Consider the following 533710-nt stretch of genomic DNA (forward strand, 5'->3'; position numbering starts at 1 on the left):
TTTAACTCCATCCATTCAGGTTTAAACGAACATGATAGCTCTTTCTCTCAGCTTGCAACCTTACCCTGAATACCGCTGACTTATTCTTCTGAACCGAAACACCAGCCAATTTTGTGTATTCCCCCTTAGACTGGTACTGCTTTACCATCTTGTGATAGGTACGCAGTCGTAATTATCTTGTGTATTTATGAATGTTTTGATCTCTAATAATTGCGGGTATAATTCACTGGTGGTATACACTGTAGTAAATATATGCATGTTTGGCGATATTCTTGTGTGACCAACACCGAGTATTAATTTTCTTTTGATGTGTACTCCTTGATATGTCTTATACAGTTACTGCCTTAACCATCATGTGATAGGTTCGCAGTACTACCACGCTGACTGTATCAATGCCTCACTTCTGTAGGTTACTAAACATTCCTTGAATACGTCTCGGGGTCCGGATGGTTTGACAACTCACTTCCGCCTGTTTGACTCGGGTTGCCCCTCACTACCAACTTGATCTTCTAATATATATGTGGGGCCCCCGTTTTCTATTCCGATTTATTATTATCTCCCCTTATTTGATAATGTAGGACCCATCCGGCTGTCTAATAATACTACTAGACTACAGTCCTCTAATCGTCCGACCATTCCTCTCGTAGGCATCACCATGACTACGAGTGACTCCCTTAGTCTTTCCTCTATTACTATTAACACGTGACCTCCTGTTGCTATGTCAACGGTGACAACAGGAAGGCCGGCGTTCTCCTCGAGGCAGCCGAGAGAGACGCTTCACTGCCGCTGAGCCGCATTATACCGGTAAGACTTCGTGCTCCCCGCATCGGCTCGCCCCACCTCTGATCATATTCAATCCTAATTATATCCCGGATTGACACTCTCCTCCTGCCCCTTTCTTTAGGAATCTGATTCAATCGGACGGTTTCCATTTGCCCGATACGCTGGGGACCGAGGACACACTCCACGTTAGTCGGTAAGCTTTACCGATTACTGCGGTTGCGCAGTTCCATTACCAATACTGTCACCTTGGCCATATCGACCTGATTAATGTTCCCTCTAACCAGATACGCTGAGTGGCCCCCCACCTGCCCGTGTTCAGCGACCGGATCGCTTCGCCATATCCCAATGGGATATTGGACCTCATTTCTTAAGTAAGTTGTGAATTCTCTTGTTCAGCCGTTTAGGTGGACACATGTTTTACCTAACCACTAGCCTGATCGGAACTATTTTATTCTCATAGGATTAAATATCCATTACCAACTCTTCACAATATCTACTGACGAGCACTGATATATTCAGGTATGTGTAATATATATAATGTGAATACCCTGATACTCACTGTGATTTAGCCAGTTTTAATTAAGACACACTTACTCCATATATTTATTTAAATTTAGGTTGTTTGCCCCACCCCCCCTCTCGTCCTGATGAAGACCCACTTGCAAGGACTTTACTGATTCCTGCGCCTCCTGGGTCGGAACGTCGACTTCCTCACCCTGAAACACAGCCTCCTCCAACCCATAATTCATGCACAGTATGGACATCGGGGCATGTGTATTGTGAACTTTTTTGTTGATTTGTGGTTCTCCTATTGTCTGTTCGACATTGAATTTACACGAATGTTTGAATAATACGTGGTTTTAATATCACTATCCTTCCCTACACTACCCTCACGTTTGCACGTCCCCCCTTACCCCCCAGGGGCACCAATACAACTGTAATTTATGCAAATGTTTACCTTTTCCCTATAATGTGAATTAAACATTATAGATGCATTTACTTTTCAATTGCTTTATTTACTTAAACGTCTACCTTACTGGGACCCCCTCTTCTTGATTAGTTACGAGCTCAAAGTTTAATGATTTCTTCCGAGCTCGAAACAGGTCACGATCCCACAACCCGCCTATTGGAAAAGAAATGAAGAAGGTACCGAGCACCCGCTCGCAGGAGCGTCTTACCGGAATCGGTGCCGGGCTCCGTGTCAGTCAGCCGACCGACCGGTCATCCAGCTACCACGCCGTTCGACTACTCCTGCTCCGGCGCTATAGACCTTTCAAATTCCTGGCAGGGGGCACAGCAAAGCAAGACTCGAACCAGTCCAATTGCGAATACGTGAAAACGTAGTGCGCTGCAACAACGCTGTGCCTCAGAAAGCGGGAGGGTCCAAAAGCCGGAAGCAGCTTCTCCGGTGATAGATATAACAATGTTCCTGTTTCACCAATCCGTGGTGAAAAGAAGATCAGGTAAGGACCTCTTTACGTGACTTTTCCGTAATCAAAACAGATTAAAAGAAGCAGCAACGATATTATCCAATGAAGTATAAATATTTATTTCACAAGGATGAAATAAACAGACATAGTGTCGTCCATGACGTGTTTCACTCCTAGAAGGAGCTTGTTCACATAATGCGCCCCGTAGATTGACCACAATTTATAATCAGTGCACAGGTGATTTTGATTTGATTCGAACACAGGAAAGTGCAGTAGTGAAAATAAAGAAAAGACTATAATAGGCGCCATATTGCAAGTACAATGTGTATATATATATATATATATATATATATATATATATATATATATATATATATATATATATTCACTGAAAAAACCATAGGTTATAGACCATATATAGTTAGGAATTAGCATTTACAAAACCTTGAAAATTCACTGAAAAAACCATAGGTTATAGACCATATATAGTTAGGAATTAGCATTTAAAAAACCTTATTTTACTCACACAAAACCATTGAAATTCCATATATAGTTAGTTGTACTAACTATATATCGCGCACCCGCAATCCACTGCTGATCATGTCACATATTACATCATTCATGACATGGTCAGTGACATCACTGATGACATCACTGATGACATCTCAAATGACATCACTGATGACATCACTGATGACAACATCCAGTGACTGTATTTTTCTGTAAAGTTAAAATATGTCTTGAGTGGATGTATAAGTGTCTGGATGAAGGATTTAGTAGGTGCATGACTGACTGTATGAGTGAGTGATTAAATGTGTCTCACTGAGTGCATGGGTTAGTGACTAAACTGTCTTAATTTGTGCATCATTATGTCTGTTGTTCTGAAAACTGCTGCATGTGTTGTTCAGTAGCTATATGAGTAACTATATGGGTTATTGATTGGTTGCCCAAGTATTTGTATGCGAGACTGAGTGTGTGTGTGGGTGGCTGGGAGGTGTATGACTCTGTGCATAGATGTGTGAGCAGTTGATTCACTAGATGTATGGGTTCAAAAGTGCATGTGGAAGCAGCTGTATGGGCGGTTGACTGTGTGCATCAGTGTATTGGTGAGTGAATGGATATCTCAGTGCTACATGTCAAAGTAAGTACATATGTAAAACACAGTACATGTGAGACTTGACATATATAAATAACTGAGCATAAGAGCCAGTGAATGTGTGAGTGGCTGTATGCATCATTGTGAACTTGTATCCAGGATTGTATAAGAGAGTAAATATGTTTTAGTATATGTTTGAATAAGTAAGGTGTGTATAACTGTATAGTTGGGAAAATGGAGGTGTGATTGATTGTTTGCATGACTGACTAGGTGTGTGTGTAACTTCATGGATGAATGACAATCTGTGAGTCTGTGTTTACACTGAGTGTATCTAAGGTTATATTAGAGTCTGAAGAGGTTCATCGTATTATCACATGAATGATGTCATCAGTGATGTGATCAGTAATGTCAAATGAGATGTCATCAGTGATGTCATCAGTGATGTCATTTGAGATGTCATCAGTGATGTCATCAGTGATGTCATTTGAGATGTCATCAGTGATGTCATCAGTGATGTCACTGACCATGTCATGAATGATGTAATATGTGACATGATCAGCAGTGGATTGCGGGTGCGCGATATATAGTTAGTACAACTAACTATATATGGAATTTCAATGGTTTTGTGTGAGTAAAATAAGGTTTTTTAAATGCTAATTCCTAACTATGTATGGTCTATAACCTATGGTTTTTTCAGTGAATTTTCAAGGTTTTGTAAATGCTAATTCCTAACTATATATGGTCTATAACCTATGGTTTTTTCAGTGAATTTCAATGGTTTTTAAATAGCAAATATCATAAGCTGTCAAATGTCAAGTACGTGGTAAGTAAAAACATTTTCGTGTTTATGCACACTGATCTGCTTTGAATGCTGCCCCCCCCCCTCATTTCTATTAGGAGTACTCTCTCTTTGCAGATAGTGAAGGGTAGTTAACGCAGGCCTTTGCCCCCGTTGTAATCCGTCGTGCCTGCTTCTCTCTCCATTTCATTGATTGTTCTCTTTGGTTCATTCTCTATTTACAAACAAGCACAGAGTCGCAATACTCTGTTTAGTCTTTGCAGATAGCGAAAAATCATGTAAAAAAACAAAAGGAATCGAGCAAAATCAGTAGGCCACTAATGGGATCTCTTTTTGACCTGGCTAAAATAGAAACATTAGGAACAACCTGTTGAAAATAGCAATGTGTATGTACATAAGTGGCGTTCATTTGTGTTCACAGTACCCCTTGTTGATTGTTTGAATCGAGCATTGAATTGTTCGAAGTTGGTTCTCTTAAGGATCTTCTCTGCCTGCAAACGAGGAAGAATAGGAATATTCTCTCTCCCTTTGCAGATAGTGAAAGGTAGGTAACGCAAACCTTTAACACGTCGTGCCTATTTCGTTCCTCATTGATTGATTGTTTGCCCGAACATTGACTGTTTGGGAATTGGTTCTTTTTGGAGGTATTCCCTGTTTGCAAATAAACTTAGGAAAATCTTTGCAAGTAGTGAAAGGGTAGGTAATGCGGACCTTTGTCCCCCGTTGTAATCTGTCATGCCTATCTACTCCCCACTGATTGATGCACCTGTTTCACCCGGACCATTTACTAGAGATAGGTCATCTGGCCCGACCAGAGAGCACCCCTAGTGAAAAGGACATATGCAATAATAACGAAGTGATCACTGTATCCTGTTAACAGAAACTTTAGCATGAAACAACCTGGAAAGAAAGGAATAGGAAAACGAAAATCAGTAGGCCACTGATGAACTTTTTATTAAATAACAAACAAAGAAACGATAACAATACGTAATGATAAAACCTATTATTGTCCTAGAAACAAGAAACGTTAGAAGTAAGCCCGTAATAAGAAACCTGAAAACAGTAGGAGAAACCAAGTGTGACATTGCAACGGCCACAAGGCAACGAGGCTTCATCGCCCCTCACTGCCCCAAAACGTGTCTGTCCCACCGCCTGCCACGCCCAAATAACGGCAAACTGGGAAAGATACAAGTCAGCAGACATCCGCCCCATTCTGGAAACTTTATCGGGATTGTACTTGATTGAGTGTGATGTCACAAACATTTGTGCGGATCTAGATTGTGTTAAGGAATACAATAGGTTAAGAAGAGAGTATGCGCCACATTTGCCTCAATATCCTTTGTTTGAGAAACAGGTTTCCGGCTACGCCCAGCCGGAAGCAACACATATAAGGCGGGTCCTGCTGCCAACCGTCGGCCAGGAGATCATCACGTAGGGTGTAGCCGGAGGAGAGGCCGAGGCCAGTGGGACCCGGCCAGGGGGATTGCTACGACCACCCTGGAGAGTTGCAGGGGGGGGAATGTCCGTGTCCTCGACCCTCCCCTCTCTCTCCCAGTCCGGCCACCATCAACCAGAGGCCGAGGCCGACGGGATCCGGCCGCGGTGGCGGTAACCCTGGAGAATTGCAGGTTAGACCCTCTCTCTCCCAGTCTGGGCCAGCATCCATGGAGGGCCTGGGAGTGGAGAGGCCACTGCACGAAAGGCCCAGGAGAGGCACCACACGCCAAGGCCTGCCCCACCGGATGAGCCAAGGAACCCGTTCATGGGGCCATAGCAAAGGGCGTCCGGCCGCCATCCACCGGAGGTCCGGCCCAAAGACGGACGGGACATTTCTTCTTTCTTTTATAATGGCTGCGACAACACTGGGGGGGGATGTCTTGCACATGCCTCCGACCCCCCCCCCCTCGTCCTCATCGCCTGGTTCGGCCATAACAAATGTCAAGCGAGACGCCGTGGGGTGCACTGGGTGGGAGAGACGGTGCGAACAGGCCTCTCCCGCCTCCCCAGGTGGAGGCTTCCCAGCTGCACCCTCAGCGCTCCAGGCGCCCGGAAAAGGGTTCTTCCACTGTGGCGATGCTGCAACGTCTCGCCCGGCAGGGTGGAGCCCGTCCGCTCATTTGACCCCGCGATCGCCAGTAGCTACCGAACTCTCAAAATGGCGGTCGACCTGGCAAGAGCGGGCCCAGCATGAAGAAATGGCCCGGTCACTGGTTGACTCCACCACCGTAGTCCTCCACGACCTTGAAGATTCTAGAGGAGCCGCGGGAGTCCCCGACCCCCGCAGACACCCCCGATGGGGAATGACTGCCATGATCGCCTGTGGAGTGACGAAACTGTAGCCGCGGGACGTCGGTGCTCCCATGCTGGCGCCAGCCTCAGTTTGAATGACTAGAAACCTGCAGACCTCAGTTCCGGTGAAAGCACAGTGTGACCCGGTAGGAAAAATTGTTGCACCCCCTCCCCTTTTTGACTGATGGTTCAAACCACCGATCCTTTCCTTTGCCCTTTTAACGAAACTTTGGACTGCCTCCCCCCCCCCGCGGCGCCCCACGCCGTTATTTGCTGGGCGGCAACTTACTAGACATCACCTTCGTGCCATCCAGATTTCAGCGCGTTCTGCTGCCTTGGAACTATTCGCACAACAGACCGCTACTGACAACCCACCCCCCGGGACGCCCCACGCCGGATACCCAAATCAGTGCGGCACCCAGGCAACATCTTCTGAATTTTCATAATTTGAAAGAACTAGTAACATGTCCTCATCAGGAATTTCCTCTTCAATCATCTCATCAGGAATCTCCTCATGAAAAGTCTGCAATGATGATTCTTGTAACTCTATGGTCTCCAAACATTCGATAAATTCGCCATCAAGAGATTGATCAAAAAAATCAATCAAGTCATCTCCTCCTTGTGAGAATATTTCATTATTGGTGCTGTCAATTTCAATAAATGTAGTGGATAATTCAAAAGAAATTACCACGGTCTCTTCATTGTGAGCCATTTTATTTTGAAATTGCTTGCTGTAAATTGCAGAAAAAAATAATCACTTTCATTTATCGTTTTTAGTAATACATAATATAAAACTAACTTTATCAAGTATTTAGTATAACAGAAGGACTGTAAATAAATAACAGAAAACATTTTTCAAATTATCTTAAAGTGTACAACATAGTTCCCCTTACAAATTAACAACTCACCTTTTTAAAAGTAGGAGAAGTGTTAGTACTGTGTAAATCAAACACCAGAAATTGAGCACCAAAAATTCCTCACAAATATACCTCAGACAGTAGTATCACAAAATGGCTGTGGTTTCCTCTCATTTTAGATATATACATAACCAATTAACTTTCATCACACACAAATACAAAACCAAAGTAACATTTTAATTGGTTCTAAATTTCAACACTTTCAAATGTGTTTTCCCCATGCAATTTTCCATAGGACATTTAGATACGTCTACAGCCTGAATGGCTGAACGGAATTACACCAAACTTGGCAAAATGGTACATCAAACCTAAGAGGTCAGGGAGGATCTACTATGCCCCCTTATGGTCATTTGCCCCTTCGCTTTGGCCTCCTCTTGTCTCTCGATCCTACCGAGAGACAAGATGGCGGCCGCTACGGACTGTTTGGAATGTTTACAGACGCCGGAGAACCAATCAGCTTCGCAAAGCTCCGTAACGCGAAAAGTACGCGAAGCGGAGCGCTGTTACAGATATATATCTTTTTTTGAACGTTAATTTCTCAAAATCCACTGGAGCACATATATTGAGACCTAGCAAAGGCACATCGGGCTACCAGTCCCTAATATTTTGCCAAGTTTCGTGCAAATCCATTCAGCCGTTCGATTATTATTATTATTTTTTTTTTTTGCCCCGCGGGGCCCTTTTAAAACCTCCACATCAAACCTAGGGGGTCAGGGAGGATCTACTATGCCCCCTTATGGTCATTTGCCCCTTCGCTTTGGCCTCCTTTTGTCTCTCGATCCTACCGAGAGACAAGATGGCGGCCGCTACGGACTGTTTGGAATGTTTACAGACGCCGGAGAACCAATCAGCTTCGCTTCACAAAGCTCCGTAACGCGAAAAGTACGCGAACTGGAGCGCTGCCCGGTCCGCTGTTACAGATATATATCTTTTTTTGAACGTTAATTTCTCAAAATCCACTGCAGCACATATATTGAGACCTAGCAAAGGCACATCGGGCTACCAGTCCCTACAATTTTGCCAAGTTTTGTGGAAATCCATTTAGCCGTTCGAGCTAAAAGTGAGTCCAACCGCCCTATGGAAAACTCAATGTTAAAAACACGTTTTGGGACCCCCCTTTTTTCTCGGCCCCCGCTTGACGAAACCCCCGCAAACTTTCAGGGGACGCTCAGAAACAAAATGTGCCATTTTCCTGAAAATGTCAGCCAATTCCGTCCATCAACGCCAAAGTTATTCAACATAGAATTTTCAGAAATCCCTATTCAAAAAAATCCTAACTATATATACTTACTGGCGACTGCCAGTAGGTAATATATATATATATATATATATATATATATATATATTCCACCGCTTGGCTCACTTTCCCTTCGCTAGGCGCTCCTTGATTCTCGGTCGCGTTTCTCCTGCGGTTGAGCCAACCGCTGTAAATTATCACAGGATCTCCCCGGTCCCGGGGAGGAATGGAGTCGCTGAAAGACGGCACTGACACGCTTCTCTCAATAAAGGTGATTTATTTCATCAATCCATGTGGGGGATTTAGCAACAAAAAGCAACCAACGCGTTTCGACTGCGTCCGCAGTCTTGATCACGGTCAGTTTAGGAAGTGAAGCTTACAGTTTTATGAAACAAACAAGACATTTTGGTTACACCCCTTGATCCCTGGCCCCACCCATACATTTGGGTATTGTGGGATGTGTAGTCCTCATACAATTCATATTACTTTTCATTAAAGTGTTTAGGGATGCATGTCATTTATACATTTAAATTGCTATTAAATTTAGCTCTGTCCACATTTACAATAGCAGTTTTTAGGGATGCATGTCATTTATACATTTCAATTGCTGTTCAATTTAATTCTGTCCGCATTAAATTAACAGTGGCGATGCATTTAGTATTATGGGTGTCATGAGAAGCCCGTGAAATGGGTGGTCCCGCCCTCCAGTGGGCTTGGGCTGTGCCTCTGCTGACTGGTATTGGTAATTATATCACGCCCACTATTGGTAACCATTTTATCCTGTTACCCAACCTATGACCTGCCTTTTGTGTATTGGTAATCAGGCATAACATTTCATATGGTTAAATTCATTTATACAATGGGGCATGTGAGTACAGTCCTTAGTCTTTATGTTCGGGTTCTCATTGGCATAATACTGCCCTCCGGTGGGCTGATTAGTCCGTTGAAACAGCAGTTTGTTTCGTCTGTGAGCGTAGTTCAAGTGAAAAATTAATGAGTGAAATGGTGAAGAAAAAATAAAAATAATAATAATGGGTTAAAATTGTTCATGGTCTGCGGGGAGTTAATAGAGAGTTGTTGGATTAAAGATGTATATATAGTTCTTCCGACTGGTTGAGCCCAAATGGGGTCATGGTCCTGAAGTTCAGGATATGTTTTGATTCTTTTCGTCGGAGTTCCTTCTCATTGTGTCCACCCCTTATTGAGAGACTTAAGGTTTCAATGCCCCAGAAGCGTAGTTTCTTCCAATCTCCTTCGTGATTCTACTCCATATGTTTTGCAACAGCGTTGCTTCTGTCCTTGTGTACAGTGGCTCTGACGTGCTCTAATATACGTTTTTTTAAAACTCGCAGATTGTGCTGCCTATATATTTGAGGTGGCATGGACATTCAATCATGTACACTGTGTTTTTGCTGTTGCATGTAATGCATTCTTTGATTTTCCAGGTTTTGTTGTTGGGCATTGGTATTTCCTTGGTTGGCTTGGCTATTTCACAGATCTTACAATTGTAACATTTCACAAAACCTTTGGTTTGTAGCCATGATTGTAGTGTAGCTCCTATTTTCCCAATAGGCTCTGCGCATTGGAATAGTGCCTACAGCAGTAAAGGCCTAGGCCAGACGTTAACTAGGTCTACTACTGTCGATACTAGACTTAATTTTTGGGTTTGCCAGCTAAGCTCAGAGTTCGCTAGAAACTTTCTCGAATGTTCAAGGAAGGATTAACTCCCCTGATTAGACAAGAAGGGATTTAGTTTCTGACAACCATAGAACATGACAACTTTGCTCTCCCCTAATCAAGAGTCAATCTCGAGAGTCGTGTGAGCACAAGGCAATTATTTTACTCAGTCAGTACGTGCATTCTTAGTCTCATCAGAATGTAGAGAAAAGGAAGAGACGGGCGTGTTCAATAAAAGATGTTATTTATTGATCAGTCTCTTTTCTCGTACAAGAGAAATGGATCGATATTATTGCAATACTTATAGTTAAGTAAAGTGCATACATTAGAAGCAATAGTATAAAATAATACTGTAAAAACATTGATATGGTTTCTGAGCCATATGATGTTTAAAATGATTAAAATATATTTACATACACATATACATTTGACTAAACGTACTCAACTGGTGTTTCTAAATACGCCTACCCCGTGTACCTGACCTAAGTCTAATGCGTGGGCGGGAATAGAAAGTTACAGTTTAGTTTAAGTTTGTTTTTGCCAAGTGAATAACTAAAGAATTCTCTAGGAGGGGTTATTCAGTTCTGTACCTGGAATTTTAGGATGAATGAGGAATGGTATCTCTTTCTCTGCTCTCGATATTCCAGGCTGCCTGCGAGGGCTGCCCAGAAGCGCCGGTGCTGGGTCTCTCGGCTTGAGATAGCAGCGCGTCTCTCAGCGCGTCAGGAAGGCGGGGCTGCTGCCTGCGGGGTCTGCTTCTGCTCTCGGCTTCGGCAAGTATGGCTGCTCCGTCTTGTCACCACGCGTGTGTTTGCATAGGGCAAGGTCGGCAATATTTATACCTTAAAGGTGCCGAGATTGACGTAAGGATGGACATAGGTACGTCAATAAAGATGTCATACGACTTGCTCGTTAGCACATTCTTTACTAAAGTTCTCTGTGAAATCAAAACAATGGCCGCACGGATTATCCAGGTTGTCATAGGTTTGATTTGTTATGAGAACGTCGTATGCCTTATCAGGGGCTGGAGGAATGTCGCTTGTCTAATTAGATCTCAAGCGTTATGACCTAATCAGATAACACGTTCCTGTGCCGTAGTGTGACTGCGTCAGATAACGGTATCTGCATCATGGGGGTTTTCTTGCCTCATGGGCTGACTGTTAGTTAACTAGCTAGTAAGTTTAACCAGAATAGGGTCAGGAATAGGGGGATCGAATCAGAACCTATAGAAATACACGACACCCACTCCACGCTAACTATGGTCATATCTACTAATCTATGCATAGTATAACATAGTACAACATACTATAGAGTATAGTGTATACCTTACCACCCCAAAATACATAAATGCATTTCGAAATTTTCAAATATACTGAAAAATTGCAGTCATATATATTGTATGCACTTAAGCTATGAATTAAATGCAAAAGTAAACACGCATTGTTATGCATTATTGCTTGTTGGTATATGAGAAATACACATGAAATGGCTCTTAATATGGCTATACAGAAAAAAGTCGAAACCATTTCATCACATAAAATCTATTGCGAACATACCAGCGGGCAGCTAAAGTCTATATAAAGTCTATAAAGTATCTAAAAAAAATAGAAATCTTAGTTCTCTAGGAATAGTTTCTTACTTTAAGCAGAAAATCAGTGTCCCGGGAAAAAATATATAGAAAAATATTTTAGGGGCTTGCTGAAAAAAGTTGCTGTCCGTGAACTGGATTGTAATTGTTCATGTGACTTTATTTTTAAAGTTGAAGGCCGAATTCAGGGAACGCCGTGTGCGAGTTTACTCAAAAGTCTCTATTTCTGTTCCGGAGAGAACATCATATCATTCAGGCTTTCGAAAAAACTGTCAACAGCTTCATGGGAAAGTTCCTCTAAGTCGGAAATAGGGGTAACCATGCATTCATGCGCATGATTGTCTCCATTGACATTCTGATTTGCATTGCTGACAGAAGGTCGTACCTGTTCGATGCTGCTTTCATCTTGAACTTCACTACTCTTCAATCGCAGTGGTGAAGATTCCAGGAATGCCGTCATCAGAATTGGCAGCCTTTGAGGGCAGCACAGTGCGTGAACCTTGGTAGGAACCAACAGTGTATCTGCATCCACCGGCGCATCCGATTGTAGCGTCAGACAGGTGTCTAACACGCATTCTTCTCCGCATAGCAGACACCTTAGTACAGGTAAAACACACCTTTGCCACATTGGTCGAAATGATAGAAACCAAGTCATGTTTAGGTCTCTAAGCCGGGATAGTCCCAGGATTTTTGATATCCGGTCCCGGTATCCAATGGCTAGGATCGTATCTTCCATTGTCGCGAGAGTTTGATCTGTGACATGGGTTGCCATAACGAAAAATAAGGACTAGGAATAGGATTCCTGCAATTAGTCCTAGGATCAGGGGAAGTCCGCCAAAAATCGAATGGACGAAGTCTGGAAAAATACCCAGTATGGCTTTGAATGGTGTTAATGCCATCGAAAATACTGTCTTAAATACCTTTGAGACCCCAGTGGTATCAGAAATATTTAAGATTTCGCTCAGGATTTCCGCGAAATGTACGGGGGAATTAGTTGATAATAATGTATGTATCTCTGCAGTCGTCCTTGCGACTTGTAGATCATACGTTTCTTTAGATGACGTGAGCCTTGTAGGCGTCTGAAGAAGCACTGTTTTCATTCTGCTTAAAGTGTCTATTCGAATAGAAGTAATTTTCAAACCGGGCCATGCCCTTGCCTCCCTGTCTGGAAAGGAGCTGGGAAACAAAGAACGTCCACAGCACTTGACCTTCGCCGTCGTAGTGACGAGATAAGGAGTCCCGGGCATAAGACTACAGCATCTGCGGTCTACAATAAGAATGTAACTCCCATTATAGAGTCTTTGAAAGAATGGTTCTATTTCAGTTGCAGGTGCGCCTTGCTGGTGACATGAAAGGTTGTATGAATTCCCTTCACAGGCTCCGTGCAAACTAATACCGTTACACAGAAGCGTGCCGCTTAGTGACATAGCACAATTGTTGCCACTAAGAAACACTTTCTGTCCTTTGTTACTGACACATGCATGTGAATAGGGCAGGTTCCATGTTGTTTTAAGGTACCCCTTTCCCAATTTCTCGTACATGCCAGCCTGTATATATTTTTGGCAGTATTGAAACCTGAAGGTTGAGATTGGAATATTTATGATTCCGTGGATTATCCATTCACTGACAGGTCGTTCTGACATTGTCAACGGTAATCTTTCTAGTTTTTCAATGCTCAAGATTGTATAATCAGCACCCTTCTGCGCCATACCGATTTGTCTATCAGTAAGGTTAAAGATTTGGAATAGTGACGTTGTGTTGATTAAACGCCAAGGCACATAGCCTGAACGCAGATTTTGTAACGTCCAGCCAAGCTGTACAATAGAACGCAATTGTGACTGACCATGTTGTAATAACAGTAAGTCTTGCGATAATATATCGATTGCTGAAGACACAATGCTGTCCAATGAAAAAATTCTGGAGGACAGAGTCATTAACCCATTGTCCACTACAGAAAGTGATTTTTCCAAATTAATACGGTCAATTTCCCGTATTCTTTCTGCTGTCTCAATTTGAGTAACCTTCCAGGCCTCATTGTATGCTGCATATACAGAGGCTGCTATGAAACGCTTTTGACGCTGTTTGCGTGGTCCCATTATGAAATCACGCAAGTCAGCACCATCAGTAAGTAAAGTTAGGTGTTGCTTAATTTCAGGCAGTGTGGAAGTTTGTAGCCATTGAAGGCATAATTTGCCCACACTGTAGGTTGTTATTATCCCTGGGTGATGTCTTTGGGGATATCTAGGGTCTGGCCTGTTCATTTTGAAACCCTGTGTTTTATTCAGGAATCTATCTTGACAGTTATTTGTATCTGTGGGCCAGATCAACCATTGTTTCCAATCAGGATGTGTTCTGTTTTGGTTAAGTATATGGTTTATGTCTATTTCTTCATCTGTTTCAGAGTTATTGCTAAACATTGTTGGCTTTGGAATAGACAGGTTATTTAAATCTTTGATTTTGGCTAAGCCGAGACAGGTGGTTTGTTGAACGGTGTCATTTAAAAATATCATTTGTTCTGGGATCATGCAGGCTCTAAACAAAGCTTCTATACCCTGTACTTGCCATTCTTTTGTACCCCAAACACTTTTCAAATCAACATGTTTGTCCCAATAATCAAATCCAAAAGTATTCATTTTTTCAAAGAAAGAATCTGAATATATCAATTTTGTGTTGGTTATCATGGTTTTCATCCCTGTCTTGTTTGACAATTTGTAATAAAATGTTTCAGCATTAGTTATGTTAAAACCTGAAAAATATGAATATTTGCCATACACGGTTCTAGAGCTCCCTTTTGGAGGTGTAGCACAATGTTCCCATTGATTAAAATTTAAAACATTTCTAGGTTGTGCAGATTTATGCAAGAAATGGTTACCATAATGGTTATAGCAGTACATGCTGTCATAATTTGTAGAACCCTGCAAATAATCATGTTTTGTAAATTTAGCAGACATTACTAAGTCAGACATCATATTGTTTATACTTTCAAAGTCCCAATCATCAGCAAATGAGTTTGGTTTTGCAAAGTCACTCAAGGAGATCTTGATTTGGTGTGGATATTTCAGGATCTCGACCGGACCATAAATTTCATAGTCAGTGTTGTCCCAGGCTACCCCACCAGGTATTGGAATTGCTGTGAAGTTGGCTGAAGAAAGTTCTGAAGAAAGTTCTCTTTTCTCGACGTGTGAAGATGTGTGTGGTTTGAGGACCAAGTTGATGTTCTGACTTGCTGTGTCCATTTTAGCATATTTTCCCTCAATGAAGCGTCCCAAGGTAAATACCATGATGAGCCAAAGTATGAGGATAAATGCACCAAAACCCACCCAAAATTCAATCCATGGAGAAACTAGATATGTTTCTTTCAGTTGTTTCAAAAGTTCCTTAGCTTTGTCTCGAAAGGATTTTGATGATGGCTGTGTCTTTTGTTCGCTGAAGCCGTCAGAGGAATCATCGAAGTTGATGAAGTAACCGGATGCAGTTCTGTCAATTGTTCCAATTGGTTCAGGATTTTTGTTTCTCGCATTTTCACTTGGTACTTCTGTATAGATTGGTGTGTCTCTGCTAAATGTCTTTATTTGGGTTTTCAGAGGTCTAAGTTCTATTGCATTGTTGCATATTCCTTGTTGTTCTTCCGTAGGCGTTTCGAATGTGATGAGCCTCTTTGATAGGACCTCTGTACTGGTAGCAAACCTTGGTGTTCTGCTACTTATTGGGAGTCCACTTGGCCTACTGTTGGTTATCGGCCACATGTTGTGGTTTTACCAGGTCGATGGATACAACTCGGTTCTCCTTTTTTCCAGCAAGTGGCGGTAGTACAACTGATCTTGTCCCGTTGACAGACAATACAGGAACTGCTTTTCTGTAAGAAGGCCCAAATTCCTTCTTTACCGCGATCTTCTCCCTGACTAGATCCCCGACTTTTGGAATCCAGACAGGTCTTGCTGGGACAGGTGGTGATTCTTCAGTGGTCGTTGGCTGTTCTTTCAACTGTATGTTGCTCAGGTCTTTTCTTGTTTTGTTTAAGTCCTGCAAAATAGCCAAACGGTCTTTGACATCAAAGCTTTTTTCTGTTACCACTGAAGTCTGACTATCAAGGTCAGAGATCAACATCCTAGTTCCGAATAATAATTCGTACGGACTGAATCCCTTCAGAGAATTTCTTGGCAAGTTATTAAGACTACGTTGGACACTTATTAGATGTTTGACCCACCCAGCTCCCGAACCTAATATCCTTTCTATTATAGATTGCTTTCTGTCTTGGTTTTTTCTTTACACCGTCCCATACCCTCAGGAAGGAAGTGAGAAGATTCCCGCTGGGCTGTGCTCATTTGGCCATTCTTTCCCCCCCCAGGCTGGATTGCCTGAGAAAAGTAAAAAAAAATGGTCGAACGTAGCATGCTCTTAGCGTATATGCCATTTAGACTCGCAAATCTTGTATAACAGTCCGGACGTCAGCCGAGTGTTGTGGATCTACATTATAAGTGGGAACTAGCCTGTATATGTTAATCGCAAGCCATTTTTTTTTTTAGTGGTGATGTTATCTGCCTTGATACGACGAGGTATTAAACTGCTTCTCTCCCCACTGCGATCTCTGTTGCAGTTTGGGCAGTTTTTTACAAACATGGTGTAGTGCAGGCTCATGCCTGGCCACCAGTACCGTGATTGTAATTCTTCCAGAGAATCCTTTAATTTAAGGTGTCTGAGACCCTCGCCCATGTGTGCGTCTGCGATTAACAAGTTTCTCCTGTCCATGTTTGGAATCACTCTATCCCCCACTCCAGGGATTCGAGCAAAAGGAATGGAGTTTGCATCTATGATGTATGTGTAATTGAGTGGATAGTTGATCGGTAACGCCGAGCAGTCGCCTTTTGATGACGTTTTTACTGCCAGCAATGTTTCGCCGTCAATGTATTTTAATGTACGCTTTTTTCGATCTACGGGAGCCGGTTTACTGGCTGCCGCTGCGGCTGTTTCAGCCAATGAATTCCCTACAACGTGAACGCCATCACGCTGGTGACTCAGTGAGTGTGTCACGTGAGTCTTTGGTAGTTCTTTTTTCAAAAGAGCTACTTGTTCCCAGAGAAGTCTCTGCTTTATTGGTGCACCTGTGTCATCTTTGTAACCGTTCTGAATCCATGTCTGCAAATCCTTGTTATATGCTTTGACGCAGAAATATGAATCTGACACTATAAGTGTCGGGAATTCGCGATCCGCATTATCTAGCGCCATTTTCAAAGCTAATATTTCAGTTTGTAGTTCTGAATTAGTTTCTACTGAGTGTGATTTTGTTAATAGAGGTCTTAGTTTACCTCCGTGCCACACTTCTTTTGTAATCTCACATGTGGGATTGTATGCATGTTCTCCCCAAACGGAGGGTTGAGCCTGTCCGTCTGTATAGATTACACAGGCGTAATGTCGTAGAGGCAGAATGTCGATTGGCAGAGGATACGTTTTTTCATATTTTAGATTTTTTAATTCTTCTAGTTCTGGATCAAAGAAGTAATATACTTTGTCCGTTGTGATTGAATTTACCCATTGTAACCATTCTGGATCCAATGTTGTTGTTGGTAAATTACACGGTGTTGTTAATGCCTCAAAAGCTGATTCTGCTGTTCTGACTGTGATATGTCTACCGTCAGCTATGTCTTTTTCTCTAGCTATTGCGGTTTGAACTGCTTGAACAATTTTTCCTTTGTTGTTGAATCTCTGTTCAGCTTTTGTGTACAAATGTGATTTGAATGCAATTGGTACCTTATCTCCCTCATTAGAGGTTAGGTATGTGAATCCGTATCTCCCTGGGATGACTCGGATCACAAGGTTGCGTGTATTATCACGGGTTTCTAATTTTGTTTTAATTAGCATGTCTGTTTGTAAGGATCTCAAAATTTCTGTGTGTGCTTGAGTCCAACTGGATCTTTTAAAGTCTGGTTTAATTAGATCGTAAAGGGGTTTGACCCTTTCTGCGTAATTTGCAATGTAAGTTCGTCCGAAATTTAGGAAGCCTAGAATTGACTGTAGGTTTTTTAGTGTTTTAGGAGCTTGGATTACGGCACATTTCTCTAGGAAATTGTCTGCCAGGCTTTTGCCTTCACTTGATAACTCATATCCTAAGAATAGGACCGTCAGATGGGCAATTCTGGACTTTTTGAAGTTGAATTTGTAACCCTCTGCAGCGAAACCAAGTATTATGGTGTTCACTCTTTTCAAGTGAGTCTCCAAGTCATCATCTGTTAAGTAAATGTCATCGACATAAGATAATGCTTCATCATCATATAGTTGTAGTAATTCTGTTACTCTTGCTGAGAATACCCCCGGGCTGTTCTTGTACCCCTGGGCTAACCGACAGAATTGTTTTTGAGTGCCATTTACTGAAAATGCAGTTAAATATCTGCTCTCTGGTGCTATGTTTTGACAAAAGAATCCGTTGGAGATGTCCAAGGTTGTTTTGTATTTTTTGCGCACTATGTTATTCATTAGTGCAGCACTGTGTGAGTTTTGCACTGCAAAAGTTTTGCAACATGTGTTAAGGTGTCGGTAATCCAAAACTAGACGGTACGAATTGTCTGGTTTGGAGACCGGAAACAAAGGATTGTTCATTTGTGAGGTGCAAGTTTCAATCACCCCTTGGTATTCTAGCTGATCTAGTATTTCATTTACTTGTTTTTTAGCTTCTTGCTTAATTGGGTACTGCCTTTGTGCAGTAGGTTGTGATTTTAACTGGATTTTGTGAGGAGGAGAATCCTCATCCCATCCTACATGATTTTTATATAAAGCAGGTGCTAAGGCCACTGCCCACTTTCTAGCAAGTGTGTATTTTTTATGAATCGGTATTTGATTCGAGAAGGCAGGCATAATTACTTCTTCGCCATGAGGGCACTCCCTGACAAACTCCGGTGGCCAGTCTTTTTCAGCTAGAAGGATGTCATAGCCCTTGGATAGGTTATCCCAAAATAGTCCCCTTATTTTCCTAGTCTTATCTCCCTCTATACGTAATGTTATCTCGTATATTTTGTGGGGCTTGCTAACTCTGGTATCTGCAGTTTCCACTTGAAGGTATTCATTCGTGTCCACTGTCTCCAGATGATTCATAAGGACTTTGCGAGCTATGCTCACCTCTGCTGCGCTGTCTAGCATTGTCTGAGCCCATTCTCCGTTTTTCAGTTGTGTCCTCAGTATTCTCGGCATTGTTAACTACCTTGATACTGGCTACCTTCTTTTTTGGAAATTGTGATTTCTTTTTCAGTTGAGCAGGTTCCTTGTCTTTGGACTTGGCGTGCTCTTCTGATCGTCCTCTTCTTTCCGATTTCTGCGAGGAATTCTGAAAAGATTGAGACGGACGTGTATCAATGTCTTGATATCTATCAGGTTTTTTAATATTATCCCTATTTCTAAGGTTATATCTATTCCCAGAGGGTTCACTCTGAGGTGACCTTTGTCTCGGGTTCGGAGATTTCTCTCTTCGCCTAGGAGACCTTCCTCTGGACTGGAATTTCTTTTCTTTAGGATTGGATTGTTTATTTCCATCCCAGTTCTTTTTTGGTGAATTATTATTAAAAAATATTTTTTCTGGACTTGTAGTCAGTTGCGGTTTTACTGGTATTCCACCTAGACTATCTCTGCCTAGTTCTTCATAGGATTTTTCTATGATTCTGGCAATTTCAGCTGGTTGGTCTGCTATATCTGTCTCTTTTAACCTCTGGCGGATCGCCACGTTTGCTGCTTCACCCTTTATGTTGGCTAGTAATATAGCCGAGACCTGCTTGAAGTCTTTCAGTAATTTCATACCAAGAGTTAAAGCAGGTTCTGGACCGTATTCATCTTGAATTTGTTTTAGCACATCTGGTATCACCGAAATGGATGGAACACCGTGCGTTTTTGTATAGATGGAAGCAAAGACTGTACCCCAAGTGTCACAGTCCTCAATGTGTGGTGCGATTCCCATTGGGAGACATATAGTCAGAATCCTGTGTTTTTCCAGCGGGGTGGTGTCAGGAAACACCGCCTCTATTTGGGTAATTTTCTGTGCCAACCAGAATGGTATCTGTTCCCGTTTAGCTGGAACTTTACCTAGGCAGGATTGGATGTTCTGTGGTGTGATTTTATTTGTGTTCCCCTGGTGAGGGGTCAGCTGTGGAATTTTAATCGCTGGCTGAATTGTTGAAGTCCGCATTACATACTGAACTATTTGTCTATGAATTTTTAGTAGTTGTTTTAGCTGTATTAATAGCTCTGCTGCAGGCATTCTTTCGATGTCTGGATGTGGTGTGTATCCGGCTAGGACCGGCCACGTTGCTCCTGGTCTTCCTAAAGGACCGAGCCTTGTAATGTGATTGTTATGTATTAGGGCGCCATCAAATAAGAGCAAATGCTCTTGGAATTTGAGTGGTACTTCCACCTCCTCGAAAGGAGTGTAAATGTCGGGTGGAACCTCTATTTTGTAATAGTGGAAGTACTTTGTTACAGCATTTGCTGCTGGAAAATGTATCCATGTATAGTATACCTCTGTCTGCCGATATTCGTGTGCCTCAATTACGAATATGACTGTGCCACCTCTAGGTGTCAGTCCATTTTCTATAAGTTTTAAAGTTATAGATCTCCTTTTGGCGACCTGGATGAGTATTATATCCGGGTCTGCTGTTTGCATGGTAGCATCAGCATCTGCGATTTCAGTTGCTAATCTAACTGCCTCTCTTTCATCATCACTCTCTGCCATTTTACAGACAGGATGGTATTATGTTTATTTGCAGATCAGGTTTCTTTATGGAACAAAGATTAGATGCACAATATTCTGGAACTGTTTTATCCTTCAACGTTGACTAGACCAAGAACCATACATAGGAGTTCCCTCCTGCGAGGTTTTGGAGGATATAATAACCTTTCACCCACTCCAGACGTCTTTGGAGTATTTGGGAAAAGGGGTCTGAGTGAGAAAGCACGACTGAGTTACTCTAAATGTCTTACGTTAGTTTTATCGCCCTTTCCAAACGCGTTGGGCAGCATGTAGTGTAGCTCCTATTTTCCCAATAGGCTCTGCGCATTGGAATAGTGCCTACAGCAGTAAAGGCCTAGGCCAGACGTTAACTAGGTCTACTACTGTCGATACTAGACTTAATTTTTGGGTTTGCCAGCTAAGCTCAGAGTTCGCTAGAAACTTTCTCGAATGTTCAAGGAAGGATTAACTCCCCTGATTAGACAAGAAGGGATTTAGTTTCTGACAACCATAGAACATGACAACTTTGCTCTCCCCTAATCAAGAGTCAATCTCGAGAGTCGTGTGAGCACAAGGCAATTATTTTACTCAGTCAGTACGTGCATTCTTAGTCTCATCAGAATGTAGAGAAAAGGAAGAGACGGGCGTGTTCAATAAAAGATGTTATTTATTGATCAGTCTCTTTTCTCGTACAAGAGAAATGGATCGATATTATTGCAATACTTATAGTTAAGTAAAGTGCATACATTAGAAGCAATAGTATAAAATAATACTGTAAAAACATTGATATGGTTTCTGAGCCATATGATGTTTAAAATGATTAAAATATATTTACATACACATATACATTTGACTAAACGTACTCAACTGGTGTTTCTAAATACGCCTACCCCGTGTACCTGACCTAAGTCTAATGCGTGGGCGGGAATAGAAAGTTACAGTTTAGTTTAAGTTTGTTTTTGCCAAGTGAATAACTAAAGAATTCTCTAGGAGGGGTTATTCAGTTCAGTACCTGGAATTTTAGGATGAATGAGGAATGGTATCTCTTTCTCTGCTCTCGATATTCCAGGCTGCCTGCGAGGGCTGCCCAGAAGCGCCGGTGCTGGATCTCTCGGCTTGAGATAGCAGCGCGTCTCTCAGCGCGTCAGGAAGGCGGGGCTGCTGCCTGCGGGGTCTGCTTCTGCTCTCGGCTTCGGCAAGTATGGCTGCTCCGTCTTGTCACCACGCGTGTGTTTGCATAGGGCAAGGTCGGCAATATTTATACCTTAAAGGTGCCGAGATTGACGTAAGGATGGACATAGGTACGTCAATAAAGATGTCATACGACTTGCTCGTTAGCACATTCTTTACTAAAGTTCTCTGTGAAATCAAAACAATGGCCGCACGGATTATCCAGGTTGTCATAGGTTTGATTTGTTATGAGAACGTCGTATGCCTTATCAGGGGCTGGAGGAATGTCGCTTGTCTAATTAGATCTCAAGCGTTATGACCTAATCAGATAACACGTTCCTGTGCCGTAGTGTGACTGCGTCAGATAACGGTATCTGCATCATGGGGGTTTTCTTGCCTCATGGGCTGACTGTTAGTTAACTAGCTAGTAAGTTTAACCAGAATAGGGTCAGGAATAGGGGGATCGAATCAGAACCTATAGAAATACACGACATGATTTCTTGTTGGAGGTTTGGAAGTGACTATGAACCAGTTGGTCCTGCAGGTTTCTCGCTCTCCTGTATGTTAAGATGGGGTGGTTGCCCATTTTTTCTCCTATTACTGGGTCCATTTGTAGAAGTTTCCAATTTCTTCTTAGTATTTGATTCAGTTGTTTGGTCTCTAGACTGTAATCTGTTATGAACCTGATCGGTTCTTCTTGTGTTGGTCCCGAGATCTCTTTTGGTTTTAGGCAATCTTCCCTTGTTTTAGAATTGGCCTTTTCCCAACATAGTTGAGTTGCTCGTTGATTATATTGTCTCTTGTCAAAGCGTTGCTTGGCGATGTTACTTTGTTTTTGCCATTGTTGCTCCTCACTGCAAATTCTCCGTAAGCGTAAGAATTCCCCATAGGGGATGCTTGTTATGAGCGACTGCTGGTGGAAGCTGGTGGCTTCTAATGTTGAGTTTGTCGCAGTGCTTTTGCGATGAAGCGTGGTTTCCATTAGATTGTTTCGTATGTACACTTCCGTGTCTAGGAAAACTGCTGTGTCTTGACTAATGTTGTAGGTAAATTTGATGCCAGGTGTGCTATTGTTTAAAATTTGAAAATATTGCAGAAATTTGTCTTTTCCTCCGTCCCACACAATGAACAGGTCATCTATAAATCTTTTCCAGACTTTGATATGTTGTGTGAACGTTTGTAGATTTATGTCCCATGCCACTGTTTCATCCCACCAACCCATGGCGGTGCAGGCATAATTGGGGCTAAAGGAAAAGCCCATGGCCGCTCCATTCTTTTGTTTGTACATAGTTTCCCCAAACACGAATACATTGTTTTCAAGCAGATATTTGATCATGTCGAGCAGCATGATGTTGTGATGTTGGTAATGGATGTTCCGTTCCTGGAAAGCGCATTGGCATGCCTCAAGACCCATATTATTATCTATGTTTGTGTATAAAGCAATTACATCCATGGTGATCAGGATGTAATGTGATTGCCATTGTATTTGTTTCAAATTACAAAGAAAGTCCGTGGTGTCTTTTATGTAAGACTTTAGGAGCTTCACATGTGGGCTCAGATAGAAATCTATAAAGTTGGATATGGGCTCCAGTAAGCAACCATTAGCCGACACAATTGGTCTCCCTGGTGGTTTCGTGGCGTTTTTATGGATCTTAGGCAGAAAGTATATGGTAGCTGTCTTCGGGAAATCCACTGTCAAATACTTTTTCTCATCAAAGTCTAGGAGTTCTTCTTTTTCCCATTGTGATATCTTTCCGTCCAATTCTCTCTTGATTTGATCCATTGGATTTTTGTCTATTTTTTCATAATAGTGCAAATTGTTCAGTTGTTCCATCGCCTCAGCAATATAAAGTTTTCGATCCCATAGCACTATGTTGCCGCCTTTGTCGGCCGCTTTGATCTCAAAGGTGTCATTGTTCCGTAATGAGTTTAAGGCTTCTCTTTCACTTTTAGATAGGTTATCTTTGGTTTGGTTTTTTATTTTGATGTTATATAGGTCGTGAATTACTGCCTCTTGAAACATGTCAATTTTGTTTCCTGGTGCTAGTTGCGGGTAAAACTTAGATTTTGCTTTCAAACCACTAGTTCCGGCTCCCAGTTGTGGTATGGCTGTTTCTAGGCTAATTTCTTGGCCTTCTTGTGCGTTAAGATTTAGCACAGTTAAATAAGCTTCCGACTCTTTTGCAAGGAGTATCGATGTTGGTTTGGGCTGATTTTTGGTGATTTTAGGTTTGTTTTTTCTCTCTGCAAAGAATTTAGCAAGCTTAATTTTTCGTATATATAAATACAGGTCAATTCTTGTTTGGGCCAGGTTAATGCGTGCTTTGGGACAGAAATTAATTCCTTTCTTTAGTAGGGAGATTTCCGCATCCGTGATTTCTTTTCCAGATAGGTTGACTATTTGGAGTTCTTCATCTATTTCCCTCTCTTTTGTTTCATAAGTCTGGTTTGTGTTCCCACTTTTTCGCTTGTAGCCGTTTCTCCGTCGGCCCCTCCTTGTGTGGATCTGTTGAATCTTGGTTGCCAACCTCTTCCTCTGCCCCTGGCTCGACCGCGTGTATTTCTCTGCGCCCCGTGGTTCTGTTCCCATCTTTGTTGCGATAGGACAAGGCGCATGTCTCCTAAAAAAAACCTCTGTCCGGGGTCTAGATTTGTGTCTTCTTCGCTTAATTCTGCTGATGTTAAGGATGCCATACTTGAGGAGGAGCTGGCAATGTTGGTTTTGGATGGCCTGAATGAATCATATTTTCGTGCAAACGTAAATATGCGACCTTGCGCATAATCATTGGCGTCCCTTTCGAATTTGGTTTGTTTTCTTTGCCTGACCTCTTCCTCATGTTTTTCAATTTGCTTGTTTAGGTCTTCTTTAAACTTAGTCATTTCTGTATTCAGTTTGATTGAGTCCAGCTCTTTCTCTAATGTTCGCAGTTGTTCTTTTATTTTTTCTAGAGCTATCTCGATATGTTTGACTAGAATTTTTATCAATCCCAGGGAAGAGTTTAATATGTGTTCACCCCACTCTTGAAGTAGTTCATTGGTGACATCCTGTTGGCTGGGCATTGTCAGTATTCGTAGCCCACGGGGCACTCTTTCTACTTCCAGATATTGTTGCAATGAAATCAGTTCCCAGGATTTGTTTATTTCTTTTTTATTTAGCTTCTCCCATAGTCGGAGTTTATCCTTTATATCATTCCTTTCTTGGTCCTTGTGGCTCTCTGCTGGTTTAGCCTTATCTTGTTTGTTAAACATAGTTAAAAATTCATTTATACAATGGGGCATGTGAGTACAGTCCTTAGTCTTTATGTTCGGGTTCTCATTGGCATACTGGCTACTTGGGTTGAAATCTGCCAAAAAACTGCCACAGTGCTCTGGGATTCTGACAAATCCGTTTACTTACCCAATCGGGGACACAAACATAAATAAAAATATTAACAGCACAAGCAGTAAAGGACGAGATTAAACAAGACGGACTCGCTATTAAAACAAACAAATTGACACTGATACTCAAAGTGGGGGAACACAAACAACAAAAATACGAAAATTCACAATGGATAAGCGGGAAGCTAAGAGAAAAGAACTCATTGGTACTATGTTTAACAAACAAGATAAGGCTAAACCAGCAGAGAGCCACAAGGACCAAGAAAGGAATGATATAAAGGATAAACTCCGACTATGGGAGAAGCTAAATAAAAAAGAAATAAACAAATCCTGGGAACTGATTTCATTGCAACAATATCTGGAAGTAGAAAGAGTGCCCCGTGGGCTACGAATACTGACAATGCCCAGCCAACAGGATGTCACCAATGAACTACTTCAAGAGTGGGGTGAACACATATTAAACTCTTCCCTGGGATTGATAAAAATTCTAGTCAAACATATCGAGATAGCTCTAGAAAAAATAAAAGAACAACTGCGAACATTAGAGAAAGAGCTGGACTCAATCAAACTGAATACAGAAATGACTAAGTTTAAAGAAGACCTAAACAAGCAAATTGAAAAACATGAGGAAGAGGTCAGGCAAAGAAAACAAACCAAATTCGAAAGGGACGCCAATGATTATGCGCAAGGTCGCATATTTACGTTTGCACGAAAATATGATTCATTCAGGCCATCCAAAACCAACATTGCCAGCTCCTCCTCAAGTATGGCATCCTTAACATCAGCAGAATTAAGCGAAGAAGACACAAATCTAGACCCCGGACAGAGGTTTTTTTTAGGAGACATGCGCCTTGTCCTATCGCAACAAAGATGGGAACAGAACCACGGGGCGCAGAGAAATACACGCGGTCGAGCCAGGGGCAGAGGAAGAGGTTGGCAACCAAGATTCAACAGATCCACACAAGGAGGGGCCGACGGAGAAACGGCTACAAGCGAAAAAGTGGGAACACAAACCAGACTTATGAAACAAAAGAGAGGGAAATAGATGAAGAACTCCAAATAGTCAACCTATCTGGAAAAGAAATCACGGATGCGGAAATCTCCCTACTAAAGAAAGGAATTAATTTCTGTCCCAAAGCACGCATTAACCTGGCCCAAACAAGAATTGACCTGTATTTATATATACGAAAAATTAAGCTTGCTAAATTCTTTGCAGAGAGAAAAAACAAACCTAAAATCACCAAAAATCAGCCCAAACCAACATCGATACTCCTTGCAAAAGAGTCGGAAGCTTATTTAACTGTGCTAAATCTTAACGCACAAGAAGGCCAAGAAATTAGCCTAGAAACAGCCATACCACAACTGGGAGCCGGAACTAGTGGTTTGAAAGCAAAATCTAAGTTTTACCCGCAACTAGCACCAGGAAACAAAATTGACATGTTTCAAGAGGCAGTAATTCACGACCTATATAACATCAAAATAAAAAACCAAACCAAAGATAACCTATCTAAAAGTGAAAGAGAAGCCTTAAACTCATTACGGAACAATGACACCTTTGAGATCAAAGCGGCCGACAAAGGCGGCAACATAGTGCTATGGGATCGAAAACTTTATATTGCTGAGGCGATGGAACAACTGAACAATTTGCACTATTATGAAAAAATAGACAAAAATCCAATGGATCAAATCAAGAGAGAATTGGACGGAAAGATATCACAATGGGAAAAAGAAGAACTCCTAGACTTTGATGAGAAAAAAGTATTTGACAGTGGATTTCCCGAAGACAGCTACCATATACTTTCTGCCTAAGATCCATAAAAACGCCACGAAACCACCAGGGAGACCAATTGTGTCGGCTAATGGTTGCTTACTGGAGCCCATATCCAACTTTATAGATTTCTATCTGAGCCCACATGTGAAGCTCCTAAAGTCTTACATAAAAGACACCACGGACTTTCTTTGTAATTTGAAACAAATACAATGGCAATCACATTACATCCTGATCACCATGGATGTAATTGCTTTATACACAAACATAGATAATAATATGGGTCTTGAGGCATGCCAATGCGCTTTCCAGGAACGGAACATCCATTACCAACATCACAACATCATGCTGCTCGACATGATCAAATATCTGCTTGAAAACAATGTATTCGTGTTTGGGGAAACTATGTACAAACAAAAGAATGGAGCGGCCATGGGCTTTTCCTTTAGCCCCAATTATGCCTGCACCGCCATGGGTTGGTGGGAGGAAACAGTGGCATGGGACATAAATCTACAAACGTTCACACAACATATCAAAGTCTGGAAAAGATTTATAGATGACCTGTTCATTGTGTGGGACGGAGGAAAAGACAAATTTCTGCAATATTTTCAAATTTTAAACAATAGCACACCTGGCATCAAATTTACCTACAACATTAGTCAAGACACAGCAGTTTTCCTAGACACGGAAGTGTACATACGAAACAATCTAATGGAAACCACGCTTCATCGCAAAAGCACTGCGACAAACTCAACATTAGAAGCCACCAGCTTCCACCAGCAGTCGCTCATAACAAGCATCCCCTATGGGGAATTCTTACGCTTACGGAGAATTTGCAGTGAGGAGCAACAATGGCAAAAACAAAGTAACATCGCCAAGCAACGCTTTGACAAGAGACAATATAATCAACGAGCAACTCAACTATGTTGGGAAAAGGCCAATTCTAAAACAAGGGAAGATTGCCTAAAACCAAAAGAGATCTCGGGACCAACACAAGAAGAACCGATCAGGTTCATAACAGATTACAGTCTAGAGACCAAACAACTGAATCAAATACTAAGAAGAAATTGGAAACTTCTACAAATGGACCCAGTAATAGGAGAAAAAATGGGCAACCACCCCATCTTAACATACAGGAGAGCGAGAAACCTGCAGGACCAACTGGTTCATAGTCACTTCCAAACCTCCAACAAGAAATCATGGCTACAAACCAAAGGTTTTGTGAAATGTTACAATTGTAAGATCTGTGAAATAGCCAAGCCAACCAAGGAAATACCAATGCCCAACAACAAAACCTGGAAAATCAAAGAATGCATTACATGCAACAGCAAAAACACAGTGTACATGATTGAATGTCCATGCCACCTCAAATATATAGGCAGCACAATCTGCGAGTTAAAAAAACGTATATTAGAGCACGTCAGAGCCACTGTACACAAGGACAGAAGCAACGCTGTTGCAAAACATATGGAGTTGAATCACGAAGGAGATTGGAAGAAACTACGCTTCTGGGGCATTGAAACCTTAAGTCTCTCAATAAGGGGTGGACACAATGAGAAGGAACTCCGACGAAAAGAATCAAAACATATCCTGAACTTCAGGACCATGACCCCATTTGGGCTCAACCAGTCGGAAGAACTATATATACATCTTTAATCTAACAACTCTCTATTAACTCCCCGCAGACCATGAACAATTTTAACCCATTATTATTATTTTTATTTTTTCTTCACCATTTCACTCATTAATTTTTCACTTGAACTACGCTCACAGACGAAACAAACTGCTGTTTCAACGGACTAATCAGCCCACCGGAGGGCAGTATTATGCCAATGAGAACCCGAACATAAAGACTAAGGACTGTACTCACATGCCCCATTGTATAAATGAATTTAACCATATGAAATGTTATGCCTGATTACCAATACACAAAAGGCAGGTCATAGGTTGGGTAACAGGATAAAATGGTTACCAATAGTGGGCGTGATATAATTACCAATACCAGTCAGCAGAGGCACAGCCCAAGCCCACTGGAGGGCGGGACCACCCATTTCACGGGCTTCTCATGACACCCATAATACTAAATGCAAAGCCACTGTTAATTTAATGCGGACAGAATTAAATTGAACAGCAATTGAAATGTATAAATGACATGCATCCCTAAAAACTGCTATTGTAAATGTGGACAGAGCTAAATTTAATAGCAATTTAAATGTATAAATGACATGCATCCCTAAACACTTTAATGAAAAGTAATATGAATTGTATGAGGACTACACATCCCACAATACCCAAATGTATGGGTGGGGCCAGGGATCAAGGGGTGTAACCAAAATGTCTTGTTTGTTTCATAAAACTGTAAGCTTCACTTCCTAAACTGACCGTGATCAAGACTGCGGACGCAGTCGAAACGCGTTGGTTGCTTTTTGTTGCTAAATCCCCCACATGGATTGATGAAATAAATCACCTTTATTGAGAGAAGCGTGTCAGTGCCGTCTTTCAGCGACTCCATTCCTCCCCGGGACCGGGGAGATCCTGTGATAATATATATATATATATATATATATATATATATATATATATATATATATATATATATATATATATATATATATATATATTCACTGAAAAACCATAGGTTATAGACCATATATAGTTAGGAATTAGCATTTAAAAAACCTTATTTTACTCACACAAAACCATTGAAATTCCATATATAGTTAGTTGCACTAACTATATATCGCGCACCCGCAATCCACTGCTGATCATGTCACATATTACATCATTCATGACATGGTCAGTGACATCACTGATGACATCACTGATGACATCTCAAATGACATCACTGATGAGATCACTGATGACATCTCATTTGACATCAATGACCACATCACTGATGATATCATTCATGTGACAATACAATGCATCTCCTCACATTTTAATATAACCTCTGTTTCACCCAGTGTTAAATACAGAGTATAATTTTTGAAACCATTGACACACCAATACTAGTTACTACATACGTACTCACTGATTCCTACGTCTACACACACATTCACTCATTCACCCATACAATCATTCATACATACAATCACTCATCTTTACAACACTATCATATGCACTCATACACCTATACAGACACTCACACTCTGCCACTCATCCATGGAGTTACTCACACACCTAGTCAGTCCTGTAAAGAATCAATCACACTTCCATTTTCTTGTCTATATAGTTAAACATAGAGCACCTTACATTTTCAAACATATACTAACACATACTTACTTTCTTATACAATCATTGATACAAGTACACATTGATCTGCACAGAGTCACACACCTCCCAGCCAGCCACACACACACTCAGTCTCCCATACAAATACTTGGACAATCAATCAATAACCCATATAGTTAATCATATAGCTACTGATCAACACATGCAGCAGTTTACAGAACAACAGACATAATGATGCACAAATTAAGACAGTTTAGTCACTAACCCATGCACTCAGTGAGACACATTTAATCACTCACTCATACATTCAGTCATGCACCTACTAAATCCTTCGTCCAGACACTTATACATCTACTCATTCTTCAATATGTAAAACATATTTAAACTTTACAGAAACACACAGTCACTGGATGATGTCATCAGTGATCTCATCAGTGATGTAATTTGAGATGTCATCAGTGATGTCATCAGTGATGTCACTGACCATGTCATGAATGATGTAATATGTGACATGATCAGCAGTGGATTGCGGGTGCGCGATATATAGTTAGTGCAACTAACTATATATGGAATTTCAATGGTTTTGTGTGAGTAAAATAAAGTTTTTTAAATGCTAATTCCTAACTATATATGGTCTATAACCTATGGTTTTTTCAGTGAATTTTCAAGGTTTTGTAAATGCTAATTCCTAACTATATATGGTCTATAACCTATGGTTTTTTCAGTGAATTTCAATGGTTTTTTTAATAGCAAATATCATAAGCTGTCGAATGTCAAGTACGTGGTAAGTGAAAACATTTTCGTGTTTATGCACACTGATCTGCTTTGAATGGTGCCACCCCCTCATTTCTATTAGGAGTACTCTCTCTTTGCACATAGTGAAGGGTAGTTAACGCAGGCCTTTGCCCCCGTTGTAATACGTCGTGCCTGCTTCTCTCTCCATTTGATTGATTGTTATCCAAGTATTTACTGTTTTAGAATTGGTTCTCTTTGGTTCATTCTCTATTTACAAACACAGAGTCGCAATACTCTGTTTAGTCTTCGCAGATAACGAAAAATCGTGTAAAAAAAAAGAAAAGGAATCGAGCAAAATCAGTAGGCCACTAATGGGATCTCTTTTTGACCTCGCTAAAATAGAAACATTAGGAACAACCCCTCATGACAAATACAAAACTAGTGAGATGAACTGAACTCCACACAATGATGGCTGCAAAACAGCTTGGCTCCGCCACCCACCCCGCCCAAAATAACGATAAAGAGCGGCTGCCATGATTGGTTGCGGAATGGCCACGACGGAGCTACGAAATGGTGCTGCTCTCATGCTAACCCCAGCTTCAGTCTGAATATCCAGAAACACTGTAGACTACCAATTCGATCAGTTCCGGTAGCGCCCCAATGTAACCCGGTAGAGAAGAACTAGCCCTCCCCTCTTTGACTGATGGTTCTTGTTGCCTGTCCCTTCTGTTGTCATTCAACAGAACTATTTAGCCTGCTGAAAGGGGTTGTGTTCCAACCGCTGGTTGGTGGAGACATTTTGACTATATTCTGGACCTGCGTTGTCGCGTAATGCGTCATATGACGCGCCGCGTTAGCGCATCCGGAAGTCATCCGGGGCGCGCAGCGCGTAACGTAAGCATAACAAGTCATGTGACTTGTTAATAAAACTTTTTATTGGTTCATTTAACTTTTCCTATTCTAATGATGAAAGGCTTGGTCATATGACCTAAAAATTACGCTTTTTATTACTTCCGAACATTATTTTTTCTTAAATATATGTTATAATGTTCCAGGCTAATGTACTTTCCCGGAAAATTTACAACTGTCCTGCAAGTAAAATATATTCTTTTTTCGAGAAAAAGAGCGTTTCTTCGTCCCATGACGGAGCCGTTGAGCAAAAGAGGGTCGACCTGCTGTCTTAGTCGCCGATACGCCGGAATATGAGATTCTTATCGATCACTTTATGTTGCAGGAGTAGAAAACACAACAGCCCTTGACCATTTATCTTTACTGCGTTCCTTCGAATTATACCTTTTACCCTTCATGTAATTGGTCTGCTTTATTTCACTTGCCTTTTACTGATTCTAAAACAGTGACTATTATTAAAAACTTTACCAATGTATATACTACTACCATGTTTTCTTTTAAAAACCTTTATTGTGAAAATTTCATTATACAAATACGAGCCTATAACCACGTGGGCCGGCCACGGAGCAAACTGTAATCGTATATGATGAGTAGACATTTACACTGTAGAGGAACGTAACGGGCGGGCCATTAGGTTGCAAGAACTAAGGTGTCTAACAGTTACGGAATCGGTGGACGTACATTTTATAATTAAAATACGACAGGGCCAGTTACAATAAAATTATCTAGATATACATTTGCGGGCAAGTACCATGGGTGACGTTAATTCGAACTTTCAATAGTACAGTAATCAATAACACATCAGAACTTAATATCAATAGGGATGTCGAAATATTCAATCAATTCTCGTCCCCGCCCGCCATGTGCTTCAAAACTGCATACGTATCTCGTGATTTCAAGGTTATGCAACCAGTACACAACAAGGAGTTACGAGTCCCATTTATTCCGGCGCCATTTTGGGCGACGACGGGCAGGTCCAGGATATAGTCAAAATGTCTCTACCAACCATCGACTATGATGATGTTCATATGCTGTATTTATTAGAGTAACACTCATCTGTCCACATGAAATTAATTTGCCACAATCTAAACATGTCATTTTAATCTTTCCAAAGTTCTTCTAAATATTTGGGACCGTTTCCCTTGCCTCTGATGCTGTCAGTGCCACTTCTTTGATGAATGTACTAGCAGGTCAGGGGTTCTCCTCCAAATCTCTCTTTTATGCAGCACTATAATTAATTGGTGCCACCTCTCCATATGACGATGCATGGTATAGTTACCATAACTATATTTTTTTTCGGTTCCTCTGGAGAGTTCATCGTGGCAGATGAAGCGTGTAACGTACCGGGCATTTACCTTTTTTTGCATGTACAGGAAAGGAAAAAAAAAATCGAGCGTCCGAGTTCTAAGGTGTCCCAGGGCCATTTTAGTGGACCAGGCCCAAATCCAAAGAACAGGCCGCCATTTTGAGAGTCCTGTTGCAGCCGCCTGTCGCTGTAGCATCAAGAGCAGCCGAAACTCAGCTGAATGGCAACTGAAACGGTAAAGGGGCGCCCCACTACAGCAGACGAGCCTCCACCTAGGAAGGCCCGTTCACGCCGCCTCCCCCCCCCCCCCTTCGGGCACCCCACGCCGTTATTCGGAGCAGTATTGTAGGATGGCCACACCAGTGCGGCAACTTGCTAGACATCACCTCGGTGGTAACCGAATCTCAACGCCTTGTGGTGTCTTCTATTCAGAAAACATTGTTATGCTGCCTTCGACCTATTCGCCGCAAGTGCGCACACAACTCAACTGCATAGCTTGCTAGACACCACCTCGGTGCCATCCGGATCTTGGAATCTCAGCGCCTTTTGGTGTCTTCTCTTCAGAAAATATTGTTGCGCTGCCTTTGGCCCCATTCGCACATCGGTCCGCTACTGACGCCATCTCACAGGCTAATGGGGCGCCCCACGCCAACTTTCAGCATTGTAGGATGACCACACCAGTACAGCAACTTGCTAGACATCACCTCGGTGCCATCCGGATCTCGGCGCCCCACTGCAGATGAAGTGCCTCTCAACTATGAAACCACCACGGTGACATCCGGATCTTGGCGCGTTGTGCTGCCTTCGGCCTATTCGCACATCGGTCCGCTACTGACGCCATCTCACAGGCTAATGGGGCGCCCCACGCCGACTTTCAGCATTGTAGGATGACCACACCAGTACAGCAACTTGCTAGACATCACCTCGGTGCCATCCGGATCTTGGCATCTCAACGCCTAGTGGTATCTTCCATACAGAAAATATTGTTGCGCTGCCTTTGACCCCATTCGCACATCGGTCCGCAACTTAGACATCACCTCGGTGCCATCCGGATCTTGGCATCTCAGCGCCTTGTGGTGTCAGTCAGAAAATATTGTTGCGCTGCCTTTGGCCCCATTCGCACATCAGTCCGCTACTGACACCATCTCACAGGCCAACAGGGCGCCCCACGCCGACTTTTACCATTGTAGGATGGCCACACCAGTGCCACAACTTGCTAGACACCACCTCGGTGCCATCCGGATCTTGGCATCTCAGCGCCTTGTGGTGTCTTCTATTCCGAAAATATTATTGCGCTGCCTTTGGCCCCATTCGCACATCGGTCCGCTACTGCCGCCATCTCACAGGCCAACGGGGCGCCCCACGCCGACTTTCAACATTGTAGGATGGCCACACCAGTGCGGCAACTTACTAGACACCACCTCGGTGCCATCCGGATCTTGGCGCGTTGTGCTGCCTTCGGCCTATTCGCACATCGGTCCGCTATTGACGCAAACTCACAGGCCAACGGGGCGCCCCACGCCGACTTTCAGCATTGTAGGATGGCCACACCAGTGCTGCAACTTGCTGGACACCACCTCGGTGCCATCCGGATCTTGGCGCGTTGTGTTGCCTTCGGCCTATTCGCACATCGGACCGCTACTGACGCCGCCTCACGTGCCAACGTATTTTCTCCGCATTTTATACCCTATGCCGCATAACAGGTCATGTGACTTGTTTATAAAACTTTTCATTGGTTCATTTTACTTTTGGTTTCCTAATGATGGAAGGCTTGATCATATGACCTAAAAACAACACTTTTCATTGGATGAAAACTTTTTTTTTTCCCAAACGATGAAAGCCCCACCTTGTTTCTGGATGTTTCAGACTGAAGCTGGCTTCAGCATGAGAGCACCACCATCTCGTAGCTCCGTCGTGGTCATTCCGCGAGCAATCATGGCAACCGCTCCCCACCAGAAGCCTACAGGAGTCGGGGGCCCCCAAAACTTTTGATAAATCCTCAAGGCGGAGGGGACGCTTTCGAGAATGGGGTCCAAGACCTAGCAGACAAGCGTCCGATTTCCAAGGTGTCCCAGGGCCATTTCAGTGGACCAGGCCCAAAAAGGAAAGAGCCTGCCGCCATTTTGAGAGTCCTGTGACAGCCGCCTATCGCTGCACCGCAAGAGTGGGCGCAACTCAGCTGAATTGCGGCTTTTGACACAGTGGACCAAAAATGGACGGAATGGCAACTGAAACGGTAAAGGGGCGCCCCACTACAACAGATGACACTCCACCTGGAGAGGCCCGTTCACGCCGCCTCCCCCGGGGCGCCCCACGCCGTTATTCGGAGCAGCATTGTAGGATACCAAAACCAGTGCGGCAACTTACTGGACATCACCTTGGTGCCATCGTTCTGCTGCCTTGGAACTATTCGCACAACAGTTTGCTACTGATGACCCACCCCCCGCGACGCCCCACGCCAGAAATCTGGACGTTGTGCTGCGTTGGGACTATTCGCACAGCCGACCGCTGCTTCGTTGTTTTTCCCTAAAAATGTTTATATGTTATTACTGTTTTTGTTTTCTTGTATATATTTATAAGTCATTAAAGTTTTATAATCTTACTACTTTGTTGGAGTGCTATATATTTTTAATGTGACACATAATTGTAAAAACTTTGATGTACAAAGAGTCATCCCTGGAATCTTCCGCTTCAGGCTCGGTCCCCTCCCCAATCACAATACAGGATGGTTTTCAGATAATAGGAACGCGTCTGCTGTGACGGATCTCATCGAGTGTGGGCCTTGATCTACTATAACTCCTTTGAAGAGGGGTGATTCTTTACAGCTGGGGCCATAAACTACATCTGCAGGGCTAGCTGATACCCTAGGACCGGCCTGGACAATCGGACACAGAGGAAAAGGAGTGTCAGAGGGTGCGGTAGTGAATAGGGCGAAAGGGAGGTGTCGGGCGGGCACAGGGTGTGATTCTCAGGGAAGAGCAGCGCAGATGGGGGGTGGTTTATTACCCATGCATAAGACAGAGAGCGGGGGTGACCACTGCCTGGGGGAGATGCTTGCGAGGGTGGGGAGTCATGCTAAGGATCGACAGCGTGCACAGAGTGGGTCTGGTCAAGGCATCTAAAATGACTGCCGTGCACGACAAAAGTGTGGCATTTGAAAAAAAGGCAAGATGGCGCAGACAATGTTTTTCAACACTTCCTGATTTCCTTCGAATCGAACGTTAACAGACGTTGGGGCATATTACCAAAGTTAAGCGATATTTATCCCTAACGATGCTTAGCAACGATTTTTTTACCGCTAAGCATCGTCAGAAATTATCGCAGATAAACCTTGCTATTATCAAGGTTTATCGCAAATACGATAAAAAACGACCGCAATGCATTAATATCGCTGAAAACTCAGCGATATTCATGCATTACCGAGCTAATGCTCTTAGCCATGTTATCCACCTCCCATTGGATAACATGCCTTAGAACTGCTCAGGGCAGGTGCTAGCTTTTGGAGATATTCGCGCTTATCGCGAATATTTCCAAAAGTTGATAATAGGAGATAGCGATGTTAGCGACTGTTTCCAGTCGCTAACATCTTGGCATGCCCACTTTGCATGTCATTAGTGATAAATATCACTCACATGCAAAGTGGGGCCCAAGATGGTCGCTATCTCCTACTAGCCGTCGCTAACTGGTGTTAGCAACAGCTAGGTAATACAGATATAATTTTATCTCCGCGAAGCGGAGCGCTGTTACAGATATATATCTTTTTTTGAACGTTAATTTCTCAAAATCCACTGGAGCACATATATTGAGACCTAGCAAAGGCACATCGGACTACCAGTCCCTACAATTTTGCCAAGTTTCGTGCAAATCCATTCAGCCGTTCGATTATTATTATTTATTTTTTTTTTGCCTCGCGGGGCCCTTTTAAAACCTCCACATCAAACCTAAGAGGTCAAGGAGGATCTACTATGCCCCCTTATGGTCATTTGCCCCTTCGCTTTGGCCTCCTCTTGTCTCTCGATCCTACCGAGAGACAAGATGGCGGCCGCTACGGACTGTTTGCAATGTTTACAGACGCCGGAGAACCAATCAGCTTCGCAAACCTCCGTTACGCGAAGCGGAGCGCTGTTACAGATATATATCTTTTTTTTAACGTTAATTTCTCAAAATCCACTGGAGCACATATATTGAGACCTAGCAAAGGCACATCGGGCTACCAGTCCCTAATATTTTACCAAGTTTCGTGCAAATCCATTCAGCCGTTCGATTATTATTATTATTTATTTTTTTTGCCCCGCGGGGCCCTTTTAAAACCTCCACATCAAACCTAGGGGGTCAGCGAGGATCTACTATGCCCCCTTATGGTCATTTGCCCCTTCGCTTTGGCCTCCTCTTGTCTCTCGATCCTACCGAGAGACAAGATGGCGGCCGCTACGGACTGTTTGGAATGTTTACAGACGCCGGAGAACCAATCAGCTTCGCTTCACAAAGCTCCGTTGCGCGAAAAGTACGCGAACTGGAGCGCTGCCCGGTCCGCTGTTACAGATATATATCTTTTTTTGAACGTTAATTTCTCAAAATCCACTGAAGCACATATATTGAGACCTACAAAAGGCACATCGGGCTACCAGTCCCTACAATTTTGCCAAGTTTCGTGCAAATCCATTCAGCCGTTCGGGCTAAAAGTGAGGCCAACCGCCCTATGGAAAACTCAATGTTAAAAACACGTTTTGGGACCCCCCTTTTTTCTCGGCCCCCCCTTGACGAACCCCCCCCAAATTTTCAAGGGCTGCTCAGAAACAAAATGTGCCATTTTCCTGAAAATTTCAGCCAATTCCGTCCACAAACGCCAAAGTTATTAGACATAGAATTTTCAAAAATCCCATAGAGAAAAAATCCTAACTATATATACCTACTGGCGACCGCCAGTAGGTAATATATATATATATATATATATATATATATATATATATATATATATATATATACATATATATATATACATGTGGGCACTCATTCGTCACAGTTGCCCTTTGCAGGTGGCCCCATCAGTTTTATCTGTTCCCCTTTGTATGCACACCTCTAAAAATCACTTCTAGAGATGCCGCTGTTCATCCATCTCACCCCTCTCTTGGCCTCTTACTCTCACTCTCTACCTACATCTACATCTCTATTTATCTACCTAACCTCTCTCACTAATTTACTCATTTCACACTGGCCCTGTTTCTCTACCTGTCATTATCTACTCTCTTTGACGCATCTCTCTCTGCCCTTCCTACTCCACTTCAATAAACCCCCTTGGTCCTTATCTTTCTCACAATGTACCTACCTCCACTCTGCCTATACCTCTTTCTATGTCAGTATTTGCTCCTTTCCTTTCCTCTGTCCCTCTGCTTCAGTATCAAGATCACCCTTCTCCAGCTCACTTCTCTCTACCGCACCTAATTTTGCTACCCTTTGCTATTTCCCTCTCTCTCTCCTCACCACTTTCTTTACCTGATCTATCGTTCTATGCCTCTTCTCATTTTGCACCTCTTTCAACCTTAAAGCTGTCTCTCTACCTTCCATGTCTCTATGTTTTTCTGACTACCTCAAATCTCTCTGCTTGTCTACTGCCACCTCTCTCTTCCATTACCTGTCTTTAGCTCACCTTGCCCATAAGTATACCCTACTCCTCTCCTCCTTTCTGTCTATCTCACTTTCCTCTCATACCGTACATCTCTCCCTCCACACCAATCTCTCTCCCTCATATATAGCTCCCTTTTCCATCTACTTCACTCAATTGCTAAACGTATCTTTTTGCCTCTCTGTCCTCTGCTCACCGTCGCCTCCTATTTTTCTTACTCAAAGAAACCAGAGAGAAATATTGAGCAACAAACACAGAAAGAGGAGAAGAGGAACAAGGCTAGGGATGAGAAATGCAGAGTTAAGTATCAGAGTTCATATGATGATAAGAGTACCTAGAACAGTGCTCAGATTTTCAGTGTTGCAGCAACAACACCAATCGTGAAAGAAGGTTCTTTTGTGTTTACAAATATCTAGCAAGTAAAACTAAGATTTCAAGGACTTTATGCATGTGACCTATAATAATGTTATGTCCCAGTCTACTAAACATCAACCAAGTCACCATTTCTTACAAATGGAGAAAAGGCAACTAGTTAAACACTGAATCCCATGTAAATTTATGTTGTTGCAAGTCAAAAAAGTTGAGAATGAAGTGCAAAAGAAATGGCTTTATCAATGCTAGTCCAAGCATTATTTTTGTACTATTTGGCTGGTGGACACAAGGTAGCTTAAGATTTTAACTCCTCCTGTATGCCCCTGTTTCTAAAGGTTCAATGTGTAATTGAATATTGGGTTGCCAAACAAGAGCTTGAAATACCTGAAAATGGGTGATAATTTAAGTTTGTCCAAAATATTTTTTGCCCAGACCTCCAAATTTCCTTAGATGTCACTGAGTGCCAGAGGTGGGCTTGCAAGCTCAGTGCGCCAAAGACGACATCCCATACCTGCCAACTTGAACAAATATCTCACTGTGTAATGAGGAGATGGAAATCTATAGGGAGCAGGGACTGGTGAAGGCACTTTTGTCCTCAAGCCCCCTCCTCCAAAAACAAAACAGAAGCTTGCTGAGGCTGGTGCTGATGCCCTGGGGTGTTGGTCCAACCCTTAATGGACGGCTGTTCAAAGATTCGGAAAACAAACTGGAAGTCCACTATTTACAGTGGTTTTCAGCTTGTTTTCCCTGCCACCGTGTGATATCAGCTCCTCACTGGGTGGGCGTGTGATTGAAGCTGATATTATGTCTCACACTGTGGCACTGTGTGAGTTGGCAGGTCTGGGCATCTATAAATGGACACAGTAGGTCAGCAGTGACCTTCAGGACTAGAAAGAATATGCCAAAGGTGGTGTGTAGAACTGGACACAGAATTCTAGTTGTTGTCTTACCAGTGACGTGTACACTCATGGGAGCAGCAATAATGCAGGAGGTGAAGTGGTACCGGGGACCACGGTTGTAAAAGGTCCACTTGACACTAATTATAGCTATTAGGTTATATAACTGGAGGGGATGAGATGTGATCCTGTTTAAGTCTGACGCTAGCCAATAACTTTTGAGTTTACTAAAATTGGATGGATAATATGTTTCATTAAAGGGGTATTCAGTCATCCCTACTCATCCATGGACCTTTTATTGCGTCATTGACATTATTAAGTCGGCCCACTACAGCATATAGCATAGTGCAATAAGTCAGACCATTCACTGAGTGATGGCATTCTGTCCTTTCACAAGGAGCCCATGTAGTTCCCTGCAGGTCCCGGGACTGCCATGGAAATGTGTTTTTTTTTAGATCCAAAAATATTTTTGGGGCTTTTTTGTTTTAGATTGATGAGGGTCCAGCAGTTTCTCCAAAAATACAGTTTTGACAGAAAACATGAAAAAGACAAGCATTGTTATCCAACACCAGGTCTATTGGCTTTACCAATGCCTATTTTTGCTTGCATTAGAACCCCCAGCATCCTTGCTTACTTCACTGTTTGATGGTGGTATGCTTACCAGTATCATATGCCCTATTCCACTTTTATATTTACAAAAAAATGAATCATGTAACAGAACAAAGACGTGCTATTGCACCCTTTAACACACACTACAGCAGTTGTCTTCAAAAGACTGATCTGCTAGGTTTGTCAGTACGTTTGGATAACAGAATTAGCCTAATTCGCCACCAAAAACCGTCCCCCATCAGGGGCGTTGTAAACCCCCCTCCCCACCCCTCCCCCCCTTCCCCCCTCACACACACACACACAATCCGCCCCACCCACCACCATTGCAGCTTACACGCTTAAAAATATGGACCGACACCAATAACAGAGGTCAGGCAAGGAAAGTTAATTTCAACAAAAAAATGGAGAGGAAAAGAGAGGGCTGGAATGAAGAGTGAAATGAAGGGCGGCACATAAAAATAAGGAAGAGACTGACGAGACGGGAGGGTAAAAAGGATGAAAGAATGGATACAAGGGCAAACGGACTGATGGATGTAAGAATAAAGCAATATTTCCATGAGTGAGAGAAAGAAAGTGTCTGGAATGATAATGGGTTAATGCCCCGGTTACTTACCGGTAATCTTCATTACTCCGAGTATAGTCTTCCTCGCCACATGACTTACATAGTGAGCTTCAGCTCCACACCAGAACCCTCCAAAGCAAAAGTTAGCCTCCCATGCCTCCCATCCCCTCCCAAGATGGCCGACCCATTACCACCTGACCTCTATAAGAGGCAGGCCGGCCCAACCATCAGCCTGAAACCACCAAGCACAAACACGAAGCCGATAGCCAGACAGGGAGGGAGGGATGGGAACTCATGTGGCGAGGAAGACTATACTCGGAGTAATGAAGATTACCGGTAAGTAACCGGGGCATTACCTCCTCGTTAGTCTTCCTCGCCACATGACTTACATAGTGAGCACATACCAAAGCCAAGCGGCTTCATGAAACACACAAGGAACAGATCAGAAGGGGATGACCACGAAAGAGGGCAAACCCAACAGACCAGCACGAGTGGAAGGACCACCCAGGAGAGAGGTAACCACGAGTAGGAGAACCAACCCGGGACCGAAGACACCGGGAAGGCCGAAAAACAAACCGGACCCCAGAGACACCAAGAGTCGCCAGGAAAACAGCCCCAACCGAAGGAAGGCAGAGAAAGGCACGGGATTGGACCACACGGAACCAAAAAAGGCAACAGCAACCAGGTCCAGAACAGAAACGAGCAGGCCCGAACAACACACCAGGGCAGCCCAACAGGCCACACAAAGTGAGAGGGGAGCAAAAGGCCCAAGAGAGGAACCGAATGAACAGAGGACATCCCCACCACAGCGACCCAATAACAAAAAACATCAGTGGAAAGAGACAACCAGGCCGCCCAAAATAGCAACACCGCAAGGGTGACCAGAAAAACTGGGAAGCGGCACCAGAGCCATCCAACAGACAGGCAAGAGCCGGAAGAATAGAAAAGGGAGCCGAAAAAGGACAGAAGGGGGACCAACCCCCGTCAAACAAAGGACCCCCAGAAGGGACCCCGACTCCAAGGAGAGAACCCAGGCAGGCACCCAGGAAAGGAGCCGGAGGAGAACCAACCAGGTAAAGGCGAAAAAACTGAAACCCCACAGGCCCGCCCACGGCCAGAAGGGAGAAGAAGAGGCAGAAAGAAGCCAAACGGCCAGAAACGGGAACACCTCGCACAGGGACCAAGCAACCGGCCCAGTAAGATACACAAGAAGGGAGCGAGCCGCCCAAGAGAGCAACCAGGCGGGCAAACAGACAGCCAGCCCACAACCAGGCCCAGCCCAGCGAGACAAAGAAGAACCGACAGGCACAGGAGCGCGGCAGCAACACACCAAAGGCGTGAAGGACAGAAGGGCAGGGTGAAGACGAGCCCGAGCCACGACAAAACACCCAGGAAGCCACCAGAGCCAACAGGACCCGGGACCCCAAAACCAGGGGAAAGAAACGAGGACACACCCACACTGGAAGCGCAACGCCCCGCCAGGGAATCCCATAGCACCGCCGGAAACAAAAACAGCCAGCAGGCAAAGGGACCCCAGGAAGCGCAAAGCCGGGAGCCCAAACGAGAAGGCCGAAGAGCCAAAAAAAACGGAGACCCAAAGGAAGCAGACAGGGCCAGACGGACCCAGGAGACTCCCGAACCAGGCACAAAGAGAGGCCCGACCCACAAACCACCGGTGGAGAGGCGATGAGAACATGAGCATCCAGGGCCAGAAAAGCCGCAGCTAAAAACGACCCAGGCAAGGACAGTACCAATGTGCCAAAGAAACAAAAGGGGCGAACCCCGCACACACCCCGGAGCACGAGGCAGGGGACAAACTCACCACAGGGACCAACAAACCCCAGCAAGGCAGGGGAAAACCCCAGAGGAGCCAAGGAACGGCAAAATAGAAGCCAGACGGGAAAAACGACCACAGGGAAACCATCGACCCAGCACAGACCGGGAACCCAAGCATGGCCAGAAGAAGGCACCACCAACACGCGGGCAGGAGGAACCCAGCACACCCAGGAGACAGAGCGGGAAGAGCCGGGGGAAAAAGAACCAAGGAAAAGGCCAGAGGCCCCGAGACCAACAGGAAGGGGAGGATCATCGCAAGGACAGACAGGGGCAAGAAACCACCGCCAGATCACAAGACCCAAACCACGACCAGAGGAAGGCCCCACCAAGGCAGACAACCCCAACCGGACAACCCACGAATAGGACCCGGAGAGAAAGCAGCAGCGAAACCGCCAAAGCGACCCCGCAACAAAGAGGCAGGCGCCAAAACCCCGGACCGACCAGGCAGGCACCACACAAAGGAAGCAGAGACACCAAAGGGCCAAAGCACCAAGGGCACTGAAAGACCGGAAGAGAAGGATCGCAACAAACACCCGACCCCCAGGGGGCAAGGAGAAGCAAGGAGACAGCAGGAAGTCGACAGGAAAAGGGCGCAAGAGTCGCCCGCCGAGACAGGGGGGAGCGGCAAAGCAGCGGACCCCGACAAGACAAGGAGAGCCCTCCAGGAGCAGAAACAGTCAGCAAGAAAACACTGACGCAGCCCAGAGACGGACGGAGAGACCCCAACAGCAGGAAGCCCATAACAGACAAGCCGCAGCCCACAGCCCCCGGAAAAACCCAGAGGACGGATAACAAGGAACCAACCGGGACCGACCCCACACCAAAACAGCGGGGACAGGAGTCCACAGGACAAAAGGACCACAGGCCCAAAGCCCGGAAGGCAACACCGCAAGCACGAAGCAAAAGGCCCCACAACCCAACGCCATAGGCGCCGAAAAACAAGCAATCCATAAATGCACCACACAAGGACACACTTAGAACAACGGCAGGGACCGAACCCCGGCCCGAGAATGGCGGGCACCACTCAAGGTACAAGACACACCACCGAGCCAAAGCACCCTGGACCCAAGCCAAACCAAGGAACCCTGCAAAAAAAGCAGAGAGAGCAACCCACCGGGAGACTCCAAACATGGAACGCCACACGAAATAGCGCATCAACCCAGCGCAGGGACCATGCAAACCCTCACTGTAAAAATCCAATACCAGGAAATGTGCAGCTGAAGCGAGCACAGAGGAAACATGGAACGCACAACGAATACGCGTGTCATCCACTGGCAAACCGGCAACCCCAGAGCGCCCAGGGGGCAGCCGAAGCGAACACGTCCGAAGAGCACCCGCCGAGTATGCGAACCACACACGAGGAAGAGAGCGCAAGGGGAGCCCGGCAAAGGAGCAGGTGAAAACACCGTCCGAAAACCAAACGCTGGGGGACATGGGCACAGCAAAAGCGGGACCCAAACCCAGGCTAGAGCACCAGCAAAGCGCTGAAAAAAAACAGACGAACAGTGCAGCCAAATCCAAAGGGACACACAACAGCGACCCCAGAAGGAAGAAAGGCAGAGAGAACCCGCATGGAGCAGAGCCCGTGACCACGAGGCCGAAACACAGGCCCCCACAGAGGAAGCAGTAAACCACTGAGCCACCAGCACACAGCCCCAACGGAATGCGAGAAGCACCCCCCAAAGGACCCCTAGCAGGCAGAAAAAGAAGAGAGAACAAACACCGGAAAAGCCCAATGCCGCGCCACAAACAGCGAGACAGCAGGAGCGGCAAACAACCAACCTGAGGAAGAGCAGCCACCCCAACCGCCAGGACACAGCGCCAAACCAGGGAACCAAGCAACCAAAGAGGAAGCAGAGGACCCCCCAAGACAGAGCACCCACAAAGCGGAGCACAAGCAGGAGGCGAATACCCAGCACACGTGATACCAGAGTAAAAAAACACACAAGGCCAAACACAACGTGACACGAAGCAGGCCACAGGAAGAAGCGAGGTGGCCACCCAACCAGGACCCCAGGAGCAGTGCCACAAGCAGCCAACGGAGCCCATAAAAAGCGACAGCAGAGCGCAAACCCGTAGGAGGCCCAGCAGGGCCCAGAGATCGAAGTGGTGAGCCCAAAACACCCCAGACTGCAAGGACAGCCGTTGAACAGAGAAGGCCAATAAAGAGGGATGTCATGGCCCACACCGATCCCCAAGGCAAACAGCAGAGACAGTGCTCAACGAAGCGAGAGGGAGAACACACAGCCACGGAGGTGGCCACGCCCCCTCGGAGGCAGAGCAAGAAAAGGCGGGGACAAGCGGCACCCCGCCCCCTAGAAGCCCGGACCGCCCAGCGCGGGAAATTCACGGGAAGAAGAGCCGTACCGGAAAGGCAAACGGCAAGTACAGGGAACAACCCCGCAGTCGCCCGCCAGCCCCAACGGACCGAGAGCGCAGGGAGCACCGATAGGAAGCGCACACAGAAACGGTGAGTGCTCCAGGGGCCCGCAAATGAAATGGGGACGCAGCCGCGGCACGCAGGGTAAACCGCCGGGCTTTCCATCAAAGCCTACGAAACTTTAAAACCCATGTACGACGGATCGTATGGATCCGAAGCCATAAGCATCTGAGAGCGGGAACACGCCCATTAAACAGACTTGTGGGGTGCCCTCAGCAATGTGGATTCGAAAAATACAATGCCCCATAATCAAGAAGGCAGAGTGCGGCAGGCCACGCGCACAGGGTACAGACAGTCAGTAAGCCCATATGCGTCTACCCGTGGCGAGGACAAGAGAAGCATCACAGCACTCATGCCTTGTTCATACAAAGCAGCACTGGGGGGGGGGTCAAAAAAGCAAGGGCTGAAACACACGCCGGGACACCACGCGCAGCAGAGGGGCAGACAGCGCTCGGAAAAACAAAGAGCATGCAACAGAAGACATACCCCAACGCAAACCAAGCCACCTGAACAGGGACAAGAACCCCTGGGCCCCCAGTACAAAAACCTGATGCTCAACTGAGCAAACCAGGCACATGAGCCACAGCACCGCGGAGTTTAAGACAAAGCCATAACAGAGACAGTGCGAGGCGCGGGGCAAATGGGAGTCATTAGAACAACAGAGTCCCAGACCACACCGCCCGCCCCCCCTATTGACCCTTGGCTCGCTAAGGCAGAGCCTAACCAGCCCCAAAAGAGACCGGGGGAAGGAAGGGGAGAGGTCCAAAAAGCCCCAGAGTCCGCTAGCGCAGGACCACCAACCAAGGACCCATGTACCTGCAACAGCAGGAACCACTTACCTGAAGACGCATCTGGAGAGTAATGACACGCAGAACAAAAAAAACAGGCTGATGGTTGGGCCGGCCCGCCTCTTATAGAGGTCAGGTGGTAATGGGTCGGCCATCTTGGGAGGGGATGGGAGGCATGGGAGGCTAACGTTTGCTTTGGAGGGTTCTGGTGTGGAGCTGAAGCTCACTATGTAAGTCATGTGGCGAGGAAGACTAACGAGGAGGTAATGGATGAATGGTCGTAGGGAAGGAGGTGTGCAAGGATGGTTTGCTGGATTGATGTAAGGAAGTTGAACTGGTGGGTGGATGAAGAATTGATGGATGAATGGATGGTAAGGATGTATGAATGTTTGGAAGTGTGAGCTGAAGAATAGATAGATGGAAACTAATAATGAAAGGGTGGATGGATGGAGTGGTGAAAGGATGGATGAAAGTATGAAAAGAGGGATAGGTGGATACATACCTCACCCAATGGCATTCGAGGTATAGCTCCAAGTGGGGGGTGTTTTAATTTGCTGGCTACTCCCTTGGTTGCCATTCGTTGTTTTCTTGTTCTTATCCTCAAAACTGAATTTTCGGCACTAAATTTATAAACGTTAATCTCATCCAGATGGAACCTCCCTGTCCCTTTGCTCTCTCTCGCCCTGAAATTGTCCAGAGAAACACCCGGCCGTGACTTGTTTCGCGCACAAATGTTTGTAAGGCAGATTATGCAGTGAGTGTTTGGCACGCGGCGGAGTATGAGCAGAGGGAGCTACATTCAAGCAGAGCTCGCTAAAAGGAGCGATCCAAGCCCTGCCCAGTGATAGCAGGTCCTTCCCTCTCTAGCTGTTCGAGCAAAGGCTTTCAGACTGTCGCCCTCACGACACCTCGAAGGACAGCAGCATCATGGCAGGCCGAGGGAAGCCCATCAAACAGATTGAGAAACTCGCATTTGCTGCTGCGGAGAAACGTCCTGAGGAGCTGCTGTTCACCTATAAGGGGGTTCTGTACCCCAGCATAATGTGCAGCCCCGAGACTTTCAAAGCCTTGGAAACTTTTCAAATGAGGGAAGGAGATTTGCTGGCGGTTTCCTACCCAAAATGTGGTGAGTAAATGTGCCTATAAAATTTGTTGCGCTGAAGCTTTTATTTACCTCGCTCAAAGGAAGTCAGATAACTCGGAGAAATGAAAGAGCAGCTCTGCTATAAGACTTTTACCATAGATCTCGGTTTTCGAGGTATATATTAATATCTCTTTCTGAAGTGAGGTACAGTGCCAGGCTGCATTTAGTTCCTTGACCCTGTCTGAATGCACTCGCAATATGTCCTCGGCCGCCTGAAGAGGCTACAAACATTATCTGAGATTGCTGCTATTGTCTGCTTCATTCTGTTTCTTGCACACGAGACGTTGAAATGTGAGTTCTGTGTCCACGCCACTGTGCATGCTGGAGTCGAGACTCGTTGCCAGCTCAGCTATCAGTAAGCGTGAAGCCGCACCTTATGTGGCAAACAGAAAAACAAACACAAATGCAAGTGGTGTGTGTTCACCTGACACGAACTCATTGCACAACTGAAAAGACACCCTTTTCATAGTTATTTATTTATTCATTTTATTTATAAAGTTTTATATAGCGCGAACATGACCGACGGGGGTATCAGAGCGCTTTACAGTACATAATTATCACATATTATACATACAATCGGGATTCGCATATAATAAAAATGAGGTAGACATTGCTGTTTGAATTAAATCGGTGGCAAGTAGGCATCAGAAAGTTAAAGGTATAGGATCTTAATTTGTTCATGAGAAACATTTTCGCTTCTTTTTTGAAGGCAGTATAAGAAGAGATTCTGCGTACGTCTGGGGGAAGGTTGTTCCAAATCATCGGTGCCATACCTGAGAAAGCTCTGCACCCAGTTCTCTTTTTATGGAAGGATTGAGGTTTTAGTAGCAGTGAGCTCGTGGTTCGCGAATGTCTACAGCCTCCCGACCGCTCTATCTTTTGTGCTAAATAGCTGGGGGTGTTGCAATGTAGGGCTTTGTGTGTCATGCAGGCGATCTTTAGTTGTATTCTCGACTTGTAAGGTAGCCAGTTCAAAGCCTTCAGGGTGATGAGGTTATTTCTTTTTATTCCGGAGACCAGCCTGGCCGCAGCGTTAAGCGATGCCCTGATCGGAGCTAGCTTGTTGAAGACCGCATAGAGTGGTGCTTCCATAGTCCAGTCTTGGTAGCACTAGAGCTTGGACCGCCATTTTTAAATCAGTCTGTGGGAGGAAGGGTTTAAGTTTCCTTAAGATACTCAGCTGAAAGTTGGCTCCCTTGGTGGCATTGTAGATTTGTTCCTGCATATTTAAATGTTTGTCAAGGGTAACTCCCAGGGAGTTTGCAGAGTCAATGATGTGTGGGGCGCAATCAAAGGAGGTAAGATGCTTCAGCCATAAATCTATCTTGGATGTGTGATTGGGAGGGGAGATGAGGAGGAATTCAGTTTTCTTGGTATTGAGCATGAGGTGGTTGCCATTGAGCCAATTTTGGGTATTATGAAGAATGGCGCTGAGGGAGATGAAGTCATCTGGTGAGGAGATTTTCATATATAGTTAAGTGTCATCCGCGTATAGGTGATATAGGATGTTTGCAGAACTAAGCGCATTAGCAAGTGGTTCCATGAGTAGATTAAAAGTATAGGTGATAGTGCTGATCCTTGTTGAACTCCTAGTGTGACCATGGAGGGTTGAGAGAATGATTGCTTCAGCTTGATTCTTTGGTTTCTGTTGCTTAGGAAGGAGGTAAACCATTGTAACCCTGGACCGGTTAGGCCAATCCTTCGTTCAAATAGGGACAGTAGATTGTTTTGTTTAACCGTTTTGAAAGCGGAAGATAGGTCAAGAAGTATCAATAGGCATGATTCATTATGATCTAACATTTTTAAAATGTCATCCATTATATGGGTGAGAGCTGATTCGGTACAGTGGCCTTGCCCGAAGCCAGATTGGTGTTTATATAGGAGGTTGAAGTTCTTGATGTGTTTGTGAAGCTGAATTTGTACACATTTGTCCAATAACTTAGCCAGAGTGGGAATGCTGGATATAGGGCGATAGTTGTTGAGGTCTGTGGAGAGGGAGTTGACTTTCTTTAGTATAGGTGTGACCTGCCCTATTTTCAGACAGTCCAGTATGGAACCTTGCCTCAGAGAGGCGTTGATAATTTTTGCCCAAATTGGTATTGTTGAAACCTGAGTCGGGTCGGGGACAATCGATATTTGCCCGGCGGTATTGCCTCTGTGACCCTCTAGTTATTTAATCAATGAAGAGGCAGGCGCTGGAGACTGGAAAGCAGGAAACAAGGTTTTTATTCTCTCCGGAGGAGAACACAGCAAAACGGACAGAAGGTATCGTTCTGAGGTGCTCTAACTTACGTTTTGGGGCATGGCCCCTTATATACAGTGTTTGTGGTTTTTATTACAGTTTACATACATATGATAAAGCTTTGATGTACGAAAAGACATTCCCGGAATCCCCCTTCGGGCCCGTTCCCACACATATCTACAGTAGAAATCCCCACCCTGGTCACAGCAGGTGATGACTATCGCGCAGCTGGATATTCCGCCAATTCATGGAATGCGGGGTTCGATCGGATCTCATGGGGTTGGGGGGGCTTTGATCAACTCGGGGGTCCTTTGAGGAGGGAAGCTTTCTATTGTACGGGGAGGGGTAAGGGATAGTATCGGCAGGGCTGGGTGTCGGCCTGGGAACGGGGAAGACAAACGGGCACACGGGGAAAAGGGGGTTTGCATCTAAGGGCCGGGGATCATGAAAGGGAAGAAGGGAGGTGTCGCGCTGGGAACAGGATGAGGGCCTGGGGCAGAGCAGCGCCGAAGAGGGGTTTATGATTCAAGGCAGGTGCAAGCAGGGGGGGTGGTCAGCGTGCAGGCTTAGTGAAGGCGAAGGGCTATGTCAGGGGCCAGCGGCATGCAAAAGGGTTCGTTCTGATCGGGGCGTCTTAAAATGGCGGGTGCGCACGACAAAAGTGTGGCATCAGGGGAAGAGGCAAGATGGCGCAGATAATGTTCACCAAAACGTACTAATTTTCAACAGTCCTCCCTTTAACATATTCAAGACATCTTGCTGGTTCATTTCCTACTTGGTTCTATTGCGGTGGGCATGAGAAAGAAAACGGTAGGGACCCTAGATGAAAGAGTTGTAAACAATACATTTTGAGATTTCTAGTTTTTAGGAGGTGGACCTATTGGATAAACTTTGATAAACTTGTTCAGCAGGAAAGTCATAGGAATGTAATACAAAAAAACGGTTCTGTAGCGAGAGCAGCAAGTACATTTCATAACGTGAACTGGCAGGTTATTACATATCTCAGATTTGGATTGGAGCAGGATCAATACAATGGCGGCTGGGAGAGAAATGAGGCATAGCAGAAACGGTGATTGAGGATGTCAAATGTTCGAAGTTAACGAGTTCTCATTATTCTTTGTGGTCTTTCGTTGGCGCTGTGGAGCACCGGTGATGGAGCTACGGGTCCAGCTCTATTCTAAGTTTTGCGTTGCAGGGCACGACCCTTTCCTCGCGTTTCTGGTCGGAAAGGTCCCTTTCGCCCTGTGTCCTTTGAGGTGATTGTCAGAAAGTTCAGATGGAAGAAGAGCGTACAAAACAGTCCATAGGGTAGGTCGGAGAAAAAGGGGGATGGAGCAAGGCCAAATTAGGAACAGACTAGGGGAACGAGAGACTTCAGATAGGCGGGCGTGTGACCGAATTCAGAGAGCGGGGACTTGTCGGCAAACACTGGACATCGAGCAGGGGCATCAGGTCGGCCCTTTCTTCTCATGTTGTCGAAAACAGTGCCTCGTCCTGCAGCTCTTTTCTGTCGTGGTCTCGCCTTGGCTAATGTCGCAGGTGTTCCTTAGTCTGCAGTCAGGCCTCGTGCTCCCACATCCGGTCCTTCTCTCCTCCAACAGCAGTACCCTTAAACAAGTTTGAGAAGACAGTCTTTAGAGAATTTGCAGATGAAGATAATCAAAAAGTCTATTTCTCTCCCAGCTCCAGGCAAAGAATGAAAATGCCCGTTATTTAGTGTTCACAACTGGCATATGAATGACCGGTGACGGGCCTGTTGGATCTACTATGACTTTCCTTCACAATTATTTATTACAGTCACGACAGTTCATCTGATGGTGACCCACCTTCGTGAGACGAACCTGGCAAAGATATGCCGTTCTCTAGAGTTTTACATTTACAAAGGGTACTGTGAGTTGTCAACATGGTACTACACAGGCATTTTGCTGAGAGACGAACATGGCTAAACATTTCTTTTCTATCGATGCATCCTGCTTTTCAACTACTACGGGGTTTATTTCGATGATTCACCTTGGACTAGTCAGTTAACCTTGTTAAAACATCATTCTGGATCCTACGTAACTTCCTACGGCCTGAGTACTTAATCAGAAAAGACAGGGGTTTTTTGTGGGAGACAACTAGGGACATAGAAACTTGTGGTAAGGGCGTAAATCGACCCATCTCTCACAACCGGAAATGAGGGGTAGTTTCATAACTCCCGTTTTGGGGCGGCTGATACAGGGGATGTAACAGGGGTGATCATTTTTCCTGTTTGGGTATTGCGACAAGTCGGGGTGGGGAGGGTCGCGTATTCTGAGGTCCTTTCTTATACCATAGGAGCCGTTGACATGTAGTTCCCTTATTACGGGCCAGATTAGGGAACCTCTGTCGTCTTACCTGTCCTTTCCCTTACGGCCCAACCTCGGTTCATTGACTTCTAGCGGAAAAGGAGAGGTAATGACGCGGTCTCAGGGTGATTGTATTAAAGACAAGTTTTTTTTGTTTTTTTTTTGTGCAAATACTGACGGTATTTGAAGCCAATTAGGTGGTGTGCTAGGGGTGGCAGTCTGCCAATTTCGGGGCTAATCACTCGGAAGAGTGGGAGTGCAAAAATAGAGGGAGAGAGAGAGAGAGAGAGAGAGAGAGAGAGAGAGAGAGAGAGAGAGAGAGAGAGAGAGAGAGAGAGAGAGAGAGAGAGAGAGAGAGCGCAACGGCAGGCTAAATAGTACACGTGCAACAGAGAGGGTGGCAGTGTATTCAAGAAAGGCTATTTAGTGCATTACACAGTAAAGGGCATTCATGGGTCTGCGTTAGAATCTTGTAATCATGCAGTTTGAGCATTAGACAGGGTAGAGGGGACGCGCCTTGAGAAAAAGGAAAGAAGAAAGGAGGTACCATTTTGTCGCACTTTCTCGCATTCTCGGTCCTTCGACCAGTTGGGTCAACGCCTCAGTCACACACACACATTCTCTCATAGTTTCGCATCATATGTGACATGGGTTCATTCGTCCGGTCTGGTTTAAGGGTGATCACTTTTTATCAGGTTGTGCTAATTTTTCGGGTTTGTTCGATACGTGAGTAGTTTGCAGGCGTGCTTAGGCACCACCTTGCGGTGCTAGTCTGCTTCGTGTATTAGACATGGCAAGGCTTCGGATCTTCGCCACACCTCGGCTGTAATCTCTGATGTAACCTGCAGAGGGAAGGAAAAAAGGGGGTGGGGGAGACAGCATTCGCGCATATTCAGATACAGGGATCCATAAGTCCTTTACTTACCTCTTACTCGTCTTTCCTCCTCGGGGCAGGGCCCCGGGGGTATGGTTTCTGGGGTCGGGAGGGGAGGGGGGGCAGTGTGCCCTTATAGGTCGTGTGTGGGGAAAACGTAAAAAGGAAACCAGAGGTGCCTAGTACGAGGTATCTAGTCAAAAGGATGTATCTCACTATCGGGATCCTTAAACCTCTTTCAACGCTGTGGCGTTCTAAGGTTCTTCGGTTCTTGGGTCAGCTCCGTTCCCTGATACCTTGGAACGTTGTACTTTATAACATTTACACCATTTCATTTTACCCTCCTTTTACATTCCCTCATTTACACCGTTCGTTTTACCCATCCTTGGAAGTCAAGGCCTTCCTCTACGCGAGAGTTCATGGGTCAGTCGCGTACTTTTGAAGGCGGGGTGTCGTGTTGTCGATCCGACCCGTCCTCCAGGGCTGGGCGACCATCTTCTTTTAACCTTAAAGAGAGAGCAGAGTAGGGTGCACAGAAAATAACTTTCCCACCGATCCCACATTTTTAAAATAAAGCATGCAATACCCGTCCATAGTTTCAAAAAAACTTTATTTTGCAAAATCATTTCAGCACGTGGATTATGAGGGTGCGGTCGTATTTGGCCGGTCGTGGCAATGGCTAAAGTGCGTACAGTGGGGGGTGTCGTTTGCAGCAATAAAAACATCGGAAAGTTTTATTCATTCATTTGTAAGAAACTAAAACGTCTATTAATTGGCTGGGGGTTCGGGGGGGGGCATTTATTTTCATAATTTAGAAGCATAATCATAATAGTTGCAATCAGATTTCCTATATGTATGTGTGCGTCGTAGATGAGGTTATACATCAGCTATAAAAAATATAATACATTGTACATTTGTAATCAGCATTTGTAACGCGATCCTTTCATACTGTTCGTCGAGTGAGCTCTCCTTGTCTTTTCTAGCCAAGTGTACAAAGGATCATATAAAGTCTCAGAACATCAAGTTTATATTAGTGCGAAGGAACACCACAAGGTGTTCGTAAGTTCCGATGGATACCAGCGCCATCTTGGGCGGGGCCGGCTCAGTCCGGAGGCAGCATCAGGGGGAAATGTTCCCATTACTGGCAGTTGGACCAGAGTCCTTTTCGGCAGTTCTAGAATTCATGCTAACAGAGGGAGTGGCAATGTCACGTTTATTTCGTTGGCGATCAAGGCAGCCGTCCCTTACCGGAAACCTGCAGAGGCCGAAGGTTCCGCCGGGGACCTTTGTAGGATCTTCAAGGCTGCGGAGATGCTGTCGGAGATGGGGGCTCGTGCCCCAGCGGGCAAATGTTTGAGTTATATTGCTGGTCAAAGTTACTCTAGTGGCCGGGGCCCGCCTTCCAGCGGACCCAGACGCCATTTTGAGGCCCTACAGGGGCCACTCTCGTCGAGTTTGCAAGAGTGGGAGAGATCCTTCGGAGTGAAAGGAAGAGGTCCCTGTTGTGTGAAAGCGGGACGTTCAGCTGGGGTGCAGCTGTGATGCCCCCACCTGGGGGGGCGAGGGAGACTCGTTCGCGCCGTCTCCTTCTCCCGGTGCACTCCATGCTGTTCTTTTTCATCGCCCCGCATGAAGGTCTCTCCACATCCGGTGTTCCCCAAGTCTTGTGCTCAGTGCTGTGGGAGTATGGCCACCTGTGGCGCGCATTCGGCGCGGCACGAGTATCAGTGCAGTCATTGCAGGTTCGGTGTTCCGAAAATATGGCCACCATTGCACGTTCGGTGCTGCGCAAGTACTGGGGTGCCACCATGGTGTGTTCGGTGCTGTGGAAGTATTGGCACCATCGCCTGACTGGGGGTGTTCGGCGTCGGGCCGGGGGCTGGGAGACCTCCTCTCGGTGGAGGTGGGAGAGGCTCGTCCGCGTCGCCTCTCCCTCCCAGCCCAACTTGGACAAATTGTTGTGGAGGTACGTGCAGGACATCCCGCCGTCCAGAGCTGCTGCGGCTGTTACGGAAGGGAAAAGAAAGAGGTGCCTCGTTCTTCTCTGGACATGTGGCGGGACTACTTAAGTCTATCCAGGCCCGTTGCGGCTGGCTGAGGAGACATGTGGCGGGACTACCTACAACTGCCCAGGCTGCTGGCTCCTGCCTCTCCTCCGGCTCCCCCATACGTTAAGATTTCCTGACCAAGAGTTGGCAGCGGGGCCCGCCTTATATGGGTTGTCGCTGGTTGGGCGTAGCCGTAACCCTGCCCTACCTTGGAAGGTTCCAGAATGGGGGGGGGGGGGGCGAATGTTCTGTTTGACTTTCATTTTCTACAGTTTTACCGTTATTATTCCTTGTTTGTTGTGCTAAATTAAAAGTTCAAGTTCATCAATGGTCTACGGATTTTGTTTTGCCATTTCTTTCTTTCCAGGTTGCTTTTATGCTAAGTTTCTGCTAACAGAGGTCGAGTAACACGGAAACACGTGTAGAGGGATGACGCAGATTCGTACATTACATACACACAAACTCAGACGGGGGACAGTACAAGTACGACATACAAAGACCCAAGACGAATATAAAACAGTTATTGGTCATGATTATCTCTTTCCGTCTGTGAATTTTAAAGCGAGGCTGGGTTCCCGTCTTGACGTTGCCCGACCTAGGAGAACTTGAGCATGCCGCTGAAATTGTCCTGGCGAAATCTGTGCCATCGGGCATAATCAAACGTGGTGGTTCTATCTGGTCTGCCTATGTAAGTCGGGTTCTTCTTTGTCTCGCGCTTTTTCTCGTACTGCCGGTCTGTCGTTCCTGTCGGCCCTTTGCCTTTACTCACGCTCAGTAGAGTCGGGCATTGGGCTTTCCTGTGTCCGACATATCTACAAAAAGCGCATTGGTCTGGCCCTAAGTCTGGTCGTCTTTTGCATAGTGTCGGGGGATAAGTTGTGGGTAGCGGTGTCCTGGGGTTGTCCTGTCGGTATATTTCTCTACTTGGTTTGTCCTCGTCTTTTCTCTGTCGTTGCATAGCCTCTCTGCGCCACATACCGAGACTGTCGAGCATAATAGGCGTTGTCTTATTATTTCGAAGGGCTATTTCTAACGTTTCTATTTTATCAAGGTCAAAGGATCCTGCCAGTGGCCACTGTTTGTCTTGACTTTCTTTGGTATACCTGTGCCACAATTTATTATAGGCTATGGTAACTAATCCATAGTTTATGAACATGTCCTTATTAGGGGTGCCTTCTAGTGGAGCTATATGGTCCACCTCTAATACACGGTCCGGGCTGAACCAATTATCAATCAATGGGGAGAAGACAGACATGACGGCTCGTAACGAGGGACTAATAAGTCAGCAGTGCCTATCTTATCACTAGGTGCAAAGACTAGACAGAATATTCCTATTCTACGTTGTTTGCAGGCAGTGAATACCTCATGAACAAAAATAAAAAAAAAGAGTAACCAAGAACGCGGAACAATCAAGCAATTAATAAATAAATAAATAGGATAGAAAAAGGACAATGGGGAGAGTAAGTAGGGCGCAAAAGTCTGCGTCCTCTACCTTTTCACTAACCGCAAAGAGGAAGCTGTTGTTTCTGGTTTGCAGACAGAGAATCTCCAGAAGACAATCTGTGAACAGTAGTTCGGGGTTAAAGAACCCAGTTAATCAGTGAGGGAGTGGGGAGTCTCCCAAAAACCGTTGAGAAATAATAGAGTCAGTGGGGGAGAAAGATAGGCGCGACGGTTACGTTACCTATCCTTCACCGTTTGCAAAAGAGAAGGAGCCTACTGTTTCTCCGTGTGCAGACAGTGAATCTCCAATTAGGTCAAACAAAGAGTAATACTAGTATTTTATAAATAATCAAGCAATCAAACAATCAAGCAATCATTTCGCACCTTGTCGTGATTACACGACCTTACCCGGACCATGTGGACAGTTTCTTGTCTTCCGAATCCAGCGCCCGATCGTCCTCTTTTTCTCGTAATTCTCACGGCACTCCTAATGGTCCCCAGTCAGGAACGTAGATCACTCGAGAGAGGTCTGTTCGGAACTAGTGAAGTTCGGATGATCGGCTGCCAGACGAGGGTCTATTGGGCAAGAGCTCTCCCGATCGTTGCAGTTGTTCACTCTGTCGTCGGGACCTCTCCCACTGGATCCACGAGTCGCTGATGGGCCCCACGCTTGGGACGCCAATTGTTGAAACCTGAGTCGGGTCGGGGACAATCGATATTTGCCCGGCGGTATTGCCTCTGTGACCCTCTAGTTATTTAATCAATGAAGAGGCAGGCGCTGGAGACTGGAAAGCAGGAAACAAGGTTTTTATTCTCTCCGGAGGAGAACACAGCAAAACGGACAGAAGGTATCGTTCTGAGGTGCTCTAACTTACGTTTTGGGGCATGGCCCCTTATATACAGTGTTTGTGGTTTTTATTACAGTTTACATACATATGATAAAGCTTTGATGTACGAAAAGACATTCCCGGAATCCCCCTTCGGGCCCGTTCCCACACATATCTACAGTAGAAATCCCCACCCTGGTCACAGCAGGTGATGACTATCGCGCAGCTGGATATTCCGCCAATTCATGGAATGCGGGGTTCGATCGGATCTCATGGGGTGGGGGGGCTTTGATCAACTCGGGGGTCCTTTGAGGAGGGAAGCTTTCTATTGTACGGGGAGGGGTAAGGGATAGTATCGGCAGGGCTGGGTGTCGGCCTGGGAACGGGGAAGACAAACGGGCACACGGGGAAAAGGGGGTTTGCATCTAAGGGCCGGGGATCATGAAAGGGAAGAAGGGAGGTGTCGCGCTGGGAACAGGATGAGGGCCTGGGGCAGAGCAGCGCCGAAGAGGGGTTTATGATTCAAGGCAGGTGCAAGCAGGGGGGGTGGTCAGCGTGCAGGCTTAGTGAAGGCGAAGGGCTATGTCAGGGGCCAGCGGCATGCAAAAGGGTTCGTTCTGATCGGGGCGTCTTAAAATGGCGGGTGCGCACGACAAAAGTGTGGCATCAGGGGAAGAGGCAAGATGGCGCAGATAATGTTCACCAAAACTTACTAATTTTCAACAGTATTGCTGGAGACGATCAACGCCTCATAACCTGTAACCAGCCTACTACAACCTAAGTGGCTTCCCCGGTAGTCTTCAAACACATGCACTTAAATCACTCCATGCTTATGTTGGTTTTCGCTTAAACAATCACAGGTTCAACAAGTATGTGAACCTCCTTCACTACAAATGTGCTGTATCATAGTACTTAAAACAATAATGGTATATAAGCTATACAAATTCAAAATTAAGAGCATCAGGAAGAAAGGATCTTATCTGGCTCCATAAGAAACCACATATGTCTTTAAATTCTACTTTTTTATAACATTTTGTCTTACAGCACACGAGACAACAAGTATTGTCTTAACATTTTTTGGGGGTTTGTAAGTATTTACCACAGACACCCCTCACCTGCGTGCCTAAGTACGCATGGTACTTATCAGATTCTAGTCCTGACGAATGCCACACTGGCCCTGATATGATTCATTGATTGATTGAAAGGCATATGAAGATGGCAGAAACATGTAAACCGCAACTCGGACAAGTGGGAGCAACTAATCATCCCACAACTATCCACCACTGTTTTTAACATTGACCAAGAATCCCACAAATAAAATCACGACTTGTGAGTGGAAATCTCCAGCCAATTTTTAAAATCAGCACTTCACTCGGACATGCACACAGTCACAAGATCACCCCCGAAACAAAACCCAGCTCTGCTTTAATCAGGCGTCGCAGCACACCCTGGAAGCATTCGGCAACCAGGGTGGGAACCCAATGATGAAGCATGTCACTTACCAGGTAGGTGAGTGAGGGTTCTTTTAAAACACCCTGTGAGTTTCTAGTCCTTCACACTTTTGACAACATGAAAAAAGTAGTTTTTTAGGAACATAAGCAAAATAGGTAGGAGACTCGTTCTGTTGTTGTTCAATGAATTGGATAGGTGGGACGGAGCACAGGTTTACACTTCTCCCTCCCCTATTATGTTTCACCAGTTGCACTGCCATCAGAAGAATCCCACATAGTGTCAGTAAACATCTCATTTTTGTATGCCTTTATATCTCTGAGCACCACGCGGACCATTGTTTAGGGCAAGAGTCTCAAACATGAAGAATCACAATTGCATCGCCTCCTGCTTTTAAGGTCTGGCTGAGGATAGGTACGGCTCTTCTTATTAGAGCACAAGTGGGTCTGTGCCAGAGGGACAATTGCAGATTTTTAAGTTCCCACTGCTAAGATCTGAAGACTTTTGTTAAACAAATCTTGAATGACATATGGCTCCATCTCTGAATTGAGGAAATTATTAATGAAATATAGACTTTTATTTTGAAATGCTAACTCAAAAAGAAAGAGTATTGTGAAAGTGCATGCAAAGAGGTTACCAGGTTATCACTATACTTATCGTGGCTAGAAGTAAGGCTATGGAATGCTTTGCAGTGGAGAAAAGTTGCAAAGAAATTATGTGCAGTTGGAGAAACATCAGTTGGAAGTTAAGTACCCTTGAGTTTGGAGGCATTTTATAGCTATTAGGTTAGGCTAAATTAGATTACCTGATATCTGTTGAGGTATTGGAATCATAGGCCTGCATGAATGAAAAATTTGATTCACATGATTTTTACTTTATATAACCTCACTATAGGGGTTCTAGAGGGAGGAATAATTACCATCTACGGTACCCCTCCATATGATATAAACTCACAAAAAGGTACCCGGGTGGAAGATTCTAGGTGAGTGGGGAAGGGCCAGACACACACTTGAGTTAAGACGAGAACCCTCACTCACCCTAAGGTGACATGCTTCATTATTGGTGTTGGACTTGGGCCTTTTTGGCAGGTTCACCCCTAAACTTTTTGCTAGTGATTTTAGGCCTCTGCACACTTTAGCACTGTGGCCCAGTGTAAAGTGCGTGCACACTCTGAGAGTGTGTGCTGAGATGGCCTGCCCTCCCATAGGAATGCATGGGGAATATATGCGTCCATGGTTGTTCCTGATGTATGGGGAGTGCAGGGTCGAATTTGGTATGTGCAAACTCGTCAGATCAAATGCTGCACGATGATGTGTGCAGATTTATTGTGTCTAGTGTAGAAGTGCCACTTCTAGAAGTTGGCATGTCTGTGCAGTGAATGTGAATTGACTGTCTGGCTTGTGATTGACTGGAGCTGGCTGGTGTGCCTGGCTCCAGGGGTCAGGATGGGTGTGCCCCGGTGGTTAATGGAGAGATCTGCATGTTGATGGGAGGGAGGAGTGCACCTGGGACCTGAATAGGGCTGGGCATTCCCTCCACAATGCTGGCTCCACCCCTGTGGTGCATCTGATGTCCCTGGCCTGTCCTGTGAATAGGGAGAGGGGCTGAGCAAAACAAAGTGCTCCAGAACCAGTTGCATCTGGTTCTCCCCTTGCCTTCACTGCTAAAACAAAGGATTTCTGTGTATAAAAGAGGGGCTGTGACCCCAAGTAAATGTTCTTGTTTGCGGACTTGAAACTACCAGGGGTGTGCTGCTGCTGGAGCTCAAGCGAAGGCTTGCCTCCCTGGGCTCTGCCCAGCCTCTGGATGCCCGGAAGACTTATTTCTGGGGCCCTCCTGCCTTGCCCTGGAACCCTTTTGGTTTTATCTTACCTCCCAGCTCCCTGGACCTTTTGCAGCATGGAAGCGCTGTATTTTACTTTGGGAATGCTAGCCTGGTGAGCGCTTGGTTTTCCCCTCTGGGAGCGCTCTATTTAAACCCTGCAGCACTGGGCTGCGTCGTGTGTGAGGGAGTCCCCCTGCCTGGGGATACCCCCAGCTCCTTGTGCTCTTCGCAGGTGCCCACCCTGCATGATGGCCACCGTGCTGATGTTATTTACATTGCGCGGGTGCCCACCCCGTGACTTTGCCCGTGTGCTTATTTAAATTAACACGGGTGCCACCCCGCGCCTTTAATTAATTATCCAAGTGGGTGCCCACCCCGCATTTCACCGCCGCGGCCCGAGCCGTGCTCCAAATAGCTGCCGGTGCTGCCCCGGGCCGACCCAGAAGCCAGGCGGCCTTGCCTGACTCGGGGCAGGCCCAGGGCGTGTCATTTCCGCTCCCCCCCCCCGCGGCCGGGGAGAAGCTGCACCGAGACTTGAGGGCTCCATGACCACGTCCCGGTCCCGAGACGGGGGACCGGGTGAAGATGCGCCCCGCCCCTGGCGAGGCGTTGTGATTGGCGGGGCTCCCGTGAGCGAAGGGGAGCCCCGGAGGCAGAGTCCTGCACTGTCCCCAGAGAGGGGACGGCACCACCAAGCGCGAGGAGCAGTCCCGCCAGAGACGAACAACCCGGTGAGTAGGAAAGGGCTGGTGGGGCTCCTAGAGTGCTTATCGATGGTGCCTGATAAAGGCACAGACCACAGTTACCGCTTCCCGAGCGGCCCGGTCCTGCAGCGGGCTGCTCCAACGAAAAGGGGAATTCGTTGTTAGAGAGCCTCGAGGGGCTCAGGATTCACTCCTTCGCCCCCATCTCTGCCTGCACAGCTGCGCAGCACTTAGTGCCAGCTGCAACGTTTAGGCCTTCATTCAGTCTTCCAGCTGCCCAGCAAGTAGTGGGCAGCTGTCACGTTTAGGTTTGCGCCAAGTGGGCCCCAGTGACTGTCGCTTCCTTTGCAGCGCACCTTGACTTTGTGCACAGAGGGCATTTGAGCCCCTTATAGATGGCCAGTTGGCCCTGGGGACTATTAGGTTTTGTAAGGCACAAGGCCCTAATGTCATTTTTATCTGTACTAGGAAATGTAATGTTTTTAGTATGATTTATGCACCTTGATTTATGCTATAGATGTGCTTTTATGATTCTTAGGTTTTACCTACTGTTTTATTTCTCTACTGTGGCCTAGGTTTGATTTATTCCCCACTGCAGGTTATGTGATTAAGTGTATTTCCTGATGTTTAGGAGATTATGGTTTATCCTATTTTAGCTTATGAGGTTGGCGCAGAATAGAGTTCTCGCCTTATGTGATACTGTACCTGTTCTGAATTAGGTTACAGGTTGACGCTGAGTATAGTGTCTGCCAGTGATTACTGGCTGTGTTCTAAGTTCATATTTATTCTTACTTTTTACTATTCTTTACCAAGTGGTATTCTGACAGTGGCCCACGTGGCCCTGTCCTGTGTAAATAATCCCTTGTAAATATTGTCCGTGCCAGTTGGCGCAGTGTATATTGTGTGATTACTATCTGATGTGTTTTTATTATAATACAAAGGCTATTTTTATATAACCTTGTGTGAAGTTCCTTTTGGGGTGTGCCTAGTGTGTTGTTACTGTGCGTGTTGTGCAAATGCTTTACACATCGCCACCAAGATAAGTCTAGCTGCTCGTGCCAAGCTACCAAGGGGGTGAGCAGGGGTTATCTTTGGCGTGTATCTCCCTTTCCCTGACTAGAGTGGTGGTCTCTGCCTGGCTTTGGCGCAAGCCTTAGCCAACCAGAGATCCCCATTTCTAACAATTGGGCTTCCTCTTGCACACTGGGACCACAAGGTATCTAGTGTGGGCTACAACTCCCCCATAAGAGAGGAGCGTGAGGTGTTTTATGTCATCCAGTATAGGGCAGAATGAGGGGCAGAGTGAATTTTTTTTATTTAAATTGTGAATAAAACTATCTCCTGGTTGACAGGGTCAATCCTTGATTGATGTCTCCAGTGGATAGATTGAAAAAGCTTAGTGAAGATAGGGATATAGATGTTCCCTATCAGGATGAGGTCAACATGTTTCTGCCTTAATAGACCGAAAAGGTTCTTAGCATTCTTCAGGACCGTTCGCTTTGTCACTCCACTTACCTTATATGAAAAAAAAATTAAGAAAGTTACCATGCCTTTACTGGTATGGAAATAGTCTGTGATACCAGCCAGTAGTCAGGTCCAACCGGGATATAAAACCACACATCAAAACATAGTATGCATATTTACAGTCCAAATTTGACAAAACACCAGTGTCTTTCAACATCACTGCAAAAAGTGTATAATCAAAATAATGAACAGTTATTAGTATTGTGTCTCACCAATTGGAGACTACTAGTCAAATGTCCACCTTCATAAATCCTTTAGTAGCGGGCCTCAGGACTCTAAAGGTATAACAATCACAGTAATACATTGTCAGACATGTGTATTCAGGACATCCTCTCCTCATTAAAACAGGATCTCTTTGTGTTGCTAATACAAGCCCAATGCCACAGTGCATATCAGAGCATGAAATAGTGCCTAAAAAAGTTGGAATTTGAGGGGCTTGTAGGAATCTGACTCTATATATACTACACCAAAATTAGGTATAGTGTGTATAGAGTCCAGGTGACCCCAGAGGTAGGCAGAGGTTAAAGTTAGATAGAACCTTACACTCTATTTGTGGTAGAGTGGTTGACCAGTAAGGCAGTATCAGAGGACAGTGGTAAGCATTTGATGTACACACTCAGCCAGCAAATGAATTCACACACTCAAGACCTGAACTCTTGGCCAATTGTTTTTGTATAAAAAATATACTGTTGTTTTATTTTTAGAACCAAGCAAGTCTGGCACCGGTAAGCATTAAATACTTTTCAGTAATAAGTTGCTGAATATAGGACAGTTTGAAAATGCAATAGAAATTGTTTGATTTACAGGGGATGCAGTAGGTTGCAACACTTAGCAAATACAGTACATTGAAATGAATAGGCTTTTTCAGTAAATTACAGGTAAGTTACTTTTTACGTTACTTTTCTAACTCAGTGCTGGATACCTAGATTCAGCACTGGGACATTTCCTGCAAACAGGTAAGTAAATAGGGTTTGGTTATTTGTGCGATTTTTAAAGAATATTTTTAGATTTCAAAACTCCACACTTGGAATCTTTTTTCGAGGAAAATTGTCAATGTTATCCTATGGAGGAAAAACAGGTTATCGGTACACAGTTATCGACTATGGGAGTTAAGGTTCTGGGGTTAGACTCAGGAGTCCCCCAGGGTCAGTGATGCACTCTTGTTACACCCTCAGCGGCACTAGGGTGGCCGGGTGCAGAGTGTTGAGGCCCAATGTTATCCAATGGGGGATAGGGGGCCTCCGGTTGATGGCTGCTGGCAAGCAGGCCACTGGGTTGTGGGAGCAAAGCTCCTGGGGTTTAGGTCAGGGCAAATGGGGAAACACAAGTAGCACAAATGGTGCACACTTAGAGGCACTGGGGCTGCAGCATGCAGAGTGCTGTTTCGACGTTGGACGCCCTGTTGTTTTCTGTGGAAAACCTCTGGTTTGCAAAAGCGCTGCAGGCAGGGAGACAAAGGAATTCTGGGGACGACCACCACTTCGAAGGGTAAGTTGGGAAGTTAAAGCTTGGTTAGGCACCATTGGTTTGGGCACACAAGGCCATGGGGTGTCGGTTCAGGGGTGCCTTTTGGGGTCGGATCTTCTTACCAGCTCCGGGTTGCGGTCAGGGGGGGGGGCATTCTGGATTTAGGCTGCAGGCGTCGGCTGGAGGCTTGAGGCAGGTCAGGGGTCACTGGATCTCGGGTCAGGATCACTGGGGTGACCTCCTCTTGGTGTTTTTCCACTTGAGCTTGGGCCGAGTTTGATGGGTGCAGAGTGGGCTGGATTTGCGGTCTCTGGCTGCTGCCAGAAGTTTCAGTTGAACAAATCCGGAGTTCACAGGAAAAGCAGTCTTTGGAAGTGAAGGCAGCAGGCCCTTCGGGAATTTCGAGGTTGCTAGCTGCAGGACACACTGGGATTTTGCAGGCGCAGGTTTGAGGGAAGACAGGCCTGTAGGGCTGGGACCAAGTCAGTGGGCGTCTTCCTCTTGTTACCTGGCTGCACGGCTGTTCGGTACTTCTTCTTCTATTCTTCTTGTCAATGCTGGATATGAGAAAGTAAGGTTCAGGGTGCCCCCTAAATACTAGATTTAGGGGCGTTACAGGTAGGTAAAGAACAGGGACCAATGGGTCCCTTCCCTAGGGTGGGGACACCCCCATCATGCCACCCTCCAGTGGGAGGGGGCAGGTGCCTGTCCCTGGTTGGCTAGGTCCCCCCCATCCTCAAGATGAGAGGGACTCAGAGTTGTGCTTCACCTCGCCTCCCCCACCTGAGGGGTGAAGTTGGCAGAGGTGTGCACACCTCTTTCCCGCACTTGTTTTTCCCGCCGGTTCTCCCACCCAAAGTGGGGGGTAGAACCAGTGGGGACCAGTTGCTGGAAGCAGCAAATGGTCCGGAGAGGCTCACAAAGGCGGCATGCCTTTTAAGCTTCCCCTTCGTGAACCCTGCCCATCCTGGGGGAGGAGGCTTGGCACCTCGTCCCAGGATGTGCATTGTTTCAGACCCCCGAGAGCAGAAGGCTCTCGACACAGGGGTCCAGAAACATGTCTGTTGGTGGCAGCCTAAGCAGCCACTCAGTCGGGTCACTAGAAGTTGGTCGAGTTTCAGAGGGAATCTCTAAGATGCCCTCTGTTGTGTATTTTACATTAAATCCCACACTGGCATCAGTGTGGGTTTAATGTGCTGAGAAGTTTGATACCAAACTTCCCAATCTTCAGTGTAGCCATTATGGTGTTGTGGAGTTCATAATGGCAAACTCCCAACACCATATACTCTTAATGGAAGCACTGCACTTACAATGCCCAAGAATGGACATGGGCACTGTAGGGATACAGGGCTCATGCACCTGTACCCTCACCTCTGGTATAGTGCACCCTGCCAGAGGGGTGACTGATCGATGCCCGGGCAGTGGTTTGTGGGCATGGTACACAGAGATGTGTTTGTAGGTAAATATATTTCCTAGGCAATTATAGAATCGACATAGTAGTATTACATGGAGTGCTCAGCACGACAGCAAAAATAACCAAAGCCTATTTTAAAAAGTCACAGTGTGTTTTTATTACATATAATGTACTCAGTACAGTATGTTTAAAAAGGCTATCATAGCCATACACAGAAAAAATTACAGTAAAATAACAATTAAAAAATTCAAGCAACAGTCATTATTAAGATAATAATTTTCACAGTAGTAATTATCTATACTTTTCGATGCGCGTTTCGGCGTATCGAGAACGCCTTCTTCAGGAAATTACCACATCTGTAAGTAAAGATAAACATAATGTAAAACAAAACATTTCCCAATAATACTTATAGCGAACAGTTCATGTATAACATCCAATGAATCATTACAGTTTCGAGAACAAAGTTCTGCTATCAGAGCAACTCCATCACTATCTTAATTACACGACACAAATGCAAATATAAATATAAACCTGTCTCCGTTGAAAAACCAATTACTTTGCCATGCTGAAAATATTACAGTATGTGAATTGCAGATAATAAAAAATGGTAGGACAAGGAAGGAAATGTGTTTATAGTCTAAGACTTAGAATAGATCGATCTGGGCCAAAGGTAACCTGATCCAAGTGAAGCGTACATTTTAATATTTATTGATAAGAAGCAAAGTGTACACAACTGTTAAGGTGACAAAGTTATAGCTATACAGTATTGAAGTTAAACTTACTTAAAACAGTGTTGTAGGGCAAAGTGTAGATGGCTCTGCTGACTCAGCTGGATTAACTGTGATGAGCTCACAGGAAACGAATAAGCAGTTATATGTTTCTAGTATACCTAAGGACAAATAGTTTAAAATGTATAAAAAGGGTTTGGGCATCAGTGTGGTGTCTCTGCACCCACATGTATTCACAAAGGATATATAAGACTTACTTGAATATTGTATGATGATACTATTAACATATAATCCCTTCACTTATTTTCATGGGAGAAATCGATGGTCCCAATGGATGATATTTAAAAAGGTGAGAAACACTCTGAAAGGAATAATGACATAAGCTATTACCTAATAATGCATTAGTACAGTTACGTAAATAACATGGTATGGATTGATGATTATTAAAATTATAATTTGGGAAGTATTCTTTCTAGAATGTTCATTTTATATTGGATAGACAGCTTTAAACCTCACTATATATTGTAACAAGCATAATCAAAGCAGATATTATTGCAAGCATGATTAAAGTTGTGAATTAGGGCATGTCATTGAATGCTTCACATATTGACATCTTTAAACTATATCATAAAGTAAGCTCTCAATTTTTGAAATCATATGGTGTAAATGAACCGAACTTGGGCGTTAAAATTCCATATTTTAGAGAATGGCAATCTGCAAAATAACTAATTTGCACAGTTCATAAAAATGATCCTTATGGTATATTATTTAGTAACCAGCGTATTTAGCTAAAAGTCTGGCTTAAACCGAATAAACTTATTCCTGAAACAAAGAGCAAAGTGTTTACCATAAGGTAAATAAAATATTATCTCAAAATAACTAATTTGGTTGTATTACGGAGCTATGAACGATGTCTTCAAAGCATCAAGTGTATCGTCCCTTGTTTGGATGATTCACTGGGCAGCCCAATGAACGGATAGTTTGATTACCCACTTAACCACTCTAAATTCTGTATAGATGACAAAAATACGGAAAGGGAGTTTAGTTTTGAAAGTTGCCGCATATGCGTTTAGGGTCTACGGCAGTAATTACACAGGTTATCTGTACGAAGAGGGTCCATTGTTACCTGATTGGCGGTCTTCATTCAAAAACATAGCCCCGGCCGACTAAAGCTCCCGCGTCTGATGTCACGTCCGGAAGTGATATATTAACTGTATCCGGGTCAGATCCTTACTTTTATAGTCCCTTCTCTATGTTTATTGGTCGATGCTGCATATCGGCAATGTTTGTTATTTCTAAATCTATATTCTAGACCATGAACATTTGTCGGAAAACGAAAAAGTATATGGCGCGAATAACTAGATCAGAGATAGAAAAATATTATCAAAATGGATTTTGCCGTGATCATATATATAGTTGACCCAAGGCAAGTCCGAGTAAATAAAATAAACATAAAAATAGGACTGAAGGTATACGTTAAAATGGAGAAACACTAAGGGGGATATTTATCTTTTGATGACATTATATATATATATATATTCCAAATACACTAAATACATATATTTAGTATTTTATACCCCCTTTAGAGACATCATATCAATAACAATAAAATATTTATTATATAAAAAATATAGTAGGTGACCATTTATTTCAACTAATCATATTAGGAATTACTTAGGAACATGTCAATATACAGTTTGTCAAATTTAAGGGGAATTACCCAATAGATGTGACCCAAATAACCAACCGGCGCTAGTTATTTACTGAGATTAAAAGGCATGGTCGGTTAATAGCGTGTAATAATGTGGATCAAAGCCTTGTTTGTTAGATCTAGTGAGACCAAACAGAACATAGTATCCTACAGAATGAAAGGGGGGTTGGGGGTAGAATTGGGGATGACATAATCAGATAATGGCGTTCTCCCACGGAGTGTCACTATTAAGTCCATTTTTGTGGGTATCCAGGGAGAAAATCCAAAATACCTCACGTTTCTTTCGGATTTTGAGACCTCCTTTTAGATCTGGGGTTCTGATTTTTTCTAATATCCTCCATTGAAGATCTTCTGGCTTGTGTTCCATTTCTAAAAAATGTTTTACCATAGGTGCCAAGATTTTTTTGGTCCTAATGGCTGACCGTTGCTCTGTTAATCTTGTTTGGATAGGGCGAGAAGTTTCTCCTACATATCCTAATGCACAGGGGCATAGGATAAAGTAGATAATGTTGGATGTTTTGCAATTCCACATACCCGTGGCTTTGCATGTATACCCATTATGGGTGAGACTTTCTCCTTTTATTATGGTGTCACATGATTTACATGTAGAACATCTAATGGTGCCTCTTATTGGGTTAGTGCTATCTATTGATTTCTGCATGTAGCCAGTAGTTTTAGTCCTATCTTGGAATCGAGACCTTACAACTAGGTCTTTGATGTTTTTATTGCGCCGGTGGGCGAACAGAGGTTTTGACAATTTGATGTTATCATTAGGGTTGCTATTTAAAATGTGCCAATTACTATTGATAATTTGTTTGATCTTAGAATCTATGGTGGTGTGTCGGGTCACGCATACAAGTTGAATGTTGGGCGGATTCTCTTTAGTTCTAAGAAGGTAGTCTCTATCAAAAGATCTGGCACGTTTGTATGAGTCCCTGATCAGTCGGTGTGGATATCCTCTGTCAAGGAACTTCATCCTCATGATAGCTGCTTGTCTATCATAATCTTGTAGGCATGAGCAATTCCTTCTCACACGAAGAAATTGTGAGAAGGGAATGCTCTGCTTTTGATTTCTAGGGTGGAAACTCTTGAAATGTAGGTGTGTGTTCCTTGCAGTGGGTTTAACGTAGAGGTCAACCTGGAGTTTACCTTCATGATGCAAAATACAGATATCCAAAAACTCCACTCTTTCAGTATTGATTTGAGCTGTAAATCTAAGATTACAGTCGATGGCATTCAACCATCTCAGAAATTCCCTTAAAGAGTCCTCTCCACTAGTCCAGATAAAAAAGATGTCATCAATATATCTGGACCAGTGGAGGACTGACTCATAGAAGGGGGCATTTTCGTTGTACACATGGCGTTCTTCGAAGGCCGCCATATAGATGTTAGCAACAGATGGTGCAACTGAAGCTCCCATACTGACGCCTCCAACTTGGCGAAATAGAAATTGACCAAATTCTAGAATGTTATCAGAAAGTACAATATTAAGACAGTCTAAAATGAAAGACTTCGGGCATGGTATACAATACTTGTCAATAAACCAATTGGTGGCTACCATTGCGCCTTCTAATGGAATATTGTTGTATAAGGATTCTACATCCAATGTAACTAAAAGATCTGTTCCAGCACGGTAGTTCATATTTTCGACTTTGTTAATCATTTCTCCAGTATCTTTAATATAGGAGTTGATTTTAGGGATGTGAGGGCGCAAAATATAATCTATACATTTCGATAGAGGCTCTGTGTTAGTACCAATAGTGGAAACTATTGGTCTGTAAGGGGGGTCTACAGTGCTCTTATGTACTTTTGGCATTCCGTATATACATGCGGTTTTGCCTTGATGATGATTTAAAAATTCATATTCCTTCGTGGTAATGTCACCATCTAGTAGTGCTTTGTGGGTTAGATCCTGTATTTCTTGTGAAATACTCTCCTTAGGGTTAATAAATATTGGCTGATAGAAATTGCTGTCACTTAACATAGTTATCATTTTCTACTCGTAGTTATCGACATCTATAACTACGATTCCTCCTCCCTTATCGCAGCTTTTAATTACTAGATCTTTATTGTTAATGAGGGATTTCAAAGCTTTATGTTCGTCTGCGTCAAGATTGTATAAGGGCTTGGGGACAAAACGGAAGGCTTGTTCCAATCTTTGTAATACTACTAGTTCGAAAGTGGCTACTTCCGGACCAAGTTGTTCTAAGGATGGGCTGAAAGTGGAAGGAAGTCTAAGACGGGTTATTGAGGTTGTGTCTTTTTCTATCGCCTCATTTGTATTAAAAAACTTTTTTAGTCGTACCCTACGAAAAAAAGAGATGATATCTTGATATGTTTCAAAACGGTTAACATAGGCGTGAGGAACATAAGATAAACCCTTTGACAACAGACTAATACTAGATTCATCAAGGTCAACTCTAGATAAATTGAAAATGGGGATCACATCCCCTGTTTCCAATATTGGCGGTTGCGGGTCTCTCTCATAAGTTGAGGGTCCTGCGCTTGATGATGTTGAGGCTGATAATTGCCTCTCGATTGGGTCTGGAATCTTACTCTTTGTCGGCCTCTGTGGGCTCCTCGGTTGGATAAAAAAGACTGAGGGTGGGTTTGTTTAGCTTGAAAAGCATTGAAATTACTCTCAGGTTCATAGTATGTGCCACTGTTGTCTCCATCTGAATCAGATGTCTCAGAGAAAGTGTTTACTCTCTGTTGATTAGGTCTAGTGTCATCAGAGTAATGGTTTTGCTTATAGAAGTCTAGTTTTAGATACGGGTAGGTGTTCTCTATGCTATAGAATCTCTTATCTTTATTTAATTTATCATTTTTACGTTTGTTCAGATAATTCGAAAAGGATTCTAATTCTATATTCGCTTCTTCAAGCTTTTTAAGTGCTATATCTACATTATTTGCATTTCTAATTTTAGTTTCTAAATCTTCAACTTCTGTTTTAATACCTGCAGACAATTCTTTAGCCATTTCAACTATTAATATCATCAAGTCTCTGGAGCATCTGCTGGCAATCATGCTCCATTTCTCAAGAAATGCTTTATTTTGAACAAAGAGACCCGGAATATTGCGCACACGTAGTCCCATTGGTATGATGCCTGCCCGTAAATAGGCCAACATAAACTCTCCGTGTGCTTCCATACGTCTGAGTTTCTTTTTTAGCTCTATTAATTTTTTAGTGTTGTCTTGATTTTCACCATTGTTGTTGGTACAGGTTCCAAAGGAATCAGTGGTACCAACAAGGAGAGCGAATTCATCGTCTGTAAAGCCGAACGTTTTAAGTTGGGCCATATCAGAGTAGTATATAGAAACCAAAATGGATGAAAGATGGAACAAATGTGTATCAATATGAATGATAATGGCAAAGTAAAAAGGGTAACTTAACGGAGGCTTACAGACTAATAACGGTAACAAAATGTATAGAAAATACAGCCCTACACAGACAAGCTGTGGGTAAAATATTTGCGAATAACAAAGGCCCCCTGAAAACTAGATCAAGGAATTCCTAGGACAGGGAATTGAAATTTGTAGGTAAATATATTTCCTAGGCAATTATAGAATCGACATAGTAGTATTACATGGAGTGCTCAGCACGACAGCAAAAATAACCAAAGCCTATTTTAAAAAGTCACAGTGTGTTTTTATTACATATAATGTACTTAATACAGTATGTTCAAAAAGGCTATCATAGCCATACACAGAAAAAATTACAGTAAAATAACAATTAAAAAATTCAAGCAACAGTCATTATTAAGATAATAATTTTCACAGTAGTAATTATCTATACTTTTCGAAGCGCGTTTCGGCGTATCGAGAACGCCTTCTTCAGGAAATTACCACATCTGTAAGTAAAGATAAACATAATGTAAAACAAAACATTTCCCAATAATACTTATAGCGAAAAGTTCATGTATAACATCCAATGAATCATTACAGTTTCGAGAACAAAGTTCTGCTATCAGAGCAACTCCATCACTATCTTAATTACACGACACAAATGCAAATATAAATATAAACCTGTCTCCGTTGAAAAACCAATTTCTTTGCCATGCTGGAAATATTACAGTACGTAAATTGCAGATAATAAAAAATGGTAGGACAAGGATGGAAATGTGTTTATAGTCTAAGACTTAGAATAGATCGATCTTGGCCAAAGGTAACCTGATCCAAGTGAAGCGTACATTTTAATATTTATTGATAAGAAGCAAAGTGTACACAACTGTTAAGGTGACAAAGTTATAGCTATACAGTATTGAAGTTAAACTTACTTAAAACAGTGTTGTACAGCAAAGTGTAGATGGCTCTGCTGACTCAGCTGGATTAACTGTGATGAGCTCACAGGAAACAAATAAGCAGTTATATGTTTCTAGTATACCTAAGGACAAATAGTTTAAAATGTATAAAAAGGGTTTGGGCATCAGTGTGGTGTCTCTGCACCCACATGTATTCACAAAGGATATATAAGACTTACTTGAATATTGTATGATGATACTATTAACATATAATCCCTTCACTTATTTTCATGGGAGAAATCGATGGTCCCAATGGATGATATTTAAAAAGGTGAGAAACACTCTGAAAGGAATAATGACATAAGCTATTACCTAATAATGCATTAGTACAGTTACGTAAATAACATGGCATGGATTGATGATTATTAAAATTATAATTTGGGAAGTATTCTTTCTAGAATGTCCATTTTATATTGGATAGACAGCTTTAAACCTCACTATATATTGTAAAAAGCATAATCAAAGCAGATATTATAGCAAGCATGATTAAAGTTGTGAATTAGGGCATGTCATTGAATGCTTCACATATTGACATCTTTAAACTATATCATAAAGTAAGCTCTCAATTTTTGAAATCATATGATGTAAATGAACCGAACTTGGGCGTTAAAATTCCATATTTTAGAGAATGGCAATCTGCAAAATAACTAATTTGCACAGTACATAAAAATGATCCTTATGGTATATTATTTAGTAACCAGCGTATTTAGCAAAAAGTCTGGTTTAAACCGAATAAACTTATTCCTGAAACAAAGAGCAAAGTGTTTACCATAAGGTAAATAAAATATTATCTCAAAATAACTAATTTGGTTGTATTACGGAGCTATGAACGATGTCTTCAAAGCATCAAGTGTATCGTCCCTTGTTTGGATGATTCACTGGGCAGCCCAATGAACGGATAGTTTGATTACCCACTTAACCACTCTAAATTCTGTATAGATGACAAAAATACGGAAAGGGAGTTTAGTTTTGAAAGTTGCTGCATATGCGTTTAGGGTCTACGGCAGTAATTACACAGGTTATCTGTACGAAGAGGGTCCATTGTTACCTGATTGGCGGTCTTCATTCAAAAACATAGCCCCGGCCGACTAAAGCTCCCGCGTCTGATGTCACGTCCGGAAGTGATATATTAACTGTATCCGGGTCAGATAATTACTTTTAGAGTCCCTTCTCTATGTTTATTGGTCGATGCTGCATATCGGCAATGTTTGTTATTTCTAAATCTATATTCTAGACCATAAACATTTGTCGGAAAACGAAAAAGTATATGGCGCGAATAACTAGATCAGAGATAGAAAAATATTATCAAAATGGATTTTGCCGTGATCATATATATAGTTGACCCAAGGCAAGTCCGAGTAAATAAAATAAACATAAAAATAGGACTGAAGGTATACGTTAAAATGGAGAAACACTAAGGGGGATATTTATCTTTTGATGACATTATATATATATATATATATTCCAAATACACGAAATACATATAGTTAGTATTTTATACCCCCTTTAGAGACATCATATCAATAACAATAAAATATTTATTATATAAAAAATATAGTAGGTGACCATTTATTTCAACTAATCATATTAGGAATTACTTAGGAACATGTCAATATACAGTTTGTCAAATTTAAGGGGAATTACCCAATAGATGTGACCCAAATAACCAACCGGCGCTAGTTATTTACTGAGATTAAAAGGCATGGTCGGTTAATAGCGTGTAATAATGTGGATCAAAGCCTTGTTTGTTAGATCTAGTGAGACCAAACAGAACATAGTATCCTACAGAATGAAAGGGGGGTTGGGGGTAGAATTGGGGATGACATAATCAGATAATGGCTTTCTCCCACGGAGTGTCACTATTAAGTCCATTTTTGTGGGTATCCAGGGAGAAAATCCAAAATACCTCACGTTTCTTTCGGATTTTGAGACCTCCTTTTAGATCTGGGGTTCTGATTTTTTCTAATATCCTCCATCGAAGATCTTCTGTCTTGTGTTCCATTTCTAAAAAATGTTTTACCATAGGGGTGCCAAGATTTTTTTGGTCCTAATGGCTGACTGATGCTCTGTTAATCTTGTTTGGATAGGGCGAGAAGTTTCTCCTACATATCCTAATGCACAGGGGCATAGGATAAAGTAGATAATGTTGGATGTTTTGCAATTCTACATACCCGTGGCTTTGCATGTATACCCATTATGGGTGAGACTTTCTCCTTTCATTATGGTGTCACATGATTTACATGTAGAACATCTAATGGTGCCTCTTATTGGGGTAGTGCTATCTATTGATTTCTGTATGTAGCCAGTAGTTTTAGTCCTATCTTGGAATCTAGACCTTACAACTAGGTCTTTGATGTTTTTATTGCGCCGGTGGGTGAACAGAGGTTTTGACAATTTGATGTTATCATTCGGGTTGCTATTTAAAATGTGCCAATTACTATTGATAATTTGTTTGATCTTAGAATCTATGGTGGTGTGTCGGGTCACGCATACAAGTTGAATGTTGGGCGGATTCTCTTTAGTTCTAAGAAGGTAGTCTCTATCAAAAAATCTGGCACGTTTGTATGAGTCCCTGATCAGTCGGTGTGGATATCCTCTGTCAAGGAACTTCTTCCTCATGATAGCTGCTTGTCTATCATAATCTTGTAGGCATGAGCAATTCCTTCTCACACGAAGAAATTGTGAGAAAGGAATGCTCTGCTTTTGATTTCTAGGGTGGAAACTCTTGAAATGTAGGAGTCTGTTCCTTGCAGTGGGTTTAACGTAGAGGTCAGCCTGGAGTTTACCTTCATGATGCAAAATATAGATATCCAAAAACTCCACTCTTTCAGTATTGATTTGAGCTGTAAATCTAAGATTACAGTCGATGGCATTCAACCATCTCAGAAATTCCCTTAAAGAGTCCTCTCCACTAGTCCAGATAAAAAAGATGTCATCAATATATCTGGACCAGTGGAGGACTGACTCATAGAAGGGGGCAATTTCGTTGTACACATGGCGTTCTTCGAAGGCCGCCATATAGATGTTAGCAACAGATGGTGCAATTGAAGCTCCCATACTGACGCCTCTAACTTGGCGAAATAGAAATTTACCAAATTCTCGAATGTTATCAGAAAGTACAATATTAAGACAGTCTAAAATGAAAGACTTCGGGCATGGTATACAATACTTGTCAATAAACCAATTGGTGGCTTCCATTGCTCCTTGTAATGGAATATTGTTGTAAAAGGATTCTACATCCAATGTAACTAAAAGATCTGTTCCAGCACGGTAGTTCATATTTTCGACTTTGTTAATCATTTCTCCAGTATCTTTAATATAGGAGTTGATTTTAGGGATGTGCGGGCACAAAATATAATCTATAAATTTCGATAGAGGCTCTGTGTTAGTACCAATAGTGCAAACTATTGGTCTGTAAGGGGGGTCTACAGTGCTCTTATGTACTTTTGGCATACCGTATATACATGCGGTTTTGCCTTGATGATGATTTAAAAATTCATATTCCTTCGTGGTAATGTCACCATCTAGTAGTGCTTTGTGTGTTAGATCCTGTATTTTTATTGGCTGATAGAAATTGCTGTCACTTAACATAGTTATCATTTTCTGCTCGTAGTTATCGACATCTATAACTACGATTCCTCCTCCCTTATCGCAGCTTTTAATTACTAGATCTTTATTGTTAATGAGGGATTTCAAAGCTTTATGTTCGTCTGCGTCAAGATTGTATAAGGGCTTGGGGACAAAACGGAAGGCTTGTTCCAATCTTTGTAATACTACTAGTTCGAAAGTGGCTACTTCCGGACCAAGTTGTTCTAAGGATGGGCTGAAAGTGGAAGGAAGTCTAAGACGGGTTATTGGGGTTGTGTCTTTTTCTATCGCCTCATTTGTATTAAAAAACTTTTTTAGTCGTACCCTACGAAAAAAAGAGATGATATCTTGATATGTTTCAAAACGGTTAACATAGGCGTGAGGAACATAAGATAAACCCTTTGACAACAGACTAATACTAGATTCATCAAGGTCAACTCTAGATAAATTGAAAATGGGGATCACATCCCCTGTTTCCAATATTGGTGGTTGCGGGTCTCTCTCATAAGTTGAGGGTCCTGCGCTTGATGATGTTGAGGCTGATAATTGCCTCTCGATTGGGTCTGGAATCTTACTCTTTGTCGGCCTCTGTGGGCTCCTCGGTTGGATAAAAAAGACTGAGGGTGGGTTTGTTTAGCTTGAAAAGCATTGAAATTACTCTCAGGTTCATAGTATGTGCCACTGTTGTCTCCATCTGAATCAGATGTCTCAGAGAAAGTGTTTACTCTCTGTTGATTAGGTCTAGTGTCATCAGAGTAATGGTTTTGCTTATAGAAGTCTAGTTTTAGATACGGGTAGGTGTTCTCTATGCTATAGAATCTCTTATCTTTATTTAATTTATCATTTTTACGTTTGTTCAGATAATTCAAAAAGGATTCTAATTCTATATTCGCTTCTTCAAGCTTTTTAAGTGCTATATCTACATTATTTGCATTTCTAATTTTAGTTTCTAAATCTTCAACTTCTGTTGTAATACCTGCAGACAATTCTTTAGCCATTTCAACTATTAATATCATCAAGTCTCTGGAGCATCTGCTGGCAATCATGCTCCATTTCTCAAGAAATGCTTTATTTTGAACAAGGAGACCCAGAATATTGCGCACACGTAGTCCCATTGGTATGATGCCTGCCCGTAAATAGGCCAACATAAACTCTCCGTGTGCTTCCATACGTCTGAGTTTCTTTTTTAGCTCTATTAATTTTTTAGTGTCGTCTTGATTTTCACCATTGGTGTTGGTACAGGTTCCAAAGGAATCAGTGGTACCAACAAGGAGAGCGAATTCATCGTCTGTAAAGCCGAACGTTTTAAGTTGGGCCATATCAGAGTAGTATAAAGAAACCAAAATGGATGAAAGATGGAACAAATGTGTATCAATATGAATGATAATGGCAAAGTAAAAAGGGTAACTTAACGGAGGCTTACAGACTAATAACGGTAACAAAATGTATAGAAAATACAGCCCTACACAGACAAGCTGTGGGTAAAATATTTGCGAATAACAAAGGCCCCCTGAAAACTAGATCAAGGAATTCCTAGGACAGGGAATTGAAATTTGTAGGTAAATATATTTCCTAGGCAATTATAGAATCGACATAGTAGTATTACATGGAGTGCTCAGCACGACAGCAAAAATAACCAAAGCCTATTTTAAAAAGTCACAGTGTGTTTTTATTACATATAATGTACTCAATACAGTATGTTTAAAAAGGCTATCATAGCCATACACAGAAAAAATTACAGTAAAATAACAATTAAAAAATTCAAGCAACAGTCATTATTAAGATAATAATTTTCACAGTAGTAATTATCTATACTTTTCGACGCGTGTTTCGGCGTATCGAGAACGCCTTCTTCAGGAAATTACCACATCTGTAAGTAAAGATAAACATAATGTAAAACAAAACATTTCCCAATAATACTTATAGCGAAAAGTTCATGTATAACATCCAATGAATCATTACAGTTTCGAGAACAAAGTTCTGCTATCAGAGCAACTCCATCACTATCTTAATTACACGACACAAATGCAAATATAAATATAAACCTGTCTCCGTTGAAAAACCAATTACTTTGCCATGCTGAAAATATTACAGTACGTAAATTGCAGATAATAAAAAATGGTAGGACAAGGATGGAAATGTGTTTATAGTCTAAGACTTAGAATAGATCGATCTTGGCCAAAGGTAACCTGATCCAAGTGAAGTGTACATTTTAGTATTTATTGATAAGAAGCAAAGTGTACACAACTGTTAAGGTGACAAAGTTATAGCTATACAGTATTGAAGTTAAACTTACTTAAAACAGTGTTGTACAGCAAAGTGTAGATGGCTCTGCTGACTCAGCTGGATTAACTGTGATGAGCTCACAGGAAACGAATAAGCAGTTATGTGTTTCTAGTATACCTAAGGACAAATAGTTTAAAATGTATAAAAAGGGGTTGGGCATCAGTGTGGTGTCTCTGCACCCACATGTATTCACAAAGGATATATAAGACTTACTTGAATATTGTATGATGATACTATTAACATATAATCCCTTCACTTATTTTCATGAGAGAAATCGATGGTCCCAATGGATGATATTTAAAAAGGTGAGAAACACTCTGTAAAGGAATAATGACATAAGCTATTACCTAATAATGCATTAGTACAGTTACGTAAATAACATGGCATGGATTGATGATTATTAAAATTATAATTTGGGAAGTATTCTTTCTAGAATGTCCATTTTATATTGGATAGACAGCTTTAAACCTCACTATATATTGTAACAAGCATAATCAAAGCAGATATTATAGCAAGCATGATTAAAGTTGTGAATTAGGGCATGTCATTGAATGCTTCACATATTGACATCTTTAAACTATATCATAAAGTAAGCTCTCAATTTTTGAAATCATATGATGTAAATGAACCCATCAGTATGTAAATGATGTAAATGAACTGGCATCAGGGGTTTAATGTGCTGAGAAGTTGATACCAAACTTCCCAGTCTTCAGTGTAGCCATTATGGTGTTGTGGAGTTCATAATGGCAAACTCCCAGCACCATATACTCTTAATGGCAGCACTGCACTTACAATGCCCAAGAATGGACATGGGCACTGTAGGGATACAGGGCTCATGCACCTGTACCCTCACCTCTGGTATAGTGCACCCTGCCAGAGGAGTGACTGATCTATGCCAGGGCAGTGGTTTGTGGGCATGGTACACAGAGATGTGTGCCATGTCGACTCTTCACTTTGTTCTGCACCAAGGCACGCAGCCTGCAAAGGCAGTGTGTGTGTGTCAGGGTACAAGACCTCTAAGGGTAGCACAGTAAGTGCTACAGCCCTTAGAGGCCTTCTCTGGTCACAGTGCCCTGGGTACCTGTGGTACCAGTAACCAGGGGCTGACATGTGGCCAGAGATGCCAATTGAGTTTAGGCTTCAATGCAATTTTAGGGAAGGAACACAGGCCCTGGGTACCTGATTAGCAGGAGCCCAGGGCACACTCAGTCAAAGAATATCAGCAAACGAGGGGGCATACCATACAAGAAAGAGGGCACTTTCTCACAGGGCTTTGTTCAAGTTTCACGATAACCACAAGCTCTCTACCTATGAATATACTCATGATACATGTTAATGATGTAACATCAGGTCCCGATAATGGATTATAATTTATCACCCACTATTGTATGACTGCATAAACACTCTCAATACAAGAAACTTGAACGAAGCCCCTTAAATTCCAATTAGATATTGCTAACCTGTCAATGTGTAACCAGTAATCCCTAGTTAAGGCAAAAACCACAAAGTCTTGGTTCGCCTAATGTTGAGACGGAAATTATATCTACATGGTAAAGATACGGTAAAGACGTATATCCCCGCCCTGAGTGCTCAAATGTACTGTCTGGATCTTTATTCCTGACTGTCTTGTCGTAGGCGAACAAACATCATGAATGTGCTCCACGACATAGACCTGTTTTAGGGATTGTGGTCTTGTTTGACCAGGAGAGGTGCCCAATGCGTTACCCTCATTGTGGTTAGAGGCTACAACCTTCACCAGGAGTTAAGCAGGACAAGATCAATGGAGGCACCCTACCGTGTAGTAATCAGTAGTAGTGAGCAGAACAGTTTTCCCTGTGTCACTGGAATGAGGCCTACAGACTCACTCACCTTTTAAAAGTTCAGCTGCTGTGTGCTTAACTCACCCTTGGCCTACACCAGGTACATGTTGAGTGCTGCATAGTGCAGGAGTAGTGACTGTGCATGGGTGTATGAGTGCCTAGGAAGGGTAGAGTACAGGGGTAGAGCAGTACTGTGTAGTACATGTGGGATTAGTGCATGTGCTGAGTGTATGTCTGCTTTTAGGGATGGATGACATGGCAGATGTAGTGCTGCACACCGTGTGCATAATGAAAGCATGTGCAGGGTAAATACGTGCTTACATGAAGTACAATACAGGAAGTGTGCGGTATTGTGCAGCGCACACATGGTGAGTGTATGTGTGCTGGCAGTGTTTGTGTTTGTAAACAACAGGTCCTGCTTAAATGAAGAAAAGGTTCAGTGCTGAACAGTGCACACCAATTGAGTGTGTGTACTGAATGCATCTGTACAGGTAAGGGTACAATGCATAGAGGTAACAGTATGCTGTGAATATACACTATCTGAATGTGCCTGCATTGGCGCATTGTATGGAGGAACCTAGGTTCTATTTTGGGAAACCCAGGCCTACCTGATGAAGACTTGAGGTGAAGAGGAATCCCCTCTGACAGATTTGTGTATTGCTGCTTTCTGTGAACTGGGTGGGGATACACAGGAAGGGAAAATAAGAGAATCTCCTTACAATTCAAAAGACATCTCTTTGATTCAATGTTTTCTCACAAGGAAGGGGCCTGGATACATCTTAGGAAGTGAAATTGGGCTGATAAGGGAATCATAAAGAGTAGGGCTGGGATGTAACCTTTTGATGCACATATCACTGTGGCTGATATCCAGGTTTGAACTCTGGTCACTCCCATGAATTGTGTTGTGGACAATCAGCTTTAAAGTCCTGCCTGCTGTGACAAACATCTTCAATGAAGAAAGAAGAATAGGAGAAGTGCCCACTTCAAAACAAAAAAAATTAGAACCCCAACATAAAATTTCAAAGACCCAGTCTCTAAATCACATTTGGTGTCTGGAAAAGGACTATAATGAGGGGAGGTTGAGTCCCCAAAAATTTGTCAACTGCCAAGCAGTCAGGCAGGCAGAATAAGAATGGGAAGCTCAGCAAGACTTCAGTCTGTGACCAGGACTGGGGCCAAGGCCTGCTAGTCTCCCTGCTGGGTGAAGGCACATCACCCAGGAAAATCAAGACAACCTGCCTTGAAGCTTGGAGCACCAACGACTGCCTCCTTGCCAAGACCAGTGTGCCCTCTGAGGATGAGGAGGGCACTTGAGAGAGCAAGGTCCAGTTCAGAGCCCTATCTTGTGGACTCCCTGTGTGAGGTGTGAGGATTCGGCTAGAAAACAATTGATCTATTCCCTGTGTAGCAAGATTGTTTTCTGCGATTCCCGTATGCCATGAGGGGGCCATGGTAGACTGAGCTGTGTGTTGAGCGCTGTGTGGGTCTTACTACACCCATATCGCCATTATCTGGTGAACTCATATGCCCAAGCAGGTCATACACTTCAAAGAGTGCCAAGACTTGTGACTGTCTGGCCTGAGGAGCTTGTCAGGGCGAGCCTGTGCTGTTATAACCACATACAGAAGCAACCCCATATGCCAGGAGGAGCTGCCGGTACCAACATTGCCAAAGGATTCGGGCTGCCCTCCTAAGGAGTGACTGAGGCTAAGATCCGTGGGCTGGACGCGCACTGCAAGGGAACAGCCCTCAACTCACTGCCTTGGACTGCCGGAGACGCCATGGACTACGTTGAATCCTTGCTGGCTCCAGATAGGAGCTGAAGAAAGGATTACCCCCATTGAGCAAAAGTCAACTTATGTGTCTACACAAGCAGGAAGATGTTCCGACATCTGAGAGACCTCCAGTAGCATTGCTCTGGAAAGAAAGCCTGTGTTGGCGAGTGCTTCTGCGTGGATCGCAAGCAGCCCGACTTCTCCAAACTGAGCAGGACTTGCGGGTGCATGTTCAAGGCACCAGCAGCATAGCTGAACTCTTCTGTACTGTGAGAGGGGCTAAGACGTGAACTGGGCCAGTTGGGCACCGGGGGATTCGCTGCTCACGGTGCTCTGGCACCAAAGACACTTTTAGCTATATTCCTAAAGAGTCAAAGGAAGAACTCTTGAGTACGGCCTAATAGTTTGCATTACCTGATACGTCCACCAGTGAATGGGGAATAACCCTAAGCATGTTACACAGAGGATGACTGGGCAGGAATTCGCCTAACAACTACTAAAGCTATGACTTCAAAGGGGATTGTGTTGTTGCTTCAGAAAGTCATTCTATGTTGCATGTGTGGAGTTAGAAATAAAATACTACTTTTCTTCTAAAAGCAAGTATTTGGCTGACCATTGATTTATTTTTTGTTCGGTTTGCACTGTGAGTCGCATCCATTAACCTGTATCTACATCCCCCAAGGGAGTGCTGACTGCTTGACCACAGCACCACTGAGAGCCAAGTTCAGAGGGGTACTTTGGGCAGATGAGCAGGATTCATAGTAGTTCGGGCCCTGGCACATCAGGAGTAAAAGGCCTTAACCACCACAGTTAGGCCCGGTAGCCCCTGCGTACCCCGTGGCCCTCTGCCAGGGGTTCTGACACCTTAAAACAAGGAAACATTGTAATTGTAAGTCCCTGTAATCCACTCTGTAGTCCTTCCAAGGATCATATTTGCATCTTACTCTTCGGAAAGCTCTAGGCTAACTCAGTCCTGTTGTACATTATACCTAATCGTGCCAAAAATGTGAACGCTAATTATAACACCTATCTTAAGAAAGTTCCTATGACAGCTTTGGTGAGCGCAAAGGAGTACCACAAATCCAAGAACAAAAAGAACAATCTTCCATGAGCACCTCAGAAATGCAAAAGTTTTCCAACTTAACTTTGGACTCATGCATTGGACTCGATGACTATGTTTCCGGACTCAGAAGAAAATTGGCATATAGTGCTAAAAATTAGAGTCAGGTCTTTCGATTGCTGGACATCTGTGGGAAGAACTGCTCTTAAAAAAGTCACTGTTGCAATGGAATTTTAATTGAGGCAGTAGCTGATTCTGTGAGCATGCACAAGGCATATGCACAAAAATATTAATTTATGATGAAGTACGCTTAGCTGTACATTATATGGATATTACAAGTCACAGAGGGGTTCCATGACCAGTCAGAGGAACACGGCATGACATACAATATCTTTAAAACATACGGCAGAGAGTATTTTATTTTTATTATACAAGGGGATATTGTCACGTTTCCGCCAAATCTACAAATCACTTAAATATTTTATGTATTTCTCCTTCACATTAAAGACTATGGGGTCCATTACGATGTCGGGCGGTTTGCCTCCGCCAGACTGGCGGTGGCCACCGCCGGCCTGGCGGAGGCAAACCGCCCGACATCGCAAGCCCAAATCCCCTCCGCCAGATTAGGATGGCGGAGGGGAAGGCGGCGGTGAAAAACACCGCCCGCCTGTTTTCCGCCCCAGTCGCCTTGCGGCCGGGGCGGAAAACCTGTAACATGGTGGCGGTGTCTGTAAGACACCGCCCGCCATATTACAGTGGGCTGTGAGGCAAGCCTTTCCGTGGCGGCAATGCCGCCACGGAAAGGCAGGCGGTCCCTTTCTGAGGGCCCCCTGCGGGCCCCCAGAGTGAAGGACAGTAGGGGGGTGCACACGGGGGGGGTACCTGTGGTACCCGCCTGCATTTGCATAATGAAAAAGGCAGGCACCGCGCGGTGCCTGCCGCTTTCATTATGCAAATGGTGAAAAATTATGCAAATGGTGAAAAGCATTTTCTGCATTGTGGCGGGCGGTGCAGAGAGCACCGCCCGCCACAATGCTGTAAATACAGGATGTGCCCGCCACTGTGGCGGGCACATCCTAATCTCACCCCCGGGACCCCCGCCCTTATGGCGGGCGGTCCCATTCCCCACTATGGTGACGGGCGGACAAAGTCCGCCCGTCATCATAATGACCCCCTATATTTGCAGACAAGAAGAATAAAAGTGGGTCTAATGTGAAATTAAACACATAAAAAGTAGTTTGCTATTTTTTGTAAATGTATATTAGGAACAGTTTAATGTAACCCAGATTCTAAAAAAGTGCTGTGACTCAGAATGTACAGAAAAAGGCAGAGAGATTTTATTTGTCCTGTAATCGCCTATTTATCTGCAAAAAATAAACATGTTGCCATAAATGTCTCCTTTCTGCTCATCATTGATTGTTTCAGAAAAACAGACCATATGAAAGAAAGTCCGTTTTCGTGCATTTTGTAATCAATTATGCTCATCACCCGCCTTTCACATTGGCTACTACCTCTATAATCAAGAGACAAATAAAAACACATTTCTTTCGACAATTTGAAGTTAGAATAATTCCAGGAATATATACACATGATCTAAATTAAAGTACATGTGACGGAAGAACCATAGCTCTGGTCCTGGTACCTGTTATACAAGATGTACACACCCTGCTTTGACAATTTGTTGTCAGTGCCCAAGCACCAGCAAGATTTGCATGGCATCTATCTCCCCAACCTGTCAAACCTAGGTCGGTGCTGTTGGAGCTAGCTCTTATCATTACAGTATAGCCCGAATGGCTTTTGACTGTAGATATTGTCAGATGCCGCTACGTCTCTGCAGACCTCTGCAGTGATCCAAATTTAGCGTATCCGAGTGACCTGCCTGCAGAGATCGGAGGTGTGTACCATGAGGCTAACTGTGAGGGAGAGTCTGCTTCACAACAATGATCCCTGCAACGTGGATCCCTTGAGATTACCCTGCCATACTCATGTCTGAGCAGATGCTGTTTGGATATCACTGGAGCCCACTGTCTGGCTAAATACTGGACACGTGGGATACCTTTAGGAGTTTAACTCCTGTCTCATCATGAAGGGTAAATTGGCATACACCTGGGGGGGCAAGGAGGAAAGGGGCAGGGGCATAGGTTAGTCAGTGAAATTCAGGCGGTGTGCATCTCATATATCCCAACTAAAAAAAGAGTGGCCTACAAAGTGGATGGTGAGATGACCAGTCACAGCCGGCATGACTCACAGGTGGGCGGGGCATGTGCGGGGAGTGGGTCGCGCGGGGAGAGGGGGGTTTAATTTAATAAATAAAAAACCTTTTAAAACTTAGCGTTGTCTCCGGTCCCGAACTCCTGCGTCGGTCTCCTGCTCTCTCTCTGCTCACAGGAAGCAGAAGCAGGCAGCCTCCCTCTTCTCCCCGAGCCAATCACAAAGCTGCAACAGTAGCCTTGTGATTAGCTAGGACGCCGTCTGTACAGGCTAAGATGAAAACAGACACTGCCAAAGAACAGCAGAAGTGCTCACAGACCATAAATCATTGGCAACCTGGGCACACCACCAGTCTCAACAAGCCCTGGATAACCACTTAGATCTCCAGACAATCACTCCAATGCACACCCACAGGCCCAAGGATACACCATTGCATAGCCATGGATACTGCTGTACTCCAATGCACAGACACCCACTCCTACACACAGGGCCGGACTGGGAACTGAAACCGGCCCTGTCAAACTGTTTGTTGGGTGCAGCCGAGTGGTTTGCTAGGGGCGGTTTCGGCTGATTTTGTTACAAGGGGCTGATACTGCCGACCCCGGTAACAAAAACACCCCCCTCGGGCCCAAAACCGGACTCCACCCTGGCGGTCTACCGGGGAAATGCCTGGTGCCCGCTACGGCCACTCCGGCCCTGCCTACACACCTTCAGAGACTAATAAAAACTCTTGAGACACAATAAGAGAGAATCAGAACAATTTAAACCCCAAAGCATATGCTGATACCCTCAGATATTCACAGGCACACCCGTAAATATTGTGCACATAGCCCCAGACACTGAGACACATCATCAGTAACCCAGGAGCATCATCAATGTCCTACAGACTTTTATGCCACTGCAGACGTTTATACCCAGTCATCATCATACTGCATAAAGACTAGTACACATGCTTAAAGATCTGAAAAGCACACACATATACCCAAATCTTCATACAGTGTGGTGCATCTATATACTTATCAATCACTTAACCTCAAACACAGCTCTATGCACTCTGAGAAATCTCCGAAGACCATATGACGCTTCCACAGTCCTTAAAAAACCAGTGTAAACCCGCACTTCTCCAGGTGTGCAGCCAGATCCCAAAGCTCACCTTTACTTAACATTACCAATATTCAACGATGTACAGTGTGGTACAATCTGAAATACCCATGTCTACCACCTTCAGGGTGTCAGGCAAATTGTTACAGGCTTCTTACGCAGACATCCTCAAACACATCTCCAAGACGAGACCACTTTATCCGAGACATTCGAAATAGCCCATTCCCAGGTCTTGCTACACACATCTGCATGGTTAAGACACTTAACTGTATGACCACAGTATAACACTCAACCATACAACCTCTGGTGGTTAAACCAGGAAGCCTCAAACAACTGCACAAAATCCTTGAGGCCCTGCATATTTCTTCAGAAACATCAATTTCTTTAGAAACACCCACACATGCTGATTTTTTCAGAAACCCTCACACCTTCACACACACATCAGAGACACAGGCACACATCCAATTGACAAGAATGCTGCTGAAACCCAGATCCCACTAAATCCTCACTCCCATGTTACCCATAGACCTCTCTCACCCATAAAGTCCAACTAACCCCAAGGACCATGCACTTGATGCCAGACTACGAAACCTGCCTAGCGAAACACATACAACACCACAGATGATCACATTCACTGCCTGATGAAGACACACATAAACAGTCAGGTAGTCATTGTCAAAGAAGCTAATGCTCCCACATAGGTTCCCTGACAACCATATCCATTGCCAGCCACTGACAACTCTGCACACATGTACACAAGCCTATTTAGGGCTGACAAGCAGAAAAATAAAATGTTAAAAATCTCAAAACCCCACATATTTAGCCCTACTACCTGCCAAAGTGCTACCGAGGCACACTAGCCACAGGGTGCACAGTCAAAATATCGATTCCAAATTATCGACCAACATTAAAATCGAGTTAAAAATATTGAAGGTGAAGAATATCGAGGTCAAGAATATCGTCGGACAGAATATCGACCCTAAGGTAAGTAATATTGATTTTTTTTATATCAATGTAAGTAATATCGAAGTTAGTAATATCGATATCAATTATATCGATGTTACTAATTTTGATGTTACTAATATCGATATTTGTTTGTTGTTATGTATTTTAATATGTATTTTATATATATGTGTTATATGTTTTTTGTTAAGTTTTTTATTTGTTTTAAATTATATGTGTACTATTTTTTATATATTAAAAATGTTATATTTAATTACATTTTATGTTTTAGTGCTGGAGCGGGTTGTGGCTTTATAGGGGAATAGGGTGGGAAGTAATTTAATTATAGTAAATTAATTATTATTTTTTAGTAATTGTAAATTAATTTAAATTCATTTTTTGTTTAAGTTCTATGGCGGGTTGTGGGTTTATAGGGGAATTGGGTGGGAATTCAATTGTAATTAAGTAATTATTTATTGTTAATTGATATTGATAATTATTTTATTTATAATTAAATATGAATTGCTAATTAATTATTTTAATTGCTAATTAATATTCTAAATTGGGAATTAAGGTTTGTATTTGGTAATTACATTATTTAATTGGCAATTATTTTTTTAATTGGTAATTAAGGTTTGTAATTGGTAATTACATTTTTTAATTGGTAATTACATTTTTTAATTGGTAATTAATTTTTTTTTAATTTCGTAATTGATATTTTTATTTGTTAATTACTTTTTATTAATTGGAAATTCTTTTTATTAATTGATAAATATTTTTTCATTAAAAAAAATGTTGTTTACCATTTTTTAATTGTTAATCCATTTTTAATTATTAATATGTGTTTTGTTTTGAAAAATATTTTAGTGTTCAATATTTATTATTTGTTAATTTATATTTCTTAAATAATATTTGTTGTTATTTATTGTTAATTTATTGTTAATTAATTATTCAATTGTAATTATGTTTTTAGTAATTATTAATGGGTATTTGCAAATGATGTAGAGTTATTTGAAAATTAAATTTTTAATTATTTTATTTACAACAATTATTTATAAGTATGTTATATTTAACATTTACGCTATCCAATGCTTTCCCTACTGTTGCACTCTCTGGAGTTGGAATAGTAATTTTTACCCCTACGCTATCCAATGCTTTCCCTACTGTTGCACTCTCTGGAGTTGGAATAGTAATTTTTACCCCTATGCTATCCAACGTTTTCCCTACTGTTGCACTGTCTGGAGTGGGAATAGTAATTTTTACCCCTACGCTATCCAATGTTTTCCCTACTGTTGCATTCACTGGAGTGGGAAAAGTACATTTTACCCACCCGCTATCCAACACTTTCCCTACTGTTGCACTCTGTGGAGTTGGAATAGTAAATTTTACCTCTACGCTTATACAACGGTTTCTCTACTATTGTGCTCTCAGCGGGAATGGTAATTTTAAGTTCTATGCTATCCAACATTTTTATTAATGTATTTTTTTTACTTATGGATTTTGAATAGTATTTTTATTTATTTAGGGCCAGATGTAGGTCGCCAATTACCGGTCGGTAACTGCCGATTTCGGCCGTTACCGACTGGTAAATGGTTTTTGAGATGTAGGGGGCCTGAATTTTACCGACTCGGTATATTTACCGAATCGGTAATTCCAGATGTAGGTGGCACTTAAAATAGTGCCACAGACCCTTAAGAATTCGTTATTTATCATGAAATACTATCTCTTGGTAAATAACGAATTCCTGTGTAGATGCACATCTGTGCATGTACACCTGTGCCATGTGGCACACATACATGCCCTAAGGGCATGTATGTGTGTCACATTGCACACAAGCCAGAATCAGGGGTGCAACAGGTTGTCAAAGTGACACCCTGTCCCCCTTGTAAATTCGGTAATTTTACAGAATCGGTATTTACCGATTCGGTAATTGACATTGATTCCTATGGGCCTCAATGCCCATAGGAATCAATGGCAATTACCGAATCGGTAAATACCGATTCGGTAATTACCGAATCTTACCGATTCGGTAATTGATTCGGTAAATATACCTACATCCCGATTGCCAGTTCTTAAATACCGAATCGGTATGATTCGGCATTTAAGAATCGGTAATCGGGGATTACCTACATCTGGCCCTTAGTTATTTAAGTTTTTTTTGGTATACATTTAGATAATGTAGTATATAATTAATTTTAAAAATATTAATTTTTTTTAATTTATTAAACATAATTCTTTACTTTTTATTCATGTTTATGATTTATGTTTGTAAATGTATTTGTAATTTATAATATGTTTTATTAATTTATAAACTATTAAAATAAGTATTACAACTTATTGTTAAGTGAGTATATATCATATATTTTCTGTATATGTTTAATTAATGTATTATTATTTTATATGTATTATTTATTAATTTTAAATAATATTAGATATGTTTAACTATGTTTCTTTTATTTATTAGTGTTATTTACTTTATTTTATATTTATATTTTTACAGAAAAAACGATATTTTTAACATTGATATTTTTAATATCTATATTTTTTAAAAATATTTTTGTACTTACCATGTTGTGGATAGGATGTCGATATTCTTGCCTTCGATATTGCTGCGTCGATATTCCTGTAGGTCGATATTTTCAACGTCAATATTTTGTCAGTGATTCTAGCCACAGATGGGCACAGCATTAAAGAGCTACACATGGCTTAACAGAACAAGCTGTCCCTTCACAGACTAATACCGTCCTGACCCAGTCAGCTACGGTCGCTACACTCGCTCCCTGGACCTACTGGCGCCTGATTGTGCCCCCGATCTCGCCTGGTATCATTTGGAGACTGATATTGCCCTCAGCTCTGCTGCTTGATCTCTGATTGTGCCCCCGATCTCGCCTATGATCGTATTGCTGTATCTGGTATCGTATTATTGTTGCTTTTCAACTGTTGTGCCTTGCTGGTGCCTGGTTGTGCCCCCGATCCCCCCACTGCATTTTGTACTGTACCATTTGGTCCTAGCTCCCTGCTGCTGCTCCCCCGCGGCCCCACCCCTGTTCCCTCGAGCTTCCCTGGACATCGCCACCTCGCTCCCGCCTCCCAGCTGCTCCTCCCTCCCACTAACAAACAAATAGGTAGTCCCGCGAGCGGAAGCGCTGTGACCGTCCTGACCCAGTCAGCTACGGTCGCTCCACTCGCTCCCTGGACCTACTTGCGCCTGATTGTGCCCCCGATCTCGCCTGGTATCATCTGGAGACTGATATTGCCCTCAGCTCTGCTGCTTGATCTCTGATTGTGCCCCCGATCTCGCCTGTGATCGTATTGCTGTATCTGGTATTGTATTATTGTTGCTTTTCAACTGTTGTGCCTTGCTTGCGCCAGGTTGTGCCCCCGATCCCCCCACTGCATTTTGTACTGTACCATTTGGTCCTAGCTCCCTGCCGCTGCTCCCCCGTGGCCCCACCCCCGTTCCCTCGAGCTTCCCTGGACATGGCCACCCCGCTCCCGCCTCCCAGCTGCTCCTCCCTCGCTCCGTCCCCCCCACTCACCACTTATGACAGCTGCACTTACGCGCAGCGTTCACGCGCAGCGTTCACGCGCAGCGGACGTGCCCCATGCACGCCGAAGGCACACCAAAGGTAAGCCCGTCTGTGCCAGTCCGCGCCTGGACCGCGCCCAGAGCCATACCCCCTGGCCCCCGAAAAAACTACTCCACCCGCCTTACGTACGACGCCGCGTCCCTCACTGCACTCAACACCGGCCGACTCCCCGACTGCCACCAAGCCGCCCCAGGACGCACCCACTGACCCTTCACCTGCCTAACCTGCAAGTTCTGCTGCTTCAGAACCCACACTGCATCCACAAACGCCAAGCAGAGCTCCAACAACAACCACCTGAAGTGCATCCTGCTCAACACCCGCTCGGTCCACTGACACACCATTGAACTATGGAACCTACTCGATACCACAACTCCGGACGTCGCCTTTCTCACGGAAACATGGATGAACGCCTCATCAGCGCCCGACATCGCCATAGCCATCCCGGACGGATACAAGATCATTCGAAAAGACCGCATCAACAAAACTGGAGGAGGTATCGCCATCGTTCACAAAAACACCATCCGCATCACGACCAGCACCGACGACACCTTCTTAGCCACTGAACACCTCCACTTCCAAATACAAACCAACCCCAAGACCACACTCAGAGGCACCCTCATCTACAGACCCCCAGGACCCCGCACACAATTCAGCGAAGACATCGCTGACTTCGTCAGCCCGCACGCCCTCCCCACCGAGGACTATATTCTCCTAGGAGACCTCAACTTCCATCTGGAGAATAACAACGACAGCAACACCACCACCCTGCTGGACAACCTCACCAATCTCGGACTCAAACAATTGGTGAACACCCCCACCCACTACGCCGGACACACACTCGACCCAATCTTCACCTCCACCAAGCACATCTCCTTCAATCATGCCACGGGACTCCACTGGACTGACCACAGCTGCGTCCACTTCAGCTTCATAAAGACCACGACCCACCACCACCCGCAACAAATTCCCCGTAGATACTGGAACAAAATTACCACCGACCAGCTCACCACATCTCTAAACCAAAACCCTCCCGCCAAATCAATGGACCCAAACCAAGCAGCCATCAATCTCACACAATGGATCACCCACTGAGCTGACGAACTAGCACCCTTGAAAAACCCTCCCAACAAGCCAGGAAGCAAAAAAGCCCTTGGTTCAACGACGACTTCAAGAACTCCAAAAAGAACTGCCGCACCCTCGAGAAAGCATGGCGAAGAAACCCAACCACAAACAACATGACCGCCCTCAAGAACGCCACCCGCAAACACCACCAGCTGATCCGCACCACCAAAAAAATCAGCATTCAAGGAGCGACTAGACAACAACGCCCACAACAGCAAAGAACTCTTCAGCATTGTCAAAGAGCTCATCAACCCCAACGCCGGCAACAACGACATCACTCCCTCTCAAGACCTCTGCGATTCTCTTGCCTCATTCTTCCACAGCAAGATCGCTGACATACATAACAGCTTCAGCAATCTGACCACTCCCCCAACCACAGAACAGAAGCCCCCCACCACCACCCTCCGCACCTGGACCCCGATCAGCACCGAAGACACCATCCGCACGATGAACTCCATCCCTTGTACAACGCCTCAGGAACGTCGGAATACAAGTTAAGGCCTTGGACTGGATCATCTCAGTCCTAGCCGGAAGAACCCAGAGAGTCCACCTCCCCCCTTTCAGATCAGACGCCACCGAAGTCATATGCGGTGTACCACAAGGATCTTCACTCAGCCCCAGCCTCTTCAACGTCTACATGAGTCCCCTCGCATCCATCGCATGGCAACACAATCTCAACATCATCTCCTATGCAGACGACACCCAGCTGATCCTCTCCCTCACCAACGACCCAACCACCGCCAAAACCAACCTACACGAAGGGATGAAAGACGTAGCCGAGTGGATGAAGAACAGCCGCCTAAAACTGAACTCAGACAAGATGGAAGTGCTTATCCTAGGATCATCCCCCTCTGCCTGGGACGACTCTTGGTGGCCCTCGGCCCTAGGCAGCGCACCCAAACCAACGGACCATGCTCGCAACTTGGGATTCATCCTAGACTCCTCCCTCTCGATGACCAGACAAGTCAACGCCGTCTCATCATCATGTTTCAACATCCTACGCATGCCCCGAAAGATCTTCCGTTGGATCCCCACCGAAACAAGGAAGACGGTCACCCAAGCCCTTGTCACAAGCCGTCTGGACTACGGAAACACCCTCTACGCCGGAACCACAGCCAAATTACAGAATAGACTTCAACGCATTCAGAACGCTTCCGCCAGACTCCTCCTAGACATACCTTGCCACAACCACATATCTGGTCACCTGAGAGACCTGCACTGGCTCCCCGTCAACAAGAGAATCACGTTCCGCATCCTCACCCACGCACACAAGGCCCTTCACGACCTAGGACCTAGATACCTCAACACTCGCCTGACCTTTTACACCCCCACCCGCCAACTACGATCGTCCAACCAAGCCCTCACCACAATTCCACGCATCCGAAGAGCCACCATGGGAGGAAGATCCTTCTCCTACTTGGCGGCCAAGACCTGGAACTCCCTCCCCACCCACCTCCGTCTTACACAGAACCACCTCTACTTCAGAAAACAACTCAAGACCTGGCTGTTCGATCAGTAGCGAACCCCTCTTCCCTTAAGCGCCTTGAGACCCTCTGGGTGAATAGCGCGCTATACACATTTATGACTTGACTTGACTTGACTTGACCTTCCCAACCCGGACTCCATCGATTCTCAAACCTCCTTTGAGGCAAATATACCTTCAATGAGCCATTGGAAAGAAAGCTGGATTCTGTCAGCAGAAGCAGCCTATAACTGACTTGTGTTGTACTATTTTTAAGAGAGGTGCATCTTCAGCTATTTTCTAAATTGGTGCAGGGTTAGGGCAATTCTGACTGACACAGGGATGTTGTTCCAGATACCCCATTCATATGTATAGACCACCTGTTGTCTTGCTTTGTTTTTGCACTTATTTTAGTCCAATCTGATGGTGCCCCAACTAGGGTTTGCAGGGATCTACCTAAATGGGTACAGGTAAGCAGGGGTGCTGATGATGGAGCAGATTTCATCTGCAGTCAGGCATTGTTTATTTTTGTGCTTCAGACAGACTGCATTTAAATTTCCATGCACATTTTGGTGCAAGTTAAAAACATGGCACATGAAAAACATGAAAGTGAGGCCTATTCAGTCTGAAATGCTGTTGCTGAATTAAAATGTGTTTTTTTTGCAATGTAGAGAAAAGTGGCCTTTTTAGCTTTGAAGATTAATAGAATGTGTTTCTCTCTTCCCAGCTCATCCCTTGTAATCTGAATTCACTATTCCTGTCTTAAGAGACTTTGACTTGTTGCATATTCTGATAAATATTTTCAGTTAATAACACCTCTTTTTATAATGTGTGTGAATTAATAATGCATCAAACAATACACAGGGGGCCAAATGCTTTTTTGCATTAAAAGCTATCTAAAACACTAAAGCATGTTGCTGTGTGCGCTGTATTTAACTGTGTGCGCTGTATTTACTGTGTGTGCTTTTAAAATTTGCACTAAAGCATGAAAATGCTATGTTGCAGATTGCACATTTATTTTGCATGTTGTCATAAATAATAGAAAAGCTGCTTGAAACTAATAGCTTGGCTAGGTAAACATTTATAAGGGGTATTAGTATGGAGTTGGGAAACATAATGGGCTGATTTACATGAAAATAATATTTTCTTTGTGTCTGTTTTATTTTTGGGGCCTACACAAAACATGGCTGCCTGTGAATCCATCAAGGCTATGACTTGTAAAGAGAAGGGTGCATGTGCAGACTGAGCCAGCTTTCCTCATGACAAGAAGTCAAGGACATCTTGAACTGTACATTCTTGTGATTCTGCCAATGTACCAGTGTTAGTTAAAAGTGTCCATCTGACTACGCTGTGGAAGGAAGGAAGGATGAATTAGAATGAAACATTTTCCTAGTAAATGTTGCAAACGTTTATAAATATATTAAATCATTTGCGCTTCTTTTGTTAAAACTGGTAAAGTCAGGTTTTTAGAATGAGTCAGGGTAGTGAGAACTCATGCAATCATGACTGACCAATCACGTACAGGTTTTCCTGAAAGATGCTACATCTTTGTGTAGTCTGCCAATAATTAGAGTATAAATAATGCCCTTTCCGGAGGAGGGGCTGGCTTTTCTCAGCTCAGCTGGCTTCTAGGCTCATTAGGGGGGTGTGTGAGCTCTTGAGAGAAGGAACAGATTAGGCCAGACATCCTATGGGTTAGGTACGAGAAACGTCCCGGGAGATTGCTGAAGGGGAGGTGCGTCCGAGGAGAGTCAGGGGGAGGTTTCTTGCTTCCATGTCATATTTTGGCACTGCAGGCCACATTCCTTTGAGGTCTGGTGAAGGAGGGGCTGTCTCCCTCCTTGTTTGCTCTTTAGACACAGAGATGCACAGAGCAGTAACAGATAGAAAGGCTCTTCAGATTTAGATGCTAAACTTTAAGTTTATGCTTTGACTAATTAATTAGGTCTAATAAGATTTATTTGTCTTATGCATTTATTTCTCTTAATGGGATATTTTTTGCAAACTATTTAATTATCGATTAGCTTTGCAAGACTATTTTTCTTAGAAACTCTTTAAGAATTTTGACTGATATGTTGCGCCACATTTTCTGTCCTACATGTTATGCTTATATGCAGACTGTAATGTGTTCTTTATTAATGCTATTTTTCCTGTTCTCCAAATTCTGTAACCTGATTGATATTTTACTAATGAATAAAGGGTCAGAGAAAAACTTAACTTTTGACTAGAAAATAAAACCCTTTAAATACTCAACAACTCTCTTTATTGGCTTGAAATAATAAATTGCATTTTTGACTGTTCAGGTTTATTTAAATCTCCTGAAGGTAATACATGGTGTGAAGGGCCCAACACCTTTTGAGCGGTAAATTAGAGGTAGCGTGAAGGTTTTGCATTGAGAAACTACCAGAAGAAATTACCGCTCCATCACTGATTACGATTGTGTCGTAAATGATTCAGCTAATATTTACGCTGGTGGGGGCCAGCAAGGAGAGCTAATGGAATTCCATCTGATGTACAAGATTTAGAGCTGTTTGTTCCTCAAACTGCTGGACCTGGTGTGTAATGCATGCTGTTAAGTAGTACAATTACACTGTCACCTCTTCAGTGCATGCCCTAAAGCCTTTTGGTGTTGTGGTCACAAGTAAGCTACATGGTAGCAAGTAGAAAGTTTGATGGTGAGCCTTCCATGGTGTGGTGATGAATTTACTCTTATCTGATGATATTTGGATCAGCTTTACATCATTCCCGTCCTGGTCCTCCAATTCAGTCCAGCTTTGAAGTTGAGTAGTACCGAGAAGCCAATACTGGCTCAGATTTGGCTGACAAGCAGCTGCAGTGAGTTCACCATGGAGGTTGAAACATTCAGCCTGGTGCAGTGTTATGTATTTAATTAGCAGAATAAAGAGGTCTCTCATGGGGCTGAAGGTATATCTTTGCAGTAAACAAAGTAGCCTCTAATTAACCACTGCTGACAATAAACCTAGGGGCTTCTTTACAAACCCATTGTGCCACCGGTGCGTCACTTTTTTTGACACACCAGACCCGCAATGGGCTTGGCCATATTTACTAGGCCACTTAAAGTCACCCTGCATGACTTTTCATGGCCTTGTAAATAGGAGCCCCTTTCAGGCATTACTCTACGTGAAAGGGGCGTTCCATGGGTGTTGCTGTGGGTTTTCCCACGCAATATCCATGGAACATGACGCTTTCCCAGATTTACAACATTTTGTAAAACCTTTGAATGCGCCAGAATCATATGACTTCCAGGAGAGGTGAAGGAATGGCACAAAGACAAAGAGAAATACTTTTAATTCTCCTCGTTTTCTCCTTTTGTTATGTGTGTTGTATTCTGTAGCATGCATAGAAAGAGGAAAATGTCATTAATGATTGTTTTTATTCAGGAAGGTGTCCCTTCCTTCACAAAAATAATTATCCCTGCAGGGCAGGCACTCTTGGAAAATGACACAAGGGTGCCTGCACTCGCGCATGGCAGCCACTTGTGTGGCAGCGCAGGGGAAAACACAGGGAAGCGTTGTACTGTTGTTAATACAACCCATCCCTGTGCTTTGAAAATGCTGCAGAATGGCACATCTAAATGGTTGTGGCACCGCACTGAGTCATTTTCTTGTAGATGACTCACCTAGGGGCTGATTAACAAGCCCCAAGCAACACTTTTGCGCCGCTGTTGTATCACTTTTTTCTGTGATGCAGTGTATTTGTGAAATGAGCCTGTGCTGTTTATTTATTCCATCCTTTCTTTATGTGGCATTTAAGTAGAATCGTTTTCATTTAATAGGCATACATATTTTGTTCAATTCAAAAAGAAGTGCCTTTTATAATCTCTTTTGTGTTTTACCGAGAATTACATTTTGTGTCAGCTATTTGGATCAGTTGTGTTTTCTTTTTTGTCTCTTGAACATTGTGATGATATATTTCAGGCACTAACTGGATTTACCAGCTCCTAAATGACATGGTGTACAGCATTGCAGGAAAGGAACCTCCACAAGAAATTCCAGTGCTTGAATTCGGAACTCCAGACAAACTAGAGGTTGGTATAAAAACTGCAAAACTTGGTAATAACGTTAGAATTATACTCTTTAGCACGAATCTAGGTGATTATCTGTGAAAATCCTTCTATATTGTATTTTCTGTGGCACCTAACCCAAAGGCAGCTCCTTCATGTGAACACGCCTCTATAGTGAATGGTATCATCAGACGTGGGTTTCTTTTCCCAATGACACACACAGAAATTGAACCCTGGTGTTAAAGGGGCTGGGAACGCTGGAACAAGAAAGCCACAGAAATAGAACTCAGTGTTAAAGGGGCTGGGAATGATGGAACAGGATATTGTATTGTATTGTAATTGCAATTATATAGCGCTTACTACCCCTGACGAGGCGTTGAAGCGCTTTTTCGGCGAGTAGCACGCTACTCCGGGACCCTTAGAGGATTAGTGTTGAATTGGTATAGTGAAACATGCAAGTACATTTTAAGTGGTGGATAGGTTAGTCAGTTATTTGGATTTGGAATGATAGCAGAAGGATAGGGGAGGACAAAGGTTTGTATTTATGTTGCGCTTGTTGACGCACGGTATTCAGGAAGCCTATAAAGGATTAATGGTGAATTAATATGGTGAAATATGAAGTAATTTCAGTGGTGGATATTAGTCTGTTACTTGGAGTGAGAAGGATAGCGGAGGGATAAAAGGGGAAGAAAGATTTGCATTCATATAGCACTTGTTACCCCTGATGGGTGTTGAAGCGCTTTTCTGGCGAGTAGCACGCCACTCCGGAACCCATAAGGGATTAGTATTGAAAATTAGCATAGTATAAATATGAAGTAATTTGAGTAGTAGATATGTTATTCAGTTATTTTGGTAGTATATTAGCATAGTTGAATATGGAATTTGAGAAGTTAACATGTTAGCCTGCTAATTTTGATTGAAAAGGATAGTGGAGGGATAAAAGAGTGAAGGATTTTTTTTTTAGGTCTTAGCAGTAGGAGGAGACTTTTGGATAAGTAAAAATTAGTTTTGGAGGGGAGGAGTCAGAGGGAAGAGTTTAGAAAGGTTTGTTTTGGGGGATTGGTATAGTAAAAAGAGGTGTCAGATGATGCACGGAGGGGTAGAGTAGGAGAGAGTATAGAAAGGGTTATTTTGGCAATCATAGTAGTGGTATGGGGTTTGGGATGAATGAGAGAGTGGATGTAGAGGATATATTGATAGATGTATAGGATGGGAGATAGGGCAGTGCATTGGAAGGAGTAGTAGAAAGAAGTTTGAGATGAGTCAGAAGGTTGGGCTAGAAGATATATTGAGCGACGAATAGGCTGAGAAATAGGGTAGTGCAATGGAAATGCTAAATTAGAAGAAAGTTATAAATATATAGATCCATAAGTACATTGAAAGTATATAGATACATGAAGGAAGTAAGTATAATTGATTAAAGATATTGATAGAGGTAGAGGATGAGAAATAGGGTAGTGCATTGGATATGCTTTTTTAGGAGAAAAGTAACAGACACACAGATCCAAGTGCATGGAAGGTACATAGATGCACAATGGAAGTATATACATGTAGACCAAAGATGATTTTTATTTATTTAATATTATTATTATTTTTTTTCTCTTAACAACATAATTATTTTACATGTTTATACAAAGTTATACACAAAGATAGGTACAAATCTATAGTAAAAACAAATGATTATATACAGAGGGATATGCTGTAAATTTCTGTTTGCGTATGGTGCTTATGTGGGGAAGAGCAAAATCTTGAGTAGTTTTCTGAAGATAAGGCGGTTGTCGTGGACCTTATGTTGGGGGGTAGAGAGTTCCATAGTTTGGCTGCTTGAACAGAGAAGGATGTGCCACCCATGGTTTTTTTCTTGTATGGTGGGATTTTGAGGCGAGATGCTCCTTTAGAGCGGAGGTTCCTTTGTTGAATGTGTTTGGTGATTTTATTCCTGATGAAGAGTGGTCCTATTCCATGTATTGCTTTGTGGGTGATACAAAGCAGCTTGAACGGGGATCTTCTGGCAACCGGTAACCAATGCAGGGCTTTCAAGGCAGGGGAGATGTGGTCTCGCGGTTTGATATGCAACAGTAGTCTGGCAGCTGAGTTCTGAATCTGTTGTAGTCTTTTCATGGTCGTTAAGGGTGATCGGTGGTAGAGGCTATTGGCGTAATCGAGTTTGGACAGAACAAGGGAGATGGTAGCTTGGACCTTGTGAGGAAATTTCCAAATGAGGGAAAATTAATCCCAGCGTTTTTATAGTAGCTGATCTTGCTAGTTTATTCACTTGGGCATTCATCGACAGCTTGGAGTCCATGGTCATTCCGAGGTTTCCTTCTTCCTTCGATACTTTAGGCAGTGATCCCAGTTCATCAGGCCATGCGGCAAGCGGGTTGTAATTTTTCCAATCGCCACAAGTGAGTATTTCACTTTTTGAAGCATTTAATTTGAGATGGCTCCAAGTCATCCACTGATCCACGGCTTTGAGACAGCTGAAAATTGGTGATTTTCCAATGTCTTTGGGGCATTCCAGTTGAAGGAGTATTTGCGTGTCATCTGCATGGGGACGCTCATTTTTCCGCGACACTACGGAGCAGGGAAATCGATTAAGGTCCCTGGTACTTGCCCTGCTGTGGATTTCGGGAGACGGCGTTGCTGCTCGCCGCACCCGCTTTGCGGGTGCCGCTTCTTCCCAAGTATCTGAAGAGGTCTCGTTGACCTTCTGCAACCTAACTAGGGAATTAAGTCATCTATTTATTCTTCCCGGTGGGTACAAGGGAGCTCATACTAGGGAGCAACTGTCCACCAATCAGGGTTGGTACACAAAGAAATGTAGGGCTATGAAAAAAGCCCTGGTGGAAGCAGTTAAATCTAATTCCCAAGTAGCTACCAGGCTTGCAAGAAAGGATTACTATTGGACATTGAAGGTAGCGAAAAAGGAGTGGGAGGAAAAGTTCTGGGTGGACCTTTTGGCAGCTAGTACAGGAAGGGATGCCAGGGGTTTTTGGAGCCTGGTTAGGAATAGGGATAGGCCGGCAGCCATGTTGGTCACATGTACTATTCCAGCCCAGAGTTGGTACAACCATTTTGCGGCCTTGTATTCCATACCTGGCGGGGCTAACAATGATACTTTATCCATGGTGGTCGAGGCAATGGTTGACCTCCCCGATGCCTGTACCGCTAGGGAGGTCGAATCCGTAATAAAGACCCTGGTCCCACTAAAAGCTGCAGGACCAGATGGGATTCCTGGAGACCTGATACGAGCCTTCCCCAAGGAATGGGGCAAGCTGGTTGCCTCCCTGCTAAATAGAATTCTGGGGGGAGGTCCTGTACCCGACTCCTGGAAAGGGGCGGAGGTTGTCCCGATATTCAAAAAGGGGTGTCGGGACAGCCCCGCCAACTATAGGCCCATAAGCCTCATAGACTCCTCCCAGAAGGTGGCAGGGAAGGCGATCCTGGGGAGGCTTCTTCAATGGGTAGATAATAATAAGATCTTGTCAGACCTCCAGGCGGGTTTTCGGTCAGGAACTGGAACCATCGAACAGGCCTTCAGATTAATGCTCCTGCACTGGAAGGTGGTGGTGCTGGGCAAGGGCAGTCTTTATCTGGCCTTTATAGACCTGAAGACTGCCTTTGACCTGGTACCTAGGGAGGAATTGTGGAGGGTCCTGCAGAAAATGGGGTTGCCCCCCTACCTTTTGTTGTTCCTAACCAAACTACACTCAGGAAACTATGCACAGGTGCGATGGTGCACAGGGGGGGAAAAGACTGATAGGATCCCGGTGTGCAGGGGAGTCCGCCAGGGATGTGTGCTAGCCCCCACCCTATTCTCTTTGTATGTGAATGGCGTGGTGGAGTACCTACAACAAGAACCGGCCAATGCACCCTCCCTGGCGGGCAAACGGATCCCTACTCTGCTTTTTGCGGATGATACTCTCCTCATTTCAAATACCCCCCAAGGTCTGCAAAGGCTTCTCGATCGCTTCCAGGAGTTCTGCTCCCTGAGGGGACTGGTGATCAACATCGATAAAACCAAATATTTGGTCATGAATCCCCCCAGGAAATTAGGGCGTCCACCGGTGTTGAATAACTGTCCATTGGAGAAGGTAGCAGAGTTTGATATGCAACTACGAGGTTATTTAGATTGTCCAGAATTTCCAGGCGCACTACCAAAGTATCCGTAGAGTCAATGAGAAATTTATATCAGAGTGGTGGTATAGGCAATGAGGCGAACGGTAAATCCTCACAACCGTTCAGAAATGGACCAAGGATTGGCCCATATGAAACATGCAAAAAACAACAATGCCCCTGCACTATACAAAAGAATATGTGATCAACCGTTTCTTAGTATGGTGAGTGAAACAAACATTAGAGCACCATCAAAAGTCACAATTAGTAGACACTTTCAACATCAAGTGATCAAAGTTGGACAAAATAGAGGTGTCAATGCGTTCCGTTGTTGGTGTGATCACACCAACAACGGAACGCATTGACACCTCTATTTTGTCCAACTTTGATCACTTGATGTTGAAAGTGTCTACTAATTGTGACTTTTGATGGTGCTCTAATGTTTGTTTCACTCACCATACTAAGAAACGGTTGATCACATATTCTTTTGTATAGTGCAGGGGCATTGTTGTTTTTTGAAGGTAGCAGAGTTTGACTACCTGGGAATCCGGCTTAGAGATTCTATGAGCTGGTCCCCGCATATTAACAAAATGTTACTTAGCCACAAAAGGGTGGGTGGTGCGCTACTCAGGGAACATTGTTCTTCCCCCAAACATTGTATGGCCCCTGTCATTGACATATATAAAGCTAGAGGGGTCACTGCTGCACTATATGGGGCTGAGCTGTGGGGTACTTGTAATTTGGAGGTACTAGCCAAAGCGGAGAGCAAATTCTTGAAAGACCTAATGGCTCTCCCTTTGTGCACACCCACAGTCCCCGTACTACTAGACCTGGGATGTAGATCGATTGTAGATCAGGCACGACTACGGCCCCTGTTGTTATGGGCTCGATTGTGGAGGGTCCCAGAACTCGCCTCATATGCTGAGGGCTTGTCCGAGGTGATGGCCATGGGGGGTTGGCATAGTATAAAGTGGTTAAGGGACGTTAAAAACCTTTTGGGGGAGTTGGGACTGGCCGAAGCTTGGGTTACACGCTCCGCCCCACCTAAAGTCACCCTGAAGAAACTGTACTGGGAGTGGGATTCTTCTAAACTTATTAGTAACCCACGACACTGCAATTCCACTGCCATTTTCTTACGAATCAAAGACGTGGTGGCTTACGAACCCTATCTTGATTTGATTTCTATCCCATTTGATAGGGCTCTGTACTTTAGGTTTAGGGTGGGCACCCTACCAGTAGGCCATTTGACATCGAGATGGTAATCTACCTCCCAGCTCTCCCCCTATTGTGCTTTATGTCCCACGAGGTTGGAGACGGTTGTCCACATCCTTTTTGAATGCCCAGATTATTGTAACCCAAGAAAGCGCTGGCTTAAACCTGTGTGCAGATCACTTGGCACTCGCCATTATTCAGTAGCCCTACGCATTTTATTAACAGATACGTCCCCTCTTGTAGTTTGTAGCGTCTCAAAATTTTTAAAATGGTCTTGGTTGATCCGATCAAATAGGCTTTCTGTATCCATTTAATTGCTTTTTAACTGTACATACTATTTTAATTGTACATATCTTAATGTTTTATCGTTCTTCTTATCTTATGGATGTATTGCTATGTATATTTGCTGTATATCTTTTTTAACATACCTATTGCATGTACTGCTTTCAAGATATTTTCACGTATCGAAATAAAGCATAATATCAACCATATCAACCATATCAATCATCTGCATAGTTGTAGCACGTGAGGTGAAATTTATTGATCAATACTGCTAATGACTTCATGTAGATGTTGAAAAGCATGAGCAAGATGATAGAACCTTGAGGGACCCCTGCTTTTGTGGAGTACAGTTTGGACAAGAAAGGTGGGGTATGGATGACATTAGTTCTGTTTCGAAGGTAGGACGCGACCAAGTCTAGAACAGTTCCCTCTGTGCCGGCTTCATAAAGTCTTTGTTTCAGAGTGTCATGGTCAACCATGTCAAAGTCAGCTGAGAGGTCCAAGAGGAGTAGCGCAGCAACCCCGTTGCGGTCAACTGTATTCTTTAGGTCATCTTAGATGGCAAGGAGGGCAGATTCAGTGCCTCTTCCCGGATGGAATCCTGTTTGGAAATCTGAAGATACGTCATTCTCTTCAATGAATTGTGACATCTGGGTGAATGCTGCTCTTTCTATCAGTTTGCCCAGGAAAGGTCCATTTGTAATGGGTCTGTAGTTGTCAGGGTTCAGCGGGTCCAAGTTTGTTTTCTTCAGTAAAGGTCGTATGTATGACTTATTCCAGTAGTTAAGGAATCGTTGATGATTCTTCTTACTGGAGTGCCAGCAGAGGTTGTTAAAAGAATTGTCTTGAAAGTTTGTGGCGCCCCCTCCCGTATAAATAATTAAATAAACAAGGACATGCCCCGGAGGATGCGTTCCCGGGGCCGAAATTGGCCTCGGGAGGGGGACACCTTCCTGTTTTTTTAAAAATCATATAAAAAAAATGGGTCAGGCCCTGGGGGATGGGTTCCCCAGGGCCCACAAAATATTAAGAGACATGGGCCACATAGCCCCCTTCCAACAATATTAAGAAAAGCAGAAGCTGTTCTGGATTGGGGTTATGTCCCCTAGAATTTTAAGGGTCCTTGTGGGCCAACTAGCTCACTATGTGCCTCCAGTAAGCCCCACACAGTGGGATTGCTGAGAGGTGGTCCGAGGCCAATAGCAGACCTGCTGTGTGGGACTTACCGGAGGTAAAAGGATTGGCAGTTGGCCCCCAAAGTTGTCCTTGGGGCCAACTACCCCTCCTGTTACCTCCGGTAATCCCACACAGTGGGATTGCTAAGAGGTCTTCGGAGGCCATGCTCACTTTTCTCCACCACTCTGCAAATGCACCCCCTGGCACAGTAATGGTTGGGGGATGAAGTCCACTTTACTCCTGAGGGACTTTGGGGGCCAAGTAGCCCTCCTGGTACCTCCTGTAAGTTCAACATAGCGGAATCCCTGAACGCTTGTCGGAGACCTAGTCCCCTTTCTGCACCACTCTGCAAACGCAACTAATACGTTTTAGTTCGAAATTTACATTTAAAGAACCTTAGGAATTCACTGAAAAAAACGTATAGTAAGAAATTAGCATTTAAAACCCGTAGAAATGCACTGAAAAAAACACAGGTTTCAGGGACGTTACAGTTAGTTGGACATTTCACTTGTACAAAACCAGAGAAGTTTAGCCATTATAGTTAGTTGAGCTAACTATAACTTGTGCCCCCGCAATGCACTGCTGATGACTTCACATATCACATCACTCATGATAAGGTCTGTGACATCACTGATGACATCTCAAATTACATCACTGATGACATCATCCACTTACTATCTGATGCATATCCTCACACCCGAATATAACCTTTCATACACCAACTCAAAAATACAGACTAACATTCTCGAAACCATAGACGCACCAATACCAGTTAGTACATACCGACTCACTAATTCATAGGTCTACACACACATCCACTCACCCATACAGTCACTCATACACGCAGTCACTCATCAATGCAGCCACTTATATATGCACTCATACCCCTATACAGATATTCACTCACCACCACTCACCCATTCAGTTACTCACACACCTAGTCAGTCACCCAAATAATCAATCACACTGCCATTTACTCATTTTACAATTATACACACAATCTCACTTATTCATAAAGATACTAACACATACTTACTCTGTTATACAATCACGACAGAAGCACACACGCATCCATACAGCCACTCTCACAATTACTCACTCTCATATATAGTCATTTATATACACCAACACTCACATCAACTGTCTTTCACATATGTAGTTACTCATACATACTATTGAGACATCGATTCTCTCACCAACACAGCCATACACACACTCACCCACCCATACAGCCCCTCACAGACGCACTCATGAACCCATACACCCAGTGAAACACTCACTCACACATCAATGCAGGGAGTCACACCCCCACCCACCCACACAGACACTCAGGCACCCATACAGGTACTCAGACACCCAATCATTAACTCATATAGACATTCATGTAGCTATTCCCCAACATATGCAGCCACTTACACACCAACTGACAGACTGATACAGATATTCATGCAGATTAGTCAGTCACCCATGCATTCACTAAGACTTGTTTATTCACTCACTTATACAGTCAATTCAATTCATGAAGCTTTATTCGGTACATGATACATGACCATAAAAGCACACATTGAACAACAAACAAATTTACAAATTAAAAATAGAAAACATGTTACTAAATAACAGTAAAACAGATATTAGTAGAGATACAGTCCATACGATTAAAAAAGCATATTCTTTCTAGCAAAAATACATTTGTTTAAAAAAGAGGCAGTATAAAAACAAATATCAGCAGAATTCATGTTACACAACAGGCTCATAGCCTGGTTAACTGTACATACACCATATTTCAAAAACATTGGTTTCAGATAGGCGATTCTAAAGTTCTTGTACAGTTTACAAAATAGTAAAAAGTGCATCGTGCTCTGTTTGGACACACCATTGCACAGGCATGGTCCTATTGGGTGTTTTTTAAGAATTGGTAGGGCCACTAAATGGTGTGCAACTCCAAACCTCAATCTTGTTAGCACAAACTTGTGGGATGGCCTAGTCACCATTGATAGGTAGGATGGTGGACCTTCCGGGACAATATATTTATTATAAAACTGCACCGTGGTCATAGAGCCTGCCGCTGACCACCGTTTCCTGGCTCTACTGGCCAAGAATTTACCTTTAAGTTCCGCTTTAGGGATCAGTCATGCGGCTCTGGGATTAAGCACAACATTTAGGTCGAAAATTTCAGAGTAACAATCAACAACATAATTTAACCAGGGAATTTTCTTGTAGTGATCCAGTGATAAACAGTCCTCAATAATTGTTCTGTTAAATGCCTTCTCCTCCTGAAGCCATATAGAGCGCCAGATCGGGAGTGGCCTTAAGGATAATAGATCACTCAGGTAATAAATATCCAATTCCCGGTGGATCAACACAGTTGAGGCAGTCTGGGGTAGACACAAAAGTTTTTTCAAGAAACAATTTTCCTCTGTATGTAAGATTTGGGAGTATCTGTGACCCCACACACCTGCCCCATATAATGCTATTGTGGTACATCTTGCCTGGTAAATTTGAAGCATATCAAATTTACCAGGCAAGATGTACCACAATAGCATTATACAGTCAGTCACACACCCACAAAATTATCCATACAGACACTCATACTGCCACTCATTCTTCAATACACCTTGGCGTATGTATAGGTAACATTGTTAAACTTTTCAGAAACACTCAGTCACTGTATTATGTCATTAGTGATGTAATTTGAGATGTCATCAGTGATGTCATTAGAGATGTCACTAACCAGTAGGTAGTTATAGTTAGGATTTAGTTTTCATAGGAAAAGCGTTTTTTTGTTTTCCCATTAACTTTGGCGTTGTTTGATGAATCTTCGTAACATTTTCAAAACTAGTGAGGGGCTCCAGTCAGCTCCTGTCTTGAAAGTTTCGTGGTGATTCGTCAAGCGGGGGGGTGCGAGGAAAAAGGAGGGGTCCCAAAACATGTTTTCCCCATGTTATTTTCCATGGGAAACTTTAGATAAAGCTACAGCCCGAACTGCTGAACGGAATTACACCAAATTTGGCAAAAAGGTAGATCTTGGTTTCAAAAGAGACCTTTTTTTAAAACGGTGTAAATCCGTCCAGTAGTTCCTGAGAAATTAGAAAAAGAATATGTTTCAATATCAGTGGCCGAGGAGGGTTCGCGACTCCTCCTGACCACGAGCTTCATTCTAATTGGCTGCTAACACTCCAAACCTGGCAGCCATCTTGTGACTCGGCAGAACTGAGTTACAAGAAAACAGAAAAAAGAGGTTAAAAAACAATATAAGGGGGCAGGGTAGAAACACCCTGACTCCCTAGATCTGCTCAGGGGTTCCCACAAGAACCTGAGGTCCCAAAAAAGCATTTTTAAAAATAATTTCAGCAGAAATCGCGTTGGGGTTGTGAATCCCACCAAAATATTTTAAAAAATGAAGCACAGGCTCCCACACTTTGTTTTAAAAAAGCCCCCTGGTGGGCCAGTTCCCAGGGGCACTGCCAATTAATTAGCGAGGGCCCACGAGACCACCACAGCCCCGGGGACCGCCACCTCAGCAGGGCAGTGAAAAAAATGTGTGGGGGTCTCAATCCCCCCCACACTGCCCCGGGGACCGCCACCTCCCCTGGGATTTCAGAAACAACTGCGGGGGGCATGTGGCGCCCCAGCCCTGGGGACTGCCACCTCCCTGGGGCTGTGAGAGAAATGTGTGGGGGGTCCTACTCCCCCCCACGCTGCCCTGGGGACCACCACCTCCCTGGGGCTCTATTTTTTTTTAAACCTCTGTGGTGGGCTCGAGCCCCCCACATGCCCCAGGGACCACCACCTCCCCAGGGCACTAAATATGGAAATAGAGGGTTCCCTGAGCCCCCGGGACCACCACCTCCCTGGGGCTTTGCACTTGGAGCCCTTGGTGGCCCTGGGGACTGCCAACCCCCAGGGTCGGCTCCTGCAGTGTCCCGGCGTGCCCACCCCATGACACGCATGCTTGCTATGACAGGGCGGGAGTCGTGCAGCTCCCGTCCTGTCATAGGAAATTCTGCTTTGCTTCATTGAAGCGAGAGCAGGGAAACATGCTCTTGGTTCAATGAAGCAAAGCAGGATTGCTTTTCCAAAAGGGGAGCTGCATGTTAGCAGCTACCCTTGTGGAAAAGCAATGCCGGCTCCCGCAGGAGATGTGGAGCCGGCTGGACCGTGGGGGCTTTGAGGCTCTCCCCACAATCCCCAACGGAGTGGCCAGGCCCCGGGGGATGGGGTCCGTGCTGCGGGGCTAGAAGTGGACGGGAGGGGTCCACGTGGTGCCATCCCCCCCTGGGGCGGTCAGACCCTGTGGGATGGGGTCCCCAGGGCCCAAAAAATAGGAAAAGAAGCGGGCCACACAGCCACCTCTTCTAAAAAATAAAACTAAAAAAAATGCATCGCAACGGAGGCCCCGCCCCCTCAGTGCATCACTCTGCAAACGCGCACCGTGGTGCGTTGTAAGTTGGGGAATTAATTCTCCTTGAATACTTGGGATCCCTGGGGGCCAACTAGCCCACTAGGTACCTTCAGTATGCGCCACAGAGCTGTGTTGTAGAGAGGTGATCTGAGGCCCCACCCCTTTTTACACCTCTCTGCAACACAGCTCTGTGGTGCTTACTGTAGATACCTGGTGGGCTAGTTGGACCCCAGGGACCCTCAGGATTCAAGGGGACTTAATCCCCCAATTTACAATGTGCCAGAGGGCCGTTTGCACAGTGGTGAAGTAAGGGGTGGGGCCTGGTGTGACAAGTGTGCAAACGCGATCTATGGCGGATTTAAGGGGACTTAATCCCCCAACTTAAAACGCACCACGGGCGTGTTGTGCAAACTTGTCACATCAGGCCCCACCCCTCTCTTCACCACTGTGCAAATGGGCCATCTGGCATGTTGTAAGTTGGGGGATTAGGTCCCCTTAAATCCTGAGGGTCGCTTGGGTCCAATTAGCCCACCAGATACCTCCAGTAAGCACCACAGAACTGCGTTGGAGAGAAAAGGTGTAAAAAGGGGCACGGCTTTGGACCACCTCTCTGCAAAGCAGCTCTGTGCCACTAACTGGAAGCTCCCGGTGGGCTAGTTGACCCCCAGGTACCCTCAGGATTCAAGGGGACTTAATCCCCCAACTTACAACATGCTAGGGGGCATCGTTACACAGTGGTGCAGGGAGGGGGCGGGCCTAATATAAGAAGTTAGCAATCCTGCTGTTTGGGACTTACTGGTGGTAATAAAAGGGATAGTTGGCCCCCATGGTTGACGTTGGGGGCTAACTCCTCCTCCTATTACCTCCAGTAAATCCAACACAGTGGGATTGCTAAGAGGTGTTTCGGATGCCACGCTTGAAACGCGACTGGTATGTTATAGTTAGAAAGTAGCATTTAAAAAACCTTTGAAATTCACTGAAAAAAACATAGGTTTCAGGGATGTTATAGTTAAAAATTACCATTTAAAAAACCTTGGAAATTCACTGAAAAAACCCTAGGTTTCAGGGACGTTAAAGTTAGTTGGACATTTCATTCGCACAAAACCCGAGAAATTCCGCCGTTATAGTAAGTTCAGCTAACAATAACTCGTGCCCCCGCAATGCACTGCTGATGACGTCACATATTACATCATTCATTACATGGTCAGTGACATCACTGATGAAATCTCAAATGACAATCTGATGCACCCTCTCACACTCTAATGTAACCTTTGATACACCCCTGTAAAATACAGACTACCATTTTCGAAACCATCGACACACCAATACCAGTTACTACATACGCACTCACTGATTCCTAGGTCTACACATACAGCCACTCATTCACCCATACAATCACTCACACATGCAGTCACTCATCAATACAGCACTATCATATGCACTCATACACCTATATAGACACTCAGGGCCCGATTCACAGAACTAACTTAAGACAAAATCCTAAACTTACTACCATTTTGGTATTCACAGAAGGCACTTACTCATTTCGGTATTCACAGAAGTTAGGAGCCCTAACTTTAGAACTCCTTAATGCCTTCTGTGAATAACGAAAGTCTTAAAATTAGGATTTTTCTCAGTTTAGGAGTATTAAAGTTAGGACTCCTAACTTTAGGACTCCTAAATGCCTTCTGTAAATTCCGAAAGTCTTAAAGTCAGGATTTTTCTTAGTTTAGGAGTCCTAAAGTTAGGAATCCTAACTTTACTACTCCTAAACTGAGAACAATTCTAACTTTAAGACTTTCGGTATTCACAGAAGGCATTTAGGAGTCCTAAAGTTAGGACTCCTAACTTCTGTGAATACCGAAAAGAGTAAGTGCCCTCTGTGAATACCAAAATAAGTAAGTGCCTTCTGTGAATACCAAAATGGTAGTAAGTTTGGGATTTTGTCTTAAATTAGTTATGTGAATTGGGCCCACACATACCACCACTCATCCAGAGTTACTCACACACCTACGTCAAAACAAGCCAAAAATAGCAGTAGGAATCAACACCTAGTCAGTCATGCAAAGAATCAATTACAGTCCTATTTACTCAACTATACAGTTATACACACACACCGCTCACTTATTCATACAGATACTAACACATACTTACTCTCTTATATAATCACTGATATAAGTACACACTCATCTATACAGCCACTCTCACAATCACTGACTCTCACAAATAGTCATTTATATACTCCAACTCTCACATACTCTACCTTTTACTTATGTAGTTACTTGGACATGTACCACTGAGACATCCATTCAATCACCAACACACCCATACACACCCATACACACACTCACCCACCCATACAGCTGTTTCCACACGCACTCTTAAACCCATACAACCAGTGAATCAACCACTCACACATCTATGCAGAGTCACACACCTCCCACCCACACACACACACACACTCAGTCTCCCATACAAATACTCAGGCAACCAATCAATAACGCATATAGACACTCAGGTAGCTACTGATGAACTCATGCAGCAGCTTACACAACAACAGATAGCCTGATACAGACATTCACACAGTTTAGTCACTAACCCATGCATTCAATAAGACACATTTATTCACTCACTTATACAGTCAGTCCCACACCTACTAAATCCTCCATCCAGACACTTATACACCCACTCATTCTTCAATACACCTTGGCATATATATAAAACATATTTAAACTTTACAGAAGCACACAGTCACTGGATGTCATCAGTGATGTCATCAGTAATGTCATCTGAGATGTCATCAGTGATGTCACTGACCATGTCATGAATGATGTAATATGTGACATCATCAGCAGTGCATTGCGGGGGCGCGAGTTATAGTTAGCTGAACTAACTATAAAAGTGGAATTTCTCTGGTTTTGTACTAGTGAAATGTCCAACTAACTATAATGTCCCTGAAACCTATGGTTAATTCAGTGAATATATAAATATATATATATATATATTTATATATATATATATATATATATATATATATATATACATATATAAATATAAAAGCCCCTGTCCCTGCAGGGTGGCTTCGCAAAAACGGTATGGCACATTCCTTAATCTGGCTAACACAAAGAGAAGAAAAGCTAAGCTTAACTCGGTAACACTCTGGCTTTTAATCTGTCTCACGAAAGGCAGTACCATCAACCCTGTCACGTTTCAACTGTTGGATGTGGCCTTGTTCACAGGTGAGGCATATCACACTCTGTACAATCGCACATCTTAAATCACAATGATCACGTGACAAGTGCAGTACTACTGTTCCCACACTTCAATCAATCAATCAGGGGTTTGTATAGCGTGCTACTAACCTTTGAGGGTCTCAAGTGGCTTGGGGGGGGAGATGGCTCCAAATCAGTCGAAGAGCCAGGTTTTGAGGTCCTTCCTGAACGTGCCCATGGTCGGGAGTGCCTGATGTTCACCGGGAGCTCATTCCAGGTCTTGGCCACGATGTAGGAGAAGGCTTTTCCTCCAGTTGTGTTTCTGCGGATGCAGGTAACCTCCGCCAGGGTGAGGTCGGCGGAGCGGAGGTTTCTCTTGGGTGCGTGGAAGGAGATTCTCTTGTTTAGGTATTTGTGTCGATGTTGTTGAGGGCTTTGTAGGCGTGAAGAGTTTGAAAGTGACTCTCCTCTACGGGGAGCCAGTGGAGCTCATGTAGGTGTTGGATCATGTGCTCGTGCCGCGGAGTTCCGAGAACGAGTTTGGCTGCGGTGTTCTGGATGGTTTGGAGTCTGTGTAGAAGCGTCCGGTTGATTCCAGCGTAGAGGGTGTTGCCGTAGTCAAGTCTACTGGTTATGAGTGCGTGGGTGACGGTCCTTCTGCAGTCAGACGGGATCCATTTGAAGGTCTTACAGAGGATGCAAAGGCAGTTGAAACTGGTGGAGGTGACGGCGTTGATCTGGCGGTTCATGGAGAGGGAGGAGTTGAGGAGTATGCCGAGGTTCCGGGCGTGGTCGGTGGGGGTGGGTGGGCTCCCGGGTGAGGATGGCCACCAGGTACAGTCCCAGGCGGTGGAACAGGGTCCGAGGATGAGGACCTCAGTCTTCTCTGAGTGGAGCTTCAGACAGCTGCCCTTCATCCAGGCTGCCACATTTTTCATTTCTTCCTGGAAGCGGAATCTGGTGTCTTCTGGATTCTTCATGAGGGAGAGGATGAGCTGAGTGTCTTCGGCGTAGGATACCATGCTGAGCCTGTGCTGTCTGACGATGGCAGCGAGGGGCCATGTAGATGTTGAAGAGTGTAGGGCTGAGAGATGATCCCTGTGGTACTCCGCAGTTGACATAGGTGGGTTCGGAGCGGAAGGGAGGGAATCTGATCCTTTGCGGTCGGCCGGAGAGGAAGGATTGGATCCAGTCGAGGGCGGTTCCTTGTATTCCTGCGTCGTGGAGTCTGGCTGTGAGTGTGCAATGAGAAAATGTATCAAAAGCAGCAGAGAGGTCCAACAGGATGAGGGCCACATTGTGTCCCTGGTCCAGAAGCATGTGAATGTCATCTGTGGTGGCTAGGAGGGCGGTCTATGTGCTGTGGTTGCTGTGGAATCCCGACTGGGAGGAGTCTAGGATGGAGTTGTCTTCGACAAAGGCGGTCAGCTGGGTGTTTACAAGTCTCTCAGTGACTTTGGCCGTGAAGGGGAGGAGAGAGATGAGCCGGTAGTTTTTCAGGTCTGTGGGGTTGGCCGTAGGTTTCTTGAGGAAGGGTTTCACCTCCGCCCGTTTCCAATCATCTGGGAAGATGCCTGATGTGAGGGAGGCGTTGATGTCATGACCAAGTTCGGGTGCGATGGCGGCCCTGTGGAATATGTGCGGTGGGCATGGGTCCGTCGGTGCTCCTGAGTGAGTTTTCTTCATGGTTGTGATGATGAGTTTGATGGTAGCGGGATCACAAGACGTGATGTTTGGCTTGGTGGCAGTGGAGGGTAGGGGGGTGGTGTCTGGGGCTGGTTAATTGAAATTGTCATAGAGGTCCATGATCTTCCGGTGGAAGTAGGAGCTGAGCTTGTCGCAGCGTTCCTGGGAGGGTGTGATGTCCGTGACTTCTTAGGCGGGTCTTGCGAACTGCTGTATGAAGTTGAACAGTTGTCTGGGTTGTCAGCAGCTCCAGGGAAGAGGTACGCCACTAACCTGTCTGTAGCAGCCAGCAGGAACGATGCCGTGAAGGAAGGCCCCCCTCTTGCCCTAGACACTTCCTCTCCCACAATATAGTTAGGACATTGCGAGAACAGGGAGTCCCCAAGGGAAAAGGGGAGTGGATAAAATAATAAAGTGTCCTGTTGTCTCACAGGTCTGGGGAAGAGCCCTTGCTTCTTATCAGGGAGTCTGCATGTGACAGAAGAAAAATAAAGGTAGAAAAACCTGTAAGGTTCATACAGTACAAACATGCAATACACACGACAATGGTATATCAAGAAGGCACTTACATACAAGTTCTGGCTCCTATAGTTCCAGGTAGATAGCAGAGAATCAATTAGTTCTGTCTCCTGCTATACATAAAAAAGGGTAGGCACCAGGGTGTCCTCTAAAGAAGGCATAGTACTTGGTGGACTATTCAGTCATAGACCCCCTCATTGGTTAGTAGCCTTCAACTGAAGAACAATGAAAACGCTGAGGACTGTTTCTGATAACATTAGTCTAGGTATTATCAGTGTTGCCCATGCAATCCTTGAGCATTTGTCTTGGTCTCGAAAGTGATATAATATGAAACTAAATGAAAGAAAAACCCACGTATGGCTCTCTGTTCTGAAAGCCCCGGTACCGGGAGGTACAAGGCTGCTCTGTGTTTGAAGGCAAACCTCCTCCCCTTTAATACGGAAAAGAATAACAGCCCCTAAACGCGGGCGTTGTTAGTACTCGGGAACAATTTCTCTAGAATGCTTCACAACCTCTAGTCTCGAAAACAAATAACACAAAAGCGGACGGCGGCCGGAAGCCCCTAACTGCGGGCTGCTCCTCGGCGAAATCCAGAAAGTGTTAATCAACCCACGTCGCGCTGTCCTCGAGAGGAGAGCTCTTCCATGAGCAGTCTTCCACTCTCGGAACGGCGAATTTTACCTTTCTCGGCGGGGGCGGCTCGGGACTCCTGGCGACGGCTCCAGAAAGCTGGTAGGATCTGGAAATGCAGGGTGTATGCTGAAACCTCCAGCGGGGAAGCACCATCCGCTTGTCAGCATCAGACGTTGTTGTCAAGCACCATTGTGCTTCTGGGGCGGTGCCTTATGGAATCTGCAGAGAGGTCGAACATCGACTTCCGGTGGATGCGCCCCTAAGCCTTCTGGGTAATGTTTTATGGGCGTTCTGCGGATTTTGGCGTGCACATTCGCAACAAAGAAGGGTGAGGTGTGTGTATGCCCTATCTGTACCTGATTGCCAATCTGAATGCTAGGAATCGTGACAACAGTTCACCGGCGTTGGTCACGTTGGTCTGGACTGTATCTCTCATGAAGGCCAGTTTGGTGTCTCTTATGCCCTCATGGTATTTCTTCAGGGCCCTCTTGTGGTTGTTCCGAGCTTCCGTGGTTTTCTGGTTCTGCCAGGTTTTTCTAGGTGTCTGATGGCACGTCTAGCTTCTTGGAGTTCCGTGGTGAAACAGGCGGCCTTCAGAGGGCATTGTTTGGTGGGGGGTTGAGTGCTGCGAGCTTGTCCTTGCAGCAGGAGATCCAGTGGTGAAATTCCCTGCCTGCAGTGTTGGTGTCGGTGTGGGGTGCGGCAAGCTCAGCGATGGTCGTTGTGGGCTGGGTGTGAGGTCCTGGTGGTCTGTAGATGAGGTTGCTGCATAGAGTGGTCCCGGGGCTGGTCTGGATCTGGAAGTGGAGGTGTTCCGCGTTGGGCTGGTGGTCGCTCGGGCTGGAGGTGGAGAGTCGGAGGGCGGTCTTGTGTGCGATGGCAAGTCCCCCTCCTGGGCGGTGTGGGCGGTCCTATCTTTGGATTTTGTAGCCATTGGGGATGGTGGTGGCGATGTCAGGGCCAGATGTGTCATTGGTCTAGGTCTCAGTGAAGAAGGCGGCGTCTGGTGAGAGGGTGTCGATCAGGTCCTAGATTTCTACGGCATGTCCGTGCAAGGAGCGTACTTTGAGGAGGATGCAAGTCAAGTCCTTAGTGGTGCGTGCATCGGGCGGGCAGTCGGCGGTTGTGGGATCTTTGTCGACGGTGAAGGATCTGCAGCAGGGTTTGCAAGAGAACTGTCCGTGGGTGGTGTTAAGCGAGGATCTTGCACAGTCAGTGTGTCTCCCGGGGTGAGTGCGTGGAGGGTGGTTGAGTCGTAGTGGAGGGTCTAGGAGAGCCAGGGTTCCTGGCACTGGTCTCGGTCTGGTCGCGGACTGGTGCAGACGGGTTTGCCTTAGGCGCAACCGTGCAGCGGTCGCCATATATAGGGGAGGGGGGCGGGAGCAGCGGAAGGGAAGCGGGAGGGGCTGAACAGGGGCGGGCCACAGTGGCAGCAGCGGCAGGAAAAGGAATGAGCCTGTGACGCGGGGTAGAACCCCGGTAACAATAATAATAAAGCAGAGAGAAATAAAACAGGCAACAATCACCCGGATATATGACGTTATAACGCATACTATTACAACGCATGCTTTTACAACGCAATTTTTACAACGCAGGATCCATTACAACGAATACCATTACAACACATTTTTTTACAACGCATATACTTTTACAACACATACCATTACAACGTAAGTATAGGTAAGTATATAATTTTTAAAAAAAATGTAAGTTACTAAATTTTATATAATTTAATTTAATTTAATTTTAATTTTATTGAATTTTTTTTAATTTAATTTAATTTTTAAAAATTTCCTTTTACCCAAAAACCCAAACCTAGCCCTGAACCCTAAAAATACCCCTTTACCCAAAAACCCAAACCTAGCCCTGAACCCTAAAAATACCCCTTTACCCAAAAACCCAAACCTTGCCCTGAACCCTAAAAATACCCCTTTACCCAAAAACCCAAACCTAGCCCTGAACCCTAAAAATACCCCTTTACCCAAAAACCCAAACCTAGCCCTGAACCCTAAAAATACCCCTTTACCCAAAACCCCATACCTAGCCCTGAACCCTAAAAATACCCCTTTACCCAAAAACCCAAACCTAACCATGAACCCTAAAAATACCCCTTTACCCAAAAACCCATACCTAGCCCTGAACCCTAAAAATACCCCTTTACCCAAAAACCCAAACCTAGCCCTGAACCCTAATAATACCCCTTTATCCAAAAACCCAAACCTAGCCCTGAACCCTAAAAATACCCCTTTACCCAAAAACCCAAACCTAGCCCTGAACCCTAAAAATACCCCTTTACCCAAAAACCCATACCTAGCCATGAACCCTAAAAATACCCCTTTACCCAAAAACCCATACCTAGCCCTGAACCCTAAAAATACCCCTTTACCCAAAAACCCAAACCTAGCCCTGAACCCTAAAAATACCCCTTTACCCAAAAACCCTACTTACCTATACTTACGTTGTAATGGTATGCGTTGTAAAAGTATATGCGTTGTAAAAAATGCGTTGTAATGGTATTCGTTGTAATGGATCATGCGTTGTAAAAATTGTGTTGTAAAAGTCATGCGTTGTAAAAGTTGCGTTGTAACGGGTGCACACCCAATCACCCACATGAGCTAAAAAGTACAAATAAAATGTGGCAATCCAACAGAAGCGCAAGGAACAGAAGCGCAAGGAGAACCTGCGGCGCGGGATGGGCTGCCGGCTCGAACCCTGCTGGGCGAGCTCAGAGGAGCGGTCGATTGATTAGGCGGAGCTGCTGGGGAAGAGTGCTGTCCTTGGACCCAGAGGTCAACTATGATGTTGTAAAAATCATGATCAATAACGTCTCCTCTCACAATCAAACCCAAGTGCACTTTAATGTTCAAATATAAATGTCACATGTAATGAACACAGCGGTTACCTTCCTTGTGTTAGATCCTCAAAATTTCCTCAAAATGTGCTTTCCACTGTATTTCACTGTCCTTGCACAAAATACCAGTGTGTCCAAATGGACAAGAGGAGACGTCACTCCTTTTGTACTCCCTTTCACATTTAAATGCACTAATCCCTGGATAATCCCTTCTGGTTGCACGTTGGAGCATGGGACATGCTCCCTAATTCAATCCGAAACAGAATTCTCCAACCAAATGGAGCCCCTATCCCTGCAGGGTGGCTTCGCGAAAACGGACATGGAGCATCCCGTAATTTGGGGCACCCAAAGAAAAAGAAAAGCGAAGCCCAACTCGGTAACACACTGGCTTTTAATGTGTCTCAGTAAAGGTAGTACATCAACCCGGATGTGTTTCGGCCGTTTGGATATGGCCTTTTTCACAGGTGAGGTAAATCATACTCAGTAAAAGCGCACATCTTAAATCACAATGTTCACGTGACAAGGTTCAGTACTACTGTTCCCACAATGCACCTGTATTGTTATTACAAACTGCGGTAGATATAGAATTATGTTGGATAGCGTCCTTGTACCACAGTCCAGAAACAAATTCATATCTCAGTGCTCAAACTGTGATGTAAAAATCATGCTCAATAGCCTCTCCTCTCACAACCAAACCCAAGTGCACTGTAATGTTTGAATAAAAATGTAACGTGTAATGAGCACAGCGGGTACCTTCCTTGTGTTAGATCCTCAAAATGTGCTGTCCACTATATTTTACTGTCCTTGCACAAAATACCAGTGTGTCCAAATGGGCAAGAGGAGACATCATTCCTCTTGTACTCCTTTTTGTGCCAAAGTGCAATAATCCCGGGATAATCCTTTCTGGTTGCACGTAGGCGTGCGGGACATGCTCCCTAATTCAATCCAAAGCAGAATTCTCCAACCCATTCCTGCAGAATGGTTTCGCGAAAATGGTCAAGGAGCATCCCGTAATCTGGCCCACCTAAAGAAAAAAGAAGCAAAGCCAAACTCGGTAAAAACACTGGCTTGGATGGTATTTTACCAATCCAAAACTGTAATATTGTGCCTGGAGCAGTAAAAGGATTTGGCCATTTTACGGCCTGGCATGGATAGCACTGTGCTAATCCTACGCTTAAAGACTTTGCTGTGGAAATGGCAAAATACTTTGTACCTTTCTACCTCAGCATAGATGGCACTGTGCTACTCCTATGCTTAAAGACTTTGATAGAAAAGCAGACATTTGAGGTGGGCAAATTTAGAGTGTTGCTGGTGTTGAGAGTGCTTTATGCTGGAGCTGCTTTCCACCTAAAATTGAGAACTACCCATAGTTCTCTGCTTCTTTTTTTGCATATATTACCTACTGGCGATAGCCAGTAGGTATATATAGTTAGGATTTTTTTCCTATGGGATTTTTGAAAATTCTATGTCGAATAACTTTGGCGTTTGAGGACAGAATTGGCTGAAATTTTCAGGAAAATGGAACATTTTGTTTCTGAGCAGCCCCTGAAAATTTGGGGGAGTTTCGTCAAGGGGGGGCTGAGAAAAAAGGGGGGTCCCAAAACGTGTTTTTCCCATGCAATTTTCCATAGGGCGGTTGGCCTCACTTTTAACCTGAACGGCTGAATGGATTTACACCAAACTAGGCAAAATTGTAGGGACTGGTAGCCCGATGTGCCTTTGCTATGTCTCAAGATATAGGCTCCAGTGGTTTTTACGAAAATTAACTTTGAAAAATATATATTGGGCTACATTGGGCTATATATATGTTGGAGCCCAAATGTAGCCCAATGTAGCCCAATGTACCCCAATGTAGCCCAAAGATGGCCACCAGAGACAAAAAAAAAAACAAATGTAGCCCAAATATCAGCCAGATGTAGCCCAACTATAGCCCAATGACAGAATGTCCCAGAGTGTTCTAAAGAACAACTAGAGTGCTAACAGTCCTACTTATTACAAAGGTATGGCACACCTGAAGCCATCTTGATTGGAATAAAGTGGTAACTCTTAAAACATTTAATTTAAAAAGGAACAAAATGAGGGGGTTCATTTTGCCATAGAAAGTATGATTAGCGAATATATGACGAAATCCCGCATACCATCAGTCCGCAAAAAAAATCCCGCATGTACTATTAGGCCGCAAATTAAAATAACGAAAACTTTTAGAACGAATATGCCTTTAGCATACACTAAACAACTAAACTACCCTAAACCCTAAAACACTACCCCCAGCATGACCCTACACTACACAAACAGTACAACACTACCCTAAACCCTAAAAAACTACCCCCAGCATGACCCTACACTACACAAACACTACAACACTACCCTAAACCCTAAAACACTACCCCCAGCATGACCCTACACTACGCAAACACTACAACACTACCCAAAACCCTAAAACACTACACCCCAGCATGACCCTACACTACGCAAACACTACAACACTACCCTAAACCCTAAAACACTACCCCCAGCATGACCCTACACTACACAAACACTACAACACAACCCTAAACCCTAAAACACTGCCCCCAGCATGACCCTACACTACGCAAACACTACAACACAACCCTAAACACTACCCCCAGCATGACCCTACACTACGCAAACCCTACAACACTACCCTAAACCCTAAAACACTACCCCCAGCATGACCCTACACTACGCAAACACTACAACACTACCCAAAACCCTAAAATACTACACCCCAGCATGACCCTACACTACGCAAACACTACAACACTACCCTAAACCCTAAAACACTACCCCCAGCATGACCCTACACTACACAAACACTACAACACAACCCTAAACCCTAAAACACTGCCCCCAGCATGACCCTACACTACGCAAACACTACAACACAACCCTAAACACTACCCCCAGCATGACCCTACACTACGCAAACACTACAACACTACCCTAAACCCTAAAACACTACCCCCAGCATGACCCTACACTACGCAAACACTACAACACTACCCAAAACCCTAAAACACTACACCCCAGCATGACCCTACACTACGCAAACACTACAACACTACCCTAAACCCTAAAACACTACCCCCAGCATGACCCTACACTACGCAAACACTACAACACTACCCAAAACCCTAAAACACTACACCCCAGCATGACCCTACACTACGCAAACACTACAACACTACCCTAAACCCTAAAACACTACCCCCAGCATGACCCTACACTACGCAAACACTACAACACTACCCTAAACCCTAAAACACTACCCCTAGCATGACCCTACACTACGCAAACACTACAACACTACCCTAAACCCTAAAACACTACCCCCAGCATGACCCTACACTACGCAAACACTACAACACTACCCTAAACCCTAAAACACTACCCCCAGCATGACCCTACACCACGCAAACACTACAACACTACCCTAAACCCTAAAACACTACCCCCAGCATGACCCTACACTACGCAAACACTACAACACTACCCAAAACCCTAAAACACTACCCCCAGCATGACCCTACACTACGCAAACACTACAACACTACCCAACACCCTAAAACACTACCCCCCAGCATGACCCTACACTACGCAAACACTACAACACTACCCAAAACCCTAAAACACTACCCCCAGCATGACCCTACACTACGCAAACACTACAACACTACCCAAAACCCTAAAACACTACCCCCAGAATGACCCTACACTACGCAAACACTACAACACTACCCAAAACCCTAAAACACTACACCCCAGCATGACCCTACACTACGCAAACACTACAACACTACCCAAAACCCTAAAACACTACACCCCAGCATGACCCTACACTACGCAAACACTACAACACTACCCTAAACCCTAAAATACTACACCCCAGCATGACCCTACACTACGCAAACACTACAACACTACCCAAAACCCTAAAACACTACCCCCAGCATGACCCTACACTACGCAAACACTACAACACTATCCTAAACCCTAAAACACTACGCCCAGCATGACCCTACACTACGCAAACACTACAACACTACCCTAAACCCTACAACACTAGCCCCAGCATGACCCTACACTACGCAAACACTACAACACAACCCTAAACCCTAAAACACTACCCCCAGCATGACCCTACACTACGCAAACACTACAACACTACCCTAAACCCTAAAACACTACCCCCAGCATGACCCTACACTACGCAAACACTACAACACAACCCTAAACCCTAAAACACTACCCCCAGCATGACCCTACACTAAACAACCACCACAACTCTACACTACACTAACACAACACTACACTACACAACACTACACTACACTACACAATCACTAACCCACGAAAAAATTAACACAAACCCACTTACCTCTCTCGTCATCGTGGTTTTCACAACGCAAATGCATTTACCATACATGCCTTTAAAACGTAATTCTTTGTAAAGGCATGCGCGATAAATGCACATGCGTTTTGAAAAAATGCAGGATAATGGTATGCGAGGTCAATGACCTTGCGGGATAATGGTATGCGGACTGAAAGTCTGCGGGATAAAAAATGCGGGAAAATGGCTGCAAACCATGATTAGCAGCAGACTTCCCTGGTGAGCACTAGCTTTACTACAGTGATCTAATGAGCAACTAGAGTGCTAACATTCAGAATTTATGGCAAATGTGTGACACATCTGAATGCCTTCTTGATAGAACCAAAGTAAACAAGCATTGAAAATGCAATAGATCTCGCCCTCGTTTAAGTTAAAGCCATTCTGTTTGTAATGAGGTGGCTTTTTAGCTTTGCTTTTATTAGTGTTTTTAAAACTTTCATGTAAATAACATGCATATGTATGTATATATGTATATGTATGCATGCATTTATATTTATATAGATATGCAGATTATATATGTTTATATATGTATATTACCTACTGGCTATAGCCAGTGGGTATATATAGTTAGGATTTTTTCTCTATGGGATTTCTGAAAATTCTATGTCTAATAACTTTGGCGTTTGTGGACGGAATTGGCTGAAATTTTCAGGAAAATGGCACATTTTGTTTCTGATCAGCCCCTGAAAATTTGGGGGGGGTTTCGTCAAGGGGGGGCCGAGAAAAAAGGGGGGTCCCAAAACACGTTTTTCCCATACATTTTTCCATAGGGCGGTTGGACTCACTTTTAGCTCGAACGGCTGAATAGATTTACATGAAACTTGGCAAAATTGTAGATATGGTTTGCCCGACGTGCCTTTGCTATGTCTCAATATATGTGCTCCAGTGGATTTTGAGAAATTAACGTTTAAAAAAATATATATATCTGTGACAGCGCTCCGGTTAGCGCCCCGGTTCGCGTACCTGACGCATAACGGAACTTCGCGAAACGAAGCTGATTGGCTCTCCGGTGTCTGTCAACATTCTAAACAGTCCAACGGAACTTCGCGAAACGAAGCTGATTGGCTCTCCGGTGTCTGTCAACATTCTAAACAGTCCGGAGCGGCCGCCATCTTGTCTCTCGGTACGATCGAGAGACAAGATGTGGTGAAAAACGAAGGGGGAAATGAAGGAAAGGGGGCAAGGTAGACCACTCCTGACCCCCTAGGATTGATGAGGGGGATATTAAAGTGCCCCGCGGGGCAAAAAATAAATTTTTTTTTTTTGCGATTTTGCGCCGTAGAGGCGCGTCCCGGTACGCGAACCGGGCAGCTCACCGGGCAGCTCACCGGGCAGCTAACCGGCAGCGTAGCTGTCAACATTGTAAACAGTCCGGAGCGGCCGCCATCTTGTCTCTCGGTAGGTTCGAGAGACAAGATGTGGTGAAAAAAGAAGGGGGAAATGAAGGAAAGGGGGCAAGGTAAACCCCTCCTGACCCCCTAGGATTGATGAGGGGGATATTAAAGTCCCCCGCGATTTTTCGCGGTAGACGCGCTTCCCGGTACGCGAACCGGGCAGCTAACCGGCAGCGTAACGGGAGTCCGCCATCTTGTGTTTTTGGAGCGTCCGGTTCGCGTACCGGGTAGCGTCCCGGTAAGCGTAACAAGGGGAAAACCAAGAGAAACAGTAAAAAAAAAATTAAGGGAATAGATTTCCAGCAAACTTAGCAAAATTGTAGGGACTGTTTGTTTGATGTGCCTTTGCAAGGCCTCAAGATATGTGCACGTGTGGATCTTGTCTAATTAAGGTTAAAAAAAATATATATATCTGTAAGCGTGCTCCGGCACCCTTACGTTACGGGTTTTGTTTGCGCTGCAGAGCCGATACGTCACGGTTATGCGACGCGTCATGAGGCGTCTCACGTGGCTACGTGATACGTCACGTAATAAAGAATATATTTTACAGCTATAGATATTAGCTTTTAAAAAACCAATGAAATTCACTGAAAAAACCATAGGTTATAGACCATATATAGTTAGGAATTTGCATTTACAAAACCTTGAAAATTCACTGAAAAAACCATAGGTTAGAGACCATATATAGTTAGCTGGACATTTTATTGACATAAAACCAATGAAATTCCATATATAGTTAGTTGCACTAACTATATATCGCGCACCCGCAATCCACTGCTGATGATGTCACATATTACATCATTCATGACATGGTCAGTGACATCACTGATGACATCACTGATGACATCTCAAATGACATCACTGATGACATCACTGATGACATCTCAAAGGACATCACTGATGACATCATGACACACCAATACCAGTTACTACATACGCACTCACTGATTCCTACGTCTACACACACATTCACTCATTCACCCATACAATCACTCATACATACAGTCACTCATTATTACAACACTATCATATGCACTCATACACCCATGCAGACACTCACACACTGCCACTCATCCATGGAGTTACTCACACACCTAGTCAGTCCTGTAAAGAATCAATCACACTTCCATTTCCTCATCTATACAGTTAAACACAGAACACCATACTTCAGTGACATCACTGATGACATCACTGATGACATCTCAAATGACATCACTTGATGACATCTCAAATGACATCACTGATGACATCATGACACACCAATACCAGTTACTACATACGCACTCACTGATTCCTACGTCTACACACACATTCACTCATTCACCCATACAATCACTCATACATACAGTCACTCATTATTACAACACTATCATATGCACTCATACACCTAGTCAGTCCTGTGAAGAATCAATCACACTTCGATTTCCTCATCTATACAGTTAAACACAGAACACCATACTTTTCACACATATACTAACACATACTTACTCTCTTATACAATCACTGATACAAGTACACATTGATATGCACAGAGTCACACACCTCCCAGCCAGCCACACACACACTCAGTCTTCCATACATCCACTCATTCTTCAATATGTAAAACATATTTAAACTTTACAAAAACACACAGACACTAGATGATGTCATCAGTGATGTCATTTGAGATGTCATCAGTGATGTCATCAGTGATGTCATTTGAGATGTCATCAGTGATGTCATCAGTGATGTCACTGACCATGTCATGAATGATGTAATATGTGACATCATCAGCAGTGGATTGCGGGTGCGCGATATATAGTTAGTGCAACTAACTATACATGGAATTTCATTGGTTTTATGTCAATAAAATGTCCAGCTAACTATATATGGTCTCTACCCTATGGTTTTTTCAGTGAATTTTCAAGGTTTTGTAAATGCAAATTCCTAACTATATATGGTCTATAACCTATGGTTTTTTCGGTGAATATATATATACACACACACACAAATATATAAAAAACATTTAACAAATTTACAAAATTCACAAACAATGTAATAATTAATTTTTAATTAATAATTAATGGTTATCTACTAGCGGCGCAGTTACGCCAAAAGGAAGCTGCTATGGCCGTACCAGCAATACAGTCAGCCAGTGGGGCAAAACACACTCGTCCCCAAGATATTGTAAACACATTTTCTCCGTTTTATCAGACCCTTTACACCCCTGAAGCTCAGGCCGACACAGCTAAAATTACCACTTTTCTCTTGGAGGTCACTCTCTCCGCTTATTGAACAAGGGCAGAGAGCTCCTTGAGGGAAAGATCAGCAAGGAGGAAATAGCCCGAAGACCGATACCCGGTGGAATTCTATAGATTGGGCAGGAGAAGGTATAGTTGACACTCTTCAGGTGGCTTGGGAAAGGTAATGTTGTATTTGTATTGCGCTTCACTGGCAGCATAGAACAGAGCGTGCAGCGCTAATTTTTAAATATTACCGCTTTTTCTATTTAGGTTTACTTAATTTATTTGACCCTGTTTTTAAAATCACTATCATTGCGCCCACACACTTGCACTCTAATTTGTGCCCCCCACCGCTTTTTGAGCGGATTTAATTGTGTATTTACCGGCTCTTCGTGGCGTCTTCCGCCATCTTGGGTGGGACCGGGACCTCCTCTGCGCTATTCGCCTGAGCGCTCTAGTGCTCAGAGCAGGTGAGCCTTTATTTAAGGCGAACACCTGAAGCAACTCGCCCTTGGGAAAGGTAATGTTGTATTTGTATTGCGCTTCACTGGCAGCATAGAACAGAGCGTGCAGCGCTAATTTTTAAATATTACCGCTTTTTCTATTTAGGTTTACTTAATTTATTTGACCCTGTTTTTAAAATCACTATCATTGCGCCCACACACTTGCACTCTAATTTGTGCCCCCCACCGCTTTTTGAGCGGATTTAATTGTGTATTTACCGGCTCTTCGTGGCGTCTTCCGCCATCTTGGGTGGGACCGGGACCTCCTCTGCGCTATTCGCCTGAGCGCTCTAGTGCTCAGAGCAGGTGAGCCTTTATTTAATCCTCACCCCTCCCGCGCAGCGGTGACGCGCAGCGGGCGCGCCTGACTCGCGCCTGAGTCAAGCCAGAGTCTGCCCGTCTGCGCCCGTCCGCACTAAGGACGCGCGGGGCGTCGCGGGTCTCCCCCGGCTATACGCTTTGGGTGGTAGGATGATCTATATTCCAGTGTTTCGCTTCGGGCATTTGGGAATTCTCTCCCACGGTGCTCTTTTGCACCGCACCACCCGTTGTGTGGCCCCTATCAGTGTGCCTGTAAGAGGTGGTCGCTGGACCTGCCAGTAGGTATTCGAGACTTTGACACCCCCTCTGCTCCACGAGCACGCATCGGCGTGCCCCCGGTGACTAGAGGTTTGGTGCATGGTCTACGGATCCTAAATCTCAATACCAGATCTCTGGTAAAACACCACCTGTCCATTGCAGACCTCATCATGGATGAGCTGCCAGACCTATTTGCCATTACTGAAACCTGGCTACAGGACACCGATGCTGCCATAATCAATCTAGCCTGTCCTCCCGGTTACTCGCTCTTTACATGTAATCGCCGGTCTAGAGGTGGAGGCGTCGCCTTAGTTATTAAATCCACTTTTGCGTGCACCTGGACGGGTCTGCAGATTGCTGGGTGCGAAAGCGCCCTTTTTAAGATCATCATTAGCCCCCAGTTCTCGCTGTCAGGGATGGTTGTCTATCGCCCCCCAGGCAGTGATGCCGCTTTTAGGGGCGCCTTCCCGGAGGCGGTGAGCACGCTGGCGAGTGGTTGCGCCAACTTTTCTATCTTAGGTGACCTTAACCTCCACTTCGACAGGCTAGAGACTATGGCTATCAGTGGTTTTTTGGCGGATCTAGAGGCCCAGCAATTGATCCAACTTGTCTCCCAACCTACACATCTGGCTGGTCACACTTTGGATCCGTTTTTTACCAACCTAACGGATGTCCAAATCTCGGCTGTTTCTCCTGTGGCATGGACTGACCACTTCCTGGTGTCCGTCTGGCTACCCCTTCCTGTAACCCCTACTATTCCATCTTCTAAGTGGATTCCTCGGCGCCACTGGAACAAGCTTAGGCTAGAGGACCTTCATCACATCATGGCTGACGAGCCATTAGGCCCTCTGCTTAATGCTACCTCGGGCTATGATCTGTTCTGTAACTGGATTACTAAGGCGCTTGACGCTCTGGTACCTATCATCTCTAGTATATCCAGTTCCCGGCAGGCAAGCCCTTGGTATGACAGTGCTCTCCGCGCTTTGAAGGGCTCCTGTAGGCGGGCAGAGAGGGAGTGGCGCAAGACGTATGATGCCGTCAAAAAAACTGCCTATCTGGCTTCTGTCAAGCTCTACCACCGAGCCATATGCAGAACCCGGGCGGCGTTCTACGTGGCAGAATTCCGTAGCAGCCTCAATCCATCTAAGACCATCTTTAAAACTATTAAGGATTTGATGGCTAAGAGAGCTGCCCCGCAAGTGGATAGTTCCATCTCCCACTGCGAAACTTTAGCCGTTTTTTTCCTGGACAAAGTTAAGAACATCTACCAGTCGTTCCCTAGTACGACGCTGCCTGTGATCCCCTTGAAGGGCTCCAGTAGTTGTCCGTAGCTGCACTCTCTTCCCACTCTTTCTGGGGATGAGTTTGCCAAGTGGGCACAGCGAGTCAAGTCTGGTTCGCCTGCAGACCCTCTAAGATCTGCCCTTTTCAGGGACCCTGATTTTCAGGGGCGCACGACAGTGTGCTCACTGATTAACCTCTCCCTGACCTCAGGCATCGTTCCCGCCAAGTGGAAGCAAGCGGTGGTTTCCCCGATCCTGAAAAAAACATCTTTGGATCCTTTAAAACCAGAAAACTACCGCCCTATTTCGTTGCTTCCCTGGCCGGCCAAAGTTATGGAGGCTCACGTCAATCTGGCCCTCGCGGAGCATATGACCCGGGCCAATGTCCTCGATCCCATGCAGAATGGGTTCCGTGCTGGTCACAGCACGGAGACGGCCCTTCTGGCAATGGTAGAACATCTGCGGATTGTGTTGGATGCAGGTCAAACGGCAGCGCTTATTTTATTAGACCTTAGCGCTGCCTTTGACACTGTGTCCTTCTTCACCGCCTGGAGGACATTGGCATCTGTGGCTCTGCTCTGCAATGGCTCCGCTCATTTCTCAGTGATCGCTCCTTCTTCGTCGCCACCCCTCCTTTCCAGTCCAAGTACCATCCTTTGGACCTGGGAGTTCCCCAGGGCTCCTCGCTGAGTCCCACGCTTTTCAACCTGTACGTGCAACCGCTGGCTGAGGTCGCCAGGCAGTGGGGCCTAACCATGGTCTCTTATGCCGACGACACTCAGCTAGCGGTTACGATCAGCGGGGATGCCGAGCAGGATGCCCCCAGGTTCCGAAACGGGCTGAGAGAGGTGGCCAGCTGGATGAACAACAACTGTCTCCAGCTGAACGCGAAAAAAACTGAGGTGATGATCGTTGGAAGAGATGCAGACCGCTGGGGGGACAGTTGGTGGCCGCCTGAGCTGGGGCCGGCCCCTATACCAGTCTTGGAACTTAGGAACCTGGGAGTGTGGCTTGATCATAAACTCTGTTTTACAACCCATACCTAGAGAGTGGCGGCAAGCTGCTTTGGTGTCCTACGTGGATTAAGACCGGTGCTCAAATTTTTTGACGCCCCGACAAGACAGCTGGTCATCCAAGCGATGATTATCTCCCGGTTGGACTACGCTAGTTCACTCCTTCTTGGAGCAAACCAAGCTGAGATCCTCCACCTACAACGGGTACAGAATGCAGCGGCGAGGGCGGTGGTCGGTTTGCCTCGGACCTGTCCTAATTCTAATACTCTTCGGTCCTTGCACTGGCTACCGATCAAAAATAGAATTCACTTTAAAGCTCTTAGCCTGGCCTTTAAAATTCTAAAAAGGTCGGCGCCAGAGATACTTAACAATCTTGTATCTCCCTATGTCCCAACTCGCCCACTCAGATCTCTTGGTCAATCCTTTGTGGTTGTCCCACGCTTCAGACTCAGCCGGATGGGCGGACGCTCCTTTCGAGTTAGAGCTGCGATTCTCTGGAACGCTCTTCCTTTAGAAATCCGCCTGCTAGATGATTTATTAACATTTCGTAGGGCCCTGAAAACCTTTTTGTTTTAAATTCCTGCTTCTTCCTTTTTCTCTTGTTTTAGTGTTGTGTTGTGTCCACCTTTCCCTGCGCCAGGACGCTCCTTCGCTGGAGCAGCTGTGCGCATTAAAAATGACAATAACATAACATAACATAACATTCCAAGAAGCGGGCACACATCCTCTTTAGGCCCCATATCCAATAAAGCAGTGATTGGCGTCTTACCTAAGCCTGGGCAGAACCCCACACTATGCAGCAGCCACCGCTCCATATCAATGCTGAATTGTGATATGAAAATTTTAGCTAGTATTCTGGCTTCCCTCCTCCGCAAAGTCCTCCCCTCCTTAGTCCACAATACACAAGTAGGATTCGTACCAGGCCGTTCTTCCAGAAATCAATGCGAACTCTGGCACATACTTTAGGATTTGCAAAAAATCTTTCCTCCGATGCACTAGTATTGTCACTCAATGCGGAGAAAGTGTTTGATCGCATTGAGTGGGACTATCTTTTCAACGTAATGGTGCGATTTGGATTGGGAGATCAGTTCATCACCAAAGTACGACTGCAATACGACAATCCCACCGCCCAGGTAAATTGCCGGGGTTTATTCTCTGACTCATTTCCAATTCGTCGGGGGACACGCCAGGGCTGCCCCCTCTCTCCACTCCCCTTCCTCCTGGTTATGGAACCCTTAGCAGCTACCATACGTCAATCAACCACAGTCACGGGCGTACCCCTCCCGGTGGGGGAATCCAAACTCTATCTCTATGCAGATTATATCCTGCTAACCCTCATGGTCCTACACAGTTCCCTACCATCTCAGCTTAAAATAATTAACAACTTTTTATCCTTCTCTGATTACAAAATACATTGGGAAACAGGTGAAGCATTGCCCATCTCGGATGTAACTACAAAGGCAGCCATACATGGATTCCCCTTCTACTGGCAACCCTCCCACCTCAAATACTTGGGTGTCTTGGTAAATAAAGGGATGGAGGGAATGATTGCAGACAATATGAGCTCCCTGTTAACCCAGATGCAATGTTACTTTGATAAATGGAAGGTGTTTTGATACTTTCTATGTGGGGCAGGGTACAGTCCGTAAGCATGGTTACACTACCTCGCTTCATATGCACCCTGGGCATGCTTCCCTTACAGGTACCCCTGGCCACACTGTGTTTAATTGACTCCAAAATTAAATACTTTCTGTGGGGCTCCTTGAGGCTCCATCTGGGCGCACTGAAATTGAAGGCTCGTCGTTCTTGTTGGGACTAAGCATTCCATCAATAGAACAGTTTGTGCTTGCACTGCAGCTCTCCCAATCGGCATACATGCTGCCAGGTACCCCTGATGTACTGCATTGTGTGCACATAGAGAGACACCTGCTATCTATAGGGATAGGCCTCTCTGCTCTATATGGACAAGGACCATGCCACCAAAACCCCTCTAACCCGATGTTATCAGCTATGCACGGGGCCTGGCAATGAGCGCATCGGCCCGACTCTCATCTTTTATGGAATGGGGGTAGTAGGCAGAACTAATAGATGATCTAAAAGGGGGTGCATAAGAAGCAAGACTGAAATTAAGTATATTTCAAATCCTACACAAGTGGCACTGGTTGTCACGATTCCCCCGACCGCTGGTAAATCACTGCCTGCTTTTTTCTATGGAACGGGATGGGAAACTACAAATCCCATGATCCTTTGCCCGGCGCGCTGCTATGACGCTGTGCGACTATGGGATTAATATGGCGTCTGACGGTGGACGCGCTGCCGATTATTCCAGTTTGCTGAGAGTGAGTCTTAGCGTGTGTCCTGGTTTCTGGCTGGAGGTTCTTTGGAGATCGGTGGCGGTAAGCGTGGGTCCATTTGGCTTTGGATCAAGGCTACCGAGGTGGGGCTTAGGAAGCGCCCATTACGAGCGCTGTTTTTTAGCGCTAGTGGCTTGTGAGTCTTGGATTTACCTGGTGGGGCTTAGGAAGCGCCTGCATCTGATCGGTCCCCAGGATTCTTGGCACCCGTTTTCTGGATTAACCTGGTGGGGCTTAGGAAACGCCCATATCGTGAACTGCACGCCAAGTCTCAGGTTTTCCTTTTCGGAGTGTGGTGCTTAAAGAGTGTGAATCACTTTCTTGGAACCTGGTGTTCGTGTATCAGTTGTACTATTATCTTCAGGGAGCGTCTTGCTCCGGTTTGTGCAGGACACCTGGGCTTAGGTGCCGCAGAACCAATCATTGTACAGTACTGACATTATAGCGCTTACAGAGAAGGATCTGTAAAGACGCTTTGTTTGTTTTGCTTTTTGCTGGGCTTATGATTTACTACCTTTTGCTCATTTGATCAACAACCTGCTTAGGGAATGTATGCCATTGCTTGGGGTTGACACTCTCTCTGCAATCCCCAGAAACATTCGTTTCTTACATTTCCTCGGAGGAGGAACATTTGGTTGTGATCTGCAGTAAAGGAGAATTCTTGTCCTTCCTTTGTGTTCTGGGCAGAGTTGGGTTATCTTCATCCTACGTCTGGGTAGGTGTCCGTTCAGTTTCAATAACCTTAAGGTCCAGCTCAAAGGAAGGGAGGGAACAAGGGGGGTTTTCTAATGGTCTCTTTATTCTATCTTCTAGCAGCAGAACCAGGGGATTTAGAAGCCGCCCTTTAGATTGTTCCTTTGGTTATCCAGACCTGTAGGAAGCAGGTGAGATAGCATGTGGTATATTGATTAGCCTGTTTTCTAGCTTAGAGTTATAGGTGCACTTATCCCTTGCTTCTGTAATTACAGGTCGCGGTTCCAGTTGCCCAGCTGTTCTCCTCCGGACCTATATTTTTCCCCCGCTTGATCTCCTTAACAGTCTGTGACATTTTATTGTCAGACTTGGGATGATCTAGAGGTGGGCCCCCTTATAGCATCAATCCAATCCTGAGGAGCAACCACGACAGACCTGACAGAATAATCGGCCTAAGAATATTTGCTCCTCCCGGTTGGGTTGATACAAGGGATGGCTACGTTAGAGGAGGTACTGACCGCATTGGGCTTAGTTCAGGCAGAATTAGCAGCCTCCCGCCAGGAAACGGCCGCGTTGCAAGCACGGATGGATGCTATGCAGCAGAACCCGTTTGATGCAGGGAACCCTGCCCCTCAGGCTACCTCAGTGGTGGTAGAAATGCCATCCCCTGTTCCCTTAGCACCCCCGGAACGGTTTATGGGAGATAGAAAGAAGGTGCAGGTGTTCATGACACAGGTGATGATGCATTTCACCTGTAAGCCCAAATGTTTCCTTACTAATCAATCAAAGGTTTCCTTTCTCATTTCCTATTTAGGGGGAGAAGCAGCTCAGTGGGCGGTCCCTATTGTCAGGAATAATGATGGGCTCCTGTATGATTGGGACTTGTTTCGTGCTAAATTTGAAGCAACTTTTGATAGGAGAGCTGAAACCTTCTCCGCTGATAAGGAGCTGCTTGTTCTTAAGCAAGGCAGTTCCGATTTAGTGACCTATCTGAATCATTTTAGGAGATTAATCGCTGAAACTGATTGGCCTGAAGCCAAACAGATGGTTCTGTTCTACCAAGGGCTCACAGACAATCTAAAAGATGTCATAGCACAAGTTGAACCCCAGCCTACCACATGTGCGGCCTTCATTAATTTGGCCTTACGCTTGGATCACAGATTGAGAGAGAGAAAAGGGGAGACTGGAAGAAAAGACAGACCTCTGGTGTGTGGGGAGAAAACCACTAGTGGGGATAAAGCCGAAGGAAAACCAGAACCCATGGACATTGGAGTGGTGAGAGCTTCCCTCACAACAAGTGAAAGAGAACATCGCCGTAAATTTGGGCTGTGTCTGTACTGTGGGAAAAAAGGCCATTTTTTACGAGAATGTACTGTGAAACCGAAAGGAGGACGCTATCGTGCAGGACAAGGAGTAGTATCCACAGTTGACAAGGGGTCGGAAAACTCCGAAGCTTGAGTCCAAAGGAAGGGAGGGGCTCAAGTGCACATTTCATCCCTTCAATAACAGAAGAGGACCGAGGGGGAAACCAGCTGTTCTTTGTGGACATCGAATTATGGATCGATCAAAACCCTAAGCAAGTTCGTGCCATGGTAGACTCCGGAGCAACAGGTTGCTTTATGGATTTGACAAAAGCCCGGAAGTTGGGTGTAGCTCCATTGGATAAAACCGTCTTTGAAGACGTGTTTGCAGTGGACGGTCATGTGCTAGAATCCGGTCCTATCACCCAACACACCCCGGAGTACGAGATGTGGTATGGGGGTTATCACAAGGAGCTGCTTTCCTTTAACCTCATCCAGGCCCCTACCTATGGAATAATATTAGGACTCCCTTGGCTGAAGAAACACGAACCCACTATAACATGGACAGAACAGACTTTAGACTTCACCTCCTCGTATTGCCAAGACCACTGCATCAAGGAGAATCCCAGGCCCTCAAGGGTACTAGCGATGACACACACAGTCTCTACAGCCGCTGAAAAAGAGGTGGAGCTTCCTCGATGCTACCAGGAGTATGAGGAGGTGTTCAGCCAGGCAAAAGCGGAAGTACTACCCCCGCATAGAGAATATGACTGCCGCATTGATTTAACACCAGGGTCAGTAATTCCGTGTGGCAGAATCTATGCGTTGTCACAACCCGAAACAAAACATCTTCGGGAATATTTGGATAATCTTCTTGCTTTGGGATTCATCAGACCATCAAGATCTCCAGCAGCTTCCCCGCTTTTCTTCATTCCAAAAGCCAATGGGGAATTACGCTGCTGTATTGACTACAGGGCGTTAAATGCCATAACAACCAAGAACCAATACCCACTCCCGTTGATACCCGTGTTACTGGAACAAGTGAGATCAGCTAAAATTTACACGAAATTGGACCTGAGGGGAGCCTACCATTTAGTACGCATCAGATCCGGCGACGAATGGAAGACAGCGTTTAAAACAAGGTATGGGCTCTTTGAGTACCTGGTGATGCCCTTTGGGCTATGCAACGCCCCTGCCTCCTTCCAATTTTTCCTCAATGAGGTATTGCGAGACTACTTAGATATATTCGTAGTAGTCTACATTGATGACATTTTAATATATTCGGATGATGAACCAGAACATGAAAGACATGTGAGTCAAGTGCTTGAGGCCTTACGGAAAAACCAACTGTACTGCAAACTAACGAAATGTGAGTTTCATGTTACAACGGTGGAATTCCTGGGAGTCATGCTCACTCCATCAGGGCAAATAATGGCTGAAAGGAAGGTACGGGCCATAGTGGAGTGGCCACAACCCAACACGGTTAAGGATATCCAGAAACTCCTTGGTTTTGCTAACTTTTATCGGAGGTTCATCTCACACTTTTCTGATTTGGTAACACCTCTCACAAGATTAACCCGGAAGAACACCCCTTTTGTATGGGGAGTCGACGAGCAAACTGCATTCGATCGGTTGAAAACCGCATTCACGTCGGCCCCAATATTGGTCCATGCTGACCCAAGCCTCCCCTTCGTGGTAGAAGCTGATGCGTCAGAACTTGCGGTGGGAGCAGTTCTTTCGCAAAGGAGTGAGGACACCGGTCATCTACATCCCATCGCCTACATGTCTCGCAAGTTAAATCCGGCAGAACGCAACTACACTATTGCGGAGAAGGAATTGCTAGCAATTAAAGACGCCTTCACTGAGTGGAGGCATTGGCTGATAGGCGCATCGCACCAAATCACTGTTTATACCGACCACCGTAATTTGCAGTTTCTGCGTGCCGCACGCCATCTCACCCCCAGACAGTTGAGATGGATGCTCTTCTTTTCTGAATTTCGTTTCGTGGTTACCTTTCGTCCGGGATGTGACAACCGTAAAGCTGATGCTCTCTCCCGTCAAGAAAGCCACCCAGCAATGATAGAGTCCCCCGAAACCAGCATCATCGAACCCCGACAGGTGGTAGGGGTGATCCACACGGAAGACTTTCTCCACAAGGTCAAAAGAGGCATTCAGACCTTTGCGTGGAAAACATGGATCCGTTTACACCCGGAATGGAGAATCCGTCAAGGGTTGCTGAGGAAGGGGTCTCAGTTGCTTCTCCCCACACTTGCATTGAGACAACAAGTATTTAAGTGGTGTCATAATCTACCATGTGCAGGACACACTGGAGGAAAGAAAACTTTGGAAAAAATGCTACGCACCTATTGGTGGCCCTCCATCAGGCAGGATGTGTTTGCTTGGGTTCAACAATGTGAAGTATGTTCGCAGGCTAAAAGCGATCATCGACCAGAACAAGGGCTGTTACAAACGATGCCCACGCCTGTGAGTCCTTGGGAGAGTTTTTCAGTTGATTTCGTGGTGGGACTCCCTAAAGATCAAGGGATGACTGCGATTGTAGTAGTCGTGGACTTCTTGACCAAGATGGGCCACTTCATTGCCTGTAAAGGGGTTCCCACAGCTAGTCAATTAGCCCATTTACTGCTCATACATGTCATTCGGTTGCATGGTTTGCCCAAAGTTGTTGTTTCCGATAGAGGGGCACAATTCACCGCAAACTTTTGGAGGGTCTGGTGTGATCGATTGGGTATTGCCTCTTCTTTATCCACCAGCTTTCATCCGCAAACGGATGGGCAGACCGAGAGGTTAAACCAGACCCTCAAGCAATACCTGAGGTGTTTTGTTGATACCACTACGGAGGCATGGGTGGACTGGTTGTGGTCTGCTGAGGTGGCATATAATGATGCAGTTCATTCCTCTACTTTGTATACCCCGTTTTTCTGTACGTATGGGTTTCACCCCAGATTCGCCCCCTTGAGTGTGCCGGTCGCTGACACTCCAATTCCACAGTTACAGTCCAGCTTAGCGCAGTTGCGGAAAACAGTGTTGCAGGCTAGAAGGAACCTTGAAAAGGCAAAACAAAGGTACAAAAACCAGGCTGATAAACACCGTAGGCACTGTCCTGAGTACAGGAAAGGGGATTGGGTGTGGTTGTCCACTCGGAACATCCGTTTTAAACGGTACAGTGTTTTCAACCCTCGGTTCATTGGTCCTTACCAGGTGATTCGCCATGTCAACCCTGTGGCGGTGAAATTGAAGCTCCCCTCTCATTTTCAGATACACCCTGTGTTCCATGTCTCGCTGCTCAAGCCGGCTCGGGGTCCTGGTGCTAAGGCCCCTGCTCCTGTGAGGATTGAGCAGGACTTTGAATATGAGGTGCGGAGCATTCTGGACGCTCGTAGGGTGAGAGGGAGACTCCAGTACTTGGTATCCTGGAAGGGATATGGTCCGGAGGAGGACTCTTGGGAACCTGTTGGTGCTATTCATGCTCCTAGACTGTTGCGGAGGTTCCATTTGTCGCATCCTGGTAAACCTGGTGGCAGTCAGTGAATGTCGTGAGAGGGGGTGTACTGTCACGATTCCCCCGACCGCTGGTAAATCACTGCCTGCTTTTTTCTATGGAACGGGATGGGAAACTACAAATCCCATGATCCTTTGCCCGGCGCGCTGCTATGATGCTGTGCGACTATGGGATTAATATGGCGTCTAACGGTGGACGCGCTGCCGATTATTCCTGTTTGCTGAGAGTGAGTCTTAGCGTGTGTCCTGGTTTCTGGCTGGAGGTTCTTTGGAGATCGGTGGCGGTAAGCGTGGGTCCATTTGGCTTTGGATCAAGGCTACCGAGGTGGGGCTTAGGAAGCGCCCATTACGAGCGCTGTTTTTTAGCGCTAGTGGCTTGTGAGTCTTGGATTTACCTGGTGGGGCTTAGGAAGCGCCTGCATCTGATCGGTCCCCAGGATTCTTGGCACCCGTTTTCTGGATTAACCTGGTGGGGCTTAGGAAACGCCCATATCGTGAACTGCACGCCAAGTCTCAGGTTTTCCATTTCGGAGTGTGGTGCTTAAAGAGTGTGAATCACTTTCTTGGAACCTGGTGTTCGTGTATCAGTTGTACTATTATCTTCAGGGAGCGTCTTGCTCCGGTTTGTGCAGGACACCTGGGCTTAGGTGCCGCAGAACCAATCATTGTACAGTACTGACATTATAGCGCTTACAGAGAAGGATCTGTAAAGACGCTTTGTTTGTTTTGCTTTTTGCTGGGCTTATGATTTACTACCTTTTGCTCATTTGATCAACAACCTGCTTAGGGAATGTATGCCATTGCTTGGGGTTGACACTCTCTCTGCAATCCCCAGAAACATTCGTTTCTTACATTTCCTCGGAGGAGGAACATTTGGTTGTGATCTGCAGTAAAGGAGAATTCTTGTCCTTCCTTTGTGTTCTGGGCAGAGTTGGGTTATCTTCATCCTACGTCTGGGTAGGTGTCCGTTCAGTTTCAATAACCTTAAGGTCCAGCTCAAAGGAAGGGAGGGAACAAGGGGGGTTTTCTAATGGTCTCTTTATTCTATCTTCTAGCAGCAGAACCAGGGGATTTAGAAGCCGCCCTTTAGATTGTTCCTTTGGTTATCCAGACCTGTAGGAAGCAGGTGAGATAGCATGTGGTATATTGATTAGCCTGTTTTCTAGCTTAGAGTTATAGGTGCACTTATCCCTTGCTTCTGTAATTACAGGTCGCGGTTCCAGTTGCCCAGCTGTTCTCCTCCGGACCTATATTTTTCCCCCGCTTGATCTCCTTAACAGTCTGTGACATTTTATTGTCAGACTTGGGATGATCTAGAGGTGGGCCCCCTTATAGCATCAATCCAATCCTGAGGAGCAACCACGACAGACCTGACACTGGTCACCTATGAAATTCCATAAAGCAGGCATTCTCTTGCACGCAAATTGCTGGAGATGCGCAAATACGGCTTCCGATATGACCCATATCCTATGCCAGTGTCCCTTGGTACAATCCTTTTGGTCATACGTGGGCAAGACCCTGAAGACCACCAATCCCTTGGGTCTGCCTCTCCCTTCTGCTGCTATCCTTCTACATCGACTCTCCCATACAGCACTTGCCACAGCTAAGTTATGTATCCTGCGTCAGTAGAGATCGTCAACTCCTCTGTCTCAGGAGGCTTGGTTGGTGGCCATGATCCACACAGCCACCCACAAATGAGTCATTTACAATTTACAGGACCAATCCGACCTCTTCCTCCAGGTATGGGCGCCTTTTTTACACACAGAGAGCAACAGTGGGAGAAAGCCCGCTTAGGAAATAAACTTGACACCATCAAAACATTACAGCATTCTACTCCACTCTATTGTATCCTATCCCACCCCAATACACATGAACCCCCTTCTCCGATTCTCCCCTTCCCTCTATCCTCCCCACTAGCCCTCCCCACTCCTGCCCTTCCCAATGAAAACTAATCCTTGCTGCCCCTTCATCCTCTCCTCCTTCCTCTACATCAATTACCCCATCCCCTCCCTCCCTGGTTTCCTCGGCACCGTGATCCCATAGACTCATACTGGCTACACCACTCCCAAATAGTACGAGATGGTTCATTATAAGCAGATGAAGTTTAACATCCTCCCCCCTCGTGCCTAGATTACTCACTCAACTTGGCTAATACAACTTTAAAACAGAGCACCTACACTTCTTCATACCTCCTATTGCAGCTGACACAGGTCTGCAATGCTTCCTTTTCATATACCACATGTCACACCTCTTTATGAGTTTACATGTTCCGGGCAAAATCCCCCCCTTGTGTTCAGGTATTGGCATGGCTCCAGCGCGATACAACACACCATAACCCATTATAATATATTACTGTCGACACACCAATAGCTTCCCCTTTTTCTCTCACCCACACTTCAACATGACATGTTTAACAATTGACACACTGGATCAGGAATGTCTTCCCCCCTTACTTCCCCCTCTCTCCCTTACTCTCCTCCCTGTCCTACCACCTTCTTTTTTTTTCTCTTCAATATTCAAGAAGCATGTACCACATAATTTCTCTGTTTTAATATCTAATATGGCCATTGTATTTGTGTGGCCGTTGCTGATTTATTTCAAAATTGCGAATAAAGAATTATAACACAAAAAAGAAAAAAAATGGTTATTTAATTATAAACTTAATTGTCTTGCCACATTATACCTGTACACATCTTACACATTACAACTAAAATATATAACCAAAATTAATCACTGTAACACAGTTTACTTAAGTGATAATCAATTACATCATTAATTAACAATTAGTAGTAAATTATTAATTAATTATTACTTAAATAACTTCCCATGATATACCCCTACAAAAACAGCAGTCCACACCTAAAATCTAACTAAAATATATAATTATTACACAATGTATTAATCAATTAAATATGTAATTTTACATTAATAATTAATATCTTTATAATTAGTACCTAATTAACTTCCCACCTTATACCCCTACCAACCTAGCCGCCTGCATCATATAATATTTGTCATGGTCCTGAATCAGTTTTCTACATTCCTCTTCAACAAATTGGTTACCTAGATGCTGCTGCCACTTGTGGAGATGCTTCAGTATTTGTTGAAAAATGTAGTTTGTCAATCAGTGTATCGTAGAGATCCGACACCAATTGTGTTGATGTAAAATTCTTCTCTCAGGGCTTGAAATGTTTGAAGGTTCCATCTGAAAAGACTTGGCCTGTACAGGAAATGCCACACTATTCCTAGTGTGGCCAGTAGAGTTCGACTCCAGTTCTTCACATTTTTGGGTTGTGCCATATAGGTTGCTTTGAGTGCATGGGTGGGCTTTGTCATAGTATTTTGTGACAGGTACTCCACTTATAAAGGGATTCTCTCAGGATAGGGTTGCCATGGTCTTCTAACAGGGTCGGTGTGCTGTAAATGACCGAGTGACCGTTAAGTCTGGCCTTGAGTTGACCTTCAAGTAGTACCCTGTCTGGGGTTTCCAACTCTAGATGCACATGGTAAATTACTTATGATAGGTCCTGGGCCATATGATATAGCTCCTTGTTAGGGTATCTTACACCACCTGACATGGTAGCAGCATGTAGTTTAGAGCCAGAAAGTCTTGGGGGATCACCCTTGCAGATATAGTCTTTGATTTGACAGTCTATGTTATGCAGTCAGATGCACCTCGCAGGAGTGGTTATATTCTAAAAGGTGGAGCTACCACCATTTTGACAGTCTGTATTGGCCCCCACATGGATAACTATAGGTTTCTCCAAATCGCAAAGTCCTTCATCATTTGCTTAATCAAAACCTTAATATTATGTCTAATTATCACTATTGGCCCAGCTGATTTTGTAAACACAAGGAGATGATGGACGGATTGCTGAAACTTTTCAAACACTCACCCCAGTCACAGATCTGGGTTGAATCCATCATCGTTCTTTAGCTCACTTTGCCACCCCAGTTCAGACCCAGTTGATTTTGTAGCCAGAGAATTTGGAAACGGGCTCAAATTCGTCAATAATCCCTATATTATTGTCAAAGTACTCTGTGATAGATGTTGTCAACTCTGCTCAGGAAATGTTGTCCAAAAGTGAGTCAGAAGGGAACCTTCAAGTAAATGCATGAGGTCGATAGTGCCTTATGATTAATTCCAGCAGCACTGGGGAGTTTACAGAATGAGTTAGAAGGAAGTGTTTGCATTGTTGACAATAAGGTATGATGTCCTTCATCACTAACTAGTAGTCGATTTGTGAGTGCACAGTTAAATAGTAAGTAAACTCTGCACCATTGGGGGATTTATCCCTCCAAACACCCACTAGTCCCTCTTGTCTTGCTGTGGTGTTTATGGCTTGTGCAGCTGTGGACGGGTGCCTTGGTGGGACAGTGTAAATTTCTTTTTCATGTTCTAGCAAACAGTTTAAGTCACCTCTTCATATCTGTGTTTGGTATCAGTACCTGGAGACCTTTTGTTGTAGGTCACAAAAAACCTGTGGATCGTTGTAGTTTGGACCATATGTGCCCACTAATATAAAGATTATAATCGCAGCATAACACTGAGCTATCAGATATCAACCTTCATAGGGTTCAGTATTGTGTCATGCACCCTGATCCCACTGCTCATTCTGATCTACAGCAATACCCCTCTCATTTGCGTGCCATAAGAGACTGCATAGCATTCTTCTTTCAATTTGCTGCTGAGGCTAAATGTATTACTTTAGGCTAAGTTTTAATTGAGCTAAGTATGTCTCTTGTTGTCATAGTATGTCTTTTTAAATATGTCACAACTTTACTAACCTTCCTATGGTCATTAAGACCACGTACATTCATGATAAGCATCTCAAAGCTGGAGTGTGTGATTTATTAGTGTTTGCCATGTATGTCTTTCCCTGCCATCATTTGTCTGCCATGTATGTCTTTCCCTGCCATCATGTTGCCCATCGCATGTGTGGGCTAATCAGTAAACATTGTGTCTCAGAATTTCTCCCTACAATCTCCTGCAATGTGCTTGGTTTTAAAATATTTCCCACCCACCACCCATACTGCGATCCTCAACTTGAAGTGACAGCCGTCTTATCCTGCTTGCCTTCCCTGGCAAAATCTTCGACCTTAGTATATGCACATTGTGGGTCACACTGGGGGGCTGTGCATACCTAGTCTATATACACTGCACATGGCAGCAGTGGCCCCATACATACTTTCTTGCATTCAATACATCTCACAATATTGAAATGACAATATCATGTAGGGAGGAGGAGCTTCGCGCGCAACCGGGATGGTCGCGTGAGCACAGGGCTCCCGGACCTTCGCCACCTCCGGCACTTATCCTGACTATAATCCTGGTTATGACGACGGATCATTGAAGATGCAACCCAGCTGATATGATAGCTGCTTTCAAAAATTGATTTGGTCCAAGGGAACCGATTTTATGACAATCTGAACTTTCCTGGCCTGCTCCACGGATCTGCCCCGGGCTCGAGTTGATGATCTGCCTGAGCGGTAATTGAACAACAGCGGTTCCCCTGATCCTACTCTCGACCCTGGACTTGGCTTTCGGTTTCGCTTTTGGCCCAGACCCTTCTACGCAGCGGATTTGACCCCGCTGCCCAAGGACTGCTTCACTTCGTGGTCCCACTTCAGGGCCGGGACCGTATATCAACGCTCGGTGTGTGAAGTGAGACACACTGTCCTTTGGTTGAGCATCTCTGGGTGATTTTGACGTAGCAATTTTCACCAGATCTCAGGGTCCCCTCGGGGGCGCAGCTTCCAAGATGGCCGGCAAGCCCGAGGTTGAAAAGCGAAAGACCAAGACTGTTCACCGTGGGGGCTCCATACAATCTAATGTCATGGACCGATACACCCATCCTAAGGGATCCCCCGGTGAAATGGGCAAGCCCCCGGTGGGCAGGGGAGATGATCCTACGGCGGACGAAGACCCGACTCTGCACGATGTTATGGGCGCCATTGCGAGTATGTAGACCTCAATTGGTGTGCAGTATGAAACCCTGGCACAAAAACTGGATACAGTGGCGATAGATGTTAACTTGATCAGGGCGGATTTAGCTAAAACGAACGAAAAAGTTAAATCCCTGGACTTGAGGACTTCTAGCCTCACGACGGATGTCTCCGACCTACAAACGGAGGTCCGCAATATACGGTCCTCTAATGACTCCTTCTCCCGCCGTTTGGAGGAATTTGAAAGTCGTGCTAGGCGGAACAACGTCCGTATTGTGGGTGTCCCTGAGAATTCAGACAACTTAAATGTTGACCTCATCGTGGAGGACCTCATCGTCAACCATCTCGCACCCAAAGGCCTGAGTAAATTCTTTGTGGTGGAGCGGGCACACAGAGTGCCGGGTGGTAAACCTAAGCTGGGTGCTACCCCGCGGCCCATAATCGCCAGGATATTTAATTTCCGTGATCGGGATGCTATCCTGCAGGCGTCGCGCTTGGGTGGCCCCACGAAATTTGAGAATACGATGGTGAGTTTCTACCCAGACTTCACTCAGTTGGTGCAGAAACAAAGGATGGGGTTTCAGGGAGTGAAGAGACGATTAAGAGACACGGACATGAAATACACAATGCTATTTCCAGCTCGGCTACGTGTGGAACATGGAGATCGGACGTTCTTCTTTGATCACCCTGAGGCTGCAAGTGACTGGCTCGACACACTGCCCAGGCAGCAGGAACACCCTGAACACTCCGGTGGAGCCGGGGGTGGACTGATGGAACAGGAATAGTAATGAGACTTGGTTCGCTGGACTACATATAGATCTTTCAGCTATGGTTTGTGGATCCTTTAACTTGCTTTAATTGAGGTCGTTCTCCAGGGGTGGCGGAGGGAGTGGGTCTCTTCCTCCTCTGGGGTTTCTTTTCGTAGATTAGTTATTTGCTAGGGTGACAGGCACACTGCAAGTTGGGGGGGCCTTTGAGTCTAACGCAGGGGTGCAGGGTGGGGGTCTTGTTTCGAGGGTAGGTTGGGGGAGGGGGGGGAAGTTGTTATTGTTTGGTTCATTTCAAGGCACTATATTGATGGACTTTTGGACTTGGCTGTCGCAACTAATGTGGGGTGGATGCTGCGACTACGTTCGGGATGGGGGTAGGGGGCTAAAATTGCTGTGTTGGAATGTTAACGGGTTGGGGGACAGGATAAAACGTGGTGTGGTGTTACAACTCTTGAGACGTCTCTCCCCTGATGTTGTGCTGTTGCAAGAGACACATATGATAGGCAATACATGCCATGCCATGAATCGAAGGGGCTACCATCTCCTGGCACACTCCGGCTTCACCACTGGCTCTAGGGGGGTGGGTATCTTGGTCAGAGTCTCCCTCCCCCTTGAGATCGATGCTGTCATTCTTGACGACAGGGGGCGATGCGCCACCATTACTGGACAATGGGAGGGGAAAATCATCACTCTGCTCTCCGTTTATGTCCCACATGGCCTTCAGACTACGACTTTTGTTGACTTGGGGAGGGTGATACTGGGGCTCCCAGAAGGCATCGTTGTGGTGGGCGGCGATTTTAACTCAGTGGTCTCCGGAAATATCGATCGCTACCCACCTTGGGATCTTGGGAGGTCCCAGTCCTGGCTGGGTGGCTTTCTTGACACTCTGGGATTGATAGATTGCTGGAGGCTGCTACACCCTGGACAATTACAATACACCTTTCACTCTGGTGCACACGGTAGTCTCTCGAGACTTGACTATATCCTGATGCCCGCAACTCAGGCCCCGCTTGTTAAAGAGATCAGACATTTGGCTAGGGGTATTTCAGATCACTCCCCATTATGGCTTGTAATGTAAACTGGGCCGGGAACTGAGGGCCGGGTAGCCCCGATCAACCCCTATCTCCGTGACCCTAAGATCCGTACGGAATTGATCAAATCACTCGACCATTATTTTGTGGATAATGTGGGGTCTGTGTCATCGTCTGTCTCGCTATGGGAAGCCTATAAGACGGTCATCCGCGGCCACGCCTTATCATTAATTAATAACGCTAAGAAACGTAAGTGCGAGGCAGTGGTCCGACTTGAAACTGAGATATCAGACATAGAAAGAGAACTGGAATCTGATGTTACCCAGGACAGGTCGCACCTTCTCAGCCTCAAACAAACTGACTATAGAGCATTGGTCACTGATGCCGCCAAGGTGATGAGTAGAGAGCAGCAAGGCCATTTGTATGACGTGGGTGATAAGGCCGGAAAGTTGATAGCTTGGTTGGACAAGAAGGAAAGGGCTAGTTGTGTGGTTCCTTTGATTGAGAAAGCGGACGGAGTGAGAGTGACCGACCCAGTTGAGATTGTGGAGTGTTTTTCTGAGTATTTCCAAACCGTGTACTCCCCAGTATCGGACAGACCAGAACAGGACTCGCATCTGCTTCTGAGAGACATTGCTTTGCCCTGCTTGTCGGATCTGGATAGGGAGCTGATGGACGGGACACTCTCTGTTGAGGAGGTCGCGACCCCAGTCCGCTCTGTGAGATCGGGAAAGGCCACGGGTCCGAACGGACTTCCCATCGAACTTTATAAGCTACGCCCAGATAAAATAGCACCGCATCTTCGCACGATGTTTTTAGAATCGCTAGATGCGGGTACCCTCCCTTTCGATCAACGACTTGCATCTATCGTTGTGATTCACAAGGAGGGGAAGCCACGGGATTGCTGCGCGTCGTACAGGCCCATCTCGCTCTTAAACGCCGAGCCTAAGATCCTCGCAAAAGTGCTCGCGAATCGCTTGATAACTGTTATCTGCGACCTGATCCATCCAGATCAGTCCGGATTCATTCCGCACCGAAACACCGCACTGAACCTTCGGCGTCTACATGTCGCCCTTGCGAGAGCGTCCTCGTTGCGTGAGTCGGCCATTTTGGCCTCTTTGGATGCCACAATGGCGTTTGATACGCTGGAATGGCCATACCTCTGGGCTGCCCTCGCCAAGTTTGGTTTTGGCCCTGTTTTCATCAGTTGGGTGAAATTACTATATCACGACCCCTTGGCTCAGGTAGTTGTTAATGGTCGTGTTTCTGGCTCATTTTCTCTCGGAAGGGGTACTCGCCAGGGGTGCCCTTTGTCCCTGCTTCTTTTTGCTCTTGCTTTGGAACCCTTGGCGGCTTGGCTGAGGTGGGAGCCGTCAATGAAGGGTATACGCTGGACCCCTAACTTCGAGGACCGAGTATCGCTCTACGCTGACGACATCCTGCTATACCTCACGTCACCTCGGAAGTCGCTAGTAGTGCTATTCGATGTTTTGACTTCCTTTGGTAAAAATTCTGGCCTTGTAATCAATTGGTCCAAGTCCTGCGTGTACGTTCTCTCGGGAGATTCTCCTCTCTTGCCGCGTGGGTGCCCAATACAGGTGGTACACACGGGTTTCAAATACTTGGGGGTGTTTATCACCTTGGATCCTGTGGTTCGCTATGAACGTAACCTGCTACCCCCGCGTCAGCGCTTACGGTCCGATGTTGAGGCATGGCGTAGACTTCCGTTGTCCCCGCTTGGACGAGCGGCTCTATTCAAGATGATGTCACTGCCCCGATTTCTATATGCCCTACAGAATACTTTCGATACCATCCCGGCCAGCTACTTTCGAGAGGTTGAAAGCTTGCAGAGACAACTGATATGGGGTGGGCGGTCCCGCATAGCCCTTGCCAAGTTAACACTTCCTTGGTATGACGGTGGAATCGCTCTCCCGGATATTAAGCGCTACTATTGGGCCTCCCAACTGGGGGCGATTACCACGGCAAGTACGATCCCATGTCGAACCCCGCGTTCGAAATGGACAGATGGTTGCTGCCTGGTGGAGACTACAACAGGGCGCTTTATACGAAATCCGCTGGGAGGGTGCTCACTGGCCCTACCAAAATAGCAGTGCAAGTATGGCATCGTGCGAATGATGCAATGGGATGGAAGAATAGACTTACACGCGCGACCCCTCTTTACGCTTCCGAGAGGCTGTGCTCCCTATGGAAGACGAACGGTTTTGATAGGTGGGACGTGAATGGTATATGCAGGGTGAATGATGTATGGACTAAGGATAGGGTCAAGACCTTTGAGGAGTTGAGATTGGAGTATGATTTGAGTGACAAGGAGTTTTTTAGATATGCTCAGATCCGACACGCGCTGTTGGCGGTTTTCCCTCCGGGTACTACTGTTCCGGAGGCGTCGCCGCTTGAAGATCGGGTGCTGGATGTGCACGTTCCCGATAGTACGATTTCGCTTATTTACAAAAAGTTGATAAACAATAGGACCGACCTTCTACAGCGCCTCAGGGAAGCTTGGACCGGCGATGGTTTGGAGTTAGATGACGAGGACTGGCAGTCGGCCATATCCTCGCCGAAAGAGGTTGCAATTCCGGCCCGCCACCGGTTTGCACAGCTTAAGATTCTCCACAGGATCTATGTTACCGGTCCACGCTTGGTCAGCATGTGTTATGCTTCGGATGGGCTGTGCAGGCGTGGTTGCGGCCTCCCGGGCACTTTTCTCCACATACTCTGTGGAAAAGTAAATTTTGCCATGTTCTGTGTCCCTACGCCTCATCCATCATATGTTATGTGTGCATGACCAATATGCATATGTTATTCCCCATGTCTGATTACTGACGCAATTATAGTTGTGTCCACCTCTGGTATGTCATTTTCCAGTCCTCGTGAATAATACGAATATCAGGCCTATGTAAAGTTATGTTGCCACGTTTCTCAGTGTGCACGTTATTCCATTATAAAGTCCCCGTTTCCAGGCCTCAAAAGGGCCCGGACATCAGATTCAGCTCCTGTCTCCTGAAAGCCTCGCTGAGGAGCGATACAGCCCCCACCTGTATCCTCGACCCTTCACTTACTTCCTGCCTCGCAGTGCCCGGTGCAGCTTGGCTCTGCCTCTGAGTCTGCCAAGAGTGTGTTATAGTTCCAGTTATCAGTTCAGTCCTCCTCTTCTGCATTCCTAAGCTACTGAACTGCATCAATAGTATCCGTCATTGTCTAGCCTATGTGGCTCCACGTTAGAGAAATACTGTATTAATGGTCATTTAATATTCTTCATCACGCACTACATGTAGAATAATGCATGGTCCAGTCTTAGAATCAAGTTAGCTTTTCCCCTCATGACTTATAGTTTATATCAACATGTTCCCTAAACATCAGATACCAGATAGGGTTTAGGTACATGTCGCTCCGACCCTCCAGACTCTAGTCTCTGCTCCTAGCACAGAGTTCGTAGCCCCAGCTTCTCCTAGTAATACGTCATTGCCAGTTTTCGCGCACCATTAGGTTAGAGGTCCCGGCTCCTTAGGTAGCCCCCTCCTATGTTTCCGCCCCATTTCATGACATATTCTGTTACTTTTGCATCACATGTCTATGTATACTCCCAGTTACACCTCTTTTTACTGTTATCTTTCGCGACTGCCACGCGTCACGCCTTTCTGCTCCACCCACTGCTACGCCTACTGTAATGTAATGCTATGTGTTTGCGCTATGTATATAAGTCAATGTATTGTTATTAAAAGTTAGCGCGCTCATCCCAGACCAAGCCCCAGCAGCTGCTGGGTCATCCTATGCAGGTTGTCCTGATCCTGTCCTTATGCTGTAATAAACCTGCAGATACTCCTACTACCTCGAATCTTGACTCTTATTTTATTGAGCTATCTGTTATTCATTCATTCATTTAAAAATAGATCCGGTATTATTTATTTATATACCACATAATGGCGCCCGAACAGGGACTTGCCCTTTCCCCACGCGTCGGTGAAGCCACGCTGACCCCCTGACCCTCTGCAGCCGTGACGGAACCATACCGGCCACGTGCAGATATTTCTGCTTCAAGTATCCCTCAGGCCCACGGAGGAGACGGAGGAGGCGGTCCAGCATCCGAACGAGACGGTGGAGGAACGCGGCGAGTCCCGACCAGAGCCCAAGCCGAGAGTCCAAGGTCCGAGGTATCCGGAGGCCCACCTGTAACTGAAGTCCGAAGTTCGTCGTCGTAGCAGTCCAGTCCCGTCCGAGGCCTTCCGTTCCGTGCTGCCCGGTGAGTACCATTGCTGGGGTAGTATCTAGACAGGACCAATCTAAATTGACTCCTGGTCCGTGGGTTGGTGGTGCCCAGACTCACAAACGAAGTGTTCACCTAGGTGGATACGGGTCTTGATGCGTCCCTTTATGGGACCGGTATGTTCCGTACTGTTACAGCAGTGCATCCAGTAACTCTAGCCTGTTCCGTTCTCGAGAAAATTCTTGTATTTCTGTTCTCAGTATTCCAGGTAATATTCTGTTCAAACTGTTATTTCATAATGTTCTTTATGTATTTTAATGTTGTGGTATGAGTGTGATGTGATTTCGTGTTTCATTGTGTATTGTATTGTGTCCAGATTACAGTTCAGTCATGCCGCTCTTTTCCAAGTTACGTCAGTTAAAAACTAGAAAGGGTCTATTAGAGGAAGCAGTTCCTGTCCCGCCTAGGGACAGTCCAGGTCACTTTATGTATCAGAAACATGGCATAAGCGCCATAATGTATCTAGATTTATGGGTAGAGTATACCAAACAGTTAGAAGAAAAGTACAGATGGCCCGTATCGGGTACATGGGATGCCGAATGTATCATGCGAGTAGAAGAAGCATTATGGAAAAAGAAAGCCAGACAGTCACAGAAAGATGCCATCGAGTTATGGCGTAAAGAGGCGCATAGAAGAACGGAAAAAGAAGTCAGAAAGTCAGAGTTAAGTAGAGAATCCCAAGAACGAGCCCAAGAAAGAGAATTAATCGAGATAGGTGAACAAGTCAAAGCCGAACAGTCAGACAGACAGAGGCATGCCCTTATTAAGGGTATGTATCCTCTCCTTGCCGAAGGTTTGCCAAAAGCGACCCCAGAGGCATCCAGTAATTTTCCGCCGCCATTAGTTCCGACCAAGCTACGTCACAAACCGACCGCAGCTGATATTTTTATTTCGTCCTACTTGGACGACACAGTCCCCGAATATGCAAATCCTGTTCGCGTTCCGCCAGTCCCTGTAAATCAGGCACTTCCCGCTCCTCCAGACACCGGAGTACCTGTTACGGTACCCCCGGTCCAGTCCGCCATACAAGTCCAGCCCACGTTACAATTACCGACCCTGCCAGGACGAAGAATGTCAGTAGACGATTCCAGTTTAGGGGCCGCAGGAGGAGGTCTTCCTCAAACCCCGCCGCCACACAAGCGTTTATCAGCACTCGAATTACATGCTCAAGCATCACAGCGTACTCCTAAAAGTAATAAGTCTGTCACAGAAATCAGACAAGCCCTTGGCGAATGTGTCTATGATCCAGTCCCAGGCGAGTATAATATGGTTTTATATTCCGTACGTGTAAGGAGAGTGACCGAGTATCTAGTCACCTTACCGAATATGAAAGAAGATCTAGACAGAATATATCGTTTCATCCGTACAGGGGATGATCCAGAAAGTATTGGCGAGATTATGTCTCAAAGGAAAGCCGAAATCCAGCTCATGATATTAAAGTTCCTGATCAATTGTCTAATAAGAGAACAAGATTATCCGTCTAAAGATCCCGCCGAAATGAGAATCCTGACAAGGTGGAGTGATAATATAGCCGAGGGTAAGCACAAGACCGTCGGTGCTATGGAGAGTATGTACAAGAAAATTCGTAAAGAAATAATAAGGTTACACGACCAGCGTAAAGCAGCACAAGTAAGCGAGAAAGAAAGTATCTCTGATCCTGAAGAGGAAGAGAACGAGAATCCCGCCAGAATAGCGTATGTAGGAAAATCCAGATTTCCAGATCGCCATTTACGCCTAGAACACAAGTCTATTTTTCATCATCCAGCACCAGAACAAGGTTCTCTAGAACAAGTATTTCAAGCTACCGATCACATTCTGAAATCACGAGTCGGTTACAGTGAATTAAGTACCATGCATGAACAAGAACTAGTCCGATCAGCAGTCAGATGGATTACTGATTCTACCACTTTTCCAGACGAAATAGTGGCACAAATGTTTCTGAAACTGCCCCCAGCCGAGCAACGACTGGTGGGTACGTATATGATTCAGCACCTCATTACCTTGTATGAGGATCAACATTCTGATCCAGGCCCGTTACACGATATCCTGAACGAGTTACTCCAGTATAGATGGAGAGGTCTAGGTACCGATTTAATTAGTGTCATTCTAGAACAGCGTCACAAATACAGAACGTTTCTGAACCCGCATTTTGTTCATGTCTCACCCCCAGAAAGTAAATCATTCTACATAGACAGACAGAATCCGTTACGAGAAGTCCACCCAGTCCAAGGGGCGGGTGGCGTAATGCAACGAGTGTTTGTATACACTCCGATTTCAAAGATGGAACTTCTTGAAATGAAGAAATTAATTCCCTGTCATGACAAAGATCCAGCAGGGTTCCATAGAGAATTAAAAGACATGCTCCGTATGGGAGAATACACGTACCCAGATATCATTAAAATGTTAAAGGTCCTGTTACCCGCAGGGGTGTATGAAAAGTTAAAAGAAAAAGAATGGGAGGTGGGAGAGAAAAAGATCGATTGGGCAGCTCTAGAAGCTGAAGACAAGGCACGAGTACCAGGTACCGGTCTTGGAGATAAATGTAAAGAATTACCAGAATTACTGATTCAAGTTTTACCCAGATTATTGACAACGAGAAAAGAAGACTGGGATGCAATCTCAGCCTGTAAACAGAAACAAGATGAAGATATTAGTGATTTTTATTCTAGATTTGAGAAATGTTTCAGTATTAACAGTGGTCTCAAGACAAGTAGTGAGTCATACCCTCACCTTTTCGTTACTAAATTAGTCGAGAATTCAAGTCCACAAATTAAAAATCGAGTTTTGAAAGTCGAAAGCACCTGGCAAGCAAATACTCCGTCCCAGATGCTCCAGATGCTCCAGTATCACCAGAATAGAATTAGAGAAGAGCAAGAACACGAGAGAAAACGTATGAAAGACACGAAAATGAAAGTGCTAGTTGCACAATCTGTTCCTCAGGACAGTCAGAAGAGGGGTCCGAATCAAGCCAGTCATCCTGCAGCTCCCGTTAAAGGGAACTGCAATTATTGTAAACAGCCAGGTCATTTTATAAACGAGTGTGCAGTTCTGAAACATAACATAGCTACTGGTAAGACTAAAGAAAGACCACGTCCGCCTAGACAAGAACAAGTTTCACAGATTTCTCAGCCACAGAATGCACAACAGACAGTTACAGCACCGCAGCCTATTGCTGCAACACAGCATGTCACATCACAGATGTACCAGTATGCGCAGTCTGAGTATCCAGAGTACCAGTCATATTCATGAAACAGCCTAGAGAGGGAGGTAGGCTTGCCTCTCATCGAGATACCTGTAGATCAAGAAGGTCCCTATGTTCACAGTCGAGTATTAGGGAAAGACAGAAAGTTTTTGATCGATACAGGGGCAAGTAGGACCACAATTAGTCATGCCGAAGTTCCAGGGGCTCCGCTCTCAGGCTCAAGAAATGTTTCCCTTGGATTTTCAGGAAAGCCAATAGTTAATGAGATATCAAAGCCAGTCACTCTAGAAGTAGGTCCATTGTCCCGTACTACTGATCTGTTACTTACTAAGTCATGTCCAGAAAATCTGTTAGGCATTAAGACACTGAAAGAATTAGGTGCAGTTATTTGCTGTTCCCCAGAGGGAATACGTCTGTTCCTACGTGACTTTAAGGGTCACTATGTATTACGAGATTTTGATTCGAGATTGTCTAATGTTCCGCAACACTTATGGGCGCAAGGTCCAACTGATGTAGGTTACATGCAAATCACACCCCATCGTGTGACTCTCAAACCAGGCGTAGTGTTACCCCGAATCAGACAGTACAGATTGCCACCTGAGGCTGTAGCAGCCTTATCCAAAATTATTGACGAGCTCATGGATCAAGGAGTAGTTGTAGAAACTGACTCCAATGTATGTAATTCTCCGATCATTCCAGTCATGAAACGTACTGATCCGAATGCACCCCCAGTATATCGATTAGTGATTGATTTACGAGAGCTTAATAAGTGTATTATTCCTCAGTACCCAGTTGTCCCAGACATCTCATCCCTGTTAACAGCCATTGATTCCGAAGCCATGTTTTTCACTGTCATTGACCTCAAGAATGCATTTTTTAGTGTTCCAATTCATCCAGACAGCCAGTTTCTTTTCGGATTTTGTTTAAATGGAAGGAGCTATATGTTTACACGCGCTCCTCAAGGTTTCACAGAAAGCCCTAGTATTTACAGTCAAGCACTCAAGAGACAACTAGACAACATTCACATGCCAACTGACACTGCCCTGCTCCAGTATGTCGATGATCTCCTGATCACAGCCCGTTCTGAACGCGCTTGCGAGCGAGCATCACTTACAGTCCTGTATTTTCTAGCCGAGATGGGGCACAAGGTGTCACCTTCGAAGCTTCAATTCTGTGTCCAGCAAGTGGTATACTTAGGACACTTGCTGTCCAAGAGGGGTAGGCAGTTGACACCCGACCGTATCCAGTTAATAGCGAGTCTTCCCCAGCCCAGAACCCAGAAGGAGGTACGTGCTTTTATCGGCCTTACATCTTATTGTAGACAATGGATTCCCCAGTATGCATTTCTAGCCAAGCCACTGATACAGTTAACGACACAGGAGGCAGCCGTATCGACTGTCCTCCCTTGGACATCTGAACATACACTTAGTTTCAACGAGTTAAAGAAAGCCCTATGTCAAGCTCCAGTTCTAGCTACACCGAACTACAGTAAGCCTTTTACACTTTTCGTTACTGAACGTGAAGGTACTGCATTATCTGTTCTCACACAAGATCAAGCAGGACAATACAAGCCCTGTGCTTATTTTTCGAGCACATTAGATCCAGTCGCCCAGGCGTTGCCTGCGTGCCTCAAGTCAGTTGCAGCCACAGCACTAGCTATCAGACAAAGTGATTCCATAGTTTTAGGACATTCCCTGACAGTACAAGTCCCACATTCAGTAGAAGTTCTTTTAAACCGAACACAAACACAGCACTTGACAATTGCACGTTTAACAGGTTATGAATTGACACTGTTCCAGCCACACATAGAAATTAGACGCTGCAACGTTCTGAATCCTGCTACACTGTTACCATCAGTTAATCCAAATCCTGACCCACATGACTGTGTGGAAGTAGTTAATATTACGACTAAGCCAAGACAAGACCTGACAGACATTCCGTTACCAGATCCCGACCTGACACTTTATGTGGATGGTTCATGTATGAGAACTAGTACAGGAGAACTAGTCGCCGCGTATGCAGTGACTACTGACACTGAAGTTATTGAAACACACCGTATTGATACCCTGTCCGCTCAAGCAGCAGAGCTAGTCGCTCTGACACAAGCCTGTATACACGCCAAGAACCTGAAAGTTAATGTTTACACAGATTCACGTTATGCATTCGGAGTTGTACACGACTTCGGAGTGCTCTGGCAGGAGAGAGGTTTCATGACTTCTCATGGAACCAAGATTCAGCACGGTCTCCTTATTCAAGCCCTGTTAGATGCCATACATTTACCGACATCTATTGCTATCATGAAATGTAAAGCACATACGAAAGTTACTGACATTATTTCCCAAGGTAATGATCTAGCAGATCGCACAGCCAAGCTTACAGCACAGACTCCAGACATTCCAGGTAACATGACACATACTCCAGATCCGATTACATGCATGACAGTTAAGGACCCTACACAAGATGTCATAGATATCCAGTTACATGCTACTCCCGATGAAATCAAGAAATGGTATGAACAAGGAGGGGTCCAGACAGATCAAGGGTGGTTAACGAAGGGTAGAGCCACATGGTTTCTCCCCGACTCTATGGTTCAAGTCATTATCAATACCGCACATAGTCCAGCCCATTTAGGAGAAAAAGCTATGTTAGACAGTGTCCAGAACATTTGGTTCAACAAGCATTTACGAGCTGCAGCCAAGCAGAAAGTCCGCACCTGTATGATATGTTGTCAGTTTAATCCAGGTAAAAGTGTTCCGGTGGAACAAGGTGGTTTCCAGCCCCCTGACCACCCTTTTGAGGTCCTCCAGATGGATTATATTCAGATGGAGCGATGTCGAGGTTTCAAGTATGTCCTTGTAGTTGTATGCGCTTTGTCCAGGTGGACAGAAGCATATCCAGTCCCAGATTACACAGCCGCGACCACTGCCAAGCAGTTGGTTCGTGAATTCTTCCCTAGATATGGACTCCCTAGAGTCGTATATTCTGATAACGGTCAGCCATTCTCATCCGAACTCATGAAGCACGTTTCCCTTTTGTTAGGGTACCAGTGGAAGTTCCATTGTGTACGCCATCCTGAAGCAGCCGGTCTCGTAGAGAGACATAATCAGACCCTGAAAATCCGTATTGCCAAAGTCTGTAAAGAAAAAGGTGTGGACTGGCTAGTAGCTCTGCCAGTCGCTTTGTTTTACATGCGCATGGTCGCACATTCCAGATCAGGTCTGTCCCCGTATGAGGTCGTATTCGGCCGCCCCCCTAACATGTGGGGTACTCCTAGACCCCGAAGTATTACCGATGTTTCATGTAATATGTTGACAGATTACCTAGCTTCCTTGATGTCTGCCCTCAACTCATGTCGTTCACAGGTTGCTGCCGCATTTCCAGACAATACCGAGGTGGCACCGCACGAGATCGTTCCAGGCTCCTTGGTGATGATCAGAAATTTTGACAGATCAAGTCCGCTGGAACCACGTTGGAAAGAGCCACGTCAGGTCCTCCTCACCACCCGTACCGCCGTCAAGTTGGAAGGCAGAAAGGGATGGATCCACCTTTCTCATGTTAAACTTTTCAAAGGATTGAAACCAGTTTCTAAAAACATTTCCAAGGATTCCCAGAATTTGAAGGACTACCAGAATATTGCTCCTAAGGACTGTCCCGCACAAGACATTACTACAACCCCTCCCTTGTTAGAGAAAACTCCGCAGCAGGAGTATAAGTTAAAGCTCAGGTCTAGTAAAATAAGTCAGTCAGTTTGATTGTATAAGTCCTCCCCTAGGTGAAACGGTTAGACTGTTTCTGACATGTATAAAATAGACCCCCATAGTGAGAGAGTCAGTCAAAGTTCAATCAGATGTATTGTTTTTCTGAGTTTCATATTATTCATCAGCATAATGATTTCCTGCACCAGCTATGCGTTCTATCTGTATTTCCCAGTTCCTCATGTAAATATGTCTGTTAATGCTACAGTAGAGCACACGTTTAGTGATCTGCCTCCTCATGAACTCTCTTACCGCCTCGCTATGCGCAACAACACATTTATCCGTATGTTACATTATTCACACCAGACCAGCAATGCCACTAATTGTTGGGTGTGTGGTCGACTCCCCCCTTTTCAGACACCGAAGGGAGTTCTGCCACTGTTTCCTTATCCATTCTCACACAATGGTTCGTGTGGAGCATGGTCCACGTTAACGTCATCCTCAACCGATATGTCTTTTCTTAACAGTACATGTTTTTCAGACAAACAAGGTTTCCCCCACAGAACAGGCCTAGATCTAGAAAATGAAGTTTATAATTTAGGTAACTATTCGTCGAATTTCATGGTCCTGAATGTTCAGTCTGATACTACTCCAGACTTACCTGCTATTTCAGTACTACCTGTCAAAGGCGAATTATGTGTCCGTAGTTATGGTTCCATACATGTAGGTCATAGTGAATGTACTACTATTGTCAAGTACAGTGACAGTGGGAAATCTGTTTTCAAAGTTTCACGTCATTCTTATTTTATTTGTGGTCAGACTGCATATGTTCGTCTGCCCCTCGATTGGGAGGGAACCTGTTACATTGCTTTCCTACTGCCACCTGTTTTCCTAGCCCCATCTGATTATCACAGAAACACACATCTAGTACACATTAGACACAGAAGGGAGTCCCCAATTGTCGATTATACTGAAACTACTCTAGAACAGTATACAGATTTCAATAAAGGTTTCTTCTTCTTTGTAGGACCTGTCCAGAATAGTAAACTGATCCGTAGGTTAACAAGAACCCTTGAAGCTGTAGTAAATGAGACTGCCTCTGCTCTAGGTAACCTAACCGAAGAACAATCTGCTATGAGATTTGTCGTTTTGCAAAATCGTCTCGTCCTTGACGTCATACTGGCCGATAGGGGCGGGGCCTGTAGAGTCATCGGATCTAGTTGCTGCATTTTCATTCCAAATAACGCGCCGTCTGTTTATTCAGCTATAACCAGACTCCATAAAATTGCCCATCTGTTACACCAAGATCCAGGCACCTGGACATGGTCCGGTTGGTTCTGGAATATAATTTCCGCATGGGGATGGAAAGTCCTGTCCTTTCTAGGTATTGCAGTAGCGATCATATTTAGCTGCTGCCTCTGTATACAATGTGGCCCTGCGATTTGCAGCATGTGTGCTACCTCTTGTATTCCTAGTCCCAAGCCCCGTTCTAAATCTCGTTCCAAGACAATTCGAGACGAGCAAATGGTACTGTATGAAATGATAGATGGTATCATGAAAATTGATGTTTCCTGATGGAAACGTAGTGACAAGGAGGGAATGTGGAAAAGTAAATTTTGCCATGTTCTGTGTCCCTACGCCTCATCCATCATATGTTATGTGTGCATGACCAATATGCATATGTTATTCCCCATGTCTGATTACTGACGCAATTATAGTTGTGTCCACCTCTGGTATGTCATTTTCCAGTCCTCGTGAATAATACGAATATCAGGCCTATGTAAAGTTATGTTGCCACGTTTCTCAGTGTGCACGTTATTCCATTATAAAGTCCCCGTTTCCAGGCCTCAAAAGGGCCCGGACATCAGATTCAGCTCCTGTCTCCTGAAAGCCTCGCTGAGGAGCGATACAGCCCCCACCTGTATCCTCGACCCTTCACTTACTTCCTGCCTCGCAGTGCCCGGTGCAGCTTGGCTCTGCCTCTGAGTCTGCCAAGAGTGTGTTATAGTTCCAGTTATCAGTTCAGTCCTCCTCTTCTGCATTCCTAAGCTACTGAACTGCATCAATAGTTTCCGTCATTGTCTAGCCTATGTGGCTCCACGTTAGAGAAATACTGTATTAATGGTCATTTAATATTCTTCATCACGCACTACATGTAGAATAATGCATGGTCCAGTCTTAGAATCAAGTTAGCTTTTCCCCTCATGACTTATAGTTTATATCAACATGTTCCCTAAACATCAGATACCAGATAGGGTTTAGGTACATGTCGCTCCGACCCTCCAGACTCTAGTCTCTGCTCCTAGCACAGAGTTCGTAGCCCCAGCTTCTCCTAGTAATACGTCATTGCCAGTTTTCGCGCACCATTAGGTTAGAGGTCCCGGCTCCTTAGGTAGCCCCCTCCTATGTTTCCGCCCCATTTCATGACATATTCTGTTACTTTTGCATCACATGTCTATGTATACTCCCAGTTACACCTCTTTTTACTGTTATCTTTCGCGACTGCCACGCGTCACGCCTTTCTGCTCCACCCACTGCTACGCCTACTGTAATGTAATGCTATGTGTTTGCGCTATGTATATAAGTCAATGTATTGTTATTAAAAGTTAGCGCGCTCATCCCAGACCAAGCCCCAGCAGCTGCTGGGTCATCCTATGCAGGTTGTCCTGATCCTGTCCTTATGCTGTAATAAACCTGCAGATACTCCTACTACCTCGAATCTTGACTCTTATTTTATTGAGCTATCTGTTATTCATTCATTCATTTAAAAATAGATCCGGTATTATTTATTTATATACCACAACTCTGGGAGTGCCCGGTGGTTGTTCGTTTCTGGAATCGAGTGCATGCAGTAATGGAAGAGGTCACGGGTGTTGCGTTGTTGCCTGAAGCTAGACGATGTTTGTTGAATGTTTGGGAACCAAATGATTATGATTTGGCACAGACTCAGTGGGTGACCCTTGGCAATATGATCGCTAAGAGGGATATCGCCCAGTTGTGGGGCTCTCAGAGGCCGCCCACAGTTCTGGCGTGGAAGGAGAATATGGACTGGTGCATGTTCAGGGAGAAGACGGTGTATGTGGCACGTGGCAGGCCTCGCAAGTGGGGTAAGATTTGGGGTCAATGGAACTCCTACCGGGGAGAAATATGTACACCTCCCTTCACACACTTGGTGGCGGATCCTCCCTCCCCTTGACCCGACATTCCTGCTATTGTGTTGCTCGGATTGTCTCCGGACTTGCTGCATCCCTCAATCCTCCCAGCCTGCAATGTCAATGATTGTATTATGATCTTCTGCTTTCCTCCCCGCAGGACGCTTCGCCATTTGATTGATTGTACTGCCTTGTTATATTTCTTGTTTATGTTGTTAAAAGTTTCAATAAAAAGAGATACAAAAAAAAAACAATATCGTGTAACACAAATATTTTGTCACAACTGTATCTTACAAAATATTGTGTCCCTATCATTATAAGTATGAAAATATAGGAAACAAATATTGTTTCACACTAATATCGTTAAAAAAAAGTACAAAAATATTAGCATGCTTTTGTTTAAATGGTGTAAATCCGTTTTTTTAAGAAATATAACAACTTACAGATATCGATATTTGATAATTCTGACATCTGATTGGCTGAGGCGTTACGAGCATGAGCTTGCGGCTCATTGGCTGTGAACAGTTGAAACTAGGAAGTGTTGGCCGCCATTTTGTGTCTCAGTTGAAAGGAGTAGGGGGAAAAAAGAGAAAACATTTATAAGATGGTATAGTAGGAACACTGTGGACTTAGTTTAAGCAGTCTGTATGGTGCAGAGGCAGGGAGTTTGAATGTTGTGTAGGCTGTGGAAATCACGTCTGCAGGACAACAGTGCATGGTATTGCAGCAAGGTTGCGTTGTCTCTGGAAATCCCATCAGGAAAACAATGCGCCTGATTGCTGCAAGCAGTGTGTAGGGTGTACACACAGGTAGTGTGAATGTTGCGTAGGCCGTGGAAATCACGTCCGCAAAAAAACGATGCGCGGTATTGGAGCAAGGTTCAGTAGGCTTGTGGAAATCATATTGGGCAAACAACAATGCACCGTATTGCGACCTTCCTTTAATATAATGCGCAGTAATGTTTACTTATGATGCGGTGTTCACTTTTATCAGGGATAGTGTCACTTTGTCAGAGGAAATATAATATTATGTGGGAGGGCGTGTTCTGTCCCTGTGCGTGGAACAAAATTAACGTTTAATGGCTGAGGTGCTCCAACAACGAGCTTAATGTTCATGGCTGCGAACCATTGAAAGTAGAAGTGTTGCTAGCCATTCCCTCTCCCTCCACAGAGTAGCAAGGACATCTGATTGGCTCACATGTTCCAAGCAGGACCGTCCAGAGCTTAATGTTTATTGGCTGCAAACCATTGAAAGTAAAAGTGTTGCCAGCCACTCCCTTCCCTTCCGCGGAGTAGCAGGGACATCTGATTGGCTGAAGTGTTCAAAGCAGGACCTTCCCAAGCTTAATGTTCATTGACTGTAAACCATTGCAAGTAGAAGTGTTGCAGCGATTCCCTCCTCCCCCTGGAGTATTAGGGACATCTGATTGGGTAACGTGTTCCAAGCAGGACCTTCCCAAGCTTAATGTTCATTGGCTGTGAAGCATTAAAAGTAGAAGTGTTGGCAGCCATTCCCTCCCCCTCTGCAGAACACCATGGACATTTTATTGGCTAAAGGGTTCTGAGTACAAGTTTGCTCCTTATTGACTGGGAACGGTTCACTGTTGTCAGCCATTTTGTGACGCACTTCAAACGAGTACGGGAATAAAAAGTAGAAGAGGGGAGGGCAGGAAACTATTATCTCTGTACAGTGGTCACAAGGTGGTGGACAGGGACTGCGAAGGTAAAAATAGTCTTTTATATATGTTAAGAGTCATTTATATAATTTGCGTGGGGCCTGCAAATAACGGTGGGAAAATAACAGAGTGTATTGGGGTCTTCTTTTTAATAAGTCCGCGGGTGGGATACTTCCCAGGAGCACTATTTACTTAGAATGTGGTGTTTAGTTTTCTGACGGGGAGGTGTGGTTGCGCTGCAAAAATTTCAGTCTAGGTTTGAAACAGTTTTTATTGAGCAATCACAAATATATTTTCTTAGGAAAGTGAAGTTGTATATATCAGAGGGGTGACAAATAAAAACGCAATTCATAAAATATCCCTTAAGCGTGGCCACACCCTGCTTTTTTTTGTCACCTATAGTTTGTAAAAGTGTTGCCCCATATTCTTGTTAATATAAAAGGGCATCAGTTACTTTTAGATAAAGTAGAAAAGAAGTGCTACAAGAAACACTCCCGCACTATATTATCTCAGGTCACAACAACAATAAGAAGTAAAAAACAGTTAAACACAAATGACGTCATATTACATAGAAATGTACGCTTTATCAAAATATTAAATGAAGCACTATGTATACAAATTTCTTTTAGCAACTACTATTTTATAAAACATTAGCAGTGTTACAAACTGTGAGGTACTAAGTTATCAACGGAAATAACTGTAGTATATGTTGTTAATTTCTCGCTCAGATAGATCTCCAACCCCTTTGAACTACTATAAAATTACAGTATTAAAATATACAAGGGTAGTTTATAGTATTCCACAGGAGAACAGAATAAGGACCACAACAAAAAAATCACATTTTTTACAATTTCTATTCTGTAGAACTCGGGAAAGTTCTGTCGTAGTGCTTAGAGGTCGCTCACTTCTCCGCTAAGAGATCACGTACTCCTTTAAGAACATATATCATAGTAGTATAATATACACTACTATTGGTATATATTATATTAGGAGCAGGAGAATAGGAACCACAACAGAGAAAAAGAGAACCACCAAAACATCATTCAGAAAAGTAGGGTTTATCAAAGGCATTCAGTAAGAAAGTATTGATGCAAACAATCTTTTTTAAAGTGCAGTTAAGAACAATATTCTCACTGTAAAAATATCTGATCAAGTAAGTTAACCCCTTGCATGCTGATGATGGCCCCCAGCCGTCATGCACTACAGTGCTCGTGTGCTGATGACGGCTGGGGGCCATCATGACCGCACCCGCGCTGAAATCTTTAGCACAGGAGCAGAATCGCGGCAGCATGGAAGGGGTTAAGGTCAGTAAGCTGTATTTTAGATGGTTTACTCCTGGCGCCAAGAAATCTCCAACTCTTGTTGGCTATAAAAATAACACTGTACTACAATAGAGAGAGTGTCACTGATGCCAGACAATAGGAAAAGGAAAATAAAGTTATGAACACAAAACAAGATGAATAAAGAAATATTTTCCAGCTAAGAATATGTTCAAAGCTTTTTTTCTCCGGGACTTCGAAATCTTTCGTCTTCGCGCTGACAGGTCATCAACTCCACTGAGGTCAGTATGAATGTGAATATTACAATATACATACTCACACTACCTGATCCCACGGGGGAACAGAGTAAGAGCCAGAAGCTGCTGACGTTACATATAAATCTTTAGTCTTCACACCCACTGGTCACTAACACTTCTGAGGTCAAGTATAGTGTCAATATTATAATACACAAAGTCACACTATATGAGCTCACGGGAGCGAGAAAAGGAACAGTGTTTTCTCTATTCTGTCTGTTTTTTAATACAAGCTGCTGACGTTACATATAAATGGCAAAACAATCAATAAAACCTTTTTCTAAATACAAATCTTTAAATAATCACAAATTGTTGCGCATTATTAATATCTGCTATGCGATAATCAAACAACTTACAGATCCGTAATAAGTTTTGTGGTGGCAAAAGAAGAATCCGACGCTAGACAACGGAACCTGCATCACAGAATGGACACGCCTAAATAACTCACAAAAATAAAACGAATAGATCATCGGATGTGGTCTATATACTTTTTGGTTATTGAGTAGTCTATGGAAGGAACATGCGGCTCTGCCCATTTAGATGTCACCTTTTACAGTTGACACATGCTCACGTTTTCACTGTTTAACTTTTGCACGTGTTGGGAAGAGGTAAAAAATGTGAAGCGGTAAAGGTTTCGATTTCGATCCTCACACGTATAAGCTGCTGACGTTACATATAAATGGCAAAACAATCAATAAAACCTTTTTCTAAATACAAATCTTTAAATAATCACAAATTGTTGCGCATTATTAATATCTGCTATGCGATAATCAAACAACTTACAGATCCGTAATAAGTTTTGTGGTGGCAAAAGAAGAATCCGACGCTAGACAACGGAACCTGCATCACAGAATGGACACGCCTAAATAACTCACAAAAATAAAACGAATAGATCATCGGATGTGGTCTATATACTTTTTGGTTATTGAGTAGTCTATGGAAGGAACATGCGGCTCTGCCCATTTAGATGTCACCTTTTACAGTTGACACATGCTCACGTTTTCACTGTTTAACTTTTGCACGTGTTGGGAAGAGGTAAAAAATGTGAAGCGGTAAAGGTTTCGATTTCGATCCTCACACGTATAAGCTCCTTAATATCTACATACATTGGAGAGCTTAAAAACTGTTATCGGGGCAAACCCGTGTCATTTCCTTTCTCGTGACTAAAAACATCTATTAATTGCCGTAATTGTAAATAGAAGATATAAAAAAATACTCTTCAGAATAGAAGAAAAAAAATATGTGTTATTATTTCTCATCACTATGGTTTTAAATTTAAAAAATGCCAGTATTTGTAAAGCATACAGCCACCTTCAGAGAGATGTCCCGCGTTCAGGGGTGTCGGGAAGATTAAGCAAGGTATTGCCCACAGTGACATAGTGGTGGGCTAACGTCCAGAGTTACTCACACATCTAGTCAGTCTTGTAAAGAATCAATCACACTTCCATGTACTGACTTATACAGTTATACACACCACATCACTTTTTCAAACAGATACTAACACATACTTACTCTCTTATACAATCACTGATACAAGTACACACTCATCCATACAACCACTCTCACAATCACTGACTCTCATGTATAGTCATTTATATACTCCAACTCTCACATAAACTGTACTTTCACATATGCAGTTACTCACACATGTACCACTGGGACATCCATTCACTTACCAACACACCCATACACACACTCACCCACCATACAGCTGTTTCCACGTGCACTCTTGAACCCATACACCCAGTGAATCAATCACTCACACATCTTTGCACAGAGTCACACACCTTCCACCCACACATACACACTCAGTCTACCATACAAATACTCAGGCAACCATTAATAACCCATATACACACTCATGTAGCTACTGACCAACCCATGCAGCAGCTTACACAACAACAAACAAACTGATACAGACATTCACACAATTTAGTCACAAACCCAAGCATTCACTAAGACTCATTTAATCACTCACTTATACAGTCAGTCATGCACCTACTAAATCCTCCATCCAGACGCATATTAACCCACTCATTCTTCAATACACCTTGGCATATATATATATAACATATTTAACCTTTAACCAAACACACAGTCACTGGATGATGTCATCAGTGATGTCATCAGTGATGTCATTTGAGATGTAATCAGTGATATCATCAGTGATGTCACTGACCATGTCATGAATGATGTAATATGTGACGTCATCAGCAGTGCAGTGCAGGGGCACGAGTTATAGTTAGCTGAACTAACTATAACGGTCGAATTTTTATGGTTTTGTACAAGTGAAATGTCCAACTAACTATAACGTGCCTGAAACCTGTATTTTTTTCCGTGAATTTCTAAGGTTTTTTAAATGCTAATTTCTAACTAGAACATTTTTAAATCCTATGTTTTTTTCAGTGAATATATATATATATATATATTACCTACTGGCGGTCGTCAGTATGTAGTTATAGTTAGGATTGGCTACCATAGGAAATCCGCAGCATTCTATTGGGAATAACTCTGGCGCCGGTTGAGGAATTTGTGTGTAATATTCCAAAGTTTTGGCCAGCTCAGCTGCGCTCCTTCCCTGAAAGTTTCGGGGGGATTCATGAAGTGGGGGCCGAGAAAAAAGGGGGGTCCCAAAACGTGTTTTCCCCATGTTAATTTCCATAGGACGGTCTGACAAGTCTATAGCCCGAACCGCTGAACGGAATTATGCCAAACTTGGCAAAATTGTAGGGACTGGTACGCAGATGTGCCTTTGCTATATTTGGTGAAAATTGCTCCAGTGGTTTTTTTGAAAATTAACTTCAAAAACACATATATATCTATAGGCGCGCTCAGAGCGCTCACAGGTGCGCGTACCGGGGAGCGCATCCGGCGCGCAACGGGAGTGCGCGAGCGGAAAGCTGATTGGCTGTCGGGTGTCTGTCAACATTCTAAACAGTCCGGAGAGTCCGCCATCTTGTGTCTCTGTAGAATCGAGACACAAGAGGTGAAAAATAAAGGGGGAAATAATTAAAAGGGGGTAGAGTAGACACCCCCTGACCCCCTAGGTTTTCTGAGGGGGGCCTAGAAGGACCCTGAAGGGCAAAAAAACTTTTTTTTGTTGAAATTTTCGCGGAGTAAGCGCTGGGAGCGCTCCCAGGTGCGCGCTCCGGTACGCGCACCCTGAGTGCACCACGGGGAAAAACAGTGTAAAAAAATAGAGTAAAAAAATAAAGTAGAGTGTTTAGAGGAAAGTGATGCATTGCTGGAGTGTGTCACAAAAATTATGCAACTCCAGCAATGCATCCTTTCACATGGGGCCAGTCCCATGTGAAAGGGCCTGCGTCAGTCTTACACCTGCTGTGAGGCAGGCGCAAGATTTTAACGCAACAGCGTCGTAAAAGTGACGCAGTGAAATCTCATAGATTTCACTGCGTCACTTCTACGACCCTTCCTTACGTCAATACGCCCCCTTTGCATACATTACACCTGGCGCAGGTATGATGTGGCGCAGGGGTTTACAAAGTGACGCATCTACCTAGATGTGTCACTTTGTAAATATGACCCAACAAGGTGCATTTTTTACACCACCACCAGCGGCATAAAAGTGACGCATGGCCTCATAAATGAGGCCTTCAGTCTTCTACTCATGCGTCATATTTAATGTATGACGCATTATGTCGCAAGGAGTTACAGATACGTCAGTATTTCTGACGTATCTGTAAGCGCAAAAGTGATGCATTGCTGGAGTGTGTCACAAAAGTGACGCAACTCCAGCAATGCATCCTTTCACATGGGGCCAGCCCCATGTGAAAGGGCCTGTGTGAGTCTCACGCCTGCTGTGAGGCAGGCGCAAGATTTTGACGCAATGGTGTCCTAAAAGTGACGCAGTGAAATCTCATAGATTTCACTGCGACACTTCTACGACCCTTTCTTGCGTCAATACGCCCCCTTTGCATACAATACACCTGGCGCAGGTATAATGTAGCGCAGGGGTTTACAAAGTGACGCATCTACCTAGATGCGTCACTTGGTAAATATGACTCAACAAGGTGCATTTTTTACACCACTGGTGCGTCACAAAAAGTGACGCATGGCCTCATAAATGAGGCCTTCAGTCTTCTACTCATGCGTCATATTTAATGTATGACGTATTATGTCGCAAGGAGTTACAGATACGTCAGTATTTCTGACGTATCTGTAAGCGCAAAAGTGATGCATTGCTGGAGTGTGTCACAAAAGTGACGCAACTCCAGCAATGCATTCTTTCACATGGGGCCAGCCCCATGTGAGAGGGCCTGCATCAGTCTTACGCCTGCTGTGAGGCAGGCGCAAGATTTTGACGCAACGGTGTCCTAAAAGTGATGCAGTGAAATCTCATAGATTTCACTGCGTCACTTCTACGACCCTTTCTTGCGTCAATACGCCCCCTTTGCATACATTACACCTGGCTTAGGTATAATGTGGCGCAGGGGTTTACAAAGTGACGCATTTACCTAGATGCGTCACTTTGTAAATATGACTCAACAAGGTGCATTTTTTCACCACTGGTGAGTCACAAAAAGTGACACACCGGTGGCGTAAAAGTGACGCATGGCCTCATAAATGAGGCCTTCAGTCCTCTACTCATGCGTCATATTTAATGTATGTCACATTATGTCGCAAGGAGTTACAGATACGTCAGTATTTCTGACGTATCTGTAGGCGCAAAAGTGATGCATTGCTGCAGTGTGTCACAAAAGTGACGCAACTCCAGCAATGCATCCTTTCACATGGGGCCAGCCCCATGTGAAAGGGCCTGCGTCAGTCTTACAGCTGCTGTGAGGCAGGCGCAAGATTTTGACGCAACAGTGTCCTAAAAGTGACGCAGTGAAATCTCATAGATTTCACTGCGTCACTTCTACGACCCTTTCTTGCGTCAATACGCTCCCTTTGCATACATTACACCTGGCGCAGGTATAATGTGGCGCAGGGGTTTACAAAGTGACGCATCTACCTAGATGCGTCACTTTGTAAATATGACTTAACAAGGTGCATTTTTTACACCACTGGTGCGTCACAAAAAGTGACGCACCGGTGGCCTAAAAGTGACGCATGGCCTCATAAATGAGGCCTTCAGTCTTGTACTCTTACTTTTTCTTTCACTTTCTCTGTTTCTTCACTGCCTTACTCACCTTGTCTCACACTCAATTGTCTTAATCCAGTCTGTATCTTCACTCTTTCCTAAACATCACTGCTCTTTTCTTACCCTTCCACACCACCGTTCTTTTACTACATTTTCTTCACTTATCCACATTCCCCATGGTCACTCTACTTCTCCTCACTCTCCTTCCCCACACTCACCTTCTTTCAGTCCCCCTACTTCACTTCCCTTCCCCTCTCGTCCCTTTCTTTGCTTTCTCACTCATTTTCCTCTCTTCTCTCACTGCACTCCACTTCAGTTACTCTTTTTCATTTTTTTAAGAATACAGCTCTTTGATGAGAATTGGAGGTAGTTCTGAAAAGAACTTTTTTTTTCTTCTTTTTTCTTTTTTTTTAACAAAAACAAAAACAGGGAATGGGAAACTGCTCAACAGGAGCAAAAAAAATAATCAAAATTAGTGCTGGGGACGGCAGCGGTGGTTGTCTAATGCTCGAACCATGAGCATAACACTTTGTTCCCCATAACAAAGTAGCTGATCACATGTTCTGCATTTAATTACAGCTTCATTAAAAGCAGGCTGAATATTGGGGATCAGCTCTTCTGGTCGCGCCCTCACCGATGTAGTTGGTCCTCCGGTTGAAGTAGAGGCACCATCCCTGGAAGCCTCTCGTGCCAGAGCCCTGACACTCTCCCGGGCATAGTTCTGGGGGTGCCTCCTCTCGACGTGCCGGATCATGGTGGAGTTTCCAAATGAATATTTTTTGGTGGGGTCACCCCGTGACAGGACAGTGTGACAAATCCGGCACTCCACCTTTGGAGCATTTACTTGATCATCTGGAATGGAAAAAAACTTCCATATGAAGTGTTCTTTTACCCTCGGCTGAGGAACCTCTTCATCAATAAATCCCTCTGTGTCATCATCGCTGCTGGATGCTCTGGCAGCCATGGTAATCCAACAAAGATCCAAGAGCAAAAAGACAGGTCTTGCAGTCACAAAAGTGAAAGAAGAAGTGAAGGAAATGGGTGGGGATTTCATTCTTTGTAAAAAAAACTGTTAGCAACCAATGAAAAGAGTTATTTTAAGGTCACAGCACTTGACGTTCTTACGCTGCGTGCACCGGAGCGCTTCCGGGGGCGCTTACGCGGCGCGAACGTAGGCGCTTTCGGGGGCGCTTACGCGGCGCGCCTGAGTGACGTTTAGGTAGCTTTACGGAAATGCAAAATCGTTTTCATTTCGTAAATCAAAAATACTGCTTTTATAAGTATGGTACTATGGGGGTCATTATGATGGCGGACGGACCTGAGTCCATCCGCCACCACAGAGTAGGAGGGACCGTCCGCAGGGGCTGCGGCGGTCCCTCCGTGCAGATTAGGATGTGACCGCCACCCATCTTTAACATTGCGGCGGGTGCAGCTTCAAGGTGTCACTGACCATGTCATGAATGATGTAATATGTGACATCATCAGCAGTGGATTGCGGGTGCGCGAGTTATAGTGAGTCCAACTAACTATAACGTGGGAATTTCAATGGTTTTGTATGAGTAAAATGTTCAGCTAACTATAACTGGTGTGAAACCTATGGTTTTTTCACTGAATTTCAAAGGTTTTTTAAATGCTAATTCCTAACTATAACGAGTGTGAAACCTATGGTTTTTCAGTGAATTTCAAAGGTTTTTTAAATGCTAATTCCTAACTATAACGATTGTGAAACCTATGTTTTTTTCAGTGAATTTCAAAGGTTTTTTAAAAGCTAATTCCTTTGTATATCGACTTTGTAACCTACGATTTTTAAAGTGAATTATTATTTTTTTTAGTAGCTGTTTTTTATAACTATTAATTATTATTTTTTTTTTTTAAATTAATTCTTCAATGTATTTTTCATGTAGGTTTTTTTTTATCATTTTGTCTCGGAGCGCTCAGGGTGCGCGCACCGGTAAGCTCAGAGCACAGCGAGAGCGCTATTCCCGTGTGCGAGTAAAAAAAAAAAGTTTGTATTTAAAGTAAAAAATAATGCAAGACATTTAGTGGCTTACTTATAAAACTAATATTTTTGATTTTAAATACCCGTATTTTAACTTTAAACGTATTTCCGAAAAGGTAGCAAAACGTTATTTAGACGCGCCGCGTAAGTGCCCCCGGAAGCGCCTACGTTCGTGCTGCGTAAGCGCCCCCGGAAGCGCTCCGGTGCGCGCAGCGTAAGCGCGTCAAGTCATGTGACCTTAAAATAACACTTTTCATTGGTTCTTTACAGTTTTTTTTACAACTAATGAAAACCCCACCCATTTCCTTCACTACCTCTTTCACTTTGGAGACAACAGGACCTGTTCCCTTCTGTTCTTCAATTTAGTGGAAAGAATGGCTGCCAGACCACCCAGCAGCAGTGAGGACTCTCATGAGTTCATCCAGGAGGAGCCTCCTCAGCCCAAGGTGAAGGAGCACTTTATATGGAAATTTTTTACCATACCACCAGGTGAAAAAAAGGTTAATGCTCCAAAGGTGGAGTGTAAAATTTGCCAAACAGTTCTTTCACGGGGTGACCCTAGAAGAAAGTACAGTTTTGGCAACTCCACAATGATCAGGCATGTTCAGAGGAGGCACCCCCAGAACTATGCCCGGGAGAGTGTCAGGGACCTGGCACGTAATCCCCCGAGATGGCACCTCAACATCCACTGGCGGAGCAACAACATCATCCGTGAGAGGAAGACCTGAGCAGCTGATCCCTAACATTCAGCCTGTTTTCAATGATTTCACTATCAAGTTTAAGCAGTGTGATGAACTGCTTTGCTACCGAGTATCATGAACATTGTACGGGGAAGGGAAGACCACCATGTGATAATATAATGCACCTCATCACACTCTAATCTAACCTTTGATACATCCAGTGTTGAATACAGACTACCATTCCTGAAACCATTGACACACCAATACCAGTTACTACATACACACTCACTGATTCCTAAGCCTACACACCCATCCACTCATTCACCCATACAATAACTCATACATACAGTCACTCATCAATACAACACTATCATATGCACTCATACACCTATACAGACACTCACACAGTGCCATTCTCCATGGAGTTACTCACAAACCTAGTCAGTCATGCAAAGAATCAATCACACTCCCATTTCCTCATCTATACAGTTATACACACATAACCTTACTTATTCAAACATATACTAACACATACTTACTCTCTTTTACAATCACTGATACAAGTACACATTGATCCATACAGTCACTTACGCAATCACAGGCTCTCATGTATAGTCATTGAAATATGCCAACTCTCACATGCACAGTGTTTTACATATGTACTTACTTGGACATGTAGCACTGAGATATTCATTCACTCACCAACACACCCATGCACACAATCAACCACCCATACAGCTGTTTCCACATGCACTCTTGAACCCATACACCAAGTGAATCAACTGCTCACACATCTATGCACAGAGTCACACACCTCACAGCCACACACACACACACTCACCCTCACATACAAATACTTGGGCAACCAATGAATAACCCATATAGCCAGTCATACAACTACTAATCAATACATGGAGCAGCTTACACAACAACAGACATAATGATGCACAAATTCAAACAGGTTACTCACTGACCCATGCATTCAGTAAGACACATTTAATCACCCACTCATACAGTCAGTCACGCACCTACTAAATCCTTTATCCAGACACTCATACATACACTCATTCTTCAATATGTTAAACATATTTTAACTTTACAGAAATACACAGACACTGGATGATGTCATCAGTGATGTCATTTGAGATGTCATCAGTGATGTCATCAGTGATGTCACTGACCATGTCATGAATGATGTAATATGGGACATCATCAGCAGTGGATTGCGGGCGCGCGAGTTATAGTGAGTCCAACTAACTATAACGTGGGAATTTCAATGGTTTTGTATGAGTAAAATGTTCAGCTAACTATAACTGGTGTGAAACCTATGGTTTTTTCAGTGAATGTCAAAGGTTTTTAAATGCTAATTTCTAACTATAACGAGTGCGAAACCTATGGTTTTTTCAGTGAATATATATATATATATATATATATATATATATATATACATATTACCTACTGGCGGTCGCCAGTAGGTATATATAGTTAGGATTTTTTCTCTATGGGATTTTTGAAAATTCTATGTCTAATAACTTTGGCGTTTGTGGACGGAATTGGCTGAAATTTTCAGGAAAATGGAACATTTTGTTTCTGAGCAGCCCCTGAAAATTTGGGGGGGGGTTCATCAAGGGGGGCCGAGAAAAAAGGGGGGTCCCAAAACGCGTTTTTCCCATGTTAATTTCCATAGGGCGGTTGGCCTCACTTTTAGCCCGAACGGCTGAATGGATTTGCACGAAACTTGGCAAAATTGTAGGGACCGGTAGCCCGATGTGCCTTTGCTAGGTCTCAATATATGTGCTCCAGTGGATTTTGAGAAATTAACGTTCAAAAAATATATATATCTGTGACAGCGTCCCGGGTAGCGCTCCATTTCGCGTACTTTTCGCGTTACGGAGCTTTGCGAAGCGAAGCTGATTGGCTCTCCGGTGTCTGTAAACATTCCAAACTGTCCATAGCGGCCGCCATCTTGTCTCTCGGTAGGATCGAGAGACAAGAGGAGGCCAAAGCGAAGGGGCAAATGACCATAAGGGGGCATAGTAGATCCTCCCTGACCCCCTAGGTTTGATGTGGAGGTTTTAAAAGGGCCCCGCGGGGCAAAAAAAAAAAAAAAAAAAAAATCGAACGGCTGAATGGATTTGCATGAAACTTGGCAAAATTGTAGGGACCGGTAGCCCGATGTGCCTTTGCTGGGTCTCAATATATGTGCTCCAGTGGATTTTGAGAAATTAACGTTTAAAAAAAGATATATATCTGTGACAGCGTCCCGGGTAGCGCTCCGTTTCGCGTACTTTTCGCGTTACGGAGCTTTGCGAAGCGAAGCTGATTGGCTCTCCGGTGTCTGTAAACATTCCAAACAGTACGGAGCGGCCGCCATCTTGTCTCTCGGTAGGATCGAGAGACAAGAGGAGGCCAAAGCGAAGGGGCAAATGATCATAAGGGGGCATAGTAGATCCTCCCTGACCCCCTAGGTTTGATGTGGAGGCTTTAAAAGGGCTCCGCGGGGCCCAAAAAAAAAATATATATCATTTTGTTTTCGTGGGGTGCGCCCGGTTCGCGTAACGGGAAGCGGACTGGGGAGCGTACTACAAGGAAACAAGAATGATTGACTTTTAACTTATTGTATGTTTATAGACTTTTTTTTTCTTTTTTTTCTGCTGAGTGACGTCTCGGCCTATCTCCACGGGATGCAGTCCCTACCATCTCGGCGTTTAAGCCGAGGGGGACCGGTAGTGTGGGAGAGATAACGTCTGTTAACGTTCGATTCGAAGGAAATCAGGAAGTGTTGATAAACATTGTCTGCGCCATCTTGCCTTTTTTCAAATGCCACACTTTTGTCGTGCACGGCAGCCATTTTAGATGCCTTGACCAGACCCACTCTCTGCACGCTGTCGATCCTTAGCATGGCTCCCCACCCTCGCAAGCATCTCCCCAGGCACTGGTCACCCCCGCTCTCTGTCTTATGCATGGGCAATAAACCTCCCCCCATCTGCGCTGCTCTTCCCTGAGAATCACACCCTGTGCCCGCCCGACACCTCCCTTTCGCCCTATTCACTACCGCACCCTCTGAAACTCCTCTTCCTCTGTGTCCGATTGTCCAGGCCGGTCCCAGGCTATCACCTAGCCCTGCAGATGTAGTTTATGGCCCCAGCTGTAAAGAATCACCCCTCTTCAAAGGAGTTACAGTAGATCAAGGCCCCCACCCGATGAGATCCTTCACACCACACGCGTTCCTACTATCTGAAAACCATCCTGTATTGTGATTGGGGAGGGGACCGAGCCTGAAGCGGAAGATTCGAGGGATGCCTCTTTGTACATCAAAGTTTTTACAATTATGTGTCACATTAAAAATATATAGCACTCCAACAAAGTAGTAGGATTATAAAACTTTAATAACTTATAAATATATACAACGCAACAAAAACAGTAAAAACATTTAAACATTTTTAGGAAAAAAGAAGCAACAATGGTCAGTAGCTGTGTTTTGTGCAAATAGTCCCAAGGCAGCACAACGTGCTGAGTTCTGGACGGCACCCAGGTGATGTTGCCTGGGTGCCGCACTGGTTTTGGGTATCCTACAATGCAGCTCCGAAAAACGGCGTGGGGCGTCCCGGGGGGTGGCCTCGTCAGTAGCGGTCTGTTGTGCGAATAGTCCCAAGGCAGCAGAACGCGCTGAGATGTGGATGGCACCCAGGTGATGTCCAGTAAGTTGCCGCACTGGTTTTGGTATCCTACAATGCTGCTCCGAATAACGGCGTGGGGCGTCCCGGGGGGTGGCTCGTCAGTAGCGGTCTGTTGTGCGAATAGTCCCAAGGCAGCAGAACGCGCTGAGATGTGGATGGCACCCAGGTGATGTCAAGTAAGTTGCCGCACTGGTTTTGGTATCCTACAATGCTGCTCCGAATAACGGCGTGGGGCGCCCCGGGGGGGGGGGGGTGAGGCGGCGTGAACGGGCCTCCCCAGGTGGAGGCTCGTCTGCTGTAGTGGGGCGCCCCTTTACCGTTTCAGTTGCCATTCCGCCCGCTTTTGGTACACTGTGCCAAAATCCGCCATTCAGCTGAGTTGCGCCCACTCTTGCGGTGCAGCGATAGGCGGCTGCCACAGGACTCTCAAAATGGCGGCAGGCTCTTTCCTTTTTGGGCCTGGTCCACTGAAATGGCCCTGGGACACCTTGGAAATCGGACGCTTGTCTGCTAGGTCTTGGACCCCATTCTCAAAAGCGTCCCCTCAGCCTTGAAGATTCTACAAAAGTCTTGGGGGCCCCCGACTCCTGCAGGCTTCCGGTGGGGAGCGGCTGCCATGATTGCTCGCGGAATGACCACGACGGAGCCACGAGATGGTGGTGCTTTCATGCTGACGCCAGCTGCAGTCTGAAACATCCAGAAACAAGGTGGGGCTTTCATCGTTTGGGAAAAAAAAAAAGTTTTCATCCAATGAAAAGTGTTATTTTTAGGTCATATGATCAAGCCTTTCATCATTAGGAAACCAAAAGTAAAATGAACCAATGAAAAGTTTTATAAACAAGTCACATGACCTGTTATGCGGCATAGGGTATAAAAAGGGTAGAAAATCCGTTGGCACCTGAGGCGGCGTCAGTAGCGGACCGATGTGTGAATAGGCCGAAGGCAGCACAACGCGCCAAGATCCGGATGCCACCGAGGTGGTGTCCACCAAGTTGCCGCACTGGTGTGGCCATCCTACAATGCTGTGCCGAAAGTCGGCGTGGGGTGCCCCGATGGCCTGTGAGGCGGCGTCAGTAGCGGACCGATGTGCGAATAGGCCGAAGGCAGCACAACGCGCCAAGATCCGGTTGGCACCGAGGTGGGGTCCAGCAAGTTGCCGCACTGGTGTGGCCATCCTACAATGCTGCGCCGAAAGTCGGCGTGGGGTGCCCCGTTGGCCTGTGAGTTCGCGTCAGTAGCGGACCGATGTGCGAATAGGCCGAAGGCAGCACAACGCGCCAAGATCCGGATGGCACCGAGGTGGGGTCCAGCAAGTTGCCGCACTGGTGTGGCCATCCTACAATGCTGCGCCGAAAGTCGGCGTGGGGCGCCCCGTTGGCCTGTGAGTTCGCGTCAGTAGCGGACCGATGTGCGAATAGGCCGAAGGCAGCACAACGCGCCAAGATCCGGATGGCACCGAGGTGGGGTCCAGCAAGTTGCCGCACTGGTGTGGCCATCCTACAATGCTGCGCCGAAAGTCGGCGTGGGGCGCCCCATTGGCCTGTGAGGCGGCGTCAGTAGCGGACCGATGTGCGAATAGGCCAAAGGCAGCACAACGCGCCAAGATCCGGATGGCACCGAGGTGGGGTCCAGCAAGTTGCCGCACTGGTGTGGCCATCCTACAATGCTGCGCCGAAAGTCGGCGTGGGGTGCCCCGTTGGCCTGTGAGGCGGCGTCAGTAGCGGACCGATGTGTGAATAGGCCGAAGGCAGCACAACGCGCCAAGATCCGGATGGCACCGAGGTGGTGTCCAGCAAGTTGCCGCACTGGTGTGGCCATCCTACAATGCTGTGCCGAAAGTCGGCGTGGGGCACCCCGTTGGCCTGTGAGGTGGGGTCAGTAGCGGACCGATGTGCGAATAGGGCCAAAGGCAGCGCAACGCGCCAAGATCCGGATGGCACCGAGGTGGGGTCCAGCAAGTTGCCGCACTGGTGTGGCCATCCTACAATGCTGTGCCGAAAGTCGGCGTGGGGCGCCCCGTTGGCCTGTGAGGCGGCGTCAGTCAGTGGGGGCTGTTTGAGGATCTGACTGCATTGGAAAGCAATGTGATGCTGTGCGTCGCCCTTAAGATGAAGGTTCCTCGGCTGCAGTGGGGCGCCCCTTGGTGTTTCACTCCCTATGCAGCTGAGTTGCGTGCGCACTTGCGGCGAATAGGCCGAAGGCAGCACAACAATATTTTCGCAATGGAAGACACCACAAGGCGCTGAGATTCGGTTGGCACCGAGGTGGTGTCTAGCAAGTTGCCGCACTGGTGTGGCCATCCTACAATGCTGCTCCGAATAACGGCGTGGGGTGCCCGAAGGGGGGGGGAGGCGGCGTGAATGGGCCTCCCCAGGTGGAGGCTCGTCTGCTGTAGTGGGGCGCCCCTTTACCGTTTCAGTTGCCATTCAGCTGAGTTTCAGCCGCTCTTGATGCTACAGCGACAGGCGGCTGCAACAGGACTCTCAAAATGGCGGCCTGTTCTTTGGATTTGGGCCTGGTCCACTAAAATGGTCCTGGGACACCTTAGAACTCGGACGCTCGAATTTTTTTTCCTTTCCTCTACATGCAAAAAAGGTAAATGCCCGGTACGTTACCTGCCTCATCTGCCACGATGTACTCTCCAGAGGAACCGAAAAAAAATATAGTTATGGTAATTATACCATGCATCGTCATATGGAGAGGTGGCACCGATTAATTATAGTGCTGCACAAAAGAGAGATTTGGAGGAGAACCCCCGATCTGCCAGTACATTCACCAAAGAAGTGGCACTGACAGCATCAGAGGCAAGGGAAACGGTCCCAAATATTTAGAAGAACTTTGGAAAGATTAAAATGACATGTTTAGATTGTGGCAAATTAATTTCATGTGGACAGATGAGTGTTACTCTAATAAATACAGCATATGAACATCATCATAGTCGATGGTTGGTGGAGACATTTTGACTATATCCTGGACCTGCCCGTCCTCGCCCAAAATGGCGCCGGAATAAATGGGACTCGTAACTCCTTGTTGTGTACTGGTTGCACAACCTTGATATCACGAGATACGTATGCAGTTTTGAAGCACATGGCGGGCGGGGACGAGAATTGATTGAATATTTCGACATCCCTATTGATATTAAGTTCTGATGTGTTATTGATTACTGTACTATTGAAAGTTCGAATTAACGTCACCCATGGTACTTGCCCGCAAATGTATATCTAGATAATTTTATTGTAACTTGCCCTGTCGTATTTTAATTATAAAATGTACGTCCACCGATTCCGCAACTGTTAGACACCTTAGTTCTTGCAACCTAATGGCCCGCCCGTTACGTTCCTCTACAGTGTAAATGTCTACTCATCATATACGATTACAGTTTGCTCCGTGGCCGGCCCACGTGGTTATAGGCCCGTATTTGTATACTGACATTTTCACAATAAAGGTTTTTAAAAGAAAACATGGTAGTAGTATTTACATTGGTAAAGTTTTTAATAATAGTCACTGTTTTAGAATCAGTAAAAGGCAAGTGAAATAAAGCAGTCCAATTACATGAAGGGTAAAAGGTATAATACGCAGGAACGCAGTAAAGATAAATGGTCAAGGGCTGTTGTGTTTTCTACTCCTGCAACATAAAGTGATCGATAAGAATCTGATATTCAGGCGTATCGGCGACTAAGACAGCAGGCCGAGCCTCTTTTGCTCAACGGCTCCGTCATGGGACGAAGAAACGCCCTTTTTCTCGAAAAAGGAATATATTTTACTTGCAGAACAGTTGTAAATTTTCCGGGAAAGTACATTAGCCTGGAACATTATAACATATGTTTAAGAAAAAATAATGTTAGAAAGTAATAAAAAGCGTAATTTTTAGGTCATATGACCAAGCCTTTCATCATTAGAATAAGAAAAGTAAATGAACCAGTGAAAAGTTTTATTAACTAGTCACATGACCTGTTATGCTTACGTTACGCGCTGCGCGCCGCGCCCCGGATCGCTTCCGGGAAGCTGCGCTTCGCGCACCGGAGCACTTCCGGATGCGCTAACGCGGCGCGTCATATGACGCATTACGCAACAACGCAGGTCCAGAATATAGTCAAAATGTCTCCACCAACCAGCGGTCGGAACACAACCCCTTTCAGCAGGCTAAATAGTTCTGTTAAATGACAACAGAAGGGACAGGCAACAAGAACCATCAGTCAAAGAGGGGAGGGCAAGTTCTTCTCTACCGGGTCACGTTGGGGCGCTACCGGAACTGATCGAATTGGTAGTCTACAGTGTTTCTGGATGTTTCAGACTGAAGCTGGCGTCAGCATGAGAGCACCACCATCTCGTAGCTCCGTCGTGGCCATTCCACGAGCAATCATGGCAGCCGCTCCCCACCAGAAGCCTGCGGGAGTCGGGGGCCCCCAAGACTTTTGTAGAATCTTCAAGGCTGAGGGGACGCTTTCGATAATGGAGCCCAAGCCCTAGCAGACAAGCGTCCGAGTTCCAAGGTGTCGCAGGGCCATTTTAGTGGACCACGCCCAAATCTGAAGAGCCGGTCGCCATTTTGAGAGTCCTGTGGCAGCCGCCTATCGCTGCACCGCAAGAGCGGGAGCAACTCAACTACATGGTGAGCGAGACGCTGTAGTCGAAAGAGCGGGCGGTAAACAGCTGAATAGCGGAAGAGGCACAGTGTAGCAAAAGCGGGCGGAATGTCAACTGAAACGGTAAAGGGGCGCCCCACTACAGCGTGTCTTTAGGTGAAACGGATTGTGGGACAAGGTCAAGAATGGAAGAGTCACCAAAAGGCAAAAAGTTCCGCTTGACCCCGGGAGCCGGCCACCTATGTCGGGGGCGATCTCAGGCCACACCAGGGCAACACGACTTGGGGAGGGGGCCGGAGCCAAGCGCCCCCTCCGAGTCCGCGCCATCACACCGTCCCTCGGGGGCCTCCGTCAAGCGGTTCAGGGTGGCACCGCATCACATTGTTTTCAAATGCAGTCACGTCCTCAAACAGCCCCCACTTACATTGAGAATAGTGAAGCTGTAGCAAGTGCAAATAAGCTTCAGACAGTGTTACAAGCACTCCTCAAAACTTTGAACTATCAGAGTGCATGAGTTTCATGCTCGATCGATTGAGCTAGCCGGATCGGGCACCAAAAAGTATAAAATAGTTATGTAAATAGTTATTTAATAAAATGTTTTACCCTGTTACTTTGCTGGTGTGTTGTATATATTTGTAATATTTGCATAGAGTTTATCGTTATTTTGGGCGGGGTGGGTGGCGGAGCCGAGCTGTCTTGCAGCCATCATGGTGTGGAGCTCAGTTCATCTCACTAGTTTCGTATTTCTCATGAGGGGTTGTTCCTAATGTTTCTATTTTAGCGAGGTCAAAAAGAGATCCCATTAGTGGCCTACTGATTTTGCTCGATTCCTTTTGTTTTTTTACACGATTTTTCACTATCTGCAAAGACTAAACAGAGTATTGCGACTCTGTGCTTGTTTGTAAATAGAGAATGAACCAAAGAGAACCAATTCTAAAACAGTAAATGCTTGGATAACAATCAATCAAATGGAGAGAGAAGCAGGCACGACGGATTACAACGGGGGCAAAGGCCTGCGTTAACTACCCTTCACTATCTGCAAAGAGAGAGTACTCCTACTAGAAATGAGGGGGAGGGGGGGCAGCATTCAAAGCAGATCAGTGTGCATAAACACGAAAATGTTTTTACTTACCATGTACTTGACATTCGACAGCTTATGATATTTGCTATTAAAAAACCATTGAAATTCACTGAAAAAACCATAGGTTACAGACCATATATAGTTAGGAATTAGCATTTAAAAAACCTTGAAAATTCACTGAAAAAACCATAGGTTATAGACCATATATAGTTAGGAATTAGCATTTAAAAAACCTTATTTTACTCACACAAAACCATTGAAATTCCATATATAGTTAGTTGCACTAACTATATATCGCGCACCCGCAATTCACTGCTGATGATGTCACATATTACATCATTCATGACATGGTCAGTGACATCACTGATGACATCACTGATGACATCTCAAATGACATCATTGATGACATCACTGATGACATCTCAAATGACATCACTGATAACATCTCAAATGACATCACTGATGACATCTCAAATGACATCACTGATGACATCACTGATGACATCTCATTTGACATCATTGGTCACATCACTGATGATATCATTCATGTGACAATACAATGCATCTCCTCACACTTTCATATAACCTCTGTTACACCCAGTGTTAAATACAGAGTATAATTTTTTTAAACCATTGACACACCAATACTAGTTACTACATACGCACTCACTGATTCCTATGTTTACACAAACACTCACTCATTCACCCATACAATCATTCATACATACAATCACTCATCTTTACAACACTATCATATGCACTCATACACCTATACAGACACTCACACTCTGCCACTCATCCATGGAGTTACTCACACACCTAGTCAGTCCTGTAAAGAATCAATCACACTTCCATTTTCTAATCTATACAGTTAAACATAGAGCACCTTACATTTTCAAACATATACTAACACATACTTACTCTCTTATACAATCATTGATACAAGTACACATTGATCTGCACAGAGTCACACACCTCCCAGCCAGCCACACACACACTCAGTCTCCCATACAAATACTTGGGCAATCAATCAATAACCCATATAGTTACTCATATAGCTACTGATCAGCACATGCAGCAGTTTACAGAACAAAAGACATAATGATGCACAAATTAAGACAGTTTAGTCACTAACCCATGCACTCAGTGAGACACATTTAATCACTCACTCATACATTCAGTCATGCACCTACTAAATCCTTCGTCCAGACACTTATACATCTACTCATTCTTCAATATGTAAGACATATTTTAACTTTACAGAAACATACAGTCACTGGATGTTGTCATCAGTGATGTCATCAGTGATGTCATTTGAGATGTCATCAGTGATGTCATCAGTGATGTCACTGACCATGTCATGAATGATGTAATATGTGACATCATCAGCAGTGAATTGCGGGTGCGCGATATATAGTTAGTGCAACTAACTATATATGGAATTTCAATGGTTTTGTGTGAGTAAAATAAGGTTTTTTAAATGCTAATTCCTAACTATATATGGTCTATAACCTATGTTTTTTTCAGTGAATATATATATATATATATATATATATATATATATATATATATATATATATATATATATATATATGTGCGCAAACTCCTGAGGACGCCACTACAGCCCAGGAACAGGAACAGCGAGGCAAGCAGGAGACGGACCACAATCTAAGTTCACAGGTCTTTTATTGCAGGAAAGGTGTAGGCAAGAGGGCAAGACGCGTTTCGGGCTTACAAAGCCCTTGTTCACATATATATATATATATATTATCCACTCCGCTTCCTGATACACCCAGGAATCTCTCCAGCCGGCAAGCAGAACACGGACACGGACCAGTTAGGTGCTGTTTGTTTTTATTCGCAGAAAAAAGTCAAAGACGTTTCGGCTCAACGGAGCCTTGTTCACATGACAGCGTTACTATGATAGGACAGCCCTTTTAAAGTGCACGTGTTTAAAAAATAACTGTTATCACCTGTGAGTGTATAGTATGGACATAGACAACATACTTCCGCATTTTTGTGATCAAGATATAATATTCTTGTCAAAACTTTCATGTTCTGATTACAGTAAAATACCCTTAATAAATGCATTTACTTATGTTGAATCTCAAAAATAGTAATCAGTGGGTTTACAAATGAAAAAAAGAGATCATGGTCAAATACAATTACAAGTGGACGTAGGCTAAATTGTTTTCGATTTTCCATACTATTATGTAACAATACAACGATTAATTAATATTTTCTTATCAGCTGTATTACCTTGACATATATAAATATCTAAATAATGGACTCAAGGAAGAGGAAGTGATTTAAAGTGCAAGTGCTTTCATCAAGATGTGCAAATATTGCTTACAGTACATAATGATAGTGCAAAATATCGCAAAATGTGCAAAATATAGCAATTTCGGGCATAATATCCCCCATCTTCATGTGCAAAATAAGCTACTCAATCCTATCCTAGACCACAGTCCCATTTATATCATACATTGGTTATATGTGTAAACATATCCAAAATAAAATACATGTCACATATATATATTCAGCTGATAAGTTTATATTGAATTAATAGCCCATCTTTCTTGATTTACTTATACATCACGGCAACCCACTTATTTCTGCTTGTTTTCATAGTCAATATAAACACATGCTAAAAAAAAGTCCATACGATTTGTGGATGTTTGTAAAAATCCCAAAAACTAATTTGAAGAGGATTGTTTAAGGAATAAAGTACCATACAATCCCTATCTGTATAAAGTGCTCAACAACGGTGTTATTTAAAAAGATTATTCATTTGATTTACAATTCATTAAAAGTGGCAGTGGTGCTCAATGATCAATGTTAAATGTATATCTGGTCGCAGCCATCCCATGGTGCCCATGTGGTTTCACCCAGCCGGGCGTTGCCCACACGTGCCAACCATAGGGAGGAGACCAATAACAGATATAATTTCTTCGAATATCAGGTTCTTATGGCAAGCATGTATACAGATCTTCTGTTACGTTAAGGCCTACAGGGGTTTTCGTGTTAAGCAAAAGGATGTACTTGGTTTCAAGCCTTCTTAATTTGGCTTCCATGTCACCTCCTCTCCTACTGTTCATGACTGCGTCAATCACCCAATATTTGAGGCTGGTGTTATCGCTGTGGTGGACATCTCTAAAGTGCCGTGCCACAGGATACGTATTATCGCCATTGGTGATTGCACGTAGGTGCTGGAGGATACGTTTGTGGACAGCATGTTTAGTGCTGCCCACATATCTGAGTTGGCAGGGGCATTGCAAAACATAAATTGCAAATTCTGTCTTGCAAGTGAGGACTTGAGTGATCACATGCTCAATGTTGGTAAATCCATCTTTATATGTTTTGGTATTTTCTCCATGTTGGCAGGCTTTGCAGGTTTTACACCTATAAAAGCCTTTGTTCTCCTGCCACCATGGAGAATTGACCAAATGTTCAGGGTTTGTTACCACTATATGATCCCGTAGAGATGGGGCTTTACTGAAGGTGAGGGATGCTCTATTTGGGACAGTTTTGCCTATGACATTATCCTTCATCACCAATGGCCAGTGTTTATCTATAATTCTACGTACTTGTTGATGTTGTTTGTTATATCCTGTTATTATCCTAAAACAGCTGGTACCCGTCTCACCTACATTTTGCTCATCACGGGTGGATTCCATCGGGCGATCAGATTTTTTAACCAAAAGTTCCTCCCTGGATAGTGTCATGGATTTTTGTTTAGCCCTCTCGATTAGTCGGCTCGAGTATCCTCGTTCAAGAAAGCGCATCTTACTTTCCTCCTGTGCCTTTACCAAATCGACAGGGTTGCTACAGACTCGTCGGAGTCGTAACATTTCCCCGTAGGGAATACTTGACACCAGGTGTGCTGGGTGTGCACTTGCAGCATGTAAAATGCTGTTGCCAGCCGTTTCTTTACGGAATATTCTAGATTCAATGTGTCCGTTGCTAATGTATAGCTCAGTGTCGAGGAATGTGACCTTCTCTTGACTCAAAGTAGCTGTGAATTTTTAATTCAGTTTGTTATCATTTATATCATTGATAAATGTAAGTGCTTCTTCGTGACCACCCCTCCAAATTACCAGCAGGTCATCGATAAAACGAAACCATGCTACCAAGTTATTGCGAATATGATGTTGATATTCAAAGCCTAGGACCAGCTCCTCCCAAGCCCCCATGTGTAAGCATGCAAAGCTTGGGGAGAAGCTGGCCCCCATTGCTACTCCCTGGAGCTGGCGGTATAGTTGGTGGTTGAAAAGGAAAACATAATTGACCAAACAAAACTCTAACATTTCAAGAAGCATGGCATTATGTTCTTTACAATCAGGGCCTCTTCTTGATAAATAATGGTCAACAGCCTTTAAACCGTCAGTGTGAGTTATACTCGTGTATAATGACGAGACATCCAATGCAATAAGCCAATCATCAGTAATTAATTCAACATCCTTGATTTTCATTAAAAAATCCCCAGTGTCTTGTACATATGATCCCAATTGTTTCACATACCCCTGTAAAAAGTAATCGATATACACAGAGGTATGTTCCAGGAGACTGCCTCTGGCAGATATTATAGGTCTTCCCGGTGGGTGCAGGGGGTCCTTATGTATTTTAGGTATAAAATACAATATAGGTGTGATTGGATTGTCATTTTTGAGATATTTAAATTCAGCATTGGATATTAATTTGGATGATCTCCACTTTGACAGTTTGTGATGGTATTCCCCTCTAATAGTCATTAATACTCGGCTATGCATGCGCTCATAACAGTTGCGGTCATTTAGTTGGATGTACGCTTCCTTGTCATAATCAGTTTTAGTCATGAGGACTACATTTCCTCCCTTGTCACTGTTTCGCACAACTAGATCTTTTTCCTTCTGTAGTTTGGTTATCAGTGCTGTATATTGCTGTGTCTTAGTATCAAAATGTCTTTTGTTTTTGCTGATGTGGATTTGAAGTTCTTTGAGATCCGCTACCACGTTTTCGTGAAATATATCTAAATTATCACGCGGTAGAATGGGGCAGAAGATTGAGGGTGGTCTAAATTGGGTGTCCCTTGAGGTTCTATTCCCCCATTGATCAATCTCTTCATTCTCACCAGTTAAGATCGATGGCTCATCATAACCCTCTCCATGAGTTTCCCAAAGTTCCGTTATTGTCAGAGTTCCTTGCGAATCATTTACGTTGGTATTGGTATTATCAATTGAAGTGGCAGTTTGTATTGCAGCTTCAGATTTTTCCTTCAAGGCATAAAATTTACGTAGCTTTAGTTTCCTTACTGCCTTGTATATATCGAATCTGGTTGCCGGGTAGTTGAAATTGCGTGGTGCTGCATAAGTAAGTCCCAATTTTAGGATTTCCTCTTCTATAATCGTCAATTTCAAAGTTGTTAAGTTGACAATTGTTCGACTAGTTGTATTTTGTCCTATTGGCTGACAGATCTCCGTCCCCTTCCGCCTCTTTTCCTCTTTTGATAACCTCCTCTTTGTCGTCCTCCACCTCTGGCGTCGTCGGAAATTGGCCCACTGTTTCCTTATGTTTTTTGTGTGTGGGACCTCAACGTTTTTAGTCTCTCCTGACATAAAAAATTGATCTCTTGGCCAGGTGTCGGTTTTGGGAACCCCTCATTCAGTTCCTGTCTGTTGCGATCTGAATCCGATTCCGTCTCAGGGTCAGAGCTCAAAGTTATATTGGAGGAGTCACTTTGCACATTTCCCCCTTGATGTGGACGGATATTTTTAGCTTTTGGTGGGGGTTTCTGCACGCCTTTGCGAAGAGTGTCATATTTGCGCGCAAACGTAAATATCTGCCCTAGCTCGTAATCATTTCTGTCCCTTTGGAACTTGTACGCTTTTCTATCAACAATCTTGGTTTCCTCCTTTTTAAGGCACTCGTTCATTGCTTTGGTGAGTTTGGTTCTTTCCTCTTCCTCTCCCAGGGCTTCCAACTCATCATAAATAGCCGCTATCTCTGTTAATAATTTGGCCCTGTCTATGTCGGCATATTTGAATAATACTTGCACTTGTCGGCGCGATGCTTCGAGATTAATTTCCGCCCATTCCTTCATGAGCTCAGGGTTAGGCTCATCATATGTGGGTGCTGTAAGAATACGCAACCCACGGGGTATACGGTTAACTTCCACATAACGTTGCAACAATTTTGATTCCCACCACTTCGCTTGCTCTTGGCGGGATTTTTTCTCCAGTGTTTTAAATAACGTTTTGATCACTGATGTGCCACTGCCACCACTAGTGTCATTATTGGGCCTCCCACGGATGTCAGGTAGGAGGGGGGCACTGTCGGAAAACAATGTAGCTGCCAGAGTTTCCCGGTCCCGAACGTTGTCACCCGACATTTTTTCTGCTGTGTTATATAATTATCCAGGTGCTTGTCAACTACCGTGAAAAATGAATCAGTGCTGAAAAGCTCCCCTGGGCACCGTACTTGTCTCCCACCACGAGGATTATGAACTGGATGCTTACTTGGTCAGGCGTGCATATCATTCCGGTTCTTGAATCAACCGGTTGCGTTTACTCGAGCCCGAGCAACCTCCGCTTCGACCAGCTTGTTCCACTCTCATTCGACACTTCCGGTTGGTGGGGGTCAGGCGCTCTACTCCTTCCGGAGTCACAAAATCTCCCGGGCAAAGTCCAAGAATACAATCCGATTAGGGCGCCGACCAATTTGCTGAGAAGGGTCCCGTGTTAAGCCGGTTCGGATTCAACCTGGCTATATATTATCCACTCCGCTTCCTGATACACCCAGGAATCTCTCCAGCCGGGAAGCAGAACACGGACACGGACCAGTTAGGTGCTGTTTGTTTTTATTCGCAGAAAAAAGTCAAAGACGTTTCGGCTCAACGGAGCCTTGTTCACATGACAACGTTACTATGATAGGACAGCCCTTTTAAAGTGCACGTGTTTAAAAAATAACTGTTATCACCTGTGAGTGTATAGTATGGACATAGACAACATACTTCCGCATTTTTGTGATCAAGATATAATATTCTTGTCAAAACTTTCATGTTCTGATTACAGTAAAATACCCTTAATAAATGCATTTACTTATGTTGAATCTCAAAAATAGTAATCAGTGGGTTTACAAATGAAAAAAAGAGATCATATATATATATACACACACATACATATATATACATATATATGTGTGTGTGTATTATCTACTGGCGGGGGCCTGTAGATAGTTATAGTTAGGACCTCGTTTCCATAGGAAAAGAGTTTTTTGTTTTCCCAATAACTTCCGCGAACTAGTGGGGCACTCCGGTTAGCTCCTGTCTTTAAAGTTTCGGGGTGATTTGTCAAGCGGGGTCGAGAAAAAGGGGGGTCCCAAAACGTGTTTTCGCCATGTTGTTTTCCATAGGAAACCTTAGACACTTCTACAGCTCGAACTGCTGAACGGATTTACACCAAATTTGGCAAAAAGGTAGCCCTTGGTTCAGAGAGAGACATTTTTTAAATGTTGTAAATCCGTTCAGTAGTTGCTGAGAAAATCAAAAAATAAAAGTTTCGATATCTATAGGCGCAGTGGATCCGCGGAACCTCCCGACCACGAGTTTTATTCTAATTGGCTGTCAACACTCCAAACAAGGAAGTGTTGGCAGCCATCTTGTGACTCGGTATAACGAGTCACAAGAAAACAGAAAAACAAACACAGAAAACAAGAAAAAGTTTTTTTTTTAAATGGCAAAAGTTGCGGAGGATCTGCGTACCCTGCTGTGAAAATAAAAAAAACGAAGCACAGGCTTCGTTATTATTTAGCCCCTGGGTGGGCCAAGTCCTGGGAGCATGCCATATTGTAATTGCAGGGGCCAAGGGGGGCCACCCCAGGGCTTTTCTTAAACATTTGCGGGGCACATGACCCCCCGCAGCCCCGGGGACCGTCACCCCCGTGGCTTGTTTTTTTTTAAAGACCCTGTGTGGGGGGCCTTGAGCCCCCCTACATGCCCCGGGGACTGCCACCTCCCCAGGGCACTAAGTATGTAAATGCGGGAGTCTGTAATGAACCCCTGAGCCCCGGGGACCACCACCTCCCCGGAGCTGTTGTAGCGATCACCCTAACTGGCACAAGAAGGAAAAAGTGCATTTTCATCATGATTCCCAAATGGAGAAACTACAGGTCCCAGAAGGCAAAGCGGCGCCAAGAAACAGAGAAGTGGGCGGACACTATATAGGTTCCTCCCAATCACTGGACCAGTGCTTGTCAATGATGTTCCAGAGCCTGTTCTGTTTTCTGTCTTGTGAATGCCTGTTTCTTACTTGCCGTCAGTGTGTACTGAGGAATTGGCGTTTTCGTGTGTCACATAGCCAATTGAGAACCAGCGCGACTAGACGTCTTGGAGGGTTCACCGCCGACCAAGAGCCAGCGCGGTCATACCCCTTGGAGAAGCCATCGCCGACCAAGAGCCAGCGCGGTCAGACCCCTTGGAGAAGCCATCGCCGACCAAGAGCCAGCGCGGTCAGAGTACTCGCACGCGCCTCACTGGGGAACAAGCCTGAAGGATTCCTGTCATCGTGAAGTTACCAAGCCGTTGTCTTCTAACACAGCAAGTATGACGGGGAGAGCGGGATTGCCTCCTTAATTCCTTTTGTGTTTATCCGTATTGATTTTGAACCCGTTTTGCTGACTCACCATTTACAACCCTACGTGCGTGGAGAATTCTGTTTACCCTGTGGCCTCCCGACGTCTGGGAAAAGAGGAAGTTTGCTTTTCTGTTTAACTCTTTGGCCACACGAAGTAGTGTGGTGATTATTAGACGTGCAGTTAACGTCTAATCGGAATTCAGCTACTATTACAGTACATTAGTCGAGGTGAATGCACTTATTGAGAAGTGACGTAACTTCTTGTACTTCCTTTGCAAATCTATGCGATTCTGAATTTCCTGGGATCTATACTGAAAGAAGAAGAATAGATCTCGGTAGGTTTAACTATCAAGGGAACGGTGGGGAGGACAACAACCGAATTATCACTAAGATATTGTTGTCTTTCTTCTCATCCTCTTACAGTACTGTCGACCCCTGTGTCTACTGTGGTAGTGCGTATCAGAGGAATTCGAAGAACCATAGACGTCCTCTGCCCATTCACCTCGCGGCCTCTTTCCAGATTCCCTTAAACAGTGGTGAATTACCCAGTGTTGAGGTATTACGGAGAGAGGCTTTGAGGACTATCATCTTATCGTCCCTGCTGGTCTTTGGAATAAGGTTAGTGGCGCATGCGTGTTCTTGCGCTGCTTGTAATCACGACAGATTGACAAGCCCAAGAATACTGTCCAGCCCGGACGATGGATACGAATGCGGTCCTTACTTCTTTACTGGAAAGTTTCTCAAACTTGCAGCAGGAAGTCCAGACCTCTCGAGCAGAGAATCAAGCTCTGTATAAAGAAGTGGCGGAATTGCGTAAAGACATGTCCTATCTTGCACAACGAGAACCCGTTACTAAACCATTGCTGAAACCAGCCACCTTGCGCCCACCAGCCTCCTTCCCGTCAGGAGGTTCCTTTGCTGCTCCTTCCACCTCTACTGAGACTACTCCTACCGTACACATTATTCAGAACCAAGGTATACCTCTAGCCCCACCCGAAAGATTCTATGGAGACCCCAGAAAATTCGAAACGTTCTTGAACCAATGCCGTCTTCATTTTTTATGTAAACCCATGGTGTTTCAGGATGATGCATCCAAAACTGCGTTCATGATGTCGTACATGGGAGGGAATGCCTCCAGTTGGACAATCCCTTTGCTGGAACGAGATGATCCTGTACTTCAGAATTTCTCTGATTTTTGTCTTGAACTACGGAAGTTGTTTGACAGAAAGTCTCACATGATGTCCTTGGACAGGGAATTAATGACTTTACGACAAGGGTCCCAAGACCTCTTGTCTTATATTACCACGTTTAATCGCCTTATAGTGGAAACGGATTGGCCAGTCCAAAAAAGAATATCTTTGTTTTACCAGGGACTGAGGAGTGAACTAAAGGACGTATTGGCACAGGTGGTGCAACTACCGTCTACCTGCGAGGAACTCATCGATCTGACGGTCCAACTTGATCATCGATTGTTGGAAAGAAAGGGGGATCGAGGAAGAGGTGACTACAGGTTCTCGTTCCCCTTGGCCAGAAGTCGACAAGGGGGTGAAGAAAAGGCCAAGGCGTCAGATAGTCCCGAACCTATGCAGATCGAGGGAATCCGTGGTCCACTCACCAAAGAAGAGAAGGACAGGCGAAGAAGACTCAAACTGTGTCTATACTGCGGAAAAAGTGGGCACTTCGTAAATGAATGTCGAGCTAAATCGTACGTAACTGGGAAAAATCCTCCTTCCCGAGTACAAGCCACTTCAAGAATGGACGAATTGACGGAAAACTAAAGGTCTCGGATCAGTCAGGGACCTCTGATTCGAGACACCCTTCTCCCATGGTCTCCCCGTTCGTAGCGAATACACTTCATCCTGCCGTCGCCCATATGAATGTCGGCGTTTCCTTATGGATTACGACGCAGGAGTCTTTTCAAGTAGATGCTCTGCTGGATTCAGGAGCAACTGGCAATTATATTGATCGAGAGTATGCCCTTCGCATGGGCATACCATGTGAAAAGAAACAAAAACCTGAGACCGTCAAGGCAGTGGACGGAACGGTTCTTTCTTCAGGACCAGTCGTGTCTCATACCCTTCCTCTAAGGATGGAATTTGGGAAGGAACACAGCGAAAATATTCAGTTCGATCTCATAGACGCACCACAATTCCGTCTGATTCTGGGAATGCCCTGGCTCACATTACACGATCCTGTGGTGAGCTGGTCCTCGAGAACAGTCAGTATGACGTCTGAGTATTGCAGAGAGCATTGTCGGTGTCAGGCAATCTACAGTTACACACCCGACCCATCACCTGCTACATACTTAGCGAATTCTTGTACAGTCGACCTGTTCTGTTGTGCCACGACATTGCCAGAAGAGTACATAGAGTATAGTGCTCTGTTCGACAAACAAAAAGCCACCCTATTGCCTCCTCACCGGGCATACGACTGCCGCGTGGACCTTGTTCCTGGAGCTGACATTCCCTGTAGTCGAGTGTATGCCTTAACGGAGAAAGAGACACAGTATCTGAAGACCTACATCGAGGACAACCTGGCTTCTGGCTTTATAAGACATTCCACCTCCCCTGCCTCATCACCCATGTTCTTTATTCCGAAGAAGGACTGCGACGAATTGAGACCTTGTATTGACTACAGAGCCATAAATAAAGTGACGATCAAGAACAGATACCCTCTCCCCCTGATTCCGGTCTTAATGGACCAGTTAAAAGGCGCTCGATACTTCACCAAACTTGATCTCCGTGGAGCATACCATCTAGTGCGGGTGAAACAGGGGGATGAGTTCAAGACCGCGTTCAGAACCAAATTTGGTCTCTATGAGTATCGGGTAATGCCTTTCGGGCTTTGCAACGCCCCCGCAGCCTTCCAGTACTTTATGGATGAGGTTTTAAGGGGGTGCTTGGAGTCTTTTTGCATAGTGTACATTGACGATATTCTGGTGTATTCTGTTTCTTATCCAGAACACATATCCCACGTGAAGGCCGTATTGGACCGATTGCAACAGAATTCCCTGTATGCGAAGTTGGAGAAATGTCTCTTTCATGTACAAGAAGTGGCTTTTTTAGGGTATGTCATTAACGCACAAGGATTCAGGATGGACATGAAAAAGGTGGAAGCCATTTTGTCGTGGAAGACGCCTAGAAACGTGAAATCGGTGCAAAGCTTCCTTGGCTTTGCCAACTACTATAGGAGATTTGTTCAGGATTTCTCAAAGACCATACAACCTATCACGGCACTCTTGCGAAAGAATGCTCCATTCATATGGGGAGAGGAAGCAGAAAGCGCCTTTCGGCTTCTGAAACAGAAATTCACACAAGCACCTGTCCTACGACACCCAGACCCCCATATACCGTTCGTTCTAGAGACCGACGCTTCACAGTACGCTCTAGGGGGAGTGTTGTCTCAAAGACACCCTTCTACAGGACAGCTACATCCTGTGGCGTATTACTCGAAGAAGCTCACTCCCTGCGAAGTTAACTACACTATTACGGACAAAGAACTTCTTGCCATTAAGAGAGCATGTGAAGAGTGGAAACATTATCTTCTGGGGGCCTTGCATACAGTGGAAATAATTACAGATCACCGTAATTTGTTGTTTTTAAAGACAGCTAAAGCACTGACCCCTCGCCAGCTGAGGTGGACTCTCTTCTTTTCCGACTTCGATTTCGTGATCAAGTTCAGACCTGGAACGCGAAACGGGAAGGCAGATGCCCTCTCGCGGCTTGGAGAAGAAGAGACGGCTGCCCCCTCAGAACCACCGTCCATCCTTAAGGAGACACACATTCGAGACGACATTATAGCCTTAATTACCTCCAAGGATTTTCTGGAGGATTGTAAAGTTGCCCTGTCTGTTCTTGATGTTGCTTCCTGGATACAAGAAGATCCAACACATCGCTGTGAGAAAGACCAACTTGCATACCATTATCATGCATTGTACATACCCCAAAGTGGATTACAACTACAAGTGTTACAATGGGCTCACGACTCAGTACTAGGCGGACACATGGGTATACATAAAACCATTGCCATAGTGGAACGATCATTTTGGTGGCCTAGTCTTAGAGCCGACGTGAAAGAATACGTCAAGAACTGTGCTGTTTGCGCTCAAGGAAAGTCTAGTCATGCTAAACCTTCAGGTCTCTTACAACCGTTGCCGATACCACCTAAACCCTGGCATACTGTGTCTATGGATTTCATTGTGGAAATGCCCCCTTGTGAAGGCCAAACAGTTATATTGGTGGTAGTTGACCACCTCACGAAAATGGGTCATTTTATATCCTTGCCTGGTCTACCCTCTTCATTGGTATTGGCCAAGGTGTTCCTGCAGCAGGTTGTGCGGCTGCATGGCTTGCCGAGTGTGTTGATCACGGATCGTGGAACGCAATTCACTTCCCATTTTTGGAAAGCCTTATGTACATTGCTCCAAATCGATGCACGCCTCTCCTCTAGTTACCATCCGCAAACGGATGGAAAAACGGAAAGGCTAAACCAAACCCTTGAACAATACCTTCGTTGCTTCACTTTGCAAAGCACAACTGACTGGACCACCCTTTTGTGGTTGGCGGAGTTCGCCTACAACAATGCGGTACACTCCACCTTGGGATGTTCCCCGTTCTTTTGTTTGTATGGTTTTCATCCTAACATGCTTCCCTTTGAGTGGCCGGCCACATCATTGGTTCCTACTGTCCAGGAACACCACGCTCATCTTCGGGCTGTTTTGATTGATGCCAGGCACTGCTTGGAGAATGCACAAAAGGCCCAGAAACGCTATGCAGACACTAATCGTTCCTTGGAACCTGAGTATAAGGTTGGGGATAAAGTGTGGCTATCTACACGGAACCTGCATTTGAAAGGAATCAGTAAATTGAAGCCGAAGTTCATAGGTCCCTACGGTATCTGTGAAGTGATAAATCCTGTGGCCATGAAGCTTTCTCTTCCCATGTCATGGTCCATACATCCTGTGTTTCATGTGTCTCTTCTTCGCCCTTGTCTGCCTGATGTTCGGGTGCCGGTCCGCCCTCAACCTCTGGAGGTAGAGGGACAGGAGGAGTACGAGGTTGCAGCAATCCTAGACTCCCGGATGGTGCGGGGTAGAGTCCAATACCTGGTGGATTGGAAAGGTTTTGGCCCTGAGGACCGTACCTGGGAACCGGTTGCCAATCTTCATTGCCCTGACTTATTGGCACTGTTTCATGAGAAATACCCTGGGAAACCTGGTCGTCCGCCGGGACGGCGGTCCTCGAGAGGGGGTACTGTAGCGATCACCCTAACTGGTACAAGAAGGAAAAAGTGCATTTTCATCATGATTCCCAAATGGAGAAACTACAGGTCCCAGAAGGTAAAGCGGCGCCAAGAAACAGAGAAGTGGGCGGACACTATATAGGTTCCTCCCAATCACTGGACCAGTGCTTGTCAATGATGTTCCCGAGCCTGTTCTGTTTTCTGTCTTGTGAATGCCTGTTTCTTACTTGCCGTCAGTGTGTACTGAGGAATTGGCGTTTTCGTGTGTCACATAGCCAATTGAGAACCAGCGCGACTAGACGTCTTGGAGGGTTCACCGCCGACCAAGAGCCAGCGCGGTCAGACCCCTTGGAGAAGCCATCGCCGACCAAGAGCCAGCGCGGTCAGACCCCTTGGAGAAGCCATCGCCGACCAAGAGCCAGCGCGGTCAGAGTACTCGCACGCGCCTCACTGGGGAACAAGCCTGAAGGATTCCTGTCATCGTGAAGTTACCAAGCCGTTGTCTTCTAACACAGCAAGTATGACGGGGAGAGCGGGATTGCCTCCTTAATTCCTTTTGTGTTTATCCGTATTGATTTTGAACCCGTTTTGCTGACTCACCATTTACAACCCTACGTGCGTGGAGAATTCTGTTTACCCTGTGGCCTCCCGACGTCTGGGAAAAGAGGAAGTTTGCTTTTCTGTTTAACTCTTTGGCCACACGAAGTAGTGTGGTGATTATTAGACGTGCAGTTAACGTCTAATCGGAATTCAGCTACTATTACAGTACATTAGTCGAGGTGAATGCACTTATTGAGAAGTGACGTAACTTCTTGTACTTCCTTTGCAAATCTATGCGATTCTGAATTTCCTGGGATCTATACTGAAAGAAGAAGAATAGATCTCGGTAGGTTTAACTATCAAGGGAACGGTGGGGAGGACAACAACCGAATTATCACTAAGATATTGTTGTCTTTCTTCTCATCCTCTTACAGTACTGTCGACCCCTGTGTCTACTGTGGTAGTGCGTATCAGAGGAATTCGAAGAACCATAGACGTCCTCTGCCCATTCACCTCGCGGCCTCTTTCCAGATTCCCTTAAACAGTGGTGAATTACCCAGTGTTGAGGTATTACGGAGAGAGGCTTTGAGGACTATCATCTTATCGTCCCTGCTGGTCTTTGGAATAAGGTTAGTGGCGCATGTGTGTTCTTGCGCTGCTTGTAATCACGACAGCTGTGCACACCTGGAGCCCTTGATGGCCCTGGGGACCGCCACCCCCCATGACCTGCTCCTGCAGTGTCCCAGGGTGCCCAACCCTGGGACACTGCTGTTTATAATGACAGGGCAGGAGCCGTGAGGCTCCCGCCCTGTCATTGCAAACTGCTTTGCAATACTGGGGGGCCAGCTAGCCCACCAGGTACCTCTAGAACGCGCCACAGGGCTGCTTTGCAGAGAGGCGGTCCTGGCCACGCCTCTTTTTACACCTCTCTCCAACGCAGCTCTGTGGTGCTTACTGGAGGTACCTGGTGGGCTAGTTGGACCCCAGGGACCCTCAGGATTCAAGGGGACCTAATCCCCCAACTTAAAATGCGCCATGGGGCACATTTGCACAGTGGTGAAGGGAAGGGGCGGGGCCTGAGTTGACATGTGTGCAAACATGCCCTGTAGGCCAATTTAAGTTAGGGAATTAATTCCCCTTCAATCCTGAGGGCCCCTGGGAGCCAACTAGCCAACCAGACGCCTCCAGTAAGCGCCACAGGCCTGCGTTGCAGAGAGGTGGTCCAGGCCACACCCCTTTTTATACCTCTCTGCAATGGAGCTCTGTGGCGCTTACTGGAGGTACCTAGTGGGCTAGTTGGACCACAGGGACCCTTGGGATACAAGGAAACTTAATCCCCCATCTTAAAACACTCCACAGGATGCGTTTGCTCAGTGGTGAAGGGAGGGGGTGGGCCTGAGGTGACATGTGTGCAAACACGCCCTGTGGCGCGTTTTAAGTTGGGGAATTAATTCCCCTTCAATCCTGAGGGCCCCTGGGTGCCAGCTAGCCCACCAGGTACCTCTAGAAAGTACCACAGGGCTGCTTTGCAGAGAGGCAGTCCTGGCCACGACCCTTTTTACACCTCTCTCCAACGCAGCTCTGTGGTGCTTACTGGAGATACCTGGTGGGCTAGTTGGACCCCAGGGACCCTCAGGATTCAAGGGGACTTAATCCCCCAACTTACAACGCACCAAGGGGCGCATTTGCAGAGTGGTGGAGAAAGGGGGCATGGCCTTTGTCTACCTCTCACCAATCTCACTGCGTGAGGCTTACTGGAGGTAAAAGGTAGGCTAGTTGGCCCCAAATGGACCCCCAGCAGTGAAGGGGACTTCAATCCCCATCCAAGAGCGTGCCGATGAGCAAGTTTGTAGAGTGGTGGGCATAGTGGGTGTGGCCTGGTACGAGTACTTACCAATGCTGCTATGTGGGACTGAAGGGAGATAATAGTTTGGCAAGTTGGCCCCAAGGATGCCCTTGAGGGCCAACTACCCCTCTTGTTACCTCCAGTAAGTCCATACAGTGGGATTGCTAAGACGTCTTTGGAGGCTATGGCCCCCTTTCTCCACCACTCTGCAAACGTGCCTCGTGGCAGACTACGGAATGGGGGATGAAGCCCAATTTAGTCCTGAGGGAGTTTGGCGGCCAAGAATCCCTCCTGGTACCTCCTGTAAGTCCTACGCAGCGGATTTCCTGAGCGATAGTTGGACTCCCAGCACCCTTTCTCCACCACTCTGAAAACGCGACTACTAGTTAAAGTAGCATATTTCTGCACCTCTGACTTAGAGGTGGTTTCAATCCCCCTGCCCTATTATGTACTAGGGCCTTACAGAGGTGGTTATGATAATCACAGGGGTACCCCATAGCATAGTGTTCCCTAGTGTATGTAGGTGTTTTCACTGTATTCTAAGTGTCTTTTAGCATAGCACTGGCTCAAGGTCTGGTTAGTCAGAGTCAGTTACCACCAGTACCTGTCTGAAAAAGTTGTGGGCATATGATGATTTTGCAACAAGGCCTCTTTTTGCTCCTCTGTTGGTTCTTTCTGTACATGTCTTGCTTCTTTCTGCACTTTTCTTCATCTTTGTGGACTTGTATTACTTCTTTCTGCATTTCTTTTTCTTCTGTCTTCATAAGTCCTCCCTCTGTAGGCATAATTAGAAACTAGCATTTAAAAAAACCTTAGAAATTCACTTTAAAAAACCATAGGTTTCAGGCATGTTATAGTTAAAAATTAGCATTTAAAAAACCTTTGAAATTCACTGAAAAAACCATAGGTTTCAGGCACGTTATAGTTATAAATTAGCATTTAAAAAACCTTAGAAATTCACTGAAAAAACATAGGTTTCAGGGGCGTTGTAGTTAGTTGGATATTTTACTCATACAAAACCCCCGTTATAGTTAGTTCAGCTAACTATAACTCGTGCCCCCCACAATGCACTGCTGATGACGTCATATATTACATCACTCATGACATGGTCAGTGACATCACTGATGACATCACTGATGACATCTCAAATGACATCCCTGATGACATCATCCATGTGATAATTGTATTCATCTTCTCACACCCTAATATAACTTTTGATACACCCACTATAAATTACAGACTGCCATTCTCAAAACCATAGACACTCCAACACCAATAACTACATACCCACTCACTGATTCTTAGGTCTACACACACATCCACTCACTCACCCGTAGAGTCACTCAGTACAGGACTATCATATGCACTCTTACACCCATATAGACACTCATACACCACCACTCATCCATAGAGGTACTCACACACCTAGTCAGTCATGCAAATAATTAATCACACTCCCATTTACTCACCTATACAGTTATACACACACCAGCTCACTTACTCATACAAATACTAGCACATTCTTACGCTCTTATAAAATCACTGGTACAAGCACACACTCATCCATACAACCACTCTCACAATCACACACTCTCAATTATAGCCATTTATTTTCTCTAACACACATATATACTGCCTTTCACATATGTAGTTACTCACACATGTACCACTGAGATATACATTCACTCACTAACACACCCATACACACACTCACCCACCCATACAGTCCATCACAGATGCCCCCTTGAAACCATGCACCCAGTGAATCACCCACTCACACATCTATGCACAGAGTCACACACACTCCACCCACACAAACACACAGGCACCCATACAGATACTCAGAAAACCAACCAATAACTCATATAGACACTCGTGTAGCTATTCACAAACCCATGCAGCCTCTTAAACACCAACAGACAGACGGATACAGACATTCACACAGTTTAGTCACTAACCCATGCATTCAGTAAGATACGTTTAATCACTCACTTATTGAGTCATTCACGCAGCTCCTACATCATCGATTCAGACACTTATACACCGAATCATTCTTCAATCCGCCTTTGCCTATATATATTAAACATATTTAAACTTTACAGTAACACACAGTCACTGGATGATGTCATCAATGATGTCATTTGAGATGTCATCAGTGATGTCACTGACCATGTCATGAATGATGTAATATGTGACGTTATCAGCAGTGCATTGCGGGGGCGCGATTTATAGCTAGCTCAACCATAAATAACGGCAGAATTTCAATGGTTTTGTATGTGTGAAATGTCCAACTAACTATATTGTCCCTGAAACCTAAGGGTTTTTCAGTGAATTTCAAAGGTTTTTTAAATGCTAATTTGTAACTATAACATCCATGAAACCTATGATTTTCTCAGTGAATTTCAAAGGTTTTTTAAATGCTAATTTGTAACTATAACGTCCCTGAAACCTATGTTTTTTTCAGTGAATTTCAATGGTGTTTTAAATGCTAATTTCTAATTATAATCTTCTTAAAACCTATAGTTTTTTCAGGGATTTTAAATTATAACTCCATTCTCAACCTAGTGAAAACAGCTAATATCCCCAGTTTTCCAGCAATAGCTTCCACAAATTTTATATGTCACAAATGGGAGAAACAACTAACGGTAATAATATGAAGAGTAGAGGTTCCCATGCAAAAATAACACAAAAACACCACTTCCCAATATTTTCAATGACCAGCCAAATCTGGGGTGCGGTCCAAAAACAGGCAATAAGCCGCATTAGCAGTAGGAATCTAATATTTGCCTTTACTGGTGTAAACCAGGACGACTATCTACAATGTAAAAGGGAGCCCAGCCCAGAATCCCATCTGAAGACCGACATATGTCATAGAGTTACTTATCATGCAGCTCAGACACCCATGAAGGCCACAACACCTACTGCCACCAGCCTCAGGACGTCCCCCCGGACCACCCCCCTCCCTACTACCACCGAGGCAGCACAGAAGAGGACAGCGGACCTTCCAAAAACGGCATGGTCCCTATGCCACAAAAATAATTGAATGTTGGCTGATATGGAAACCAAGTATGTGTGAAGGATGCAACTCACCCATCAATATTAATAATGCACACAATACCAAGTGTAGCGGTGATGTGCTGGACAGACCTCACTATACAGAGCACAGAGCTCTCCTTGTGTACATATACTGCTGGTGCTTGTAGTGTTGTGGACAATAGACACAACCATGTTACCTCAGGCAGTGGGGAAGATCTCGGTCATGTAGCTGTGTTGTACCCCCCTGGAAGCAGGAGCGCAGTGGGCTGGTCCAACGTACGCCACATCAATCAATCAATCAAAACATTTATAGAGCGCGCTACTCACCCCTGAGGGTCTGAAGGCACTCCAGGGTAGGAGTATGATTAAATAAGCCAGGGCTCTGAGCGTGGTTTACTTGTATGAAGTAGAACATCGGCCACTTATCTTGACCTGGACATCCATGTCATAGACAACAAACTGGTGACAGGGGTCCATCAAAAACCGACAGACAAAAACTTGTTACTACATTATAAATCTTACCACCCACACGCTCTGCGGGATAATTTGCCTGTTGGCCAATTCTTACGATACCGGAGAAATTGCTCCTCAACAGATGACTTTAAAGAACAAGCACAACAATTGGCCACCAAACTGAGGGAACGAGATTACCCAAAGAAGATAATTCGCCACGCGCATAAACAAGCATTAAACACTCCGCGACCAGCAATACTGGAACGAACAGAGAAGGAGAGTGAAGAATGCATCCCAGTAGTAACGACGTTTAGACCCCTATCAACTCGAATACGCCAGATTATCAGACGACATTGGCACCTGCTGAGCACTAAAAACCATGACAATGCCGCAACCCAGATTTGCGTTTAAGCGATCTACCAACTTCCGTGACCGGCTGGTGCATACACGCCAAAAAAATAACATCAAAAGAATCCAACCTCCCCCATGGACACTACCCCTGTGGGAGTTGTTCGGTATGCGAATTTACCATCAGCACAAAAACGTTTACTCTGAGGAATAAACAGACGTGGCACCTTAACAAATACAGCAACTGCAACTCAACGCATGTGATATACAGATTAACTTGTCCGTGTGACTTGCACTACATCGGTTTAACATCTCGTAAGGTGAAAATACGGATACAAGAACATCTAAGTACCATACGAGCTGGCAAATTGACCACCAAACTGGTTCAGCATTACAAAACAATGCAACACAGTTCAAAACAGCTCCGGTGGCTAGTACTGGAGAAAGTGCATGGTGACCAATTCAGTATCGAACGCAAATTATGCACCAGAGAGGCTCGATGGATACATCAAGAATGTGCTGACCAAATGGGCCTTAATTATACCATTGAATGGGGTAAAGTAGATTTCTAATCCCAGCATAAGAGATATAAGCACAGCGATACACTGTGATCAGGGGGTGAATATGAAGTTCTTGAGTTTGGTTTATCTACAAAACAGTGAGTAAGTGTATATACACAGTTCAATGAGAGCGAGAACCCATTTCGGGCACAACATAACGTGCGATCCACAAATGATCATTAACTAGCCCCAACAATGAATACAGGGCCATACCCACTAAACAGCGTTAATTGAAAGTGCTAAACTGCATTACATACTTTGCAATATGACTAGGAGTGCTACTGCTTGGATGCGACATATGCGCAAAATAGTAGCGAAGAACATCCATAATAACCATTAATCCACAACATCATCGATGTAGACAGATATAAAATATGTAGGTGTTTGTCACGGAGCCAGTAGGCAGGCTGTCATGAATCGGTGAGAGTTTGTGATCTCCTGAATGACTTGGTGTGAATATTGGACTTCAACTCCCAGAATACTTGGCAGTGTGAGTTGGCCTTTCTTTATTTCTTTTTGCCTACTTAGGCATTCCCTTTCCTGTGCTCTGGTGCTTGTCACCTGATTTCTGTGAGAGTCCGAGTCTTGGAGTTTACACTCGCGTTTTGGAGCCTGTGAAGGAGACGTTGGTTTTTTCCTACCTGATGCGGTAGCGCATGCCGCGCTGGATATATACCGCGAAGATTTTTCCGTGTTTGCTGCGCGGGGCTAACTTTTTGATGCTGCTGGAACCCGGAAGCGTGAGGAGAGACAGTCGCGCTGAACTTTAAAGCGGGTCGCACAGATCCTTTAAAACTTGTAGTTAGTTGTAGCGCATGCCGCGCTGGATTAGTGGGGCTCCTACTCGTGATATAACGAGTGTTTGTGCAGTCGAAAGGTTACTGCTTCATTTGACACACAACCTGAATGGACACTCACTAGTGCAGATAAGTACTATCGAATGGAGGTGGTAATTCAAATTAAGAGATTAATCTCTGTCTGAAAGAGAATTGATAATTACCTCTGCCATCACTTTTTTCTTTGTATTTTCTTTATTTTTTCCTTTTTGTGATTTTTTTGAATGATATCATCTGCAGCAGTGTATAATGTAAGTTAGTCACTCACACATAGTTGAGATTGTATGTTCTACTATTAGAGTGGTGTGAGGTGACGTGTGCTTTCTTCCTCTGCAGGGTCCTTGGTTAGGAAGAAGTATTTTGACATCCTGATCTTCCCAGACCTGCTGATTTCCTCTGCTGCATCTTTATGGTTTATTTATCCACTTTTCCCCTTCCCCTTTTGTGATACACTTGGTTGAGTTAGATACAGCTACTCATAAGAGGTATTGCATATAGGGGAGGTCTGACATCGCTCCTGCTGTATCCCGCTTACAAGAGGTTAGTTCACTCATGTTTCAATGCTTGACAGAGTGACAAGCCCACGGATTGTATACGGCCTGAGCGATGGATACTAACACCGTTTTAACTTCGGTGTTGGAAACTTTGTCTGCCCTCCGGATGGAGGTAGACGCGTTCAGAGGGGAACATACTGCTATGCGTAACAAGATGGTTACAGTACGGAGGGAGGTCGCAGGCCTGTCACGGGGTGGTCCTTCTGGTAATCATGGAGGTTCCTATATCAGGGGTTGGACGTTGCCTCCTCCTGCCACTAAGGATACTCTACAGGGTCAAAGTGGGGGTGCTACTCCCTCTACTATACAGGTTATCCAGCCTCTTCAGCTTCCTCTTTCGCCCCCTGAACGGTTTTTTGGGGATCCAAAAAAGTTTAACATCTTTCTGGGTCAATGTAGGCTACACTTTATGTGTAAGCCGGCTGTCTTTCCAGATGACCAGTCTAAGACAGCGTTTGTTATGTCGTACTTGGGAGGCAACGCAGCTACATGGTCTTTCCCGTTGATTGAAAGAAATGACCCTGTTCTTATTGATTTTCCTAAGTTTTGTGAGGAAATGAGGAAGCTATTTGATAGGAAGGCTCACTCTCTATCCTTGTATAGGGAACTTATCACGCTGAGGCAGGACACGCAAGAATTGTTGCCCTATATAACGAATTTCAATAGGTTAGTGGTAGAAACGGAGTGGCCTCAGGAAAAACGCACTTCACTATTCTATCAGGGGCTGCGCAGTGAATTGAAAGATGTTTTGGCTTCAGTTGTCCCTCTACCAACCACTTGTGAGGGTCTTATTGACTTAACAGTGCAGCTGGATCATCGTTTACAGGAGAGAAAGGGAGACAGACAACGAGGTGATCCTAAAATTCTGTACACTAGACCCAAGGTGTTTTCGGGTGAAAATGCGTCCACTTCAGGTGGAACGGAACCAAGGCAAGTTGGAGGCATCAGAGGGCCTATTAGTTCTGATGAACGGCAAAGAAGAAGACAATTAAAGTTGTGTTTGTACTGTGGGAAGGCGGGCATTTCATTCAAAACTGTGCTGTGAGAACCCAGCTTCCCTATAAAGAGAGGCTAGTAGGGAAGAAGGTGCCTGTGGTGGAGTGGGCAGAAGAGCCGGCGGAAAACTGATTTCCTCAAACATGAAGGAGACGCCTTGTTTGAGGTCAGAGAATAATGAAGTCTCTTCTTTTTTGATTAATACCATACAGAACACTGTGGCACACATGAATGTGTGTGTAACCTTGGAAGTATCTGCAGGAAAACAGGAATTGGTCCATGCTCTTCTGGACTGTGGAGCTACAGGGAATTTTATCGACCAGACGTACGCTCATGTTCTGGGTATTCCTTGTATCCGAAAACTGAAGCCTGAACCGGTTAAGGCAGTAGATGGTACAGCATTGACTTCTGGGCCTGTGTGTTATCATACCCATCCCATTCTAATGCAAATGGGAACAACGCATTTCGAGAAAATCTAATTCGACCTTATTGACGCCCCGAACTTCAAATTGATATTGGGCATGCCTTGGCTAACCACGCACGATCCTCATGTACAATGGGCTGCTAGAACCATAAAAATGAACTCTATGTTTTGTGCTGAGCATTGTACAAAAGCACAATATGTAACAGACAACAGCAACAAGGAGAATCCGGCAGTGTTATTGGCCTCTAGTTGTGGTTTACAGACAGTGTGTCTGGTGTCAACTTTACCCGAGGAATATGCGGCTTACCAAGACGTCTTTCGGTTGAAGGAAGCGAGTCGGCTACCTCCCCATCGGGAGTATGATTGCATGATAGAATTAGAACCTGGCGCAAGCATACCATGTAGCAGGATATACGCCCTTACAGAGCCAGAGAATGCGTATTTACAATCATACTTGCAAAAAATGCTGGCTTCAGGGTTTATTCGTCCTTCTACTTCGCCTGCCTCCTCGCCGCTTTTTTTTATTTCGAAGAAGGAAGGTGGATTGCGGGCATGTATTGATTATAGGGCGATAAATCGAGTCACGAAAAAGAACAGGTATCCTTTGCCTTTGATACCTGTGCTGATGGACCAGTTGAAAGGAGCCACTGTGTTCACGAAATTGGACCTCAGGGGTGCATACCACTTGGTGAGAATAAAAAGGGGAGATGAATGGAAGACCGCGTTCCGAACAAAATATGGCCTGTATGAATACCGGGTGATGCCCTTCGGTCTATGTAATGCCCCTGCCGCCTTCCAGTTTTTTATGGATGAGGTTTTACAAGGATTGTTGGATGTCTCATGTATGGTTTACATTGATGATATTTTAATATACTCCAAGACTGATGAGCTGCATGTCCAGCATGTGGAGGCGGTGTTGCAACGTTTACAACAGAATACCTTGTTTGTGAAACTCGAAAAGTGTTTGTTCCATGCAAAAGAGGTGGAGTTTTTGGGATATGTGATCGGCCCAGGGGGTATATTCATGGACAAAAAGAAGACTGATGCCATCATTCATTGGGAATCTCCTACTAGCGTGAAAAGTCTGCAGAGTTTCCTTGGGTTCTCTAATTTCTATAGGAGATTTATCCAAGGGTTCTCCTCTATCATACAACCGATGACATTACTGTTGCGGAAAGGAATCGCCTTCTGTTGGAATGATGCAGCAGAGTCCGCTTTCCAGTCCCTGAAGAGATGCTTTGTTTGCGCTCCTGTTTTGCGTCATCCAGATCCAGATCTGCCGTTTGTGCTGGAAACAAATGCATCATACTACGCCATTAGGAGGAGTTCTTTCCCAAAGACATCCTGATACAGGGCAAATTCATCCAGTTGCTTTTTACTCTAAGAAATTGACTCCCTCTGAAATAAATTACAGCATTACCGATAAAGAACTGTTGGCAATAAAAAGAGCATGTGAGGAGTGGAGACATCATCTACTGGGGGCCAGACACACTGTGGAGATTTATACGGACCATCGCAATCTCCTCTTTTTGAAAAGTGCCAAGGCATTGACACCTCGACAACTTCGATGGTCCCTATTCTTTGCGGATTTCGATTTCGTAATAAAGTATCACCCAGGTCCCCAGAACGGGAAGGCTGATGCCCTGTCTAGACCTGTAATTCCTGCAGATGTTCATCCACCAGAAGAAAATGAGGAGCCACCATCAATTCTGCAAAAGGCAACCTATCAAGATGGAATGACAGCGGTGATTACATCTGAGAGTTTTTTGGATGATGTACGGAGACAATGTGACATTCCGGATGCTAAAGTTTGGGTGGATGCAGATCCTCTCCATCGATGTGAGAAGGATGAGTTGCTGTTCTTTGATGAACAGTTGTATGTTCCCGTCGGTCCATTACGTCAACATGCTTTGCAAATGACTCATGATTCCTCGTTGGGGGGTCATTTAGGGCAACTGAAAACACTGCAGATTATGTCTCGTTCTTTCTGGTGGGAATCAATGAGAAAAGACACTGTGGAATATGTTTCCAAATGCTCCATTTGTGCTCAAGCCAAATCAAGTCATCAGTCTCCTTGTGGGTTGTTGCGGCCGATACCGGTGCCTCCATCTCCGTGGCACACGGTTTGAATGGATTTTATTGTTGAGATGCCTCCTTCCCATGGTAACACCACTATTTTAGTCATCATTGATCATCTGACTAAAATGGGACATTTTGTTGCGTTGTCTAAACTACCTACTTCAGGAGAATTGGCAATCACGTTCTTACAACAGGTGGTTAGGTTGCATGGACTTCCTTCAGCTCTGATAACCGATAGAGGGACGCAATTTACCTCTCGGTTTTGGAAAGGGTTGTGCACCAGTATGAATATAGATGCCCGTCTGTCTACAAGTTACCATCCTCAGACAGACGGTAAAACGGAGAGGTTAAACCAAACACTTGAACAATACCTTCGATGTTTCACCCTCCAGCATTGTAATGAATGGAGCACCCTTTTATGGACTGCCGAATTTGCCTATAATAATGCCACTCACTCTTCTTTAGGCTGTTCGCCTTTCTTTTGTTTATTGGGTTATCATCCCAATATGTTGCCTTTTGCACATCCTGTCATGTCTTCTCATCCCTCGATACAAGGTCATCATGAACATTTACGAGCGGTTTTGAGGGAGGCTAAGCAACATTTAGGAGAGGCCAGAGATAGGGACAAACAGTATGCTGACAAAAGGAGAATAGAGGAGCCTTCCTATCAAATTGGAGATAAAGTGTGGCTGAATACTAAACATTTGAAGTTCAAGGGTAACACCAGATTACAGCCTAAGTTTGTAGGCCCGTATGTTGTACACAGTATAGTCAATCCTGTTGCCATTAAGCTTGCTCTTCCCCCTTCTTGGCACATACACCCTGTGTTTCATGTTTCCCTTTTGAAGCCATGTACTTCCGGTACTAGGCTGCCTTTGAAACCTTGCCCCTTGGAAGTGGAAGGAGAGTTGGAGTATGAGGTGAGGGCAATTCTTGATTCCAAAAGGGTCAAGGGACGGGTGGTGTACCTGGTGGATTGGAAAGGGTATGGGCCTGAAGATCGCTCTTGGGTACCCCGGTCCAATCTGCATTGTCCAGCACTTCTGAGGCGATTCCACGCGCGCTTTCCTGGAAAGCCTGGTGGACCGCCGGGACGTCGGTCATTGTGTGGGGGTTCTGTCATGAATCGGTGAGAGTTTGTGATCTCCTGAATGACTTGTTGTGAATATTGGACTTCAACTCCCAGAATGCTTGGCAGTGTGAGTTGGCCTTTCTTTATTTCTTTTTGCCTACTTAGGCATTCCCTTTCCTGTGCTCTGGTGCTTGTCACCTGATTTCTGTGAGAGTCCGAGTCTTGGAGTTTACACTCGCGTTTTGGAGCCTGTGAAGGAGACGTTGGTTTTTTCCTACCTGATGCGGTAGCGCATGCCGCGCTGGATATATACCGCGAAGATTTTTCCGTGTTTGCTGCGCGGGGCTAACTTTTTGATGCTGCTGGAACCCGGAAGCGTGAGGAAACGCTTTTCCATGCGGAGAGACGGTCGCGCTGAACTTTAAAGCGGGTCGCACAGAACCTTTAAAACTTGTAGTTAGTTGTAGCGCATGCCGCGCTGGATTAGTGAGGCTTCTACTCGTGATATAACGAGTGTTTGTGCAGTCGAAAGGTTACTGCTTCATTGGACACACAACCTGAATGGACACTCACTAGTGCAGATAAGTACTATCGAATGGAGGTGGTAATTCAAATCAAGAGATTAATCTCTGTCTGAAAGAGAATTGATAATTACCTCTGCCATCACTTTTTTCTTTGTATTTTCTTTATTTTTTCCTTTTTGTGATTTTTTGAATTATATCATCTGCAGCAGTGTATAATGTAAGTTAGTCACTCACACATAGTTGAGATTGTATGTTCTACTATTAGAGTGGTGTGAGGTGACGTGTGCTTTCTTCCTCTGCAGGGTCCTTGGTTAGGAAGAAGTATTTTGACATCCTGATCTTCCCAGACCTGCTGATTTCCTCTGCTGCATCTTTATGGTTTATTTATCCACTTTTCCCCTTCCCCTTTTGTGATACACTTGGTTGAGTTAGATACAGCTACTCATAAGAGGTATTGCATATAGGGGAGGTCGGAATTAAGCGTCTGACATCGCTCCTGCTGTATCCCGCTTACAAGAGGTTAGTTCACTCATGTTTCAATGCTTGAAATAAATAGTAAAAGAATATGAATTCTGGTAACAACTAGGATATATTAACATATAGCGGAGTTTTTCTAAGGAAACATAACGTGAACACGCACAGCTTAAAGACATTCTAAGATGGCGGCCAATGTTTTTGCCCAAAGGGAGGAGCTCCGTCATTACCGAGACGTTGTGCATGTCAGGAAATAGATAAAAAGGAGCCGCGTTAGGAGCCGGGTGCTGCCGAGACAACGCCCGGTTCCAGCTTCTTTTGCGGTAAGGAAATGGATTAATGGGTTCAGCAGGAATAGCGAGCCTAAATACACTTGCCGAGAAATGGGTGGAAACGCACAATGAAACGGAAAACACACATGCGGCAGCATATCTACACGAGTCAGTGCGCGTGAGCCTGGAAAAAGATGCCTTTGTAGACAGTGCATGACCCATTACGAATAGTGACAAGAAGAAAGATTAATACTTGACCAAAGGGAAAATATACATCATGGTTTCCGTTAAATAACTCAAAAACGGGAGGAGCGCATACAGGGAGGCGATGCAGATACCAGCAGACTTAAATACTCAAATACATGACCAGAATGAATGGGACAAGATCAACATGAATACATAGCTTTGTCCTTAACTAGATGCAGACTGTTATAAATATAATTTGTTAACAACATGAATTGCTTTTATGTTTTGATACATATTACAGAGACTGACGGGAGCAGTTTCCAGGAACATTACCTATAACAAGGGATACAGACATTGCCATGAAGGTGGTATAGGTATGCCTTCCACAGCAGGTGATATGGTAAATGCTCCGGGACATATTTTTAAACATATAGGTGCTCAACATTGAGCACAGGATTTACTGTAGAGAGAGTCAGCCCGTCATCTAACCAACACTGATCAAGAGAGTGCTCTTTTGTGTTTTTAATTTGATTTCCACAGGAACACCAGTGAATGGGTGCAGGGCGGAGTGACAGACCCAAGCCCTGAGGAAGTTGCCGTAAGTCTTGTCAATAGGCAACGAAACATGTTGGCGTTTTAAATACGAGTAAACTCGCAGCGAAGAATAAAGTTTAGTTAGCCAGCGAGTTCTAACTCATTTTTAACTATCACTGTAGCGGAGTGGCACTATCTGTGTCAACCCCCTTCACACTATTGGGTCCAGCCTTGCTGTGTACCGACCTCGGTGCATATGCAGGTACTGTTTCCCTAGCACCCTCACTTTATCTTTTCCTTTCCACTACACAATTTCTGTTTGAGTGGTGTATGCTAATAATGAGAGCCTAGGCGGCAGGCGAGTACCTTCCTGCAGAGCCTCCATGGTGTTACTCCCGTGAGGTGACACCACTCTTTTCCGCACTATTTTTGGGTTCCAGTCCTTTCCTCTTTTTCTCTTCTTGCTCTAGTCTGACAGCAGGGTGGGGGGAGTAAGCTAGAGGTACAAGGATGAAGAGCGCACTCTCTTTTTAATGAATAATCTGAAAGTGGTGAACCTGGCCTAGAAAATTACTAGCCTGAAAGGTGGGCTATTGCCCAATCCCAAAGTGAATATAGGAGGGTTTGACCAGGCATAATTGTAGCACCAAAAGGAGCAGGTCCTGTGTTGTTGCGAATATTTAGAGTGGGGGACGACCTGTTCCGATAATCCCCTAAGCTCCTTATTGTAATAGAGTTACTTGTATGAAGGCCAATGAATCTGCCAGAGCGGCAAGCCTCACCCTGCCACATGGCCATGACCGCGGGCCTCCTCGACATAGGCCCCCTGCGAAACCAGCAGCACAGCACCGCAGACTTATGTCTGTACATAATACTGCCTTCAATCTACACTGCAGACAGCAGGCCTCACAATTCAGATGGAGTAGCGATTGCAAATGACGCAGTCTAGTACGCAAGACACATTGCTCCCAGTGCACCCCCCCAGACTACGCATCATCGCAAATGCACACACGCTGAGCGCTTCAGGTGCCACTAACTCACTGCACCATACGTCATTGCCACGTGGCGTTATTGAGGCAGAATTCAACAGACAAAAGACATTGCTCCCAGTGCGGCCCCCCGGACCACGCATCATCGTAGGGTACATACACGCTGAGTGCCAAAGCTACTACTAACTCAGTGCACCATACGTCATCGCCACGTGGCCTTATTAAGAATTCAATAGACACAAGACATTTCTCCGAGTGCATCATCGCAGGGTACGTACACGCTGAGCACCAAAGGTACTTCTAACTCAGTGCACCATAAGTCATCGCCACGTGGCCTTATTGAGGCAGAATTCAATAGACAAAAGACATTGCTCCGAGTGAGGCCCCCCAGACCACGCATCATCGCAGGGTACGTACACGCTGAGCGCCAAAGGTACCACTAACTCAGTGCACCATAAGTCATCGCCATGTGGCCTTATTAAGACAGAATTCAATAGACAGAAGACATTGTTCCGAGTGCGCCCCCCCAATCACGCATCATCGCAGGGTACGTACACGCTGAGCCCCAAAGGTACTACTAACTCAGTGCACCATAAGTCATCGCCACGTGGCCCTATTAAGACAGAATTCAATAGACCAAGACATTGTTCCGAGTGCGCGGCCCCGGATCTCACATCATCGCAGGGTACGTCCACGCTGAGCACCAAAGGTACTACTAACTCAGTGCACCATAAGTCATCGCCACGTGGCCTTATTGAGCCAGAATTCAGTAGACAAAAGACATTGCTCTGAGTGCGGCCCGTCTGGACCAGGCATCAGCACAGGCTGCCCATACGCTGGTTGCTTCAGGTGCCACTAATTCAGTGCACCACTTATCATCGCTGGTTGCACACACGCTGAATTGCCAATACTGTGCAGCTCTACTCAGTGCCACGTGGCTGTGCGGCCTTGCTCACCGCTGCCTCCTGTCTACACTGCGGTCATCAGGGCTCACAATTAAAATTGAATTATCAGTCAGTAATTACAGAGTGGAGTAGGCAACTAACTACAACGTCCCTAAACTGTACATAATATCCTTTTAGTATCCTTGCTTCAAGAACTTTTTTTATATCAATTATAGCATCATCGCAGGGTGCACACACACAGAGTACTTCAGGAACCACTAACTCAGTGCAGCACACCTCATGGACCCTTTATGATACAATATTTTGTTATTTTCAACAAAATAGATTACTACATGCAGGTCATATCTGTGGTCGTTCTTATGAAGTGAAACATTTCTCTCCAATTGAAAAAGAAAAGATAGCTCCTAGAAATGTTGAACAAGTAATAGCTGAAGAACTTCAAGGGAGACATACCCAGGGTCCAGTTTTTACGTGGGATTGTAGTTGTATTTGTAGTATATGTTGACAATCTATTGATATTTTACTAAATTTCGTCAGACAATATAGAAAAAAACTGTGAAACAGAAGATTAAGATATTGCAAGAAGTAGATCCTTCCAAAGTGAGAAAAAATACAGGGTTGCAAGGTCATTCTCTGGCTTGTCTTTCTAGGAAAGTGTGTCAAAGTCGTTTTCATCATTTAACAATGTTAGCAGAGCATCATTTCAAAATGCGAAAGTTAGTTAGAAGATTATACTACGTGAAAACTCCTGCATCATGTCTAAATGAAATTACTACAGCTCTTTTGCATGGTTCCGTGTTGGATGTAAAACAAGTTTGTGATAAAATAGATTTATGTTTCTTTGCTAGTCAAGAGGAGTGTACAGAAAATAAGTGTACATGTTGAAGAAGAGATGGAAGATAGCACTGATGTGAAGTTTGAAAATCAAATAACAATGTTTAAAGTAGTTCCTGGTGAAAATCCCAACTATGGGGCCGATTTGGATGGCGGACAGATCGCCACCGCCATGCAGGCGGTGGCGATCCGTCCTCCATCTGTGCCCGTCCGCCACCAATTTCCCCCCGCCATATTACAATGGCGGGGGACCGCGGCGGACAAAAACACCGTCCGCTGCTTTTCTGCCCCGGTCACCTTGCGGCCGGGGCGGAAAAGGGTTCATATGTCTTCCAGACACCGCCAGCCATATTACGATGGCCGGATGCAGATGCCTTTCCGTGGCAGCAATACCATCACGGAAAGGCATACGGGCTTTGCTGTGGGGGCCCGTTGCAGGCCCTCAGGGTGAAGGGGGGATGGGGAGTGCACATGGGGGGTACATATGGTACCCCCCTGCGTTTTACAGTACAACATGGCAGGCACCGCGCAGTGCCTGTCATGTTGTGCTGTGAAACGCACAACATGCATTTTTGACAATGCGGCGAACGGTGCTTTCAGCAAAGTTAAAAATGCGGGATACACCCGCCACTGTGGCGGGTGCATCCTAATTCGGGGCACGGTACCTCCATCCTAATCGACCCCTAAGTTTGCATTTGTTCTCGAAGTACTCATTATAAAATCCAAACTGCGAATGTAGATGTGTTTTCAAAAAGTAAAAAGGATAACCATAATAAATAGAAAGAATTTGCTGCTTATCTGTTTGTGGAAGGCCATTTTGAGTTACGTACTGTACAATGTATTTTTAAATATTGTTACAATAAATTAGAAGAAAACAAAATGCCAGCTAGAGCTGTCCATAATGACTTAGAATTAGTTGTTATACCTCCTAAACTTACAGATTTAAATACATATGAGGCCATCCTTATACAATCTGTGCACCCCTTTCAGGCTATAATTCGTATGCAGCCTAAAAACAGGTAAGCTGCCTCCAACAGATCTACAAAGAGGTTTAAAAGGAAGAGTTGTGTAATTACCTTTAAATTTCAAGAAAATTTTTGAAAATGTTGGTGTAGAAAGAAAGGATACTGAACCTGTAGTCATTCTTGTTAACGGTGTACCCACAAAGAGTCGGAAAATATGGCAAAAGTTAGTACATGTCACGAAAGTCCAAAAGGCTACATTGTATCTGGTGCAAAACAATATTTACTATAAAATTGTAAATGTAGAAGAAAAAGAAATTACTTTAGAAGATGAAACACATATTTCAAGTGGACAAATAGAAAAAGTGGGCAATTCAAGAAAAGAAGAAATGTATGAACATTATACTATACACCCTCTACATTTAAAAGAACTGATAGAAGATACTATTCAATTGTAACAGATGAAAAAAGCAAAAGGAACTCCAATGCATTTGTGTGAGTCGGCCTAACGGCTAGGGCGGCTGACCTTGAATCTGGGCAACTAAGTTTGAGTCTCGGCAATGACGCTGAACATCCTGTGATTCTGGGCAAATCACTTAATCTTCCTGTGCCTAACAAAAATTTATGTGTGTCCTCATGTAACATAACTGGTGCTATGTAAAGCACTCTGATACCCGATACCTTCGGGTCAAGTTCGCGCTATATAAAACTCTGCAAAAAAAAAAACAACAGGTTTGGAAGGTCGTTGTTTTCCACAGCTGTTCCCTATTGGAAAAGATGGACGATATGATGAATGACTAGTTCAGATTCTAGCTTCAGAATACCGTACTTTACAACTGTACTCAGAAGAACCAAGATTTCCTCAGTGTATTCCATACATGTTTCATCTTTTGTTCCATACACCTACACTGCGGTCAGCAGAGCTCGCAATTTAAATTCAGACATGATTTATTTATTACAGAGAGAATTGTACTGTATGTCCTCGAACTTTGTCAAGAGGAAGTGACTAAAAACATTCCTTGATGTCTGTGCTGACTACTGCCTTCGATGTACAATACCGACAGCAAGGCTCACAATTCACATCCAGTCGCGATTGCAGATAACTCAGTCCAGTAGGCAACAGGCATAGCTTCCAGTGTGGCTTTCCCGCGCCACGCATCATCGCTGGCTGCGCAGACGCTAAATGCTTCTGATGCCCCTATCTCAGTGCAGCACAACTCATGGACCCTTTATGATACAATATTTTGTGTATAATTTTACATCTGCTGTCCTACCTCAGTGTACCACAAGTCATGAACCCTTTACAATAGAATATTTTCTGAATTATTTCACATCTGGTGCCCTTACCTTAGTGCAGCACATATAATTGACCCTTTATGATTGAATCTCTGTGTCTGATCCAATGATTACTGTTGTACTTGTTGTCAGCACCAACCATTCTCGGAGGGTTGGATTACAATCACCCCACACGCATCCACCACAGACGTCACTGGACATAGGATCCTGGTAATAAAAAAGAGTCGAGCGCACGTGCCCGTACCCAGTTCCACTATCTATCTGTGTCCGTGTGTTCATTATGTATGCAACATGCTGCCCCTGGGCCCTACCACATTACATAGAGCCCTGGACAGCGTATGCAACCATCTTACCTTTGACAGTGGGGAAAAACTTAGGTTATGTAACTTTGTCTCGGTCATTGTACTTGTACGTACGTAGAGACTGGATCATTAAAGTACTGCACGTAGAGTGTATAGTGAATTTATAAGTGCGTAGGGATTGGCGGAGTGATTGTATAAGTACATATATTGGCACAGCCTAACTCCGACAACAAGCTTGTCTCTAATTGGCTGCCCTCCATGTGCAAAAAAATGAAACTTCAAATTTCTATATTTCTAGATTGCTACAGCTGCAACACTCCACTGAATGAGCAATAAACATTCATATCCACACAGATGTCTCATGTCCACCATCTTTCTTGTGTGGAACTATGGATGAATGTAGGGTCAGTGATTCCCTGTACCTTCCATGTTCGCCATGTTGTGGGACTTGGCTCACAGAGTGACACTTTGGTTTTTCCAACAGGGGTGACGGCACTAGTCCAACAGGGACAACCGCATCCAGTGTTGTTCTGCATCTCTCTTCCTTGTATCTCATTCTTTCTCTCTTTGTCTTCCTCTCTCTCTCTCACTCTTTTTCTCTGTCTGTCTTCCTCTCTATCACTCTTTCTCTCTCTCTCTTCCTCTCTCTCTCACTCTTTTTCTCTGTTTGTCTTCCTCTCTCTCACTCTTTCTCTCTCTCTCTCTTCCTCTCTCTCACTCTTTCTCTCTCTCTCTTCCCCTCTCTCACACTGTTTCTCTCTTCCTTGTATCTCACTCTTTCTCTCTGTCTCTCTCTTTCTATCTTTCTCTGTCTTCCTCTCTCTCTCACTCTTTCTTTCCTTCTCCCTGTCTCTCACTCTTTCTTTCTTTTTCTTTCTCCTTTGTTGGACGCATGACGCACCATCTTATCTTTCGTTTTGTCTTGCAGGCTGTGATTCACAATTGGTCCAGCGATGACAAGCCATGGCTGTACATAGTTTTAGTGTTGTTGTTTTGTTTTAATAACATGTTTTATATGTAAATCCATACATGACTAAGATTCTTATTTGTCCAACCTCACAAGCATCATCTTAATAATGGTTCACAGAAGGACACTTGCGGGCCCAAGAAGGTTGTTGGGGGTTTGCTGGTGATGTGGGAAGAGGGTGCGTTACCTGCTAATGTAGGAGACGCAGCGTGAAAGGGGTATCTCTCACAGACAGAGCTCCGGTATGTTTACAAAAATGCCTCGGACAGATGCCAGCTGACCGACTGAATCACAAACTGGCTTTTCAATGCTTATATAGTGTGACTTATGAACAGTTCGCACCCAGGCTCACAGAGGGACAACTGCGGCCCATGGGCTCGACTCACAGAGGCAGAACTACGGGCCGTCCGCTCTCAAAGGAACAGCAGCATAGTAGCTCACAGACATAGAGGCACAGCAGCATACTAGCTCGCACAGGTAGAGCGATGCATGCCAACAGACTGGCTTCTAAAGGCATAGCTGCGAAGTGATGATGTTGGGCAGAGGGAGCGTGAAAGGGTTATCTTCCTACTGGTGTCCTGGAATGGAAGTCATGATGCCTGGCGCTCACCTGTTTCTCCTTTATTGTGAATAAACTTAAACCTTCACTGCGTCCATATCATCATTACACAGAGCTCTGGTATATTAAATTGCCCCCGGGACCTTTCTTTTATATTTTCACTCGATACGAGGCACAAGATGGCTGTAAACTGTTCCTGGTTTGAAGTGTTAGCAGCAAATCAGAGGACACTTCCTGCTTTGAAGTGTTAGTAGCCAATCAGAGGCAAGCTCCTGCTCAGGAGTTGGGCACCGACCAGATACATATATTTGTTCCTTTAATATCTCAAAAACTACTGAACAGATTTACACCATTTGTGCGAACCGCGCTTTCTGGACCTAGACATTTCTCCCTGTCAAATTTGGCATAATTCTGTTCAGCAGTTTGACCTGTAGCCTTGTCTAAAGTTTCCCATGGAAAATAAATTGAGAAAACACGTTTTGACACCCCCCTTTTTCTCAGCCCCCCCTTCTCCAATCACACCTAAACTTTCAAGATAGAAGCTGATCAAAAAAGAGAAACTTTTTGGCAAATTTCGTTAAGATCCGTCAAACAACGCCAAAGTTATAAGCACATGGAGGGTTCCAGCAGAGGGCCCGTGCAACACCCCTCCCAACCTGAGTGAAGCCCCGGGACTGCTGGGACCCCAGCGGGCCCCCGCAGCCCCAGCAAGCCCCGGCTATTTTTATTTTTATTCCCTTGAGACCTAGCCCACGCAGGGTCTCATTAAAATAAAACGCAAGAACCAGCGACCCAGCACGAATTGCACCGATTTATTTTTAATATAAAAGTGCTTTCCTTAGCCCTGGGGGTCCTTCTGAGACCCCTAAGCATGCCTAGGGAGTCAGGGTGTTTCTACTCTACCCCCTTCTCTTGTTTTATACCTTTGTTTCTCTGTTTTCTGGTGACTCGCTTCTACGGAGTCACAAGATGGCTGCCAACACTTCATGGTTTGGAATGTTGGCAGCCAATCACAGTGAAGCTCGTGCATGGGACTTAGGCTCCACCCAGATATCGAAACTTTTATTTTTCTAATTTCTCAGCAACTGTGGAATGGATTTACACCATTCAAAAAAAAGGTCGCTTTCTGATCCAAGCACTACCTTTTTGCCAAATTTGGGGTAATTCCGTTCAGCAGTTCGGGCTGTAGCTTTTTGCAAAATGTCCTATGGAAGTTAACATGGGAAATGTGACCCCCCCTTTTTTCTAAGCCCCCGATTGAGGAATCACCCCCAAAATTTCAGGATAGGAGCTGACCTAAATAGACTTTTTGTGGAACAATTTCGCAAAGATTCGTCAAACGACGCCAAAGTTATTAGCATATCAAAAAATGCTTTTCCTATGGAAACTAGGTTGTAACTATAACTACCTACTGGCGACTGCCAGTAGGTAATATATATATATATATAGAGGATTTGATAGTCTAACCACTATGTTTATAAATCTTTTGATTGTGGGCCATTTAATGAACTTAGCTATTTTTGAAAAATGGTGTTCTTTTTCTCTACATATGCATTATTTTGCACATATAAGATCAATATGTTTATTGAAATTGTTGCGATATTTTGCACAAAAGTCAAATGTTTACAAAAAAGCACTTTATTGCGTTTTTTGCACAAATCATGTGAAAAGCACTTTATTGCCTTTTTTGCACAAACTATGTGAATGAATATTTGCACATATTTATTGCGCGATTTGCACTAAAAATATACAATAACGGATGGAGAAAGAGAGAAAATAACAGTTTTTTTATAACCATAAACTAGGCTTGATAGAAAGGATTTAATGTACCTTCTAAATCATTATAGCCCTTGGCGATTTTTTTTTTAAAAAAATATTTAATTGTGGTTTTAAGATATAAAAGCCAATATTATCTGTGGTTCAATTGATATGCATTTATGCAGTAATATTCTTAACATTGTTTATTTAATTATGTATAGGAAAACAACATGGTTAAAAACAAGAAAAAGAGAAAAAATAAGTCAATAAGAAAGATAGAAAATGTATGGCTTACCGCTAATAGTGTCTCTTCCATGTCTACTATCACGTGTGGTGTAGAAAAAAATACATAGGAAAATGGTGAGCTTTGCACTGATGATCTGTGAACAAGGGCGGACGCCCGAAACGCGTTGGATTTAGCGGCTCCATTTAAATAAAATCTGTTTGCCATATATCGGATTTGCTTCGTCTTTTATGCTCGCTGGAGAACGAGGCGCGAAGGACGAAAGTGGTTTTATATGAAAATCGGAAGGTGGTTGCTACCGAGGCGAATTCACTTCCTACAAGTTGGCTGCAGCTCTCAACCAGCATCAGAAGCTTTCTACAAGGAAATTTACAGCAGCAGCCCCCGTCTGGAACCAAGCACAGGCCCGTGACGAAGGGAAGCGGCAGCTAGATCCCAGTGGTCTGCGCCGTGAAGTAAACCTGTTGTGGTGAGTGACTTGATATTTCTGAATGGTGGGAAGGAATATACGGCACTAGCGGGGAAACTCTATATGGTGATTGTGTGAGTTTCCGCTCAAATTCAAACATTTTAAAATCAGGAGCCGGCTAAACTATGTCAGCAGAAATATTACGCGGCTGGGAGGCGGCCGCTGATGCACTTTTCTCCAATCTACCTAAAGTAATTGACAAGGGCGGGGCGACAAAGGCACTGCCCGGCAACGGAAAAAATACCAGTGAGAAACAAAAACATGAATTATTAAAACGTTTAGAAAAATGTATGCGTCAGGAAGTGACCAAATGGTGGGAACACAAGTCCCTGTCCAAGTATATTGAGGAGGGGCGTGTCCCCAGAGGACTTCGGATACTATTAGCTCCGAGCTATGAAAGACCAAATCCGGGAATGTTGAAGGAGTGGGGTCACAGCAATTTGGAGGCACCAACCAACTTAGTAAAAATTCTAGTAAAGAATGCAGTAATTTACAGAGATGCACTCATAAAAGAAATTGATGAAATTAATGAATTGTTGGCGAAGTTTGAACACAATGTTTTGATAACTAAATCACGCAAGGAGATACAAGAGAGACTTGCAAAACAGGAAGACAAGATTAAAGCCTGTAAGATCTATAAATTTGCGTGTGATAAGGAGGATTACGCGCAAGGGCGGATTTACACTTTTGCACGCAAGTATGAGAAGCCAAAAAGTCAAACCTCGGCCAAAGCAACCAACAAATCCAACCCACCAGCCAAATGGTAGCTTCCACATCTAAACCTTTGGAAACAATGATGGACAACAGTGACATTGAATCCTTGACAAGTGGTTTGTCATCAGATGAGGGAAGCTCAACAACAACATTGGTGGACACAATAAATTTGTTGGATGTGGGAGAGGAGGTGGATTTTTTAGTGGTGGACCGACTACAAACATTGAGGCCATGCAACAAGCAGCAGCAGCAAAAAAATCAAGAAACAACAAAAGACGATGTGAGCGTCGCAAAAAGCGAAAAGCCTTACAAAAAACCAAAAAGGCAATTCTGGCGCAAAAAATAGCAAAAGAAAATACAATCATTAACTTGTCAACTATAATTTTGACGGAGGCAGAAAATCAGCTTTTGAGCCTCGGTCTGACTTATTGCCCGATCTCGGATTTCAATTATACCAAAACCCGAGTAGATATCTTTTGCTATATACGTAAGCTAAAGCTGCAGAAATTTTTCAGCATTAAGGATGGCCTTAAGGAAGCGGAGCAAAAACTGGACAATCAGATGAGCATGGGTCTCTCAGCAGTGGATACAAAAATGTATCTCACGATGCACCAACTTGAGCATAACAACACTGTGGCAGAAATGGATCAGGCATCAACGCAACAAGAACTCAGGGCTGCAGAAGTTATACAAACAGGGGCGAACACTAGTCCGTTCAAGCCCAAATCAAGCTTCGTGCCAAACATGCCAAAAGACGCAATCAATACCTTCCACGATGTCATCGTGGAGGATCTTAAAAAAACTACATCATAAGGTGAGACATAGAAGAAGATACAAAAGCGAACAGGAAAAACAATATACATCTCTAATAAAGAAATTGAGCAACGACTATCAAATTATAGTTACTACTGCAGACAAAGGTAGCAACGTCGTAATCTGGCCACATAAGGATTATATTGTAGAAGCATTACATCAATTGGAAGACCCTTTGTGTTATGCCAAGACAACTCTAAAACAATATAATGTGGCAAGAGACCAGCTCAAAAAATTCATCTACAAATGGAAAAGGGAGGGGATGATCTCGACGCAAGAATATGAGTTTTTAAATGTCGAGAATCCTGTTCTACCGAAACTGTATCTTCTGCCAAAAGTGCACAAGCGAACGGTCCCTGTTCCTGGGTGACCAATTATCTCAGCAATTCAAGGTGTTTCAGAACATATCATGGAGTATATAGACTACTTTTTACAGGACCTGGTAAAAGACTTGCCTACATACATTAAGGACACCGGTGATTTTATCAAGAAGATTAGAGATGTCCCTTGGACGAAAGATTTGATATTCATAGCGTTGGATATCGAATCATTGTATACCAGTATAGAACATGACACTGGTCTAAGGGCATTGGAACACTTCTTGGGAAAAAGACCAATGCAATGTTATAATCACAATAAGATGGTCTTAGAACTAACATCATGGTGCCTTAATAATAACTTTTTTATGTTTGGCAATGATATTTATCTGCAGAAAAGGGGTGTGGCGATGGGGGCCTGCTTCTCCCCTAGCTATGCGTGTTTACACGTGGGCTGGTAGGAGGAGCAGGTCCTCATGTGCACACACAGTGCAATTTTTAATGCTCATGTTTTGAAGTGGATGCGTTTTATTGATGACATTTTTGTTTTATGGAAGGGAGATGTAAATAGTGCTAATGCCTTTGCACAACAATTAATAATAATCATGAAAATCTTAAATTCACATCTATGATTAATGAGCAAGAGATAGATTTTTTAGATGTGAAGGTTTTTGTACATATGGGACATTTGGCAACAAAATTACATAGTAAAAGTACTGCAGGCAATAGCATTTTGCATGCTAGCAGTGCCCACCCCAAGCATGCCATTAATAATATTCCCTTTGGAGAACTTTTAAGGCTAAAATGTATTTGCAGTACGGATGAAGATCTAGCCTTTTTTACCACTCAGGCATTGGAAAGATTCAGACAAAGAGGGTACGAAGAGGGAATTTTAAAGCAAGCTGTTAACAAGACTAATGCTCGATGGCGAGAATCCTTGCTCGAGCATGATGATTCCATCCACACAAATACCATGAACACTCCTTTGGCTCCAAGGCTTATAACTGCCTATAATCGCCAAGAAAGGAAGATCAGGTCCATTATAACACAAAGTTGGCTTATTTTGAAAACAGATATGGTTCTAGCCCCCAGATTACCAAATAGTCCAACAATTACATATAGGAAGGGACCTTCCATGAGATCTCAAATCAGTAGAAGTTTTCCTGAATTGAGCAAAAAACAAATGTGGCTTCAATCCCGGCCGGGTTTTACACGTTGTTCTACCTGTAGAGCATGTAGATTTGGAGTCAACACCACTGAGTACTCTACTCTGTTTAGTCCAGAAATATTCAAAATCTAGGGTTCTTACACCTGCAAGACGGAATATGCAGTATATGTACTGACATGCACCTGCGGTTTGCGATATGTGGGGAGCACAAAACTGCAGGTGCATGTCAGGATTCTCCAGCATTTGCGAGCCATCGTAAATAATGATAGTGCATATCCGGTGGCCAGACATTTCAAGTCAATGCACAATAATGGCTTGCAATGCCTAAAATATTTTGTCATAACATCTGTCCCCAAGCCACGGAGTGGAGGAGATAGGGACAACATGCTAAGGAGAATGGAGTCACAAATAATCCTTGAATTGGATAGTAAATTCCCGAATGGACTAAATACTAAATTATTATAGCCCTTGGTGATTTTTTTTTTATATTTAATTGTGGTTTTAAGATAAAAAAGCCAATATTATCTGTGGTTCAATTGATATGCATTCATGCAGTAATATTCCTAACATTGTTTATTTAATTATGTATAGGAAAACAACATGGTTAAAAACAAAAAAAAGAGAAAAAATAAGTCAATAAGAAAGATAGAAAAGGTATGGTTTACCGCTAATAGTGTCTCTTCCATGTCTACTATCACGTGTGGTGTAGAAAAAAAATTATAAGAAAATGGTGAGCTTTGCACTGACGATCTGTGAACAAGGGCGGACGCCGGAAACGTGTCGGATTTAGCGGCTCCATTTAAATAAAATCTGTGTGCCAAATATCGGATTTGCTTCGTCATTTATGCTCGCTGGAGAACGAGGCGTGAAGGAGGAAAGTGTTTTTTTATATATATCTATATATATATATATATACTTGTTATAATAATACATTTCAAGAAAATCATATATTACAATTTTTATTTTTAAAAATAGTTTTATGTGATATGTGTGTATATAAACATACACACATTTATATGTTAAAAAAACAATATTTTTGTGCTTGATATTGGACACAATACTATTGCACGATATTGCTGGTTTCGATATTGTGACAGGGAACCCTGTAAATCATTACCTTTTAATAAACCTTTGTGGTTTGATACTTAAAGATTATCTGGCCTAATGCACTTCATGTAATATTGAATGTATTTATTTGTTGACCAGGCTCAGAGGTGGAATTTTATCCATCGGATAGTGCTTTATGGTCCCCAAAATTAGCACATGGAAAATCGCTGACAGTACGGCACTTGACCTCAGGCAAAAGGCTGAGAAGTGATAATAGAGGATATATGGCAATCTTGTCAACATGTTCGAACACAAGACATAAGGGCTACAAGTCTAAATCACCATTCCATCCTGAAATCATCCTGTGCCCTAATTATGTTTAGGAGCTTCAACTGACTGCACCTGTTCCCATCAAACTTTCAGCCAAATCCTCCTTCCCCACATTACAGGGTTGAGAGCCCCGCCTCAGTCTCAAGGAACAATGTGACTGACCGACTCTGGGGTAGGTCCTTCCATCTATTCATCTAATCTTTCATCCCCCACCTGTAGACTTTATTCAGCTGTGTATGATTTAATATGCATAGAATATGTGTAATGTTAAATTTATTATACCGTCTACCATCCTCACTACCAATATATCTAATCATTATTCTGCCCAAACACAAAAGTAAAGCTGCAATACTATGTACAGTATTTCTGTTAGAAACGTGTTTCAGTAGGTAAAAACAGATTCAAAAGAATCGACATTTGATCATGTCAAGATTATTTAATATAAAAAGGAAACGTAAAAATAAAAAAAAAACATTTGTCTTTTCTTTTCATGCAGAGGTTATCCAAACTTCAGTCTCCAAGAGTGTTCATAACACATCTTCACAACGATAACCTACCAGAGACAGTTTTTGCAAACAAAATAAAGGTGAGAGTACATGTCAAATTATTTGCCAATCCTACCTGAATAGATTGTCTACCCTAACTATCTGAAATAAGCATTGGCAAAGTTAATAGGTTTCACAACAGCAGTGCCTAAAGCCATAAAAATGCCTGCTGCTGTGCAAAACAATTACACATGGATTTTTGTGTTTACAATGCATGGATAAGATATTGTTATGTGCCCGAGTTAGGCCCATGTAGCAAGACAGCACATTTTCTTACATTGTCCTCTTTCTGCACAATCATTTTTTACTGTGACCTTTTTCACATACTTGTGTGTGTGTGAAAATTTTGGATTTCTCTAAAAATGCTTTGCATACACATCTGGCTTCATGCAACATTATCATGAAGTCTCGAACACAGAGTTCAAGACCTTTACACACACTTCACAAATGTTCTTTCTTCATTCACGGGGTGACATGACTATCTGCCAACCCAATATAATGCTAATCTGTATATACATGATGCAAAGACCCTTTTTATTATAAATAAATGAGCATTTCCGGGGATTAGCCAGAGGAGACACTTCTGCTGACATTGAGGGGAACCGGCATGCCGAGGCATCACCAAGCATCTGCCTCACAACTATGTAAGGGGTGTCCAATTTGTGACCAAAACGAGCACCTACATTCTGTACCGCCAGGTAATGGGGTTGGATCATCCTGTGCAGGGATTCTTGGCTCTAGATACATACATCTACACCTACACTAGATGCACATCGAATAGGTATTACTAATTTTGTTTTATATGCCTGCATATATTCACTGTTTAGCACCATGGTGGAACTATACCTGCTATTTATTATTTTGGTGCTTGTAATCACTTTCATATGCTTCTGTCTACTGATTATCACAGCGCATGTAATCTATACAAGAATAATTTTGGTTCAATAAATATATTGAAGATGTTCCATTGTGTATTCTTTGTATACTTCTCCAAGAACAAGAGGGCACGAGTGACTGAGCGAAAGGGTTGTAGATCTGTTACCACGATCCCTGAGGGGTCAGGGTTGTTATGTTCAGTGTTTGCCTGAAACCATTCGCTCCCTGCTTAGTTTAGGGGGACATATGGTGTCACTGTGAGCTGGCTGGTATCCAGGCCAACATACACAATGGGTTGCATGGAGTCAGTCTATGCACCTCACCCAAAGTTCATGTTGTCCACAAACATGCAGGTCCTACTGACTTAGTGGGAACTCCACAACAATATAGAATGACATATCTCACAACAGAGTGTGCTTTTCAGATGTACAACAGACTGATACATTGTGAGCAAGTGTAATTATGCACACAAAAAGCAAATAGACAAAGGGTAAAACTAAAATGCTCCTGTAGACAGATCCAAGAAGTGATTGACAATGTGTCAAGCCAATGGTTGAAGATGCAAGTGGGGGAAGGCGGCTTACCTGAAGATCTCAAGAGTATGTGGAATACAATATGTTCGTCATGAATGCTCCGGAGGTAGTCATACATTGTAGGAGTTATGGTGAAGGCAAATTAATGTTTTTGATCTTTGGTGCAGTCTTTCTTGAAATATAAACAGCATTTAATTTAATTTCAATAAAGGAGTGATTTGTATAATCCCTAGTTTTAAAAGGGTGATCAATAGTGGCTTCTGTGTTCTGGGAAGTTGTGCTTGAGACTATATTCACCTTTCTTTTCTCACAAAGTCTTAGAAATTGCCTTTCCAGCTTTTTCTATTTTCGTTCTATTTTTTCGCCCATTCGTAAATATTCACAGTGATAAATATTAATAATATTGCAGTTTTCTTTTTCATAAAATATTGTTTTTGTACTCTTTGGCTTTTGGCCCTCTCATTCAATTAAAATGCAGAACATAACCAATGTGAAATCAGCACTGCTTGTTATGCTCACCCAAGACCTGGAAGATGAAACATTTTAGGTACGAAAGCCCGGGCTGGGGTCACGCAAATGTCAAAACAAGGCTGTGTAGTAAGTAGTGTAAGAAGCAGTAGTGGCGAGGGGGGAAGGGGGTAGTAAACCCCGGCTCACGGCTGACCGAAGTAATGTAAATAAATAAATACAACTAATTTCATTGTGCACACTGAAACGTCAAATGCGTGTCAGTGCGCGCAATGAAATTCATTTTATTTATTCATTTTCTTGCATTACTCCGGTTGGCCGTGAGCCAGCGTTTACTACCCCCCACCCTGCCCTTCCCCGCCCCACCTCACCGCCCCACGGAACTCCTTCCATGGAGCGCTACTGGTAAGAAGAGCCTTTCAGGCTGGCAGAAAATTTAAATAACCACAAATTCAAATTTACAACAAACACTGAACTCCTGTGGTAGTTTCAGCCACTTGTGCACCCTTTCTCAAGAAGACTGAAATTAACAACTCAGTGGAACCACTTTGGTTCTATGAATACAGATTTTTTTCTGTTTCTCTTTCACCTTTATCTGATATTTTAACAAGTGTTAAGTCTTTTGCTTTCTTATCTCTACTCTTGTTTTAAGAAATACTTGTATTTTTTAGAAATCTTTATTGTGTGGTGTTCACATTGTTAGTTTTTTTCCAACAGACTTTGGTTGTGTTTCGCAATCCAAAGGATGCAGCTGTCTCATATTTCCATTTCCAAAATAATAATCCTGCGCTTTCTAATTTCGACTCCTGGGATCAGTTTTTCGAATGCTTCATCAGTGGGAAAGGTATAGTTCTTTTTTGCAACGTTTAATACCAAATATTGAAAAATTGTTTTATTCATGGTATTTCACGTTCATGAGTAAATGCTGTTATATTGACCACGGAACAATTATCTGGAACCAGTGAAATTATGCGATTCTTATGGATTTACCCCTTTTTTCTTATAGTTTGCAGATTTCAACAAAAATACACTTTATTGGTAGCTTTAATGAAACCAAAGTCACTTACTAAGCATTGCAAAAGCTAAGAGGTCTCACCTTTGAAACCTACTGGTGTGGCAAATGCTGTCTGGTAATGCTGAAAAGTATCACTATAAAAGCACAATGCTTTTGCTGTTGCTTATTAGCATCTGCCAAAAAAATAAAGAAGGGATGGTGCAGCCGCTGTCAGCAGACATGGCATTCTATAGTCGTGAGCATGTGTTATCCTGCATGCATCCTTCTAGAATGGAGCAAAAGCTACTTTCTTTTTTGTTGACCAATCTAAGCTGGCAGGCACCACTTAACCCGTGAATAAAAAAATGTGTGAAAGTGCTATTTGGGCAGGCCGGTGGCAATTTGTTGCCTGGCCCTCGAAAGAAAGTACATATAAATAAATATATATATATATATATATATATATATATATATATATATATATATATATATATATATATATTCACTGAAAAAACCATAGGTTTCACACCAGTTATAGTTAGCTGAACATTTTACTCATACAAAACTATTGAAATTCCCACGTTATAGTTAGTTGAGCTCACTATAACATGCGCGCCCGCAATCCACTGCTGATGATGTCACATATTACATCATTCATGACATGGTCAGTGACATCACTGATGATATCACTGATGACATCTCAAATGACATCACTGATGACATCACTGATGACATCTCAAATGACATCACTGATGACATCACTGATGACATCATCCAGTGTCTGTGTGTTTCTGTAAAGTTAAAATATGTTTTACATATTGAAGAATGAGTGTATGTATGAGTGTCTGGATGAAGGATTTAGTAGGTGCGTGACTGACTATGAGTGAATGATTAAATGTGTCTTACTGAATGCATGGGTTAGTGACTAAACTGTCTGAATGTGTGCATCATTATGTCTGTTGTTGTGTAAGCTGCTGCATGTGTTGATCAGTAGCTATATGAGTGGCTATATGGGTTATTGATTGGTTGCCCAAGTATTTGTATGTGAGGGTGAGTGTGTGTGTGGGTGGCTGGGAGGTGTGTGACTCTGTGCATAGATGTGTGAGCAGTTGATTCACTTGGTGTATGGGTTGAAGAGTGCATGTGGAAACAGCTGTATGGGCGGTTGACTGTGTGCATGGATGTGTTGGTGAGTGAATGGATATCTCAGTGCTACATGTCCAAGTAAGTACACATGTAAAACACAGTTCATGTGAGAGTTGGCATATATCAATGACTATACACGAAAGCCTGTGATTGCGTAAGTGACTATATGGATCAATGTGTACTTGAATCAGTGATTGTAAAAGAGAGTAAGTATGTATTAGTATATGTATGAATAAGTAAGGTTTTGTGTGTATAACTGTATAGATGAGGAAATGGGAGTGTGATTGATTCTTTGCATGTCTGACTAGGTGTGTGAGTAACTCCATGAATGAGTGGCAGTGTGTGAGTGTCTGTATAGGTGTATGAGTGCATATGATAGTGTTGTATTGATGAGTGACTGTATGTATGAGTGATTGTATGGGTGAATGAGTGGATGTGTGTGTAGACCTAGGAATCAGTGAGTGTGTATGTAGTAACTGGTATTGGTGTGTCAATGGTTTCTGGAATAGTAGTCTGTATTTAACACTGGATGTATCAAAGGTTAGATTGGAGTGTGAGGAGGTGCATCGTATTATCACATGAATGATGTCATCAGTGATGTCATCAGTGATGTCATTTGAGATGCCATCAGTGATGTCATCAGTGATGTCATTTGAGATGTCATCAGTGATGTCATCAGTGATGTCACTGACAATGTCATGAATGATGTAATATGTGACATCATCAGCAGTGGATTGCGGGAGCACGAGTTATAGTGAGTCCAACTAACTATAACGTGGGAATTTCAATGGTTTTGTATGAGTAAAATGTTCAGCTAACTATAACTGGTGTGAAACCTTTGGTTTTTTCAGTGAATTTCAAAGGTTTTTTAAATGCTAATTCCTAACTATAACGAGTGTGAAACCTATGGTTTTTTTAGTGAATTTCAAAGGTTTTTTAAATGCTAATTCCTAACTATAACGATTGTGAAACCTATGGTTTTTTCAGTGAATTTCAAAGGTTTTTTAAAAGCTAATTCCTTGCTGTATCGAGTTTGTAACCTACGATTTTTAAAGTGAATTATTACGTTTTTTTAGTAGCTGGTTTTTATAACTATTAATTCTTTTTTTTCTAAAATTAATTTTTCAATGTATTTTCATGTGTTTTTTTTAATCATTTTGTCTTGGAGCGCTCAGGGTGCGCGCACCGGTAAGCGCACCCAAGAGCGCAGCGAGAGCGCTATTCCCGCGTGCGAAAAAAAAAAGTATGTATTTAAAGTAAATAATAATGCAAGACATTCAGTGGCATACTTATAAAAGTAGTATTTTTGATTTTAAATAACCGTATTTTAACTTTATATGCATTTTCGAAAAGCTAGCAAAATGTCAATCAGGCGCGCCGCGTGAGCGCCCCCAGAAGCGCCTACGTTCGTGCTGCGTAAGCGCCCCCGGAAGCGCTCCGGTGCGCGCAGCGTAAGCGTGTCAAGTCATGTGACCTTAAAATAACACTTTTCATTGGTTGTTAACAGTTTTTTTTACAACTAATGAAAACCCCACCCATTTCCTTCACTACCTCTTTCACTTTGGAGACAGCAAGACCTATTCCCTTCTGCTCTTCAATTCAGTGGAAAGAATGGCTGCAAGACCACCAAGCAGCAGTGATGACTGATGAGTTTATCCAGGAGGACCCTCCTCAGCCAAAGGTGAAGGAGCACTTCATATGGAAATTTTTTACAAATCCACCAGGGGAAAAGAAGTTAAATGCTCCTAAGGTGGAGTTTAAGATTTGCCACACTGTTCTTTCTTGTGGTGACCGCACCAAAAAATATAGTTTTGGCAACTCAACAATGAGCAGGCATGTTCAAAGGGGGCACCCCCAGAACTATGCCCGGGAGAGTGTCAGGGACCTGGCACGTAATCCCCCGAGAGATGGCGCCTCAACTTCCACCGGAGGAGCAAAATCATCGGGGAGAGGAAGAGCAGTTGAGCTGATACCCAACATTCAACCTGTATTTACTGACATCACCATTAAATGTAAGCAGTGTGACGAACTGCTTTGCTACGGAGAGCAGAGTATCATGCTAATTGTACGCAAAAGAGAAGACCATCGCTGCCGTCCCCAGCCCTAATTTCCCCCCTTTTTTTGCTCCTGTTGAGCAGTTTGGCATTTCCTCTTTTTGTTTTTGTTCAGAAAAAAAAAAAAACTTTTTAAAAAACGTTCGGAAAAAGTAAAAAAAAAAAAAAAACCTAAAAAAGAAGAAAAAAACAGTTCTTTTTAGAACTACCTCCAATTCTCCAAAAAGAGCTATATTCTTTACAAATTCAAAAGGAGTGAGTGAGGTTGAGTGCAGTGAGAGAGGAAAGGAAAATTAGTGAGGGAGCAAAGAAAGGGACGAGAGGGGAAGGGAAGTGAAGTAGGGGGATTGAAAGAAGGTGAGAGTGGGAGGTGAGTGAGGGAAAGGGGAGTGAACAAGGGGAATGAGGATAAGTGAAGAAAACGGAGTAAGGGAACGGGGTAAGGAAGGGTAAGAGAAGAGCAGTGAGGTTGAGGAAAAGAGTGGTGATAGAGAGTGGATAAAGGCAAGTGAGCGTGAGACAAGGAGAGTGAGGGAGTGAGGAGACAAAGGAAGTGACGGAAAGAGTGAGAGAAGAGGACTGAGTGAGGGAGCAAAGAAAGATAAGTGAGGGAATGTGGCTGAGTTATAGGGAGAGAGCATAACAGAAGAGGAGTGAGAGACTAAGAGGACGGAGAGAATGGGAGTAACAGAGAGAGAGTGAGGGAAGGGGAGTGAGTAAGCTAGAGGACAGAGGGATTGAGAGAAGGAGTTACTGAAGTGGAGTAAGGAGAGTAACAGAAGGGAAAAGAGTGAAGGAGCGAAGGAAGGGAAGAGACAGGAAGGAAAGTAAAGGAGAAGGTCTAAAGAAGGTGAGTGTGGGAGTATGGCTGAGTTATAGGGAGTGAGCGTGACAGAAGAGGAGTGAGAAACTAAGGGGACGGAGAGAATGAGGCTAACAGAGAGAGAATGAATAAAGGGGAGTGTAGAAGTAATAGGCAGAGGGAGTAAGAGAAGGAGTTAGTGAAGTGGAGTAAGGAGAGTAAGGGAAGGGAAAAGAGTGAAGGAGTCAAGGAAGCGAAGAGAGAGGAAGGAAAGTAAAGGAGAAGGTCTGAAAGAAGGTGAATGTTGGAGTATGGCTGAGTTATAGGGAGTGAGCGTGACAGAAGAGGAGTGAGAGACTAAGGGGACGGAGAGAATGAGGCTAACAGAGAGAGAATGAGGGAAGGGGAGTGTAGAAGTAAGAGGACAGAGGGAGTAAGAGAAGGAGTTAGTGAAGTGGAGTAAGGAGAGTAAGGGAAGGGAAAAGAGTGAAGGAGTGAAGGAAGGGAAGAGAGAGGAAGGAAAGTAAAGGAGAAGGTCTGAAAGAAGGTGAGTGTGGGAGTATGGCTGAGTTATAGGGAGTGAGCGTGATAGAAGAGGAGTGAGAGACTAAGGGGACGGAGAGAATGAGGCTAACAGAGAAAGAATGAGGGAAGGGAAGTGTAGAAGTAAGAGGACAAAGATAGTAAGAGAAGGAGTTAGTGAAGTGGAGTAAGGAGAGTAAGGGAAGGGAAAAGAGTGAAGGAGTGAAGAAAGGGAAGAGAGATGAAGGAAAGTAAAGGAGAAGGTCTGAAAGAAGGTGAGTGTGAGAGAGGAGTGAGGAAAAGGGGAGTAAACGTGGGGATTCAGAATAAGTGAGGGAAGTGCAGTAAGGGAACAGGGGTGTGGGAGCATGAGAGAAGAGTAGTGAGGTTAAGGAAAAGAGTGTTGAGAAAGTAAATTTTGTACGTCAAACTTACCTTATAAGTAATGTAAACTTAACTACATATTTTCAGTAAATTTAATATCTGTGAAAGAGAACAAAAAAGTAAGTTAGAATATTTATAATATATATTTTACAATACAAGAGACAAAGTAGGAGATTAAAACTCATAAAAGGTTAGTAAGAGATAAAGTAGGAGTGAAGGACTCAGAAAGGAAAATAAAGGAATGGTGAAGGTCAGAGAGAGTTAAAAAGAAATAGAGGGAGAGCAAATTACTAAAAGGATAATGACATGGATACATTCAGTGACAGAGAAGAAGAGCGGGAGAGAGAAATGGAGTGAAGGTGAGTAAGATACTAAAGGAATGTGCATTAGGAAAACTAAAGGGAGTAAAGAAAGGGGAGTGAGTGACAGGGAAGCAGGAGTGAATGACGGTGGATTAATGACAATGAGGGATGGAAGGTGAGTGAGGGTGAATGTAGGGTCGTAAGACAATGAGGAGACAATGGGAGTGAAGGTAACAGAGAGGGAGTGAGGGAAGACAAGTGATAATATGAGAGAACAGAGGGAGTGAGAGAAAGAGTGAGTAAAGGGCAGTAAGGTGAGTAAGGGAAGGAGAATGACTGAGGGAGCAAAGGAAGGAAAGAAAGGGAAAAGAAGTGAAGCAAAGGGACTGGGAAAAGGTGAGTGCGTGAGGAGAGAAAGAGGAAGGGAAGTTAAGGATGATGAATGAGGATAACTGAGGGAACCGGAGTAAGGGAACAAGGGTGAGGGAGGGTGAGTGAAGGGCAGTGAGATTGAAGAAAAAGGGAAGATAGAGAGAGGATAAAAGCAAGTGAGCATGAGACAAGGGATGTCAAGGAGTGAGAACATAGAGGTAGTGAAGGAAAGTGTGGCAGAAAGGGACTGAGGGGCATATTACCAAGCTATAGCGATAATTATCGCTAAGCTTGGTTAGCAGGCATTTAAATATCGCCACGCTCCGACGATTTTTATCACTTAGGAGCCTTGATATTATCAAGGTTTATCTCCTAAGCGATACAAATCGGCCAAAATGCATGAATATCGCTGAAAAGTCAGCGATATTCATGCATTAGTGAGTAAATGCTCTTAGCCATGTTATCCACCTACCATTGGAAAACATGGCTAAGAACTGCTCTGGGCAGGCGTTAGCTTTTGGAGATAATCGAGCTTAGCGCGATTATTTCCAAAAGTTGGTAATAGGGGATAGCGATGTTAGCGACTGTTTCCAGTCGCTAACATCTTGGCACGCCCACTCTGCATGTCATTAGCGATAATCATCGCTGACATGCAGAGTGGGCCCCTAAATGCCCGCTATCGCCTATTAGCTGTCGCTAACTGGTGTTAGCGACAGCTAGGTAATAGGGCCATAAAACTATCGCCGCTTTAGCGGGAATTTTTCCCGCTAAAGCGGCGATATTGCCCTTGGTAATATGCCCCTGAGTGAGAGAGCAAAGAAAGGTAAGTAAGGGAGTGTGGATGAGTTATAGGGAGTGAGCGTGATGGAAGAGGAGTGAGAGAGTGAGTGGACCGAGAGAGTGAGGCTAAGAGAGAGGGAGTGAGGGAAGGGGAGTGAGGATGTGAGAGGACAGAGGGAGTGAGAGAAGGAGTGAGTCAAGTGGAGTAAGTTGAGTGAGAGAAGGGGAATTATTGAGGGAGCAAAGAAAGGAAAGAAGGGGAAGGGGAGTGAAGTAGAGTGACTGACATCTGGAAAGTGGTGGATGGAAGAGAGGGAAAGGGCAGTGAAGGAATAGAGAATGAGGATAAGTGAGGAAAGTGGAATACGGGAAGGGAGGGGAGGGAGAGTGAGAGAAGGCCAGTGAGAGTGAGTTAAGAGGAGTGATAGAGGGTTGAAAAAGATGAGTGAGGTTAAGACAAGGGGAGAATAATATATATTTGATAATACAAAATACAAAATAATTTGTACAATATGTTATATGGTTTATTTTTGCTGTTCTCAGAATATATTGAATTTCACTTAAAACAGTGACTTCAATACTACTCATCATATAACAGCGGGCAAAAAGAAACACAATCAAAATGATGGTGTTTAAAAAACCCATACAACGTTACAATAAATAATGTAAAATTTAGAAAAAACATATCTTAACTCACTTTTGAACTATGTACTTTTCCACGAGGTCAAATAGTATATGGAAAGTCCTTTTCTTTGGAAATTACTAAAGAGGATTCTTAATCTCTCATTTACCCGAGTTTCTGAAAGAAAAGCTCCAACATCTTTTACATTATGAAACAATACTTTTATTTCCACCTCTAGCTTACTTTTTATTAATATTTTCTATAATACTCACAGCACACACTACGTAATATACGTATACTACCTCTATGAGAACTACATGTTTTTTATTATCTTGATCACTCTCACTCGGAAAGTAATTTTGAACAGCAAACTAAGTTTCGGTTGTAAGAAAACTAGGTAAGAATTTTGTAAGTCAGAAGGCAAACGTTGTTTGAAAGTCAATTGAGTATCATTACAGTGTTTCCAGCCTTTTTGACATTTTCAATAAGCTGTGTAATGTCCTGATGGTGTTGAAGGACCATCATGGTAAATAATTGCTGTAGTTGCAAAGGTTCTTCCTGAAATTGATAATTGAGAAGCCGCAACATTTTTAATTAAAGTTGTCAATTTAGTTCCATCAGGTCTACATCGTTGGAACATTAAAATTACATACTGTCCATATGTTTGTATAAATAATGTTGATAGCATTGCAGATTTACATTGAGTACAGACCATGTTTTGATTTGCTTGTCTATCTAGATTATTAAATGACACTGATTTGCAGTCTGGTAAAGTCAAATATATAAATCTTTCAGTGTGTATTGTAGTACTACTTGAAAAGGAGCAATTGTCGCAGTCATGCTGCCATTTATAAGAAAGGCCAAAAAGATTTTCTACATCTACACCTTCATCTTGCAATACAACAAGCATATACATTAGAAATTCCTGACAATCTTGCTGAATATTCTGTGAAAATTGATTTACACCAGAACATATGTCTAAAACAATTCGAATTTCAGAAACACGTTGTATTTTTGTTCTATCACTGCTACATTTCTCAAACACAGAAATCAATAAACAACAAAATGTTTGATCACGATTTTCAGCAATCTGTTCTTGTACAGTTTGGAGAAAAAAAACAATGTTAACCACTACATTAGCATAGCAGTTGACACCAGAACTGTTTTCAAACTGAAATCCAACAACATCATTAAACTGAATCCTTTTTGTTTCTGCTTACAATTACTGGTTTATCTACTTTTTTTTTTTTTGCTGCAACTTCACTACAATTTTTCTCATTTCTTCTTTTTCGGCCTACCACACGCTTTTCAAATAGAGGATATTGAGGTAAATTTGGAGCATACTCTCTTCTTAACCTATTATATTCTTTTACACAATTTAGATCTGCATTAATCTTTGTCTCATTAAAATCAATCAAGTACAATCCTGATAAAGTTCTGACTCGAGATAAAGCAACATATGCCATACCATCCTTGAACAAAGAACTTCCAATATTCACCAAAGCACTATCTACACTTAAACCTTGAGATTTATGAATAGTCACCGCATATGCCAAAGAAACAGGAAACTGTTTTCAGCGGACATATAAATCTTCCAAAAGCAAAAAACGGGCAGAACAACGACTGATTTGTTGTACTTCTTCAATACCATCAAATTTAATTTTTATAAATTCAATTCCATCTCTATTTCGGTAATTCACAAAATCAACAACATGACCCATTGCTCCATTTACTAAACCTCTTTCCACATGTAAATTACGTCGTAAAATTATACAACAATTTAAAGATGCATACAGAGTCTGTTCCAAACCAGCAGTTTTAGATATTGTCTTCTCTATAGAATCCAATTTTGATTTCAACTTTTCTGACAAAATAATAGTTGCTCCTTCATGTTCTATTTTATCAAAAGCTTCCAGTTTCACAATCTCTTGATTTTCGAACTTTAACATTTTGTTGTTGAAGATTGAACATTCTTGCAGAGTTGGCATCAAGCATATGACAGATTTGTTTTCCGGAATTTTCTTAAAAATATTCTCTGGGAGAATGTTTTCTTTTGGAAACAAATTTGAAATTAATCGTGCATGTAAAGCTGCTTTCCCAAGCTCACTTACTTTTCCAATTCTTACATCTTGTAGAATCTTTTTATAATCTTCATCCTTTGCCTGTCGCATATTTTGTAGCAGTTCTGCATATTTGAAATTTAACCATATGTTAACATTTCCAATGCTTCCTAGGCACTTCCTTGTATCTTCATGTGTAAGCATTTTAAACACTGGTTGTCCTTTCACTGGAGTTAGTTGCAGTAGATCTCTAAAAACAATGATGTGTTTGCCTCCAAATAACACATCATACTCTGTTTTAAGAATTTCTTGCATTCTTAAATGCACAAAAGCAAGCATTACATTTGATACCATGCTTACTTCATCAATGATAAGAAGTTTCATTTTCTTCAAGACTCGGGAAACTTCAGAACAAGCTTCTCCAGATAGCTTGTGGTATTGTAACTTATTATCATGCTCTACTGGTAGCATGAATAACCGATGTAAAGTAATCCCTTTTAATGTTATGTGCTGCCAACCCAGTTGGAGCGGTAACAACACAAGACAGCGATGACTCCGTTCTTTTCTGCAGATAAGTTGCAATTGCTTTAATCAGAAAACTTTTTCCAGTTCCTGCTTCTCCACTCACGTAGAGTCGGACAGGTATAATTGATGTACATGAGCACTCTATTTTCTCATGAGATAAACCATGCTCAATCTGTTCTGTGACTTCGTCATATATTTGTCTCTGCTCAACATTTAGTTCTTTTTCCAAATCTTCTAAGTTAACTACATCCTCCTGAGCTTGTTCCATGGCTCTTCAACTTCATCCATGGCAGTGGCAGCTTCATTTTGTATAATTGGTCCTCCTAGTAGATCCTGACTCAATGAAGCAGAACTCTGACTGTCTTGAGAACTGTCTCTAGCAATCTCTGCTGCAATTGTAGCTTCTTGCTGTACTTCCTCGTTCAACATTTACAGATAATTTGAAAAAACAGGACATTCTATGGTATCCTTGGTTGCATTGAACGAATCTTCATAAGTAAGAAAATCTCCAAGTAGTTCCTCTTCTGTACGCCAAGGCTGAAAGAGTTGCAAAAGAGCTAAGTAATAAAATTCCCTTTTGTCTGGAGATTCACAACTCAATTTTCGATGATTAATCAAATGGCCTTTTCTTTGTTTCACCAGACAGCCTTCACATCCAATTACAGCATATATACGTTTATTGATATCTTCTGTGACCTTCTTCTTAAAAGTATAGGTTTGCAGAACTTCATAGAGACAAACGTTCTCAAGATGACTACTTCTATTTGGATAGTATGTATCCAACATGTTTGTCTTCAAAATATCTTTACTGTCTGGTTCTTTCTCCGCCAAATACTCTATTTCTTGTACAGATTTCAAAACTCGGTTTCGTGTTGCAGCAAGTCCTAGACTCACCCAAATGATGGTTCTAGATTTGGCATATAGACTTGCTGATGATAACCGATCAGAACATTCATATGCTCTAATTACTCGATGCGACAACATCTTCAGTCTGTAACCGTATAATTTCTTGCTAAGACTCTTTTCATGTGAAATCTCCTCCCACATTTCCTTCAGTTCCGTCTTTTCTGATTTTGTGATGTAAGACGTCACATATCGAGCCACAGCAATAGAGTTGTCAGCAACATATTGAATATCCATGTTAGCATTCCACATGGACAAAATGACTGGGTTGTAGTCATTTATATATTTGGATTCCTCATTTCTTCTTAGATGGTATGTATTTTTAGGTGATTTTCTTGTCACAGTATGTCGCAGAGAAGACATAAAATTATTCACTCTTCCTTTCGATGTTACTGGATGTGGAAATGCAAAACGACATTTTGTGTAGAACTTGTCCTTGGATTTGTATTTTCGACGACAGTATTTTCCACAACGATGGGTTTGAAAGCGTAAAACTTGATGTCTTAAATTGTTTTTTTCTGTACTTTTTGGAACAGCACATGTAGAATACTGTTTATTGAAACTCATCACTTTCTCATCTGAATCTTTCCAAATTTTGGTGCATCTATAATCCATAGCAGCATATGTATGTGAGGAGCACCTCTTGCTTGATACTCCATTCTCCAAAAGAAATCCAAAACCTCTCCAAGCGGAGGATTTTTTTTGTTTGTAATAAAAGACATCATAGCTTCAAACCTATGATTAAAATACCTGCATACATTAACTGGATCCAAAGAACACAGTTCTCCAGGTGTCTTGTATTCAATATTTTCAATGTTTTTATTTGCCTCTCGTAGGAATTCAAGTAAGTCTTCCCAAGCATACTCAGCTCAGCTAAGAGTGAGGAACCATGTAGGAGTTCCTAAGTTTCTTAGCATACATTTTAATTTCCCATGACGATGGTACCAATACTCATTAGTACCACGCTGACATGCCATGAGATTAATTAGGTGAGATTCCAAAACACTGTCTTGCAGTTTCACTTTATCCATAAAGTCCCTTGCCGAAACATTTTGTAGATGTACTCCACTTTTCAGTATATGGTTGACTGCAAAAAAAATCCAGACAAGTCACTCTCAAACAGTAGCTGGAACAAATATGGAATGCATTGACGAAACCTTGGATCTTCTGCATATAATCTGGATGTCCGGTATTCAGATGCTGGTAGCTGCACAGGTCGGTCATCATATCGTCCACCTTGACCTGTTGGAAATAACTGTGGAAAACAACGAGCTTCCAAACTTTCTTCCCATACACTAATGGGACTTCCTTTTGCTTCTTTCATTTGAAACAAGTCAATAGCATTCCCCATTACTTCTTTGGAATGCAATGGATGAACACTATAATGTTCATAAATTTCTTCACTTCTAGAGACATCAACTTTTTCAATTTGCCCAGCTGAGAAATCACTGTCCTCTTCTACAGTTGTTTCTTCTTCTCCTACATATACATTTCTGTAGTAGTGATTATTTTAACCAAATACAACGTTGCCTTTTTGACTTTCCTAACATCCACTAAATCTTGCCAGATTTTTTTACTCTTTGTCGGAACACCATTAAATAAAATACCCAGAGGCTCCTCTTCTACTTTTTCTACACCAATGATATCAATATTTTTCTTAAAATCTAGAGGCAAATAAACAACTCTTCCCTTTAATCCTCTCTGTAAATCTGAAGGAGGCAATTTCCCTGTCTTAGGGTCCATGCGAACAATAGCCTGAAAAGGATGCACACATTGAATCAGAATAGACTCATAGGTATTTAAATCCATCAATTTAGAAGGAATGTCTACCGACTCCAGATTATTATGAACAGCTCTAGCAGGCATTCTGTGTTCATTTAATTTATTATAACAATATTTACAAATATGGTGATCAGAACCCAAATCAAAACAATTTTCTACCAACAAATAAGTTGCAAAATACTTCCACTCATTATTATTTTCCATTTCACTTTTTACATATAAATCAACTAATCTAGTCTGATTCTTATAATGAGTTCTTCAACAACACACACAAGTAAAATTAGGCCTTTCACTTGAATTGACCTTAAACTTTGTAATTTCATGGTCAAATTTTTCTGTACTTGAAATCTCTACATTCTCTTCCACATTACCTTCTATTACTGTATCATTTTCTGCACTGCCCTCTTTTTCACCAAAATAACAAAACTCAATTTCTTCACAAATCTTCTTCACATCTAATTCAGTTCCATGCAAAAGAGCACTGTTTAACTGTTTTAGCATAAGTGCTGGACTTTTTGCACAATACAACCTCCTCACTAATTTCCTCACTTTATTATGATGCACTGCTAACATCCTAAAATGGTGAAAAACACTCTGACATACATTTCTTGAAAGACAAGCCAGTGAATGCCCTTGCAAACCTGTTTTTTCTCTTACTCTCAAGGATCTAACTCTTGCAAAATTTTCATTTTTTGTTTTAGACTTTTCTTAGTATATGTCCGTAAGAAATTGTGAAACAAATCAATTGAATCCTGTCGCACACTACAAATACTACTACAATTCCAAGTATACACTGGAGCCTTAGGACATCTCCCTAAAACTTTATCAGCTAACACCTCTTCTGTATTTCCAGGCACAATCTTTTCTTTTTAACCGAACAACCGTTCTTCACCTCATATGCTCGACCACTGGTGTCAACTGCATGCACCAAATCATTATCCTGAAAGTAACTTTCTTCATTAAAAAATGGCTCACAACTTGAACTATGCTTCCATTCTCCAGAAAAGACATCACAAAAATTAGTCCGATTAATTACTCTTTTCCACTTTTCCTTATCTAGTGCACGAATTCTATTAATTACTAAACTATATAATTTATTTTTCACTTTAAATGCTTCATCCACAATCTTAACTATACTTTTTTTTTTCTTGTAAAAAGCGGTCTTTTTTTGATACTTCTTTAAATTTTTTAATAAATTGGATACTATTCTGTTATAAAACATTCTTCTACGAATTTCAATAAATTGATTTCTCCTTCTATTGCTATAGACAATATCATCTCCATCTACAGGTCTAACATTTTTTGAGGGGCACAATTTCTTCTTTCTAATTAGAGTTGTCTTATTCTTCTTTGAAACAATATCTTTTTTTTTGACATTTCAATAACTTCCTGAGAAAATTCTTAGTTTGCTTACCAGGAGCATTATTTTTTTTCATTGAAGATTTTGTTTTGGATAAGTCTTGTATTTCTGTTTCCTTGGACCTTAAATCCTTATTGTATTTTTTTTTACGTCTTTCCTTTGATGGCATATTCTTTTATCTTTCTATAGATGATTATAATCTGTGGTAAAGAAAAAATAACATATTATAGACCACTACAAACATATTACATAGCAATTACAATAAGTAAACGATATAAACACTAGTTTACAACATAAGCCTGATTTACATTACATGTGCTGTGCTTTGTGTCAAAAACGATTTACTATGTAAAATGTTTTCTGGTAAAATGTCTGGCTTTAAAATTTTTGTCAAGGATCACACTGAGTGTCTGTGTGAAGCAAGGAATTGCATTTTCACATTTTTCAAAAATGTCACCTGTGCCTTCTAACAGTTTGCCTCTCTTAGCTTAAAAGGTACTCTGTGCCTGTGTCTCATGTCACTTTGCACGTGCATAATCTCTCTTTTTATGTGTGTTATTTCTCTCTTTCTGTGTGTGTCATGACATGTGTCTCATGTGCCTAAGATCACACTATGAGTCAAGCTTGATTTTAAATGGATCTGGGTGTATAATTTGGTTAGTTGATGTGTTTTAAAATATGGAAATACATGTATTTTGAAAGTCATTTAGGCTTTACCATATGTACTAATAGGGAGTCTTAGGCAGCATGTCTGTTAGGCCTCTTACTTCAGAAATAGGCTCTAAGCTGTGCAATCAAGATCCAGGGTGTGCCTTTGAAATGAAAAAGGAATTTTTTGCTTATATATGTGGTCTGTTTTTTGTCAGTAGACACAGTGAAATAGTATTAGCACAGACACACATATTGCATGCAGAGACAGACATGGTAGATTACATGTAACATCCTGGTCATCTGCATAAAATCACACAGTGAGTCAAGCTTGATTTTAAATGGATCTGGGTGAATAATTTGCTTAGTTGATGTCTTTAAAAATATGGAAGTACATGTTTTTTAAAAGCAGTTAGGCTTTAGCATATGTACTAGTAGGGAATCTTAGGCAGCATGTGTGTTAGGCCTCTTACTTCAGAAATAGGTACTTAGCTGTGCAATCAAGATCCAGGGTGTGTCTTTGAAATGAAAAAGGAATGTTATGTCTTGCTTATATATATATATGTGGTTTGTTTTTTGCCAGTAGAGACAGTGAGATAGTATTAGCACAAACACAAATATTGCATGCAGAGACAGACATGGTCGATTACATGTAACATCCTGCTCATGTGCCTAAGATCACACTGTGAGTTAAGCTTGTTTTTAAATAGATCTGCATGAATAATTTGCTTACTCGATGTGTTTAAAAATATGGAAGTACATATTTTCTTAAAGTCAGTTAGACTTTAGCATATGTACTAGTAGGAAATCTTAGGCAGCATGTCTGTTAGGCCTCTTACTTTACAGGTAGGCTCTAGGCTGTGCAATGAAGATCCAGGGTGTGCCGTTGAAATGAGAAATGAATGTTATGTCTAAAGCCTAACTCACTTTAATGAAACATGTATTTCCATATTTCTAAACACATCAACTAAGCAAATTATTCACCCAGATCCATTTAAAATCATACATGACTCACAGTGTGATCTTAGGCACATGACCAGGATGTTACATGAAATATACCATGTCTGTCTCTGCATGCAGTATGTGTGTCTCTGCTCATATTATTCCACAGTCTCTACTGGCAAAAAAACAGCCCACCTATATATAAGCAAGACATAACAATCATTTCTCATTACATGTAACATCCTGGTCATGTGCCTAAGATCACACTGTAAGTCAGCCTCGATTTTAAATGGATCTGGTTGAATAATTTGCTTAGGTGATGTGTTTAAAAATATGGAAATACATGTTTTCTTAAAGTCAGTTAGACTTTAGCATATGTACTAGTAAGAAATCTTAGGCAGCATGTCTGTTAGGCCTCTTACTTTACAAGTAGGCTCTAAGCTGTGCAATGAAGATCCAGGGTGTGCCGTTGAAATGAGAAATTAATGTTATGTCTAAAGACTAACTGACTTTAAAAAAACATGTATTTCCATATTTTTTAACTCATCAACTAAGCAAATTATTCACCCAGATCCATTTAAAATCAAGCTTCCCTCACAGTGTGAACTTAGGCACATGACCAGGATGTTACATGTAATCTACCATGTCTGTCTCTGCAAGCAGTATGTGTGTCTCTGCTCATATTATTTCACTGTCTCTACCGGCAAAAAACAGGCCACCTATATATAAGCAAGACATAACATTCATTTCTCATTACATGTAACATCCTGGTCATGTGCCTAAGATTACACTGTGAGTGAAGCTTGATTTTAAATGGATCTGGGTGAATAATTTCCTTAATTGATGTGTTTAAAAATATGGAAATACATATTTTCTTAAAGTCAGTTAGACTTTAGCATATGTACTAGTAGGAAATCTTAGGCAGCATGTCTGTTAGGCCTCTTACTTTACAAGTAGGCTCTAAGCTGTGCAATGAAGATCCAGGGTGTGCCGTTGAAATGAGAAATGAATGTTATGTCTAAAGCCTATCTCACTTTAAGGAAACATGTATTTCCATATTTTTAAACTCATCAACTAAGCAAATTATTCACCAAGATCCATTTAAAATCAAGCTTCACTCACAGTGTGATCTAAGGCACATGACCAGGATGTTACATGTAATGTACCATGTCTGTCTCTGCAAGCAGTATGTGTGTCTCTGCTCATATTATTTCACTGTCTCTACTGGCAAAAAACAGGCCACCTATATATAAGCAAGATATAACATTCATTTCTCATTACATATAACATCTTGGTCATGTGCCTAAGATCACACTGTGAGTCAGGCTCGATTTTAAATGGATCTGGGTGAAACATTTCCTTAGTTGATGTGTTTAAAAATATGGAAATACATATTTTATTGAAGTCAGTTAGACTTTAGCATATGTACTACTAGGAAATCTTAGGCAGCATGTCTGTTAAGCCTCTTACTTTACAAGTAGGCTCTAAGCTGTGCAATGAAGATCCAGGGTGTGCCGTTGAAATGAAAAATGAATGTTATGTCTAAAGACTAACTGACTTTAGGAATACATGTATTTCCATATTTATAAACTCATCAACTAAGCAAATTATTCACCCAGATCCATTTAAAATCAAGCTTGACTCACAGTGTGATCTTAGGCACATGAGACACATGTCATGACACACACAAGGAGAGAAATGACACACAGAAAAAGAGAGATTATGCACGTGCAAAGTGACATGAGACACAGGCACAGAGTACCTTTTAACCTAAGAGAGGCAAACTGTTAGAAGGCACAGGTGACATTATTGAAAAATGTGAAAATATAATTCCTTATTTCACACAGACACTCAATGTGATCCTTGATCAAAATTTAAAAGCCAGCCTTTTTACCAGAAAACATTTTCTATAGTAAATTGTTTTTCACACAAAGCACAGCCCATTTCAATGACCACTATAAAACAAAGCAGAAACCTAACTCATTTCCAAAATACATTTCCAATATGCACCATAAAATTTTTAAACATCATTACAAAAAAACATGACACACAATGCAAGAATAAAGAAGCACAATACGTTTCTTAATCTTCCCCATACTGCATACAGCAGTGTATCTTCATTAAATGAATCATATATCAGATAACACACAGGCACAGAGTAAGGTGAGACACAAGCAAAGAATACCCTTTAAGCTAATTGAGGCAAACTGTTAGAAGGCACAGGTGACATTATTGAAAAATGTGAAAATGTAATCTCTTATTTCAAACAGACACTCAGTGTGATCCTTGACCAAAATTTAAAAGCCAGACTTTTTACCAGAAAACATTTTCCATAGTAAATCGTTTTTTTGACACAAAGCACAGCTCATTTAAATGACCACTACAAAAACAAAGCAGAAACCTAACTCATTTTCAAAATACATTTCCATTATGCACCATTCTATTTTTAAACAGCCTTACAAAAAAACATGACACAAAATGCATCTTAATCTTCCCCATAGTGCATACAGCAGTCTATCTTTATTAAAGAATCATTACTCACCTTTAAATGCTTTGAAAGATGTAGAACAGTATCAGTCACACACAACGGATTTTCTTAAGCAGAATCTCTGAATAATGCTTCTGTCACTGGAGCCTCAGAATAATGGCACAGATTATTTCTCATTTCAGACCCATATTCTTGTACATAACCAATTAAAATTCTTCCCACTCAAATTCAAAACCAAACTGCACATTGTAATTGGTTGTACATTTGAACACTTTGAAACTCACATAATATTCACCCATCTCCCCAGTGCTCATTCACCCTGTTACCATGGTAACTCCCTCCAAACCCAGCACACAGTTGAAAAGTTCATCATACTATGTTGCAAAAGAATCCAGCAAGGGTGTTTGAACTCTCAATGTACTAGCTAATCATGTGCAATGTTTCTTTAAATGACCTTTTCTCAACCATTAAAATGACTTCTTAAAAAAAACAGCATGCACCCTAATTTTCAGTGGTGAAGTTTAAGAAAGCACCAATCATTTCTTGTTTTTCAAGTGCACTGAATCTCAACCACTTTTTTTCATAATTCCTACTTTGAAACTCCCATTTCATTTCCACAACTCATCTGAATACAAGCACATCTACCTTCAAGATACCAAAAGTCTGGTTTGTGGGTCATAGCTATGTCTTCTGGAGTGAAAAATTTGCAAGTAACAGAGGTATTTACAACCTTGATTTACCAAATGTGGACATTGTGTGGATTGGACAGAGAGGATTAAGAAGTCACCAATTGATACCATTGATAAAATCCTTTATGCATCTACCACACCCCAACCTCATAATTGTGCACTGTGGTGGAAATGACCTGGGCACTTTGACTGGGGTAGGTCTGGAAATGCTTTTAAAGGACATCTTTGGGCAATTGATGTCACTTTTTCCAAAAACTGCCTTGGTATTTTCTAATATATGCCAAAGGAAAAAATGGAACTGGTCCAACCAATTTTATCCACAGATTGAGAAAGGAAGGAAACATGTAAATAAAACTGTTTCTGCTTTCCTCAGAGACTATGGTATGGGTTCCATTTACCACAACAACTTGCGTTACAACATGCAAGGCATCTATAGGAGAGATGGTGTACATTTTACAGATGAGGGGAATAGAGTCTTCCTCTTGAATTTGAGACTCTGCATTGGTACCTACTTGTAGGTACAAAAAACACCCACATAACACAACTGCTCTTTTCAGAGCTACCCTACCTCTAAGAACTCTAAATTATTTTTTTACTCTATTTTTTACACTGTTTTCCCCCGTGGTGTGCTCAGGGTGCGCGTACCAGTGAGCGTACATGGGAACGCACCCAGCGCTTACCCTGTGAAAATATTTTTAAAAAATAACGTTTTTTGCCCTTCAGGGTCTTTCTAGGCCCCCCTCAAAAAACCTAGGGGGTCAGGGGGTGTCTACCCAGCAGCCTTTTAATTATTTCCCCCTTTTTTTTTCACCTCAGGTGTCTCGATTTTACCGAGACACAAGATGGCGGACTCTCCGGACTATTTGTAATGTTGTCAGGCACCCGAGAGCCAATCAGCTTTCCGCTCGCGCACTTCCGTGGCGCGCCGGGTGCGCTCCCCGGTACGCGTACCAGTGAGCACTCAGAGCGCGCCTATAGATATATATGTGTTTTTGAAGTTGCTTTTTATAAAAACCACTGGAGCAATTTTAAACAAATATGGAAAAGGCCCTACTACATACCAGTGCCTATCATTTTGCCAAGTTTGGTGTAATTCCATTCAGCCGTTCGGGCTGTAGTCGTGTCTAAATGTCCCTTGGAAAATGCATGGAGAAAACACATTTGAAAGTATTGAAATTTAGAACCAATCAAAATGTTACTTTCGTTTTGAATTTGTGTGTGATGAAGTATGATTGGTTATGTATATATCTTAAATGAGAGGAAAACACGGCCATTTTGTGATACTCCTGTCTGAGGTACTTTTGAGAGGAATTTTGGGTGCTCAATTTCTGGAGTTTGAATTACACAGTACCAACTCTTCCCCTACTTTTAAAAAGGTGAGTTGTTAATTTGTAAGGGGAACTATGTTGTACACTTTAAGATAATTTGGAAAATGTTTTCTGTTAGCTATTTACAGTCATTCTGTTATAATTATGGATTAAGATAGGCTTCATCACATGCAGTGCTTTAGATTTCAAGTTCCTGCCTGATACTATACACTACCAATTAATTTTAAAGAACTAAATACTTGATTAAGCTACTTTTATATTATGTATTACTAAAAACGATAAATGAAAGTGATTACTTTTTTCTGCAATTTACAGCAAGAAATTTGAAATTAAAATGGATCAGAATGAGGAGACCAAGGAAATTTCTTTTGAAATTTCAACTACATTTATTGAAATTCAAAATGTTACGGATATCGACAGCACCATTTTATCACAAGGAGGAGATGACATAAATAATTTTTTTGATGAATCTCTTGACGAAGAATTAATCAAATGTTTGGATACAATAGAATTCCAACAATCATCATGGCACACTTATAATGAGGAGATTCCTGATCATATGATTAAAGAGGAAATTCCAGATGAGGACATGCTACAAGTTCTATTAAATTATGAAAATTCTCAACAATAAATTAATATTTACAAATTAAAAATGTGTTGACATATTATTCATTTTTATTTCTAATTTATGAGGTAGTAGCGAAGTGATTGTATTGAAGTGAATTTTAGACTCTGCATCGGTACCTACTTGTAGGTACTTAAATCACCCACATAACACAACAGCTCTTTTTAGAGCTACCCTACCTCTATGCAATCCAAATTCTTATTTTACACTATTTTCTTTCAATGTTTTTCCCTGTGGTACGCTGTGGGTGTGCGTACCGGTGAGCGTACATGGGAACGCACACAGCGCTTACCCCGCAAAAATTGCAAAAAAAAAAAAAAAAGTTTGTTTGCCCTTCAGGGTCCTTCTAGGCCCCCCTCAGAAAACCTAGGGGGTCAGGGGGTGTGTACCCTGACCCCTTTTAATCATTTCCCCCTTATTATTTTCACATCTTGTGTCTCGATTCTACCGAGACACAAGATGGCGGACTCTCCGGACTGTTTAGAATGTTGACAGCCAATCAGCTTTTCGCTCGCGCACTCCCGTAGCGCGCCGGGTGCGCTCCTGGTACGCGTACCGGTGAGCGCTCGAAACGCGCCTATAGATATATATGTGTTTTTGAAGTTAATTTTCCAAAAAACCACTGGAGCAATTTTCACCAAATATAGCAAAGGCACATCTGCGTACCAGTCCCTACAATTTTGCAAAGTATGGCGTAATTCCGTTCAGCGGTTCGGGCTGTAGACGTGTCAGAACGTCCCATGGAAATTAACATGGGGAAAACACGTTTTGGGACCCCCCTTTTTTCTCAGCCCCCACTTCACGAATCCCCCCGAAACTTTCAGGAAAGGAGCGGAGTGGAGCAGGCCAAAATTTTGGAACATTACACGCACATTCCTCAACCGGCGCCAGAGTTATTCCCAATAGAATGTTGCAGATTTCCTTTGAAAGAGCACTCCCAGCGCTCCCCACCACGAAGGATTCCTTGCCTCGTTGCTGCTCGTATCCGTCATTGCCCTCATTGATTTAGAACAAGTCGACGCGTTTAGAGGCTGACACGCCTCTTCTTCTCAGGCTTCAACTGCTTATCGACTGCTCACTTCGTAAGATGTTTTTATTTCCTTGAATTTGCCCCCAGTGGGCCTTGCGAGATTTAGTATCTTTTAAGCATTATGGGACTTGTGGTCCAACGAAGTAAGTCATTTATTGTTCACTTTAGTAAGTTCGAATGGCAGTTTATGTACTTAAAAGCATAGTAGGATAGGTGATAGCGTTGCAAGCTGAAATTTGCAATGGGACCGCTGTGCGACCGCTGTGCTCGGTGGAGGACACAGTGACCCCACAGCCTTTCTGTTGCAGAAATGGTGCTTCTTTGCACGGCCGGGATGCCGTGTCATAATCTTCGAAACAAGTGAGCAGTCGATAAGCAGTTGAAGCCTGAGAAGAAGAGGCGTGTCAGCCTGAAAACGCATCGGCTTGTTCTAAATCAATGAGGGCGATGACGGATGTGAGCAGCAATGAGGCAAGGAATCCTTTGTGGTGGGGAGCGCTTGGTGTGCTCTTTTGATTGCTCCAGGGCATCTTTGTTTCCAATATATATATATATATATATATACATATATATATATATATATATTAACTACTGGCGGTCTGCAGCAGGTGGTTAAAGTTAGGACCTAGATCCATAGGAAAAGTGCTTTTCTTTTGCCAATATCTTTGGCGCCGTTTGATAAATCTTCTCCAAATTTTTAAAACTAATGGTTCATTCAGGTCAGCTCCTGTCATGAAAGTTTCCAGGTGGTTCATAAAGCAGGGGCTGAGAAAAAAGGGGGGTCCCCAAACGCATTTTCTCCATTTTCATTTCCATGAGAAAATTTAGACAGAGCTACAACCCAAACTGCTGAACGGAATTACACCAAATTTGTCAAAAAGGTAGCTCTTGGTTCGGAAGGCCTTCTTTTTTTAAATGGTGTAAATCCGTTCTGTAGTTCCTGAGAAATTAAAAAATAAACAATATCAATATCTGGTGACCGCGGAGCATCTGCGAACCTTCCCGAGCACACGCGTCATTCTGATTGGCTGCCAACACTTCAAACCAAGAAGTGTTGGCAGCCATCTTGTGACTTCGTAGAACCGAGTCACAAGAAAAAAGGTTAAAAAGAAAAGGGGGCCGGGTAGAAACACCCTGACCCCATAGGCGTGCTCAGGGGGTCCCACAGGAACCCCATGGGCCTAAAAAAGCATTTTTTCACACAAAAAAATCAGCGGGATTCACTCTGGGTGCGCGAATCCAGCAAAAACAAGAATCGTGGGCTACCATGTTTTGTTTTAATAAGCCACCAGGTGGGCCAGGTCCCGGGGGCAATGTGGAAAATATATGTGGGGTAGCTCCGGGGACAGCCACCTCCCCGGGATTTTATTAATTATGCATGGGGGGCATGCAGCCCCCCGCAGCACCGGCGACCGCTACCTCCTAGGGGCTTAGAAAAAACAATTTGTGAGGGCTCCTCCACCCTATGCTGCCCCGGGGACCGCCACCTCCCAATTCTTCAATTTATGTGAGGCGGGGGGCTTTGCGGGGGGCTTTGCGGGCCCCCCAAGCCCCGGGGACCGGCACCACCCAGGCTTCAATTTAAATAAATAGGTGCGGTGGGGCTCATGCCCCCCACACTGCCCTGGGGACCACCACCACCCCGGGGCACACCTTATTTAAATAAGGGGGTCCGTGGCGGCCCCCCAGGGACAACCACCAACATATACGTTGGGAGGGGGGCGCGCATCCCCTCTCCTTGAGCCCTCATTAGCCCCGGGGATGGCCACCTCCCAGGGCCGGCTCCAATATTGTCCGGGGGTGCCTACCCCCGGGACATTGTAGTTTGCAATGACAGGGCAGGAGCACTGCTCCCGCCCTGTCATTGCAAACACTGCTTTGCTTCATGGAAGTGAGAGCAGGAAATATGCTCTTGCTTCCATGAAGCAAAGCAGATTGCTTTTGGACAAGGAGAGCTGCATGTCAGCGGCTCCCCTTGTCCAAAAGCAATGCCGGCTCCCGCAGGTGGCGGGGAGCCAGCTGGGACCACGGGGGCATTGGGGCTCCCCCTGCGGTTCCCAACGTGAGGCCAGGCACCGGCGGATGGTGTCCCTGGGGCCATAATTGGCCTCAGGAGGAGGGCCATGCGGCCCCCCTCCAAAATAAAAAAAAATAAAGGGTGGCAAGGGCCCAGGGGGTGGGGTCACAGGGGCCAATAGTGGCCCAGGGAAGGGGGGCCACGTGGCCCCTCTCCCGAAAATATAATTATTGAAAAAAAACCAAGGCAATGCCCAGGGGGATGGGGTCCTCTGGGCCGAAAAAGGCCTCAGGAAAGGGCTGCCCGACCTCCCTCCTTTAAAAAATAAATAAATAAATATGTGGCCATGCCCCGGGGATGGGGACCCGGGTCTGAAATCAGCCTCAGGAGGGGGCTGCCTACCTGTTTAAAAAAAAAAAAAAAAAAAATCTAAAGTAGCAGGTCCTGGGGGATGGGGTCACCAGGGCCCAGAAAATATGGAGAGAAGGGGGGCCACACAGCCCCCTTGTAACCAACTAAAAAGGAAAAAAAGCGGGCATCTCGCCGGAGGCCCCACCCCCTCCCTGCAGCACACTGAAAACGAACCTCCTGGCGCGTTGTGGGTTGGGGGATTAAGTCCCCTAGATCCTTAAGGGTCCTTAGGGGCCAAGTGGCCCACCAGGTATCTCCAATAAGCCCCATACAGTGGGAGTGCTGAGAGGTGGTCAGAAGCCACGTCCCTTTTTACTCCACTCTGAAAATGTACCTCTTGGCAGACTGCTGGTGGGGTGATGAGGTCCACTCAGGACTAAAGTGGACTTCATCCCTGATCCGGTGTGGATATATAATTGAGGAAGACTTCAAACCTACAGTTGTGCTTCAGGGGCGTAACACAGGCCCCCACAGCCCACGTGGTGCGGGGGGGGGCGAAGCTCCAGAGGCCCCCGCGGCACTGCACTCTGTCCGGAGAGCTCCTAATTGAGCCCGGAGGGGCCCCTCTACATACCTTGGAGGGAGGCCCCCTCAATTTTCGTTACGCCAGTGTTGTGCTTGAGGTCCATAAAATCGACAGCAATTGGGACTGTTCTCTTTTCGTGTACCTCTGTACCACAACCACTTATTTGTGCCCAATAATGCTCTTTAAGATGTGTCTTTGGCAGTATGTTTGTTAGAATCCCTGTGCCCCAAGTGTTTCCTAGGCCCATTTCAGTTAAAAGCTACTTAAAGTAGGTCAGCCATTTTATCTTTTTACCCAGATCTTGGGCCACTATCTCTTGGAAGGTGCAATAATAGCTATCAAATGCTGGGGTGAATCCCAGTCTGTGCCAATATTCAATCAACCTAAGTTTGGCCTTATTTGAGATTGCTTTTACATCAGTATTCCAGTGCAGGGGAGATTGGGAGTGCTCTTGGGTAAATTAGGAGTAGATCTTAAGAAGTTGTTTTCTCCAGTGGTCAGGGTTGCAAGCCCCACGTGACACCATATTTCAACCACATATAGGGCACTCCCTACTGCCTTGGACTGATAGATTTCTGAGAGATGGAGAAATTAGCCTAGTTTTAGAGGAACTATATAACCTTAGGACACCCGAAGCATGATGAGATAGGCTAATGGTACTTTTCCATATTTGAGGGAGCCAGGTCATTTTGGAGGACAGCCTAATGCCCAGAATTCTGTCTAGTACCTCCCAGTGTAATGGGCTCTCTGAAAGTCCTGTGGGGACCGATGGTCATAAACTTTGTTTTGTCCTAGTTGATTACCAGGCGCCTTTCCCCACAAAACTCAACAAACTGATCCATCAAGGTCTGCAAGCCCATTGGAGACCTGGAAACCAGAAGGGTGTCATCTGCTAAAAGGAGTATTGGTGTTCTACAGCCAGCTATCCTCAATGCATCCCCCATGTGTTGCTCCATGGTGGCAACTACCTCATTGAGGTACAGAGAGAAAAGGTTGGGGGCTAGCACGCAGCCCTGACATAACACACATTTAACCTTGACCCAATCAGTAAGCTTCCCTTTCTGACCCCATTGAAAGATGTCATTGTGCAAATTTATTAAGATTTCTAGTAGTGGGGGAAGGATGTCCTTGTCTCTAAGCATCTCCCACAGTTTAGCTTGTGGGACTATATAGAATGCCGTTTTGAGATCCACAAAAATAACATAAAGATGTTGTTTCTGGCTGGCCCCCATCTTCCAGGAAATATTCATCAATCTAAAGACTTGGTATATGGTACTGACCTGTTTTCTAAATCCCACCTAGAAGTAGGAAAGGGTCTCAGCTTCCTCTATCCATGTCTCAAGGGCAAACAAAATCTGTCTAGCAAATAATTTTTGGGGAGACATCTACCAGGCTGATTGGCCTATAATTCAATGGGGTGTCCTTTGGACCTTTCTTGTGAATTGAAACTATTTCAGCAGCTTTCCATGAAGCTGGGATCTCAGCTCCCTCCAAGATCGCCTTAGTGAGCTTAGTCATATACTTTGCCCAGTTACCTATAAATGCAATGAAGAGGTCCCCAGGGATTCTGTCTGGCCCTACAGCTTTTCCTGGTACAATACTCTTGATTGCTTTTATGGTTGTTTCTAGGCCTGTAGTGAGAACTGGTTCTTAACCTGAACTCCTTGGGCTATCTGTTATGGAGTTTGAGTGAACTGCCTCACCTGCCATATCATAGAGTGCTGAGAAGTGATCCTACCATATATGGGGTTGAATATGATTGTTCATGAATCCATGGTCAGGTTGTCACCCATTGGCCACTAGCTTCCAGAATGTTTTGAGGTCATTGGACTTGACTTTTTCAAACATGAGGTTCCAAAGATGTGAGTACCATGACCTCTGTGCCTTCTGTTGTACGTCTTTGTACTGAGACATCCTAGCCCTTATAAGGTCGCATTTCCCACTTCTCAAGGCCAAGAGCAGATCCCCCTACAGTCTTTATTAACCCGCAATATACAGTGATGCACCCCTTTTTGTACCGCGAACATACAGGGAATTGGCATAATCAATCCTAGAAATTACCAGGGCCAAAAGAGCAAGAGTGAGAGCCTCTGTGGTAAAAAAAAACGGGATATCTTGCGGATCTTACGTAGGTGGAAAAAAAAGCTAGAGGAAACCACGGCATTGATCTGGGGCTTCATTGAGAGATCTTTACAGATGATAACCCCGAGGCTTTTAGCAGAATCCACGGGGCGAGGAGGAAGGCCCAAACGTGGAGGCCAAAAATTGGAGCTCCATGGATTGGGGGCGCCCCCGAACAAGACCAACTCGGTCTTGTCGGGGTTAAGTTTCAAATGGTTTGTCCCCATCCAATCGCTGATGTGGCACAGGGTAGACTGAAAATTGTCAACGGACTGGTCCGAAGAGTCGATATCAAAGACGAGCTGAATGTCATCTGCGTAATTGAACGCAGTGACATTACTACCTCGTAGAGAGCGGATAAGGGGGGTGAGGTACAAATTAAAAAGAAGAGGGGAAAGGGAGGAGCCCTGCGGGACGCCACACGTCAACCTAACCTTATCGGCCGAGAAGTGGGAGAGACGGACAGCCTGGGAACGGTTGCTCAAGAAAGAGTGAACCCAATCAAGGGCTAGTCCCTGGATGCCGGCCTCCTCGACACGGCCGACCAAGATGTCATGGTCGACCGTGTCGAAGGCAGCCGACAGATCCAGTAGCACCAGGATATGGTTGGTCTTAAGGTCCGCCCCCCTCCGCAGCTCCTCCATCACTGAGAGAATGACCGACTCAGTTGAATGGGCAGGTCTAAAGCCAGCCTGTTGGGGGTCGAGGAACTGCGAGCTTTCGATGAATGAGCTCAAAAAGTTGGTGACATGGGCCTCAAGTACTTTGCTGAGGTAGGGAAGTAGGGAGATGGGACGGAAATTACTCATAAGGGACGGGTCGGCGTTGGGTTTCTTAAGGATGGGCACCAGTTCTGCGGCCTTAAAGGAACTAGGGACCAGGCCCACTCTAAGTGAGTTATTAAGAAGGGACAAGGGAGGGGAGGGACAGGCGGTGAAAACCTTGCGTAAGACATGGGGAGGACAGCAATCCTTGGGGGATCCGGAGGCGACCTTTTTTAGCAGAACTAGAAAGTCATTCTCCGAGATCAGGGGTATCTGTGTAACTAAATGAGGGTTAGGAATAACAAGGATAGTGGCCGAGGTAGACGGGACTGGGGGGGCAAGGGAGGAGTTGCTATTTTTTATTTTGGCAATTTTCTCAACAAAGAACAAATTGAGGGAATCGCAAAGAGACTGAGAGGGGAGAGGTTTGAGGGTAACCCTGTCTGGATGTGAGAGTTCTTCCACGATGGAGAAGATATCATTTGCCTTAGAGGCTGAGTCTACAATTTTCCTAGAGAAGTAGAGGGTTTTGGCTTGCAGGATGGCTTGTTTGTATTCTTTGAGCGCGGCTGCAAAGACCAGCTTCTTGGTGGGGGCATAGTCTCGCCGCCAGCAACGCTCAGCCTTGAGCTCATGAAAGAACGAGAGAGGTATACAGAGCCCTCAGGAGATATTGGTAAATGCAATATACAGGCAGCTGTTACGCCAGAACAGGTGCTATATAATTATGTATATTGTATCGTATGTCCAGACAGAGAAAATGTAATATGGAATGACAAATCTGAATGTCTACTTTTGTTTATGAAGCCTCTAATGAAACAGATTTAAACAAAATAAAATTACAAACTGAAAAAACATCAGTGCAGCAGAACGTGCCTCATGGATAATTTAATCAAACCTGCTGAATAATTTGGTCTTTTTTTGCAGCATAATTCCTGTGTCCCTCACAATATCTTAGGGAAAGAGTAACGCAATGCGTCCCTACTTTATTGACAAACAATGGCAAAAAAAAATATGTAGCCTCACTTTGCTAAAGGGATGCCTATCTACTTGCAGCGTAGGATCACATAGGCACACCTGAACTACATCGACGACCTATTTGAACTTTTTGAGTTGAATCCACCAGCTTTTACTAACCTAATGGCATTTTCTGGGTTCAGAACTCGGATTTGAAAAAGAACCACCCAATTTCTAGTAACGCCACACATGAGAATGGAGAAGCATGCTACTGTGGATACGTGTAAATATTAGTTATACTAGAGAGGCGGCCCCACAACCAAAGGGAATAGGCAATACTAAATAGTAGAGGTTGAAAGTTATCCCTTTGGATACAAAACTCGAAACACATTTGTTCTCGAACAAGAAATTCACCGTACCTATGGGGTAAGACCCCCGTCCTTAAACTGAAGTACCACCAAATTTGAAATGTAACATCAGAGGCTTTAATAACACAAAGAAAAATCACATCATAAAAGCAGGTTTGTTTGCTTCTTTAAAACATTTGATAATCTGAAATTCATATACAGTAAATATTATACAATATAAAAAACAATGTGTACAAAATTAAACAACCTCACATCAGAATACAAAACAGTGTTTACAATATTAAAAAACCTCACATCAAGATATAGAAAAGGGGAACCGTTGGACCTAGCAGGGAGACCCTGTTGCACAGTCTAAATAGTCCTGTTGCATAACCTGATGCGACTATTCACATCGAGTTCATATCCTGGTAAATATACAACTTAGGGGCATATTACCAAGGGCCCTTATCGCCGCTTTAGCAGGACTTTTTCCCGCTAAAGCGGCGATAATTTTTTCGCCCAATTACCAAGCTGTCGCTAACACTAGTTAGCGACAGCTTGTAGGCGTTAGCGAGCATTTTGGGGCCCACTTTGTATGTCTGCGATATTTATCGCTAATGACATGCAAAGTGGGCGTGCCAAAATGTTAGCGACTGAAAACAGTCGCTAACATCGCTATCGCCTATCATCAACACAGGCGTAGTTTTGGAAATATTCGCGCTAAGCGCGAATATCTCCAAAAGCTAACGCCTGCCCTGACCAGTTCTTAGCCATGTTATCCAATGGGAGGTGGATAACATGGCTAAGAGCATTGTCACGCTAATGCGTGAATATCGCTGTATTGACTGCGATATTCACGCATTTCGCCTGATTTTTATCGCTTTTGAGATAAACGTTGCTAATAGCAAGTTATCTCAGCACTAAAAACAGGTGAAGGGCGGCGATAAAAATATTACCGCTAACCCTACTTAGCGATAAATATCGCTGTAGGTTGGTAATATGCCCCTTAATTCATTCCAGTGGTTCTTCGTGGTCAGATTCAGAGGCACTAAGCGTTGACACGTTTCGATGTAAATGAATAGATAGATCCCACCTTCTTCAGGACAAAGAGATAAGGGATTATTACCTCCCTCCTTGGAGTACTAACAGTGTGCGTTATCACTGTTGGTGATGTGCGTCCAAATGATTTGGAAGAATCAATAACATATAATGTAGTTTGACTTGATCAAGTATATCAACCTTTTTACTGCCAAGCAGGAAAATTATTTGTCTCTGTTCTGTATGACAGGTCGAGTCTCGCTATGCATACGGATGGACTCAGGGTCTAGTGTAGTTCAGGGGGTGTTTTTCTTCTACTGGCAGAAATAATGCTCAGATACCGCTAGCCGAGAAGCAAGGTAATTCTTGATATCTTCCCTTTTCCTATTGAGCTGCAGTTCCACCACACCTGTAGTTCTGTTCCCACACCTGGACTAGATTCTTTCAATGTTTAAGAACAAGACCCTCTGGTCAGGGTGTCGACAGAACCGAAGCAGCTTATGATGTGATTTTCCTTGTGTTATTAAAGCCTCTGAGGTTACATTTAGAATTTGGCGGCACTTCAGTCTAAGGAGGGTGGTCTCACTCCATAGGTACCTTTTATTCGTGGTGAATTGCTAGTTTGTGTGAGTTTGAGAACGAGTGTGTTTCGAGTTTTGTATTCACAGGGATAACTTTTAACTTCTACTGATAAATGTCAATATACAAGAGGACTCCTGAATTAGTAATTTGACAACAATAAACAGTTATATGATTGTTGTCAAATGAATCCAGCCTCCAACAAATGAATCCGTTTATATGCATGAAAAACATGAATGGCAATGTGTACAATATTCAAGCGTTCTCTATGTGTTAGGTGAGAAAAAATAAACCAATTTTATTGGATCTCCCAGTTTCTTTGGTACTAAATCATAGTTCTGTATCGGTTTAGAGAGTTAGGACAGAAGGCCATTTGAATATTTTATCAGACCAACAATGAATAATTGGCCAGAAAAGTGCTCATTATACAGGTTTCATAGTTCAGTAATAACTAAACTAGCACTGTGCATTGTAGCATCGTGCTACAAAGAACCACAGACACAGGTTCTTATATTTCAGGAGCTTTATTGTCTGCAACCTGTCTCAACCCTGTCCCTACTCTAACTGCCCTCATCCTGTTCTGACTCCTCCTCTTCCCCTCAGCCCACCTAGCTCCGCCCACCCCAGCTACTAGACTGTCAACTATATTACATCTCCCCCTTTCTTAACAAAATGAGCTTAATGTCTTCAGTGTTCGCAATTCTTCAATCCACCACACGGGTCGGCGAACAGCCTGTTTTTCAAGCTTCAGTAGTGTCGAATCATTGGTGGGCTTGGCTTTGGCCAATCTTTCTGTTGTCTTGATCAGGGCATTCTTGACCACGTTGCGTGTAAACTGTTTATTCTCACGGTCCGCAGTCCTCATGTTTCCTTCTGGTGGTGTAACTACGGTTGGTTCAGATGCTCGATCTCTTTCACGAGTGGATAATGTTCTGGTCCTCTTCCGAGCACCCGCATCTACTTTTACTTCCTTTTGTCTTGTCCGGCCGAGGGCAACACTGCCCTCCAATTCAGAGTCATGTATACCAGACAGTACGGTGTTATCTGATGAGACTGTCTTGGTTTGGTTCGGTAACTCATTCGCCGCATCTACTTTTACTTCCTTTTGTCTAGTCCGGTCGAGAGCAACACTGCCCTCCAATTCAGGGTCATGTATGCCAGACAGTACGGTGCTATCTGATGAGACTGTCTTGGTTTGGTTCGATAATTCATTCACGGCCTCGGGTTGTCTGGCGAGCTCGTGAGCTATCTGTGAATAGGCATGTTTCTCTCTCGTCTGATGATATTTCTCTACTGACACGTCCGGCTTCTGTGCATAGGCATGTTTCTCTCTCATCTGATGATCTCTCTCTACTGACACGTCCGGCTTTCCTTGCGGAGTGACTGGCTGGTCCCCTCCCATCCGGTTACTAAGGTCCACTGTCTCTGTTTTCCTTTTGTAGGTCCTTTGAGTCAGCCTTGCGGACCCCTTCAGGGGTGACGGTGTCTGATCTGTGTCTGGATATACTTGTGACTGACATAACAGGTTGTCCTGTGGAGTGACTGAGTATTCAGAGACCTTAGTGTGTGACATGTTGCTCTTGACGGGAAGGATGTCCTTTGGTTCCATGGTGCGTTCGGGTGGTTGACGCCATGTCTGTTGTCGGGACCATGGCTCGGTCGACACACGGGATTGAACAGACGTGCTCTCTGAGTCAGAGAAGTCTTTTGTCGACTTCCAGGATCGGGCAGACGCGCTCTCTGAATCAGAAGAGATCCTGGCCATACCCCTTTTAAAGGATCGGACAGACGCGCTCTCTGAACCAGAGGAGTTCCTGGCCATAGACGTGCTTTCTGTGTCAGAGAAGTCTTTTGTCGACTTCCAGGATCGGATAGATGTGCACTCCGCGTCAGAGAGATCCTTCTTCCCATTCCTTCTCAAACGTTTCTTTGAAACGGTCTTGGGTAATGGATTTTTGAATTCCGTAGACCGTGACAAATTGCTCTTTCCCTTTGAATTGTCTTTGAGATGCTTCTCCGTGTGCCTTTGTTGGAACATCTTCAATGCTGTCTCATTTGGGAGGTTGTTTGATGATCCCGTGCTTGTTCCTTGTGCTTGATCCCAAGCTTTTGCCTCTTTGTCCTTCTCGCCTGAAGTTAACAATTTCCTCTCCATTTCTTCGTTGTCGTGGGAGCCCTGGATGCATGGATCTTTTCTGGTTCGTTGCTGTGGAGGATCAGTCCGTCTTGTGCGACCTGTTTCTCCTTCACGCTTGTTTGATGCTCTAACACCTCTGATCTGGGGGTGATGCGTTCTCCTGCCAGATGTTTCCTTGGACTCGTCTTCACTGCTTAGCGACTGATGTTCCTGCGCCGACTTCCGGTGTTGACCAGTGCGACCCCTTCTTCTATGGTTTGTCTTTCTCTCCCACTTGTTGTGCAGGATGCCCTCTTGTCCAGGAGTGCGATCTGTCCCACTTGACGCTCTTTCCTCATCTGAGTACTGTGTGCCATACTTTGAATGACTCCTTGAGGAACTCCTGGGGGGTGAATCACTCCTTGGAATTGTCTTTTGGATGGTTGACTCTGAGTCACCTGACTCTGAGTAGTCCTTGGTTGACTTTGAGTAGTCGGACGCTGAAGAATCTGACTCTGAGTAATCCTTGTCACTTTCTTGGTCACTGTATCTTTCCCGTTGTCTTTTTGCTGGTCTGCCTTCCCTCTCTCTCCTTTCAGTTTTGTTTGTTTTCTGAGTTCTATCTTCCCAAGTATCTTGATGGTTTGCTCTCAGGTGCACGTCCTTCAATCCGTCTCTTGCTTTGATTTGCATTCCAAATTCGGCCTTTTTGATGATTTCCTTTAACGACCAATGCCCTTGCAGGATCTTGCGCTTTGTGTCGGGGTTTGTGCAACCTTCAACTATCCGAAGTCGAACCGCATCCTCATTTGTAAAAGTGTTGAAGTGGCAGCCTCGTACCAGACTTTGCAACCGAGTGATGAAATTTAGCAACGGTTTACCTGGTTCCTGCCGTGCTGTATTGAAGACCATGCGATTGTGATCCACATCTGTCTGTGCGTTGAGATGGGCACAGAGCTCCCTTTGGAGTCTTTTATAGATTTCTGTATCCTCTTTGGAAAATGTCCTGATTGGGCATCGGCCCTCAGGACCCACCAGATGGAGGAGTAGTATCAGACATTTTCTCTCTCTTTGCTCACCATTGGCTTTTAGGAAATCTTCCAAGGCTTCGAGCCACCAGTGTCGTTTGAGATCCGAGATCCAATCATCAGTCTGCACCGCTGGGGGCGGTACTTCAGTGTATGGAGTGACCCGCTGTGCTACGTCTCTTCCCGCCATGAGAGAGAGAGATTCTGGTCAAGGTCTTTGGTCTGGTCGTTTGCTTAGAAATTGATAGTCTTTGTAACCGTCACAGTATGCGCCGGTGAATGAACTTGGATGGTTCTACTCTCTCCGGGGTCCTCTGTAGGACTGCCCTCCTCTGGGTCTTCTGCAGTTCTGCCCAGCAGCTTTTCTCCCTTCGGCGCTCTTCGGTTTGCGCTCAGCGTCGTCTTTATCTGTCTCTTGCATTTGCTTATGCTTGTTCCATTGCCTTGTTGTCTTTGCTTGGTCCTGGTGTTCGCTTGTGCTTCTTTTATTTTACAGACACGTGTTACTTCATTACATTCGCCACTGCGCATTCGCTTGCGTTCCTCAGTGTTCGCGTTTCCACCCGTGCTGACATTTGTTTTTGTCAATGCATGTTTGTTAAGTCACTCTTGTGATTGCTCGTGCGTGTTAGTTGTTTCACTCTCGTGTTTGCATGTGCTTATTCTGTTTTGGTTGCCAAGACTTGTTCATTGTTGTTCACGCGCCGTTATCCACGCTTATTTACTTGCCTTACCAATGCCTATTTCTTGGCATTTACCAGTGCTTGTTTATTTGCACATACCAAGGCTTGTTGACTTGCATGTACCAATGCTTGTTTATTTGCATGCACCAATGCTTGTTTATTTGCATGTACCAATGCTTGCTTGCTTGTCTTTGCCGATATTTGTTTGGTCTTCGCCAATGCTTGTTTCATTTGCATATACCAATGTTTGTTTATTTGCATGTATCAATGCTTGTTTATTTGCATGTACCAATGCTTGCTTGTCTTTGCCAATGTTTGTTTGGTCTTCGCCAATGCTTGTTTTATTTGCATATACCAATGTTTGTTTATTTGCATGTACCAATGCTTGTTTGTTTGCATGTACCAATGCTTGCTTGTTTGTCTTTGCCAATGTTTGTTTGGTCTTCGCCAATGCTTGTTTTATTTGCATATACCAATGTTTGTTTATTTGCATGTACCAATGCTTGTTTATTTGCATGTACCAATGCTTGCTTGTTTGTCTTTGCCAATGTTTGTTTGGTCTTCGCCAATGCTTGTTTTATTTCTGCTGCCAATGCTTGTTCCTTTGCTCAATGCCTGACTTCAAAATGGCCGCCTGCAGTTTGCACAGGGAAGGTGTCCCGAAAGTTGCCTGACTCAAAGATGGCCGCCGTGGTTATCTGCAGGCACTACTTTCTTTCTCTCCATTCGACCCTTTTCTTCACCCAGGACTCACCGGCAGTCGTTTTCCGGAGCAGCACCATCCAGATTCAGCTCCCTCTGGTCACTGCTACAGTCAGGTGAGGTTGGGGTGGGCTCCCGCCTTACTTTGCAGGGTCCTCGGCGGCGGCGTGCCAAGTCTCACGCATCCGGCGTGAGATTCTCCGACGTCGGAGCTCACTCAGGCTCCGATTATTTCGCGCTCAGCAGCGCTCGGCAGCAGGCCTTCGTGGGGCAATCCACCCCAGGATTCACTCTTCTCTGGCCACTGCAGTCGTCAGGTTGGGTTGGGGTAGGCTCCCAACTCACTTTCTGAGTTCCCGCTCTCCGGTGCCGACAGCGTGCCAAAGCTCACGCATCAGGCGGGGCTCGCGCTTTCGGTGCTAAACTTCTTCCTTTCTCGAGCGTTTCAGTGCTCGTGGTAGCGGCTCCCTCTGGGCTCCCACAATCACAGGAGGGGCAGGGTCACCTACTGTTGGTCTCTCCTTTGGCTGGCAGCATTACACAGCAGCGGACTTTTTCTTTTTGACGCTGCAGGGGACAGGGTGCTCTCACACGATTCTGTGGGCTGCAGTCTTGCTCATCCCACCCTCGTCGCCAGTTGTAGCATCGTGCTACAAAGAACCACAGACACAGGTTCTTATATTTCAGGAGCTTTATTGTCTGCAACCTGTCTCAACCCTGTCCCTACTCTAACTGCCCTCATCCTGTTCTGACTCCTCCTCTTCCCCTCAGCCCACCTAGCTCCGCCCACCCCAGCTACTAGACTGTCAACTATATTACATGCATGATCTTTAGGACTTATGTTAGGATAGTAGTAGACGCTTCAGTCTCATTAGGTGTCAGTCCATGAGACCCTGCCCAGAACTACATGTTACTAAAACTAAACAAGCATTTGCAATGCAAAAGGTCTATCATTTGGGAGAGTTAGAGTTATCGATGTAATAAAAGACAATCTGGCAGATGCATCAAAGTTATGTTTTGCGAGTCCTTAATAGCGAATTTTAAGGAATCGCTATTAAAGACTAGCAAAACGGGATGCATGTAGGAATCGCAATGTTAATAGCGATTCCTACAGATTCCTTATTAGCGATTCGGTAATAGCTAATCGCTAATAAGGAATGCCTTTCCCATTCATTCCTATGGGCCTAAATGCCCATAGGAATGAATGGGAAAGCCATTCCTTATTAGCGATTAGCTATTACCGAATCGCTAATGTTCCGCTATTTCAAGGGTGACAGGGTGTCCAAAGGACACCTTGTTGCACCACTGAAATGGACCTGTGCACAAATGTTACACACACACATGCCTGTGTGTGCGCAACATGTAACTTCGAAAAATGCACAAAAGTGCATTTTTCAAAGTTTTGGCAAATTACCACGAAGTTCAACTTCATGGTAATTTGCTCCCCCATTAGCGAATTCGCTATTTTTTTGGGTTTCATGCATTGCATTTAAGGAATCTCATTTTGGGATTCCTTAAATGCAAGAGCAATTTAAGGAATCGCTATTTAGAGATTCCTTAAATTGCGATTTCTGCATTTGGGATGATGCATCCCAAAAGCAAAAATACCGGGAGCAAACGGCCAGATTCTGAGAATCTGGCCGTTTGCTCCCGGTATTTTCTTTGATGCATCTGCCTGAATGTCTTTTACCTAAGTATTTTGGTTGGGAGTTTAGTGGATGTATGTGGTGTGGAGTGGAATTATGTGGGTTGGAATTGTTAGCCATGGAATTGTGTGGTGTGGAAATGTGTGGAGTCGAATTGTGTAGTATAGAGTGTATTTTGTATTGGAATTATATGGCATGATGAATAGATGGGGTGAGAGCTTCACAGAAAAGATGGAACGGAAGATAGAGAGGGTTAGGTAGTTTGTGCAGGAAGTGGTGAATGAACTCCAGACAGCTGCCTTCTAAGCAGGAACTTCGGGCACCAGCACGTTTTCATTTAAAATTAAGCACTGGTTGAGGGTATCACATGTGAACTTCAGGTTATGCATGGTTCTCTACAGTAGATACATGTGTCTACCGTGCTAGATTGTCAAATGAGAGTGCCTAAATTTGCCGGTTTGGAAATTGTGACCATGGCAACAGGGGAAGTGTGAAGATCGTTGTGGAAACAGAATCGGATACCAACAGGACAGAATACAAACATGAACCTTAAGAATATATACTCTAGAAGAAAAGTTAACAGAGAAAATAAAAGGCAGAATAAGAGGCGTTGAAAGGATCACAGTGGTGGGATACAAAGCAAGAAGGTTGGTGCAATAGGCTTGATGCAGAATCAAAAGGGCAATTGTTCAGAGGCAGAGTTAGCCCCCTGGGATAGGACTTTAGGGCACCATGGCTGTTTCTTCCACTGCTCTGAGAGGTAACATTTGAGATTTACAGCTTCAAGTCTCAAAGCAGCCATTCACATGAATGTAAATGTTTTCATGAGAGTGAGGAGAACACAAGACAACAAAATAGTCCCTAAAGGAACACATAGGCACCTAAAGGGTAAGGATACAGTACTTGGCCCGTGCTCCGTGGGAGGAAACAAAAAAAGTGGGACAAAGAGGAAGGATTGCCCATTATCAATAGATATAATCTGAGATGAGAAAACCCGATATAAAAATCTGTATACTGGACTTATCATTACAAATGTTAACAACTACTCACTCCTCCAAAGGACTACTTCTTCCTCCTCTGAATGAGACTCCTGAGTAGTCCCTTGGCCATTACATCCACAAACCATGCAGACGAGCTGGGCAGTAATAAACTCCAAGTGGTTAACTACATTTGATATTGGTTTAGTAAACCTGTTTAAAATAAAGTTGTGTAAAACTAGTGCTGGGAGGGAAGTAGAGTGGGATACTACTGTTTGCCAGCATGTCGATGTGGAAGGCGGGAGGGTGAAAAAGAATATACCAATGAACGTGCATATGTACCATGACATAACAGAGCAACATGCTACTAGATTACAATTCCAAAATAACACATAATATTAGACAACATGTATAAACACAGTTTAGAAGCCGCAACCAAACAACAAGTGCCCCCCCCCCCAATAGAACAGGAATGTGCTTTCCTAATCTGGAATGTGTGAGAACTAAAAGAAATCGAAAATCCCTCAAGTATCAGCCTATATACAACAGCAGAAGGCTGGCATTATCCTATTACAGGAATCACACCTCACTCCCAATGATAAACTTTTGTTCAAAAGATGGGTGGGGCTGTGCTTTACATCCTCATACTTGGCCTATGCCAGAGGTGTTGCCATAGTTACAATGTGCAAAACTCAATTTCACCCACTTAGGTCAGTGTCTACCAACAAGGGAAAATACATTATTGTACAAGGTACACTGAACTGTAAACAGATGACACTGGTTAACACTTGTGGCCCTAATAATGATGACACTAAGCGGCATATGTAGGTAATTTCCATTTTGCGATTCTCAAATAGCGATTTTTAAGGAATCGCTGTTTGAGAATTGCAAAATGGAATGTAGGTAATAATTCGCAATTTTTTTGCGAATCTCTAACATTCCTTAATTGTGATTAGCAAATTGCGAATCGCAATTAAGGATTGAGTGTCCCATTACTTCCTATGGCCCAAGAGGCCCATAGGAATGAATGGGGATACATTCTCAAATTGCGATTTTCTATGAGAAAATCACAATTTGAGAATCGCAATTCCAAGGGTGCCAGGGTGTCCAAAGGACACCTGTTGCAACCCTGGAATGTGCCTGTAAGTACATGTGGCGCACATAAGGGCATGTCTGTGGGCCACATGGCACTTTGAATTTTTTAAAAAAATGCATTTTGACAGGAAATCGCACAATACCATCTACTTGAAGTAGGTGGTATTTTGCGATTCCTTAAGCCAAAATCGCAATTTTAAAGGCACCCCTACATAGCATTTAAGGAATCGCAAAATTGCGATTCCTTAAATGCTTGAACAAAATAAGGAATCGCAATTTTTGCGATTCCTTATTTTGCTAAGTGGCACCTACATATCAAAACGCCGTTTGAGAATAGCAAACGCCTTCCTACATATGCCCAAAGTTCTTTAATGAGTTTAGGGGTAAATCCCAAGAGATGTCCCTCAAGATACTAATTTGTGGGGTAGATTTCACCATAACACTAAAGCCACAGATGGATAGATCACATATGCCATCCAGGGGAAGTAGAGCTGTGATCTAAACCATCATGGAAATTATCTCCATACACAAACTCTTAAATGTCTGGAAACTCAGACACGATAACAAGAAGGAAGCTACATACTATCCAGCCACACATAACATGTGGCCCAGATTAGATTATTGGTTAGTCACGAGAGACGTAAGTATGTGGACCATCCATGCAGAACACTTAGCTCACACTTTATCAGACTGTTCTTCTATCATATTGTGTCTTACAATAATCGGGACGACTAGAAGTGCAAGACTGTGGTGCTTATCCCCGAGATTACTGTTAAATAAAATATTTAAAGAAGAAATACGTCCTGTGATTCAGAAATATTTTGAGAACAATCAAGGGTCAGTGAAAGAGGTTGCATTACCCCCAGGTCCCTCCTGTCCTCGTCCCCTTCATTAATTAACCAATGAGATTGACTATCTCGCAGACAGAAAAAAAGAAAGTAGGAATGCTGGTACGCCCCTCCCTCTCCCTATAGGGAGTACATAAGGGTACAGTACCCAGCATGCCTCCTGTTCTTTTTTTCTGTCTGTAGACAGTTTCTTCTGATTGGATTCAGGAGCCAACGGGCTCCTGGGGCTTACCTGCTGCTGGGCTTCGGGTGCTGGCTGGTTTCCCGGGTCTCTCCTCCTGCCGAGCTGGGGAAGTTTCCTGCGGGCACTTCAGGCTGTGCTGAGGATGTTCTGTGGCCCTGGTGGTGTCCGCGCCGCGTCTCCGTTCTGCCGGGCTTTTTGGAGACGCGGCGCTCTGGGAGGATGTCTGCGGTGCTGCGGCGGCTCTGGTGCGGCTGGGGCACTTCCTTCCGGTTTCTGCCTGACTTCCTTTGATTGGGGACAGGAAGTCAGGCGTTTTCCGTAGCGGCTGGCGGCTGTGTTTGCAGGTGTTGCCGGTCCTGCTTGTGAGTACCGCGTAGCGTTTTTTCTTCCCCCTTTTAACAGCGTCTGTGGTTTTCATGTGCCTGCATTCGTTTTGTGGTTTGGCTGGGACGTGGAGTTGGCTCGATTTCAGGCTGCCTCGAGTGGTTCTGGGTGCCTCGCTCCCTGGCTTGATTCCTGGTGCTGGCTGGCTTGGCTGCAGGGCTGCTTTGCTCTGTCCTTCCTCTGTGGTTTTCTTGGCCTTGGACATGGGGAAGCATGCTAGGAAGAGCAGGCATGTTGCGGTGTCCTCTTCTGCATCTTCATCGTCTTCTCCTTCTCCTGCCCGTTCTCGGCATTGTTCCAGGGGTGGGGATGCCAGATTGAAGGCTCTTATTAAGGAGACTCTTTTGGAGTTGGGGGGTCCCGGTTCTACGGGGTCCTCGGCCAGGTCCAAGTCGCGGTCCAGGTGTGCTCCCCCTCCGTCTTCTTCTTCTTCTTCTGCTTCGGAGGAAGGGGGTTTTGACGCTGATCCTGTGAAGGGCAAATATGTCGATAAGGAGATGTTTCCGGACTTGTTGAGCCATGTTAAGGCTAATATGGGGTTCCCTGCGGATGATGTCCCTGGTACTTCTGGGGGTTCCTTGCTTCGACAGTTCCAGTACTCTGCGCCTGTGGTGATGCCTGTTCATCCCTGTGTGAAGGAGGTTTTGGATCGGGAGTGGAAGGATCCGGATCGCATCTTGCTTCCTCGCTTCATGGCCAAGTTGTATCCTCTTCAGTATATGGCTAAGGATTTGCCGGACTCTGTTCCTGTGGATTCGTTTGTGGCGAGTCTGGTGGGGCGCACCTCTTTGGCTGAGGATGCGGTTGTCCGTGATCCTGTTGATAAGAGGGTGGACGCTTCCCTTCGTAAAGTGTATTCGGGTTCCCATCTGGCGCTGCGTGCTGGCATTTACGGGACTTATGTGGCGCAGTCTTTGCTTTCTGACTTAAAGACTTTGTATGGTTCCATGGATAATGCCACTGACTGTTCTGACATTCTGGCTCACATTGAGCGTCAGGTGGAGTTTCTGTCTGACGTGTCTTTCGACGTGGTGCGTGCCTCTTATCTGTCGGGGGTGCTTGCATTGCTGCTCGTCGGAACGTGGTCCTCAAAGACTGGAAGACTGATTCGGCCCAGAAATCGGCTGCGCTGCGGTTGCCCTTTCAGGGTTCCATGTTGTTTGGTGCTGAGTTGGAGGGCAAGCTTCATAGGCTTTTCAAGGAGAAGAAACATTCCTCCTCTTTCAAGATGCCCTCGGCTGCTCTGGCGTTCTCTAAGCCTAAGCCTTTCTTTCGCCCCTCTGCTCACCGGCAGTTTTCCAGGGGTCGTGGTCGTTTTCAGCCTGGTCGGGGTCGGGACAAGAAGGCGAAGTCCCCTCCTGCGAAGCCTCGTTCCTGACTATCTGGGGTCCGAGGTCGTATCCTTGGTAGGTGGTCGGCTTCGGTTGTTTCTTCCGGCCTGGATGTCCTCCTGTTCAGACTTATGGGTCCTGGACATGATCCGTTTGGGGTACCGTGCGGAGTTCTCCAGCCTGCCTCCGGACTCAGGGGTCCGTCCGACTCCTTGGCCGTCCTGCCCATCCAGGCGTGCGGAACTGTTGCTGGGTGTTCAGTCTCTGTTGGACAAAGGGGCGGTTCAGGTGGTTCCTCCGGGGGAGATGGGTCGGGGGTTTTACTCCATCATTTTTCTGGTGCCCAAGGTGACTGGAGGGTTTCGCCTTGTTCTGGATCTCAAGGCCCTGAACAAATTTGTGTTGCGGATTCCGTTCAAAATGGAGACTATTCAGAGGGTGATTCCCCTGGTTCTACAGGGTCATTACATGTGCACTCTGGACCTCCAGAATGCCTATTATCACGTCCCTGTCCATCCTCTCTCCAGTCCCTTCCTGCGCTTTTGCCTTCTGGGGGTCCATTACCAGTTTGTAGTTCTCCCGTTTGGCCTGAGGTCGGCTCCCAGGGTGTTTACGAAGGTGGTCGCTCCCTTGGTGGCTTTCTTGCATCTCCAGGGGATGATGGTTTACCCGTATCTGGACGACTGGCTCCTGCAGCGGTTGTTGACGGATCAGCGGGTGGTGTGTGCTGCGTTGAGGGACCATGGGTTCCTGTTGAATCTCCCCAAGTGCCGGCTTCCTCCATCTCAGGACTTGCAGTTCATTGGGGCCCGTTTCCGCACGGATCTGAATTGGGTGTTCCTGCCGGTGGATCGAGCTGTGACCCTGTGTTCTCTGGCTCATCGGTTTCTTGTGGGGAGGTCGTTTCAGGTCCGGCTGTGGTTGCGCCTTCTGGGGTTGATGGCAGCCACTGTGTTCACGGTTCCGTGGGCGCGTTTCCATCTTCGTCCTCTGTGGTCCTACCTGCTGTCTCGGTGGGATCCCTTGTCAGGGGATTTGTCCCTTCTGGTTCCTGTGTCTCTGCCTATCCTTCCTGCCCTGCGTTGGTGGTCTCTGTCTTCCAATCTGGACAAAGGCTTGCCTCTGCAGTCTCCTCCTCCGGTGGTGCTTACAACGGATGCCAGCGCTCTGGGCTGGGGTGCGACTTTGGGGTCGGACTGCCTTCAGGGTCGTTGGTCCCTTCTGGAGGGTCGTCGGTTTTCGAACTGGCGGGAGTTGTCTGCTGTGTGTCGGGCTGTCAGGGGGTTTTGGCTTCTTCTGATGGGCCACCATGTGTTGGTTCGGTCGGACAATTCAGTGACGGTGTCCTACCTGAATCACCAGGGCGGTATCCGTTCTCGGTCCCTGAACGCGGTGGTGTCCCCGTTGTTTTGCTGGGCGGAGTGCCATCTTTTGTCCCTGGTGGCTGTACATGTTCGGGGGGTGGACAATGGGGTGGCGGATGCCCTCAGTCGTTTTTTTCCTGCCTCCCTGGAGTTGGCCTTGACTCCGGTGGCCTTTCGTCTGGTGTGCGAGAGGTTTGGTCGGCCCTTTCTGGACCTCTTTGCTTCCCGGCACAATGCGCAGCTTCCCCGTTTCTTCTCCCGGGTTCCTCAGGAGGGGTCTTGGGGGGTGGATGCTCTGTCCCTTCCCTGGCCGTCTCGCCTGCTGTACGCCTTTCCTCCTCTGGTTCTGATCTCTCGCTTTCTGTCCCGGCTGTTGCGGGAGGATCGGGAGGTGGTGGTGGTGGTGCCCTTCTGGCCCCGCAGGTCTTGGTTCCCCACGCTGATGCTGTTGGCTGTTCAGGGTCCGTGGTTCTTCCCCTTCCTTCCGTCTCCCTTGCGGTCGTCTCCAATGTTGCCCCTCCGGCGGCTTCGGATGTCGGTTTGGCGGTTGAGAGGCAGGGGTGGAGGCGTAGGGGTCTCCCGGAGCATTTAGCCTTGGCTATTCAGCAGTCTCGAAAGCCTTCTACCCTTCAGTCCTATGGTCGGCATTGGGGTAACTTTGAGCGTTGGTGTCTTAGCCTGGCTCTGTCGCCCCTGGTTTGTCCTTTGCCGGACGTTCTCCAGTTCCTTTGGGATGGGTTCGAGAAGCGTTTGTCCGTTTCTACTTTGCGGGCTCAGTGGGCGGCTATCAGGGCTTTTCGGGCTCCTTGGGGGAATCTGCCGGATGTGGATGGTCTGGTTTCCCGGCTGTTGCGTAGTTTTTCTAACTCCCGCCCTGTGGTGCGTCCTTCTTTTCCTCTCTGGGATCTTCCCTTGGTTTTGAAGGTTCTGGTTGCCGCTCCCTTTGAACCTTTGGAGGAGGTGGATATGAAGTTTGTCACGCTGAAAGTTGTTTTTTTGGTGGCTATCACTTCTGCTCGTCGCCTGGGGGAGCTGGGTGCCTTGATGGCTCGGGAGCCCTTTCTGTCCTTTTCTGCTGACGGGGTGGTCCTTCGTTTGGATTCCTCTTTCGTCCCTAAGGTTTCTTCCCAATTCCATTGCTCTCAGGAGCTGGTCCTGCCTGCTTTGCTTTCGGCTCCGGTGGACGGGGATGATCTCCCTTGGTCCTTGCTGGATGTTTGCCGGGCTTTGCGGGTTTATTTGGATCGGACCCGGGATTTTCGGCTTTCTGACTCCCTGTTTGTTTCTTTTGGTGCTGTCTCCAGGGGTGGCCGTGCTTCTTCTTCTTCCATTGGGCGTTGGTTGAAGCAGGTTATTGTTCTGGCCTATTCCCTTTCTGGTTCCCCTCCCCCGGCTGGGGTTCAGGGGCGTTCTACTAGGGGGATGGCTGCTTCCTGGGCGGAGGTTCGTGGGGTGTCCCTTTCTGAAATTTGTAGGGCCGCCACTTGGGCTTCTGCTAATACATTTGTTAGGCATTACCGTATTCAGAATGTTCTGGGGGATGACACTAACTTTGGTTTGGGGGTTCTTCGGGCTGTGTGTTCCTGATTCCCCTTGTTTTCTTTTGTGCTGTGCTGTTGTTTGCAATAAATTGCTGGGTTTTGCTGTTCTGCTGTGTCCTGGTGGTTTGTTGTTTAATGATGGCCGGTTGCTGCTTGGGTATTCTCATTGGTTAATTAATGAAGGGGATGAGGACAGGAGGGACCTGGGGGTAATGTCCTATTACTTACCGGTAATCTTCATTACTCCGGGTCCCGTTGTCCTCGTCCCCTTCATTACATCCCTCCCTCCCTCCCGGGCTTTCCGGCCCTCATCTTGGGCTTGGTGGTTCAGGAGGCATGCTGGGTACTGTACCCTTATGTACTCCCTATAGGGAGAGGGAGGGGCGTACCAGCATTCCTACTTTCTTTTTTTCTGTCTGCGAGATAGTCAATCTCATTGGTTAATTAATGAAGGGGACGAGGACAACGGGACCCGGAGTAATGAAGTTTACCGGTAAGTAATAGGACATCCCCATTGGAGGCCTTTAACGTAGTACTCAGAGATTAATGTATTGTTAAGCACCATGGTTTCATCAAAAATCTACGGCACCACTTATAGACTTTAGAATGGGAAATTATACAGGTAGAATCAGGACTTGAGCAGCAAGAAAATGCAAACAATAGAGAGAAAATTAGCAGCAAGGTATCAGAATATAATGAAATTAGAGAACAGGAATCCAGTTAGCTAGGTAAATATGCCATGGTACCTGCATATGGATAGGGATAAAGACCTGTGAAAACACTAGTCGCCATTATTAAAAACCCCTGGGCTGCTAATAATGTGACCTGCATTAATGATACAAGAGGAGAGCCCATACAAAATTGATGCCATTGAGGAAAATGTCTAAACTATTATTAGGAATTGTACTCATCACAGTGTAAACATTATCCAGCACGCAATCATGATTACCTGGAAGATTCAACGATTCAACGATCACTTGGTTGAACAATGCCCACAAAGAGATCCTGAAACAGCTTATTACGATGCAGAGATCAAAGCTGTAATAGGGTGATTGCCTAATGGCAAAGCCTCATTATATGATGGCCACCCATCTGACCTGCAAAAGGCTTACATTAACCTACTGACCCAACTCCTATTGGAAGTATATTGATAACCATTTTGAAGCCCTCCAAATGGACTGATGGTTGAGAGTCATATAGACCCCTATCATTAATTATTTGTGGTGAATTCTACCAAAAATATTTTCAAATAGAATTATCCTCTCTGACTTGGTGCTACCAGAAAAGACGAGATTAGTTCCTTGGAGACCAAATACTCACAATTTACTCACTCTGTCCTCTGTACTGAACCAGCTAAATCCTAAAATGAACACTGTGGTAAGGGTATTTGCCGCCCCCAAATATGGAGCTTTAATACTGCTAGTCCAACCCCCAATGCTACCTGGCTCACCTCGCTGTCTAGAGAACTGAGTCAGACTCCACTCATCTTCTGGCTGCCCTACGGCTGAAAAGTTCCATCAAGATCACTGAAATTCTTCCTCTCCATTGCGGGAAGTGGACAGAGGACTTCGCCCTGCTGCTTGGGCAGAGGCCTGGACACTAATTCTGGAGCATCTGCCACTATTGGGTAGAGACGGCCAACAGACAGTGTGACAGGGGGTAGAGAACCAGTCACCAGTAAACTCAGGGCTGGAAGACCCCCCCCCCCAGAGTAAGGGTACCTAACCTGGGATACTATGGAACAACATACCTATCTATCTCTAAACCACAACCCACATACTATATGAGAAATACATAATGCAACTCATCTCTCTTCATCGGGCTAGTTATTTATTAAGGTTTACGTTGGTGCACCCCGCATTGCCCTCCTTTTTTGGTCTCGGCTGAACAGAGCATGCACTGTCTCTTTGAGATATGGTGCTAACCATTCAGTGGGCTACAGCCCACCCACATGCTTACTATTTGTTTGCTTTTACGTCCCTCTTGTATCTTCCATTTCCTTCTGCACATAGCATGCAGACGTCTTGCCTCTGTATGTGTTTGGCCATCCCCCAGAGCAGGGACCAAGTACTTGTGTCTGTTCACTGCTTCTGTTTTAGGAGCTGCTTTTTTCTTTGTCTTTGAGCACTCCACATGAGTGCTCATGTTTTCAGTCGCTCAGTCTCCTCCCACTGCCCCCTACCCTGTTACTACTTTTCCTTCACAGCTTTATTTACTCACCTCCTCACCCGCTCTTGCCCGGTTTCTGTACCATTTTGTAGCTCAAACCCCTGTTGCTTTGAGTACAGAACAAGGCAAAGACAAACATGTTTATCACTCTCAAAGTAAAAACCTATCTTTGATCAACAGAAAAGCAAACACAATGGCTCTTTCATATATATTAGGTTGACTGTGTTTTAAGCTGTGTTGTTTGAACTGTGTTCTGCCTCACTAGCTGAACACTAAAAACTGAGTGAGGTTGATTGCTGAATATTGATGTGCATGTTGCTATTCAGTAATTGATTAATAGCTGTAAAAACAATACATTCATTTAGCTGTGAAGACCTCCTTCATTCGAATGAATATCATAAGAATCATTTTTCAGTTCTTATACTTCCTTCACCAGGTACATGCAACTGTAACCATGTTTTGCTCCCATCTGGACTGCTTACCCAGGTCTCATCTTCACAATAAATTTAGAACATGGATCCAAGATTCCTTCTAAATCTGCAACTTTTGGGACCATATTAACCCAGCCCTAGGTGCCTGACATTTTTCGCAATTGCAGAACCCTCTGCCTGCCCACCATGTCTTACATGGAATATATCTCCTCTTCCTACACTTACCATTCCAGATTAGCTCTTCGTTCAGAAACTCACCTCAGAATCAAAATCCTAAACTACAATAAAACCTGCACACTACCAGCTCAAATCAGAATCCTTAACGCCCATCTAGGCTTTTGCAAAGCACTACAATTACGTCTGTTTCCATACACCTGAATCACATTGTACTGTGACAGAAAGTGCTATATAAATGCAAGAACAATGTCAGCAGTGTCAGGCCATTCATAGTACTAGGTATCCAAGTAGAGAGCGGTATCTGACGCTAAGCAGTAGTAGAAGGCTGCCAGGAAATACATGGAAAATACACCAGGTTTACATGCTTATAGTATGTAAGTCCTACAGTCTTTCAATCACCTTATAATATTTGGATTTATTGAATGATGTGAAGATGTATTGTAATATGTCTGATGGTGGTAGGTATTCGTGGGGAATGTATATGACGCTGCAAGGAGTTGAGGAAGTTGTGGAATAAGTAGTTTAATTAAAGTTTTGTTTGAATTGCTTGGTGGGGCCATCCATGAGTAAACATGCACTGACAAAGTGACTGAAATGGTGCATGGAACTTAAGCATAACCTATCCAAGGAAAAGCCATGTGAGATATTTTTTTTTCTGTTTCAAATCTTTTTTTTTTTCCAAAACAAGCATCAAGCAATGGACTGAACGTTACACAGCGTTAAGCCTACAAGCCATTTAGGGCCGGCCGCGTTACTAGACAGTATAGCGATAGCTTTAGAAAGCCACATACTCAGTCCTATTGTACACAGCATTTCGCCCACAACCCCTTGGGGCCGGCCGCGTCATATGATATCAAGCACAGGCCATTCAGTCTTGCAGAAAAAGCCTAGGGTCAAATACAAACAGGCAACCAGCCTAAATGGAACAGACGGACCAGCAAGGTCCAAAACCCTACAAGATATTAGAAAGAGAAGCAGTAGGACAGAGCAGACAGTGGGAATAAGTAAAGAGGGAAGAAGAGAAGACGGCCGGAGAAGGTGGAGCGTGCGCAGGGTGGCGGGGTCTACAGGACGTCAAGTCCAGTCCAGCATTCTTAGCAGCTAGGCCTTAATGCTCGGGCTGTCCATGGTAGCAGCCTATCTGGCTCAGGGGGGGCAACAGCGGACTCGAATAGATGCAGCATCTGGAGTTTGGCAGGCATGTGGCGCGCATGTTCAACGGCACATAAATATTGTACTAGGGGTCGCCAGACAGCCTTAAAGTGCGTGTCCCAGGCTTGCAGCCGACCTGTAAAAAGCTCCATCGTAATAACATGCCATAAACGCACGAACCAGGCCGCGATTGGAGGGGCTTCGGGCTTTTTCCAATACAAGGCTATAAGCTGCTTGGCTGCTCCCAGCATTTGAAGCGCCAAAGTCCAATCGCTCCGAGTCAGTGCCCTAAGGCCGGCAGGTTTGATACCTAGTAGGAGTGTGCTTGTGGCTTCAGGCAGAGGGAACCCCAACACCCCCCTGATGTGGCTTAGGACCTCCTTCCAGAAGAGTGTCAGCGATGGGCACGCCCACCAGATATGAGTAAAATCCCCCATTCAGACCGGCATCTCCAGTATGTAGGAGAGGAGGCAGGGAACATCTTGTGTAGTCGCTGGGGCGTGTAGTACCACTGGGTCATGAGTTTATAGGCATTCTCCTGCTGTGGGATGCTACGATACACTTTGGGGATATCCCACCACAGGCGTTGCTGATATGGATGTGAGGGTGGTGTCTTCGGATGTTGCAGGATCCGGTAGATCCGTGAGATCAAGCCCTTTGAATCCGCAAAGGAGCTGTCCAGCCGCTCAAATGGAGTGAAGGCGCGCGTAGCTGCCTGGTAAGTTTCATCTTCGGCCACCCAGTGACTAAGCTGGGTGTATTGCATCCCCGCTGCCGGAGAAACGCGGAATTCCTCCCTACAGTGAGCAAAGGACTTGAGGGCGCCCCATCAAACAGATCAGTAAGCACCCTGCAGTTTCCCTGCGTCCATTTGCTGAAAGCACCCGTGCGATGGGCCGGTGGAAAGGACGGATTCCCCTCTATCGGAGTGTGCGGCGTAGGGAAGGTCGTGAGGCCCCTGCGCACCGCTATCTTATTCCAGATCTCTAGCACCGTTTTTGTGGGTATCGCCATATAGGCGCTCCGAGAGCGCGCTGCCCTATGGTCCATGGAAGGTCCCAGATGGTTCGCCCCGTCACTGCCCGGTCCATATGGAACCACCACTTCTCGCTCTCGGTAGCCCCCACTCCACCACAAAGCGGAGGTGCGCCGCCCAGTAGTCCACTAGGTTAGGGCAGGCAAGTCCCCCACTGTCGCGCGGTGCCATCAGGAGCGTTTGGGAGAACCGAGGTTGCCTTCCCCCCAAATAAAATTTGTGAGATCGCGTTGGAGGCCTCTTATATAGTGCAGCGGGATGGGCGTGGGGAGGCATTGGAATAAATACAGAATTTTGGGGAGGATGGACATCTTGATGGCATTGAGTCTGCCCAGCCACGACGGTATGATCTTCCATCTCCGCAGATCATCAAGAACCGAACGTCGACATTCCCGCCAGGGAGGGGGGCAGCTGAAGGCCAAGGTAACGGATGTGCTGATCCGCCCATTTATATGGGACAAGCTGTTCTAGAAGGGGTATTTCATCCTTCGGAATGGTGATATTAAGGGCCCAAGACTTATTATGATTTATCTTCAGGCCGGAGGCACGTTGGAATAAGCACAACACTGAGTGCAGCGCTGGAAGGGACTCTCGAGGACTCACAAGCGTAAGGATAAGGTCGTCCGCAAACAGCGCCACCTTGTTCTCGCGGCCGCCCAAGGGAATACCATGGATTCCAGGCGTCCGCCGGATCATTTACGCCAAGGGCTCCACTGCAAGGGCAAATAATACCGGCGAGAGCGGGCATCCCTGCCTGGTACCCCTATAGATGGCGAATGGCGCCATGAGTTGCCCATTGACTTGGATCCTGGCCTGCGGGGCAAGGTACGGAGCCATGATCCTAGTGATCCTATTCTGACCTATCCCCATCTTTTGTAAGACAACCCGCAGGAAAGACCAGTCCACCCGGTTGAATTCCTTCTCCGCATCCAGCGATAGAAGCCAGGCCGGTATCTTCCATCGGTGCGCTTTGCCCATGAGGTGCGCAACCCTGCGCACGTTATCCGCCCCCTGCCGGTTGCGGATGAAGCCGACCTGGTCCGGGTCCACCCGACCAGGCATGTGGGGATCTAGCCATTTCGCCAGTAGCTTGGTGTAAATGTTAAGATCGGTATTTAGCAAGGCAATCGGGCGGTACGACGCACATAACGTAGGATCCTTTCCGGGTTTCAGGATCAAGGCTATCTCCGCCATACCCATATCAGGGATGGTCCTACCGTGTCAGAGAAGGAGTTGTACAGCCTGAGAAGGTAAGGTCGAAGCTGGGCTTGAAACATGCGATAGAAGGACATAGGAAGACCATCTGGCCCAGGGGTTTTCCCTAGTGGGAGTTCCTTCACGGCTGTTGTTATTTCCTCTTGAGAAATAGGGCACTCCAGAGACTCTGCATGGTGCCGATGTAGCGATGTCCCTGTATAGTTCCTCAAGACCTCCTCCACTACCCCTGGGGGCGGTGTCTCCGCCTGGTATAATGCTAAGTAGTAAGCCTTAAATGCCTCACACTTATCCCTCTCTGCCGTAACCCTTGTCCCGTCCGGCAATTGGACATTGGCAATATGCGCTTTGGCGGCAGGCGCCCTCAGCCGTCCCACCAGTAGTCTCCCCACATTGTCCCCCCGTTCGAAATATCTCTGTTTCAACGCCAATAGGGATTTCTCCACCTTATTAGTACGCAGGAGCCGGAGCTGCCCTCTAAGATTGGCCAGTGGCCTCCTCGACTTCAGGGAGTTATGGCCCTGATCCTGCAATTCTGCTTTCTTTATATCCCCGCCAGTCTGTCCTCCCTTTCGATTGAGCCTCGCGCACCCGTGCAATCGAAAGGGAGGTGATGTGACACCGTATCGTTGGCTTAAAGGCATCCCATACCACTGGAAAGGGTGTCTCTGGCAGGTCATTACTAACAAAGTAAGAGTCGATGGCGTGCCTAATGCTTTCTACATCGGCTGCATCCCGGAGAATACCCGGCGGCAGGCGCCACCTCGTTTCCCAGGGCAAGCGTCCAGGTCCTGCAGGAGCAGCTCGACATGAGCGTGGTCAGAAAGCGAAATATCCGACATAGCGGCCCCAAGTATGTCCCGGGAGAGGGCGTGGGAAATAAATAGATAGTAAATACGGGAGTACGAGCGGTGTGCGTGAGAGTAGAACGAGTAGTCCCTCTGATCTGGGGAATGGTAGCGCACGCATCTAGCAACCCTAAGTCTTTATCTGCATACGTAAGGCCGAGGACATGGACCCTGCTCCACTAGAGGAGTCATCGCTGCGATCCACATTCGAACTCCAGACTAAGTTGAAGTCTCCTCCCAGGATTAATGAGGGGTCTCCTTGCGGAACCTGCTCTCTCAGGATATCCCGGAGGTAGCGGTCTTGCATCTGATTAGGGGCATATATATTACATAGGGTGTAGCGGCGCCGTCCAACCTCCACACTCACCTTAAGAACGCGGCCATCCCCCCTCCGAAAGGGTTTGGCCTCCCCCCGCCTGATGCCATCCCTGCACAATATCGCTACCCCAACTGTCTTGGTGTCCACTGCAGCCCAAAACTGGAGAGGGTACTTAGGATGTGCCATGCGCTTAGTATCCGCCTGCAAGTGATGCGTCTCCTGTAAGAATATTTACAACAAGTGGTGGTGATGGACAGAGTCTCTGAATTAAGGAGAGTACTCTCACCCAGTCAAGAGATCAGGGCTTTTGTAGTCTGGTCTGCCCTGTTCCCATGATGCACTGGGCCAGGGACAGACTAATTTGCATACAGCCAGGTTCTGAAACTGGGATGGTGCAATGAGCTAAAAAACGGTGTTGGATCTAGCCCTGATCTTTTGACTGGGTGAGAGTATTCTGCTTAATTCAGAGACTCTGTCCCTCACCACCCCTTGTTGTAAATATTTTTGTCCACCCTAAGCGTGGAAGGGTATACTCAGACATGAGTCCCTTGCTCATTGCACCATCAGGATTCAAGCAAGCCGGGCCGAAGACGGCTGTAATGCCAGAAACCGGTCCCCGGAAGCTTGTTTCCTTCCCAGTGTAAGAATTTGCTTTTGTAGTTTGGTTTGCCCTGTTCCCATCATGCACTGGGACAGGAACAGACTAATTTGCATACAGCCAGGTTCTGAAACTGGGATGGTGCAATGAGCTAAAAAACGGTGTTGGATCTAGCCCTGATCTTTTGACTGGGTGAGAGTATTCTGCTTAATTCAGAGACTCTGTCCCTCACCACCCCTTGTTGTAAATAGTTTTGTCCACCCTAAGCGTGGAAGGGTATACTCAGACATGAGTCCCTTGCTCATTGCACCATCAGGATTCAAGCAAGCCGGGCCGAAGACGGCTGTAATGCCAGAAACCGGTCCCCGGAAGCTTGTTTCCTTCCCAGTGTAAGAATTGGCTTTTGTAGTTTGGTTTGCCCTGTTCCCATCATGCACTGGGACAGGAACAGACTAATTTGCATACAGCCAGGTTCTGAAACTGGGATGGTGCAATGAGCTAAAAAACGGTGTTGGATCTAGCCCTGATCTTTTGACTGGGTGAGAGTATTCTGCTTAATTCAGAGACTCTGTCCCTCACCACCCCTTGTTGTAAATATTTTTGTCCACCCTAAGCGTGGAAGGGTATACTCAGACATGAGTCCCTTGCTCATTGTGTGGAAAAGTAAATTTTGCCATGTTCTGTGTCCCTACGTGTCCCCCATCTTATGTTATGTGTGTATGATTAATATGCATATGTATTCCCCATGATCGATTAAAGACGCAATTACAGTTGTGTCCATCCCTAGTATGCCAGTTTCCAGTTCTCGTGAATACTACGAATATCAGGCCTATGTAAAGCTACGTTGCCACGTTTCTCAGTGTGTACGTTATTTCATTGTAAAGTCCCCGTTTCTAGGCCTCAAAAGGGCCCGGACACCAGATTCAGCTCCTGTCTCCTGAGCCCTCGCTGAGGAGCAATACAGCCCCCACCTGTATCCTCGACCCTTCACTTACTTCCTGCCTCACAGTGCCCGGCTCGGCCTGGCTCTGCCTACGAGTCTGCCAAGAATATGTTATGATTCTAGTTATCAGTCCAGCCCTCCTTCTCTGCATTCCTAAGCTACTGAATCGCATCAATAGTTTCCGTCATTGTCTAGCCTTTACGTCTCCATGTAAGAGAAATACTGCATTTAATGGTCATTTAATATTCTTCATCACGCACTACATGTAGAATAATGCATGCTCCAGTCTTAGAGTCTGTTAGCCTTTACCCCGATAGCTTTTAGTTTATATCAACATGTCCTCTAAACATCAGATACTAGATATTGTTTAGGTACATGTCGCCCTGACTCTCCAGACTTCAGTCTCTACTCCTAGCACAGAGTTCATAGCCCCCAGCTTCTCCTAGTAACACGTCATTGTCAGTTTGCGCGCACCATTAGGTTAGAGGTCCCGGCTCCTTAGGTAGCCCCCTCCATGTTTCCGCCCCATTTATGACATATTCTGTTACGTTTACATCACATGTCTATGTATACGCCTCCTGTTACACCTACTTTCACCCTTATCTTTCGCGACTGCTATTGACCACACCCACTGCTCCGCCTACTGTATTCATTGTAATGCAACTGTTTTAGTATATATGCTTGTGTACTGTTATTAAATGTTAGCGCGCTCATCCCAGATCCAGCCCCGGCAGCTGTCGAGCCACGCCAGCTCATTCCCTGTCCCCCCTGCCGGGCCCTGCCATCCTGTTCCCGTGCAGGTTGTCCTGTTCCTGTCCTTTATGCTGTATTAAACCTGCAAACTCCTACTACCTCGAATCTTGACTCTTATTTATTGAGCTATCTGTTATTACTATGTCCAGTAAAACCTAGATCCGGTATTATTTATTTATATACCACATAATGGCGCCCGAATAGGGACTTGCCCTTTCCCCACGCGCCGGTGAAGCCACGCCGGCCCCCTGACCCTCTGCAGCCGTGACGGAACCATACCGTGCACGTGCAGATATTTCTGCTTCAAGTATCCCTCAGGCCCACGGAGGAGACGGAGGTGGCGGTCCAGCAACCAGACGAGGCGGTGGAGGAACGCGGCGAGTCCCGACCAGAGCCCAAGCCGAGAGTCCAAGGTCCGAGGTATCCGGAGGCCCACCCGTAACTGAAGTCCGAAGTTCGTCCGTCCGGCGTCGAAGCAGTCCAGTCCAGCCCGAGGCCTTCCGTTCTTGCTGCCCGGTGAGTACCGTTGCTGGGGTAGTATCTAGACAGGGTCAATCTAATTGTCTCTGGTCCGTGGGGTTTGGTGGTACACAGATCCCGAAACGAAGTGTCCACTCAGGTGGATGCGGGTCCTGACGTGTCTCTTTATGAGACCGGTAAGTTTCGTACTGTTTCAGCAGTGCATCTAGTTTCTGTTCTAGTCAGTTCTGTTCTCGAGCAAATCCATGTATTCTGTTTTCAGTATTCCAGGTAGTATTCTGTTCGAACTGTTATTTTAAATGTTCTTCATGTATTTTAATGTCGTGGTATGAGAGTGGTGTAATTATCGTGTTCATTTTGTATTGTATTGTGTCTAGATTACAGTCCAGTCATGCCGTGGTTTTCCAAACTACGTCAGTTAAAAACCAGAAAAGGTCTGTTAGAAGAAGCAGTTCCTGTCCCGCCTAGGGACAGTCCAGGTCATTTTATGTATCAGAAGCATGGCATAAGTGCCATATTATATCTAGATTTATGGGTAGAGTATACCAAACAGTTAGAAGAAAAGTATAGATGGCCCGTATCGGGTACATGGGATGCCGAGTGCATCATGCGAGTAGAAGAAGCATTATGGAAAAAGAAAGCCAGACAGTCACAGAAAGATGCCATCGAGTTATGGCGCAAAGAATCTCATAAAAGAACCGAAAAAGAAATCAGAAAGTCAGAATTAAGTAGAGAATCCTTAGAACGAGCCCAAGAAAGGGAACTAATCGAGATAGGTGAACGAGTCAAAACCGAACAGTCAGATAGACAGAGGCATGCCCTTATTAAGGGTATGTATCCTCTTCTTGCCGAGGGCTTGCCAAAAGCAACCCCGGAGGCATCCAGTAATTTTCCGCCACCATTAGTTCCGACCAAGCTACGTCACAAACCGACCGCAGCTGATATTTTCATCTCGTCCTACTTGGACGACACGGTTCCAGAATATGCAAATCCTGTTCCGCCAGTCCCTGTAAATAATGTAATTCCTGCTCCTCCAGACACCGGAGTACCTGCCACGGTACCCCCGGTCCAGTCCACATTGCAATTTCCCACTCCGCCAGTACGAAGAGTATCAGTCGACGATTCCAGTATAGGGGCCGCAGGAGGAGGTCCTCCTGGTACCCCGCCACCACACCAACGTTTAACATTAGTCGAGTTACATGAATGTGCGTTACAGCGTACGCCCAAATATAAGTCCGTTGCAGATATCCGACGAGCTCTTACTGAATGCCGCTATGATCCAGTTGCAGGTGATGATAGTACAGTTATATATTCCATCCGTGTAAGACGGGTGACCGGGTATTTGGATACCCTACCAGATATGAAAGAAGATCTAGACAGAATATATCGTTTCATCCGTACAGGGGATGATCCAGAAAGTATTGGTGAAGCCATGTCTCAAAGGAAAGCTGAGATCCAGCTCATGCTATTAAAGTTTCTGATTAATTGTTTAATAAGGGAACAAGATTATCCGACCAAAGATCCGGCTGAAATGAGAATCCTGACAAGATGGAGTGATAATATAGCCGAGGGTAAGCACAGAACTATCAGTAGTATAGTGAGTATGTACAAGAGAATTCGTAAGGAAATAATAAAGTTACACGAACAACGTAAAGCAGCACAAGTAAGCGAGAAAGAAAATGACTCTTCTACTGAAGAGGTAGAGGACGAGAATCCCGCCAGAATAGCGTATGTAGGAAAATCTAGATTTCCAGACCGACATTCACGTCTAGACTACAAGAAAACTGTTCCTCACCCAGCACCAGAACAAGGTTCTCTAGAACAAGTATTTCAAGCTACCGATCATATTCTGAAATCACGAATCGGTTATAGTGAATTAAGTACTATGCATGAACAAGAACTAGTCCGATCAGCAGTCCGATGGATTACTGATTCTACCACTTTTCCAGATGAAATAGTGGCACAAATGTTTCTGAAATTGCCCCCAGCCGAGCAACGACTGTTGGGTATGTATATGATCCAGCACCTCATTACATTGTATGAGGGTCAACATTCTGATCCAGGTCCGTTACATGATGTCCTGAACGAGTTACTCCAGTATAGATGGAAAGGTTTAGGTACCGATTTAATTAGTGTCATTCTAGAACAGCGCCACAAATATAGAACGTTCCTGAACCCGCATTTTGTTCATGTCTCACCTCCAGAAAGTAAACCGTTTTACATAGACAGACAGAACCCGTTACGAGAAGTACACCCAGTCAGGACAACAGATGGTGAAATGCAACAAGTGTTTGTTTACACTCCGATTACAAAGATGGAACTCTTAGAGATGAAGAAATTAATTCCCTGTCACGACAAAGATCCAGCAGGGTTCCACCGAGAATTAAAAGACATGCTCCGTATGGGAGAATACACGTATCCAGATATTATTAAAATGCTAAAGGTCCTGTTGCCCGCAGGCATATATGAGAAACTCAAGGAAAAAGAATGGGAGGTGGGAGAGAAAAAGATCGATTGGGCAGTTCTAGAAGCTGAAGATAAGATACGAGTACCAGGTACCGGTCTTGGAGAGAAATGTAAAGAATTACCAGAACTGTTAATACAAGTTTTGCCCAGATTATTAGCAACTAAAAAGGAAGACTGGGATGCAATCTCAGCCTGTAAACAGAAACAAGACGAAGACACTAGTGATTTTTATTCTAGATTTGAAAAATGTTTTATTATAAACAGTGGCCTCAAGACAAGTAGTGAGTCATACCCTCATCTTTTTGTTACTAAATTAGTCGAGAATTCAAGTCCACAAGTTAAGAATCGAGTTTTGAAAGTCGAAAGTACATGGCAAGCTAGTACCCCGTCCCAGATGTTACAGATGCTCCAGTACCATCAGAATAGAATCAGAGAAGAGCAAGATCATGAAAGAAAATGTATGAAAGACACGAAAATGAAAGTACTGGTTGCACAATCTGTTCCTCAAGACAGTCAGAAGAGGGGTACGAATCAAGCCAGTCATCCTGCAGCTCCCGTTAAAGGGACATGCAATTATTGTAAACAGCCAGGTCATTTTATAAACGAGTGTGCAGTTCTGAAACACAACATAGCTACCGGTAAGACTAAAGAAAGACCACGTCCGCCTAGACAAGAACAAGTTTCACAGACTTCTCAGCCACAGAATGCACAACAGACAGTTCCAGCACCGCAGCCTATTGCTGCAACACAGCATGTTACACAGCAGATGTACCAGTATGCACAGTCCGAGTATCCAGAGTATCAGCCATATTCATGAAACAGCCTAGAGAGGGAGGTAGGCTTGCCTCTCATCGAGATTCCTGTAGATCAAGAAGGTCCCTATGTTCATAGTCAGGTACTAGGGAAAGACAGAAAGTTTCTGATTGATACAGGGGCAAGTAGGACGACCATCAGTCACGCCGAAGTTCCAGGGGCTCCGCTCTCAGGCTCTAGAAATGTTTCCCTTGGATTTTCAGGAAAGCCTATTGTAAACGAGATATCTAAACCAGTTACTCTAGAAGTAGGTCCATTGTCCCGCACTACTGATCTGTTACTTACGAAGTCATGTCCAGAAAATCTGTTAGGTATTAAAACACTGAAAGAATTAGGTGCAGTTATTTGCTGCTCCCCAGAGGGAATACGCCTGTTTCTACGTGACTTCAAGGGTCACTATGTATTACGAGATTTTGATCCGAGATTGTCTAATGTTCCGCAGCATCTATGGGCGCAAGGTCCAACTGATGTAGGTTATATGCAAATCACACCCCATCGTGTGACTCTCAAACCAGGTGTAGTCCTACCACGAATCAGACAGTACAGATTGCCACCTGAGGCTGTAGCAGCCTTATCCAAAATTATTGACGAGCTCATCGCTCAAGGAGTAGTTGTAGAAACTGACTCCAATGTATGTAATTCTCCGATCATTCCAGTCATGAAACGTACTGATCCAAATGCACCCCCAGTATATCGATTAGTGATTGACCTACGAGAACTCAATAAATGTATTATTCCCCAGTATCCAGTTGTCCCAGATATCTCTTCCCTATTGACAGCCATTGATTCCGAAGCCTCATTTTTTACAGTCATAGACCTCAAGAACGCGTTTTTCAGTGTCCCCATTCATCCAGACAGCCAGTTTCTTTTCGGATTTTGTTTAAATGGAAGGAGCTATATGTTCACACGAGCTCCTCAAGGTTTCACAGAAAGTCCTAGTATTTACAGTCAAGCGCTTAAGAGACAACTAGACAACATTCACATGCCAACTGACACTGCCCTGCTCCAGTATGTCGATGATCTACTGATCACAGCCCGTTCTGAACGTGCTTGCGAGCGAGCATCACTTACAGTCTTGTATTTCCTTGCCGAGATGGGGCACAAGGTGTCCCCTTCGAAGCTTCAATTCTGTGTCCAGCAAGTGATCTACTTGGGCCACTTACTGTCCAAGTGGGGTAGGCAGTTGACACCAGACCGTATCCAGTTAATAGCGAGTCTTCCTCAGCCCAAGACACAGAAGGAGGTACGTGCTTTTATCGGCCTTACTTCTTATTGCAGACAATGGATTCCTCAGTATGCATTTCTAGCTAAACCACTGATACAGTTAATGACACAGGAGGCAGCCCTATCGACTGTCCTCCCTTGGACATCTGAACATACACTTAGTTTCAATGAGTTAAAGAAAGCTTTATGCCAAGCTCCAGTTCTAGCTACACCGAACTACAGTAAGCCTTTTACACTTTTCGTCACAGAACGCGAAGGTACAGCATTATCTGTTCTCACACAAGATCAAGCAGGACAATACAAGCCCTGTGCTTATTTTTCGAGCACATTAGATCCTGTAGCCCAGGCTCTGCCTGCGTGCCTCAAGTCAGTTGCAGCCACGGCACTAGCTATCAGACAAAGTGATTCCATAGTATTAGGACATTCCTTGACAGTACAAGTTCCACACTCCGTGGAAGTTCTTTTAAACCGTACACAGACTCAACACTTGACAATTGCACGTTTAACAGGTTATGAATTGACACTGTTCCAGCCACACATAGAAATCAGACGCTGCAACGTTCTAAATCCTGCTACACTGTTACCGTCAGTTAATTCGAATCCTGCCACACACGACTGTGTGGAAGTAGTTAACACTATGACAAAGCCAAGACAAGATCTGACAGATATTCCATTACCAGATCCCGACCTGACACTTTATGTGGATGGTTCATGTATGAGAACAAGTACAGGAGAACTAGTAGCCGCGTATGCAGTGACTACTGACACTGACGTTATAGAAACACACCGTATTGACACCCTGTCTGCTCAAGCAGCAGAGCTAGTTGCTCTGACACAAGCCTGCATAAACGCCAAGAACCTGAAAGTTAATATTTATACAGATTCACGCTACGCATTCGGAGTCGTACACGACTTTGGAGTACTCTGGCAGGAGAGAGGTTTCATGACTTCTCATGGGACCAAGATTCAGCATGGTCTCCTTATTCAAGCTCTGTTAGATGCCATACACTTACCGACATCTATTGCTATCATGAAGTGCAAAGCACATACGAAAGTTACTGACATTATTTCTCAAGGTAATGATCTAGCAGATCGCACAGCCAAGCTTACAGCACAGACTCCAGACATTTCAGTTAATCCGACACAGACACATACTCCAGATCCGACTACATGCATGACAGTTAAGGACCCTACTCAAGATGTCATAGATATCCAGTTACATGCTACTCCCGATGAAATTAAGAAATGGTCCGAACAAGGAGGGGTCCAGACAGATCAGGGATGGGTAACGAAGGGTAGAGCCACATGGTTTCTCCCCGACTCTATGGTTCAAGTCATTATCAATACCGCACATAGTCCAGCACATTTAGGAGAAAAAGCTATATTAGACAGTATCCAGAACATTTGGTTCAACAAGCATTTACGAGCTGCAGCCAAGCAGAAAGTCCGTACCTGTATGATATGTTGCCAGTTTAATCCAGGTAAAAGTGTCCCGGTGGAACAAGGTGGATTCCAGCCCCCTGACCACCCTTTTGAAGTCCTCCAAATGGATTATATTCAGATGGAGCGATGTCGAGGTTTCAAGTATGTCCTTGTAGTTGTATGCGCTTTGTCCAGGTGGACAGAGGCATATCCAGTCCCAGATTACACAGCCGCGACCACTGCCAAGCAGTTGGTTCGTGAGTTCTTCCCCCGTTATGGACTCCCTAGAGTCGTATATTCTGATAACGGCCAGCCATTCTCATCTGAACTCATGAAACATGTTTCCCTTTTATTAGGGTACCAGTGGAAGTTCCATTGTGTACGCCATCCTGAAGCAGCCGGTCTCGTAGAGAGACATAACCAGACCCTGAAAATCCGTATTGCCAAGATTTGTAAAGAGAAAGGTGTGGACTGGCTAGTAGCTCTGCCAGTCGCTCTGTTTTACATGCGCATGGTCGCACATTCCAGATCAGGTCTGTCCCCGTACGAGGTCGTATTCGGCCGCCCCCCTAATGTGTGGGGTACACCTAGACCCCGAAGTATTACCGATGTTTCAAGTAATATGCTGACAGATTACCTAGCTTCCTTGATGTCTGCCCTACACTCTTGTCGTTCACAGGTTGCCGCCGCATTTCCAGACAATACCGAGGTGGCACCGCATGAAATCGTTCCCGGAAATCTGGTCCTTGTGAGGAATTTTGATCGTTCAAGTCCGCTGGAGCCTCGCTGGAAGGAACCCCGACAGGTCCTCCTGGCCACCCGTACTGCCGTCAAGCTGGAAGGCAGGAAGGGCTGGGTCCACCTGTCTCATGTGAAAAGATTTTACGGACTAAAGCCTGTTTCTAAGAACATTTCCGAGGATTTAAAGGACTGCCAAAGTACTATTCTTAAGGACTGTCCCGCAAAAGACAATGATACTGAACCCTCCCTGTTAGAGAAAACTCCGCAACAGGAGTATAAGAAAAAATTAAGGTCTAGTAAAATAAGTCAGCCAGTTTGATTGTCTAAGTCCTCCCCTAGGTGAAACGGTTAGACCGGTTTCTGACATGTATAAAATAGACCCCCATAGTGAGAGAGTTAGTCAAAACTCAATCCGATGTATCGTTTTTCTAAGTTTCATATTGTTTTTCAGCCTTATGACTACCTGCACAGGTTATGCATTTTATTTGTATTTTCCAGTTTCTCATGTAAATAAGTCTTCTATTGCTACAGTAGAGCACACGTTTAGTGATCTGCCTTCTCATGAACTCTCATATCGTCTTGCTATGCGTAATAATTCTTTTATCCGCATGTTACATTATTCACACCAGACCAGCAATGCCACTAATTGTTGGGTGTGTGGTCGACTCCCCCCTTTCCAGACACCGAAGGGAGTTCTGCCACTCTTTCCTTATCCATTTTCACATAACGGTTCATGTGGAGCATGGTCCACGTTAACGTCATCCTCAACAGATATGTCTTTTCTTAACAGTACATGTTTTCCAGACAAGCAAGGTCTTCCCCACAGAACAGGGTTAGATCTAGAAAATGAAGTTTATAATCTAGGTAATTATTCTTCGAATTTCATGGTCCTGAATGTTCAGTCTGACACTACTCCAGACTTACCTGCTATGTCAGTATTACCAGTCAAAGGCGAATTATGTGTCCGAAAGAATGGTTCCGTACATGTAGGACATAGTGATTGTACTACTATTGTCAAGTATAGTGACAGTGGGAAATCTATTTTCAAAGCTTCACGTCATTCTTATTTTGTTTGTGGTCAGACCGCATATGTTCGTCTGCCCCTCGATTGGGAGGGAACCTGTTACATTGCCTTCCTACTGCCACCAGTTTTTCTAGCCCCACCCGACTACCATAGGAATTCCCACCTAGTACATACTAGACACAAAAGAAACCTCCCGATTGTCGATTATACTGAAACTGCTCTAGAACAATACATAGATATCAATAAAAGTGTCTTCCCTTATTTAGGTACTGTTGTGAATAGTAAACTGATACGTAGATTAACCAGAACCCTCGAAGCAGTAGTGATTGAGACTACTTCTGCTCTAAGTAACTTAACCGAAGAGCAATCCTTTATGAGAATTGTCGTGCTCCAGAATCGTCTCGTCCTTGACGTCATACTGGCCGATAGGGGCGGGGCTTGTAGAGTCATCGGATCTAGTTGCTGCATTTTCATTCCTAATAACGCGCCGTCTGTTTATTCAGCTATAACCAGACTCCATAAAATTGCCCATATGTTACACCAAGATCCAGGCACCTGGACATGGTCCGGTTGGTTCTGGAATATAATTTCCGCCTGGGGATGGAAAGTATTGTCCTTTCTAGGTATTGCAGTAGCGATCATATTCAGTTGCTGCCTATGTATACAATGTGGCCCTGCGATTTGTGGCATTTGTGCTACCTCTTGTATTCCTAGTCCCAAGTCCCGTTCTAAATCCCGTTCCAAGAAAATTCGAGACGAGCAAATGATACTGTATGAAATGATAGATGGTATCATGAATATTGATGTTTCCTGATGGAAACGTAGTGACAAGGAGGGAATGTGGAAAAGTAAATTTTGCCATGTTCTGTGTCCCTACGTGTCCCCCATCTTATGTTATGTGTGTATGATTAATATGCATATGTATTCCCCATGATCGATTAAAGACGCAATTACAGTTGTGTCCATCCCTAGTATGCCAGTTTCCAGTTCTCGTGAATACTACGAATATCAGGCCTATGTAAAGCTACGTTGCCACGTTTCTCAGTGTGTACGTTATTTCATTGTAAAGTCCCCGTTTCTAGGCCTCAAAAGGGCCCGGACACCAGATTCAGCTCCTGTCTCCTGAGCCCTCGCTGAGGAGCGATACAGCCCCCACCTGTATCCTCGACCCTTCACTTACTTCCTGCCTCACAGTGCCCGGCTCGGCCTGGCTCTGCCTACGAGTCTGCCAAGAATATGTTATGATTCTAGTTATCAGTCCAGCCCTCCTTCTCTGCATTCCTAAGCTACTGAATCGCATCACTAGTTTCCGTCATTGTCTAGCCTTTACGTCTCCATGTAAGAGAAATACTGCATTTAATGGTCATTTAATATTCTTCATCACGCACTACATGTAGAATAATGCATGCTCCAGTCTTAGAGTCTGTTAGCCTTTACCCCGATAGCTTTTAGTTTATATCAACATGTCCTCTAAACATCAGATACTAGCTATTGTTTAGGTACATGTCGCCCTGACTCTCCAGACTTCAGTCTCTACTCCTAGCACAGAGTTCATAGCCCCCAGCTTCTCCTAGTAACACGTCATTGTCAGTTTGCGCGCACCATTAGGTTAGAGGTCCCGGCTCCTTAGGTAGCCCCCTCCATGTTTCCGCCCCATTTATGACATATTCTGTTACGTTTACATCACATGTCTATGTATACGCCTCCTGTTACACCTACTTTCACCCTTATCTTTCGCGACTGCTATTGACCACACCCACTGCTCCGCCTACTGTATTCATTGTAATGCAACTGTTTTAGTATATATGCTTGTGTACTGTTATTAAATGTTAGCGCGCTCATCCCAGATCCAGCCCCGGCAGCTGTCGGGCCACGCCAGCTCATTCCCTGTCCCCCCTGCCGGGCCCTGCCATCCTGTTCCCGTGCAGGTTGTCCTGTTCCTGTCCTTTATGCTGTATTAAACCTGCAAACTCCTACTACCTCGAATCTTGACTCTTATTTATTGAGCTATCTGTTATTACTATGTCCAGTAAAACCTAGATCCGGTATTATTTATTTATATACCACAATTGCACCATCAGGATTCAAGCAAGCCGGGCCGAAGACGGCTGTAATGCCAGAAACCGGTCCCCGGAAGCTTGTTTCCTTCCCAGTGTAAGAATTGGCTTTTGTAGTTTGGTTTGCCCTGTTCCCATCATGCACTGGGACAGGAACAGACTAATTTGCATACAGCCAGGTTCTGAAACTGGGATGGTGCAATGAGCTAAAAAACGGTGTTGGATCTAGCCCTGATCTTTTGACTGGGTGAGAGTATTCTGCTTAATTCAGAGACTCTGTCCCTCACCACCCCTTGTTGTAAATATTTTTGTCCACCCTAAGCGTGGAAGGGTATACTCAGACATGAGTCCCTTGCTCATTGCACCATCAGGATTCAAGCAAGCCGGGCCGAAGACGGCTGTAATGCCAGAAACCGGTCCCCGGAAGCTTGTTTCCTTCCCAGTGTAAGAATTGGCTTTTGTAGTTTGGTTTGCCCTGTTCCCATCATGCACTGGGACAGGAACAGACTAATTTGCATACAGCCAGGTTCTGAAACTGGGATGGTGCAATGAGCTAAAAAACGGTGTTGGATCTAGCCCTGATCTTTTGACTGGGTGAGAGTATTCTGCTTAATTCAGAGACTCTGTCCCTCACCACCCCTTGTTGTAAATAGTTTTGTCCACCCTAAGCGTGGAAGGGTATACTCAGACATGAGTCCCTTGCTCATTGCACCATCAGGATTCAAGCAAGCCGGGCCGAAGACGGCTGTAATGCCAGAAACCGGTCCCCGGAAGCTTGTTTCCTTCCCAGTGTAAGAATTGGCTTTTGTAGTTTGGTTTGCCCTGTTCCCATCATGCACTGGGACAGGAACAGACTAATTTGCATACAGCCAGGTTCTGAAACTGGGATGGTGCAATGAGCTAAAAAACGGTGTTGGATCTAGCCCTGATCTTTTGACTGGGTGAGAGTATTCTGCTTAATTCAGAGACTCTGTCCCTCACCACCCCTTGTTGTAAATAGTTTTGTCCACCCTAAGCGTGGAAGGGTATACTCAGACATGAGTCCCTTGCTCATTGCACCATCAGGATTCAAGCAAGCCGGGCCGAAGACGGCTGTAATGCCAGAAACCGGTCCCCGGAAGCTTGTTTCCTTCCCAGTGTAAGAATTGGCTTTTGTAGTTTGGTTTGCCCTGTTCCCATCATGCACTGGGACAGGAACAGACTAATTTGCATACAGCCAGGTTCTGAAACTGGGATGGTGCAATGAGCTAAAAAACGGTGTTGGATCTAGCCCTGATCTTTTGACTGGGTGAGAGTATTCTGCTTAATTCAGAGACTCTGTCCCTCACCACCCCTTGTTGTAAATATTCCTGTAAGAATATGTCAGGGTGTTGCTGAAGGAGATAACGCCATGTTTGCCTCCGCTTGTTAGGGGAGTTGAGGCCCTTGACATTGAGTGTTAAAATCTTCAAAGGACTAGGCAAAGTCGCCATCATGACAGGGTCCAATCAGGGGCCACCCACGCCCCCCTCCCGTGCCAACAGAGGCCTACAAACACAAGATGTGTCCCCCAGTGCAATCCCCATATCACACAACAGCCACATGTCCCCCCGCCAAGCGTACTTAGAGGAAAGAGGAGAAAGAAGGAAAAAGACCAGCAAGAAATATGAAGAGGTGGAAAAGATCAAGAAGGCAAAAAGCGACCAAACAGGCCACAAATCCTCAGTTCCCTACTCGTCTAGTCGTCAGCACCTTGGTGTCGGGAGCCCCAAGCAGACCCACCCCTCCACTTTCAAGGCCTGGCCAGATGGCGGGGCCACCAACCAGGGGCACCAGTTTCAGGTGTTTTTCAGGGTGGCGTTTAAGACTGCGGGGTAAGACACAGAGGGCACTCTCAATTCCCCGTTGACAGACAGGCAAAGGTCTCGGTGGGCTAAAGGGGCCTAGGCAATGCAATCAGTCACTCCTCTCCAGATCCAGCCCCGCCACTCCCCACATGACACCCCCATAGCAGGGTGCAAGCCCCCCGGCACTTCAGAACACCCAAGACACGGTGCAGGATGAGCAGCCGAGCAATGTCAGGCCCCACAATGTCTCCAGGTCAGTATGGGGGATGCGCCGGCTTCTCCACCTCTCTTCCCGCCGGCGCCCCCAGCAGCCGCCCCCCCACACCACCTCTCTAATTGCCAAAATTGCAGTCCAAAAGTCCACTCACCCCCTGAGCAGTTAGGCCGCGTAGCGCAGGGGGCGAAGTGCAGCCAGGCGGGATGGCCAATAGCTCCAGGCCTAAAATGGTGACCAATGGCGCCGCCGCCCAGCACTCCCTCGCGTCGGTGTGCAACGGTAGCCTCTCACAGGTCCTCCTCAGATTCCCCCACAGCAGCAAGACACAGTAGAACAGGGTACCACAGCAGGGGTATGAATCTCCGTGTGCCAGGGTGTCTAGGGGCCAGCAGCACTAGGCCCCTGAGGGGAAGCAGTAAAAATGGCAGAAAGGGGCATGCACTCCAACTCCCCTCTGACCTGAATTGCCGACCGCCTCAGGGCCCAGCCGATCCGTGGCGTAGAGGCCACACGTCGTGCAGACCTTGGGTGTCCTACAAGACCGCTTCAGCCTCGCTGCTCTCCTGCCACCTCCTCCACTTCGGGCCGATCACCTGGATCCCCCACCAGTAGTTGCGCAGCGTACAGGCGGCAAGCTCCAGGCCAGGTCCCTGACACCACTGCGGCTCAGGGGGGTGAGCACACCTGTAGCTCGAGTCCACACGACCCTGTCGTGCCTCTAACTTGCGTGCCTCCAAGCCCCCGTCACCACCCGGGGGTCAAAGGCAGAGCCCCAGCCGCCAGACTCTCGATCACGCCAGGCAAACCCTCTCCATCACCACGCTGCTGGGGGGTCAGTGCAGACGTCCAGGACACGGGCCCTACAGAGACCTAGGCAGTCGCCGGTGGTTCCAGGTGTCACCGAGGAGCAGGCTAGGCATCTCCGGACTGGAGGCAGTATCAGGGGCCGCCCCCGAGTGCTGTGAAGGGGAACGGGGACCTCCAGGCCCAGGTAGGCCGCAAGTTGGGCTCTTACGGGCAGTTCACAAGATGGCGGCTCCCGCCTCTGGGCCGCCGCGTACTACCTGGCTCTCTCCGGCGGGGATCACTGCAAGCCGGGAGTCCGCCACGCCGCACACTTCTCTGCCCAAAGCTGCCACACAGTGGGGCTGCCGATCGGCTCCCCGCAGCTGCCACCAAATGCCCAGCCGCCTCCCAGCACAGGCGCCAACGCTCACCTAGGATGGCAGCTCACTCCGTTAGGCCCCGGGAAGCAGATCCTCCGTCTCGCCGCAGGAAACGGCCAGGCAGCTTGCTCTCTGGTTCCGGCTCCCCAGAGCTCCGCATTCCGCCGCCGCCCCAGCCACAATCGCCGCCACTAGGCACCTCGAGGCAGCTCCGCCAGGCTTCGCAGCTGTCCCCCACTCCGACCATCAACAGTGTGGGCTCCGTTGGGGTGATCCACTGAGCGGCGCCAGCTCGGGCCCGCACGCCACCACCGGACAGCTGCGGGTCAGCAGCGTTGCCACACATCTCGGTCACAAGGCTGCCGGTTTCTCGACCCTCGGGGGTCCCGAGGGACCGGCAGGACCCAGGGAAGGCTCCGTTCAGGGCCCGCAAGATGGCGGCTCGCACTGCCAAGTCTTAGGCCTCTGCTGTTTCCCGCTTCTCCAGCTGCAGCCAGGCGCCGCGTAGCCCATCCGCCGAGACTCCTGATCAGTGTAGGCAGTGTCCGCCCCACAGGAGGTGTCCAAAGCCCCCAGGCTCCGCAATAATTGCTTAAAAGAAGGGCAGCATGCCGGAGCTCCTCAGAAGCAAGACCTACTCCATTGTGCATTAAGCCACGCCCCTGAGATTTTTTTTAATTAAAGGCAAAACGTACCAAGGCATTCTTAAAGTCGCAAAATGAGGATTCCCATCAATACAGAATTCGGAAAAGTTCATTTTCCTTCCAAAATGTGTAAAAAAAACTTTTGCAATTCGAATTGCAAAATTGATTTACCCACTCATTTCGACTCACAATTAGGAAGTGACATGAAAGGAGAGAACCCTCCTATATGCAAATCATAATGAGATGTATTAATGGTTTCTGACTGGAATTGGAATCACAAACCATTGAAATGTGATTGACTCTTGAAAGGAAGTGGTAAAAGATTAGCAAAGGTAAATCTGTCCCCAGTGGACAAGTCTCAAGGCATTCTTGAAATTAAAAGGTTTTGACTCTCTTACATGATTGGAGGTCAGCAACTTGAGGGCTATCCATGGTTGTATTTTGTCACAGATATGGGCACATCAAAGTCTAAAGCTGCCAGGACATCTTCCATTAGGGATAGGCTGCAAACACAAAAGGCAGAGAAGATCCAGGGACAGGTCCCTAATGCAATGAGCCACTTCGGTGATTATGTGGACTTGTCGGACACCACCCTACAGGCATGAGTGAATTAAAGAAGAGATTCAGGCATTCCTACCACAATTCCATAAAGATATATGGATCAGATGAAGAATGATATAGCAACAGCCGTTTGAGATCAGGATGACCATTCGCATCGTATATCCGGGTTGGAAACACATCACAAGGACCTGGTTGACAAGATGGAAGATTTGGAAAATTGTTCCAGAAGAATATTATTTAACTTAGAGGCATTCCAAAGGAAATATCCTACAAGGATCTCGAGGGGTATGTCCTGGCCGTATTTCAGCAGATTCTTTCAAATCCAATATCACTCGATAGTAAGCAAAGGTGTTTTCTGCATTGCAATAGAACACAAACTTGACTCTGGATGTTCTTACTAGGGTCCATTTCTTTAAAGATAAAGAGACCATCATATTAGCAGTCGCAAACAAAAAACAATTATCTTTAGAGACCCCATCCTACTGCTTTTTCAAGATGTGCAATCATCCACTCTAGCACGAAGCAAGGAATTTACGTAGATCACTTCCCTTTTCTGCCACAAAAACTTTAACCCTGGGCAGTGAACTCCCGTCCCCTCATGGAGTTTGCAGAGTTTCCCGCAATCCGCGTCTACATGGAGCTCGCGGCATTCTGAAAAACTCCGCTTCGCGGAGCTGAGATTTTTGCCGTGCTCACGTTCAACAACGTCAAGTTGGCGAGCGCGAGCGAGGAAAATCCGCCTCGTGTGAGATTTTTCCATGTTCGTGATCGCCAACATAAAGTTGACGAGCTTAAGCATGGGAAATAAACCTCCCAGCTACATTTCTCAACACGAGGGGTCAGGTTTATCGATGCGAGTGGTCGCAAATGCTCGCGAGCGCTCGCATTGAGAAACTCACCGTTCACGTTGAAAAAGCTGCCGCTCTAGTAAAAATCTACTTCAGCAGCAGAAAAGGTAAGCTTGAACTGTGCATGAAGATGTCCGCAATAATTGCACAGTATGGACAAGCATCTGGCACTGTGCAATCACCGCGAATGGCATTTTTCAACTGCACTCCGCTGCTTGCGGAGCTCCGCGTAGTGCGACAGAGTTGTTTTTGTACTTTGCGAAGTGCAACTCGGCGAACTCCGCCCAGGGTTAAAAAACATCTGATACAGGCTGGGGTTTCCCTTCCGGCTGCTCTTCACCTTTAAGGGTACACAGCACAGCACGGAGAGCATGAGGTGGCTGAAGCATTAGATGTACTTGGTTTGGTGGAGTGTGTGGAAAATTTGCCTGAGGCATCAACCTAAGGGGAGGATATGAGAGGATTCTAGCGCATACCCAATACAAATAGAGCACACAGGAACGGAAGAGACAACGGCAATGACGAAATAAAGAGCATTACCTAGCTGCACTGGATGATGACTGAATGGCATTTAATGAACAGGCCCAGCAGCACGCATACCAATGCTGGAGTTCTGTTGTATGTGCTTTCCCTCTGATACAGAGATTGATACAGAAGATTATACTTGCAGGTCGCAGGCTTGTCTGCCACCATTTGGAGTCAGCTATATGTAGTCCCTCCACATTGGACAGCATCAGAGGTTCTGCAAGAGAGATTGTAAAATGTTTTATCTAGTTAGAATTGTTTTTTGATTTAGCAGTTACTATTTTGTTCAGTTCTATTTACATCTTTAGTCATTCATGGCATGCACATTCATTACATAAACAGCGTTGCAACCACATTACATAGCCAGTTATTACTTCTGATTGGTACACACTGGCATCAAGGTCTTCCGAAAAGGGAGGTGGAGATAATCCTGCCTCACTTTTTACACATTTTTGCTTCTACCAAGGGTATACTCTCCCATTCAACAGAGGATGATGATTATAAGCACTTTTTCCAATTTGCATTACAACAAATTCAGTAATACAGCACGATATTGACACTGAAACAGCATCCTAGTTTACATTTAATAACACACACTATAAGGCTCACAGTGCAAATAGGAAAAGGATCACCCACAGGGAATGAGGTTAGGGTCTTGTTTTCAGCCGGACTAGATGCCATAGAAAACTAATGATAAACATTCTAGCTTCGAACTATAACCATGTCCATATATGCCTAATTCTTGTCATCAAGTGTGCCAACAACAAATGCAGATGCAAGAAGAATGTTTGGGTTCCCAGGTGAGGGGAATCCATGTGTAGGGGATAGGAATAATGTCAGGCACCCTTCCCAGAACATCCTTCACTCCATGGCTTATCTTGCCAACGACTACAGCCAGTGTGCAACATCATCTCTATCAGGCTCTGGCTCACCATCACAAGCGAGACCTGACCCCACAGTCTATTCCTCACCCGATCTTCCGCCGAGTCAACTGCAGACCCAGGGGATTCCCATTCATCAGTTACTTCCTTCCAGAGAGGTGCAATAGATCTACATCGGACACCACATGCTTCCTCCCCCCGCAGCACCCTTTCCTCAGCTTGGGCACAGCACGTGACATCTGGCACCCATTTCCACATTAGAACTCCTGGGCAATTTTGATGCCATGGCTACTTGTCGCTTGGCCAGGGCCAAGGCCAAGTCCAAAAACCTGTTTCGCATCTTCTTGGTGCCCCCCTATGAAGGAGGCCCAATAAACAAACTGTGGGCTTCTGACAGGTCCTATTGAGTCGCAAAATTACCTCACCCTAGAATACTTCAAGCCCAGGGCATCCCCAAGTCATACGTCCAAAGTCAGCACCCAGCGTTGCACAGCGAGGGAAACTTGTAGGTTCCCCACTATAGGTAGTCTGAATCTTATGAGGGGTAATGTACGTCCTGTGAGTGTAATTATTTTGTATGTATTTAAGGCGTGTGTTGCGTGAACCTTTCTGTGGGTATACAAGCACCCTCTCCCATTCAGTGTCAGTCAAGTCCTGGCCCAAGTCAGCTGCTCAAGGAGCCCGCAGGGCATCCAAAGGTTTCTTTACCAGCCCATTTAGAGCCTTGTAAAACCACAAAGCTAGATGAGAGCCCATTCCCAACATCAAGAGTAGCAGGAGGACTGCATGCGTGGGTGGCTCCACTCTCGCAGTTGCCCACAGTTCATAAGGCATACGTAAGCGCCTCGTAGTTAAGAAATTGTCCAACTGAAAGACTAGTCTGCTCCACCAGATCAGTAAAGGGCATTAGGACATGCATCTGAAAGTGATGCAGCGCTACTATATAAATATTTTCTAAAATCATGTCACCTTTACCTGGAGCACAAAATCATACAGCTACTCCTCATTGGGGCCCATAACATTGCGAGTTACTCACAAACCACTTTCATCTTACTTCATGGATCGGTGAATTTCAAAGGAGAGCTGCTGTATCATAGTGGGGTGTCTAAACTAAAAACTGAATAGTTATACTATTTACACCTGCAGTTTAAAAGAGTTTACCATGGCTTTCATTAACAAAACATTTATTTAGGCACACCACCCTTGTGGTCAACGGATCTGGTAGTACAAATTAGGCGTAGGAAAACTCAAGACCAGCTTAATTCTTCATTTATCTAATTTTTATTAAGAGCAAGTTCAGCGTGTCTAAAGATTATCTACTTTATTTATTTCTTTATTTCAAAAACGACATTTAAGGAATAAGAGTTTTATCACAAACAGTTATAATCATTTATTTTAGAAAATTCAGAAATATACATTATTATTTAGGTTTCGGAGATACAAGTATTAGCAAAAGACGGATAGTTCCCAAATAATCATTTATTCTCCTAACATCACTAACTAAACTCTCAGCCAAAGTGCATCTCCTTGTGAAAGGAAATAGGAAAATTATTCAGAGTCTTACGTCTCAGGAAAATCAGCATTCCAGCAGCATCTCTGATAGAAATCGAAGAGAAGTTTTTTCTTCAATAAAATCAGCACTTTTTATACCTTTTTCACTAGCTCTATCTATCTAAAAGTGTAACTTTCAGCCTAAATTTGAGTTCTGATTGGACGATTTTGGGGTGGATGAGCAACATTTCGTCATCACAATATTACATTTTCCTTCCGTCCGCAATTTTCTAATGGGTCCTTTGTTTGGCCCAAGTCCGGCCTAGTCCTGTTCTCTACTCGCAACTTTGGCATGTATTCCCACTTTCTGAACCATTGTGCTTATCCTTTTGGCAGCCATCTATACTTCCAGGCCACTACGTCCTTGAACCGTAGTCACTCCAGACACAAGCAGCTCGCATTCAGATTCAGTGTTTGCTCGTGCATGCGTATTTCTTTTGTGACCACAACAATCGAGTGACTCCATTTTCTTTTAGGCCTCACGAGTCAAAATGGGAACTATCATAAAAACAAACACAAAAAAACTTTAATTTAAGAATTTTAACCCTTCTGTTTACCTCCCCCTTTACTAAGGTTTTCCCTATTAGTAGTTACCTAGCAAATAAGCAACATTCAAGCGTAATATACTCACCTAATCCCACAATTTTGCCACAATATTATGTAAACAAAAGCACATTTATGCCGCATTCCATTATCTTAAAGCTGCTCATTAGTTTAGGACATGACAAAATCACATAATTAGTTAATTATGATTGCAACATAAGCAAAATTAGTTCCCAAGTGTATGCGTGTAGGTGAATTTCTTATTCTAAGTTGATTAGTCACACACATCATTCCATTAGTACAAATTATGGTTATGGAAGTGTGACTTTGCAAGGGGTACGCAAAATCTTGCTTTTCTACCTCGCTCCATCAACTCCCCTCTTTGGTGATTTATCACAAAAAACCTCCCAAAATTTTGCAAAATTTTATTCAGAACATGTTTCAAATTCTTCAGATTAGTATGTCTATACTTTAGTATCCTTTTCTCTGGTTTCCTGAAAAATCTTTTCTTGAAACTCCTCCATTTCTATATCACCTTTTTCTCTTCCTCTTTCTCGTCTCTCTTGGATCATCTTCTTTAATGACTTTCTAACATTCCTTCTTTTTCTGTATATGCAACATAACCTTATCATTAAAATGACTAATACTATTGCTGTTTCTGGAATTAGTATTTTACCTATAATTCAACTAGCTACTTCTTGAAACCAATGTTTAACTGCTGTAAAACGTCTACCAAGTCGTTCAAGAATACCACCAACCTCCAGTGGTTCAATTTCTCTATGCAGTTCCGTAATATTTGTAATGTACTTTTCAATGTTTTGACTTTAATCTGGAATGTATGTACAGCAATGCTGTACCTTCAAAATTCCACAAACTCCTACTTCTTTTGCTAATATTATATCAAGAGCAAGACGATTTTGCATTACCATAGTCCTCATAGCAATCATTTCAGTGTTTACCATTTGGAATCAACCTGCTGTGTCTGTTGACAAACGATCTACTATCGTTGACAATCTTCGAATTCGATTTGCATTGAAAGATATTCCCACTGCTGGTATCAGTGCTCCAAAAACATCACCTATTATTTCTATGACACTCTCTCTTTTTCTAAGACTTAAAGGTTTACCTATTTCACGAATTCCATTAGTACCTCTATCTACATGGAAAATTTTACGAAAGACCAAACCCACATAACATGTCCCATACCAGTGGTCAGGTAATCTATAATAAGCCTTGTTTCCACAAATAAAGTAAACACCTGGAAAAACAGGATTATTTCCTCCTTTAAATCCCCAACCTCCTTGGATTCGATATGTATCTTTACATTGACTTGCTCCCACAAAATCATTATCATACATGGTGTTGTCTCTCCTAATACAAAATTTACCTAACAATGGAGTGTCTATATTTATGGCTACATTCACATTTATTTCATCAATATTTTCATCATTAAATGTCCAATATTTGGATTTCTCATGCTTTACTTTTTCTTTACGTTTATAGGCAATTCTCCTTTCTTCAACCATATCTAAAAAGGCTTTTTCTTCTACTCTCATTTTACATGTCAAATTATTTTTAAACGCATAGTCATGACTTAATTCATCTATTTCTAAAAAATATTCTCCCATAACGGTGGCAGGCTTTTTCTTATTCAGTGCATTATTGATTTTCAACTTCACAAACACTTCGTCTGAATTAGAATAATGGTACTCTAGCTTTCCTGTTTGATAAAACAGGCTTGCAATCACACTAAACATGACTAAAAAGTGTAAGTGGAAGGTGATGATAAGTCACCCCCTCAGAAACAGATGCAGGTAATTTTACACACACATAACAATCACTAGCATCCATTGTTCTAACATATTCAGATAACAACCTTGAAAATTTATTTTTAGTAAAGTCACTTATAGAGCTATCTTGATGTAATTCTGGCCTATATACATGCTGCTTCTTAGGCTTTGATTCCACATCTTGTTCACTTGAGCTCACATTATGTTTCAACTTCACTAAGTTATCTCGGAAAGGAATGATAATAGCTAAAATTATCCATATCAATATTAATAATCCAGTACATATTAAACACATCCTACACCATTTTCTAAAAATAGTTCATTTCGTTTTATGGTCATTAGTAGGCATTTTTATTTTATTTTTACACAGCGAGTTTTGCTAACTGATTTTCTTCAATCTTATGTCACCTATAGGCCTCTTCCCTTCTAACAAGTTTTCTTCGACCTAATGTCACTTACAAGCTTTAGTTTTCTAACAGAATTTTCTTCGACCTTGTGTCACTTACAAGTGTTTCTTTCCACTTACAATGCCCCTTTCCTTTTTCTTCTTCTGAATCTCAGATTTACCTTCCACTTTGTTCTTCTGATCAATTACCACTTTTCTTTGTGGCTCAGTTCTTTACTCACTTTTCCCATCTGTATTTGGGCAACTCACATTTTCTTGACTACTGTTTACCTCTTCAATTGGAGGTAGTACAATGTATGTCCACTCAGGGGATTTATACATTTTACTTGGAACTCCCTTCCGACCCACCTCCACCTGACCCAGGACCACCTCGCCTTCAGGAAGCAGCTCAAGACCTGGCTGTTCGAGCAGTAGCGGACCCCCCCCCACCTCAGCGCCTTGAGACCCTCCGGGTGAGTAGTGCGCTATACAAATGCTCTGATTGATTGATTGATTGATACATCTGATTTGGTCTTCTCACTCTTTTTGGCCTTTGGACTACTTCTATTTTCTTTCCCAATGTCTCTCTTTGACTGGTTATTTCATTAACCTGCTCTTCTTATTTTCTTTCTTTATTAACCATTTTGAATCTTAGTCCATCATTTCCTTTAGGCCAATTATCTCCTTTAATAAATCTTTTTGTCTTAGGCTCTGTGGTGTTATGTTCCACTCTCCAAGCCCTTTTTCTCGGACTCTTCCTCAATGAAGGTTCATCTGCACTGTCATCAGTCTCACTTTCAGTGTCTTTGACAGTTTCGTTTATAATGAACTTCACAATTTATTTTTCTTTTTCAGAGTCCATTTTCTCCTTTGACACTTTGTTCACTCTGTTAGGAACATCTCCATAGCTGGTACTTGGAATCTCATCCTTATCGTGAGTTTTTTCATCTTTTCCAGTGTCAGGATCTTCGTTCCTGCTTCCAGAGCTTCCAAACTGTTCTTCAGAATTTTCTTGCTCACCAGTTTTATCTTCACTTTGCTCAGTGTCTTTACTGGTGTCAGTCTTTACTAATTCGCGATCTTCAGGTTGATCTTCAGAATTAGGTACTTCAAGACTTTCTCCTTCTCCTTCAGACGTAGAGCTAGTATCTGATACTTCCAGATATCGGCATTCCTGTCGATCTTCAGTATCTGGACTTCTCTCTGGTTCACCTTCAGAGTCTGAATCAGTTGTGCTTTCACCCTCTTCGTTTACATTTTCAGGTTCAGGCCCACGAATGGTGTGGCTTGCATGTACCCATCTATTCACTCCAGCACATTTGACTGCAGTGGTGCTAACCAAAACAACTTGCCTTGGTCACTGCCAACAAGGCACCAAACAATTTCTTCTGCGGTGTACCTTTATTCGCGCCCAGTCTCCAGGGACTAGATCATGTGCTGAACTTTTCTCTTTGGTGTTTGATTCAGTTCCCACCTGATGGAACACCGAAGTTACCACGTCAGACAGGTTTTTGCAGTAATCCAGTATGATGTCATCATTAATTGTCAACAATTTATCAACTGGTACATATGCTTGTATCATCACCCTTCCCATTAAGATCTCATGTGGACTCAATCCAGTTTTCCTGTCAGGTATGCTTTTTAAGGTCATCAAAACAAGTCGCAAGGCATCAGGCCACTTAAGTCATGTCGCTAAGCACATTTTTGCAATCCTGTTTTTAATTGTTCCATTTACTTGCTCAACCACTCCTGAAGCCTCAGGTCGGTAAGCACAATCCAGTTTCTGACGAATGTCAGGTGCTGCACATACCATTTGCATTAGTTCATTTTGGAAATGTGGACCACAATCAGTCTTGATCGTCACTGGGAAACCGAATCTCTGTATTATTTCCCTTAAAAGTAATTTTGCAACAGTTAGCCCGTTGTTCCTTCCTGTGGGGAAAGCTTCTACCCATCGGGAGAACAAACAGATGATCACCAAAACATATCTGAGTCTGTTACATGGTGGAAGCTCAATGAAATCCAACTGCATTCGTGTAAATGGACTTCCCTCCCATCCTATGGTTCCCAAACTCACAATAGTTCTTCTGTTTGGATTAAACTGCTGGCAAACTAGGCATCTCTGACACAGGCTCTCAGCTATCATCCTGAACTTGGGATTGTACCACGTCTGTCTGAATAGGCGAAGCATGGCATACCTCCCAATATGAGCTTGACCATGGTATATTCGGGCCATATTTGAGATCATGCTATCAGGCATTACTGGTCTTTCATCTTTGTAAACCCAGATTTCATCTTCCTCTCTTTTTCTACATCCTGCTTTTAACCAGATATTTTTCTCTTTCTCATCAGCTTCTTCCTGCATTTGCCTCACTTCCTGCCAAGTTTCAACCACAGTTGTTAGAATTAAAGGACTTGAAACATGCTCTTTCTCTCTGTACCGATTAATGGATGCAAGATTTTTGGCACAGTATTTATCAAATGAGTCTACATACCTGTTACCCAGGGTGATGTAGTCATCCCCCTTTTTGTGTGCTGCACATTTTACCACAGTCAATTTGTCTGGTAGTTGAATGACATCAAGCAACATTTGCACAAATTCTGCATTACGTATGGGGGATCCTGCAGAAGTCAAATAACCTCTTTGGGACCACAGTTGTCCGTAGTCATGGACAACTCCGAAGCCATACTGACTGTCAGTCACTATGGTCACTTTGATTTTTTTTCCCATCTCACATGCTCAAATCAAGGCAATCAACTCTGCTATCTAAGCAGAACAAATTCCTTTCAAACAAGAAGCTTCCAGTACATCTGCCACTGTACAGACAGCATATGCTGTGCTCAAAACACCCTCATCTGTTCTCAGACACGAACCATCTACAAACATCACATAATCTGATTCAGGCAATGGCTCATCTCTGATTTCGGCTCTTGGTTTGGTACAGTATTCAAGAACATCTAAGCATTTGTGATCAACTTCATTTCTCACTTCTGTTTCCATTGTGTCGGGGAATGATGTGGAAGGATTCACATTTACGTATCTAGAAATTGTCACATTTTCTGCTCCCAGAATTATTTTCTCGTACTTGGTCATCCTATTGTTGGTCAAGTACTGTGTTTTTGTTCTAGTGAGGAGAATCTCCACAGAGTGAGGTACATACACTCTTACAGGAAATCCCATCACTATTCCTTCACTCTGTTCCAGACTAACGCTTGTGCCTGCTACTGCTTTCAGACAACCTGGCAATGCTTTTGCAACAGGGTCCAAAACAGCTAAGAAATATGCAATAGGCTTTCTCAGTTTTCCATGTCTCTGAATCAGTACTGACAATGCACATCCTTCTCGTTCACTGCAGTTCAATTCGAATTCTTTTTCATAGTCAGGCATCCCTAAAGCTGGTGCTTCACATAAACTCATTTTCAGTTTTAGTTAGAACTAAAGGGTCTCTGATATCTGCTCTGGTTAATCTCTGCAATGGCTTTGCAATCAGTGAGAATCCACTAATCCACTGTCTACAATAACCCACCATTCCCAGGAACATTCTCCTGGTCTTTTAGTTTTTGGTGGTTGCATTCCCTGTATCATTTTAATTCTCTCTGCAGTGACTTGTCTAATTCCTTTGGAAATCTTATGACCTAAGTATTGTACCTCTTTCTGACAGAACTGTAATTTTGATGGAGACACTTTATGTCCCTCTTCTGCCAAATGATTCAGTAATGCAATAGTATCTGTTACACATGCATCTTTTGTCTTTGATGCCACTAGGAGATCATCGATATATTAAACCAATACAGACTTTCCAGGCATGCTCAAACTTTCTTATGACTTCTTTTGCAACTGATTAAATATAGATGGACTTTTAGTATACCCCTGAGGAATTCGGCACCACGCCAAGATACAATCTCCGAATCTGAACGCAAAAATTGGCTGGATTTCTGAGTGCAAGGGAACTGTAAAGAACGCATTACACAGATCGATCACAGTGTACCATTCTGCACCATGGGGAATTTGATATCAAATCACTGCTGGATTTGGTACGATTGGACAGCATGGGACAACTATTTTATTAACCTTTCTCAAATCCTGAACTATTTTAAAGGTTCCATTTGGCTTTTTCAGTCCCATTAGCGGTGAATTACAAGGAATACTTTCTATCTCTCTTAGTATGCCTTGTTCAATCATTTTGTTTATCACTGGGCTTATTCCTTCAACTATTTCTGCAGTCATTTTGTACTGAGGAATATTCGGGTAACTTGCACCTTCTTTTATAGAGACTTTTACAGGATCTACATCTTTCATTAATCCAATGTCTTCACCTGTGAAATCCTACACCTTTTCTGTTACTACCCTTTTCAATTCATCCGGTATCTTTTCTCGATCAAACACAGGAAACAATTTGTTTTGTTCTGCCTCAATCATAAGCATGGTCATTTTGTACAGACTATCTTCATCTGGGGGTTGCAACTCTATGCCATCTGGTGTACAGTATATGGCACAGTTCATCTCGCACAAAATATCTCGTCCTAACAAATTTACAGGGCTACTATCACACACCACAAATCAATGCATGTCTTTGAAATTTCCAATTTCTACTTCAACTGGTTGTGTCAAGGAAGTTTTAATCTCTCTATTGGCAACACCTACAACTTGCATGGAGTCTCCTGAGAGAGGAAGAGTTTGGACTTCCACTGATCTAACAGTAGAACTGGTAGCACCAGTGTCCACCAGGAAAGTTATTTCTACATGATTCACCTTTCCACTTACAAATGGACCAGACTGATCTACCTCAAGAGTGGCTCCAAGCACACACTCTTCTCCCTCTCTCAGGCACCGTCAGAAACTTTCATCCGACTCACTTCCACCTTCTTCTTGCAACCAATACTGGGGACTCACATTCACTCTGGGTGATCTGTTTACCTGCTCCACTCCGCTGAATCCTGTCTCTGCACTGTATCTCTGTTGATTTACACTGTGTGGAAGTGGCGGTTTTGGCACCTGACTTTGCTGATTAACTATTTGCTACTGTTGCGGTTGCTGTTGATTTACCTCATTCTGCACCTGTGGATTCAATTATGTATTTTCTGGATTAACTCTTGGCGGATACTTACACTCTTTTCTCCAATGCCCTATTCTGCCGCAATTATGACAAGGAAACTTTTTTTTAAGCTCTTCTATATTTCCTACCAATTTTGTTTTGGGGAAATTTCCTTTCACTTTTCCCAGATTTGCATCACTATTTTTATTTTCTAATTGTGCCACTTGGTGGGGGCGTGGCTGACAGCTGACTAAGATGGCCGCTTAGCCTAGGAGCTCCGGGGAGGACACGGGCCTTCCGACTATCCGTCCAATAATCCGTAGTGCACCAGACCCCCAAGAGCTGGTGCCGGGTCCGCCGCTGAAACTCCGGTGTCAATCGGTGGCCGGAAAGTAAGACTATTATCGACAATACCCGAGCGGCCTACCAGCCGGTAGAGACCGGGAGCTCGAGTGAACAACAATGGCGACGTCGAGTGCGAGACGTCCGGAAGGCGCCCGGAGGGTCTATACGCCGAAAGGAGAATTGGCGCACAACATAACAGACTCCTGCACCTCGCGCACCGAGGGAGAGGCACACCTAGTAAACACGCCACAACTTTCGGAAACGACCCATGAGCTGCAACTGTGGAGGCAGACTGGACAATTGCCCGACATTCGCGCGCTTGCGGAGGAGAGAGCTCCTGCTGTGGGAGGTACAGAGGGCACCGGACTGTGGAATACGGAAAGAGCGGAGGTCGATCTGAACACTCAAGTTCGGGGGTAGGTGGCAGAGAGATCCCCCCCACACCCCTCCTCCGAGCCTGCGACAACTAGTGAGCGCCGAGATAAATCCTGAGCTCTCATTGCCTCTTTCGTAGGCTGCTGGGGATCGGGTTACGGCGGGAGTGCACGGGGCAACGCCAACACATAGCACCTTCAGAGACGGTGCCTGCGGACGCTGCTCATCGCCCCAAGAGTCCCGTGGGAGAGATGCAGCGGGTATTGGAGGAGTGGTAATCATCGTTCGAAGCCCGAGCGAGAGTGAGGAGAGGGGGTAAGATCCCTAAAGAGTGCACCTGGACGCCTGAGCTCTCACAGACACTGGTCCAACTGTGGCGGCTTAACATCCCAGCGAGAACACTACTTAATGAGAGACTGAGGACGCAGGGGGACATTGAGGAATAAGGGGGTGTGTAGCGCCCGTACTCGAACTAAAAGAGCACAACGCATTTCCTCACGCCGCTGTTATAACAGTGCACCACCGGGACACAACGGACAACAGAGAACTGATCAGAGACTGAACAGCGCAAGAAGACTCGAAAGCGCGAACCCCCTCTGTGCCATAAAATCACAATAAGACCGCGCCCGCGCACAGTGTGTCGCCCACTCCAAGAATAAGGAAGAATAATGGCGAACAGGGATCCGAGAACCAACAATGCTCATTCTAAGTTGGACAAATTTGCCTTCGAGAAAAACTCTGTGACGCACTCGGAAGGGCGTCTGTCCACGAGCAAAAACCAGGAGGTAGAAGGGGCGAAAAAGATCACACTAGAAGATGTAATGGCGGCTTTAACGAACGTACAAACCACGGTTGGCACAATTTCAACAGATATATCCCTCTTACGTGCAGATCTTCACAAAATGGCTGACAGGGTGAAAGAAGTAGAAATCGTGACGAAATCCCTGGTGACTGACACGTCGGAGTTGCAAACTGAAGTCGCTCAACTCAAGAAAGAGAATAAATCTCTTGCTGACAAGCTTGACGATCAGAAGGGATGCGCACGACGCAACAATGTGCGAATAATTGGAATTCCGGAGACCGAAGGCAAACAGGCAATGGATCTGTACGTGGAGGACCTGATAAAGACAGTGTTGAACCCTAAGGGGCTTTCAAATTTCTTTACAGTGGAGCGAGCGCCTAGAGTTCCTGGCGGCAGGCCAAAATAGGGAGCTCCCCCGAGACCGGTGCTCGCCCGTCTCTTCAACTTCAGAGACAGAGATGCTATCCTGCAGGCTGCGAGGACCTCTCCACCGATACGCGTGCAAAACTCAACGATAACTTTCTTTCCAGACTACACGGCGGCTGTGTCCCGGTGCAGACGGAACTTTCAGGAGGTTAAAAAAGAACTGAGAGCGAGAGAGTTACCCTACTCTATACTTTTCCCAGCGAGGCTCAGGGTGGTGGCAGATGACCGGACATGGTTCTTCGAAACTCCAGAGGCGGCGCAGGACTGGCTTGATGGCTGGCGCCAAGCGGGAAGCAACAACCAAGGAAACAGACAATCTCGCCGATGAGAAGGACAGGACTGGGCAGATTCGCAACACACCGAACATCCGGATCCAGGGCAATCTCCGGGACGTGTGGAAGAAGAATAGGCGGCGAACCAAAGACACTTCCTTAAGAGGCTACTGACACACTGATCGCATCGTTACAGTAATGAGGCTGTAGCAGCTCTGAGAAGGAGTCAGGGCCAGCCTTGGGGGGCCAGAAGGTCTGGAAATTCCACTGGACCTACTACCCAGGACACGCAAGTACTATGATGTTGGGAGGGAAAGAGCGCTCTGCTAAGTTGGGGAGGCGGGTAGTTACAAGTCTGCATAGCAGGGAGGCAGGGAGGGGGGAAGAGATTGGGGGAATGGTATTTATTTATGTAAATTGTTTGTTTTTGTTCAAGGCAATGGCAACAGGGGAAAATTTCACTCATCAGGTAGGCCTGCAGACACAACTCACACTGCACGTTCTAGGTTTATCACGACAGCCCACAGGATAGATAGTCCGATCCGGTCTGCACGCACTGACATGTCCGTATACCTTCTCACGACCACACACAGTGCCTATGGCCCTTGACACACTACCGAGCAACACTGACATGACGACGCGAGAAACCACGATACACCCCCTCACGGTCATGACTTGGAATGTGAGAGGGCTGGGTGACAAAATAAAGAGAGGACTGGTCTTACAGGCCCTGAAGAGGCATAATCTGGTGCTAGCGCTCCTACAGGAAACGCATCTCACAGGGTCGGCTTGCAAAGCACTGGATAGATGGGGATACAAAATGATCGCCCATTCTGAATTCACCACGGGATCTAGAGGCACTGGCGTATTAATTAAAAAGTCATCGTCATTTTTGGTTTTACAGACTAGAGTGGGCGATCAGGGATGATTTGCGGCTATCCAAGGGCAATGGAAGGGTAAGCTTTTAAATGTCGTCTCGGTCTATATACCACTGGCGCTACATGCAGTGGCGTTGCCGACATTAAACGACTTCTTACTGGGTCTTCCAGAGGGAGATCTTATTATAGGAGGGGACTTTTACACCGTACTAGATGCGACATTAGACAGATTACCAGCCCGCAATCATGCACCTGGACCTTCACGCTTCCAGGGATTCTTGGAGGCAATGGGCCTAGTAGATGTATGGAGGCGCACACACCCAGAGGCAAGTCAGTACACGTATCATTCCGTGGTCCATGGCAGTCTATCCCGCATAGATTACTTCCTTATGTTAGATTTGAGACTACAAAACATTGTAGAAGTCGCCATAAAACCCAGGGGTATCTCGGACCATTCCCCGTTAATGCTTACACTTGCCTGTCCGAGAAAAACTCGTAGACGACTTTATCCCATATACCCATGCTATCTTACAGTCCCGACCATCAAAAACTCGCTTCGTAACTCAACCAAACACTACTTTGAAGAAAATGCGACCTCAGTTGACTCTGCCATTACTTTATGGGAGGCTTATAAGACTGTTTTTAGGGGACAGGCTATTGCGTCTATCACGGGGTATAAGCGAGAGCGTCACAGAGAGCTAACAGAGTTAGAAGGGGGGCTCCAAGAGGCAGAATCCGCGCATGCGATTAACCCAACCTCAGACACAGCACACACACTGAATATATGCCAGCAACACTACAGGGATCACCTAAAAGCACGGACAGTTGAGAACATTACGGCGACACGAGGCAGAATATATGACGTAGGAGACAAAGCGGGCAAAATGCTGGCCTGGCTAGATAGGAGTAGAGAAGGCGCAAGAGGCATCCAGCAGCTCAGGTTGAAGGAAGGGACGCTTACAACGCACCCGGATGATATTGTGAATATCTTGGCGGATCATTTGCGAGAAGTATACACCCCTACTACATGTCTGTCAGAAGCAGACATAAGAGATTCGCTCCAAGACATTGATATGGCCGTTTTGACGCTGGAGGCAGCTTTAGAATTAGAGGCAGACTTAACAGTGGAAGAACTCCAAACCGCTATACAGTCGGTAAAATCAGGGAAAGCTTTGGGCCCGAATGGAATACCAGTAGAATGGTATAAAGCAATGGCGGGAACGTTGGGACCACATCTCCTGGCCATGTTTAAAGAGAGCTTAGAAGCAGCAGAATTGCCATTAGACCAACGAAATGCAACGATAGTAGAAATTCCAAAGCCAAACAAACCTCCTACTGAAAGTTCATCATACCGTCCGATCTCACTGCTGAATGCAGAGGACAAAATCTTAGCAAAACTTTTAGCAACTAGATTGGTAGTGCATCTGCCAAGACTGATACACCCGGATCAGTCTGGATTTATGCCTCACAGGAACACGGCCCTCAATCTTAGAAGAGTACAAGGAGCAATGACTAGGGCATCAAGTCTGGTGGATCCGGCGATTGTTTTGGCACTAGATGCAAAAATGGCATTTGACATGGTGGAGTGGCAGTACTTATTTGCAGTCTTGACGCATGTGGGGTTTGGGCCGAAATTGTGCCACTTGGTGTTCTGCTACCTTCACTTGTGCCCACATAGCTTTTTCTTTCAGCTTCTTTTGCTTAGCATCGATTTCTTCACTACAATATTTTGCTTTTCGCAAAACTTCATCTACAGTACCTGATTGCCAACCTATCATATTATGACGTATCATGTCTCCAATTTCGAGTCTCAATCCATACACAAATAGGTAAATAAAAAGACTCATGTCTTTTTCGTTCAACTCTTCATACCCACTGCATTGTTTAAATACTAATAACAATCTCTCATAAAATGAATGCACAGATTCCTTCGGCTCCTGCGTAGTTCTGTCTATTTTTACCCAATCTGTCTCTTTTGGTGGAATTTTATTCTTCAGGAATGCAATCACGTGATCATATTTTCTCATCACTTCAGGTGACGGAGCACCTGTCACTTTGTCTCGAGGATATTCCTCTTTTGGCCAATTCACAGTGATTTTACACTCAGTCCAAAAATCCGCTGGCACAACTATGTCAAATAATCCATCCAAATCAGCCCATAGTACTTTTGAAACTTTCGCAAACAGATCTACCTGTCGATACCATTCTACTGGCTTTTCTCTCAATCTGGGAAAATCATTTGTAAATGATAATATATCCGGTCTACTCCATGGAACATGTACATATTCTCCTCCTGGTATTTCTCTCATAGGGAATTTCTTTGCGACTGTCTCTTTTTCTCTGACTGGAAACGCTAATATTGATTTATCACTAGTCTCCTCTTTCTTCTTTGCCCATTTCACTCTCCATTTGTTCACATCTCCCCATTTCCGTAACAAAACAATTAATTCTTTTATTTGGGTCAACCTTCCGGCAGTATTCATGATTTCAATGTCTTTTTCTGAAAAATCCACTCTATAGGATTTCTGCAATGATTTATTCTTTGCAAATTCTATTTCGAATTCATTTGCCAAATTTTCCAACTGATCATGTACTGACTTCACTTTCCATGTTATACTTTTACACATGAACATAAGTTCATCATCTTGGTATGTTTTTAATCTACACAACAGAGAAAGGGTATTGAGTTTACGGGATCGATGGGCGCTCAAACAATATTAACGTAAATGTTTTTAAGGTCAGGAGTAATGGTGCTAGCAGGGAGGGGGGATCCACGGAATCCCAGAATTTAAATGTGTAAAATTCACATCTAAAACATAAACACAAAGTCCTGCGCACTCAAATCAAATATAGAAAGCAGTGTGATAATATATGCAATTGAATAGAAATCTGTCCAACGTCGGTTCTCGGAGTTTCATGTATATCTCCTTTTATTTGGTCATCAAATCATTGACAATTTACAACCAGCCGACACGTGTTTTGTTGTAGGTCTGTACATGCACAGATGCTACAACTCTTCAGGGCTGGAAAAATACAAAAATGAATGACCTGTAGCAAGCCTGCTTAAAAACGTTCAAATGATAGATATATACAATGATATACCCAGATGTGACATTTCCTATCCAGAAAACACCTCATCATGTGGAACCCTTAAGTAGTTGAAATGTCATGATCCGTAATGCGTCTATCGTGTCTAAATCATATTTATAATTTAACAAACAGAAGATTATTCATGTACGTCGCGATAAAAAGTGAAATGACAGCCGTGCCAACTCTTAACATATAAACTGATAGTACATAGTGAGCATTATTAACTTCATCGTTGTTCGCAATGCATAATATATATGAACAAATCAAGAGAACGGCGTGACACACAAACCGCAAGCAGCCCCCATGAGTGTGACAAAGGATAAGAAAATTTCAAAGCTACCTCAATGGCTGAATCCTTAGTATTTAGGCTACTCATGTGTAAAAGATAGAGAAAAGGAAGAGAAAACACAAAAGGGCAAGGTATTAGTACTCCATTCTCCAATGTTTGAGTACCCCCTAAGGGTGAATTCCAACCCGGCAGGGTAACCTCGTATGGATGTATGACATTACAACGCATGCTTTTACATCGCATGCCTTTACAACGCGGTTTTTACAACGCATACCATTACAACGCATAGCGCTTTGGGGTGCTGGATAGTGAATAGTTTAATTTACTATTCCAACTCCAGTCCCCGTGGATAGTAGGGAAGGTGTTGGATAGTAAATTAAATCTATTCCCTATCCTAGAGCGCCCCCCAGCGCAATGCGTTGTAATGGTTTGCGTTGTAAAAGCTGCGTCGTAAAGGCACTGCATGGTAAAAGTTGCGTTGTAAAGGATGTTTCTCAACTCGTATTGGGATGGTAACGGTGTATGGATCTCTGCAAGGTAATTAGTGCCATATTTCAGAGATAGGGTAATATTGAGTGCGTACGTCAAGTAGAGCTATTTATTATATGTGAGTGATGCCCTAGCACTAGTATTGTGAAACGAAACACCAAAGTTCATGTGGGCACTTCTGTACACTCTTAGACTATTTAAATTCAAATTAAGAACAACTTGGCAATTATTGGCCAGTAGTTTGTAAGTAACTCCAACCATTGCACTATTTAATGCCAACTAAAATAAGTCAGAAAAAGCACATCAACACAGAGGTTCCGTTAGCCCTACAGTCTACAGACTATTAAAACCTCAGACTCTCAATTCCAAATTCCTCGAAGTCGATTGCCCCGTCTCCTATACGTATAATGAAGCCTGCATCTTAATGTGCCCACCCTCAAAGACAATCGACATATCACAATCGGTTTACAACCTCAGATATCTATCCATCACAACAAGCCCTTCACCAATGTGTGTTACCTCTTACCCGATATTTGTTTAAAATGTTGCTGAAGACGCCAGTAGTCCGCACATCTGTGCAATAAATAATCAGTATTCCCAATTCTTGTAGCAAAATAAAAGTCCTTCAGAACCACTCGGATGCGTGTGGTATCACTCACTCTATAAACGGGGAAACGAGACCTGTTAGTTCTAGTTGCCCAACATACGGTCAGAGACCTAACTAAATACGCAAAATTATATCTTTTTAATCTCAAATATTGTTTTTAAGTGGCTCCGTTCCACCACCTAGCATTTTCTGTCTTTTTTAAGAGTTCTAGTTTAAGGAATTTATCCCTTAATCCCATACTACGTGTGGAGTTACCACTGGTTGTAGTATTTTTGCCAGTGTTATCAGTAGATAGGGTTCCAAACAATTCCTCTGCTTCTTTGTCCCTGTCCATGACTATATCAGTCACTTCAACTCTGAATAATGTAAACAAGTTTAAAACGCTGCGGCAGCCCTTACCGAGACAGAATGAACACAACAGAGAAAGGGTATTGAGTTTACGGGATCGATGGGCAAGGTATTAGTACTCCATTCTCCAATGCTTGAGTACCCCCCCTAAGGGAGTGAAGAGCCACATAAAAGAGGTTCTTACCCCACGTCCGGTGATAATTCCAACCCGGCAGTGTAACCTCGTATTGGGATGGTAACGGTGTATGGATCTCTGCAAGGTAATTAGTGCCATATTTCAGAGATAGGGTAATATTGAGTGTGTACGTCAAGTAGAGCTATTTATTATATGTGAGTGATGCCCTAGCACTAGTATTGTGCAACGAAACACCAAAGTTCATGTGGGCACTTCTGTACACTCTTAGACTATTTAAATTCAAATTAAGAACAACTTGGCAATTATTGGCCAGTAGTTTGTAAGTAACTCCAACCATTGCACTATTTAATGCCAGCTATAATACGTCAGAAAAAGCACATCAACACAGCCCTACAGTCTACAGACTATTAAAACCTCAGACTCTCAATTCCAAATTCCTCGAAGTCGATTGCCCCGTCTCCTATACTTATAATGTAGCCTGCATCTTAATGTGCCCACCCTCAAAGACAATCGATATATCACAATCGGTTTACAACCTCACATATCTATCCATCAGAACAAGCCCTTCACCATTGTGTGTTACCTCTTACCCGATATTTGTTTAAATTGTTGCCGTAGACGCCAGTAGTCCGCACATCTGTGCAATAAATAATCAGTATTCCCAATTCTTGTAGCAAAATAAAAGTCCTTCAGAACCACACGGATGCGTGTGGTATCACTCACTCTATAAACGGGGAAACGAGACCTGTTAGTTCTAGTTGCCCAACATACGGTCAGAGACCTAACTAAATACGCGAAATTATAAAAAGGTTAATAAGACTTTCTAGGGGACGAACGGTGTTTACCTGGGGCCGAATCGCCCTCGCTTCACTGGCGTCTGAAACCCGGAAGTGACTCGGGCTCGACCCGGAAGTTGGTATATATCTCAGTCGCAAGTCCAAACGCTAGACTGCTGACCTGTTGACGTGCCATGCCTAATTGTACCGACCCTGCGTAACTCTAAGGAAACGTTCAACTACCACAACTAAAAGGCGCACGTATTATCAAAGCAACCCCTTAGTTAGCATCCGTGTGCGTGATTGACAAAAAATTAATTATTAAAGCCGGTAAGAATATATGTATATGAGCAGCCCATACATACCGTCGAATCAAGAAAAGCTATGGGTAGCAAAAATATGATGGACCCATAATTAGTTAGTCCATGTTCGCTCTCAAATTATCATTGAATGTTCAAATTGAATAAATTTGAAGATTTAAAACAAACAAATAGGTAGCAAAAGCCCATATTGTGCCGCCATGTAAATTAAGCGCAAGACACCAAGCTATCATTAAGGCTGAAAGAAAGGCAAACGAAAAGGGCAGGAGCATGGAATGTCCATATAATGTTACCATGTCAGGAGGAAGAAGACAGTAAGGATTGAGGTACATAGAAAGAGTGATTATATTGTAATAGAATTTGCCTCATACTCTAAATACAGGTGCATGCCTACATACGGTTTAATAGGATTCATATCATAATGCATTCACGTAAGAGTTTACAACATCTACTCTACGTGATCCATATATGTTAGAATTCATTCCCTGTACTAAAACATGGTTCTCTGTCCTGGTATACAATTTTATGATCAATAAAATGGACAGAAAATACTGTACCCTATAGAGTTGTAGGTTACTGTCCTAGGGATGGCATCTGACATCGTTCAGCCTTAATGATAGCTTGGTGTCTTGCCCTTAATTTACATGGCGGCACAATATGGGCTTTTGCTACCTATTTGTTTGTTTTAAATCTTCAAATTTATTCAATTTGAACTTTATTGATAATTTTGAGAGCAAACATGGACTAACTAATTATGGGTCCATCATACATTTGCTACCCATAGCTTTTCTTGATTCAACGGTATATATGGGCTGCTCATATACATACATTCTTACCGGCTTTAATAAATAATTTTTTGTCAATCACTCACATGGATGCTAACTAAGGGGTTGCTTTGATAATACGTGCGCTTTTTAGTTGTGGTAGTTGAACGTTTCCTTAGAGTTACGCAGGGTCGGTACAATTAGGCATGGCACGTCATATGGTCAGCAGTCTAGCGTTTGGACTTGCAACTGAGATATATACCAACTTCCGGGTCGAGCCCGAGTCACTTCCGGGTTTCAGACGCCAGTGAAGCGAGGGCGATTCGGCCCCAGGTAAACACCGTTTGTCCCCTAGAAAGTCTTATTAACCTTTTTATAATTTCGCGTATTTAGTTAGGTCTCTGAATGTATGTTGGGCAACTAGAACTGACAGGTCTCGTTTCCCCGTTTATAGAGTGAGTGATACCACACGCATCCGTGTGGTTCTGAAGGACTTTTATTTTGCTACAAGAATTGGGAATACAGATTATTTATTGCACAGATGTGCGGACTACTGGCGTCTTCGGCAACAATTTAAACAAATATCTAGGGCATCACTCACATATAATAAATATATAATATAATAAATAGCTCTACTTGACGTACGCTCTCAATATTACCCTATCTCTGAAATATGGCACTAATTACCTTGCAGAGATCCATACACCGTTACCATCCCAATACGAGGTTACCCTGCCGGGTTGGAACTATCACCGGACGTGGGGTAAGAACCTCTTTTATGTGGCTCTTCACTCCCTTAGGGGGGTACTCAAACATTGGAGAATGGAGTACTAATACCTTGCCCTTTTGTGTTTTCTCTTCCTTTTCTCTATCTTTTACACATGAGTAGCCTAAATACTAAGGATTCAGCCATTGAGGTAGCTTTGAAATTTTCTTATCCTTTTGTCACACTCATGGGGGCTGCTTGCGGTTTGTGTGTCACGCCGTTCTCTTGATTTGTTCATATTTATTATGCATTGCGAACGACGATGAAGTTAATAATGCTCTCTATGTACTATCAGTTTATATGTTTAGAGTTGGCACGGGTGTCATTCACTTTTTATCGCGACGTACATGAATAATCTTCTGTTTGTTAAATTATAAATATGATTTAGTCACGATAGACGCATTACGGATCATGACATTTTAACTACTTAAGGGTTCCACATGATGAGGTGTTTTCTGGATAGGAAATGTCACATCTGGGTATACAATTGTATCTATCTATCATTTGAACTTTTTTAAGCAGGCTTGCTACATGTCATCCATTTTTGTATTTTTCCAGCCCTGAAGAGTTGTAGCATCTGTGCAGGTACAGACCTACAACGAAACACGGGTCGGCTGGCTGTAAATTGTCAATGATTTGATGACCAAATAAAAGGAGATATACATGAAACTCCAAGAACCGACGTTGGACAGATTTCTATTCAATTGCATATATTATCACACTGCTTTCTATACTTGATTTGAGTGCGCAGGACTTTGTGTTTATGTTTTTAATCTATCTGTTCCAATTGTTCCAATACCTAATTCTTCCATATCTACTTTTAATCTCGTTACATCCAGCACTTTTGGTTCATGCTCTTTTAATTTCAGAGTTTTAATCCATTCACTTAATTCCTGCTCTGATGGTCCTACAGGTGTCTGTGTTAACTCTATTTTCTCTATGCTCTTTTCAGGCGTAGCAGAGTCAGACTCTGCTCCAGTTGCATATTTATAATGCAAACTCTGATTAAAAGTCAATTCTGGCAGATTTACATTATTGGTTTGTCTAATTTCTGACAAATCAGGATAAATGTTTCCTTTTAATTTTTGTAAACTCTGCTGTAAAGGGATTGTCAAACTTGGCTCTTTTATTCTTTGGTTTTCAAACACTGGAATTACAGGTCCTATTGTTACTGTTTCCATATTTTTCGTAAGTATCTGTCAACGCATTTGTAGATCGTATATATTCAGCGGTACTTGCTTGTTCCTCAACTCGTTTTTCTACCCTATTTACACTCTCTTGTTCATTACTTTGCTTGGGGGTACAGATAGGTCTTGGTTCTGTCATTGAAGTACTCGGATTATATCTCACTTCTACTCTTTCTGGTACATCTTTAGAATTAGAAAATTGTTTTGGAGTTTCATTAATTTTCTCATCTGCCATTGCAGCATTAGGTGTAGTCCATAAAGAACCTGGTTGATACGGTGGTGGTCTTCTATTTAATATTTCCTCTAGTACAGCATCCTCTGGTTCACTTTCACCATAGCTTTGGTTCCCTAGTTCTACATTCTTTCTCTTCTCTGTGCATTTCCGTCCTTCATAATCATCCACTAATCTGACTGGATACATGCCATAACATATTAGCATTTCTCCATCTACGAATTCTACTCTCATGTGTTTCTCCCCATAAATTTCGAAATCTACCTCTGGGTCTGATATGTCCTTGCAACCTTTCGCTTTCCAATTCATGAATCTCATCCTCCCATTCAGATAGAGCTTCAAACTGAGTCGGTCTGTGTCTTTGGTCAAGATTCATCATCTTTTCTCTCAAATTTCTCAAAACTGCCACATCAAGAGATCCTCCTTCCGGGAAAGCTAATACACCATCGTTTCTGGTATATCTTACCCAATTCTCTAACCAAACACACGTATGGTAACCGTATTTTGACAACATATAGGAAGCAGGCGTTTTTGGCGGAGGAAGTAATTTTCCCTCTCTTGTGACTATCGCCTTATCCTTTACAAACATATTTTTCAATTTCTTAAACATGAAGGTTTCTTCCTTTCTTCTTTGTAATAGTAATCCATTTTTCCATAAATTCCTTGTCTTTCAAAAGATCGTGCACTTCCCTGTTGCTGTTCCGTAACACCAACCTATTACAGTATGGTTGACACTAGCGTACCAATTAGAACAAGATACGTCTCTTTAGTGCCTAACCAATAGTTTTGCTGCTTTTTGTGATGCACCAATCAGCTCTTTGCCCTGTCTTGGTCACGAGGACCAATCACAGCGCAGCACTTTTGACGTCACCAGCGCTCCAGCTCCTGCAGCGCCGACTGACCCCTCCTTTACAAGGTTTTTTCAAGAAGCCGTATTTACAAGATATTTGACTGAATCGGTTAGTAACTTACACAAAACAACTCCATTCGTCTGTTTCGCTAAACAAAGTGATAGAATTTTCTCAATCACACAAGTATTCTGTATTTCCAGTAGACAGCGCTTACCTCTTCTCTACCACAGAATTTTACATTTACCGATAAAGTAACACCACTTCATCTACTCTACCCTTCTCACAAGCTCAGGTTAAGCTCTATTACTCTCTCAGCAGTAAGTTTTAAATTAGGATACGCAATGATCCCTGTACTTGAAAGCCAAGATTTTATAGACTGCCCTCGCTATGCATTTTTCCTTTCATACAGAAAGTCCCTAAACCAGTGATGTGCGACACCACTTGTGATATAAGACGATACCACCGCACTATATGACGATACTACTTTTTGGAACAGACTATGCGATGTGCGACTTCATTGCCACACTTCCTCTGCCTGCAGACAGAGTAACAAGCTTCACGCAATACTCGGAAGCCTTTTCAGGACTACATATACCGTAATACGAACTCAACAGAAATTAGTCATAATTCTGTACATCAAAAACCCATATATAACACTTTATACATAATCCTAGCTAATTCTATAGCAACCAATGCTCTGCTACCGAGCTAATTACTGATGCAGCGCTACTCCGGAAATAATTTCTAAAATCATGTCACCTTTCCCTGAAGTACAAAATCATACAGCTACTCATCAGTAGGGCCCATAACACTGCGAGTTACTCACAAAACACTTCCATCTTACTTAATGGATCGGTGAATTTCAAAGGAGAGCTGCTGTATCATAGTGGGGTGTCTAAACTAAAAACTAAATAATTATACTATTTACACCTGCAGTTTAAATGAGTTTACCATGGCTTTTATTAACAAAACATTTATTTAGACACACCACCCTTGTGGTCAACGGATCGGCTAGTAAAAATTAGGCGTAGGAAAACTCAAGGCCAGCTTAATTCTCTATTTATCTAATTTTTATTAAGAGCAAGTTCAGCATGTCTAAAGATTATTTACTTTATTTATTTCTTTATTTCAAAAACGACATTTAAGGAATAAGAGTTTTATCTCAAACAGTTATATTCATTTATTTTAGAAAATTCAGAAATAGACATTATTATTTAGGTTTCAGAGATACAAGTGTTAGCAAAAGACAGATAGTTCCCAAATAATCATTTATTCTCCTAACATCCCTAACTAAACTCTCAGCTAAATTGCATCTCCCTGTGAAAGGAAATAGGAAAATTATTCCTTACGTCTCAGGAAAATTAGCATTCCAGCAGCATCTCTGGTAGAAATCGAAGAGAAGTTTTTTCTTCAATAAAATCAGCACTTTTATACCTTTTTCACTAGCACTATCTATCTACAAGTGTAACTTTCAGCCTAAATTCGAGTTCTGATTGGACAATTTTGGGGTGGATGAGCATCATTTCGTCATCACAATATTACATTTTCCTTCCGTCCGCAATTTTCTAATGGGCCCTTTGTTTGGCCCAAGTCCGGCCTAGTCCTGTTCTCTACTCGCAACTTTGGCGTGTATTCCCACGTTCTGGACCATTGTGCTCATCCTTTTGGCAGCCATCTATACTTCCAGGCCACTACGTCCTTGATCCATAGTCACTCCAGACACAAGCAGCTCGCATTAAGACTCAGTCTTTGCTCGCGCATGCGTATTTCTTTTGTGACCACAATATTCGAGTGACTCCATTTTCTTTTAGGCCTCACGTGCCAAAATGGGAACTATCATAGAAACAAACACAAACAAACGTTAATTTAAGAATTTTAACCCTTATGTTTACCTCCCCCTTTACTAAGGTTTTCCCTATTAGTAGTTACCTAGCAAATAAGCAACACTTAAGCGTAATATACTCACCTAATCCCACGATTTTGCCACAATAATACGTAAACAAAAGCACATTTATGCCGCATTCCATTATCTTAAAGCTGCTCATTAGTTTAGGACATGACAAAATCACATAATTAGTTAATTATGATTGCAACATAAGCAAAATTAGTTCCCACGGGTATTTGTGTAAGTGCATTTCTTATTCTAAGTTGATTAGTCACACACATCATTCCATTTGTACAAATTATGGTTATGGACGTGTGACTTTGCAAGGGGTATGCAAAATTTTGCTTCTCCACCTCGCTCCATCAAAAGCAATCTCCCAGGGTCACCAACCCTGCCTCCGTCAGGGGTCCAATTGCCCTGCGGTAAAGTAAGTCAATGGGTTGCCATGTGGCAGGCCCACCAACAGAAGTTCAGGGGCATATGGGGTCACTGTACCAGTACGCTGCTGACACACTGGCATAAAACAAAGGAGGTAGACATTGCTCTCCTTCAGGAGACTTACTTGGTCTCAAGAGACATCCCCAGGATGCGCTCTTATTGGTGCACATCTCAGTTTGACAAAACAAACGCCACAAAAGGAAGGCGACAGTACGAATACAAAGGGCACTGCAATACTAACAAGAAAGAGGCTGACCTTTGAGGTGCACTCATATGTGAGAAAAAAGAAAAATGATACTCTGTAAAATACAATATTTGCCAATGATCACACAATTTGAGACCAGTTTACGAGTCAAGTAAATTACAGTTAGGGCGAGTAGATTTATTCAAGTTACTCAACCTGCAGATCTAGTAAGATTTTTTAATGATTTTCAAGGCCTGATGGTTGAGTAAATTCAGAGAAAACATATTTCTTGTGTTTGAAAGGATCCATCTCCCATAGTTTCAAGGGAAACTCTTCACAAAGGGACAGCAGAGGGTAGGCTGGAATTTCTGAGCATGGAATTCCATATAGAAGCTGCTCAGCTCCATCCACCCCTGGATTGAAATCATATTCCCAGAAATAAGAATTGGGTTACTGTTGAGTTGAGCAACCCTTTCCCAGTGGCAGTCCTGCAGGCACATTGAAAAGTGTGTGGGGGGGTTGCTGGACACATTGAAAAATGGGGAGGGGGTGCTGCCGAGATTCTCTGATTGCCACCACATGATGGCCGCATTAGAGAGGGAGGGGGGGTGTTTGCTGCCGAATACCACCCTGAGACGGCCAGGTCTAGGATCACCTTTACGATCTGCACATGTTATCACAGCAGTAGAGTATCACAGGCATTCATTAGGAACCCTGGGGTAGGTGACACTCAGTTCAGGGGCTGGAATAATGGCAATCCTCTTTATCTAGGCGATCTTTACTTGGGCAGTGAGATACACTCTCGGGAGGCAATTCAGAAAGGATAGCTTCCGGATAGAGTAGATTACTTCCGACTTACACAGCTGTTACATTGGGTTGGTTACAGGGAAGTATGTGATGGCCCACTAGAAAGCTCTATTAGAGGATACATTCACAAACCAAGTACTCCAGAAGACAATAACTTGGCTACCACGCACAGTCTTAGACATATGTCCCAAAACTAAATAAAGTTACACAAAGTATTGGGAGAGAGATCTTGGCCAAGAAATACCAGATTACACATGGAACATAATTGGGCAAAGGACTGCAAAATACTTCCATTTGTACCACGCATAAAGCGATTGCATGTAAATTACTCACTAGATAGTATCTATCCTCTACATGGCTTCAGCTAATGACAGCCCAATGACTTGCTGGCACAACTGTGGCGAGAGGGGCATGTTTTTTCATGTATATTCTCTCAAGCTCACTGGAAAGCTGCCATCTCACACATTAGAGCCATAATGGGGTACCAATTTTTTTATAACCACTAATGATATGGCTGGGCGACCCTAGGAGAATACTGAATACCCTCAAGGCACCCCACGTGGAAAGCTTATTACTCATCTGCTGATTTTGGTGCAATTAATACTTGCCCAATTCTGGAAGAAACCCATCAGTCCTCCACTAAACATTGTGAGGGAGGGGGGAGTGTGGATGATTTATACACTTGAGAAACTAACTGCAAGGCTCCATGACAGGATGGACACATTTGAGACCACATGAAACGGGACAGATTGATAGAAATTTATCCCAGCCAGGTATCAGAACTGATTCGAAAAGCTGGACTTAACATAATGGATTGAAATTCCAATGGAGACATTGTGACAATGTGTACAATTGGAGCTCAGTGAGTTTCATACATATTATACATGCAGTGACTGTAATGTGTTTCAATATGTGAATGTCATTTTATTTCTATAATAGTATTGTTATAAAGAAAATCAAAATAAAATGGTTAAAAAAAGAACACTATCTTCACAGGACTTGTCAAGGTTGCTTGGGGGTAATATTTGAAAAAGTGAATGGTTATAGAAAGGGAATAGGATCTGTTCCTCAATAGTGCATTTCAAGTGTGAGATTCACTGTAATGGTCACTGTTCCACACCAAGTTAACAGTTTACTTTTTTACATTTCAGTTGGCTACGGCTCATATTTTGACCACGCCATTGCTTGGAATAAGCGTATAGACGACGAGAATGTCATGGTTGTAATGTTTGAAGATATGAAAAAGGTATTTTTGCTTTCGTGATAATGTATGTGCATGAGGTACATAGTAAATGATTTGTGATTAAAATTCACTGCTTTAGTTTACAAGTAAATGTCCAGTCATATTTTATTCTAGGGCAATTGTCTTCACAACTATCTCCCCCCACTATCAACATTTTCCTCATCCCTTCATATAGCACTGATGTTTCAAAATGCTCAAATTAGATTTTTATGACTCACCTTTTCCATCTCAGTATCTTCCCAGCAACAGCAATTTTAGAATGTAGTAGTGGGTGCTGGCAGTAGTCTGTACGGCAAGGCTGGAGCATTTCCAGAGGATGCACTACAGCCTGGACCAGTGACAGACGGCCGTGCCATGCCCAGTGAAGCCCACGATGAAGATGGCAGCCATGTGGTGCCAGAGCTGAGCTTGGAGCGGCGTGACTGAGCACCCGCTGAAGGTGAATAATGTACAGCCCACCTTCTCACCACTATAACAGGGCCCAACCTTAAGTCCACTACTCGTTCTTCCTGTGGGTCGCTGGTGCCTTCACTCCATGACACCCCCACCCATCTCAGCCCCCACAGGTGAATACCAAGTTGATAAAGAGAAGGTAAAGAAATTCCATTTTGGTGAAGATCTATTGGGCAAATAGTCAAATAGTCAATTCCCAAAAAGAAGACACAATGAATTAACAGTGTGATTTCTGTGTGTAACACAGTCAGTTCTGGAAACCTAAGCTGGGGAAAAAGAGTAAGCCAAGCAAAGAAGAAAGCTAAGGAGATAGAGGAAGAGGAGGGCAGAGAGGAAAGAAAGTTTAAGGAGATGGGAGTAGGAAAGGACGGAAGTTACGGTAAAAAACAAGCATTAGCAAAGCCCATCAGACTTGCCTATTTGACCTATTGGCTTCGTCCAATGCTTTTTGGCTATGCTCTGCAGTATGGCCTAAAGAAAAAAGGCACAATGATGCTGCTGCACCTGTGTCATTTTGAAGGCATGCTCGTGCGTGATGACATGTGCATAGGTATGTGTCATTGCACATGTACAATCCTATAAAATGATGCAGTTGCCCCCTTGCCCAGGAAAGGCCTCAAGGCCCGCCTCCCATCGAATGGCAATTTAGTTTATTTTTTGGTTCACCTTGCCCATTATTAACAGCTTCTTTCAGTGCTTCATACTAAAAAAAATCCTAATATTGCAGTGGTACTAGACTTCACTGTTTTCTTGTGTGAGCAGGCAAAGAACTTGCTGAAGTTGCCTGGCCTAAAATAGGCTTGGAGTGCCCAGAGACCATTATCAAGGTAGAGGCAAGGGAGGTGAGAAGAGACGTAACATTAGTGGTCCCAGATGCATGTGAGAACTTTTGACACTGTCCACTGCACTCCGGGATCCGACGATAAGCCTAGTCGAAAGGTGAAGCACCAGCCTGTGGGTCAGTAAAACAGACACCTGCCCCCACTGGAACTAGGCTAGTACCTCTCTACTTCTTTTGTACTCACTGCATAGGGACCAAGCCCCAATAGCCATGTAGGGCAGGCACACTAGCCACAAATGGCTTGCCAGGCTCCCATGCCCACTTCCACAGGCCTATCACTTTGGGGGTGTCACGCTGATACCACAGATTCTAGACCAGGTCTCCGCATGACTTCTCTCCTGTGCTGACTCTGAACAGCGCAGCTGTCCCCAAAAGTTCTCCTATGCATCCGAGACAACCATTGTCATGTCTCTCTTCATTTTCCTTGCGTGATAAATTTCTTCCTGCTGTGTGGTCATTCACCTAGGCACCAACACTCACTCCAACCACCTGCACTCTCTCTTTGCACTCCCCACATATGCACAGGGTTATTCTGAGGTGATGGAATGATCTGAAACAGTATCCCCTGACAATCTTTTTCTCTGCATGGGGACCGTAGTATATTACAGATCAGGTGTTTGAAGCCACTTTTTCAAGTGGTCATCTTGGTTGCTCACTCTCTGGGGCCCTCATTGTTTTGCCTATGTTATTCTAGTTGAATTGCTTTTAGTTCTGTCAGCCTTGTCTCAAGTTCTTCCCTAAATTCTTTCCTCTCTTTATATTGCCTAGCTAATGTTGTGATTATTGTACCTCTAATGACTACGTGAAGTGTCTCCCAGAATGTGTTGGTGTTGATCTCAGCAGTGACGTTCTCAGTCAGAAAGTGGGAGATGGTTTCTTCGATTTCTTCTAATTTGGCAAACAACTTACACACTGCAGCAATAGACCTGTCAAATTAGATCTTCCTAATTATCAGCAGATGCCCCTAGTTGCCTTCATTGTAAAAGAAAATCCCAAGGCATGTGAAAATGGATACACAAAGGAGTCTGCTCTTGTTAACATATGAGATATCAACTTACTAGGGAACTGACCATAAACCACAGCATAGGATTTGGAGTTGTTAATGACAGACCCAACTGGTCCATAAACAGAGCAAATCTGTCTGATAGCTTCTGTAGCCCTACCAGTGTTCTGGAGAGTAATACATAATGATCAAAGTGCAACAGAGCCGGACAACCCCTTGCTCCCACCCTTGCTCCCACCCTGGGTGTATCTGCCTCTAAAAGTAACAAAGATTATACAAGATCATTAATGTAGAGGCAGAAGAGAAGGGGCACCAGGATACAACCTTGTCTGATGGCCATACGTAATGCACCCCATCACATCCGCGTGAAGTTGAGTCAGCAGATGCACACCGGGGCGCTCAATTCCCATTCATCACATCCTTCCCCATAGTTTGGCTCAATCTATACAGTCAAACGCAGAACTAAGATCCATGAATGCTAAATGCATACAGCCTCTCTCCATCTTGGTGTATTTACTGCATAAAAGGTGAAGATCCAAGCTTTGTTCTATAGTTCCCAAGCCTTGTCTGAACCCATATGGTGCCTCAGAAAGTATGCCTTTCTCAGTAGTCCAAACCTCTAGTCAGTCTAGTAGAATTCTGCCCAACACTTAGAGAAATGGGACGGGAGCTGCAGGGGTCTGCTCAGTTCCCCTTATTAAAGATGGGGACGATAATTGAGTTGGACCACAATACAGGAGGGCCAACAAGTGTTGCACTTCTCAATCAGGGGGTTTGTTAAAGCGAGACTACTCACCCGTAAGGGTCTCAAGGAGCTAGGGGTGGGGGGGGGGGGGGGGGGGGGGGGGCAGGTTCCATTCCATCAAGGAGGGGTTCTGTCGAGGGGTTTGAGGTTTCTTGCAAAGATGGGGAGCGATGTTGTCTGTCTGAGGTGGAGCGGAAGGGCGTTCCATGCTTTGGCAGCGAGGAAGGAGAAGGAGCGGCCTCCCAATCTGGTCTTTCTCGTGCGGGGGACCACGGCGTAGGAGAGCTGGGCTGATCGTAGGGTCCTTTGGGGTGCGTGGAATTTGAGTCGGCTGTTCAGGTATGCTGGTCCGGTGCCGTGGAGGGCCTTGTGTGCGTGGGTGAGCATCTTAAAGGTGATTCTCGCCTCGACGGGAAGCCAGTGGAGTGTGCGCAGGTGCTGGGAGATGTGGCAGTGCTTTGGCAGGTTGAGGACCAGTCTTGCAGCGGCGTTCTGGATGTTTTGTAGCTTGCGGATTAGGTTTTTGTTTATTCCGGCGTAGAGTGCGTTGCCGTAGTCGAGTCTGCTGGTGACCAGGGCGTGAGTGACTGTCTTTCGGTGTTCGAGGGGGATCCATTTGAAGGTCTTACGAAGGAGGCGGAGGGTGTGGAAGCAGGAAGATGAGACAGAGTTGATCTGGCGGTCCATTTTGAGCTCGGAGTCCAGGATGATTCCCAGGTTGCGTGCGTGGTCTGTGGGGGTTGGCGGGTTTCCGAGGGCGGTGAGCCACCACTCCTCAGCACATTGACTATTACATGGGCTGATAGATCCATATTCTCCTAACACAAATCAATATAGACTTAATCTGGACCCGGTGCTTTATTCTGGGACACAATTCCAAGGATTACCTTCTTTAGGTTGATTTACAGAAAATCTCTATTTGCCTGAGTTGGGTAATTCAGAACATTACTAACCAGCGTGTCTGGCAATATAGTGCTGTTATACACTTTAGAGAAGTATGCCACCCACAGATGCGGCGGAACGATTGTAGCCATCCTTTTGTTATGGTTCTCTTAAAAAAAAGTACATTTACAATTTTCCAAAAATAGGACACATCGTCCTTAACACTGGCCTCATGTAATTTTTCCCAAGCTTTCTGCCTGATAACACTGGTTCTCTATTGTATTGCCTCCTTATAGAGCAGTCTGCATAATATTACCTCCTCCATTATTCTTGGTGACGTTTTCAAATCCCTGATTAAACAACTATGTGCAGAAGTGCATGCCCCATTGAATCATTTATTTTTCGTTGGTTCTCTGCAAGATGACGGTAAAACTAAGAGCTCAGAATACATTTTGCAGATTTTGTTATAGCCCTAAGAAGAGAAGCGGGATCTCCCCCAGTACCCATACACACCTTCAGCTGTCCAATTCTTTCAGTAGATGGCCAGAATCTATAGTGGGCCAGTTTCCCAGAATGGCTCCATTCTGATTTGCCTATATTGGAAGAACAATGGGTGTGCTTTAATTGAGTGTGGCCTACGGATACTCTTAAAGCCAAAGCGTTATGATCACTCAGAGAGGTTTGAAGAATTACAAAATTAAAAACATTCTGGCATCATTGATTTGAAACAGCTATAAAATCAGCCATATTGCTTGTACCTCTCCCAGTGAAGGTAATGTGGTCCAAAGCCTATTTAATACATCCCCACAAGGATTATGCTCAAAATGAGGTAAAATCCCCCCCAAATTACAGCAAAATCCCCCATTAACTCTTTGGGCGCAGCGCTTAAGGCTACATTCAATTGGTTTGCTATATCGACATTCTTACAATTAAAGATATTATGATAAGAACAATGCTCGAACGGACACGAGGGGGCAAACATATAATTTGAAAAAGCGAGAGAAGAGAAATATGGCTTCCGTATATTTATTTTAAAGTGACCTTTTTTCTACTTACAGGATTTGGTTGCTGCAACTACACAAATAGCAGATTTCTTCGGAATACGTTTGACTAAAGAGCAGATTCAATTAATTGCCGAGAAAGGCAGCTTCAAAGCAATGAAAGACAAATCTGATGAGACACATGGCAGATTGGGCTCAATCCTTTTTAGAAAAGGTACATTTATATGAATACATTTCAATGTATTTGACTCAGTTATTGTATGTCAAAATATAATTGAAGATAGAAAAGGAGCAATGAAAGAGAAAGTACATGCTATTCTGGAATGTTTGAGTAAGAATCAGCTGTGGTGTTGGAGAACCAGTGTTTCTGTAGGAGGCTAGGTATGTCTTTGATCCTTTTGTGAACCTATCTATTTGCTCCTTTTGTGAACCTGTATTTTTGGAGGTTGCATTAGTGAACATCGACACCAACAATATCATGATATAAGAATATCTAGTACAGAATAGCGAGAGACAACAAATCGAAAGGTAAATGCATGTTGAGAAGCATAGATTTAGTATTCCAATCTCCCCATTTATGTACCTTGAAGAGATATGTACCATGGCATGTAGCAACATATAAGTGGCGTTAGGTATAGAAAATGTAGACCTACTTACCAGTCGATGCTTTTTTTGATATTCTATCCTTGATACCTTGTCCAATAAACAGTGTGGATTCGATATTTAGGGGGCAGACCATTCTTGAATGATCCAATGTCCCTGCTTACCAGCTGACTCCAGTATTTTTCATTACTGCAGAGCACACAAATGCAGGGGATTTGATTAAAAAATATGTTGGTGCAGTAGCAGTTTCAACAAATTGTTAGTTTTAAGCAGTGACAATGGGTCTGATTGCCTTCCTCAAATAATTTATAAAAAATTTGCATTTAATGTGCATGACGTTTCATTTACTTAACTACCTATCCAATATCCTGCAAGCCTCAGTGGAGATGGGTGATATATTTTAAAAAAAATTGCGTTATGGTGCTTCTTGATTTCATACATCTGGTGCAGAAACAAAGGAGAAAAACAGTGTGGTGAAGAGATGCAAATGCCAAGAACTGAAACACATGCAGCTATTCCTGGCAAAGTTGAAGGTTATTGCGAAGTGCCATTCTCATTCTCACACGCTGGCCAAAAAATCTTGGCAGTGGCTGGAGAAGAACTTCGATGGCTGGTGTTAGGAATGGGGTTATTAATTTATTAATTTTCGGGGGGGGGTACCCCAACCAACTTAATATATACACACTAGTTAGATCAGAACACTTCTGAGGCTATTCTCAGAGAAGTGTGTGAATATTTTTAGTTGTATGAACAATTTCAGAGTCTAAGATAAAACACAATAACATTTCCCAAATCCAAATTAGAAAAATGTAATGAGCAATAAACACATCAAGATTATTAAACTCTGTTAAGGGTAATTAAAGATATGCATTGTTAATGTTTTGAGGTAAAAAGTGCCAAGGAAAAATAAAGTATCAATCAAAAGTCACTGTTCTAAGTTGACCAGAACAGCGGCCTGATTTCATGCTGACCACCACACAGCGGAGGTCGAATACAGCAAGCAGGCCATCCCAGTGCAAGATTGTAGCTTTTTTATGTCTACCAGAAATGTAAGGCTAGGTAAACCTCTCTTGCTATGTATGTGGTTGTAATAAAGTACAGGACAATCATAAAAACAAGAATAAAAAGGTCATAAACAACAAGGCAATGTAACAACAGTTAACTATGGTATCAAGTTCATGAGGGAAAGCCAAGAGTGTGCTACTGGGTGTTCTCGCTCTGGTCTCAACCTGCCATCAGACCTCACGGACCAGCATTAGTTTCAACATTCAGGAAAAGAGCGACCCCATCTGGAGGTATACAGTAATTCTGTTGTGTACTTTATAGATGAGTCTCTCATAGGAGGCAATTTACTACATTTTCGTTATCCATTCATCATGAGTAGGGGGATGTGGAAAGTGCCAATAATAGAGGATACAGGGCTAGATGTAGGTAAATCTTATTTACCGATTCTTAAATACAGAATTTTACCAATTCGGTATTTATGAATCGGTAAATAAGATGTAGGTAAATATTCATTATTTTTTACCGAATCGGTAAGATTCGGTATTTACCGAATCGGTATTTGCTATTGAATCCTATGGGCCTTAAAAAATACCGAATTGCAAAAGGGGACAGGGTGTCACTTTGACACCCTGTTGCACCCCTGTAAGTGGCTTGTGCGCCATGTGGCACACATACATGGCACAGGTGTACATGCACAGATGTGCATGTACACAAGAATTCGTAATTTACCATGCAATTGTATTGCATGGTAAATACCGAATTCTAAAGGCCCTGTAGCACTGTTGGACATGCTACCTACATCTCAAAATACATATTCGGTAATTTTACCGAATGGTAAATTTACCGAATCGGTAAAATTTACAGAATCGGTAAATTTACCGATTCTGTAATTTTACCGATTCGGTAAAATTACCGATTCAGTAAAATTACCGAATATGTCTGTTTTTTGTGCCCCTACATCTCCATAGCCCTTTACCGGTCGGAAACAGCTGAAAATCGGTATTTTCGTCCGATTCCGACCGGTAAAGGGCTACCTACATCTGGCCCACAGTTCCTTGTAAACATGAGCACTGTAGCAAGCAAGTGTCGGTCGAGGAGAGTCAAGGAAGGGAGGTCAGTTAGGTTATGGAGCATGATCAGCTGTTGCAAATGGGGCAGTGGGATCCGAGTGTGTGTAGGCAATCATGTAAGATGTGAACAATGTTGCATTCCTCTTAGTTACGTCTCCAGCAGTAATAATTGGAGTAAACCAGCTGCATTCAGTTTTTGTGGTGTCCATTAACAATCTTGGAGTGTCTTGATCAGATAAAATAGGCTACCTGAGTGTGAAAAACAAGTAAGGAAAACAGTCAACTTACCGGCTGGAAGTGCTGTTATTCCAGCAGCATCTTCCATATCTAAGGTAAGCAACCTAGAAAGAGAATAGAGACTAGTTCGCAGAGAGGTGGGAAGTTGGAAACAAGAAGAGAAGGGGACGGGTCATCGGCCTCTGAAACAAAATAAATTAAGAAAGGACTGGTCTCTAAGGCAGGAAGAGAATGTAGAATGAAGGAGAAAAGGAACAGAGGATGTTGTGAAGGGAGAGAAAGCAGAAGGAAGTGGGACAAATGAGAAGAAAAGCACGGAACAAGTCAAGGAACTTGAGGACAGAATGATGAGGAGTAACTCCGTGCACAACGTGGAGGAGAGACTGCAGGAGACAGATTCCATCCCTACAGCTGCCTGGGAACTAGAGGTGGGGAAAACAGATGGTGCTGACTCAGAGGCACAAAAGTGGTCCAAGGATTAACTTATTTTATTATAATAAAAGGAACATAGAAAAACAGGCAAGGCAATAAAACATTAATACATCAATCGGGCGAGCGCTCATGGAGGATGGGAGATACACAGTATTACGATACAGGAGTTGTTTTACAGAGATGAGGGGGCTGGAGGCAGGAAACACAAATGCATAAACAAAAGACGCTACACTACATCAGGAATGCCGGGTCAGGGAGATTGGGGGGGGACTAGAGATCTCCGTGAGAGGGGGCGTACATATGTCTCCCCGGTACAAGTTCCATTGATTCCAAATTTTCCCCCATTTTCTAGGTCTGCCTCTCGCCACATATACAGTCTTCTCCCTAAACATGCACCAGTCCATGTTCTCTTTCCAGGCCGTCACTGTGGGGGGTCTCTGGGAACCCCAAAGCTGTGCAATGTCTCTCTTAGCAATCATATTACCAAGGGTCGTCCATCGTATCTGCGACACATCATAGTCATTCGGCCCCCATACATTCAGCAAACATCGTCGGGCCTCTGGCAACATCACAACACCCGTCACTTCATTCATCACCTCATGTATGCGATTCCAAAAAAGCACCATCTCAGGACATTCCCAAATTATATGGAGAAAGGTACCAAGCAGACCACAACCACGCCTGCACAAGCCATCCGTCGATTAGCCCATACGGATCAAGCGGGGGCCGGTAACATAAATCCGATGTAGGATTTTAAGCTGGACCAAGCGGAGACGGGCCGGGATTGCGACCTCCTTGGGTGAGGATATCGCTGATTGCCAGTCCTCGTCGTCTAATTCAATACCATCCGCAGTCCAGGTCGCCCTGAGGTGCTCGAGCAAGCTCGAGCGAATATTGATAATCTTTTTGTTGATCAGAGAAATAGTGCTATCTGGTGACCATCTAGTATACGATCTTCGAAGGGGGAAGATTCCGGAATGTCGCTACCCACGGGGAAAACCGAATGCAACGCGTGGCGAACCTGAGCATAGCGGAAGAATTCCCTATCACCTAGTTTATATTCCGGCTGTAGTTCGGCGAAAGTCTTTATCCTGCCCTTAACCCAAAGATCTCGCACTTTACTAATACCAATCATATCCCATTTCTCGAATCCTTTCGTTCTCCATAGGCAACCCAGTCTCGCAGATGCATAAAGCGGAGTCGCACGGGTTAATGGATCTCTCCAGCCCATGGCCGCAGTCGCACTATGCCACACTCGTGCGGCTATTCTGGTGGGTCCCGAAAGCTGTAAATGAGAGGATCCAGAATAGAGCGCCCTGTTATAGTCTCCCCCCGGTAATAGCCATCAATCCATTTCAAACGCTGGATTCAAGCCGGGCCATACATTCCGTGGTTATTTGCGGCAAGTTGGGAAGCCCAATAATACCGCCGGATATCCGGAAGTGCTATACCGCCGTCATACCAGGGAAGGGTTAACTTTGGAAGAGCGATACGCGAATGCCCGCCCCATATCAATTGCCTCTGTAAAGACTCTACCTCTCGGAAGTACCTCGCCGGAATCACATCAAATGTATTCTGGAGTGCATATAAAAACCGCAGCAGGGACATCATTTTGAAAAGAGCTGCTCGCCCTAATGGAGACAACGGTAATTTACGCCAATTAACTACGTCCTATCGTAAACGTTGAAGCGGAGGAAGTAGATTACGCTCGTAGCGGACCGCAGGGTCCAATGATATAAAAACTCCCAGATATTTAAAACCGGACTGCGTCACCTGGATTGGACATCCGCACGGCAGGAGGGGGACGCCACCAGCGAGCACGTTTATGTGGGACTAAGTCCAGTTAATGACGAGGCCGGAGTTTTTCCAGAACGAGTTAAGCACGTCGAACAATACATTTAACGATTTTTGAGGCGACGTGAGGTACAACAAAATATCTTCCGCATAGAGCGATATGCGGTCCTCAAAATCCGGAGTCCAGTGTATGCCTCTCATCGAGGGCTCCCACCGTATCCAGGCAGCGAGGGGTTCCAAAGCAAGGGCAAAGAGAAGCGGAGACAGAGGGCAACCCTGCCGCGTGCCTCTTTCAAGAACAAAGGGCCCGGAGACCCGACCATTTACCACAACCTGTGCCAGTGGCGTCTCATACAGTAGTTTTACCCAACTAATAAATCCAGCGCCAAAACCAAATTTTGCAAGTGCAGCCCAGAGATACGGCCATTCGATTGTATCAAAGGCCATCGTGGCATCCAAGGACGCCAAGATGGCCGGTTCACGCAGTGAAGTCGCCCTCGCGAGAACACCATATAAGTGCCGCAAATTCAATGCTGTGTTGCGATTTGGAATGAAGCCCGACTGATCCGGATGGATCAACTCACTGACTACTTTTATCAGGCGGTTTGCGAGCAGCTTGGCAAGAATCTTAGGTTCAGCATTGAGGAGCGAGATAGGCCTGTAGGACGCACAGCGGTCCCGTGGCTTCCCTTCCTTATGAACCACCACAATGGTCGCAAGGCGCTGATCACGAGGAAGGGAGCCAGTTTCCCGCACTGCTTAAAACATATCACGGAGACACGGCGCTAGCGTGTCAGGGCGCAGTTTATAAAGTTCGATGGAAGACCATTAGGGCCCAGAGCCTTTCCGGAGCGAATAGAGTGCACAGCGAGAGCTACCTCGTCAACTGATTGTGCAGCATCCAACCAGTCCCTGTCGGACTCTGACAAACAAGGCAACGCAATATCCCTTAGCAACAAATGAGAATCCTCCTCGGGCCTGTCAGATACCGGAGAATAGACTTCTCGAAAATAATAAGCAAAGCATTCAACAATGTCAACCGGGTCAGTCACTCGCGTGCCATCCGGTCTCTCAATCACCGGAATCACACGGCTCGCCCTCTCCTTTCTATCCAGCCAAGCAATCAATTTCCCTGCCTTATCGCCTACATCATACAGTCGTCCCTGCTGTTCCCTACCCATCATCTTAGCTGCGTCGGTGACCAAATTCTTATATTCAAGTTGCTTGAGACTGAGGACGTGAAGCGCATCTCGGGTAACATTCCGCTCCAAGGCACTCTCCAACTCAGTAATTTCAGTCTCAAGACGGACTACTGCCTCATTCCTACTTTTCTTAGCACACCCAATTAACGACAATGCTTGTCGCCTGATGACCGTCTTGAACGCTTCCCACAGTGAGACAGGCGAAGACACAGACCCCACATTTTCTGCGAAGTACAGATCCAATGACTTAATCAATTCAGCACGGGTTTTGGGGTTGTGAAGGTACCATGGATTAATCGGGGCCACCCTCCCATCAGCGCCTATATTCATATTTATCTAAAACCATAGAAGGGAGTGGTCCGATATGCCTCTAGCCAGATGTCTAATCTCCCCAATTGACGAAGACTGGGCCGCCGGTATCAGAATATAATACAATCTGGAAAGACTACCATGCGCGCCTGAGTGGAAAGTGTACTGTGCCTGTTCTGGATGCATCAATCTCCAACAATCCACAAGCCCCTATGCTTCCAAAAATTCACCCAACCAAGATTGTGCACTCGTGAGGTCTCTGGGGGGATAGTGATCCTCCCTCCCAGAGACAACTGAATTAAAGTCACCACCCAGTATCAGGATACCATTCGGGAGACCCAAAACTACTCGTCCCAAGTCAGCAAAAGTAGTGGTTTGTAAGCCAGGTGGGACGTACACCGATATCAATGAGATAGTTTTCCCCTCCCACCTGCCTGTGAGTGCAACATATCGCCCCCTAGCATCCAGAACTATGTCATCGATTTCCAGGGGAAGAGAAGTCCTGACCAAGATACCCACCCCTCTAGAACTAGAGGTGAACCCAGAATGAGCAGCGAGACGATATCCCCGCCTGTTGAGAGCGTAGCAAGCGTTACCACTCAAATGAGTCTCATGTAGTAGCACGACATCAGGGGAGAGGCGTCGCAACATCTGCAAGACCACCCCCCTCTTTATCCGGTCTCCCAACCCATTCACATTCCAACACAGTAGCTTCAGCCTCCTACCCCCCATCTGAGCCCTCGATGATTTCCCACCTCATAACGAGCACCACACCAAAGTCCAAAGTTGTAACAGTTCGTTGCCTTAAAGAAGAAGAAGAAAGATGAAACACTCCCAACATACTTCCCCCTTCCCCCCAGCAATACCCCAGCGCAACTCCCCCCACCCTGCACCCCTGCATAGACTCAAAAGCCACCCCAAATTTCAGTGTGCCTGTCGCCCTAGCAAAAAACGAATCTACACAAAGAAACCCAAAGGAGGAAAGGGTCCCTCTTTCTCCCGCCGCCTCCAGGAGTGTATTTAAAAGCAGACGATCACAGAAATCAGCAAGCCACAATTGTCTATTGTGTTCATTGTCCGGGACTCGGGCTCCATTGTTCATTATTGTTTCAATAGTCCCCTTTCAGCACCACCTGATTGTTCCGTACGATCACGACGGATAGGCAACGTATCTAGCCAGTCACTCACTCCCTCCGGGCGATCAAAAAAGAGTGTCCGGTCTTCATATTCCACACGCAACCGTGCTGGGAACAGCATCGCATACTTCAAGTCCATATCCCTGAGACGCCTCTTCACCCCCTGAAATCCCATCCTTTGCTTCTGGATGGACAGGGAAAAATCCGGATAGAAGTTTACCGTGGTGTTCTCAAACTGCGTAGGACCACCCGTCCGCGCAGCCTGCAAAATGGCGTCTCGGTCTCTGAAGTTAAAAATTCTGGCAATGATCGGCCGCGGGGGGAAACCTGGCTTCGCTTGTCCTCCCGGCACTCTATGCGCACGTTCCACCGCAAAGAATTTACTCAGTCCCTTGGGGGTGAGGTGATTGAGGATGAGGTCTTCGACACGAAGATCAGTGGACAGGAATCCAGAATCTTCCGGGACCCCAATAATACGCACGTTATTACGCCTTGCACGGCCTTCAAAATCCTCCAGCCGACGAGCAAAGAAATCGTTGGCGGATCTCAAGCTGCGTACTTCTGTTTGCAAGTCGGACATGTCCGTCGTGAGGCTGGAGGTCTTCAGATCTAGAGATTTGACCTTATCATTAGTCTTCGCCAAATCCGTTCTGATAAGGTTAACGTCGATGGCCACTGTGTCTAGCTTCAGGGCCAGGGCCTCGTATTGCTGGCCGATAGATGTCTTGATGCCAGCAATGGCGCCCATGATGTCTTGTAACGTTAAATCCGCCGACACAGTAGGGTCATCAGTCGCCTCTTCCCGGACCCTTGGTGCGCCACCGGGGAATCCTTTAGGATGGGTGTAACGATCCATAACATTCGTTTGGGTTGCACCTCCCCGGAAGGGGGTCTTGACTTTCCGTTTGTCACCCTCGGGCTTGCCTGTCAGGGCGGGCTGTGTGCCCCGGAGAGGCGCTTGAGATCTGGTGCAAATGGCTCCTCAGAGTTCACCAAAGGCAGATAAAAGCCAATATAGTTCCGCAGCCAAGCACTGGCCGGCTCCTGGCCTATGTAATGAGCACTGGAGCCAGCTGCGCCCAGTGTCTGTCTCGGTGAGGAGTAATGCCAGGCAGCAAAAACGAAACCGAAAGTCAATTCGGGCCGTGATCTGGACACCTTTAGCCGGTGTTGTTGAATTACTGCCTGGGTACAGCCACGACTCAAGGCCCAGGTGTCTCCACGGGGTAGGCCGCAGAAGTGCAGGATGTCGTAGCTCAGGAACCCGAAGTCCAAATCAATCCGTGAAAGCAGCTAGTATATCAGCTGGGCTGCGTCATCAATAACCCATCTTCGGAATCAGGATATTATTCAGGATAGATGCGGGAGGCGGCGAGGGTCTCGGTAGCCCTGTGCTCACGCGGCCATCTCGGATGCGCGCGAAGCTCCTCCCATCCTCCTACAGAGATTTTTACTTTGAGGGTTATCGGGCACCCAAAGGGTTCCATTTGTGTCCCTCACTCACTCTAGTGCACAGCAGAACAACACACACAAACCTGGTGAAAGGGTTAGGAAAGGAAATCTATATAAAAAATTAATTTGTATGTCTTTTCCCGAAGACCATCAGTTGCACGCTGTGGAAGACATGGGAAGATAGGAAGAAAAAATAGTTTATTGCGTGCATTCCAGCACCTCCCAGAAGTTGAAGTTATCATATCAACTATATTAAACCTATAGAAACCCTTTTTTTATTAATACAAATAAACAGCAGTTAGACAGCGAATATCTATAACAAAGCCTCCAAAGCATTATTTCCGCCCTTCCCTCCACACTGAGTACGGCTACCATTATTGATGCCTGTATTCTACTCCATAATGACAGGTGGAGTTTGCGTAGTCTAGTTTGGATCAGGCGATAAGTGGGCTGATATTGTCAGATACCACCTTTTCCAACCCACTATTAAGGTACACTCTAAGATTACAGAGTTGTTCCCATCTCAATTGGAAAGGATAGTCGGTTAGGAATGCCATGTTCATCACTTCTGAGATGGGGCAAGCTTCATTTTTAGTCCAGTTGACTTTATACCCAGATATAGCTGTGAAGTTTGAAATGGTTGACATGCCCAATGGAAGAGAGTACCGAAGGTCCAGGAGCCTAAGCAAAATGTGATCTACGTAGAACAGAATCTTAAGAAGCCTGCAGGGGGTAGGTACCCCTATGATTGAGAATGACCGGCGAATGGCTCCTGCCAGGAAGATAGTAGCCTCTAATTAATTCTTTAAAATGGAAGTCAAAATCTTCCAGAAGGGCAAGGTCAAGGCTGTGGCCAGAGAGGATCCCTCAGTCGGGTACATCACTGTCAAGCTCCCACTGAAAGTGTTGGTTTTGGCACTATAAACTCAGAGTGGGCAAACCTGGCTTTTGTAGCCACTGAGGTTGCTTTGCGGGCAGATAGATTTGCCACTTCACCACAGTCCAAGGTTTTACCTTTAGACTTCGTCACTTTTTGGAAGTCAATATCTACCAATGGGGCAAGGGAGAGGCTGTAGCCAAGCAGGGCTCTACAAAGTCTGATACCGTTGCAGCACAGGCCTGGTGAATTTTAAGTGCAGCAAAAATTTCTGAGCAGGACGTAACATTTTTTCATTTTACCTACCTTGAGTGCGACATTTCTGGGCATGCCTCAGCTACTTGTCCCAATCCACTAGATGTAGAAAAATGAGTGAGGACCTAATTACGATCTTGGTGGACAGGGCTACTCTGTCACAAATGTGACGGATATCCTGTTCGCCCAATTACAGTTTCATTATATCCCATGGAACTTGTAATACCACATCAGGCATGCCTTTCTTCAGCTCTTGGCCACTCTTCTATTAAGATGTGCTCTCCTCCCACCTGAGAGGGTCCAAATTGGTTTCTCCTCTACTGTGACTGGAGCCTGACTGTCTGGAAATTACATAGCAATGGATAGGAGAAGCCACCCCTCCCTCCCCCCGGATTCTCTAAGACAAAAGAGGTCATGGTAAAGCTGCCTGTTGTTCCTATTCAGTCCTAGATTGCTAATCTTTCCATAATGGTCAGCAGTTAACACCCATCTGCATTTCCAAGACTCAGAGGGAGGATATAGCCCTCAGAGCTAGAGTTGTTATCTCTCTCATTCAAGGATGTGTATTAAAGCTGTGGAAGGCCTGAGAGGCAAAACTAGTTTTAGGCCAGTTTGGGCTTACACAATACACATTTGCAAAGTTGCCTTTCCACTTACTGTATCTGATTTTCTCACCATTAAATCAGATTTTGAAAATGAAGTAAGAAATAACTTTGAAGCATTCCTCTATCATTTGCCTGGTAAGAGAGAGAACATAAAACCTTTTAATTCCATATAGGCCTGTTCAGGAAAATGTCAAGCAAAACCTACATAGTGAAAAACTTCTGGATTTTATTACACTGTGAGAGCACACTAACCACAATATGTTGTGTCCTCTAGTTTCTTATAATTACAATATAGATGCAGAAGGCATGCTTTAGGGGTAAATTATGAATATATTTAAAGGCTGTTCCTACATGGCAATGGAATTTTCCCCTGTCATTTGTCACTGCTGTGCTTTTAAATTTTGCCTCAGCTCAGCGTACCTGTCAGATATATATGTTTGTCCTATAAGCAGGTGTTATAAATACACAATGCATCCCTTACAACATCACAGTTCAGGTCAGCTACTGTCACCTGCTGGACAATTAAGGCTAGTCTGCCTCTCGATCTATTGTCCAGGAGTGCGTAAAGGTGAGTCTACAACTGCATACATCAGCAGCCTCTGGAGGCTGGGTCTTCACCTGGGAGAGGTTCAATAGAGACATATAGACAGTGCCCCAGGGACTTTTTATGCTGCTTCCCAAATGCTAAGACTTGACTCTGTGGCACATGATGACCATTCCTTGTGGAACAAAACTCCCACCACTGAGAATATTTATGTCCTCATAAGTCTTAGACCCCTGCTTGAACTGTCACTCCTGCCTGTTTTTTACAATTAATTTTTCAAGGTTTGACCATAACGATGGTGCAGTGAGCATTTGATAATTGTGTCTACAAGAGAAGAATAGTAGAAATAAATGTTTATTTAGACCTTGCTCTTTCAAACATTGCAAATGAAACAAAATAATCGAAGCACATTACATTTCCTCAAAAAAGAAACAATAGATAAAACAATAATAAAACATTATGATTTAAGAATTGTAAGAAGTTTGTGCATTTCTCCTTAGTAGGTATAAGATAGCGTCCAAAAGCTATTGTCATATCCAGAAATCTCATTTCTACTAATAAAGGTTATAAAATATCACAAGATAAGGTGACCATTGATAAAAATGGCTTAAAGATAAAGACACCAACAAGCACCAAAATAAAAAAACCTAATGCAATATGAGAACTGGTACATGTTGTATTAAGAAATCACCAACAATAGTTTCTGTACATTTTAATCTTGTGGCATATTAAGGAATTGAATGTATGGGGTTTAGACCTAGCCAAAATTTAAAAATAACTTCCCTGATTCTGTTAACAGTAATATTTGACATATACAATGGTAGTGCTTAAAGTATTACGTTTTAGGAATGCACAACCATATATTCCCGGGTATTCTTTATCCATCCTAAGCTATTCTTCCAGAGCTACTTATTTAATTTCACAACTTGATATTCAAAAGGGCCAGTTGAGAATTATCTTACCTGTATTAAATTGTCCCTGATCCTTAAGATTTACTTTCTTGTTGATTTTGGCAAGATTACTTCAGTATAATTTAATTCATTTCAGCACAAGGCAAAACACCTATGTTGTTCTGGATGGGCTAAGGGAGAGAATATCCTAAGGGATTGCATTGCGGCTTGTAACTACCAGTCTGAGCCTCCTAGTTCTTATTTATTGGCTTGAATCATTGCACAAGAAGGGGGTTTAATAAGCGTTTCCAGGAACTACTTTCTAACTTGTCCTAATTATCTTTAGAATCTAAATTTAAGAGTAAGAAATAAATAAGTATAGAAAGTCTATTGAGAAAACTCTTGTATAGTTCGAACATTTGTTGAACAACACAGGCAGGGACAGGAAACCTACAGAGCATTTTCTAAAACTGTTATATGTAGGTATGTGGCCCATATCCACATCCCTCCCATAAAGGAGCTGAGTATAAGAAACTAAACAAGGTCTCCAGCAAACTGTCACCAGCCTAACAAATCTTTTGTTAACTTTATATCTGTGGTGGACATTTTCACATATCCTCTGTTAACGTTGCCCATTCTGCCACATCCCTGTTACAGTATGAAACATTTGGTACACTCTATCTGAAATACAAAGTTTGGTTATTTTGCCTTTAGCTAAGAATAATGTAAAACGCACAGATTTTGAAAACAAAATTCTTTGTTTTGAATGTTGATGAGCATGCATTCTGTGTCAGTTGTAACATCGGGCCCAATTCACAGAACTAACTTAAGACAAAATCCTAAACTTACTACTTTTGGTATTCACAGAAGTTAGGATTTCGTCTTAAGTTTGTCTTAAAACATACTTAAGACAGACTTAAGACAAAATCCTAACTTAAGTCTGTCTTAAGTCTGTCTTAAGACAAACTTAAGACAAAATCCTAACTTCTGTGAATACCAAAAGTAGTAAGTTTAGGATTTTGTCTTAAGTTAATTCTGTGAATCGGCCCCATCATGTTCACACAGAATAAGGATCTATTAATTAATTTGTACCACCACGTTAACTGATAGAATGTGACATTTTCAGATTGACTGGGGCGAAATGTGTGTGACATTAACGGGTCCATATGCATTCCGTGTAAATTATTAAATCAAATGAGTCTAAATCTAACATTGCTCGGATCATCTTGTTAGCCTTGTTTCATTCCCATTGTGGGAAGATGACCATACGGTCATTCTTCCATTTATGTTTCACAATTGATTCTCTGTGTTCTGTATCATCCCAGACAACAGAATGCAGCGCTGTTATTGCTCCTGTTAGCTCTGGTTTTCTTTGGGAACATTCAGGGTCCAGAAAAGTGCTATTTTTTAATTTTTTTATTATGTATTTATTAGCATTTCAAACATGAAGCAAAGAAAAACAAAGGACATGCACAGGCATTAGGACCATGAATCAGAGACACTTCGATATACACATATCGGGCAAATAGAACACACAGCGTTACCAGAACCACAATAGATGCTGACCAGCAATAAGAGCATAATGACACCCTGGATACTCAAACCTAGCCCTATGAGCGTACAGCAAACAGGGTCACGAAACCAGTCAGGGACCCTCGTGACCAGCAAGTTTCTACTCGTCAATGTGGGGGGGGGGGACCCGCCTGTGATCTCCCCTTCTGTCGAAGTCGTGTCAGCCTCACGTGCAATGGGAGCGGCCTGGTCAGACCTTTTCTCCAGGTACAATGCCCAGAAATTCTTGGGTCTATTGCGGGGGGGGGCAATAAGTCACTATATAACTCAATTTGCGTGCAGCAATAGAGCATCTCTTTGGACCACTGAGAGAGCGTTGGGACCGGGCCTCGCATCCAGGAAAGAGCGACACACCTTTTGGCTACTAGAAAGGCCATGTCCACAAGTCTTCTATGTTCAGTCGCAATGCCCTTAGAGTACCCCAGAATAGCCAGTAGGGGAGCAGGAACAAGTGAGAGTTCAGTAACCCTATTTACTTCCTCATAGACCGCGCACCAAAAGGCAACAATTCTCGGGCAGGACCAAGACAAATGGGATAAGTCGGCGACCTGTACTCCGCATCTTTCCCAACAAGGGCTCTCCCGCAGTCCATTTCGGAAAAGTCGCTCTGGAGTGTAATAAACCCTGTTTAAAAAAAAAAGTGATATTTTATTAATCAAACTCAACAACTGAGGCCAGTCATCAAATCAAAATAACATGAAGCAAATTAGGCTCCACAAAGAAGGCAGAGAGTGGAAACGTTTTCAAACCATGAAGGTCAACAATTAACATCAATCCGTAATCAAATAATTAAGAAGCTATGAACCGGCACTCCACTCATTATTACAAAGCAACTTATAAAGAGACAAATTGTCAGAAACAGAAAAAGCAGGTAGTGGTTAACTTCTTTATTCAAGATTCTTCTTTTTTTTAAATGACACGAAGTAGCCAACGCATTTCGTCCTTACGGACTTCTACCGGGCCAGTTTATTCCCGCTATGTCCTTTTCAATCTCTAGATAGGATAGTTTTTGACCGTTGGGGCGTAGAATTTATCAATAATTTCCAATAGTTCCTTGAAGGAAAGGATGCAATAGAGAAATGTCGTATACTATGATGGTGGCTTCAGAAGAGACATCTATTTATCATCATCTGCATCATGTTCGTATATTCCAAACTTCTGAATCAATCACCATTTCGGTCCTCTACTGACAGCGTTCCGGCCATATTTCGCTTGCAAGCAAGCGATGTATGGCCTGTAAATTCTAACCATAACCATAAACTTGCAAATGGAGATTCCCCCCATCTAGGGGATTTTCCACATTTGCCAATGCACTTACATTTTTTTTTTACAGACTTTATTGATGACTTCATGACCTTATACAGTGCAATAGAATTGTACAGAGGCAGTCTTTTTCCTTTTATAGTAGTTACATTGCATATGTTGTATGCAGATTCTGCTTTCGTCATTCTGTGTAAGTTATAACACCAAGGATCATGGTCTCAAGTAATACCGTTGGCAGTATAAACAGAAAAGGCTCAATATAAGATTTGTCAAACACGAAGCCATGTACATTTCCAGTGAACAACAAGAACCTGTGTAATCACAACTCCCCCCTGCCTAACCCACCCACTCCCACTCCTGACCAGTCATGCTATCACTGCGAAGGTAATCAAGGTAAATCATCCTAAACAGCACACTCTACAGGCTGTAGTTTCCTTGGAGTATAAAGTGCAGGCCTAGATCACAGAGTCCAACGTTGACAAGTTACTAGGTGGCATTATGTGCTATGGGGTCGGGGTATCCTGCAGGGGTAATAAGTCCACCGATTCCAAATCAATCAGCATAGCCTCCCATTCAAACGAGATAGGCTGTTTTCTCAGCCCCCTCTCTTCCTCTCTATGAAGAGCAGAGCCCTCCGCTCTTCCCCACTGAATCAGGTCAGCTTGCCAAATGAAGATCACGGGGCATATGGGGGATTTCCACCTCATGGTGACAGCTCGTACTCCCAATATGAGGGCTAAGTGTAAAAATTTTAACCGTACCTTCTGTACGCCTGAGCGCTTACGAGGGCCTATGAGGCAGTTTAAAGCGTCAGTTGGGGCTGGTAATTGTGTGACTACATTCAGTGTGTGGCACACTCCCACCCAGTAGGCTCGAAGACAGGGGCAAGACCATAACATATGCAGGAAATCTACCTCATCCCCTCTGCAGTGGGCGCAGCAATGAGGGGAGTCCGGGAACATGCGATGGATCCTCTAAGGGGTAAGGTATGATCTATGAAGGTTCATCGATTGGATGAACTTCAGTTTTGCGTTATGCGATACCTTCTTGGGGTGTTCCAGCATACATTTCCAGGCCTTATCAGTGAGTTCAACATTAGTATCCTCAGACCAGTGCGCTCTCAAGGTGAGTGTAATCGCTGCATGCGCTGGGACACCAGTATACAGCCACCGTACCAAGTGCCTCCCAGGTCCCATATAGTATAAGAGATGTACCAGGTTATGCTGAGTGGGTTCATTCCGCTGTGGGACCCATGTGTTCCTAATGTAGTGTGTCACTGTAGCGTGTAGTAGGTATAGACAAGGGGGTGCGCCCGTAGCCCGCACAAAGGAGTCATGATTGAGTATGGTACCATTCCCGAAGAACTCACCGATATCCTATACCCCACTATCTGTCCAGTCCTGTATCCTGGCCCTTGTGAGCCTGCCTTGTGGTGTAGGAAACCCCAGGATGGGGATGTTAGGGGCGTAAGGAGTCGCTGCAGAAGTGTATGATAGTGCCTTCCTCCAGTAGTGTAGGGCAGTTTTCAATAGGGGAGGACTATCTATGGGAATCTTGGCTTTTGGCAATAGTAAAAAGTGCAGTTCGCCCCGGTCTAACTTCTGTGGTGTAAACCCAATCTCCTGCAGATTGCTTCGTGCCATCCAGAAGGAGAGCCACTGGAGTTGACTGGCATAGTAATAACTTCTGAAGTCAGGGACACCCAGGCCGCCACTTTGTGTCTCCAGTTGAAGCTTCCGCAGGCCTATACGTCTGCCGCCAGTGCCCCAGATGAGATTCACCAGAATAGTATTCAATGAGTTAAAAATGGACTGTGGAAGGATCACAGGCAAGTTTACAAAATATTATAAAAGGCGAGGCAGCATCGCCATTTTCGATATGGCGATTCTCCCCATCACCGACAACGGCAGAGAGGACAGAAAGGCCACACTGGCTCGAAGAGCCGTTATAGCTCGCACTATGTTGCCTTCGATCTGATCCACCTGCCTTCTATAGACATGAATACCTAGATATTTAAAGGTGTTGGGGGCCACTGGCAGGCCATAGTTGCTAAACTGGAATTTATGACAAAATATCGAATACAAAAATATCTACATACAAACATATCGCAACACAAATATCGATTACAACAATCTTCGACATCCTATCTCTAACAAGGTAAGTACAAAAATATCGAAACAAAAATATAGATGTCAAAAATATCGTTTTAAAAAAAATATTGTTTTTTTTAATAAAAAAAAAATATTATTAATAAAATAACACTTATAAATGTAATAAAGATAGTTAAAAATATATTATAATATTTCAAATTAATAAATTATGTAATAATAACAAATAATAATAAATATATAATACATTGTATATACTTCATTATTAATAACTCTAAAAAATTATTTTAATTACTTATAAATAATTGAAAATATAATAAATTACAAATAAATGTATATACATAAAATAATAATATAAATAACAATTAATAAAAATGTAAAACAAATTTTAAAAAGTAAGTAAATGTTGGATAGCGTAGGGGTAAAAATTACTATTCCCACTCCAAAGAGTGCAACAGTAGGGAAAGTATTGGATAGCGTAAGGGTAACAATTACTATTCCAACTCCAGAGAATGCAACAGTAGGGAAAGTGTTGGATAGCGTAGGGGTAACAATTACTATTCCCACTCCCGAGAGTGCAACAGTAGGGAAAGTGTTGGATAGCGTAGGGGTAACAATTACTATTCCCACTCCAGAGAGTGCAACAGTAGGGAAAGTGTTGGATAGCGTAGGGGTAAAAATGACTATTCCCACTCCAGAGAGTGCAACAGTAGGGAAAGTGTTGGATAGCGTAGGGGTACCAATTACTATTCAAACTCCAGAGAGTGCAACAGTAGGGAAAGTGTTGGATAGCGTAGGGGTAAAAATTACTATTCCCACTCCAGAGAGTGCAACAGTAGGGAAAGTGTTGGATAGCGTAGGGGTAACAATTACTATTCCCACTCCAGAGAGTGCAACAGTAGGGAAAGTGTTGGATAGCGTAGGGGCAACAATTACTATTCCCACTCCAGAGAGTGCAACAGTAGGGAAAGTGTTGGATAGCGATGGGGTAACAATTACTATTCCCACTCCAGAGAGTGCAACAGTAGGGAAAGTGTTGGATAGCGTAGGGGTAAAAATGACTATTCCCACTCCAGAGAGTGCACCAGTAGGGAAAGTGTTGGATAGCGTAAGGGTAAAATTTACTATTCCCACTCCAGAGAGTGCAACAGTAGGGAAAGTGTTGGATAGTGTAGGGGTAACAATTACTATTCCAACTCCAGAGAGTGCAAAAGAAGGGAAAGTGTTGGATAGCGTAGGGGTAACAATTAATATTCCAACTCCAGAGAGTGCAACAGTAGGGAAACTGTTGGATAGCATAGGGGTAACAATTACTATTCCAACTCCAGAGAGTGCAACAGTAGGGTAAGTGTTGGATAGCGTAGGGGTAATAATTACTATTCCCACTCCAGAGAGTGCAACAGTAGGGAAAGTGTTCGATAGCGTAGGGGTAAAAATTACTATTCCAACTCCAGAGAGTGCAACAGTAGGGAAAGTGTTGGATAGCGTAGGGGTAACAATTACTATTCCAACTCCAGAGAGTGCAACAGTAGGGAAAGTGTTGGATAGCCTAGAGGTAAAAATAACATACTTATAAATATTTGTTTTTTTGAATAATAAAAAACATAACTATTAAATAAATATAAACCATTTACAAATACCAATACATAATTATTAAAAACATGATTAGCAATAAATAATTAAGTAAAAAAATTATTTTAAAATACCATTTAATACTATTTAATTACCAATTAATAATTAATTAACAATTAATTAAAATTAATGTATATTTCCTAATAATTAATAATTAATTTAGTATAATTAAATTACTTCCCACCCTATTCCCACTATGAACGCACAACCCGCTATTGAACATAATTATCAATTAATCAATTTATACAAATTAATTGCCAATTAATTAAAATTAATTACCAATTAATTAAAATCAATTTATAATTCCTACTATTTAATAATTCATTTAGTATAATTAAATTACTTTCCACCCTATTCCCCTATTAACCCACAACCCGCTACAGAACATAATTATCAATTAATCAATTAATTAAAATGAATTACCAATTAATTAAAATGAATTACCAATTAATTAAAAATAATTTATAATTCCTAATAATTAATAATTAATTTAGTATAATTAAATTACTTCCCACCCTATTCCTCTATTAACCCACAACCCGCTACAGTACTAAAATACAAAAACTAATTAAGTAACATAAAAATAAATTAAAAACATAATAAACACATAATAATATACAAAAAAATAATATACAAATCGATATTAGTAACATCGAAATTATTAACATCGATATTACTAACATCGATATTATTAATATCGACATTAAAATCTATTGATATTACTTACCTTCTATATTATGTCCTTTTGATATTTAAACATCGATATTATTGTATATCGATATTTAAATTTCGATATTTTGTCTGCATATGGCTAAACTGTAAGTTAAGTGGGTATTGTATTTACCGGAAGAAGTAGGCTGTCGACTTCCCGGGATATATAGCCAGACCCAACAGGCTTTCAAAAGTGGCAAATATATAAGGGAGCGGGGCATTATCTGCTTTCAGATCTCGTAGAAACAGAAGTATGTCATCAGCATAGATGGATAACAAGTGGTCCACCCCATCAATGGGGATACCGAGCTGGTTCGCTGAGCCTCGTAAAGCTATGGCCAGGGGTTCTTACGCTAGCACAAATAGCAGGGGAGATAGTGGGCACCCCTACCTTGTGCCCCTGTGAATAGTGTATTATTTTGATATGTACTGGTAGGGTAGAGGCATCGCCATGTGTCAGAGAGTGACCACCCCGTAGCCCAAGTCATAAATTCTTCAGCCAGTTTGCCAGCGTTGATACCATGAAGGGGCGGGTGTGACCTATCTAGGGCAGTGTCTAATACAGCATTCCAGTCCCCTCCCAGCACCCAAGGGATACCATCCCAGTCCACCAATGCTGTCCCCAAGCGGTGCAAGAATTTGTCCTGATCAGAATTGGGGTCGTAAACGCTGCCGAGGACCACCAGGGAGCCATACAGTGTGCCTTTCACCAGAATGTACCGCCCCTGGTCATCAACCTGGCGTTCCAGCTCAATGAAGGGGACCCTGTGGCGTATCCAAATGGTTGCACCCCTAGCAAAAGCAGAATAATTAGTAGAGTAAATCTGCCCCCTCCATTTCTTGCTCAATTTTTGAGTCTCAGACTCATTCAAATGGGATTCTTGGAGGAACGCTATCTGTGTCTTATGTCTGAGGAGATAAGCATGAATGCGATGCCGTTTCTGAATTGCCCCTAACCCCCGCACGTTCCAAGTAATTCGATTATAAGACCCTATAGCAGTGGTTCCCAAACTTTTTTGACCCGTGGCTCCCTTGACCGGGTTGGCGGTTGGCCGTGGCTCCCCACCAATTTTTTTGCCGGTGGGTCAGGCAGTGCACTGTGCTAGGCACAGACTTTTGGCTTGAGTGTTTTAGGCCACGCCCTTTGTTGCATCGGCCACGCCCCTTTGAGACCCCCCGTTTTTTTTCATCCCACTTGGTGCCCTGCATTTGAATGGATGTAAGGGTGCTTCACCCGTCGTGCTACTAGCTGCATGGGTTTTCCTCCCGGCCTTCAAGATCCACCCAGTCATAAAAAATAAATGCCCAGGGCACATGGGGAGCAAACTCAAAAGCTGAGAGGAAGGAAGGAGTCCAGTTAACGGCAAAAAAAAGCTAGAAACCTTCTTAAGAGCACAGTATTATACAAACATTATGTGTGTTTAGCTTAAAGAACAATTTAAACATATATATTTTTATGACTTCAGCAGACTTAAAAGATTGCACAATTGCTAGTTTTTAATAATAGACTGCATTTAAAATCCACATTTTCCAAATTGAACATAGATGCATCTTTGGGATGGATTGCGGCAGTATCATTGTATCAGCTGACTTGTTTCACCCTTTTGGTTCATAAATATATCCTGTGTGCTTTCTCAAGGCTCTGTAAAACAATTATAGTCCACAAAATGTGCACGTTGAAGAGTCAATGCGTCAGGCACACTCGCCTTAGCATCTGAATGCTACATGAAAGGGCCGCATCGACAATCCTGCTGCTTACATTATTTAATTTCGTTTCAGAAATGATTCACCAGCAATGTTTGAAGCCAGGATGCAATAAAAAAGGGTAACAGTACTCCAGTTCTAGAACATGAACTAATATTTGAGTTTTTGTTCTTTTAAAGTTTACTGTTCGAAGATTAGCGCACATCCGGCATGAAATTAAACACCACATGGATTATGGCTACGCAGTGCAATCGGATTACATTTTTGTAAAATGATTAATAGATAATCCCGAAATATACGATGTTATCCATTACAACTTGAAAATATTGTGAACGTACTTGCATCCTCGAAGAGTATGTCATTATTTCAACGCACTTCTACAGCTGTATGCTCAGTTGTAGAACTGGTTCTAGAAATACCGTGGTCGGACTGGCGTGTGGAAGGTGGCATTTCTTTCAAGGCCCCGACATCCTGTGTGGCGCCCCTGGCTTCTCATCACGGCGCACCGGGGTGACGCGGCGCACACTTTGGGAACCACGGCCCTATAGTGTTAACAGTCCCAGGCATGTTCCTGTGTGCGGTGTGGGGCTCCCCCATATGTGGAGCAATATATCACAGCTGGCCAGGAGTACCCTTTCCCCAAAACATTAACGGAACTTGGCGTGACGCCAGAACTGCGCTATCCCCAACAGTAGTGCACAAACAATACATAACAGATAACGGTGCACACGCCAAAAGGGAGGTAGTTTTCTCCAGACATGGCCATGTTCATACAAAGATCCATAACCCGACGGCTCTACGGGACCTTTCCCCAGGGGGGGTTGTTGTAGCCAGACATGTCAGAGACAGTGTTTCCGTCTCTGTCGAATGTGGCTAAGATAATTCCGGAGCCCCCACAAGTGTTTAACCCAATTCGTATTTATAAGGCTGTATAACCTATAGCGTTGTAACAAATCTTTCAAGCATTTACATTAGTAAACAGCATAAGTCAGAGTAATGACATTCACAGGAACCATATTGAAAAAATAAAAAGGATATGACAGTCTCCAGGGTGTGGAGCCCACGCTATCTGTAGAGGTTAGCATTGCAGAGCATTTCTCAGAGCCTAATTAACTCCTCATCCCCGATCAATTATCAATTAAGTCATCAGTTGCCCGGTCAGTAACAGATTGTTCGTGTTCTTTGACCGTGTCAGCTAGCTTGCCATGGTCTGCCCTGAGTAGTGTCAGCTCTGTGGTAAGGGTCCCCATCTGCAGCTCGAGCGCCGCTCTAGAGTCCCGGAACTCCTCAAGGATAAGGTCTAGCTTATCAGGTGTTCCATCAGTGTGACCCATTGAAGCTGCCCCTGGCGAGGGGGGCCGGCTAATGTGTTCCGTCACAGAGTGTGGGGGGTCAGTCCCCTGTTGGCCCTCCAGCGTCTTCGCCCGGCTTCTGCCCATGATGTGAATGCTAGGCTAAGTTCAACCCTAGCCCGTCTCCGTGGTTTGTCAGGAGAAGTGCTTGCGATGCTCTGTCTGGTGGTATGCTTACGTCTCTGCTCCCCAAATAGTGGAGGCCAGGTGAGTGCCGCTGTTGAGACCCAGCGACCCCGGGAGAAGGCCAATCACCAAGAGGGTGAAACTATGCCAGAGCCCACTCCCTTCTGCAAGCCACAAGTCCGCCTCACCCACACAGCAACCAATCGGTCTGACCACTCACAGGAGTGAATGAGCCGGTTCCACACTGAGCCCGGCAAGACAGATCTAAATTTTCTAGGAGGGATAGCTAGCGGCGCACCAAAGTTGTCAATCAGGACCTCTGTCCAAGGCCAGCCAGTGTGTCCTTTCCTACATATGCGCTATGGTACGTGCCACAGTGGGACCACACTTGGTTCCCCCCAGTAAATGCAGGAACTACGTACCGGGATGGCAGGTCCAGCTGCTGGGGGGCGCAAATAAGGTGGGCAGCCTGTGTGACTTAACTCTCCACCGCAGGGAGGGAAAGAGAACTGTCCTAGTCCAGACCCCCCAGCGTCCACAGTAGTTCGCTGGCACTCCCCCAAGGCCTTCGGCAGATGTCTGCAGTACCCTAGCTTGTCTGTCCTCCGGGATCAAAGGGCCCACCCAGGTGTGCTTATCAGTTCATCAATCTCAGGAGCGAGTTGTCAGGGCTAGTGTGGGATCACACAGTGTCTCCACTCATCGCATTATCCCTTGATGGGTCCTTTCACCTCGTTGCCGTCCTACTGTCATTGTACCCCGATCTCCACTCGATACTTGACCCCAGGGCGGCGCCGCCTTCAGGCCGCGTGGTCATCCGCCATCTTACACCAGGGGACACCACGGCGTGGCAGCCCCCCGATGGTGCGGGAAGCGCAGGTGGATCAGCAGTGGGTCAGGGGGTCGCAGCGTTTCTCAGTCGCGGGACGGTCCAGCGCCGCGGCGCCCGCAGCCATCCACGCCATGCCCGGTCCCGCTTTTCACTGCAGGCCCCGTCTCCGCCCGCACCCGGCAGCAGGTAGGCCACAATCCAAGTCCTCCTTGTGGCACAGCATCTATGGACAATCGAGGCGCCTCCACACCGTCTCTTACTCGATAGATGCGGTCCTCCGCTCAGTGCACTATTTTAGAGCAGCGATTCCTGTAGACCTTCACACGGCTGCACTTCTCCTCATGCCGAGGGCCCCCATGCAGCGCAGCCACTCCTCGCGAAAAGCAGGCAGAAAAGCACCAGTCAGGGGGTCACTACGTTTCCAAACTAATGGGCAATTCCAAGCCGGGACGTCCACAGCCGTCCGCTGGTGCAGCGCGGTTCCAAAAAATTTTCATAAACCACCACAAATAAACCTACGGAACCTCTTACAATGTCTTGCAATTTGGGCCCATCACTCTAATCATCCATCCATATACACATTTAATCCATTCCGAGGATTCAGTATGGGTTCAATAAGGGAGTCGCGGTGCTATAGTAGCGTGCCTAAACTATACTTTATACATTATTTACAACTGCAGTTTTATTTCTAAGAACCATGGCCTTCATTTAAAATAGGAAAAATACCATCACCCCACTATTCATATTTTAGATTTGGATCTGCTAGTAAAGTTGACAGTAGGAAGGATCAAAACAAGCTTAATTCTTCGTTTATCTAATTTTTATTTTCTCAATATTAAATTCTCTAGCATGATCTCTATGTTTAATAAAAGAAATTACTCAACTTTGCAATGAAATCCTGAAAAAAAAGGTTACATTTTCAATAAAATTCATTTATTAACAATGACAGCGAAAAGAAAATAAGACTGTGAAATATTACCCAAATGAAGAGAAGAAGACATCAGTACAGAATGCAATAATCCCAAATGGAAACCTCTCTGCCTCTCTTTTCCTCCCTGGATGTCACACCCATTCAAAAGTTAAAGTCAAAAAGGAACATTTTCAAAGTCCCTGCGCCTCTAATGAAAAATTGCGCAGACCGACAGCATCTCGGGGTGCAAAAATCAGATTGAAAAGCGAGCTTTTTTCAATGTCTCAAACGTCCTTTTTTATACCCTTTTTCACTAACTTATCTATGTAAATTTGTAACTCTTAAATTCTGTAATGTCTGTGATTGGTCAATTTGGAGTCGCATGAGCATAACCTCATCATTCCTTATTCAAATTTCTTACAAGTCATCATCACGTTGCTGTAATTGGGGTGTCTTTGTGTAAAGTATGACTTCCTTCGAAGTGTCCTTTAAATTGTTATTCGTCTCCTTTTTCCCACGGGTAGGATCTTCGCCTCGCTGTCATCTTTGGCTTAGGCCCCATAAAATGGCCACGCTGTCCTTGACCCACACTGTTCAGTCACAGGCAGCTTGCATTCTCCGATTCTGGAGCATGCGTACTTCTGTCGCCATCTCGGATTTTCCGTCAGACTCCATTTTCTTTTCTTTTGTGTGCTCACTTAGGCCTCAATTTAGGAACTATCACGAAAACAAACACAAATAAATCTAAGTTTATGAAATAAAGGCCTTTCTGTTTACCTCCCCTCTACTAATGATAACCCAGTTAGTATTTACCTAGTTTAAAGCAAAAATATGCATAGTTTGAGTTACCAATCTTCATGTTTTAGGCCACAAGTAAACAGACAAAAGCACATTCATGCAGTTTTTCTTTTAGTTTATAGCATATGCGTACATTTTAAAATACAATATTCAACAAATTAATAGATTATTTGCTTATGCAATACATGCAAATTAGTATCCCACGTGTATTGGTGTATGTAATTTACTCTAGGTTGGTTAATTTTCAAAACCACACATTTAGTACTTGTCAGTGTTATGGAGTGTTGATTTTGCAAAGGGTAAACAAAATTTTGTTTTCCACCTTGCTTCATCAACTTCCCCCTTTGGTGATTTTATCACCAAAGTATCTCACGAAATGTTTACATTTTTTATAACTCAACATGTTTCAAATTCTTTTAATTAGTACTTGTTATAATTCTGTCTCTTCTAGTTTCTTTGTGTCTTGATACATCCTCTCTTTATATTGCTCCATTTCAATATCACCTTTTTCTCTTTCCCTGTTTTGTTTCTCTTCAATCTTTTTCTTCAAAACTCTTTTTACATTTCTTCTCTGCCTACATTGACAACTAACCCCCAGATGCATCAAGCATACATTTTGCGATTCCTTATTTGCGAAAAATAAGGAATCGCAAAATGCAATGCATTGAGAAATTGCTAAAAAAATTGCGATTTCTTAAAATTCCTCAATTGCGACTCGCAAATTGGGACTCGCAATTAAGGAATACCTCCCCAATCATTCCTATGGGCCTAGAGGCCCAAAGGAATGAATGGGAAGACAATCTCAATTTGCGAATCGCAAATAGCGATTCGCAAATTGAGATTGCGATCTCAAGGGTGCAGGGGTGTCAAAAGGACACCCTGTTGCATCGCTGAAATTGATCTGTGCACATATGTTGCACACACACATGCCCTTAGGGCATGTGTGTGCGCAACGTGAAACTTTGAAAAATGCACTTTAGTGCATTTTTCAAAGTTTCTGCAAATTACCATGAAGTTGTACTTCATGGTAATTTGCGTGCCCTATTAGCGAAATCGCTATTTTTTAAACTTTAATGCATTGCATTTAAGGAATCTCAATTTGAGATTCCTTAAATGCAAGTAATCACAATTTACCGAATTCGCAATTTGCCATTTTTGCATTTGGGATGATGCATCCCAAATGCAAAAATACCGGTCGCAAAGGGGCAGATTCTGAGAATCTGCCCCTTTGCGAGCAGATTTTTGTTTGATGCATCTGGGCCTAAGTCTCAAAACTAAAATTGCTATTATAATTATAGTCACTGGTATTAGTATCTTACCTATTATAGATCTACTTATTTTATAAAAACAATTTCTAACTGCGGTTAAACTCCTAACAAATTTTTCAAGTACACCTTCTACTTCTAGTGGTTCTATTTCTTTATGCAATTGTGTAATATTTGTAATATATTTCTCAATGTTCTGACTTTTATCTGGGATATAGGTGCAACAGTGTTGGACCTTTAAAATTCCACAAACTCCTCCCTCTTTTGATAATAATATATCTAAAGCAAGTCGATTTTGCATCACCATACTTCTCATCGCAAACATTTCCGTATTAACCATTAAAAATCCCCCAGCTGTATCAGTTGACAATTTATCTACAATTGTTGACAATTTTCTTATTCTATTTGCATTAAATGATATACCCACTGCTGGTATCAATGCCCCAAAAACATCACCTATTATTTCAATTACACTTTCTCTTTTACGACGACTTAAAGGTTTGCCTATTATATGAATTCCATTTGTGCCTCTGTCAACATGGAAAATTTTCGGAAAAACCAACCCAACGTAACACGAACCATACCAGTGGTCCGGCAGTCTATAACAAGCTTTGTTCCCACACAGAAAATAAATTCCAGGGAAAACTGGATCATCTCCACCTTTAAATCCCCATCCCCCTTTGATAATGTATGTGTCTTCACATTGACTTGCTCCCACAAAATAATTGTCATACACGGTATTATCTCTTGGAATACATAATTTTCCTAACATTGGCGTATCAATACTTATAGTAACATTTACATTATGTCCTTCAATATTATCATCTGAAAAAACCCATTTATTAGATTTAGTTTGTTTCACTTTTCTCGTCTTTTATACTGTTGTCGCCTTTCTTCAATCATATTCAAAAAAGCTTTTTCCTCATTTCTCATTTTACAAGTCAAATTATGTTTAAATGCATAGTCGTGAGACAATTCTTGTGTTTCCAAAAAATATTCTACAAAAACTTTTGCATGCTTAATTTTGTTTAATTTTGCTATGATTTTTAGCTTCGCAAATACATCATCTGAGTCAGAATAATAATACTCTAATTTACCAGATCTATAAAATAAACTTGTTAGAACACTACAGGTCACACCATATGTCAATGGCAAATGATGTTAGGTTACACCCTCGGACACAGATGCAAGCAACTTTACACAAAGGTAACAATCGCTGGCATCCATTGTCCTCACATATTCAGACAACAATTTTGAAAAAAATATTCTTTGGAGAACTCACTCACAGAGTTATCTCGATGAATCTCAGGCCTGTATACATGTAATTTCCCATCTTTTGAATCACTATTTTTATCTTTCAGACTCTCATTTGTCTTCAAGTTTTCAATGTCAGGAGCAAAAGGGATGAAAATAGCAAGAATCAACCATAACATCATTAATATTCCAGTACACATTAACCACATTCTACACCATTTTCTAAAGATTTAACATTTTGATTTAGTCATTTCATTAGTAGCCATTTTTTTCAAACTCTTTACCTTTGTTTATCTCTTTACAACCTTGTTTCACCTACTAAGTTCTTTCAATTTTTCAAATACAACTCCACTTGGACATATACATTTATCCCCTCTTTTCACCATGACATTCAGGAAAGATTTTCTTTTTACTTTCTTTAGGTTACAGTCTACTCACTTTCTTTTTCAACACCTTGGTTATACAAGCTTTCTTGACTGCTATTTACTTTCCTTATTGGAGGTAATACCATGTAAGTCCATTAAGGTGATTTGTGCTTCTGATTTGGTCTTCTCATTCTTTTTGGCCTTTGAACAACTTCTATTTTCTTTCCCAACAATTCCTTTTGACTGGTTATTTCATTCACTTGATCTTCTTGGACTTTTGCTCCGTTAACCAGTTTAATTCTCAATCCATCAGTTGCTTTAGGCCAATTATCTCCTTTCCTTACCCTCTTTATTTCAGGTTCGGTAGTACCTCGCTCTACCCTCCAAGTTCGTTTTCTTGAACTTCTCCTTAATTCAGTGTCATCATCACTGTCATTAGTTTCTGTCTCAGATCTTTCTATAGTCTCATTTATAATGATTTTCACAGGATTTAATTATTTTCCAGAATTCAAAGTATCTTCAGTCAGTTCTTTCACTCTGTTAGGAACTTCTCCATAGCTGATACCTGGAAGCTCATGTTCATCGTGAGTTATTTCCTTTTCACCAGTTTCTAGATTTCTGTTCCTGCTTTCAGAGCTTTCAGACTGTCCTTCAGTGTTTTCCAAATTACCAGCTTTCTTGTCACTCAGCTCAGTGTCCTTGCTGGTATTTGTCTCTACCAAATCTCGACTTACAGTTTGATCTTAAATATTTGGTATTTCAAAACTTTCATTCTCTCCTTCTGATGCAGAATTAGCATCTGATATTTCCAGATGACGACAAACAGGTCGAGCTTCAATATCTGGATCTTTTTCTGGTTCACCTTCAGAGTCTGAGCCAGTGGTGCTTTCACTTTCCTCCTGCAGATTTTCTGGCTCTGGCACACAAATAGTGTGGCTAGCATGCACTCATCTTTTGAGTCCAGCACACTTTACTGCAGTGGTACTAACAAGAATTACTTGTCGTCGCTTCTGCCATCGAGGCACCAAACAATTTCTTCTCCTGTGGACTTTTATCCGCACCCAATCTCTAGGTATTAGATCATGAGCTGGATGTTTTTCTTTCGTTTGTGATTCAGTTCCCACATGATGGAACACAGAAGTTATTGCATCAGACAGATTTTTGCAGTAATCCAGTATGATATCATCATTTATGCTCAACAGTTTATCAACTGGCACATATGCTTGTCTCATTACTCTTCCCATCAGAATCTCATGTGGACTTAATCCTGTTCTCTTTTCAGGAGTGCTCCTTAAGGTCATTAGAACAAGTGGCAGGGCGTCGGGCCATTTTAGTCCTGTGGCCAGACACATGTTGGCAATTCTGTTTTTTATTGTTCCATTTACTTGTTCAACCACCCCTGAGGCTTCTGGTCTATAAGCACAGTGCATCTTCTGTTGAATATCCAGTGCTTCACAAATTATTTGTATAATTTCATTGTGGAAATGGCTTCCACAATCTGTTTCAATTGTTACAGGAAAACCATATCGTGGTATTATTTCTCGTAACAAAAGTTTGGCAACAGTCACTCAATCATTCCTCCTTGTGGGGAAGGCTTCAACCCATCATGAGAATAAACAAATAATTACAATAACATACCTAAGTCTGTTACATGGTGGAAGCTCAATAAAGTCCAATTGCATCCTAGTGAATGGACCTCCCTCCCATCCTATGGTTCCCAGACTTACAACAGTTTTTCTTCTTGGATTCAGTTGTTGACAGACAAGGCACCTCTGACACAAACTTTCAGCAATCATCCTAAACTTCGGATTGTACCACTTCTGTCTAAACAGCCTGATCATGGCATCTCTTCCAATATGGGCTTGACCATGGTACATTCGGGCCATATTTGAAATCATGTTATCTGGCATCACTGGTCTCTCATCTTTGTAAATCCAGATTTCATCCTCTTCTCTTTGTCTACATCCTGCCTTTAACCAGTTATCTTTCTCTTCTTCAGGCCTCTTCCTGCATTTGTTTTACTTCCTGCCAAGTCTCTACTACAGTTGTTTGCATCAAAGGACTTGAAACATGTTCAGTTTGTCTCTCCCGATTAATGGATGCTTGATTTTTAGCACAATATTTTGCAATTGAGTCAACATATTTGTTGCCTCTCGTTATATAGTCATCTCCTTTCTTGTGGGCAGTACATTTGACTACTGCCAATTTGTCTGATAATTGAATGGCATCAATCAACATTTTTACAAATTCAACATTTCTGATTGGGGATCCTGCCAAAGTCATATAACCTCTTTGGGACCACAGTTGTACATAATCATGAACAACTCCAAATCCATACTGACTATCAGTCACTATGGTAATCATGATTTCTTTTCCCAACTCACATGCTCGAATCAAAGCAATCAATTCAGCAATTTGAGCTGACCAGATTTCTTTCAGGCAAGATGCTTCCAACACATCTGCTACTGTACAAACGGCATAGGCAGCACTTAATACACCCTCATCTGTCCTCAAACATGATCCATCCACAAACATCAAATAGTCAGATTCAGGTAAAGGTACATCTTTAATGTCAGACCTTGGTTTGGTGCAATATTCTAGTACATCCAAATATTTGTGATCTACTTCATCTCTTACTTCCACATTTATAACATCAGGCAATAAGGTAGACAGGTTCACCTTTATACATCTCGAAATTGTAACATTATCTGGACCCAAAATTGTCTTTTCGTACTTGGTCATCCTATTGTTGGTGAGATACTGTGTTTTACTCCTGGTGAGGAGAATCTCCACCGAGTGAGGTACATATACCCTCAATGAAAATTCAATCACTATGCCTTCACTTTGTTCAATACTCATGCTTGAAGCAGCTACTGATTTTAAACATCCTGGCAAGGCCCTTGCAACAGGAGCCAAAACAGCAGAAAAATATGCAATTGGTTTTCTAAGTTTTCCATGTCTCTGTATTAGAACTGACAATGCACATCCCTCCCTTTCACTATAATATAGCTCAAACTCTTTTTCATAATCTGGCATTCCCAGAGCTGGTGCTTCACATAAACTTGTTTTAAACTGCTCGAAAGCTTCCAGTTCTGTCTTGCTCAGAGTGATTGGGTCTTTTATATCTGATTTTGACAATCATTGTGAAGGTTTGGCTATTAGTGAGAAACCACTAATCCATTGTCGACAATAACTGACCATCCCAAGGAACATTCTCACCTGTCTCTGAGTTTTTGGAGGTTTCATTCCCTGTATCATTTTGATCCTTTCCAGAGTAACCTGTCTGATTCCCTTTTCAATCTTCTGTCCCAAATATTGCACCTCCTTTTGACAAAACTGTAATTTTGATGGTGACACTGTATGTCCTTCATCTGCCAAATGATTTAACAGTGTAACAGTATCTTTAACACATGCGTCTCTTGTTTTTTATGCCAATAACAGGTAATCAATATACTGGACTAAAATTGATTCTCCAGGTAGGCTTAGATCCTCTAGTAATTTCTTCAAAAATTGATTAAAAATCGAGGGACTCTCAGTATACCCCTGAGGAATTCGACACCATGCTAAAATACGATTTTTAAATTGGAATGCAAATATTGGCTGGTTTTCGGGATGTAATGGAACAGTGAAGAACGCATTACATAAATAAATGACTGTATACCATTCCGCATCGTGTGGAATCTGGTATAAAATTACTACTGGGTTTGGCACAATCAGACAACATGGAACAACAATTTTGTTTACCTTTCTCAGGTCCTGTACTATTCTAAATGTTCCGTTTGGCTTCTTCAGTCCCATTATCGGTGAATTACAAGGACTGCTCTCTATTTCTCTCAAAATCCCTTGCTCAATCATTTTCTCTATCAATGGTGTTATTCCTTCAACTATCTCAACTGTCATTTTGTATTGAGTAATATTCGGGTAACTCACTCCTTCTTTTACAGAAATTTTTACGGGATCTACATTTTTTTATCAATCCAATATCTTCTCCTGTAAAATTCCACACCTGATCTTTAACTACCTCTTTCAGTTCCTCTGGTATTCTTTCTCGCTCAAACACAGGAAACATTTTATTATTTTCTGCCTCTATTAGAGTCATTGTCATTTTATACAGACTATCCTCATCCGGAGTCTGGAGCTCTATGCCATCCGGTGAGCAATAAATGGCACAGTTCATTCTGCGCAGTATGTCTCTCCCAAGAGGATTTACAGGACTACTGTCACACACAACAAATCGATGCATGTCTGAAAAGTTTCCAATTTCAATTTCAATCGGTTTTGTTAAGGACGTCTTGATCTGCTGATTTGCTACACCTACCATTTGGATGTGTTCACCCGAGAGAGGAAGATTTTGGATTTCTACGGATCTGACAGTAGAACGGGTAGCACCTGTGTCCACTAGGAAAGTTATATCTACATCATTCACTTTTCCATTCACATATGGACCAAACTGATCTACCTCTAGAGTAGCGCCAAGCACACACTCTTCTCAATCAATCAATCAATCAAAACATTTGTATAGCGCGCTACTCACCCGGAGGGTCTCAAGGCGCTTGGGGAGGGGGGGTCCGCTACTGCTCGAACAGCCAGGTCTTGAGCTGCTTCCTGAAGGCGAGGTGGTCCTGGGTCAGGCGGAGGTGGGTCGGGAGGGAGTTCCAGGTCTTGGCGGCGAGGTAGGAGAAGGACCTACCCCCTGTGGTGGCTCTTCGGATGCGGGGGACGGCGGCGAGGGCGTGGCCGGTCGAACAAAGCTGGCGTTTGGGAGCGTAGAAGTTGAGGCGGCTGTTGAGGTATCCTGGGCCTTGATTGTGCAGGGCTTTGTGTGCGTGGGTGAGGAGACGGAAGGTGATTCTCTTGTTGACTGGGAGCCAGTGCAGGTCTCTCAGGTGTCCGGAGATGTGGTTGCGACGGGGGATGTCCAGGATGAGTCGTGTTGTACACAAACAATGGTGCGTAGTCCAGGTGTAGTAGGAGATCCCTCTTTATTGACAGGTAGATAGGTGGCAGGTTACAGGATAGTAAGATACAAGGAGAAAACCCCACCAGGAGAGAGCTTCCAGCTCCTCAGCCTGAGATTACCAACTGACTCTCTAGCTAGAGTCAGGCACTTAAACATTCCATGATGTCACAGGACATTCTGATGCAGTGGTAGAGGGGAAAAGATATAGTAAGCATTTACCACACATCCTCTTCCGTTAGTGAACAACAGCAAGTAATAAGTTAAGACGGAGCAGAAGAAACCAGAAGAGACTGTAGACATAAGAGCAAGTCAAAGAGACAATTTGAAAAGCAGGAAACTCAAGCGTGAAAGAAGAGAGAAAATTAAAAGAGGCATGTAGAAAGAAATGCAAAATTACATAACATGCCCATCCACCCTCCTTAATAAAACAAGGTAGCGATCCCGGTAAACTAAGTAGGGTGTATCAACTAAATGACAAATTGTGTGCAGATGGAAGAAAGCACAATAAGATAAAATGGTAACCTACACAGAAAAAGGTATGCTTTGTAGACTAGCGCATGACATGCACTAACAACCTCCCCTCTAAGGGTACACTTAGGAGAGCAACCTTTAAACTGTGGAACACAACAACTCCCCAGGAAAGGGTACACCAGAGGAAACTAACGCCCCTGGAACAAAATACACAGTAGCCACACACTAACAAAAGTGGCGGAACTACACCAAGAGGTAGCGCTGACAACGCACCCCGACTACCCACAAAGAGTGATGCAACTTAGACCAACACAGACAACCTCCCCTAACAAAAGGGTACACCATTGAACAAAGAAGAAATTGTTCAATGCAACATCACATAATGGCGGCGCTGACTACGCACACCACTTTCCGCAGAAAAGGGTACACAAAGATACTAATCCTTGAAACTTTCGAACAAAATAGTTACATGCAGACAACCTCCCCTAATAAAAGGGTACACCACGTGAAAGTGCGCAACGTAACTTCTCCAAAGGGTAGCAACAAGACCCTAGGAAACAAAATGTAGGCGCTGACTGGCACCACAACCCCACAACCTCCCCTAAGTAAGGGTACACCATGAGTACTAACCCTAAGTACATGGATGGGGTAATAACCAGACACAAACACCCTAGCTGGCAAAGCAGGGTGAAACACAGGAAACACACCACGTGAGACCATACGTCCCCTATATATGTAAATATACAGGGTACACCATAAGGTACAACATGGACCAAGTTTCAAAATATGGCATCGACTGGCCACAGACCCTCCCCTAAATAAAGGTACACCGTAGGGTACTAACCCTTAGTACGTGAACGGGCACAAACACCCTAGCTGCCAAAGTAGGGTGAAACACAGGATACACACACCCTGTGAGACCAAAACAGCACCATCCCCTATATACATATATAGGGTACACCATAAGACACAAGATGACCCTAGGAACCAGAATTGGCATTGATTGGCACCACAACCTCCCCTAAATAAGGGTACACCTTAGGGTTAAGATGTTGCCTTAGGAAACGAACACAGACACCACTACTGTGCAATGTAAAATGAAAACACACACAAATTTAAGAACAAATTGAACTCCAACACATGAGCTCCACACTTTCCATAAGAGCAACACAAATTCGCCATATTAAAAACACACACCACATTCCAGAACAAGACTGTGTTAAATAACATGCAGTGATAAGTTAACTGCTACGCGAATAAATAAATGACATTAGCTCCGGTGAGCGATATCTCACCCGGGGTCTTCGTAGACAGCTCCAGGTAGAGAAGAACACCAAAAACACAGCGCGATGTAGATTAGGCACTTGCCATGTACCAATGAAGCATATAGCCATAAGGGAGAAAAGTCAGTCACAAAGTCCTTGGGAAACATGAAATCCGTGTGAAGAATGTACATCTGGCCTTTTATTTGTAATACGTAGCGTTTACGACCAGCAGGGGTCACTCGACAGGCACTGCAGGGCAAACTGGAGCAGACCGGGAAGCAAGGCATTCTGTTCTTGGCCAAGACGTAACACCAGACGCAATCGTCCACACAGCTTAGAGATGCACACAGACTCCACTCAAGATGGCGGCACGCCATCACGTCTGCGCCGGATGGTTCACAGCGAAGGCGTGCTGTCCAACGTCGCACTACAGCAGCAGGAGGCTGTATCAAAGAAGACGTCACAGACGAAAGATGCCGGCACCACGAGACCGGTAAGGTTGTGTGCGTCAGTGAAGTGTCCGCGCAAGGGCTGAAGAGAGGCGGTTCAACTGCCATTCCTGAAACTGCGTAGTGAGTGCACAAAGACACTATGCCCCAACGTTATGAATATTGTTACAGTCAAAAGTAGAAACTTCACATGTATGACACAGTACAGCACACTGTTATGAAACTTCACATGCCTTAAAAACCACTCACTGAAGTTGGCAAATGTGAACAGTCCTGCTAGCGCTGGTCAGATCCGTGTCACGCAGCAAAGACATGGGGCGAAACATGGCTTAACAGATGACGGATGTTGTGAAAAAGAGAACTGCTGGCGCCAGGGCACCTCCGGCAGAACAAACACAGCAAGTGCTCACAGGAGGAGAAATGCCCACACTGTAGGAAAAGACACGAATTCCACAGAGATCATGTTGATGGCGAGCTGTCAAGACGGACAGGGCAGACAAAAGGCACAACAGGGTGATCAGGCCTGCTGAGACAGTGGCTCCTGTGGCTGGAGACAGACTGTCTCCAGATGACAGCAAGATGGCAGTTATATCTCTCACAACACAAACGCCCAGGGTACAGGCTGTCCAAGATGAATAGGACACTGGTGGGGTTAGCTGGGCGTTTCTCCAATTACAAAAGGATAAAAACTTACTTCTGTTTTGATCATGACTGGGTCCCAAAACAATCCTTGGTTTCCTTAGTGCTCAGTTACATTCCTCTTTATGTGCAGCATAGGTTAGTCCAAGAAACGTCGCCAAAATGTTGTACACAAACAATGATGCGTAGTCCAGGTGTAGTAGAAGATCCCTCTTTATTGACAGGTAGATAGGTGGCAGGTTACAGGATAGTAAGATACAAGGAGAAAACCCCACCAGGAGAGAGCTTCCAGCTCCTCAGCCTGAGATGACCAACTGACTCTCTAGCTAGAGTCAGGCACTTAAACATTCCATGATGTCACAGGACATTCTGATGCAGTGGTAGAGGGGAAAAGATATAGTAAGCATTTACCACAAGTCGTGCTGAGGCGTTCTGGATCCGCTGGAGTCTCTTCTGGAGTTTGGCGGTGGTTCCGGCGTAGAGGGAGTTGCCGTAGTCCAGTCGGCTGGTGACGAGGGCCTGGGTGACCGTTTTCCTGGTCTCGGTGGGGATCCACCGGAAGTTTTTGCGTAGCATGCGTAGGATGTTGAAGCACGACGAGGAGACGGCGTTGACTTGTCTGGTCATGGAGAGGGAGGAGTCCAGGATGAAGCCCAGGTTGCGTGCGTGGTCTGTTGATTTGGGTGCGCTGCCTAGGGCGGGGGCCACCAGGAGGCGTCCCAGGCGGAGGGTGAGGATCCCAGGATGAGGACTTCCGTCTTGTCCGAGTTCAGTTTCAGGCGGCTGTTCTTCATCCATTCGGCTACCTCTTTCATCCCTTCGTGTAGGTTGGCTCTGGCGGTGGCGGGGTCGTTGGTGAGGGAGAGGATCAGCTGGGTGTCATCGGCGTAGGAGATGATGTTGAAGTTGTGCTGGCGTGCGGTGGCTGCAAGGGGGCTCATGTAGACGTTGAAGAGGGTTGGGCTGAGTGAGGAGCCTTGAGGAACGCCGCAGATGACTTCGGTGGCTTCTGATCTGAATGGGGGGAGGCGGACTCTCTGTGTCCTTCCGGCGAGGAAGGAGATGGTCCACTCCAGTGCCTTCTCCTGGATTCCGACGTTGCTGAGGCGCTGTACTAGGGTACGGTGGCAGACAGTGTCGAAGGCCGCGGAGAGGTCTAGGAGGGTGAGGGCCGCTGTTTCTCCGTTGTCGAGCAGAGCTCGGATGTCATCGATGGCTGCGATCAGGGCGGTCTCGGTGCTGTGGTTGGCCCGGAAGCCAGACTGCGAGAGGTCGAGGGATCCGTTCGTCTCGAGGAAGGAGGCCAGCTGCTTGTTGACGGTCTTCTCGATGACTTTTGCGGGGAACGGGAGCAGAGAGATGGGACGGTAGTTCTTGAGGTCGGTGGGGTCGGCTGATGGCTTCTTTAGTAGGGCGCTGAGTTGGGCATGCTTCCAGCTCTCAGGGAAGGTAGCGGTGCTGAAGGAGGTGTTGATGATGTCCCGTAGGTGGGGTGCGATGACAGCGTCGGCCTTGTTGAAGACGTGGTGAGGGCAAGGGTCGGTCGGAGATCCGGAAAGGATGGAGTTCATCGTGCTCTCTCAGGCACCGTCATTAACTATCATCTGATTCACTCCCGTCCTCTTTCAGCCAATAGTGCGGACTCACATGCACTCTATTGTTTCTTGTTACCTGATCTCCTGTGCAGAATCCTGTCTCTGTACTGTATCTTTGTAGGCTTACATTGTGAGGAAGTGGAGGTTGTGGCACCTGACTCTGTTGATTAACTACCTGTTGATGTGGCGATGGTTGCTGAATTATCTCACTCTGCACCTGTGGATTCAATTATGTATTATCCGAATTAACTCTTGGTGGATACTTACACTCTTTCTTCCAATGTCCCAACCTTCCACAATTATGACAAGGATATTTCTTTTTCAATTCCTCTATATTTCCTACTAACTTTTTTTTTTACCAGGATTTCCCTTTACTTTATTCTGGTGTCCTTCTGCGTTTTTATTTTCTAACTGGGCTGCTTGTTGTTCTGCAACTTTCACCTGCGCCCACATCACTTTGTCTTTGAGTTTTCTTTGTTTAACTTCAATTTCATCACTGCAATATTTTGCATGTCTCAAAACCTCATCCACTGAACACAACTGCCATCCCATGAGATTATGCGTAATCATGTCCCCTGTTTCTGGTCTTAGTCCGAACACAAAACGATACACAAAATGACTCATATCCTTTTCATTTAATTCCTCATAACCACTGTACTGTTTAAATACTAATAGCAGCCTTTCATAGAAGGCATGAACTGACTCTTTAGCCTCTTGTATTGTCCTGTCTATCTTTACCCAATGTGTCTCTTTTGGTGGAATTTTATTTTTCAAAAACACAATTACTTGATCATATTTCCGCATCACTTCAGGTCCAGGAGCACCTGTCACTTTATCTCATGGATATTCTTGTTTTGGCCAATCCACTGTGATCTTACATTCTGACCATACATCTGCTGGTACTACTATGTCAAATAGCCCATCTAAATCTTCCCATAGAACCTGTGAAACTTTTATAAATTGATCTACTTGTCTGTACCATTCCACTGGTTTCTCTCTCAATCGGGGAAAATCATTTGTAAATGATAAGATATCTTGTCTGCTCCAAGGTACATGTACATATCCTCCTCCAGGTATTTCCCTCATCGGAAATTCTTTTACTACTTCATTCCCCTCAATTACTGGAAATGCCAATGTAGACTTATGACTGCTTTCCTCTTTTTACTTTGACACTATCATTTTCCATTTCTCTATGTCTCCCCATTTTCTCAATAGCACAATTAACTCTTTTATTTGAGTAATTCTCCCTGTTGTATTCATATTGTCTATATTTTTGTCAGTAGAATCCACTCTATACGGTGTCTGCAAGCTTTTGTATTTGGTAAAATCCACATCCATTTAATTTGCCAAATTTTCAAATCTTTCATGCATACGTTTTGTTTTCCAAGTAATACTTTTACACATAAAAGTGACTTCATCATCCTGGTAATTTTTCAGCTTATCTGTGCCAATTGTTCCAATTATTAGTTCAATCTTTAATCTAGCTACGTCTAATAATTTTGGCTCAGTTTCTTTTAGTTTTAAGGTCTTTATCCAGTCACTTAATTCTTGCTCAGTTGGCCCTATTGGGGTTTGCATTAAATCAATCTTTTCTACACTTTTCTCAGGAGTTACAGAATCTGATTCTGCTCCTGTTGGGAATTTATACGGAAGGCTCTGATTAAATGTCAAATCTGGTGGCGTCATTTGGTTTGTACATGAAATCCCTGACATATCCGGATAAACCTTCTCTTTTACTTTCTGCAGACTTTGATTTAAAGGAATAGTTAAAGATGGCTCTTTTATTTTCTGATTTTCAAATACTGGAATCACTGGACCTATTGTTACCGGGACAGTTACAGACTTTTATTTTTAGTAATCTCCTGTATCTTTTCTGCCAATTCATTTGTTGAACGTATATATTCAGAGGTACTCTGTTGTGCTTTAACTTGTTGTTCTACTCTATTTACCATACTCTCTATTTCATTTCCCTGTTTGGGTGTTCCTGTATATCTTGTTCCTGTTTATGGAACATTTGGTTCATATCTCATTTCTACTCTCTCTGGAAGATCTCTGAAATTTGAAAATCGTTCTGGGGTTTCTGATAATCTATCCTCTAACTGTGGTGCAATTGGAGTTGTACTTATAGAGTTTTCTTGATAAGGCGGTGGTCTTCTATTTAGGATTTCTTCCAATACTGCATCCTCAGATCCACAATCCCATTAACCTCTTTTTCCCCCTTTTATATTATTTCTCCTCTCTGTGCATTTTCGCCTCTTTCTTCATCTACCAATCTAACTGGATACATTCCATCACACATGTTCTCATTTCTCCATCTCTGCATTCTTGTCTCATGTGTCCCTCTCCAGAATCTACGACCTCTATTCACTGGTCCTAAATAATCTCCAAACCTTTCATGTTCTAGATCATGCATTTCATGTTCCCACTCAGCCAAGGCGTCAAACTGTGTTGGTCAATCAATCAATAAATCAAAGCATTTGTATAGTGCGCTACTCACCCGGAGGGTCTCAAGGCCCTTGGGGGTGTGGGGGGTCCGCTACTGCTTGAACAGCCAGGTCTTGAGTTGCTTCCTGAAGGAGAGGTGGTCTTGGGTCAGGCGGAGGTGGATGGGGGGGGGGGGGGGTTCCATGTCTTGGGAGCCAGCTAGGAGAAGGATCTTCCTTCCCATTGTGGCTCTTCGGATGCGGGGAACGGCGGCAAGGGCGTGGCTGGTCGATCGTAGCTGGGGGGTGGGAGTGTAGAAGGTCAGGCGGTCGTTGAGGTATCTGGGGCCTTGGTTGTGGAGAGCTTTGTGTGCGTGGGTGAGGAGTCGGAACGTGATTCTCTTGCTGATGGGGAGCCAGTGCAGGTCTCTCAGGTGTCCGGAGATGTGGCTGTGTCGGGGGATGTCCTGGATGAGTCTTGCTGAGTCGTTCTGAATGCGCTGGAGTCTTCTCTGAAGTTTGGCTGTGGTTCCGGCGTAGAGGGAGTTACCTGAGTCCAGTCGGCTGGTGACGAGCGCCTGGGTGACCGTCTTCCTGGTTTCGGTGGGGATCCACCGGAAGATCTTCCATAGCATGCGTAGGATGTTGAAGCATGACGAGGAGACGGCGTTGACTTGTCTGGTCCTTGAGAGGGAGGAGTCCACGATGAAGCCCAGGTTGCGTGCGTGGTCCGTTGGTTTGGGTGCGCAGCCCAGGGCAGGGGGCCACCAGGAGTCATCCCAGGCGGAGGGTGATGATCCCAGGATGAGGACTTCCGTCTTATCCGAGTTCAGTTACAGGCGGCTGTTCATCATCCACTCGGCTACGTCTTTCATCCCTTTGTGTAGGTTGGTTCTGGCGGTTGCGGGGTCGTTGGTGAGGGAGAGGATCAGCTGGGTGTCGTCGGCGTAGGAGATGATGTTGAGGTTGTGTTGGCGTGCGATGGCCGCGAGGGGGCTCATGTAGATGTTGAACAGCGTGGGGCTGAGCGATGATCCTTGTGGTACGCCGCAGATGACTTCGGTGGCCTCAGATCTGAACGGGGGAGGCAGACTCTCTGGGTTCTTCCAGCGAGGAAGGAGATGATCCACTCCAGTGCCTTCTCCTGGATTCCGATGTTGCTGAGGCGCTGCACTAGGGTGTGTGTGTATATCTGCGATCTTGCTGTGGAAGAACGAGGCGAGTGAGTCGCAGAGGTCTTGTGATGGGGTGATGTCGTTGTTTCCGGCGCTAGGGTTCGATAGCTCTTTGACGATGTTGAAGAGTTCCTTGCTGTTGTGGGCGTTGTTGTCTAGTCGTTCCTTGAATGCGGTTTTCTTGGTGGTGTGGATCAGCTGGTGGTGTTTTCGGGTGGCTTGTTTGAGGGTGGTCATGTTGTCTGTTGTCGGGTCTCTGCGCCAGGCTTTCTCGAGGGCTCGGCAGTTCTTCTTAGAGCTCTTGAGTTCGTCGGTGAACCAGGATGCTTTCTTGTTGCCGGGTCTGATGGGGGGGGGTCTTCAGTGGAGCGAGGTCGTCTGCGCAGTTGCGGATCCACCTTGTGAGGTTGTTGGCGGCTTGGTTGGGGTTCGTTGAGCTGGCGGGAGGGTTCTGGCTCAGGGATGTGGCGAGCTGGTCGATGGTGATCTTGTTCCAGCTTCTGCGGGGAACCTGTTGCGGGTGGTGGTGGAGCGTGGTCCTTCTGAAGCTGAAGTGAACGCAGCTGTGGTCTGTCCAGTGGAGTCCGGTGGCGTGGCTGAAGGAGATGTCCTTGCTGGAGGAGAAGACGGGGTCAAGCGTGTGGCCGGCGTAGTGGGTGGGGGTGGTCACCAGTTGCTTGAGTCCGAGGTTGGCGAGGTTGTCCAGCAGGGTGGTGGTGTTGCGGTCGTTGTTGTTCTCCAGGTGGAAGTTGAGGTCCCCTAGGAGGATGTCGTCAGCGGAGGGGAGGGCGTGTCGGCTGATGAAGTCGGCGATGTCTTCGCTGAATTGTGTGCGTGGTCCCGGCGGTCTGTAGATGAGGGTGCCTCTGAGGGTGGTCTTGGGGTCGGTGTGTATCTGGAAGTGAAGCTGTTCGGTGGCTGTGAGGGTGTCGTCGGAGTTGCTCGTGATGCGGATGGTGTTCTTGTGGACGATGGCGATGCCTCCTCCTCTCTGGTTGATGCGGTCCCTCCGGGTGATCTTGTATCCGTCCGGGATGGCGATGGCGATGTCGGGCGCTGAGGAGGCGTTCATCCAGGTTTCCGTGAGGAAGGCGACGTCTGGAGATGTGGAGTCGAGGAGGTTCCAGAGTTCGACGGCGTGTCTGTGGACGGGGCGGGCGTTGAGCAGGATGCACTTCAGGTGGTTGCTGCTGGTGCTCGGCTTGGCGGGTGCGGTGCAGGTCTGGATGCAGGAGAAGTTGCAGGATTGGCAGGTGAAGGGTCCGTGGGTGCGTCCTGGGGTGGCTCAGTGGCAGCCGGGGATCCAGACGTTGTTGAGTGCATTGAGGGCGGCTGCGTTGTAGGTCTGGCGGATGGGCTGGCATCTGCGGGGGCCAGGAGGTCTGGCGCTGGGCGCGGTCCAGGCGCGGACGGGCGTAGACGGGCTTGCCTTTGGCGCGCCCGCTGCGCGTACGTGCGGACTCTGCCATAAATGGAGGGTGGGCGGGCGGAGCGAGGGAGGAGCAGCTGGGAGGTGGGAGCAGGGTGGTGAATGGGAGGGTCAAGGGAAACCAGCAGGAGTGGGGGCGGGGCCGCGGGGGAGCAGCGGCAGGGAGCGAGGTGGGCAACAGCGGGGACAGAAGCGCTAGGGCAACAGGAACAGAAGAGTACAAATCAGGGCAAGACTACGGCGAAACAGGGGGCAGAACAGTGCACAGCACAAGGCAACAGGAACAGACAGAACAGTACAAATCAGGGCAATACTACGGCGATCCTACAAACCACAGTGGGGGCACAATCAGGGCAGCGATGCGAGCGGCGGTGGCAGCAGGGAACCGGTGACTTCCTGGAGGGGCCACGCGGCGGGTGGATTGACCGGTACTGTCTGTCTCTCAGATTTCTCAATATCGCAAGACTAAAAGATCCTTCTTCAGGAAAAGCTAATGACCCATTATTTTTAGTGTACCTCGCCCAATTCTCTAACCATATATATGTATGATAGCCATATTTTGTCATCATATATGATTCTGGCCTTCTCGGCGAAGGAATACTTTTCCCTCTCTAGTGTCAATTGCTTTGTCCTTTTTGAAAGAGTTTTTCAGTTTTTGAAACCATGAAGGTTTCTCTTTCTCCATTCCGTAATAGAATTCCATTTTTGTTAATAATCTCCTGATTTTCAAAAGTCAGCGTACACTTCCGTAAACTGCTTCGCAACACCAGCCTATTACAGCGCGGTTCACACTATCGCACCAATTAGAACAAGATACGTTTCAATAGTGCTCAACCAATTACTTTGTTGCTTTTACTGATGCTCCAATCAGCCCTTACTCCGTCGTAGTCATGCAAACCAATCCCTGCGCGACACTTTTGACGCCAGCCTTGCTCCGGCTTCTGCAGCTTCGCCTAACCCCTCCTTTAGAAAATTAATCGACAAACTGTATTTACACTGCTGTACAACAGAATCAGTTAGTAACTACATAAAACAACTCCATTCGTCTGTTTCACTAAAACCAAAGTGATAGTTTATTCGATCACACAAGAATTCTGTTTTTCTGGTAGACAGCGCTTGCATCTTCTCCACCACAGAATTTTTACTTTCGCCGATAAGATGGCACTTCCCTCTCTCTTATCCTTCTTTCAAGCTTGGGTTAAACTTTATTACTCTCTCCGGGTAGAGGTTTATCCAGAATACGCAATGATCCCTATGCTCAGACCCAATATTTCACAGGTTGTGCTCGCTATACAGTCACCACTTTTACACGTAAGGTCCCTAACGTGTGATGTACGACGACACCACCGTGATATACGACAATACCACTACCTTTTGAAACACACTATGCGATGTGCGACTTCACTTGCCACACTTCCTCTGCCTGCAGACAGAGTGACCAGCTTCCCACACTATCCGGAAGCCTCTTTTAGACTACATGTAACGCGATACTAACTCAACAGATGGTAGTCCAAAAACTCTGTACACCGCGATCCTATATATTCTACTCTACACATCATATATCCTAGTCAACCTAGAGCAACCAATGCTCTGCTACCAAGAATTACTGGTGCAGCGCGGCTTCTTCATAAACCACCACAAATAAACCCACGGAATCTCTTACAATGTCTTGCAATTTGGGCCCATCACTCTAATCATCCATCCATATACACATTTAATCTGTTCCGAGGATTCAGTATGGGTTCAATAAGGGAGTCGCAGTGCTATAGTGGAGTGCCTAAACTATACTTTATACATTATTTACAACTACAGTTTTATTTCTAAGAACCATGGCCTTCATTTAAAATAAGAAAAACAACATCACCCCACTATACATATTTTAGATTTGGATCTGCTAGTAAAGTTGACAGTAGGAAGGATCAAGACCAGCTTAATTCTTCATTTATCTAATTTTTATTTTCTCAATATTTTATTTTTCTAGCATGATCTCTATGTTTAATAAAAACTAAAGAAATAACTCAACTTTGCAATGAAATCCTGAAAGAAAAGGTTACATTTTCAATAACATTTATTTTTAACAATGACGGCAGCAAGAAAATAAGACTGTGAAATATTACCCAAATGAAGAGACGAAGACATCAGTACAGAATGCAATAATCCCAAATGGAAACCTCTCTGCCTCTCTTTCCCTTCCTGGATGTCGCACCCATTCAAAAGTTAAAGTCAGAAAGGAAAATGTTCAAAGTCCCTGCGCCTCTAATGAAATATTGCGCAGACCAACAGCATCTCGGGGTGCAAAAATCAGATTGAAAAGCAAGCTTTTTTCAATGTCCCAAACTTCCTTTTTTATCCCCTTTTTCATTAACTTATCTATCTAAATTCGTAACTCCTAAATTCTGTAATGTCTGTGATTGGTCAATTTGGAGTCGGATGAGCATAACCTCATCATTCCTTATTCACATTTCTTGCAAGTCATCATCACGTTGCTGTAACTGGGGTGTCTTTGTGTGAAGTATGACTTCCTTCGAAGTGTCCTTTAAATTTTTAATCGTCTCCTCTTTCTCATGGGTAGGATTTTTGCCTCGCTGTCATCTTTGGCTCAGGCCCCATAAAATGGCCACGCTGTCCTTGACCCACACTGTTCAGTCACAGGCAGCTTGCATTCTCCGATTCTGGTGCATGCATACTTCTGTCGCCATCTCGGATTTTCAGTCAGACTCCATTTTCTTTTCTTTTGCGTGCTCACTTAGGCCTCAATTTTGGAACTGTCACGAAAACAAACACAATTAAATGTAAGATTACGAAATAAAGGCCAGTCGGTTTACCTCCCCTCTACTAATGATAACCCAGTTAGTATTTACCTAGCTTTATGCAAAAATTATGCACAGTTAGACTTACCAATCTTCATGTTTTATGCCACAAGTAAACAGACAAAAGCACATTCATGCAGTTTTTCTTTTAGTTTATAACATATGCCTACATTTTAAAATACAATATTCAACAAATTAATAGATTATTTGCTTATGCAATACATGCAAAATAGTATCCCACGTGTATTGGTGTATGCAATTTACTCTAGGTTGGTTAATTTTCAAAACCACACATTTAGTACTTGTCAGTGTTATGGAGTGTTAACTTTGCAAGGGGTATACAAAATGTTGTTTTCCACCTTGCTCCAGCCACGCGGGCCCGCTCCTCGTAGCGGGTCTGTCTCTGCCCGTGTCCCACGGCAGGTAGGCCCCGGTCTGTAACTCCGGTGTCTCACCGTCTTCTGGGCCAATCAAGGAATTTCTCAGCGCAGGGGGGCTCCAGCATCCCAGGACCCACGTTCCGGTCTAGCGGTAGACAGTGCGGCGGTACAGGAGAAGTTATTCCCCCCAGGAGGTCCGGAGCTCTATCGGACCACGACCGCCATCTTAGGCAGCCAGCCACCCTCCCCCCCCCATCAATGCACTTACATATTAGAAATTACAACAGGCCAAATTTTGTAAATCAGGATGTGGATCTTAGAAATATATAAACTATTTAAGCGATGAGATGTCCTTACTTTATTATGACCTGAATTCAATTGCAGCAAATTGTCTGGAAAAGGATACGTAGACTTCCAGAAATTACTTAGAAGATGAAAATGATGGTCATTGATCTGAAATTGATAGTAGTACAACAAATTTCCCTAAAAATCTTCAAAAGGTCAGGTCAGAAAATTACTTAATCAATGGAATACCTAGCAAATGATAAACATAGACAGGTATTGTTTTTCTGAAAATATTATTACTCTCATTGTCTTTCTGTACCCAAGCTGTCAGACAATGTAAAATAATCTAACATGTAATCCAAAGGAAGTACGTTTTGGGAGGATTTAAAAAGTATATATATATTCTTTTTTAAATTCTTTGTATTACATTTTATAGATGCAAACACATTCAATAAATAGCATGTCAGGATCAGCAAGTAGCAGCAAACATATTTCCATCATTACCCTTCTCCTCACTTCCCTTAGTCCTCCTCACTCTCTCTCTCTTTCTCTCTCTTTTTCTCTCTCACACCTCCTTCCCAACACCTGGTACTCCGTCCATTGTCACCAATATTTTTGGATTTTCCTCAGGCACCCTCTTCCTTCACTTGCATTTCTCTCTGCAGCCACATACCAGTCCATATTTGAGCCTTACTTAGTCACCGAAGGTGTGTTTTGGTTACCCCATATTTTGGGAACTTCACAGCGAGCCACAATGAGGCTGATGTTGCAAAATAATTTAGTATATTTTGGGAGTGTAACTTTCTCCCAGATATCCAAAATGAACATTTTCAAATTCAGTGGAAAGATAAACTCACATGATGATGAGTTTGACCTTCTTCCAAAATTGATCTATTTTTTAGCATCACTAAATAAATTGTATGAAATATTCCCACCTGCCTAGCTTCTCAGGCTAATGTTTATGTAGTATGATCTGTCTGATATTGTTAGGCATACTAATATGAATCCTGTCCTAATCACTACCTCTAGTGGATACTGAAATGCCTCGTCCCATTCCGACTCATCTAGAGTTCTCAACTCTCCCGCCCATCTGGCTTCATTGCATCTAAAATGTCAGCAGCAATATCACAAACATCATGTAGATTAGCAAAAACACTTTCTTTCCTTGACATTGAGACCAAATCCTGTTCTTTATGACTGTACAATCATGTACTTGTTCTGTGCTCTTCTGTCTATGGCTAGTATATGTCTGAGTCATAAATATCACAAAAGTTCTGTCTCCACTAAATCATGTTTGAGACATAGCTGCTTAAAGCTCTTAAAACGCTAAATTTATAAATAACAACCAAGCAGGCAGTCATATCGGTCATTTCTAATGTTTTGGCAGGCACCGCAGTCACGGCGGTTCCTGTCAATGCATATCACTGTATGATACAAGGCTACCGCAGCATGACACAATCCTGCACAAGTTTTTGTTTTTTATTACAGGATTTTCATTCTAAAAATAAACAAGTCATCTCCCATGGTGAGGGGACCATTATTGACATTTTACTTTTCCTCACTGCCAAGTTTTGTCTGGTAGTGATGGGCAGTAAAAGCAAGCATCGGCAAAGCCGATAGGTCTTGCCTATACAAGAGCTTTTGGCTTTAGCAATATGGTTTTACCATGTTGTACCCCAGTGTGGCTACTGTTCAGCATGGCTAAAGGTTAGTGGTGTAAATTGTCCTATAGTGGAGTGGGGGGGGGGGGTTAGAGTGTCATAGACTGTTTTTTTTTTGGAATAGAGTGTCGTAGAGTGGATTAAGGGGAGTAGAGAGTCATAGAGTTGAATAGAGGGGACTAGAGTTCGGCGGTTCAGTAGCAGAGAATGTCGTAGAGTGGAGTGTCAGAGTGCAATGTCGTAGATATGAGTGGAGTAGAGTGGAGTGGGGTGGAATAGGGTGGAGTGAGTTGAAGTGGATTGAGATAGTGGGGTGGATTGGACTGGAGTAGATTGAGGTGGTTTGGGGTGGAGTGGGTTGGATTGAATGGAGTGGGGTGAATTGGAGTGGGTAGACTGGATGGGGTAGAATGAATTCCAGTAGGGTGTATTGAAATGGAATGAGTGGATTGGATTGGGGTGGATTGAAGTGGGATGATTTAGATTGATTTTGGGTGAGGTGGAGTGGATTGGATTAAGGTTGGGTGGATTGGATTAGAGTAGGGTGGTTTGGAGTGGGGTGAATTAGAGTGGAGTGAAGGGGTGAATTGGACTGTACTGGAGGAGGGTGGATTGGAGTGGGGTGAATTGGAGTGTGGTGGGCTCGGTGGCTTGGATTGAGTTAGGTGACTGAATGGGGTGAGGTGGACTGGATTGGTTTAGAGTGAGCTAGATTGGAGAAGAGTGGGGTGGATTGGACTGCAGTGGAGTGGGGTGGATTGGAGTTGGGTGGACTGGATAGGGTAAGTAATATTGGAGTGGGGTGGATTTAAATGGGGTAGGGTGGAGTTGATTAGTTTGGGGTAGGGTGGACTGAAGTAGGGTGTTTTATAGTGGGATGGATTGGACTGGAGTGGGGTGGATTGTAGTGGGATGGATTGGACTGGGGTGGGGTGGGGTGGGATGGAGTGAGGTGGAATGCAGTGAGATACATTGGAGTGGGGTGAATTAGATTGGTATGGGGTGGATTGGAGTGGAGTAGATTGGATTGCAGTGTGGTGGATTGGATTCGATTTCTAGTGAGGTGGATTGGATTGGGTGGATTGGATTTTGTTGAATTGGATTTCGGGTGGGGTGTATTGTAGTTGGATAGATTAGATTTACCTTTATTGGGAGTTGGATTGCAGTGGGGTGGGTGGATTAGGGCGAGGTGAGGTGGATTGGAGTGGGGTGTATTGGAGTGGGGCAGATTGTTTTGGATTGGAGTGGGGCAGATTGTTTCGGATTGGAGTGGGGCAGATTGTTTCGGATTAGAGTGGGGCAGATTGTTTTTGATTATTGGAGTGGGGCAGATTGGAATGGGCAAGAAGATGGTTTTGGATTGGAGAGGCGCAGATTGTTTTGGATTGAGTGGGCAGATTGTTTTGCATTGGAATGGGGCAGATTGGTGTGGGGCAGATTGGAATGGAGTGGCGCTGATTGTGAAAGAAGTGGGGTAGATCGTATTAGTGTTAGGTGGACTGAATTGGAGTGGGGCAGACTGGAGTAGAGCGGATTGGAGTGGGGCAGATTATTTTGGATTGGATTGCAACAGATTGAATTGGGGCAGATTGTTTTGGTTCGCAGTGGGGTGCATTGGAGCGGGGCAAACTGAAGTGGGTAGATTGTTTTGGATTGGAGTGGGGCAGATTGTTTTGGGTTGGGTGGGTCCAATTGGTGAGGGGTTGATTGGAGTGGGCAGATTGTTTTGGATTGGAGTGGGGTAGATTGGAGTAGGGCAGATTGTTTTGGAATGGAGTGGGTGGATTAGAGTGGGGCAGCTTGTTTTGGATTGGAGTGGGGCAGTTTGGAGTGGGGCAGACAGTGTTAGATTGGAGTGGGGCAGATTGTTTTAGATTGGAAGTGGGCATATGTTTTCGATTGGAGTGGTGGAGTGGAGCAGATTGTTTTGGAGTGGGCAGATTGTTTTGGATTGGAATGGGGCAGATTGTTTTGGATTGGAGTGAGGCGAATTGGAGTGGAGCAGATTGGTGTGGGAGGACTGGAGGGTGGTAGATTGGAGTGGTGTGGATTGGAGTGTGTGTACTGCACGATTATGTGTTAAAGCATAATTTAAAAAACTACAAATAAGATAGAAAACGTATTGCTTTGTAATAAAATAGGCCTCATCTTTTGAGAACAGCGCCCGAGCAAAAAGAAAAGAAAATATGCGTGCAAAGTGAGAAAAGAAGACTTGGCAAAATATAGGAAAGTTTACTTTAGAATATAAATCTTTGCATTTTTTTTTGTCCTGCTGGGCACATTGTTGCCAGTCACACACCTTCTGTTTGCAGGGTACTAAAAGTTTAACAGAACAAAATGGTACATCAGTCACGTCGGAAGCAGCGGATGGGCAGCAATTAAGTTGAATCAGTCAGTGCTTGCTCCCTGCTCCACAGAGAGGAATGGAAATTATGTTAGCCTGCCTTGTTATGAGACTGTAAAGAAGAATGCCAAGCAAGCCAACAAATGGTAAGCAATGGTCTTACTCGAAGACTTTTTTGTGTCTTAAAAGCGAGACACATGCGCTACTCATGTTCTTGCACACTCAACCGTAAAAATAGCTATGTGTCTGCCCATCTTGATTGGGGGGTGGACATATAGGCTTTTCTCAAATGGCCTTTACTTCATTGACCCATCTGTAGGTTTGGATATGGCATTGCAGTGTAGTAACCGCTGTAGCCAAACCTAAGGTCTGCCTGCATATACATTTTGCGGCGGACCTTTATGTTGGCAGTATGTATACCACGTCGCTGTTGCGACGCAGTAGACATACCGCCACATATGATTCAGGCCAATAGTCTCTTGGGCTATAATGTTTCCAGAATCAATAACTCCACTTATTTATGTAGTTTAATAAGTTAATTATCTTACTTATTCTCTAAATTATTCAATTATTTTAATCAAGTGATTAAATTCATTTATTATATTATGTATTCGTTTTTATATCATTATTATTATTGAAGAGTTTTTGTAGAGTACACGGCTACCCATAAAACGGGCTTCCCATTGCTGACAGGACTTGTGAGAAGATAGACTGATTAAGATAGACTGAGTTTTGAGTTTCTTTCAGACATTTTACACGTTTACATTTGTCCTAAGGTGATTCAGTAGAGAGTTCCACAGTTTTGGAACTAGATATATAAACTAATGACCCTCGCCTCTTACTCTCTTGATTTTGAAGACAGCAAGGAGAAATAGGCTGGTTGGTCTCAAATCTCTACTAACACTATAGAGGGTAATGAGATGCAAAATGATATGAAGATTAGATGTGTGTTTTGCCCATTGAGCTATAGATAATGCCTTAAATTGAATCCTTTTATTTACTGGCAGCTAATGAAGTTTGACGAGAGCCGGCCATGCTGCCTGCATGTTGGGTTTAGCCAGCAGTACTTGAGCCGCAGCATTTTGGATAACTTGCAGCTTTCTGCACCTCTGTTGGTTCTTTATGCACTGTTCTTGCTTCTTTCTGCACCTCTCTTGCACATTTCTGCACCCCTCTTGCCTCTTTCTGCACCCCTCTTCCCTCTTTCTGCACTTCTATTGCATTTGTCTGCACCCCTGTTCCCTCCTTCTGTACCCCTTTTGCCTGTTTCTGTAACTCTCTTGCCTCTTTCTGCACTTCTCTGACCTCCTTTTGCACCTCTGTTGCCTCTTTTTGTACCCCTCATGCTTCTTTCTGCACTCCTGTTGCTTCATTCCGCCCTTCTCTTGCTTCTTTCTGCACCTCTCCTGCTTCTTTCTGCACTTTTCTTTCCATTTTCTGCACATCTCTTGCCTCTTTGTGCACCTCTCTTGCCTCTTTCTGCAGTTCTCTTGCCTTTTGCTGCACCTCTTTTACTTCTTTCTACATGTCTCTTGCCTCATTCTGCACCCCCTTGCCTCTTTCTGGACCTCTATTGGTTCTTTCTCCACTTCTCTTGCTTTTTCCTGCACCTCTATTGCAAATGTATGCACCCCTTTTGCCTCTGTCTGCATCCCTCTTCCCTCTTTCTGCACTTGTCTTGTCTCTGTCTACACCCCTCTTCCGTCTCTCTTCACCTTTTTTGCCTCTTTCTGCAGTTCACCTGCCTGTTTCTGCACTTCTCTTTCTTCTTTCTGCTCTTCTCTTGCCCTTTTCTGCACCTCTGTTGCCTCTTTTTGCACCTCACATGTCCCTTTCTGTACTTCTCTTGCTGTTTTCTGTGCCTCTCTTGTTTCTTTCTGCAACTCTCTTGCTTCTTTCAGCCTCTCTTGCTTCTTTCAGCAGGCCTCTTGCCTCTTCCCTCTTTCTGAACCTCTTTTGTTTCTTTCTGCACTTCCCTTGCTTCTTCCTGCACTCCTCTTGCTTTTTTCTGCACCCCTCTTGCCTCTTCTGCACCCCTCTTACCTCTCTCTGCACCTCTCTTGTCTGTTTCTGCAGTTCTCTTGCCTGTTTCTGCACCTCTTTTCCTTCTTTCTGCACTTCTCTTGTCTCTTTCTGCACCACTTTTCCCTCTTTCTGTACTTCTCTTGCGTCTGTCTGCACCCCTGTTCCCTCTTTCTGCACCTCTTTTGCTTGTTTCTGCAATTCAGTTGCTTCTTTCTGCACCCCTGTTGCCTCTTTCTGTACCCCTGGTGCTTCATTCTGCACCTCTCTTACCTCTTTCTGCACCTCTCTTGCTACTTGCTGTACCTCTCTTGCCTCTTTCTGCATCCCTCATACCTCTTTCTGCAGCTTTCTTCCCTTTTCTTGTACCTCTCTTGCCTCTTTCTGCAGTTCTCTTGCCTTTTTCTGAAACTCTTGATTCTTTCTGCACTTCTCTTGCTTCTTTCTCCACCCCCTTGCCTCTTTCTGGACCTCTATTGCTTCTTTCTGCACCTTTCTTGCAAATGTCTACACCCCTCTTGCCTCTTCCTGCACGTCTCTTGCCTCTGTCTGCGCCCCTGTTCCCTCTTTCATCACCTTTTTTGCCTCTTTCTGCACCCCTCTTGCCTCTTTCTGTACCCCTCTTCCCCCTTTCTTTACCTCTCTAGCCTCGTTCTGCTCCTCTCTTGCCTCTTTTTGCACTTATCTTGCCTCTTTCTACACCTCCCGTGCCTCTATTTGCACATGTTCCTCTTTGTGCACCTTTCGTTTTTTCCTGCACCTCTCTTGCTTCTTTCTGCCCCCTCTTGCCTCGTTCTATACCCTTATTCCCTTTTTCTGCACCTCTCTTACCTCTTTCTGCACCTCTCTTGCTACTTTCTGTACCTCTCTTGCCTCTTTCTGTATCCCTCATACCTCTTTCTGCAGCTTTCTTCCCTTTTCTTGTACCTCTCTTGCCTCTTTCTGCAGTTCTCTTGCCTTTTTCTGAAACTCTTGATTCTTTCTGCACTTCTCTTGCTTCTTTCTCCACCCCCTTGCCTCTTTCTGGACCTCTATTGCTTCTTTCTGCACCTTTCTTGCAAATGTCTACACCCCTCTTGCCTCTTCCTGCACGTCTCTTGCCTCTGTCTGCGCCCCTGTTCCCTCTTTCATCACCTTTTTTGCCTCTTTCTGTACCCCTCTTCCCCCTTTCTTTACCTCTCTAGCCTCGTTCTGCTCCTCTCTTGCCTCTTTTTGCACTTATCTTGCCTCTTTCTACACCTCCCGTGCCTCTTTTTGCACATGTTCCTCGTTGTGCACCTTTCGTTTTTTCCTGCACTTCTCTTGCTTCTTTCTGAACTTCTCTCACCTCTTTTTGTGTACTCAAATGGGAAGTGGAAGCTGTCAAGTTTAAAGGTCTGCGTACTCGCGTGACTGGGGTATGTGCCTATTTGTACATGTATTTTTACATGTGATATGCATCTGAAGATGGTAGTTTAAATAGCAGGTAACTTCTCCTGTAGGTGGTCAAATCTCCTCATTTCTGCTGTCATTCAGTTGCACAGGTAGACATGTCTTATGTATATAGGTGTTATAGAGCCCCTCAAATATACTATTGAATACCAATGTGCCCTGTATCATGAGCAAAAAGAAATGTGTACACCTTTTTGTACACAAATTTACTGAGTATGCTGTATGAAACACAGGTATTCAAGTACTTTTATGTTTATTTTTCATGTAACATGTCACTAGGTAAAAGCAGAGACACACCTATGCATACCTTCACAAACTTGGGATGACTTACAACAGTGATATGGGTAGGGCTAGCATTTTGTGCAGTCGATGAATAGTGAACCATCAAGAGAAAAGTGAGGTTTAAGACATCTTGGGAGAAGGATTAGTGATTAGGCTACTTGGTATGAGTCTGTGGAAAGTTGCAGTCAAAGTAGGCCTCTTTCCACACCTCTCTTGCATCTTTCAGCACTTCTCTTGATTATTTCTGTGCCTTTCTTCCTCTTCCTGTGCATGTCATACCTATGTAGGCATAGTTAAAATTAGCATTTATAAAACCTTAGAATTCACTGAAAAGAACACAGGTTTCAGGGATATTTTAGTTAGTATTAACATTTCAGAAACATTAGAAATTCACTGAAAAATCCACAGGTTTCAGGGACGTTATAGTTAGGAATTAGCATTTAAAAAACCTTAGATATTCACTGAAAAAAACACAGGTTTCAGGGATGCTAAATTTAGGCTGACATTTCACTCATACAAAACCAGAGAAATTCAGTTGATATAGTTAGCTGTGCTAACTATAACGCGGGCCCCCGCAAGGCACTGCTGATGACACCACATATTACATCACTCATGACGTGGTCAGTGACAAGACTGATGACATCTCAAATGATGTTATTCCAATCTATGCAACTCTACTATATTCCACTCTACTCAATGCCACTTTACTCTATGCCACTCCTCTCTATCCCCTCCGCTGTAAGACACTGTACAACATGCCACTCTGACAGGACACTCCACTCTACAACACACCACAACACTCCACTCCACTCTACGTCACTGTAATCTAAGTCACTCAACTCTATGCCACTACACTCTAAGCCACTCCAAACTCAACGCCACAATACTCCACCCCACAATACTGTACACCATGATAATTTATGCTACAACACTCTATGCCATGACACTGTATGCCCCAATGCTCCACGATACGACACTCTTGGACACAACTCTGTATGACACTCCACTCTATGCCACTCCTCTCTACTCTAATCTATGACACTCTACTCCTCTCTATGGCAATCTAAACCCCTACATTCTAACCACACTTTACTCCACGTGCTGATATTCCAACCTAAACACAATACTCCACTGTAATCTGCTGTACGTCATTCTACTCCACTCTACGCAACTCCCTTTATGCCATTCCACCCCACTTTACTCCACTATACTCTATGACATACTATTCCACTCTACGCCACACCAATTTACACCACTATATGCCACTCGACTCTACGACCCCCACTCTCCGACGCTCTACGCTACTATGCGCCACTCTACTGTACTTCACTGTATTCCACTCCACTCTATGACACTTTCCAACACTCTACGACATGCCACTCCACTCTATGACACTTCACTTTAATCTACAACATTCTGCTACACGTTATGCCACCCTATGTCCTTACGCTCCACTCTAAAATAATATACTTCACTACATGCCTCTGTATGACACTCTAGTCCACTGTATGACACTATACCCAACTCTCTATGCCACTTCACTACACTTTGCTCATCTCTACTCCATGATACACTACTCCACTGTGCTCCCCTAATCCAATCTATGCCACTCCTCTCCACGTCACTCGACTCTACAATAGTAGTATGACATTTCACTCTACCACACTCTATGACACTCTACTCTACGGCATTCAACTCTACAGCACTGTACTCCAGTTTATGTTCTCTACTCTACAACACTTTCAAACACTCAATGACACGCTACTCTGCTCTATGCCCCTCCTCTATAGCCCCCTTTAGTACACTGTATGGGACTCTATGACACGTCACTGCACTCCTCTCTATGACATGCCACTCCACTGTATGACACCGCACCCCACTCTACGACACTATGCATCTCTACTCTACTAAACTCTAAGCCACTCTACAACACTCTACTCCACTCTATTCCACTGCATGACACTCTACTCTACTCTATGCCACTCTACTCTAAGTAATTTCCACTTCACCACTCTACCAACTTTACTCCACTGTACGCCATGATACACTACTCCACTTTACACCACTTGACTCCAAGACACTCTATGCCACTCCACTCTATGTCACATTACTCTACACTATGCCACTCCACTCTACAACATTCTACTCCACTCTATGCCACTCCCCTCTACTCCAAACTGCAACACATTCCAATGCTCTACAACACCCCATTTCACTCCACTCCACACATCACTACAATTTCCCTCTCCACACGCCACTCCAATTTATGATACTTTACTCAACTCTGTGCTATGCCATTCCACACCACTCTACTGTATGACATGCTACTCCACTCTGACAATTTGCTCTATGCTGCTCTACTGTATTGCACTTTACCCCACTCTACGCTACTGTACCACAATTTTCTCTATGCCTCTACACTCTACGAAATCTATGCATCTCCACTTTACAACATTTTACTACACTCTATGGCACTCCATGACACTCTGCTCCACTGTATGCCCATCCACTCAACTACACCATATAACACTCTATGACACACCACTCCACTCCTCTCTACGGCACAACACCTCCACTGTATGACATGGTATTCCACTCTACAACCTTCACCTCCACTCTACTCCACCCTACTCCACTCTATACCAATTCACTCTACTCCACTCTAACCCTGGCTGTAGTGGGCAGAGTGGGTCTGCGCGGAGGTCCACGGAGTTGCGAACAAACTCCGTGAAATTCCACCACCCGCCCGCACCCCCTTATATAAACAAGTAATTCTAAATTATTTAAAGTAAATTAAAACCACTTACCTGAAATGTGGTTTCCCCAGGCTGCCCTCCTCCTCGCCTTTTAGATAATCCTTAAGGAAACTGCGCATGCCCACGCGCCTTTGAATGCGCATTTCTTGTGAAAAAGTAATTTAGAAATATTTGTTCATATAGGGAGGGGTGGAGGCAGGGGCTGGCCAACTCCTCCGCTCCGCTGCGGAGAATTGTCTTCTCCGTGTTCACCGCGGAACCCGGAGGAGGCAAATCTCCGCACACTCTGCTGGCAGAGCAGAGGTCTCCGACCGGTCTTACTCCACTCTATGCCACTCTACTCGATGGCACTCCACTCTACGACACGCCACTCTATGATACTCCACTGTAAGCCACTCCGCTGTACAGCACACAACACAACTCTCTCCATGTCACTCCATCACACTTTACTCTACTCTACTCTGCGACACACTATTCAACTCTACTCCACAACACTCTATACCATTTTGCTCTGCCACACTCTACAGCACTCTACTCTACGCCCCTGCACTCTACAACACAGTACTCCAGTCTATGCAACTCCACTCTACAGCACTTTGAAGCATTTTATGGCCCGCAATTCCGCACTTTGCCCCTGCACTCTATGCCACCTACTACACTGTATAAGACACTACGACACGCCACTCCACTTCTCTCTATGACACACCACTCCACTGTATGACATGGCACTGCACTCTATGACTCTTTAATCGACTCCATGCTAAACCACTCCACTCCACTCTTCTCTACTCCACTATATGACACCTCACTCAACGCTAAGCAACTGTAAGACACTCCACTCTATGCCGCTACACTTTACGACACTCAACTGCACTCTATGCAACCCCACTTTAGAACACTCTACAACACTCTATGCCACTCTACGCCATTCTGCTCCACGTATGACCCTCCACTTTATGCCATTCTCCTACACTATTTGACATGCAATGACACACCACTCCACTCCTTGCTATGCAGTGTGGCTAACGAGTTGACAATATTGTGTACGGAGCTGCACGAGTTATAATAAACTTTGGGTGGGGCGCAAATTATAACTTACTTATTATTAAAACTTTAAAGTTTCAACGGTTTGTGTAGGTTAAATTGGGTTTGTGTGCAAAAAATTAAGAGTTTTCCTAACTAAAACTTACCATTAACCTTTGTTTTTTTTTTACATTCAATATAGGTAGATAGATAGATAGATAGATAGATAGATAGATAGATAGATAGATAGATAGCCTAGAGATCTCAGTGATGTGGAAGTTATCCTTCCTTGTGGTAGCTCTATCCTGCCCCTGAATCTGACTGGAGGGATCGCCCTGCTGGGATGAGTATGAAACCACCACCCGCACAGTACATGAATAATTTGCCTTAGGTCAAACACAATTGTGATGCATCCGATAGGTCAGGTTAGTTTTATAGTAGTGGGATCTTTGAGGATAAGAGTAGAAGCTGTTTTGTTGAACAAAACCCTCGATGAGGTATTGTAAGATGAATAGCTTTGCAGAACTAATGGATTTCTTCAAGTAGAAAGTGTCAGCTACCCAAATGTATTGTTTAGATGAACTCTGGTCAAGCAGGCAGTGACTGGAGATCTGCCTCAACTGTACTTGGAGAATGCACATCAGACATATTAAGAGGGACAGTCGCTAGGCAAATGCAAGAAGACTTAAAGGGTAAATTCTAGAATGTGAGAAGTAAACATAGAGGAGCAATGATAGATTATGGTGGACTGAGAAATGAAGGAACACGACCATCATTAGATATGACAAATGATATAAGGGACAATAAAAGGTAAATATAACGTTTTCATGTTTAGAAAGCAAGTACCATTACAGGTCTATAGTCTGATTGTTAGCAAGAATTCCCACGGTTACTGCAAAAACAACAATGATGGACAGAATGTGGATCAATGTCACACATTCACCCCAGTCAAAAGATCTGGGCCCAAATCCATCGTTTTTCCACTCCACACCACCCTGGGTTAGACAATGGCGATATGCAAATCAGCGCTGACCCTGTGCCCCATGGGAACAGTCCAGTCCGAACTACAAACGCCATGTCCTTCCCAGAACGGAAACAAGCATCCGAGGACCGGCCCGGTTTCGAGGTAACACCTCTCATCAGCCCGGCTAGCTTGCTTCCAGTGGTGTGGAGTGCCTGGGACTCACGTCTGAGCATCCCCAGTACACTTAGAGCGGTTACTGCAAAAACAACAATGATGGACAGAATGTGGATCAATGTCACACATTCACCCCAGTCAAAAGATCTGGGCCCAAATCCATCGTTTTTCCACTCCACACCACCCTGGGTTAGACAATGGCGATATGCAAATCAGCGCTGACCCTGTGCCCCATGGGAGTGCAAAAAATACGATGGATTTGGGCCCAGATCTTTTGACTGGGGGAGTGTGTGACATTGATCCACATTCAGTCCATCACTTGTTGTTTTTGCAATTGCCGCCCTAAGTGCGCTGGGGATGCCCAGACGTGGGTCCCAGGCACTCCACACCACTTGGAGTCAAGCTAGCCGGGCTGAAGAGAGGTGTTACCTCGAAACCGGTCCGGTCCTCGGATGCTTGATTCCGTTCTGGGAAGGACATGGCTTTTGTAGTTCGGACTGGACTGTTCCCATGGGGCAACAGGGTCAGAGCTGATTTGCATATCGCCATTGTCTAACCCAGGGTGGTGTGGAGTGCAAAAAATACGATGGATTTGGGCCCAGATCTTTTGACTGGGGGAGTGTGTGACATTGATCCACATTCAGTCCATCACTTGTTGTTTTTGCAATTGCCGCCCTAAGTGCGCTGGGGATGCCCAGACGTGGGTCCCAGGCACTCCACACCACTTGGAGTCAAGCTAGCCGGGCTGAAGAGAGGTGTTACCTCGAAACCGGTCCGGTCCTCGGATGCTTGATTCCGTTCTGGGAAGGACATGGCTTTTGTAGTTCGGACTGGACTGTTCCCATGGGGCAACAGGGTCAGAGCTGATTTGCATATCGCCATTGTCTAACCCAGGGTGGTGTGGAGTGCAAAAAATACGATGGATTTGGGCCCAGATCTTTTGACTGGGGGAGTGTGTGACATTGATCCACATTCAGTCCATCACTTGTTGTTTTTGCAATTGCCGCCCTAAGTGCGCTGGGGATGCCCAGACGTGGGTCCCAGGCACTCCACACCACTTGGAGTCAAGCTAGCCGGGCTGAAGAGAGGTGTTACCTCGAAACCGGTCCGGTCCTCGGATGCTTGATTCCGTTCTGGGAAGGACATGGCTTTTGTAGTTCGGACTGGACTGTTCCCATGGGGCAACAGGGTCAGAGCTGATTTGCATATCGCCATTGTCTAACCCAGGGTGGTGTGGAGTGCAAAAAATACGATGGATTTGGGCCCAGATCTTTTGACTGGGGGAGTGTGTGACATTGATCCACATTCAGTCCATCACTTGTTGTTTTTGCAATTGCCGCCCTAAGTGCGCTGGGGATGCCCAGACGTGGGTCCCAGGCACTCCACACCACTTGGAGTCAAGCTAGCCGGGCTGAAGAGAGGTGTTACCTCGAAACCGGTCCGGTCCTCGGATGCTTGATTCCGTTCTGGGAAGGACATGGCTTTTGTAGTTCGGACTGGACTGTTCCCATGGGGCAACAGGGTCAGAGCTGATTTGCATATCGCCATTGTCTAACCCAGGGTGGTGTGGAGTGCAAAAAATACGATGGATTTGGGCCCAGATCTTTTGACTGGGGGAGTGTGTGACATTGATCCACATTCAGTCCATCACTTGTTGTTTTTGCAATTGCCGCCCTAAGTGCGCTGGGGATGCCCAGACGTGGGTCCCAGGCACTCCACACCACTTGGAGTCAAGCTAGCCGGGCTGAAGAGAGGTGTTACCTCAAAACCGGTCCGGTCCTCGGATGCTTGATTCCGTTCTGGGAAGGACATGGCTTTTGTAGTTCGGACTGGACTGTTCCCATGGGGCAACAGGGTCAGAGCTGATTTGCATATCGCCATTGTCTAACCCAGGGTGGTGTGGAGTGCAAAAAATACGATGGATTTGGGCCCAGATCTTTTGACTGGGGGAGTGTGTGACATTGATCCACATTCAGTCCATCACTTGTTGTTTTTGCAATTGCCGCCCTAAGTGCGCTGGGGATGCCCAGACGTGGGTCCCAGGCACTCCACACCACTTGGAGTCAAGCTAGCCGGGCTGAAGAGAGGTGTTACCTCGAAACCGGTCCGGTCCTCGGATGCTTGATTCCGTTCTGGGAAGGACATGGCTTTTGTAGTTCGGACTGGACTGTTCCCATGGGGCAACAGGGTCAGAGCTGATTTGCATATCGCCATTGTCTAACCCAGGGTGGTGTGGAGTGCAAAAAATACGATGGATTTGGGCCCAGATCTTTTGACTGGGGGAGTGTGTGACATTGATCCACATTCAGTCCATCACTTGTTGTTTTTGCAATTGCCGCCCTAAGTGCGCTGGGGATGCCCAGACGTGGGTCCCAGGCACTCCACACCACTTGGAGTCAAGCTAGCCGGGCTGAAGAGAGGTGTTACCTCGAAACCGGTCCGGTCCTCGGATGCTTGATTCCGTTCTGGGAAGGACATGGCTTTTGTAGTTCGGACTGGACTGTTCCCATGGGGCAACAGGGTCAGAGCTGATTTGCATATCGCCATTGTCTAACCCAGGGTGGTGTGGAGTGCAAAAAATACGATGGATTTGGGCCCAGATCTTTTGACTGGGGGAGTGTGTGACATTGATCCACATTCAGTCCATCACTTGTTGTTTTTGCAATTGCCGCCCTAAGTGCGCTGGGGATGCCCAGACGTGGGTCCCAGGCACTCCACACCACTTGGAGTCAAGCTAGCCGGGCTGAAGAGAGGTGTTACCTCGAAACCGGTCCGGTCCTCGGATGCTTGATTCCGTTCTGGGAAGGACATGGCTTTTGTAGTTCGGACTGGACTGTTCCCATGGGGCAACAGGGTCAGAGCTGATTTGCATATCGCCATTGTCTAACCCAGGGTGGTGTGGAGTGCAAAAAATACGATGGATTTGGGCCCAGATCTTTTGACTGGGGGAGTGTGTGACATTGATCCACATTCAGTCCATCACTTGTTGTTTTTGCAATTGCCGCCCTAAGTGCGCTGGGGATGCCCAGACGTGGGTCCCAGGCACTCCACACCACTTGGAGTCAAGCTAGCCGGGCTGAAGAGAGGTGTTACCTCGAAACCGGTCCGGTCCTCGGATGCTTGATTCCGTTCTGGGAAGGACATGGCTTTTGTAGTTCGGACTGGACTGTTCCCATGGGGCAACAGGGTCAGAGCTGATTTGCATATCGCCATTGTCTAACCCAGGGTGGTGTGGAGTGCAAAAAATACGATGGATTTGGGCCCAGATCTTTTGACTGGGGGAGTGTGTGACATTGATCCACATTCAGTCCATCACTTGTTGTTTTAGCAAGAATTCCCACGCCATTTCTAGAGACATGACCCTACAAATAACACTGCAGCAAGAGTCCACCCATGAGCATCCCAGAATGGCGGTGGTGCAAGCCATGACTAGGTGCTTTAAAGCGAGATAGGATCAAAGCTTAAAAGCTACAGAAACAGATACAAAAAAATATACATTATTGGCTGGTCACCAGAGGCAAATTCAGTTTTTCATTATAATCCTGTGTTTAGACTATGCGTCCCTTTCAATTATCCTCTTTCGTCTATCCACAAGCAATTCTCAAACTTTTTTCTTCTGAGAATCCAATGTTGCTTCAATGTGCATGATCAGCATTTAGAGATGGCTTGTGGTAATATCTGCTTATCCCCAGTCACTCCTGAAAAGACGTCTGCACCCTAATCATAAGAATAGAAACAAAACGTATTCGTTTTAAATTGAGAGAACTGTGTTGCCTCTGCAAATACCCAGGAATCCAGGGGTAAACAAATTCATTCTGGATCCAGGGGTGAATAAATAAACTTTGCATTAAGAATTGTCGCTGGCAAAAAAAAGTGAACGAGTATTGGTGTTTTACAGATGTGTTTTGGCTACTACGATATCTTAAAGGTTTCTCTACTTGTTCAGAAACTGTAATCATATTTACTACAGATTGTGACATTATCTAAAAGAGCTTTTGCTGCTTCCTACATTTAAATTGTTTTTTTAACCATATTTAATTTTTTTATTTTAATACATGTAACATAGAACTATCTCCATTGTGCGACAGTGTTGAACATCCACAATAACCACATTTAGTTACAAATGATATATAAGAAAGAGAGGGCAGCAGATCAACTTGGAAGTGTACATTCAGGAGCAGTATAAATGATAAAATCAACTACTTGATATCTCTTTGAGTCCAGTTAGTTTAGATAAACCTGCGGTGTGTTATCCAGTGCCCCCAGATCAAACTAAACTTCTTGGGACTCCCCCTGCTAGCATAAACCACTTTTCCTACAGCCATGCATCAATCCATGCTATTGCACCAGTCCTCAAACATTGGAAATGTTGGACTTTACTGTTTGTGATCTACGTCCCTTTTGGCCACTAGGAGGAATAGATGGATAAACACGTTTTTAGATCTGGGTACCACTTGCTCCCTCCTTAATCTCAGCAGTATGGTGGGTGCATTAGGTCAGAGTGACATTCCCAATATGTTTTCAATTTTCCTATGACTTGAATTCAGTAGTTCTCCATTACTGTGCAATCCCAGAGTGTGAATGAATGTACCTGCTTTTCTGAAACCCTAAAAGCAAATATCGCAGCTGATCTGCCGTAAATCCTTTCTTTTAATTGTTGTTCCTTCATATGAGCCATGAAATTGCCATAAGGCAGTGTTTTGTTACTATGTAAAACCTGAGCTCATGTCATTGCCAACTGCATATAAATGTTTATGTTCTTTGTCTTCAAAGGAGATATTGGGGACTGGAAGAACCATTTATCTGAATCACAGAGCCAAGAAATGGATGCAAAGTTTGAAGAATGTCTAGCAGGAACAAAACTAGGAGAAAAGATGTCATACAATGTCTACTGCAAGGCCTAACGCATGGGACAGAGCTGCTAGCCATAAGCACGTCAATAATGTGACAAGTGTTTAATTATATAATCATCCACCACTGATAACTTTATTTACAAATTATGCTTCCCATTCAGCTTAATTTCTAGAACACAAAAATAAACAAATTATTTCATTTTCCATATTTACATTCAAATACATTTAAAAATGTAATCACAGACATATTTTTATTATTCATTAAAGTTCCTATTATGTCTAGTGAATTAGACCAAGTTCTCATGGAAAATGGTGCTATAATTACACCACAATACTTAGAAAGTGCTAAACAACAGAATCGAATACTAACCAATAATTCCCATGACTAATTACATTGCTATACAATTCATACCTTTTACCCTCATTGTCTTCATGACTTCAAAATTTAGATGGTGGTAACCTGTCCAGATCTGTACCAGGTGAAAACTGATCTCACATCACGGTCTTTGATCAAATTGATATAATATTTTTTATTGTACCAGCGATATGCAAGGAAATAATGTGTACATGATGTTTTAAAACTCAAGAAATAATATTATGAAATTTGTAAATACTCTTCTAAGGCAATCATTAATTTAGCTTTAAGATAATGCATCAGAATACTGGCCGTTATATGAATAAGATTCCGATTCAAAATTTCCATCCACGATATAGAAAAAATTTCATATTCGATTTCATCCCTACAGGATTGGTCATACATTTTTGCTGATAATGCCTGGAAATTGGAAAGTTTTGATCGTGAAAATGTGCAAAATACCATGCTCTCACAACGACCACAATTTTGACTTGAGTTGACACCGATACCGCCATTGCTTTTCTTATTTTGTCCAGCATATCAAACAACCAACTTGTTTCATAGAGATTTGTAAAGGCACAACTTAATGAGTTCCTTGGGATCTACAGGACATTAATAAAGGACTGTACACTGTTAAGTAAGCCTTCACCTTGGCTCTTCTTTCCTTCCTAAACCATTTGCCATCATATAGTATATGCCAGTTTTCTATCATTGAAAAAACAATTAACGTTGTATCATGAACTGCAAAAAGACTTTACCTGGGTCTTACCGTGGATTCATTTTTAGATTGTCAATGGGCACAAAAGTCGAAAGGACAGGCACTCACTTGACGATAAGACTATCATCTGATAAATAATATACTTTTAACTCCAATTTTTTTGTGTTCAATAAGTTTATTAAGTTTGAAAGTATAAGAAGTAGATAATACAATACATAGTGATACAATCGAAATCCATAGACATAGTACTTATAATTGAGTCAAATAGAAAGAATTTCCGCAACCAATATAGAGGTAAAAATTTAAGAAATTCATAAGGGGAAAATCAATGAACCAAAATATCCGTAAACAGTATCACTATTATGAATGAGAGAAGAAGAAAGAGAGAAAAGAAAGGAAAAGAAGACAGAGGAAGCAAAAGTAGAAAGGAGGTAGCAAGAAGAAGGGAAAACGATAAAAGGAAGGGAAGGGAAGGGAAGGGAAGGGAAGGATCCACTGCAGTACTACAAACACACACTATACAAATAACAAACAACAATCAAATAGAGGACACAAAAGGATACTGGGCAACCAAACCCTTCGAAGCCAAATCCATATAAGCGTCCAGAGCTTTCCAAACATTACTAGAAATCGTAGGGGTAAGATGAGCCACGTCGACTGAAATGTGTGTGCTGCGTAAAAAAGAAACCCATGCCCACCATGTATGATAGGATACGGAAGAAAAAGATTTCCATTCCATAAGGATTACCTTTAACTGCAACTGTCAGTAAAAGATCAAGCAATTGCAAGTCTAAGGTATCCAAAGGCAAGGGCACTCGGGAAGCTAAAGGGCCCAAGAGGACCATGAGGAAGGAAAGCTGAAAATCAGTATTAAAAATTAATATGAGATGTTTATTTATGAGATCCCAGAAGGGTTGTAAAAGAGAGCAGGTAAAGAACATATGCATATAATCGCCAGTAGCCAGACCACAGCTCCAACAGAGATCATCGTCCTTCAAGTGTAAGGAATGCAAATGCACAGGAGTCCAATGAAGAAGGTTGAGAGAATTTTTTTTAGATTGGGTTAAAGAAGGGGCGATCTTATCACGGAGAGAAAATTTACCAATCAGCTGGCAGGTGTCTGATGAAATATGGTCGGTAAGATCCTTATCAAAATGATGTAACCATTTTTGTTGGGTAACAGTATGTAAGGCAGAGGAAGTGGAAGAGAGAAATTTATAGATCTTTGAAGCCACATGACCAGATCGAAGCCACAAAGAAAATAACATAACAGTAGGAGAATTGGGCTCCAGGCGTACTTTAGCAAGAGCTACTTTGATGTTTAGAAAAGTATAGAAGTCCAAATTGGAGAGCGAGAACTGTTGAGCTAAAGAGGAAAAGGGCAAAGGATCATTATTGGAGTCATATAAATGCCGAACTAAAGTTACTCCTTTAGAGGACCAATAAGGAATCAACGCAGGATCAATAACAAATTTTATTCTAGGGTTGCGCCATAAAGAAGACCACCTTGATTTATGGATCGGGGTAGCCACTTTCTTATCCACAGACTTAATCGCTGCAATAGTATCTAAAATAATGGAGCGTGAAAAGGGAATAGATAAAGTGGATGTGGTTAAAAAGGAGGAAAGCGGTAAGGGAAATGAAAGATGTTGCTCAATAAACACCCAGGAAGGCGTGTGTACAGGAGACGAGGAAAACCACAAAGCACCTTGAGAAGCCAGAAAAGCAGTCTGGTATCTTTCCCAGTCAGGGAAATTACAACCACCCATCTCATAAGGTTTCCTCAAATACTTATACGCAATTCTAGCCCTCTTATCACTCCAAAGAAACTTAGTAGTAATGGAGTCAATCTCACGAAAAAAAGAAGAGGACAATTTCACCAGAAGCATAGAGGAAACAAAGTTAATAATAGGAGTAACCATCATTTTAAGAGTTTGAATACGACCCCACCAAGAAATGTGTTTAGGGGACCAAGTATCTAGAAGGTGACGAACTTTGAGAAGAGTTTGCGCCTCATTATGTGCCACCGTATCATAGAGCGTACCACAAAACCAAATCCCTAGATACTTAAGATGTTTAGATTGTCATTTAAAGCCAGCAGTACCCATATGCACCGGAAAACAATAAGCGTTCAGGGGAAACATCTCAGTCTTGTCTCTGTTAAGCGTATAACCAGAGACCATAGAAAAACGAGCAATAATATCTGTAAGCGCGGGAAGAGCCGAAACAATATCATCCGAAAAAATAGGAACATCATCCGCATTAGCCGCTGTTTTTATGCGATGCGGACCAAAAGTAAACCCCTTGATATCTGGATGTAGATCAATAAGTCTGAGAAGAGGATCAATAGCTAATAAAAACAAAAGCGGGGATAAAGGGCAGCCTTGACGGGTACCTTGACGGAGACTAAAAAACTCAGAAGTAGCTCCATTGACACGAATATTAGCTCTCGGTTGGGCATATAAGGACATAACCATATTGACAAAAGAGTCACCAAGATTATGGGCACGAAGAACAGCATGGAGAAAAGGCCAAGAAACCTTATCAAAAGCCTTCTGGGCATCTAAGGCGAGAGCCACCGCTGGAAGCGTAGACCGTTTAGCAGTACCGAGAATATGACAGAAGGTACGGATATTATCTCTAGCAAGTCTACCCTTCACGAAACCCGTCTGAGAGGAATGAACTAAAGATGGAATATAAGATTCTAACCGCTTGGCAAGAATCTTAGCAAGGATTTTAGCCTCCATATTAAGAAGGGAAATAGGGCGAAAGTTTTTAGGGTCTGAGATATCTTTTCCGTCTTTCGGAAGTACAACAATAGTGGCATCTGCAGCAGAACCAGAAACCGCACTCTCATGAATAAAGACATCGAAAACAGCTTCAAGACAAGGAACCATAGAAGGGAGGAAGGTCTTGTAAAACATAATAGGAAAACCATCCGGCCCAGGCGCTTTACCAGACCGAGTAGACTTGATAGCATGTATAATTTCAGCGGATGTGATGGGGCCACCTAATTTCTCTCCATCCGCAGAGGAGACAGAATGTAGAGGAATAGTTTTTAAAAATTCCTGGCAAGCATCAAATGAGGATTGATTAGTGGGGGTATAAAGAGAACTATAAAAATCTCGAAACACCTCAAGAATTTCCTTAGTTTGACATTTTTGAACCCCAGTTTTATCAGTAATAGAAGAAATTTGAGAGGATTTAAAGTTTGACTCTTGAAATTTCAAAGTTGCAGCTAGTATCTTACCAGCCCGATTCTTCAGGAGCAACCGTTTGGATTTCTGGGCCTGAACCCCAATATGAGCTCTTTTGGTAACGATAGTGTTGTAGGAATATTTCAAATTTTTGATGGATTGCAACAATTGTTTATCGTTAGTACGTCGAAAAAGAAGCTCCTGCTGTTTAATACTGTCTGCTAACTCCGCAAGTTCCCTTTTGATGTCAGCGTTTCTTTTCGCCATAATTTTAATAATGTGTCCTCGGAGAGTACACTTAAAAGCGTCCCATAAGACCACCGGAGAACTAACAGAGCCTTCATTATCAGAAAAGACTTGTTCAATTTCATCGTGTATGTTTTGAACCTGAACATCATCATGGAGAACTTCAGTATTAAGTATCCAAGAGGAAGGTTTACTCTTAGGAGCGAGATTTAGAAGAGAGAAAGAAACAGCCGCATGATCAGAGATACGAATAGGATGAATGTACGGAGAAGATGATTGCTGTACTAAAGACGAATGCACTAGGAGATAATCAATACGGGAAAAACTAGAATGAGGGGGGGAAAGAAGGAAAAATCACTACCTGTAGGGTTATGAAGGCGACAAATATCTTGAAGATTTGCAGAAGAGCACATATTCAACAATTGTTTATGAGATCTAGGAGGGCGGAAAGAGAAAGCCGAATTTCTATCCAGCACTGGGTCAAGTGGTAAATTAAAGTCACCACCAAAGATAAGATTACCATTATGTGGAGTAAGAGCTAAATGTTTTGTGATCTTTTGCCAAAAAGAAGGATCATCAGCATTTGGGGCATAGATGTTCAAAACATAAAGATCAGCAGAGCCATTAGACAATCGAGATAATAACCAACGGCCCTCAGAATCATGTTCAACAGAAATTACTGATAACCCAGATTTTTTAGAAATAAGTGTTATGACCACATTCTTCTTACCAAGGGCATCCGAGCACATCACATCAAGAACCCAGTCTTTCCGTAACAACAACGCCTCTTTATAGGAGACCTTTGTTTCTTGTAAGAACACTAAATCCGAAGAGAGAGATTTACAATAATCAAGAACTTTGGCCCTCTTAACCGGATGATTTAATCCTTTAACATTAAGGGATACTACATTCAAACCAGACATAGGCTAACAGAGAAATAACCAGACATATGGTAGAGGGAGTAATACGTCAAACAGAACACATGTCAAGGACCAACAACGCTCTATACCAAAAGAAAGCACTACACGAGGATCCAGAAGGAAAAAGGGAAAGAAGGGAAAGTAAGAGAAGAAGAGGAAAAGAAGAGGAGAAAGAGAAGTACCAGAAAAGAATAGAAAAAACAAAAGAAAGAGACCCACCAGGGGAGGTCTAGAGAGGACCAAACTCATACCAGGGGAGACATGGATGCGGGAAGCAAGCAGGCTGCCGGGAAATAGCCAATAGTCAAAGTAAAATTAACAACCCAATTATAGCCAGAAAAGTAGGAGAGGCAAAAAGGGTAATAAAAGAAGCAGAGCAATGCAAAAAAGAGAGCGAGATAGAAGTGTGAAGGTCTTAAGAGGTTTGTGAGCTAAAAAAAGATAGGAAAACAAAGGCGCAATACAGGATAAAATAAAAACATCATGAAAACATATGAGCAAGCAATCATCATAAAAAGAAGGAGATCTAAAAAGCAAACAAACAACTAAATAAAAAGAAATAACAAGTATCTTGTATATGGACCATACGTAGAAAATATGCAGACTTATCGTTAAAAAAATCTATAAGAAAGAGATATAATGCAAAACTACGAGGCAAAGATGAACAATATAACAAACTATATACATAAAATATAAACCACCAGTGAAGGAAGCAAAAATATCAACAGGCAAAATTAATGCGTAAGGCATACTGTAAGAGAAAACATCATGAAAGGACATGAACCAGAAATAACAATAAATAGAAATTAATTAAAAGTACAAGAAAAAGAAACGTATAATGAAACATTTAGATAAAGGGTACAATGAGCTTATAAATTATTGAACCGAAAAAATATGAACTATATACATATAATAGAAACAGTCAGTGAATTAATCAAACAAAGCAATAGGCAGAATTAATACGTAATAAATACTGTACCAAAAATATCAGCAATAAATGTGAATGCGAAATAACAATAAATAGCAATTCATCAAAAGAGCAAGAAAAAGGAATATATAGGGAAACATGTGGATAAAGTAGACAAGGAGCCTATAAATTACAGGAACATAATAAAGTAATCAAATATATAAACCGAGTATAACTCGAACATAGACTCCAAGCACAAAAGAAAAAAGACAAAATTAAACAACTGATCGTAGAACGAGGACCAACAACTACATAAACAGTATAAAAGCAGAAAGAGAACCAGAATCTCTAAGGTGTACAAGAAAAATATAGATATAGTATTTAAGTTATAGAGAGGGTGAAGAGAGAACCGTAATAACAAGGAAGCAACAAGATATAAAGTAAGATGAAACATCCAAAGCACACTAGTAAGCAGAGAATCAACGAAAGACCAAACCAAATGGAATGAAAAACAAAACTGCATATAAAGTGAAAAACCATATAGAGAAGGAAGAACAACAAGATAATATGAATCGGGAATAATACATCATAAGGGGAAGATGGAGAGATGAAAAATCGAGTCAAGAGGTATAAAAACGACAAATAAAGAACAAAACAAAACACCTCAAGAAACAAGTGTCAAAGATAATGATATTTAACAACCAGAAAATAACATGAGTCTAAAGGGAAAATAACGGAGGACACAAAATAGCAACCAACGCAGATGGAATAATAATAGAAAGGAAGAAAGCAAGACCAAAAAGGAAAACAAAGAAACTAATAGGTTACTGAAAAAGCACAGGTAACCATGATGATAGAGACACGAAAAGCAAATCTCCTTAAAAAGAGGGTGAGCCAAAAACAGCATGTAACACTGAAACAGCGACATATGTCAGACAGGCATATGTAAGAGCCAGACAAAAAAGGAAAACAGAAGGGGAATCAAGTTCCAGAAGAACCAGGAGCAGGAGAAGAAGGACCTGTAGCAGGAGAAGAATCCATCTGCGATTCGGATTGGTTATCTAAAAAGGAAGAAAGGTCAGAAGGTTCATCAAAAATACGATATCGACCCTTAACAGTGATACGAAACTTGGAAGGACCAGCAAAGGAAAAGGGAATGTTCATGTCCAAAAGACGTTTACGCAGATTGAGAAAACTTTTCCTCCGAATTCCAGTGTCTCTAGCAAAATCTTGTGAGATAGTAATTCGATGTCCTTCCCAATTCACCGCCTTAACCTTCCTCATATGAGCCAAAATTTGTTCCGAATGTTGATGACGTAGCGGTTTAAAAATGACCGCTCTCAGATATGTTGAAGATTTGGGTTTGAACGTAGGAGCTCGATGAGCCCTTTCAATTTCAAAGTCTTTCTGAAAGGAAATTTGCAAGGTAGAAGGAAGCCATTTGGATAGGAAATCAATCATTGAGGAGGCTGATTGCTCCGTATCCTCAGGAAGATCAAAAATACGAAGATTGCTTCTCCGATTGCGATCTTCTTGCTCGGTAAGGTCTCTACGCAAAGCCGCCATGGAACGCTCCATCTGATGAAGAGCCCTCGAGTGTTGGTGTGTATCATCCTCCACCACACTGATACGGGATTCTGCAGTGGAAACCCTGACAGATAAGGCTTTAAAGTCACTCCTGATAGCTGCTACCTCAACTTGTAGTAAATCGGTATTAGTCTTGGTAGACTGCGCAATATCGTGGACAAAATTTAAACGCGCCAAAATAGTCTCCAAAGTGGTAGTAGAATCTTTCTGAGAGGACTCAGGAGTGGGGGACTGTTGTTTAGATCGTTTTAGAGTCCCTTTAGAGTCTTTATTAGTAATAGCAGGCCCCATGTTGTCCGTCATAGGAACAAGGTCCCAGAAAATGCACGACAAATGCACCAGGAAAGAGATGCGTACAAGGACCAATCAAAAATAGACCAAACGGGACCCAACTGACACTGCACCAAGAGTCACTGACAGTAAGCACTGTATAATCGAGAAGCGCAGACTATGACTGTGATAGGAGAGCTCAAAATAGCTGGCAGGTATAGTTGAGGCAAAAGAAAAAGACATGCAAGCTACCACTAGAGCGCAAAAACAGCAGTATCGACCAATTGATAAGTAACCTCTAGAGTAGGTTACGCAGCACTAACACCTCAGGTGTAGTAGCTGACCAGAAGAAACAGCAGAGGGAGGTAAAAGAATTCAGTTGAACATATCTGCGCTTGTAGTCATAAAGGCACGTCCAAAGGACTAACAGAATAAAGGAAAAATATAAATACCATCTCCTCTTGTCATCTTCAAAAGAAACAACGCTCTATTGTAGTGCTTCGTGACAGAAAAACGAGCGTCGTCACCGCCAAAACAAAATGGCGGCCGCTCGCAAGAGTTCCAGCAGTGAGGCTTCCAAGTGAGGAAAAGGACAGTTCTTGCCTCATTCAGTGGCTGTAAAGCACCTCCAGACGCTCACAGTACATTCCGATATATTGTCTGAAGTTCGGGACAAAAACCGGCAACAAACGGGATCCCAAAATCGTCCCGACAGCCGCTGTTGTCCCCGAGCTCAAGCACGATCTGCCATCTCAGTGCGGTGCGCAAGCCACGCCCCCCTTTTAACTCCAATTTTAATGGAAAAATTCCTCTTCGAATTCTGAGTCAAGGTCACACATGAAGATTGAATAGGAGAGGAGCAAGCACCATTGCCCTCTCACTGTACATCATTCTTGACTCTATCCATTTGTTTACAGCAATCCTTGATCCTTCATAAAATTGATTAATAAACATTAGCAGTTTGGATGGTGCAACACGGGTCTATAGCTTCCTCAATAGAGTTCCAGTATAATTTGTCAAAAGAGTTTATATAGCCCAGGAATGAACATGGATGGGTCAGGATGGTCCACGGCAAAAAGGCTGCTGCATTATGCATCTTGAACACACTTTTCCTGCGTCAACTCGGGATAAGCAGGATAATTGCAGGGGATGCAGTGTACTTCAAGAGTTCACCACTCAATATTTTAGTGTAGATGTTTGAAGGTGTGAGGGGGACATCAAAGGCGAAAGACTGATGAGAGCCTCCGAGCGTCCAGCTGACCTGCGCAGAAATCCTCTATCATCCTACATTTTACAGCTCTAATTGATGCCCAAACATACCACAGGCGTGACAGCTGTGACTGGGGTTGAGATCGACACTGGTGTGGGGCCCCCTCTGCAGCCTGAGGCAGATTGACCTGCAGGCGCCTGCTGAGAACGTGAGGAGACGGATCTGGCTCAGCATGACTCAGCGCCTGCTGCTCTCACGTTGCCATGGGGTGCTGCAAGGCCCGCCACGACCCCAGAAGAACTCTTTGGCATGCCGGCTCCTCCAGCAAACATGTCAGGCTGCCCGGGGTCCACGTAGGGAACCCTCCTAACAGGGCGGCCGCCTTAGGGCCACAGGAAGGCACACGAGTCAGCGTTCTAGGGCCCCCAGTCTGGGGACCAGGGGGTCAGTCGGCTGCATCACTTCCAGCCGTGGTGGGGGAGGACAAGGGTACAAATACCTTCCCCCGCCCACGATGCAGCCTCTTGTCTGCTGCCTGTCTCACTGTTTGGTCGTGCCGTGATCTGCCGAAAATTTTGAAGGTTTGTTGCTGCCCCTGCATTCTCTCCCCTCGGGCCCACCCCCTCCCTGTAATAGGGTCTCTCCCCACGCGGATCAAGTCCTGGAGGGACCCCGTTGCATTTTGTGCCTGCCTACCCTGCGGGGCCTTTCGGCCTGCATGGTGGGGCTGGGTGCTGCGGGGCGGTGGGGCTGGGTGCTGCGGGGCAGGGGCGCAGGGTGAGAAGGGTGGTAGAACCAGAGGCTGAGGCCTTTAGTGCCGGGGCATACCCGCTAGTCAGAACTAGGCATTTCCTATGGGCCTACCGTATCCTTCAGCCTCTATGAGGTGGGTGCATCTATTGAGGTGTTTTTGAGCTTCACGAGCACGGCATCTCCAATGTGCCTTCCATATCTGGCGGGTCCGGCGCCACATGGAATGAGCGGGGGTTCGGGTGGGCCTTGCTGCCCTGGGGACGAGTCTTGGGCCAGGGGTAGCAGCGACACTCTGCATCGCGATTGCTCCCCCAACATCCTGGATGGAAGATAGCTGGGCCAGGCTGATGGCCCGATCGTCCCTGGTTCCCAGTGGCACATAGCTCGATACCCTATGCCGGGTGGGCAGTGATCCATGGAGGCTCACCTTGGGGGGAGGTGTAGCTGCGACGTAAGATGGCGGAGCACTCCCGGCTCCCTCCTCTTACTATCTGCTTCTTCGGAGGGCATTCGGCCTTGCTGCCTAGGTGTACCGCCTACCTTTGGGCATCATCATCTGTATACAGGTACTTGAGGGATGGTGGGAGGCTTGTGCTGTTTGGGGGGGGCTCTGGAGTCGGGTCTGGTCCCCCACCCGTGGGGGGCCCTACGAGATTGCCCCCTGCATGGCCTCTTACCTCGCACCGATCGGGGTAGCAGGGTTAGCATTTTGCGTCACTGGTCCTCCCCTCCCCCCCAAGGCTAGGGGTGTCTCTCCGGAGTGGCACGGGTAGTTTCCTTAGGAGGGCTCAGCACAGCGATCCGCGGCATTCACCGGGCTAGCTGGGCTTGCCACTTTGCGATAGCCAATGTGAGTTTGCCCTATATAAATATGTTTGAACACTGCATAGAAACAAATACACACGCATGCAGTACCCTTGCTATGACCGCTTCTGAGTCTGTCAGTGCTTTTCTGGGAGGACGGGGCGGGGGGCAGCGGGTCCCCCATGGCCTCCCTCTGGGGCTAGGTCCCCAGCCCAGGGGCAATGCAGTGAGTCCGAACCCAGCAATGCTTTCGATGTGCTGGGGCCTAGCGCCCGGACTGCATGTGCCACGGTGCTCATGCTAAGCGCTCCAATACCTTCGGGTCATGTTTGCGTCATTTAAATATGCCCAAAAAAAGTGCAAATGTGGGTCACTTTTGGCGGTACCGGGTAGGGTAGAGGACCTGCGCATCCATAACCACGTGCCTCGTGCAGCGCAGAGGACTCCGGGTGTGCAGGGACCGGCACGGAGCGCACAAGGGTATTCATGAGGCGATCGCTTCAGATGGCTTGTTTGTATTATGACACATTGCTTTCCCATCTGCTATGTGTCAATCATGTTTATGATGGACAGTCTTGCTTCCGTGCATTTTAACCTGCCTTTGATGGTTATGTGGGCGTTGGTCTTCACTTTTCTATACAGCATTACTGCCATTGGTCATGATTCAGGGCTCCCCTGTTCCCCGGGTACCAGTAGCATTAGGGCTATGGGGTACGCGTCTGTTTCATCTATGCTTTGCTTTCGAGGGTCGCTATGGAGATTGAACACCCACCGGCAAGTCTACAGGTGGCACGTGGTCCGCATTCGCAACAGGGATGGCATGGTAAGCAAGGGCACGAGGTCTGAGTTACACCAGGCGACAGAAGGTCACATAAGATTATCGCAGCAGATGGGGCACAGTGACAGGGGATTTAAACACACGGGCACAGTTCCTGCCTGTGGCTGGCAGGGTTTGACCAGTCTGTGGTCCGTTCATCATTCTTGTTGTCTCCCTAGCAGGTCAGGACCGGACTACCAAATTATCACCCCCCCAGCAGCGAACAAGCAACAGGTACTCAGATATCCCCGTGATGTATGCTGCGGAGTAAGCAGGGCCGAACGGGCGGGGAAGGGGAATAGTTCCCTCGCCCTTGTATGCAAGATCATGCGGCTGTATTGGCGTTTGTGGGCCGGGGGGCCTCCCGCCACGCCTCCTGGGATGGGGGGCAAAGTCACGGGGTACAAGACCAGGGTGTGGGGGGAGAGCTAACTTAACCTCTTCTTCATCTCTGCCACAGATTTTGTAGAGGTACACACTGAGCGGCTTTCATTAAGTACGATAGCCCACATTCAGGATAGTAAGAACAGACACAGGGTTGAGCATTGCAGAAGGGACAACACGAGGAACTGGGGCACGTGAAGGGATGGGGTGCAAGACCATGGTGTGGGGGGAAAGCTAACTTGACTTCTGCTTCATCTCCACCACAGATTTCGTCGAAGCACCCATCGAGCGTCATCCATCTAAGCACGTTAGCCCACATTCAGTATAGTAAGTACAGGGGCAGGTTTGAGCGCTGCAGAAGGGACAACAAGAGGATCTTGGGAGTGCCTGTTCTCACTGGTCAGGGTTTTGTGGCTCACAGCTGTTTTTTCTTCCAGGTTGAGTCGGCCAACTCAAGATAATTATGGATAGCCAGGGATCCCCTTCGCTTTTCACGTTGACGTCCCAAGTGGAGGAAACCCAGCCAGGCACTTCCCAAGATGCACAGCTAGCGGCCATCGTCGAATAGGCCAAGACCAAGGGATTAGCTTGTGCCACTGAACTACTGAAGGCTAACAATCCGGAGGATTTTGGTATCATCTGTGGGGGCCCGACCACAGAGCAGGAGCCTAGTGAAGAGGCGGGCCCCTCCCGGTCCAAGCGGGCACGCAGGGCACTAGTCAAGGACTTCCCGGCAGACCCGCTGCCCCCCAAGAGTCGGGCCGTGGCCATTACCCGAAGTGCCACCACTCCTCTGCCTGTTCCCCCGCCCCTGACACCAGGACCAGTATCTCCCCCGGCCATTGGCACGCCCCAAGTGAACTTCGCAACAAAAGAGGACTTGGGTAAGCTCACTGACACTTCATGGCAAAGGTCAGATCTGGTCTCGCCGGGGCTAGCGCTACTGCTGGGGCCACCAGTGTAACAATGGGGAGGGAGGGGTAGCAGCAGCAGCGAATGTATGGGCCCTCCAAAGGAGCCCCCTCCAGGTACAACAGCTGACCCCCATGGGGGCACCCGTATTAGGATCACAGACAGGGACTGGTTCAACGGGCACTAGCAAGTGTTCGGGAGCTGCTGGGACGGATGGTGTTTTTGGGCTAGGTAGCCAGACTCCAACTCCCCTGGGTGCCGCATCTGCAGTTGGCACTATTGGAGCGCAACACGTTGAGGTGGGAGGGCCTTCTGTAGCGGGGGCGCCTGCTATCACCACTCAGGCCGCGTTCAGCATCCCTCAAGTTGCTCCTTCCACAGCAATCCCGCCTGTTACAGCAGCTAATGCCCTCACATTGCAGCCCCCGGTGGTGCAAACAGTCACAAACGCACCACTCTTGTCAGGCCGCAGCTCCTTGTCCTGGGAGGCTCTGCTTGCTGTCAAGGAATTCATCTAGAGGCGTGAATTTCTAGACATTTTTTCCCTGCTCCTGCTTGGCCAACAGGGCCAGGACGATTGTAGGTTTGGGGGGAAGGACGATTATACAAAAATCAGGTTCCAGGCATGGCCGGAGAAGTCAATCGACAACTGGCTCTCGGGCTTCTCCATATTTCAGTCAGTGATCTTGGAAAAATTCCCTGAGCAAGGGAAGGCGTTGGTGCAATAAACAAGGTTGATCCACCCGGAAGCACAAAAGTGGGGTGGGTCAGGGCGGTTGAACTATGACCGCAAATTCAGGAAGAAGATGAGGGTGTGCGCAGAGATGGGGTGGGACCAAAAAGAGGTCCAGTTGTGGATGGACCATATGGGGGCCCACACGGCGTAGAGCATAGTGACGCAGCCTAAGGCGCAGGGGGGTTCCACTCAGGCACGGGGTACTCCCAGACAACCACGAGGGCTTTCAAGAAGCCCTTTCAAGGGGCGGGTAGGGGGGCCAGAGAGGGGGGTTTAGGAGGGTGTCACCTGGACTGGAACATGCAATCTCTTTAACGCAGGGGCATGCTCATGGGGGATCAGGTGTAGGTTCCAGCAGGCTTGCAGAAAATGCGATGGCCAACACCCCTCAAACTCCTGTCATTACAAGTAAGATAAGAAACCGTCAGCCAACGGTACACTGGACAATTGAGGCAGCATTGACGAAAGCAGAAACGTCAATCCCTCCAGCACATGACCCTCAGCGCAGCGCCTCTACCGTACTTGTCATACCACCTAATGCTTAGCGACCCTCTGGCAATGCCCTGCGTGCTAGCTCCCCATGCACTCAAGGGGCCTTTACCAGTCAACATGGACAACATCCTCCCCCTCCTCAGACGGTACCCTAACAAGGTTGACGGGGCTTTATTGCTGGGGGGTTCTCGGAGGGTTTCGTGAACCCTTGTGTGGGCCCCCTGTCAAGCAGGGAGGTGGACAACCTCAAGTCAGCCAGGGACCTACCATCAGGTAGTGCAGGCCAAAGTCAGGAAGGAACTTGCTTTGGAGAGAGTAGCAGGGCCTTTCAGGGAGCCCCCACTGGACAATTTTGTAGTTTCCCCATCGGGGGTGGTACCCAAAAAGGATCCTGGAGCCTACAGACTTATTCACCACCTATCCAACCCTGAAGGGGACTCAGTCAACCATGAGCTTCAAGAGGGAACTTGCTCAGTGTCATTCTGTACCCTAGATGTGGCGCTGGACTTAGTCAGGAGGGCGGGCAAGGGGGCCTGGTTAGCAAAGGCGGACATCGAATCGGTGTTCCGCCTGCTACCAGTTCACCCAAGCAGCCAACACCTGCTGGGTTTCAGGCTAGGTGGCTGGTACTTTTTTGACAAATGCATGCCCATGGGGTGCGCGGTCTCTTGTGCTTTCTTTGAGGCATTCAGTTCCTTCTTGCAGTGGGCTCTACAGGAAACCTTTGGGGTTATGGTATGTTAACAGGCATTTATTAAGCGCACAGCTACTCCCAAGAGTGTCCCGGCGCTCAAGACCAATGGGTGGAAGGGGTTACCTACTACTTAGATGATTTCCCTTTCATCGGGCGGGATGGCACGCAGGACTGCAAGGCGGCCTTCTCTGACTTTCAGACCCTTCCGAATCACCTGGGGGTCCCCCTAGCACCGGGGAAGACTGAGGGCCCTGCGCAGGTGCTTTCTTTCCTAGGGATTGAACTGGATACTGTAGTAGGGGAATCCAGGCTGTCTCCGGACAAGGTACGGGACCTGGGACAGCAGATTCGGCTAGCTGTGGGGAAGGACAAGGCCCCTCTGGCCTTCACTCAGAGCCTACTTGGGAAACTCAACATTGCTGCCAGGGTCATTCCCGCTGGGAGGGTCATTGCGCGCAGGCTGGCCAGAGCCACGCTTCGGTTAGAAAGAAGCACCACATGGTGAAACTGAGAAGAGGCATGACAGAGGCCTACTAATGTGTGCGGACTTTCTAAATAACTTCAACGGGTCTGTAATCTGGCGGGCACCTTGGGCTAACAGAGCAGAGTTGTCTTTCTTCACTGACACGTCTGGAAGGGAAGGGTTCAGGGTTATCCTGGACAGGGAGTGGTGTGCTGAGAGGGGGCCTAACTCTTGGCAGAAGAGAAAGATCACTTCCAACATCACAGTGTTGGAACTCTTCCCCATAGTAATAGCTTTCCACCTTTGGCCCGGGGTGCTGGCAGCAAAGAGGGGCCTGTTCTGGTCTGACAACCTAGCGGTTGTCCCAGCCATCACTCACACTCCGTGAGCTGCCCCCTGGTGCTGTGCCTGTTGACAGAGCTGGTGAGGGCATGCCTAAAAAATATTGTGGACTGCAGGGCTTTCCACATTTAGGGGGTGCAGAACGTGGCTGCTGACGCTCTCTCTCGTTTTCAATGGCGCCGTTTCCGGGCGGCGTGGCTGAGAGGGAGAGAGATGATCCCTTTCCCACAACACCTGTGGCTTCTTCTGAAGTGGAGCAGTCAATGAGGGGTTTGGGTGAGCTGTCTCTGGCACCAAGGACCGTGAAGCGCTACAGGACTTGTGTGGACAAATTTTGTGCAACTATGGGAGCGTGGGAGGATGAGGGGTTACCTCTGGAGCTCAGAGTACAAAAGGTAATAACCCACCATGTTGGCATAGTTGTTATGCAAATAAACCTGCAGCAATTTTCTCCACTAACAAAGCGTCTTGTGATTTATTTATGTATGTTGCTGTATGAGAACTGAGAAGTGTTGTCGATATTGGCACTATGGAAGAGATGTTTTCTGGAGACCGTGGCTCTTAAGGCTGCCTTGGGCAGGTCGAGGGAGGGCTGAGAGAATCCCTCTGGTATGTTGGACTATGGAGCTGGGCCGCCTATGACGGTGGTGGACAGCCTGCAGGGCTACTGATCGGGTGAGAGGTCACTGCGGCAAGGGGTTGGTGCTGGACTGTGGCCCCGGAGCAGGCACCCCAGTAGACTTCCCTGCTGACTAGACTGCGGCTGGCCCATGACACCTTCCTTGGAAGACTTTGTTGCCGGACCCTTGTGTGGGACAGAGGGGTTTGCGAGTCTCTTGCACTGCCCTACATGCCTAGGGACCAGATAGACACTTGGCATCTCTCCCCACACATCTGTCTGTGGAGCCCCTGTGTATGGTGAGAGGGGCCGCAAGACAATAATGCTGGCTTGCGTGCTCTGCATGTGTCAGGGGGAACGGCCCTTTGGACTGTGGCTGGCCCAAGGCACTCTGTCCCTCCCCAGGGGTACTGATCACAGGACCCCTGTGTCTGGAGAGTGGTGCCCATGAGTTGCCAGTGCTGACTCTAGTGGCCCGGAGCTGTTAGGGTTCTCGGTGATTTCACTTGGGGAGCTACTTCTTGGGCCCCTGAGCATGGTGAGCAGGGCCTATGAGACACCTACGCTGCTCTGCCTGCTATGGGACCAGTGAGAGGCAGACAACACTGCATCCCTGGGCCCCCTGATCCATCTTGCAGCTGCCGACCCTGTCTTGCATGCTGCAGCGGACATGGAGGAAAGGAGTGATTAGGGCCGGGACGTTTGAGAGGAGAACGTTAGGGGCACTATCTGCCTGCTGGTGGGTCGTGGGTCATCAAAATCTGGGGGTGTAGGGGGAAAGTGCCTTGTAGAGCCGCCCCCCACTCAGACAACTCTTACTCACAAAGAGCCCTACCAAGACAAGACGCATCAACAATTAAGACCATGCGGGGGATCTGATATGTAATCAAAAAGTCTAGAATCCCTCGACGTGTGATTTAACACTGTACCCTAGGTCAAGATGCATGGATTCATTAAAAATAGATAAGCACAGGTCCCTGTACATTAACACCCAAAAATTAAAGAGAGAACAGAGTGAGTGCCTCACGGTCGAAACGCCCGAGGGGGTTCCTGGTTAGTAATCACCAGTTTACCCACTTCTCATCATTGGTCACTCTCTCCGGGTGAAGAAGAAAGAAAGACACACACAAACATGTATATGTGCACAAATAAGAATAGTGACAAATACACCAATAGTAGACAATTACCAACACTTGTTGTGCGAAAAAGTAATACCAAAACCCCCAAACATATGAACCAAGAAATAGGTTCTAAAATGAAGAGGATTGCTAGCTATCTATCTTTATTCTGGTGCTGCAACCCTTCAATTAAAAATCGTTAGTTATATACCATCATTATTTGTTTGCTGCCGACATGTTTCGTTGCTCCAACCGTAGCAACTTCATCAGGGCAAAAGATGGGGGTGCACTATTCACAATCTTCACACCTTGTTAATTTGAAGGACCTGTGTAGATAAAAATAGAAGTGCAGCGATGAGTATACCGCAATCCATGCATCTTGACCTGGGGTACAGTGTTAAATCACACGTCGAGGGATTCTAGACTTTTTGATTACATATCAGATGCCCCGCATGGTCTAAATTGTTGATGGCGTCTTGTCTTGGTAGGGCTCTTTGTGAGTAAGGGTCGTGGGTCATGCCTGTCCTCGCACAGGGGTGGAGCACGAGTGGGGAGAGAGGCCTTTCCATGATACTGGCCCGAGTGCTTTCCCCCACTGCTGGACTCTGGATGAACGTCCTGAGTTGTGTGGAGGTCCTCCTGCAGCCGCCTGGTGCACTGACTCTCCAGTATGAGGACAATGGGTGAGGGCCTCCCCGTGGCTGCTAGACCTGGGTGGCAGGAGCGACGCCATTCACTATTCAGAGTCTCAGCGCTGTGGCTGCATAGGGTGGTAACTGGTGAGTACTGATCTCCGGGTAGCCGAGCTGGTGGGCACGGGGAGTGCACGCTCCATGAGGAGGACAGAGGCAAGGACAGTCTAGCGCGCTTCCAACTTGCCAATAACATCACACAATACCTCAGCCCATGACAGCAGCCCCAGAGACTTACGAGGCAGGGTGGGGTGGAAAATAAGGAGGGTTCCCCCGAGAGGGAACAGGAGCCCATCAGAGCAGAACTGCTGGCTGCCATACAGGGATCTCAGTCTGTTCTAGAAATTAAAATAAAAACTGTCTCCATTAACGCCAATCTCCTTTGGGCTGATGTATGAAAGTGGTGGTTAAGGTCACAACAGCAGATGCTAACATAAAGGCGCTGCAGGGGATGTCACAGCTCTTAAACGTCTGATGGCGCAGATGTCGGCAGTCTCAGGGGAGCTTGAGTACCGATTTGAGGATGCTGAGGGTCTCTTCCTACCCTGCAATATTCATGTACTTGGGTCCCCAGAGAAGGCGGCAGAAACCTTGGTGGAAAATGTCCTCGAGAACTGGGTGAGGAAGGAGCTCCGGCCACAGGAACTGTTATACTTCTCTGTGGTGGAGCAGGCCCACAGAGCCCTGATACCCTCCCCTGCTGTCAGGGACCCACTAAGGGTACTCATCGCTAAGATCCTAAACTACAGTGACAAGGACTGCATCCTCTGTGCCTGTCGGGAACAGACAGTGCCTCTCTTTGAGAACTGTAGAATTCCTATTTTCCGGACTATACCAAAAAGGTACAAGAGCAATTGTAAATCCTTCTTGGTTGTGAAGCAAAAGCTGAGGACTCTACAGCTAACATACATGCCCCTATACCCCTTGCAGTTGAAGGTCATCTCACAGGGAAGGCACACTTTTTCGACCACCCCAAAGACGTATAGGAATGTCTGGAACTTTGGGATCATGCCTGTTACGCTGTAAGTCTAGTGGAATCATAGTACAAGGAGGCCTTGCAGCATGCTGCTTGCTGGATAGATCCCAGGGATAGCTGGGAGAAGAATTTTCTTGCGGGAATGGTGGGATTGGGCAGTTGCCAGAGATCCTAATGGAGGGGCCCCCGGATTGCACGCCTTATGTAGCGTGGCAGACAGTGCGAATTTGGCAGCACTTCATCCCCACGGTGTTGTGAAGTGCTCTGTTCCACTATTTATATATAGGAAAGTTCCTGATAATGAAAAGGTGAACAAATTGATGAGAACCTGCCAATCTCTCCTTGGTGGTTGCTTATGTGAGGTACTTCCTATATTTATATCTTCCCATATTTTGTTCCACTTACACTGGTTTGTATTCATTTTCTGATTTATCCTGAGGCACAGGACCTGACATAAAATACAACACAGATACTGGGGGTGTTCCTAGATAAATACTAGAACCGTTCCCACCATTAATTTAAAATATGGGGAACTCATGCTCATACGTCCTACCAGGCGTGGGGAGATGATGTGAAATACAGGGAGATTTTTACCCTGATGAGAAGTTTATCACTTTGAGTATGCAAAGGTGGAGTTTATGTTGGGGCGGGGCCTATTCTTGCATCATGCGGGCTTGGAGGAGGTGGCCAGGCAGACCTGGCCCACTTTTCCAGCTGTGCCCAGGGAGGCCAGCATCATGTGTGTCCTGTTGGCTTGTGGGTTGGGCAAGCATTTGATCTCTTTAGTCTATAAAGCCATTAGAGCAGACGCAGCAGGTGTCTAACTGTGGGCCGTGTGGCCTGGGAAGTAGACCTAGCAACATCTCTAGAGGAAGGAGACTGGCCCCATGTTTGTGAGCTCACGCCCTCAGTTTCTTGTAATGCCCGATTCAAGCTAATACATTACCATCTTTTATACTGCACTTACCTAACCCACCAAGACCTTTCTTGACATCTCTCATGCCTGCGCCGGCAGATGCCATCGCTGTGGAACTCGGGAAGCAGATCTCCTCCACTTGGCCTGGGGCTGCTGTGCTGTGCAGAACGTTTGGCATGAGGTGGTGGGAGGGCTATTGTGATCCACTTCCCTGCGGCTTGTGATGACCCCACACTATTGCTTTTTAGGAAACATCAAGAGGCCCAGAGGTCGTAAGATGGCTTAAGAATTTTTGCAGTTAACATTGGTGCTCACCAGGCATAGGGTGGTCATCACATGGATGGGACAGCGTGCTCCTGAGTTGGCTCCCTGGGGCAGGGATGAGGCGGAATGAACACTATCTGAAGAACACCATATGAAGTTTAGCAGGAATGACGACAAGGTGGGAGAGGATCTCATTGACTGGCGGAGCTTGTGTGACAAGCTCTTGGATCCCGGTTTCACAGTGACAAGCAATGATAGTGGTGATGGTGGTAGTTATGATGGCTCTGTGGGTCCTGCTTTGCCTGTTTCAGCTGAACAGCCTCCATAAGAAGGTTGTGGATATGCGTGATGAGTCTTTGGGATGCAGCATTGGGCAACTGTTTTGCATTCTTGTTGCCCCTAATATTGATTCTATTTGTACCGTTTGTTGTACTCTGGTGGCAGTCTTGTGCTATGCCCACTGTGTAGGCAAGTTTGATGAAGTCAACTTGCTTCATCAAACGTATTAATTTCACCAAGACTGCCTAGCACTGATAATTTAAAATGTGGAGCAGCCCAATCACAACCCAATTCAGAATTTAGGGGCTGATTACAATACCAGGCGGACTTACGTCCACCCGCCACCGTATCAGAAACGGGACCGCTCGACATGCTGTTGGCGGTCCCGTAAGAGGCATTATAATGCGACCGCCACCATGGCGGTCGCAATGCCTATATTTTGCTTTGCGGCGGGTGCTGCTGGCTTTAGCACCCACCGCAATGCAAAATAGGGATATCTGACATATCCCTGCACTACATGGCATGCGCCATGTTGCTGCCATATGGTGCAGGGATATGTAGGGGTGCACCATAGGTGACCCCCAGTGCCCATATCGGAGGACCAGGAGGGAAGGGTGGCCTGCTATGGACCCCCAAACTCCCTCTCCGCCTGCCTTTTTATGGCGGGTTACCCGCCATAGAAAAAGAAGGTGGAAAGGGACATCATAATCCTTTTAGCACCGCCAACGTTGTAGAGCTATGATTTCACTCCGATGCACCGGCGGTCTCAAGGAGCCCATCAGATGCATGGCGGTCGGTCTTTCCAACCGCCACGCCCCCATCCTAATATGGTGGGCGGAAAACATTGTTACGATGGCGGTGAGACCACCACCGACAGGCTGTCGGCGGTGGTCTCACCATCAATGTAATCAGCCCCTTAGTACTCTTATGCAAATTGATTCATAAGTCTCTTGGGAAAAATTGGATTATCAGGACAAAAAATGTCCTATGAAGCCTGGTATCAAATGTGGCCTCTCCCACAACACAATGAGAAAGGTTTGCTGTGGCAAGGGGTGGAAACAGCGACAAATAAACGTTCACACGCAAAAGCTATTTTACGTTGACCATCATGCTGTGCCCAAACCCCTTTTCACTATCCCTGTTAATGTATCAAAGGATAAAAACAAAAACATAGGTTTCGGCACACAGTCAGATTTACTAAATTAGCTTAATCTAGCTTTGTCTAAAATCTTAATGTCAAGGAAATGCAGACACAAGCAGGAGGTCTCAGCGGTAAAGCGCCTTTTTGTACCTGAGATTTACCGTAGAGCACACATCTTACATGTCTGACCTATGTGCTGTTCTGTACTTCTCAGAATCTGTACTGGAGGCTGTTCCTTTAGTAATTTATAGGCTAGACACCACTGGCTCAACTTTGCTCAACAACGCAAGGCTTAGCATTACACAGAACAGTCAGATTTAGCACATGTGCAGCCCATGTCATAGCAGACAGTGCTCACTAAATCTGCACAGCTCTTACTAAATCTGCTGCTGCACTATTTTCTAGCCTTCGTGAGTTGCAGTGCTGCAAGTTTTCAGGCAGTGCTTCATTGCATGAAGTACAGTAAATCTGAACCCCAGTGTATTGTTTAGTTTCTCTGGGTCTACTTGGTCATCTGGCAGGACAAGTGCAAATGAGTCGCAATGGAGCACGTTCTTATTGTGAGCGAACCTCTAAATTGAGTTCACACATTTTTGCACTTAGTCATTTTTGCACAAAAATATAGGAGCACAATTAGGGAGAGCCCACCCAGCCCTCATATTAGTACTCATTTCCTAGCCTGCAATTCTGACTCCAATGCACTGGAAGGGTGTCTGTATATCTGGAGAGATAATGTGAAGCAAAGGTGTGTGTGTGTGGCTCTCGGAAGCAAGGAAGTGCATCAGCGCAGGGGATAGCAACAGCAATGCTATATCTTAGTAGGTATGGCACTGTCCTTCTCTATTCCTTTCAAGAAACACCACACAGCAACTTTGGTTCATTTTTCTGCAGGGCTTAGGCACTGCAAACAAGGACAGTAAATAATCCTACATACCAGGTCACTGTGTCTCCATGCCCCCAACCACACTCCTAGATTTCTCTAATTTTGAAATACTATCAGCAGTTAACAATATATACCCTCTGTTGTTGCCACCAAGGATCAGATGACCAGACACTTCTATCCAACAACTTCATTTAGGTGTAAGTGAAAATCATATAATTTGCTTTTGTGTAATTAACCGCATGCGCGCTAAGCGGTTTACCGCCGTGCGCTGCGGTTTTCTAAAACCCACGGTTCAATGCGAGCTGAGCTCATTATGAGCGTACGAGAGGCGTAACTCATGACGAGCTCAGCTCGTCATGAGCGTCGAAGGGGTTAATAGAAATTATGCAAAATGACACGAAATGCAAAACCCATATTTAGTGCTATATCTGCGTCCTTGCCTACATATTATAAATGAGGAGGCATTTCGTTAAAAAAAAAAAGTGCAAAAAACACACAACAGCTGCTCGTATTTTGGTTGTTCGCGCTGCTTCTATGCCCCATGGCGTAATTGCAGGAATTTTGCGTAGCAAGCTTAATTAATAAACTACACAAGACTTGACATTACAGAATTTTTGCCCAGGCCTACTTTTCTTTGCTCGGCCAGGCCTAAAAGCTGTACACCCTCTGATCCTTCTCAAGTCATTGTACCCAGAGGAAAAATCATTTCAGAGAATACTCGTACCCAGATAGTTTGTAGAGTAGGATTTCCCTTTTTTACATCTAGCAAATCTTATTTCTAGAAGCAGGTGCTGTTTTTTGAAGAAATAGTAGATAAAGTAATGTGGCTACCTATAGTTTAAAATGTATTTCAGTACGGAAATCAATCATTGTATGAATTCAATACATGACTGCGACTTATATGCACTTTATTATTGCTGGTTTGAACACGAATAATTGCTCGTATGTATTGATATACATTTTTATTATGGTCAAATTCGTACATATGTCAGTAATTGAGTATCCTTAGCACTTATAGCACTTTATATTGCTAATTTGCACATGTACTATCAGGTGAATGCACTAACGAGCACTTTAAGACCGTCCATTTGGATATGTGCTGCTAAATGTATATTGTACCTAAATAAGGATGGTATTTGGTAAATCAGAATTGATATAAATGCATGATGTATTGTAATTTTACTTTGATTGTTGCTGTATGGTTGTATTCATACATACCGAATAAAGCATTTTTTTAATTGAATTGAATTGATAATGTAATGTTATGAAAACTGAACCAGAAGATCTTCATATATAGAAATTCCTCATTTTGCAGAGACTTTTATTGACTTAAAATGGTTTTTTTTTAAAATGGGTGTTAATACTTAAATAGGAAACTACGCAGAGATTGAGATTTTGTCACATGCCCAAAAGTCACTGTGAAAACATTACCAGCTGGCGGGTGAAGTTAGGGACACTAAACAAACAAAGCTGCTTAAACATATTTAGCAAAACCTGGGAGCACCCCAATTCTGTAATATTTTTACTACATTATTGTACATAAAAAAGTAAATTCATAAAATTAATTTACATTATTATTTAACAGAAAAATATTTTCAATATTTATTTTAGAATTAAATACATGTTTAAAAAAAAAAAAATTCCGATACGTTACAATAGGAAGATTCCACAGTCACGGGTGGAGATCGTCACATGTTAAAGTATAGGGAAAAATAAAATGTTTATTTACCTTACAAATAAAGTTACAAAATATGTTCATATTGAATTTTGATGTAAATTCCTTTTTATATATTTACCTGAAATGTCGAGAAAAAAAATGCTACATTGCTTTTAAATATTTTTTTATTAAAACTTAAATTAATGGAAATCAATTACATTAAATTTAAAATAAATTATCACCTAAAGAAAAAAATATTTGAATATGAATTATTAAAAGTGATGTATCAAAATAATTCCAATTAATCTGATTATTTTTAATGCCATTTACTGTTACATTACTTTTTTAATTCAAAAGCAGTTATTAAAATATTTCGTAACTAAGTAATAAATATGAACTTTTTTATATATTTTTAACATTGCTGTGCATTTATTTATATTTTTTACTTTTTTACATAGTTTTATTTTATGTAACTTAATTTAGCATTATTTCCTATGGAAGGGTGTTGCAGTACCAGTGATTGCCCATGTGTAGTGTTTGACTTAGTACTGTTTTTTGTAGTAGTACACACTCAGGGCCTGATTCACTAAGGTAAACTTAAACTTTTGTGTAAGTTTAGGTGTGTTTTAGCATTCACAAAACAGCATTTCACTGGTATGTTCACAAGTGCAGAGACTCTGCAGTTGAGGTGGAGAACTCTGCACATAAAAAGATACAACATGCCTATTTATGTGCTGAGTTCTACGCCCGACTGCAGAGTCTCCACACTCTTAAACTTGTTATTAACACCTTCTAAGCTAATGACGGAGCGGTTACGTCATGAGCCACTGTGGGCATGTGCTCATGACAGAACCGCTCTGTCATGGCAAACACCTATGGGGAAAGCGCTGATGCTCCCCACATGGGAAGCCCATCTAGCCCCCACAAACAGAGATGGCAGCAGACCCCCCATGGAAATCTCATGAAGTCAGCGCGCACAGCATGCCCCAGAGTCATCAGGAAGCCCCGGAGCCCGGGAAGCCATTTGCTTCCAGGCATCTGACCGGAGTGGGTTGGTTTCTTTGCTCCTGGGAGGGTTTTCTCCGTGCATCGAGGCATCAGGGGAGAGGAAAGAGTTTTTCCTCTCCCCTGTTGTCTCTTTGCAGGGCATTTCTGCTCCACAATCGCACACAGGCCCCTCCAGGGATTTAGTTTTTTTAAATGGAAGCGACCCCTTGGGTAAGGGTCGATTCCTAAGGGTCTCATATGTTTAGCACGTTTCTTCTGTCCCCCTGGGGTCAGATTGACCAGCTTTTTTAGCCTTTCTGCCCCCGGGTGGGGGGCAGAAAACCCCACTAGCAAACAGGGATTAATTATTTTAAATGGAAGCAGCTCATTGTTTAAAACCCCACTAAGCACCAGGGATTGTATTTTTTTAAAATGGAAGCGATCCCTCGGGCAAGGGTCACTTCCAAAGAGGGTCATCATTTGTGGATGTTTTTTCTGCACCCCTTGGGCACAGATCGGCCAGTTTTTTGGGGTTTTCTGCCCCCATGGGGACAGAAAACCTCAGTAGGCACCAGGGATTGTGTTTTTTAGTGTGTGGAAGCGACCCCTTAGGCAAGGGTCGCTTCCAAAGGAAGGATGCCAGAACAAATGTCCTACCACCCAGCATTCCCCTTGTTTACCTGAGTAAAATGATACCTCACTTGTGTGGGTAGGCCAAACACCTGTGACGGGTAAGAGCCAAAAACATAGGAATTAAAGGTTTAGCACCGCGAATTTTAAGCGCTACATTTTTAAACAAATATGTTTATAGCTGATTCTGCATTGGACAGCCACACAAGTGAGGTATCATTTTACTCAGGGAGACCAAGGGGAACACTAGGTGGTAGGACATTTGTGCCGGCATGGTGATCTCACACAAAAAAGTATGGAAAATGTGGGTTTTTTCAGCTAAATTTGTAAATTGTAAATGTAAATTGATACTTGTATAGCGCACTACTCACCCGCAAGGGTCTCAAGGCGCTTGTACGAATACCGCTGTGGAACCCATCCTGGCTTTCCCTGTGAGGTGTCCACTCCTGGGCACCCCCAAGGTGGAGGCCAGGCATCCTTAGCGTTGTGGGGGATGTTGTGGAGATTAAGCAAGCTATTGCCCAGAGTTGCAGAGTGGGACTCCATGATTAGAATAGGCACTGAGGCGAGAATTATCAGGTCCGTGGAATTTTGAGCCCAAGACCCACCGAGGCAGGGAATTGAACCCTGGTCCCGGGCTAGACCTCTGCATCAGGGTCTGCCGCTCTAACCATTGAGCCACACTTCTCCACTTGAGGAGAATTTGAGGCTTGCATAGTATTCTGGGTAGGGAATCTTTCAGAGATCCAGGCAAGGCATAACTCCCTGTACTTCCCACGGTGGTTAGTTTTCAGAAACCTGTGGGTTTGGTAGGCTTCCCTAGATGGCCGCTGGGCCCAGGGCCAAAAACCTAGGTGCCCCCGCAAAAGCAGGTCATTTTGTGATAAGTAATTTTGATGTCTCCACAATACGTGTTGGGCCCTTGCCTGTGGCGGGTATTTGACCCACCCACACGAGGGAGGAATCATTTTCATGAAAAGTCTTTAGGGAATGCGGGTTGGGTGGAATTTTGTGGATCTACGCTGATTCCAGAACTTTCCATAAAAAAAAGTGAGGAGAATGTGTTGTTTTTTTAAAACAAAGTTTAAGGTTTGCAAGGGATTCTGGATAAGAGAACCTGGTGAGAGCCACCCAAGTCACCCCATCCTGGATTTTCCTGGGTGCCTAGTTTCCAAAAATGTATAGGTTTGCTAGGTTTCCCTAAGTGCCAGCAGAGCTAGGGTTCAAAATCTACAGCTAGGCACTTTGCAAAAAAAGGGTCCGTTTTCACTGTAAAAATGTGGAGTGTCCAGGTTGTGTTTTGGGCCATTTCCTGTCGTGGGCACTAGGCCTACCCACACAAGTGAAGTACCATTTTTATTGGGAGACTTAGGGAAACAGAATTGTAGAGCAACTGTTATTACCTATTGCCTTATGATGAATTTCTGCATTCCAAATGCAAGGCAATGTGTAAAAAAGAAATCAATTTGAAAAATGTCCAATAATTCACATGCTTGTATGGATACCCAAAATTTTGGAGATATGCAAATAGCTACTGTTTCTAAGATCTATGGGCCAGATTCAGAGAACTAACTTAAGACAAAATCCTAAACTTACTACTTTTGGTATTCACAGAAGGCTTTTAGTAGTAGTAAAGTTAGGATTTTGTCTTAAGTCTTTTTTTTTTTGCAGAGTTTTTTATAGCGCGAACTAGACCCGAACCGAATCAGGTATCAGAGTGCTTTACATATTTTCCAGTTACGTTACATGAGGACACACTTTCATTTTAGGCACGGGGAGATTAAGTGATTTGCCCAGAATCACAGGAGGTTTTGGCGTCGTTACCGAGACTCAAACCCGGATCCCCAGGTCCGAGGTCGAGCGCCCTAGCCGTTAGGCCAACTCCTCTCCCCAGTCTGTAAGTCTGTCTTACATCTGTCTTAAGCTTGTCTCAAGTGTGTCTTAAGTCTGTCTTAAGCCTGTCCTAAGTTTGTCTTACATCTGTCTTAAGTGGCTTTTGTTATTGTTCCTTATTGTCCCTTGGCAACTGTATATTAATGTGTGTATAAATTGTCATCATATTTGTTTCGTATTTTGATTTATTTACATATTTTTTTGTGTGTTTCACTGTAAGATTTATGTTTTGTGATTCACAAATTTGCAATTGTATGGCAAGACGTTCAGTTGATGATGTTCTTTCTCTGGCAAACCATAAATTAAGACTATCAATTAATTAAAAAACAAAATGACATAAATAAAGTGTCAGGATAAACCAATAAAGTTTTGTTTATCCTTTTTCATGCATTAATTGTCTGAAACAATATCAGAGGCATACGCACTTTCTCTCACTACAGCAGTCTGTACAGCTGTCACATTTTTTTCTGTGGCTAAAAAACACGTTTCGGAGTTTGTGTACAAATGAGATTTGTATGCTATGGGTACAGTTTCACCTTTGTTGAAAGTGATGTAGGTATATCCTAATTGACCCGCGACTAGATGGCTCACCAAATTGGTGGTGTTTACACGTGTATGAAAATGTTTGGAAGCTATCATGTCAGCTTGTACAGAACAGAGAATTTCTGTGTGTTACTGTGTCCAATGGTGAACTGAAAAATCAGGTCTGATGAGGTCGTAGGAAGGTTTAACCCTTTCTGCATAGTCCAAAATGTGTGTTCTGCCAAAATGTAGAAATCCTAAAATGGATTGTAACCCTTTCAGAGTTTTCGGAGGCTGGAGCAGTGTACATTTTTCTATAAAATTAGCTGCCATTATTTTTCCTTCACTTGATAGCTCACATCATAAAAATAGGACATTGTGGTGGGCAATTCTTTTTAATTAAATTTGTAGCCTAAAGTGGCACACAATTATGTTGTTCACCCTGCTCAAGTGTTCCAGTAATTCATCATCTGCCAGATAAATATCATCTACATAGGACAATGCCTCCTCATCACAAGTTTGAAGTAACTTTGATGCTCTTGCCGAGAACAACCCAGGGCTGTTCTTTTACCCTTGGGCCAGTGTACAGAGTTGACGTTGAGTGCAGAAGAATCCATTTGAGATATATAGTGTAGCTTTGTATTTCTTCCGCACAGTGCTGTTCATTAATACGGCACTGTGTGCGTTTTGTACTGCAAATGTTCATGTTCATGTGTTTAAATGCCGGTAGTCTAAAACTAGACGGTATGAATTGTCAGGTTTCATTACAGGAAACAAAGGATTGTTCATGGAAGAGGTACAAGTTTCAATCACACCCTGGTATTCAAGTTGATTTAAGATCTCCCTGACCTGTTTCTTTGCATCATGTTTTATTGGGTAATGCCTCTGTGGAGTTGGAGTAGATTTTAATGCGATTTCATGGTGAGGTGACTCAGTATCCCACCCTACATGATTGCGGTATAGTGCAGGAGCTAGTGCTAACACCCATTCCTGCGCCTATGAATGTTTTAAGGACTCTGGAATGAGGTCGGGGAAAGCAGATAGAATCACATCTTCCCCCTTTGGGCAATCCATGATGAAGTCAGGTGATCAATCTCTTTCAGCCAAAAGGATGTCATAGCCATATGTCAAGTTCTCCGAAAAGAGACCTTTCACTTTCCTTGGTATGTCCCACTCCGTTTGGAGCGGAATTTCATCTAAGCGATGTGGGACACTAACTCTTGTATCGGGTGTCTCCACCGTGATGTGCTCACTCAACGCTGCTGTCATCAGAAATGTCATCAGGTTCAGGCAAGCTATTCTTACTTCTGCTGCGCTGTCTCGCATCATAAGAGCCCATTCCCCATTCAGAAACATCAGTCCTCAGTAAGCTGGGCATTTTGAATTTGTAAGCCAGCTACTTAATTCTTTTTGAATTGAGGTTTAGTTTGGGGGTTTTCTTTTTGCTTGATAATGTAATTTGAAGTGCGATGTGTCTCTCTTTTTGGCTTGGCTCGCTCTACTGGGTTGTGTTCTGAGCGTCCTTCCCTCTCCAAGTGCTTTGATGAACTCTGAAAGAAACAAGAGGAATGTATATCTTTTTCCTGATACTTGTCAGGTATCCTAATGTTACACTATTTCTAAGGTTGTACCTCTTTTCAGAGAGCTCCTATTGAGAAGACCCACCCCTTGATCATAAATTATTATTTTTATTATTTTCGGATAGTTTATTATTCTACTTCTTCTTAGAAGAATGGGGTGCTTGCTTTGAGTTATCCTTTTCAGAATTACCCTCCCTTTGTGGTTTTCCAGGTCTGGCTCCCAAGTAATCTCTACCTAATGAAGCATAGGTTTCTTCAAGGGAGATGACCTTTACATCGTGGTCATCACACCGCAATGCCATTACAATGCGGTTGATACAACAACCACGTTGCTACCACGCAAAGCCATTACTACGCAAGTCATTACATCGACTTGCAGTAGATGGTGCTCTAACACTAGGAATAGTATAGTTTACTATTCCAACACCTTCCCTACTGTTACGTAAGCTGGAGTTGGAATAGTAAATTATACATTTCTTATGTCAGCATGCCATCTACTGCAAGTCGATGTAACGACTTGCGTAGTAATGGCTTTGTGTGGTAACAACACGGTCGTTGTAACGACCTCGTTGTAATGGCATGCGATGTGATGATTCGCATTGTAACAAGTCATATTCTTCTTCGAAAATCTTTGGTAGTTCTTGCTCCAGATTTACAGATCTCCCATAGGCGTTGGCTTGTAACCACCGCTGCTCCCTCCCCCTTTATGTACTCAGCATAATTGCTGATACCTGGGCAAAATTTCCCATCAGTTTCATGTCCAGGGCTGGTTCTGCCCCTTACTCATTCTGGATTTGTTTCAATACATCGGGAATAACTGCTATTGAAGGAGTGCCATGATTTCTGACTGGACGGCAGCAACGATTGTACCCCAAGTAGTACAATCTTCTATTGGGGGAGCCATCCCTATCAGCAAGCAAATAGTTAACATTCTGTGTTTTTCCTGCGGGCCCTTATGGAGAAAGACTTCCACCAGCTGTGCTATTACCTGTGTGATCCAGAATGGGATTTGCTCCTTCTTGGTGGGAATTTTCCCAAAATCGCGTTCAGTGTTTGCAGGCTGATTGTAGGTGTAGTTGTTTGAGGAGGACCAGCCGGAGCAGCCCATGCAGGTTGCAGTGTAAGTGTTCGCATTATGAACTGAGTACGTTTTCTGTTGAGTTTGGCTATTTCTCTCTACAGTGTACATAATTCTGTTGCCTGCAATGACTCAATGTCAGTATGTGGTGTGAATGTAGCTAGGACCGGCCAGCTCACTCTTTCTATGCTGAGCGTACTGAGTATCACATCTGCTGTTGTGTGTGGGAGAGCACCTTTAAACCAATTTTTATGTTCTTGGTACGTTAACAGGACCTCTCTGTCCTCATATGGGAAGTATTTGTCTGGTACTTCCTCTTCAAGGTAAGCTTGACCCAAGAATAGAATACCTCTGTTTTGAATGCCTTGTGGACCTCAATCACAAAGGTAACACCACCACCTGTTGCCAAGAGGCTGTGTTGCAAAAACTTCAAGGTAACTGCATGTCAGCAATTTTCTGTGATGTTAAGAGCGTTATCTAGCTCATCTTCCCCAACACCTGTACCACCATCTCCATTGTTAGACATTGAGAGAGGAAGTATAAAGGAAAAGAGTTAAGGGTTTGCACAATGTGGTAACGTTTTATCCTTCAAGCTTGAATAAAAGTACAGCCAATACATAAGGTGTACCTACTCAGCTGAGGTGGATCCCCCTTTCCACTCCAGTGTCTCTGGGTAAATGTGAATAGGGGTCTCTGAGAAAGCACCACTGAACTACTCAGATTTGACTGTTAAATAAGAACCAAACCAACGTTGGCAGTGCCATGTTGTGTAGTTCCTAAAAATTCATAGGACCTGAAAGTTTTTGGATAACATAAACTAAGGGATTGGTGTCAAGACTGTTTCCAAACACTCCCACAGGATATGTCACCCTATAGACCAGCTAGCATCACAGTGTGACTATAAGCCCCCCAAACTCTTCCAAAGAGCAAATAGTTTCTGGCAACCACTGAACATGACAACCCTGACCCCTCAGGGATTGTGGAAACAGTACAGTACTTTTCGCCCAGTCACTTGTGCTCACAGATTTAATAATACCTATGGTGAAAGGTCAGATAGGCCGGACTTAAAAGCCTATCAAGCAATGGTCCCCCCACAATTTTTGTATGGAGCCGAGGTTATGTATCTCAGTGGTAAGACCTCCTGGGATAGAGAGGAGGGAAATATATTAAAAAGCTTATTCGCACTGCCAAAATCCTCTATGGTGCAGGCAGCACGACTGGAGCTGGGAATAACCTCCTGGGCTATAACAGCTTGTATGAGCCTTGTACGCTTCTGGCAGCGGTTGGGAGTAGGGGAAATCGCTAAAATCTCCAAATGGGCTAAGGGGGAATTCACCATTAGTGAGCTTCCCTGGGCAAAAGAGGTGAGAGCCTTAGTAAGCAAGGCTTATGGAGTGTTAGATATGAAGGTATGCTTGCCGCAAGACCCCATAATAATTGGGAAAAAAGAATTAAAGATTCAAGGGGTCAATATGTCCCGTAGTTATGATCGGGACTACCTTGCTCAAAGACCTCGGTAGCACACATGAAAATGGCGTGGGAGAGCAGCCAACACTTCCCCTATGTGGATCGGCTACCTAGCCACAATCTGAGGCGAGAAGTCTTGAAAATGCGAATTGGCATAAACCCAGGTTATGCGAATAACGGGGTTCGAAATCTAATGATAGGATGTAATGGGAAATGCACTTGCACTTTAGGAACCACCTGCGATATTTTACACATTTTATTAGATTGTACGAGATTTTTAGACTTTCGAAAGGAGTTTTTATGTCCAATTTTTTAAAAATATAAGATTACGCACAGAATGCAAGCTGCTACTCTGTTGGTGGAAATGGAGAATTTAGATATAGCCTGTGCGTTGGGGAAATATATGAATAAAGTTAAGTTGTTCCTCAAATGCGCAGAAGAACATGTACAGAGCAGCCCTTATCTTTGAATAAAGGTAGAGACACCAAGGTATAACAGTAGTAAAAATTGCATTCTGAAGAAGTCATGTATAGGCTAATTATTTTAAAAGGAACAAGAAAAGTTAAACTACATGTATCTTGAGGTGTAATTGTGGTTTTAATATTATCATGTTATGCTGCTGCTCTTTCTCTTTGCTGAATATTGTCATGTTTTGTTGCTGTTCTTTCTCTTATCACGGAATGTGGGAAATGTACTTTTAAGGTTTTAACAAATCAAATAAAGTTTTGTTTGACTGACTGACTGACTTGTGCTCACTTAGTCTGAGAGAAATACACAGAATAAACGATGGGAACGGTTTCAATAAGCATTTATAGATCCAGCATTGCTCTAGTGTATGATCTATGTGCTGCAACAATCAGTAGACAGATACCAATGTAAAATAGGGCAAGCACCAACAGAGAAAACAGCAAATACATTTTATCATGGAGCTAAAAAGATAAATATAAACAGGCATAGATAAAACTGTAAGATTAGCGTACCACTAATGTGTGTACGTAGATGTACCTAACATGCATATGGGTGTAAAAGCATGTAGGTGTATGTGAGAAGCCAAGAATCCCCAAGGAAAGAGCCAACCCCATTACCTGGTGGGAGAGAATGAAGAACCCCGTCTTGGTCCAGAGTTGGACACCATGCATGGGATGTTAGGCCGATACGTGTTGGGATTTCAGCATGCAGGATTCAGGGTCAGGGTAGAAGTTTTTCCTCCTTCTGATCAAATGAGTCTGTAAATCTTTAATACTAGAAAGGGTCACCCCAGGGGTTCCATCACAATTGTTATGCTTATGAAATCAAATCAATAGGTGTAATTGTGCACAGTGGGCCTGTTGTCCAAGGATGACAAACGCGATGACTTTTGTACAGAGTTTTTATGCAAGCGTATAAACCCTGCTGTGTAGGTCATGTGTGGAGGATTAAGATATGGTACTGAGAATCCTCATGCATAATAAATGAGGCTAGCTTCAGGGAAACCAAGCAAAATGTATTTCAGCACACAACTAGGTAAAAGGTCTGCGCTGAAAACCGTTATGTAGGGCGAGGTAGGACAAATGTAGGTGAAATGTAACCGTACAAGTTAGGCCTAATCTATGGCATATAACAGGAGGAATGTGACTCCGCCATGCTATTTATGGACGGCATGAGGGTGCCAGTAGACAGCCAATTTATAGTGAGACAGTTGGCAAAGGTCTGGGAACTAGCGATAAAAAGAGTATTGGGAAGACCCCTCGTATGCTCGACTTCTCCCTCTCTGATGAATGAAACCTTTTCAGCACATACAGTCACTGATGGATAATTCCCAAAGGCCGCCGGGCACCTTCCAGAAAATAGAGGATCTATACCTGAATGGCTCGTTGTCACTATGGAAGAGGCTGGTCCTTTTTTCCTGGTGGATCTTGGACAGTTCCTGCAATATGCCAAACTCTCATGTATGGCCCAGGAGAACAGGTCGACCTTTCCGGAAGAGCCGGAGGAGTCTCACACTCTGAATATCATACTGGTCCCAGGATCTAGCAAGGATCTCGTATGACATCTGTATGTGGCACAGAAAGGAGACAGATGCCAGCAGCGGTTTCTTTATGAGGGTGTGGGGGCGTCGCCCCCTGTTTTTTTTGCCATATAAAACGTTCAATAGTATAATTGATTCCAAATCTATATTTGATTTTTAGCCGCGGGGCGCACTGCGCGGCATGACCCTGGGTAAATTTACATGAGAGAGGGAATATGGGGAGGAGCCTTGGCTCCGAGCCTGTGTGATGACTGACAGGTGCTGGGCCTCATTGGGGTGAAGTGCGCCTGTCAGGGTGGACTGGTGCCTTGCTCCGACCCAGTCCTACCTGTGCACTTGAACCCTCTCCAGGCTCTGCAACATAGGAGCCCCGGAGATTGTTGCCAAAGCCCCCAAGGCTCCAAATGAGCAAAGGCAGTCCCTGACCCAGCCAATCCCCGCACTGCTGGAGTCAGGGGGTGGAACCGGGCCGAAGGAGGTGAGGTCATAACTTGCATCTGGCATGCACGCACACAACTGGAGCCTGAGGCATAGACAAACAACTGTTCGTGAATGAATGAAATGAAATGAAGTGAAATGAAAAAAGATTTGTAAATCGCATGGCTGCCTGGGAGCGTCCCAGCGCTGGAGTGCAGAGGAGATCTGAGGGGAGCTAGGGAGGATGATATATGATATTATGAATCTTGTGGGAACAGGTATGTCTTCAGGAGTTTACGAAACTTCAAGTAGGTCGGTTCGGAGCGAAGACTAATCGGCAGGGAGTTCCAGAGGGTTGCAGTGGCGACTGAAAAACGCCGCCCTCCAGTTCGGGCCTTCCTAACCCTTTGAATAGTGGCCAGGTTACCCTGGGAGGAGCGCAGGGTCCTGGTGGTTTTATAGGGATAGAGCATTTTCCCAAAAATAGGGGGCCCTTTGCCCTGAAGGGATCTATGGGTGATACACAGAGCCTTAAATTTAATCCTTTCCCGGACAGGCAACCAGTGAAGGGCTTTGATTGCTGGTTTTGCCGATGTTCTCCGGGAGGTACCTGTAAGCAGCCTGGCCGCTGAGTTTTGGATACACTGAAGGATATTGATGGTAGATTCTGGAGCGGCCATAAAGAGGGCATTGCTGTAGTCCAATCGAGATAAGATAAGACTCTGGATGAGCAACTTTCTCGATTGTGTCGGGAGTAGGGGGAGAATCTTACGGGCTGAACACAGTAAGCCCACACAGGTGCCAGCAGTCTTCTTGGCCTGTGTCTTAAAAGAGAGGTCTTGCTCCAGCCAAACCCCTAGGCTTTTGAGTTCTTTCTTTGGTGGAGGGAAATCCCCTAGGCACATGGGCCAGATGGAGGAGGGAGGGGATGTCATTGACTGGCCCAGAAGCATGAGTTCTGTTTTTGTGCCATTTAGTTTAAGTCGAGAATCGCACATCCATGTGTAGATTTCTGAGAGACAGTTATGCAGGTTTTTTGAATTATCCTTTTCCAGGGACAGCGAGACAACCAATTGGGTGTCATCAGCGTATGTGACGATTTTAATCCCAAAGGGAGTGACAACATCCTCCAGGGGGGCCATATATATGTTAAATAAAGTAGGGCTCAATGAGGAGCCCTGCGGCACCCCACACTGGAGGGAGAAGGGCTTGGAGCGTGCGTTCCCTTCCTAAACCTGGAAGGTTCTGTTCATCAGAAAGGATGTAAGCCACCGTAATGCGGTGCCTCTTACCCCTAAGTTAACAAGGCGCTGGACTAAGATCTTATGGTCCACAGTATCGAATGCTGCGCTTAGATCCAGGAGGATCAGCAAAGCCGATCCTCCCGAGTCTAAGATGCACCTTGCTTCCTCGACCACTGTTAAGAGAGCAGTCTCAGTCCCCTGGCCAGGGCGAAACCCGGTTTGAGAGGTGCGAAGCAACCTGTTGGTTTCTAAAAAAGCAGAGAGTTGTTGATTTGCAGTTTTCTCTGCGATCTTGCTAAGCCCGGCAGCAGAGAAATAGGTCGGAGGTTTGCGAAGTCATGGGGGTCAAGTTCTGGTTTCTTTAGTAGTGCCTTTACCACTGCCTGTTTCCAGCCAGGGGGAACCACCCCTTGGTCAAACGAAGCATTAATAAGGTCTGTGGCCAAAGGGGAGATGGTAGGTCCTACATGCTGAAGAATATACATCGGAGCCGGATCATTAGGGGATCCACTCTTCATGGCGGACAGGACAGTTTGAAAGTCGTCTTTGGATATGTGGGTAAAGGAGTCCAGAGTGGGGCCTGTAATTACGGCAGTAAGATCCGCAGGGGCAGAGGAATGTGACTTTAGCGGTAGGGATTGTAGGATGTTTATTATTTTACTCTCAAAGAAGGCCGCGACTTGGTTGCATCTGGTGTCCGATGTATCCTGCACCAGTGGGGGGTTTGGGATTTTGAGCAGATCTTTTACTATTTTGTATGTCTCTCGAGATGAGTTGGAGGACGTTCTAATTTTCTCTTCGAAGAAGGAAGCTTGGGCTGTTTTCTGAGCTAATTTATAAATCCTCATGGCTGCTTTATATTTCTCTTTGTTGAGGGGGGTCCAATCTTTCCTCCACCTACGTTCTAGGTTTTTGCAGATTTTTCTTAAGACTCTAAGCTCTTGGGATTACCATGGTGATTTGAAAATCTTGCTCTTCTTTTCCATTTTTTTCTTGGGTGCTACCAAGTCAAGGGTATTAGTCAGCCAGTTGGTAAAATTAATGTCAGCTTTCAGTGGGTCAGGATCAGCGGGAGGGGCAGTGTGTTCTAGTTCAAGGGTCCAGCTCTTAAGAGGGAGTTTGGACCATGCTCTCTCCAGAGTACGAGTCACCTGAACCTGCGGGCAGTCCGTGTTAGTTTGCCATGCGAACGGGACAAGGAAATGGTCCGACCAAGGTAAGGGGAGAGAAGGAGATATTTCTAGCTGGGAAATGTTTGAGAAAATCGGGTCGAGAAGGTGTCCCTTTATGTGTGTGGCCTCAAAGTTTTTTAGGTGGAGGTGAAACGCATTAAGCTCCGATTTAAGATCGCCTGCTATTTTGTCGTAGAGGTCATCGAAGTGAAGGTTCAAGTCCCCTAGTAGAATAAAATTAGGTGTCGCAGCACAGGAGGTAATTGTGGTTTCTAGCAATGAGCCTACGAATTGTCCTAGGCTTCCGGGGGGGCGGTATATAGGAATACCGGATAGGAATTTGTTTGGCGTAATTTGTAAATTAAAGTTAACGCTTTCAGAGTCCGAGATTCCTCCCTCTTGTATCCTGCAGGTGAACTTGTCCCTATAAACTACGGCTAGCCCACCTCCCTTTCCCTGAGTTCTGTTGTGAAACTGTATCAAGAATCCCTGGGGTAACATACTGACAATATCTGCCTCAGAGTTGGAGGTCAGCCATGTTTCCGTGAGGAATAATATATCTACATTAGTGTCTTGAATTAGCAGATTAATTTCTATGCAGTGTTTGGGTATAGATCTACAATTAAGCAGGGCCAGGCTGACATACTTCGGCGCCTGGCGATTGTCTTTCGAAGGTGCGTCACCCTGATGAGATGTTAGTGATTTAGAGGGAGTGGTTCGCGTCCTTAGATGCTGGAGTTCATCTCGCGAGTATTCAATGCGATGGTCGAAAGAAATGGGCATAGTGTCTGGCCCTGTGCCCGGCCTGGCCCGTACGGGCCCAGACGGGCTTGCCTCTGGCGCGCCAACGGCGCGCCCGCTACGCATTCGGGAGGGGGCGTTCATTTTATAGTGACAGGGCCCAAATCGCCTAGCCACTAGAGCGCTGTCCTTCACCTGATCCAAGATGGCGCCCGAAGTCTGCGCCTCGAGGGGAGTGGATGCGAGTACACCGGTAGCCCGAAAATCGGCTTCCAATGATGCAGGGTATTCCGCAGGTAAAATGCGGCGCAATGCAGCAGTGGGGGGGTGAAATTTAAAATGAGAACACAAGTATTTCAATTTTGGAAGGTAAAGAGTAGCGTAAATTAAAATATCTAACAAATGATATATTTTAAAAAGCTCTATACTCCCGGCTTCCGCCTCAGGAGTCCATGCACACAATGCTTGGAGAAGGTTACGCTGGCTCTTTTATAGTGACAGGGCCCAAATCGCCGAGCCACTAGAGCGCTGTCCTTCACCTGATCCAAGATGGCGCCCGAAGTCTGCGCCTCGAGGGGAGTGAATGCGAGTACACCGGTAGCCCGAAAACCAGCTTCTAATGATGCAGGGTATTCCGCAGGTAAAATGCGGCGCAATGCAGCAGGGGGGAGTGAAATTTAAAATGAGAACACAAGTATTTCAATTTTGTAAGGTAAAGAGTAGCGTAAATTAAAATATCTAACAAATGATATATTTTAAAAAGCTCTATATTCCCGGCTTTCGCCTCAGGAGTCCATGCACACAATGCTTGGAGAAGGTTACGCTGGCTCTTTTATAGTGACAGGGCCCAAATCGCCGAGCCACTAGAGCGCTGTCCTTCACCTGATCCAAGATGGCGCCCGAAGTCTGCGCCTCGAGGGGAGTGGATGCGAGTACACCGGTAGCGCGAAAATCGGCTTCCAATGATGCAGGGTATTCCGCAGGTAAAATGCGGCGCAATGCAGCAGTGGGGGGGTGAAATTTAAAATGAGAACACAAGTATTTCAATTTTGGAAGGTAAAGAGTAGCGTAAATTAAAATATCTAACAAATGATATATTTTAAAAAGCTCTATACTCCCGGCTTCCGCCTCAGGAGTCCATGCACACAATGCTTGGAGAAGGTTACGCTGGCTCTTTTATAGTGACAGGGCCCAAATCGCCGAGCCACTAGAGCGCTGTCCTTCACCTGATCCAAGATGGCGCCCGAAGTCTGCGCCTCGAGGGGAGTGAATGCGAGTACACCGGTAGCCCGAAAACCGGCTTCCAATGATGCAGGGTATTCCGCAGGTAAAATGCGGCGCAATGCAGCAGTGGGGGGTGAAATTTATAATGAGAACACAAGTATTTCAATTTTGGAAGGTAAAGAGTAGCGTAAATTAAAATATCTAACAAATGATATATTTTAAAAAGCTCTGTACTCCCGGCTTCCGCCTCAGGAGTCCATGCACACATGTGTTTATACTTTTAGTTAACGTAACCTGACTGGCATCGCTGTGCGTCTCTGTCAGAAGAATGAAGTCACCACATTGGCTCTTAGGGAGCACTTAACTCCTTGATTGTATTCCGTGCCTGAGAGTAATGAAGAGCGGGCTGCCTGCCGCAGCAAAAAGCAGCGAGGTTAATAAAAATTAGAAAGAAGCGCATTAATAAGAATGCATCACATTCTTGCTTTCCCTGAAGTATTGTTTGCTCTGCTGTGCATTTTGAGGTGAAACACAGTTCCCAAGAACGAAATATGTCAATGCTTGCCTCTTTACTAGGAAAACCTATTTACACAGACATATCTCATGCAAATATATCTGCCTTCGATTGTGCCTCCCCCTTCGCGTTCCAATGCACAGATACCTGTTGTGTGGGACACGGTAAAAAGAGAGCTAATCTTACTGTCAGCCGATGCTCATTCAGGCAACCTGCGTCACATTTTAAACACTAACATAAAATGTAATGGTGGTTTCGGTGAGCCAACCCTTACTGAGGGTATAGCTTAATGCGAGTTTGCAAGAGTTGCTTCTTTGTTGTGAGACTCGCCCACTTTCTCTTCATTGTAATGCAACTCTAGTGGCAGATAAAATGTTGTGGATGTTTTTAAGGAAAAAATTAAGCGCCTCGTGTTTCGTGGCTTCATGGCTTCAGCTGGCTGTTGCGTCCACAGCTCCTCTAGTACCACATGATTAATAAAGACCAGTACACGTCAGATACTCTGTTCATCTGCTGGTTGCTCAACGAGCCTCTTTATTTACAAAAAATTCCGCCTCCATTCGTCACGACAGTTACCACCTTAACACAGCCCAGAGGGGAGGTCCAACAACACCCCTCAGGGCTATGTCCATAATGGTTTGCCCTACCAATTAACACATCACACTCCTCCACAACCTGCAAACAAAATAAAAAGAAACACAAAACACCACCAATTCTGTGCTAAAGAAAAACATACAAGTTAAATAAGAAACAATGTGAAGTGCATAAAAACAGGTCATTAAGGGACATAGTTCTTCAATCTCAAAGACCTGGCAGGGCAAGAGCGAAGCTGGTACCGCTCAGTAGCCCCTAGCCGCACACCAGACTCAGGCCCCTGGGATTCATCAGGATGGGGCATCACATCAGATGAAGAAACACCACACTGTCCTGACACAACCTGACCCCAGCCAGGAGATTCATCACGTTCCAGTGCCTGGTCAGGAGGAGATCCACCACAAATCAGATCCTCACCATCTGTAGACTCCCCATCGGAACCAGATATCCATCATGCGGAAGCACACAGTCCTCCACTCGGTCATAACCAGGATTACGGTAAGCCTTAACCCCTTCCATGCTCATGATGAGCTGAGCTCGTCATGAGTTGCGCCGCTCGCATGCTCATGACGAGCTCAGCTCGTCATGTAACGCGGTAAATCGAAAAAAGCCGCACAGCGCAAAAACGACCGCAGCACGCATGCGGTTAAAGAAAGACACATTAATCGAGATGATCACTCCATTCCTCATTGCCATGAACTTAGTCCCATGGACAGACTGGAGAATCTACGGTTCATGCTCAAAGGGCAGGCTAAATATCCCATTAGGATGCCGATTCCACACCTTAACAGCATCCCCTACATTAAAGGAATAGAGCCTCGCTCCACGCCTAGAAGAAACCTTGTCATTCTTCAGCTTGCGTTTCCGCAGTTCATCCGCTACCAGTTCATGTTTGGCAGACACTGCCTCGAGCTAAGGAATACCATCGCCCATTGGTCGATTCATACACAAAGACATTGGGCTGACCTTAGTAGTAGAATGAGGGGTCATTCGATACTCCCTCAGAAACCCAGACAAAGCACAATCCAACTCCTGCAAGTCAGCCAATGCAATCCTAATGGCCTTATTGAAGGTGCGCATAAAGCGCTCTGCCTCCCCATTTGCCTGAGGCCATAAGGGAGTAATCTTTTGGTGACGGATCCCTCTCGACTGAAGGTAGTTAGCAAAATCCTGACTTGAAAATGGAGGGCCATTATCAGTACGAAGTTCAGTAAACAAACCATGGGTAGCCATGATTTTCTCAAACCGAGGAATAGTCTGACTGGCCATGGTAGTGTCCATTAACTCATTCTCAGGGTATTTGGAGAAGTCATCGATAACCTCCAAATATGACACCCATCCGGGAGACTCCCAAAGTCAGCACTTGCCCGCTGCCAAGGAAATTAAGGAATGTCTTCCGCAAGGAAGGCAGCCGGAGAGTCAGCAGTCCCGGCGGCCTGACAAAGCGCACACCTCATCACAGTGCTTTCCACCAAAGCATCCAGACCGGGAAACTAAACCTTACACCTTAACCTGGATTTTGTTTTAACCACCCCTTGATGAGCCAAATGTGCAAGATCCACCACCCTTTGCTACAAACAACCAGGAATCACCAACCGTGGACCTCTCATCAAACAGCCTTCCGGAGATATGACCAACTCACCTGCACATTGTGAAGGGATGCCAAAGTAGACTTAGCATCTTCAGTACGATACATGGCTTTATCCAAAAGGAATGTATGACGTTACAACACATACATTTACAACGCATGCACTTACAACACAGTTTTTACATCGCAACATCCACTATAACGCATTCGATTACATCGCATGACACTACATCGCATATTAAAAAGCTACCTTTACAACGCATTCCATTACATCGCATACTACCTTTACAACGCATACCATTACAGCGCATACCATTACATTGCATTTAAGGTAAGTGTTGGATAGTGTAGGGGTAAAAATTACTATTCTAACTCTAGGGGGTGCAACAGTAGGGTAAGTGTTGGATAGTGTAGGGGTACTATGTGTTGTAATGGTATGCATTGTAATGGTATGCATTGTAATGCCTGCGTTGAAGTGACATGCAATGTAGTGTCATGCGTTGTAATGGTATGCGTTGTAATGCCTGCGTTGTAGTGACATGCGTTGTAAAGGATGTTGCAATGTAATGACTGTGTTGTAAGTGTAGTGTGATGTAATGACTGCGTTTTAAAGGTTGTTTCCCATCCAAAAGTACACCCCATTTCCCAGTTTTCACAGCAGAAAGACAAATCTGGAAACATTCATCCAACTTTGTAGACTCCAGATTCTCCTCCAAAGAAATAGGAAGTGGCAGAGACCGCTCTACCACAAAACGCACATATTCCTCAGTATCTTCAGCAACTGACTCCTCACTCTGAGTGGCTGGACGAACATGCCTCAAGAGATAGTCAGACAGATTGTGTGTTCCTGGACAAAACACCAAAGTAAAACAATAATCCTGCAACTGCAGAATTCATTTCTCAATCCAGGTTTAGAGGTGGATCCCATGAATAACGGAATGAGGGGTTTGTGATCCGTATGTATAACAAACGGCTGGCCATACAGATATAAATTAAAATGGCGGCACCCCCAATGGAGAGCTATGGCCTCCTAATAAATATGGGAGTACCTTTGTTCATTTGCTGTTAATGCCTGACTGGCATACGCCACTGGGGCCCATTCCCCATTGCCTTGCCACTGAGAAAGTACAGCCCCCAAACAAATGGGACTGGCATCCACTGACAGCTCAGACTCCTGCGCTGGATTGAAATACACCTAAGTGGTATCCGCCAACAGGGCCTGCTTGGTAGCCTGAAAGGCACATTCCTGCTCCGGACCCCAGTTCCATGTAAAATTGGACTTAGCTAGTTCTCTCAAAGGAGCAGTGAGATCAGTCAAATTGCGAATAAAACGCCCACAATAATTCACCAGCCCCATGAAACTTCACACACCAGTCACATTAATGGGAGCAGGAGCTGTCTGTATATCTTCAACTTTTCAGGGCTCTGGTAACACATCATCTGGCGAAAAACAATAGCCGAAAAATTAAATGTCAGTTTTCATAAATTCACATTTATCTTTATGGAGCGTAAGTCCATGCTCCAGCAACCGCTGAAAACATCTCTGAGGCCGGAAAAAAGCGCCTCCAGGGTAGGGGAATGCACCAAAATGTCATCACTGACATTAAATACACCATCCAAGCCAGAAAGAACCCCTCGATTGTGTCCTGAAAAACCTCTGCAGCACTGGAGATCAGGCGCGCAACACCCATTGGGCTCACCGGGCTTCAGCCCCCCCGTCGCCTCCTCTGCCCGGGCTAAGATGACACGCACTGAAATCATTAACTAACGCTGCGCATCGGAGCCGAGAATGTGATTTTTATTATGCATTCTGAGGCCCAGCAGCCCGAGCAGACAGCCAGCCTCTGAACAGTTTCCTCGAGTGAACCCCCCTGCCCTGACCTCTTGTTTTCCTTTAGAGTGGCGCAGAGGTGAAATCCTTGCCTGAAGGCAGGGATTCACCTAAGCACTTGATGGGTTATAAGCATGGGGTGTGAAGTGCACAGCAGGGAGGAAGGCATGGCCAGTGCAGGTGACGCTTTTCTTTTGTATGGGAATTTCTGCTGGCGTCATAGCCCAGGGTGTGCTGTCTGTGCACTTGTAAGGATGTGTATTCCATACAAGTGCACAGACAGCAAACCCTGGGCTAAGACACCAGCAGAAATTAATTTTCAAAGGAAAAGCATCACCTGCACTGCCATCCCTTTCACCCTGCTGTCTGTGCACTTGGATGGAATTCACATCCACCGCACTGCTCACCAGATAAATGGTGAACAGGGCCATGGATCTTTCTATTTTCGCATCCAAGGGCAGCAGTGAAGAAGCAGAGGGGACCCAGGCAAGGAGAATCCAGGAGACCTATGTACTCTGAGACCTTCGAGGGGCTGGATGCCAGGACGCAGTGCTGCTGATCAGCCCGACTCCACAGTATAGTATCAGAGGAGCAGTCAGAAGTTTTTTATGTAAGTTCCAGTAACTTTAATGCATTTTTCAGCACATCATTACCTTTTGGGGGTGCTAGTGGGTAACTTTAGAGTTCAGAGTGGGTGTGGGTTTTAGGGAGCCAGTGAGTCATTTTATGGTTCATGGTGGGTTACAAATTGGGGTACCAGGGTTTAATTTTAGGGTTCTGAGCGGGTATGGGTTTTGGGGTTCCAGGGGGCAATTTTAGGGTTTAGGGTGGGTATGGGTTTTGGGGTGCCAGGGGTCATTTTAGGGTTCAGCGTGGGTATGTGTTTTGGTGTGCCAGGGGTAATTTTAGGGTTCAGGGAAGGTGTGGGTTTTGGGGTGTCAGCGGGCAATTTTAGGGTTCAGGGTGGGTATGGGTTATGGGGTGCCGGGGGAATTTATGGTTCAGCATGGGTATGGGTTTTTGGGTGCCAGAGGGTAATTTTAGGGTGTGGGGTGGGTATGGGTTTTGGGGTGCCAGGGGTGGGGGGGATACTTTTAGGGTTCAGGGTGGGTGTGGGTTTTGGGGTGCCATGGGATTAATTTTAGGGTTCAGCGTGGGTATGTGTTTTATAGTGCCAGGGGTAATTTTAGGTTTTAGGGCAGGTGTGGGTTTTGGGATGTTAGGGGGCTATTTTAGGGTTCAGGGTGGTTATGGGGTGCCAGAGGGGAATTTATGGTTCTGCATGGGTATGGGTTTTGGGGTGCCAGGGGTAAATTTAGGGTTCAGGGCGGGTATGGGTTTTGGGGCTCCAGGGGGGTGATTTTAGGGTTCAGGGTGGTAATGGGTTTTGGGGTGCCAGGGGTAATTTAAGGGTTCAGGGCGGGTATGGGCTTTGGGGCTCCAGGAGGGTGATTTTAGGGTTCAGGGTGGTAATGGGTTTTGGGGTGCCAGGGGGTAATTTTAGGGTGTGGGGTGGGTATGGGTCTTGGGGTGCCGGGGGGATAATTTTAGGGATCGGTATGGGTTTTGGGGTGCCAGGGGTAATTTTAGGGTTCAGGGCGGGTATGGGTTTTAGGGTGTGAGGGGGTTAATGTTAGGGTTCAGCGTGGGTATGTGTTTTGGTGTGTCAGGGGTAATTTTAAGATTCAGGGTGAGTATGGGTTTTGGGGGGCAAGGGTGTAATTTTAGGGATCACTGCGGGTATGGGTTTTGGGGTGCCAGAGGTCATTTTAGGGTTCAGGGTGGGTATGGGTTTTGGGGTGCCAGGGGGGTGATTTTAGGGTTCAGGATGGTAATGGGTTTTGGGGTGCCAGGGGGTAATTTTAGGGTGTGGGGTGGGTATAGGTCTTGGGGTGCCGGGTGGATCATTTTAGGGATCGGTATGGGTTTTGGGGTGCCAGGGGTAATTTTAGGGTTCAGGGCGGGTATGGGTTTTAGGGTGTGAGGGGGTTAATGTTAGGGTTCAGCGTGGGTATGTGTTTTGGTGTGTCAGGGGTAATTTTAAGATTCAGGGTGAGTATGGGTTTTGGGGGGCAAGGGTGTAATTTTAGGGATCACTGCGGGTATGGGTTTTGGGGTGCCAGGGGTCATTTTAGGGTTCAGGGTGGGTATGGGTTTTGGGGTGCCAGGGGTAATTTAAGGGTTCAGGGCGGGTATGGGCTTTGGGCCTCCAGGGGGGTGATTTTAGGGTTCAGGGTGGTAATGGGTTTTGGGGTGCCAGGGGGTAATTTTAGGGTGTGGGGTGAGTATGGGTTTTGGGGTGCCAGGGGGGGATAATTTTAGGGATTAGGATGGGTATGGGTTTTGGGGTGCCGGGGGTAATTTTAGAGTTCAGGGCGGGTATGGGTTTTAAGGTGTGAGGGGGCATTAACCAATCCTGATTATCTGCCATTTTAGCTCCGCCCCATTGATTATCATTAGCCACGCCCCTTCTTTTGCCATGTTAGCCCCCCCCGAAATGAAGACCTAGTTGCGCCCCTGCTGGAGATCCTGAAACTTAAATGCTTATACCTTCTCAGTCCTACATGGGTAGAAAACGTGGTAATTGCACGGAAAGCACGATCGAGCATCAGCTGAAGATAGCCGGCACAAAGATCCATTTTGAAAAACCATTGTGACCCACTAACCTCAACCACAATATCATCCACTGTAGGGGTGATGTGCCGTTCGTGCTTAATTGCAGGATTATGTTAAGCGCATATCTACACAGATACGGACCTCAACTGGCTGTTTAGGTTTGCGGGCCACTGCAATCGGGGACACCCAGGGAGTCCGGCAATCCCTTCAGTAATGTTCACCAGCTCAAGTTTGTCCAGTTCATCCTCCACTTTCAGCCGAAGATGGAATGCCACCCTTCTATGTCATAAAGCCACTGGCTGGATAGATTCATCAATATGAAGCTTGATCATGCGATCCTTCAAACAGCCAATACCTTCAAACAAGGGTGTATTTCCTCCACGTTCCCTTGATTCACACTGAGTGCGAAGGCAACCAACTGAAGAAGTTCCGCCGTCCGAAAACTCAGCAACATAACTTGACCCCCTTATGTGACATATATCCTGGTCTTCATCGAGCTAGATCCATCTACCACCTCAGCAGTAAAAACTCCTGCTAACGGAAGAGGATCAGAGGACCCATAGGCATAGACCCTGGTAGTAGTGGAACTTAAAACAGGGGAAACAGGCAATGTCAGCATCATTGACCTGGCCAGGATATTTTGTAGAGACACCCAAATCAATCAGGGCCCGCTTTGGGTGGCCATCCACTATCACATTGCACTTCGGAATACACTTTCGCAGGCGACACCCAGGTTGCAGAGCATTGATGGCATACATAGCCCCCTCCACATCATCATCGCCCATGTCCCCTTCCTCAATTGAACAATCAGCAACATACACCTGATTGGACGGTGCAGGGTGAGAACCCTGTGCCGGGGCAGAGCAACACTTCTTCGCAAAATGATTGAATTTGCTGCAATTAGAACACCTTTTCCCATTAGCAGGACACAATCTTTTATGAGGAAAAGGACCTCCACAACCATAACAGTACCTGTGCTCCACTGACCCTTTACTCCTCTGCTTATTTCTGTCAGGGACTCGGGCCGAAACAGCCTTAACCGGCTCCACCTTCACCACCTGTTGGAGTGCTGCCTACATATGGGCTGCCCGTACTTTTGACAACTCCTTAGATCAGCCCCGGGTCAGCATATCAGCCATGGACATGCCCGGTACCTGCAGGATAGCCTCACATAGTTTAATAGAGGAACAACCCTGTATAAATTGGGCCTGGATCTCATCTGCAGCATCGGGTAACGTAGAGGTACTTCCCAAATCACGCAAACGGGTGCAAAACGCATCCACTGTCTCATTTGGCAGCTGTCTTGCCTGACTAAACAAAAACCACTCATAATCTGGATTCGCCAGCAGTTGAAAATGGGCTTGTTTCAAAGTACAATAAGTGTGTGGTGGGCTCCCTTCAACCACCGACCTACCAAGCGGTGAATAGCCAGTCCCCCTAAATGCAACAGTATAGGACGCCCTCATTCCTCCTCTAGGTCAATGGCAGCAAAGTAGGTTTCCAAACGATCCACCCAGTCCTTCCACCGAGCAGCCTGGGCCGACCGAGGACCATCCAGCAGGAATGACTCCACAGGGGGACTGGCCGACATAGCAGGAGAGTGGAACTATCACAGCAGGCAAATGTCACCCTACAAATCCAGCACAGCCCTGGTCACAACACACAGGCGCAATCCCTGGGACCCAAAAGAGTAACACAGGAGCACCACCCAAAAGGACCCAACAAAACTTGCCTGAACACGATGAAATCCATTGTCTAGCAACAGAAAGTCAAGCAAACAACAGCTCTCGGCAGGTGAAGTACTTTCCCACAGAAAGAGGAAACTCCAGGCAGGCGAAACTCTCCTCCACAGCAAGAGGATACTGCAACCAGAGCACTCCTGCGCCTTCCAGCACCACGAGCTGCACACCTCAGCCGGAACTACGCTCTCCGAGGCCTCCACCAGCCACGATGCACCACAACAGCTGGCTATGCCCCGAGGAACAAACGGGGCCGACCAGGCTGCAAAGAACAGCCACGTTGCACCAGCAGCACCAACAAAGGAGAAGCCGGCACATGGACGCCATTACAGTAACCTGAAAACCCCCAAGGCGTGCTCCACACCGCCCATAGCCCAGCCACGGACCATGGCAGAAAACCAACAGGAAACCAACAGCAAGCGCAGGAACCACCCGCTTCGCCGCCAAATGTTGCGTCCACAGCTCTGCTAGTAGCAGGTGAGTAATAAAGTCCAGTACACATCGGATACTCTTAGCTGGCATACAAAGCGCACTTGTCCCCCCACCACCATCCTTCCACTTATAAAAACACTTGAATCAGTTTTGGTCTTCACAGTGCAAACATTTATTAACTTACAGATCCGGCCAATTACTCCATTGGCCTCTTTTACTTATTTGTGACCATCCTTTAATATATTTTCTTCAAAACACCACAGCACTCCAATAACTGTAAAGATTATACATTTTATACATGACCTTCGGGCTGTGCAGGCCACAACCAAGATAGCCGGCTCTCCTTAGGCTGACCGCCCCCCGGTCAACAGACCCGCAGGTAAATAATCTGCCACCTCTTGTGACAACCGCTGGCTTCCTGGGTAGAGCCAGAGAGTCCGGAGCCACCAGCAGGTCAGCACCCCTCTCTCGCCAGCCCAGGGCCCTGATAGACTTCAAGACCTGTTCTGGGTCCAAAAATGCCACCGACAAACGGAGTCCCTGTCATTTCTCTTGCCCAGGACCCCGCCACAGGGCAAGTTGCTCCCTGGCGGACTCAACTCCCCCCCCCCCCCCCTCAGCAATCTAATACCTCTGCAATGGCTCCTAACACTGTTTGAATGAACAACTCATTACCTGCCTTAGACAAGTGTACCCCATCCGCCCCATATAGTTCTAACCTTGCTGTTTGTATCAACTTGTGCCTATGGTCCGTATGCTGGATCCCCTTAGGATTTCCGCCACTGACTCATTCAGCCTCTTCACCAACTTATTCACAGCCCTTGGCGGCGCCCCTTCCGCCCATACTTGCCGTGGAATAACCTCAGACCAGAATAATATCGCATTGGGCAACATGTTCTTGACCACTGCCAGCACTGAGAACAAAGCCTCCTTGACGCCCCTTCTCCCCGCCGGGATCATGTCATTGCCCCTTGAATGAATCACTAAAATATCAGGGATAGGCATGCCGTTGGCCATGGCGCCTCGCAAATCATTAGGGGCCCCCCTAGACGTTGGCCGCCTATTCCCACCCAATGGTGGCCAATTCTTTTTGCCTTCTGTGCTCTCTCTTCCCGTGAATCCTTAAAGGCAAGCCCTGCCCTGCGAATATAAGAGCGGCCACACCAGCATATTTGGGATTTCTGGGATGTTGTACCTAGAGCAAATTGAAGATGAACATAATCAACGTGAGGCGGCATGAAAGGGACATCAACACCGAGTACTTAAACTAACTGGGGGCGTACGTACCGCTCAAAGCATGTTGATATACAACGACCCACCCTCTTAATGATGTCCTCTGAGAGGCCTAATGCCACTGGTGTCGTGGCTGCACCGATGCGGAACGAATGGGATGTGAAATGAGTTGTGTCTAACCCTAGACCTACCAGAGCAAGCTTGCACACTCTAATGAACTGAAATCTGGTGAGGGGAACACCATCTCCATGCAATAACATTCTGCTGTCACCCCCCTTTGGCCTGATCTGCAGAAAATTCTTTGCCAGGCTTACCGGGCAACATGTCGCCCCTAACAATGTTCTTAATTGGACCTAAATCCCTTTACCTAACGGATCGGTTTTTGATCTCCGCACCCTGACTTGCAGTGAGTCATCAGTCAGAATCACATCCTCACATCGTATGCCCCCTTTGTTTGCCTTTGAGGCTGGTAGCAACTCTAAAATCCTGAATGCCCCAAAAAAGGCTAATGAGTATGCTACTCTAAATAATTGTGTCTCGTATGGTGTATAGCAAATTCTGGGCAGTATTTCCAGGATGTTAGTTAACCTGCTTGCATCTATGGGTCTCCTGTTGTCTTTTACCCATGGTGACTGTCGCTCCCAACCCTTCATCGCTCTTCTCACCCTCGAGTCTTTTGTTGGGTGTGTCTCACCTCCTAATCCGGCATAGAATGCTATAGACGACAGTTGCCTTCTCATCATCGCTGATGACTTCCCACTCGCTTTCTGATGCACTATTAATTCTAATACACTTAAAGGTGAAAACATCTCAATTCTCCCTGCCCCTTTCAAATAACCCTGCCATGACCTCTCATACATACTCTTTGTCTTGGGGGACAGAGACGCTGTTATCAACTCAGGGGCTGTGGGGCACCAAGCTTCCATAGTCCCGCCGGGAAGTCCGTCATCTCTATGTCTGCTTGCGGCCATCGGGAGCAAAATTCTGCCAACTTAAAACGGGACAATTCTAAGAAGGTAATATTCTGTGTGAGTCCTGACAGCGCCCATTCCTCCGGCCAGTGCTGCATGCACCACCTATGTCCCAAGACCGCCCCAAAACCCACGCGGCCTGCTGCATCTGTGAACAATTCTAACTCAACATTGGAGCGACTCGGCATCTGCCAGATCACTGTCCCGTTGACATTTTTCAGAAATTCTTTCCAAATAGTTAAGTCGTTCTTCACTTCCGCTGAGAGTCTAGTATGATGATTTTTGGCGCCCAGCCCTGACATTGCCCTTGCTATGCTCCTAGAAAAGGCCCTGCCCATTGGTATGACTCTCAGTGCGAAGTTCAACTGCCCCACCAAAACTTGCAATTGATGCAGTGTTACCTTCCTGGCCACCAAACAGGTTTCAATGGCTGCCTTGAAAGCCGTCACCTTCTCTTGTGGGAGCCTACATATCCCGTCTCAAGTGTCTATCTCTATGCCTAGGAATGTTAGACGAGTAGTTGGCCCTTCCGTCTTCTCTGCGGCAAGTGGCACGCCCAGAGCTTTTGCCAGGTGCTGGAAGCCCAGCAGGGCCTTCCTGCATGCTAAGGTGCCCTGCGGTCCCATGAACAAGAAATCATCTAGGTAGTGTACCACCTTGTAGGATGTGAGTGACGTAAGGAATTGTTGTACTGCCCACTCCAAGAACCTGCTGAAAGTCTCAAACACTGCGCACGCGATCGAGCACCCCATTGGCATGCAAAGATCGATGAAGTACTCTTCCCTGAAGGTGAAACCTAAAAACTTGGTGTCCTCAGGATGCACTGGTAGGAGATCAAAGGCTGCCTCGATATCCGATTTAGCCATCAAAGCTCCTTCGCCTAGCCCCTGCAACTTCTGGATAGCGGTGTCAAAAGTGGTATAGCGCACTGTGCACAGATCTGGGTCAAGTTTGTCGTTGACGGATAAACCTGGTGGGCTTGATAGGTTGTGAATCAAACGGAATTTCCCTTTTTCCTTTTTTGGTACCAACCCCAATGGTGAGCATATCAAATCGGGCCTCGGCTGCTGTTTGAAAGGTCCCGCCACCCTCCCCAGCGCAACTTCACTCGCAATTTTTGGTCTCGTCACTTCCATGTTCTGTAGTACTGAGCTTTGGTTGCGCGGGGGAGCCGTAGCCGGGGTAGCAGAAGATGGGCTGCGAAAGCCGGACAGAAAGCCATTATGTAAAAACTGGGCATCTTGCAATTTGTCATACTTGCTAAGGAGGTGTGTTAGCACATGCAGTCTAATGGGTGTTGGCAAGTCTCTAGGGTGGTTGTGGGGGCCGTCCTTTAGCTTGGGTAGGGGCGGGCTGCTCTTTTGGCTTCCCCAATTTCTTGAAACATCTAATTTCCGTGTGTGCCTGTCCGCCACAAAAAGGGCAACAGTGCTTGAATCTGCATGCTGTGCCACAGGTGCACTCATTCTTATTGAACTGGCAGCAGGCCAGTTTTTTATCCCCTGCCCCTCTGTCACCCCGAAAGGACTGATTGGGAAAGGGGTGACTGGTCTTATTCACAGGTAATGTTGAATAAAATACTGTGTGCCATACATTAATTTCGCGCTGGTCCCATGGTATCTCTAGGTGCACTGCCTTCATTTGCCTAAACTTGGTGTCATATTGGAGCCATCCTGTCCTTGGGAATTCGGATGCCGCCCCATGATCTGCTGGTTGCTCACCAAGCCTCTTTATTTACAAATAAACCCGTTCGTCAAAACAGTGACCACCTTAACACAGCCCACAGGGGAGGTCCAACAACACCTCTCAGGGCTACGGCCATAATGGTTTGCCCCAACAACTAACACATCACACTGGCCACCTTACAACTAAGCAGCTAAGCAGTGTGCCCAAGAATGATTCACCAAGTGGAGTGCATGGACGTTATTCTCCTTTTAATGCAGAAGGCTCGCCTTCTCATTCCAAAATACATAATACGTTATTCAAGAAGTTTGATTTGTTGGACACTATATAGCACAGACCAGCACTATATGTCACAAATAGGGAACCCATAGGTGCCTTAGGAAGTGATGGGTCCATGCACTGAGGGCGTGGAAGTAATGTTTTTTTATTTTCTATAATTATATTATTTTTAACAACTTTCCTAATTAACCTGCACCAGAAAAGGGAAATAGGGGTGGGGGAGCCATTGATGTCTTGAACCAACTTCGAGCCAAACACATTGCTTTTGATTTGCTGAGCCAGGTACATGGCTTTGGCTCAGCTCGGCATATTCTTGGAAACTCTGGACAAACATAAGCAGAGCCATCACGTGGATTCTGCTGCCTTACCTATATCTAAACCACCATAGCATGATGTCAAGCCAGGTAACCTGCAATCAATCCTGGCTTCTACTGGTTGAACAAGCTGAGTGAGGCATTGGAAATTATTTTATTTTACTGTTCCTTCTTTTTCTTTATCATCACATTTGAGAGCACCTTAAAACACACCAATTTAGGATGAGAGCCCTACCAAAAACCTTCCTTTATGTTTTAATAGTCTTTAATGTTGCTCTACATATAATCTCAATTCCAAAGCCTAGAAAAAAATAATTAAGCACACATGCTTGCTGTAATAGTTTAATAATGTTTCCCTTTGGTTTTAATTATGTACTGGATCAGCAAGGGGAGGGAATGGAGTTTCGTCAGGATGGGGGTGATGTGATCATATTTCTTCATTCCCTGAATGAGATATACAGTGCCTTGCAGTGTGCCCTATTGTCCTTTAATGTTTGTTCCTTGCTGTCTCATTGTATCCGGTCTAACAAATCAAAATAAATAGCTTTTCCTCAGTGGATTTCATTTGTAATGCTATAGCAATAAATAAAGGAATCTGTGAGGTACTCAGCATTATCGCAAAGTCTGATTTTTGAAGTTCTGTGGTTATACTGGATAATCAGCTGAAATTTCTTTATTGATGTCATAACTGCACATACACGTATGCTTTATGAATCTTCTGGCTTTCTCAAATTTGCAAGAAAATTCACCATTTGCCCACTCTTTTTTCAAACATTTCTTGCGGGAGAGCCCCCCGAACCCACCCTGTGGTAATAGGGCTCGCTCATTCACCAGCAGGCACTCACCATGAACTTTTACTCCTCACCACTTTCAAATGTCACCAGCGGCCACTGACAGATGCATTGGAACGGTGACTATCAGCAATAGCTGGACTGCGGATTGGATGAGCAACTCACACATGGTGAGTGGAAACGAGCATGTGCCTGAATGAAGGACACCGCTTGTAATGCACACTTTAAACTCACACAGTTCTGTTACATACACTGAGCATATCTTACACCTCAGCAACTGCACAGAATATTTCCGGAAAGGGAAGAGGGGTGCACCAGATGCAGTGTGACCCCCCAGCTCATTTTTATGGTCGAGCCATTAGGAGAAGCATGCACTTTCACGTGCGTGATGCAGCTGTTGTGTTCAGCTCACCCATTGATTACCCTTCATTGGCCCTTTGTTACTCTTCTCTACTGTCTCCTACTTGGCCAGTAGGTGCCTTGGCATTGCTTCCTGTTTCATCTAGGGCATATGGCCCAACCACAGATTCATTCATTTTAATTAGTGTTGATCTGCTAATCTCATTCAGATTCAGGTACTTGTAGTTTGTCTTTCTTTATCCTCATCCCCCTCCTCAACACCAGTTATTCATGTTTCTTTCAGTTATTAGTGTTTCTTTATATTGTTTGTATTTCTTTATCTTGTGTTGTATGCTGTGCTACCTTCTCCTCCTAGTTGGAGTGACCTGCTGGTCACTGTTCTAGTTGTTCTATGTGCCAGCCATTCCACAAGGGCTGGCTAAAACTCCACCCCACACCCATCCAACGCAGGCTACACAGGACATGTGACCTTAATAATAAAAGGGGCCAGGCACATGTGCCCTGGGCCAGTTTTATGAAGTATAATGCTGTGTCTGTGTGATTACTAATAGTGCATGGGGGCCTAGGGCCCGCACCATTACACTGGTGACAAGCAGGTTGTACCCCCGTGTGCAGCTGCCTCGATGGTGGGGGATAGGGTGGAGAGAAACCTGTATCGAGGGCACCCCCTGCTACCAGGCGTAGGAAGCGCCTGACTGCCAGCGAGGCATAGAAAAGCCCATGGAGAGTAGGAGATGATCAGGAGCCCACCCCACACCTGAAGTGCCCGCAAGTGCATGGCGGCATCAAAGAGACCGAGTGGCGAGTAAGGGAGCCTGTGGCATGCCCCTGTGCTATTGACCTGCTAAGGTCCCAACAGGAGAGCGAGTGGGGCTGAACTGCTGAGATGCCGGTCCACTGCCACACCTGGTGGTGAAGGAGGAGTAGGCTTGATCAGCCATCAGGCGGAAGGTGAGCCCAAATTGAGGGGAGCAGCGAGCGGTGGTGGGAAAAGAGCCTGCCGAGAGGAGGAAGTAGAGCGGAACAGCTGCCCACTTCCTTCCCATCCCCATGATGATGAACACTGCCCCAGAATTACGAGCCAGGGATCAGCTAGGGGACCGTCAGTGAGAGGAGGTGGTTTTGGTCTGGGTCTAAGACCACGGTCTGACGACCTAATGCAAGCTGCAGGCAGCTCCTGCCCTGGCGCAGTTCGTGAAGAGGGAGGTTGCTGCGGAGAGACGGGAGTGAATGAAGAGGCTGAAAGCGGCGGTCGGCCACTCAGCGATGCAGTCACTGTAAGGCCTTGTGTGCCCTCGTGCACGGCCTGTAAAAAAAGAAAAACCCTGCCATGGCAGCCATGGGCAGCATGACCCGTCCCAGACAAGAAAGAAATGCAGTGTACCTGCATGATGTGAAGGCACAGAACCAGGAATGCCCTGGAGGAGGTGCTGGCTCCTGCTTGTACTGGTGAGGAGTCACCACCAGGCTTAAGTGACTGCTGCGGGCTGCCTCAGCCCGCATAATAAAGGTGGCTCGGAAGCAGTCCCCGGAGGGCAAGAGGGGCCTGGCCGTACTGTGCACCCACTCCAGCAGTGCCAATGAGGGGCGACTCACTGGCAGTAAAAGGAGTGGCCGCAGGAAAAAAAAGTCATAGCACCACCGAGCGGCCTCAGAAGGAATGGCACCTTGCGCACAGGAAAGGTTGAGCGCAGGTGGTGCCTTGCTGCATGCTGCGTAGGTGCTTGCAAGTGAACTGCCACTTTGGGAGAAAGCCAAACCGGGACCCATTTTGTGTGTGTAAAAGGCCGCTTTATTGAAACAGGTGCATATTACAAAATAACCAACTGGCAACTGCCTTACAAAACCAACGCCTCGCTATACATCGAATAGCTGACCCCTGATGCCCCCTGCCCCTATGATCCCCTCAAAAGTTTCCCCACCCTAGCATTAACATAACAACAACATTACACAGTATTGCAGTTAAAACTTTTTCCCCCAATGACACCACATTCCCTACCTGCCTTCCTGACACTGTAACTAACAAACGTCTATCCTGAAACTTAGACTACCTGCCTACCCTTTTCCTGCCCCTGCTCACAAACTTCCAATACTTAACCAAAAACCTGTGCCATGCCTGGGCCACTTTTCAAAACCCCACAAGCACCTGTTCCAAGCGACAACCTCCATAAGATCCCTTATACACCTGTCCCCACAAACCTTGCCTAAACCAAAGAACAAACCCCAAAGACTCCACCAGCTAAAATTCTTAAAAAGAGGGATGGGAGGGTGGGGCCAAGAAAACTATTACCAGCTACCCTGCTGCCAGCAACCAGGTCACCAAAACCTAAAATGGTGGCTGGCAATGCACTCATAGAATTATATAAGCATTGGGCTACTTGGGCTATAATTGGGCTACACCCTAAAAAAGCCTCAAACCACAAAATGGCCGATCCAGCCAGCCCAAATCCCTCCCAAACTACCCGGGGGGCAGACCTTACTACATTTGGCTGCCTCCCAACCCCCCTTGGGAGGGAGGGGGGCAAGCCAAACCGAGACCCATTTTGTGTGTGAACAACAGCATTAGTCAGTAATGCAGTAAAAACATTTTCCCCCAATGACACCCCATTCCCTACCTGCTTTCCTGCAACTGTAACTAACAAACGTCTATCCAGAAACTTAGACTACTTGCCCACCCTTTTCCTGGCCCTGCTCACAAATTTCCAATACTTAACTAAAAACCTGTGCCAACCCTGGCCAACTTTTCAAAACCCCGCCACCCAGGAAAAAGGGGGTGACGGCCACTACTGCCTAGCCCCTTTTTTTCTGCACCCCCTGTCCTATAGGCCTCTTATTTTCTAAGGTGGCTCTGAACATTTAACGTTCTGGCTAACACCTCCCTAATTTCCAACAAATAAAGGTCCATCCCCAGCTTTGACAAGTGGACCCTGTCTCCTCCCAAAAATTCCACTGAATCACAATGAATGTCCCTGTGCACAATTCTACCAAAACTCAATTCCCTGCAAAAATGAGACATCTCCGTATTAAGTGTCCTTCTGGCTCTGACCACTGGTCCTTAATTAACTGCCCCCACCAGACCCGGCGGGGTACAAACTCAGTCATTACCACAAAACATCATGACTACTGTTTTTTAATAGGTGCTAAGTCCATCTTCATGCTTCTTCTCAAGGCTATGCCCTTCTCTTTACACAAATCGGTTCCACCCAAATGTACGTCCAAAATGTCCGGACACTGACTCCCAATTAGCAGGCCGTTAAGGCACATAATCAGCTTTTTCCACAACATGCTCCCTTTTCCTTTCCATAACACTTTAAACAGTTTATCATTAAAACCAAGATTCTGTCCGAATAAAACGTTCCCGTGCCTGTACGGTTGCCCACTTCACAAAGGAGTTTCCCACAACCCAGATTGACATTTACAACGCAAGGGGGCCAGCCAGCGAACCTGAAACGAGAAAACGTTGCGTGCACTTATGCATTTTTATCAACCGTGCTAAATTCCTTATCCCTGATGCGCAAGTATCGCTTATAACCATCTGAGGACCACCTCTCCAAGCGCATGATATCACCCTGTCCCCACCCTCTATTGCTTGCCTCAGATGCTGTCCCAATACGGAAAGAGTGTTTCCCAAAAACTGCACAGTGCATGCCTCATTCCATTAGTGACTTCCTCAGCACCGCTAGCAGGTGGAAGGCTGTAACTCCTTTCCCATTCGCATTCACAAAAACTGACTCCCTGATATCCTTGGATGCTGCTCACCAGTGAAGCCCCCATCTCTAAGGTCAAGTAAGCTTAGGCAATGGATCCTGCAACAACACCCATTTTCCCTTGTCCTTCTGATCCGTTTTTGGACTTTCTTTTAACAATATATGTAGACCCGCCTCGCGCGAGACCACATCTTCCCACCCGACTCCCCCCCTTTGTCCCCTAACAAATCAGACACTCTAAATGCACCAAGAAACATCCACCATCAATGCGAAAACAGGCATGCCTCGAAGGCGTCCATACAATCCTAGGCAAAATCTGTATTATGCTGCTCAACCACTGCCACAACAAGGGACTCCTGACCAGATTCAGCTGGTCACGCTCCCTGGCCCACCCTTCTAGCATCCTTGCACCCAATTCACCCGATGAAGCCGTGTAACCCCAGAGCAATTTACCCATGAATGCAATCCCCGCGAATTTCCTTGTAATTGACACTGTTATGTCCAGGTCAAAAGAAAAACCAGTAGCCAGGAAATAGACTGTTCAATATCCTGTCCACACCAGGAACCTTTTATTCAGTGAATAAGCCCCACCCCCAATAATCAAACAACTATCACGTGCTATATATACAACAGGTGGTCCACCTACCCCTTCCGGGTTGTTGGAAATGGCGGTGACCACATGACACTCCTCCACAAACCACAAAATCAAACAAAACAAAAACAATGAGTCCTGAGTCCTGAGTCCATCTTAATAGATTACATAGTTCTTTAGACGCGCAGACCTAGCAGGACATGGCCGCAGCTGGTATCTCTCAACACCCCTTCGCTGGGAGCCAGAGTAAGGCACTTGACATTCCTCAGACGGGCAGCAGAACACGCTCCGGAGTCACACAAGAGGATGGAGATGGAGATACACCACACTGGCCAGGCACTGCATGATCCCTCCTTGGACGGTCATGGTCCAGCACCGGAACAGGAAGTGGATTCCCATCTGTGAACTCATCATCAGAAACCAGAGACCTAGTATCCGACGGTGCCATATGGTCAATCTCCTGAGCATCAACAGGAGCCCAGTAGGTTTTAAAAAACGACACATTCCAGGAAATGCTCAATCCATTCCTTGCTGCAGTAACTTTAGTCCCATGAACAGACTGAACAATCCATGGCTCAGGCTGCAAACTGAATTTCCCCTTTGGGTGCCGATTCCTCACCATCACAGCATCACCCACATTAAAAATACTGGGTTTAGCTCCATACCTGAAAGCCACCTTATCATTCTTTAGCTTTTGATTCCGTAGCTCATCAGCTACAACTGCATGTTTGGCAGACACTTCCTCCATCTGAGGGATGAAATCACCCATAGGCTGATTCATGCATAATGACATCGGACTGATTTTCGTAGTTAAATGAGGGGTCATCCGATATTCCTTCAGAACGGTAAATATGGCACAGTCCAGATCTTGGTGGTCGGCAACAGCAATCCTGATAGCATTATTAATGGTATGCATAAAACGCTCAGCCTCTGCATTGGCCTGAGGCCATGAAGGGGTGATTCTTTGATGAAGAACCCCCCTAGACTGTAGATAGTTTGCCAAGTCATGGCTGAAAAAAGGAGGACCATTATCAGTGCGTAACTCAGAAATCAAACCATGTGTCACCATGATCTTATCAAACAAAGGAATAGTGCGACAAGTCGTAGTAGTGTCCGACAGCTCAACCTCAGGGTATTTAGAAAAATCGTCAATAACCACCAGCATATGTCGCCCATCTGGTAAACATCCCAAATCAGCTCTTGCCCGCTGCCAAGGAAACGAGGGAATATCTTCCGTAAGAATGGGAGCTGGCGAGTCACCAGCCCCAGCAGCCTGACAAACACAATACAGTACTCTCTACCAAGGCATCCAATCCTGGAAAATACACTTTACATCTCAATCTGGACTTGGTTTTCACAACCCCTTGGTGAGCCAAATGAGCCAAATCCACCACCCTCTACTGGAGACAAGCAAGAATCACCAGACGTTGACCTCTCATCAAGCACCCCTCCGGAGATATCACCAGTTCATCCGGTACATTAAATAGAGATGCCAAGGTCGACCTAGCATTCTCAGTATGACACCTTGGCAGAATCCATTAGTCCGTTCCATTTCCCGGTACCCACTGCAGAAAGACAAAGCTGGAGACACCCATCCTGTTTCGTGGACTCCAAAATCTCCTCCAAAGAAATAGTAAGAGGCCTGGAACGCTCCACCACCAGACGCATATACTCCTCAGTATCCTCAGCAGCAGATTCCTCACCGGGAGTAGCAGTATGAATATGCTGGGAAAGGTAGTTAGCAGGATTTAAAGTCCCAGGACGAAACACCACCGTAAAACAATAATCCTGCAACTGCAGGATCCATTTCTCAATTCAAGGGGGAGGTTTAGAAGATGAGCCCATGAACAATGGAATGAGCGGCTTATGGTCCGTATGCACAACAAACGGCTGGCCACACAGATACAAATGAAAATGCCGACACCCCCTGTGTATAACGATGGCCTCCTTTTCTATATGATAATATCGTTGTTCAGTCGCAGTCAATGCCCAACTGGCATATGCCACTGGAGCCAACTCTCCATTGCTCTGCCGCTCAGAAAGCACAGCCCCCAGGCCACCAGGACTAGCATCTACAGATAATTCATAGTCCAGTGCAGGATTAAATTACACCAGAGTAGTATCAGCGGAGAGGGCCTGCTTCATGGCTTGAAAAGCAGATTCCTGTTCTGGACCCCAGTTCCATGCAACGTTGGATTTAGTAAGTTCCCGCAAAGGAGGCGTCAAATCAGTCAAATTACGGATAAAACGGCCACAATAGTTAACCATTCCCATGAAACTCCGCACACCAGACACATTAACAGGAGCAGGAGCAGTCTGAATATCACACACTTTCAAAGGGTCATGGGACACACCATCCTGCGAAAAGCGATATCCGAAAAACAAGATGTCAGTGTTCAAAAACTCGCATTTCTCTTTATATAGCGTACGTCCATGATCCAACAGCCACTGAAACACATTCTTAAGATTTTTTTTTTTTTGAAAGTATGTTTTTTATTGCAGAGTGACAGTCAAAACATCGAAAGTATCAACCAGCAGCCCCGTCCCCATACAAGGCCCCACGTGGAAAATCAGTAGTACACAGCCCATCAGCCCTCATCCCGGAGGCAGGGCGGCGTTAAGTCAGTTTGCAAGAGAAGTATCCCCGCTCGGCACATAGGGACGGTAGGTCAACAACACAATCCTGGTTCCGCATTTTCTGGACCCTCAACAACAACTCCCCCCCCCAAATGCCCCCTAGAGGAGCCGCACCCACCACTCTAACACCTTCCCAGCGCGGTAGATCCACAGAGCCCAACCCGCTACTACGTGTAATAGGCCAACCCGCCCGACGGCTACTCCTCTCCACCTATTTCCATGCTCTAACAGGGCAGTCCACTTACTCCTCTATCCCTCCCCCCCTCTAACTGCTGCTAGTGTGGTTGGTTATGATGTGCGCTAGTAGGGACAGTGCGTCGTCAGTACTGATCAAACGTTCGTGCTATCAGTTCCCTGGAACTCAGCCTCCGAGAGTCTTTCCTCCGTATCCACCGTTAAGCGGTCACTCAAAGTTTGCACAATTGTTTCCCAAGCTCTAGCTGCCTCTACGCCCTTCTCCGACCCCAGTTTCGTGGCCTGCCGCAATCTCAATACGCTCTCGCACCTCGACCACTTCAACAACTCATTCGTCCAACGTCCCACAGCTGGGCCTTCCTTGGTTTTCCAACGCCACGTAATCTCCCTCTGTGCCAACATGAGCCCCAAATCAATGAACTTGCTCGTGACTTTCGTTTTTGCCGTGTGGGGAAACCACAGTAGGAGGCAAGCCGCCATGTCAAAATCCACCTCCCTATCCGTGATCGCATTCAGAAGGGCGCCCACCTCAAGCCAATACGCACCCAGCTGTGGGCAACTCCACATCATGTGGTCCAATTCAACCCCACCGGCCAGGCATCTCGGGCATGCCGCATCTCTCACCCGGAAGTGCCGGCGGAGTTTCCCCGGGGTCAGATACGCTCTATGCAGAAGGAAGAAGTGTATTTGCTGGAACCTGGCATTCCTGCTACCCTTCCATGTCCGAGCCAGAATGTGGCCCCACTCAGTCTCCGGAATAGGTTTGCCCACACTATCCTCCCACGTAGCTTTCAGCGCCGTGAGAGGTTCCAGTCCTTCGTTCAACATCCGTGACTGGAGACAGGTCACCGCCTTGACTGTGCCCGCGGCCATCACCACATATTGGCAGGCCATGGTCGTGCTCGGTTCCGTCAGTCCCCCCTGCCAGTGCTTCCGTATCGCCGCAGTTACCGCAGCGTGTAGGAGAAAATCCCCGTCCGGGAGACCAAACTGCTCCCGGATCACCGCAAACGGGGCCAGTACCCCCTCCACAAACAGATCTCCCACCATCTGTAGGCCCAACTCCTCCCACCCTGCCAGCTGAGACCAATCACCCCCATGCGGTAGAGCCGTCAACATCCCAATGGGAATCTCCGGGGCATACGGCCGCTCCGCCCGAGCCCGCCTCAGGCTCCTATTCCAACAGAGTCGGAGGGTTTTTTCCTCTAAGGTAAGCCCTCGCAACTCCAACCGCTGCTGCATAACAATGTAAGAGAGAACGTGTCTCGGTATGCCCATCCCCCGGACCCGGTCAGGACCCCTAAACTCCCTAGCCACATTCTGCGTCGGAACCTGGAGCTGGGCTGCCAGATAGTATAATTCAAAATCCGGCACTGCCATCCCCCCCTCGAGTTTGGGCCGAGTCAAGGTATGCAGCGCCACCCTACGTCTACCCTGTCCCCATAGGAACCCAATAGTCATTGACCGCAGCTCCTGAAAAACCCGCTGCGTGATCCAGATAGGCAAGGTCCTGAAATAATATAACAGTCGAGGGAGCGCCACCATTTTCAACAATTCTACCCGTCCCTGCACCGACAAAGGCAGAGTAGCCCAGAAGGACATGCAGCCGCGCAATCCTCTGATACCTCGTCCCACATTCCCCTCCAGCAGGCTCTCTGCATCATGGTAGATCCGGACTCCCAGGTACATAAAGCACCTGTCCTCCCATACCACATTCGCCGCAAGGGTCGGGCGCTGAGCCTCCGCTCTCAGCGGAAAAACACAGGTCTTACCCCAATTCACTTTGAGCCCTGAGAATTCACCAAAGGTGGAGAGCAGTCTCATGGCTCCACTCAAGGCCAACTCCGTGTCTTCCAAGTACAGCAACAGGTCGTCGGCATACAAAGAAATGTGGTGAGTACTTCCGCCGCAGCGGATTCCAAGAAAGTAGTCCCCCGTCCTGGCCTGCGCCGCCAACGGTTCCATTGCAAGGGCGAATAGAAGGGGAGAGAGCAAGCAGCCCTGTCTGGTTCCTCTACGCACCGGGTAAGCAGAGGATATAAGCGGCCCTACTCGCACCCTGGCCGTGGCCGACGAATATAGTATCCTCGTCCAGTTCACAAACCCCTCACCTAGGCCGAACCTCTCCAGCACCGCATCCAGGTAACCCCATTCAAGGCTGTCAAAGGCTTTCTCGATGTCCACCGACAGAACAGCCGACGCGCCGTCTGTGCCCAAGGCACCCTGCAATACACCGATCAGCCTGCGCGTGTTGATGGCTGTGTTCCTGGTAGGGATAAACCCCGCCTGGTCACCGTGCACCAACAAGGTCATATGCGGGAGCAGCCGGGTAGCCAATATACGACTCAGGATTTTATAATCCACTGTCAACATGGACAGCGGCCTGTACGACGCCACCTCCAGAGCATCTTTACCCGGTTTCAAAAGCGGGATTACCAGCGCCTCTCTCATAGAAACGGGGAGGCTCCCCAGTGTCATCGCCTCCGAGTACACTGCTAACAACCTGGGCGCCAGCACATCCGCGTACCTGGCATAAAACTCAACAGGCAGCCCATCAACCCCCGGCGTCTTGTTCCTAGCCATCTGTTTAATAGCCCCAATGATTTCCAGCAGTGTAATCGGACCCCCCAGATCCTTCGCCGGCTCCTCGTCTAACACTGGGAGCTGAACCCCTTGTAAATAAGCATTGATATCCGAGGGACCCACCTCCAACCGAGTATCATACAAGCTCATGTAATACCGCTGAAAACACTGCAAAACTGCCTCCGGTGAATGGACCACCTCCCCCGTTTCGGTTCTGATGCACAGAATCGGGCCAGACCTCGGCACTGGGTCAGCAATCTTTGCCAACAACGCGCCCACCTTGTCTCGCTCCGCATGGACCTTTACGAGGTACAACTTATAATCATAACATCTCAACCTTTCCGTCTCCCTTGCCACCACTTCCTTTGCCTCCAGCAGTCGTTCCTGTAAATCCGGACGTTCCGGCCTATTCTTCTCTATGTCTCTCAACACACATTCTGCTTTTTCCACATCCGCCCGAACAGATGTCCGCACATTCGAGAAACTGCCCATGCACACACCTCGCACCACCACTTTCATTGCATCCCACTCCAGCGCTCTCGTTGCAGTCGAGTCCTCATTCTCACCAAAATACAGCGTTATGCCCTGTCCAACCATGTCTCCAAACACCTGGTCCTCTAAAGTGTCCGGTCGTAGCTTCCATGTAGGGATCTCAGATCTCGCCCTCTGCCACCTGATCGCTACCAGCAGAGGGTTATGGTCCGAAATGGTCCTAGCAAGATACTCAGTATGGGTCACCATGGCCGCCATATGAGCGTCACACAATATAGAGTCAATTCTGACATGCAGGTCGTGCAACGCCGAGTGAAAGGAATAATCCCTATCAGTAGGATGCTGCCTCCTCCACACATCCAGCAATCCCCACCTGTCCTGCCAGTCCCTCCTACGGTCCGACAGCTTCCGCACCGGGGACTCCGCCAATAACGGGTGGGACCTATCCCACCCTATATCTGTGATAGAGTTAAAGTCCCCCCCCAGGATAATGGGACACATCAGATAATGGGCTAAGGAGCCCGACAGAACATCTAAATAACGGGCCTGGTCAACATTAGGGGCATAAACACTACATAACACCACCTCAGACCCATGCAGCCTCCCTCTCACTGCCACATATCGACCTCCGGGGTCCACCACCCGATCCGTAACCTGAAATGGGACCCCCACCCTGACCCATATCAGCACCCCCCTCGCAAACGCCGAATAAGAGGTCCCAAACACTTGGCCCCGCCCCCTTTTCTGCAACGCATCACATTCAAGTTTAGTTAAGTGAGTCTCCTGGAGCATGGCAATTTGAACACCCCGCCTCACTAAATATGCATGCACCTTGTATCTCTTAGACATTGTTCTGAGACCCCGAACATTCCATGTTAAGCACTTCACATCAGGTAACGACCCCATCGCTGTTGTCTCTCCTCCCCTCCTCTTGCATCAACCACCCCAGCACATCATTGCAGCTACACCCCCCCCCCCCCCAACACCCCAAAAAAAAACTACCCCAACCCCACTCCCCAGGACAGGACCTAACAACAGTGCATCAGCCTCCATCCAAACCCACACAATACACACAGTAGACTAACCTGTGGCAGCCGCCACAGGAGCCGTAAGGGCAATAGGGGGTAACCCAGCACCAACCCGCGGCAGGCCAACCCTCGCCCCATGTCCAAGATCCCACATGAAAATTACAACAGAGTACCTGCTGAACGCTGGACAACTGGATAAATGTTCACCACTGCCGAGTCTACAGCGCTCCCCCACAATTACCCATTAAACAGTCCATCCGCCGTTTGCGGTGTGACCGGCGGCCCCACAGAGCTGTCCGCCTCGGAAAGTTCTCCACCTGACTTGCGGCCTCCGCTTTCCGACTCCGAGTCCTCCTCCAGCTCCCTGATCAGCGAACCCGTGATCGTCGCCGTGGCGGCCAACGCTCCTCTCCGCTCCGCCGCCAGCGCTTCCTCCTTCATCGCCTGCTTTAGCCTGTCGCGTTTGCGGATCCTCTGGGACTTGCGGATCTGCGTCGGTCTCTTCTGCTCCTTCCCATCCTTGTGTTGGCGGTCAGTACCCATCCTATATCTTTCTAGCCAGACCAGGCCTCATCAGGGGTGTGGAAAAAATGAGTCTGTCCATCCAGTATCACTCTCAGCCGTGCCGGAAAGAGCAGCGAGTATTGCACACCCTCCTCCCTAAGCTCTTTCTTGACCGCGAGGAAGGTCGCTCTACTCCTCTGGACTTCTTGGGTATAATCCGGGAAGATAGTCACTCTGCTATTGTCCACTTGGAAGGGTCCCGCCGATCTCGCCCTCTGTATCAACAGGTCCCTATCCCTGAAATGCAGAAGCCTGGCTACCATCGGTCGGGGAGGCCGGCCCTGCATGGGAGGGCGCGACGGGACCCTATGCACCCTTTCAACGGAGAAGAACGGGGATAAGCCTTCAGGAGCAACCGTGGATCTGAACCAGTCCTCCATATAACGCACAGCATCATCCCCTTCAATTTTCTCCGGCAGGCCCACCACCCTGACGTTGCTCCGGCGATTGCGACTTTCGGAATCCTCCGCTCGTTTCTCCAGCGTCGCCAGTCGGGCCAGGATATCAGAAAGTTTATGTTCCGTGGTGACCACCGCAGGCTTAAGCTCCTGTAGAAGCGATTCATTGTCTTTCACCCTATCAGACAGTTTGGCGTGATCCGCCCTCAGGAGGCCCAGCCCCGAGGCCACCTGACCTATGTCCTGGTGCAATGACTCCTTGGTCGCAGTAATCGCCTCCAATATACCATCCAGGCGAGCATTCAACCGGCGTTCCTGCGCCGTGGTATCCGGGCCTTCCTGTTGTGCTGCAGCCCCGTCCGGCCCAGCCGTCGCGCCCCGACTTAGCCCAGCCGCCATGTTGTCAACCACATCCGCCATCGTAGAGGACCTCCAAAAGTCCGTCCCAGCACTCGAGGGTGTGCTGAACCCCCTCGATCCCAAATCCACAGGCCCAATGAACGCCCCGTGCCAGCACAGCTCTCACGTCCGGAGCCAGTGAACTCCACTCCGCAGATGGTCGTCCGGCACAATGAAGCACCCCCCGGTCACAGATACCGAGCAGTGTCCACCTGCGTCCCAGGGATCAACACATCCCAGCTGCTCCTGCCGGCCCCAGGCACACCGTAGCGCAGAGTCGCTCCCCACTGCGCCTACCTGCAATTATGCGGCCCTCCGCCCAGGGCCCGAAAGCAGAAAAGGAATGGGCCTGCCAGTTCGCCACCTCCGGGGGTCCCCCCCCCCCGTAGTCCTCTGGGGCAAGTCCTGCGGTAGTCCCCAGCCGTGCGAGGCAATGGCCACCTTCGACCCCACTGGTCGTCCTCCGGAGCGCCGGTTTGAAGCCCAGGCAGGGCCGCCCTACTCCGTGCAGGCAGCACCTCTCTTGACCCCTCAGGCCCGGTCAAAGGGCAGGCTCGGCCCGTGGTCTCCCCTCAGTTAGCTGCTGCACCTCCTCCCAGGGGCCACTGCAGCACGCTGACACCCGGCCACCACCAGGATGGCCGCCGCCTCCTCCTCTCCTTAAGGAGCGTCCGCTAGGGCCCCGGTACTGTAGAGCAGCCTGCGTCCTGGCTCCTCGCAGCAGTGGGGGAAGGGCCACCAGCCCACCAGCCGCCGATCCTGTGAGCGCCCCCCTCAGCGCGGACGTCGCTGGCTTCTGCCGCGCGGTCGGGCCACGTCCCGCTGGGTGCCCGCCCGCAGCCGCTCCGCTCTCACCACTGCCTGGGAGCGCCGCCGGCCTCCGCCATCGCAGCCTCGGGTGCCGCCGCCGCCATCTTGTGCGCTGGGGCTCGAGTCCGCAGGAGCTCCGCTCCGGTGTCCTCCACCGCCTCTGAACCCCCGCCGGTCCCGCAACGAGCACTTTCGCGGGTCCGGTGCGGGGGGCGATCTCCCCAGTGTTTTCACCAGCGCAGGAGCAGGTATCCACAGGATAAATTCGGGATCGCGGACGGAGCTCCGGGCTCACGCCGCCATCGCAGTCGGCGCTCAAGCCACGCCCCCCGAAACACATTCTTAAGATGACTGAAATGCCCATCGAATGTGGGTGCATGCACCAAAATGTAATCACTGACATTGATCACACCATCCAGTCCGGAAAGAACCCCACAAATCGTGTCCTGGAAGACCTCCGCAGCACTGGAAATCCCAAAACTCAACCGCTTATACCTCCGCAAAATCACATGTGTAGAAAACGTGGTGATCGCACGGGAAGCAGGGTCAAGCATCAACTGGTGGTAAACAGCACGAAGGTCAAACTTGGAAAACCACCGTGACCCACTCACCTCCACCACGATATCGTCCACCGTAGGGGTGAGGTGCGTTTCATGTTTAATCGCAAGATTAGGCAACCGCATATCCACACAAATGCGGACCTCACCAGGTTGCTTAGGCATACGAGCCACCACAATAGAGGACACCCAGGGAGTTAGACCATCCACAATGATGTCTGCCTTCTCTAGTTTCACCAGCTCTGCTTCCACTTTCGGCTGAAAATGGAACGCCACTCTCCTGTGACGTAACGCCACTGGCTGGACGGAGTCATCAATGTGCATCTTGATCATATGACCTTTCAAACAGCCAATTCCATTAAACAACGGTGAGAACTGGACCAGCACATCATCTACAGTCCATTGATGCACGGCCAAAGCAAAAGCGACCAACTGTAAGCCCTCTGCTGTGTGGCAACTCAACAACATCCCTTGACCACCTTTCGTGACATATATCTGTGTCTTCATAGCATGAGAGCCATGCGCCACCTCAGCAGTAAAAACACCAGCCAAAGGAAGGGGGTCAGAGGCTCCATAACTAAAACCCTTTGTAGTTGTTGAACTCAAAACAGGAGCAGTTGGTAGTGTCACCATCATCGATTCGGCCATCACATTTATTGAAGCACCCGTGTCAATCAGAGCAGGCACCGGGTGACCGTCCACCATCACATAACGTTTAGGAATACCCCTTCATACCGAACCCCCAGGCTGCAAGGCATGGAGGACATGTATAGTCCCCTCAAACTCATCATCATCCATGTCTCCCTCTGCCGGCAACGGAGCAGCTACATACACCTGTGCAGATGACATGGGAACAGAACTTCGTGCAGGGTCAGAGCGGCACACCTTAGCAAAATGTTTAAGCCTATTGCAATTAGAGCATCTCTTCCCAATGGCAGTACACGTTCCCTTATGAGGAAAAGGACCCCCACAGCCATAACAAAGCCGGGGTCTGTCCATCCTTCCCCAATTCTGCAGTCTTTGTTTGTCAGGGACTCGGGCCGAAACGGCATTCAGTGGCTCCACTTTTACCACGTGTTGAAGAACGGCCTCCATATGAGCTGCTCTAACCTTTGAAAGTTCTTTGGACCTGCCACGGGTCAACATATCAGCCGTAGGCATCCCTGGCATCTGCAGGATTGCTTCATGTAGTTTACTGGAATAGCAGCCTTGAATAAACTGGGCCCTGATCCCATCCGCAGCATTGGTCAGCATGCAGGTGCTGGCTAACTCAAGCAAACGGGCATAGAAAATGTCCACAGACTCATCAGCCAACTACCGAGCCTGACGCAACAAGAACCGCTCATAATCTGGATTGGCCAGTGGCTCAAAGTGGCCAGTAAGAGCTTGCTTCAAAGTATTATAAGTATGTGCTGGCCCACCTTCCACCACTGCCCTCCCCAAACGGTGAATGGCCGTCCCTCCCAGATGCAGCAACATCGGGCGCCTCCATTCCTCCACCAGATCAATAGCATTAAAATAGGTCTCTAAGCGGTCCACTCACTCCTTCCAGCGGGCCGCCTGAGCAGAGGGGGGACCATCCAACAGAAAAGGCTCCATCGGAGGAATGGTCGACATGATGACCCAATGAAACACAGCTCAGGGCACACCACAAAGGCGCCAGCCCCAATACCAAAGATATGGTCCTCAGAATCCAGATGACAAAATAAACTAAGTCCAGGTCCCAAACATCCCCAGCACCAGGATCCAGGCACGGGCAAAAGAGAGAGAGGCACTCTCACCTCAAAAGATGACCCAGACCGTGGAGCATCAGCAGCAAACTCCACACGCAGCAGGATACCACCAACTGCCACGAACTGCCAGGCTTCAGAAATGAGAGCAGCCAATAACAATGAGAGCAGTCAAGAAGTTTCATTGCTCTCACTCGTATTACAGGGCAGCAGTAGAACAATCGCCGCCACCACCGCAAACCATCCGGTCCGCAGCAGCATTCCACACATTGTGAGGAGCTGACAACGCCCCAGAAACAGCCGGGGCAGCCGAACAGCAACACTCAGGAAGCCCCGAACACACAGCAAGGCTTCCAGGGGCACTGCAAGCACGAGGACACCGCCAACCACAAAGAAAAGGCGAGAAACCAGGAAACAACAGGTAGGAACAGCAGGAATCCCACCTTCGTCACCAGGAATGTTATGTCCAGGTCGAAAGAAAAACCAGTAGCCAGGAAATAGACTGTTCAATATCCTGTCCATACCAGGAACCTTTTATTCAGTTAATAAGCCCCACACCCAATAATCAAACAACTATCACGTGCTATATATACAACAGGTACAACAGGTACTTCCGGGTTGCTGGAAATGGCGGTGACCACATCACAGAAACCATGGATAAGCCTTTTCCAATCATATCCAGGATAAACTGAATCACATCGTCCCTTCGCTGTAACTCATTTGCGCGCTGCTGGGTGCCTGACAGCAAAAACTCCTTCCAGTTTAGATTATAGGCTATCCTAGTAGACTTAGGCAGTGATCCTACACCCAGTTGTAGCATCTTGTGTTGCCTACGTAGTACGTACTGCAACTGCTGCGGCATTGACGTTGGGATACTGTTGCTGTCCTTGGCCAACACACGGAATCTCCCCCACTGCGAACACAATGGGACATGCAGTGTTCCAAATGCTATATTATGACACAAACAACCAGCAACTGTAAGACTTGTTTGTCCCTTACTGACTGATGGTTCACAATGTCTACAGCCGCCATATTATCAACTCTAAAAGTCACCTTGCTATGCGCAAGCTGACTACCCCATAGTGTCACTGCACAACGAACGGGAAGGACTCCAGAAATGCGCTGGACCTACCCCCTTTCTTCCATTCTGTCCACCACTGCTCGGCACACCACTTCCCCTGCCAGTAGAGGCCAAAACCTTTGCTGCCTGCTGCATCTGGAAATATCTGCACATCCCAAATAAGATCTCCCTCCCCTGCCAGTGGAATGCCATTGAAAGTTTGCAGAAAAACTCGCCACATTCTCAAATCTTCTTTCATGCCTGCAGAGACGCCTATGATGATGAGGCAATTTGTCACCAGCCAATGCTCTCACTAACTTCCTGCAAAAGGTTCTCCCTACTCTCACAACTGAAGAACCGTTTATACCCACTTACTGGGTCTCGGCAGCGGGGGAACCACCCAAGTCTTCCATACCCTCCTTATATAGAAAAAGGAGCCACAGGAGCCTTCGTCTGCAGGAGGAACCAAGTTTTATTCGAATAGCCCGGGCTATGGAACAGAGTCCCAAGCTCATCGGAGACAAGACAGAGGAGGCTGCTGCTTCACCCTGCAGCTTACAGGCCTTATATACACATTTTCCACCTCAACAAACCAGTTTGGGTGGGGGCCTGGCGCCCCGAGTCAAAATGCAGTTACACCATTCTTCAGGCAGGACGGGGCTGCACCACATGGTACAAAAGATTACGAACAGGTCTTGCAAAACAGGATATGTACGACGTGAGAGAACAGACAGATCTTGAACAACAGGATATGTGAAAGAAACAAGTTCTGGGGCGGTGGCGTGACCAAGTCTTGCGAAACAGGATGGATGTGTGCAGGAGTTCAGTCCGAGGGTGGTGAGGCCAATTCTTTGTTCCCTTTTTTGAAATTGGCTCAACCACAAGGAGCAGGAAGGGCAGGGTGGTCGTGACAGTTAGAATTTCATCAGACATCAGTAGAAACTACCAGGAGGGTCGTGCAGACATGTTTGACACGAAATGGCAATGCAAAAATAATGGAGTCCTGACACAACATAAATGCCAAAACCGATTGGGATGCAGTAAAAACCTTGCAGAACAACCCTTTATTGACCATAAAAAGTTCTGATAAAGGAGGGGCAGTAGTGGTGCTCAATACCTGCGACTATGACACTGAAGTGAATCGGCTTCTTGGGGTCCGTGCAAATTACCAACCCTTGAATAAAGATCCCACCCCTGAACTATTAAACATCATACGTGGAATGGTCAGTAATGCAAAAGAGAAAAAATGGATAACAACTAGGGAGGCGGAGGTCCTGGTGAATAACAACCCCAGGACTCCAGCGTTCTATATACTCCGTAAAATACATAAGCCCACTCACCCACCCCCGGGACGCCCTATTGTGTCGGGGATTACGTCGGTTCTAGAACCACTGTCCCAATTTGCTGATTATTTCCTGCGGGAGTCAGTAATCACTCAGAAATCGTTTGTGAAAGATACTATGGACATCTTGAACATAATAGAGGATATGGAATTCGATCCTGTAAATGAATTCCTTTTAACCATCTATATTGAGTCCCTTTATTCTTGTATCCCCCAAGACGCGACCCTGGTGGCAGCAGCGGGCGCTCTTGGGGAACAAGAATGGTTCTATGATGCGCCCCAAACATTGGTTCTTCAATGTGTAGAACTTCCCCTTACTAGAAATTTCTTCAGCTACAAAGACAAGCTGTTTTTACAAACGTCAGGGCATCTATGGGTGCTACCATGGCACCTAGTCTAGCATGCATCTACGTGGGCCAGTTCGAAGAGCACGTCGTATATCCCTCCACCAATCCCTTTATAGGACATCTTCGTTTGTGGAGGACATATATTGACGACGTGCTCTGCATCTGGTCTGGGGAAGAATCCACCCTCCTTGAGTTTTTGAAATGGCTAAATTGTCAAGATACGAGTCTCCGGTTCACCTGGTCTTATAGCCATGTTGCAGCTGTATATCTTGATTTAGATATAGAGGCTAAAGAAGGAAGGCTACTCACACGTGTACAACAGAAACCCACCGACAGGAACTCCTTACTCCTCTATGAGTCTTACCATCCCAGGGCCTTAAGGGACAACCTGCCGGTGGGCCAGTTTCTCCGTTACCGGAGAAACTGTTCGTCCACAGCTGTCTATATGGAACAGGCACAAGGCCTTAGTAGTAAGCTGCAAGAAAGGAAATATCCTTTAAAAATCATTAAACAGGCAAAAAAGAGGGCACTTAATACTCCCAGAAGTGCGCTGTTGGAGACCAATCCAAAGAAAAAAGAAGACTGTATCCCTGTTGTAATGACTTACGATCCCTTAGCTGCCAGGATTAGGCAGTCAATCCAGAAACATTGGGCCCTGCTTTCCAATAAAGACTTCACAATGCCCCCTCCGAGGTTTGCATTCAAAAGATCAAGCAACCTCAAGGACAAGCTAGTACACACCAGGGAACCTCCTGTAAAAGAGATAAGAGGAAGCTCAATCCCAAAGGACATTTTCCATGTGGGACATGTTCAGTTTGCCCCGTGACTGTGGTAAATAAATAAATAATACCCTATTTTTGACTAGGCATATATCATAACAGATAGCTCAATAAATAAGAGTCAAGATTCGAGGTAGTAGGAGTTTCTGCAGGTTTATTACAGCATAAGGACAACCTGCATAGGAACAGAATAGCAGGACTAGAGTGGCCCGGCAGCTGCCGGGGCTGGGTCTGGGATGAGCGCACGCTAACTTTTAATAACAATACATGAGCATTTATACATAGCGCGAACACATAGCATTACATTGCAATAGGCGTAGCAGTGGGTGGAGCAGAAGGCGTGACGCGTAGCAGTCGCGAAAGATAACAGTAAAAGTGGGTGTAACTGGGAGTATACATAGGCATGTGATGCAAACGTAACAGAATATGTCATGAATGGGGCGGAAACATAGGAGGGGGCTACCTAAGGAGCCGGAACCTCTGACCTGGTGGTGCGCGTAAACTGGCAATGACGTATTACTAGGAGAAGCTGGGGGCTATGAACTCTGTGCTAGGAGCAGAGACTAAAGTCTGGAGGGTCGGAGCGACATGTACCTAAACCCTATCTAGTATCTGATGTTTAGGGAACATGTTGATATAAACTAGAAGTCATGAGGGGAAAAGCTGACTGACTCTAAGACTGGAGCATGCATTTATTCTACATGTAGTGCGTGATGAAGAATACTAAATGACCATTAAATACAGTAATTCTCTAACATGGAGCCGTATAGGCTAGACAATGACGGAAACTATTGATGCAGTTCAGTAGCTTAGGAATGCAGAGAAGGAGGACTGAACTGATAACTGGAACTATAACACACTCTTGGCAGACTCAGAGGCAGAGCCAAGCTGCACTGGGCACTGCGAGGCAGGAAGTAAGTGAAGGGTCGAGGATACAGGTGGGGGCTGTATCGCTCCTCAGCAAGGCTTCAGGAGACAGGAGCTGAATCTGTGGTCCGGGCCCTGTTGAGGCCTGGAAACGGGGACTTTATAATGGAATAACGTGCACACTGAGAAACGTGGCAACATTACTTTACATAGGCCTGATATCCGTAGTATTCACGAGGACTGGAAACTGGCATACTAGAGGTGGACACAACTGTAATTGCGTCATTAATCGGACATGGGGAATAACGTATGCATATTGGTCATGCACACATAACATATGATGGATGAGGCGTAGGGACACAGAACATGGCAAAATTTACTTTTCCACATTCCCTCCTTGTCACTACGTTTCCATCAGGAAACATCAATATTCATGATACCATCTATCATTTCATATAGTATCATTTGCTCGTCTCGAATTGTCTTGGAACGGGACTTAGAACGGGGCTTGGGACTAGGAATACAAGAGGTAGCACAAATGCCGCAAATCGCAGGGCCACATTGTATACAGAGGCAGCAGCTAAATATGATCGCTACTGCAATACCTAGAAAGGACAGGACTTTCCATCCCCATGCGGAAATTATATTCCAGAACCAACCGGACCATGTCCAGGTGCCTGGATCTTGATGTAACAGATGGGCAATTTTATGGAGTCTGGTTATAGCTGAATAAACAGACGGCGCGTTATTAGGAATGAAAATGCAGCAACTAGATCCGAGAACTCTACAGGCCCCGCCCCTATCGGCCAGTATGACGTCAAGGACGAGACGATTCTGTAAAACGACAATTCTCATAAAGGATTGCTCTTCGGTTAGGTTACCTAGAGCGGAGGCAGTCTCATCTACTACAGCTTCAAGGGTTCTTGTTAACCTACGGATTAGTTTACTGTTTACAATTGTACCTAAATAAGGGAAAACACCTTTATCTATATCAATGAATTGCTCTGCGGCAGTTTCAGTATAATCGACAATCGGGAGGTTTCTCTTGTGTCTAGTATGTACTAGATGTGTGTTTCTATGATAGTCAGGTGGGGCTAGAAAAACAGGTGGCAGTAGGAAGGCAATGTAACAGGTTCCCTCCCAATCGAGGGGCAGACGAACATATGCGGTCTGACCACAAACAAAATAAGAATGACGTGAAGCTTTAAAAATAGATTTCCCACTGTCACTATACTTGACAACAGTAGTACATTCACTATGTCCTACATGTACAGAACCATGACTACGGACACATAATTCGCCTTTGACTGGTAGTACTGAAATAGCAGGTGAGTCTGGAGTAGTATCAGACTGGACATTCAGGACCATGAAATTCGAAGAATAATTACCTAAATTATACACTTCATTTTCTAGATCTAAACCTGTTCTGTGGGGGAAACCTTGCTTGTCTGGGAAACATGTACTGTTAAGAAAAGACATATCTGTTGAGGATGACGTTAACGTGGACCATGCTCCACACGAACCATTATGTGAAAATGGATAAGGAAAGAGTGGCAGAACTCCCTTCGGTGTCTGGAAAGGGGGGAGTCGACCACACACCCAACAATTAGTGGCATTGCTGGTCTGGTGTGAATAATGTAACATGCGGATAAATGAATTGTTACGCATAGCGAGGCGGTAAGCATATTCGTGAGGAGGCAGATCACTAAACGTGTGCTCTACTGTAGCATTAGCAGACTTATTTACATGAGGAACTGGAAAACACAGGAAAAGTGCGTAGCTAGTGCAGGAAATCATTATGCTGATGAATAATATGAAACTTAGAAAAACGATACATTGAATTGAGTTTTTACTGACTCTCTCACTATGGGGGTCTATTTTATACATGTCAGAAACAGTCTAACCGTTTCACCTAGGGGAGGACTTATACAATCAAACTGACTGACTTATTTTACTAGACCGGAGCTTTAACTTATACTCCTGCTGCGGAGTTTTCTCTAACAGGGAAGGGGTTGTAACAATGTCTTTTGCGGGACAGTCCTTAAGAGCAATGTCTTGGCAGTCTTTAAAATCCTGGGACTCCTTGGAAATGTTTTTAGAAACGGGTTTCAATTCATTGAAAAGTTTTACATGAGAAAGGTGGACCCACCCCTTTCTGCCTTCCAGCTTGACGGCAGTACGGGTGGTCAAGAGGACTTGACGTGGCTCCTTCCAACGAGGTTCCAGCGGACTTGATCTGTCAAAATTCCGGACCATCACAAGGGAACCTGGAACGATTTCATGCGGTGCCACCTCGGTATTGTCTGGAAATGCGGCAGCAACCTGTGAACGACATGAGTTGAGGGCAGACATCAAGGAAGCTAGGTAATCTGTCAACATATTACATGAAACATCGGTAATACTTCGGGGTCTAGGAGTACCCCACATGTTAGGGGGGCGGCCGAATACGACCTCATACGGGGACAGACCTGATCTAGAATGTGCGACCATACGCATATAAAATAAAGCGACTGGCAGAGCTACTAGCCAGTCCACACCTTTTTCTTTACAGACTTTTGCAATACGGATTTTCAGGGTCTGATTATGTCTCTCGACTAGACCGGCTGCTTCGGGATGGCGTACACAATGGAACTTCCACTGGTACCCTAACAAAAGGGAAACGTGCTTCATGAGTTCAGATGAGAATGGCTGACCGTTATCAGAATATACGACTCTAGGGAGTCCATATCGAGGGAAAAATTCACGAACCAACTGCTTGGCAGTGGTCGCGGCTATGTAATCTGGGACTGGATATGCTTCGGTCCATCTGGACAAAGCGCATACAACTACAAGGACATACTTGAAACCTCGACATCGCTCCATCTGAATATAATCCATCTGGAGGACTTCAAAAGGGTGGTCAGGAGGCTGGAAACCACCTTGTTCCACCGGGACACTTTTACCTGGATTAAACTGACAACATATCATACAGGTACGGACTTTCTGCTTGGCTGCAGCTCGTAAATGCTTGTTGAACCAAATGTTCTGGATACTGTCTAACATAGCTTTTTCTCCTAAGTGTGCTGGACTATGTGCGGTATTGATAATGACTTGAACCATAGAGTCGGGGAGAAACCATGTGGCTCTACCCTTCGTTAACCATCCTTGATCTGTCTGGACCCCTCCTTGTTCAGACCATTTCTTGATTTCTTCGGGAGTAGCATGTAACTGGATATCTATGACATCTTGAGTAGGGTCCTTAACTGTCATGCATGTAGTCGGATCTGGAGTATGTGTCTGATTAACTGGAATGTCTGGAGTCTGTGCTGTAAGCTTGGCTGTGCGATCTGCTAGATCATTACCTTGGGAAATAATGTCAGTAACTTTCGTATGTGCTTTGCATTTCATGATAGCAATGGATGTCGGTAAATGTATGGCATCTAACAGAGCTTGAATAAGGAAACCATGCTGAATCTTGGTTCCATGAGAAGTCATGAAACCTCTCTCTTGCCAGAGCACTCCGAAGTCGTGTACAACTCCAAATGCGTAACGTGAATCTGTGTAAACATTAACTTTCAGGTTCTTGGCGTGTATACAGGCTTGTGTCAGAGCAACTAGCTCTGCTGCTTGAGCGGACAGGGTATCAATACGGTGTGTTTCAATAACTTCGGTGTCAGTAGTCACTGCATACGCGGCGACTAGTTCTCCTGTACTAGTTCTCATACATGAACCATCCACATAAAGTGTCAGGTCAGGATCTGGTAACGGAATGTCTGTCAGGTCTTGTCTTGGCTTTGTCGTAATGTTAACTACTTCCACACAATCATGTGGGTCTGGATTTGGACTAACTGATGGTAACAGTGTAGCAGGATTCAGGACGTTGCAGCGTCTAATTTCTATGTGTGGCTGGAACAGTGTCAATTCATAACCTGTTAAACGTGCAATTGTCAAGTGCTGAGTTTGTGTTCGGTTTAAAAGAACTTCCACGGAATGTGGAACTTGTACTGTCAGGGAGTGTCCTAAAACTATGGAATCACTTTGTCTGATAGCTAGTGCTGTGGCTGCAACTGACTTGAGGCATGCAGGCAACGCCTGGGCGACTGGATCTAATGTGCTCGAAAAATAAGCACAGGGCTTGTATTGACCTGCTTGATCTTGTGTGAGAACAGATAATGCTGTACCTTCACGTTCTGTGACGAAAAGTGTAAAAGGCTTACTGTAGTTCGGTGTAGCTAGAACTGGAGCTTGGCATAAAGCTGTCTTTAACTCATTGAAACTAAGTGTATGTTCAGATGTCCAAGGGAGGACAGTCGATACGGCTGCCTCCTGTGTCGTTAACTGTATCAGTGACTTGGCTAGAAATGCATACTGGGGAATCCATTGTCTACAATAAGAAGTAAGGCCGATAAAGGCACGTACCTCCTTCTGGGTTCTGGGCTGGGGAAGACTCGCTATTAACTGGATACGGTCTGGTGTCAACTGCCTACCCCTCTTGGACAGCAAGTGTCCTAAGTATACCACTTGCTGGACACAGAATTGAAGCTTCGAAGGTGACACCTTGTGCCCCATCTCGGCTAGGAAATACAGAACTGTCAGTGATGCCCGCTCGCAGTCACGTTCAGAACGGGCTGTGATCAGTAGATCATCGACATACTGGAGCAGGGCAGTGTCAGTTGGCATGTGAATATTGTCTAGTTGTCTCTTGAGTGCTTGACTGTAAATACTAGGACTTTCTGTGAAACCTTGAGGAGCGCGTGTAAACATATAGCTCCTTCCATTTAAACAGAATCCGAAAAGAAACTGGCTGTCTGGATGAATTGGAACACTAAAAAATGCATTCTTGAGGTCTATGACAGTGAAGAACGTGGCTTCGGAATCAATAGCTGTCAATAGGGAAGAGATGTCTGGGACAACTGGGTACTGCGGAATAATACATTTATTAAGCTCTCGTAAATCAATCACTAATCGATATACTGGGGGTGCATTTGGATCAGTACGTTTCATGACTGGAATGATCGGAGAATTACATACATTGGAGTCAGTTTCTACAACTACTCCTTGAGCCATGAGCTCGTCAATAATCTTGGATAAGGCTGCTACAGCCTCAGGTGGCAATCTATACTGTCTGATTCGTGGTAACACTACACCTGGTTTGAGAGTCACACGATGGGGTGTGATTTGCATGTAACCTACATCAGTTGGACCTTGCGCCCATAAATGCTGCGGAACATTAGACAGTCTTGAATCAAAATCTCGTAATACATAGTGACCCTTAAAGTCACGTAGGAACAGTCGTATTCCCTCTGGGGAACAGCAAATAACTGCACCTAATTCTTTCAGTGTCTTAATGCCTAATAGATTTTCTGGACATGACTTAGTAAGTAACAGATCAGTAGTACGGGACAATGGACCTACTTCTAGAGTAACTGGCTTTGAAATCTCATTAACTATCGGTTTTCCTGAAAATCCAAGGGAAACATTTCTTGAGCCTGAGAGCGGAGCCCCTGGAACTTCGGCGTGACTAATTGTGGTCCTACTTGCCCCTGTATCAATCAAAAACTTTCTGTCTTTCCCTAATACTTGACTGTGAACATAGGGACCTTCTTGATCTACAGGTATCTCGATGAGAGGCAAGCCTACCTCCCTCTCTAGGCTGTTTCATGAATATGGCTGGTACTCTGGATACTCAGACTGTGCATACTGGTACATCTGCGATGTAACGTGCTGTGTTGCAGCAATAGGCTGCGGTGCTGTAACTGTCTGTTGTGCATTCTGTGACTGAGGAATCTGTGAAACTGGTTCTTGTCTAGGCGGACGTGGTCTTTCTTTAGTCTTACCAGTAGCTATGTTATGTTTCAGAACTGCACACTCATTTATAAAATGACCTGGCTGTTTACAATAATTGCAAGTCCCTTTAACGGGAGCTGCAGGATGACTGGCTTGATTCGGACCCCTCTTCTGACTGTCTTGAGGAACAGATTGTGCAACTAGCACTTTCATTTTCGTATCTTTCATACGTTTTCTCTCGTGTTCTTGCTCTTCCCTGATTCTATTCTGGTGATACTGAAACATCTGGAGCATCTGGGACGGAGTATTAGCTTGCCAGGTGCTTTCGACTTTCAAAACTCGATTTTTAATTTGTGGACTTGGATTCTCGACTAATTTAGTAACGAAAAGGTGAGGGTATGACTCACTACTTGTCTTGAGGCCACTGTTAATACTGAAACATTTTTCAAACCTAGAATAAAAATCACTAATATCTTCATCTTGTTTCTGTTTACAGGCTGAGATTGCATCCCAGTCTTCTTTTCTCGTTGTTAATAATCTGGGTAAAACTTGAATTAATAATTCTGGTAATTCTTTACATTTATCTCCAAGACCGGTACCTGGTACTCGTGCCTTGTCTTCAGCTTCTAGAGCTGTCCAATCGATCTTTTTCTCTCCCACCTCCCATTCTTTTTCCTTCAGCTTTTCATACACCCCTGCGGGCAACAGGACCTTTAACATTTTAATGATATCTGGGTAAGTGTATTCTCCCATACGGAGCATGTCTTTTAATTCTCTATGGAACCCTGCTGGATCTTTGTCATGACAGGGAATTAATTTCTTCATTTCAAGGAGTTCCATCTTTGTAATCGGAGTGTATACAAACACTCGTTGCATTTCGCCACCCGTTCCTTTGACTGGGTGGACTTCTCGTAACGGATTCTGTCTGTCTATGTAAAACGGTTTACTTTCTGGGGGTGAGACATGAACAAAATGCGGGTTCAGAAACGTTCTATATTTGTGGCGCTGTTCTAGAATGACACTAATTAAATCGGTACCTAGACCTCTCCATTTGTACTGGAGTAACTCGTTCAGAACATCATGTAACGGACCTGGATCAGAGTGTTGACCCTCATACAGAGTAATGAGGTGCTGAATCATATACATACCCACCAGTCGCTGCTCGGCTGGGGGCAGTTTCAGAAACATTTGTGCCACTATTTCGTCTGGAAAAGTGGTAGAATCAGTAATCCATCGGACGGCTGATCAGGCTAGTTCTTGTTCATGCATGGTACTTAACTCACTATAACCGATTCGTGATTTCAGAATGCGATCGGTAGCTTGGAACACTTGTTCTAGAGAACCTTGTTCTGGTACTGAATGATGGAAAATAGACTTGGGTTCTAGACGTAAATGGCGATCTGGAAATCTAGATTTTCCTACATACGCTATTCTAGCAGAATTCTCGTCGTCTTCCTCTTCAGGATCAGAGGTACTTTCTTTCTCGCTTACTTGTGCTGCTTTACGCTGTTCGTGTATCTTTATTATTTCTTTACGGATTTTCTTGTACATACTTTCCATGGCACCGACGGTCTTGTGCTTACCCTCGGCTATATTATCACTCCACCTTGTCAGGATTCTCATTTCGGCGGAATCTTTAGACGGGTAGTCTTGTTCTCTTATTAGACAATTGATCAGGAACTTTAATATCATGAGCTGGATCTCGGCTTTCCTTTGAGACATAGTCTCGCCAATACTTTCTGGATCATCCCCTGTACGGATGAAACGATATATTCTGTCTAGATCTTCTTTCATATTCGGTAAGGTGACTAGATACTCGGCCACCTTTCTTACGCGGAACGAATATAAAACCATATTATCCTCGCCTGGGACTGGATCATAGACACATTCGGCAAGGGATTTTCTTATTTCTGCTACCGTCTGATGTCTAGGCGTACGCTGTGACGCTTGTGCATGTAATTCGGCTAACGTTAAACGCTTGTGTGGCGGCGGGGTTTGAGGAGGACCTCCTCCTGCGGCCCCTAAACTAGAATCATCGACGGACATTCTTCGTGGCGGAGCGGGAAGTTGAAATGCTGGCTGGACCGGGGGTACCGTAGCAGGTACTCCGGTGTCTGGAAGAGCGGGAAGTGCCTGATTTACAGGGACTGGCGGAGTGCGAACAGGATTTGCATATTCTGGGACTGTGTCGTCCAAATAGGACGAAATAAAAATATCAGCTGCGGTCTGTTTGTGACGTAGCTTGGTCGGAACTAATGGTGGCGGGAAATTACTGGATGCCTCTGGGGTCGCTTTTGGCGAGCCCTCGGCAAGAAGAGGATACATACCCTTAATAAGGGCATGCCTCTGTCTGTCTGACTGTTCGGCTTTGACTTGTTCACCTATCTCGATTAATTCTCTTTCTTGGGCTCGTTCTTGGGATTCTCTACTTAACTCTGACTTTCTGACTTCCTTTTCGGTTCTTCTATGCGCTTCTTTACGCCATAACTCGATGGCATCTTTCTGTGACTGTCTGGCTTTCTTTTTCCATAATGCTTCTTCTACTCGCATGATACATTCGGCATCCCATGTACCCGATACGGGCCATCTATACTTTTCTTCTAACCGTTTGGTATACTCTACCCATAAATCTAGATACAATATGGCGCTTATGCCATGTTTCTGATACATAAAATGACCTGGACTGTCCCTAGGCGGAACAGGAACTGCTGCTTCCAGCAGACCCTTTCTAGTTTTTAACTGACGTAACTTGGAAAATATAGGCATGACTGAACTGTAATCTGGACACAATACAATACACAATAAACACGAAATCACGTCACACTCATACCACAACATTACAATACATGAAGAACATTATAAATAACAGTTTGAACAGAATATTACCTGGAATACTGAGAGCAGAAATACAAGAATTTTCTCGAGAACGGAACAGACTAGAATTACTGGATGCACTGCTGTAACAGTACGGAACATACCGGTCCCATAAAGGAACGCATCAAGACCCGTATCCACCTAGGTGAACACTTCGTTTGTGAGTCTGGGCACCACCAACCCACGGACCAGGAGTCAATTTAGATTGGTCCTGTCTAGATACTACCCCAGCAATGGTACTCACCGGGCAGCACGGAACGGAAGGCCTTGGACTGGACTGGACTGCTACGACGACGGACGGACTTCGGACTTCAGTTACGGGTGGGCCTCCGGATACCTCGGACCTTGGACTCTCGGCTTGGGCTCTGGTCGGGACTCGCCGCGTTCCTCCACCGTCTCGTTTGGATGCTGGACCGCCTCCTCCGTCTCCTCCGTGGGCCTGAGGGATACTTGGAGCAGAAATATCTGCCAGTGCACGGTATGGTTCCGTCACGACTGCAGAGGGTCAGGGGGTCGGCGTGGCTTCACCGACGCGTGGGGAAAGGGCAAGTCCCTATTCGGGCGCCATTATGTGGTAAATAAATAAATAATACCCTATTTTTGACTAGGCATATATCATAACAGATAGCTCAATAAATAAGAGTCAAGATTCGAGGTAGTAGGAGTTTCTGCAGGTTTATTACAGCATAAGGACAACCTGCATAGGAACAGAATGGCAGGACTAGAGTGGCCCGGCAGCTGCCGGGGCTGGGTCTGGGATGAGCGCGCGCTAACTTTTAATAACAATACATGAGCATTTATACATAGCGCGAACACATAGCATTACATTGCAATAGGCGTAGCAGTGGGTGGAGCAGAAGGCGTGACGCGTAGCAGTCGCGAAAGATAACAGTAAAAGTGGGTGTAACTGGGAGTATACATAGGCATGTGATGCAAACGTAACAGAATATGTCATGAATGGGGCGGAAACATAGGAGGGGGCTACCTAAGGAGCCGGAACCTCTGACCTGGTGGTGCGCGTAAACTGGCAATGACGTATTACTAGGAGAAGCTGGGGGCTATGAACTCTGTGCTAGGAGCAGAGACTAAAGTCTGGAGGGTCGGAGCGACATGTACCTAAACCCTATCTAGTATCTGATGTTTAGGGAACATGTTGATATAAACTAGAAGTCATGAGGGGAAAAGCTGACTGACTCTAAGACTGGAGCATGCATTTATTCTACATGTAGTGCGTGATGAAGAATACTAAATGACCATTAAATACAGTAATTCTCTAACATGGAGCCGTATAGGCTAGACAATGACGGAAACTATTGATGCAGTTCAGTAGCTTAGGAATGCAGAGAAGGAGGACTGAACTGATAACTGGAACTATAACACACTCTTGGCAGACTCAGAGGCAGAGCCAAGCTGCACCGGGCACTGCGAGGCAGGAAGTAAGTGAAGGGTCGAGGATACAGGTGGGGGCTGTATCGCTCCTCAGCAAGGCTTCAGGAGACAGGAGCTGAATCTGTGGTCCGGGCCCTGTTGAGGCCTGGAAACGGGGACTTTATAATGGAATAACGTGCACACTGAGAAACGTGGCAACATTACTTTACATAGGCCTGATATCCGTAGTATTCACGAGGACTGGAAACTGGCATACTAGAGGTGGACACAACTGTAATTGCGTCATTAATCGGACATGGGGAATAACGTATGCATATTGGTCATGCACACATAACATATGATGGATGAGGCGTAGGGACACAGAACATGGCAAAATTTACTTTTCCACATTACTAAGAAAGCAACCAGTGTGGTTTTAAGATCAGGAAAAGAGTGTTTTTTGGGACAGTTTAGCAACTGTAATACCACTAATGTGGTGTACAGGTTGCAGTGTGAATGTGGGCTGGAATACATAAACCTCACCACAAAAAAAATAAAAACTAGGATCCAGGAGCACCTGAGCACGATAAGAACTGGTAAATTAACAACAAAACTTGTCCAGCATTGCAATACCACCAAGCATAGGTTCACCTGGACAGTGCTTGAGAAAGTGACAGGTGATCCCCAAACTGTAGAAAGAACACTGATAAGAAATTAATTAATTTATTTATTTATTTAGGAGATTTATAAAGCGCAACTATCACCTTACAGGCATCCTGGCACTAAAAGCTCCACAGAAATGGCGAACAGAGGATGTGACAGAAAGGTCCCAACAGGTTAAACCTTCGGAAACAGCCAGGTTTTAACACGTTTCCTAAAGAGGAGAAGTTTCTCCGTTTGACGAATCTCCAAGGGCAGACTGTTCCAGAGTTTGGCAGCAGCGACTCCAAAAGATCTACCCCCAGCCCTAGCTTTCTTAAATCTAGGTACTCTCACCAAACATGCAGTTGCTGAGCGAAGTGCTCTTGTTGGGGTGTACCAGACAAATTTAGCTTGCAGTGAGCTAGGCCTGAGCCCATGAAGGGCTTTGAAAACCAGGCAAAGGGATTTGAAAAATATTCTCTGCCTAAGCGGGAGCCAATGGAGTTCAGCCAACGCCGCTGAGGCAGAGGATCTTATAGGCCAACCAAGAGCCAGCTTGGCGGCAGCGGACTGGATCCTTTGACGTCTGTCTAACAGCCGACTCAGTGACTCAAGCAGGAGGGCGTTACAATAGTCGAGCCTGCTCAAGATGGTGCACCTAACTACCAAAGCCCGGGCCTGTAAAGGAAGTAACGGTAGGATCTTTCGAAAGGAGGCGAGATGGATTTTTCACGAGAAGAGCGCGAGCAGTTGGGACTCAATGAACTTCTGGAATGGAATAAAGTGCATTAAAAACAGCGTGTTCCTAAAACCATCATTAGTTGTCCTAAAATCCGATAATAACATCACCATGTAAATTAACGTAATATCTGTCACACTGTGTTTTTATTGTACATTATTGGTCTTGATGTTAGTGGACATTGGATATAGTGCTTTCCAAGTAGTGGGGATGAACTTGCCTTATTTGACAATAGTGAGCAATGATATAGCAGAGCCTCAGTGTAAATCATCGCTCACATATACGAGTGCCCTGTATAGATCATTAGGACGCACTAGGAACACAATCCAAGATGGCCGCCGTAATCTGCTACATAGAACTTGCAGACTAGTAGTTGCCATTGTGAACATGAGAATGAAATATAATGATTTTACTAACAGCACTGAACGATTCATCGTGCATGTGCATTTTAATATGCAGGACAGGGATGTATGACATCACAAAGCATGCTTTCACAACGCATGCCTTTACAACGCGGTTTTCACAACGCATGCCTTTACAACGCATAGTGCTATGGGGCGCTGGATAGTGAATTGTTTAATTTACTATTCCAACTCCAGTCCCCGTGGATAGTAGGGAAGGTGTTGGATAGTAAATTAAACCTATTCCCTATCCTAGAGCGCCCCCCAGCGCAATGCGTTGTAATGGTTTGCGTTGTAAAAGTTGCGTCGTAATGGCACTGTGTAGTAAAAGTTGCGTTGTAAAGGATGTCTCCCCCATTAAACACCAGGTAGAAATTATATTAAACTATATATTTTGTTCACGTGCTTATGTACCTGGCAAAGCTTTAAACCGACGAACGCGCTCATATGTGATCTAGCGCGCCCGTGGTTTACATGAACAAGGAAGCTCAGTATCCCAATTCAAAATGGTGGTCGCGGTTCCTCGCGAGAGTAGGCGCACCACAGTTGTGATTCTGGGTTTAAAGATGGACCGGCAGATTAACTTGCAATCGGGTGGAGGCAACACACAGAGGTCCTTGTAGATCGGTAAGGAGACGGGGTCCCTTAATAGAACCACGCGACTATGTCTTTACAATATGATTAAAGAAGTGGAACGCTTTAATACATCGCCATATTTCAGCAATGTGATCATAGTAGCGGAACGCTTTAATTACACGACATATAACATCGATGCTCGTGGTTCATACAATTATGCTTTTGTAGTACGAGTATAATAGCGGTAAACCATTGCAGTACGAGAATAGTAGCGGTATACCTTGGCCACTCTATATTGTAAAAATGCACGCGTTTGCAAGTAAACTGATATTGCAACATGACGGGAATAGTGAAAACCTGATATATTTTAACAATGCTAGTACAATAGTGGTATACCATTACAACAGGAGTACAATAGCGGTATACATTGGCCTTTTTTTGAATAATGCACGTTTTGTAAATAAACAGATACTGGAACATGATGATGGAGGAACGCATTGACAATCCGGATATAATCTAACAATGCGTGTGTTTTACATGTTTTTTTCTACAGTTAGAAAACGACACGAGACCTGGGTCAACCCACTGCAGGGGTTGTACCTTAATTTTAATCTCATCCTTACGGCCGGTATGAGTTGCCTTGGCTTTGTTGGGGTAAATATTGAGCGATGTGACGTTTTCTGCACATTTGGTGTACTATACTTTGCAATATAAGTCTGTGTGGGCATTTGGCAAAGGAGTTTTAATTGTTGTTTGTTTTTTGACAGTCATAAAGAATGGTGTGTCCAGCAATTGATGCAGTGGTAAAAAATAATTTGCCCTGAAGAAATTGCCTAAAAGATATAAGGCAATGAAACATGTTGGCGTGTGATATGTGATTATACAATCAATAGCCACTCCCTGCTTTTTAATTGAGAGGCTGCACTAAGAAGGAGAATAAAAGTCATATATAGGTGCAGATCCTATCTCGTCGCATTACACTGTCTGTCTCTTTTGTGTGTTGCACTTTCTCTCACTGCACTTTGAATTGCACTTACACATTGATTTGGACACTTTACTTTAAAGCTTGATGACCGCCGATGATGATAACAGGGCAACACTGGTGAGTACCTACCAGGGTTCCCGTTTGGTGGTTCGCCCGTGAGGGGTCATCTCGCTTTCTCACATTTTTTTCACTACACTTTGTGTTTATTGTCCGTTTTTCGTGACTGTCTTAGAAGGGATGGAGGCCTTTTAACTTGGCATGGCAACATTGTACTTTCTACCCCATGGTTTATAAATTAAGGGGAGACATTTGCTAAAGTAGTTCAATAAGAAGTATATTGCTTGAAAAATATATATAGCCTATTTGGACCTGGTCATTGTTGTTTGCATAACTTTGAGTGGAGGGCGACCTGTGTCTTTTCTTTCCCTCTATGCTCCTTATTGTGTACACAAAATAAATGTCGACAAGAAGGACACTTTTCCTCAGCCCCTCCTTTTGCCATTGAGTGGCAAATACTTCTAGGAAACGTCAATATTCATGAGATCATCTGTTTCTTGTTGGAGCATCATCTTCATATTGGTGTCGTGAATGTTAGAGGGTTGAGGCTTGGGAGCCTGAACACACGTTGCACAGAGCATTGGCAGGCACCGAATGCACAAACAGCAGCAGACTAGGGCAGCCACTCCCAAGGCAAGTAAGATGAGGACCCTCCATCCCCATTGGGAAAGGAGGCCCCAGATCCAGCCTGTGAGGAACCAGTTGCCTTCATCCTGATGAATTTCAGAGGAAAGGTGATGCAGACGTTGGATTGCATCATATACTCTGGGTGCGTGATCTGGAATATACACACAGCAGCTGGAGCCAATCAATTTACACACACCACCACGGGTATACAGCCTTTACAACGAAACTTTTACAACAAACTACCATTACAACGCAACTTTTACAATGCAAACTATTACAACGCATATCGCTGGGGGGCGCTCTAGGATAGGGAATAGGTTAATTTACTATCCAATAACCTTCCCTACTATCCACGGGGACTGGAGTTGAAATAGTAAATTAAACTATTCACTATCCAGCGCCCAAAAGCATTATGCGTTGTAATGGTATGCATTGTAAAAACTGCGATGTAAAGGTAGGCGTTGTAAAAGTATGCGTTGTAACGTCATACATCCACCACCACGATCAGCGAGAAAGATGTCAAGGACCATACGATTTTGAAGTGTTACAAGGCGGTTTGCCTGCAGCTCTGCAGTGATGTTGGAGAGGCCACCAGCTGTTTCTGTGATGGTGGCCTCAAGGACCCTGGTCAGTCCTCGTATAGCCCGACTGTTTCCCATGGGGCCCCAGAATGGGAGGAAACCCTTAAAGAAGTCCCCGGCTTCCTGGCCTACCGTATCCTCAGCTGATATGACACCCCTACGTGAGCGGCGCAAAGTGCCCTTCATCAACAGGTGGTAATCTCCATGGGTAGAATACGTTGGTGGAAGGAGGAAGGCCAGATAGCAGGTACAAGACCAGTTACGGGGGAACCAAGTGTAGGCTGCTGTGCCACAGACTAAATAAGTGTTGGGGGACGCCACCAACTATGAAGGAGATGTAGAGTTTAAAGTTTTAATGATGTCACAGATACTAGTACCAACTGTCTTAGTTCACAAGCCATGGATGCAGACACCGCCCGCACATTTATAACATTCAGAGTGTTTCGTACATCAGGTAGTAGCCTTCTGGCGCAAAATTTGGTAAATGTTTGTCGAGAAGTTGAGTTAAATACCACCATCTCACCGAGTTCATCCGTTGGTAATAGCAATGTTGATGAACCGGTCGGGCAAAAAGGTGTTGGTATTGCCAGACCTGTTTCTCCAGAAGTCAACTCGAAATGTTCCAAGGACAGAATTGGCAGTAGCCATTGATAGTATAGGCCTCCTGCATCAACATCCACCATGCAAGAAAGGACCCAGAAATGGAAAAAGGATAAGGAAAGAATGGGACAGGTTGTGTCAAAGCATGCGGCATCAGTCCACATACCCAACAATTGGAAGTATTAATGAACAGCTGATGATGATGTAACATCTGGACAAAGGTGTTATTGAAAAATTCTGCACGGCGGGGTAATTCGTGGGTGGGTAACGTGAAATACTGATGCTCTGCAGGAGTTGCGTAGGAGTTGGTGGGGTAACAGGATAGTAGATCAGTAACATCCAACCGATGATAGACAAGATGATTGAGACAAACAGCGTCACCACGGGGGCCATGAAGCACTTGCCATGTAGGAGACTAACATATCATTTCTGGACTTGGGTGTATTGGACGGCTGCCATTGTACTAAGCCAGGGACCTGTAGCGGCTATCTGTGATTGGTGGTTCCTTCACTGGATGCAGGTGCCAAGAACCCTAGGGACATACCTTAGTCTGACATACCAGCACCGGTCTTAGCAGGGAGATCACAGCCCTACAGCCTATAGGTACCTGAGCTAAATCAAGGGCAAGCCTTCCTTCTGGAACGCAAGTTATATCGGGTAGAAGAAGGATCAGTATAGTCAGGGAATAATTGTTCCTGATGCTGAGCAGAGTGAGGGGAGTGTTCCACCTTTCCCTTTAGTATACTGTCACTCTCTGCTTTGAAATGTAATCTTGCGTCGCTGAATGGAACAAACATCGGGACTATTTCTGTCTCCAAGTCTCCTAATCCTTCTCTCACCCACTGATCATAGGGGAGAGGCAGAGGAACTCGTCTGCAGTGCGTCCCGTGGATTCAGTTCTTCTGACCTTCAACTTTCATGGCAGTGCGGGTGGCCAGTAACACCTGGTGGGGCTGTGTCCTGCGGGGCACGAGGCTCTTAGTACCTTGAAAGTTGCGGATCAAAACCCAGTTGCCAGGTTGGATAACGTGTCCTGGGCCCTCGCTTTTATCAGGTATGGCCTCATGCACCTGGTGGTAAAGAGTACGAAAGGTGTTAGTCAAACTGTGCAGATAATCAGTCAACACAGGGTATTCAACATCAGACAGTTTCTGGGGCCGTGGAACACCCCACACATTGGCAGGCCTTCAAACACAATTTCATGAGGAGATAGTCCTATCCTGGTATGGGCCGTTGTCCTGACAGACAGCAGAGCCAGGGGCAGAGCATCAACCCAAATGACACCTGTCTCGGCTACAATCTTGGCCATTTTAGTCTTTAGGATGCCATTGTACACCTCCACTAGACCTGCTGACTGGGGGTGGTTAGCTGCATGACATTTTTGTTTCACACCCAGTGCTGAACAGACATACTCCATTATTTGAGCTGTAAAGTGTGTCCCGTTGTCACTCCAGACCAAACGGGCCAAACCAAATCGTGGGAAGTATTCTTTCAATAGTATTTTGGCCGTAGTGATAGCGGTGCAGTCTTTGACAGGGTAGGCCTCCACCCATCGGCTGAAGGTACAGACCACCACCGGGACGTATTTTAAATTGTTACATCTGTCCATCTGGATATAATCCATCTGGAGGGCTTCAAAAGGAAAGGTGGGGGGAAATCCTCCTCAAGGGGTCACTGTATCTTTTCCCGGGTTGTACATAAGGCAAATCATGGATGTTTTGCCCATCCTCTCAGCATATGCTGGTATGTTTGAGTTATACCAGGTGGGTTCTAGCAACTTACATATCCCTTTCGCACTAATGTGAGCAGGGCCATGGGCCATCGTTACTACTGGTAGCACATGACTGTTGGGCAACATCCATTGTCTCTCCATAGTGATACGGGCCCAAGAACCATCCCCTTTACCGCTAAATGCTCCGTCCACATCCTCAGCTCCTCAGGGATGGCATGGGACTGAATATCGATCACACTCTGTACTGTATCTTCAACCATGCCCCCCTCTGCCACCCACCTGGCGGGACCTCCCATATACATGTCTTCCTTTTTCTTAAGAGCTGTCTGTCTGGCTCTCTGGTCAGCCAGGGCATTGCCTTTTCCAACTTCATCCGTCACTTTCTTATGCGCTTTACATTTTATAATAGCTACCTTTCTGGGAAATGTCAAGGAGTCTAATGATCGGTGAATTAGGGGGCCATGTAGAATTTTCGTTCCATGTGAGGTAAGGAAATTCCTTTCTTTCCACAGTCTCCCAAAGTTGTGAGCCATCCCAAAGGCATACTGACTGTAAGTGTAGATATTAACCATTATTCCTTTGCTTAAGTCACAGGCTCTAGTGAGGGCCTCTAATTCTGCAGCCTGAGCAGAACACTGCGGAATCTGAGTTGTTTCTACTACTTGCTCCAATGTCGTGAGGGCGTAGGCGGCTGATTTGTTACTATATGGCCCTCTGAGACATGATCTGTCCACATACAGTGAACCTTCTGGGTCTGCTATCGGGGTATCCTGTAAGTCAACCCGCCCCTTCGTCTCCTCCTCTGTCCTCAGTATACAGTCATGTGGATCTAAACTGGCATCCTGAGTATCCAGTGGGAGTAAGGTGGCGGGATTTAGTACAGTGCATCTCTTGATGTTAATGTGGCTAGAAAAGAGTGTCAATTCATATCCTGTGAGTCGTACGCTAGTGAGGTACTGTGACTTGGTGTTATTAAGGAGGGTATCCACAGAATAGGGAACCATCAGAGTCAAGGGGGAGTTCATGACGATCCCCACACTCTGACGGACCATGAGTGCGGCCACAGCTGTCGCCCGTAGGCATCCTGGGAGAGCCCTCGCCACAGGATCTAAGGTGGCAGAAAAATAGGCACATGGCCGATGGTGACCTCCGAATATCTGGATCAAGACAGCGTATGCACAGCCGTTTGGCTCTCGGTGGCGGGGGAACCGCCCAAGTCTTCCATACCCTCCTTATATAGAAAAAGGAGGCACAGGAGCCTCCGTCTACAGGAGGAACCAAGTTTTATTCGAATAGCCCGGGCTATGGAACAGAGTCCCAAGATCGTTGGAGACAAGACAGAGGAGACTGCCGGTTCACTCTGCAGCTTACAGGCCTTATATACACATTTCCCACCTTAAGAAACCAGTTTGGGTGGGGGCCTGGCGCCCCAAGTCAAAATGCAGTTACACCATTCTTTGTTCAGGCAGGACGGGGGCTGCAACAGATGGTACAAAAGATTACGAACAGGTCTTGCAAAACAGGATATGTACATGAGAGAACAGACAGATCTTGAACAACAGGATATGTGAAAGAAACAAGTTCTGGGACAGTGGCGTGACCAAGTCTTGCGAAACAGGATGGATGTGTGCAGGAGTTCAGTCTGAGGGTGGTGAGGCCAATTCTTTGTTCCTTTTTTCGAAATTGGCTCAAGCACAAGGAGCAGGAAGGGCAGGGTGGTCGTAACAGTTAGAATTTCATCAGACATCAGCATAAACGACCAGGAGGGTCGCGCAGAGGTGTTTGACACAAAATGGCAATGCAAAAATAATGTAGTCCTGACACAAAATAAATGCTGACAAGAAGGACACTTTTCCTCACTACCCTACCTCCAAAATTGAGATGCCCTAGCAAGGCCTGTATCTCTTTGACCATTACTTTTTCCTTTGCCAGCATGGCATTAAGCAATTCCAGCATTTTATCCCTTTTATCATCGGGTACCCTGGCTGGCATTTTTCTGGAGTCCATCTCAATTCCAAGAAAAGACAGTGCTGTGCTGGGCCCATCGTTTTTTTGGGTGCAAATGGCACTCCCAACCACTCGTCAGCTCTTTGAAGTTTTCCAGGGCCTCCTGGCTCTCCGTGGAGCCGGAGGTTCCAAAAAGAAAATTCATCCAAGTAATGGGCCACTAATATGTGCCCTGTCCTTTGCTTTAAGCAATTCCAGCATTTTATCCTTCTTATCATCCAGAAACCGGACTTGCATTTTTCTGGAGTCCATCTCAATTCCAAGAATAGACAGTTCTGTGCTGGGGGCCGTTGCCTTTTCGGGCGCCAGTGGCACTCCCAAATCCCCTGTCAGCTCTTTGAAGTTTTCCAGGGCCTCCTGGCACTCGGTGGAGCCGGAGGTCCCAACAAAGAAAAATCATTCAAATAATGGGTCACTAACATGTGCCCCGTCCTTTTTAAAAACAACCACTGCAGAAGGGTGCTAAAACACGCAAACAATGTGCATGACATAGAACAGCCCATCGGTAATGCCTTGTCCACGTACCATTTACCATTGAAATGGATACACAGAAGATCCCAATGTCTGGATGGACTGGAAGCAAACGGAAAGCCGATTTTATGTTGCATTGTGCCATTTCCGCTGTTGCACCCGCCGTCACTACCAGTGACATGGCCACGTCAACTGACAAGTAAGAAACAATAGCTTCCTTTTCATCGATAAAATTGCTCACCGAGCACCCTTCTGTCAATGATAAATGCTGAATAAGCCTGAATTGTCCTGGTCCGTTCTTGGGCACCACCCCAATTGGTGACACAATCAAGTTATCCGGAGGCCAATCTGGGAAAGGGCCTGCCATTCTCCCTTTTCTCACCTCTTTTTCTAATTTATCTTGCACAACCTGCAAATGTTCTTTTGCTGACTTCAAGTTTTCTGACCAATGCCTGTGTCTAGGCCCTGCATAACCCAAACGAAAGCCCTACTTTGAACCCTTCCCTTAGTACTTCTGCAGTCTTCTGGTAGTCATAACTCTGTAAGGCTGCCTCAAATTTGTCTGCCTTAACTGGCATATGAGTTTAAGTAACAATGGGGTGACCCAATATCCCTAAGAACCTGGGCAGTACGATTAATAATAAACAATTGGTTCATTCGGGTGCATTTGATTTCTTCACTTATATTTCAATTCATTATACATACTGTGTTCATACTTCATAATGATAGGTTGCTCAAAATACCATTACAAATTGGTTCACAAAGAGAGGAATCCAAACCATCTGTAGAGTTTGTTAATATAGTTTATAAGTTGTTATTCATTTATAAGTAAGGCTGTCAATTTCATACAGTGATACAAGATGTTAGAGTTTTGTGACAATTGGTGCGCAGTGTGTTTTGTGCCATACAGTATACACAGTGTGAAGTTGGTGCTCCAGGGGGAAGTTAAGGGTTCGGGGAAGGGGAGGCGTGACCAATATTTATACAATTCTTCAGAGTATCCTGTACACCACACTCGGAGAAGCTGAATAGAGCACATCCCGCGGCCAGATGAAATAATTTCCTGGACCCTTTCGACCATTATTGAGAAACGCTTTAATCCATAGATCTCACCGGATAACTGACACGATGAGCAACTTGTCCGATGCCCATTTTCAGAATCCACATGGGGAACTCGTAAATAATCTACTCGAGAACCCGGCACATAAGGAATCGTGCTATTCCTGTTTCACTATCTGCAAACTATCAACTCCCAAGGAAAGCCAGGTTCGGCTAGCTTGGAGGTTGCCACCCCCTTCCCCGCACTCCAATTCACCAGTCCTGAGGAAGACCCGCGCAGACGCTACAAGAGCACAACAGTAGGGTCGAAACGTCGACAATTCATATCAGTGGACCATATTTTCAAAAGACTCTGTTCTTAAACTAACGAGTGTGGTGTACAGGATGGATACTCTGAAGAAGAAGCTACTTTACAAGCTTCAATACAACATAGAAGAGAAGCTATTGCCAGGAAGTGTCTGGGCATGAAGAAATGATAGAACAATCAAAATTAACTTGTGATATGTGTTGAGTAGAAGAGCTACATATGCTTGAAAACTAAGACCTGTGTTGAATTACAGTTGTGATCACTACAAAGGGCCAGAAAATGTTCCAAATGAATTAAAGATATCACACCGGTGAGGCTCTAGAAGTGAAACCACGATTTCTGGCTGTCTCTTCTCTCTCCCCATCCTCTTTCCCCCTTAGTACTGATCTGCAGGAGTTGATAATAAAGCTTTTGCAAGGGTGTTCTGAGATGGGCATTGGGAACTAGCATCATTCTGCTCCTTTGAAATTCGGCAATAACCACAGAGCCCTGACACAAGTAATAGACAAACAGTACAAAAACACATTAAAATCACACAAAAAGTAGAAAAGAAACACAAAGTATAAACTTAGGAAGTGAGAGGGATAGATAATAAATAAAAAATATGAGAAAAATGTTTTTAGGAACAAAGGATTGAAAAGATATATGGTGGATTAAAACCATAACATACAAGAGAAACACGATGGCCGCGCCCATCGGTGACCGCGTGGTGAAGGTTGCGTGATATTTCCCCCCTGAGCATGCAATCCGTGTTCCCAAACGTCAAAAACGTCTTGCGAACGGGCGGGGCAAGCAACTCTGCCTGCTTGCAGCACTCTGCTTAGAGTTGCAGAGTGTTTTTTACAGATTCGTGGAGTTCTGCGTAGCACGGCTACGCGAATTCCACCCAGGCTTAATCAGGGGCTACCTGGCGGGGATCACCATCCTCCCATTCTATTCCCTCCACTTGTTCCACCATCCAGCCCCTAATCTAGGTCACGCTGCTCATTCTCATCAGCCCTCATTCTTTTCAGTCTACAATCCTTGGCCACAGTCCACTCCGGTAGGTCAGTCAGTAATTTGTGCAGTGGGGGTGGGGAGGGTTCAGGGCATATCTAGTGAATCACTATGCACCACCTGGCCAACACTAGCCACAGCAAAGCAATTTTATGCATTATCTTCGTCCCTGTTTTGAGGATTGGGTGGAGGCCGAGTAGGCAATGGCAAACTGTTGCTTTCAACCTTGCACCTGTGACCTCCCGGAGCGTCTGCACCACCCCAGTCCACTAGGCCCCCAGCCTGTGAGACCCGCATGCCATGTTCAAACAAGCATTAGCAAAGTTAATAGGTCTCACCTATGCAAGAGCTATTGGCTTTGCCAATGTGTTTTAGCAATGTTGTACACCAGCATGTCTGCTGTTCAGCATGGCTAAAAAATAGTGTCGTAGAGGAGAGAGGCATGGAGTGGCATAGAGAGGAATGGCAAAGAGTGTCGTAGTGACATACAGTTGAGTCATGTACAGTGGCGTACAATGGAGATGTGTAGAGTGGACTAGTGTAGAGTGCATTGGCTTAGAGTGTTGCAGAGTAAAGTGGTGTAGAGTGCAGTAGCGTAGAGTGGAGCAGCACAGAATTCAGCAGTGTATAATGCATGGTTGTCGAATGCAGTGGTGTAGATTACAGTGTTGCATGGAAGAGTACAGTGGTGCAGTGAAGAGTAGAGTGGCGCAGAGTGCAATGGTACAGAGTAGAGTGACATATAGTGCAGTGGCGTAGAGTGGTGCAGAGTAGACTATAGTGCCGTAGAGTGCAGTGGCATATGCTGCAGTGGGATCCTGCAGAGTGAAGTAGCATAGCATAGAGTCGAGAAATGCAGAGTAGAGTGGCGTAGGGTGGATTAACAAAGAATGCAGCAGTGCAGAGTAGAGTGGCGTAGAGTTAATTGATGTAGAGTGCAATGTTGCAGCGCAGAATGTCGTACAGTGCAACGGTGTAGAGTGGGGTAAAGTGCAGTGGTGTAGAGTCGAGTGGCATAGAGTAGAGTGGTGTAGATTAGAGTGCAGTGGTGCAGAGTGGCATAGGGTCGAGTGACAGAGTAGAGTGGTGTTGAGTGGTGTAGAGTGTAATGGCATAAAGTGGGCGACAGTCTAGTGGCATGGAGTAGAATGGATTAGAGTAGAGTGCATTGGCATAGAGTGTTGGAGAGTATTGTAGTTCTGAGTGCAGCGATATAGAATTCTGAGGCGTACAATGCAGCATTGTAGAAAGAAGTGGCATGCAATAGTAGGATATATGATAGAGTGTAGTGGTGTAGAGTGCGGTGGTGCAGAGTGGAGTGGTATACAGTGCAGTGGCATGGAAATCAGTGACATAGAATGCAGTGAGACAGAAAAGAGTGGCATACAGTGCAGTGGTGTAAAGTAGTGCAGAGTAGAGCATAGTGGCATAGAGTGCAGTGGCATTGAGTGGAGTGCTTCAGATTACGGTGGCGGAGAGTGCAGTGTTTCAGAGTAGAATGCAGAAGAAGAGTGCAGCGTCATTGAATTCAGTGACGTACAGTGCAGCTTTGTAGAATGCAGTGGCATAGATTAAAGTGTATAGTAGAGTGCAGAGGTGCAGAGTAGAATGGCATGGAGTGCAGTGGTGTAGAAAACAGTGACGAAGAGTGCATTGGTGTTGAGAAGAGTGGGATAGAGTGCAGTGACGTAGAGTGGTGCAGGGGTGAGTGGCCTCCACAACTCTCAGAGCGAACGCGCAGCGGACGCGCGCAGCGGGAGCACCGATTGAGCGCCAAAGGTGTGCCAAAGGTAAGCCCGTCTGCGCCCGTCCGCGCCTGGACCGCGCCCAGCGCCAGGACCCCTGGCCCCCGCAGACCCCAGCCCACCCGCCGGACGTACGACGCCGCCACCCTCAACGCACTCAACGCCGGACGAATCCCAGGATGCTACCGAGCCACCCCGAGACGCACCCACGGACCCTTCTGCTGCAACGTCTGCAAGTTCACCTGCATCCGGACCAGCAATACTCCTGCACCAAGCAAGACCAAGACGAGCAACAGCAGCAGCCACCTGAAATGCATCCTGCTCAACACCCGCTCCATCCACAGACACGCCATCGAGCTCTGGAACCTGCTCGACACAACCGCACCAGACGTCGCCTTCCTCACGGAAACCTGGATGAATGCCTCTTCAGCACCCGACATCGCCATCGCCATCCCAGACGGCTACAAGATCATCCGAAGGGACCGCATCAACCAGACCGGAGGAGGCATCGCCATCATCCACAGGAACACCATCCGCGTCACGACCAACACCGACGACACCCGAGCACCCGCCGAGCACCTGCACTTCCAGGTCCACATCAACCCCACGACCACCCTCAGAGGCACCCTCATCTACAGACCCCCGGGACCACGCACACAATTCAGCGAAGACATCGCCGACGTCATCAGCCCGCACGCCCTCCTCTCCGCCGACTTCATCCTCCTCGGGGACCTCAACTTTCACCTGGAGAACAACAACGACCGCAACACCACCACCCTGCTGGACAATCTCGCCAACCTCGGACTCAAGCAACTGGTTAACACCCCCACCCACTACGCCGGACACACACTTGACCCCGTCTTCTCATCCTGCAAGGACATCGCCTTCAGCCACGCCACCGGACTCAACTGGACGGACCACAGCTGCGTCCACTTCAGCTTCAGAAGGACCACGATCCACCACCACCAGCAACAGGCTACACGCAGAAGCTGGAACAAGATCACAGCCGACCAGCTCGCGACTTCCCTGAGCAAGAACCCACCCACCAGCGCAACGAACCCAAGCCAGGCGGCCACCAACCTAGCGAAGTGGATCAGCAACTGCGCAGACGACCTCGCCCCTCTGAAGACCCCGCCTAGCAGACCCGGTAGCAAGAAAGCCCCATGGTTCACCGACGAACTCAAAAGCTCCAAGAAGAACTGCCGAGCCCTCGAGAGAACATGGCGCAGAGACCCAACACCGGACAACATGACTGCCCTCAAGCTCGCCACCCGAAAACACCACCAACTCATCCACGCCACCAAGAAAACCGCATTCAAGGAACGACTGGACAACAACGCACACAACAGCAAGGAACTCTTCAACATCGTTAAAGAGCTCTCCAACCCCAACGCCGGAAACAACGACCTCACCCCTTCGCAAGACCTCTGCAACTCCCTGGCCTCCTACTTCCACAACAAGATCGCGGACATACACAACAGCTTCAGCACTCAACCGACGCACGCCACGACTGAACCACCGCCCCCCACCACCACCCTCCGCGCCTGGACCCCGATCAGCACCGAAGACACCGTCCGCACGATGAACTCCATCCACTCCGGATCTCCTACCGACCCCTGCCCTCACCACATCTTCAACAAGGCCGACGCTGTCATCGCACCCCACCTGCGGGACATCATCAACACCTCCTTCGACACCGCCACCTTCCCGGAGAGCTGGAAGCACACCGAACTCAGCGCTCTACTAAAGAAACCATCAGCTGACCCCACCGACCTCAAGAACTACCGCCCCATCTCGCTGCTCCCATTCCCTGCTAAAGTCGTCGGGAAGACCGTCAACAAGCAGCTGGCCGCCTTCCTCGAGACAGACGGATCCCTCGACCTCTCGCAGTCCGGCTTCCGGGCCAACCACAGCACCGAGACCGCCCTGATCGCAGCCACCGATGACATCCGATCACTGCTCGACAACGGAGAAACAGCAGCCCTCATCCTCCTAGACCTCTCCGCGGCCTTTGACACTGTCTGCCACCGTACACTAGTGCAGCGACTCAGCAACGTCGGAATCCAGGAGAAGGCACTGGAGTGGATCATCTCCTTCCTCGCAGGAAGGACACAGAGAGTCCGCCTCACCCCGTTCAGATCTGAAGCCACCGAAGTCATCTGCGGCGTTCCTCAAGGCTCCTCGCTCAGTCCAACCCTCTTCAACGTCTACATGAGCCCCCTCGCAGACATCGTACGCCAGCACAACCTCAACATCATCTCCTACGCCGACGACACCCAGCTGATTCTCTCCCTCACCAATGACCCCGCCACCGCCAGAGCCAACCTTCACGAAGGGATGAAAGAGGTATCCGAATGGATGAAGAACAGCCGCCTGAAACTGAACTCGGACAAGACTGAAGTCCTCATCCTGGGATCCTCACCCTCCGCCTGGGACGACTCCTGGTGGCCCCCCGCCCTAGGCAGCGCACCCAAACCAACTGACCACGCACGCAACCTAGGCTTCATCCTGGACTCCTCCCTCTCCATGACCAGACAAGTCAACGCCGTCTCCTCGTCGTGCTTCAACATCCTGCGCATGCTACGTAAGATCTTCCGGTGGATCCCCACCGAGACCAGGAAGACGGTCACCCAGGCCCTGGTCACCAGCCGCCTGGACTACGGCAACTCCCTCTACGCCGGAACCACCGCCAAGCTCCAGAAGAAACTCCAGCGGATCCAGAACGCCTCAGCACGTCTCATCCTGGACATCCCCCGTCGCAGCCACATCTCCGGACACCTGAGAGACCTGCACTGGCTCCCGGTCAACAAGAGAATCACCTTCCGACTCCTCACCCACGCACACAAAGCCCTACACAACCAAGGCCCAGGATACCTCAACAGCCGCCTCAACTTCTACGCTCCCAAACGCCAGCTTCGATCGACCGGCCACACCCTCGCCGCCGTCCCCCGCATCCGAAGAGCCACCACAGGGGGACGGTCCTTCTCCTACCTCGCCGCCAAGACATGGAACTCCCTCCCGACCCACCTCCACCTGACCCAGGACCACCTCGCCTTCAGGAAGCAACTCAAGACCTGGCTGTTCGAGCAGTAGCGGACCCCCCTCCCCCAGCGCCTTGAGACCCTCTGGGTGAGTAGTGCGCTATATAAATGCTTTGATTGATTGATTGATTGAACGTGCAGTGGCATAGATTGGAGCAGAGTAGAGCATAGTTGCATTGAGTGGAGTGCTTCAGATTGCAGTGGCATAGAGCGAAGTAGTGCCGAGTAGTGTGGCGTAGAGTTCAGTGGTGGAGAATGCAGTGTTGCAGAGTAGAGTGTTGTAGACATATGTACAAAAGATGTTCCTCTAACAACGACGTATTTATTCTGGTTCTTTTCTGCCCACCGAAAAAAGAACATCATTCTATTGCCCTGTATTTAAGAAAGAGGAGCAGTGAGATCTGGAATCCCTTAACTGGTGAGAACATGCCATCCATCCAAATCTAGTCTTATTCCTGGACCTAATACAACAGATCAAGAGTACCCCAGTATACAGAAACTCATAACAGGACAATTCAATAATTGTATGTGAGGAGCGTAATATCATTTGAAAAGGGGTCTATAGAAGTATGTAGTGTATACATTTTCCTTACATTAATGTTTACATTTTTGAAGAGCTTGCTTCTGGAGAAATACCCAGGCTATATTTTCCACTTAAGTTCTGCGTTTATATGAAACTCTCAGCATGTGACGCTCGTATCCTATGTCTAGAACGCTGCTGCCACCTAGTGGACACACTCAACCGGTATTTCCTTATCGCTCTGAAGTTGGTAGATAACTGTGAAGCATCGTGCAGAAGCCAGTTTGACTCCGAACATGGTTTATAAAAGTCTATTTTGATTTATAAACAGCAGTCAAATGCATACATTTATTATTACTCAATTGTTTGCATAGATTATTTTGTTATCTTTAATTAGCCATGAAATCCTCAGTATCATTCGTACTACGAACGAGGCGGTGACTGGGTCGAGAAGGTAAAAAATGTAAATGTAAATGAAGTATACTTGTAAAGCGCACTGTTACTCCATCTCGGAGTGTCCTGGTGCTGTATACCGCTGGGGAACCCGTCCTGGCTTTCCCTGTGAGATGGTCCCTCCTGGGCACCCCCAAGGTGAGACCAGGCATCCCCAGCGTTGAAGGGGCCTTTGTGAAGATTAAGCAAGCTATTGCCCAGAGTTGCAGAGTGGAACCCAAGGTTAGAGTAGGCGCCGAGGTGAGAATTATCGAGTCCGCGGACATTGACCCAAGAACCTGCCGCGTCGGGAATTGAACCCTGGTCCCGGGCCGATCTCAGCTTCCGGGTCTGCCGCCTCTAACCACTGAGCCACACTTCTCCACTTCTCGTGAGAAATGCGCATGCGCGGGCGGCCGCTCATGCGCATTAGTATCTAAGACTTTTTTTTGGGGGGGGAAAAAATGCAGTGCTAGCCGTACATATAGTTTACAACTTCTCCTTAATTGGAGTAACAAATCTCCTTTTGATTGAAAATTTGTTTGGTATTATTTATTTATACCTTATGAATTATTTATTTTTAGTTAGAAAGATAGTTTTTACGACAAGACATACCATGTACAAACAATTATTCAAACAGTGACTATACAAAATTACAACACTACTACATAAAACACAAATCAAAGCATTTCATATGTACATTTGCACGATATCCACATTTGTTCAATATCATATATACATTACCACAGTATCCATATTTTTGATACAATTCCAATCAAGGAATAGAGAAAACAATTAAGAAGAAATCAAGTGGAGAAAAGATGAATCAATAACATGCACAATATTAGTCGAAAAAGAATAGACTGAATCAATGTTTCAGTCATTCAACAGTGCTTGTCTCCATTTGGCCGACGCGTTTCGAACTCGGAATATTAATTAACGTGTTCTCATCAGGGCTGTTTGATTTTTCCTGTATGGTTTTGTGCAAAAAAATAAAAAGAAAATATACATAAGTTCCTATTCTGAAATTGATAGCCTCTGTGAACTGCTCCAATATGAGCATTAATTGCAAGGAGGTTACCTCACAATAGTCGTCGCAGTTTGTTAGGGTTTCAGTTAACGGTGTTCAGTTATTTTGTGTGGTCCCTGCAGTGGTTTCTGAAAGAGGGACACCTGATCAGTGCATTGTTCCAAAAGAAAGTCAGTTTATGATGCCAAAAATGTGCACTTTTATCTCAAGCTTTATAACATGTATTACCTTGAGCTAGTTGCATTGGGCATCCAAGGTAATTTCAAGGAGGACTTGTGACGTGCCCACCGGTGCCAATTGCGAGCCTAAAGGATTAAATGGGGTGGAATATGAATCACACTCGTTATGTGCTGGACCACAATAGTAAATTATTGCTGTCACCGCTTGTACCTGTGCTATGGCCAGCGTATTCTCACTGCACAGGGTGGTTTTAAAATGAAGCAAATCAAGAACAGTTCAGCGCGGTTCAGCACAGTGCAGGACCTGCAGGGGGGAGAGAAGGTGTTCTGTCACTCGCTACTGAGCGTTTATCTCATCATGAAATATAAGCGGTTTCTGTTAGAAGTCATATACTGTTCTTAACTACCACCCGCATGTACCTGAGCTTCAGGCCACGTTTTTTTTCACTGCTTAAGGAGGCTTCAGACCGGGACAGCTCGGGACCAGTTCAGAGCATTTTGAATTCTACAAAGAAGACAAGCGCTCGATTACTCACTGCTTGTCATATAAGCAATAATTCAGAGGGACATTAGCTTATAAGATTCACTTACCCGTTATCCTAAGTTTAAGGGCTCTACTTCCAGGTGCTGGCGACAAAACATCAAAGCGCCATGTTGGAAGGGGGAGTGGTTACTATATTAAGTCACCTGACCTCAGGAATTGTGGGATATGTAGTTTATAGTTCGTGGGGATTTCTTTCTTTTTAGAAGAGTTACCTCTATAATCTGGAAATTTCAGACATAGAATTTAGCCCAGTCTGGTGGCTATTAAATCGTAATATCAGGTAAGCTTCCTTTTGAGTAGAGCATCATCGACATCAAGGACTCTCCTATTAAGCCCAATTGTGTGCAGGACTGTCCATTTGAAGTCCATTTCTGAATGGCCATGATCCATAAAGTGTTGTACCATGGGAGCAGACATGACTTTATTCTTAATACGCGATCTATGTTGAGTGACGCGAGCATTAATTTGCTGGTTCGTTTTGCCTATGTACAATTTGTTACATCTACAAATGATTGCATAAACCACATTTTTGGTTTTGCAATTGCTGAAATTTTCATTTTTCCATCTTATGTTTCTGTGAATAAATTCACTGCCCTCAATCGTTGTGTCACACGACACACAGTTTCCACATCTATGGTGGCCCGTGATTTGTTTTAGACCCCATGCTGATAGCAGGTCATGTTTGGGTTTATCCACCATTATGTCAGCGCGAACAATCTGTTGTCCTATGCTTTTGTTTTTTTTTAAAGCAAAAATGGGCTTCGGAAACGGGCATTCCAAGTCCTCCAACAAATGCCAATTCTTAAGTATGGTCTGTCTTATCTGGTGGGCATGGGGACCGAACGTCGTGACACAAACCATTTTATCTAATTCCTGTTTGGTTTTACGTTCAAGGAGGCACTCACGTGGAGTGTATCGTGCCCTCTTACATGCGTGTTTGAGCAGTTTTTTAGGGTATCCCCTCGTCATCATTTCTTCACAAAACTTCTTAGAGTGTAAATCAAAATCTGTAATCTCTGAGCAATTCCTCCTTATGCGGAGAAGCTGCCCGTAAGGCAAATTGGTCCTCAAATTCCTCGGGTGTGCACTCTGGTGGTGGAGGATGGTATTTCTGTCTGTCTCTTTCTTAAAGAGAGATGATTTAAGACGTCCTTCCATACATGGTATTCAATCAATTCGGTGTCAAATCAAGGGGACAGCCATGGGTTGTCCCTATGCGCCGGAGATGGCCATATTGTTTAATGCAGAGTACGAGAACAAATTAGTGGAGAACAATAATCCCTATAAGAAACATATCAAACAGTGGCTCAGATATATTGACGACGTGTGGCTCCTGTGGCAGGGGAGTCACACCGAATTGATTGAATTCCACCAGTGGCTTAACAATAAGCATCAGGACATCAAATTCTCGATGGAACAGAGTAATTCTAAAATGACTTTTTTAGATGTTGAAATAAAATGTATGGAAGGACGTCTTAAATCATCTCTCTTTAAGAAAGAGACAGACAGAAATACCATCCTCCACCACCAGACAGACCATACTTAAGAATTGGCATTTGTTGGAGGACTTGGAATGCCCGTTTCCGAAGCCCATTTTTGCTTTAAAAAAAAACAAAAGCATAGGACAACAGATTGTTCGCGCTGACATAATGGTGGATAAACCCAAACATGACCTGCTATCAGCATGGGGTCTAAAACAAATCATGGGCCACCATAGATGTGGAAACTGTGTGTCGTGTGACACAACGATTGAGGGCAGTGAATTTATTCACAGAAACATAAGATGGAAAAATGAAAATTTCAGCAATTGCAAAACCAAAAATGTGGTTTATGCAATCATTTGTAGATGTAACAAATTGTACATAGGCAAAACGAACCAGCAAATTAATGCTCGCGTCACTCAACATAGATCGCGTATTAAGAATAAAGTCATGTCTGCTCCCATGGTACAACACTTTATGGATCATGGCCATTCAGAAATGGACTTCAAATGGACAGTCCTGCACACAATTGGGCTTAATAGGAGAGTCCTTGATGTCGATGATGCTCTACTCAAAAAGGAAGCTTACCTGATATTACGATTTAATAGCCACCAGACTGGGCTAAATTCTATGTCTGAAATTTCCAGATTATAGAGGTAACTCTTCTAAAAAGAAAGAAATCCCCACGAACTATAAACTACATATCCCACAATTCCTGAGGTCAGGTGACTTAATATAGTAACCACTCCCCCTTCCAACATGGCGCTTTGATGTTTTGTCGCCAGCACCTGGAAGTAGAGCCCTTAAACTTAGGATAACGGGTAAGTGAATCTTATAAGCTAATGTCCCTCTGAATTATTGCTTATATGACAAGCAGTGAGTAATCGAGCGCTTGTCTTCTTTGTAGAATTCAAAATGCTCTGAACTGGTCCCGAGCTGTCCCGGTCTGAAGCCTCCTTAAGCAGTGAAAAAAAACGTGGCCTGAAGCTCAGGTACATGCGGGTGGTAGTTAAGAACAGTATATGACTTCTAACAGAAACCGCTTATATTTCATGATGAGATAAACACTCAGTAGCGAGTGACAGAACACCTTCTCTCCCCCCTGCAGGTCCTGCACTGCGCTGAACCGCGCTGAACTGTTCTTGATTTGCTTCATTTTAAAACCACCCTGTGCAGTGAGAATACGCTGGCCATAGCACAGGTACAAGCGGTGACAGCAATAATTTACTATTGTGGTCCAGCACATAACGAGTGTGATTCATATTACACCCCATTTAATCCTTTAGGCTCGCAATTGGCACCGGTGGGCACGTCACAAGTCCTCCTTGAAATTACCTTGGATGCCCAATGCAACTAGCTCAAGGTAATACATGTTATAAAGCTTGAGATAAAAGTGCACATTTTTGGCATCATAAACTGACTTTCTTTTGGAACAATGCACTGTTCAGGTGTCCCTCTTTCAGAAACCACTGCAGGGACCACACAAAATAACTGAACCCCGTCAACTGAAACCCTAACAAACTGCGACGACTCTTGTGAGGTAACCTCCTTGCAATTAATGCTCATATTGGAGCAGTTCACAGAGGCTATCAATTTCAGAATAGGAACTTATGTATATTTTCTTTTTATTTTTTTGCACAAAACCATACAGGAAAAATCAAACAGCCCTGATGAGAACACGTTAATTAATATTCCGAGTTCGAAACGCGTCGGCCAAATGGAGACAAGCACTGTTGAATGACTGAAACATTGATTCAGTCTATTCTTTTTCGACTAATATTGTGCATGTTATTGATTCATCTTTTCTCCACTTGATTTCTTCTTAATTGTTTTCTCTATTCCTTGATTGGAATTGTATCAAAAATATGGATACTGTGGTAATGTATATATGATATTGAACAAATGTGGATATCGTGCAAATGTACATATGAAATGCTTTGATTTGTGTTTTATGTAGTAGTGTTGTAATTTTGTATAGTCACTGTTTGAATAATTGTTTGTACATGGTATGTCTTGTCGTAAAAACTATCTTTCTAACTAAAAATAAATAATTCATAAGGTATAAATAAATAATACCAAACAAATTTTCAATCAAAAGGAGATTTGTTACTCCAATTAAGGAGATGTTGTAAACTATATGTACGGCTAGCACTGCATTTTTTCAAAAATTTCTATATGGTCTAGCTGCCCGTACGTCCCAGGACCTAACTCCCTGTATATATTAGTATCTAAGACGGCGGCGCCGACGGCGCGATGACGAGAGGGAGCCCCGGGACGCGGCGGACAAGGTAAGTGGTTTTATAATTCATTTATATATTCATTTAAGCATTTAGGGAGGGCGGGAGGGAGGCGGGTGGCGGGCAACTTCGCTACGCCCACGAAGTGGGCGTAGTGTTGCCTGCTTCGCCTACTTTGCAAAGGGCGAAATAGGCAACACTGCGCCCACTTTGTGGGCGTAGCGAAGTTGCCCACCCAGGGTTAGTGCCAAGGCGCATACTGGGCGTAGTAAGAGAAAGTAAAGAAGAGTGACAAAGGGGCCAATGAACGGTAATTAATAGGCGGGTGCAAGCCCCTTACTGAACACAACAGCGTCTCGCACACGAGAGTGCATGTTTCTCCTACTGGCTCGATCATAAAAATGAGCTGGGGTCACACTGCATCTGGTGCACCCCTCTTCCCTGTCCGGAAATATTCTGTGTAGTCGCTGCGATGTAAAATAAGCTCAGTGTAGGTAATAGAACTGTGTGAGTTTAAAGTGTGCATTACAAGCAGTGTCCTTCACTTTTGCACATGCTCGTTTTTACTCACCATAGGGGATTTGGGGGGCAGCCGAGCACCGCGAGGTCTGCCCCGGGGCAGATTGGGAGGGGTTGGGCCAGCGGGCACGGCCATTTTGTGGCCTTGGGCTACTTTGGGACTAGCCCAAATGTAGCCCAAATTGGTAAAATCAGCCCAAGCTATTTAGGTGCTTCGAGCACCTGCCCAGCCACCATTTTAGGTTCTGGTGACCTGATGGCTAGGAGCGCTGTAGGCAGGATTTTTGTCTGGGTAAGTGAGGTGGCTGAGGCCTATTGGAGCTGTGTGCTTAGTGTTGCTGGCTACTCCTTCCATTAGCATATCGGCATGGCTAGTAAAGATGTCCGGGTCCTGGAGGCCATTCTCCTTTTAAGCGAAGCGGGCCATACGGACCTCCTGGTGGGTCCCGCGGGCGGAGCGCACCCCGCGAGGCGCACGTCGGCGGGCTTGGCGGCTGCCGTCACGGCCTGCTCGCCGCCCCACAAAACCCCAAAGAGGCAGGTGAGCAAGCAGGGCTGCGCGGATGCGAGGAGCGCGGCCCTGGGAGCGGTGGTGACGGGCCCCGGGGAGGGGAGCGAGGGCAGGAGGAAGGGGGCAGGTGGGAAGAAGCCCCGGTGGGGAAGCACTTTGTGCGTCTCCCCGCCAGGCATGTCTGGTTTGCGCGGCCGCTCGAGCAAAGCGGGAGCAGCCGCTAGTAGTCGGGAGGTGGGGGCGGGGCCCGGGGTTGTTTATGGGAGGCCCGGGCCCCCATGCTCAGGGGAGAGGGGGTTTTGCGGCAGGGGAGAGAGGGGAGGGGGATGGAGGAGAGCTTATCCCCGGCTCGCGAGCACAAGGACTGGGGCCACCCGCGAGAGAAGAGGGCGGCCCCCGCTGACAAGGGAGGCAGGTTGGTAGCAAGGAGGGCAGAGGCGAGTGGGGTATGGGGGCTGGGGCTGAAAAGCGCTACGGGACAGGGATCTGCTGCCCAGGGGCATAGGTGGATGGGAGGGTCCTGGGATGAGGAGGCAACAGGGGGGAAGGTAGGGGGCCTGGGCCATGTGGGGCAAGGGGAGGCTTTGGAGAGGAGTAGGTCTGGAGGGAGCGGGGGCTGGAGGTCAGAGGTGGGGAGCATGTCTCCGCTCTTGCTGGAGTCCGAAGGCAGTGAGAAGGACTGGGGGGCTGGATGTTTTTGAGTCGTGGGCGGAGGGAGTTAAGGACGCCCAAGAGGCAGGGGGGAATACGGGGATAGGGGGTTTCCAGGTCCCCGCGGCAGGTAGGGAGGTTGGAGTTAGAGGAGGGGGGAGTGTGGGGGAGGAAGGCACGAGGTCTTGGGGTAGTGGAGGGGTTTTCTGATGATGGGGGCTGGGATTGGGGGTTTGGCGTGGAGTGAGGATGAGGAGGATGGGGGCAAAGTGGACCTTAGCGTGGTGGGTAGGGTGTGGGCGGCTAGCATTTTGGGGGTAGGGGTGTGGCGGAGGGGGTCAGGCGGGGGTAAGGTAGTGGGCCCCAGCACACTATTCCTTCCGTTTCTTTTTCAGGAGGCAGAGCGGAGCGGGGTTCCGGACTTGGCAGGGCTGGGGATGGCCCACTGGCGACAATGTGAAGGGAGGGCTGAGCCTTGTCCGGAGGGGATCCCGTCCAGGCCAGTAAAAGTAGGCCCACAGCGGGCCCGCCGGCCCCTACACCCACAGGGCTGCTGCGGCTTGGGGACCATCATCAGAGGAGGAGCGATGCAAAAGTTGTTTTTAATCTTGCTGTTAGAATTGGGGGTCTCTGGTTGGCACAGGTAGGTACTTGTGACAAGCAGGGACCCTCTCCTCTAGTCAGGGCAAGGGAATTACCCTCTTAAAATAACCCCTGCTCACCCTCTAGGTGGCGTGGTGTGAGCAGTCAAGGCTAGTTCAGAGGCGATGTAAGTTAAGCATTTGTGACCACGTACAGTAACCCAGTGACAACACTACAAATGGACACCACACAAGGTTTTCTATAAAAAATAAGTATACTTTATATAGAATTATCACAAGACCAATAAACGACAAAAAGAATCCACAGTACTATTACATTTCAAGAGTTCTGGTTAAAAAGGGGTACATCAAAGTTCTGTGCGAGTCGGTAGCCTTGTCCGGCTACGGCGTGCTGAAAGAACACCGAGTCAAACAAATCCAGCGGACCGCAGCAGTCCGGGCCCACTCAAATGTTGACAGACTCAAACACAGTACCTTTTCCTTGAGGCGGCCGGCACGGATGTGCGAGCCGGTTCCGGTGTTCGTCGCGGTGCAGGTCACGGTGTCCTTTCCGTCACGGTGCAGGCTACGGCTCATTGACGGCTTCGGTGAGCTCAGTGCTTGCGTTGTTCGGGGCGGACGTTGCTCGTTGCGGTTCTTCCAGCTTTACGGTGCGGCGTTCAAGCCGGAGTTCGAGAGCTGGCGTCGGTCAGTCCGGACAGCGGTGCGAGTCGGGCAGTGCATCGCAAAGTGTGCGAGGCGGTGCCCAACTCCGGTGCGGTCACAGGACTCGAAGTCAGCAGCAGTGACCGTGTCGGTCAGACCAGTTAAATTCGGTGTAGCGAGGCGTTGCACGTTGCGGTGTCCTTCCTATCGCGGTGCAGTCTACGGCTCGTCGACTGCATCGAGACGGAGTTGGTGAGTGCAGAGCTTGTGTTGTTCGAGGCAAACGTTGCTCAGTGCGGTGCCAACAGGACACTGGGCAGGTCGTGAGAGTCGGTCACAGCTCCCTGCCTCTGTAGCCACTGGAACAGTAGCAATTCACAAAGGCTGGTGAAGTCCACTGGTCCTGGGACTTCGGTCAGGGGGCAATCTCTTTTTAGCACAAGTTGAAAAGCAAAGGTAAAATCCACAAAGTCCTTTCTCCTCTCTAGGCAGCCAGGCAACCACTGCAGGCCAATCCCCCAAGCAACACTTCAGCTTAGGAATAGTCTCTCCTCCGTTTCATCAGGTTCCTTCTCCTCAGCAGAGGTTTCTTCTTGTCAGTTCCAGGAGTGATCTAATTTCATGGGTTCAGGGTCCCAATACTTATACCCCAAAATCCTTTGTTCTCTGAGGGGAGTGGGGCCTGTGCCCAGTTCAAGCCAGTTCTGAAGCCCTCTGTTTACCAGACTTCTCCTTGCCTTTCACAGCAACAGGGCAGGCACATCAGAAGCCCCACAGGAGGTGGAGCCAGCATGGTGGAAGGCAAGTACAGTCCAGGAGCACTTTGTTGACAGTCTTCCTTCGCTTCTTTCAGTGTGCAGGGCAGAGACATCAGACACACCACAGGGGGTGGAGCCAGAATTGCAGAGGGAAGGCCCAGCCCTATTCAGATCCCAGGTGCAACTCCTCCCTCCCATCTTAGATGCAGATATCCCTATTCACCACCGGGCAGCCTCAGCCTGTCTCCTGGAATTCCCCAGTCCTGTCACACACAAACCCACACAAGGAATACACAACCTAGCAGAGGCGGGCTCAAATGGTTAGGCAAGCAAATACCTACTTTCTAAAAGTGGTATTTGCAAACTCAGAATATTAAAATAAACTTTACTAAAAGATGTATTTTATTGTTCAGAGTCCAGGCATACTAAACTCAAATTTCTACCATGTTCTCTGAGTCTGCTAGGGTTATAAACATGTAACAATCCATCAGCCCATTCTATCCTATGGGGAACAGGTAGCCTTGCAATAGTGAAAAACAAAAATGGCTGTAATTCACTATTAGGACATGCCGCACACATCAGGGCTTGTCCTACCTCATACTTACAATGCACCCTGCCCTTGGGCCTACCATAGGGGTGACTAATATGAAGACAAGTGAAGGTTTAAGGACTGGCAAGTGGGTGAACTTGCCCAGTCACATTTTACAAGGATGCTTCTGTGGGTGGCACAACCAGTGCTACAAGCCCACTAGCAGCATTTGGATTTACACACCCTGGCCACACTCAGTGCACTGTACTAGGGTCTGAGAAGTAAACCAAATATCCTATCATGGAACCACTAATCAATATATCAATTTACAGTAGGGAGCACTCACACTGTGGCACTGGACAGCAGTGGCACAGTGCCCAAAGCATCTAACACCAGAAAAACACATGAGGCAACAGAAAAATGGAAGGGAGACCCACACCAATGGTGCTAGGTCTAACACGTGTCCCCTCTGGCTGAAATGTGGGGAGAACTACCCTACCTCCTGGGAGTTCTCATCACTAAGGCGTAAAAGTCTGGAAAGACCATCAGTATTGGCGTGTTCTGTACCAGGGCGGTGTTCCACCGTAAAGTCCATACCTTGTAGGGAAATGGACCACCTCGACAGCTTTGGATTCTCACCCCTCATCTGCATCAACCATCTGAGGGGCCTGTGGTCTGTCTGATCCCGGAAGTCAGTCCCAAACAGGTATGGTCTCAGATTCTTCAGTGCCCAGACCACAGCAAATGCCTCACGCTCAATAGCACTCCACCTCTGTTCCCATGGAAGTTACCTCCTACTGATGAAGGCTACAGGTTGATCTAGGCCCTCCTCATTCATCTGTGACAAAACGATGAACTCTTTGGAGAAGTTGGGTGCGAGGAGCACGGGCGCCGTGCACATGGCAGCTTTTCAGGGCCTCAAAAGCTTTCTGACAGGTGTCAGTCCTAATCACTTTCTTGGGCTGCTACTTGGAAGTCAGCTCTGTCAAGGGTGCAACCATGTTGCCACACCTCTTGACAAACCTCCTGTAATACCCAGTGAGTCCTAAGAAGGCCCTCACCTCTGTCTGGGTTTTGGGGGGTTCCCAATCCAGGATAGTTTCAATCTTGGGTTGTAGGGGCGCCACCTGGCCGCTCCCAACTTGGTGTCCCAAGTACACCACAGAACCCTGCCCGATCTGGCAATTACACGCCTTGAGGTGGTGCAGATGTTCTTCCCAAGTGACACTGAACACTGCAATGTCATCCAGGTAGGCAGCACTGAACTCATCCTGTCCAACCAACACCTGGTTGACAAACCTCCGAAAGGTGGCAGGGGAATTCTTCATCCCAAAGGGCATAACATGGAACTGGAAATGCCCATCTGGTGTGGAGAATGCTGACCTCTCTTTTGCCCCATCTGTCAAGGCGATCTGCCAATACCCAGACGTCAAGTCAAACGTGCTGTGGTACCGTGCAGCCCCTAACCGATCAATGAGCTCATCAGCTCTGGGGATTGGGTGCGCGTCGGTCTTCGTGACTGAATTGAGCCCTTGGTAGTCCACACAGAACCGGAGTTTGGGTGTGGCACCTGGCGCTGCAGCCTCCGGGACCAAGATCACTGGGCTGGCCCAAGGACTGCTGGAGGACTCAATAACCCCAAGTGAAAGCATCTTTAAGACCACCTCTTTGATGCAAGCCCTTACCCTGTCAGTTACCCTGTAAGACTTGTGCTTCACAGGTAAGCTGTCTCCTGTCTCCTGTATCCACATCATGGACGCACCAATCTGTGATACTAGGAACCAGGGAGAACAGATCAGAAAACTGTCCCAGCAACTTGCGGCAGTCATTCTGTTGCTCAGGGGTCAGGGTGGTAGAGAGGTTAACACCATCCTCTGACCCGTCTTGCTCTGAGGCTGACAGGAGGTCCGGAAGAGGCTCAGTCTCCTCTTCCATTCCAGCATCTGTCACCAAGAGCATGCCCACTTCAGACCTCTCTAAGTGGGGCTTAAGGCGGTTGACATGCAGGACCCCCAAGGGGTTCCTGGGAGACCGCAAGTACACCAAGTAGGTAACTGGACTCTTGCGCTCCACAACCTCAAATGGTCCGGTCCACTTATCTTGGAGCGCGCAGGGCTCCACTGGGGCCATGACCCGCACTTTCTGGCCAGGTTGAAGCTCCACCAGAGTGGCATTCTGGTCGTACCACCGCTTCATCGCTTCCTGGCTGGCTTCCAGATTAATCTCAGCGAGTTGCCTGAAACGCCTAGTCTGGTTACTGAAGGCCAGCATGTAGCTATATACATCCTATGGGAGGTTTCCTGGGTGATTGCTCTCAGCCTTCCTTTACCAGACTCAGAGGTCCTCTGATCGGGTGTCCATAGAGAAGCTGAAAGGTACTGAACCCTAGAGATTTCTGTGGTACCTCCCGGTATGCAAACAACAGGCATGGTAAGAGGACATTCCAATTACGCCTCATGGGTTTCTCAAGACCCATAATCATGCCCTTCAGGGTTCGGCTGAACCTTTCAACCAACCCATTTCCTTGGGGGTGATAAGGAGTGGTGAACTTGTAGGTTACCCCACACTCCTGCCACAAGGGACTTCATATACTTAGAAATGAAGTTGGTGCCCCAGTCAGACACGACCTCTCGAGGGAATCCTACTCGTGAGAAAATTCCCATCAGTGCTCGTTCCACCACGGAGGCCGTCACTGTCCTCAGAGGTATGGCTTCCGGGTACCGGGTGGCATGGTCCATCAAGACCAGGATGTACCTGTTGCCCATGGCTGTCTTGGGGTTCAGTGGCCTCACAATGTCAATCCCCACCTGCTCAAAGGGGGTACTGACCACAGGGAATGGCTGGAGAGGAGCCTTCTGCTTCCTCCCACTGTTTCCACTTGCCTTGCAAGTCTGACAGGTCCTGCAATGAGTGTCTGAACTCTTGCACATTTGGGGCCAATGAAAGTGGGTGACAAGTCTCTCAAAGGTCTTGTCCTGCCCCAAATGTCCTGCCAATGGCACATCATGAGCCAGCCCCGGTAGGAAGGCTCTGAAGCTCTGGGGTACCGCCAGCACATGAGCTGACCCAGGCTCAGCAACCTTAGGCTCACTATACAGGAGGCCATTCTCTCAATAGATCCAATTCTGACCCAGACTGATCACCTGCTGCCTGGCTTGCAGCCTGCTGCCGCAAGCCCTCAAGAGAAGGGCATTCTCTCTGCTCCCTGCAGAATTCCTCTCTGGCGGGGCCTCCTTCTTGCTGCCAATGGGTCAGCTCAGGCAGGTCTCCCAGTTCAGCTACTTGTTCCCCGGTAGGCTCCAGGGCATCCCCCTCAGGGTCTACCTCCTCCTGGGCCGTGGGAACTTCAGGGGCCGGTTTCCCGCGCCCCTGCCACTTCTCTCTAAGGCAGGTTCCTGGGCCTCCCTCTCAGGCTCCAGGTCCTCTTGAGCACCCCTACTGGTTGCCATTGACCGGGTGGTCACACACGCCCAGTCAGGCAGACCCACCATCCTCAGGTGAGTACTCTTCTCCACCTTCTCCCAAGGTGAGCTCTTCAAATCGTTCCCCAACAAACAGTCAACAGGCATGGCGGGCCTCACGGCTACCTGAAGAGTACCAGAGACCCCCCCACTCAAAGGGAACCTGAGCCATTGGACAATGACTCTCTGTGTTGTCGGCCTTAACAACTCGGCAGAATGCATGTGGGACAACCTGCTCTTGAGACACCAGGTGACACCTGACAGCTGTCCCACTGGCTCCTGTGTCTCTAAGAGCCTCCACCTTTTGTCCATTGATGGTCACCCACTGCCCATATTTCTTAGTGTTGTTGGGCAGTTGGTTTTCTGGGACCACCTCACAGTCTCCTAAAGAAACAAGGGACATCTGTGCGGGCCCCCACCCACCTTGGACGTTTACCTCCTCCCCAAAGGCTACACTAGCCATCTGCCGGGGCGGAGCACCAGTGGGTGCTGGTTTACCAAACAGGCGGCACCTGGGATCCGTCACCTAATGACCCAGGTCCCCACATCGGTAACATTTCAGGGGTCCCTGTGGAACAGGGTTACCTGTCGGGACCACTGGCTTTCTCTCAGGGGGAGGCTGGGAACCCTTCCCTTGGTTCCCTTGGTTCCCTTGGGAATTACTTGAGGGCCCTCTGTTGAACTCCCTCTGTTTACCCTTGTCCCCCCCACTCTTCTGCTGGGGACCCTGCCCACCTTTGGCTGAGTCTCCCATGTGACCCTTGTGGACCCTGGTACTGACCCAGCGGTCCGCCCCCTCAGCAAGCTTCCTAGGGTTAGCCAGTTTGCTATCAATCAGGTGCTGGCGCAGCTCTGGAAAACAATTATCAGACAAGTGCTCCCATTCAATCAAATCCAAGAGACCTTGAAAATCATTAACTTTGCTGCCATTTACCCAACCATCCAATGCTCTGCAAAAGAAAGTGACATGTTCTACCCAGGTACTGCTTTCTATCTTCTTGCACTTCCTGAACCTCTGCCTATAGAGTTCAGGGGTCAAACCATACCTAGTCATGAGTGCCTTTTTTATGTGGCTATAGGAGTTACGGACTTCAGAAGGCAAGTCCAACAGTGTGTCCCGCCCCTCACTAAGGAACCTTCCCCACAACCCCGCTCCCCAATCTCTCTCAATGACCCGGTGGGAAGACATGGCTACCTCATAGGCTCTGACCCAATATCATCATTCTTAAAAAACTTCTTTACCACATCTTTGGGGATGTACACTCTACCTTCCCCATGCGCTGGCGGTATGCTGCTTCCAGAGGGAGTGCTCTCACAGGGCCAGATGTAGGTAGCCAATTACCGGTCGGTAACGGCCGATTTCGGCCGTTACCGACCGGTAATTGGTTTTCAAGATGTAGGGGCCAATATTTTACAGATTCGGTAAATTTACCAAAACTGTAAATTTACCGAATCTGTAAAATACCGAATCGGTAATTTTAACGATTCGGTAAAATCCAGATGTAGGTAGCACTGTTTACAGTGCTACAGGCCTTCAGAATTCGGTATTTTACCACCCCATCCAATTGGGTGGTAAAATACCGAATTCAGGTGTGCATGCACATCTGTGCATGCACACCTGTGCTATGTGACACACAGACATGCCCTTAGGGTATGTCTGTGTGCCACATGGCACACATGCCTGTATTTGGGGTGCTAGAGGGTGTCAAAGTGACACCCCCTGCAACCTTGCTGAAATCGGTATTTACCGAATCTGTAAATACCGATTCGGTAATGCCCATTGATTCCTATGGGCTTCAATGCCCATAGTAATCAATGGGCATTACCGAATCGGTATTTACAGAATTGGTAAATACCGAATCTTAACGATTCGGTATTTACCGATTCTGAAATACCTACATCTCCCCCCCTCTATTTTACCACTTCTTAAATACCGAATCGGTATGATTCGTTATTTAAGAAGTGGTAAAATAAAATTACCTACATCTGGCCCTAAGCTCCTGGCTTTCAGATCCATCTCCCTCAAAACTTGGTCAAGCTCCAATTGCAAAATCTCTTTTCTTCCAGAGCCAATTTCTTGCTCTCTAGCTCCACTTCTAGAGCCATTTTCTTGCTTTCTAGCTCCAGTTGCCCATTTAATTTGAGCTTGGCCATCTCCATTTCGTGCATCCTGTTTTCTTTTCTGTCCGCCAACTCTTCAGAGGGCAGACCTCGGGCAGACACACTGCTACCCACTGGGGAGGGCGCACCTCTCCTCTCAAGACCCAGTGGCTCACCAAGCTGCTGCTCTGCATCCTCATAATCTCCCAAATCACCAGGGGCATTCCTTGCTTCCACTCAGGCCCTCAGCGCCTTGTGGTATTGCTCATTTTTGGTGATTACAGCTACTGACATTTTAAACTTTTTGCAGAAGCTCTTGAGCTGGTGGTTGGTGTAGCTTTCTAGTTTCTCTTCCTCCCAATCACAGTCAACAGATGCAATGGACGCTGCCTTTTCTATTCTAACTGAACCAGGCATGATTTAAAAAAAATTGAGATTTTGGCACAAACAAGTATCAGAAGTACGTGGCTGCGTTATGGTCTGCACTCACTAAGTAGTGGTCACCAATCACTCTACATGAGTCACAAATGCAAATTCGGAATCCTTTCCGCTTGACTTCCAATGTTAGAATTGGGGGTCTCTGGTTGGCACAGGTAGGTACTTTTGCCAAGCAGGGACCCTCTCCTCTAGTCAGGGCAAGGGAATCACCCTCTTAAAATAACCCCTGCTCACCCTCTAGGCGGCGTGGCGGAAGCAGTCAAGGCTAGTTCAGAGACAATGTAAGTTAAGCATTTGTGACCACATACAGTAACCCAGTGCCAACACTACAAATGGACACCACACAAGGTTTTGTATCAAAACTAAGTTATACTTTATATAGAGTTACCACAAGACCAATAAATGACAAAAAGAATCCACAGTACTATTAAATTTGAAGAGTTCTCGTTAAAACAGTAAATCAAAGTTCTGTGCGAGTCGGTAGCCTTGTCCGGCTACAGCGTGCTGAAAGAACACAGAGGCTAACAAATCCAGCGGACTGTGGCAGTCCGGGCCCACTCAAATGTCGACAGACTCAAACACAGTACTTTTCCTTGGGGCGGCCGGCATGGATGTGCGAGTCAGTTCGGTGATCGGCGTGGTGCAGAAAAAGAAAGCGTTGCAGGTCACGGTGTCCCTTCCATCGTAGTGCAGGCTACGGCTCGTTGACGGCGTTGGTGAGCTCAGAGCTTGCGTTGTTCGGGGCGGACGTTGCTTTTTGCGGTGCTTCCAGCTTTACGGTGCAGCGTTCGAGCCGGAGTTCGGGAACTGGCGTGGTCAGTCCGGACAGCGGTGCGAGTCAGGCGCTGCGTCGTGAAGTGTGCGAGGCGGTGCCCAACTCCGGTGCGGTCACAGGACTCGAAGTCAGCAGCAGTGACCGCGTCGGTCAGACCAGTTCGATTCGGTGTAGCGAGGCGTTGCACGTTGCGGTGTCCTTCCAGTCACAGTGCAGGCTACGGCTCGTTGACAGCGTCGAGACGGAGTCGGTGAGCGCAGAGCTTGCGTTGTTCGAGGAGGACGTTGCTCAGTGCATTGCCAACAGGACACCAGGCCGGTCGTGAGAGTCGGTCACAGCTCCCTGCCTCTGTAGCCACTGGAACAGTAGCAATTCACAAAGGCTGGTGAAGTCCACTGGTCCTGGGACTTCGGTCAGGGGACAAGCTCTCTTTCAAGCCCTTGGAGATCTTTTTAGCACAAGTTGAAAAGCAAAGGTAAAATCCACATAGTCCTTTCTCCTCTCTAGGCAGCCAAGCAACCACTGCAGGCCAATCCCCAAGCAGCACTTCAGCTTGGGAATAGTCTCTCCTACGTTTCTTCAGGTTCCTTCTCCTCAACAGAGGTTTCTTCTTGTCAGTTCCAGGAGTGATCTAATTTGATGGGCTCAGGGTCCCAATACTTATACCCCCAAATCCTTTGTTCTCTGAGGGGAGAGGGGCCTGTGCCCAGTTCAAGCCAGTTCTGAAGCACTCTGTTTACCAGACTTCTCCTTTCCTTTCACTGCACAGGGCAAGCTCATCAGACGCCCCACAGGAGGTGGAGCCAGCATTGTGGAAGGCAAGTACAGGCCAGGAGCACTTTGTTGACAGTCTTGCTTCTCTTCTTTCAGTGTGCAGGGCAGAGACATCAGACACACCACAGGGGGTGGAGCCAGCATTGTAGAGGGAAGGCCCAGCCCTATTCAGGTCCCAGGTGCAACTCCTCCCTCCCATCTTGGATGCAGATCTCCCTATTCACAACTGGGCAGCCTGTCTCCTGGAATTCCCCAGTCCTGTCACACACAAACCCAGACAAGGAATACACAGCCTAGCAGAGGCGGGCTCAAATGCTTAGGCAAGCAAATACCTACTTTCTGAAAGTGATATTTGCAAACACAGAATATTAAAATAAACTTTACTAAAAGATGTATTTTATTATTCTGAGTCCAGGCATACTAAACTCAAATTTCTACCATCTTCCATGAGTCTGCTAGGATTATAAACATGTAACAATCCAGCTGCCCATTCTATCCTATGGGGAACAGGTAGCCTTGCAATAGTGAAAAACAAAAATGGCTGTAATTCACTATTAGGACGTGCCACACACATCAGGGCTTGTCCTACCTTATACTTACAATGCACTCTGCCCTTGGGCCTACCATAGGGGTGACTAATATGAAGACAAGGGAAGGTTTAGGGACTGGCAAGTGGGTGCACTTGCTCAGTCAACATCACAGTACCAGACTGCACACAGGTTCTGCAATGGCAGACCTTAGACACATTTTACAAGGCTGCTTCTGTGGGTGGCACAACCAGTGCTGCAAGCCCACTAGCAGCATTTGGATTTACAACCCCTGGGCACACTCAGTACACTGTACTAGGGTCTGACAAGTAAACCAAATATCCAATCATGGAACCACTAATCAATACATCAATTTACAGTAGGGAACACTCGCACTGTGGCACTTGACAGCAGTGGCACAGTGCCCAAAGCATCTAACACCAGAAAAACACATGAGGCAACAGAAAAAATGGAAGGGAGACCCACGCCACTGGTGCCAGGTCTAACACCATGTTTAAGTACATGGATGTAATTCGGAAGGCCCAGATTTCGGGTGGGGGCTATGCCTGGGCCCAATATGACGAAGAGTTCAGGGCTCATATGGCATGGGACCCTGAGGCCAAATGGGGCGAGCTGGACACAGATTTGTGGCAGCACACCATGGCGTTAGCGGGCTCGGGGGAATCCATATTTATGGCCAGCGGGCTTCTGATAGAGTATCAGCCCTTTCGAGGCCGCCCCACCTGTGGAGGGGTGAGGGGCTTGGGTAGGGGACAGACAGGATCCAAAGGGACCTTTTGGGATTACAATAAGGGGTTGTGCTCCCGGAAATTCTGCAGGTTCCGGCACAAGTGTTCGGGCTGTGGGAAGAGTGGGCATGCCCTGGTTAAGTACTGGGGAGCTCAGGGGCAGCAGCAGGGGAACCAGCAGGGACAGCTGGGAGGGTTTCTGGCCGCGAACCAACAGCAGCCCGTGAGTGGGAGCGGGGCCAAGGTGCCTGGGCCCAAAGGCTTGTAAACCGGTTAGGGTTGACAGATTGGCCGCAGCCCTGCTGGAATATCCAGGCAGGGGGGCGGCAGAAAGGCTGCGGGTGGGGTTTCTGGATGGGTTTAGGCTAGACTACGACAGACCGAGGTTGAGGCATTGGGCTGACAATTTGAAGTCGGCAAAGGAGCACCCGAAGGTGGTGCAAGACAAGTTGAATAAGGAGGTTGGTGAGGGCCGCATGGTCTGACCCTTTAAGGATTGGCCCATGGTTGATTTGATAGTGTCCCCCATTGGAGCAGTGCCAAAAATGGAGAGGGAGCAGTTTCGCCTCATACAACATTTGTCATGGCCCGAAGGTGGCTCTGGAAACGATTTTATTGATGAGAGAGAGACCACGGTGTCATATTCATCAGTTGACGCAGCCATGTCCCTGGTGGTGACCGCGGGCGCAACGGCGTTGATGGCAAAGGGCGACATCAAGTTGGCTTTCCAGCTGCTTCCAGTCCACCCGGCCGAATGGGGCTTATTGGGGATCCAGTATAACGGCCGCTGGTACATGGTCAAAGCATTGCCGATGGGCTGCTCAATGTCTTGCGCACTGTTAGAATGTTTCAGTACGTTCCTAAAATGGTTGTTCACGGAACGGACGGGTCACCAAGGTGTAACGCACTACCTGGATGACTTTTTATTTGTGGGAACCCCAGGCTCTACGGACTGCCAGGATGCCCTGGACAGGTTCCAAGAGATCATGGGCGATTTGGGTGTGCCGTTGGCACCGGAGAAGATAGTGGGGCCGTGTATGGCGCTGTCATTCTTGGGAATTGAACTGGACTCTGGACGATGGAAGCCCGCTTGCCAGAGGATAAGCAGCTGCAGATGTTGGAGCTCCTAGAGAATATATGGGCATGACACAAATTCACGGTGTTGGACATACAAGTGCTGTTGGGTCACCTAAGTTTTGCATGCAGAGTGGTGCGTGTGGGACGGACTTTCTATAGGCATCTGGGCATGGCATTGGTGGGGCGGAAGCCACTGCATCATCACGTGCGGCTGTGAGCAGGTCTGTGAGAGGACCTGAAGATGTGGCAGTTCTTTCTGAAGAACTTAAATGGGGTCCCAATGATGCGGGATGACGACATGGTTTGGGATGTGCAGATCTTTTCAGACGCAGATGGGAGTGAGGGTTTTGGACTGTACTGGCAGGGCAAATGGTGCGTGGAAAGGTGGCCCCCTGAATGAGCGGGGGGGTGGTCGGAGCATTGCGTTCCTAGAATTTTTCCCACTGGTGGTGGCGATCTCGCTTTGGGGGGACTTGCTGGCCCACAGGAGGGTGACTTTCTGGACAGACAACATGGCAGTGGTGGAATTGGTGAATCGGCAGTCTGCTAGGGACGCGCAAATGCTGAAGTTGCTGAGTGTGTTTGTGCTGGGTTGCTTGCGACATGATATTGCTTTTCGCGCAGTGCATGTGCCAGGGGTGGACAATGACATAGCCGATGCTTTGTCTCGTTCGCAGTGGGGGAGATTCCGTGAGTTAGCCAAGGACGTGGACCAGAACTCGATCAGCATGCCGCTGCATTTGTGGTACATAGGCAACACAGGATGTTGCAGCTGGTTTAAGGGTCCCTGGCGCACTCTACTAAGGTGACTTACACAGTGACATGGGAGGAGTTTGTGGTGTCAGGGGCGAGGCGGCGGGTTTCGGAGGCAGGAGGATATAATTCAGTTGATCCTGTTGTTAATCGAGAAAGGGCTCACTCGTGTCACAATAGTGGGTAAATTGGTGGAGATCGCCTTCATGGGTAAGCTCCTGTGGGGTTACGCGCCGTCGGCTGGGGAACTTGGTTCACGCATGTTGGAAGGGTGGGCCCGGGAGTGTGGTCCGGCGATTCGGGTCAGGAACCCCTTGACGTGGGATCTGCTACAACGAGTGCTGCAGAGTTTGCCACGGGTATGCAGGGACGACTGAGAGCTTTGCCTGTTTTCCACACTGATGTCATGGATGTTTTTAGGGGCTTTCCGGGTGTCGGAACTGTTGAGATTCAAAGGAGGCGACGGTTTGTTGTGGTTCGAGATTTCTCTTAGGGGGAACAGGGTTTGTCGGTGGCTGCGTAAATCGAAGACGGACCAGAGGAGTGGGGGTAGTTGGGTCTCTTTACAGGCGACCGATTCGGCATTGATCTGCCCCTTTGGGAGGGGGTTGCGGTTGAAAGCCTTACCCCCAGACATGGTGGGAGTGGTGTTTTGGCACGCGGATGGGCGGGCGGCAAAAGGCTCGCAGCTCTTGGTCGTGTTGAGGAAGGCCTTGTCCTTTTTGGGGTTGGATGGCAAACATTATGGCACCCATTCTTTCCAGATTGGCCCAGCGTCGGAGGTGAACAATCGGGGTTGGGGCCAGGGGACATCATGAGATTGGGCAGGTGGTCGTCTGACTGTTATCAGCGTTATGTGCGCAGCGCTCCCAGCCAGTTGTAGCGCGGTTGTGTACTTTTTTGCCCTGTCCTCATTCATGTTTCTCGTTTCAGGTTTGGTAATGGGTCCCCTCGCCAGGGATATGTCCATATGGATCGTGGGCCACTCGTTTGGTAAATGGGCCCAAGTTCAGACCCGTTCCAGCTATTTTGGGGCGACACTTGGTTTTAACAAAGAAATGTTTAATGTTTCTTGGAAAGGGAAGGGGAGTATGCTGTGGAGAGAGCTGTTGGAAGTACTGAAGAGGATGTTGGTGGCTGGTAAGTGCCCGGATGTCCTGGTTATACAATTGGGGGAAAACGACATGGTCAAAGAGACGGGTCTAGTACTGATGAGGTGCATGAAGTGGGATTTAGAGGTGATTAAGAGGCAATGGTCAGGGTGCACAGTGGTGTGGGCAGAGTTTGTTCCTCGTGGGGTCTGGAGGGGTGCGGTTTGGGTTTTTCCAGGATCTGGCATAAGGATATACGTTATGACATGCAAGAATTTTTAGGAAGGCGACGGGGTACATCTTTTACGGCTTGGGATGGACTTGTACTTGTTGGAGTTGAGGGAAGTGCTGGCCAGGATGCTGGGCATGCGCAGAGGTTGAGCAGGGCATTTTTGGGGAGTCTGTGTGGGGGTTAGGTTGGATAGGGGGCCTGGGAGGCAGGGAGTTAGGGTGGGAAGACGGCAGGGGGGCAGAAAAAGGTTTAGGCGGCGTATACGCCTACCCTCCCACCTTTTCCTGGGTGGCGGGCAGTGTTCCCTGGAACCTGCGCGGCTGGGCGCCCGCGCATATCAGTGCCCCCGAGCACGCACTGCTGTGTCTGTGGCGCGCACACATCTCCGAGAGCATTCGTGCTACCGAAGCAGCGCGAAAAACCGGCATTTCTAACATGCTGAGGAAGAGGCATTTAGCAAGTGCTTCCTCCTCATTGTGTGCTTTTGTTTAAAGCATTTGTGTTAATTGCAGAGCCCATCACGAGCTGCGATTAACATGAATGCTTTAAACAAAAGCAACAATATGCCCTGCAGCCACAAAAGAAATGCAGCACCAAACACAGCGTGTGCTTTTAGAATCACCTAAAAGCAAACGCTGTGTTTGTAGACTTGCTACATTTCTTGTCTTAATAGAGCTGGGCTGTGGGGTGTGTGTGACTGTGCCTTTCTTTCTTTTTTTTTTTTAAGTTTTCATGTTAATTGCAGCTCATGGATGCTGCCATAAACATGAAAACGTTAACAAAGGCACCCCACAGCTGCGCTCTTTTAAGATAAGAAATGCAGGAAGTCTACAAACGCGGCATTTACCATTGCCCTAAATCAACCTCCTTTTGAGTCACCTTTCACCCCTCTCTTCTTGTTGGTCATGGTTTAGCACCTTTTTCGCCCCCTCCCTCGGACCCGTTCCATTTCTAATTGCGTGCGACCCAAGGCACTGAGGAATTCCAGCTCTGGATGTGGTTGAGCACGAATAACCCTACCGGTTTGTTGACTCTGACTTTCTGGTGTAGTCTTCCCTCCTTGGCCGGTCTGCTGAGACCCGACCTGCCTTCAATCCCCTTTACTTTTTTCCCCCATTACCCTCTATGCCCCATTGATCTTGTTTTCTATGTTATTTAATGCTAAAGCAACGGATGTAATTTTGCAACACAGTTTTTCCTTATTCTATGCTAAGCTTTTGTAACTAATGTAACTTTGTAACACTGTTTAACCTCATGTAAAGCGGTCTGATACCCCCGGGTCTAGCTAGCGCTATATAAAACTCTTCAAATAAAAAATAAATACAAATTTGCTTCCAGGTGCATATGCTGAAGGGCAACCACATAGCTGCCCAGGTTTTAGATTGCCATGTGTGACATTTTCATAATTTCAGAGTAATTATGAGTGATATGTTAACGAGTATGAGTGATACTTTCTTACAAACAAAATCAAGCTATGAAGATGAGAGAAACATATAAATATGAAAAATTAGATTCATTTAGGGATTGGGAAACTGAATTAACTGGTGCACAGCGTTAGGAATAATTGTTTACTGCCTTCCATTTATCAGAGGCATGTCTAAGTCATATACTTAGAATCATAAAAATATCAGAGAGCTCCTTTGCTTAAATCCAGGCATTTCACACATGCTCAGGAGATGTTGTTTTCGGTTGTGTGTTGTTTTGAGGCTTATGCTTCCAGCCTTTGCCATACAGAGATTGTCAGCCTTAGTGGTGGGTCACTCCTTCCCAGCAAAATCAGTAGAGCTTAGGGTCTGGGCCTTTCTGACGTTATGCGAGTTACCTGCCAACAGGGAACCAATGTCAGAGAGGCACCAACAACATGAAACACTCAGTTAGTTATACACATTACAGGGTGCCAGTTGAGCCACCTCTGTCACCTTCTGAGCACCAGGAGGTAACTCAGGCTGCAGCTGCCTGATCGTGCTCTGCCACTTACAGGCTAGATACTTTAATTTAATTAGGCCGCGGCCGCAGATGGGAGTCTATTCAGACTGCAGTGGTGGTGCCGCACCATTGGAGGCAGTGATGCAGTCTCTGCCAAGGCTGGAGGAACTGGCAGGCTCAGGCCTGAGTCACTGCAGCTGCAGCAATTCAGGTTTACCGCGGGTCCCCATCCCGCCCCCAGTGTCGTCGAGGATGGACAGTGAGTCCTACAACTCACAGGCAGTCATAAACATGCTGCAATCTCCAAATCATTAGCCATATCACTCTTAGGGGGGTGGGAGCGCACCAGACACGCCCCAACGTAATTACCTCTTGCATTATGGTTCACTTAGTTCATAATTTCTCGCTCAATTCAATTCAAAGTGTTCATAGCCAGTGCTGTATTATTAGTTTCAATTCGTATCCCTAGAAACGTTTTTCATGATTCCTCAATCGTCATTAGGGAAAAAAGCAAAGTTCATAGGTTGCAGGGCGTGCTGCCTCATCTCTCAGGACCAGTTCCACGCACAGCATGAAGGTGCAGGCTCCAGAGCTCGTCAGCTCGGCGGCTCGTGAGAGCCAATCTTTGTACTCTTAGGGGGGTGGGAGCGCACCAGACACACCCCAACGTAATTACCTCTTGCATGATGGTTCACATAGTTCATAATTTCTCGCTCAATTCAATTCAAAGTGTTCATAGCCAGTGCTGTATTATTAGTTTCAATTCGTATCCCTAGACATGTGTTTCATGATTCCTCAATCGTCAGTAGGGAAAAAAGCAAAGTTCATAGGTTGCAGGGCGTGCTGCCTCATCTCTCAGGACCAGTTCCACTCACAGCATGAAGGCGCAGGCTCCCGAGCTCGTCAGCTCGGCGGCTCGTGAGAGCCAATCTTTGTACTCTTAGGGGGGTGGGAGCGCACCAGATACGCCCCAACATAATTACCTCTTGCCATATTTGCACACAAGCTTGAATACACACCTCCTGCCAGCACCCAATGAGCACCATAATACAAGCCGGCAGTCTGGCAAGCGCCTGAGGTAAGAAGGGGGGCACACAAACAAAGGGGGAATGTCAGGGGGATGAAGGGAGACATCAGACAAACGTGTGTGTTGTACCTCAGACAGCAGGCTCCGCAGCTCCTTCTCCCGCAGCACTGCAGTATTCAGTCTCCAGTGCAGCTCCTGAATGTCATGCAGGTCTGTATAGGTGACGGGAGATGAGCACTGCCGAAGACATGGCACGTAGCAGGGCTAAAGGGCTGCTTAGCGGTGGGGCTGTTGAGGCTGCCACAGCTCCAGTGTCTCTCACTCCTCTCGGTCTTCCTTGGCTGCGGTAATGAATAATTGAATTCGACAGGGAGCTGACTGTACACAGTCTGTGGCTCGGGCTAGTGTGAGCTGCAGTAGGCAGCGCGATGCTGAGATCGCCAAGCTTGAATTTGGCACCGCCTGCATAGTTTTCAACAAACTCAACTCCTACTGGCAGCAGGATGTGACATCCTCCCTGCGGCGCCAAGACACAGTATAATGAACTATTTCTGCTACATTGTAGCAGTGAGTGTTAGCCTTCAGGCGAGCTCCAAGCCTGCCTGCGCTCACCACGGTAGGCGCGCTGCGAGCTGCCACACTTTTAGGCAGCCTTCAGTACAGTGACAGATGCTGACACGCTGACTATGCATATGCCTGACAATTCATTTCAGTGCGGTAATGCGGAGCACCACACTGAAATGCGTTAGTCTAATGCCTGATACGTAGTACTTGGAAGGACTAAAACCATTTGTCTCCGAGCCATGCAGTTTCTGTCATCAGCACTACTCCCTTTTTCCACAAGAGCAGTTAAGCATGAATGGCAAAATATCCTAGTTTGCAAATGTTTGCTATATAATTCTGGTTCTGCACTATGTACAGCATAATGCATCATCTGCTGCAGAATTTGACGATTTTAACTAATAAATCGTTTGTAGCTCAAATGGATCAAATGTTGCTAAAATATGGGAATTGTGTTTCTGCAAAGTGGACGGCCCTTTGCAAAGGTTGACCGATCACCTTTGTCACTGCTGGATTTATATGTTACACTTGTACTACTACTAATAAGGCAACATTTTTCCAGAGACTGTTAGCGTCGGTAAAAATTATAAAGTATCATAAAATATACTGCATTACATTCCAGCCTCTTTTTTGCTGCATAATTTAGTTAACACTGCGGCATAATTTTGTCCTCCATTGGTGCATAATTCCAGTGCCCCCAAAGCAGGCAGCACATATTAAAAGTGCTTGAGCATGAAGCAGAGAGACGGTGAAGATTTTGAACTTAGTTTGGTGTGCTTGCAAATCATGCATTGTCGCCGCTGGTGAGTTACAGCTACTACTGCTGAAACAGGGCCAATGGAGGGACCAATGGGTGAGGCGGACGGCCTCAAGGGAAATGGCGGAATGAGCGCTGGTGGAGCCCTGTGCAACAATGTTTGTTGGTGCCCTCTCAATGGCTCCCTCCGCCACTGATTCCCTCACTACCACCCTTTAACAGTGCCCCTCAAGTCTCCATAACCATACTCTCGCTCAGATGAATTTAAATTGATTTACATGGCCGCTCATACCAGTGAAGGGTGGCAGAGCACTTTACATCACACTTCTTACACGGAGACAAATATTCATATGTGTGTAAATCTTTGTATAGGAAATGTTACATAAGACAAAGGACTACAATGTGTAGGAGTGACATGACATCCATACTAGTAGGAAGTATAGTTTAATAGTGATTGCTTTGGTGAAGCACACTGAAATTAGAATGTAATATCATGATTGCGGGTTCTCTAATAACCAGAATTTATTTCTATTCAAATTAACCCTTTTTGCAACAATAGGGTAATCAGACTGGGGAAACATGAAAGTTAATAGCTTAATGTTCTATTTTAGGATTTTGAGATATAAACTGCAAGTATCAAAAGGATCTCACTGACAAAAGCAGTAACCCACTGACCCATTTACATTATGTGCACTTTATGATCTGCATGTTACATGTTATTGGCAGCAGGCACATTAATCCTCTGAGCTACCTTTCCATGAGTCAAAACTTCTACTTTACAAAACTCCAGCTATCTCTAGGAAGAACATTCGCAGATGACGCCAGGGCTTTCTCAAGGCTAAACAGTTTCGTCAATCTTACACTCAAGTCGCGACGATAAACATTTAATTGCAAAAGTTGAACATCCAAATTTTTTAAAGAAAATATCCTCAGAAGTCCTCGGTTAAATCCGTATTGGAAAGAAGCGGCAGGATTGTGTTTAGCCTTAAGAAATCCCTTGCATCATCTGCCACATAGGGCGAAACACGTGTCGGCTGTCTTTTCTCTTCTCAATAAAAACTTATAATCAAATCAAGAGTGAAATGGATTAATTAAGTGGTGAATGAACATAAAATGGAATAACAGTCTTTGACCATAAAACATTTGGATATTAAGGATTCACCCTTGCTGATCACCTACCTAGTAGTGTAGTTCCTATATTCCCAATAGGCTCTGCGTATTAGAATAATATATCCTATAGGTTAGACGTAGGACTGAGGTCGACTAGGTCTCTATCAAATATATTAGACTTAATTGTGAGTGCCAGCTAGCTCATAAGTCACTAGAAACTTTCTCAAATGAACAAGAAGGGATTCGTTTCTGACAACCGCATAAACATGACAACTTTGTTTCCTCAAGATAAAGAGTATCTTCAGAGTCGTGGAAACAATAGATATATATTTCACTCAGTCAATCGTGCATGCTTCGTTTCACCAGAGTTGTAGAGAAATAGATAGACAGGCGTTTTCAGTAAAAGGATTTATTGAACAGTCTTCTTTCTCAAGCATAAGAAATGAACTGCTACAATCGTACAACTGGTTGTAAAATATAAAGCATACAGTATAAAAAGTAGAATAAAATAATACTGTAAGAGCATTGTATGGTTCCTAAACCATAGATAAATACATACATAAATAACAGAGGCTAAAAGTACTCAACTGGTAATTTCTAAAATACGCCTACCCTGGTCTACCTAACCTAAGCTTAGTACGAGGGAAGAAGTAAGTGAGGTGTATCATAAATGTAGTATTCTTTTGCCAAGAATCTGTCCAAGATTTCTCTTAGGGTCTAATCAGCTCAGTACCTTAGTTTAGAATGGAGAAGGTCAGTCTCGGGAATCGATTTCCCAACAACCCGCAAGGGTAGCTTGGAAACACTGTAGCTGGATTTCTCAGCAGGAGAAAAGACAGTGTCTCTCTCAGTGCATCTGCTGGAGGGTCGGCTTCCTTCGGTACTTGCTGTAGCAGGATGCGTCGGGCAAGTAGATAGTCGAACTGCTCCAAACCACCGTGTGTTTGCTAAGGCAAGTTTGGGAATATTTATACCTTGAAGTTGCCGAGTTTGATATAAAGGTGGACATAATAACATCATCAAAGAGTCTCAGTTTTTTTTAAAACTCCTTGAGTTCTTGGACAAGTCAGTTCTCGAGCAAGGGAAAGTCCCTAGCTGCTGAAGCTGAGTTTTCCAAGAAATCGTTGTAGATTTTCTGAACTAGTGGAAGTAGCCCTGCCGTATTTGGACAGCATGAGCTATGCCTAAATATGGTTATGATTTCTATGAACGACACCCAACTGATCCTCTCCCTCACCAACGACCCAGCCACCGCCAGAACCAACCTACAGGTAGGGATGAAAGACGTAGCCGAGTGGATGAGGAACAGCCGCCTGAAACTGAACTCAGACAAGACGGAGGTCCTCATCCTTGGATCATCACCCTCCGTCTGGGACGACTCCTGGTGGCCCCCTGCCCTGGGCAGCGCACCCGAACCAATGGACCACACACGCAACCTGGGCTTCATCCTGGACTCCTCCCTCTCGATGACCAGACAAGTCAACGCCGTCTAATCATCATGCTTCAACATCCTACGCATGCTCCAAAAGATCTTCCAATGGCTCCCCTCTGAAACCAGGAAGACGGTCACACAGGCACTCGTCACCAGCCAACTGAACTACGGAAACACCCTCTACACCGGAACCACAGCCAAACTCCAGAAAAGACTCCAACGCATCCAGAACACCTCCGCACGACTCATCTTGGACATCCCCCGACACAACCACATCTCCGGACACCTTGGACACCTTCACTGGCTCCCCGTCAGCAAGAGAATCACGTTCCGACTCCTCACCCACGCACACAAGGCCCTCCACGACCTGGGCCCCAGGTACCTCAACGACCGCCTGACCTTCTATACCCCCACCCGCCAGCTTCGATCGACCAGCCACACCCTCGCCGCCGTGCCGCGCATCTGAAGATCCACCATGGGAGGAAGATCCTTCTCCTACCTGGCAGCCAAGACTTGGAACTCCCTCCCCATCCACCTCCGCCTGACCCAAGACCACCTCTCCTTCAGGAAGCAACTCAAGACCTGGCTGTTCGAGCAGTAGCGGACCCCCCTCCCCCAAGCGCCTTGAGACCCTCTGGGTGAGTAGCGCGCTATACAAATTCCTGATTGATTGATTGATATGCCTGTATAAGGATATGGTGATTTATACCTATATAAGGGCATGAATTGCGAAAATTAAAATAGGGTCCTAAAATGATACATAACACCCACTCCACGTTATCATGTACATCTAAGTTCAAGCACTAAAATATATAATCTAGAGCATGTGTTTACAACCCCCAAAAAATCATATAAAATGCATTTGAAATGGTTGCACACGGAAAAAACGAGCATTTCCGACAGTACACATTTAAAGGCAATGATTTCATTCTAAGCATATGATATGATATCATGCTAATCGAATGAATCACGAAATTTACATTTATGAAATGGCTCTAGATACAGAAAAAAGGTCGAGACTATCCCTTAGCAGAATATATAAGCTAGTCTGATTTATGTATTGGTCCAATATTGTTTCTAGGAAGTAGTCAAAGATTTCTTGTTCTCTAAGAATAGTTCTACTTTAAGCAGATTACTTTGTGCCAAAGTTCAGTCTGTTTTGGATAAAAGTCAAATAAATCTGTAGTGGAAATAGAATTTCAAACTTTGGAAGCTTTTGTTTTGTAAAAGTGAAGGTCGAATTTCAGAGTTCCAAAAGAACCCTGTGTGAGAATTTCAAAAGTTATTCTCGGTGTCAGGAGAAAAGACATTAAGTCATCAAGGCTGGCAAAGAAATTGTCTACCACAGTAGGTGAAAGTTCGACCACTTCATTAAGAAGGTCGATTGTGCACAGATGTGAAGCATCGCCATCACCGTCAGCCGCGTTAGCAATGTTCACAGCAGATGGTACCTGTGTGCCTGTTGGTCTGCGTATCTCACCTCCAGTTGGATTTGCCGGTGAGATCTCAATGAATGCCGTCTTCAGGATTGGTAGCCGTTGGGGGCAACACAACACATGAGCCATTACCGGACCCAGTAATGCGTCAGTATCCATTGGCATAACCAATGGTAGTGTTAGACAGATATACAACACGCATTCCTCTCCACAAAGCAGGCATCGTAGAACAGGTAAGATACAATCTTCCCAGGTTGGTCTGAATGACAGGAACCATGTGGTATTCAGATCTCTCAAACAAGCCAAACCAAGGATCTGTGTTATGCGTTCACGATACCTCATGGCATGGAGCGCATCCTCCATGCTGACTTGGGTATCACTGGTGGCCGGATTTGCCATAATGGAGCAGGAGGAATAAAAATAAGATCCCTGCTACGAGTCCCAAAATGAGAGGCAGGCCGCCGAACACAGAGTGTAAGAAATTAGGAAACATGCCCAGGACTGCTTCAAAGGGTGCTAACAGTCCCGAAAAGTTTTTCTTAAATACATATTGGGCAGTTTGTTGATAATAATGCATGTATCTCTGCAGAAGTCCTTGCAACTTGCTGATCATACGTCTCTCTGTACGAGGTCAGTGGCACAGTTTTTTGCAAAAGAATGGCTTTCATTCTGCTTAAGGCATTAATTCGTATAGAAGAGATGTTCAGTGAAGGCCATAGTGGTGACTCCCCATCTCTCTTGGTTTTAGGAAACAATACTTGCATACAACAAGTGACCCTGGCTGACACACTTACGAGATATGCTGTCCCTGGCATCATGCCACAACAGCTGTGATAATTCAACATTATGTAGCTACCATTGGAAAGCTGCCTAAAAATTGGATCTATCACTGCTGTGGGCGAGCCCTGCAGGTGGCAAGAAAGGTTATTGGAAGAACCCTCGCAGGCTCCATGTAAATTAACACCTTGACACAATAGTGTACCGCTTGGTGAGTTTTCACGATTTTTGCCACTAAGAAAAACCTCCTTTCCCCACTCCAACATTTGTGTGTGTATTGTAAATCCCAGGTCGACTTAATGTATTCTTTACCCAACCTTTCATACAGGCCTGCTGGTATGTGTTTTAGGCAATATTGAAACTGGAAAGTCGTCACTGGTATTGTGATGGTGCCATGTATTATCCATTCAACTGATGGTTTCTCAGAAACGGTCAATGGTAATCTCTCCAGTTTTTCTATGCGCAGCACCGTATAGTCTGCTCCCCTCTGTGCCAACGAGATTTGTTTATCTGTAAGATTAAATACAGTAAACAATGACGTAGTGTTGATTAAATGCCAAGACACATAGCCAGAACGAAGGTTTTGCAACTTCCAGCCTAACAGTACTATAGAACGTAATTGAGACTGGCCATGTTGTAACATCAGCAAGTCCTGTTCCATTATATCTATGGCAGAGGATACAATGCTGTCCGAAGAATATATTCTGGACGACAGAGTTGTTAACCTATTGTCAACTACAGAGAGTGATTTCTCTAGGTTAATATGATCAATTTATTGTATTCTTTCAGCTGTTTCAATTTGCGTGACTTTCTATGCTTCATTGTAAGCAGAGTATATACCGGCGTATATGAAATGTTTATGATGTGGATTATGAGGTCCCAGTAAGAATTCTCGTAAATCAACGCCATCTTTAAGCAAAGATAAGTGTTGTTTTATTCTGGAAGTGTGGATTTCTGCAGCCACTTAAGGCATAGTGTTCCTACACTACAAGTTTTTATTATCCCTGGATGTTGTCTTTCGATATATCTTGGATCTGGCCGAGTTACTGTGAACCCTTGTGTCTTATTCAGGAATCTATCTTGACAGTGATTCGTGTCTGTGGGCCAGATTAACAATTTTTTCCATTCAGGATTTGTTCTGTTTTGTTGTAGAATATAATTTACGTCTACCTCCTCATCCGAAGTTAAATTACTATCAGTTGTGGGCTTAGGTATAGACGGTTTGTGTAAATCTTTTCATCTTAGCCAGGAAAAGATAAGATGTCTGTTGAACAGTGTCATTTAAGAACAGTATTTGTTCTGGGATGATGCAGGCTCTAAACAATGCTTCTAAACCTTGTACCTGCCAGTCTTTTGTGCCCCAAACAGTTTTTGTCTCAATGTTATCTTTCCAAAAGTCAAAGCCTAAGGTGGACAATTGAGTATAAAAGGCAGCAGAATAAATTTGTTTAGTATTTGTCAATATGCTTTTCATGCCTGTCTTATTCAAGTTTTTACAGTAAAAACTTTCTGGGTTTGTGACAATAAAACCTGTGAAATATGGAAATTTTCCAATAAATGTTTTAGAACGACCTTTTGGAGGTGTTGGACAATGTTCCCATTGATTATAAGGTAAAACATTTCTAGGGTTTGCAGATGTGTGCAAATAATGATGACGAAAATGATTAAAACAATACATTTCTCCATAATTTGAGGAACCTTCTAAGTATTCATGTTTTGTAAATTTAGCTGACATTTCTAAGTCTGCCATCATGTTATTAACAGTCTTAAAGTCCCAATCATCAGAAAATGTGCTGGGTGAAACAAAATCACTCAAGGAAACCTTAAATTGGTGTGGAATTTTCAGCAGCATGACAGGGCCATAAATGTCATAATCAGTTGTATCCCACGCTATTCCACCTGGTAGAGAAACCGCTGTGATGTTCACTGATGACAGGTCTCGTTGTTCACGATGAGATGATTTGTGTGGCTTCAGGAGCAAGTTGATGTTCTGACTTGCTGTGTCCATTTTAATGTGTTTTCCATCTATCAGCTTTCCCAGACTTAAAACAACAAAGAGCCAAAGCAGGAGAAAAAATACACCTAACCCAATCCAAAATTCAACCCATGGTGAAACCAGATATGTTTTAGCAAGCTCTTGACCAAGTTCCGTTAATTTTTCCTTGAAGGTTTTATTTGCTGGCGTAGTTTCAGGTTCACTGGGATCCTCAGAAAAGTTATCAAAGGTGATAAAATAGCCAGAGGCAATTCTGTCAATAGTTGCTATTGCATCCGTATTCTTTCAAATCACTGGAGTTGCTTGTTCCCTTGACATGTTTGTATAGTCAGATGCTACATCATTGTAGATGGGAGTTTCCTGACAAACTGTTATTTGGGTTTCAAGAGGCACAAGTTCCATGGCTTTGTTGCATAGTCTTTCTTTTCTCACTTTAGAATCTTCAAAGGTGATGAGTCTTTCAGTTTCATAAGGAGTGATTCCACCCAGAGAATTTCTTGGCAGTTTATTAAGACTACGTTGGACAATTATTAGATGTTTGACCCACCCATCAACCAAACCTAATACCCTAGCTGTTATAGATTGTTTTATGTCTCGTTTTTTTCTCTCCACAACCGAATTTCCCTCAGGATGGAATGGACTCGAAAACCGCAATGCAACGCCCAAACTGGCCATGGCCTCCTTGTAAGCCCTAGAGCTAAATGCAGGACCATGGTCAGAATGTAGCGTGCCGATTGCATATGTGCCGATAAAGACTCGCAAATGTTTTATAACAGTTCGGGTGTCAGCCGAGTGCTGAGGCCACATCCAAATGAATCTTGTCTTAATATTTGTGGGACTGCAACAGTCCATTCGGACGTCCGCATGTAGATAGCCTTATGCTGTCTAACAGTGGTGTCTGTACTGGGCTGGCTACGCTATAGTCAGGAATCTGGTGGTGTTCAAAGCTGTGGTATTTGTAACAGTCATTGGAATTAATTCCGAATTCCTATACGTGAGCTTTCATCCCTGGTCACCAGTACATCTCTTCTAATCCTAATAGAGATTTAGAGATACCTTGATGTATCAGACCCTCTCCCATATGTGCTTTGTGAATCAGAGCACCTCTCCGGTTCCTGTTTGGAATTACCCTATCCTCCACTCCAGGGATTCAAGCAAAGGAACAGAGTTTGCATCAATTATGTATTTGTGGATAATTTAGAGGTAACGCGGCTCCGCTGCCTTTGCTCTTGGCATTGACAGCGAGCATGGTTTCACCGTCTATTGTTGTTTTTGAACGATTGATTGCAACTACAGAAGTCATTTGCACAGCTGCCTTCGCGGCTTCATCAGCCAATGAATTCCCTTCAACATGAACGACATCACGCTGATGACTCAGTGTATGGATCACATGAGTCTTTGTAGTTCTTTCTGCAAAAGAACTACCTGTTCTCAAAGCATTTTATGCTTGATTGTGCCACCTTTTGCGTCTTTAAAACTATTTTGAACCTAGCTCTGCAGATATTCATTGTAAGACTGGACGCAGTAATACGAATCGCACACTATGAGTGTGGCGAATTTGCGATCGGTATTTTCAAGCGCCATTTTGAAAGCTTGGAGTTCCGCTCGCTGAGCTGTACAGTCTCCGAGAGATGGAGTTTTTGTGACAATATGTCTGAATTTACCATCGCGCCAGCGACCTTTAACCATCGTGCACACTGCACTATAAGCTTGTTTACCCCCAATTGCGGGCTATGCTGATTTGTCTGTATATATTATACAGCCGTAATGTTCTAGAGGCAGCATTTCAGTAGACAAGAGGACATTCTTGTTCGTATTGGAGAAATTCTTGTGTCTTCAAGTAAGGGTCAAAAACGTATTTAACGTCTGTCGCAGCAAGAGAATTAACCCATTGTATCCATCTCGGATGTAGAGCTTTTGCATTTGGAATGCTTGCCTTTGTCCCTGCCTCTAAGGCAGGTACAGGCGTAACAACTTTAATGCGTTTACCCTGTGCGAGGGCTCTCTACTTTGCTACCGCAGTTTGAACCGCTGTCAGAATTTTTTCTGTTGAAGTGAATTTCATTTCAGCTTGTGTGTACAAGTGTGATTTGTAAGCAATTGGTACCTTTTCACCTTCATTAAAGGTTAGGTATATGAATCTGCATCTCCCTGGGATGATTTGGATTACAAGGTTGCGTACATTGTCGCATGTTTGTGAGTGTGTTGTTGCCAACATGTCTGTTTGTACTGAGCGCAAAATTTCTGTGTGTTTTTGAGTCCAATTAGTTGGTTTGAAATCAGGTTTGATTAGTTCGTAGAGAGGTTTAACCCTTTCTGCGTAGTTTAGAATGTAAGTTCTTCCGAAGTTTAGGAATCCTAGAATTGACTGTAAGTTTTTCAGCTTTTTTGGAGGTTGGAGCAGCGCAGATTTTTCTAAAAAGTTTGCTGCTTGGCTTTTGCCTTCACTTGAAAGTTTGTATCCCAAGAATAGGACGTTGAGGTGGGCAATTCTTGGTTTTTTAAAGTTGAATTTATACCCTTCCGATGCGAATCCAAGTATTATGGTATTCACCCTGGTCAAGTGCCTGTCCAAGTCATCTTCTGTAAGATAGATGTTATCGACATAAGATAATGCCTCATCATCATACGTTTGTAGTAACTCTGTTACTCTGGCTGAAAATAATCCAGGACTGTTCTTGAATCCCTGGGGGAGACGACAAAAGTGTTGTTGTGTCCCCATTATTGAGAAAGCGGTCAAGTACCTGCTTTCAGGTGCAATGTTTTGACAGAAGAAATTGTTTGAAATATCTAATGGAGTTTTATATTTGTTTTGCAGTATGGTATTTATCAGTGCTGCACTGTGTGCATTTCGTACTGCAAAAGTTTTGCAACAAGAGTTTAAATGTCTGTAGTCCAAAACTAGACGATATGTATGGTCTGGTTTGGAGCCAGGAAACAAAGGATTATTCATTGACGAGGTGCATGTTTCAATCACCCCTTGTTATTCAAGTTGATCTAAGATCTCCCTGACCTGTTTTTTATCTTCTTGCTTTACTGGATACTGCCTCTGAGTAGTAGGTTGATTTTTTAACTGGATTTTATGGTGAGGAGAGTCCTCATCCCATCCCACATGATTTTTATATGCTGGAGCCTGGGCCACAGCCCATTTCCTGACATAGGTATACTTTTTATGAATAGGAATATGATTAGAGAAGGCTGGCATAATTATTTCTTCGCCATGTGGGCACTCCCTGACAAATTCAGGTGGCGAGTCTTTTTCAGCCAGAAGGATGTCATAACTCTTAGATAGTTTTTCCTAAAAGAGTGCTTTTATTTTTCTAGTTATGTCCCCCTCTATCCGGAGTGTTACTTCATATAACTTATGGGGTACACTAACCCTGGTGTCAGCAGTTTCCACCTGAATGCATTCATTCAGATCCACTGTCTCCAGATGGTCTTTTAGGATCCTGTGAGGTATGGTGACCTCTGCTGCTCTGTCCAGCATTGTCTGGGCCCACTCCCCATTCTTGAGTTGTGTCCTCAAGATCCTCGGCATGTCTGATTTTAATATTTGCTACCTTCTTTTTGGATAATTGAGTTTTCCTATTTTTTGGAACGTGTTGATCGTCTTTGGACTTCACGCGTTCTTCTTTGTGTTCTGATCGTCCTCTTCTTTCGGATTTCTGCGAGGAAGTCCGAAAGGTACGAGAGGATCGTGTATCAGTATCTTGATATCTATCAGGTTTTCCTAAATTATCCCTATTTCTAAGGTTATACCTCTTTTCAGAGAGCTCCTTTTGAGGAGAACTACCGCTGGATTGAGAGCGCTTCTCTTTAGGAAGTGACTGTCTACTATTTTCCCATTTCTTTTTAGGAATAGTTAGATTATTTTTGATAAAAACTTTTTCCGGATTTTCTGTTAATGCAGGCTTTACAGGTTTCCCTCCCAAACTATCTCTTCCTAGTTCTTCATAGGATTTTTCAATAATTCTGACAAGTTCATACGGTTGCTCAGTAATATCAAGTTCTTTTAATTTTTGGCGGATGGCCACTGATGCTGCTTCACCTTTAATGTTAGCTAATAAGCCGAGACCTGTTTGAAGTCTTTCAGTAATTTCATACCAAGATTCAAAGCCGGTTCTGGACCGTATTCATTTTGAATCTCTCTCAGAACGTCTGGTATTACCGCAATAGATGGGACACCATGTGTTTTTGTGTATATTGAAGCAAAGACTGTACCCCAAGTTTCACAGTCCTCCACGTGTGATGCAATCCCCATTGGTAAACAGATCGTTAGAATCTTGTGTTTTTCATGAGGTGTACTATCGGGAAATACTGCCTCTATTTGAGTAATTTTCTGGGCTAACCAGCATGGAATTTGTTCCCTTTTTGTGGGCAATTTACCAATGACTGATTGTATTGTCTGTGGTGTGATTTTGTTTGTGTTCCCCTGATGAGGGGTGTGCTGTGGAATTTTAATAGCAGGTTGGACCGTTAAGGTCTGCATGACATATTGTACCAATTGTCTATGTATTTTAATTAATTGTTTTAGCTGAGCTAACAGTTCTACATCTGACATTCTTTCAATGTTAGGATGAGGTGTAAAGCTGGCTAGTACCGGCCATGTTGCTCCTGGTCTACCTAGTGGACCGAGCCTGGTAATGTGATTTTGATGTTATAGGGCGCCTTTAAACCAGAGCTGATGCTCTTGGTAAGTTAGTGGAATTTCAACGTCCTCGAAAGGAACGTATTCCGCTGGATTTTCCTCCATCTTGTAGAAGTGGAACACATGTGTTGTTGGATTCGCTTGTGGAAAGACAATGCATGAATGGAATACCTCTGTCTGCCGATATTCGTGGGACTCTATGACAAATATAACCGTACCACCTCTCAGTGATAGGCCATTTTCTATAAGCTTTATAGCTATTGCTTTTCTTACGTTTTCCGGGATGATTATAGGATCCCCATCGTCTTCATTAAACCCTGTGGTGTCTAAACCTGGTTTATGAGTTCCAGATCCACCGGCTTCGGTGTTGTTGTTATTCGACATTGTTTAATGAAAGCTTGCAGAGCAAGTTTCAAGGATATAAAGATAAATTGCACAATATTTTGGAACACTGTATCCTTCAACGTAAAACACGATTGAGTTACTCTAGTATCTAGCGTTAAATTAGTGCCTTACCAAACGTTGGGCGCCATGTAGTGTTGCTCCTATATTCCCAATAGGCTCTGCGCATTGGAGTAACATATCCTATAGGTTAGACGTAGGAGAGAGGTCGACTAGGTCTCTATCGAATATATTATACTTAATTGTGAGTGGCAGCTAGCTCAGAGGTCACTAGAAACTTTCTCAAATGAATAAGAAGGGATTTGTTTCTGACAACCGCATAAACATGCCAACTTTGTTTCCCCAAGATAAAACTTATCTTCAGAGTCATGGAAACAATAGATATATATTTCACTAAGTCAATCGTGCATGCTTCGTTTCACCAGAGTTGCAGAGAAATACATAGACGGGCATTTTCAATTAAAGGACTTATTGAACAGTCTTCTTTCTCAAGCATAAGAAATGTACTGCTACAATCGTAAAACTGGTTGTAAAATATAAAGCATACAGTATAAAAAGTAGAATAAAATAATACTGTAAGAGCATTGTATGGTTCCTAAACCATAGATAAATACATACATAAATAACAGAGGCTAAAAGTACTCAACTGGTGCTTCTAAAATACGCCTACCCCGGTGTACCTAACCTAAGCTTAGTACGAGGGAAGAAGTAAGTGAGGTGTAGCATAAATGTAGTATTCTTTTGCCAAGAATCTGTCCAAGATTTCTCTTAGGGTCTAATCAGCTCCGTACCTTAGTTTAGAATGGAGAAGGTCAATCTCGGGACTCGATTTCCCAACAACCCGCAAGGGTAGCTTGGAAACACTGGAGCTGGATTTCTCTGCAGTAGAAAAGACAGTGACTCTCTCAGTGCGTCTGCTGGAGGGTCGGCTTCCTTCGGCACTTGCTGTAGCAGGATGCGTCGGGCAAGTAGATAGTCGAACTGCTCCAAACCACCGTGTGTTTGCTAAGGCAAGTGTGGGCATATTTATACCTTGAAGTTGCCGAGTTTGACGTAAAGGTGGACATATTAACGTCATCAAAGAGTCTCAGTTCTTTGAAAACTCCATGAGTTCTTGGACAAGTCAGTTCTCGAACAACGGAAAGTCCCTAGCTGCTGAAGCCGAGTTTTCCAAGAAAACGTTGTAGATTTTTCGGAACTAGTGGAAGTAGCCCTGCCGTATTTGGGCTGCATGAGCTATGCCTAAATATGGTTATGATTTCTATGCCTATATAAGGATATTGTGATTTATACCTATATAAGGGCATGAATCAGGAAAATTACAATAGGGTCCTAAAATGATACATAACAACCTGTTTGAAAGGAAGGAACATAGGCTCTTATATATATAACCGCACTCCGGACATGAAACCGGCCCCAATCCTATTCGTACCAACAACTACCATTGATACTCCCAGCTCAGGGTGTCAAAGGTGTTTTCAATATCCAGTGCCACTAGTGCAGCTTCTACGTCTGTTCCCTAAAGTGAGTGCATCATTTGGGACAGGTGCAGGAGGTTCATATGGGTACCCTGTCCCGGCATAAACCCACACTGGTTGTCACCTACCAGGTATGTCAAGACTCACCACAATCTCATCTTGAGCAGCGTCAAAAGTATTTTCAGATCAACATCCAGTATGCATAGCGACCTATAGGACCTCGGGTCTCTCGGGACTTTGCCTGGCTTAGGACTCATGACAATGAGAGCCTTGCACATAGGCTGAGATACTGTACCTCAATGCTTGGCCTCCAAAAACGTCTTCAATAGCCGGGGGACCAGCAAATCGGATTAAGACTGATAATCCTCCACTGGGAGACCATCAGAACCAAGGCACTCACCACAGGCCATACTATGTATGGCTGTTAATATTTCTTCCTTCCTTAACTCCCCCTCTAGTCCCTCTCTCTGGGCCTCTGTAATCCAGGGCATATCAACCCAATCCAGAAAGGCCAACATCCCTATCTGCGTTCCCCCAGCAGGTGCCCAGTACACCCAAGCCAGGTGGTCCCTTAAGGAAGCATTTATCCCAAGTGTACCTGCTATGCCAGTTTTGTCTGGGCAGATCAAGAACAAAATCAGCAGGGGAGGTTTCTCTCATTCAAGCAGCCATGCCAGTAGCCATCCTGTTCCATTCTCCGTCTAGTGCAGATCAAGGAAATCCTTAAGTAAGGTTAGTCCTCTAGGCACTAACATATCATCTCTAACCAATTTCAAAAGGATTATTTTTCTGCGTCCTCTGTGAGCCTAAGGAAGATATTGTCATCTGATCGGTACTCTAACTCTCTACCTGTCCTTTTGACTTTTATCAATAATAAGCAAGTATAGACTTCTGTTGTGATGTATTCTCATTTCAGGGTCTCTCGTCAATGTCAGTCAGGCAGTCATCAGAGTCGAAATAGATTCTGGCAAGGTATGTCCTATCCAGACTTGAATACTTCCGATTGATATTTCCTTCTCATCTGAGTCGCTTAGTATAAGTCCAATTCAGGCTTTCATCTGCAATGTCAGTTTGATCACCCTGTATTCGCTCATCTAATTCCCTATTTTCCCTGCTAGTCTCTGGTCTCTTCTTTGGTGTCAACAGTCTTTTTTGAGTAGCTGCAGCTTGCAGCCAGCTGTCTTCAGCTAAGGTTCGGCCCGTTGATGTGCTTGATATTTCAGGCCTTAATGAAGCAGACACACTCTCCGATGTGAAGCTTCCATGTTCCTCACCAACCTTCAGTCCTTTGTGAAAGTTGCTGTGGCAGATCAGTCTCAGACTTCCATGTGTTTTCACTGTCCTGGTGAATGCATATTCTCAGTCCAGTGATGGGTTATTAGAGAAGTTGCAGGGACAGCAGCACTCAACAGCGATGCTCTTCTGGTCTTCTGGTGGAGACCGTGCAGCCTCAGCCTGTACTTCCTCTTCTTCTGATACCTCGAACACCTCAAGCCTTGGGTGACTTGAGGAATTAATTAATGTTGGCTCTGCTTCTTCCTCCAAATGCCTCGCCTGCTTGATATGAGAAACGTGAAGCAAGTTTGGCAGAGAAGCACACTTGACAGCAGTGCCAGTAACCAAGATCACATGGTAGGTCCTTTCAAATGCTCCTCCGAACAGAACTTCTGGAGATGCCTCATGAGGTGGATCCAATTGCCAGGGTTTAGGTGATGCCCTGTAGACCTTCGAATGGCCAGAGTAGCAGTGTCAACCTGATGAGAGATTGAACGCACCACATCAGACAATCCTTTGCAGTACATGAGGACCAGGTCATCTTTGATATTCGGAGCAGTGGCCAGGACAGAGGGTATTAGCATGGCTCTTCCCATCAACATCATGCTGCAAAAGTCCAGTTCTTTTGTGAGCTATATTTCAGATGCTCATACATACCAAGGGAAGAGCGTCAAGCCATTTCAATGACATAGAAGTACAAGGCTTGGACA

The 533710-nt window shown here is 45.2% G+C and overlaps 1 protein-coding gene across 1 annotated transcript; it reads left to right on the plus strand.

Moving 5' to 3' along the window:
- Positions 1 to 47014: 47014 nt before the first annotated feature.
- LOC144818748 (sulfotransferase 6B1-like) lies at positions 47015 to 391631 on the plus strand. Its single transcript, XM_078676456.1, has 7 exons — positions 47015 to 47272; positions 97070 to 97179; positions 221727 to 221816; positions 224370 to 224496; positions 321929 to 322023; positions 327003 to 327159; positions 390560 to 391631. Exons 1-7 carry the CDS (start codon positions 47074 to 47076, stop codon positions 390688 to 390690), a joined length of 909 nt encoding a protein of 302 aa, XP_078532582.1. The 5' UTR covers positions 47015 to 47073; the 3' UTR covers positions 390691 to 391631.
- The last annotated feature ends 142079 nt before the right edge of the window (positions 391632 to 533710 follow it).

This window comes from Lissotriton helveticus, chromosome 2_1 (genome assembly GCF_964261635.1).
Source record: "Lissotriton helveticus chromosome 2_1, aLisHel1.1, whole genome shotgun sequence".
In the NCBI taxonomy this organism is placed as follows: Eukaryota; Metazoa; Chordata; class Amphibia; order Caudata; family Salamandridae; genus Lissotriton; species Lissotriton helveticus.

Excerpts from the sequence above, each read along its gene's own strand:
- LOC144818748 (XM_078676456.1), top strand. The coding sequence starts at position 47,074 with ATGGCAGGCCGAGGGAAGCCCATCAAACAGATTGAGAAACTCGCATTT. Across the intron at positions 224,497-321,928 it reads ATGCTTCATCAGTGGGAAAG|TTGGCTACGGCTCATATTTT; the intron begins GTATAGTTCTTT and ends TTTACATTTCAG. Across the intron at positions 322,024-327,002 it reads TGTTTGAAGATATGAAAAAG|GATTTGGTTGCTGCAACTAC; the intron begins GTATTTTTGCTT and ends TTCTACTTACAG.